The sequence below is a fragment of the Tinamus guttatus genome, unplaced genomic scaffold, assembly GCF_059628265.1.
Source record: "Tinamus guttatus ecotype Peru unplaced genomic scaffold, ASM5962826v1 Tinamus_guttatus_pri_ptg001602l, whole genome shotgun sequence".
NCBI lineage: Eukaryota > Metazoa > Chordata > Aves > Tinamiformes > Tinamidae > Tinamus > Tinamus guttatus.
The window spans coordinates 4,052,830-4,629,545 of record NW_028290136.1 but is presented as its reverse complement, the minus strand read 5'-3'; the positions used below and the strand labels follow the sequence as shown (position 1 = coordinate 4,629,545).

The 576,716-nt window shown below is 38.9% G+C and overlaps 4 protein-coding genes across 5 annotated transcripts; 3 read left to right on the top strand and 1 right to left on the bottom strand.

The window, feature by feature from the left end:
* The first annotated feature begins 14,380 nt into the window (after window positions 1–14,380).
* On the top strand, window positions 14,381–15,858 carry B3GALT5 (beta-1,3-galactosyltransferase 5). Its single transcript, XM_010217959.2, has one exon. The coding sequence runs from the start codon at window positions 14,419–14,421 to the stop codon at window positions 15,352–15,354; it is 936 nt and encodes a 311-aa protein (XP_010216261.2). The 5' UTR covers window positions 14,381–14,418; the 3' UTR covers window positions 15,355–15,858.
* A 14,578-nt stretch (window positions 15,859–30,436) lies between these two features.
* IGSF5 (immunoglobulin superfamily member 5) lies at window positions 30,437–58,321 on the top strand. Its single transcript, XM_010217955.2, has 8 exons — window positions 30,437–30,511; window positions 37,668–37,988; window positions 39,033–39,341; window positions 45,843–45,974; window positions 46,558–46,582; window positions 48,586–48,698; window positions 50,287–50,363; window positions 58,132–58,321. The coding sequence occupies exons 1-8, from the start codon at window positions 30,454–30,456 to the stop codon at window positions 58,198–58,200; spliced, it is 1,104 nt and encodes a 367-aa protein (XP_010216257.2). The 5' UTR covers window positions 30,437–30,453; the 3' UTR covers window positions 58,201–58,321.
* A 37,865-nt stretch (window positions 58,322–96,186) lies between these two features.
* On the top strand, window positions 96,187–126,536 carry PCP4 (Purkinje cell protein 4). The gene is made up of 3 exons (XM_088539323.1): window positions 96,187–96,204; window positions 97,044–97,095; window positions 126,181–126,536. Exons 1-3 carry the CDS (start codon window positions 96,187–96,189, stop codon window positions 126,306–126,308), a joined length of 198 nt encoding a protein of 65 aa, XP_088395449.1. The 3' UTR covers window positions 126,309–126,536.
* Window positions 126,537–161,046: 34,510 nt separating this feature from the next.
* On the bottom strand, window positions 161,047–528,650 carry DSCAM (DS cell adhesion molecule). Of its 2 annotated transcripts, XM_088539324.1 has the most exons (32): window positions 528,261–528,650; window positions 525,200–525,346; window positions 332,547–332,693; window positions 328,750–329,028; window positions 326,128–326,403; window positions 323,327–323,623; window positions 322,231–322,506; window positions 309,984–310,262; window positions 302,672–302,791; window positions 298,518–298,691; window positions 267,284–267,480; window positions 264,057–264,153; window positions 262,517–262,645; window positions 257,166–257,333; window positions 252,891–252,961; window positions 246,265–246,505; window positions 244,394–244,540; window positions 242,621–242,776; window positions 234,824–234,957; window positions 221,623–221,776; window positions 213,935–214,052; window positions 212,958–213,121; window positions 209,579–209,677; window positions 208,835–209,023; window positions 206,551–206,841; window positions 201,403–201,579; window positions 195,705–195,735; window positions 190,020–190,135; window positions 187,216–187,365; window positions 183,233–183,430; window positions 179,077–179,379; window positions 161,047–161,994 (listed from the first exon to the last, which is right to left on the bottom strand). In XM_088539324.1, the coding sequence occupies exons 2-32, from the start codon at window positions 525,300–525,302 to the stop codon at window positions 161,651–161,653; spliced, it is 5,625 nt and encodes a 1,874-aa protein (XP_088395450.1). In that variant the 5' UTR covers window positions 525,303–525,346; window positions 528,261–528,650; the 3' UTR covers window positions 161,047–161,650. The 2 variants fall into 2 exon arrangements, with proteins under 2 accessions (XP_088395450.1, XP_088395451.1); XM_088539325.1 differs by lacking the exons at window positions 326,128–326,403; window positions 328,750–329,028; window positions 332,547–332,693; window positions 525,200–525,346; window positions 528,261–528,650 and having other exon boundaries at window positions 323,334–323,464.
* Window positions 528,651–576,716: the final 48,066 nt, after the last annotated feature.

Below are 576,716 nucleotides of genomic sequence, written 5' to 3'. Positions count from 1 at the left end.
TTATGCTTCAAGCCAACGGGCAAGGCCAAGAGAAACAAACAAAATCCTCTAAGTACATCCAGCTATGTGTGCAGTAGGCAGGGGTGAAAAGAAATGCTTTTCTCATTCCTGCAGGTTGAGGCCCTGGAGCATATGATTTGATTATCATCATTGCTTAAACTAGTGCTCAGAGCCTGCTGTGAGCTTACCTATCATGAAAAAGGGCATTTAGGGAGGATTCAGAGCGTTGCAGGTTCCCAGGGCAGGCAGGGCGAGCTCTAGCCGCTTATGGTCCCCTGCATGTCCTGCCTGCTCCTCACAGAGATGTGTTCCTTCTAGAAGCACCCTAAAACACCCCAGGTAGTGAGGATGAGGTTGTTTTGTACTCTTCAGTTGGTTCCAGCATTTCATAACCTGCACTGTCAGGAAGCCGTGACTTCCTTAAAGGCTTAAGCTCCAACTTCCAGCTTCTGTATGAGGAGGAACTTGAGGGCATTGTCTTACCTTGGGGCAGAGCATGTGTAGGACACTTAGAGGGTCTCACTGACCTTGGTCTCACTCTCCAAGAGGAATATGGAAGGGATAAGAAGGGTTAAGAGGATCTGGACTCCAGAAAACAGGCCAGCAAATGCGACATGTATTCTGCTCTATTCACTCAGCCTATGAAAGAAAAGACTCAGAAGTGACTGATCTGAGCGCTGCATGTAGGTCACCTTTGTAGGACACACCACGTTGCCCCAGTCAGCCATGACTCTCAAGGGGTCTGAGAGGTCACAAGCAGCAAGGGGCTGAACTCACTGGCCCCTGAGGAGTAAAATGGAGGAGGCATTGAGTTAGCATTCACATCAGTGAAACCAGTACTGGCAAACAGCATACAGTTTTATCATCTTTAGGCAAAATCTAAGCATGTTGGAAAGAGCTCAGGAGGGAACTGCAGGCATTTCTGGAGTGCTGGATAATGTGTCCTCATGGCAACAATGAGGAAGTCTCTGTTATTGTAAGTTCCCAAACCGCAGTCAGGATCATGCAGCGTCATGGGCTGTGAGGACACAGAACGTGTGCAGTCCTTGTCTCAAGCCACCGACAATTTAAGGAGACTATTGGGAATTTTTCTGCAAGTTAATTCAAAAGAAAATCAAAAGGCAACTCGATCAGGGTCTATTTCTGCTTATAAAGAATAATAAGGTTCCCTTGAACAGGACATAATCTCCAGCAGACAAAAGCATAGCAGGAAAGGAGGCAAGAAAAACAACAACATGGACGGCTAACTACTTTGGCAGCTTATCAGCAGAAGCAGAGCTTTTCCGCCACTCACAGTCTTCACACCGAGCTGCAGTTCCTCTCCAAAAGGTAAACGGCAGTTCAGCCCGACGTCGCTCCTGGCGCGCGTTGTGGAGCTCGTAACGCGCCTGCTGGCCGGTGGCTCCGCGCTCCCCAAATTAAACGCGGCGCTGCAGGGAGCCGCCCGCTGTCTGGGCGCCTTCCCGCTCCGCTCGGCCACTGCCACCGGCTCTGCCAGCCGCGAGCGCGGCCCGGGGCTCACGGCCCCGCGCTGGGCTCCTGGCAGGCTCCCTTGCACGTGGCCAGCAGCCACCAGCCCCTCGGTAGTAAATAATTAAGAAAAAACCAAGTCAGGAGACTGTTAATGAGCGCGTCGCTCTGCTTGCATCAGTACAAGGCGTAGGATGTAGCTTCAGCTGTTCTCAGTAGATGAATTGCCCCAAGCTCTACCAGGAATTAATGTCAGTAAAATAACGACCAGCATCTGAAGATATGTTGGAGGCTTTATACCAAATTAAATAAATGTCTAAAAATATGTCTAAAGTCTTCCATTGACTTAGTGTTGCTACAGTTGCTTGAGGAATGAATTTATAGCTTCAGTAGGAGCTGGATAAACGCATACAAGTCCCTCGCCCTTTGCGAGGACCCTTCTGTAGTTCCATATAGAGATAAGTAGACAGTAAGGGCTTGGTTTACTGGAATACTACTTGCATTTGTACCTTTAAATGTAATTTTTGTTAACATATCACCGACTTGCTTTGCTACTCATAATAGATAAAAGTTTGTATTAGAAAAGCGTGATAAAACCAATTTTAATTACTGCATCTTTTGTAAACATAAATGAACGACACTTTTTAGGTACTATAGATATGTTAAAGCGTTTCCATTCACTGATTCAGTCTTCAAAAAAGGCAAGAAGGAGGACCCAGGCAACTACAGGCCAGTCAGCCTCACCTCCGTCCCCGGAAAAGTGATGGAACGGCTCATACTGGCTGTTGTCTCCAGGCACATGGAGGACAAGAAGGTGCTCAAGAGTAGTCAGCATGGATTCACCAAGGGAAAATCTTGCCTGACTAACCTGATAGCCTTCTATGATGAAATGACCGGCTGGATAGACGAGGGGAGAGCGGTGGATGTCGTCTATCTCGACTTCACCAAGGCTTTTGACACCGTCCCTCACAACATCCTCCTGGGCAAGCTCTGGAAGTGTGGGGTAGATGAGTGCACAGTGAGATGGATTAGGAACTGGCTGGATGGCAGGGCCCAGAGAGTGGTGATCAGCGGTGCAGAGTCTACTTGGAGGCCTGTGGCTAGTGGGGTCCCCCAGGGGTCAGTCCTTGGTCCAGTCCTGTTCAATTTATTCATCAATGACCTGGATGAAGGCACAGAGTGCTCCCTCAGCAAGTTTGCTGATGATACCAAACTGGGAGGAGTAGCCGATACCCCAGAGGGCTGTGCTGCCATCCAGAGGGACCTGGACAGACTGGACAACTGGGCGGTGAAAAACCTCATGCAATTCAACAAGGCCAAGTGCAAGGTCCTGCACCTGGGGAGGAATAACCCCAGACACCAGTACAGGCTGGGGACCGACCTTGTGGAGAGCAGCTCTGCGGAGAAAGACCTGGGTGTCATGGTGGACGACAAGTTGACCATGAGGCAGCAGTGTGCCCTCGTGGCCAAGAAGGCCAATGGGATCCTGGGCTACATTAAGAAGAGCATCTCCAGCAGGTCGAGGGAGGTGATCCTGCCCCTCTACTCAGCCCTGGTGAGGCCGCATCTGGAGTACTGTGTCCAGTTCTGGGCTCCACAGTACAAGAGGGATGTGGAGCTGCTGGAGAGAGTCCAGCGCAGGGCTACAAGGATGATCAGGGGCCTGGAACATCTGCCCTATGAGGAGAGGCTGAGGGAGCTGGGCCTGTTCAGCCTGGAGAAGAGAAGGCTGAGAGGGGATCTAATCAGTGTATATAAATACCTCAAGGGAGGGAGTGCAGAGGACGGTCATGGTCTCTTTTCAGTGGTGGCCACTGATAGGACTAGAGGAAATGGCCGGAAACTGAAACATCAAAAATTCCATAGGAACTTAAGGAAAAATTTCTTAACAGTGAGGGTGACAGAGCCCTGGAACAGGCTGCCCAGAGAGGTTGTGGAGTCTCCTTCTCTGGAGATCTTCAAAACCCGCTTGGATGCAGTCCTGTGCCACGTGCTTTAGGTGTCCCTGCGTATGCAGGGGGGTTGGACTAGATGATCTCTAGAGGTCCCTTCCAACCCTAAGCATTCTATGATTCTATGATTCTATGATTCTATGATTTTATTTAGTCCTTCTACTGATTATTTCTCTTTACGTGCCGCCTCTTAGCTCAGATGCAAACAGTATATGGGCGGTTTAAGCTTTTTCCCTGCAGAAACAAGCAAAATAATATAAAAAAATGGGCCAATTCAGCTTTCTCTCTTAGTTGAAGCTTTGTTAAGACAAGTATATGCAGGCAAGTGATTTGAATGAGTTTGACCCTCCACAGCTGAGAATCTCAATTTATTTAAGCATGATAGAGAAGTGGGCAAGGTGGGAGGAGAGGGATAGGTAAGATGGAAAGCAGGGTTGGAGTAGGTCAGCAGGGAGCCCTTTGTATGAGCAGCTTTATAGGCGTTTAAGGCCTTGTTTGCACAAGTAATAGCAGTGCTTTAATGACTTTGATATAATCACTCCCCCTACGGAACCCCTTGCCTCGCTCTTCTGCCCAGCGTGGATGCTGTTATACAGATAAAAACTACATGTCTAGTGGGATAACAGATGTGCCCAGTTTACCAACAGAGTTCACACTGATAACGGCCATCTGCTAAAGATGTGGTTTTGAACCAGTAAAGTTACACTCCTTTAAATATTATGGTAGAAGCCATTTTACTACTATGCAAGTGGACTTTATTGGTACTGATTCTCCTCATATGAAAAAAAAAATATATGTACTGCTTTTGGGGATCTTTCTGTGCTGCTTTTAATACTTTTATAACATGGACTGTGCCCTCTGAAGTAGAAATACTTCTATTTCCACAGATGTCCTTGATCTTGAAAAACTTCCACAGGAAAAAAAATGAGTTTTGTTTTGCATTAAGGCAAAAAGCCAGCAAACGGCCACTGCAGTCAAGTAGTAAAGCTGTTAAAAGCCCAGTACCCTATACTCAGCCTGCACAGCCGTTACTCTCTTCAGCTGCAAGTGTTTCTCTTCCTTCACCCACAGCTGTCGTATCAGCACACGCATTCAGAATAAGCCAAGGACAGAGCTCCCACTCATTTCTTTCTTGATGTTAGAGAAAAAAAAAAAAAAAAAAAAAGACACAACAAGCCCAAATGAAACACCGGCATCTCTTGATGGGTGTTTGCATTTTGACGTTATTGCTGCCTGCCTTATGCTGCAGTTAGCTCGTACGCACCACTGTAGATTGCCACTCAGCAAGACCACGTCCAGCGCATGTTACTTGTCAGAGCAGGTGCTGACATCGGGCACTGACGCAGCCAGTGCTCCAGGCTGCAAGTTTCCAGGCTGCAGTGGGTGAACTGGGTTTGGAAGGCAGCAACTCGCCTTGGCTTGAGGCAAACATCTGGATCTGTGAGCTCCAGCCCTCCCTTGGCCGACTGGGTGACATCCATGCTCTCTTTTCTTAATTTCATCTAGCCTCTTCTGATGACTAAGGGAATGGGAAGATTATAGTTTAAGCATATAATTTTTATTTGATGTGACAGGTTAAAGCTTTGTGCTTTTAGAGAAGGCTGAGATTATTTTAGTTCAATTACAGTACTGATTTAGGCCCTGACTCACCCTTTAAGGACCGGCTTCATCTAGACATACAGTGACTTAGATTGACTGCTAGTGAAATATAAGCATGTATTTATATTACTGTACTTAAACGCTTTGCTAGCATAGGGATAGACCTGCACAATAAGTGAAATCCGGAATTGAAGATATAGGGAAGTAGGTTTGTTTAGGCTAGCTTCTTCAGATTTTCCTGCTGTTTTCCTCCCCTTCCTAGATACTAGCCTGTATAATCTCCAGCTGAAGTGTGACTGGGTGCCCTCCAGACCCTTTGGCATTAATGACAGCTGGGTGGACTAAAAGCTGTGGAGAAACTGCTAAAACTCACATGGCAGCCTGGGAGCATGAGCCTCTTACTGGAATAGCTGAAGGCAATGGAAACAGGTTCAATGTGAAACTGCAGTGAATTCTCCCATCTTTGCGCTTCTTGGCCAGGACTGTTCCAAGGGTATCCACCTATGTGACTTTCTTTTTGGTGAAGGAGCCGTGCAGGGAGAGAAATGAGTCCCAGCACTCTGCTAGTTCCTCTTGTCCACTGATCCGACCCACTTCCAGGTGGAGAGCATGAAATGTGCTTGCAGAAACTCACATGTTTCTGGTTGTAGGGGTTGAGGGACTTTGAATAGCAGAGATAGTAGTCATGCATGCAGAGAAAGATAAAGGCATTTCAATGACTCAGCTAGTGCTTCCTCTTTATGAGAAAGTGAAGCTATCTGGGTTTGTTTTCTGCCTTAAAGAAGCAAAAACAGCAAAGCTCTACATTTGTAGGAGAATTCCACTCTGCAGCAAATCCGGTGGGGATTTTGAACTCTGTCTTTGTTGTGTCCCCTTCAATGCAGAAAAAGTAAACAACATTTTGTATGTTTGCTTCATTATATCCATCTATATCTTTGGAATGGAGGGGGAGGAGAAAGGGAGCTGCCAGCAGCCCATAGTGATTGATTTGTCTCTTGTTTTTTTTTTCTTTTTTTTTTTTTATGCCAAACTAGAACAAACTGTCTTCAAAATGACAATGATGAATCAAAGGAAGTATTTCTCACTAGAAATTCAAAATCCCAGGCTTGTTAGGGGGAACATGAAATAGGCTGCTTAATCAATATCATTCATTTGCAGGCGTTCATTTCTGCTTGAGCCAATGCTCCTAGAGATGAAAGGTATTTGCTTGAAGTCATTGGCTTTAATAGTTGTTGTCATGTGAAACTCTCTGTTGTTAATTGCCATCACTTGAAGATGCCTTGTCTACATATGATGATAAAAATACTGCAGTTACCAGCCTGCACCAGGAAGCACAGCTCATGGCCCTGGAAATGGAGCTAGCCCCTTGTCCAGGCTGAGGACAACCCCAAAGCACAGGTTTCCCTTTGCCCAGAGTAAGACGGTTTCCCTGACTAACTGCTGAAACTATGGACTGTCAGAGGGCTCAAATAGCCCCCAGAGATCCTAGGAGAGAAGAGTGGAAGTGATGGGGGAAGAGTGGGGAATATGGATTGGAAAGGGGTGCCCACATGCTGCTACTTTTCAAACCCAAGAGGGAGTGATATTTGCTCCCCTTTGCCCTTTTCATAAACGAAAATCCTGCAACCTAGAGGGTTCTTTCATACTGCCTTTTTTTTTTTTTTTTAAATCTTTCCTCTCCTGCTATGAAAATCAAGGAGTATCGCTTTTACCGAAGCGTGCAGGGCCGAACTTTCCCAGCTCTGCACACCGCCAAGGGTTAGCTCCGCTCAGCTGCGGTTTTTAGCTCGGGCAGCACGAACCGCAGCGCCGGGCAGAGCGCTGTCTCCCCCTCCCTCCCCAAATGCAAAATGAAAACATTTGCAGACAGTTCCTAACTTTGCTTTCCCTGCCAATCGCGCTGCAGTGGTACTGCCAGCCTCTTACCTTTGAGCGAGGGAGTGAGGCAGAGGGAGGAGGCAGGGAGGGAGGGAGCGCCAGACGGGCACAGGGCTCCGGTTACCGCCGCCGCATCCCCGCTTTCCCTCGCTCCTTGCCCACGAGGGCACACGGATTACAGCGGAGCACCTCGCTCGACCCCGCGGTCATCGGAGAGGAGTTGAGCGAGTGCAGCCCGCGCCCCCCGGCAACGCTCGCAGCCGCGGCTCCTGCGCAACATGGCTCGCCCAGCCGGAGGATGCACTGCAGGAACGTGAGCGAAGGAGCTGCGGGCTCCTTCCGACGGGCAAGAGCCGCCAAGGGCAGGTAGGACCGTGCACGGGTGAGCCCGGTCACGCGCAAGCGCCTGCTTGAACCTGCGTTAGAGATTTTGGAAACTCGCCCACCGCTGTCCTCTGCGTAGGAGAGTCACCGGCGCTGGCGCGTAGGGCTCTGTGTCAGGGAATTAAAACACAGCAGGTGTGAGCCTGCTTCGCCTCAAGTCTCCGGCGAGGCTTGTTTTAAGGAAAGCAGAACTGGATCAAAATCCAGACCCTGCACCTGGGGATGCCACACTGAGAGGTATTTGGCCCTAGCATGGTGTGGAGTTTCTCCAGAAACTCAGGATTGCACCTATCATCCCATATTAAAACATGCAAGTAGGCACTTTGCGTGACTAACAAGCACTGGGAGCACACTGTGTCAGTGGCATGAAGCTGTTAATAAGTAATCTTATCTTTTGGAGGATTTGTTAGGCGTTTTAACCCTGAGCTTCCTTTTCGTGTCTGTGACCCCCATCTCCAGTTGAAAGGGCAGGCTCGGTTGGAACGAACGCAGAGCGATGTTTTCTTCATTGCTCCTCCTGAGCTTGGAGGAATAGATTAAAAGCACAAAAATCCGTGAGATCTGGGTGAACAACTAAGAAAGCACTTGCTGGGCCTGATCCTGCACACGCTGGCGCATGTAGTCCCCACTTTTAGAGACAAGGAGGTATTTACAAAGCACTCGCCAGCGCTGGTCCCCACAGCGGGGTTTCTGCTTGGTTGCGCTGTGCCTTAGCCCCACTGATCAAATAGCAGGTTGGCGCTTGGCGTGGGGCCGGGATGGTGCAAAGAGCCTGAATTGCTATCCCAGGGATGTCTTTGCTCTGCCTGAAAGCGGACTGAAGCCCAGAATTGCTCTCCTTCAAAAGTACCAGGCTCTCTCGTTCATAGGCACATGCACTCAGAGCCTTGGCTAAGCTGTTGTATTGACAGGGGAAAAAATGCAGCCTCAAACGCTAAGAAAGCACGGGGAAGGGTATTGCATGGAGCAGGCACTGGACTCAACTGTTCAACACAAGGGTTACCCTGGGTTAAAACAAGGAAATAAGCCATCTGAAAAATAATGCTCTGACAAGTCCTGATCCCACGGTAGTGTTGGCTCAGGATAAGTTTTCTTATGAAGGACTTAAGACTGACAATGGAATTTCGTTATTGGTAATCTATCCTGTTTTGCACAATGTTTGTACAATCTGCAGAGCTCTCTCTCCTCTGCACTGCTTTTTCCTTCTTGTTTCATCCATCTTCGGATCACTGTCAAGGAAGCGGGACAAAATGGAAGCGGGACAAGACTCTTATCCTGAATATTCCCATGTTCTGATTTTTTTTTTCATTATGATGAAAAATCAGTAAATAGTTTGTTTTGAGAGCAAGCAAGTGCATACATATATTTTTTGAAGCTCAGTGTTTCCATAGCTCAGAGAGCAGGCTCTTGGAGTACTAGGGGCAAAAGCTTAATGGGGATTTTTTTTTTATTATTTCTTTATAAAGACTTACGTGTCCTTTTATGTCATCCTAATAGACTCTCTTATAATACTCCTATCTCTCTTCTTATAATGCCTTTATTGTCCTTATCTTACCCGCTAACAGATGTTAACCAGCGTATTTAAGTTTTTAGAAATCTTGCCTCATGAATAAAGTGATTCATTTTTTGAGCGCTGTGTCGTGCAGTAGGTAAATGATTGTCTAAGATGGGATGAAACAGCAGCCTTCTCCAGTATAAACCAGTGCGGGCTTATTGTACAGAATGGAAGTGAAATCCGATGTGCAACAACTTTTGTATGTTTCTTCCAAACTCTGCAACAGGGTTTCTAACAGCTTATGTGGCAACCTTTACTGCAAAACTTCTTTCCAGCCTGAGAAAGGAGTCTAGCTCAGTTAAATATCCATACTTACTTTTTAGAGGACTTTATTAGAACTAGAATTTTGTTAAGAATTTAGGGAAAAAAAATGGAAAACGTAAATGATATTTTAAGATGACTTGGCTAAACTTTCTGAAAATATATTTTATTTTAACTCTTCAGAGTAAATGTTTCTTTTCTGTGACAATTCTACAATTCTGCTTTCTGATTTTTTTTTTCTGTTCTTGAGTGAAAAAGTGTCTTTAGGTTTGAGGATCTTGTCTAACTTCTCATGGAACATCATGGCTGGGTGGATGAGTGGATGAGATCAAGTACATCAAGAACTAACAAAGGCAGAGATGCAGACTCTGTGCCTCTTGCTCAGTTTTTTAATTTTCCTTTAGACACTGTCTGCCTGGATATTGTTGGAGGCAGAGCCCAGCAGCCACGTGGCTTCTGACCTGGGCCGTTGCAGCCCTACCTGTAATGGAAAGCTCAACCCCTGGTTTAGCATTGTTCCATCTGAGCTGGAAAGACCACATATTTAAGCAGATGAGAACTTGAACTTTTGTTCTGTCCTTTGTAACAGTGAATGTGTGAATGGTACCTGCCAAAACCGTTTGTATGCCTCTGTGTTACATTTTATGAGAGCTGTGGTATTAAGGGTGTGCTTAAATACATAGGCTTGCTCTTTAGCAACAGTCATAGTTAACCATGAACATAATACCTTGTGTAATACAGAGAAAAACTTTTATTCGCAGTGATAACAAGATTAAAAAGGTTTACGCTGGGTAGGTGGCTATTCTGAAACCATCCATGTCATAGTATGATCATAGTGAGATTCAAGGCAAATAAATGCAATTTTTAGAGCCTGCAAAAATAATTTTTATTTATTTTAACTGATTTTATATTTTACAGTCCCTTTTCTTGTATTTTTTTTCTTTTTGATAGCTAGGAAAAAGAATTAATTGCTTATTATAATAATATTTGTGGCATATGTGACCATGCTGCTCAAAAAAATATGCAAATGTGGTACACAAACATATCTATGTATCTGCATTATTTATCTGTGCACAGGAATTCCTTGCAACTACTGCTAAGTTAGAACTGAACATATTGCTCTACATTTTTTTTCCCTAGCACTATTTAAATTAAAACTACATGTAGCCATCTGAAGGATGAAGCTTTGGCAGCAGCTGCCAAGGAGGTTCTTCTTCGAGCACCATGCCCAGGTCTCATCTCTCTCATGTAACTGGGTGCCCCAGTTAGCACCTTGCTGGGGGAGGCAGGAGACCTGGATTTCTTCCTTGGTTCCAGCACTGGTTCCCTCTGCAACCACGGGCAAATCACCGAACCGCTGAGCAACATCCTGGCCCCCTAGGAGAGCCCAAGACTCTCCTTAAAAATATTAGTGCAACACACATGCACGTGGCCCTGGTGGGGCTGGATTAGGGGAGACGCAGTGGGGAAGGAACTGGGACTGCTGAGGCACCCTCGGTAGCACTGCGTGCTCCTGAGGCACCCAAAGTTCATGTATCCTCCTGCCTCTGCCGGAATGGAAAAACAAAAGTCTTGTGTGGATTTCTGTTTAAAAATAGTAATAGAAGGCACTCTTTGGCGGGGAATGTGTCCTCCTGTCCCGGGTCAAGAGCGGCCCAGGCACTGCCACCCTTGCTGCCTTGCGTCTGGGAGTGCCTGGCTCTTCACGGTGGGCCCTGCTCCCCCAAAACGCTTGAGGTTAGTGGTGGGGGGAGAAACGTGTTTTCTGCTGCTCTTGACATTTTCTTATTACCTCTATAATGTCTGATCCTCCTCTGGATTGCGCAGAGCCTCTCGGTGAGCAATTTGGGGAGCTACATTTACAACAAAACCCCAAAGCTTAGCAGGTGTCGTTAGCACTCCTGCTGGGACATATGCTGCTCTTCATCCTTAGCACAGGAAAATCACAATCCCCCGGCTGGTATTAAATGTGTGATATTTGCGTTTCTAATGCTGCTGGTTGGGCCTGCCCTGGGTCCGCCGCTTGGGCCTCCGCTTCGCCCCGTGGTGGCCCTGGCCGCAGGCCACCCGGCAGCTTGATCGCTGCCCGACATGCACGGCCTCAAGGCTGGAAGTCTGCTAGACCTTGTAGCTTTGCCCTGGAATAACAAAGAAAGCTTAGTTCCTTCAAATTGGTATTTTAAAGCTTTTCATTTCTCACTTTCCTCCCTGCCGCCTGCTCAGCAAGGCCTGCGTGGAGAAGTGGGGCCAAATTCGGGTGCTTGAGGCACTGAGGCACTTGCTGGCCTCCAGCAGCGACCCAGGCCCTCGGCCCCCAAAGAGGATAATAGGAAACTCAGGGCCAACAGGTCGGACTCTGCCTGAACCTGCAGCCCTTGCAAAATCCACAGGCACCAGCTTTGCTTGCCAGACTGTGAATTTTAATTTTGTAAAGAATAGAATAAAAATTGACCACTTGGGTTGCTGACATCCCTTCCTGGCCACACAGCAATTGCTAGAGGAATCAGCAGGGAGCCTCAGAGTGAAGCCTGCAGGGTGCAGCCTGACAAGGGCTCTCTCGTGCTGCTTGTGCGTTGCCAGAGACAAGCACTTGAAGCTTCCTAGAGACTTTGCTATTAAAAATAAGCCAGAGTGCAAAGGTTTGAGTGATTTCATAGCCTAATTACCCAAGAGCATCTGAACTCGCTAATTTAACAAATTGCTTTTCAAAGTGGTAAATCAGCTGGGAAACACTGCAAAACAAAAGGATTTTTGTCAAGAAAGTGAACCGAAAACAGGGGAAATAGAAGTGTTACAATAGAAGGTAGAATCCAGCTTTAACTATAGACAGGGGCCTGCTGTATGTGCAGTTTGCAAAGTTTACAATTGCACGTTACGATTTACATAACATTGCGAACATTTGCATTGCCAGTATCAAAGGAAAGTGATGACAGAGTGAAAGTACTGGTTGACGTGCGAACATACGTGTGTATGCGTGCGGTTTTGTCTAAAGTAAACTTCTTTATATATGTCCTGAAAAAGGAAGGCCTGAGCTATTGATAGTCAGTGTAGTGAGTACTTGCCATGATGCCCTTGGGGTGACTGGTCAGTCTCCTGCCAGTTACCCGAAGAGGAACTTCTCCGGAGGATGCTGTGGGTGCTGTTTGGGCTGATCCCCTCCATGCCACCGCTGGGGTATCGGGAAGGTGAAGAACCAGCGTGGTGGGTGCCCAGGTCTCACGCAGGAGGGGTAGCAGCAAGGTGCTTCCAGGCCCTGCCCCAGGGGACATGGTTGTTGGGACCCGGCTCTGCTCGCCTGAATTCCTTAGCACTGACCAAACCTGGAAAGAAGTCAGGTGTAACTATAGTCACATTAGTCTGATATTGCTGAAATTGGGTAAAATGAGTACTTTTTTTTTTTTCTTTTGCTCTTGACTACTGCTGAAAAAGCATCCATAGATTTACATTGGAAATTATTCTCTCAACTGTTTTCTTAGTTGCAAAAGCTTTTGTTTGTGAGTATTCGCCAATTCCAGCTGCTGAGATGCTAAGTCCCTTGAACAGTCTCATGAGAGCAGATGACAGGAGTGAATCCTTTCTGCAGCTTGGCTGTCAAACTCGGGACTTTTTCCTTTCAGAAAACATAATTTTCAGTATATTCATATGCTCCTCCCAGCCACTGAAGAAAGCAAGAACAGATGCAGAGCAGATTGTGGTATGATACCATATGTGCTTATGTATACATGTATGTGTATACATATATTTTTCCACACGCACACACACAAATTTTCATATCTCTATATAATTTAATTTTTTTAAGATAATCTACAAAGTCTACTGTGAACTATACTTACATGAGAAAAACAGATCAGAAACATATTCCATCTAAAAATAGTCTAAATTAAACATAAGGGGCAGAAGAAATGTGGAAATTGTATACATTCTCAAAACTGATTAGTGAATCATTACAAAAATACATTTCACTGTGGGATGAACTACAGTAAAGCAGTGCTTTACTTTACTTGAACTTTACTTTACTTTACTTACACTGTTTGGACTTTAAAATGCATTTATGCCTGTCATGCGAAACCTTTCCATTGCACGGTAAGGGAAGAAGTTGTGGATCTCTGTCTAAGTTTGAGGAACAGAAGGATGCTAATGAGGCTTTGGGGAGTCCGGGCAAAACATTCCTGCTTGGAAGGTCTGAAGAGATCGAATTTCCATGAAACCTACAGCTCTGAGGCTTGTAAACTTGGTTTGCTACGGTGTTTGGATGGGAAGCCAGATACATTTCTTTGACAAGAAGCAAGGGAAGTGGAAGGGAATGTGCCTCTCCCTAGTAAAATTCCCCCACCCTAATACTCAAAAAAAAAGAGCTATGGGGTTGTAGAATGAATAAATTAAACACTGCACTTTTCTAACCAACTTAATTTATGAACATGTGTAATTTTCCTGGCACTGTGGGTTTTTTTTTTGTTTGTTTGTTTGTTTGTTTTTTTTTGCGGGGGGATGGGGGGTTTCCTCTGGTCATTTTTCTCTCTCTCAAAATTTATATTAGATTTGTAACTAGTTACCCAGCGCACTCATCTGTTACAGCGACGAATGAATGATCAAGTGAATGAATGAGCAATGATACTGTTTCAACCACCTGTTTCACCTAAGAAGCGGTGTGTGGGTTAAGGTCCCCCCTCTTTCTCCTCAGGACGCACCGATGAGTCAGCCGTGCTCAGCACAAGAGGAATCTGACCAACTGCTTTTTGTTGTGTTTTGTTTCTTTCTCCAAGCAGCTGGCATGACCTCCAAGAGGTGACTCATGGCCCGTACGACAGAAAGGCTGGGAGCGGCGCTGGGATCGGTGCAGGAGCCCTGCTGGGCACGAAGAAGGTGAAGATGAGAGGAACTTAGAGGTCCTGTTTGGTCTGGCAATCAGCCAGGGCTTGCTGCCTCTGGCATCGACTGCTTCTCAAATGCACAAAGAAAAAAGGTATTTCAGACTGTTACTGTTACTCTCTCACATCTGGCCGGGACATGTATCAGCTGTTTCTCCCCTGTTTCTGCTCGTGAGGATGCCAGGGGGTCAGTGTCGTGTTTTGTAACACACTGAGGAGGCCGCAGCATTGGCCAGGGCAAGCTGGCATTGATGGGTCCTCGCGTGGGTTTTCAAGGGTATGGGTCTATGTGTGGGCAAGTGCCCTGGCCTCCCCCACACATACAGGTTCACTCACAGCTGACCTGGGCCTTTAAGTGCCTGGGCAATAGCAGGGAGTTTGCTATACAACACTGAAAGAAACAATTATTATTATTATTTTTTAATGTAGCATTCCTTCTTTTCTCTTTCAGATGGATTTCAAGAAAATTAATATTTTTATTTGCCTCATAGGGCTCAGCTCTTTTAGCTTATGGATTTTGTATACCCGTTTGACTGAATTTTGTATATTTTGTGAAAAAAGGCAAAATGCCACATTCCCCCCATGGACTCTGAGAAGAAGCGATGAAAGCTTCTTGCTGCTCCCAGAGGCAGACTGCCATAAAAACCCCCCTTTCCTCGTCCTGCTTGTGACATCCTCCGTCCCCCGTGCTGACGCCAGGATGGCCATCCGGCAAACCTGGGGCAAGGAGAGGACCGTGGCGGGCAGGCGCATTGTAGCGTATTTCCTCCTGGGAACCACAGCGAATCCCAGACAGCAGGCTGGAGTTGTGGCTGAAAGCCAGGAATACAAGGATGTCATTCAAAAGAATTTTACAGACACGTATTACAATTTGACTTTGAAGACCATGATGGGGATTGAATGGGTTCACAAATACTGTCCTCAGTCGAGCTTTGTGATGAAGACTGACAGCGACGTGTTTGTCAATGTGTTTTACCTCACTGAGCTGCTTGTAAGGAAAAACAAGAACAGTAGCTTCTTCACAGGCTTTTTAAAACCGCACGAGTACCCTATAAGGAAACCAGGGAGTAAGTGGTATGTGAGTAACGAGGAGTATCCAGGAGACACCTATCCGCCATTTTGTTCAGGGACTGGCTACGTTTTATCCACCGACGTTGCTAGTAAGATCTATGAAATCTCAGGCAGCGTCCGGTTTATTAAACTGGAGGATGTATTTGTAGGACTGTGCCTTGACAAACTAAAAATCCAGCTGGAGGAGCTTCATTCAGAGCAGACTTTTTTCCCAGCACGGATTCAGTTCTCTGTTTCTCGCTTCAAGAAGATCGTGATGTGCCATGAAGTAAAGCCATCTGAGCAGCTGAGCTACTGGAATAGCTTAGTGGCATAAAGAAGCCATGGAGTGTGCTAGCACTTTACTTGCTTGAATTTACAAGTTGACATGCTCAGAACTGAGGGCTGCTCTTTACTTCAGCAGAACTCTCAACTCTAGACCCATTATGTTAAAGGCATTTTTAGCGATTATTTTAATCTCCACTTCTGCCTAAGAACATGCAAGTGTCTTTCTCAACCAGTCACTCCTGCCTCCTTGCATCCCTTTCTACCTAACTTACAAACTTTGTTTTGTTTTGTTTTGTTTTTTCTGGAAGAAGAAAGGGCCCACAAGAGTGGCCCTCATCACGGACCAGTTCTCCAAATCTTCCCACTCCAGGACTGAGGTTATTTTTGCAGTGCCAAACTAAAAGTCAAGGTACTTCCATTCAGAGGAAAAATTTGTACCCTCTTCCCTGTTCCCCTCGAGGGGTTGCTCTGTTCGCAAGCACTCTTGCAGGCATTTAAGAAAAGGTATTTGTAGTTCTCAGGACTATTCCTTGCTCTCGTGGAAAACAGTAGCACGGCCCTGGCGGGGTGCTCTGGGTGGGCAGGACAGTGCTGAGGCAGAGGTTTCTCCCCCAGTCCGCCAGACACATTTGCACAGGCAGAAGAATTTGCCCATGCAGCACCCCTGGGACCACCATGGGTGGCCTCAAGTGTCACAGGCCGCCTCATGACTGGGTAAGGCTGCTGTGACTGTGTCCCGGGGCTCGTCCCCTGCTGCACGCGATACACGGTGGAGCCGCGTCCAAGCTCGGTTTGGGAGCGTGCTGTTCCTTTCTGTTGCCTTAGGTTACACCCCAGAGACACCCTGCGCTTCTGTGGCTCACGCTGAATGCTTGAAAGCTGCTCCAAATGGCTTATCAAAGCTAAACTAGAGTCACTTACAGTAAGCTAGGCAGCGCTCTGGTTTAGATGTTTTCTTATCAGGAACTGGGTGCACCCAGGGGAGAAGACAGGAGGATTTTCCTATTATAATGAAGACTAGGAGCCTCATTTCTTGTTTCATTAGCAACCAAAGACTCATGAAATCAGTGAGATGTTTGCAGGTTCAAGGGACTCAAGTCTTTACAGTAAATACTGTGGAAAGTACATCTGGTATATGAGGAGGGGGGAGGAAGTTTATACAATCATGGCTGACATAGTAATATCCAATACTTCTTTTAAATGTTATTTTTCTTTTGATTTACTTTTCAGGCAAATGAAAAGTAGCAAATAAGTATTGGATACCTATACTACGCATGAATTTGAAATCTTATATAGAATTTTATTTGATGGGTTGTCCTGCCTCTAGTAAAACCCAGGAGATGTATATGGCTCTCACACATCCTGCCAGTCAAATATATATTCTATATACATTGGATACAGTAAAAAAAGGTGGAGGTAACATATGAAAAGGTAAAGCATGCTGCTCAGGGACCTCTGCTTAGCCCTGTAGGGATAAGCACTGCTTCAGCCCACGTGTGCTCTCGTTGGCCGTGCCTGCAGAGCCGTGCATGTGGGCCGCACAACCCAGGAGGGGATGCACAGGTCCCGGCCACCTCTCGCCTCCCTGATGCCTGCGGAGCTGGGAGGTGAGCAGGATAGTACGGTTAAAGGTGGGTAACTAACTGAGATACTTAGGGTGGCTGAAAAAGTTCAGGACAGTCAATATTTCCCTAGTCTTTTTTGGGAGGTTGCATAGAATGATCTTGCACAGAAGAGCAGAAAGTGATGTAGATAATTGCAGTCCTTGGAGGTTTTCAATGACTTATTTTCTGATACAGGATAAAGTATTTTATTGTTTTGTGTTTATTTATTTTTACTCCTTCTTTTTATTGAACTTAATAAGTACTGACCAAACGGGCCATCCCTTTTTGCTTGCATGTGTCTGAAGAGCAGGACAAATGATTTCTGCAGAAATATGCCCCACCTTAGGAAGCGTTTCATAACACTAAAAAAATGCTGTATATTTCCTTCTGATGCAGAGCAACCTGAGCTCATGCACATGTTTTTGACAGCTGATGACGAAATAAAACATCTTTGTTTGGCAGAAGAACATTCTGCTTTCTTTTGAGTTTCCTGCTGAGGAAATTTGCCATTCACTGTTGTCGCAGCCTAAGTAAGTACAAGCTGAAAATTGCTTAAATTTATAGCAAAATAGTGAACAGTAAGGAGACGCTTTCTGGCCTCTCCTAGCATCCCCCTTGCACTGCTCAGTGATCTGGGGCACCAGAGAGTACCTAAGGGCCTAATACTCATGCTGGCCCTCTTTGTACTGAGATACCCCCGCACCCTCCGTGGTGTCTCCTCCCTCTGCACGCCGTAGCGGATGCTGCACTTCCAGCTCTGCACCCGGCATTGTGCCCGCTGGCCACACCAGTTCAAAAGGGCCGTAGCGCAAAGTCTACATCCTGGCAGAACAGTCACTTATTTACCTACAGAAGTGTTAACAGGCCCCGCTCTGTCAGCTCTTGAGGTCCAAGAGGCTTGGTGGCACCTGGCTCTGGGGATGGCGCAGCTGCTGCTCTGCTGCCGGGCTGAGCATGTGGCCAAAGGGTCAAGTGCCCTCTTGGGGAGAGATTTTTGTGTCACTACCCCAAAGGATGGCATTAAAATATGCCTTAGCTGAGGTGTTTGTGGCCTTCTATCATCATACAAAAATCGCCCTTGAGGGCCAGGTTCTGCTAGCCTTCTTGACTGAGGGTTTTATATTTTGGTTTTGGAATGTTCCTACCTACTTGAAAACAGCCACTAATGGGGAAGGTGGTGCTATTCTTTGTCAAACACACTTGCAGAAGCTGCCCTGATGTTTTTGAGGCAGAAGTCCGCGCTAAATTCATAGTTACTTCATCACTGGGAGTGAGGTCCTGGCAGATCTTGTGATGAACCATCCTCTTCTGGATGTTTCCAGGGAGCGTACTGGTAATTCTAATGACCTGTGCAAGATACCAATTTATCTATTTATTACCTCATTCAAAGTATGTCCTTCCTACGGAGTATATGTCATTAAGCATCTAGTGGCCTGCTTATCTGAAGCACTTCAGTTATCACCACAGGCATCCAATAAGCAGCAAATGGGTACGGGTGAAACGCTACGGATTCACACATCTCGTGCCTGCCCTTTGACTAGTTAGTTCCTCAAGGGAATGGTTTTAAACTGCTGTACGTTATTTTCCTGGATATACATATTTTTCTTTGTTCTTATATAAATTAGAAATAAATTTCTTAATTCTCTCCATCCTGTAAGCTGTCCTGAAAAAGAATATAGTAAATGAATAATTAATTACTTAAAATATAAGGTTATCCTGCTGGAATAGGTGATAGAAGTAGCTGACTGCATGTAAGACCAACCTACTTATTTGAACCAGTCTTTATTTTTATTTTTTTTATTTTTAAATGTTCATGGAATGAAATCAGCTTTTGCTGCTTAGGCCATGGATCATGACTTCCAACACAATCACAACAGTACATTAGTGGCCTTTTGCCAAATTTTCCTTCCAGTGGCAATCATAGAAAAGTTGGAAATGTGACTGGGATTGTAAACACAATGCTGCAGTGTTGTGTGTATGTACATACGCATATTTTTTATTTTTTTTGTAGGCTAAAAAAAAAGTCCAGAGACAATTTTTTGGCAGCTTATCTGTTGAAGTAGTACCTTTTCCTAAGATTTTTATGCTTCACTGTCCAGAAGATCATTAAATCAGTTTTTCTCTGAGCAGCTTTTGAAAGTTGCTCTGAAAGTTATTCTAGTGCTTCTTATTTATCAGCAAGGCGTGTAAAAATCAACAGACCTGATTAATGTGTATTTCAGCTTACAAAATCAATTTTTGAACACGGAAGAATGAATGTATATTTCACAATCTTTACTCATCAACTAGCATATTCTTAATTTAGGTTAAGATTTTCAGCAATCTCCATGAAAGATATGTGATCAAATCCTGCCTGATTCAATACTACTGAACAAGTATAAGCCCTCCAGGCTCTTTTGAGAATACAGAGCGGATTTCTATTATCAAATATTTGCCTTATGTAAAAGCTGAATGGAACAAAAGGGCTAACTGCATAATGTATCTGCCAGGAATGCTGCTATTCTTGAATTTGTGCAGAATGCTACATAATTTTAACAAAAATGTGTGACAATGATTGCATTATTTGCCTGGAACATGGGAATGTTGAGCTAACTATTGAATGTATGATATTTTAGTAAAATATTTTGTTATCATAATTTTGTGTGTTCCCTTATTTTTTCAGTTGTGGATGTAATAACATTTTGGGACTTAGTTGAGTAAAAGGAGCTTTATTCTTTTTACAGTTAAAATGAATAATCTTCTCTTCTCTGAAATGCTTTAGCACACACATTCTAAAATAAGAGTGCTCATTTCCTCTTCCTTAAGCATATACACAATTTCCATGAAAGACAAAGTGATCAAGAACTGGAACACTTTCTCAAACATAAAGTGTGCCCTCCTGCTACACTAGCCCGTGCTGTCATTAATGGTCCAGCACTCCCTTAAATCAAAGGCGTCACAAAGTAAGGTAGGACAAAACTTTTTAAAAACAAATGAATGGATAAAAACAGGGCAGCTTTAATGACAATTTACATGTTTGGAAGATCAAGATCCCAAAATGACGCAGATCTCAGACATGAAGTAGTCTGCTTGTGTCACAACAGCCAGCACTGGTTGAGCGTCGTCGTTTTGCTGGGCTGGAAGCACCGCGCTGCTCCTCACCCCCAGAAGGGAAATGCCAAATAAAAAGAGATGCTCAGATTGTTTGCCAAAGATGAGCAAAGACGAATCAACAACTGTCACTAGAAACCTCTCTCTTCCTACTTTTGTTTCATCTTTTTTTCCTTGCTTACTCTTCCGGCATATTTTGCTTATTCATTTGCTGCTTCTGGAATATTCATTCCACAAATCCATTGTCAAAATTACCTGCAAATAGTAGTGCACTGGAAGAAGGAAAGGATCAGAGTCATAAGACCTAGATACATGCATGACACAGGAGAGTTAATGTGAAAGAACGGACGTGAGTTTTGCATATATTCTGGTTGAGCAAGCAGAGATTCTTTTCAAATCCTAATATTACTGCGCTATTAAGGCTGTGCTTTCAAAAGGTTTCTGAAGCACATGTCAAATGAAGAATGGAATTGAGGAGTTTTGGTGGCTCAGAAATAGCCTTGTTATTGCCTTACATTTCATGGATTTGAAAATGTATTTTGGAGGCGAGGGGGAGGATATCTTAGTCCCTTCCTATAATCTCTCTAACTGAGCCACTTGTGCATTTTCCCTTGCATTCGGGAATGAAGCACAGCCTGACCTTAGTGGTTGTGGATGCAGCCTGGGTGACCCGCTGCCATCAGGAGCGCTGAGGAATCACCTCGCTAGCAAAATGTGCAGCTGCTGGTGCAGAATGGCATCAGTTAGTTACGTGGTGTGCCTTACACCTCCGCCTTGTAAATCACGAAGGCAGCTCTGCTCCCTCCGTGTTCAATGTAACTGTTATTGCTGGAACTGTTATTGTTGGAACAGCTGTAAGTAAATGTTTGACTCTGGTACATAAAAAGGGACCTGCAGCTCTTGCACGCGCTTCTGCTAGTGAAGTTTTGGCAAGGGAATTAAAAGGAAGAGCAAAGCGAGCACGAGGCGGGAGCGGGAGGCAGCTGCGGTGGCGTTCAGAGCACAGCTTGATCTTGCAGGAGGGCAAGGAGGCGGCAGGAAACAAGGAGAAATGGAGCAGAGCAGCAGCGCTTAGTGCCTGCAGGGAGAGCTCTGTGAGCTGGGCTAACTCCCTGCAGAAGGACAGCTTTCAGACACAGGCCATATCGCACATATAGTGCCCGGTGGACACATTTCTGGATGCAACCCTGTGCCACGTGCTCCAGGTGCCCCTGCTTGAGCTGGGGGAGTTGGACTAGATGATCTCTAGACGTCCCTTCCAACCTCAACCAGTCTGTGATTCTGTGATTTCAAAGCAAAAATACCTCCAATAGCAAGCAAAATGCTTCCACTTCTACTCTGTGATCTTAACTGAATGTCCTGAGGCAGCAGTAAGATGTCAGTCACAGGGATGTATTTCATGCAAAGGCAAAAAAGACACAGTTCTTCCAATATAATGTTTTCCAATATAAGGTCTAACGGTGACAAAACCCACTGTTTTGTCACTTCGGTCTCTGCTTGGATCACACTTGCTGTCCCCTTACGAAATATTCATTCATATTGCATTTTCTGGGATGCAAGTATCCACATTTCTTGTAAACGGCAGCTTTGAAAAATCACCATTAAAGAAAGAACGAATAGAATTTCCCCATACTACTCCCATGGTAATGCTGCCGGTGCTGCTCCTCGGGACATCCTGGGGGATCTGGAGACCCTGGGGCAGCACCTGTGTGTGCAGATCCCTGACGACACTCGCGCACAATTTGCCTGGACTTGCTGTGCACGGCTCAGTGGGTTTCCAGCACAGCCATTATAAAGGAGCTCGGGATACATTTGCACTTTGCCTGAACTCCCTGAAGAATCCGGCTGTGTGTAAAAAGCTCAGGAGGGAGTCAAAAATCATGACCCTAAGCAATAGCAAAAAATGTAACAGTGCATGTAATTAGTGTGCAGAATGATGTTTACATTTCCTCAGCACAGTATAATACACTGAAAAAGTTCCTCGGCATAAACTGAATGATAACCAAAGCAATTAAGCTAACTGTTTGGACCAGAGACAAAACATTTCTAAAGCCAAATAAAATGTTGCTAGGGAACGGATATATTAGAAAGCACTAAAAATTTCTTTCTTAGATTACACTCCTCCTAAAAGCTGTCTTCATTCTCTGCTAACCTTTCTTGCTCGCCTACTGTTGTAGGCTCCACGCTGAACTCTTTTACCTGCATTCCTTAAAATACGATATTTTTCCTTTTTTTCAGTAAAAACTTAGCACTGATTTTGGTGCTGCCAAGGAAGAATGCATCTGTCAAAGGGGAAATGGGGAATGTAGCTCGGAAGGAATCTCAGCAGGGAAGTACTAGAGAGCTTCATTCCAGAAGTGCAGATTTATTAAGGCAAAACAAAAACTACAATGATATTCATTCAAACATGCCATGAGGTATTTAATCCCATGGTCTCCTGTGAGAAAGTCTGGGAAAAGATTATTTCCAAAGCCGACCTGATTAAGGGCTCACAGTAATTCTTCATAGAGTTGTGGCTTTATAATAACAAGCAAGAGAGCTGAGAAAAAAAAAAAAAACTGAATGAAGAAATCAGATGAGTTATATAGGTACTGCAGGGTTTTTGAGGATTTCCTGAGGCCAAGATACCAAAAGATTAGTAGCTGTCTAAAAATATATGAAATTTCATTACAGGTGTCTCATTTAGAATTATCTGCTGAAGATCTACTACTTCAGCTGGTTTAGGTGAGATGATTTCCAGCGTGTCCTGTGAAATATCAGGCCCCAGACTTTTCTCCTTGAGGATTCCAAATTGGGGGAGGAGAAGATTTATGCAGAGACTTGGTGCCAAGTGGTCAGCACAAGGCCAGCCTGGGAGCTGGAAGACCAGCCGGTAGCATTACTCCATGAATCTTTAAATCACGACAAAGATGACCTGCCTTCCTGGGAAGGTGATAAAAACAGGTATGATAGCCCAGGTTGCCAGCTCAATGGGACTTGAGCATCCTCTACTTTGGAGAAACAAGTAATATTGGTGGAATTGGTCTCAGCTAATTTTTGCTATCTAAAACAGCATGTCTAGTCTAAGCTAGTATTTCAGATCCATCTGCAAGCAAAATAGAGGCAGCAAAGCCTTTGGTGTCTCTTCAGCCTGATCAGCTGCTAGGCAGTAGCGTGGCACAGTGGCAGAGGCAGCTAGTTCAGTCACCAAGTCAACTTGTTTCTTACCTCAGCCCTTTCTAGATATTTCTCATCTTCTCCTACTCTCTACTGCACAATAGAACATTTATTTCTTAATATGGAGTCATTTCTCAAAATCATTGTGATTTTTCAAGCCAATGTCCTTGGGAAAATAAAGAATTTTATCACTGAGCTCAAAGTAACTTTAGTGATATATTTGTGAGATATGACCCCAATTTGGAGGGGGGAAGCATCTGTTCCCTGCTATTTCATCACTTGTTTCCTCTGATCTTATTTTCTTTGATTCAGCTAAATAAAGGAATGTACAGCATGGAAGTGTAGGGCCTGGTTATCTCCCCTGCTGCATTCTCACTCATTAGAAGTGATTTACAGACAAAAGTGCCTAAATGTGTTTCAGCTTCCAACAAGACAATTTGTCCGATTCTTTTAGAAAAAAAAAAAAAACACGGCAGCAATGTGAGAAGCCTGCATTAAGTGATTTTCAAAGAGACCTTTTCATTCAGTGCCTTATAGTGTGGACTTGCGGGGACAGCTATATGAACATATGTTTCAGTCTCATACACCCAGGAACAGAAAATGTCAAGGGCTGCTCCATCTACTTTCAAGTTCGGATACCTATAGAAGAGAGGATTTTGTGTAAATATATGGTGCACAAAACGGAATTTTAAAAGATTCTAGAAAAAAAAAAGAAAATGAAAAATAAGGAAAAAAAGAACTCCTCTCATGCAGAAGAAAAAGGGAGAATTGGAAAGAAGAGTCTAGAGAAACTGGAGTGGGAGGTTGGTATCTGCCTAGCACTCAGGCTGATGATTCACAAAATTATTTTCCATTTGCATCAGGCTTGCAAACTTCAGACCTGATCTTTTCAACACTCATCCACATGGGTAATTCTGTATGTTCATGTTGTTCTCTGTGTTTGGGGATTCAGACTCCTTACCTATGCTGGGTAATGTCTTGTCCCACGCACATGATGATGCCAGTGGTTGCATTCATCACAACAAGAGGTTCTTTGTGGAAGTCGAAGTAAGGAAAGAACTAACCACGGCAGCAAGAAGTAATTAATAAAACATGAATATATTTGTTGGCTGTCTAAGCAGCCCCAGGGAAAACAAAGGACATTTGAACTCGATCTTGGTGCATTGCATTCATCCAGGAGGACTTCAGGCAATGCAACCACATCAGCTAGCATGCGGGGGGAGGTGATGGTGCTCTCCTGACAACTCCCTCAGTGCTCAGGTGGGGTCCAGAACATGAGGTAAGCACAGTGGATGAGGCTGCAGTGCACCTGGGTGCCTCTGCGGGCTTCCCAACACTGATGTAGGCACAGCAATCCTCTGCACGGAGTGCATGGGAAGGAAATGCCCGTGTCTGGAGCCAGCGTGCAGGGACTGCAAAACCCATGAGGTACTGAAGAGAGGTTCCCATGAGAGGTGCTATCTCTTCTCCAGACTCTGCCTCTGTGAAACAGATTCACAGCTAAAAGCCATTTCCTCTAAATATGCTGTTTGTTATTTTGCATTGCAGTGGTTAGGCTGTTTGCTCACAGGTGGGAAACAAGAGTTTTCAAACTACAGTAACTCAAGGAACTTTTAACCCACAATTCCAACTTTTCAGGAGAATCACTTGGGAAGGTGCTACTGGTGTTCAAGATGAAAAACCCTCCTCCTAGTCCAGTAGTTCCCTGACATGCAGCAAGGGAGCTTAGTTTGAGAAACCTAGCAAGGCTCAGAGTCTTGAGGCCAGTTCCTCACCCTTCCCGGCTCCCACTCTTCCAGGATAGCTGCCAGACACACTATTTTCACCTCCTGGGCTCACCCTGGTGGCCAGACTTGGAATAGGCTCAGATTTGTCTGTTTTGCCCATTCCCCTGATTTGAGAAGGGGCTCCGATGGAGCCCCTCAAGCTACCTGTGCTTGAAGTCAGCATGGCCCAGACAGCCTTATGTGACAAGGCACACCAGCTACTAACTTATAAATCACTTATACCTCTCCAGTAAGGATAGACTGGTGACCGCTACTCAACTCTTCCTGTGAGGGTTGGGCCAGAGTACAGCAAAATCCCAGTCTACTCAGTTGTGGCTCTTTTCTGATGTCCTTCTCCCCAAAAAATTAAGTTGGGAGAATGAGTTTTTTAAAAAGGCCTCCCCAGCGTTGATGCATGAGGTAGGGCTTCTCACAGATCTAGGGACTTGTTCACCATCAGAAATATCAGCATTAAGGACCTTTAGGCCTGTGGAGACTTAAAACACTTGCTATCTGCTATACAGGGATCTGGAGGACCCTATACCAGATGTAGTGAATGGAGCAACAATTAAGCCTTGGTCCTTTATAGCTTATAGCCCCATTTGCATTTTCAAAATCACTTAGTGACAAAATGCCACCTCTTTCAATGTGAGGTAATACCATGGCTTTCATGGAAATCATAATGGATATTATATAGATTTTAGTTCATTTACAAGTTTAAGGGTATGGCTGAGCTGTGGTTCAGGGTAGACTGCAATGTAGTACAGAGACAGCTGATCAACCTGTGATTAGCTAGTGTTTTAATGCCAGCTGTAGCACAGATGCAGCAATGTTGATGTTTAGTGGGGCATCAATAAATGTGAAGACTGGGCCAAAGGAAGCATCACGAAGTCCCACATGAAGAATACAAAGCTCTGCACGTTGTGTGCAACAGGCCCAAGGTACAGGCTGCAGTGGCGCTGGCTGGGAAGTGACAGAAATCTTGATGAAGTGAGCAGGGTGAAGTAAATACCAGCAAGAACAGGCATTACCTTCTCATTGCAAACATACCACATAATAGGTTATTTTCAAAGAAGTGTTGCCAGCAAATTCAGAGACATTTTTCTTCTCCTCCACTGGCCAGAACTGTAAACTTGTGGGTGCTGTTTTGCCCCTCAGTTCAAGAGCAACGTGGAGAAGCTAGAGAGGATCCAGTGGTGGAAGACCAAGTGGCTAAAGGCCTAGAGCACAGGACCTGTAAGGTGTTACTGAGGGGCAAGGTTGGGGAGAGATCGAATAGTAGCTTTGCCTGAAGGGCAATTAGAAATTCTGATGACAGAGCTCATCTGCCCTCCAGGAGGGCGATGCATTGGGACAGTTCACTGAAGATGTGTGGGACCCTCCACACCTGGAGCTTCACAATTCCTGGCTGGTCAGAGCTGCAGTGATGGTCCTGCTGCGGGAGAGAAGGTTGGACTAGTGACCTCCACAGGTGAACAGTGCTGTGGTGGCTGCAAAGGCTACAAAATCCTCCTGAGCAGCACGGCAGGGTACAGGCAGGACATTTTGCATCCCACCCACACAGCCAAGGTGTGCTGTGCTTGGGCACAGGAACACAGACATGTGTTTCATGTAGCACAGGACATAGAAACAGAAAAATGAGGAAAACAGACAAGGGAACTAGATGAAGAAATGGATCAAAGCTGATTATATTAAATTCTTAACAGTTTTGTAAAAGCTTTAAAAGATCCTATGCCATTTCTGAAGCTATTTTACGGATTTGAAATGTCTCCCTGAAACCTAAGTGAAGATGCAGTCGAACCATTTAAACCTTCTGCACTTTCCCTACTTGGGCAAACAGACATAGCACCTACTTGTTAGACCTTTTCCTTTTGCTTCCTCCAGTCTGCTATAGATGAAAATCAAAACTATCCACAAAAGTTATTTCAAGAATACTATTATAAAAGAAGAGTTATTGGCTGAGCAAGAGTGCGAGGCTTTAGACTTAAAAAATAGATGTTTGGAAAAGCAAGGAAATAAATTACAAAAATAAATAAAAAGAGTCGATTTGAAAAACTTCCTGCGGATTTCACTCTTTTGCTTTTAACAAGTCAGGGTGACATTTTCTTCTAATAAAACAGGAAGTTTTTGAAATTTCATTCTGGAAATGAATCAAAATCCTCCAAACAAAATGTCACATTTCCCTTTGCTGAACTGCATCTTTTCATTCTGAGTCAGTGTGACATTAATTTCTACTAGCAAGAAGCACCACTGTGCCTAGCTCAGGAGACTCACGTGTTCCTTCTTTATGGCTGAGGCTCCTCATAAGGACCTCTGGATCTATCTCATCAGTTCACTTGCTGACTAGTAGTGACATAATGAGAAGGGTGCTAGAGGCTACTGCCACCAGAGGAACATGTCTTACAAGGTGGTAAACCAGACCCACCACCGCATCTCCTGCATGGATGTGTTCCCTCACTGCAGCCTTGCCCCCAGACCCATGCCCTGACCAGATCTCCAGATGGCCCAGTCTGGCTCACCTTGCATCTCTAACAGCAAGGAGAGCTTGGCCCTCAGCACGTTACCAACACACCAAACCTCCATGATCATGCAGCAATGACTATTGGCCGTGCGGCAGCGCAGGGTGAAGGCAGTAGGTGTTGTCACCCATCCAGCTTCCCAGCTCAGTGTCATGTGAAGTTTGCTCCTGTCCCCGGCAAGCTGCCATTCCGTCTACGGGACGGCTTAAATATTAACATGGGACAATACGCGTGTTCGGGGTGGAAGTCGCGCCTTATCTTATCGCCGCCGCGATTTCACCGCGAAGGAGCGCTGCAGAGCCTGGGCGGGCGAAACCCACGCGCACAGCCCCGTCGCGCCGCTGCGGTCGAGCAGCACGCTGAAATCCCACTGCCCGAGCGAGCGTCACTCGGCGAGGCTCGCCAGGGAAAGCAGGTGTTGGCTCACTCGAGCGCTCCCGGGAGCCACCTGCCCTGCGGGGAAAGATTTCCTCCGGGTGAAAAGGTAAGGCTAAACCTCGTCGGGGTCTCATGTTGTTTTAAAGTGCTCTGCTGATCTTGTCTGGCTTTGGCAGAGCAAAGAGTGTGGGCTGGAGTCCCTGGGTTCAAAAACTGGGCTGGTTTCGAAAACAGAGGGAGGCTTCGGGAAGGCGATCCAGGTAGCTAAGTGCTCCAAAGCGGTTACCATATTTCCTGGAGTGAGGAGCCACATCTGCTGTAATATTTAATCCTCTCCTCTGCTCCTGCAAGCTTTCCCTGGTGGCACTATCCCTAGCATGCCACAAAACCTGCTGAAAAGGAAAATCAGGTTTCAGGCAACACCTCAGGCACTGCACAGGTCTCTTCGGGAAGCAAGCACCCCGAATCGCTTAGGGAGATCTTGCTTCCAGTGAGAAAAACAGAAAGAAAATGCTCTGATAGAGGGCGAGTCACTTGAGATGAATTTTACTGGCTCAAAATGTTCCTTGTGTGAGTTGCACCTTAACCTGCGGAGTCATGGGGAATAGCAGAAGCACATGAAAAGCAGCTCAAGCCAAAGCCCGGGGATTCGGTTCACAGCGAAGCACAACGTTCCACTCTACTTGGGGACTGGATAATATTTCTCAGCCTTTGAAAGCCAGAAACAAAAAGTTATTTAACTTCTCTTTTTCTTCTCATTTCACTTTGCCCCAAACTATTTACTGATTTTGACCTGAATTCAGGCAATCTAGGCAAGTTTCTTTTTCTCCGTGAAACCTCCCCCAGCTCAATTTAGACTCATGGAGCTGGCTTGAAAAACGGGATTACAGCCGTGGGCGGCTGCTGTGACACAGAGCCGGCGCACGGAGCCGCCCGGCCCGGCTGCACCCTCCGAGGGGAGAGCAGGACACGCACCTTGGGTTTGTTTCCTGGTGGTTTCCTTGCGCTGTTGCTGTTAACACGGTGGTAATGACAACACGTAAGCACGACTGTGGGCTGTGCTGGGGCTGAGGCCATGAAAGAGGAGGAGAAATCCCTCGCAGCGCCGCGCTGCTCCCTTGCCCGTTTTTGTCACAAAAATGTGAAAGGGAGCAGGTATCCACGGAAATACTGAAATCCTCCGAAACGCATCAAGCGAAACCGAACCAGCTTACGCACCAACCCAGCGAGACGCTGTCGCGAAGGCCACAAAGGCGGTTTTGTTCGGCCTGCGGGGTGGCTGCGGCGCTCAGCGCTCCCTGCCCGAGCCTCCTCCTACCTAGCGCTGCCCACCCCTTCACTTCGAAAACCTCCCAGGGCTTGCGCAAAAGCACCGCTGGAAATTAGTGCGGTGCAAACGGGGGCGAAAGGTTGCCTCATGGTGTCTCATTGTGGGGATACTCGTATTTGTGCGTACCGCAGAGCTTCCTGTAAGGGACACCTCTGAAAACCATAGCACTGGCCTGACAAGAAGTTTGGGCTGGGAAACAGCTTCCTCCAGCCTGTGTGCCTTTCACAAATGCAAACTTCTATTTCCCCACTGTGTAGTTTGTAAACCAAGTGCCACAGAGATGCTGTCTCCCACATATTTTGAGGGGGAGGAGAATAATACCAGAGAAGTGAGTCACCATTAGTAGAAAAACAAAAAGTGCAGAAATGAAGTGATGGCTCCCACCCAGTCTCCATCCTTTTTCGACACCCTCTTTGGAAATCTGCTGGTATTTCATTTGGGGATGTAAAAAACTTTCTGGGATGTGATTTGGGTCTGTAGCAATAGCCCTGGGAGCCTTCTGCTGCCTTGCTAAGTCTGATGGCTCAGGCTAGGTGCTAGGGAGGAGGTTCGGTGTTTCTTCCGTTGCCCCAGGCATGATGGGATGCAGGAGTCATTCTCCTGCCCACGGAGCAGCAGTGATGGTAGGGGTCCTTCCTAGGTAAGAGAAGACATGGTTCAGGTGAATAATTCCAGCTGTTACCCCCGGGAGAGGTCAGGACTCTCCCTTTCCAGGGTCTCTGCATCAGCTCACCCTTTGCAAGCGGAGCAGTTAGTCTTCCTATCAGCAGTGCCCTGTGCAAGCTGGAGGAAGCCTGCTGGGCAGTACAAACAGGCATACTAGTTTTTCAATTAAACGCTCAGAGGAAATAATTGCAGAACGACTTTTTTTGGGGGGGGTGTAGTGTTGCAGTGGGATATATTCCTGCTTCCTCCTCCTCTCCTCCTCCTCCTCCACTGTGACCATAAGGAAAGCTGCCTGGTGCAGGAGGCCTCGCACAGTAGCACTGAAGTATCTACGGGTGCAAGAGATGTGAGGTCTGTCGGGTGAAGGGTGCTCTGCTAAAGAAAGGTGTGTGGAGTGAAAGCTCATCTACTTTCCAAAGAGTTGTTCTGATAAAAGATACTACATTCCCCCTAAACCCTGCCTTGCTTAATCATCTCCGCTTGTTTGTAATGTAGGTCGCACAAAGTCACATTTTATCATAAAATGCAAAGCAGAGCTCATTACTGAGCTTCTCAATAGGTTAAATCCTTTGGTTTCTTCTTAAACACGCAGTGACTGCTCATGACTTTCTGTCTTAGGGACCAGGAGAGGATGCTCCCATGGAGAGGTGCCAGAAATTCATTTTACTTCCTTTCATCTTATTGGCCTCACTAACAGGTAGGACACACTCATAACCCGTGAAATGAGCCAGTGTGGAAAAAACGTGTGAACTGATTTTAAAGCCATGTAAATGGCAGTAACTGGCAATATCATATTGAACAGTAAGTCCCCAGGGGGAGTCATTTAAAAGTGTTTAAGATGGATAACATTCCATTTCAAGCCTGAATGATCTCATGGCTTTGAGTGGGCTAGAGTAAGCAGGAGTGAGCAGTGGATGGGGTGGGGAGGGAATGGGGTCTGCCCTCTCTCTTCCAATGAGATGCGTCATCCTGCTTATTCCTCCCTCTCCTTATTCTCATCCTCCTCCTGTCTGCTTTAGAATGGGTCCTGAGGGGTCATCTGCATGAGCGCTCAGTATCAGCAGCTGATTTTGCTTCCAGGAATATGTGCAAATTATCACTTCGCTCATTTGCCTCCAATTTGCATTCCGCATGCCTGAATTTCAAAGTGGATTCACATGAAAGAAATCTTGGTGGCAGAGCTTTAAAGAAAATGTGAATATGAAGTAACTTGTTGGGTAATGGAAATAAGGCTTATTTGTTTGCTATAGCAGAGCTACAGTTTTCATACAGTTTTTACAGGCTCAAAAAGAAAAGAATAACAGTGGGATAAGAGGAAAGGTATTGATGTGGCTTAATAACTGGTGAAAAGAAACACAATGCAGAGAAAATGGTGAAATTTCAGGGTGGAGTGGTATTCCCAGTGGAGTTGTGCACAGCTCTGTGGTTTCAACAAACTCTTAACCAGCCCAGTGGAGTGAAATGTGAGGTGGCAGACTTTGCAGGTGGCAGAGTATTACTCTGGGCAGCCAGATCCAAAAAGAGACTATGAAGATTTGCAAGAAAATGTCACGATGCCGAGTGAGTAAGTAATAAAGGAGCGGAAAAAAATCAATGCAAAGCATCACTTAAGTAAATCTCTCTAGTGGGAAGAAGAATAGACATCTTGGAGACTGTGAACAATTTGCTGAAAAAGAGAGAAAATTTCGCTGCCTAGTGTCTTCAGCAAGGGAAGTACAATGAAACCTGGTATTATATAAATCCACGGAAAGCTTTTATCTTGATTACTGGATGTTGTGTTAGCCATTATTTCAAGAACATATTAAACCTGAGAAAGGTATAAAGTGTGAAAAGGGTAATCAAGTTATGATGAGAAGCTTCACTAGACAGATTTTTTTTCAGCTTGGGAAAAAGAAGAAATGTTTATGCCTTATAAGTAAAGGCTTATTAAAATGATTTATTATACGGGGGTGAATGGTGGAATTCACAAATTCTCATAACAAAAAGAACTGGGGATGATGAGTAAAACTGTCAGAGAGAAGGTTTAAAGCAAACCAAAGGATATGCTTTTCCTCACAGCATGTAATTAAATAGTGAAGCTCAGGCCAGATGCTACAAGGGATCACAAATTATAAATAGGCTGAAAAACATATTAGATAAATTCATGGAGGATAAATCCAGTGCTGCATATGCAATCACTGGCTCAGTCAGCCCCTAAATCTTCCAGTTTGGAAAATGAGAAGTTATAACAGGGAAGCCTCAATTTTCACCTGCACTGCTTCTTACATTGCCTAAGCATCCTAAGCACCCGCAACCGGCAGGATTGGAGGATTTCTGTCACCCTTCGCTAGTGCTTTTCCTCACCTTGACCGTGGGGTGTTGCTGGTGGCAATGGGTGCTCCTGGCCCAAGAACTCCATGATGGAAGACAAGAGACAGTGTGGGAGGAGGAGGAGGAAGAGAGGTCTGGCAGCGGGCCTGGGAGAGCTGAAATGGACAGTTGTTAGTGAAGCAGAGAAGAGATGGGAACACACATGCAGGGGCTGTAGAGAGCAGGCTTGTGTGTGTGTGGGATCCCGAGTACCAGTGCATTGCTACTACTTGACAGAAACATCCTATTAGCTTTTTAAAAGGCTTGTTAACATAAGCAAACAAACAAGTCTTTCTCTGCAGGCCTTGACAATACAGCTCAAGCTTATTTCGGTTTTCAAAAAGCTTAGCTTTGGGGCTGTTGGTTTTTGAAATGAACTTGAGGCGTGCTGAAGAAAAACAATTTATTGCAGAGTTCTTGCAGAAGCAGTGGGAGAAGTGGGAAAGCAATGAGGCAGGGAAGGCATAAAATAAGGATGGGTGTGAAGTAGGAACCAAAGAAAGAGTAAAAAGAAATTTAAAGCAGATTGAAAGGAAAAAATGTAGAAAGCCAAACAGCATTTTGAAATACTATAATGAGGCTGAAAAAGGTATCATTAGGACAACAGGATAAGTCTATCCTGCTCTTTGCTGTGTTTCATCTGACCTGATCACACAGTGTCAGCTGAGGAGAGCAGGGGAGGCAAAGATGGCCTCAGTGCCCTTCCTGATGAACCTTCAGCTTGGAAAAGTGGACCCTTAGTGAGAGCTAGTTCAGACAGGGAAGGAAAAATGCTGGTGACAAAGTGTGGTTCTTTGGCAAATAAGGTTCTTTCAGCACAGGCGTCCTCCACTAAAGCCCTGAAAACAGTGAATGAGAAGCGCTTTTTATTTCCTCAGAACCCACTGTGATGACCATGACAGTGAGTTTTTGTGGCAGAGGAGGGAATAAACAGTTCATAAAAGGGCTGATGTATATTCTGGGTGCTGTTGGGAAAGACTGAACAACTGAAATACCACAAACACCTTTTAATTATGCTTTGGCCTGTAGTTATTTCATTGTAAACATTTAGTGACATGCCACTGGAAAGGTGTCCTAACTCAACTTTCTTCTTCCAAAATAAAGGTAATGCAGGGTCGTGTAGACAGCCTAAAGTCTCCCTTACTGCAAAGGCATCAGTAGAGACATTTGTCTGCATAGGAGTTCTTCTTGGCTGTGTGTGTGGAAGCAGATGTTAAACCAGCTGTTAAGAGATGAACACATAGTTCTTGCAAAGTGCAATGAAAATCTAGCCTGAGGCCTCAATTTGTCTAAAAGTAACTAGCTGCAAGATATTTCTCAAGCAGCATGTAAATGAAATTAGCACTGAAATTTACTCCTTAGCATAAGAAGCAAGGACGAGCAGAGAGGAGTTACAGCACTGGGTGAAAGCAACTGGCTGTAGGTCCCTGTTCTGTCACATATGTCCTCTTTCACCTTACACAAGTTACTTTATCAGTGTTTGTACAGGCGCTGGACAATGGGACCCACTCTTAGTTTTGGACTCCGTGTGCTACTGCAAGATAAAAAAACAATAAAAGCAAAAAGATAAAGGGGTAAGGTTACAGCCCCTGGAAGTGCGTTGGCAGCAGGTGGAGGATAAGGCTCCTCCAGGCAGCTCCGAAATGCACCATACCTGTGCACTGTTCAAAATCACTGGGTTAGGTAAATGAAGGAATAATTCGTACCTACTTGCCTGTACTGTCTTGACTAGCTGATCAAGACAAAAGCAATATTAGTCAAATATTTTTAGGGTAGATGATCGCTGGTTATTCAAGTTTAGGTCTAAATTTGAAGACCATAATGGAGCTCATAGACATGATCTCACTGTAAATGGTAGATTAACGGCAGGCAGTGTACTGAAACATCATTTATTCAGAGTCATAGCAAGCCATTAGTCTCATTAAGGAAGTAAAGTATTTACACAAGCTATGAATAAAATACAAATGCATAGAGATCAATTTCTGTTAATAGGGATAGTATGGATAAATACCTCCATGCTTTGCTATGCATCTTCTGGTTTATGGGCAGCAAAATAAAAGCTGTTGATTCTAAGAAGGACTGTGCATGGCTCTGTCCCTCATCATGATGGCTTTTTATGTTAGCTTCAATCAGTCAGGAAGAATTCAAATAAACTGTGAAAATCCAAAAGTTTGGTATGTCAACATGTTACAGACCCCATGAGACATACTATTGTAGTAGTGTTGTAAAGACAAGTTACAATTAGATTCAAGGAAGAATAGATAATTCAAAGGCTCATTTGAGCTCAGGACAGTGTCTCAACCTCAATAATATCACTTAGGAATAGAAATTATGGTTACTTGGTCTAGAATACCAGGAAAAGGATGATAGTAAATGAAAAATAGTTTCTTTGGAATGCACCTCCTCATCAATGAGCTCCCACTGTAATTCTCAATGCAATGAGAATGAGAAAACTCATAGTTCTGGGGATGATGTCATCCACAGACATGCAGAGAATCCCTGTCATGCAGAAAGTGACAAATGGAAAAGAGAATAAACAGGTTTTAGCTGCTTTTCTGGATTAGCTGTTTATAAAGCAGTGCATTCAGCTGTGAATATAAATTTGATTGCTGAGGTAATCTTCAAGCTGTTGCATGTTTTGAAGCATTACAGTTCACCTTTACAAGGCTCAAGAGATCTCTGAATGACTTAATGGAAAAAATGAGCCATTGAATTTGAACTGAAATATGCTTTATCCTGTATTATCTGGCTTTATTAATTATCAGTAGAAGTGGAGTTTACTTTTGATTTAATCTTTTATTGTTCACGCTCAGATATGCTTAGAATAATGCTGTACATGGAAAAGCTAACAAACCCAGGAAAGTGAAAAATATTTTTAAAGCTTTTTGTAAACATGAGAGAACTCAAAGTCAATCCCGCAAGTAGAGAAAGAGGGCTAGGTTTATACAAGCCAGCAAAACAAAGAATGAGAAGATTCTCATATGTAAATGCACTCAGAGGGTGGGAGGAAAGAGGGAAGCTATTTATATTGCAGAATGTTTTTTGACACAAACCAGAGTAGATACAAACAGCCTAAAATTAAATGTGAGCTGGAAATTAGAAAATGATGTTGACATCGGAGCAATGAGATTATGGACCATATGCTTTGAGTGTGTGTATGCAGGTTCGGGTTGCAGCATCATAGCTGAGACTGGGGCTGGTTGTATTCATACAAGGTCTCCTTTGGGTGAAACAACACAACACATCCTGCCTTGCCCATGACAGCTAATGACTGAATGAAATGAGAATTTTGCAGTAATTTGTAAATTAATCTGTTAATGAATAAACTAAATACCTAAAATGAACAAAACCTGGGTCATTCAAAAAGCACTTAATTGTTCTGAAGGGTCTTAGTAAGGGAATAACAGCTATTTCAGACTTACTTTCTTCTAGAAAATAGCTGAATGCTTACACTTAGGCAAAATTGGCAGACATGGGGTTTTAATTACACTACCATGGGTTGTAGTATGTAATTGCAGTACTTAGGCAGATTATAGCCTGAATTATCAGCGTGGCACTGGCAGTCCCTGTGCTTCCTCTGGATGAATGTTTCCTAGTAAGTAAAGAAGAACTTACTGATGAGATGGACCTCTCTGGCAGGACCGTTTGGTCTGCAGGGAGCTTGTGAAATCTTTGTTTGAAAAACTCATTCAAAATAAGGATAATAAGGCAGTGGAGCAGGTTGCCCAGAGAGGCTGTGCAGTCTGTATCCTTGGAGGTTTTCAAGAACCTGGTTTGACTCAGACTTGACCCTGCTGTGAGCAGAGGATTGGGCTGGAGACCTACTGAGGTCCCTTGCAATCTAAATTATCCTGTGATCCTGTGATCATTTGGTCAGTAATACTCCTCCTTTAAAACTATTGATAGTACCTCTGCCTTTGCTGCACTGCACATGGAAAAAGCATGCTCAGGGGACCTGAGCCAAAATCCATAGGTAGGTCACAAAGTATGAAGACCCAGGGAAGCAGGTTACTAATTTTGCACAGTGCTGCTCTCAAGCACTTACTCCTAAGATACCAAACCAGGAACCTGGATGTTCTTCATGTCTGAAGTCTTGTCGCTCAGGGAAGACGAGGGTGTATGAAATCATCTTTCTGAAGATGAAGCTTTAAGAACTGCTCACTTCCAAAATGGCATCTATTTCCTTGGGTTGTTTCAGGGACTGCAGTCACAGCTGCTGTCTTGAAAAGTCAGTCTCTGCCCTAGTCTTGCTTTTGCTTTCTGCTTGCAAGTGCTTTTGCGCTCCCACGCAAGGCAAGGGCACTTCTGGGCAAGGGCAGTGGGAGGCCATGGCTATAGAATCATAGAATCATTATGGTTGGGAAAGACCTTCAGCATCAAGTCCAACTGTAAAGCCATCACCACCAGGCCTGCTAAACCATGTCCCTAAGTGCCTCATCTACACGTTTCTGCAGCACTGCCGGTGACGGTGACTCCACCACTTCCCTGGGCAGCCTGTTCCAGTGCTTCAACACTCTTTCTGTGTAGACATTTTTCCTAATATCTAACCTTCCCTGGCAGAGGGAGGAAAGAAAATAAGATGTCCTCATTAGAGCTGAGGTCTGAATTCTGAAAAACATTAGCCAGCTGAACAGTACCTTCAAGGAGAAAAACTCAAGAATTGCAACAGATCTGTTTAATAGCAAGCCAGAGAAAGAAGAGTGGGGGAAATGTATTTTGAATCTTGCATAAGAAAAGCAGGGAGAAGAGAAAACATATGGAAGGGGGTAGAAAAGAGTCACTGGCAATTTGAGACATGGAGAGGGAAAACCCAGTTAAGGGACCTGCTATGTACACTGCTATGTACTTGAATTCTACAGAGCTCATGTATTTTCCATTTTTAGGGGTGAAAGCATTTCCCTTCAGCAGTAATGATAAGCCTGGCCTTTAGTGACTTCCTGAAAAGAGAAAGTTAAGTGATTTAGGAGTGGGAGGCAGAGATACAAAAAATCTAATGCATCTTAAAAAAAGTCTCGTCTGGAGATAAGCTAAAAGATTGTGTTGTTCATACATTTCTATCTCCAAGTAGGCTAAGAATTTTAATCTGTACAAGCCTATATATCTTGGGTTGACAAAGGCTGGTTTGGAGATCCATTATAGCAAGCGTGTTTGTTTGGCATTTGTCCTCAGTTTAACACTTTAATAATGTGCTTAACGTTATTTTACCCTACATAATTTTTAACCATTTGCTGTGAGGCATTACTGAAAATGAGATATGAATCTCTTTCTGAGAGGATCAAGTACCAAAGGAAAAGTCAGAAATGCCAGCACAGTTGAATCAACAGCCTTTCTTGATATGTAACTAAGTGCTTAATACCCCACTACTCCCAGGGAATGACATTTGAACCAGATCTTACTGGTTTTTATCCCCTTACATTCCTGATGCTAAGAATTAAGCCAAAAGCCTTAGCTGGAGTTGGTGTTTATATAGTTAGAGTTTGCGTATTTTTTTTTCTTCCTTCCAGATCTTGGCTTTTGTTCTTCTATTATAACTGGCCCTACTAACGTGACAGTCCTTGTTGGTTCAGAAGCCCGATTTAACTGCACCGTGTCGTTAGAATGGCTAATCCTCATCTGGTTGTCAAACGGAAGCCCGGTCCTTACCGTGGTGAATCCTCAAGGAGCTATTATAACATCAGACCGCTTCACCTCCCAAAATTACACCAGCATGAGTGGGTTTACCTCGGAGCTGATCATCCACGACACGCGGCTGAGTGACTCTGGCAAAATAGAGTGCAGCACCCAGCAAGCTGACGAGAGTGGCTCTGCATTTCTCTGGGTCCAAGGTGAGGATGACTGCTGACAGAAAGCTATTTTATTATCGAGTGCTTAAAGAAATCTTCTGATGGATTGCCCAAATTATCTCTGTGAAGGAGGTACATGATCCTATCTAACATGCTTTGTCTCCTCTCCTCCTTGGCTTAATTTTAATGTCACAGCAGGTTTCAGAGTCACCCTTGAAGTGCAATTAAGAGAGGATTGAACTGCCCTTGTTTTTTTTCCTCGCTGTGTCTCCTTATTGGATTTCATGAAAGTGCCTTAAAGGCTATATCAGGCCTTCTAGCAGTCGGTCAGAAATGACCTTTTGGCTAGGGACAGTATGGACTACCCCATACAAAATATCTTTGCATCAATATCTGCTCTTTTTACTGCATATCTCCCTTCTGCTTTTTCATTCAGGATGCACTCCTAAAGCCAGCTTATCTGAGTTTGATTTAATGGAGCATAGAGGTAAAGCCTCTGAGACACGAGGTGGTGCTCATCATATGATTACAGCTATAAGCTACTTTTTGCAAGGAACAGAAGGCTCCTATGCATGAAGCCCTGGCGTATGAAACTTCCCCCTCCTCAAGCATTATTAGTGACAAAATGCAGCTAGGAAAGCAGAATCCGACCACCAGACACTACCATTTGTCAAAGAGGTGATTCATACAGCAAGAATACCTCACCATCTACCTGTAAACATCTCCTGATAAACCCCAAGAGTGTGCTTAAAATTTCCATAGAAACACAGTTACTATTACATTATATTGTCCTTCAGCTGGAAATATATCAGTATGACTAAAAAGTATATTTTAGTGCTTTTTATTGAAAAGGCAATGAAGACCGAAGCTAGTGTTTTAGAGATAATGGGCAATAACATGTCCTTGAAGCTGCAATATCTGCACTTTTATGTCATGCATATGGTACATTAGTGTTAATAGTTGTTTTAAAATTCTTTTCTCAAGGCATAGCTAATTTGGGGTAGAAAGGTAAGATTTGAAGGTATCAGGAGGAAAGCAATGCATCCAAGTATTCTGAAGAAAGAAAATATCTTTTCCCTCCTACAGTTAATGGATCTTTATTCATCAAAAATAGCACCTTTACAGTAAGAGAGAACAAAACAGTTGAAATTGTTTGCGAAGCCTTAGGATGGGCTCCAGCTCCAGACATTACCTGGATGACAAATGACTCTTTCATAGATAAGTCGAGGTATGTTACCAAGCAAAGTCAAGGATCTAATGGTCTTCACAATGCCATGAGCATCTTAACTTTGACTCCAACGGACACTGAGATTGTGACTTGTTTAGCTGATATAGAAGCACTTCCTAGCCCTCAGAATGCAACTATAACTGTTTTTTTTCTCGACTCTACTGTAGGTAAGTGGATGCTTGTTATACTTTGCCTATGATATTTTTTTCAGAACTATGCATCTGTGTTTTGTTTTGAAAAATCTTTTATTTGGAAACTAAATACCATGAGATGTGCAGAGGTGACCGAGTTAAGACCTGGTTGTCACAACTTATAGGTTGGGTTAAAATTGCTACTGTGAGAATACTAATACAAGTCCTATGAACCAGAAAGTCCTACCTAGGGCTAATCTGAACAAAACGAATGAATGAATGAATGAATGAATGAATGAATGAATGAATGAATGAATGAAGCAAAAGATCTGCCACTGATTCCTACTGTGGATTGTTTGCTAATAATATTCGTCTTGGCTCCTTATACAAGAAATCATCTAATTAATTTAGATGTGAAACATCTCTGATTATGGCATGTCCCTCATATGAAAATAAAATTCCAGACCTCATTTGCTGAAGGCTAAACCCTCAGGTGAAACTCTGCTCTGTTATGTTCAACAGTGACTTTACCAGTGAATTGGAAAGATGGCTTTGATTTCACACCCGGTTTCTATCCACAACCCAAAACAGATTCTTCACTATCTCTCCAAATGCAAGTAGGAGTTTCTCCATATGAGCGCTGAGCTTGGCACCCAAGTAGGATTGGGTAGCATTCTAGTCATATGCTGTAACCCAAGGCCCATGTAGATCCAAGAGCCATTTGGCCTGCTGTCTTCTTCCTGATATGGTCTCTTTCACAGCCTAGAAGAATATGGATGTATGCAATAACATATGTGGAATTCTTTGTACATTATATCAGATTGCCTTTTGATATTTAAGGGAAATTTAAGGTGGCTTTAATTCAAGCATGAACGTCAAATAAATCTTTAAAAACTATTACTCTTACCCTTGATCACCTTAAATAGTTTTGCTAATGCTGACAGTACTTTTTTTTTTTTTTAATGCTGCTAATCTTTGGCCTCACTGACATCCTACAAGAGTAAATTCCACAGATTAACACATTCACAATGTTAGGACACTTTTCAGGCAAAACATGGCTTTTATCTGATTTATGCTGTCAGCGTAAAAAAACAAGTGGGACTGTGGATAAAGATTTACCTCTGTCTCCACAGAATCCTGCGAAAAATGTTTTTCTTTTTGAAACTATAACGCAATAAAAACAAATAAGAAGAAATCTTTTTTTCATAGAATCATTATGGTTGGAAAAGGCATTTAAGATCATCAAGTCCAACCATAAACCCATCACCACCAAGCCTGCTAAACCATACCTGTAAGTGCCTCACCTACACGTTTCTTGAACATTGCCAGGAACAGTGACTCCACCACTTCCCTGGACAGCCTGTTCCAATGCTTCACCACTCTTTCCATGTAGAAATTCTTCCTAATGTCAACCTGAACCTCCCCTGGAGTAACATGAGGCCATTTCCTCTTGTCCTATCCGTGGTTATTCTGGAGAAGAGACTGACCCCCGCCTCACTATAGCCTCCTTTCAGGTAGTTGTAGAGAGTGATAAGGTCTCCCCTGAGCCTTCTCTTTTCCAGACATATCAACTCCAGTCCCCTCAGCTGTTCCTCGTAAGGTCTGTGCTTCAGCCTCTTCACCAGCTTTATTGCCCTCCTTTGGACAAGCTCCAGTACCTCCATGTCTTTTTTGTAGTGAGGGGCCCAAAACTGAACCCAGGATTCAAGGTGCGGCCTCACCAGTGCTGAGTGCAGGGAGATGATCCCTTCCCTGGTCCTGCTGGCTACACTGTTCCTGGTACAAGCCACGATGCAGTTGGCCTTCTTGGCCACCTGGGCCCACTTCTGTCTCTTGTTCATATGGCTGTTGAGCAACAGCCCCAGATCCTTTTCTGCCACACAGCTCTCCAGCCACTCTACCCCAAGCCTGTAGGGTTGTAGTGACTGAAGTGCAGGACCCAGCACTTGGCATTATTGAACTTCATACAGCTGGTCTCAGCCCATTGATCCAGCCTGTCCAGATCCCTCTGTAGAGCCTTCCTACCCTCAATCAGATCAACTCTTCCTCCCAGCTTGGTGTCATCTGCGAATTTGCTGAGGGCGCACTCAATCCCTTCATCCAGATTGTCAATAAAGATATTAGAGGGGACTGGACCCAACTCAAAGGTCAGCTCCCTCAGAACCCTCGAGTGGATCCCATCTGGCCCCACAGACCTGTGGGTGTCCAAGTGGAGTAGTAACAGGTCACTCAGTGTTTCCTCCTGGATTATGGGTGGTTTCTTCTGCACTGTATAGGTGTCTTAAAGCTCAGAGGGCCAAGTAGCTTGAGGATAACTGATCTGGGTGTTAAAGACTGAGGCAAAGAAGGCATTAAGTACCTCAGCCTTATCCTCATCCTTGGTGACAATGTTTCCTGCAGCAAACAGTAAAGGCTGGAGAGTCTCCTTAGCCCTCCTCTTCCTGTTAATGTAATTGTAGAAATATTTTTTGTTGTCTTTGACAGTGCTGGCCAGATAGAGTTCAATCTGAGCTTTTGCCTTTCTAACTTCCTCCCTACATACCCTAGTGACTTCCTTGTACTCTTCCTGAGTCATCTGCCCCTTCTTCCAAAGGTGGTAATTTTCCAAGCAATAGTTGCCTATTCAGCCAGGCTGGTCTTCTTCCCCTCCATCTTGTCTTAAGGCACACAGGGACAGCCTCCTCCTGCACCTTCAAGATTACCTTCTTGAGAAAAGTCCAGCCTTCCTGGACCCCCTTGCTCTTCAGGACTGTCTCCCAAGGGACTGCCCCAACCACTGTCCTAAACAGGCCACCCTCTGGAAGTCCAATGTAGCTGTTTTGCAATGTAGCTGACACTTCTCCTGACTTCACCGAGAATTGAAAAGTCTATCATTTCATGGTCACTATGCCCAAGACAGCCTTGGACCACCACATTGCCACCAGCCCTTCTCTACTGGCAAACAGCAGATCCAGCGAGGCTTCTCCCCTGGTAGGCTCACTTACTAGCTGTGATAGGAAGTTATCTTCCATGCACTCTACAAACTTCCTAGATTGTTTCCTATCTGCTGTGCTGTATTTCCGACAAACATCTGGTAGGTTGAAGTCCCCCATGCGAACAAGGGCTGCCGATCGTGAGACTTCTGCCAGCTGCTTGTAGAATGTCTCATCTGTCTCTTCATCCCAGTTGAGTGGTCTCTAGCAGACTCCCACCAGAATATCAGCCTTGTTGGCCTTCCTGTTGACCCTGACCCATAAATATTTGCCTTTTTCATCACCTTTGTGGGTTATGTTTAATGCAGATGAGGAGATGGTACCACCTTGTTCTTTGAAGATTTTCTATGATGGAACTGGCCAAGACTCTCACTCATACAGAGGAGTCTCAAGACAGGGGATCTCTGAGCTTGCATCAGAGATCATATGGTCAGGACCCTGTTTCAGGAGCAGAGATGTTGGTTTTGAGTGCACTGCTAGCTAGGGTAGCACAGCCCATTCTCTAATGACATCCTTCTTATTAGTCATACCCTATGATATGGAAAATTTATAGGTTATATGGAAGATTTTACAGTGGCTCTCCAGGTATCTTCTGTACAGAGTAATACCTTAAATCTACTCTCCTTTCTTTTTTTTTTTTTTCCTCCTTTTTTTTTTTGAACTGTTGAGCACTGAGAACTTCAATAATCATGCTGACAGGTTTTCTTGGTGAATTGATTCTTGTTCTGTAATGGGAATAATACACAATGTACGTAGACATTACTATAGTAGATTGATGATCAGTATGGTATAGAAGTTTCTACACATAAACAACCAAAGAGGTTGAGTAACTGGGCCTTTTATTTTACATATGAGTCATTATTACTAAGTCCTTTCAGAACTACTTGCTTTGTAATGCAATTGAAAAAGGTAATTTCATCATTTTTAATACAGCCTTTTCTGTAGTGAAAATGCTCCTAATTACTGACTAAGCAAAATAGAGCTATCCTGAAGAAATTAATGAATTCTCCTGCCTACTCATTTGTGAACTACAGAGGTATCTACCCTCAGTTTCCATAGCTACTCACTGTAAGTCAGAAGAGAAGAAAAACAGATGTCATGAAGCACAATTAGCATATAATTAGTGATTGTATCGGACCATCATTCATTTCTCTTTGCAAAAATCATTGTGCAGCAGCAGACACTCAAAATTTGACAGGATAGGAAAAAAGGAAATTTCTCAACTATGAGAATGAAATAAAGATGCGACATTTACAACAGAGAAAGATATCTAATATATATCAAATTTTAAATCTCAGAATTTCCCTGACTTTTCATATACAGACTCACTCTTATATAGATGTTGTCGGGAATGAGGACGGCTAGTTTCGAAACATCAAAGGAATCTTTCCCCAAACTATGATAATATTGATTTCAGGCCTCTCTTAAAGGTTTGAGCAATCGTGTAGTTCACTTCTCCTCCATATTCCTCACAAGCAGCCCTTGTCCATTCACAAGCATTGTTACAAAAAAACTTCTGGGCCTTCTTCCACAGCCGCTAACTGATGGTGACCGATGCATTCATATCTTCTGATCACATCTCCATGTGACTGACTGGTCATGTCTCCATTTTCTTTCTGGATATCCCAGATTTGGGGGGAAATTTCAGTGTAGAAGAGCCTGGGGATACTTGTGTTGCATCCTGTCCCTCTTGCTTCTGTTTTGTAGAGCAGCTTTTGGCAGGTAACCTCAGCCTGATGGGGAGCAAAATACCTTGGTCTGGAAGCCACCTTGGAGATATGATCTAACACAAAAGGAGCAATTGACTTCTTCCTTCATACTGGGACTAAACTATAGCTAAGATAGCTGCATTTTTAATATTTTAACTACCTTGAAATCCCTGTGACATGCGTTATAGAACAACACATAATATATACTATAGGTACATGTTGCAATGCTTCTGGATGAAAATGTTATGAGCAAATTTTTAGTCAATTCTAATCACAACTGATTATAGCCTACAGAATTAACTACTGGTTTGTAGGTTATTGAATGCTTGTTTTCCCTGTCACAATAAATCTTAAATCTGCTGATCGTGTATTAGAATTAGAGAAAAGAATGGAATAAATTGCTAAATCATCATGACCTGAGGTTGGGAGAATTCAGAATCCTAACACGAGTCCTGTATCTCTGGAGTCCAATGCGTCCCAACCCCAAGCATATAAAACCGTGTGAATCTGTAGCTAGAATGGATTTACTTCCCTCTCCCCTGCTGTTAGTTTAGCAGGAGATTCTCAGGGTCACACACAGGGGAATAGCTGTGACGCTGTGCAGCTACTAATCATCTTTGCTGCTGCTCTACCTCTCCTAGAGGCTGTCAGGTGGATGTTGCCATACAGTTTCTAATTGAGACCTCAGTGATGATGTGACGTGCATAGCAGAGCGACAGAATGGGCCTTGCCAAGTTTGTATCTGTCTCACACCTGAAGTTCAGATTGGAAAGTTGTTCCTAAAAAACTGCCAAAATGATCTGGGGGCAGCTTTTCAAAGGGTAGCCAAGTTAGAAGGGCTCCTGAAATATTTGGTCAAAACCCATGGGCAGGAGGACATGACAGTCAAAACCGACATTTTCTTTATGCAACCAGCTGCATAAGGCATATAGGGCATTTTTTTTAAAATCAGTGTATGTGGCAGCTCTGTTAGCAAAACCGTTTGTTCATAGCAACCAGTTTCAGCAAGACATTGAGTTACTTTGAAACCACCTCACCTCACACTGTAGATTACAGCAAAGTCAGGAATACTTAATGTAGTGAAGACATCAGGAGTGAAGAGGGTTTAGTAGCTGCAAACCCCAAGACTATGCTACTCTACAGTTTTTTCTCTTCACTGCTCTTTACAGTGGATAACAGATGACCTATAGAGTATATCTCAAAATCAAAACCTGCTGAAATCAGTGAGAAATCTCAGTCTGAGGTTCGTCAGATGACCACATCTCAGATAGAGATGTCCATCTGCCCTAAGGCTGTCACTGTGGCCAGTGGGAAGAAACAAACACTTCTTGAGAGTTGGTCAACTTGTCCATGGGGAGACAGACATACACATCTGGCCAAGTGATTTGTAATTCACAGAACCCATTTTTTCTCCATGGACTGGAACAACTAGGCAAAATGCTTAATATATACAGAGATGTAATATAAACAGAGATAGCACAGCATAGGATAAACATATACAGGATAAACATCTAAACGAAGTCTTAACCCCCTCTTCCCAATCCCCAAAGTCTCTAAAGTATACTGGGAGATTCAGAACATCTACAAAATGAAGATTAGGTAGGAAAATGTGTATTTCTGAAAGAAAGAGTAGTAACTATGGGGAAGGTTACAATTGCAATAAAGAATTAGCATTCGGAAACATTTTAAATTCTTGGGCACCATCCATCTATATAGAACCTGGTGATTTGGAAGAGCACAACCTCCTTGTTAAGTAATAGCAAGCAGCTAAAAGCTTCTCACAGAAGAGGCACATATTCTGAAAAAGGATGTATCTAGGTTCTGACACTACAATGTTTCTCCATTTAATTTAACAGAAAGTGATTACGGTGAAAACAAAACAAGTACATGGATCATTGTACTTGCAGTCGTATTCTCAATTATTGGTTTTATTCTTCTGGTCTTTATTATTGGGATTGTCGTACGCTGCTTCTGCCAAAAGAAGAAAGGTAAGTGGATCTTCATAGCTGCTCTGTGCATTAAAAATATAAAATAAAATAAAATAAAATAAAATAAAATAAAATAAAATAAAATAAAATAAAATAAAATAAAATAAAATAAACAAAATAGACATAAATCTATTGCTAAGTCAGTGCTGGTGTGGTTCAAAACCTGTGAGTGAAAGTGTGAGCAGATAGATTATGCTGTTGACCAGTGACCTAAAAAGAAGCTTCTTATTTTTGCCTTGCTGTTTTTCATATAACTTGCTTTAAAGTAATCCGTGGCCCAACAGGTTTGCCATCCATATTAGCTACAACAGGAGATTATTTTTCAGAAGCGCCTTAATTTTCAGTGACACTTAGCGCCTCTTCTGAGGTTCTTTGTTAAAGCATAAATTCAGTGCTGTATTTGTCAGGTATGTTCCTAATTTCTGTGTATAAATGCTTGTTAAGGGGTATCGCACAAGTTTGTGAGCAGGGAGAAGAGATGCTCCTGTGCTAAATGTGACATAATGTGCAGTCTTAGAGGAGCTTTCTAATAGGGCATGTTTAATTTTCCTGCATTTTAAGCCGAGTCTTTTCATTTTTACAGGCTCCACCTATCAAAATGAGATAAGGTAGGTTGAATAAGGTGGGATATATATATTTTTTCCTTTTGGCTAGACTGTTTCAGGCAGCTTCCACCAGCTCCGCGGTGCTGATGGCTGGGGCAGCGCTGCCGTGCAGCTCGGCACATCTTGGCATGCAGCTTGGGACAAGCAGACCTTGCAGACCTTGAGCCAAGGTCTGCAGCCAGCCGGGGAGGGGACAAGCGCCCCATCCTCCGCTCCGAGCCTGCTGGGCAAGGCGAATCCCGAAAACCCGGCTCTCCGTGGGCTTTTCCTGGCGCCGGTGTTCGCAGCGGTGCCCACAGGGGGTCACTGTGAGACAGCGGCTGCCCCGGAGCGTCCCCCGGCCCGAGCGAACGCGCAAAAACCCCGAAGTGCAGCAACAACAGCAACGAAAAGAAAAAAAGAAAAGAAAAAGAAAAAAAAAATCAAAACGTCACGTGAGCATCAGCCTCGCTTGCAAGGAAAGCTGTCTGTACATTGCTGCTGGCAGGGACATGTGAAAAAAAAGGACTCCGCCGCCATCAGTATTAAGATCGTATTCATTATGTGGTGCTTGTGGTGCTGTTTTTTCTAGTCTTCCTTTCTTTCTAGCTACCGACTGTAGCAATACAATAGGAGGGTCTACCTGAAGGCATTTGGATGCTCCCTTCAGAAAGGTCGCTTGCACTCTTAGGGCTAAGCAAATGCTAAAGCCCTGTGACAAGTCCAGGCTCTAGGGTTTAGATTGCACTCAGGAACTCAGTGTTGAGCTCAACTTTGACTGTTTGGCCAAGTTTTAGCATGTGTGCATAATGCTGCTGAACTCATGGTCACTATTTATGGTCACCTCCAGGTCTTACAGGTATAGCGCGTTTTCGCGGTGGGGTGTAGGGAACCTATCTGAAGACAAAAGAAACAATGAAGGTTCTCTGGATTTCAGATGCCAGCTTGTACTAAGGGAAAGAAGTGAGACAAAAGATGTATTGTTTCACTCCACACCACATTTATCTTTAACTTGTCTAACCTGCTGTTGGTGCCTCCAGCATGTTTCTGTAACTCCTTTGGGTTTGGGTACTATCCTGAGTTTGTCGAAATCTAAGAATCAGAGAAAATAGACAGTATCATCTAAGATGCAGAGGTGGTACCACTAAACAATTGGTCTTATCTTTCAACAACATCGACAGATTTCTTAGTGTTATTTAACTTGTTTATTTCAAAAAAAAAAAGTTATTGTAGCTGGCCCATCATATTTATATGTGCCTCAATGATGCCCATCTGAAGATTTATGCATATTTATGCTAAATATAAAAAATAAATCCAGCGGTTTCCACAAATATTGGTAGCCAAAAATATTTCATCATTCACCTACAAGTCCCTGCACTGCCACAATCCTGCCATCAGTTTGTTCTTGCCACCCCAAAAACTTAGGTAAAGACAGATCTGGGGAGGAGTTTACCAGGGAGGAGTTTGTGCTAGGGACAAATGAATCAAAACGTCTTTTGCAGAATAACTGCCATGAGTAACAAATACACCTTTTTTCTTAGTGTCTAGTTATGCAGGTCACTTCTGCAAAGCCAGAGAATGTAGCTTTACCCAAAGAAGTGCTATTAACCTCACTGTGACTATATTCATGTGTAAAGAAAAATTCCAAGTAAAAGATTAACTTCTGAGTGTAAAGATAAATTGGTTGGGAGTGAACTGTGGTGGTGTGAGATAGTATGGTTTGTTTTGCAATTGTGGGAGTTAAAATCACAAAGATGATGGGTTATTGCAGGCAACCTGTCTGCTGTTCCCTTAGTGGGCCACATTGCAGGACTATTACAGGACTATCCCATAATTCAGAATCCAAGATTAAAATTCACTTCCTACAAAACATATGATTTGGACCAGAAATTTCAAATCTCAGCAAATCTTAGCAATTTCAATTCTTTATCCTATTATTTTTCTGCTAGCTGATAGAGCCTTTTCTTTGTTGTTACTCAAGAGTTCTTCTATAATTAAGTTCTAATGATAGGTACTTTTATTCCTAGAAAAGCATCAGCTAAGAAGAAAAATAGTGGCCATTTGCAAAACAGCCAAAGAGACGGTGGTGAAAACCATGGATATATTCCAGAGGAACCAACATACACAAAACACATCCCAAGTAAGTCTAATCACATAGCATTGAACTGCTGCTCGACACAAGTGTTATAGACAATAAGTCAAGGAAATTAAATTATGAGATTTCACAGCAGCTTGTGGTGGACTCATACTCAGCTTTAACCTCTTCAGAAAATTTTGGATCTTTTACAACATGGTCTTATAAAACTACTGAGAAAACTTCAAAACTTCAAAGATCTTTGCAGTTGAATTTAGTGTTAATTTTTTTTCCTTTTTTGTTCTCTTTTTTTTTTCTTTTTTAATGCCTTTGTTCTTCCAAATTCCCTCTAGGGCCAGAGACGAGAGTATTGGATAGTAGATGAAGGGCTATTTAGGTAGCATTTTGCAGCTGGACTGGAAAAAAAAAAAGCAAAAGAGTCCACAGGAAACACATACATGCACTTCTAAAGAAGTTCTTTTACTTTGATTAACTCCTGGGACTTGTGCTGCATCTCAAACTCCAGCTGCTTTAGCTGAATCTGTGAAAGGTTCAAGCTTATCCATCTCAGAGATTAATTGCATATTCTGGGGAAAGATATAGCCATCGATGTGAATAACTGAACCCATGTGTTTTGCTGAATGTCATTGAATATTGTCTCCAACAGTCATCCCAGAACATGACAATTAACTGAGAAAGGAGGTCTTTGTGCACAGCTTCCTTCTCTTTGCCTCCAATCCAAGCAATTCCGTGAAAAATAGAAGCAATGAAGCCTGATTTCCAAAGTCTCACCCGTTGTCATGAAACATTTTGAATGCATCAAACTTTCTGAAACTGTCCAACAAGTCCAAATGTTACTGAAGTAGGCAGAGATGCACACCCACATTGAGCTTAAGCAGATATTCTTCATTTCTTTAAGAAACTGGGCTTACATTTACAGCAATGAGTCTTATGAATTCTCTTCAACACTGGTGATGAACTGCATACTGACTGCAAGCAGTGAAGGGGCAGAACATGCAAGTAACTAGAGGGGCAGGGGTGGGAAAAAGGCCCGGTTTTTAAGCAGCTTATTTTTTCCATGGGAGAGCAAGGCTCAGCAACTGTCCTTTGCAGTACTTTCCTAGTTATTGCTGAGTGCATTTAAAAAAATAAATTAGTGACTTATGATTTTACTGATAAATTACTAAGTCATTATAAATTCTAGTCCTTAAGCACAAGGCTTGTCCTATAGCAAATGTAAATTTCCAACAAGTCTTGGCTCACCACTTGCATGTGTAACCACATTATTATCAAAGCATTAAATCAAACACTTTATGGCATAAAATTATTGTGCAGAGTCTATAATAAAGGCTCACACCCCTTTCTCTCTAACAAATGAATTGTGATGAAATAAGTGCAGTGGAAATATTTCAAAAGCGTGGGCTATTTGTAAAGCTTAACACAGTTAAAGAAAACTAAAATAAAAATGGATAAATTGGTTCTACTGGTCCTAGATGGTTTTTTTTGCCTATTCATTAGACACAACTAAGCTCACAAGGCATTTCTAGCATTAAATTAAATTAAATTAAATTTATTTAATTTAGTTGCTTAATGGCTTATAGTTCACATCATGGTAGACACTGAGTAAGGTTAATCTTCTATATTCTTGTTACAGGAATTGTCTCTCTTCCCCCAATGTCTTCCAAGTTTACTGTCCCTGATTCAGATTCATATGCCAGTTCTGCATCAAAGGTAACTGTAATGTGGAGATCTTGATATTTTTCACACAGCGTGCCAACCTCAGTGTGCATCATACTATACACAGATTTTAAACATAGATTTGGGGTGCATGTAGACTTTTAAAAGACAATTACAGGTCTAATTGGGCAAGTGGAATGATCCTTTCAGCATTCCTAACCCATTATAAATCTGGAGGCAGCAACAAGGAGGTGTAATGATTCTGGGCAGTTGCTATGTAGCGGCCTTCAGCACAGTGGAGCTGCAATGTTTCTGCTGTCTTCCTCAGTTGCTGGAGTGGAGATGTAGGAATGATATGGAGGCACTGCTCAAGGTGGGACGTGAGCTTTCTTGGCAACCACAGTAATCCAGTGCACATTTGCTGCAAACACAGTAAACAAATGTGCATTTTCCCTGGATCATTTCATGACTGTATCCTCAAATTGCACTTCTGCTTTACAGAAGTGCCTTCAGTCAGGATCTTCACAACTACCTTTGGTATCTCAATGGTAGATGATGGAAGGGAAAGCACAAAAACCCACTCTAGAGTTTTCTCCCCTTTCCACATGACTAAAGCACAGAGAAGCAGAGTTTAACATTTCTTTCTCAGATTGCTGTATTCTCAGCTATCTCCATTCTGAAGCGTGGCATTGGGCATAGCTTCTAGGACAACAGCAATGTGGATCTTAATTTATACCATATATTTGTTTTAGCATCTCTGTGATGGTTTTTGCCAATATTCCCTTGGGAAAGCAGCAACAAAGTGGCACAGAGTTCTCTAGCTCAACACAGCAATATCTCATTTATTTTTGAAGAGCTCTTTCAGTAAATACAGTGCAGAGACCTGCCTTGTGATGACACTGCATTTAAATCATTGCAGAGTGTGTCTGGTTCTTTTGGCACACAAAGAAATTTAGAAAATATTCCACCAATGATTAAAATAACAATCCAAATAATAACTGTAAGAATAATAGCAACATGATTGATGTATCTATGGCTGGTAGTTATTATGTTTGACAATAATTACTTGTTAAACACAGTACTATTAATACAAAGGCGAAAAGCATGCAGAAAATAGCTGAGAGTTCAAACACTCCTGCAATCACCAGGCAATTCTGGTGTGACTCCCTAACCATGCACAACAGTTTCAGACCCAGTTTGATAGGTTCTTTTGGCACTGGCTACACTTGCATGCACAAGAAATGTGGCACGTTGTTATCAGCTCAGAGGAGCAAATCAGTGGGTGTCGAGGACGAGGCATCCGTGCCGAACATATTTCAAGGAGAGCAGGTAGCTTCAGTTTGCTGTAGTCTCCTTGCTCCCATCAGGTGCTCATTAGTGGTTGATGTGTACTGGACATGCTCCTGCAGGGCCTCGTGCAGTTTGTTTTCATATGAAACGGATCCTTTAAACAGATCTCACTTTGGGGTTTAAATGGATCTCACTTTGGGCCAGGTGACTCTGCAGCAAGATCCAAAGCGTTGTGAGAAGGGAGCATCAGGAAACTGGGTTCAAATCATCTCCTGGTTCAAGCTGAAACCCAAATGTAGGCTCAGCCTTTCATGTCACATACTGGATTAGATGGCCTAGAAGGTCCCTTGCAGCCTGGTGGTTATGGAAACGATGAAACCCATCAGAGGGACCCAGCAAATACTTGAACTATTTCTGTTAAATCAGGTGTCTCTGGATAAGTCTGATAAAGTGGCTTCTAGCTGCATCATTAACAACGTACACGTGTTTTTAAAAATAACGAAAGATAATCTACTAGTGAAAATTGCTTATAATTTTTCCAGCATGTTGGAGGAATATTTAGCAATCTAAAAATGGCTTGTGAGGAGAAATTAGTCTCAAATGGAACAGGGCTTCTCAGTGTGATGTGGTGCCCCCGTCTTGTGTATACAGAAGCTGGTAAGGGAACTGCTAATTTTTCTTGAGAAAGATTTACTTTAATAGGCTGCGGATTTGCAGTCTGTGATGTAAGTTTGCAGAATAATATACAAACATAGTGAAAGATTTTCTAGACAAAAAATGTTTTTCTTATAGCTTTCTTAGGTAACTGCATAATGGAAGTTTCCTGGCAAAGAGTTGTGTTACTGGGTGCATTTTAATAAAATTTGGTCACCACAGTTGCCAATAAGTTGCATAATAAACACCATGGTGCTCTTTCCTGAAAATATATTTCCTGTCAAGTAGGAGAAACCAGATGGCAAGCCATTAACTGTTTGCTGGGGGGAAAGGGAGAGGAATCATCCAAAGATTTTTTTTCTACAATCAAGGAGGTCATATAGGGGTGGACTTCAGCAAATTGCCTTTCTCTACATGGATAAGCAGGAAAAATAAGCAAACATCTCCACAGACCTTACAGGGAGGCAGAGTGAAGGGAGGACCTTCACAATGAGTGGAGGAGTCGTTCACTCATTGTGAAGGTCCTCCCTCAGCAGCATGGTGGGGAGGGAATGAGGCACCCAGCTTCCTCCTGGGAAGAGTCAGACAAACTGAAGACCTATATCCCAGTCTCTGCATTTCTGCAAGGTGAAAGAATTTAAGATTTCTGTGCTTGGATTCCTTGACAACTTATCGGATCAACAAGAAGGATTAACCACAACAACATGTCAGAAAACAGGTCCAAATGGAGCAACTTTTAAATGGGGGACCTTAAAATTAGAACAGTCTCATGCGTGTGGGGAGAAAACGGAAAGAAAGGCAATCAAAGTGAATGAAGACTTTGCAACATGGCATTTTGGTTGGACAGAGGTGAACATACCCACTACATATTCCACTCCCAGGAGAAAGAGGGATGGAAAGTTTCAGCATCTAGAAGGTTAGCAAGCACAGGCTGCAGGTATTAGGAAGTCTCTCTTGAGTCTCTGAGGATATCACCTTCAAATTTGGTACCTTCTGTTCCACATGTGAAAAGGTACAATCTTAAATGATTTGAAATATTAAGAAAGTTTTATATCAAAGATTTTGTTTCCTCAGAAGTCCTCGCCCATTGATCCAAGCTGGTACAAAGCCCTGAGATACCTGCTGGGTCTCATTGTGAAAGAGGACAATAGGAAACTACTTAGGTCAGCTATTCACCATGGAACCTCACTGAATCACAAACTAATGCAAAACATTCACAGAAGATAAATGTTGCTCCGTAATTGCACCAATCAATCCATACCATGAACAAAAGATCTGGCAAATCACCTTAGGGAAAATTAATGCCTCAGCCAGGACAGAAGGAGAGAAAAAAACAGCAAAACAACAACAAAAAGAAGAACAAGACATTTAAAAATGATGACTATTGAACTAAATTATTGAGCTGAGGAAAAAATTACCAGCCAATGGAAGAGGAGGCCAGGAGCATCAGTCAGGGAATGCTGGAAGGTCTTCACTCTCATTACATTAGCCAAGAAAAGGTCAAATAGAGAGTAGAGTTACAAGCTTCTGCTTAATTGCATATTTTGTTACCATCAGTGATGGCAGGGTGGAAATCCTTGCTGCTAGTCCCAGGATTGAACTGCAGGCCAAATGGGTGTGAGGGACTCAGGTCCCATCCAGGGGCTGTTTCAGATGCCCTGACCCATTATGAGGAGCTCCGTGCAAAACCCGAGTGCAGTGAATGTGATCCCTCTCCTGACTCTAGCATATTTTGGTTCAGTCTTACACATAGCTAAGCCCAAGGAAAGGCCATAGGGCCAGTTCTGCCTGATCCCAAGGACTATCTGTGAGGAAATGCATTTTAATTTAAGTCCTGCTTGTACAAAAGGAGCTCTAAGTGCTCAGCATCCTGCAGGACTGGACAGTCTCCTACACAAGCCCAGTAATTAGTCCATTTAATATGCCATAAATGTCTCTATGATAAATCAGACTATCATTCCTTAAAATGGTATGATCATTTGTAGCAGGCCAGATTCATCCCTGGTGTAATGCAGCTGATTTTAGCAAAGCTACATGAGGCTTGGATCTGCCACTGCAGCCACACTCTTCCTCTTCAATCCAAAGTGAGTCATAGCTCTGCTAATGGGGACAGATCTATTTTTCTTCTTAACTACTCTAAATGACACTCTATAAACTGGAAATATTATTTGGTTGTGGTTGTGGTTTTATACTGGGGAGAAAATGAGTGATGAAATGTAGCTACATTTATTGCACTGTATATAACTGTACTGACTTTGTGGATTGTTCGAAAAGAAAAATTAAGATATCAAAATCAAATTAAAAGGCCAATAAAATAGAAATACAAACCAATGACAGCAAATAATTTTGCACTTACTAATGAAATGCACTATAGAGTATGTCATGTTATGATAGTCAGTGGTCAGCAAATCTTCAATAAGAGAGTAATAAATATTGATATAGATGCAGAAAAGGCAGGTGCCTTTCTACAGACTGAAGTATATTTTTTCAAGTGTCTGGAAAAAGGGGAAGAATAAAGTTGTGCAGATGGGATTAACCTCTCTGTCTGTGTATCATGTGTGTGTAAAGAAAAGGAATTGCAAGTTTGTGTATCTATTGATAGACAGGAAAATATGCTGTATATTTTCAGAAGTTTATAGGTGGAACTGGTTTACTATTTGAAGCAACGACACATTCTGAATGAGTTTGAGGGTATCCAGAGCTTTTGGGTGGGTGTTTTCCTGTCAATGAAATGAATTTGTAGTGAGAAATTGAGAGAAAAAGGATGGGGGGAAAATAACTTTGCAAAACAGAATTCGTCTGTGCTTCCGTGTTTTTTTTTTGTTATAACAGTTAGCAAAATGTGTGATGATGCTGACATATCTGGAAGTACTGCTACATTAATTTCAGCAATTTGTTTTACTGCAGTTAGCCCTGGACTTTTTGGTTGAGTAATCGCAGGCAAAGCCTTCAGCTTATCACACATCTCCATAGCCTCCTGTCTGAGGAGATGCCATCTGTCAAATCAGTTTAAACCCTGTTTCATAAAGCCAGATGTGTGTTCACCATCCATATCACTGATGTCATACGGGATGCAAAAGTGACTACAACATTCTAATAATAGCAGAAGTCCCTCTCTCATTGACTGCCTCTCTCAATGAAGCCACTTTTTCAGATTAGGACTAAAATGACTAGTAGAGCACTGTATTAATCTGAAGAAGCAACTTTGATATCGAAACCAAGAAGAGGCTCTGGCAGCAGTAGCATATCGTGGTTTAAATATGAAATGGCTGCTGTGGTTCTACTCCTCTGCATTTTCTATTTGTAACTGTGTGAACCTGGGAACTTTGGTAGCATCAGAAGGTTAATTCCAGGTCACTACGTTAGCAGGCAGCAGCCTTGACTTCAGAGGTTACATCCAGTTAACTACAACCTCAGCGAGGCTCTGCTACTTCAGAGAAATCTCCACAGAAAATGGGCCAATACACAGCCTGAATTGATTGAAATTCATGAAATTATTCATTAACAGATATCAGAGCACAGTGAGAGTAAAATACGAGTAACCCAGGCAAATAACCATAAAAGATGCAGGGCCAAGGTGAACATGGTCCATTATGGGCAAAATCTGCACTCCAGGCCACTAACAGGAGCAAGTGCTGCTCAGTTCCTCCTTTGGTTGTGAGTAGAAGGGGCATCCCAGGGCTGGGACTGTGACAGCTTCTTCTTGCAGACAAGATTTTTAAGGCAAAACAAGCTGTCCTGTCTTATAATTGGTATTGTCAGGTAGGGAAGAGTGATGGGATCCAGACCCAGTTGGTGTGAGAGTCCGCCAGCTCCCTTTACTCAAAACTGAATGCAAACCCAGATCAAATATTGGCTATTAATGGTCATAAACACTGCTTCTTAGGCACTTTCTATTGGGGGCCTCTTCCTTCAGTAAATCTGTGTGCAATACAATATTTTTGTGCAACAAGGAAATATTCCTACCCCAATATTTTGCTAAACACGAGATTCAAGTATTTATGTATGTCAGGAAATTTCAGAGGGAGTGTTCAATGAAGTGTTCTTGAACTCCCTCCAAAACTCTACGGTTACTCAGCATCTTATCCAGTTCAGCATAGTTTATACTCAACGGACAGTCCAGAGTATGTGGGAACACAGGCTTTCTACTGGCCTTCAGCTTTTTCCATTTTTTTCCCCTTTAGCTTGACTTGTATTTGAAGGATCAGTAAAAAAAGACAATCGTTTCTCATTAATGGAGTTAATCTCATCAGATATTAATCTCCTGGGTAACACAGACCATGGAGATGTCCCATGTGCTCTGAAAACCAGTGAGTGGTAGGGTGCCTCTGTTGAGCACCAGCAAGGTCTTTGGGTTATTTCTGAACTGCAAGATAGTAAGAGCAGTAGAGAGGTCTTGGAAAAGGTTTATTGAGCAGAGACAGGCAATCTTGTTACTTCCCAGAGCACCACTCCTCTCTGCTGAAAGAAATGGTAAATAAGGGTAAATTTAGAAAACTCTAGTATATTTTAGCAACAAAACAAGGAAAGAAAAATGAAGTGTTTAAAACAGAAGGCAGCTGTCTTATGAAATGTTCCTAGGATAGTTATATTTATCCCATGGTTTTCCTTGAGGTGCTGGGACTCACTAAATACCAGAGAATTATTGTCCACATGTATCATCTAACATTTTCCTCTATGGCTTATTCAATAATGTATATTTAAGATGTTAATATGATTTAAGATGTTAAGATGCATTATTTAAGATGTTAAATAGTGGAAGAATATCAAGGCAATACAGACTGTACGTGATTAATGCTTGAGAAACAAAATACGGGAAGCTGGGTCAATAGCTGGGAACCAAATCTTACCTTGGGGTTGATAAAAATTTCCACTGGGAAGGATGGTGAGTTTTCCATTAATATCAAAGGGCTTGGGACAGGTGGGGAAGTTGTTAGGAACACAGTAGCCAGCAGGTAGCCTCTACACGGAGGAAGACAAAAATCAGCATTTGGGCCAGCCACAGCAAGTGTTTTGTCACTAATGTCTCATTTAGGAAGCTATGTAAAGACATGGGATTTTACCTTTAGAAGTAATTCTCATTTCTTACAGCTACTTTGCAATTATCTACATGAGGTCTTACTACCTGGTTTAAATATCCAGAGCATATGTTTCTGGGATGCATCTGAAAACAAATTTTTCTTTGTTCTTTCCCCTGCAGTTATCCTTTGTAAAAATGCATGAGTAATTAGGACTGGAAATCCATTGCACTGAATGCAAATGAAAGTAAGGTTTTAAACCTGCTGGACATTTGCCCTAATCTGATCTCACTGAGGTCAGTTTTAAAATCCTCTTTGCTGTGGGTTCAAGTCGGATCATGCTAATCATGGTAACTTAAAAAAAAAAAGCCTGCTTTAAATAAACATTGAGATATTGCAAACTGTCTTTGAGATGCATGGAATATTGGCATGCTTTTTGTTGATGTTCTTAGTAAATTCAGAAGGCAACATCAGATGTTTAGTTTTTATTATAACTTATCAGGCAGGGTATTTTTTAAGAAAACAAGAGGAGGAAAATCCAACATTGCTTTTTGCTTAAAGGAATACTGACTGCGGAGTAAGCAAGCAGTGCTCAGACAGCATATAACCAATTAATGAACTCCCAGAATTGCCATTAGTGTGTTGCATGTGAAGCTTATATAAGTATTTTCTTTTTCTTTTCTTTTTTTTTTCTGTTCCTCTTTGTATTTGGATTTTGAGTGGGTTGCTAATGATAGAATTAATTTTAGTGTAATGCTTTAAGGTGAGGGGTTGACAGGTAACCTCCTGAGGTCCCTTGCAGCCCTATTTTCCCAGAATTTTTTTTTTTTAGTTCTGTAACTGCTTTTGTTCTCCCCTAGGTGCAACCTCAAAGACGAACTGATTATCCGATCAGCCCAAAGAAAATTAGAAACGTGACACATGTTTAGGACGTACTTTTCCAGGAAACTTCTCTGTCAGCTGCGTGTCACACGTTTGGATGTCTTCCTGCAGCAAAGAAAGGTTATCACCAGTTCTCTCATCTTAAGCTACAGATTATTTTTTATTTTTTCAATAAAGGAATACAATTGCAAGCCTTTCTGTGCAGCATACATATATCAGCAAAATAATGGACAGGAATGACCACCTTAAATTCAGAGGCAATAAAATCCATGTGACTGTAGAAGAACAGGAGTCGTGCTTTGGGTCCCAAGGAAGCCAGCAAATATCCTTCATGGGCAGACATTTTTGGTTATCCACAGCAAGGTCCAAGAATGTCACTGGTAGAGATTTATTAGCTCAGAAAAGCTGGTTAATAATAATACTGGTTAATGCAATACCTGCTGCATTTTTAAAATTTACTTTATGTACAACTGATCATCTTTAGCTTGTAAATCAAGCACCCTTTTCAATTTCTGTCTGTAATAAAATCAAGGGAAATTTCATCAGGTCTCTTTCAACATTTCTAGCAAAAAATATGTGGATCAGAAATATATTCTTTTCATTTCAATAGATTCTTTTGTTAGAACATTTTTTTTTTTGAAAAAAAAAAAGCAATATTAAGTATTAAGAAAGAAGTAATCAAGTAATCACCCATATGCCAGAAAGACCTGTTTTGGTTGAAAAGTGAAAATCTTAGGCATGAAGAAATGGGGCCTGGAAGCTCCTGCCTTGTGAGAGCTGTTGCCGGCCTGCCTCACGCCCCTGCTCTGCCTGCGGGCCGCGCTGGCCAGCCGGGCACAGCGTGCGGCCCTGCTGCTTTGCCGAGGATGGAGTCGATGGGGACTGGGGCAAACACAAGCTGGCTACGTAACCCAGCCGGTGGAGCAGACCTGGCTGACATGGGACCCCATATGTGCCTGCCTAAATTGAAAATAATGATTTCTAGCAGAAATGTCGTAGCTGAAATTTTATACTCCACCTAAAAAACCCTCTGCTTATTAATTTTTTACCCAAAGGCAAACTTCTTTCACAAAAGAGGCTGTTTTCCAGTATGCTCTCCTTTCCAGCCACTCTAAGCATTCTAAATTATCCAGTGTTTTGCACATTAATCTTTCATATGAAGCCATGCATGTGCTGTTTGAGTGATGAAGGAAATAGAAGCGGAATTATTTCTGCAGTGGCATTCTGTGCAATGAAAACAAGAAATCTAAACCGTGATCTCAGGAAAAAGATATTTTGCCTGTTCATTTTTTGGGCTCTCTTTCAATAGTGACAGATTTTGCACTGTTGGTCACATTTTTCTTTCGTCAGTCTATCAGAGCAAGAGCTAAAGCCAGTTCCTGTCTTGTCATGTGCAATTGTTCTTTCAAATTCTCCAATCTCCGCTCTTTTCTGTCTTGTCTGGTTAAAGCAGACTTTTGAAATGCATTCCCTTGAACAACATGGCATGTAAATAACAGTAACGTTATCCAGAGAAAATACAAATAATTTATACTGTGGAATACCTGTGTTCTTTCTTTGAAATAACCATGCACGGAAAGATCAAACTTATTCTGGTATAAGTATTGATACTGCCAACATCTTTTAGTTACTATCAAAGCTCAGTGTAAATTTATATTTTCAAACCAAAACAAAATCAGTTTTATGAGAGGAATGTCCATTTTGCATTAGACACACGCTAGGCTCAGGTATAAAATCCATGCACCTTTGGTTTGCTGCAAAGTTAGCAAGCTTGCTTCAGTCAGAAATGTAACCCCATGGTACGGAAATGAAGTCTGTATCGAGGCAGTTGTTGCCCTACAGAAAATATTTTGAAAAGAGATCAAGCAATTCCACATGGCCCTTGATTTCAAGCTTAATTTGGGCATTGTTTGTATCATACTAGAGAAAACATTTTGTCTAGTCCATCTCTTAATCAAAAAATGCTGTTTTGAAGATGAGGGCAAGAGGCTAGATGCTCTAAAGCAGAAGTACGTAGCTGTCAATGACACGGTGCCTCCTGTGCTGGGGAGGCCTCATTTTGAGTTACGCATTGTGCTACCTGCTGCTTGGGGCTCCTCTGAGAACAGCATCGGTGCTTCCCAAACTGCTTTTTAGTCTCCAGGCAGGCAAAAGCACCTCCTGGAACTGCTGGGGAAAGAACGAGTTGATGTGAGATGCAGATTGCTGCAGCAGAGCAGCCACGAGCAGCCAGGTCACTCTGTCCCTTGCCTGGGCGCTGCTGGTTCTCCAGCGGATCTTGCCTTGAGGACCATGTGCCAGCAGATGCCACCTGGCAACGATGTGGGTTATAGCCCACTGATTGCACATCCCACCGACTCGAGCGAATGAAGGGTTTTTGCACAAAGAGGAGCCACAGCCATGGAAACGTGCATGTTAACCAGAGTCTGGAGCTATTTTCCTTCCTGCCAGCTACAAGAAGGCATCCCACACAGCTGTGGTAAATTCTTAACAGAATTAGCATGAAGTTAAGAAATGTCTACAGAGTTCTTGAAATTTATAGTTGAGGACACTCCTATGCTTCCAGATTTATTTTCTTCAGGCATGTTATATAGCCTGTATATCATCTCCAATACTAACAGTTAACTCTGTTTGCAAATAGAGCTCTACAAACAACAATACATAAAGTACAGAGACAATTTTTAGCACTCGGGGAATATAAAATATGCAGGCACTTTCAGAAGACACAGTAAAGTAAAAAATATTGAATTTCAAGCACTTTATGGAGATACCAATCTTTTGTACCCATGCATGCTGATTTATAATTATGACTTGAGAGACATTTTAGTCATCAAGAAGTATTTAGTTCTTTTACAGGTTACAGACTGTGCTAAGTTTCATAATATAAAACCCGTCCATGTTTCTTTACAAAATATTCTGATTTGAATTCCATACATGAAACACAAATATCCAGTATTTCTCTCTATAGTAATGTTTTCTGAATTTGTCCTGTTAGTTTTATATTTCACAGAAATTTCAGGCTACCTGAAGACAAAGGCACTTAAAAATAATGCTGTAATCACCTAGAAGTTTCTTTGTATAACAAAAAAGCACCGCAAGTCTATGTGGGCTGAGCAGAATCAATGGATGCACTGTTAGTGAAGGGTGCTCACAGCATTGACTAAACATTCGGTTTCTTGCTGATCTGCTTGAACTAAGCCTCCATTTTCAAATATTTATTCCATAGAATAATATTTTAGGTGGCTAACCTAAAATACAACATTTTCAACCAAGTATTTCTGCCTCGCATGGCCAGAGATGGGGAGTCTTTGGTCACCCACCCACCAGCCTCATTCACTTTTACTCATCAAAAGGATCCTGTATGAGACAGGAAAGACAGATCTTGACAGTCTAAAATGGGGCCCAACTATCTCTCCCTGAATTTATCTGGATTCTACCCCTGCATTTCTAGAAATACAAGTAAATTCACCCTGTGCCCTCATGGTAAATGTGTGAGTGAAACTAAGCAATTATTTTGTGCCAAAATGATCTCCTATGGGCAAGCTGTAGCGGGAAAATCCCACAGCCGCAAAACAGAGAACGTGTCTCACAAAGTACCATTGTCTTTCTTTTCAAAATAACCTCCAAAACCACCTTCTAGAGATGAGGCTGAGAACTGAAAGTCATGAAGCCACTTGATATGAAGAAGCACGCACTTGCTAGATGTGACTTTTATGATTAGACTCTCCTCCTACTCACCACGAACTGCTCTGTTCCCCCGGCTATAAACTACCTGCCTCTTTTTTTCCCCCTTAGGTGATAAGTAGCTTAGTTTAACTCTGTCTCTCATTTGCCTTCCTCTTTATCATCCCTTCTTCTCCAAAGCTACCAAATACCTTTTCTTTCATAAAGGATTAATTGATACATATTTAATTAATCTCTGAGCATTGGTTCTCAGCTTGTATTTACCTTTGAAGACTGCCGCTTCTATTTCAGACCTTAAGAAGGGCTTCCATGCCTGAAAACTTGTTCTATTTTTCCAGCCACACCACTTGATCCAATAAAAACTACCATCTGTACCTGTATATTTTACCTGACTGTGCACACACTCATCAGATACCTATATCTTTTGATTATCTCACCTCATAGGACTTCAGGAAGACACTGTGCAAATTTAATATGGGCTTTCTGAATTGCCATAGGGAAAAAGTGGAGATGTAAAAAAGGTTGCCATTGTAATAGCAAAAGATAGTCAGTCACTCAGCCTCTCCCTGTTCCTAAGCCCAAAGTATTTGAATATAACCAGTCAGAGAAAGAATAAGTTAATATTAACTTCATTTGGAAGTGAGGCTTGTCAATAAAAAGAAAATTAAACTAGATGTTATTTGTGGAGTCAGGACAAAAAGAAACATCATCGGATCCACACTAACATGTCCACATCAAATTGCTTCAGCTAATGAAAAAATGTCCTATTTTGTTGTAAAAAATGGGCTTTGATATCACTATCACACTGTAATAGCCTGTCTGACAAATCTGAACATTTTCTGCCCTTTTGCTATGGAGAATTGAGTTTTCTTACACTCTTTTCCTTTCCTGCTCTCTGCCCTTTGGGAGGTACAGGTTTGCAGTAAGGCTTTGCATTATTCTAGGAATCACTGTTTATTTAAGATAGATTAGCACAGATGCTTATTTTAGTAAAAATGGATTCTTGCTGATTCAGAGTAATACGATAACAGGGTATTCCTTTTTAGTCCAGAGTACTAGTGTCTGGGAGCTTTCAGTGGAATTTAGTATAGGATCTTATCGTGTCGGGTCAGAAGTTATTTTTATTGTTGTTTTCTACTACGGTATGATCACTCTCTCAAATGAGGGCTACGCTAAGTGCCTTTTTTTTCAGATCATGTTCCAAAAAAACGTTGCTTGATTTTGTTTTGGGAAAAGAATGCTGAAATCCAGGAGAAAAAAAAAAAGAAAAAGAGTATTGAGATGCTTTTATTAGACAAGTCAAGCAGATTCATCTTAGCTCTGCTTCATCCCATTAACTTCTCATTGCTAAAAGCTCAGGGGTTGCTGTGGCTTTGGATCAGCCCATCTGTGCTACTGATCTCCTGAGTCCTGATAACTTTACAGTGGGTCATTGCTGCTGTGATCACAGCTCCACTCATCCGTCCCCTGCTCCATGGGGCTCCCCATCGCAAATACCAGTGCTGCCACCAGTCATTTTAGACCTGCTGTGAAAGGGCAAAGGGATGAGTCTGGAGTCAGACGGGCTGGCAGTCTTTCAAAGGTGGTGACAGGCTGTGTTTTTATTTCCCAGTTGAGTGGGGTTCAGAAGTCTCTATGAGCTGCCTCGCTCATCTCACTGGGGCAGTGGCTCTCAGTCCTTGGAGAACTCATAGCTCTGTGTGTCCCAGGAGACACTTTTCTCAAGACACCATGGATGTCAGGATATGGTCTTGGGTTGGCCTGATGCCTTGATGATCTTGTTCGTTTGCTGCTTTCAGCAATCAGCAATTACATGGCTGGGCCCTGCTCTTGGTGCTAAGCCTTTAAAATGGTAAGAACAGAACATGTCTCAACATACATAAAGAACATTTGAATTATTAGAGCAGGGTATGAAAAGCTCTGAACTTAGGATTCGATGACTGCTACTACTCCTACCACTCATGTATTCTTCTTTTAAAGAAACTAGGGCTATTTGTAACTTCTGTAAAGGTGACTTCAGCAGGCTGATCATTGCACTTGCATTAGCATAATTTCCCCATTTTAATTTTAACTAAGGGGACTGCAGCAAGAATATTTACTGATTAGGGGCCCTTGTCCACCCCAGGACCCAATTAGTAGCTGCTTTCTGGAAAAAAATCAGCATGAAGATATTTGGACCGTCTCATACCACTTTTTTGCCAATACAGAGTTTTATTTAGATCTTATCCTACTGTCCTTCCAAAAGACATGCAATGAGTCTCCCTTGATGAGACAGTATATTTATCAAAACTTATTCCAAAGAAGTCATACAATTTATTCAAAAGAACATTATGAACTTCAGGTTTGTCTCAGGTCTTCTCATGATGATCACTGGTCCACACCAGGCGAATTGTGGCAATAATTCACACCTGGAACCCAACCATGTGGATTTCTGATTGCATAACTCCTTGCTATTGAACAGTTAAACACACTCAAACCATGCAAAACAGTGACTGCTTATTAGAGCATAAGCAAATTTAGCAGCCGTTCTTGTGGATGTCTGCATCTTGGAAATTGGCACTGCGTCTTCCCGATTCTCTGGAGGCATGCTCATTAAGTTCTGTGTTATGAGCCAAGCCTTTCAATGCTGCCTTTGAGGAGGCAGTACATTGACACAAACTCAGAAAAGATTCCTCTAATTTGATCAGTGCTTCATTGGTTTTCATCTGCGAAATGAACAACTCAGAGGGGAAGTAACAGACATTCTCAAAAACACATGTTTTGATGGCATTCCCTCACAGTTCATATGGTACGTTGCTAAGCTAGGCAGAGGAACAGTTGCTTCTCCCCAGTCCTTTTATAGGTCTGTGGAAGAAGGAGAGAACAGAGTGGTGGCAAGCGCTGGGCTGCTGATGACCAAAAGTCCTTCTGCCTACTGGTGATCTCTCCCCAAGCAGAACACAGAGAGCCATGTTATGAAGAACACCTGCCATTGCAAGGTAGGTTAAAAGAAAATAAGGCTTCGTATTGTAAAAAACGTATATGATCCTTACGTCGTGGGTTCTAGTGTACTGGGGCTGTCTACAGCTGAGTTGCACAAAGCTTAAAAGTGTGAGGCAGGGCTTTATTATGGCACTGAGTAGGCATAACAGCAAATTCATAGTGCTTTGGTGAAGGTCATATTAAAAAATCATCCCATGAGTGTAAAGTACTGAACGTATCAGTAATTTGAGTATCTCTTTGTTACATATCTCCTTAGCATCCTGAAAAGAATTGGAACCTTCTATACTGTATAGTGCAACCATACCCGAGGAAATTTTATAACTTCAAATTAAATCAGAAATCAAAGTTCTATTCCATTTTCTCATGCAAAATCATTGCTGGTTTCAGTGGAGTAACTATTTTAAAATTAAAAACATTTTCTTATGAGGGAGAATTGTCCAATGTTAGAAACAAACATATTCCTTCCTAGGTTTCCATATAAACATATAGCAGACTAATTAGGTGTATTAAACGTGTTTACAACATACATGTACTAAGGATGAGAGATCATTGGGAGCACGAGGTGGAGGAGGGGGATGTGGTATGGTATATGTGATAGCTCATATAGGTTACACTATTTAATATCTGTCTTAAAAGATCTAATGACTTGAAATGACTTGAATTTCACATGAAATTTTGACAGCATTCATAAGGAGCATTTCATGGCCCTGCGTGTGTCAATAGACTCTAGCCACCCTGACATATCTAGCTCTCATATGGTGAATCTATGTAAACTGAGATCAGACTTCTGTGGGAAAAAAGACGAAAGACACGAGAAAGAGCAGGGAGAAGCTTTGCCTGAGGCCTCCACTTGTGCATGTGTGCTCACGGTTGGGGAGCTGCAGCTACCTGCTCTGTAGGCACGCTTGTTGGGTCTTGCACACAGATGACCCTGAACCTGACTTCACTCTTTGGCTTGACATTGAACCTGCCCTGTCACTGCAGACCTTAGCAGTCACCTGGACTTTTGGCTGACCTTGGTCATTGTCACTGGAGCTGCTCTGCTCATCTTTTCTCAGTCCCATGGGACCCCATGTTGGCAAGAAGCCTGTCCCTGCCTGCCCTGCTGGCACTGGCTGCACCAAGCAAGCCTGCCCTGCGGAGCAGCCCCACTCCTGCTGTAATCGGGCTCACAGAAGTCTGTGCTTTCCCATTAGCTGTACAGATTCTCCAGGTTGCAAGAAAGAGCAGTCTGAGGACAGGTTCAAGACTTGTTTTACAGAAGCTAGCTACTAAGCAACGGGTGTATCTTCTGTAGTGTCCCACCAGTTGCACATTACCACAGAGACACCCCCCCCCCCCGCCTCCATACACGAGCAGAAATACTTGGAGATTTCACTGCAATCCCACACTGAGACACAAAGCACTGCATCACCCTGCAAGGATCCTGCCATAAGGGCTCTTTCTGAAGCAACCAGCATGCTGCCACTTCCTCCAGTAAGACACAGGTGAAAGTGTCCTTACCACATGGGAAAGGAGGGCAGCTGCTCACTTAACACGGGAGCACCAATCAGTCATACAAGGGGGAACATGACAAATCATTCATCTTTATTAGTCTGTGCTCATCAAAGAATCAGTTCGTATCAGAGAGACCAGAGACACTAACTCCCATCTCACCGTGGTACAGCTCCCAAGCAGATGCCTATAAAGACCTGCTCCTGTGTTGGGAAACCTCTACAGTTGAACCGTTCTGCTGGTGAGCAGCTCCTGCAACTTCCCCTCTGAACTATGCACACTTAGCCACACTAGTGCATATGCATTTTATTTCTCCCCAGGAAAAGCTTTTCTTTTCTCTTGTTTGCAAGTCTTTCCTTTCTCCCCCATTGCCCTCAGTTTGTTGCCACATCTCATAGCTTTGCTTGTTTAATGAGGAGCCCAAATGCCTCAGAGCAGGTGCCTTGTCCCCTCACCTGGCTGGGAGCAGCCGCAATGGCACTGCAGAAACAGTACGAAGTAAGTCTATACCCCGCTACCCTCTCCAGCCAGACTGCTGGCAAATTTTGCCCTGCATTGCAGATGCTATTCAATTATTGCAATGAACCCCAGCAGAAATAATTCATGAAGACTTTCTAATGGATATTGGGAAGATCATCCACCAAACTCAAGGAGGTTTTCTTTCTTCTCTTGTTGTATTGCCATTACTCAGCAGCTTCATAGCTAATAAGTTACAAAGCTCTAGATTCCTTAATTTCAACTGCTAATACCTTTTGATAGGGTAGAGGTAGGTACAGCTAATGTCAGATGATTATGAAGTCATTGATGGTGCTGTGAAATGGAAACTGTAAGAAGAGCCATGAGCTATGGTTACCCATGCTACATTACTTAAGCCACTCATTCGCTTGTATTAGTTAATTTTGCAGCTGGATACGATGTTCCTAGCAAACACCAGACATCCCCCGTGCCCCTTTTAGCTGCTTAATGAAAAAAAGTTCACAGTGAGCAACCAGTACATGCCATATTCCACTTTCTGTGTATTTCTTTTCCAGGAAAACACTTCCCTCAGACACACTGTTGGGTCACTATCCCTGCTAATTTAAAGCATCAACTAAATTGCCTATAATTGCAACTATTTGCATGTAAGTGCTAGACTGTAACTATACTATTTTTCCCTCCTGTAGGTGCATAGTGCAGAGTATTCAGCTCACTCTTTCTGAGTAGATGTTATTCTGGAGACCTCATAGATAAGAGTTCATTGAACTCAGTTTGCTTCTTTTGCTATGTTTTCTGCTCTGCAAACACAGTTGTCAAATGAATGTATCTGCTAGCACAGAGCTGTGATTTTTTTTCCTGTCAAGGAGCAAGAGGACTTTACAAAGGTTTAGAGATCCAACTGAAAGGTCAATTGGCATAATCAACACTTTAAGTAATAAATCTATTATCACATTTTCAATTTCATTACCCCAATTAATGATTCCTTCCCCTGGGTGACAACTGGCATTTCAGTGCAGTGAGAATGGTGATTCTCAACAGTCAGGTACATTTTTGGATGAACTTTAAGGCCAGGGAAATTTATAATACAAAAACTTTAAAGGACATAATGGTTACTTTGTTCTCTAGGCATCAGTCATGTACTTCATTAAATCAGAAATATGTATAATGGAACCAAGGGAATAAATATCTATTAGGTAAATGGGCTAGACTTGGGATGTTTATGTGCTTGTACATCTTTTTGCACGACACCAGTTGAAACTAGCAAGAAACATATTTTGGCAAAGCTTTTAGTAGCAATCCAAAATAGTTCTGATGATAAATAGTTTGACCTCTTTTGCAGGAGTGAGGGAGAGATGAGAGCAGGGAAGGAGAGGGAAAGGCACTTTTCTGAAAATAATATAACAGCATCAGTAGAAGGAAGCAGATGTGCTTGTTTTGCTCCTGTAAATAAATCCTCATTCATTTGAGACCATTTTGTTTAAAGGCACTGCTCTGAATATCCTCTGGATTGACTGAGAGAAAATTTTGGCCTATTCTCCCAGAAGTCAAACCATGTATTACTTGTTTTTAGTTTTATGTTAGTCGTCATTTTGACTTTTCCCATTGAACCCTATAAACACCTAATACATGGTGCCTAGATTAGTGGTGGTCATTTTGAATTTAAACATGGTCTAAGTAGATCAGAGGCAAGAATGAAGAACTGAAAGTACAATTAAATATCCTGCTTAGTGAGGTACTAGTGGGTATCACCCAAGAGCTTAAGGATATGTATAATATATGATTTTACCTACATCTCAGGCCTTGTCTTAATCACTGCCTTTTGAAATTGAGCTCTCAGGAACAAACAACAACAGAAAACCCCATTAGGAAGTAAATCTTCATAATTCATTAAAGATACTGAGTCACCCCTACATGCTAGCGCAGGACTGAAAGAGCTTTCCCACTGCACTAGGGTAAGAGACGGCCAACATTATGCAGCCCTTGCCTTCAGGCCCCAGATTCAAAGGTTTTCAACCTCCAAGTCCCCCTATAAATGGAGCCACATATGGTCAGCCACAATAACGCAGAGAGGCTAGTAAGAGACAGCAGCGTAGTTTTTTAAAAAAATGGACCAGGAAGGAGAGAAAGGAGATGATCTGCTCACAGATTGCAGATGTCCTCTAATGCAAAACATTTCTAGTTTCCACATTAAAAAAAAAAAAAAGGCAGAAAACTTTAAAGTCAGGTTCAGCTTGAGTTAACTTCAATTTTGATGAGCGTCTTTTCTGTGTTTTCACACAACAGCTTCCAGGCAGATAACATTGAGCTATTACCCAAATAGGTGGCCAGGGAGCACAGCACACCACAGAAAGACTTGTGTCCTCATCCATGGTATTCTCTCAATATACTCATGATCCAGAGTTTGCTGGATGCAAAGAGCACTTCAAAGCCTGCAAAGGGCCATGGCTTCTAGAGATACTAAGAGGTATTTCCAGTGGAAGACTAGTACAGCCATGTTCATCAGACTACTCCACAATTGAATAGCTACATGTGCCAATTCTTTACCTGAGAAAGAATTTGTGACCACATGCCAGAAGGCAACCTAGCAATGTGTGTCAGGGTCACAGAGATATCCTTGTAAAGACAGACAAACTGCTAGAGCTAGGAAATCCATAGAGTTTACTGAACACATGCAGCCTCTCTTCACTTACCTCAAGTTTGTGCAAAAGTATTTTTATATACCATATTTCATACCACCTGGCAACAAGATAATGCATTACTGATAAAGCTAATATTAAAACTAGGTTCTAGGTCAGAATGCCTTGCATATGGTGTTTAGAAATCTAAATCAAAAAGTCGCACTAAATTTCCCTATGTGGGATTGCCAGTGCCCAATATTCCATTTCACAGTTGTTCATGGGGCAAAATAAGGATGTAGCTGAAGCTGGCTCTGATATGAGCTGGGAAGCCTGATGACCCTCAGAAGTTCCTTTTGATGCAAATTATTCTATGATCCTAAGAATCTGTTTGAAATGCCCAGCAAGGTAGATTAATGCTCACCAAAATGGCAGTCCTCTGTTAGAGCAGCAAATTACTGGCCTTTCCTGGTTAAGAGGTATGTTATTTAATATCCTTCCTCAGTATCAGGTGAACTCATCTGTTTACAGTTGCATAATGTCATTAAAGTTTTAGCTTCTGAAACTTTAAATACAAAGAGATGATAAACTAAATATTTAAGAGAACCTGAGATGAAATTCCATTGACCTTCACAAACTCCTTCTAGTAATTGTATAAGTTAATCTACTTCATATTCATAAAAAAAAGCATCCCTGAAAAAATACAAACACAGGACAATTATTAAATTTTACAGCTGAGATCAGAGATTGTCCTCATGGGTCATAGCTCATACTCCATCACTCTTCCAAGTTCACTGTAGAGGAAAAACGTACCTTCTGTTGTCTCTAAATTATTATTTTATTATTATTATTATGAGGGATATTGGACTCTCATTTAGTCACATTATAGAGTACCAGGGTAAATGATAAATCCCTCTATGGCTCATCCCCCTGGAAGTGCATGAGGACAAACTGTCTGTGTGCACAGGAATGCATTAAAATTTAACTGTGCTTTTTTCTTTCTAGTGCTAAGTAACAAGATGCAGCTATTTTTAATATCTGTGCAGCAGCAAGTGGTAAACAAGCTATGCATGATCTAGTTTGCATTTCAGAGAGGGAAAATACAGGGAAAAGTTTGTAAAAGCTGTACAGTGCCAGTCAGCCTGTGAGGTCAGAATTGGAGAATTTCATGGCTTGGCCACAATCCTTGTCTTCTCCCATTGCCATCTGTAGACGATCATCTTCTCTTAGAGGAGGGGAGGGTCTCTGGATTGGTCCTTGGGGAAATATCCACAAAGCTTATCAAGATTTTAGGATGGCTTCTCTTTCCCTATCTTTGACTAGAAAGTCAAAGGAGAGAGTGAAAAAGATGCCCTGCCAGGACACAAGTCAGATGGTCAGTTAGGTCCTGAATTTCCCTCAAAAGAAACTTGTCCCTTCATGGGCTGCAGAGATGGCCCATTCCCTCCAGGCCAACCTAGCCTCCCTTGCAAATGCCACCCAAGATAACTCAGTGCTGAATAAAGTGGCATTGTAATGAGTCAGGACAGAGAATCATGTCTCTCTTGTATGTATGAATCTATTTTAGAGTTATGTTGACCTTTACAAGAACCTTTACTTAATAATGCCTCAATTAGAGATACTGGGCCAGAGAGAGCGCACTTTCTATCAGGGACAGAAGGTGGACAAGGCCCACAGAAAGTCATCAGCCGTTAAACTGAAATGTCACCATTAGCCCACAGGAAATGGCTAAATGAGGTATTATTATTGGTAGCACAGACATTTTGGAAGAAGGATGAAGGAAACAGAATGAAGCTTTTCTTCTTTGTTAAAAGCGAAATGCTTTTAGTGAGGAGTCATCCATTCCCATTAGTCAGGTGGCAGTGGCTTTTATTTCCATCTCCATTTTATCATTTTTTAAAAAATCTAAATAACTTCATTAAAAAAAATCAGCCAAACCAGCTATATCTATTTATGATGTTAGGTCATAAATACATTCTTTTCACTCATAGTTTACCTGTCTCCCTCCTCCTTCATGTCTCACACTTCTCATAACCACAAACCACTGCTATGAAGAGAGATTGTACTCAGTGGCACAGAACTGGTGACATGAAAGAACTTGGTTTTGCGTATCTGAGGCATGCTCATCATTAAATGGATATTCTAGAAGCCTACACATTCTGTCTCAGGCTACTGTGCTTTATGTCTCAGAAATGAAAAAGTACCTTTTCTTTGACCATAATTTCTGAATAGTAAGTAAATATCTTTATCTGGATAAGTGGTACAGACCACATCCTGTGAAAAACATAAGCACAGGAAACAAGCCTAGAAGTGATGTCTGGAAGCATCAAGTCCACATCTTTTTTCTCACTCCAGCCAATCTTTTATATAATGCTAACACTAATGTTAACCAGCTACATTTTGAAACCAGTCATGTAACAGTCAAAATGCACCAGAAGCTAAGGTTGAAAACTCCAAAGCCTCAGATTTCAAGTTACTAATATATTAAAAAAATGTTTTGCAATAGAGACAAATATTTGTTATTTCTATGGACCTTTTTATGTGTGAGACCTGACATTTTTAAGCATTCCCTCTCCAGCTAACTACTCAGTCTTCATCCATGTGATGAGCTGGTGCATGCTGTGTTCCTACAGTCTGAGAAAGTGAAGAACACCAAGACTGCATGAGAAAGGAGCAGGTATGAAGTACAGTTGCGCTGGGATCCTCATTTTCACAGCTGCTAATTATGGACCACTTGACCTGGCAAAGAAAACTTTCTTTTACTGGAATATGTTACATGTAATTACTAACAACACAGCACTGAAAGTTTCCTAGGATAAATAGATATATAGGGTTTGAATGGCTTGGCTTTATATTTTGCTCCTCTAAATTGTCTCACAGATTTTGGGATTTCTACAACATGAAAAGCAGAGGCTGTTCTGAAGCCTCTGCTTTGTCTAATGATGAAAAGCAAACATGACAGAAACGTCCAATCTTCACCATTATGTTGTTCCAGAGACCAAGAAAAAGAAATCCAGTAGCTAGAGCAATTACACGAACAGCTCTAGGTGGCACAGAATGGAAGGGATCTTGTATCATTGTATCATATGACCAAGAATGAAAGTTCTTGGTCAAACCAGATTCTTCAAGCTTAAGTAGGAGAGACTATGATCACTGAGTTTCATGCAAGGGAAAATACTGTCAGTGATGTTATCTCTGCAATATACTGCAGCTGCTTTGAAGCTGGGAATCTTTTAAATCTATTCACTGAGTAGAGTAAGCACATAGAAAGGGAAAATGGCTCCATGAATGTGGTCTCCTGTCCAGCAGGCAAGAGCCAATGATGATTTGTCCCAGATGTTTTATTTCATCCCATCATAGGGAATTAAGCACCTAGTGCTCTCAGCTCTTACTGGAAACAAATTCTTCAATTCTTCAAGACGTTACTGGTATTTGGGGTGAAAGGTTTCTTGTTCGTTTGTTTGTTTGTTTTAAATCTAAAGAGGCAGAAAGACCTGCTGATCATGAAGAGGTTGGCCTTAACCTTAAGGTTAAGAACCTTAAGGTTTTCCTGAAGTCATTCAAGTGAAGTAAGTGAAGGCGTATACTTTAAGCTTCCTCCTCTCTCCACACTGCATATTATAATTGTTGTGGATATTTTTAAACACATTAATTCCCTTGTCTGTATAGAGATCAAAAATTGTTAACCGATAATTAATACATCTTTTTACCTTTTAATTAAAAAGTTAACTGCCAGGGGTAAGTGCCAGGTAACATCTCAATATTGTACATTTTCCAGTCCTCCCTCCTTTATATAACAGAGCCAATCAAAGAGTTGAAACCCAAAGCACTTTCCAGGCTTTGAAAGGTTTATGGAATTTGACTTAAGACGGAAATGGCTTTATTCAATCCAAATTTAATAGAAAGTTTATTAATTATATTCCTAAAAATTCTTTGGCCAGACTTAAGAATTGACCTTTTTACTTTTTTTTTAAGATAGGAGATGACTCATGCTTTACAGTAAGTCATGTCATGCAACTCTCTGGAGAAAAGACAGATTTTTTTTTCTAAATTAGATTTTTTATTTTTGAGATATTGACAGAAATGAGATTTTGTTGAAGCCATTGACTCATTCTTCTTGCATGGGAACAAAGGTTAAATTGCAGCAAAGGCCTTAGGGCTCTGACCTTCAAAGGTATTTTGTTATTTAGCTCCCCACAATTGTTAGCTTCTGAATTAAAAGGTACAAAGACATACTAATGGCAGTTAAGCCTTTGGATAGTCCTTTGTTTTTTCAGTTGGGCAAATTATCTGATATGTATGAATTAGCAGTCATAAATGATACAGTATTTCGGGTTTGTTAAAACTGTTACTATCAAAGTGCAAACTGAAGTCTATAATTCTGGCATGTAATTAAGGTCACGTTCCATATCCCCTTCTATATTCCAATATTCAAAGGCGCACAGCTTTCTGAAACAAAAGCTTTCCAAACAAAAAGCTGATGATTTACAATCACCATTTGGATTTCAGTTGCTACATGGACTTTTGTCAGAAAGTTTGTGCTTTTTTGTTTGTTTGTTTGTTTTTCAGGGCACTGTCAGATTTGCATTTATTTAAAATTTTGTTTTGAATCAAATTTTGATTGCAAAATACAGCAGACTATCTTTCCCTCAACTCTATTGTGCAACTAACCACACTTCTAATAGTACCACTTCATTTACTAGACACCTTCAATGGCGGTATTTAAAGTGAAGCAAAACCGTGCAGTTATGTTGAATTGCCAATTATAAAGATTAAGCATCCAATTAGTTCTTTTGTTACATACCTGCAATGCATGGTTCTCCAACTATGCGTTACTCAGACTTGTACAGAGAATTATCTCCAGTCCTGCTGTACAGGTGAAATTCCTTGGAAGTCTGTAAGCATTTGTTCCAGAATTCAGCTCAGATTCTCTTCTCTGTATTTTTTTCAGGTAAGTGGGAGTAAAAGGCAGTAAAATTGTAGTCATATGCTAAGAGACAAGATTGAACATACACCGACTGCAGACATGATGAATAAAAAATCACTTTAATAGTCAATTTTCAGAATAAAACAGGTTAGAGCATTTTCTCAATTTAGAAGTCCTTCTACTTAGCTGTGCACTTAAGTAAAAGCTGAGCTTTGGGGCACCTTTAGGGTAAAAGTTTTCCATAGGTTAGAAAGATTACTAAAGAAAGAATACGTCTGATCTCTATCACTAGCATAAATAATAGTTTAAAAATGAAGCAAATTTTAGAGCAATTTTATTCTAAGATCCTTCTGAAGAGTTCAAGTTGCTGCTACATTTCCAGAACTCAAGATACCTCAAACTACAGTGAGACATAGATGAAAAGGTCAAAATGCAAGCGACACCCCAGGTTAAGATCTGTGTGCATGTGTGCGTGCGCATAGGTTCAAGAACTGTTAAGTTTTAAGGAATAGGAGAAACACATAACATTTCAAACCCTAGTGCATATCTCTTCACCTAGATTGTTCTGGGTGCCTGTGGAAGCTTTCTCCAGTTCTCTCTCCTGTGTAACTTAGGCAAATCTGGAAGGCAAAAAGCAAGATTTATTTGGGTGGAAAGAGGAGAGAGAGAGAACACAAGGAGATGTATCTCTGCAGGGCTGTGGTGAGGGGCTTTCCTTTGGGAGAAGGGAGCCTTGCACCCACTCTGAGGTTGCTTATGCAGTGCTTACATACTGCAATGTATATAAGCTATCCTCAGGGCAGGAAGCTGTTACAAGGAGGACACTGCTGTTGCCACCAGTGTCACGGCTCTCTAGAAGAGACTACACCTGGTGCTATATCAGAAAGGTGCAAACCCAGCATCTGGCTGTGAACTTGAATTTAACGCAGGGCCAGGGATGATTCTTCTTAATACAGAGAAGGGAGGGATTTCCACCCTGTTCCGCTTCTCCTACCAGGCAACTCCTTCCTCAAAACACCAGCTTGTGCCTATCCCGGTCTCCAGGTACAGAGACAGGACTGCAGGAGACTCCTTCAGGGGTGAGCGCTGCTCTGAAGACACAGGGCCAGCTGCCGTGGTGCCCCTGGGCTTTCCCAGATGCAGCTCAGTGTGCTCACCAGTGTGCATCTCTTGGAGGATGCAAACTCCATGAAACAGGTCTGAAAGTATCCCAGGAAAAAGTGTTACGTGCTCCCCTGGCAAATCCAATGCAAAGAACCTTCTTTCTTAACACACTTCTCTGTGCACAGCAGAGTACAACCTGGAATATCACCACTAGAGTTTCTGCTTTAATTTGTCCCATTCCTTTGATTGCTTTGACTTGCTCTCAGGCAGAAATTCTTACTTTTATGTCATACATCACCTACATGTACCACACGCACAATTGCAAAATGAACATCTACCATTTGCCACCCATCTGGCTAAGTGGCAACTAATGCAGCCAGTTGTTGTACCTGGGGAGGATGTGTGGTTGCTTATGTATATGTCTCATCATATTGTATTCCTCCTCAGTACTTGCATTTGTTTTCATGGGACTGACTGAAGAAGTACACATAGAATAAAAACTAATATTGTTATGTTCCTGGCATGTCCTTTTTTCTTGAGGTAATGGCATGAGGATTTGAATTCTCCTGAAACTAACAAAAACCTCCCATCAGGATCTTTGAGCACTAAAAAGATTTTCTCTCGGCTATTTATATAACTTACTTTGTGATTAGGTACCCTTTGGGATGAAATAACTTTTCAATAATCTGTGTTCATCATTGCAGCTTGTACCAATAAGCTCACAGACCAATGACACCCCTTTCAGAATGTGAATACTGCTGCAATGTACCAACAACTGCTTTTCTTGAGAAAATGGTGTCCTTCCAACAGCTTTGGTCAGTACCGGCACTCAAGTAGTGCTGTACTGAAGCTGTAGAAAAAAAATATGCAACTCATCATAATTATTGTTCACTCGCTCTGCTCAAAAGAAGACCTGGGACCACTAATGTCAGTTTTAGAAACTGCCAGTTGCCAATGGAAATACTGAGAATATTACCATGAGAAAAGAGGGCTGAAGAAGATATTTAAACAGGGCCTTCCCCCTCCCTTGTTATTACCAGTCATCCAGAGATGCCTGAAGAAAAAGAAAGCACCATTCAGGTCTCCAACTTAGAAAGAACAGTGTTCCTGCAGCTTTGTGATCCCAAGTTGTAAATGGCAGGACTCATAATAAACCTAGAAATTATACATCTGTGCATTCAGTGAGACGATTCATCTCCCTGCACCTTATGCTATGATATATGGACACAAGCAAACATAGCATTGGCTCAGGTGAAAGAAGATCAAGTACTAGCTGGATAATTATACACACTGCAAATATGCCACTGTGGAGAAGGCCCTCCTGGATCAGCACTGCATGAGTTTACATAATGGCGCCTTCCCCTCTAACTCTCCTGAACACACCGGCAACAGCGGGATCCCAGATACTCAGAGCAAGAATAATTCACGATTTAACATTTTATTCCTGCCCAGCAGCAGGAGCAGACTGAAAGTCAAGGCAGTGGTGAATGCAGTGGCTTGGCTCTGTGTGTCCCTTCATCACTGCGCATGTAGCAAGGGGCCATTACAGTGCCTGTGCGTCTGCGTACAGGCAATACATAACTTGGAGGGGAAAAGTGTCTTCCAGAAGGGTCTCAAAGTTTCCTGTGCTGCCTCTACTTTCACTGGCCCTGAATAAAGGTTTTGATGAGGAAAAGATGCTGTTACAAGGTAGTCTCGGGAAGCAGAAAGGCTGGCAAACTTCTCTGGCTTTCCAAAGTAAAGCAGAACTTTTTTTTTATTGATTTGAGAAAAATTTGAGGGAGTGAAGTGCATTCCCAGAGCAAATTGAATCTATATTTCTTCGCAGATAGATGAGTCAGAGCATCTGAATGTGTATTTCTGGATATAGCAATCGTGCTCCATCAAAAGATGGATGCTGGAGTATAACTGCCTAACTTCCAAACTTTTGCTTTAATTACTTGTTCAGAACGGCTGTGAGAGCAGCTAAGGTGCAGCTCAGTGTCAGGGAGTGTTGCTTCGGGCCCGACACCTGGGAAAAGCAGCAGCCTGCTCATTTGCAAGGTTGCTTTTTGAGGGAGAAGCGTGCAGAGCCCACGGGTGGGCTCGGGGTGCTCGCCAGGGCAGCTCCCCCACCAGCTAAGGGGATTCAAGACTGTGTAAAGCAGAGAGGAAACGAATCATTAGCCACGTATTTTGGGTGCTTCCTTGGCTGTGAAAAAGCTATTTCCAGGTTTTTACAGGGGGCTGCAGCCTGTGGCGCGGCTCCCCAAGGCCATTAGCCGTGTGCAGCTGGAGGCTCTCGAGGGCAGGGGAAGCAAGGGATGGAGAGCAGGGGACCAGGGCAGCCCATGGCAGAGGGGCTGGGCAAAGCCAGGAGGACACGGGTGTGGGATGAGAAGACAACAGCGTGAGCTCTGTCCGAGATACAGCGGGGAATCTAAAGTGTTTGTGTGTGACGATGGAGAAAAAAATCAAAACCAAACAACAGAGCAGGGAGCACCGGTAGCGAAGTGCCCACACCTGGTTCAAACAAGAAAAAAAAAGAAAGAAAGAAAGAAAGAAACAACAAAAAGCAGTCAAAAACCGGATTTTTAACCCCTTGCTGGCAGCAGGCAGCGGGGTCCCCGGCCCTCTGCCCCCCGCCCGGCCCGGCCCGGCCCGGCCCGGCCGGCGGCCCCGCGCCGGCCCCTCCGCCGGGCGCCCCGGCGCGGGCGGTGCCCGTGGCGGCCGCCAGGGGTCGCCGCGGCGCCTGCGGCGGGTCTCGGCGCGGCGCGCGGCGCCCATTGGCCCGCGCGGGCCCCGCCGGCCGCGCGGCGCCGCTTCTTAAAGGGCGGCGCGGGGCAGCGCGGGGCTGGCCGGGCTGCGGGGCGCTGCGCGGGCACCGGGGCTGCCGCTGCCGGGAGACATGAGCGAGGTGAGACCGGGACGGGGGCACGGGCCGGGGGCGGCTCGGGGAGCCCCTGCCCCGCTTGGCGGGCGCTTCCCGGTGCGAGGAGGGCTCCGCGTTACACGTCGCAGCCCCTTCTGTGAGTGCCGCGGGTGCGGGCACGGGGCGCCCCGGGGCTGCGCTGGGGCTGCTGTGCCGCCTCGCTCGGGTTATGGGTGTGTGGCAGGGGTTTGCTGGAGAGTGATGTGAAATAGGTGCTTTCTGGTGCTCGTGTTTTTAATATGTGCATCTGCAGGTGCGTGTGCTCCTATGGAGCATGAAATAGTGCCTTATTTCATGCTTTTTGCAGTGTGCCTTAGTGGAATTGCACTTATTAAATACTCTTTTAATTTTCTTTTTGAAAGAAGCTTTGATATGCAGAGGTGAGGACTTGATGATTCACTAGTATAAAAGTTAAGCATTGAAACTCAATTGGAAGAGATGCTTTGTGTTTGGCTGTGCAAAAGCTGCAACCTCCTATACTGCCCGTAAGAGGAAAAAATGCAGATAGTACCAATCCCAGAAAGGTCACCACATACTTATTCAGAAGCTGCAAACTTTTGCTGCATTGCTTGCAGTATAGATAGGGTGTTTGGGGTGTGGACCAGGGAAAGCTGATATTTCTAAGTGTATGTGGGCAAGGTGAGTAGTGAGGCTGTAGTCAGTTAAAGTGTCAGGCAGGTGCAGCTCGCAGAATCCTGCATTCTGCATTGCAACTCTCTCATCCCAAACCAACCAACATGGTTGTGATATCTTATCCAGCACCTGTCTCTGGAGGCTATTTCCTCTTACAGAATACCTGCTGCCTCTTTGGCAAACTGGTGTTCCTTCCTTGGCAGCAAAGCTAAAATGAAGAGCTGTGCTAAGTTCTGACTATAGCTGCTGCCTGGGAGCTCTGCTGTGTTTTAAATGAGTGGCTCGAGGTATAAACCCAAGGCAAAGAGCACTTGCAGAATGGCCTCTGCCAAAGGGGTATGTGAGGCAATGATTGGGTTCCAGCCTGCAGCTCGGGCGAAGTGAGGAAAGCAGAGGGAAATCCTGGTTCTGCTTTCCCGCTGCTTGCTGCGGTCAGGCAGTGCAGGTGTAATGCACCAGGGCCTCGGAGGCCTCTCCCTTGGTGTGAGAGAGCAATTTCAGTCCTCCTGTCATTCAGCAGACCATACAGGAGGGTTTTTATCACCCGTGGCTCCAAAAAAGGATGGTCTTCTTCCTATTTTTTGGCTCTCAATTATTACTCTAAGTATTTTTTTCCTAAATTTATCTAAAAGTCCCTGGACCACCAAAACCACCTCAGTGCAAAAGACACTGGTTAAACTGATGCAAGAAAGATTAGCAAAATGCAAGCTCCTTAAACATCTGTTTGCTATATTTGAATGGGGGGGCAGGTGGTCTTGGTAGATTGCATTTGTAACATTTGTAACATGCTGTAACTGAAATTTTTGTGTTTTTTTTCTTAATCTGTCAGAAAATCTGCAAACAGGCTGATTGAAAAGAGGCTCATGTAAAGCCATGGAAAGATTATTCCAAATGAATGGCATTGGGTGGATGAAAGGAGGTTATAGTTTCATGTTAATAGCTGTCAGGATTTGCATGGAGCTTAACTCAACTGTGGAAACCTCTGAAGAGAGCTTTGACATTCCTCAAGTTACTTGCTTGAAACTGCATGGATTCTTATGATACTGGCAAGCAATATTTAGTTCCTCTTCATGGCAATGGTCACCAATAACCTGATGGAGGAAATGAGTAATAAAGTAGTGTATAATCTGAGTGTACTACTTTTTTTTTTTTCTTGCTTTCCCAGTGGCTAACTTATATTGCAATGATGATGAACTTCCAAAGAATCTGTATTTTATTTATATCTGCAAATATTTAAGAAGCTGTCTAGTGGGGAAAATTTTGGTTCTAACTAACTACAAGGAACTCAAAGTATAAATTTACCTTACAGTTTTTCTGATGTCCAAAAATCCACTAAGTGCTTGATCTCCTTTCCTTTTTTTAAGGAAAAGATCACTTTAACTGTGCAGGTTCTTCTCAAACAGCACTGTACATTGATGACAGACTTCCCAAAGCTATTTCAAATAACTAAGATTTCTCTGGATCAGTGAGTATTTTCCCTGTCTTGCTCCACTGAGGTTAGGGGGAGGATCCAAGCCATAAAGTATGAGCTACTTGTGAGTAAGTGCCTCTGAGATTTCCAGACATTCTTCCCTTAATGATTTCTGGTCATGTAATGTAAGTTTGGGGATGTACTCCTAGATAACGGCTCCCTAGAAAAATGCCAAGATGACTCACAGCCAGCAGTTCTACCAATGAGGCTCTAGATTCAAAACTTGACCCACCTCAGGTAACCCTGTCACTGCAGATGTTTAGCTATGTGACACTCTGGCTTATATCTGATCATGGCGACATTATTCCCTTGGCATGAAGGTTCAATAGAAACATTTTGTTACACAATCATTTTTATAGCAGTCATGACCATGCTTGTCTACAGTATTAAATATAATTCTGCTGTCATTAGGAATCAGATCTTGGCTTGGGCAGGAATTCACATCAATGGTGAGCTGTTGCAGACCCAGAAACAGCAGCCCTGGTGCTATCCCACAGGTTTGGTGTGAAGCATTTAGCCCAAGCACATGTATAAGAAGTGGCACAGAGTGGCATTTGATTGTAGGATGCACTTAGCTCACTTGCTCTAAGAACCGCATTGCTAATGTGAGGGAGGAGATCACCTTCAAAATCTGTTATTTAGGTGCTTGATTTCAGGCAAGCCATCCAGAAAAGCTACCTAATTAACCCATATGCTTCAAACACCTGACCAAAGATAACTTCTTTAACACCTTGTACAGTCATGCCAAGTGCTGTACTGTTTGAGGGTGCTAGTGTCTCACCTACAGCAAATAGATACAGGGAATGCTTTACCCAGGCCTAGCTTGCGTAAGGAGGCAGAGCAGGTTTACGTCCTGGGGAAGTCTAGAAGCTGGATAGTTGCAAGACGATGTTCTGGCTTTCCTTTTGAAACAAGCATCAAGTGAGCAGGAACATGTAGTCTGAGGATAAGAGAAGGCATTTAGGTGCTTGCGTCATACATTATTTCATAGTAATGAATGCTTAATACTCTGGAGCATTTTTGAGCCCTTTAATTGAGGAGGATAAGATTGGGACCTTGATTTCTGCATAATTTTACTGTCACACTTTGAATCAAAAAAATAGGTCTTGCTTCTACCTTAAGCTGCAGCAAGCTTTTTCTCTTTACTTATGTTCCCCTCAGGGTTCTTGAATCCTGTACCAACTGCAATGTTGTGCCTACTTTAAAACACCCTGAGGGGCGCTCTTACCTGCTGTGGGGTGTGCAGAGCATTTCTGTGGGATGAACTGTTGCCCCAAACCCTGTTGGGCATACCTAACCTAGCTCCCATTGGAGCTCCAATGTAAAGACCTAGTGCTTCAGGCTGCAGTTCACTTTCATGGGGAGGTAGGTACCCAGGCAGCTAACTCCCCAAAATGGGGCCACACTGGGAATGTGACATGGCCTAACATAGAGGCCAAAAACCTATTTTTCTTGATATCTGAGCTTCACCAGCCCTTGGGTAGAAGGAGTGGGAGGGCAGTGATGGTAGAATTAACCTGAAAGGCATTCTCTGTGCTATTCATAACACATCACCTACTAGTTTGGATATGCCACTAGGCTGGCTGAGTAAGAGGGTGTCTGCTTCCTTCCGGGCAAGTCCTCCCACCAGGATGCTGCTATGGAAGGAGAAGGGTGTGATGGAAGGCATAGCTGCTCTTATGACTTGGATCATGGCACAAAGCTTGCTTGGCAAATGGACTGGTGGAGTGGGTGGGCCCTAATTGGTCTCAGGAACTAGCTGGCTATCTGCTGTGAGATGGAGGCTTTAGCATAGCTAAGACTAGAACGGGCATGCAGCGAAGCTGCCTTGCCTATTTCACATATATAAATAGGAAAAGTGGGATTCTTTCTTGAATTGTTCTCTTGAATACAGCTGAGTGTTCCACTGAACTGACCCTTGGGACTCAGTGTATTAAAAGACTGAAGTGGAGACTACACAAACATGAGACCACTAAAGCAAATGGCAGGTGTTTGCAGGAGAAATACATCAGACTCCTTGAAAGGTGCTAGTGTTGTCATGTGTGGTGCTCCCCATACAAGGGATTCCTGAGCCAGACTCAAAGGGCCCAGAGAGATTGTGGAGGCTCCTTCTGTGGAGATCTTCCAACCCCACCTGGATGCCACCCTGTGCCATGTGCTCTAGGTGTCCCTGCTGGAGCAGGGGGTTGGACTAGATGATCTCTGGAGGCCCCTTCCAACCTCCGTGGATTCTGTGACTCCATTTCTGTATGCATTTTTTTTTTGGAGACCCCCCCACAGCTGTCAAACTCAGTGAAGCCAATAGTCTATACTTACAAGTACACAGCTAGATGTGAAGAGTTCAGCAAGAACACAGCAAGTTGGAGGAGGAAAGTGTGCATCTTTTGTAGGATGAGGGTGGGACAGAAGGCACAAGAACATCATTTTTAAAATTTTATCTCATATTAGCTGGGTGGTAAATTTGAGCTCAAAAAGGGAGAAAGAACAGTAAGTTTTTTTTAGATCCATTACTTTGCCCACTCCTTCACTCACTGTGGTTTCAGTGAGGTCAGGCATGTTTCAAAACATACCTGAAGATAGGATGGAATTTGATTGGTTCTTAATCCTGAAGCTAGCAAATGTGCTGTTTAGAAAGAAAAGTACACTAGCCTTTTTGAAATATATATGAAGAGATTCAAACAAAGTACAGTTAGACTTTTAAGAGGTGAAGCCAAGCAACTAGTATTTCCTTATAAAAGCAGGATGTAAAACAAGAATTGATGCATCTATAAAGCAGGAAAACCCCATTTTGCTTTGAGGGTTAATGAAGCCTGGCCAAAAAGCATGTTATTTTTTAGTTAAATATCCTCAACTTGTAGTGCATTGGCAAGTTATCTTCCAACAGTTTCAGCACTGACTAGATCCATCATATGCTGAAATGCATTGAGCAGTTATCAGAAGGCCATAAGGCTCCCACTGAAGTTAATTGCAAAAGCTTGTTGTATATTTGATTTGAATAAGTGTTTTTTTCTACATCAACACTTGCTATTGTTGGTCTTGCCTTTTTTGGAGGTGACCAGGAAAACTTGCCTGTTCACGTATTTTACCTCTTTAACTGTATGCTATGAAAACTTTTACTAGTGTCTTTTGGCTTTAAGGCTGGATACATAAATCATGAGACACACTTCTTGGTGGAAGAGGATTGGGATAAGGCTGTGTGCATGAGAAGATATGACTTTCTTCCTGATGTCAGCTGCAACAGACTTAAAATAAGCCCGGGACCGTCAGAGCTATGTAAATTTTTCTCTGCAAGAGCTAGGCTCTTTTAAGGAAGATGAGTAACCTGTGGTCTTCCTTTCTAAGAAGCAGAGCTCTGTTTATCTTTACTTCTTTAGACGCTGAGTTGCCAAAAGACATGCTAGATGAGCATAAGCTAAAGCAAACCATAATGATCTTTTTTGCTTTCTCCTGGCTCCTCCTCCATTCCTAAAGCAGCAAGGCTTTTCTCATTGAAATAGAGATAGAAAAGACAGGTCATATAGGCCACTTCTTAGCAGGAAAATGAATGGCAATCACCACAGAGTATGCTCAGAGCTAAGCAGCTGCAGAAAAGCTAAAATTGTAAAACTCAGAATTGCTAATGGCAGCATTTTAATTCACTATTTATTTCCATCCTCCACATCTGCTATCTCTGAGACCATGCTAGACTCTACCTGAGTCTCTTCATAAAGCTGCACAAGTGTGCTGTAGGCCATGTCTTCAGCTGGTCCTAGCTCATGATCTTGGCTTCATATCAAGTGGGATTTACCCATATTCCTGCAGTAGCTGCATGGAACATGGAGGAAGAAGCACAGACTTCAAAAGTGAGAATTGTCTGCCTAGATGCCTTCAATGTTGGTTACAGCTGAATTTGTGTTCAAAAACAAGCATCTTGCAGACAATGAATATTTAAATAGCCTTATAACCTTTAGCATGTAATGCATGAAATGTGATCCTAATGCAGGGTCCTACTGATACTAATTAGTGTGAGGATAGAATGATATTAGTGTTTTTTCTTGAACCAAAGAGTAAGAATCAGAAGAAAATGTAAAGTTGAGGAAGATAGTACCATTCTGCCTGACTCTGGAGACTTTAAAGATTCCCTGATTAGAGAAGACAAGCTGGTGAGAAAGGTCACCCCAGGTCATCAGGAGAGCTGCAGAGTAGCTAATGTGCAGAGAGGTAGAGCTCTAACTATGGCAAAGTATCTACAAGTAAGTATTTGGAGTGCCTTAACAGAACAAGGGCCTGAAAGAAAGCAGGTCTGAGCTGGACTGTCACCGGCTTTATTTGTCATTATTTGCTTTGAAGAACTGCTTTGATTCTAGCTGCTCTGTGAAGCCAGGAGCCAGGCAGTGCCAGCAAGATTAAAAAGCAGAAATAGTGGAACTGGAGAAATGAGAGCTGAATGCCTGGTTTGACTAGTTAAAGCTGGGAAGATCTGTTTGCTGCTAGGTATCTGCGTAGGGGAGAGTTGTTTTGGATCACAGCACAACATCAGAGTATTCTAAGAGTGAGGCAGAAGGAGGACTTGTAAGGATCCTAGCTAGGGATACACATCTCCTTGGATGTATTCTAGGTTTTCTAGTACATCTTCTCTGAGAATACAGTTCAGAGATACCCATACTAATGTAGTGGGCCTATCAATTACAGTTCAGAGATACCCATACTAATGTACTGGGCCTATCAATAGAAACAGCCCTCTTCGTGCACTGCTTTGTTAAGGTTACTGAATCTTGACAGGAGTTGAAGGTGGCGCTTCCAGGGTAAATCAATGAGACAGCTGAAACAGTCCTGTCAAGTGGGCATCCTTAGTAGGAAACAGTAGGCCCAGATGAGGCATCACTATATCCACAGAAACTGCCTCATTTTTGCACATGGAAGAAGAACTTTCATGGAAGCCAGGTGTCTGCCCAGGTTCAGAATCACTGAGCAGAGCACTGGAAAGTAGGCTACCCACTGCTGAAGCTGCCATTCCTCTGCATCTCTACCTATTCTGTATAGTGTCCAAAATGAAACTTGCTACCAGGTTGATAGTAGTGGTCTGGACTTGCATCATCTTGTCCTGGACACACTAAATGAATCTGGCACTAGAGTCTCCAGGCACTGAAGTGTTAGCTGATGGCATACTGACCGCAGGAGGTGATGTTCCAAGGAAAAGTTTGTCAAAACTATAACTCACTTCTAACTTGGTGCTGAATGGATAACTAGATAGATGAGGCAAAGCTGAATAGACTTGAGGACATCTTGGTTTCTTGAGGATTTTGGTGAGATAAGGCCTAATAGTACTCGGGACCATAGAAAGTAAGACTAGTTATTTGTGAGGGTGCTTTTACAGCTTTCCTAGCTTTCCCCCCCACCAAGAAGTTTGGCTTCAGTGCCTTGGTGTTTCTGAGCAGAATGTGTTCAGCGGAGTCATGCCTGACTGGCCCCACTCCCCACATGCTGCAGTGTCTTTGCATCCCTCATGAGTAGCTGTATGTTTCAGCAAAGCCATCAACAAACAGGGCAACGCTGGATTGATTGATTGGAAGTGCCAAGTTTTCTACTAGGGGAAGGGGGAGTGGCCTTTGGATGTGCAAAGTGTGTGTGTGTTGGGATAGGATGACCTAGATGACCTTAAATTTGAATTCTAGTGCTTTCCACAATCTTAATGCTTCAAGTAATGGGACTCTTGCAGTCTTTCTCTTGCAGAAAATTATTTTCCTCTTGAATCCTCATGATTAAGTTGTTTTTCAATTGAACATACTGAATATTCAGGATGCTGGGGTTTTTTTAGTACAATTTCTATATCAGTAGAAATTCTTTGAGCAACTCATTTTATCTGTGTGTAAGAGGGACCATGTAGTGTTCAGGGAAGAATAAACCTGAATAACATAGAAAGCTAGCCTCTCGAATTAAAACCGTATATCATTAAAGCGTGACGGGAAGGGAGACAGTGCAATTGGCTTCAAATTAGAAGTACTAACTTGACAGGAAGGAGGAGCAAGAATGCACTGACAGTGGAGATGGCTGAGCAGGCCTCTTCCTGCAGGCCACAGGATGGGGAAGAGTGAGAGGATGAGGCTTCCTAGCTGCTTCATACACGTCAAGACTACATATAGATCCAACATATACGGTCTGCATTGTATAGCTGGCACGCTTTAAAATGTGTGTGTCAGTACACACATGCAGTTCATGCAGGGCAGCCAAATACCTAAGGCTGGCCAACTTCATGCCAGTCAAAGACCTGGCTGGTTATCACTCTCTTCCTTCAGTTCATCCAGCTCATTTTACAAACCACAGGATAGCACTAATATCCAGCCAAGCTGAACGAGCCCCTTGGATAAGATTATAGGAAAGCCTCTCACTATTTCACAGGCTTTTTATTCCAACTGCTGCCTTGTATTCCTTGCGTTGTCTAAAAGCTTGGTACACTTGCATCCCATAATTGGACTTACAGGATGGATCTGCAGATGCTGGAGAACTGGTAGCTGAGTGAGGATCAAGCATTAATACTGCAAATGGTAAAAATTAAAGTTGCAAATCTGAATTCTAGTAACAACTTTTGTGGTTATGTAAGTAAGCCTTTTAAATTTATAGATGTTACTGTCTACAGAGGGTCAGACAGCATAGAGCTGGATATAAAAAGGAAGAAATATTGAGTGTTAATCTGCTTTCTCCAGGAAAGTTCAAGGAACTTTTTTTTTTTAATCTAGACACAGCATAGCTGTTAGAATATCAACTAAATGAATACATTACTTTATTTCCTGGAGAAATTTTAGGGTCCGTTTCTAATAGCAGATTTGTTATGTCCATGTGTGAATAAAATGAAAGTCTAGTTGGATAACACTTTTCTTCCACTTCATATGCAAGGTTCAAAGGGTAGAATGGAGCCCAGTACATGATGAGACAGTGAAGATGGGTGTTTAGAGGAGAGAAGCTTTCAAATTTACATCAAGCTTGCATTCGAAAACTGGAGGGAGATGCACTGCTTGAAAACCAGTGTGGTGGGGAACTTGCACTGAATCTTTCTGACCACATTCCTCTGGGCTCATTCCAAAGCTAGGGCACTACAGACCCTGTAGAGAACGTACTCATAGGGCAGATGAACTTGATGGGTTTGTCCTGGGGCCAGGGACCATGGGAAGTGCTCAGTGAAATTACATTCTTTGATGCTATTAACAAAGCTGACCAGAGCATCAATTTCACTGAGTGTCTGGAAGGTCTGGGGAGATTTGTGGGAAATCCCTCTTTTTGGACAGCTCTCAGATGAAGCTGGTAAGCTGGCATTTCCTTTGCTTTCTGTACACGAGCATGTATGAATGCTGTCCCCGATACTTGGCAATCAAAGCAACTTTTGCATCACCCTGTCTCTTGTCTTTTTCAATGCAGTGGGATTATTTCTAATAGCTTGGCTACTGTTTAGGCTCTGGGTGCCAAGACAGCTTTATCAGCTATGTAGGACTTCAAACGTATCAGCTTCCCTAGTCTCAGTGGGTCCATTTCAATACAGTTTTTGAACAATATGAGACAAGTTCTCTGTCAAGCAAGGCCAGGTATAAAGGCAGCTTCGGCAGCCAATTCAGGATTCCCTTTGCACGATTGTCCTCGTGGCACCGAGCCAAAGATAGCAGATTTGCGTCATGTCTCTGTGCAGCCCCTGGGCACGGAGCGTTGCCAAGGCTGCAGTATGCTCTCCGTCCAGCGATCCCCTGCTGCTGGAATAGCCCTGAAGAAGCTGCTGTCATAACTGCAAATGGCTCTGGGGCTGCTTGGAATTGCTCTCTGAGCAGACCGGCTGCCCGCGGTTCGAGGAGCGGAGCGAGCGATGCATGAGCAGCCTCGCGGCTCTCCTTGCTGTCGTTCCCAGCTTCAGAAGGCTTCGCCCCAGGGTGAAGGCACAAAGCTACCTTGTATGGTAACTGAAAACTGCCACAGTAAATAAATACCTTTCCACAACCTGGCTGGTCGCTCGCTAGTACAGTCTAACAAAATTAACTGAGACTACGATACCTTCTGTTGGTCTCTGAAATAGGTATGGGAAATAGTAAGGGAGAGCAAATTTAAATTGTATAACTGCAAATAAAACCCCTAATGGCAAAAACCACCAGAACTTCATTTGCTCTGCAGTCTGAGAAGCTCAGTCTGTCTTAATAATGATAGTCAATATGATCAGATATGAAGCAATTTGTCAGTGCAGACTTTTGCCATTAATAACCAAGCTGTCCCTTGAAGATAGCCTCTAACTCAATTACAGATGGGTTTGTATCTCGGCAAATTAAATTGCCCTTTCAGAAGAGTTTGGAAGAATGGAATATAAAGTAAATATTTGTTATGAAAACACTATTGGTAATCAGTTATATGATGCCTAGGCAAGGAACCTGACACCTTAGTTGGTTTGGGGTGTTCTTCCTACCTGGACCCAGAGTGCCATCTGCATGAAAACATTTTTCCTAAAGCCCAAGGCTATGTTTTCTCTTGATGAGATGCTGCAGTCAGCTGCCATTAATTATCCGTATTGTTTGCCCAGGGTGGTCAAGGCTGCTTTTTAGCTATGCTGATTGAATATGACTGCTTTCTGTCCAAGAACTGTTCATGTAATCCTTAGTTGTGTGGGTGTACCCTTTGAATACTCCTTCAGTTCAATATTTTGCTTCATTAAAGAGGCTGCTAGCAGATAGTGCAACATCATAGGGAGATGCAGAGCCATGTTGAACTGACTTGGAAAAATGTTTTGGATCTGTTCAAACAAAGCACATTTCAAATCAGATACATCATATTTAATTTAAAATAAAATTGTGGAATGAGGGTTCTCACTCTGCTTTTAAGTAAAAACAAAGAAAGCTAGAATGTTTCAAGGTATGATATGTCTTGGTATCGAGGAGAACGAGCATTCACCTGGCTGCTTAGTTCCCACGACAAAACTTCAGTGCCTCCTCCGTATGTTGTAGCACGTGTTTGTTCCATTCGACTTGTGCAATTGTGGATCAGATGCCAACTATGTTACTGAAATAATTGAAAGAAGCACATATTGCCATTCCTGGATTATTTCAGTGGTTTTGTTTTCAGTACAGCTCTGCTGAAGGGTTATTTTTAACATGAGTAATTTTAGTGCTGTTTTCTGTATGGCCTTGCAAACAGTTGTATTCAAATAGATGAGACCTTGGGGATGGGAAGATGTGGCTAGATTAGGCCGGACTGGGAAGTGCGAGTTCTCAAGGCAGATTTCTGGCCTAAAACAGCCCTTTGTGGAGCTGTACTATGAAGTAAGTCTGATGCTGCAAATAGATTAAAGGGAGGTTGAGGGGGTGGAAGGAGGAGGAAAGGAAGGAGACTAGCTTAACCTCAGTCACTCTTTCATTTATGCCATCTAGCTTAATCAATTTTTATATAATTGAAATACTCCTCTTGAGTCGCCTTGATGTTTCTTTATTAGTTTCTGGTGTAATTAAGATATGACTGTGTCATCCAGGTCCAAGTGAAAGCTGAGGTGGTTTTTAGGTGTAAGCTTTTTTAGGTGTGAGAAGGTGTATTCTGTTTTCTGTAGCTGATTTTTACCCTGTTTGTTCTTTGCTAACTGAATCATAATGCTCAGCTTGAGTTTCCCAGTACCATGCTGTGGCTCCAACTTACTTATGCAGCTAACTCTGAACTAAAGACAACAACTTGTCCACATATGAGTTAGCTCTTTAAAAAGTCTTGCAGGATTGAGTCCTGTTCTTCCAGAAAAATAAAGGATTACTTCTCATGCCTGGCATAGGAATTAACAGGATTTGGGAAATGTATCCTTACTGTTGCGTTCAAAATTAACTTCAAAGATTCCATTAATCCCTCAGAAAAAAACTCCGATTAATGTCTTTGGAGAAATATCTACTTAATAATGCTTAAATTCAAAATATGCTAATAACGTGAGTATTAAGCGAGCTACTGTTTTTGCTAATTACACTGATTACATTTAGTGTTGGTGTAAATATTCTGTTTAAAGCATTATGTTGAATTTGAATACAAAATCAGCAGCTTCTCACTATGGTGACTTATAAATTGTCAGCACAGAACTGGCAAAAGTGGGACACAACAAAAGTTTCTTTTCTGTAGCCCTAATATTTAAAAACAGCACTGTACAAGGAACTGTTCTTGTATCCCAGACAGTGATTTTTCTCTGCCTGTTACCCAATGTTCAGGAGACACCTTCTTTCATCAGGTCCCTCCCTATGTAACCTGAAATGCTGAGGGAGAACAGGAAACTGGACCTTGCCCAAACCTTTGTGACAGCCTAAATCTGTCTAAAAGGAAAATGCCAGCATCTGAAAAACATTACTTACTGGAATGTCAATGTACATGTTCATATGCTCTCAGTGACAATGTAATTGTCAAAGTAGTGCAGCTCTCAGCGCCAGTTTTTAGTCACTGCAGTTTAAATCACATCTCCGCCCACCTATGCAGCTTTAATTTATAAAAGTAGCTATTGGGTATCCTTAATAAAATGAAGGACAATCAAGAGCTAGTCAAGTAGAACACTACTTGATCCATGAAGATAATTGCAGAAATTGTTGGAGTGCCAAAGAGGAGTTAATTTTGATACCTACTATTGAAAGATGGCTTCCAGCACCTTTGTGCTGGCAATATTATGCTGCCCTGGCAACACAAGCCTGCAGAGACATGGCTATAGAGAGTACCCCTTGTATAAAGGAACATGCAGGCAAAGTATTACATAGGCGAGAGTAGAGGCTGCATCCTAAAAATCCTAGAGTAAGAGCAGTGAAGGAAAAATAGTAGTCTCCAGAAAAGCCTTTTTTTTTTTTTTTTTTTAAACTCAAGAGATGTAAGTGACTTGGTCAAAACCACAAGTGGACAGCTTTCTCCTGAACAGAACATGTTAATATTTTTCCTTACTGCTGGTCAAATGCGATCTGTGATTTTTTGCCCTTGTGTGCAAGATAGAAATCAACAAGACATGCTGTGAGACTTACCCTTTATTCAGCCAAAACAGTTCTGGACTTCATGCTATTACCTTAAAGGTGGGTTTTCGAAGGACGCTTTCATCTCACTAATATTCTTTACAAGGTGTGCAGTGTGGAAGAAGTTATAAAGGAAGCAAAAGCAGCAGTGAGGCAAGTTTACCTGTGTACCTTCTGATGCAGGTCTTGTCTGTGTAAATATAAGCTTCTCAAAGAATTCTTTTTTTCTGCAGATGCTATTTTGGTAACTAACTGTTACTGATGTGAATGAGGCTATATGTTACAGAAATTGGTTTGGGATTTAACATCTAGCTCTGCAGACCAGCCTTGAGAAGACTTAATAGGAGAGAGTGGGTGAAACAGTGCTTGTGCATGCCATGCCAAAAGTACACTGTTTATTCATCCCAGCTCTTCATCTTCATACTTAGTGAAATATAATTCTAAAAAAGCAGTGGCACTAAAATTCCAGTTTCATCATTTAAAGGTGAGGTATCCCTTGGCAGCTTTAGTAAATGAGAATCTTTTTGTCACAGCAGCATCATTGTTATTCCTGATAACTTTCTATTTTAAACATAATATCCATTGTCCTTATTGAATTCTTGACCAAGTTGTGGTTGAGTGGTGAAGAGTAATATTTTTCCATCTGTGTGTGGAAATGATACTGCTTCAAGTCAATACACGATCTCAGAGGTTGTTAAACTTTTCTTTACCGGAGATTTCTGGTTCACTGTGTTTAACTTAATTGTATTGAATACCTGTTGAATATACCCCCGCAAAAACCCCAAACTCTGAATGCTAAAACCTCAAAATAATAAATTCTGTAGAGTAATTTCTGAGGTCCTAGTTCTTGCCCTTCTTACTTAAATTCTGGATCTTCATCTAACTTCTGACATAACTTGCATGGAAGAACAGCAATTGCAAATTAACTTCAGTCAGCACAGGGTATCACTTCATTGAGATGGTAGGCATACATAGGGTGTTGATCAACCAACAATAGCATTTGTTTTCCTCAGTGCCCACTGATTATTTCTAAGTTGACTATATTCAGCTTATATTCAACAGAAAATTCATACCTGGTGCTAAAAAGCATGGGAGATTCTTTGATTTCTCAGCATCATGGCAGTTCTGTGGCATACTGGGCAGAAGCCACAGGAGAAATGAGGCTGTGTGAAATATGGGAGCCCTGCATTCAAACCATCTTCTGTGTTTTTATTCCATATTTATCCCTATTCATTGTCCAAATTATGTATGAAGTAGGTACGGTAATGTAATATCATTAAAATTCCACCTAGGGGAAAATGAAAAGTGAACTGTAATACTTCAGGCAGTTATGTTTAAGCATACTTGGGATCGACCTATGTCCATAGTCTAATAAACTCAGCTGGGAAATGTTCCAATAACTGAAATTTCTCACTGTCTTCAAAAATCAACCAACACTATAAAGCAGAACTACAAGAGTTCTGTTTCCTTCATTTCCAGATAAAATCCGCTACAATTGTCCTCATGTGAGAAACTGAACAGGAAGTTTCTAGTCCTGAACAGAGAAGCAGGCAGATATAAAACTTGCTTTTATCTCCTGATCGCTATGTTGTTGACCTGGGAAATTCCAAGCTTTCCCTCACTGGAAACCTTAGAAAGCCCTTACGCAGATATTTATAGGGACATTTTTATCTGCAGAAATATTATTTCTACAAATTGAATGATTATGTATTTTTCAGTACTCTTTTCCCTCTGAGGCTGGAGAAGTTGAACTCAAAGCAGAAGGTTCCAAAAAAAAATTAAGGAAGTTTTCTCTGTAAAACATACATTTTATCAAATATAAATTAATTATGGAGAACTCATGGTTGTATAGAAAAAAAAGGGCTTGCTTGGCATGCAGCTGGCTTGCTGACCAAACACTCAGAGCTTATGCCATGTAACACTAACATGGGTTTCTTTGTATGCCATATACATTGTGCTTTTCTGCTGGAGTTGGAGCCTAAGCCAAGATCTAAGAAAAGCTTAGGATGTGCACAAATTTCATTGTTCTTCCTGCAGTCAATAAGAGCAGAATATCCTAAAATATCTCTTATGTTAGTGAAAATTAGATTTTTATTCTTGGTCCAGCCAAGTCTACAATGGATATTTTTGATATTAAATTTTCAAAACGTTTCTACTGTTCTTATTTTTCTTTCTACTGTTTTTATTTTCCGTTCTACCCTTGGATGCTGCTTTCTACTTTGATGTAGAAACACTGCACCTCTTCAGACCTGTAGCTGCTGTTTTACTGGGATACAACATGCTGTATCTTGCTGACCCTATACTCACTCAAATGGAGTCCTGTGATTACTATAGGGGCTCATTTATCGAAGAAATTCCTGGCAGCTTTACCTCCCTCATCTTGGACTTTCTGTGGTTCATTAAAAAGAAAAAAAAAAGAAAAAAAAAAAACCTTTGTAATCAACACCTGGCTACAATCCTGAACACTGTGCTCACTTGCTAATTGGGAGCATAATTGAAGAGGTCAGGAAATCTCAAGACAGGAACCGAGTATAAGATTAAAGGCAAAAATTAGGCTTGGGGATGCAGGAGGGGTTGGAGGAATAGAGTGGAAAAGCTTACTGCAGTAATTTAACATTATTCTCAAAGTCCTCCTGCAGAAAATTCACTTCTGACCTTAGTTTGCACCTAAGGGACTAATTTAGTAGTCTTTCCTGCCATGTTAAATAGCCGATGTATATAGCAGTGAGAATTTTGCAGGAAAATAAACCTGCTCTGCTCTTATTGTGATTGTTGGCATATGGCAGAAGCCTTCTTTCCTTTTCTGACAAATTTGGAGTGACTCTGATTTTTGAAGATGTTTTTAACCATGTGCCTTTGATGTTCTGCAAAACCACTGAATTAAAAATTAATATGGCCTCAAGCAGACAAACTATGTTTCTTCCAACACAACATAGCAACAAAACTGTTTACCCTATTTTACTGTATAATCATTATGGTCTTGCCCTCATGCTCATTTTGGCACTGCTATTTCCTCTTCGATGTCTAGTGGAAAGTTTATTTGATGTTTCCATCCTCTAACGGACACTAGCAGTTGCCTTAAAATGCCGAGGAATTTTAGAAGCTATGACTAAAAGAAGCTGGCTAAAAGTTATAAGAAAAAAAGAGTTAATCTACCTTTGTCTATTAAAATGTGACCAACAATCTGTAGATTGTTTTTATACAGACAAACTCCAGAAATTAATGTTTTGTTTTCGCTGATTTTAGTTTGGACTGTTGTGTCTGAGGACATCTGCTATCAACATTTCAAGTGCCTTACTTCATTACTTCTTGAAAATAGCCTCGATTTCTGTGTTTATTCCTCCCATGCTTTGAATAAAGCATTAAAAAGCTAAACCTTGTTTTCCAGACTGTAGAAGCATCATGCAAGGTAATGAAAGAAGACGGCTCCAAGTGCTAATGTTGCCTATCAAACATTAGGCTAAAGGCTTTGTGGGTATCCACCCACATAGCATAATATGTGGCTTTTTCACAAGAATTTCAATGCCTTGTTAAGGAGAAACTGTTTTTTTTTCCCCCACTTTCTCCTCAGTCTGCTGTAATCTCTTGGATGACAGCACAGTGCTTTTAGATCCAAATATGCATGTGACAGAAGGAAAAGTATCAGAAGCTTGTTCAGTAGAGTTTCAGGCTTCATTCTCTGTATATTCAGTGGTCAACCAAAATAGATGGCTGTAGTACTTTCAGATGTACAGAAAAACCTTAGCTTTATGAATATGTAAACCTTTCATTGACTTTGGCACTGAGATGTTTTTCATGGTCTTGGAGAGCTTTGACTTATGACCTTGAATCTGGAGACATGAAATAAATGCGTGCATCCCTGTTCTAGTGCTCCATCAATAGCCAAGTGACCATGACAGGTGTAGCCTGGGGAAGAAACAGAAGCTTTCATAAAGGCTTAAACAGCACAGCTTGAAACCCTCAGGAAAAAAAAAGCAACGTGGAAAAGCAGCTTCTAATAATAAATAGGAAAAAGTGATATAGTTACAGTTCTGAGATAGGAAAAACCCTGTGTTTTGTTTTTTAAGGAAGTCTTGGCAAACTCGCAGTGAAATCTAATTTCCATTGTAGGATCAGATGCTAATAATAATCCTGTAAGTCAGCCAGCATTGAAATATTAACCTAAGTTTAAATAATAGCATGAAGGTTAATATCCTTGGCAGGATGGTTGTTGGGTGGATTTATTGATTTCTGGCTGTTGGTAAGTTATGCTCTTATAAGAGATTTTTATCCTGTCAGACTTCCCTTCTGTTTTGATGTTATTTGCGAAGTTTTCTCTCCTGAGGCAGTGAGGCTCTAGGGAGAAATAAAAATGTTTCCATTGCGCAGGGAAACAGTAGCTGTGGTCATGGACTCATTGTTTTCTGTAGGGATGCCCTGTGTCTTATTCCTCTGAGTGTGTGAGATGAGGCAGAGCCAGTGAGGCACTAACATCTGCCACGGGAAGGGAGATGAGAAACCTCACCACTGACGTGTGGAAGCACTGTGGACCATATGTAGCTCTTGTTATCCTTTGGAAGGAGCTGAGGAACTTCCTCTCTCTGACTTTCTACAGTTAGAGTTAGGTGTAGATGTGAAGGTTTCGTACTGATGTAGTGGTTAGCTCCATATATGCCGAATACCCTGAAAATACAACCATTGTGGGAGATGAAGGGGCAGTAGAGAAAGTTTGTCAAGCATTCCAGAGCAAATCCTTGAGGGTATACACGCCCATATGATTTTTCATATGGAAATCAACATGACCATCCATATTATGGTGCGAAGTATTTGGCTTGCAGTGCTGCTGCAGCTGCATCCTTGCACATCAGGAAGGTTCTGATGGCTGAATGCAGGTGGATTTACTCAGTGAATCTAATACTCCAAATTTTTCAGATGGAAACCCTGGAGGCCAAATTCTTTAATCCATTTCAATAATACACACAACTATGAATAACTCTGCATAAAGAATGCAAGTTTTACCATAGTGGCTTACTAAAGTACTTTATCTCCATCTGTAAGATGCTGTCTCTGGGGGAAGTAGCATAATTTTCATAGAGTGGCCTTTCCTAAGCTAATCAGTTACATAATAGTGTAACCACACTAATACAATTATGTCACTGCGTATAGTTATATTTGGACTGTGCTGGCATTTACCACCTATCACTTATTAAAGGGACTTAAAGTACAGTTTGTCTTATGGAAAGCCATGAGGCTATTCGTTAGTTAAAACAACTTTCCATTACAGCATCTTTTGATTATATTTTACTTACTGAACTGAGAAGTTCTATCTCTGCTTGAGGCAAAGGCAGAGAGATGAGATGAGTAGTCTGACCAAAGTGAAGTAATTAAATCATGGAAATGATTCATACCTGCAGAGATGTACTGCTGTAGCTCATAACCTCATCTGGTAGAAACTTGAATATGCTTAGTCCATCTCTAACAGGAAATAATTGTATGTACATTGTTATACAGCCATGTCTAGGAGCTGCGAAGCATTCCTGTCCTTACCAGGGATGTTTCGAGGCAACTCTACATGTAGATGAATGACTACCCAAGGTTGAAGAGGACATCCAAGTTTGTTCTAACCACTTTTTTATTTTTTTAACCTTCTCACAGAGACAAGGAACCGGTGCTACAAATGGAAAAGACAAAACATCTGGTGAGAATGGTAAGGATAGATTATATTTCTTGTTGGGACTATTGACCTAAGTTGCTTTCCATTGTCAATATAATCTTTAAAGACAGTTATCAGACAGCTAGAGCCTTGGCTTGATCTCTTACCTCTTGTATCTATCTGAAAAAAAGAAGGGCTTCAGTGCATATGTTCAAGCCATATACCAGGCAAAGACATTGATTCTGAGCTTGTATTAAGGTAAACAGAAGGATTTTACAGAAGTCAATGCATGTGCAAATGAGGTTAGTAAAAGACAGTGTTTGAAATGTGTGAGAAAACATGACATATTTTGAGCTAGGTCATGTATAGTTACTATATGAATGAGGAAGATGAATAAAAGTAAACTAATAACAAAGATCTTGCTCATAAACAAATCTCTCTGGCCTGATCCATCCAGCCTCATTTTAGCCCTGTAACTCAAGAGTTGTTAGTGTCACTTTCCTTTCTTTTCTCTCACTGAATAAATAAATGGCAGTTCCACACTAAGTAATCTTAGTAGTAAATGTGTAAACACTTTTAATCTGATCTGCTGCATTTTTTTCCAGAAGAAACAAGGAACATGGTCCAAGTCCCAGGATACCTGCTTTTTTTTATTGCCAGACAAAGGCAGGAAGGGCAGTTAAAACCCTCACTATGGTGCCCTCCATTTTCTATGATGTGCAGAGTACAGATATTTCTAGTTTGGCAGCAGCTTCCAGGGAAAGATCCTGTGGCAAACAGGTTGCTAATGTTGGCACTGTGTATAGGTGGGGTGAATCGGGACTCGTGCTCCACTATATTCTCCAGTACTGGGGAGTATGGACTCCAGCACAGTGGCAGGCTGGAGCTGATTTCTGCCCCTCAAATAGCATAAACCAATTATGACTGGAAAATGTTGACTTTTTCAACATTTTCTTTCTTTCAGGAGAAAGAAAGAAAACCCAAATGGAACTTTCAGGGACAGCCACAGTTTTGTAACTGAAATTTCATTTTCTTCCTGGAGGAGCCAAAGGCATTTTACACCCAAATGATCAAAAATCGATTCAAGTGCCATTACCACAGGAAACAGTTTTCAAAGGAAAACATTTTGATCAGATTAACTATAGATTCAGCTGAATATGAAGCAGGATCATTCTGTAGACAGCATAAACAGGACAAGGATGGAGCTCTGCAAATGTACTTTGTTCTTGTAGTCCATCTTGCCTAGTGAAAATAAATGCAAGTCTCTTCTCTGAAAAGACCAGAGCCAGATTTTTCAGAGATGAGATCTGAACAATTGCTTTGGGTGTATATTTTGGCCTTTGTGTTGGTCTGAACAGAGTCTTTGAGTCCTTTGAGGTAATGTATCCTAAGACATTGAGAGATATCTTTACATTTAGTTTTCCTGTTAGAGAGAGGTGACTTTCCCATCAGGGCTGTTTGCATAATGTTATAGTAAATGAAATCAGTAGACAATGTTCCCAATATGATGAAACACAACGGGTGGAAAAAGGAAATAAATATTTTGGCTTGTTTTAGCATCTTGAATTAGTGGGAACAAATATGCCCTGACAGCAAAGCCATTTGCATCCTCAAGGTAACAAAAAAGGAAAGCAAGTAAAATTATGCTACTTATTCTTTGGGCAGCTGGAAAGCATTTTTTTCTCTTTACTGTTTGAGCACCTTATGAACTGAGCTCATTTACCTTGAATCTCATTACAAATAATTGTCTTGTCATTTCAGTTTAGACTTACTGATCCTGTAGTAGAGTTTTTAGAGATACATTTTGCCTTTTTTTTTTTTTTTCCCCTCAGAAGGAATTCTGACTGAAAAGGGGATGCATCATTAATTTACAATGGACATGGTTCTGGTTAGTTGTGGCCTACTTCTCTCTATGTTATAGAGAGGGGTAGCATTTTATTGTAGATAAACCAATGTTAATTATAGGTGTCAGAACTTTCAACCTGAGATTAAATTCTAAATCAAAGATGCAGAAGACATCTAGCTCTTTTTCTTTATTAGCTTATATTTTTTATTAGTTTAGATAGAATTCAAGCAAAAATGTGATTTAATCCCCTGGAAAGTGGGTGTGCTATAAACTTGCCTGAACACATAGTATAGATGTTCTATAACATATTTTTGGCAAAAAATCTATATTACGTAGATTATGTCAATGTTTTAATTTTTCCATTGTGGCTGTTACTACCAGTGAATGCTAATGTTTATGTCCCTACCAAATCTAAGTCTTTCCATTCCTTAAAGGGGAGGAAAAGATCAAACAAAATCCGCTTTCTTTTAGTATGAAAACGGAGTTGTGCTATGAAAACAGTTTGCAGAGGAAGCTTTATATCTGGTCACTGCTCTTGCTCTAGGTTATAAAATTGGGAATAGCTGCTGAAAATTAAACGTCACAGTTGAAAACAACTGGCATCTTTATTTCAGAATTTTTGATTTGCACAGTGAAGACATTGCTATAGGTGAAGTTTTATTCATGCAATGTTTATGGAAAAGGAATTTTAGGTCCAATGGTGAGATGGCTTAAAAAAAGTGGAAAAAATAAAACTATGACCATGACAACTCTCCTCTCTCTCTCTCAAGATTCATTCACTCTCTCAAGTGTCATTGCTGTCACTATAAAGCATTCAGGAAAATTCAGTCTTAACCACTACTATAAAAGGAGTCTTCAGATATCTTCCTTTTGCTATGTTGTTAAATATTCTTCCAGACTGATAGGTGGGAGGTAGAGGGGACAGCTTTCCCCTCTATTCTTCTACACCACTAGGCATTAGCAGGTGGGATTCCCTTCCAGAATACTTCATATAATATACACCAGTGCATCTGGTGTTGTGGAGGAACAAGCCCAGTAGTTCTTGAAGCTTTATTTGTGTTGCACTGAACAATCACCCGGTCAATCACTCACACTGGAGTTAATGGCAAAGCTCTCAATAACCTCTCTGGATCCTGGTCAAACCCCAAATGACCATCTTGACCTTTTAAACAAGCAGTAGCTTGTCCTTTTACAGGTTATGATCAAAAGCAGATGAAGATTCAAGTCTTCCTAAGGAAGAGGGACTATTACATTACAAAGTGCTATCACGATTCATCAGCTGCCAGATGAAAAGGCTACTGAAGTTTATAGAAAAGCTCCTGTCAGCATCAATAGGCGGCACAGTATATTGCTGAGTAGCCTTTCCATGCAATGTATACTGCATTTCTGTCTGAGAAGTTTGTGCAGTTTCATTCTGCTGTCAAAGCAAGGGAAACAGATCAGTTTTCCTTGGAGGAAATTAGTCAAAGGATTATTAAAAAAAAGCACCATAGCAGATTGTAATTTAGCAGTAATGCTATCCATATAGAAGCACCTACATAAAAGCTTGTAGCTATGTAACTGGCTGCCGCAGACTTCAGTTGGTCTTGAAGGACCTCAGTCTATCTGAAAAATATATATACTTTTGGATGTCCCATTAGGAATGTAACTTGTAAACTTCCACTGGAAGTGGTTGCCCCAAAGTGTCTTTTCCTCTTAATAGTTCTCTGCTCCTTGAAAAAATCAGCCAGTATTGATCTCAAAATTGCTCACAGCAGACATGGCTCCCTAATCTGCTCAATAAAGAAAATAAGTGAGGATAAATTGAGAGCATCACCAAAAAAACAATCTTATGTAATTTGCTTGTGTTGTGATGCATTGAGTATCAACCACATTAAGCTTATTTATGCTGGTGTAAAGTAATGCACACTGCACTTGCAATGGGGATATAGTTGTATAGTCTTGTCTCATCCAGAAGGCAATTTGGGAAGCTTTCCAAAGCTTTTCTCCCTCTCTGACAGAGGGAGACATGCTTAAATGGGAGCATTGCAGGAGAAGTTGGTGAAGCTATTGTTTCATAAAGTCCTTCCAGTTATCTCCTCAGGCCAAATTTTAGTGGCATCTCTACTATTCTCTTTTCTGTGGTAGAAAATATAAAGGGAGTGCAGTAATATTATCTGCATGTCCCTCTACCTTCATATGAATCCAATTTGGTCACATGGAATCAGCCTGGGATAGGAAGATACCATTTCCTTTTGGCAAAAGCATCCTACACAAAAGCAGTAGCCAGAAATGCTTCTTATTCCTCATGAGCTTACCCTTCCTATTCTTACTGTTTTGGCAATGGAAAAACTTTTTCATAGGCCAGCAGTTACCACTTCTCATTCTGTTTCATATTATTCTTCATATTTCCTAAGTAAGTTAAAAGTTGGTATCATACAAGCAGCTCTTCATAACCTAGCATATCTTGCAGAAATAATCGGTTCTGATGCAGTTTTTTCTGTCTTCAAATTTAGAAGCATCCTTTTCACTATTAATAAACCTCACACTGTCTCCTGAAAGTATGTAAGGAATGTGATTATTAGCTGATGTGTTTGTGAATCATTCTCTCAGAACATCAGATCTTCACCATTATGCATATTTGCATAATGTGTGTGTCTTCATGTGATGAATTCTGTAACTCTTTTGGGTCTACATGAAATTGAATTGAATGGTTTTGCATAGACATCCCTGGCATAGTGGAGTAGATCCATTCAGTAGAGATGAAATGATTAGCTGAACTTAAAAGGGGAGGTCATTCCTTACAGTTTCTGCTCCCTGCTCTTGAATGTTTGTCCTATAGAAATGTGAGCTCTGCTTTTGAGGTGGTCAGGGAAGTATAAAAGAATAAATGCATTGTATTTCTCCACTCCTTGGGATATACCATGGGGCAGATTTACATAAGAATGTATTCTATGATTCTCTACTGTTTATGTATCTTCCGCTTTTTCTTCTAAAATGGAGTAGTAAATCTAAATGCTTCTAGAAAACATTTACAGTAAATTTTGCCATGCTCTATTCATCATGCATGTTAGGATAGTAATCCCTTTAGTAAGACTTCCTGGAAGAGTACATACATCTAGCAGAGTAGCCAACAGTCCATTAACCCACTTCATTTACTTAAGGAATCTGGGAAATTCTGCACTCTGTGCACATTGCACTCAGAAGAATAAAAATCTTTCTAGGTGCAGCAGACTGAATAATCATCTTCACAGTTGTTTATGTGGAGTGCTTAGCTCAACAGAACTTTAATTCCTGGCTTGTGTCCAGGATCATTATTATAGTATGCTTTATACAAATATTTGTGGTAAGAACTCAAAATTAATTTTCCACTAAGATTCTCCAATGACCTTGTAAAAGATGTACTGTTTTGGGGAACCGCCTTACAAATAAACTTATTTGTGGAAAAAAGATTTTAAAAAGAGAGGGAGCGCACACGAGACTAATTTATCTAAATATTCAAATGAACTCATGGAACATACTTTGCTATATCTGCCTAGGTCCATAGGTCATGTTCTTTAGTTGCAGGAGAGGACAGTGACTGAGCTGTAGCATTGCAATGCTTTGTGCATCTTGTCTTTCCCACAAAACATTGCTTGTGTTGCAAAAGATGAAAGAGGTCTTGCAAGGAATTGCTGAATCGATGTTAAAAAGAAAAGATAATAATAAAAAAGCCCCTTCCAGACTCCTTTTCTCTGGCATTTTGCCCATGCAGCACCAGTTAGAAGTTAGGAAAGGTGACATGACACAAAACTAATTAACACCAAGTTTTTATGGCTATTAGGTTGACTGTTGGGAGTAAGTAACCTTGTCCTCTTGACTCTTTTCACCATGGTGTTCTGCTAATATTTTCTTGCCCCTTGGAAGCAGAGTTTAGCAGCATATAATCTCTGAGTCTGTTACCTAGTGTCTTTCCCAGTTCTTCTCATGCATGTCCAGAGCCAAATTCTGTCCTATCACATACAATCCCTGTAGTACCACTGGGATTTTAGATAGTGTAAGACAAGAAATAACTTGCATGTCTCTAATAGGAAGCCAGTCTCAACAACATTCTTATATGTATATGCAGCCATCAAATAATGTAACACCTTCACAAAATCTGAATACAGAAGTGTCTGAAGTCTCAGCATAGTTATTTGTGTTGTATTTGGTCATGTATAGATTGCTTGGACTTGGGTAAAGGCGTTAAAATCCTGGGCAAACTCAGTGCCATAATTCATCACTCAGACTCTTTCAGACCAGAATAGGGAGAAAAATTCAAAGCAAACAGTTCTAGACTAATCCTGTTGTGAGGCCTAGCTGTGTGGGAGTTGGCAGGAAATAGGCAGCCTTATCTGCAGAGGCTCAGACACTTTTGGGGAGGCCGTCACACCTAGCTTACCCAGAATGAGACCAAACATGTTTCAGGTGCTCTCCTGGAGCATACCTCTTCCCTTCCCTGAACTGGTCAGGGTAGCAAGGAATCATCTACTCAGGCACCCAACAGTTCAGCTAAAGACGGACTTAGACTTCAATAACAAGGCATTCAGATTGTTCACACATTTTCCCTGGGGATGTTGCTGACAGGAAGACAGGGGAATTATGCGTGAACTTCATTTCCTCTCCTAGGTGAATTTACATTTCTTGAGGCCAGAGATACGTGTAAGCTCTCTCTAGAGGAATGCTGCGTGCTTATTGCGAGAGTAGTAACAATCAAGGACCAGTCACACACACAAAAAAATTGTATCAACAACTTTTAATTATCTATCAACAAAAATTCTCAAAACAAGTTTTTTATGATCCCTTGAGATCAAACAGACACCTTCTGCATTGAAATTTCGCATACCCTCATGAATGACTATATGCACACTGGCCATCTGGTTTCTTGGCAAGGATGTCTGATGGAATTTAAAATAATGAGTATATATGATTTAAACTTAAATAATACTTGTGATAAAGGAGATAAAAATAAATCATTGTCTGACCTATCTGTTTTATTCCTGTGTATTGCTGCATTTCATCTGGTAATGAGAGAAGCTTCCAGTTTTCAATGGTTGAGTAGAAGCATCTCAACAAGCATCATTTTAAGTTTCATCCATTAACAGAGCTCGTCCTGTCTCTGGACTTCTCTGCAAGTTTTCACTTTGTGTATGATTAATAACTACTGTTGTGATTCAACCAAATAAGTCCATCTCTTGGTGCAATGAATATAACACATTACATATGAAGGTGTTCATATGCTGATGCATAATGTTAATTATGTAGCTTTTTGGCACATTATTTCGTGGTGTTTCCCTGCTTAAAAATTGCATTGGAAAACAAAAGAATGATTTTCTATGCAATGAAATATTATCAGGAATGTAAATTAAATGCATAAATCCCATGGGAGGGAAAGGAAAGGAGGAAGACAACACAACCATACTAGAGTTATTTTAGCTTTTTAAACTCTTTTGTCCAACTTTCTTAAATATGATCTCAAAGTGTTTCTACCATTTTTTCCTTAGAGGTCCCCTCAATCCCCATCAAGCTGACACCGTTGGTATGGAAAAACTCACACTTAATGCTCCTACTACAAATATATCTATCTGGGTACTTATATGGTGCTCGCTACACTAGTAACTGAGTGTCTTCCAAGTATTTAAAAATAGAGATAACAATAACAATTCCTGTCTTAATCCCTTTCTTTCCAGCTTGCCACAAGAAAAACTTGATTAATTTATGGGAACTTCACTGCAAACATAGTGCCTGCATACTATTTGAGAGACTTGTTTGTGTGTGCCTGCTTGCATGTGATGTTCGCAAGCTGAGTGCATTCAAAACTTCAGCTGTATTTCTGAAAATATGAAAGAGAAGTGAATGTGTATATGTAGATATGTACAATCACTAACATGGTCTGCTCCTTCACATAGCCTCATGAAGCTCACTTGTATTTTAGTTTCAGCAGTAATGCAAGATCATGGCCCTGTTGTGTTAGGTAGCTCACATACTTCAGGAAAGCTTAGAGTCCTGGCAGACAAACCAGGTTCAGTAAGGACACGGAAGAAAAGTGAAATTGCCTGAAAGAATGGCACTTGGCAGTAAAACTAATATTTACTAAGTCCCAAGCCCAAGCTCCTTCAAGATACCATACCCACGTGAGGATGACAAGGTCCTTTCTCCTTGAGGTTCTGGATGTTAGAGCAGACTTTGCCATTACCTTGTTCTACTCTGGGCTTGGCCTTTGTCCTTACAATGACAGTATGACTTGGGCTCAGCTTCCCATGACTTTTGGGAATCTGGCACTTAGGAAGTGCTTAGTTCTTACCACACATCAAGGGGATGCTTGGGCACCTCAAAGGTGCTAGGAGTCCTGATGCTTTCTCAGAAGCTGGTCTGTAAAGATCAGACTAGGACATTAGAGAAAATGCCAGTTGTAAATTAAGGGAAAAAAAAAAAAAAGCTTTGGTGAGGCTGATGATTTTTGCTTTTTAGATGACTTATAAGTATGCTGGAATTCCTGTCAAGTGTTAATGAGGAAAGGCAGAACTGAAATTACACTGTTGACAAGTGCCATATTTCTTTTGGAAATCAGTCTGTAATTATCCATGTGCTGCTTGACTGCACCACGGAGAAGGAGACTTATTTTCTGTGACTGGCACATATCTGATGTGTGCTGGCTCACTTCTACAAATGTGCACTAGTTTGAAACCATGCTGTCATCGATACTCTGAGTTCTGCTTTGCTGCTGTTAGGAACCCATGGGAAGAACTCCATATTAATCCCTAAATGACCCCAATACAATCAACAGTGTTGCCCAGGAAATCAATCCGTCCTAGCATCCTTAAGGATAGTTTGGAAGCAGTACCAGGACTAGAGCCAAAGGCGTATAGAAACCAGCATACTTCCAGTAAAAGACAGTGGAAATGGTCTGACCAGAACCAGTTAAAGATCTGTCCATGGGCGTTTCCATACTCTGCCAATAGATGCTTAAAAGGCTGCAAGAGGTGACTGTAGCTCAGCAGCAGATTTTCAAATTTAGTGGAAGTAAAAAATGAAGGAGCAATACAATCACTGGATACCAGGATTTTCTGTCTCAGAAACATTGCTTTTCTTTTTTAGTGCCTTACTTGATGTGATAAGCTTTTGTTTTGTTCTGGTCTTGTTCTTTTCCAGCAGGCTCGGTTTTGTAAATGGAATGAAAGTGCTTTTCTACTTATGTGTTCCTTGCTTGTTAGTAATTCAATAAACTATTAATCATTTTCTACTGAAGATTTTTAAGATTTTAATTTATAGCACATAGCTGGCTTAACACACTTAGCTTGATGCCTGAAAATTAGCTTGTAATTCGGTATTACCAGGCTCCCCTGAATTTAGAATAGCAGGAGTGTTACAAATGTGATTAAAGTTTGTTGTTTAGCTGAGCTGGTGACAAAAGCAAAGAGTAATTAAAACTTCAAAAAGAAATGAGACACTGCAGCATGAACCAGTGCAACACCTCACTTCCAATGCCTGGCTTTTGGGGTGGTATTCAGCATCTTACGTAAAGCACCTGGGTTCCTGTACAACACAAGGGAAAGGTGTCTCAAAGGGGCCATTCAACCCACGTACATCTTAGGTTCTGAATCTAAGGACACTTGATTTGTTCAAGCACACTCAGTATTAGTTCATTTTCCCCCAGTCTGCAATCTATAAGGAATAGTAAGGACTGAGAAAAATACTATTTTTGAGGAGGAAATTTCAAGAAGATGAATTGAATAAGACCTGATATGCAAAAGGCATTCTGAGAATCTCAGTGGAAAATAGGGCAGGGTGTTCTGGGAGCTCCTGGGAGATACTATGGGTAGTCCAGAGACTGAAACCCAACTCTCAGCATATCTTGGGTTTCACATTAACATTACTTAACAGTGGATTGATTTATGACTAATCTAGCTGTATTCTGAGTATCTCATCTTTCATTCTAATTTATACGTAAGCCCCCTGAGACTGTTGGTTGACTCTAGCTGTGGAAAGCATTAATTATCTTAGGTGTTGGGAAACTCTGGCACTCTACAGGGACCAATTTACCCACTCCTTTAAAAGCTGCCAATAAAGAATGGGCATGTACAAATGTACTCATTAGTACAAACTAATTAAAATCCAGGCTAATTGCCAGAAAAACAATGTGTTATTGTAGGATTTTGAAATTTATTACGTGTCTGTACTCATTCAAAAGAAACTATCCCAGCCTCTCTGTTCCTAAGATCTCATATCCACACAGAGCTAAGAATCAGCCTTGTGGATTTCTGATCACCTTTGTACTCTGAGCCATGTCCACTTTTGCAGACGCAGTCATTTCTGAGGTCTTGGACAAAATGTCTCTTTCAGACAACTAGAGCCCATGACCTGAACATCTTCAGTGTTACTGCATGTTAATGATGCATTAGCTTCTGATGAACCTTTGACTGCTGCAGTTTGAGGTCTAGGCTAGCTTTGATCACTAGTTTGCTTTACGTCGGTAGCTTTTAAGGGATTTTTCTATTCATTGCTTTATATAGAGAATGGTCCAGCTAAGCAACACTGCACTCTCATATGCAAATAATTTTCACTAATAATTTTATCTTTTGGTATTCATAAAGCAGTTTCATTTCCATTAAAGTTGGCAGCACCTTGCATAATATTTTTTTCTGACTTCAGCAATTATTTAAAACAATTACTTCAGGCCCAAAGTTGCTGAGGTGTGAAGGTTCACTTCCCCCACCCCTCCATTTTTTCCTCCACACTGCAGCATGTGCCTCATTTTACCACAATCCAGAAGCTGCTTCTGCTTCATCATGTGATTCCTGTAGGAGGGAGAAAAAGCGGATAGGAAGGGGCACTTACATCTGTTGCAGTTACACCAAAACCTTATCCTGTTTCCATCAGGGCAATGGCCACTCTGAATACAGCACCTGGCACTTCTGTATCTGTATAGTGTCACTACAGCTTGCCCTGGGTATGTCTTAGATCGACTTTGAGACTCAACCAAATGACAAGCTCTGAAATTGGTAATTACCATTAAGCTGATGCAAAACGACATGAGCCTTAAAGCCCCAGGGTAGAGGTTCCTATAGACCCTTTTAGAGAATTTCTGACCATGATCAGGACAGGAAACTGGCTACATAGAAAACTCTGAGCTCTATTCTCTGCACATGTGGCACAGCTAAGCAGCAGGGTAAGAGGGGTGGGATTGAAGACAGCCTTCGTATTCTGGCCTTAGACCAGCTAGACATCTCTGAGATGAGGTGTTGGTGCTGACATACAGCATGCAGGGCTCCAGTTAGCTTTGTGCTCCATGCGAGGATGTGCTGGGGTTGCACAGCAATACTCCATGTCCTGCTGTATATACATGGATACTTGGACAGTTCAGATAAGAACCAGATCTCTTCCCTTTCCCTTCACCTCAGATGACCAGGGGCCAGAACACAAACAGAGAGGAAGTCTAGACGAAGGCTGAGGTAGCTGGATTCAAGGCCATTGGGCATCCTGAAGCAGCATACTCTTTGCCTAACAGCTAGGAGGCTAACTACTGGCAGACAGAACAAAGCACAGGTGTATTATGATTTTGTTCATAAAGCAGACACAAGCATTTTTCACTAGCAAAAAATCCTGGGTGACCTTTACAGTAAATCTGTTGGTAACTAAAGCTTGTATATCTCTCGTGAGGTTTGCCTCTGGGAGGTAAAGACATATTATACTACCCAGGAGAAGGTGGAAAAAAGCATTCCTGGCTTCTGTTATCAAAGAACACAGGTAGAAGATGTGGTTCCAGAGCCTTTTTAATGTGTGACAGCTGCCATGAGTGGAGGGCATGGAGCCAGGCTTGCCAGTGAGTCATGAGCTTCATTCTATCAATCAGCATCAGTTTGTCCATCTCAGACAAAGTTAAACCCTTGACTTAAATTCCTTTCTCTGTTGAATTCAGGTGAAAGAAATAGCTCTGTTAGACTCCAGTGCAAAGAAATCTGAAGATTAAAAGGAATCAGTTAACAATACTGTATATGCTGAGCACACAGGCCAACAAGCCTCTCTGTCATATGCATGCTGGGACTAGACTGTTGATGATTTTGACCTGTTCTGATGGATCTATTCTGTACCAACTGTGGGACTCCTTTCAAACTGTGACTCATACCATATGCTAGAGAAAAGCAACACAATCATTGTTTATGTATTTATGGCTTTCAAATGAGGCACCACATACATAAAAAGCAAGAGAATGTCCTAAGATGGATTCCTTTGAGGTCTCTGAGCTAAAAGATATCACCATTGTGGAAGAATCTCAAAAAGAAATTCTAATTTTTGGCTGTTCTCTCTGTTCCTCCCATACCACAGTCAGACCTTTTGAGCAATGCAATCTAGAGGCTATTCTCAGATGCAGCAGAATTAGTGTAGGCTTTTCGTTGGTCTTTATTCATTACTTTAAGAGGATTATTGCCGCTAACATTAGCGCTTTCTCTATTACATTCTGGACTGCATCTGGCCCATAGTGATTTGGAATAAGAACACTTATTTTCTTCCCTTTATTTATTCTTTTTCTTTTTGCAGTAGAAGACGCTGTACATAGAAATTGGAGAAGCCAGCCACATCAAGAGATGATACCATGTTACTAGTGGTTCTTTGTAGTTTCTCTCCTATCTCCCTGTTTGTGTGAACTTGTAACTCCCATTCTGTTCAGGTCTAAGTTTCAGGTTTTAATAAACCTAAATGCAAACTCATTCACAACTGCCCTGATTTTTGGAGTGGGCTCTATACAACATCACGAAGAAGCGATTATTTTCCCCTCCAAAGTATAAATAGATCCAAATTCACTTAAAACTTGGCATGGAAAGGTTTTATAACTACACTAAATCTGACTTTGATTTTAGGACTCACAAAATTCTTAGAAGATCGCAGTAACTGTCTAAGTTTGTAAGTTCTCCAGGACTGTACTGTACTATGAAGCATATTTTGGGGAAATTCTTTTAATTGAACTTACTGAGTGAAAACTAGCATCTAATTGAGCCTCAGCTGAGATACAGAGCAGCTGCTTCTCCTCAGCTGTGTATTTTGAGAGCTTTCTATCCAAGCGGCAGTGGGCTGAGAGCACAGCTTCCATTTCACAGCTTAACATTTCAGTATAATTGCTGAGCTAGTGAGTGATTCTGTCTAGAGCTGCCAGCATCCTCTTCCAGCATCGGGGATACCTTTTGTTGTTTTAAGTGATGCTGCCTGGATGCGATAAAACCACTGAAAACTTGACCAAGCATGCCAGAAAAACAACAACAACAGAACCAGCCTAGAATTCAGCTCAGGCAGTCCAAGAAAGCTTTTTATTAGTAGTATTTACAATGGCTTGCTTCAGGAGAAAATCAGATGTATTTGGTGAAAAAAAAATGTAATTGTTCTAGTTATTGCCAGTTGGATAGGGCTGAGTATTTTGAGACAGGCAACAGAGAAGAGAAGATCAGATCCTCAGTGCAAATTGCCAATAGCTCTGCTGGCATTACTGCTGCCTGTTAGTTTACCTGCAGAGGTTTTCACAGTACTGGAGTTTTTTACCAGTCATTGTCTTGGTTGAGTAGACAATTTTCCACCAGTGAGACCCCCTTATTCTCACAAGCAAGAAGGGAATTTACCCATGGGGATGAGATGAAGCATGCAATGCCCTGGAAGGACTCCGAGTTCCCGGTCCTCCCTACTAGGCTATACTGCTATTATAGATCAAGTTAGTTTTTCCTTGCTTTCTTCCCTTGTCTGTAAAAGCTGAAGTTTTCCCTTTGTCTTTTCAACAGGCAGTTTCTTTCCTGGTTTGCTTTCTTACTGTCTGCTTCATGCTGTGTTTCTGTCTTGTTCCTCATTCTTTTTCTTCCTCCAGAGAATTTTATGTCTCCTCAGCGCAGCTAGGTCCAGTACCTCTTTTCCCTCAACTGTCTAATTTTCCCAAGATAAGTTCCCGTCTGTGTCTCTATAAAGAATATACATTCAACAAAAGATTACTGACTAATGCTGTAATTTGGAGTCATGGTTGACCCTCACCTCAACTCTCCCATTCTTCTGCAGTATTACAAAGCATTTATTGTTTGCTGGACAGCAGCATTACCCTGAATTTAGAACAGACCCAGTTAAGACAGCAGCAAAGAAATATCGGGAAGAGTACTTCATTTAAGAAAGAGAAAAAGCACTCTTTACAATAGCAGGATTGGAAACAGGAAGGCTTTCAGGTTGTTCTTTCTGTTCTGCCTTGTCAGCTTGGGAAGGAAAGAGCGAGTTAACACTGGGTTTATGGAGGAAAAGGGAAGAAAATGTTATTAATTTTGTTTTGTTTACATTCAAGTCAAAGATCTGAACAGTGAAGAGAATGAGATAGGTTTCAGTTAGTGCAACTGGGACTAGTTCTGGCAGGTGTATACTGCAGTATACAGTACTGTATACTGCGCATTCTCCATATGCCATCACTTCAGGTGTCAGATAGTGATTTATGTGCTGACTTAAATCCTGTATTACACTAGCCCAGCTTGTGTTTTTCTGCACAGAGAAAAGGCATGAAATTTCTACTCTTTCTTCTAGTTGCTGACCTTGTAAGCTCATGGGGCTTGTAATCCTCAGAAATAGGGAAAGAAAAATGAGTCTATATAGATTAGAAAAACATAGGCTGGAGTAATGTCCTGAGGTTGGTCAACCATGTGTGTCAGCTAAGATGCTGTTGCCGATCAGCTTTATTGACAATCTGCCGTGTCTATAAATCCAAGCAGAACTTAAAAAGTATCTGTCAAAGCTTAAATTCATACAGGAGCAAGTCTTTTCTAGAAAAGATTTAAATGATCAGCAGAAGTAAATGCTAGAGAAATTATCTAATGCAGAATGTATAGGGGAGACCTTAACTAATTTATGTCTTCTGTGTCATCATTTTAAGTGACTAAAACCATTTTATGTTTTTACTGAGATTAAAACTTTGAGAAATCATTCATGACTCTCAAAGCCTCAGCACAATAATACCCACATTCCCTCTTTGGCTCCTTTTAAGGATTTTCCAGCTATCCAAAATTTTTCTCTCTATTTCATTTAGTTTATGTTCTTCTATTCATATTATACACATTAATTTTGTTTGTAATAGCCTGGATTGGTGGCAAGGCTGATTAACAAAGCTGCTGAACTCTGCTGGTTAAAAGCTCCCCTCTTAGTTTTGTAAACCTTGCCAAAATCCAATTGCTTAGCCTGAAATTTGTCATATTGATTGCTTGCCTCAAACAGAATTATTTTAGCACAGTTCAGCAAAGTCATTCCAGCTGTTTTCAAAAATGAGGCTTACATAAAAGGGTAGAATGTTTAGCAATTAAAACCAATTTCTCTATTTCTTTATTTTATTTTTTTTTTTGTGAGGAGGATGACTGTGCCAAGCCTTTGAACAGAAATTTAAGATTCATCATCCAGGATGTGACTTTCCTATCTTCAAACTTGATCAAGTTACAAACATTTAGATAGACAGGACTGATGTTTGCACGTATTTAGTGGTGTTCAGCAGTTAACAAAATTATGAAAAATCAATATCATGGAGCCAAACAAGAAACACTAAGCCAATAAAATTAACACTGTCTTCTCAGGGCTTGAGAAAATTACAGTTTTCTTTAATTGCTTCAATAAGGCTTGATAGGCTACACCTTGGCTGAGGACTGGAAATGAGAGCACAGAGGATGTCCCCTATGTATGCCCAGTTTTTTAGACTCAGTCCTTGAAATTGAGAGCCAATAAAAGCTAGACCAAGGGAAGTCAAACAATGCAATGACAAAGGGGTTCAATAAGGCTCATCAGGAAATCTAACTCCCAAAATATCAGGGAGAGGTTGAGACATTTTGTGAACGGAAACTGGCACAGGGAGTGGGGAATATGAATTCGGATGAGAAAGCAGAGGAGGCTGGGAGTCAATTAGTGTCATCAGAGGACTGAGGTCAGCTTCAGAGATGAGACACCAATCTGGTGGAGGTGGGGGACTCGGAGTAGGTGGGCAAAGAAATATGTAGAAGTCTGCCAGGAACTATGATGAAGATACAGGATAGGGAAATGATCAAAGAATCATTATGGCTGGACAAAACTTTCAAGATCATCAAGTCCAACTGTAAACGCTTCACCATCATGCCTGCTAAACCATGCCCCTAAGTAAGTGCCTCATCTACACATTTCTTGAACAGTGCCAGGGACAGTGATACAGCTAGGCCAGGGTATATTGAGAGGAGGCGGAAGAGAAACGGCGAGCACATCTGAAGATACCCCATGAGCAGTGGAACCCGCAGCCCCATACCCTTCATGCTTCACTGTTCCTTTTCTGTCAGCCATTTGAACCCCCTGACAAAATTTGCCGCTCATCTCATTTTGTACCAACTCAAGTAGAGAACAACAGCCTACTACTGCTTTTGCGTAAATTGTTAAAACAAGTGCTCTGGGTGGTGAATTTAACAGTTCTAAGCAATCATGCTGAGGAACCATGTGTGTGTCCATATGCTGTAAAGGAATATATATATATATATATATATATAAAATATATATATATATATATATATATAATTTTTTTTTCTTTAAATCTAGAAAGTAAAACATACTCTTAAGAATATGAGGGTTGCAAAGTCAGGAGCTCGAAACAGAACTTTCGTGAATTAAAATTGCTGTGCAAAATTAACTGAATTAATTGCATGATGTTATCACTGTATTTTGTCATTTGCTAATTTTTGCATGCTCAACTTTGCAACCTCAGTACTCTTCTAATGTAGCTTTATGTGTGCAATAAACATACAGTTTAAGCAGGAGGAAAACCTTTATTCCCTGGCTTCAGTTAGATTTTCATGTTAATTAGACTATCTGGCACGGGGTTTAATAACTCTCTAATTGCAATTGCAGCACTTTGCTAAATCAATGCCCACCCTTCCTGACAAAACTGTTTTCAAATAGCACTTGCTAAAAGGCCTCAGATGAAAACTTACTGAGGTGAAAAGAAAGGCAGAATAGAAACTCTCCTTTTCTTCTAGACAGTCTCACATTATAACAAGAGTACCACTTGATCACTTTCTGAATAGCGAGGTGCTGTATGGTATGAAATATTGAACATATATTTACAAGGAGTGTCCTTTGAACCATACTGAGGTTTACTGTTGTAGCACTTCCCAGTTCATTGTTTGGAAGTTTTTTATTATTATTATTTCATTTTATTATTATTTTTAAATTAAGTACACTATTCTTTTTTGTTTTTTAAAAATAAAACCCACAAGTAAGCAAACGTGTGCAGTCACCACTTTCCAAGAGCCTTGCACAGCTTGATGCCATTTCTTGCTGTCTTGCTGCCACTCTAAGTTTCTTTCCAGCACAAGGCAGCGAGACCTGCAGGGAAACACCACCAGTCACAGACATATAGGGAAACACTTTACATGCAGATCACTGTGGCTATCGTACTCTCCTTTTGCCCCATTTTGAGTCCTTGTATATGTATGATATAGGTGAATGGTGCTTCCAGGCAGAAGGAGGTACTGTTGGTCTGGCATGGGAGGAGGAAAAGGGAGGTTGGCCCCATGCAGTGAAGGAAAAGGCAGGGAACGCTGCAGATGACAGAAGTCTCTTGTTACAACTCTGGGGGCTGAAAAGCAGCTTATGCCGGGGGGCAGCGTGGTTCATCACTGCTCTTTAACTTTCACTGGCAGCTTAGGAACACATCGTGCTTCAAGCACGTACAACCTTTATTGTGTCCTCAGTGTATTGCGTGGGTTTGAGAAGTTACCATCTGTCAGGATAACGGGGCCATTTCCCCCTCCCTGCTCCACAACCCCCTGATAAATTTAAAGAGCTGGGAATATGGGCCCACCTTTTCCGTTCCCTAGGACTTGATGGAACAGCCATACTTGCTTTTGCCAACATAGAAAAAAAAATAAAAGGTGTGATTAATCAATACATGGGCTACAAGAAAGGTGATTTTTTCCTTCCTGCAAAATAATAAAAAAAAATAAGCCCACTGCAGCTCAGCCTTAATGATCTATGCCTTAGTCAGATGTTTGTCAGAAAACACAACTAGATTCCTATGGGAGAAAAACCTCTCCATCCTTTATCTGAAATAACATCAAGTTCAAAAGAAGATGTTGCTGAGTCAGGGCCCAGGACCTGGAAGATTTAGAATTTTATTTTTTACAAAATGGGAAAAGGAAAAAACAGGCAGAAGCAGGGTTTGAAGTAGTGTCATGTGCCTTTGATGCCTGACCTTGCTCATTAATCTTTGCTACTTTAAAAAGACTTGGAAAATTACATTATCCTATACTATCAGTCCTCACTCAATAAATACAGACACTGAAGTCAGGAACAAGAAATCCCACAGAGCTTTGGTATTGACTTGTTAGAATTCCACTCTTCCACCTCACAATACAGTAACTCTCTGTAAGTAATGAACAAGCTGCTGGGAAGGACACCTTGCCCTTCTGGATTCATCCTCCACTCCTTCAGAGAAGCTATTCGTTGCCATCTTTCACTCCCTCATGCAAACAGTAAATTGTGCCATGTGCCAATAAGTTCTTCAGTATTACTCTGAGAGAGGAAATTTGTGGAAGAGCAGAGTTATGCTTATGTTTTGTCGCAGAGATGCTACTTGTATTTAACTTTAGCATGAGTTTCTATAATTGGGAACAAACAAACAAAAAAAAACAACAGAAAGATGTTAATCATGTATGACATTTGTGTCCTTTTTCCATTAAGGAGTGATGAAACAGTAATTTAACTCCTTTAGCATATTAAAGCATATTTGCATCCTTTTCCTGTAAAATGTTTATTCTGGATTGAGTACACATCAACTAATATTTCTGTGCAGAAGCCATGACTGCTGCACAGGAGCCTGAGAGGAAAGAGAGGGGATTTGTGGTGTAGGGACCGTACAGGGAGATGGTCCCTATAGCCTTGTGTGTGCTCCATGCAGGGCTGTCGTCTTAGAGTTGGGGCCTTCCTTTCATTCTTTGCCTCAGATCAGTAATGAGAAACACTGTGATTGGTAACTTCAAAAAAGCCTCACTCTATATGGTTCTCCTACAGCACATCCAGCCCACCTGAGCACACATTTTATTTCTTCTCCTCTATGTAATCCTGTAGCCAAGTGATAGCTGTCTATGACACTTAAAGGCTGCAATAAACTTCCTTTGACCATCTCCACTTTTCAGCAGATTGGCAGCAGTCATCACTCAGCTCATTATTATTAGTTAAATAGCTAAGCACTGATTTGGTGTTTGCAGGAGCTTGCAAATTCAATTATAGTTCTCAAAGCAACTGTCACTTGACTGCTGGTTCATATGAAGTATTTGATATTGCTTGTTGTGGTGTTAAAACTGTAATCCCTTATTAGGGAAATATAAGAAGTTTTGCTGATGTACACTGCAAAAAAATAAAGATGGCTTTTGTGCATGAAATAGTCTCTCTGTAATACCTAGACACATATATACAAGCAAAAATTCTCTATGCTTGAAATAAATTGAAAGGAGAGCAAGAGGTGCTGATACAAGCTTTTTTGGTCTATTTAACTATATGTATCTATAAAAAGAGAAATGTATGCAGACTGTTCAGTCAGCTCCTGGGGGAACATGAAAGGAACCAGATCAGCTGCACAGCTGGCAGCTCCAGCGGCAATCTCAGCAGAGGGAACAAATGTTCATTTTGACCCTCTACTGAAGGTGAGCTGTTCTCTCCATGCTAGCAGTGCGATGGAAGCTCACAGATGGGTTAGTATGAGAAGACACGTGCCATTTCTGTTTGTTTTATTCTCTTCTTTCTTGAAGCAAATAACGTTTCTTTGTTGCTGCAGTATAGTACTATATGGTACCTTTTCAGTATAGTACCTTTCATAAGGACTACTAATGAGAAGGATTTTCAGGTGAAATAGGAGATAGGTTTATTCATGCAGAATTTCACCATGTGTAGCTCGGACACCACTCAGACTCAGGAAATGTGATTCATTTGATTAAATATCAGTATATGCAACTGAGCAAGTTACCCTGAGCTTCCTTCATGGCTAATGGAGAACTAGCCTATACAGAAGGGGGTTTCAAGGGTGACATTTGTGTTACCCTACAACAATTCAGATGCCTAAAGTAGGTATTGTGCCCTCAGAGTGCCTGTTTTTTCTCCATTGGATGGTAGATTTCTTTCTAAAGTGAGCTGCTGATTAGCCCAGATGTAAAAAGTTTTGCAGGATGAATTGTTCTCAGGTATTGGAAAGGGCTTTTATCTGGAATTGAATTTTTACATATTTGTCTGGATGAGTTTCTGCACTACCCAGAATAAAGCTTTCCAAATGGCTCTTGGTATATACTGACAATACCATCCATCTGTATAAATCCTTTTCATCCTCATTCAGACCCATATTGCCACAGGATTTCTATCCGTCTCCCCGTAACTTCTATATCAGCGCTATCATGAATTCTCCAAGGTGCCCCTCTCTGCCTAAGCACACCAGCCTTCAGGGGAGAGAAACATATAACATGACATTCTGTGTTCAGTGGAGAAAAGACAAACTAAAATAAACTAATGATTCTGTTCATGTAACAGCCCAAGCGAAATAAAACAGTGGAAATTTCCTAGAACTCTCCTGCAACAGAATTTCTTTACTGCCAGTTGGAAAGCTACAGTTAGGATAGCAGCTTTCGGGAGACAGAGAAATCAAAATTCGCTACCCTTGGTGAGAAAATTTGGCTACATGGTACATTCAGAAAGACAATTTCTGGTGAGATGGCGCCAATCCAGCACCTCATCTGGGTGTAGGAGTAGAAGCTACAGGGCCATGTGGCACAGGAACATGAAAGATCTCCTGGCAGCTAGTAGTGGTGGTTAGCACACACAAATCAATGTCCATCAGAGAACGCCAGTCTTTACTCAGACTCTGGTCAGATTAACTTGGAGCTGCTCCAGGAGACTAGAGATCCATCACACTTGTGCCGATCCGGTATCTCTAGAGCTCTACTGATGGGATGCATTTGGTTTTAAGGGGAGGACAGGGCAAAAAACTTGATTTTGGCAAATACACTCTTGAGAGTGTTTTCTGTGGGCGGAATCAGATACTCAGAGACAATGTTGTTGTGTCCCTAAAGGCCTCCAAATGCTTCCTGGGCGTCTTTAACCTTACAAGCTCCACTTGTATCCCTGAAACTTTGAGAATAGCCCAGCTGCCTCTACAGGAATCCCCAGCTGGCACAGAGTGAAAGAGGTTAATAAACATTGAACGTACCTGTCTGAAAGCACTTTTTCATAGTAGAATAGTCCCAAAGTAATTATTCTATTACCAACACGCAACATTGCCTCTGTTCATCCAAACAAAGCTTACAAGCTTTGGGCATAATTTAAGATCTTTCTTTTGTGTTTAATCTGTGCAGTAAAGTAAGTAAGTGCCTCTTACAGATTAACTTATTTAGAAGGCATTTCTTATTCTCATACGATAAGACACAGAAGGCATGGAAGTACTGAAATGACTCCTTCATGTAAGCGTATAGTGTTAAATAGCAGAGCTCAGGGTTCCTATTCCTAATATTGTCCACTGCTGAGTATGTGGTTAAACACTCTATAATTAAAACATACTGATGGATTTTACAAGAGGAGCGTATCTTCTCACTGCAGCTTCCCAAGCTCTCACATAAACGTTTTTATAAAAGTTACTGTGGAAACTTAAAATAGCTCGCTCATTAGTTGCTAACAGAGTTCTGCTGGTATACAATGATCCCTAGAAACTGCCCTCATTTTTCACTTTGAAATGAGCAGTGCAAAATTTCATTTTTCCTTTTCCTTCATTTTGTGTCGGAACAGAAACACCTTCTGACTCCATACCAAGTTCTTCCGATTGACTCCCCTCCTTTCTTTGGAGAGATTGACAGATTTTCTACTGTAACCACTGCTGTCTTCTCCAACTCATCTTACTTCAGCAGTGCATATTTTTGAGACCCCTTTTCTGCTGCTTCTGTGTGGCGTGTTGTGATTACTGCCATTCTTGCAGCTTATTCCCTTTTTTACCTCTGTAACTTGCAAAGAGACTGAGAGGGAAAGAAGAGCATTCCTGGAAAGTGAGGCTGTTAAACAGCACAAGGGAACAGTCAAACAGTTTCCAAGGGAAACAGGATCCCATTTGAGGGCCAACAGCCCTCTTCTGTCTCTTCTTTGGAAGCACTCTCAGGTGCCACTGGCCACCACACAATTAATAGCACTTAACCACCTCAGTTGGCATCAGCTTCCCACTGGTGCAGCACTACACAGTATCTGGGAGTGCTGCAGGCTGCCTCTCCATTAGAAAATAAAATGGGCTAGAGACTGTTCTTTGACTTTGATGCAAGGTGGCACAGCGTGGCTTGAATCAATTGGGCTAGACACCCTCTCCCTTGAAAACACAGGGAGCTTTCATCCATCCTGCCTGCAAGGAAGGGCCCCTGGCCACACCATCCCACTGCAACAGCGAGAGCTCCTGGGAGAGGGCTGAGCTGTGCTGCTTCGGGGCCTGCACTAACCACTGCATGGCCTGGAGCCCCTGGGGACAGTGCCTGAGCCATGAAGAGCCCCCGGGGTAGTTGGTGGGTGCAGCCATGATCTGGGAGGCAGCCTCGAGGAGGCTCTGCATGTGACATGTAAAGCATTTAATTCTGAAGGCACTTTTGTAAAGGTCGGGGTGGGGGGAAGCTAGAGGGAAGGAGGGGATGTGTTTTTCTGCATTTGTAAGCTTGCACCATATTAGGGTTGCCATCCATGTCAGGGAGCGTCTGAATGCTACCATAATAGGGAAGGAACCGCTCATATATTAATCAAGCCGTTGTCTAGAGAGACAGGAGGGTGGTTTGCTTCACGCGTTGCTGAAAGGCAGCACTTTCCCTGGTGAAACAGCGAAGCTCGTTAAAGGCACAGTGTTTACTGAGGAGGGGAGACCTGCAAATCATGCAGGAAGGTAAAAAAGCACCATAAACCTTCTCATTTGAAACTTGGTTGGGACATTAGTTGCAGAGGCTCCCTGGGCAGCATTTGTGAGGGGGATCCGGGCACTGAGGATGGGCCTTGGCTACATCACTCAGCAGTGAGGCGAGAAGGTTGATCACCAGCACTGCTTTCCTTCACTTCCTCGAGATCTCCTGTGAATGTACAGCTTAGCACTGCTCAGATGCAGTTTTTGCTAGCAAGACATTAGCTAATGCAGCTGAGATGGGCACTTTAATTTGCCCTGTTCATAGTTAAACCCTCACTCTCTGCATGGGGATATGAGTTACAGCTTGTGTTTTCATATTCAGAATGCCTCCCAGATCTGCATCAACAGTTACATACCTATAGATGCATCAATTATGCATTTGTAGGCCATTTAAAAAGTCTATAATTGGTACTTTAATATAATTATTTCCAAGATAAGGAATGACTGCTTAAATAATATTAGCACTTAAAGCAAAACAATATTTGTCTTTGTATTAATTGTTGAGGAAAATCAGTTTATCCGTAGTTGGCTACAAATTAGTTTAAAATGTAATTTTTGTAAATTGAATTTTATTACTGTTCCTTTCTGTCTCATTATATTTTACCCCAATATGCATAATTTTGTGCTACTTCGTTTATCTTACGCCAGAAATAATATTGCTGCTCTCCCACATTATTACAACAAAGAAAAAAAAGATTAATCAGATACTTCAAAAGTCTCATGCTGAAATAACATTTTTAAATTCACAAAAGAAGAAACACTATTTTCTACAGAAAAACTAATTTTTCAAATTTATGATAAGAACACTGCATTATGAAAGTAAAGGTCAATTTGAGAAAAAAAGGTTTCTGGTTACTTAGTGAAGTCATTTTCTTTATACCAAACTCTCATTTACAGTCTAATAGAAAGATGTTAATTCTTTTCTGGATCACTCTGAACAATACTAAGGGGCTGGTTGGTATTGCTCAGATAAAAATAGCTGTTATATTTAATCTCACCACTATTGATAACCTTTGTTTCCCTTCACACTGTGTTTTTGAAGTCACCGGAGAGTTCTGATCTCCAGGGCTTCCCCTCCAGTTTCAGAGATGACTCTGGCCATAACACTTCTCCAGCAGCTACCCTTCAAAATAGCTGACGGCAGAAAAAACAAACTCCCCTGTATAAATCCAAATTCCCCTCCATGCACCACGAGTGCCTGTGTACCCACAGTCAAGAGAACAGGCAGCTTTTGACCTTTGAAGATAGACTTGGATGCCTGAGTTCATTATGAAGCAAAGAAATGAGCAAATATACTGATCTAGCCACCAACTGAATATCTCACTCGGCAGGATTTTTAACCAGTAGGAAGGAAAAAATATTGTGTTATTCCTGAGCTAATTAGGGGGAATTTCTGTCCTTAAAAACAGAATAGCTGAGCATTTGGGTTGGATTGTATATATGAGAGTCAGTTACTGGGATAGGGGAAGATATGGAGAGGAAGGGAAAGAAGGAAGAATTGCCTTCTCTTGCGAGTCTCACAGTCACAGAGCTCAGAGGACAGAAGGACTTATGTCCTTTGTGGCAGAGGACATACACAGAACTGTCACACTGTGGTGTGAGAGAGGCCTGGCACTGCATTGGTGTTATGCTAGCATGTTAGTTAAGTATGTAACTCCAACGCTACTTGGATTATGGTCTTTCACATGTGGCCATAAAAATGGAGATGGGCCAGAAATACCACAAAAAGCAGTGCCTTTAAATTCCGCCCGCAGTCTTGGAAAGCTCACTGCCAGGTCCACAGAGACCAGACTCTGCCTTTCATTTCCTTACCCCTCAACTGAATCCAGAGGGGGAAGAATGGCCACAAAAGCTCTTGTCTTTTCAACCTGGCAGTTGCAAGGACCAAGATCCAGTCCTTGTACTACATTATCCATACACCTAAACAACCTTTTTTTTTTTTTTCCACATGAATGTCGACATCCCTGACTTTCTTCCCTATTTTGCCCTTCTTTAGTTAGGGACTGTTCTGGCTCATTGAACAGATTGGTGTAAGAGCTTAAGGTAAGGGTAACATAGAGATTGTCACAGCTTGAAAAATCATTTGAGTGCAGGACATTTGGGAGGTAATGATCCTGCCTGAGGCAAAATGCCTCTTCCAGCATGTTATGGAGTAAAGTGATTCTGTGCCGCATTTCTTTAGTCTTTTTTTTCAAGCACTGCAGATCAGCCCTTGAAAAGTGCAGTATGAGTATATTCCATATTTTTATGAGAATATTCCATCTTCAGTATAGTCCTTTAATTCCTGTTGTATGTGGGTCGGGTAAGCAGAACGAGAATAGCACTTAAGATGAAACTCTAGTGAAACTCTAGTTAGAGACACCAGCCTGTGCAATTTTTCATGATGATTTTCTTTTCCAAAAGGTGACAAGCAATCTCTATTTCCTCTGGAGAATGGATACATTCTGAGAATAAAGAGTGAATCCTCTTCTCCCCCAAATCTAGTCAACCAGCTTTGCCCTTTCATAAATGCTTTAAGGAAAGACTAATCTATGTCCCTTTGCTCTAAGGCCACAAAAGATTTCTTCAGATTCTTGGCCCATAGGGAATAACTAGTGTTTTTATTTTCCAGTGTTATCATAATTCATGTTATTTTGTACTTGAAAAGTAAATCAAAGAAGTGTCTTAAGGCAGATTTGTTAATGGCTACATTTGCACTCCGTTATTGGGGAGTTTGCTGGGTAGATTAGAACATGTACGATTTGATTGTTTTCCTTGTTACAGGCAGAGTTTCATTATCCATCCCATGTTTGCAATGGTTTATCAGGCACTGTAGTAGACCACAGAGATAGCATTCTGGCCTTTCATCTGGAAATGGCATAAATAGATCTTTTTCAATTGTAACAAAGTTAAATGAGCTTTCAGGATGTTAGATTTGGAAAATAGCTAATTAGATGCTGTTTCATGCTGTCCTACTGGGATGCCTGTTACACACACTGAAGTAAAATCTGCATTGTGCAAGTTGTCCCAATCTTTAGACCTGCAAAGTAATCTGAAGCTGGAGAAAAGGGTGCTTCTTATCATGATGGGATTCACCAAGAAGTTAGTTGTTTCTCTGCCCCTGAAGTTGCCTCTCTGCCCCGCTTCTATTAGAGCTCAGATTTGCCTGAGTCGCCACATGCTCAAAATCCATCCACATTAAACATGTTTTTGAAAACAAATCATCAGATATTAGACTTTTCATGTGGCTAACCCATAACCCAGGCTAGGGTTTGTTTACCTGCCTGGTAGTGAGCACAGCCCATCCGGGACACATCCTAGTGGCACTCACATAGGGGTAATAGGAGTTGCTTTCTAGGGAATTTGGAGTAAGCATGAAGAATGTAGCTTGAAATACCTTGAAATAGCTAACAACTGGATGGCGAGAGGTTGGGAATTCTATCTTTTTCAGGCGCGCTAATGAAACTACCACTTGTGAGGTGGAAGGTGCAGGCCGTGCTTTTTTTTTTTTTTTTTTCCTCCTTCTCCAATGGAATTGTCAGTCTCTGGCCTGTGAATTAAAGTCTCCTGACACCAGTCTTGTTCCTACTAGTTGCCTCATTGCCTCATGTGGCCTTGTGGGAGAAGGACAGAGATCTGTGAACCGCGAGTGGAAAAAAAAATATCTAAATTAGGCTCGAAAGTGTAGATGCCAACAAAAGGGCATGTGTGCATGTGTGCATGGATGTATGTGCACGTACATGAATGTGTGTGTGAGGGGGAAACCAGATTGACCTTTATGGCTACATAAAGGTGGCTTCTTCTCAAGAAAAATACCTGATCCCCACTAATAGGAATGAAAAATGAAGTCCAATAGTAAGCCCAGAGCAAGAGCATGTGTCTATTCCAGCCTGTTCAGAATGAAAATTCCCTGGGTTTGCAGATAACATCAAAACTAGCCATCCCTTATGAAAGAAAAACTGGGAGTGGAGACAGCAAATGAAGACATGATGTTTGTCTGGGCTTGAATTCAGCTTCTGCATAAATACCAAGATTTGAGTATTCAGCCAATGGATAAGGCTTAATGGCCTGGATGTTTCAGATGTATGCACGCTCTTGACAAGTAAAAGCTAATATGGCACAGATGTCCGTGTAGTAGCTGGGATGCAGAAAAGTTTTTGGTCCCTCATACTGATGCGGTGAGGTGGCCCTAGCCTGTGCAGGTCCTGAGCGCAGGCTGTTTTTGCTGTGGTTCAGTGAGACAATTCTTAATTCATGTTAACTAACTCACAGGAAAAGCAAACCAGTCTAGTTAGCAGGTGCATGAAGTATTTTACAACAGTAGGTTATTTGAATAAAGTAGTTCAAGCTAAGAGTGTATGTTTTTCCCTTAGTATAGACAAAGCCAAAGAGGATTCACCACTTGATTTTCTTTACAGATCAACAATCCATCTGTTCAGTATCTTTGTTTTGACAGTCATCAATAGGAAATGTTTAAGTGAGAACTGCAAGATTCCACCCCCAGCACTCATGGAGTACCCTGTCTGGCTCTTTTCACAGGGCTTATAACGCTTTGAAACAAATATGTGTGTGTATTTCTATATATATTCATACATATTCTGTGTATATATTCAAATGTGCATGTGTGTAAGTATACACATGCATGCATACAGGAAGAGAAGAAAACACAGGTGTGTTATATTTATGTATAAATGATATATGTATTGTACAATACTGTCTTGGGCCTTTTGAAAATTTCTTATTTCTCATTTTAGGAGTTTAAATCTAGGCTGGAAATTTCTCATTCTACCATTTGTCTCTTTAATGATTAGAAGAAGACAAATACATAAATGTCGCTCTCTATAAACTTGTATACATAAGCTGTATACATAAACTTGTATCTGTAATTTATCTGCCATAAATAAATTTGGTTTTAAATTACAACAAGAATGTGTTCAAAAATTGAAGAAAGGCAGAAAGATTTCCAGATATGGTAAATTACTGTAGTACAATTGACTTTAATGCAGTAACACTGGCAAAGATTAATTGTCAAAGAAATTAAGAGAAAAAAATACACCAGATGCAGGATTTTTTAAAATCTCTAAAATATCAGCATGAGATTGCTGAGTCACTACTGCAAACTGCTGCAAGCCAATATATCCCTGAGACTTTGCCATTATAGGAAATGAATTATACAAGTCCCATATCCTTGAGAGGTGTAAAACCAGTTGTATCTACTCGTCCATCCATCTGTCCTCAACTGCTGACATTACCAAGGGAAAAAAATTTTTAGGCTGAAAATCTAGGAGTGATGCATAAGACTGACAAGTGTGTCCGGTAATGGACTGCAGAGTAACCTGCAGCTCAGAATGTTACAACAGAAATGAAAGTCATTCCTCAAGGAGATGACATTAATCAATATCAGAGCTGACTGAATACTTCTTACATAAGCAGAATAAATATTTTGATAAAATATATTAAGAATATTTCTCCTGAAGTGATAGTCTAAGTCTCCATAGAAGAACATTAAGTTTATAGGACCCTATTAATAGAGGAAAGATTCTGACATGTGGACAAGTAGAATTTTTATTACTAGTATCACAAAGTGGTTAGTATTAGAGCTAATCAGATAATATATTGAGTTTTTTAATTTAAAAAAGTTCAAATGAATAGTTTTTTTTTTTTGCATATTTTGCTCAGAAATGTATAGTTTTCACAGAATAGGGCAAATCCTTTTTGATTTGTATCCATAAAAAATACTGTGATTAATCTCAAGAATAAAAAAGTTGTTCAAAAAAGTGAATTCCTACAGCTGTGTCAAGTGGAGCTCTCTGTAGGCTTTTGGCATGATGTTTGCTCCAGGTCTGGGCTGTAACAATATTTAAGTAAGTTTAGCAAACAAGTTTAGAGAGAGCAGAAACACAAGGACATCAGCAGGTCAGTGGAGTGAACGTGTTTCTCCTTGTTGAGCCACATATTAGGCTTTCTTTCGCAGCAAGGCTGGGCGCTTCCCCAGGGCAGCACTTGTAACATGGGGATGGATGAAGTGAGTAATTTGCACCCGATGGAACAGTACAGGATGCTCGTGCTGCCCCTCACTGCTCTCTTAGTCCCTGATCTGTGTCATTAACCAGGAAGGCTCCTCTCCGTGAGACACTGGGGGGGATGCTCTGGGACTGCTGAGTGCCACGGTGATGTCGCTTCTCGGTGCCTAGGTGCAAAGAGGCTGTCATGAGCCCTGGCTATGGAAAGAAGGAATATGATCAGCTGTGTCTGCTGAAACTGGTCCCTATGGTTTTTCTGAATATGCTTCCCACCCTACAACTATGCAACGGAAGAGCAGGGTTTTTTATCTGTACTGTTCAGTGATTAGCACTGTTTGAAAAATGTACTGATGTTTTGTTTTGTGTTCTCTGGGCAGATGGACAGAAGAAAGTTCAAGAGGAGTTTGACATAGACATGGATGCGCCAGAGACAGAGCGGGCGGCAGTGGCGATACAGTCGCAGTTCAGGAAATTCCAGAAGAAAAAAGCGGGGTCCCAGTCTTAGCAGCTACCTCACACCTGAAAGCAAAGTAATCCTGAAATGATTTATCAGGAAAATCAGAAATAACACGAAGATGCATGTACAGAAATTCTCAATATTTAAAACCCCATTGGCAGATATCAAACCATGAGCTTGTGCGTAACTTCATCCCAGGTGTTTCACACCCCTTAACTTCTGTAACTCACCATTTTACTCGATGTTGTAATAAAAAGTTAGGATGAAGTAATTAAAGTGTTTGCCTTCATCTGTCTTTTCATATAAATCCAGCAAGCACAGTATTATAAATGAACCCAACCCGGATGCCTGTTTTCCTCTTCACTTAAAGCTTGGAGATAACAACAGCACTGTATGCTACAAGGCTTTTGCTGAGGGAGGAGAGAACACATCTCAGCCCTGCGTTCCTCATTTGGAGAAATCCAGCTGCCAGGCAAATGTGGCAATAAAATTACTTTCTCATAATGAGGTGAAAGTGAAAAATTGCAGGCAGTCACTGGCATGAGGGTGTAGAAAGCAGTGAGCAGTTTGTTCTTCTGTTATGTGAATAAAATGGCTTACAGGAGGAAATTGCCTTTGCCCTTCCCATTTGGGTGATAAAATTCAGAATTATACGGCTAGGATTGTAGAGAAGAGAAAAGGAGAAGAGAGGAGAGGAGAGGAGAGGAGAGGAGAAAGGGAGAAAGGCCAGACACAAAACCCAATTCCAGGAACATTTGGAAAGGTTTTTTATTTCTAGAAATAGAAATTGGCTCTCTCTCTTGATGAAGCTGTTCACTATCTGTGTCATCAGTAAATATTTCTACCCCCTTTCTCTCTTTTTCTATAATTCTTAGTAAGCTTGAGTAAGCTTGAGTAAGTTAGTTAGCTTAGTTAGCTTGAGTAAGTTGTAGCAGACTGTCTGTCTCCAGATACACTATCCCATAATTTAAAATGAGTTTACATGAGCTCCTTGTCTTATGGAGCTTATGAAGCTTATTACATAAGGATATGTAATATCCTTGTCATGATATTATCCCAATTTTGGTTAAAAAAAAGCAGCCACAACAATGCTGGTCTTAAATTGGGAAGTATTCCTATTTTCTCCACACTATTAAAGACTAACATCTGCTTGAGGCTGGTCTTAATTAAGGACCTCTTCTTGCCTGGCCTCAGAAGAATTCAGAAAGTGGCAGGCTGTACAGTCCATGGGAAGGACTGGAGGCATTAGAAAAGGTTTAAAAATATAGCTTGTACTCAGAAGAACAAGAACGATGCTTAAATCCAGCCAGTGGGACATACAGCAAGCAGAAACATATCAAAATCCTATCTTCCACTTAGCTTCATTAGCAAGTTTTGGGGGTTTGCTCCACTGGGGAAATCACAGGTAAAAGTGCTTTCTGAAGTGCAGGAGTCTGCAGAGGTTCTTCAAGAAAGCAGAGCAAGACTCACCCAAAGCAGGAGTGCTGAGCAGCAACAGTCTTGCCTGCCTTTGGCTGGACAGCTTGGAGCTGAGGGGGCTTCAGACGTGAGAGATTTCTGTGTAATTCCCCACTCTGTCTAGAAGGATTCATTTCCTCCTCTCCCATCTTGCACAGGGGTTCGCCGTTAGCTGGGAGAGAAGATGGATCGGCAGGGGCTGATTTCATCTTCTCAGTGCATCTGGTGGCAAGAAGAGCCGAATGCTTATTGCTAGGAGAGGATGTTGTCCATTTTGTGGGTCTGATGATGCATGTGAAGGATGCCTGTCACATCGTCAGTTTTGCTTCATGATTCCAGATATTTTTATGCTTATCCAATGCTTATTTGATATAAAATGCAAATGAGAAATAGCATAAAATATTTCTGTGACTGCACCTCTGAAAGAAAAGCAGTGTCTGTGACTGCCTTTAGTTGCACAAAGGGTGTTGAAAGAGGCATGGATGCAGTAATCACTATTAGTGGGATTTCTACATGAAGGCATAACCCAGCTCTGAGAGTGAAAGTTAATTTGGGGGAAAGCAAAAAGAGAGAGAAAAAGAAAAAGGAAAGTGAAAACTCTTCCCAGTGGCCAGCCAGGAAGACAATAGGAATCCAGCGATAGGATCTCCCAAGATGAGCATCCTTCCCTGCATGTCCTCTCCAGTGCAGCAGTTGATCTGTCCGTTAATGCTTTGCCCACAGTATTGATCCTGTTTTCATCAGGACCTACTCAAGCTCTTGGTTGTTCCTACTTATGGGACTGTTAGCACCGATTAAAGTACACTAATGCAGCACAGGTATTGCGTGCTGGGTGGTTACACTTGGTGCAGCATATTATTTGGCCCCATCATGCAAATGAAAAACTACAAACAACCAAGAGGCAGGAGTAGGGTGAAAGGACGGTGTAAGTCTTACGTTGGTAGCAATTGCTTGCCATGAGAAGCTGCCATTAGAGCAGTAATGAGAGGGTGCAGAGCCACCAGAAGGCAGGCTGCAGGACTGCAAAGAGAAGGCACTCACCATGATGCAGGTTAAGGGACTTAGAGTTGTTGCAGTTTGACAGGGAGGCTAATTTGGTAAGATGGGAGTCCTCTAGCATTCCAGCCAGTCCTCAGAGGGTAGCGGGATTGAAGGCGGCTGGACTCATCTCTTAATAGGGATACCAAATACTGTGGTAGCTATAGGCCCGACTCTGGCAGCACTGGATTCACAGCCTGTCTACTGTAGGTCCGACTGCCTTCAAAACAAGTAGTCAAGTTCACAAATAGCATGTTTTATTCAAATGTAACATTTACAAAGCAGATTTTAATGCCAATACAGGAAATCCTCTACTATAGCGTGAGGTTCTTAGCTAGCTCTGTTGTACAAAAATGAAATAATCACTCACCTAAGAAGATGGGAGAGGCCTCTCAGTCTTGAGGAGTCTCCTCAGGCAACATCCCGGCCTGAAGGGAGGAAAGGGGTTCAGCCCATCGACTGCTCCCAGAAACTATGATGGAATCTTCCCTCAAACATCTTCTGTCCTTAATTAACCTTATATATATATATATTTTACATTTCGATGGAGCTTGAGTGACTATAGTCATACTTACTTTTGTTGTGGATTGGTGAAAAAGTCTCTTGCTTTCATTTAAGGGTATAATCAATTGAAAATCTAGAGAGCATGTTCAATGAGGAGTGGTCCTACCTCAGAGGTGGGTGACTTTTGGGATGGAGGTGTGTGTTGGCATTATAATGAGATTATAATGAGGAAAGTTCAAGCAAAGTTCATCCAAAAGGAGTGATTTGCCACCCTGGCTGGCTCAGCACTGGACATCTTATTGTATATCTCCCACTGGGCAGCTACTGTGTGGCTTATCAGTGGCACAGTGCAGGGAGTACAAGAGAGTTTGGCTGAGGTGTCTTCACTCCGCTCTACCCTCCATTACTTCTCCTTGCAGCTGCTAGGAGGGCAGATTGTGTTGTCTAGGGAAACATGGAGGAACGGAGTCTGCGCGTACCAACCATCTTGGAAGTGGCAACTGTGTCTCACCCCAAACAAGCTCCTGTAATGTCATAACTTCTGTGAGGCCCTACTTTTTCTCTAAATTCCCCCTTTTCAAGCAATTCTTCCACAATGATTCTGGGCAAGAACCCAGTGTACAGCCCAAACCCAATGGGAGGTTATTTTAGCACTGGGACCATGCGGGATAAACGGGACTTTTCAGGGATATGGGGCAGAAGATCCTGTGGATCCTACCATGGCATGGACATGTGCAGATAGAATGTGTGAGGTGCTTGACAAGCAAGACTGGACAGGAATGGACAGGACTTTTTAGATCTTAATTGAGGATAAGCCCCTACAAGCTGCCCAGACCTTCCTCAGACAGCTTGTGTCTGTGACAGTCCTTGACCATATGTGTGACACACTTCAGATCCCACACAAAGTCAGAGGTCTCTGAGCTGGGGTTTGGTGCTTTCTCTCTTGGAGATTATTTCAGCAGCACCAATTTTCTTATGTTGTTTGCTGCATCTAGGAATTTCACAAATAAACCTCAAATAGCACTCCTGTGAGCTGAAAGTACTTTGTGGAGGCAGCAGGTTGCCCATCCATCTTTCCCAAAGACTATTCAACATCTAATAACCCCCTTAGGATAACAATTTAAAAATGCTAATGGGCTTGGATTGTGTTGTGCCATTTTGTTTAGGTGAACATATCTCTATAATTAAGGACTGCATTTACTTTCTGCATTATGTCATCTGAAATAGCATGAACTCTGTAATGGCTACTTAATTGAATAAAAACTATGGTAAGCACTGTGCTTTTTTATTTGATCTGACATTCCTCGGAGTTAAATTTCCTACACAACAGGAATAATCATATGGTTGCGACAAGGGAGAACGATTATGTCGTCGAAGCACAGCAATGAGGGCTGTTAGTAAATGAATTACTGCTCTTTCAGCAGCAGGACTATTCTTCAATGTGAAGTTCAGACTACATCTTACAAATACAGTCTTAAAACACAGTGAAACATAATGAGGAAATAGTAAGCTGTCATGAAATTCCAATTAATTGTGGCTGCCTCTGGTTCAGACATTCCCTTGATATCAAAATGTTTTCGCATCACATATTCAGGTCATGCTCCCAAAGGAGAATTTTCTCCTTCCTGAATCTTGCTTTTTGGTGGTTCTTTGTTCATGTCCAAGACAGCATTTTTTAATTTCCTTTTTGTCTGTAATTCAGACTTTCCACAGACCTGCCAGGATGTTGCTAAGATCAGGAAAAGTATTTAATTCAAGGAGGAGCTTAAAAAAAAAAAAAAAAAAAGGGAAACAAGCTCATTTAGGTACAAATGTCCTTATATTTCAAACACTGACTGAGCTTTCTAGCTACCTGGCATTACCTAGATAGGAGTTACAAAGTCACGAATAGCAAAATTTCAGTTTGGCGGATATCTATGTGCTAGGAAACAAATAGTTTCTGTAAGTAATGTAAAAACTTTTTCAGCAGTCGGTTTTGCAGAAGGCAGGTCTATTACTACCTACGTATACCCACACTTTCCCCAGACATATCCGTGCTGCTTATGCTCAAAATTACCTATCAAATTGTCCCAAAAGAAAATAGCCTACAGCTGTATAATGAGAAAAATTGCCTTGGAGTTGGAAATCCCTGGTTCACATAGTTGCCAGGACCATGAAAATAACCTGTAGAACCAAACAGTGAAAGAGATTGTTAGAGGTAAAGAAACTCCCTCAGCAAGCATAAGAATGGCCAAATGAGGAAAATAACAAGGAATGTGAATTCTATTAACTTAAAACACAGAATCACAAAAAGGCAGGCCAAAACCAGTCTGCATCTTGCTAAAGATACAGAATTATAAATATTTTTTTCCAAACATTCCCGAGGCTGGTTGCCTGCTGAAGAATTGCAGGGGTGGCAGGGAGCAAAGGCCTTAGCAGAAAATTGAAATGAATCTTCTGCATTAACGCTCACAGCAGAGAAGCCCACAAGAGGGGTTTTTACAATATGCTGGTATAAGGAATTCATCATCAAACTGAAGCATAAGGAGAAGAAAGTTTGGAGTAAACAGCCGAATAAATTTCCAGGATTAGATGAGATTCAGCCTCGTCTCCTAATTAACTCAGATATATGATGGATGCTTTGTTTAACCAGTGCTTGCCCATGGCTTTAATTCCAGTGGAATAGGAGATGGCAAATCAATAGTAGATTTAAAAACAGATCTAGTTCATGGATATACAAAACAATACTGTTTTTATTAGGTGCCTTGAGATTAACTGTGATAAGGAATGGAATAAACGAACACACAGATAATATGACATACTATGGAAAAGTCAATACCAGTTTGATTGTAGTTATGAATCCCAGATCTATTAGTGATCACTGCTGGAGTAAAGAGATACATGGGCAACAGTGACAAACGCACACTAGGAATTTCAAGGAGTTTTGACAAAGTCTCTCATCAAGGCCTCCTGAGGAGATGAAGCAGCCTTGGAGTAAGTGGTAAGGTCTCCTACAGAAAACAACGGGTCATGAGATAGGAGGCAGAAGGATGGGCTTGGGAGGCCGGGCTTCGTAGCAGCAGGAAGCTGCCAGAGGGATTGCAGTAATATCAGTGTTGTTTGACATTGTATAAATGTTGTATTTTTCTCCTCTTGCTAATTTTCACTCCATCACTCACACTACATCTAATGCAGATCAGCATCCACTTTTGCAAGTCTGTGCAGGCTATGCCCTGGGGCAGAGAAACCCCAACGAGGCTTTCACTCCTCTGGGGATAAAACAGCCCCAGCAGAGCCAGCACCACATCACTGAACATACATTTGCTGAACTTTGAGTCTGAATGATTGCAGAGATCATCCCAAGCAGATATAGCGAGCGCAGTCCTAGGAACAACTTCTCCACTAGCTTCCTTGCAGCACAGCGTTTTCATCAGGTTGGCTTATGGAAACGGATGTCAGCAGCGATTGTGTCATCTGCTTTTGCCCCAAAGCAATACATCAGTTTTCAGCCTGTTTGAAATTGCTCTGAAGTATATTGGCTCAGCACAGCAGCGCAGGTATGTCAGCAAAAACAATTTCAGGAGTATGAAGTGGGGGTTGGGGGAAAGGCAGAAGGGAATCGTCTCAGCAAATATGATCTGGGATCCCAGTGCTGGAATTGTACAGTCAGGTAGATATGCCTTTATACTCAATAGTGTGCATTTACCACTGAAATCTGCTTGATTATATCATTACAGCCTCAACTTAATAGACACGTGTGGACTGGCCCATTAATTACTTGCAATACTAAGGGGTATAACCACGCTTACGGTTTTACCTGAATGTTCAATATCAATTCCAAGGTATATTCAATGTACATTTCCAAAGCACAATTAAAAAAAAAGGTCTTGCTATGCTCAAATGAACATCTACTATCCCTGGAAATATTTAAATGCTGTTGTCCTTCCACATCTTAAATTTAATGTATCAACTTGCATTGTTGTATAAGTTCAAGAAAATCTTTGCAGGGTGAAGGTCTAGGAATTTGCCCTAAGAAGAGAAGTCATTACATTCCTAGTTTGTTAATATCTAGTCATGAATGGGTTATTTAGCTGTATTTCCTAACGTGTGGCAATGCATTTTTTATTATCCCTAAACCATCCCTGACAGATGGTCTCCTGCCTTTTAGTATCTCTAGTAATTATACTTCTAAAACCCTCCCTGGCAGCCTGCTTTGGGGCCAAACTTTTCTTAAAGCTATAAAGGTTCATTTTCATTTGTCCTAAGTCTTCCTCCCTTCCATTTAGGCTCACTTGTTCCAGACCAACTGTACCCAGTTCCACAGCCTTCCCCTGTAGGTCTTCTTTTCCAAATCTTTTTATCATTTTTTTTGTTATTCTCCTCTGAGCTCTGCCAGTTTATCTGTGTGCCTGAAAACAAATGCATGCATTCAGCTGAAACTTAACCAGTGCCAAGCACAGCAGAATAATTATCTTGACTATTTTATATGTGACGATCCCCTCACCACAAATCTCCATGGCTTCTGGCATTTCTGTGACAGAATGATTTTGTTTGCTCATAGTCAGAGCATCATCTTCAGTGAGCCTAGAGCCTTTCCGTCAGCTCTCTGTCTAATCAGGATTTTCTTCTTTATATGGGTATACCGTTTTTTAAAGGGACTAGATAGGCTGTAAAGCACCTCTCCTGTCTTTATAGTCCCACTGCACTTCTGCAATATTGGGATAGTTCAGAAATCCAGATAAATGTCTATATCTTCAGCCCTTTGCCCTGCAAACTGAGCAGGAATTGTAATTGTTGTAGACTTTGTACTCCCACTTTCCCATTGCTAAATTATTATTTCAGCCAAGTGCAGAGACATCAATGAAACTTTAAATCAGCCTTTTTCTGAAGCTCAGAAAAGAATTAAATCACTTCATATTTTATTATCAAAAGTTAGCTTGACTTTGCTTCAAGACTAATTATTTGATAAGAAACGTCTGAATATCCATCTCTAAAAATAGCACTTAAAAGAAGCCTGAGAACTCTTGCCCTGTCTCAGCACATTGTGATTTAATGCTCTTTTACAAAGGCCAAACTGATACTATTACTAACGTTCAGTAGTAATGTCCACCATAAATAATCTCCCTGGATTCTTCAGAACTAATGTGTCAAGGAAAGTGTGAGTAAGGGGAGGGCATGTTGGCCCCTCAAGTACACAATGAAGTACAGTGACTTTATCAACCTAGTTTGCAGCTTTCGATGAAATGGTATCACTGTTTTTTTTAACAGTTGTCATTTTTGCTTGGGAGCAAAGTGCACATTTAATGTAGTAAATGATGTTGCAATAATAAGCACAATATAATGACAAGAATTAAACATAATAGCAATAACAACTGCAATGACAGTAGCATTGACTTACGCCCACCCAAGACTGTGGCATCTCTACCAAGCACACTAAATAATTCAAGCCACACATGTCCACAAGTCACAGAAAAATGTTCCTTTGCATGTAGTGTCTATAATCCTGGAGTGTTTTGTTGTGTGCTCACTCTTTTGCTGATAGAATGAATTACTTGGATATTTCCCATTTAGTTATGTAAAACAAAACCCTGCAGTGTTGTCTTTAGGGGATACCTGGGCAACGTAGCAGGTGCTGAGGCACTGCAATATGTTTAAGTTATGCAAGGCAATTGGCAGGCTTTTAGGGATCACAGCTGTGCTGTGTAAATTCTGTCTTGGAGTTAAAAATAAAAATCTCAGTAGTTGTTAAGGCATCCTGTAGTTTGCCCTCTACACTTTCTCCTGATGTACAATGCCTGCAGTCTCTGAAAAATGCCCAAAACATCTCTCTCAAATGGGATTTTAAAAGTGCATTCAGAGACACCATATATGGAAAAATTAAAATGATTGTTTAGATTGAAAAACATTTTTATTCCGCTAGAATTCTTTTGCCATCCATATCCCCGGATCACTGAATCCTCTGATGGATATTCAGCCTTCTCTTTACAATGAATAAGTTGAGGCAGTTGCTTTTATCTAGTAATGAAAATGGATAAAATATAATTTGGAAGTAAGTAAACACAAAAGTCATTTTCCACTCAGCATTAACTCACATCTCAGTGGATATTAGAGCCAGCTTTATTGAAAGATAGGATATTCCCTGGGACATTGGGATTTTAGTAGAATGGAGCACAAGCTCCAGTTTATTGGCATCTACTGCATAGCAAAAAGATGGATGATTAGTTCCTCTGTGTCTGCTCTTTTTTCAGTATTGCCATCTTGAGCAGTACAAGGAAAAGGCATACATTATGCATCATATTCTATATACGTTTCTACAAGAGAAGTAAATGCTCTTTTCATAGTTAAAAAAGCACTTTTCCATTAATGCAAATCTTTCTTGGCACTGGAGAGCTACCTACATTTGCTCCATTCTTACATACGAACATGAGCTAGACCCCATCATCAGAATTAAAATTCCATTTCTGTGATTCTGTGCTGTGCATTGAATTTGTAATCCTGCGAGCTTTGAAGTCAATAAGACTAATTTAAGTAAGTAATTGTCAATAGTGTTCATACATTATAGTCGCCAAAGCTTCAAGGTTAGGACAAGCAACGAAAGAAAAAAGTAAGAGAGTAGAAGGAAAGCTGGAAAGTGTGCCATGACAAATGTCTCTCAGCCACATTTTCTTACCTGAATAGAAGCAGACAATGTTCTTTTGATAATAATAAAAAAAAAAACACAAAATGATAAATATCACCGTTTTTCACCTGCACCGCTTTCCTTCAGTGCCAGTGCAAAGGCAGGGCACTACCTCACTACCTCAACCCCAACTATGCTCCACAAATATGCAGCTAGCACTAAAGAAAACCAGGACTAGGGAACTGCCCTGGATGCCCCAGTGTCTTGCACTTCATGTACACCCTTGAATTTTGTTTGCCTAGCATGCCGCCTTGGTGCACTCAAAGGTAAGACACAAGTCTTGGGTCTATTTGCCCACTGCAGATATTGAGTCATCAGCTCAAAATCCATCATTCCATGTATTTCTGTTGGGAGTCCCCTAAAATTCAGCCCACCCACGTGGTTCATGCCCATGGATGCAGCCAGTGTGACATGGTGAGCAACCCCAGTACAGAGATGTCCCACCGGCCAGTGGCTCCTTTGGTGAGGGACCTTGGTGCACCTGCAGATCGAGAACTCAGTGATCATGAGGCAGGTGAAGGGGGAAATCGCTGCTTCATTTGAATGGATATTCATATGAAATCCTTGAAGACATTGCCCCATGCTCTTCGTGCTCCTTGCGATACCTGTTGCTGCAGAGTGGCAGCTCTGGTGAGTTCTTCAACTCTGCCCAAGGAATAGCTAACAATCTGTTGATGGTGATGGATTTGAGACTTGCAAAACATGAGTGCTCTGTGTCTGAGGAATACAAGCATGCATGGCCAAGGAAGACACAATTACAAGGAAATTTGATCTCTCAGATAACAAAAGAATTCACAGTGAGTGCCTTAGATGTTGTGGTGATTTTTTTTTTTTTTTGGCCTTGCAACCAATTCTCACTCATGCCTTATTTTCCTGCTATTTCTTGCTAAGAGAGTCTCAGATGAATGGCATTTCTGTTGGCAGACTACAGATAAGGCTTGATTAGGTTGCTAGAGTCAACATTATTATTTTTAGGTAATAGGTGGAGAACTCTGATGCAAATCAAGTTTTAAAAGTTACTTTTGTTTGCATGCTTCAGGCTACATTATTCTCCTTTGTGAGCCTATTTTCAGTGCTGCTGTCACTGGTGGTATTCTCTAGGTGAGATAATTACTTAAGATCAGTTATTTACTTTCCTTTCCTCTGACATAAACTAACCCGTTGATTTCTACTTAATAGCATCTTATCTTTTGGCAGCAGGAATATTAGTAACCCCATCAGGTTAAGCATGATCACCAAGGTTACTTTCCAGTTTGATACTGTCTGGAAAAAAAAACAATCGTTTTTGTTTTCTCCTTATGGTGTAAGTCTAATTAAAACAAGAGGAAGACATGTCAAGCTTATGTAAAACTAGATGACAATTCAGACTGTATTTGTGTGGGTATTTGTATGGGTAAATTTACTGTAGTCTCAGGAGAAGAAACTTGCAAAAGCGAGTACCATTTAAAGTCATTGGCACTTAGGCTCTTTAATCTCCTGGGTGCTTTTGAAAATCTTTCTCAGACTGTGCAAATGTGCTATAACCAACTGCAGCAGTTCCATGATGGATGAGGCTCCTGCCAAGCCGGGAGGGTTGCCATGATATAGTTCAGTTCAGTAGTATTAGCAAGCTCTCATCTATAGAAGAATAAATCTGACTTAATTTGCACCAGCTTCAAGTTACTAGTCAACCATTTATAAACATAGTTGCACTGACATCTGATTGGTTTTTGATATATCTTTGCATCAAAAATATAAAAAAACTCCACTTTGTTATATATCTGTATCTACTAACACTATTGCAAGATTTACCTACAGGGAGATATCTGAGAAAAATACCAGTGATATGGATCAGCTATTTTCCTCCAATTGAATGAATCTCATGCCTGGTCCTTGTCTGAAAAGCCTGCAACTTGTCAGGCCAGTCAGGGCTGGATCAAAGCATTTGTAGCAGGTGTCCATGGCTCCTGTCCAGGGCAAGGAGCCCAGCTCTAGGAATCCTACAAATAGAGATAGAAACTCTGTTTTCTCTTTTTTTATGATTTCAAAGAAAGCTTGAAAATCCGAGCTAAATGCAAACAGTGCCCGTTGAGGTGCTGCCAGTGCCTCAGCACTTGCAGCAAGCTGCCCTCCAGCACGGTCTTGAAAGTCTCCAGCTTCCAGTCTGTGGTGAGAAATTCACCTTGCTTTGGTCCTTCTTTAGAAAGATCTTCTGTCCAAGCTGGAGGAGAGCATACCCTCTCTCCAGATGGAGGTGATCCAATCCATCACTCCTCCATTATTTATATAGCACCTACATTTACTACAGCGATGCTTATGTTAGAGATGCTTCTGTGATACCAGATGTAAATAGTTAATAAACTAGAAAGCCATAGTTAATGGAGACTTGGAAACACACCCAATAAATCCTTCAGCAACAGAGGCCAGGCATTTGAGATAGACTACTTGAAAAGTAACTTTCACCAAACTTGAAAAAAAAAATGCAAGAAATTAGAAAATGATGCAAAAGACATTATTTTTAGGAGTCTGCTATTATATAACCCAGGAAATTTATGACTTAATTTCATATCTATTTAGAAATTTGGATTGGAGAGTCAAAAATCAGTCAGGAAACTTCAGTAAGAAACTGGGAACTCTTACATTATCTTTCTTTCTTCTAATATGAAAAGAAAGAAAGAAAACTCACCTCTTTTTGTACAGTGTAATCTTGTGCTTCTGTGATTAGCCAGTACCAAATATTTTTGAGAAATCTGTTTCTCACCTACATACAACCAAAATAATTAATCTATGAGAGATTTTTTTTTTTTAACATCCATTTTAGCAGGGTGTATCATATTGTTTTTCCTACCTAGTGCAACATCATAGATTACCTTGTGTTCAGCTAAAGTTTTTATAAAATATAGTTTCCTTAGTAAGATCTGGATTGCTCAAATAAGATGCTAGCCTCAGTCTCTGGGATTAAAAGCTCCTTTCGGTTGTTTTTGTTATTTTTTTAACTCTATTTCCAGACTCATGTACAAAGCACTATCTCTCCTGGAAAAAATCTGGATTACTCAGAGGAGCCCTCTTTTAAAATTTTGTTGACATGTTGATGAATGATTGTCTCTGTATGTCAGTAATGGAACAATTTAACCAGCTGGGATTTCTTCTGGGCACTGGGCTATAACCATTGTCTTTTGTCTTGGAATTGTTACATTTTGTGAAGCCAGGGTGAAGAGAAAAACAGGTCATACCTTTCCTTAGCTATGAAAGCTTCACTCCTTACTGGATTATCCAGTAAAGTTCATTCTCTTACCTGTCAGTCAGAGAACAGGTTATTTTCAAGTCTATTTTGTGGGCAAAAGATCAATTTAGAAAGACATTAAGAAATACATATGAGGTGAGTTTTTGGCCAGTATATCCAATTGTTAAGGTTCGTTATATGTACTGTCTATACATGGAACAAATCCGTGCGCATTTTAAAAGGCAAAAGCATTAAGATTTGATATGTTGATGCATACAAAATGGGCATTTTGAGTTCTAATAATTCCTCATGGCCAGGCGTTCACTTCTTTGAAAAACGCACACATGATCTTTAAAAGAAATAGTTTTTTTCAAGAATCCTCCTGAGTGAGTTCAGTTTTACCAATGAATCTTAGTCCGAGGTCCAGGGGAAGCAAGCGAGAAGTGTATTCACCAAGCAGTTGTTTTCTCTAATTGAATTCCCGTAGAGGAATAGCCAGAGGAAGCAATGGCTGATCTGTTTGCCTTGGCATCTGGCTAAGGGGGAATGAGTGACAGGTATTGGTGAGAGAGGAACCGCCTTTCTTGAGTTAAAAATAAGGAACAACATGAAAAAAAAGGGATCTCATAGAGAAGTGTGTTTCCTTTAGTACCTCAAGGTTTTATTTTTCTCAAAATTTCTTTGGCTTTGACATATGAAATTCAGTTAACATAAATTTCACTTTCTTGTTTGAAATCTTATGGAGGTTTAGTATAATTATAATATATACTTGTGTTTCATTTCTTAAAACTCCTTTGCATATATGAGAGAAACTTTACCCTTAAGGGATTTAGTATTCACCATATTTCTGCAATCTGGCAAGGTCACCTCTCTGCTGACATATTTGAGGTAAGAATTTACATAGTAAATGTCATAACTATTAAGTGTTAGAAAAATCTAGAACTGCAAAAATAAAAACATTTTAAATGAAAGCACAGCCATCTCTAATACAAAATTTCTGAAGCCCTCACCAATGCACATACATCTTTTACTGAATATTTCACTTCACATCATAGCTCATATAAAGAACCCTTAATCAAACCTTTTAAAAAAGTTTCTACAATTTCCAAGTCATCTTTATTCTTCCTTTAGAAAATGTCATTCAATAAGTCAATAATTTTGTCTTCTCAGTAATTAGAATGAGAATTCAAGTATTTCAGAACATGTGTACAGCAATGAATTAAATGATTTTCCATGTTTTTTAGAAAAAGAGTTACTTTTATGAACAAGTAATCTGTCAACTGTTCTTTGTTGTAATGTACCCTTCAGTTAATGCATTATGTCAAATTTCAGCACATGCAGGATGAGATAGTTCTAATTTTAAGGTTGCATCATAGGTTTTTACATATTCTGTTAAAAAAGCAGTATTTTCTCATATGCACCTTCATAATCTTTTAAATGCTTAAGTATTACAATTTAGCAAGTATAAACTAAGTATACAAAAGTAATTATTACTATCTGATGTCTGCTGAATATTTTACATTTCTTTATGACCTGTTTCCTAAGTATTCTTTGCTACAGAAATTCCCCATTGTGAAGGGTGACAAGGCTGACAAGAAGAGTCTGCTAGCAGACGAGGAAATGCGAGGGAGACCTCCAATCCTATAGTCTTGAAGGTTAAAATCATGACACAAAAATAGCCTAGTCTACTGTTTCTGCATTATATGAGCTAAACAAGCATTTGTTCATTCTCATTTTTGTGAATTTGTGGGAAGAATGATGTCTTCCAAAGTTAAGGTTATTGATGCCAACTGTACATCATGATTTATTATCAATCAACTTCCAACAATTTTATGGTCATATACAGTTTATATTTTCAAATGTTTCTAATGATTGACCTCTATCTTGGCTATAGTTCTGTAGAAACATTTCCATTTCAGTGAACTGAGTAGCTATACACAATCCCTAGGAATATTGCTTAAGCTTAAGTCATTGGGAAAGGGTCAGAGAAAACCCTGCTCTTTTCAAGAGGTCTTTAGCTATTTCTTGAGAGGGAAAAGGAGCTGATACATTGCTGATAATGTGTGAAATGTGCTTGCTATCAAGATCTTTTGTTTAAAGTTATAATAAATTTTGGAAAACAATCTATTGTCATTGTCAAATTACCAATGGGAACAATCACAGATTATGCTGTGGCACTTTTTTTGTGCTATAGCAGTCAGGTTGTCTTCTGTGTTCTCACATTTTTAGAAACAAAAAGTTCTTAAATTGCAGTTCTCACAAGCTATACTAGATTTATATCAATAAGCCTCTGTAGACTGTTTTGCAATTAGCAGCTGTGGTTCAGTTCCATGTTGAGGAACTGGAAATGGCTTCTGCTGAAGCATAGTAAAACTCATGTCTGCTCTTTCCTCAGCCATGCAAAACCATTTATGTACTCACTGAAGAAAATGCAATGCTTTACTTCTTTCTGGAGAGGTAGTTTGCCTACTATTGCAATTAGTTTTACAGTCACAGTGCATGAAAAGATGCATTTTGACCAGCCGACATAAATAATATCTAGCATCAATAACAAACGATGATCTCCCTGATGATTATTTTGCTTCCCCTGAGTCACTAAGAAATGGTGCCAGATGCTTTGCCACAAAAAGCCACAAAAAGCTGGTATTTATCTCCCGGAGCATACACGGAATATTCATCAAACACTAAGATACAGAAAAATACTAGAACTATCCTGGTATAGTCTGCCAGGGTAATGGTAACAGGGAGGGGAAAAATATGGGGTTAGGCCTGTCCTACCAAAAGAGTGATGCCATGGGCAAAAGTACAGGTTTGGGAATATGGGCTGGACAGGTGAAGCAGAGTGTTCACGTCTGATGTGGCTTTCCTTTTGCTCAGAAGACACACAAAATGAAGTAGCACTGGTATAGTCACTCCACTGAGTGCACATAGGAAGGGTTCAGATTTTGAAAGTATCTTTTTCTGGGCTCTTTTTAGAAACTTGTGTTTGACTAGAAATGGTTTCCCACTTTGGATTTTTTTTTTCTTCTGCCAAATTTGTCACCCACAGGCAAGAAGTCTGGAGAGACATAAATCCTACAGTCAGTGTCATCTCCTCCCTTCCAAGAGGTGATTTCACATCAGAGGCAAAGTTATTCCCCAGACATCCAATATCACTGCAGAGGCAATGAGCTTCCTTCAATTAAGGCAGAAAGCAGATCCCTTGCTTCCAGACCACTGTTAGTGCAGATAGTTCACACATTTTAAACAAGTTTATTTTGACCCTGCATCATGCTACAATACTTCTTTAGTCCCAATGCTTGAAGCTTTAGCAATTTGTGTTCCCCCCAAAGCAAAAAGATGAAGATGCAATTCTGTTTGAGCTTCCAGAAAGGCCATTTTTTCCCCCCTCCAAGCAGGCTCTCCTGCAGCTTTTGATGCCATTTTGTTCTGATGGAAAATCACTCACTGTCACTTCTGTGTCTACTATCTGGCTCACTGGTGACAGCTCAGCACTGTCCATTTTCTTTCTGCTCAGTCACCGGGTAAAGTTACAGCATTAATCACTGGGCAAATCTGTGTTACTTGCCAGAGTGGATCATTTCCAGAAGAGCCACCTTCACTGGAGGCCAGACAGCCTTCTCTGGGGGGCTGCTGAGTGCTCCCTTTTGAGGATGTAATCCCTGATGTACCAGACTGCCTATGGCTCTAGGGAGCTTACTTGGGGCAATGGTTTTCAGCTTCATTTTATATATGCAGCTGCAGATGCTTAAAATCATTCCTCTGGTGATGGAAAACATGATGTTATATGAGAAAACAAAGGTACCTCTTCCGAATTTCACCAGAAACCCTGATGGCTCTGATGCCCTCTCTGGATGGGCATAGGCACAGTGCTGTGATCACGTAAGGCACTTGCTGCAGGGGTACAGGAAGCCCAAATGTGTCCTCCTGCAAGATCTGAGGCCTGCAGCTTCTCTACAGCCTGAGCTGCTCACACTGGCTGCTGAAGGGTTAGCAGGGGTAAGAAACTTTAAATCACAGTCCCTACAGAATAGTTTTCAATCAGTGCAGGTCAGTCACTTCAATCAGTCTCCAGAGGAGAGAGTACTATGTGTCCAGGCTGTTCAGCTACTCTTTCTATCATCAGCTTGCTCTGCAGTGAAGTTTCTTGGATGTCCGTCCTTGATTTTACCTTTTCTTGCTTTACTTTTCATCAGGAACAAGATAGTTTATGATCACCGCTCGGAGTCTCAAAATGCCATCAAGAAAAGGCAAGTGATGGTGTCTCATGCGAAGGAGCAATCAGCCTTCAGTGATCAGACACTTTTCTGTCTGCATAAGTAGGAAACTACTCAGAATTCAAGTTTGTTTATTGCCTGAGCTATCTAAAGGCCATGAAATGCTAATGTTAATGCTACAAGCGTATTACTGCCTCTTTAATTTATTTCTGCTAACTTCTGTTCATGGCAGTTGGGCAAGCTGAACTGCTAGTTGAACTGAATTTGTTGTGCAATTTGACATAAAAACCACACTAGAAATAGATCTGTATTCAGAGGTTTCTAATTAGGAAAACATAATGACAGTCAGTGCAAATGTTTTCCAAGACACTGCATCTGTGCACCATGCATCAACTGCATATTGAGACTCCAGTATCCATTTTCTGAGTCATAAAAGTCATTTAAGAAGAAAAACATGCATTTTCAGCCTGTCTGTGTGAAAGAAAGAGTGAGACTCATTTTTTTGGTTTGCAAGCCTCTGTGTATTATTTTCCTCCATAAAATGAAGTAGGAAACAAGAAACAAAATTTTCAGGCCAGGATACAATGGAAATCGGTGCAGTGTTTTTCTGCTGCGAGCTGCAGTACGAAGCTGCAATCTGGAGGTGCTCACTCCTGCTACATTAGATTATCTACAAAAACTAGGGGATCTCTCAGCCCAAACTGGTCATCACTGCAGGTCTTAATACTATGAACTACTCAGAGCAAGTTAACCAGCATACCTCCATTTATTTTCTATTTCGATGTGTGTACTAAAGTAAAAACACCCTCTGTTTATATACATACATGTAAGAATACAGGCTTTTACATATACATGTATGTGTGTATGTATGTACATATATACATTTGTATATAGACACACACCAAGAAAGGTCTGCTCCTTCATGAACCGTATGAAGAATCGAGGATGGGGGAGGGAAGGTTAATTTTTAGCTTAAGCAAAGATGCGGCCAACTGTGGATCAAATGCTCCATCCAATACAAAATCTCTCTCATTTTTTTTTCCCTTCATTGACTTGGAGAAGTCAATAAAGTATAGAGAAAATCAAGACCATCTTACTCATTGGGCATGCACCCAGGTGTAAGGTCTTCTCCTTTTCTTTTTTGATTTCTTAGACCTGGTACAAGTAACTAGGGTAGGCTGAGTGCGTGTCATGAGTGTGAGGAAGAATCTCTCACCTATATGTTATTTAATGCATTATATACTTCCTTGTCCTTAACTGTTTTTTCTGTATCTCAATACTGAATGATGAAATGAGTATGAGAAAAGAAAACTAGCAGGAATATTATTAGCCATTAAAAGTTTACTGGAAAATAATGCAAAAACATTTTTAAAAGGTTTTTTAATATATATATATATGCTAACCTACATAGCTATTGACGTGCAATGCAAATTGTCTAAATTATTTAATTTGAGGTGTATTAAAGTGAAATATCAGATTTTGGATAAGATAGCAAAAATGAAAAAATAACACAGCCTTTTAGAAGCTTGGCTAAAATACAAGTGTTAATATTCTTACATCGCTTCTGTGAGAGGTTTTATGAAGTTTTTCATTAAAGCATTTAAAACACTTTGAAAGCATCAGAAGTGCTGTGGAATTTTTTTTTTTCCCACGCTTTTAAAGTGTTATAAAAATCCTTAAGGATCTGTGCAAACTCCCTCTAATAAAAAAATAAAAAAGAACTTGTTTCCAGTGACTAAACCTGGCTAAAATAACTAGTTCATCAAGCTCAAAAGAACAAGGAATTTTATGCAAGTTCATTTGAGGATTTTATTATTCTGAAATGGCAAAAAATAGCAAACTAGAAAATCCAGGTAGATCAATCAGATTGATCTCATAGTTCTGTTTAGTTGCTCTCCTTCAAGAAAATGAGCATGGTCTTTTTCAAGTATATCATTTTTGGCCTTGCACATCCTTAGAAAACTCCTTTTCAAGAAGCATTTATTCAAAAAGTCTGCAGGGTTCTATTTGTAGAACAAATGGGGCTTTAATGGCTCACAGCCTTATTTGAATATTCATGATAATGTGCATTTTTCCATTTAGGAAATAATTGTGTGGTAACCAAGCACTCAGATTAGCAGTAAAATTCAGTTCTTTTAGAAAACTAATTTACACAGATTCTTGACAAGATTGAGGAAATTACCATGTCCATTAGGGAAATTAAAAACACCATATGTTTTTATCTACCTGCCCTAGCCTTAGTACATAAAACATAGCATTTATAGCTGATGTGCCTTCTGAGGTCTTCACATTTTTAAAAATTAAACATTATGAATGGCCACAACTCTTCGGAAATGAACACAAGAGCAGAAAAATCACTGCAAATGCCAGTAACTAATGGTACTCAAAATAAAGATATGAGGAAGAAAAGAAAAAAGATTAAGAATTTAAACAGGTTAAGCAGAATTTAATCATCTCCTTACTCATTTGGTATGGGGTGTCTTAATGCACAAAAAGGCACCGCCTTTCCCGTGATTAGACCTACTGTAGTCAACAGTTCACAACAAAGAATGATATCCTCACTTATATCCTTGGCTACGGACATATAAGTGTGCATGCACATGTGCACAGGTCATCAGTAATTCAGAGTTTAGGAATTATGGTATTATGGAGGTCAGTCCAAAGCAAACACTGACACTTTTCTCCAGATATTTTTGGACCTGTCCCACTGTTTTTTGTTTGTTTGTTTGTTTGTTTTAAAAAAAAAAACGAATAATGACTCAGAATCACAGAATCACAGGATGGTTGAGATTGTAAGGGACCTCTAGAGATCATCTAGTCCAACCTCCCTGCTCCAGCAGGGACACCTAGAGCACGTGGCACAGGGTGGCATCCAGATGGGTTTGGAAGATCTCCAGAGAAGGACCCTCCACAACCTCTCTGGGCAGCCAGTGCCAGTAAATGTTTTTGGTAATATTTTTTATGGAGCTCTCTAAACTTGAAGTCAGATATGACTTGATGAAGATCTGTTCATAATTTGCTTTTTCTCTGAAATACCAGTATTGTAATAAAGAAAATATCTTTGAGGAATAAGTTCCTAAATTTTATTGATTAAAAGGTTTAGTTACAAACTGCACTTACAGATGTTTTTTCTCCAGTTACTTCTTCTTTAGGTGCCCATTATTTGCTGACATCATACAAACTAAAGAAAACAAGAAGGGAGGAAAGGAAAGGGAAAACATAAACCTTAAAACATTTCTGTATCATTCATTATCCATTTATTAAAGCACTTAAGAGTGTGTGCTACATATATGAAACCCATTACAGAAAATACTAGCCTAGCTGAACTAACAGGAACTTTGCCACGAGGGCAGATCTTCACAGCCTAGGGTTTACGTACCCCTCATATTGCTTAGTGCTCTGGGACTTGTGATTGCAGCACCCAGAGGCTGCGAACAGAACTAACAGGGCTGAGAGAAATGGCCTCGCACCGCACTTGCACAGAGCAACAAATGGGGAAGATACAAATTCTGCAGGAAGAGCTGGGAAAAACTGATGCAACATTTGCAATATTTGCATGTTAACCTCTACTGCCTTCTCCTGCTATCTTCCCATACTATCTTTTTAGTTCACTACGTAAGGAAAACCACTGCATTATAAACGTTTCCCTTCATCTTTAATGTAACATTTGACGGAAAATCCCAACTGCTGGGCTATTGAATTTATCTATGCTGAAATCTCCGAGAAGTGCCAGTCTGTGTATCATGTTTTCCAGCTGCGAGTCTACCATGCACGTTACTGCACAGTTAACCCTCACCACAGCAGACGCAGAAACGTTGAAATACTGACCCAGGGCAGAAGAAGAGCATGGGAGCAAGTACATCACCTCCCTCAGTCCTGGATTGCAGAGATGACCTATCATGGTGGACTATACACAGACAGCTATATGTCATATATAATCATTTTTAACATACGTATATAGCACATACATGGTCCCAGATACAAACCCTTAACCAATATAGGTGCTGGTATATCACAAGACTGTCAAAACACACTTTTCTTTATTAAATCACTTAATATAAAAATAAACCAGTGTACTCTTTTTTTTTTTCCACCAGCAGCTGTTCCCATTTAATTATTTTGCTTCTCCAAAGGTCATTTTGCTTTCTGTTAAGTTTCCTCTAGCAGCAATTTTGCTGACAAACTCACATTTTTGTCCTGTAATAGGACACTCAGGGAAGTCAATAAGATTTGGTAAACCACTTTGGCCTGTCTGTATTTAAGCCAGATCACAGCGATGTTAAATGAACTCACTTTAATAATTCATTGCAGGAGAACCTCGTTTCCTTTTAGCTCACTCGTACAGAAATAAAAAGGCATTTGGCCACTAAGCTCCGTCTCGTAGAGTTGAGGAATTGCTGTCCATGTTGCTGGCCTCTCCTCCACCAAAGGGGGCATCAATTAAAAAGAAAAAAATACAGTGTGTGTGGGAAAGGCCTTTTACTGATGGGCACATTTAATTAAGCTTCCTCTATCGTCACAGATTGTAATAGTTTTCCAAGTCCTGTGTACTCAGTGAGCAGATGAGCCGTGTCACAGTGTCACCACCATGTTTGGATCTGTGATGGAACAAATGAGTGTTCCATCAAGAGAGTGGAAAAAATTCAGATTTACTAATGCTGACAAATAAAACATGAGAAACTAGCCCAAACAGAAGTTGGAAAATATATATATACATTTTTTTTTTCACATATGTGACTGGTATTTGCGCAGGCCTAGATGGAATGACATGTCCATGAAACAGTTGAGAAGGAAGCAGTGTTCATGTTCAGCACTGCTGTCACAGGCGCCATGGGCTAAGGCTATTAGATGAAACCAGCTTCTCTGGGAATGATAAAATCAATTTTTAGAGTAGCTGAAATATAAAGGGAAAGAAAGACAAAATCAGGATACACAAGCCCAGAAAATGACCTGAAAAAGGACTCATCTGCCTGCAAGCGTGTCTATTTTTTCTAGCCTTTCGTGTAATGAAAGTCATATCCCTTCCATTTTGCTTCAATTATATTTTTACAAAAAGCAATGTATTACCTACCTGTATTTAAACTAAACACACAGAGGCTGTAGTACAAATACATACTCATTTGAGCATGTATGGCTATGCATATGTATGTAATGCTAACTGTGTCTGTATACACATACATACACAAATATGCATGTCCTTCTGTCTGTAGACAGACACTGAAAAAAAAATTAAAAAAAAACCCAAAAAACAAAAAGAAGACCAGTTTCACTAGTACTTCATAAATCAGTATAATATCATCTGTTTGAAAAGGAGTGGCATTTATTTTTACCAGCTGGCGATGCGACCTATTTGCATTACCCAGCAGGTTTCCCTGGGAAGCCCAGTGCCTTTCCATGAAAAGCGGGAATCTTCTTTTGCAAGAGCTATTTGGTGAACAGGCCTTCTTGCAAAAGTCAAGGTTGCTTTGCAGGTTAATGCAAGGCCAGAAGAGCTGAAAAAATGCACTATGATAGTAACTATAATTGAAAAAAAAATAGTTTGCAGTTTCATTCAACATGGAAATTAGATTCAATTAGGATGAGTCTCATGGGTTATTTGCTTATGATATATGGTCAAATCGCTTCAAAAGCTCATGGTAACAGCCTTATTTTTATAGTCATACTGCTGTTCCATTTGTAAGTCAGGAGCTGGCAAGTTTTTTTACCACCTGACAAATGCACTTTAGGTTGATTGGGTTCAAATCCAGCATTTATGAGCAGCCATATGAATGCTACCAGGGTCTCAGAGAGAGAAAACAAAAGACTTGAATAAGCTGTTATTTAGATTACACTCTAGCTTCAATTTGTAAGCTGCACCACCACCAGTAATAAAAGAGAAATGGAAATGTCACGGAAGATTGTAACCTTTAAAATGTACACGTATTGGAAAAAGAAAAACAAAACAAAACCGCATTCGTGCACCAGCCTCCAGCAGTGTATTTTTTTTAAAGCATTTAGTGATTTTGCCTCTGCAGCATGCAGTCCTATAGCTTTGTAGTGCTCCCTGTCCGAGGGAGGCAGCAGGTGCTGGGCAGTCAGCAGCAATGCACCCCACAGAAGGGACCTGCAGGGACCATGGGAGCAGCTGGGCACCGCTGCCCTTACCTCTGTTTCTGGAGAACCAGACAAAACCCATCCCAGCAAATCTCCTGGCATGGTCCACCAGGAGGATGAAATGACTCATGGAGGCAGGCACGAAGGCAGCACGCTGAGCAAAGAGCACGCTCGAGCAATGGAACAGTGATGGGAGCACTGATGGGGTGATCATCTGCCCCTCTTTGAAGTTACAGAATCATTACAGTTGGAAAAGACCTTCAAGATCATCAAATCCAACTGTAAGCCCTTTAACATCATGTCATTTCCATGTCCCAAAGTCTTACCTCATCTACACATTTCTTGAACATTTCCAGGGACAGTGACTCCACCACTTTCTTGGGCAGCTTGTTCCAATGCTTGACTACTCTTTCTGTGTAGATGTTTTTCCTAATATTTAACCTGAACAAGTGTAAAAGTGCTTCACTGGAGTGTGCCAGGAGGTAAAGCTGCTCTCCAGAGGATGATCTTCCAGCAGCAAGGCCCTCCTCGCCATCAGCACACACACACACACACGTCTGATTTCTACTTCCTCAAGCCTCAACATAGGACCTGTTTTTGAGACCCTACGCAGTCCTGCTTGCCTACCCTGAACCCATCAGCTGACAAGAGCATGACCATCTGAACCATTTATAATGATAGATTTGGCCCATAATTACAATTTTGTCTTAGTGACTGGAAAGCGTTTTGATTGCATGCGTCACAGAAGTTTCCCTGTTTTTCCCTTTGGAGTCTTCTTTTAAGGGACTGTTCAGTTGTTAGAGGAAATCAGGTTACACTCAGATGTAGCGAATACTCTTATTTTATTAAAATTCTGGGATATATATATGCAAGGAAATGCTATTTTGAGAACAAAGAATGGTGGAATGAAGACATCTCAAAGTAAAATCCATTTACCTTTTGAATGTATACAGAGTGCATAAGAAAATTCTCACACATGGAATACAATATCCATACAAAACATGTAATAAATCTTGTAGTAGAAAAAGAGGAACAACTGATAAACAGTATTTTTTTTTTCTAAATGTATACCAAAGATTTAAATTTTTATGAATCAATATCCTTTTTTTTTAATGAATCAATATCCTTTTTATCCTTTTTTCTCTCCATAGTAAGATGCTCTGCTATCCGTAGTGGCCTTATTAATTTTTTAAAAATTTTAATAAGCATCTATATGTATGTATTGATTCAGCAGATATTTCTAGCACCCTGGAGTATTTTGAACTGCAATTCAAATCCTTCATTGTAAACCTGTAAAGGTATTTTTTAATATATTGACACTACTTCAGAGAGAATATATTTAGGTTTAGACCCAAGAGTATGCTGTTGGTAGAAAACATCAGCTATAAAAGTTATCTGAAAGTCACTAAAAACTCATACATACTCTTCTCAAACAAGGTCACTGTTGAGCAAAGCTGCAGAAAGCTTCTCTGCACTATATAGCACATAAAATATTTGCAAAGTCAACAGTCTGAAATTAGGAAATGCCAGATTTAGATACTCTGGCAATAGTAACAGTGTTTACATTTCCTTGATTAAATGTGCTATGACACAGATTTTGATTTCATATGCCTATCACATCCCCCTCTTCCCCCGACCCCAGCCTATTCCTGTTTCTATGAAGGGGAAATTACTCTGTATGTTCTTTCAAGCTCCCTGAATTCTACTTAAAATCCACCATATAGATACTGAACTGAACTAAAATTTATTCATTGGCTCCCTGGAGATTTCATGCTTTTCATTTAATCTCCCAGACACTGTCCCCGCAGAGTCCAAGTGCTCCACAAGCATTTCTGAGTTTTGCTAGGCAAGATCACGGTGACATGAAGGGGTAATTCCTGGCACCCTTTACCAAGGTGAAAAAGGATGGAAGTCCACCTTTCATCTAATTTTTAGAGACCTCACATATGACCAGGCCTGCAACACGTCTCATAAGGGCAAAGCAGGGCTGTGCTGCCTCTGCGTTGTGGCTAGGAGTCTTGAGCATGACGGTGGAGCCAAAAGGGAGCTAGCCTGGTGTGCTTAACTGCACGCACCGGGGCACTGTGAACCTGTGCGTGGCTCAGGGAGCGCCGCAAAAAGAGAAGGACAAACCCTAGGAGGTGGCTGGGCAGCAGAACCAGTTTCTTCCTCCGAGCAAGACCCTGCACTAGGAGCAGTGCACACAGGGACAGGTTCGCAATGCCAGCAGCTGCAGGACGGGTTATATCTGGCATTTCCTAACGTCAGAGGGTTTAGTTTTTCACCCTGTTTTGCTCAGGGGTATGTGTTGAAGCCAAAGCCCTGGGTCCTGGGCCTGCCCTCATCAAGGAATGCAACTAGGTTTTTCCTGGGACTTCAATGGGTTTCTTTTCCAATGTGGAAGTATCTCTCTCCTTCCTAGGGCTCAAGAAAAGAGCAAGGAAAAGCTGATCTCTGCACCTTGGTCACTCAGGCTGCAATTCTACTCCTACAGTAAATTCTGTTTTGAAATCACAGAATAATTTAGGGCAAAGGGGACCTTATGGGTCATGATCGTCCCATTCCTTCTCAGGAACAGCAATAGCTCGGATAGCTCAGGACTTGAGTTTGGAGCATCTCCAAGGCTGGAAATGGCACAACCTCTCTGGGCAACCTGCCATTGAGCTTGATTGAGCAGAATTGAGCCCTGCATGGAAACCAGTGAAGGCTGATGACCTTGAAGAAAGCATCTGCATCTGATCCCTCCAACGTTCCTTTCCTCCTAGGTATGAAAGAAGGGATACTAAGGCTTCTGAGGTGTTTGCATGTGATATGTGCTGTAGACATGCCAATGAAAGGTTATACCGGCAGCTTTCCACACCCCATCAGATACACAGCTCACGATTCTGTAGTACTAGAAATGTTGCCTGTACCATTTTCAGAGGATGGAGCCCTATCTTCTCAGTGATAATAAGATCAAGGGAAAAACTCAGGAACTTCTTACTTTAAAATCTTTGAGGTTACATCGTATCACCATCAGAGCCACAATAATTTTTGACATTGCTATGTTGCTGTTTCTAAATGCTGGTTTTCCATTTTGATTAAAGTTGTAAAAGGTTGAACCCTTACTGTCAAGCATCATCTTGACACCCATATAAGTTATGGATAAGGGTTATGGTGAATTTAATGCTGAGGCATATTTTATTATCTCTTGGTCGGTGCCATTTTTCAGCTTGGAGCACACTGCTTACTTTCCTTATTGCAGACCTACCTTCCTGCCTCCCTTAAGTCTCTTAAGCCTCTATTAAAGTCCTTTGAACTTCACTGGTTGTAAAAACAGGGGAAAAATTGGCCTGCCTTAAATAAGTATTTCACTAAGACTACGCAGATTTTGGTAATGTACTGCCTTCTTTCAGGAATTGTTTGTTAGTGTACTTGGTAGTTGCTGTAGGAATAGGATATATTCTGCTTCCCACGGATCTTGAGTGCTGCGACAAATTTCTTTGCTAGTTCAGCTCTCCAGACGGTTGAGCAGTCACTAATTCACATGATAAAATTTTAAGCCTTTTTTCAGGCTCAAATCACACAGCTGAAAAGTGCTACATGGAAGAGCTAGCTGAAGAGGTAGGCAAAATTCTACATTGTGTATAATATTGGCTAACCTTATCAAGTCTTCTGAGACCCAGTCCTTGTCCAGCTTCTCCTTTTTTTAGAAAGTACAGCAAAGGAAAACATGTCAAAGTGATAATCATTAGATAGATTAGATTAGAGCTTTCCACTCTTCGGATAATGTCAGAGCGCTCAAAACACTTTCGTTTGTCTTCCAGGGCAGAAAAGGAAAATGTGGTATTTGCCAGGAGGCTGGAAATTCTGAAACTTGCCTTTTCTTATTTTATAAGATTAAAAAGAAAAAAAGTTCAAATGTTCTGTTTCTATTTCCAACCTATTCTGGCTGTAGAGCACAGCTTGGGCAGCTTCCAAGCAATGGAGGAAAGTGGTCAAGGTCACCTAAAGTGCAGGGACCTCCCCTGCTAAGAGGAAGAGACTCTCAAAACCCCGAGAGATGTGGTCCAGCCATGGGTTTATACTCCCACCCAGAAGGCAAATCCCTGCAAACCTCCCAGCGAAGGGGGTTACTGACAGTGAGATGCCCTGGGATCCTTCCTGCTCTAATTTGATGTACGGTTGCATGCCTCTGAGCCTCAGGCTTGAGTAACTCATTTATCTGGAATCGAATGAGCAAACTGTTTATGCTGGAGGTTACTGAAAATGAAGAACTGCTGTGAAAATTTAGGGTCCACTGGGTGGCCTTTCCCAGTGAGAATCCTAATCATCAGGCTATAACTAAAAAGTTCTGCTGATAATAATTAATCATCGTTAGTAGTAATATTCTTTTGAACAAGCACATTCTTTATGGTATTGTCAGTTTGGGCTCAAAGCTTCCTGAGGTAGCAAACACTGACCATCTCAGTATCTACTGAGGGTACCGCATAAGGGAAGAAGGGAGTCATGCTGTACTGCGTGACGGGGGCCATGCATAGGGGATGGAACTGCACACATACAGCTCCTGTGTGTACTAACACCAGGAAAGCGGTGATCACGGGGTCGTGGAACTTTCAAGGTAGATGCTCTCTAGCATCCAGATCCCATCTTCCCTTGTTGCTTCTTTTTATTGTTTCTTTTCCAGTCTGGTCACCTGTAAATCACACTCTGCACACCTACTGGAGTATTTGCCCCAGAAAGATTTAATTTCTATTGTTGTGCTGAAAGGATTAGGCAGCTCATCTTGTTGCTGTTAGGAGTTATATTAGATTACCAAAAAATAAGCAGCAGGCATTATCTCCTGGACAGGACAACATCTGCTAAAGAGTGGACCATGAATGGTTATTATTTGCCAATGTACACACCCAAAGCCAAGGCAAATGCTTGAGTGTGCTGTAACTGAAAGTGTCTAAGTGCTGTGGTTTCCTGATGCTGTAGGCATATCCTTCATGTCTCAAGCCACGCATGGGAGCACAATGCAACTGCCACTGTGACCTGCACTGAAGTTCAAGCAAATCTAGAGAGTTGTTTACTAGTTTTTTTATTAGTGAGATATGCAACAAATGCTGGGCCAACATGTTGGGTATGTGCAGACCATCAGGGCTTCTGGACGGCAGTCCTACTGCTGATGGAAAGGTGGCTATGTACAGTGACCAGAGTTTGGTTTTAGCTACCTATCTTTCAAAGTGTGAGGGTACAGGCTGGAAAGAGTATGGTCTGTTTTTCCAGTTCACGAGTCTGATTCCAGTTTTGCTATACTCACTAAATCCCCAGTCTTTTCCAAGGCAAGGTTTCCCTGAAACTTGCTTCTGTCTTAGTTTTCTTTAAAATAAAGGGAAAACTGCACAGTTATCTTTTACAGAACAGCATCAATTCTGTGTTGCCTATTCCTTTGGTTCACCTACCTTAGGTGATTTAAATCTGCCTTCAAGGATGATGATTTAATTAAAAGATCAGAGATAGACCAACCTGCCTGAGAATAACAGACGAGTTTTTGTGGTTGGTGGAGAGCAAGCTTGCCAAAGTATCCATTCATTTCTTCAGATGAAGGATGAAATGCAAGCTGTTGCCATTCAAAAAACCTTATTAGAGTCCAGGAGAGGATACCAGAATAAAATAAATGGCTTTTGATATTTAATTTGTTTGTATGTACATTCAGGTGTGATTATGCAGTCTGCCATCAACTTTAATTAAGCTTTCCCTTTGCTCCTGACCTTGAGGCTTAAATGTAATTTGTTCTATAGGCAGAAGAGGTTGTATGAGCTCAGTACTTTAAAGTTCAAATTGATTTATGTTACATTTAATTTAAGTCTCCTCATGGAAGCATATAATTTCACTATTACTAATGCTGGAGTAATTACGTAGAGGTAGAGAAATGAGTACAGAGCTGCGCCTTAGAGTCTCTACAATACTTTTCTTCAGCAGTTCAGGAAAAAAATATCACTGGCTTGTGTTTTTAGGATAATTTTTCTTGCCTCCAGCACAGTCTCCATGAGCACTCAGTTTCTTGTGTGCCTCTGGTTGCCCAAACAGATGGGAGGTGATGGTCAGATATAACTACCAATATGTGTGTGTGCAAAGGCTTCACCAGGTGAGCTCCTTCACATAATCTGTGCATTTAACTCCCTTAGTATGAGGCCCCTTTGGGATGTTCAAGCCTCCAGCATACCTGGCATGCTGTCTTTGGGGAAAAGCAATAGACAGTTCTGAAGCCAGGCTGTAGCTGATTTAAGATCCTATCACAATCCATGTTTCAATGCATGCTTTTTATTTCCAAGCCCCAGGCTGCAATGCTCCCTTCCCTCTTTACTCTCCTCAAAGCCTCCAGCTCGCTAAAAATAGCACAGACCTCACTACTTTCAGCTTTTGCATCAGGATAATTTTGTTATCCCACTCGGACTGGAGTTGGTAAAAGACATATTGTTATATGCAAAGATGTAGTTTAATCAAACTTGGATGATATTCCAAAATCATATTGCTGTATGTTGCAGTTCTGATGGTAAATGTCCTGAAGGATTCAACTTCCCTGGATTTTTCACCTTGTTTTCATTGTGGTTTTCTCTAATATCTCACCATTGTGTGATGCCTTTTATGAAACACAATTCTACTCTACTTTAAATTAGGCGATAAGAATCCAGTAATTTGACCGCTTTTGTTTTATATTATCTGATTGAGACTCATATAATGAATAGTTGGCAATTTCAGTGCCAACTTGTGGCTTCCGCAATTTATCTCAAAGAACATTTTTTTCATTTTTTTTCTTTTTTGGTATTATGATAAATTTGTTTTGGCATTACTCTTCCATGAGCAATGGAAATAATTGTTTTCACTCAATGTAGTCCTAGAGATTTCAAAATCTTACATATACGTGTGTGTGTGTGTATATATATATATATATATAAACAAAACTATATTATAATTTTAATTATATACGTAGTTTTTCTGTTTAAAAAAATATTGGCTATAATTTTTGTTTGTTTTTAAACTACCAGCATCAGAACAAATACTGGAAGCAGTTTTCCTCCTGAAAAGCAAGGAAAGCACATCCCAGAAGGAAAGACGTTCATTTTGAGTTCAAACAATTACTCTTAGAAGTCAGGAAGCTGGTGGCCCCATCTGTGGACCTGCCCATCTTGCCACAGCTGTATCTGGTCCGTTCTGTGCTCAGAGTCATTCCCGATGCCTGTTCCCTTGCAAATACCTTCAGGCCTGTACAGTGCCAAGCACTTTCAGTGGCTGCCTGAGAGGCGAAAACCCATACATTTTGGATGACTGAGCAATTAAAATCTAGACAGGACTAGGTTAGCACAGTGTCAGATGCCAGCATACAAAAATGAAGTCTTGCTGGAAGATATACAGGTCTCTGTAGACCACAAGAGTATTTACAGATCCCTTTTTGTTTTAGTTTTAGCTCTTCCGTGCCCAGAAAACCTGGTAGAAAGGAGTTCAACATTCATCTTAAAAAGAGGAGGAATAGTTTAGAAAGTATATTTAAAAAAAATCGCAGAAGTTATGACCCTCTGGCAGTGTTAGCTGTGTGCACTGGGCCTGTGCACTTCCTGCAGAGGCGTTTTCCTTCTGCGAAGGTGGTGAGGTCTCCCTTGGGAGGCAAACCCAGAGAAAATTAATGGTGAAAAGCATTTTCTTTTCCATGCTGGAATGCCTCACAGCCAGCCGCAATAGTCCATTAAGCCACTGCTGTGACCTGAGGTAACTCGGAAAGCACTGAAACTGTGAATGGTTTGTCCAAACTGTATTTCTGATTATTTTTCTTTCTCTTTTTTCTTCTTCTTTTGAAAGAGAGCTCCCTTCCACTGCTTCCCTCACAAATATCCCTCGGCTCTATGTTTTTAAGCCTAGCTATCCAGGTTAGCACTTTTAGCAGTATGAGCTGCCACAGTTCTGTTCCAGTCAATTGAGCAACTCTGATTTACACTGGGAAGAAGCTGCTCCGTTTGTGCCTACAAGGAAGCCATGTCTGGTGCTCTCTCTTCCTCCCTCTGCCACTGTCAGGGTAAAATGCCAATGTCGGCGCAGGTGCGGAAGCTCTAGATGGAAGGAGGACATGCACGGTGGCTTTTCAGAGGGCTCAGTGTAAGGTTCAGCAGCAAATGCTCCTGAGGCAATCAGGGTCCTGGAGACGTTCTGTTTTTTCCAGCTGCCCCCTTATCCCACCTGTTTGCTTCATCATAAAATAAAATAAAATAAAATAAAATAAAATAAAATAAAATAAAATAAAATAAAATAAAATACTACAAAAATACCGGGTTGTCCAGGCAAAGGGTGTCGGGAGTCAAATCTGAAGACATTTATGCAAAAAATTTTTTAAAATTCCATCCTGAGATGGCCAAAATCTTCCTTTTGCCTGGGAAAACGGGGAAGCTTCTCTGGACTCTTATTGTCCCAATCCTTTTTGTTTGTTTGTTTGTTGCTTGTTTGTTGGTTTGGTTTTTATTTGTTTTTCAACCATATTATTTGGTCTAATAATGTCTCGCCTTGCTTATGATCCGTAACTCCTCATAGTTATAATAACATGACTATGGATCTCAAATGGTTTTAAAAAATAGCCAATCAAAATGCAAACTTTGAAACATTCCAGAATTTCTTTGTTTCTGAATAGGAAAGCAACCTTCAACCTAAAGACAAGCAGAAGAGGAAAAACATACCAAGTTTAATGCAATTGTGCTAATCAGGCAATTTAAGAGCAACATTAATGGGATGAGAAGGGATAAAAGGGTTCTTAGAAAAGGCAAGAGTGAGGGAGTTGCTAATTCATTTGAGACAAAAAGGCAGCATTAATTATTATCTGTGAATCATTAAAGGGTTAGCTGAGGTTGGGGTGTGGGGAGAAGTATTTTGCGCAAAGAATTAGTCTCTCTGAGGAGGTAGGTCTTTCGGCAGGCAGGAGAGAGGGAAGAACTTTAGCTCCTAAATTCCTATTTTGCAAGCCTGCTTTCAGCCTCAGGACTAAGAGAGAGTCTGTCTTTGGTGAGTGATGCGAGGACTAAGAAAGAGTCTGTCTTTGGCGAGTGGTGCGCTTGCAGGGGTAACTAGATGTTCCTGTGCTTTAGGGCCTCTCTTTTGACATCTCATGCTGGTGCCTCCTGGCCGTTTCATTTACATGACTGGTTTCCAAGAGGGCATATGGTGCAAGGGGGACAGCATAGCGCCTGCTGGGCGCAGGCGTACCGGATCCATGGATTTTGTTGACCCTGTTATGGGGACGTGGTTGCCATGGTGTTGGCAAAGATACAGCAGCAGGTTGTCTTGACCACATGAGCCAGACTGGAAGGACTGGGCTGCTCCCAGCTGTGTTAGCCCGATAAGAGAGATGACTTCCCCCTCCAAAGCTTGACAGGCATTTTTTTTAAAGGCTCTGCTATGCATTTAGCTACAGCTCCATTTCTGTTTTGAAAATTAAAAGCCAATAACGCCCCGAAGCCAAGGGGACTGTGTGCATGTTTGCAGCTGAACGTGCTGAAGAGCTCGCTGGGTCCAGGGCAGGGAGCCAGCACCCCGCGGGCTGAGCCTCCGCTTGCTAAGCAACAGCCTGAGCCACTCTGATTTCTACCAGCAGGGCACTTGCCATGAATTTCTTTGAATGTGGGGCCCCCAAAGGCGTCTTCGCTTTATAGGGAGGATGAATATCAGCAGGCATATTGTATACAAATGAGGAGGAAGTCTCATTAAGTCAAGTGAAGTTGCATTTTCCGGATCACCAGCCAGATGTGAATTTAGGAAGATATATAGAGTATTTCCACTATCAGCAGCCACCAGGAGATTAAAATGTAAATATTTCCCCCTACCCTGCATGCTTGTTCTCATCTGCCACTGCACGCAAGTTCAGATGGAGAGCTCTGCCCTTGCCTCCGTGCTATCCAGTCATGGGATTTGGGATCCCCACAGAAAAATGGCAGTGAAACAAATGATGAAAACTCTCCATTTTGCCCAAAAGCTTTTCACCTTTTTTTTTTTTTTTTTTTCCAGAGGATGAGAAGGAAGCTGGAAGATGCATGGAAGATGAAAGTGGTCAGAGACTCAAACTCCTGAATACTACCAAAAAAATCAGTTTTGATATGCAAATGTGGTACTAATGCCCCATCCAGCTCAAGCTGAAAGATTCCCGTGGGAGTCAGAAAGAACTGCATTGCCCAGAAGTGAAATCTCCAATAGAAGTTTCTACAGAGTTTTTCAATAAGAAATAGTGAAAGGGAGATTTTTCTCATAAGTTTAAAATAGATTGTTATTAACCAAATTCCTTCTAATGGAAAAATTCCAAAGCAAATAAATAATTTCATCTTTCTTTCTTCAACATATGGATATTTTCATTTTGTTTTGAAAAGCTTCATGGATAATCCTTAAATAAAAATGCATTTTTAATAATTTTTAAGGAGGCAAAAAGTGTTTTTTTTTTTTTTTTTTTTTAATCTGCACTAGCAATTGCCAATATGGATGGTCAAATAAGTAACTGGCATGGGGAAATCGTTTCTTATATGACTGAAATCTCAGTATTTTGCTCTAGATCTGTAATAAATACGTACCTCAAGGATATCTTCATTTGTTTCTTCCAGAATTTTAGCACTTGAGTGTGACAGAGGTAAGGATTTAAGTGCAATGTCATTTCAAGACATGAATGTACTTTACTAAGTTAGCGCCCTTGTAACTACATAATTGCAGTAATAATGCTAATGAAACAATTACATATAACTGTGCCTTTCTCTACTTTAAAAGTACTTGAATTGAGCATGGTGCCAAAATGCCAAATTCGCAGTGCCGACACTGTCACCAGCTAGGGAAATTGCACGAGCCTCACAGTGTGCTCAGGCTCACACTGTTCCACTGCTCTCACACCCCAAGGGATATTTCCAGCCAGTGCTGAACAGTGTGTTCATATTAGCGCTAATCTGGGATGTCCTGTACCATCCAGCAGAAAGTGGTAGCCAGAATGAAAGCAGGAGGAGGCACTAAGCAAGGGACTGGTAGTGTTGTTTTGTTAGGCTCATGAACTGGAGTATCCTACCACTTATATTTCTATAAAACAATATTCTCTCATGTAATTAAAAGATGCAGTAAAGCAGTATGATCTGAGAGCTCCCCCCAAAAGATTTTCCTCATCTTAAGATAACCATGTTGATTTTAGGACTGGGATAATTTTTCTTCTCTTTTTCCTATTATGGGAACTGGATTTTTTTTCAATGCTTATGCAAGCAACTAATTTTCTGTGAGTTCTGCTCCCTGATGGAATAACAACCCGTTCCCAAGAAGTACATACGGTAATGTCAACACATCCTTTGTTATGTAATGACACTGATGATACAAAAAATACTGACGTTGAGCGAAAGCCTCCTGCTTCCGCGCGACATAAATGCAGCGTCCCGAGTGTTCACTTCTGAGCACATCTGTCTTTGCCTCACTCTGACTCTCTCTGCTGTGGGGCAGCAAGAGAGGCCCTGAGTAGCTTGAACCCCAGTTATTTTCAATGCTGTGGCCTTGCTTTTCTTCTCTGACCAAGATGCAGGGACACAGAGCCAGGTACTAACCCAGCTTTGAGGAAATCAAGCACAGCAGAAGGCGACAGGAAGCAGACATCACAGATAAAGGCAGAAGACCCTTTTATTTCGCATAGACAAAATGCAAAGAGTGTCTCATTAAATTAATATTAAAAAAAAAGCCAAACCAATCCCCTCACTCCACTGACAGCACTCATCCTAATCAACAACAAAAAAGAACAATCAAGGACCCATTTTCTAATTAAAAAAAAAAAGTGCAAACATGACAAAAGACTTTTTGTTTTCCCAAATCAATGTTCCTGTTGAATTCACAAATAGTTTTTTTGTGTGTGATTTTTCCCCCCTTTTTAATCTTGTCTGATGGAACTTCCAGTTAAAATGTTTTTGTTAAGTCTCCATGCACTTCGTAGAAAATCAGTAAAAACACAAACGCTTGTGAAGATCAGAAAACTGGACTCTTTTACCCAAAAATTCAGATGTCCAGTCAGATGAAGCTCACACTCAGACAGAAAAAAAGCAAGAGAGTCTTTGCACTGTCTGTCGCTCTTTTTTTTTTTTTTTTGTCAAATATTTTGGCAATCTTCTTCTTTAATTATAAATATTGGAATTCAATAAAAAAAAGGTAGCTTTCATTGGATTTTTTTTTCATTGTAAGTATTTACAGCCACTGTCCAGCCATGCTCTTTTCGTTATACCAAGGTGTACGATTTTGCGTAGGGGTTGTTGCCTTTCAAGTGGCCCCGGGAGTCCAGCAGGGATTCTTGGGAGCTGCTCATTTTTGCCGCCTGTCCCAGCTCAGCTCCTTCTCGCTGAGGTAACGTTGCCACAGCACCAGGTTGCCACGACTGTGCTTCCCTCGTGGAGGAGGATGTCTCCATCGGTATCGGCTCCAGGACCGTGGGGCGTTTCAAGGTTCGGCTTTTCTGCGGCTCCAGGCAGGCTTGCCCCAAGCCCAGGTCTCTGCTCGCACCCTGCACGCCGCGGTTGAGTAAAAAGTCCATCCGAAGATACGGTGGCAAATGCATGAGATCACCTGCGGAGGCAAGAGCAAAACACAAGTCCTTACTTAAAATTGTGAGCTCCGTTGAACTTGCCTACTGGCTGTTCTACCACTCCAGTGAGTGGATTCAGCCAATCAATTTGGTTCCAAAGCAGAATATCTGCAATCAATCCACGTGCGGCGTTTGGTACAAATGTATCGCCTGTCGGCTGTCTACTGCACTGTGATCTTACAGAATCATGGGGAACGGGTCAAGGAGCCTCTTTTGGGTATGCTTCTAAGAACTGTACTAGGATTGATATTACCCATCATAGCAGAATGACAATAACAAGTGCAGTTTATATGCAGGCACTCACAGCAGGAAGAGGACAGGCCTGGAAAATGAGGAGGCTTGCTAGCTTTCTTATTTTCCATTTTAAACTGAAACTTTCAACACTACCATTAGTGACCCCCCCATCTAGAGTAGAACAACTGAATTAATAAAAAATGGATGAACAGCTGTTAAGGCTACAAATTTAGAGATATTTCTAAATAAAGCAAGAAGACATTCTTGTCATAATATTTACCTGCTGTCCATCAAAGTTGTATTTAAACCACCTAATGATATTCTACCACTAACAGTCCATGGCTAGCAATGTACTGCTGTTTCCATTTGTAAGCAAGAAATTGAGGCAAATAGAGACAGGGAACATTTTGTGGCAACAAAATGTGCTAGTGATGGCACCTTAACGCTGGTACCAACCTTCCTCCTTTCTGCTGAGAAGTCCTCGACAACAGGCATATATTGGGGTGCACATGAAAAACAGACCATGCACGTAAGAAATAGTCTGTTAGTCTTACAGGATTCCTAATTTGCTATTTCGCCTGATTCCTAGGCATTTCTGATAGCAGTCTACTTAGTCCAGAGGATTTATCATTGTGAAGTTCTTACAGTCCTTTCACCAACACCATATAAGCCCTCTCTGCTACTGTGTTCAAACCAGTGCCTTAAACATGCTGTCTGTAATTAGTTAGGGGTGAGCGTTACCTTCCATGTATCTCTACATATATTATACTTGCTACAGAAATGGGATTAATTTAGTTATTTTAGCCTTGCCTGTTAGGTATTCATAAAGGTGCTTCAGGAATATTAGGGGCAATCAGGAACATAATGATATTCTCTTCCAAAGACATTTCACATTTATATAAAAAAAGTGCTGCTGCAGGTGCATTCAAGAATAATTTTCATTTCTTTACTGAATTCTGCAAACGTATAGCTTCCTTCTTATGACTGATATCAAAGTCATACAGATGAGATGCATCCCAAGTGTTTAAAACAGGAGCCTCCTTTGGTGCTACTGCTTTGTCTCTACATGAGCTATTTGCAGCAGGAGAAATTAAAGCTGATCTGTGCCAGTATTAAAAACAGTAGGCCAAGAAAGCACTTCTGGATACAAGGTCATGCTAAAACAATGCACTACAAAGACTCAATTTTTTCCTAAACAAGCTAAATGCTGCCCAGTAAGTTAAAATGGAACAGGTCCTTTTCTTCCTCATGTAAGTCAAGGCACTCCAATTCTTACCTAAAGGACTAACAGCTTGTGCCCTATGCATGATTTCAGGTCACAGACAGAGAATTGCCGAGCAGTTACATTTGGGCAGAATCACTGTTTATTGCTGCAGAACTCCCCCAGGCCCTGTCTGACACCATATGTTTTATTCTAGTTCCATCTCCAACGCAGATGCACGGTATACTCTGTTTAACCCCCATGCAGTAAGATGCGTGGATCTCAAGATTGGACTGACATATGCACTACAGCAACATTTATGTAAGGTTGGAGAGAGAGGGGGAGGTTTGTGCTTATAATCCTGCTGATTACCACTTGAGATAACATCAACTGCTCTTACTCTTTTACCCCACTTTCCTGAGGTACCTTTCTTGCCAAAAACATTATGCATGTGGGACTATCTTCAGCTGAGACAGCAATGTACCCACCACTTGTGTAAAGTACATAGTGATATGGGCACAAAAACTCACAAGCACTGGTAGGTGCAAATTCATTCTACTTAACTAGAAGTATCGAACTGTGCTGCCCATGGGCATGCCTGTGCTGTCCAACAGCTCAGCTGCCCAGTGTGCACCTGCATCCTCATCCCCAAAATAATAAGTTATTTTGCTTCTGGGTTTCATTTTGGAGTGGGTCTTTGGAGATGCAGCTGTGGGAATAGCTTGCTCCAAAGACTGATCCTTATAGGCTGACAGAGTAGATGGCAAAAGGAGAGGAGAAGCTCTTAGTAGCGAGGATGGGAAGCATTTTGCATCATTTGATGCTGCTCCTTTTGGCATAAGTATTTTGCAGCACTGCCATGTCCTAAATTAGGAGCCTTATTGCTACCCATGCGCCGAGTGGTGCCCCAGCATGGGAGGGCTGGACCAGCTCGCCCAGCTGGCCCTCTTGGTCTGCTAATGAAGGTGATTAGGGCCTTTGCTTTGTGCCTCTGGTGGGTGCTTATGGCTATGCAGAGGCAAAGGGCAAAGAGCACTTCTCAAATCGTTGTAGTAGGGAGAAAACTTCCACGGCTAGCTGTACACCAAAGTAGCATCTTTCCTCTTGACCACAGAGTCAAGGGATATTCTGAGCCTGCACAGGTCGCAGAATTGCCCACTTGGTAGCACAGGGGTCCCTCAGCCCGGACAGAAGAGGACAAAATTTTGGCAATGCGTTTCCATCCCTATCCCCTGCACCAACAGGCATTTTCCTCAAGGTCTCTGTCACCCTAACCCCCACTTGCCAGAGGCTGTGCCAGATGGCATAGCATCTATTGCTTTATTAAGGTGAGCCGGGTTGTACACATTCCCTCTTACTCCTTCATTGCATGTTTTACAGTCTACTTTCAGCAAAGGAAGCGATGCAGAGCAGACTCCAGAGCACGGCTCATTGGCAGTCTCCAACTGTCATGCTGGATAGCCATTTCAGTGGCTTAATGCATTGCTGTGTCTTGAGCGCAATGGGCATGCACGGACTGTAAAAAAGATAAGTGTTGAACCTTAAAGAGATGAAGGTTTGTTTGCAAGCTACTGCCTAAAGGCTTCTCACATGCATTTAAGAGCTTCAGGTCATGGGGGAAAAAAAAAAAAAAAAGACTGTTTTTTCTCCCTAAATCCACATAAGAAAGCATAGGCAGTAATCTGGGTAAACAGCAGGCAGTCATTTTACCATACTTGTCTAAATGACTAGGGGCAGGGTTTTAACAGGATTGTACTAATGAGAAACTAGAGAGCATAACTTGTTCTCCAAAGCTAGATACACGACGCACAAATCTCTGACATTCCTTTACACAGAGCACTAATTATTTGGTATGATGTGCACATTTTCATACCATAAAAAGTGCCAGTTTCTTATCTCAAAGAAGCATCTTTCCCTGCAACTGCTTATAAATAACTGGATGATTAAAATCACTAGAAAAAAAATGTTTTGAGAACGTAACTTTTTTTCTTTGCTGGGATTGAAACTGTATCATAAAATGAGAAAAATAGTTGATTTATATGAACTAACGTGTTTCTGACTAAAAAAACATAGTCTTTGAAATAAAACCACAAGGGTTCACTTTCAGCATTCCAACATCAATTCTGAAGGTATTTAAAGAAGATTAAAAGGCTCTCACCTTAGCTGTGGAGTTACGTGGAAAGATTTCAGTTCACATCTTTCTGGGCACAGCAGTATAGACCTTTTTTAGTTTCTTACTATTCTGCCAAAGGATAATTCAGCTGAACGATAAATTTTTCAGGCAAAGCATTATGAAGTTTCAGGATGGTTCATTGCCTTTGATGCTCTAATTACCTCTTTTCAGCGGTGTGTGTGCCTTATTAGTAATGAAAGCAAACCTTTCAAGTGCATGAGCACTGCAAACGAGCATGTTTAATAATTCATGCACTTAGGCTTAATTAGTACAAAAGCTATTCAAAAACTAAAGTTTTCTTATGCATTTTTTTAAAAGGACAAAATTGCTGCATTTAGAAACACTGAGTTTGTACACAAATAATAATCATCAAATCTGAATGCAGTAATGTAAAATAGAGCTACCTCCTTTTTTTTTTTATGACTGGCCAACCCTCTAATTAAATATTTAACATTTAAAAAGTACATTAAAAAAGTTTCATCTTCAATAAATATTTGTAAACAAATGCTAAAAGTCACTTACTGTTATATTTACCATGAACAACAAATTCTACCAGAGAGAGTGCACTTCCTAAGATTATGCAGCACTGGACAAAAATGTTGTGCCTTTATTTCTGTACAGCTAAATTGACATAAAAATGCTTTGTAGAAACAATATATATTTTTATCCCTTTTCCGGAGGACAGCTCCAGGTGTGGGAAAGTGTGGATGAGTCTGGCAGGCTACACAGAGGGAAAAAAAAAAATCTGTGCTCATCTTTACTGGGATTTTATTTAAGATACCTATCTTGCCTGCAACTAAACCAAACTGAGATGCACTCCCTTTTTGTTGAAGGTTTACTTCATATCTCTCTCAAATGCTGGAAAGATTGCACAGGTTTCTGTTTCCATCTACTCTGGAAAAGCTAAGGATTTGTACTATATTCCATACAGGGATCATCAAAGATTGCAAAAAACGATACCCTTTTATGTGTTAGCTATATGCATTTTCTCATGACTCATAACTGCTACCAGAACAAAAGCAAATTTTCTCCACTCTGCTTTGACACAGATACCCTCAGTGATGACGACTTTCAATTTTTGATTGTCATGTGAGGAAAATTTCATGTTAATTTTAAAGACTATTTTAGAACAGTTTATAAGGTAGGACTTGCAAATATGGCAAACTGTTTTACCAAGAAGATGGGGCAAAGAGGGCATCTTCAAGCCTAGCACTGATGGCTGTGAGCAATGGGCAGCACCTGTGATCATGCCATAGCTGCATCCTCAGGTCTGTGGTAGCAGGTAAAGCGTCACGCCGACGCAGACGTGTTGGTTTGGGACCTGTACACCTAGCTCTGCACAGCACTGTGCAATGCTGTGTGCATGTGCAAGGCGCTGGGCACCCCTTGCCATGCAACGTGTTGGGAAGCAGAAGTGCTCTGCACCTCACAGGACACTGCGTTTTCGTCTGAAAGTAAGGAGGATGGGAGAGGGAGCTCGCAATAGCCAGCTTGAAGCTCAGCTTTATGCTAATTAAACGCAAAGTTTAGTGGCACTTTCAGACTCAGCAGCCCAGCAAATAAATCAGTGCGGTAGCTGCTGCTACGTGTAGGTTGGTTTCTCATCAGGAGGCTGCTGGGAGCAGAAGCTAATTTTAGAAAACCAGGAGAGGGCAGAGGGTTTGCAAGGCCAACGCGAGAGGTTTGATGGAACGAGTGACTTCTGGAGATCTCTGTCGCTGCACACACTGGCACCTCACTGAAAGGCGGCAGTGAGACCTCCTGAGGCAGCCACAGCTTGGGCGGACCCTGGGCTTGTAGAAGCAACAAGGTGCTCGCAATTGCTTCTGTCAGGGTTCAGAACCAGCTCTTGCTCCCTCCCTGCCCATCTTCTGTCGCTCTACCCCCCAAAATTGGCTGCAGTGCCTCGTGAGCACTTCCATGGCAACAGACTAAGACTCTCGCAGCGCTGCTGAAGCAAGGAGAAGTGCTCAAAAAGAGTGACAAAGCCTTTATCAACACACTGCTTGCCTGGTTAGCTTGTCCCTGCGCCCAGCTCGGCAAACACGACAGCCACCAGGCGCAGCCCAGCACCGCCTTGCTCGGTCAGCGCAGGCCTCAGCCTGGCGCCATCGCAGGGAGGACTGAAGAACTCAGCTCGAGTTCTGCCCTGCTGGCTTGGTGATTTCTACTTTTTTAATTGGATCCATCCAGCGTGGATCACCTTCCCCGTGCCCTTTTCTTAGTATTCATTATTTTCTCAGAAATGTAGCAAAATACAACAATAAAGTGCTGAGGGATCTTTTAAACAACCAGGAAAACTCTCTGGAGCTAGTGTTGATCAGTAGCTGAAATGGAAGTGAATTTTCCCTGTGCAAATTACTAACTGCTCAGCTGCCCAGGACTCTCTGCTCCCTCTCAGGCCATGGGAACCCACCATGAGCAAGTTCAGGGGATCACGGACTTCTGAGCCCACTGGCAAGCTTCAGTAGGAAAACCAGATTTAATAAAGTCTGCAGCCCTCACAGATGCCATCAGAGGCAAAAGGTCCAAGTGTTCCCTTAAATTACAGGCTTACTGGACTGCCAAACAGCAAAGGGAAGAGGAAGGAGGCAGGGCACAGCTCTCTGGCTAGCGAAGAAGCTACAGGGAAAGCAATCATGCTCTCCGCTTCTCCATAATATCTTCAGTTTTTGCTCAGCTGCTCAAGAAAATGCTCAACTTTGGGGACATAGTTTCAAGCTAACTAAATGCATAATGTTGAACAAGGCCAACAAGGTGTCCGGATGCATTATAGCTGTAAACTTGCAGCCGGCTAGCAGCCTGTCAGGTTGTCTTATCCATATGGGTAATCACAGCAGCCTTGTGCTTCATGGCTCTATGATTCACTCCATTAGATATTTTGTGCTTCTCACAGTGTTTAGGCAGATAGAATAAAATCACATTGATATGCTGCACAAGTGCGTGATCCTGGAGACAGCAAACAGCCGGAGCCCTTTAGCAAAATATGCAAAGTTTCCTATTCCTAGACTGAAAAGCCAGAACTTCCCACCACCCCTTCAAGACAATAATCTGTAACTAGAAAGTTTCATTTTACTCTCTGTATGAAAAATTGCACTCTCACAGATGATAAAGACCTATAATATTTAGTTGTATGTGGTAATCTGCTAAAACTGTCATTTTCATAAAAGCATTAAAAAATACTGGTTAAGTTTCACACAACAAAATAACACCTGTTGTTTACTACAAGCATTGCAGCTACCGATTAAGAAACAACAGGGGGTCAGTAAAGCTGTAGTTCAGAAGCCAGATTTTCTACTGGCATTAATCAGAGTAGCTATATTGATTTCAGAAAGACTAAAAATTGATTTATACTTACTAGAGATTAGGTTTAAGTGACTGAAAATGAGAATTCCAACTAATGTGGATCGTTTTTTTTTTAAAGATGATTCATTTTGTTATTCAGGTTTAAGCCTTCCAATTCCAAGAAAAAAAAGTTCTTAATCAATGTGTCTTCAAGCAGAAAGCATGACTACTATAATTTAACTGAGATCATACATCTAATATATCAAGGTAACAGACTTTAAAATGGTGCATCTGTCTGACTGAATGCCAGGAGACCTGATTATTAGACTGAAGTCTGATCTTGAAACTTCTAATAAAACAGGAAATGAGGCAGCACGTTTTTTTTGTTTCTTATAGCTATAAGCAAATTTTTGGTCCTAGGGACAGTACTGCACTTTTAAATGTCTCTTCAGATGCTTTGTACCTCTCAGTAGTCTTGAATTAACTGGATTGTTTAAGCCAAAGCTGACATATTTTTACAGGCCTCCCCAGTGCTGAACCGGTGGTACAAGTAAGGGAGAACTGATTAGCTCCAGGGTTCAGATAGATCTGGACCCTAGAGAGATGCCATGTGGATGCTGAGTTTGACAGCACTAGTGCAATTACAGATTCGAGGCCTTTCTGTTTTAAACTGAATGAAACATCCAAGTTTTAAAAACTTATAAATCAATAGGTACTCCAAAACAGAAACTCAGAAAAGAATATCAATAAATAAATAATGACAGGGTGCCAGAAAAGCAAAGTATGGGATTCTCTCTTCCCATCTTCAGCCTGTCACGCAAGCCACTTCATGCATTTTTAAGGACCCTCTAAGACAGCGCTCTCCTGTCCGGTTGCTGAGCTAGAACAGATGCTCCATCACTCAGGTGCCTATAGTTAGTAACACCAGAGTTTGAAGACCAGTTTGCTGATGACAGGGGTAGGGAACGGAAAGTGTTCAATTATGCATCACTTCAGCTGAGGGTTAAATTGATTGTGACATTATGGAAACTGGCATCCTTCACGGGTTTATTCCTGGGATAGTCTCAGAGCCCAGACTCAGCACGGAAGCTGGAGAGGGGAATAGCTGGAACCAGCTCCCTGAAACCAGAAAGAGCCACTCTGTTGATCTTAACAGGCTTTGCACCATGCCCATGAAATTTGCAGCTAAAACTTAACTTGCCTAGGCGAACAGCTGAGGACAAGGTGCTTGATAATTATCTGGGGGTCAAACCACAAACTACAAGGCAAATAACATCAGTGTTGCCCTGCAGCTCTCCTAAAGAGAGGTTCATGGATGAATTACTGTAGCTCAGTCTCCTCATGTCCATCAATGCGAGCCACCTGCATGATCCTGACAAGATGCAACATTGCATTTTTGTTAATTAATCCACTGGGGCCAGAAGTCCAGATCTCATTTTTAAATTAAGGATTAATTTTAAAATGAACGAAGTTATTTTAAAAAAAGAACAAAACTGAAATACATTCTCAAGAATATACCCCTATACTTTAAAGATTGGCATACAAAGATATTTTAAATGGATGACAAGGATTATCACTACAGTCAGACTGAAGAGATTATTGCTGCAACAAACAGACCATCTCTAGTGAGATCACCCACTGCATATTACTTTCAAAAAAATACTTATTGCTTTCCAAAAAAGCACTCATGTATTCTTTCTTGCAGCTAAGTGTTGCTTTATGTGTTCAGATGCCACAGCTTCTTAGATCTCCCATAGATCTAAAATCGTAAGAAGTCCCATGGCACAGTGAAAACAAGCAGAGCTTATTGTGTGAAGGCAGTTAAAGCAATAACACATGTAATGGACCCCAAGGACCTTGAAGTGGCTAGATTAGTTATTGTTTCTGTGAGAACAATTGGTTTTGGTTACTTTGGGAGACCCTTCATCACAACACTATCAGGATGAAACACGGCATTTTAATTGGCATTTAATTTTAATGAAGTAATATGGTCCAATCTAATCTTTGCAAAATTAAGGTTTAAAATATGAACTCCTAACAGAACTGCTCTAAAAATCTATTATTTCAATTGAAATGGACACAGCATCTTTGGTTTTATTTCAAGCATTTCCTGGTAGTTTTAGAAATCTACACGATCCAGTTCTGACTGTAGGAAGATGAAAGTAACCAAAAATTTAATTATAAATATAATCCTTGCTTTAGGCATACAACTCTCCATTAAGTAGAGTTGAACCCAGTGCCTCCAAAACTATAGCAAACATCTGATTGTTGCAACTGAGGAAAAAACAAAAACAAAAACAAAACACCAAGAAGCAAATAATCAGCTTTAGAAAATTAAATTCATTTTTTTAAAAAATCTCACTTTTAATAATGTAGAATTTGCTTTTAATACAAAGACAGTGAATGGGCATTTTTGAAAAGCCTTTTCCCTTAATATGCAGCTTCTAATCTAGAACAAAGCAAAAGTAGCATGAACTAGCACAATTTGGAATAATGTACTTTTCCGAAGTCACCATTAACTTTCAAATAAAAGAAACAAAACAACAACAACAACAAATTAGGGAACAACATGGAAAGATAATTGTGCTGTTAAACCCTCCTGATGGAATGCTTGATGAAGGTACCAGTTCTTTCCCTCCTCTAATAGAAATAAAAATGAAAAATAAACCTGTCTTATACCAGCATCACTACTTCATCCACAAGAGCTGAAAATATAATTTAAATTACTTTTATCATCGCTGAATTAAGTTTAGCTTTCAGACATTTATATGCCACTTAAAATAGATTTTTTCACATTATAATTACAGGGAAACTTTGTATTTGTAACTAAACAGCTGCCCTATTTAAACCGAGGATGCACACCAATATATTTTTCCTTTGATCTCACAGCGCTTTAGCTTCTGATCCTGCTGAGGTTCAATTTTACTGCAGAGGCAAGGTTATAAAACCTTGCAAAATGAACCTTCCTCTGTAAATCCACCGGAATAATAATGCAAGTCAATGACTTCAAGTATGTAGTTGTGTCAAATTAAATGCAGAATTAAATGATTTCGTATCTGCAGAACATTCAGCTTTTCACAGCAGAAGGAAGAAAAAGCTCCTGCTATTCTACAGAAAGAAAAGCTGAGAAAGGATGAAGAAAATTTATTCTCATCACTGATGTGTCATTTCAGCGATAAGAAGCAAACAGCACAGTCTGCCTCTGCATGAAATATTACCAGTTTTTCAGCACTTCAATATATACTTAAAACAAGGAGTATTCTAGGAACAGGACAATCTATCAAGATAAAATTCAAGATGCTGATCTAGGAGAATAATTTCAGAATCAGGTGATATGTAATCATATAATATGTATTAACAGTATAAACAGAAATTCAAAAAGTTGACAAGAAGCTCTCTCCCATTTACTCTTCTTGTGCCTGTTTTTCTGTTTACCTGCCTGCCTGGTTTGATTTGTTCCCTAAGTTGTTTTCCGAGCGCAGGACCTTGGTCTCCAGCAGTGGGGCTAGGCTGATGAGTTCAAAGGTCCATATACACACAAAATGCAGTATGTGCATATACATACATGTATATATATTCTGTTGTATTTGAAAGGATACAGTGCAGATGGAGACTTGAAAAAGAAAGTAGCCTGTATATGATCTTTTTCATACTTTACTGCTGGCTTCCTGAACAACACCAACAAAAATATGTCAAATGTAGGTCTCAGGTATCCTCAAGAAATTTGGTTTGGGTCTGGAAACTGTGGATCTGTACAATTCTATTTCCACTCCATGCAGAATAATATAATAGGCAGTAGAAGGTCCTTAATATAAAGGAGGTAGAAGGTTCCCAAGCCAAGAGTCCCTACCATTAGTGAATCTCCAGTGGCTGAATTCATATGGGGTTCAGTTACGGCTGTAGCTCATGGAATGCTGTCAGCAACATTTCAGTAGAAAGCAAGTCTCTAAATAGATTCCATCACTATGTTGCACTTGTCTTCATCAGGTAGAAGACAGGAACAACTCCTTCACCCTCAACTCATGTATCAGTGGAAAAAAAACTTCACCTTTTTTTTTTTTCCTCAGGTTACAGAGCTCACGTTGGAAATATACTGTGGTTACTGTGCACTTCATATTTTCCTGATTGTGCTAAGCAACTTATTTTTAGCTGTAGTGCCTGAATATTGGAAAAGAACATTCGTGCCTTGATCATAAATTTTACCTTACAGTTTGGTGTTCAATGTAGCACTTATGTACTGTAGGTTATGACCAGCCTCTATTTTAAGGGATTCTTGTAAACAATTATTTGATAAATTGTTTGTATTCCACAGCTTACGGTTTGCCTGTAAGGTAAGGCTTTGTAACTCAAATTTTCAGGACTAGTCAAATCAGCAACAAATGTATAAATTGGGTCAAAAGTGCTAATTAAGGCACGTTAATACTGAAAGCACTCTGTCATTATTAGTATTTTAATTGTCGTAAATATGCAGGGAACTGTGGGGTGTGGGGGCATATCCGCTCCATCAGCTAAGCCACAGAGTTTTGTGTCTTTTCTAGTAAATGTGCAAGAGGGAGGACACTCAGGCTGTTGACTGCCCAGGTGGAAAAAATAAAAACGAAATAAAAATGTTATACAGTCCTAAGACCTCTTGGAGTAATAGCTGTTCTGCGTTGTTCTATACTTTCCCCTTCAGGCAGCACAAGGGTGGTGAAGTTCTGCTTTAGGCAGATAGGGAGATCCAGGAAAGCATTTGGCTTCCCTAAGAAGTGAGTTTTCCTGTTCATCTTTAATGTTGTGGAATCAGTCTGAAGAAAATCTTTTCAGAGTGTGCCTGGATGGAACAGCCTTCTCATCTCCACCTATGTGCAAGTTTCTTTCCAAACTGATGACTTGGGACATGTGTAGCTAGCAGATAATAGAGGTTAAAATCTTGGGGCCCTTTATGTGGATTCTGAAATCTGATATACCTTGTGAAAGATAACGCTTCCCAAGAAGTAGATTTAAAATATTGTTGGCCCTTTGAGTTTTATAAAGTAGTGTGATGCCCAAAGAAGAAGGAAAGAGGAATTGTCACAATTAGCTGTGCTTATTTTATAACATCAGACAAGTTTCTGTCTGTCTGTCACCAACTCAAGCTAATCTTTAAGGTTAACACAGTAAAAATGTAAAGTATAGCTAGTTCTGAGTAAAACAAGCAAATAATCTGGGAGGAACTTGCTGTAGGCCTGTGAGAGTTATATTTTTGCAAATTGTAAGAGACCCAATTGAAGTCTGTAGATATTACTTATTCAAGCACAAGTGTTATGGTATTTCTTCAAGAATTAATTCCATTGCCAGAAGATGCAGGTAAATGGTTTGTTTACTAAACAGATCTAGCATTTGGGAAGCACAGCATTATTAAAATATTGCCCAATAAGTAACTATTCTTTTCTCATGTCCAACAATTTAGTAGGAAAGGGAGGAAAAAAAAGAAGCATTTAAGCTGAGGCTATTACTAAGATTTAAAATTATAATAAGAGAAATCTATTTTTAATAACACTGGCTACTATAATGTTTATTGCAGCTAAAAATAATTGTTATGATAATTCAATTTGTGGTTAGTTTATATGAAATAAAAGGGAAACTTTATTAGGAAACTTTTTAAACTTCTATAATTACCTAATTTTACCTTAAATTATGAAGATGGCACAGTGGGAGGTAGGAACAGAGTATATTTCTTTCTAATTTCTGTCCCACCCAGTTTCTCAATGCAAGATTTGAATGACAGCTTTGGAGGACAAAGGACTGACTCATTTATCATCCTACCAGGTAAACCTCGGGTAACAATTGTTCAAACTTCTGAATATTAATATGACAACGTGCCTCAACCTTAATCTGAAAGGACCTAGTCTACTGTTGAGATGATTATCCAGCACACTAATCCCTTGAGGACTTGATCTGGTTAAACAAACTCTTTAGTGAAGACTGTGGTGATGAGAACAGTAATAATAATAAATAATATAATTGTCCCAAACTTTTTGGAGCTTTGATGTTGAGAAGGATATTAAATGCAATGCTAACAACACACTGATATGATTTTTATACCACCAAGAACATTAAAAATGTGCAGCTTTTAGGAATTTGAGGCTTTTTTTTTCTAAAGGGTATGATTAATTGCCTGCTGAACTATGTCTGCTTCTCCAGTTTTCTCCTCAATAAGCCTCCTAGGACACATGATCATTCTAATGGCTTACTGAGCAGGGTTACCCATCTCCATCAGCTCAGTTGCAAGACCTGCTGAGATCTCCAGTTTAATGAAGTCTACAAAAATAATGATGATTCTGTTGATGTGAAAGGAAAAACCTACAAACCTGATCTCTTTCCAAAAATATGGTGTTACAGAAAATGATGTCTAAGACATTAAAAACACTGAATGTTGGAATTCATAAAAATCTTATCTCCCCTTCCATTTCTGGTAGCTGCAACTTTTCCAAAACTGGAGAGCAACACAGCTCCTGAAAGTCCTTAAATACTTTGTGTTGCAGACTCATCATCTCCTTCTCTATATATACTTGAAAGTGTTGGCCTGGGTCAAGACAAAGACGTAATAATTGCAACTGAGATGAAGAGACATGTACCATGTTTGAGGTGACTTCCTGAAACTGATTCTTGTGTAGACTACATTTTGGAAAAAAAGATAGCGGTGGAAATCCAGAAAAAGTCAGAAGCAGTTCTAAATGCCACCAGAGTCAGCATCCGCAGTACAAGCTAACAGGGTGGAAAAAGGACTATTAAAAGATTACAGTGGGCTAGAATATGAGACGGTCATTTACTGTGCATTACTAATTCCACAATTAGGTTTGCACCTAATGTGAGGAAGTTTTGAAAAGACAGTTCTAAGTCATAGTTAGAGTACTAAAAATGATCAGTTTCTAAGCTTGCCTAGACATCTGATGAACCATCCACATTTAATTCCAGCTGATAAGGTCTCTGAAGACACAAAAGTTTTTATTCTATTTCTGAAGGAAAAGGTTAAGAAAGCTGGGAGCACTACATTTGGTTGATTTCACCCCTCAGAATACAACTCATTGAATCTTTGGTGACACTTTTTTTTTTTTTCCTCTCCAACTAAAAAGTACTCAGGTTTCCTACTCCTACTCAGAAACTATTTCAGTGTGCAATAACCTGAGGTCTCAAATGCTACCTCTTGGATAAAACAAATAATCTGATTGGCAGGCTTGACCTTACAGGTTAAAGACAGTCCTGAGAAATGCTCAGGAAAAGCAAGAAAAAAACAAAGTAACAAAGTCAGGAAGACTTCAGAAGCTCACAGGAAGGCCTTTTGAAAGCAACCTTCAGCAGGTCTAACATTTTGCTTGCAAACCTTCATGGTAGCAACAAGGGCCTTACCTTCGGATACTTTACTTTCAGAATGTTCCAGTTTTCCAAATGTTATAAGCTCTCTATGAGACTCTTGTATGATTGTTAGGGAACATTTTTGAAAAAATAAATACTGTTTCTTGCAGATCCCTAAAACTTTATTGCAACAACAGAAGTTGCAGCAGATAGCATTACAGGACTCTGATTTAAAATTGAGGTTGGAAATTAGATAGGAGGAGGCATAGGTTATAGAAAATGACATTACACAAGAGAAAAATCAAGTAGGGGGAAAAGAAGAGACAGGCATCATGAAAGCAGACAGGTAAAAGTATCTTGAAAGAAAAGACTGAATTCAAAGAATAAAGACAGGCTAAAGAAGCACAGTTAGTCTATCTTAAATGTTCTCATCTACTTCATCTAAATGGTTTAACTTTATTATTTCTTCTCTAAATTCCCAGATGCACAGATAACTTTAAATTATTATGTATGAATTATTAATAACTTCTGCAGAATTTCAGAAGTTGTGGGTCAAAGAAGAAATAGGCGCTGTAAGTCTTTCCTCACTGATTTGAACACTAATAGTACTGATCTGTCTGCTAATACTGAATATTATTTCTGTCCATATGGTGTTTAAAGCTCCCCATAAAGCATTCCTTAAGGACTCAAAATTTATCACTCAAAATTTATGGGGCAACATTCAAGTTGTTTCACTGGAACATTAGATTCTTTTCCAAGATATTGAAGCTAATTATCATGTTCATGACATATTTCATCTCCTTACTGCAAAAAACAGTTAGAGCCAATTGGGAAAAATGGGTATGAATTCAAGGCATTTTAACTAAAAGAGCTAAAGATGGGCACAAATCTTCAATTTGCTAATGGAGCTATGATGATGTCCTCACCCCAAAAGCTTGTAAGTTAAGAGCAGGGATTAATTTAAGTGCTGTATGCTTTCAAGAAAATCACCATTATATGGAATATATTACAATATTTCAAAAGCTACATATGCATAAGTAAAGTATTTGTGAGCATGAAAGAAAGAGATAACCCACTTGGTTAAGAAACAGTAAAAAACATTTGTAGACTAACTGGAGGGAGATGCCTGCAATTTTGACTTAATTTGTGAACATGGATGCTTCCTTTTAGCAGAGCAGCTACAAATATTCTCCTTTCTTTTTAGGGATAGAGATGAAAATTATTTGTATCTGTTTCTACAGCTCCTGGTTTTTGGTTCTATTCTGTGGCTACACAGGAATGCCTGAATACCTGACGAGTGATTGTAGGGAGGATGGGGCCAGGCTCTTCTCGGTGGTGGCTGGTGACAGGATGAAGGGTAATGGGTGTAAGTTGAAACATAGAAAGTTTAGTCACTGTATGAGGAAGAACTTCTTTACTGTGAGGGTGACAGAGCCCTGGCACAGGCTGCCCAAAGAGGTTGTGGAGTCTCCTTTTCTGGAGATCTTCCAAACCTGCCTGGATGCCACCCTGTGCCACGTGCTCTGGGTGTCCCTGCTGGAGCAGGGGGGTTGGACAAGATGATCTCTAGAGGTCCCTTCCAACTTCAACCATTCTGTGATTCTGTGAATCAGTTATATTTCTTATTGTATTTTTCCTACATATTTCCCCCCTTATTTGTCTATATGACGCAGTAATTTCCTGCCTTGTCTATTATAATTTTCTCTCTTCTGCATGCTGTGATCTTCTCGTAGCTTTTTTTTTTTTTTGAGTTTATGCATTTTTTTTCAGTGTTGGGTTCTGCTTTTGGACAACCTGTTCTGACACCACTGGCTACCTGGTTATCTTCTCTTCCTCTCTCCTAAGAACAACTTTTTTTTTCTCCCCACTGACACTCTGTATTAAACAAAAGCCCATACTCCACTCGCTACTCTTTTTTACATATATAAGTACTGCTGACTATTTGCTGTGTATATAAGTAACCTCACTGACTGTGGCAAATGTATCTACTAGATATAAAAAATTATCATAATAAACTGTATCATGTTTACAGCAAGCCTATATAGTTGTATCTGTTTCCTATTTTCCCATATGAGTACTTTTCACTATGTGATATCATGCATTCTGTAATACAGAAAGACAAATCTTCTGAGAAGACTTTATAACATATTTGTACTCAGTCTCACAAATAATCTATTTATGCTATTGTGCATTAGAGTATCACTACAATAGCATTCTTTGACCCAAAAGGTCAATGTCCCTCAAGCACCTTCATTAAGAAGCTGTGGTGGATTTAGATGTATTTGAAGGCAGAAGGCTCCATATCCTTTGAGCTATTGTGTTAATTGTCTGCATTTTTATCCTTACCTTGCCCTGATAATCCTATCTTGACATTCAGAGATGTCAAAGAGCTCAACAGCATCATCAAAGGGATATTACATCTTCTACAAGCCACAGAGCAGAAAGGACAGTATGTTTTATACAGCTTATCTTTATGAAACTTTCTGCTAGTAAGTCTTTGCTCTCAGGCAGAAAGTACTGCTGTAAGACAGATTTCGCTAGTGGGTGGTTTAAATTGGAGACAAGCATATGTACCCACATATGGTCTTATTTAGCCCAAAAGGGCCTATGGCCTGATGGATGTCATTGTAGAAGAAAAGAATTGATGGCCTAAATGGTCCCCTTCTGTTCTTAAATTTCAAGTTGTTTCTGTTTATGGGAGAATAGACTTACTCAAATACAGTATAAGCTAGGATGAAAGAGTTATCACTGTTACAAGTTACAGGAGATACTGAGCCCTGTGATATATTCTCTCCTGTTACGTAGTTGAAAAAGCTCACCCCAAAGGCCAAAATGTTACCTCTGTCTTCTTACCTGGACGATGGGCCTTTGGAACTGCCATATTCATCACTCGCCCCCCATCCTGAGGTTTGGGAGGGGATGCAGTAAACCTGCAAATCCCCGATTCTGATGGCGTGCTTGAGGTCAGACTGTCTGTGTAGTCATTAGTCCCTGCCGTTAACTGTTCCGACGATGTGTCTGATATGAAGCATTCGGTAATGGTGAACTTGGCATGTCTCAGCTGCTCTTCCATTTTCGCATGCTCGTATGCTCTTGCTAGCTCTTCGTATGTTGAGGAGGCACTTTCTGTGGAGACCATGCTGCTTCTTGCTCGATCTAAACACACACATACATAATGGAAATGTTATCAACATTACAGTGTTTCCTAATTAGATGCAGGGTTCATAAAATTACCTAACTTTTAAATAAGCCTGCTTTACTATAGATGTTTGAAAAACTTCTATTTTGTTCAGTTACTTGATAATTATGGATAGTCTAAGGTACAGCCCTTTTCTGGTAGCAGTGTTACATGACTCAGTATTAACCTGGATTTTTAGAAGAATCAACCTTTAATCCAATGAAAATGTGACTTCTTTGTACAAAATAAAATCATTTTATTAAAAACAAAATGCTTTAAAAGTGTTTAAAATTTACTAATCAGATTTACCAAAACCAGACACAGTTTCTTGCATTGCCTTGCTCTGTCCAATACCTCAGACATATTTCTGAGAGATGACCTCAAAAAAGCACAGTTCATTTTCTGTTCGATCTTTTTTTCTGCTGAGAAAGGCTTGAGAACAAAAGTCAAATACAAAGGCAGTGTCTCTGAGACATTGATGTCTAGTCTAAACATTATGCAAAATACTAACTCTTTGCATATGGAACAAATTGTCATAAGAAAGCAATATTGTTTAGTAGCCTCCAGCCTGGTGCTATTCTTTTTTTTTTTTTTTTCAATGTTGCTGAAGCTAATTGGGGCTTCACGTAGGCTCTTTCGACCTACAAGCAGTTCTTTCCTGATGATGACTTGCGGAGAATGCTATCATTTCTTAAACTAGTATTATTATTCTTAAAGATGAAAATGGACACTGGTAGATTAAAAAGCATTCTGGAAATACAGCAGTGGTTTCTATGTAGTTAAGGAGAAAAAAACCCACTCTGTTACATCTGTCACACTTCTACTTCAAGGGACTGGAAGAGTGGAAGACTTTCAAAAATTCCTCAGGCCGGAGTCATGTTTCCTTACAAGATATGTACAATTCCAGACATAATTGGTGATGTTCAATAACCAGCCACACTGTAATAGCTAGTTCATAAAAATGGGAATCCTATAGCAGCCAGAGGCAATTGTGTTGTTATTGTTAAACTTTATCATTTTTATTGTGTGCTAGAATCCTTGTACCAGTTTTCATTGCACACAAAGAACAATACTCCTGCCTCTTGTATGCACCATGCATTATTTAAAATGACAAGTATTTCTACAATATGCTGAAACTTGCTTAAGATTTTGAGCTGACCAAACTTGAGCATAGTTTCTGTTCATAGGAAACATCTGTAAATCAGACCAAGTCACTCTCCAAACTTCTGCTGAACTGGAAACTCCTGGGAAGCTGCATCTGCTCAGTGCCATAAAGTGGTATCTAAAGATTTTGGAGTCATGCAGAGGTCCCAGTTTGCTTCATGAACCTCAGGGTCTTCAGCTTCTCAGATCCCATTCCCATGCCCTGGGGAGACTGGCCAGTATTCCAGGAAGGATCTCCTCAAGACCCTAAATTGGTGAAGGTTCATCTAAGACCAAGATGAACTTGATCAAATCTAATCTAATCAGAAAAATTGTATAACAGTCTTTAGTTAAAATAATTGAACTTATTTATGAATGCAGCTATGGATGGCTGCAAAACATTTCTTGTATGACTATAAACTATTGCTTTGAAAACCTGGCACAGTTTTGCCAAGAAATACCAAATCTGCTGCATATCAACCACATGAACTAGATTGAGAAATCTGAATCCCATACTGCAGCGGGGATCAGATACACACTTTAATTTGATTAAATCCTGGACATGTAATTTGGCTACATCTATTATGGGGGTTAGCTGGAAATTAAAACCTCTGAAATACTGAGATTATACTTACTAGAAACCAAGTAGCATAGTATAGGTATCTTTTAGCCACAAGTAATCCTATCTTGAGCATCTTTCAAAAGCATAATATATAACATGATATAAATACTGATAAAAATATCAGTTATAATAATCAGTGTGTGTGTGTTTAAGGGCAGACACGGTCTAGGAAAATAGTTGTGTTAGAATATAGGATAAAGCCTGCCTAAAAATTATATGTAGTTTTTCTATTAAACCACATAGCAAATCTAATTCCCCGCCCTTTCCAAAGTTCACTAGAAAATGAAAAATATAACCCCAGTGATACTTGTCCATGAAATAAAATAACCTTGGGTGACCATATCTTGGAACATATGCAAGTGCACCTGAAATGTAGACTGACCATAACAAGGGTTTCTTAGATAACATCTGCTATTTATATCTGCATGGCTATTACAGTGAACCCTTAAGACTTCATGATCTTTATATATAAAGAAATCAGGATAACGTTCATATCCAGCAGCATGAAGCTGGATAGAGATACCTGTTGAGTGGCACCACTCTATGGAGACAACTTGTATCTCCACTTTTTGTTCAAGCAAGAATGTGTATATACAGCTCTATTTTTCCATCTTTCCTAATTATCATTGGCTTATGACAGGATCATCTGGACTTTTCTAGAGCTTCCCAAATCTGCCATCCACAGGCCATCACAGTCATTTTTTTGGAGAGGAAGGGGGCAGTGGGAGGGGATTGAATCTGTTCATTATTAGATACAATGTTCCTTCCAAAGAACAGAAAACATCATTATCAGTATGAATAATGAATCCATTATAGCAGAAGAAACATCACTTGATTCCTAATTCAATAACATACACTAATCTTTATATTCTGTGTTCACTCATCCAGTGAAGTAAGTTTCATACGATTTGATTTTACTCATTTAGCCCTGGAGTTACAATAACGAAAGCAAAGCTAGGCAGCTTCCGACACAACACGCTACACAATGTATGTTAAGTGATGGTTACATGCCACAGCAATTTTAAAAGGATGAGTTCTGAAAAGATGAAAACTTCATCATATATTATTGGATATAAGGGAAGTCAAATGCGTGTTCGTATACAGAGAATAAACACAGTCAATAATTTTCATAGCAGAAGCCTAAGCGCACCCACTGCTTTGGCAGTTTGTCAAAGCTTACACCTAGCTATCCGAGGAGAGCTCTGGTTTTACCTCCCTGTCAGGGCAGAATACAGGTAGCGCCTCCTAATGTAAGCCAGGATTTGCTCCTGTCAGGTATACCATCGAATAAGATTTATTAGATTTGCTTTGCGACTATTCTTCTGCTTAATCATTTACTCACTTAAGTGCCATATATTTTCTGTCACTTTTTCAGTGTAGGACAGAAAGAGAAAGCTTTATTTTTTCAGTTATGATTGCACTTATAATGGGAAGACATGAAGGACAGTCTAACACTGAAAGCAGAATATATATTGAGTGTCTCTCCAGTTACTGTCTAAAGGAATAAAGCCCATGTGGTTTCTTGGGAAACTCAGAGTTAGCTGCTATAGTATTCAGCAATATGAATGGATTTGGGCTTGAACCTTTATTCCAGATTTTCCCTCTCCTTTTTTCCTGGTTAGAATGAACCCTTATGAACATATATTACACTGCTGGGGAATAGAAAGGACTTACCTCTGTGTAGTTACAAGCTTAAAACCACTCCACCTTTGGCTCAGGCATATTTCTGGTTGCTAATACTGCCCCTTCCTGGTCAATGCCATTTCAAACATCTACTTTTTCATTCAGCTTCAGGAAGTATAGCACTTCATCTACCAGAAAAATTACCAATAAAACCTTCAAAGGCCTCCAGAGCATATGCCCAGCAATGGAAACTACGGGCCTGGTATTTGTTATCATTAGAACTGTATGCACTTGTGGAGCCCCTCACATATTGCGCACAAAAACTTCCCAGTAAGGAATAAATAGCAGCACCTAATTCAAGAACCAAAGGAAGTAAACTGGGGAATGGGAATGTTTTGCAGCTGCCCTCTTTCCACAGAGCGGCTCTGCAGAGAGCAACATACCTGTGTCCTGTGAGGGGCTGACACTGTAGCTGTCACTTTCCTTATCCACTGATCCCGTAGGTCTTGGGGTGGGCAGCCTCCAGTCCGTGGTGAGAGTGTGGGCTGATATGGTGGGGTGAGGCCTGTTGAGGGTCCACTGGCTAGCGTAGCGGTTGCGAGCAGTGGGGCCATTTTTTGCACTCCTCCTCGTGGTCGGATCTGTGATGGGTAACAGAAAGAGTCTTTGCCACTAGGCTCTTGAATAGACAATGGAAGACGTCCTGTAACCACTGAAATCATGGCCATCCACAAACGTTTAAAAAAATGTTCTTTGTGAAAAAAAAACGAAGAGTGAAATTACAGCTTAGTACAGAACAGCTAGTATTTATTTGAAATATCTTCTTTCTAATAGAACCATACATTTTAAAAAGAGTGCAAAGACCTGAGAGACTCAGTCAACTTCTCGCTGACACGTATTTCTCAATGGTTCGTTATCCCTTTACTCCAAGTGTAACCAGTTCCCCAGCACTACCTTAAGATCCAAAAGAGCACATGGCAGGTAGACCTCATTAGGAATTTCACACCGCATTGCACACTAATTCTAACCTAAATTAGTAGTCTAGATATGTTCTCAGAAACCTCTTACACCATCACCTGCTCTCAATTTGTAAAAATACATGGGAGGGAGTGACATGAGATTGCTTGGAAATGTGTGGGCATAAATTCCTATTCTGGGCATGGTATCAATAATTTTACTATATTAGGGTATTAATCAGCTACAAATTCAGTATTTAATTCAGCAGGTAACCAAAACTGTAAGATGTAACCTATACTAGTGTCCTTGGAGTTTCAATAGTAATCTGTCCCTAAAGATTGGACAGTTTGATTAAAGAAAAACAAAATCTCCTCAGCATTAAGAATTCATCTGCTACTCAGCAATATCTAACAAAACCAACCTCTCTGATTTTGTTAAGGATCAGAAATTCTTCTGTAAAATTGAGGCTTGGATTCCCTAATAAAGCTGTTTGTTAGAATAGAAAAATCTTTATTTGGCAAAGGGAAAGTGACTAAAACAGCACTGAAAGATTTCTCTTACAGGCTTCTAAAATGATATTAAAAAACAGTAGAGAATAAGAGTGTTAGAAATGAAAAATTTCAAGACTACTCAAATATTCTTTCATATTTAAATGGTGACACTGTCACTCTTTGGGGTGAGAAACTTGAGTAGAAGTAATTTAAAGAGAAAACAATACCCAGATAATGATTCAGAGCATTGCTTCTGCACAAGCATTCCCTATTAAGCATTTGTACCCTGTTGCTTACTTACAAGTTACTTACAGATAGCAACTATGGCCTGTTCCCTCTCCTATTTCACATCTGCCCATCACAGCAGTGGAAAAATATGAACTCAGTGCCATTAATCCTTCCAGTAGTGCAACAGATAGCAGTAGCACGTGAATACGATCCAAAAAAGCACTTGGCCCAAAGTGACCCATCTGTCAGTATAAACCACTGATTGTAGCCGCTCTGGAAAGCCAGCGTATAAACCACGGATTGTACCAGCTCTGGAAAGCCAGCGTGTGGCTCTTCAGTAACCACAAGTGCGCGTGCTGCCTGCTTGGAAAGAGGACACTATGGACAGACTCAAGGTGCCAGTGCGAAAATTCGGTGCTACTTTCCTTACCACTGCACAAGGCAAGAGACAACCCAATTGCTTGCAGAAGATGCTATCTCACTTGCAGAATAGATGCCGTTGCATATGCACAACATTTACTCTTCATGCTATAGAGTATTCACAGGTGTTCAAATCACCAGCAGCCTCCTAGGTGAAGGGCCTGGGCTGAAGGCCAAACCACAACCTCCACTGCCCTGCAGCATCCACAGCTTCTTAGAAACTGTAGCGGAGTCCAGGGGAGAGTTCTACTGCTTGGATGGCCCCACTTCCCATGATGTTTAACCCACCATCCTGCAGCATGAGGGGCTGTATCCTGCAGGGGGAGATCCAAGCTCACCCTTGTAGGGCATCATCCCCTTCTAGGCCAGAGGCTTTCCATTCTTCTGCTGTCTAGCTTCCTTCTTTCCACTTTCCTTTTCAGAGAAGTGAGAACTGATCTCACCTAGTTGAGAAGAAAGATGTTCTTACTTCTACATGTTCCTGCTTTGGATTGTTTGGAGAAGATGGCTGGACTCCAGGAAGGCCTTAGGATACTGAGACACAGTCTTCTCTCACGGTTTGAAAGACAGTCAGGGAGTCTGCTTTCGGGATGCAGCAGGGCAGGGCTGGCCCCGCTGAACCTGAGATGCACAGTAGGGCTGCACAAGCTGCATTGTGCTTGCACAAGGAGCTCTGCACCACATATCCAGAGAGCTCGGCTGCCCATGCAATTGGAAGCAGCACACACCTGGTGCCCTTGCTATTACAGCAATGTGGCTAGAAATATAGGAGTAGACACTGCGGTGAGCAAGAGGAATATACATTACAGCATACCTCTCTTGAAAATAAGTATAAAGGAATTAGACGACATCTTAGGGCTGTTGTGGCAATTTGACATCTGAGGGTGCAGGAGCGCTCAGAACCCTTTGAGTGAGGGGGGAGAGGGACAGCCTCTGAGCTATGCATCCTGCACAAACAACCAGACATCAGTTTCCTCTTAATGGAGAAAGCAGTGAATCTTGTCAAAATCTATGGCCCAGCTTCTATCAAAAAATCAGTGAACATTACACAGTGAACATTCAACCCAGCCTTGGCTGCAGTGCTGCAATCAGATCTCTACTGAATAATAACATGAACAGTGGATTTCTATCTCCAAAGCCAGGCTAGACACCCTCAGACCTGTGCTAAATCCCAGTTTAATGTGAGGGGAGTCTATCATTGACTTCAGTGGTCTGAAGCACAGAACTGCACAAAGAAGACTGATTTGTAATGGAGGATGCTGGTTCACTAAAATATTCTCATATGAGACAACCAGGCAATTTGGGGGAACTACCTCTTTCCTTATTAAAAATGTTAAGATTTGAAAACAATGGAGAGTCCATTGCTTACTCAGATAATCTCAAACTGCAAATATGATAAAAAGTGGATGATATTTTTGCTCTTACCAGACAAACTAACCAGAGAGAAAACAAATGTTGTATCTTAACTCTTCTAATTCAAATGGCATAATGGCCTATAGATAAATAGGTAATCTATAGATAGTCTATAGATAAAAAGGGCAATCTTTTTTTAGTACCTTTAGCACCAATGACGGTCTTAACTGAGTGTTCAAGAAACAACTAATCACAACTTAAAACTTGCCAGAAATAGAAAACTGGCAAGGTCAGGACTATAACATCAATGATTTAAAAAGACTAGATGAAAATCAAGATAAAATGAAGATTTTACAAATAATCTGTATTCCAAATAATGCGCAACTTAGTGTTTAGCACTTACTCACCAAGTAAACAACTTCTGAAACTGTATGGAATAGAGATAATCTGATAGATTTTATAAATTGTGCACTGTTAGTGAACTACACTCCTGTAATATTCCTGCCTCATAAGTATTCCTTAGATTTGGTAAATTTCTTTTCCATTTGCAAAAATATGGCACATATGCATGAGAGAAATTTAAAAGAATGGATTGCAGTAGGGTATTTATTATAGCATTTTAATCATTATAAAAATAACTCAGCAAGAAGATAGCTGGGAAGAGTAATTTACTATAATAACTAAAAGTAGAAATACAACCTTTTCAAAAAAGCAATAATCAGAAATGTATTTCTTTCCTGATGGAGGAGTAAGGATAGAAGATTTATTTTGAAATGCAATAAAGAATGATCACTAAGAAAAAAAAAATAGACATTAAAAGCCATTAAGCTAATTCACTCAATAAATTATAGAAACTAAAATTTATCATGCATTTCCTGTAGTCAAGTAGGAATTATTTCAAATTACACCCACACTTTAGATGCATATGCAATTTATAGTTTTCTCCTCTCCAGGTATATATTCTCTTATATGCTTACTTGTTCCTGGCCGGGCATCAGAAACATCCACCAGCGGTCCTGTAGCTTGTGACACAGATTGGTAATGTACTGTGTGAGTGACGGTCAGTGACTTCTGCTTAGATGTCTCTCCAAAATCAGCATCAGTTAGCAGAACTGTTGATCTGTCATCTATAAGTAAGTAAAACAAAACAAAACAAAAAATACAAATACTGAACAACAAATTTCACTTTTGTCGTCAGAACACAGATTAGTCCCCAGACTTATTTTTATCTTGGTTCCACCATGAAGCTAGCATCCCCCAGTCTCTGCAAGACTTTAGATGGCTTTGAGGGGTGTACCGCAGTTTGGGAACTTCTGGGTTCATTTCTCAAGTTCACACAAAACTAAGGAATAACTGTATCTTTCATGTCTTTATTTCATATTATAGATCTACAACAATAATAAGCAATTCAGCGTACTTCCAAAAAAACTCCATTGTGCCTAATTATTTTTGGCACTAACCACCTCCTTCTTTTTCACTGTTTAAAAACTGCCTTCTCTGCCTTCATTTTCAAGGAACTCAGTTGTGCTTTCCAGCAACATACTCAATTCTTTTCTTTTTGTTAACATAATTAGTGAAGCCCTTGGTGATATCACTGACATCCTCTCCAAAGGAGGCTGTTAGATAACATCTGTGACCTTTACTAGTCAGCTTTCTTCCCCATAATCAAAACATTGCAGAATGATGGCCACAACCAAAGAGCATTCTTAAGGCCCTGCTTATCTTTAAGCACCTGAAGACTCCTAGTGAAGGCAGTGGAAATAATTCCTATGGGGAAACGAAGCCCAGTTTTAGTGTTTCTTGTTCTACAAGCTAAGCCCTACCATCTCTCTCTGCACCAGAGTCTTTCCTGCAACAAATCTCACTATAACAGGTGCAAAGCAGAAGACTTTGGAAGCCTAAATGCAAGTGATGAAAGTTTGTTGCAAACTAGTCAGTCCTGATGACTGTGGGCTTTCCTTCAATGCAAAAGAATAGCAGGAGATAAAACCAAACTTTGGGAAGGACTGGAAAGAAAAGGTGAGCAATGACTCCTATTGCTGCATGGCTTTGCTGCTTTTTGCTCCATACAGAGTGGGACATATTAACCAAATTTCTGCACAGACCTTGCTTTTTTTTTCAGCTCAAATTGCAGTTGTATTTCTGTCTCTCCAAAAAGTATGTGGTCCATTCAATTGTAAGAGGTTTAACAGCAGTAAATCTTCTGCTGACTTTGTGTTAGCAGAACAGCTAGTTGCATGCGATCAGACTTTCTTTTGCATTCTTTTCAGTCTTTTTCACCTGTTCACAATAGCAATAAAAGCCATAAAAACTTCCCACTATTCTATCCTGTAAAGCTTTGCAGTATATTTCTAAGTGGACCAGCACAAATGGGGCTTCTGCACATTTAATAGTCAGCAGAGGCTGATCCACTTCTTCTAAGCATTCCATTTCTTATGACTTGACGGGAGACCATTAATGTGAACAGTTCTGCACAATATCATAACTAGCATTTTTTACCCAAAGAAGGCCATAAATAGAATGAGCATTATGAAATCAAATTAGCCTGTCTCTGGGAAAAGATGAACTCTTATTCAGGTTGAGAATAAAGCCTCTTGGCAGTAAACTATGTCAAAGCCTGCCAAAATGCCTTCTTATTCCGACTGGCTTTGTACAGTGCAGGCTATTACCAAGGCGCTGACCACATTGCTAGTTAAGGCACTAAGGGTATTTCCACTATACACCCCTATTGCCCAGCAACTATAAATCTAAAGTAAAGATTGTCTTGAGGATGAAGCCTGGCACAAAAGGTTGCATCACAGAAGCAAAGTTTAGGAAGCTCAAACCAGAATTAAAATAAAACTGTCTGTTCTTCTGGGGAAGTGTTAGTCTCTCCTTCAAATCCACTGCTGTAAACTGTGAAGCGTATCACGGTGTGACAGTGCTGGGGGCTAACACAGAGTGTTTCTCCCCAGCCGCTGGCATGGCCAGGGGACCCAGAGATGCACTGTGCTCCTCCCAGCTTGCCAAGGCTGCACCGGTCATGGCCTCTCTTCTTCTACATAGATTTTAATCGAAAAAAAAAGTCACAAGTACAACCAGATCAATCATTTTTGGAAGCTCCTGACGCAGTGTGTACCCACATAGCCATGAGATCAGCTTGTATTTTTATTCTGTTGAGACTCCAGGCATCTTGTGCTGAAATTTTTTGAGACAAATAAACAAGACAAATTTCAAGACATTTCAGCTATGTGCCAGCCACACTAGAAATCTAGTTATCTGACATAGGCAGTATTTTCAATCTGAAATTTGCATGGATGCACAAAAGTTAAAAACAGATCAAACGGAATAAATAGAGGATATCATTTGATATTATCAGGTGGATAGGATATGTAATGTATAGTTTTAGAGGATATCTGTTGCAAGGCCTTAATACTAAGTAGTGTCAAAATTTCATTTTCCTCTTTAGTAATACAAATGATCAAACTGTCTAGTGAAAGTAAATTAAGAAATCAAGCTGAAAATAATAAAACTGCCAGTCTTCTTTTCCATTTTCCTCAAGTAGTTCTTTACACTAGCTTCATTTTCCTGCTGTCTTGCATTAAGTACTGCAACTATATTACTTACCGTGGAAAATGATCTAAAGGAGAGACAGCAGGACAATTCACTATTCAATTGTGACAAATGACCCCACAGCTCTTTTTGCTTGTGTGTTGGAAGGGGGAAAAGGGATGAGGTAAAAGAACCCCACCTAAAGTTCCTGCTACAGAAATCAGCGAAAACAAGCCCAGGGAGAGTTTACCAATGGTCTCCATCGTGTCCCTCTCCTCAATCAGGAGTTGTGCTCTGGGAATGTCTATGTGCATCCTCAGTGTTTGCTGCTGCTTGTTAAGTGTATCCGATGTCCTTGTATTCTTGCTAAAAATAAAAGAAAAGCAAACATATTAAAATTCACTATAGATGCAAAGGTATGTAAACACCTCCTCATTTCTAATCCATGCAGCTCAAAATAAAACCAGAATAACCACAATAAGCAAAATTCTCATGCATTTTATTTTCCCCTAACTTAGAGCATCTAACAAGGCAGTTAATGAAAGCCTGATGTTGGCTCTAATTCTTTTTCAATAGGATCTGCTGAAAACTTCATACATTTTTCTTCATGTGTTGTGACATAATGAAATTGATAAAAATGCTTTGTAAAACTGGTCTCTTTTATTCTTCATGAGTGTAAGTAAGGAAATATGTAACAAAAAAATAAATAAAACAGGTTGGAAAGAAAATCATGTCTTGTAGTAATTTCTTGTAGGCATTATTTTTTGCCAGATAAATTTCAAGTAACAGCGAAATAGATTTTTTTTTTAAATAATAACTAGGAATTCCATTAATATTAATAAACTGAATAAAAATAAATAAAGCTTTTAATTCCACTGTCTTGGCAAGAGAAAGAAATTACAAGTCTTGTTTACATTCATGGATTATTTCTAAATGATTGATGCAATATTCTGAAAAAAAAGGAATATAAAACAATTACTGTATCATCATGCAAATTGAAACAATTTCATTTTGAAGTTTGTGTACCAGAAAATTACTACTTAAATGAGCTGTCTACCTAAAGCAAATGAAAATGGATAATAAAACTGAGTGTTACAATCATTTCCAGTATAGAGCTTACACCAAAAAATCTTCAGACTGCACCAGAATTCCAGGAACTTTTTGCCCTCCACATGTAATTACTCTTTGCAGGAGATAAAATATTTGCAAATACATGTTTATGCAGGGAGACTAAAGGAAAGTTAAGGCAAATCAGCTAATGGGCTGCTCTTAATATTCACGCAACAAAGAGTTTTAAAATCCAAGTGGTGGTTCATTCTATGGTGCAAAGTAGCTGTACATCATTCAGTTTAATCCTCCTTTGGCAATGACTTATTGTTATTAATGAAATCATGAGAGGACTATTAAACCACTTGAGGATAAATTCACTTCTTTCCTGAGTGAGGACCTCTGCACAGCAGTTAAATGCACTTGGATACACATGTGTTGAGATCACATCTCTAGGTAATTTGCCTTAATTTTCTGCAATGTCTCCATGTGATCAAGACTTAGGGAGCTCAAGTTTGAGAGTTCTCCTAGAGCCTTTTAAGAGGAATTTCGTTGTCACACAACAGTAAGTAATCCTGCCTTAAATCCATAAAAGCCAGTAAGATTGATAAGGCACAGAGGTACACCTATCTGGCAGACTCTCACCTTGTTGCAGTTCTGATTGATAGTACAGATAGTTAAAATTCATTCAAGCAGTCTACAGCTGGTGCCTTGTTTAATCATTATGAAAGCAAAATATCAGGAGAGCTACCCAGGGCTCCCAGACTTGTCTCCATATACAATCAATGGAGAATATTAGTCAACATGTATTATTAACTACATAAAGATTCAAGGACATTTAGGATCCTAACACACAGATAAATTCTGCAAAACTGACTTCCTTGAAGCCTCTGCATAGGTTAGATGCCACTCTGCTATTGTTCTCCAAGCAAGTTGTTGAAATGTTAAAAGAATCATAGACTGATAAATTATCTGCATATGATACATGCCTCAAAACAGGCCCTTGAACAGTTAGGATGCACTGGAGTTTCCATACAGCAAACCTGTGATCAGGTAGAAAACTGAATTTGTGGCGATCCACATTAAATCAATAATCAATAAGCCAAAAATGATTGGATATATGCAATCATGTATGTATATAAGTACCTCAAGGGAGGCAGTGAGGAGGATGGTGCTGGCCTCTTTTCGGTGGTGGCCACTGATAGAACTAGAGGAAACGGCCAAAAACTAAAGCACCAAAAGTTCCACAGGAACTTAAGGAAAAATTTCTTGACAGTGAGGGTGACAGAGCACTGGAACAGGCTGCCCAGAGAGGTTGTGGAGTCTCCTTCTCTGGAGATCTTCCAAACTTGCTTGGACACAGTCCTGTGCCACGTGCTCTAGGTGACCCTGCGTGTGCAGGGGGGTTGGACTAGATGATCTCTAGAGGTCCCTTCCAACCTTAAGCATTCTGTGATTCTGTTATATAATCTGTGCAGTCCAGAACTGAGTCCACCAACTGTGCCTTTACTCCTCCTCTTCCACTCACCAGGGATGCAGGAGGCACATTCACATTATATAGTGAATTGCAGAGAATTAAAACCCCAGAATCCCTGATAAAGCTAGCAGGTTTTTGGCATTATGAATATTCTGTACTCTTGCAAAGTATTCAGATGTGCAGGAAAAATTACTGTGACAGAAAGCAAGAGGACAATTCTCCAAGTTTGTGACTGCATGACTGCAAAGACAGAATTCTGAATTCCAGAATTTGCTCCAAGAATGGTTTAATGCAAAATACAAGACAAGTCCTTCAAGGCAGAACTGAACTGCAGAACTCTGTATTCGGGAAAATTCCCTAAATTTGAAAGTTTTATATTGTCTTGTGTGATATCTTTCCTCCTTCCTGCTGGCTTAATTAATTATCTGACCAGCAGCATGGTGACATGGAGTGTCCAAACACAGAATAGGCAATGACATTAGCAAACTGGCTCCAGCTTTTTAGAACGATATCTCTTTCTGGCTCAATGAACTTTGAATTATTTTCTGCAGATTACAATAGCTTAACTTTTTAAGGTGTAACAGCCTGAAGTGCCAACAGTAATTAAGTGCCTCTTGGACTTGGCAGTGAAGCAGAGATTTTTAGGACTGCAGTTTTGACGTTTGGTGTCCAAGTATTTTCTAATCTAGGAAAATCCAGACACACAAGAATATGTTGGATGAGAATTCCAAACATTATTTCTTATAAAGGGAGAAATCATGCCCAGCTATATTTTCATTAATCTACAGACATAAAATTCTAAGACTTAATTGAATGTATGCTATGGTTACTATTGTATAAAACCCTTCAGACTTTGTAACGATCTGTGCATAATATAGATCATTCCCTCTGGTTCAATAAATCTCTCAGCTCCAAATCTCTAGACTGGAGAGTCTGTCTGGGGAATGAGCAAGTACATTCTCATAGTCTTTTACTCTATCCAGGTGTGTGCTTTTGGCCACCATGAAAGACAAATACCGGGGTAAATAGACCTTTGGGATCTGATCCAGTACAACTTTTATTCAGAGTCTGTAGATAAATATCTTTTTTTTTTTTCCTAAAGAAAGTTCAGTGTATAATGTATTTTGAAAGAGCATGCATATTCTCTCTTTAAACAGTCTTTCTAGTTCTTTAATTAAAAAAAAAAGCTACCAAGCTAGTTATGTGAAGAGATTAAACATGGTGCCCTGTAAAACCAAAGTCATTCTGAGTGATTGGCAGAAAGTCAGAGCACTTCATCACTTCCTGATGTCTAAGCTGATAAAAACATATGGAAAACTGTATCTTTTAAATAATAGGCTAGGCAGGGGGTTATTCATGGAGAAAAGATTCTCTATATTCAAAATCAGAAAGCTGAGTCAATTGCTATGCTAATTCACCATGAGCTATCACAAGAAAGTTAGCTGGGTCTATGCTGTGACCCAAAAGGCACATAAGAAAGGTGAACTCAAATTGCAAGAGTTATTTGCTAATTTAGGGTATCAGCAACAAGTTGTGCAATTTTCTATAAACTAACTGCTGGGGTTTACCCTGCTCCCCAGACATTTGACTTGAATCCAGAGACTTTCAAAGCAAAGACAGCAAAGACCGAAGCTCCATTCTTAATCCTCTTTACATACACTCATAAAAATCTCCTAAAAGGAGAAGATGCACAAAGTTCTCCCTCTTCCCTCGAGGCAGGGAATGGTATCTTTTCTGCTTCCTGTTCAGTACATTAAATGGAAAAGCACAGCCTACAACATACCCTCTTTCTTGGTATTTTTATCATAGAAGATTTCAGTAAAATCTAAAAGATATAAAACAGCAAGAGCTTTCTGTTACCATGGCTTTGGAGAGGACTTATTATCCTTTAATTACTGACATGCTAAATCTTCAGGAACATCTAGACATCTAGTGATAGTGGGTGGCAATTCACAAATGCATCAGAAGTTACTGAGCATAAATTAAATAAATGAGAATGGGGGAAAGCAAATTGATTAAATTTCTTGCTCATGAAGTGCAACCTAAAATAAACAGTTGCAGACCACAGAAAACTATCTTACAGCTAAAGTCTGGGTCTGCTCAGGTGAGGGTAGGTAAAGGAGCTTTTTTGAAGGATGGCATTGGCAGAGGAATGAATAGGTCAAAAACAGACCCTTATGTCAGTAGACAGAGCTTTCTAATGGTCAGAGATTCTGCATTGGCTTTCCAGCAGTGGTGATAAGACCAGTAAAGCTCATCAGGCTTAGCACACTGTAAGCTTCCCAGTTTTGTGTAGATATGTATGGGTTACCAGAAGACAGACTGAATATGGAGATCTAGGAGTTTTAGTTCATGCCATAATGAGTTTCTTTAAAGAATAGACTTACCACATATGATAAGTAGTGCCATTTTCTGTGACATGAAAAGATATCACATATATCTTCTTGGCACAGTTTATGCCTAAAACTTACTGCTAGCAGGGTTTTCTAAGTCAGAGATAAAAACACTGTGACTCACTAAAATCGGTGGGACTATTCGGATGTATTTGTAGACTGATAGTTTAGAGCTGAGTTTACACTAAATCCATCTGTCATGATGTGCTGGATAAGTATATTCTTACAATAGCAGGTAAAGTTTACCACGGCTGAGGAAGTATAGAATTTAGTTCACTTTGTAAGATATCTGTAACTTCCTCAGATTTGTTGCTTAAAAGTGAAGAGATTTTTTAGCAAACCGAGGTTCATTTGAACTTAGAAATAATCCCTTGGTGAGCCCACTTTCAAATATATGCAGTGGTTATGAAGTTCAATATTTTCCCCAGACAAAACAATAAACACTGAAGCTATGAAATTTCCATCTTTGAAAGAATTGTGATGCCAGAATAGTCATTCTTTTGCAGTTCGACAACAGAATTAGATTTCTGGATGGTTATCTGACGGAACAAACCTGAAAAATAACAAATGTATTTTCCTACTCTCACATACCTTAGGGTAAAAGCAGCTAGCAATAATGAATTACAAAAATATAACCATAAAGTTTAAATATTTGCTTCCAGGCACAAACTGCCTTCAATCAGAAGATCTCTAAAGAGCAATTACTGTGGTGTATATTTTGAAAACATCTTTGTGAATAGGAAAAATATCCAGCCGGACCTACATATGTTCTGTAATTTAATCTACTAATATAAGAGTTTTCAGTTTTTTAGCACTGCATTCCCTTACAGATACTATCTCACAAATTGTCTTGTTTCTCCAATTTCCAACCAGTGATGTGTCCTAATTCTTAACAAATAACCAAATGGTGTGCTTTGAGAAAGGATACCTGAGAGGTTTTGTCTCTATGATCATTTTTAAATATGATGCCATAATTGACACATAATTTTCAATTTAAAAATATTAAATTTATTCTTACCTCATAAGCATCTCAGCCAAACTCTTTGCATCTAAAAGAAAATGGAACAAGTGTCAGCAGTTGGTATTGTCTGTGTTATAAATAAAATTCCGTTTGATAGATGGATTATTAGGAAGCAAGTGATTTGAATCAGACACATATAAAAGACTACTGTCATTTCTCAGATCGGTAGCAAAGATAAAACAGGCTTTAAAAGACCCTACTTTTGTTGAAACTGCATTTGACTATACTATCTTTCTGCCCAGAGAGCCCTGATCAACTCCCGACTAGCAACAAATGTGCTTAGAGACCTATAAGCTACCTTTGGCTTTGAAGAAACGTCAGCATGGAATAAAATAGAACTTAACTTTAAAAAGCCAAGAAGCTCCCTAGAAGAAGAGAGAGACAGTATAACAAATAACAGGACTCTGTTCCTTCAACACCATAGTTATCAAGTGAGTGGTAGAGGAAGGAAAAATACGAAAGAATACGAAGATATGGCATCCATCTCTGAGCAGGAACAGAACTGGAGCTGGACGAGTCACTGCCAACCTGTCATTTCTGCACCAAACCTGACTGCATGGAGGTTTGAGCAAGGTGAGTCTCCAAGGAATCAGCTTGTTTGGTTGTTGTGACATGTCTGTGCTTCTCTACTAGCAATAACAGAAAAATAATTTTGTGTCTTGAGAGGACAAAAAATAGGAAGTACCTTATTCCCATATGTATCAGTCCTGCAAAATGAGGGACGATGGAAGGAAAACTATTCCTGTTGTTGCTGTCATTACTGTTGTTATTAACATAGAGTCTTTTGGGATATCATTATTCTGGTGAATATCAGATTAAAGGACACAGTTAAAGGTTGGTAGAACAACCTGGTTCTCTGGGTAGCTATTCTAAACCTTCATCAACACAAATAATTCCTGTGGGATTATTCAGCAAAAATAGACAGCTACTCTTTGTCCTCCTACATTCACCCCCTCTAAACAAACTCATTTAAAAATCCTGAGTCCGGGTCCTTAAGTACACAACACAGCACACAAAGTATAGCACAAAGTTACTTTTTGTGTAGTCAAGTGAAACAAAGAAGAAAATAACTCCAAGTTTCAAGTCTTCAAGGAACTCTCCTGTCATGTGGAACTTTAAGTAATGAAAAAGGTTTCGAAAGTGATGCAGAAAAGATAAAAGACCAGTAAATGCCCTAAAAGGTGACCGTAGATCTATGGACAGAAGATATAAGAAGAAATTTAAAGTTCCATATGACACTTCTTGGGTTTCCTAGAACAACTTAACTTTCCTTGATTATGATCTTACTAAGTATCTTGTCTTTAACACTCAGTGAATGTAGCCAGAAATAAAACACCATCTTAGTGTGTCATTCTGTCTATATTTGTAATCATTTTAAAAGGAATGGACAAAAGTCTCTTTTTTTGTAAAAAAGTACTTCCAAGGACTTTCTACATTTTTTTTCTCTGAAATTCTGCCAACTTGTCTCTCTTAGGCTTTATTCCTCATCTCTTACAAGATGAAACTCTGTGCCTCCTCTGAGCCTGTCTGTTCCACTCTTTTAGGTTTGATCTTTCCCCATCACTTTTCAATACAAACCACAGCATATTCCTAGTGGAGGGAAAGATTCTTTATTTGAGAAGCCGCATTTAATCCAAACAATATAGACACAGAGCCATTCTATTTTTCACTCAGCTTGGGAAAGACTTTTGAACAGTCTTGTAAAGTAGCACTGCATAATAATATTACATCAAGATGACAATGACTTATCTTCAGTCATAAACCAAACTAACAGTATGTTCCTGCTCCCAAGTGACACCAGTGATCGCTTTTGCTGATGATTTGTAAGGGACTTAGTTCTTGTGAAGAATACCAGAAAAACAAAGTTTACAGTTTTTTTTTTTCCTTTTCCTCTTTTTTTCAGTAAATATTATGATGCTACTTGTTATTCTTGCAGCACCAAGATCATGAAGAGACTCAATGCACACATTTTCCCTCTGGCACACTTAATAATCATGATTTAATATCCACATATTTCTTTTGCTGTGTTTGCAGCCTTTCCAAAGCAATGATTACCTCCTTAAGGGAAGACTACAGATACTTGAGCAAGTAGTTCAGCACTCATAAAAAGTTAAGTGGACACAATTAAAGGTTGACTGACCTAATGTCCTTCAGCTTGCTTTCTGTATTTGTTTACCGGAACAGCAACAACAACAAAAAATCTTAATGGGATTTTCCAGCCAAAAATGCTGTAGAAATGCTGGGAACCCAAAATTCTTAAATGTATCACACAGCAATAATGTGACTTGTATATTTAGATAATCATCTAATTCTTCCTTCCAACATAGATTTGATCCTAGCTACCCTGTGCTAATCATTTGTTATGGGTATCTGTTATAAAAAATCAAAGATTGGGTACCCCAGAGTAGATGTTTTTTCTACCCTAAATTCCCTTTATCATCAGCCAACATCTAGTCAAAAGTGAAGGAGCATAGGACATGATACATGTGACCATATTAAGGCCTTTACTTAGGTTGAGATGAATCCTGCCTGGCCCTCCACTGATATACTAACTAGATTACCAGAGTGGGTGACCAGCTCAGATACATTTAATTAGTTTAATGAATCCCATTCCAGGATCCAAACACTCTTGTGCCTTTTCCCTACAGTTCAAATAACACACCCTCCCACGTTCTAAGATGCTGCACAGCATTTTCTGATGTTTCATGGTACATGTAGAAAGAATATTACTTTTTCATCATTAAACATATGATTTCATGTTCAAATGCACATATCGTAGGTGGAAGAAATACAAAAGAGAGTGTTTGCACATCTTCAACAAAAACACCATGAGGGGTCATGTGATGTGTTAAAAAGGTAAGTGAGAAAGTACTCGAAAAATAAATTGCAACATCATGGTTTTAGCATACCAGTTCTTCAAAGTTTGTTACAAGAGGTAGTAGCCTTAGCATATAACAAAAAAGAAAGAAAGAAAAAAAAAAGATAGCTGTACTGAGCAAATAGTTCAGAATATGACTGGGCCAAAAGAAACATCCTGAGAAAATAAAGTATCATCTACACCTTTTAAAGAAAAACCCAGAAGTCTAAGGTAACTGAATATGTGTGTCCAAAATATCAGAAGAAATGCTCATACTAATTATAACGAGTATAGACTGCTAGTTCCAGTATGCATTTTGTACATAACACTTCTTTTCATCACTGAATTGAGAATGTGTCATAAAATAAGTCCATTACTCAAACTGTGTCCTATTTTTCAGGTTTCTGGTGGGGAAAACCTGGTTTGGAAGGGCTAGGAATGACACGCTGAAGATGACCATCACTTGCCACAGCCAGGCACACATCCTTTAGTGAAAAAACTGAAGACTATTAGGTTTCCCTTCACAGGGGGTTTGACACATGACTGCACAGAGGGATACGCAGCCGGAGACAGCTCTCGCTTCCATTTCCTGGCTCAGCCTTCTTTAAAATTCTTAACACATTCGGCTTGCCACTTGGGAAATCAGAGGCCGTTCCACAGTTTTAAACTGCATGCTGCCACTTTGAACTATCATGCGGTATTGATGCTTTCTGCTTGGCTTAAGGTGAGTTGAAGTTAAAAGCAAAGGGAATGCTATTTCACTTGTGTTGCAGCTCGGTTAATAGTGGAGAGAAGGAGTGGTAAGTCATCAGATTTTTTTGTTTTAATACACACTGATGTACTGAATTGCTTTATGAACGCCAGCAGTCAATTGTCTTCCTTGTGCCTCACCAGTAGAACCACTAAATTGGGCAAAGACCAAGGCTGCTGAAAATTACAAAAGTACAAATTACAATTACCATTCTAAATACACTATTCCTGGCAAAATAAACATGCTACATGTGTCACAGTAGGAAGACTAATTTTTGGCTGTCTCTACATATTAAAACATACTTTAAAATAACTAAGAATGCAGATCATGCTGCTCTGCACTTACACTTAGAAGGTTCCACTACGGGGACTATTATTCCCTAGACTACAGGAAAGTCACTAATGGCTTTAGAATCATGATTTAGTAGAAATGTGTCCTCTGGAGGAAAACAAACAACCACCACCACCACCACCACCAATAAACCCCCAAAACCTGGTAATATGTATATCATAACAGGTAACAATGACATATAGTTTCCTCTTCAAAACTAATTCAGAAGACTGTTGAACACAGGTACAAGTACAGCAAAACATTTTCATCTGGAAAACTTACTTGTAAGAGCTTTTTAGGGAATTTATTAAGGAGGTCTCCAGAACAGTAATATCATTTGTCAAGACTTTTAGAACATCATACAATTTCCCTAACAGCATAAAACAGTTGGCACTGAGCCAGTCTTTATAAAAGTTTAACAACAACAACAACAAAAAGAAGTACTACTGGGCACAAGATCGCATACAAGCTGGAATACAAGCCACAGTTGCACAATGGAGAACATTTTCTTTTACTGCAGTCAGAGAATTTTGAAGTAATCTCAACAGATAAGAAGTTAAACACAAACTCTTAATGCAGTACTGTCGTCAAATGTGATCCTCACAGGTTGGGGAAGAATACCAAGAAGAAGAAGAGAGGCTGCTACCTCTCTATCAGGGATATCTGTGTCTACTGCTTGCATACTAAGTTCATTTCTAGAATACACAGGTCAGGCAAGCTACTGAAAGTTTGCAAAGGGACCAGCAAAAAGTCATCAAATGAATGAAAGATTGGAAGTCTACAGTGAAAATCATTTAGGTGGGTCTGGGAAACTATCAGACACATTTATGTGGATGACCAATTGCTTCAGTATTATTACTCAGTGTGATGTGAAAGGGTTTTTATCCAAATATCTCCAAAATGAGGCCTGCTATCATATGTACTATAATAAACTCAAGTACAGTAGAAAACCAGCAGTATGGGCTGCAAAGTGTCAGAGAGACAAGGGTTCAAAACTTTGTTGTGTTGTAGTATATGCTCAGCTAGAGCATATACTAGAAGACTAATAAAGCTGTTTGAATCCATAGATCTAAAACTCCCATAGAAAACACTTGAATTTCAATAAAGATTAGAGAAAAAGACAGGTCAGCAGCAAAGTAAATGAGACAGATTTGAATAGATGATTTGAAAACCTTCTCATTTGCAGTGAGCAACAAAACATTGTTGTGATAGTTCCTCTATAATGTATCATAGGGAAAATGATGTGTTACTACCTCTCAGAACATCTTGAAAGCAGCAACACCCTCCAACTCCAGAACACCTCATTTAGCCCTTAAGGACCATTCACAGGGAGAAGAAAGAGAGAAAGAAAGAGAGAGAGAGAGAGAGAAAGAAAGAGAGAAAGAGAGAGAGAAAGAGAGAAAGAGAGAAAGAGAAAAAGAAAGAAAGAAAGAAAGAAAGAAAGAAAGAAAGAAAGAAAGAAAGAAAGAAAGAAAGAAAGAAAGAAAGAAAGAAAGAAAGAAAGAAAGACATGAGAGCTATTTTCTTTTCCCTCCTGCAAAATCAAAGTTTACAGAATGCGTGCAAAGTTTTTAGAAACTTATTACAAAATGAAAAAGAAGGAATTTCTGTGAAAAATACATATGATTTACCTCGTGTCTGTAATGTATTACAGGAAAATGATGTTAACTGGTGTTTGCTTGTGGGCAGCCACACTTGCTCTTTCATATAAGGGGAGTACACTTACGTAGGGGTAGGTACCACACGCCTCCTCTTACCTCGCAGCCTCTTCAGCCTCTGCTCCCTCCTCCTCCTCCGCACAATCAGCAGCATCACAAAAAGCAGCAAGACCCCAACCAAGATACAGGAAATGGTCACCAGCATCTTTAGCCCTTCGTTGGTTGCCAGCCCTTCCTCACTTTGCACAACTGACTTAATGAGTGGAGGGATTGTACCTGGAAACAGTGTCATGATATTAGATGCCTATTAATGAAGACAAAAGATTGAGTTCTCAGGGACTATAGCACATTATATGTTTCAGCCACATGCAAAACATTAGAAAGGATTTGTCCTGTTCAGGATGGATGCTATATTTGTATGTAATGGCAATAGCCACCCACAGATAATCAGTCACACTGATAACAAACTGCTGATTGCAGAGAGAGTGCAGAGAGAGCCGCAGATTATTGGAAATGGAGAAAACATGGATTTATTGAACATGTCCTATTTTAAGACAGAAAATTCAAGAGGGAAAGCCATGGCCGTTACATAGGCAAATGCTACCATTAATTTTAAATCATATTAAACCATTTAAAACTGTAAGAGATCTCAGACCTACTATCTATTTATATTATTCTTTACTATGCAAAATAGTACTGCTGCAACAGATTTATGCTCTCATCTGGGCTTTATAAGGAATATATTTCACAATCTCCATTTTGTGCTGCATATATCAGATCATACCTTTACACAGAAGTATTTTTATATCATGTTTTAGGGATGCAGCACTGATATTGATCTTAAATTCAGATATTCCAAGTGATGCTAATTCACTAAAGATTGTCTAACATTATACTCATCAGTAAAACAGGAGAGTAACACTGGATGGAATGATCAGATTTTGAGAGTGAAATGAGGGAAATGAATCTACAAAGTACTACCACTGGCAGGCAGTTCACTTTTTCATTTTGGGACATATTTGCATTTTGAATATACCTGGCTTCCTGGTGATATGTAATATTTGAACTTTCCCATTCTTTTTTAGTTTCCTTCTAAAGGACGTGAGAAGAATACAGTACATTCTTTAGAAGGCTGTTTAGTTATGGAAGGCTTCTCACTCATTTCCTGATTACTATTAAACTGCTCCATGCAATCACAAATGAGGCTATAAAATGCAGATTTCTTTGAAACGAGTAGAAATATACAAGTATTGTGAACGGTGATGAATATTGATGGCAGCTATTCAACTTTAACCAACTACTGAAACATAAAAGTGGATACTTACTCGCTAAAGGGATAGAAGGGTAAGATAGAAAAACAGGCACATCCTTTTTTATATTTTAATTGCTGTACTGTGTGATATAGTTATACCTCATTACGCAGAATACAGTATCAGAAAAAAATTACGATGCAGTGCAATGCAAGTGCCATAGTCACTGTGAATATGTATAATCTATTCTGTATTCTTTCAGAAGAGCTATTTGAATTGCATGCAATGGGAAGAATATTTCCCTAAGGAGACTGAGATAAACAAAAAAGTTTTTTTAACAAAAGCTATCTCAGGTACTTCAGAACATTTTTTCTCTTACAGTTTCTTTTTGAGTCTTTTTATAATTTCCCCTTGCATTTTCCCCCATAATTTTACAGCTTTTTATAATTTTCCATTGCTTGTTCATATAAACACACAGCAGGTTTCTTCTGTTTTAATTGAGATACAGTTTTTGCAGTACTTTAAAGGAAAGAAGGTGTTTAGATAAGAAATGGAAGCAACTGCAGACTCCTGAAAGACATTATGGCCTTCTCTAAATCCTCCTAAATATTAAAGTGCTAAATTTTGCTCTCAGTTAAAGATACGCAGACCATTGTCTACAGATATGTAGCTTCAATATTACCTAAAATTTGGCCTTGTTCTTCATAATATTTTCACAAATCAAATTAGGATTAGCCTCATTTTTAGTTAAATCATGTTTTAGATAAGTGAATTATTGAATAAGTGTAAACTTCATAACATTGCATATAAGCAGTATACATGTAATTAAATAAAAACTTACTATAAGTTTCATAGATATATTTAATGCTTATCCTTCACATTATTCATGTGTGGATATTCAACCACTAACAATTATCGAAACCTAAATGTGCTATCTACTGAAAAAAGTATTATTTAAGCATTTGCTGTCAATCTGAGTTGTGGTTTTAAGTGGAAAACTCAAATCTTTTTTCCATAGGAAAGTCACAAACAATTTGGAAAGGTTTTATTTAAGGTCAATTCAGCACTAACCTGTGGTGCCCTGAAATACATTGGTATTCAATCCTTCACAGGATAGAATCTCTGACTCACTTTTCCCCTGTGGGGCAACCTGTCCAACATCTCCCATTGCACATGGTGATTTTAGGACTCTGTTTTAACTTCTTCCTGGTAGGAAGTCCCCTAGGCTAGGAGTGGTCTAGGAATCAATTAGCACAGTTTAGAGAAGCTACCACACTGATCTGATTTAACATCAGGGCTATTGAGAAGCTGATCTCTGAGCCAGGAAGCTTCTTTGCAGCACTAGCTACTACAGCTGCACACAGCTAAAAATATCTCCCTAAGTATTGAGTGCAAATGTTCTGAAAAACAAGGGTCAGGAAGGTCACAAATTTCTGCAAGCTTAAAATGGTTAGCTGAAATAGGAAAAGCCAAGAGTTGTGTGTAGATCTGCCATTAACCTTTTGACCTAACTTACCACGAAAATATTTAAGATAGAGGATTTTTAAGCATGGAATTTCTCAGGAGCTCTGTCACAAAGGCCAGTTCGTTACTGTAGTCCAAACAAAACAACTGACAGGCCACAAAACTGAAGGTTTTCTATTCGGTTTACAAAGCTTGTTCTTATCATTTTGTATCTACAATGTTCATATAAGTATTATCAAAACTTCAAAAACCTATCATTATAATTATTTACCCTATAGGGCACCTCGAACCCCAAGTAACTGGAAGGGACAAATCTCATATCACACAGTGAAGTAATGGTGGAGGTATGGTTAGCATTCAAAGCATGGTCAGAGGTGTTTCATTTTCATTGCCATGATAAATTAAAAAATGTGAAATACAAATTTTATCCCTTATAAAACCAAAAAAAAAAAAAGCAGGAAGTATTGATAGATTGATTCTCATATCAATTGATATTGATATTGATTTCTAATCAGAAACTATGTTCCAATGCTGAAGCACCTTTAAGTCTACACAACCTACTACTGAACGAATAAGGAACTGTGACTTCATAGGGATAGCTTTTGTTTAAACGCACTCAGATAGCTCTTCTGTGAAATCCTTTGTGTGAAAGTACACAACATTTCACTGATGATAATATTAATCAGCTTTTGGTTTTAGTTCTCCATCAAATATAACAGATTCAGTAAACCTGAAAACTGATGTGTTTTTCCAGCCCTATTTTCTGCTCTCAGTCTTGCAGTCAGTATTTGAGAACATACTGTGTCTCTAAGGCACAATCTAGTTCTGGCAAAGGTTGCTTGACAAACAAAACCATCAATGACATAGATGAGAAATTTTCTAGCTGACCAGAAGCAGTGGCCCAGTAAATTTAATAGTATAAACAATTCTACTGCTTCATTTTCTCACTTTTAAAGATGCTATACAGCAACACACAAAAATCAAATGGCATGCAGAGCACACTATGTGAAATCAAGTTATGTACCACCAACTAACCAAAAAGCAGTCTAACGACATTTAAAATTAGTTCATTATCAGAATATATTTGATTTTGCTATTATCAATAGTAGTTTAATCCTCTAGATCTGCATTTTCATATCATCCCATTTTAAGATATGACTTAAGACTTCTTGCCCCAGCCATGTTTCATAGCAATAATTGTCAATGTCAAAAAAGGATCACTTAAATTTGAATTCTGTCTTTAGAAAGAAACTGGAATGGAATGAGGATGGGCTAAAAGTAAAGTGCAAAGAAGTTAAATCACAGTATTTGGGCAAGTTATTATTGAAAATGTCTACACTGCTCAACAAAACAAGTTTGGCGACAACTCTGAGGCATTACGGCTCTCTGGCAAGACCTGACCACACTGACTCCAAATACTTGATGAGTATTTGGATCTTAATTTCCTATGGGCCTTTGTAGGGTTAAGACAATTTTTTTTTCCTTAATTTTGGAGTGTCTGAAATAATGTGAGGACTCTGTGGCGGCTCAATAAGATGGCAATTTCACAGCCCAAGCCTGAGTTTCTTAACTTGCTCACTAGTCCTCCTATTTTATTTACCAGTATAAAAGTAGCCAACTGATTGTACAACACAGCACTATATCCTTGGCAACACAACAACATGTTACACTGGATATCTCCAGAAAAGCTTTTGCAATTCACGCTAGAGCAATTTAAGATATTGCCATCTGGAGCCATCTGTGCTGCCTTCTTGCCAGAAATACTGCCATTTCCCATTTGTAGAGTCGGCAGAAGAACACATGTGCCACCATCAGTTTCAATAAACAGTATATGAGCTAGAGTGGCTGACAAATTAGCGTATTTGCTGTTGCCCTGTCATTCTGGCTTTTGTAGGGATGGGCAGAAGGGCAGGATGCAACAACTTATTCAACCTCACATCTTATTGCTGGGTATAACAGAGCCATCTGTCACAGCCATTAGTTTCACTCTTCCAAATGTGTAAATATGGATAATAGCATTGCCATAGCTTTGCCCTCGGAGGTCCAGAGGCTCTCCTAGAAGACAAGCTAGTTAGCTGCTCGCATAATGAGGTATGAATTGTGTCCCAAGGATACTGCATGGAATAGCAGTGAGGGTAGTCACATCTGTGAGACGCTGTAGGAGCCAACTGTAAGCACAACAATAATTTCATGGAAGGGATGCATGAACTACTAGCAAATGCTTCTTTGAGCGCTGCAATCAATTAAATCTGGTTTCCTATATGCTTACTTGTCTCATGGTTGACTGACTTTGATGTGGGTCTTTTCATTAGTGAGGCCAAAGATATGACTCCTCTTTTTGACCTTGCTGCCTACTGTTATGAAATCTGTAGACATTTTACATTTTTGAGACACTTGTCCTTCTCTCAGTGTGGCTAGCAGTGTCAAGAAAGGATTTTGTGGAAAAAAATAAAGACAGAAAGACAGGAGTAATACAGTCATGCAGGAGACTATATGAAAACTGCTCCTCAAGTAAATTCAAAGGTATACTTACTGCCATCATAATTGAGTGTTGCAAATTTAGCTTGCTTTTCTGCACAGCCAGCACTGTTGCATACTCTCATTTGCAGTTCATACCAGGTTGCTTCCTGGAGGTCATACAATATGTAGGACTTTGAAAGGGACGTCCGCTGGGCAGTTGTCCAGACTGTTGTCCCAAATGGCCGGTACTCCAGAGTGAAAGAGGTGATGGGACAGCCACCGTCATTCCAGCCTATAAGGTTGAGTCTCACTCTTGTGATATTGATACTAGCAAAGAGCTCTTGTTCTTTAGAAAACTGTGGCTCTGAAAAGAATGACATATTTTAAGTGAACTGTTTCTGTCTTGACAGACATTGGACTCTCAGAAACATAAATCTAAGAGAATAATTGCTAGGACAGTCCTAATTTCATTTTAAATTTAGTATCTTGCTAGTCAATATATTCTATGCCTTTTTCTACCCCTTTCTAAATCCTACTTTGTACTTGGTGACAGGCTCACATCTAGGTTTTCAAATCCAAATGTGGAAAAATATCCATATACCTTTGCATGAATCTGGCACATTCTCACATGAGTCAGTTTGAAAATCTAGAGCAGACACCTTATAATGGCAAAAGTCCCTGCTCAGTGCTATGCAGAAAAGAAAGGATTGAGAACTATGTAAAATATCATAAAAGACATATAAATTTGGAGGTAACATGAACTGTCCATTAGTACTTTTGCCTTCTTTTGGAGTGAATTTGGACACCATTTGAGAGTACACAGGGTTTCATTTAGGGAAAAATGTCTGTTTTGAGGAAAACACAATGAAAAATCAAAATCATGGAAATGTTAATATGCTGAAATAAAATGTGTTATATTTTAAAATACTATGTACATATATTCGGATTTGTATTTATAAATTAAATGTTTTTATTCAGAAAGGGGTTCACATTTCAAAATCCTTTGCCTACTTTGGTATCAAATGCTGGTTTCTGATTACCAAAAAAACCAGGCTTTTCTGACTGTTCTATTTCATAGAGAGATAATGATAGCAGCAGTGACGCCTTAGAGTTGAAAAGTTGATAGTGCAATCCTCATATGAATAAGAATAATTGCACTGTTTTAAATAACACAAAACCTGGTTCAGTCTGTAAATGTTACAGGGGCGATTTCCAGGCATATATATCAAGTTCTAGAGAAATTAAAAAGATTGGGAGATTTGTTTTCCTATGAAACTTCCTCTCACCTCTATTTTTCAGGTAAAGAAAACAGGAGCATTTACATCTTCTTCTTTAAAGGACTCTTTCTGTAAAACAAGCAGATCATCCTCCCTGGCAACTGATATCTCAGCCTGCACACCAGTGATCTGCAGTCCTCTGAGCTTCAGCAAGTCACACCAATCTGCATAGCAGGGCTTCCTTATGCCACTGAGTATCAAATAAGATGTCCACACTGCTGTGATGCTTTGGAGATCAGCAGGGGGACAGGTCTGATGAAGAACATGATGGACAGACATATGCACTGTCTTTATTATGAAAGAAGTTCCAAATCAGAGTATTTCTTACAACCAGGGTGAAGAGATGCAAGGAGAAATGCAACAATATATTATGCAACAATTTTTGAATTTTTGAATTTACTGGTGAGACTTTCAAAAATGCCTCTTTAAGTCTGCTGACAAATTTGTTCTTAACAGTGACACATACACACTGTGGAACTGCACCCTCAGCAGCCAGTATGACAGGAGCCACTGAAAGGGCAGAGGATTTGTGACTTTATGTCACTGTGTTCCTTATGAATCCTCCCTTTTCCTTGCAAATGTTTCCTTTATTTTTAGGTGTTATCCTGCTCTAAGTGTTCTGTTTGCATGGCTTCTGCAATACCAGCTTGAAGGGGAAATGAGGTATTGGTTCCATTTGTACTACGCATTAATGTACTTCCCATCTTCCTTCGGCGGCCAGATAAATAAAACCCTACATTTTTACACCAGGAGAGGAAAACAGTATTTCTTGTCAACAGCTGTAGTAGGAATTGCTATGATCTGTAATAGTGAAGACATGAGCCTCCTGCCTTGAAGACCTATCAACCCATCTTAGAATAAAATTACTAGGGAAATAAGCAAAGGATAACATTCTTTTGTGCAACTGTAACTCAGTTTGCATTCTGAGTACCAGTGACATCTTCTTCGATCCTCACATGGACACAATCAGAAATGGTTTTAAGGCCAGTATTAAACTAATCAAAGACATATTCAATTGAGGCAAGATATATAGATGTACACGAGCTTCAGATGAGAAAAAAAGGATGGAAATCAACCTACCTTTTCCAAGGGTTTTGGCCTCAATGATCTCACTGATGCGTCCCGGCCCCACTCCATTCTGAGCAGTTAATGTAAACTTGTACCAAGTGCCACATTTCAACGTTTCTAAACGGTAGGACCGCTCACTAGGGCTAATAGGGAAACTACCCCACTGCTCACTGTTATCTTCAGAGTACTGCAAAATATAGCCTGCAGGAAAAGCACGGAGAGCAACGTTAAACCAGACGCTAACTACAAATTCTACAGGTAATACGACAAGTCATTTTAAAGACCTCATAAAAACAGGAAAGTCCTATGCATAAATACAGCTCTCCCCCAACTAAAGCATACCAAACAATACACACACTGCCTATCCTTACTGCAGTGTAAATATCATCTTTATGATAACTCCAAAGACAAAAGAAAGGGATAGACATTTCTACGTACCTCTCAATCAGCAACAAAGATGAAATGATGAACCTGGACCCTCAAAAATGTATGGTTAGAAAGTACATGTCTAGAAAATCAGACAGAGTAACTGTCATAACAACACTAGAAAAGAAGTGATTTGAATCTGTGATTAAACCACAACGAAAAGAAACTGCAATTTCCTGAAAGCTATTATCACCACAATAGTATGCATTAGGTAGTCAGCAATATATATTGCTTTGTTTTTCTTTTTTTGCAGCCATTCATAATTGTACATTAATCCTATCAACATATGATAATTTAGTAAGAAGTTGCAATTAACCTGAACTCTATTACCTCGGATAGAACTGCCACCATTGTCTCCCGGTATCCAGGAAAGAGTGATAGAGGAAGATGTAGTTTTGGATACAGTAAGTCTAGGCTGGTCTGGTGGAACTAGATGGGAAATAGTTAAAAACAAAAAATAGATCCAAGTGATTATGTGAGATCTTAATTCCTTCTAACAATCATTTATCAAATAATAGTTTTGAGTTGCAAAAAATGCAAATGATTGCTGTCAAAGTGTCTGTTTAGCTGACATCCTTGGTTATGACAGAGCAGACAAGCTATCATTTTTTATATTTCAATTTCTACAAAATTTTGTCTTTCAGTTCTTAACCTGTGCTTTTCTCAGAATTTTGAGAGTCCGTCCTGCCAAATCTCTTTCTGAATGATACTGAGCAACCCAACAATTGCTTTCCACTATTTTTTACGTATGTTTTAGAAAAAGAAAGCTAAGTGAGTTCATTGTTGGGAAACAGAAGTCCGCTTGGAAAAGAATGCCACACTCATGTGACATTTACACTCTTATGGCAAAGGTAAACATATAAGTACATAAAGATAGCTGTGCAAGTAAAACTGTGAGTGATAGCTAAGTCTCTTTCATCTGTGATCAGAAACAGAGCTATCACTCCTCCAAATTGCACCATTCATTTACTGAGGAGGTTATAGGCATAGAGAAGACACAGTTCTGTCATCAAGGGCTGAACAAAACTGGGGAAATTTCAATTCTGATGCTTTCCATAAACATTAGGGTTATAGGGATTTGTGGGACCTACAAACCTCACAGTTCCTAGGACCATCTCCTGAGTCCAGGGTTGACACATAGGTCTTATTTCCTATCATTTGTCCAGTGCCTGGTTTACTTCAAAGGAAAATCCAGCCTGAAAGGACAGAGATGGAGCAATGCTATGTTCCAGCAAGTCCCCTACTCCTGGGAGAACTGGGATTGGGAACTAGGACAGTGTCAGTGAACTGGAACTGAGAGGAGCACAGTGTATGTGCTCAGCATACACAGCATAAGGGACCCCATATTATATCAAGATATAGCAGCTGGGTTTGCAGAACTCAGTGCTCAGCGGTGCAACCACAAAAAGTAATCAGTCTTCTTTGCACTGTGACAAATATATCTTGAGTTTATCATTGAAATGATATATATTGGGTCAATATCATAATGTTCTACTTAAAATCAGGAGAGAGCATCTTTGACTTCTACCTGAATTGTTTAACTAGTCCTATTGCACCACTGAGGGAACCAGACCATGGCCCAAAAGCAGTAGGGCAGCAGAGGTTGATGTTTTTTGTTAAAAGGCAGAGGTGCTTGGTCGGAGAAATTCCAAAGGACTAGTCAAATTAGTGGCACAGCGTGTAGAAAGGGTAAATATTTGTTCAAATGTTTTAGGTCTGTAGTTCTAGATTCAGTTGAGAAAGGTTCCTATTTCAAACATTTTGCACTGTTCTGGCAATACACAGCAGCATTAGATCTGGCTCGTCCTGCAGACTGTTTTCTTAATAAGTTCTAGCAGAGATCTCCGAGCTTCTCAGAAATGTAGACAAGATTGAGTTTTGCTGCCTCAAGAGCAAGGAGTAAGGCATGGAAGAGGATCCAAGATGAGCTGTTAGGAAAGCCCAGACAGAGAGACTTCCAACACAGTCACGCTTACTGCTCTTCCTGACACCTCAGGTGTGGGAAGGAATGGGCCATGCTGGTGGATGTTGATGGCAAAAACAGCTGCAGTAGTTACTGCTCTATAGACCACAGCCCCACTAACAGATCTTGGCACCTGGGACATAGGCAAGGCAGCGCAGAGGTCATGTTTTGTCATATATAGAAGTCTGCTGCCAGAGGAAATTGCCTACTTCTCGTATGTTTAGGGGAAGCTCTTTCAATGGAGCAAAACTCAGAAGAGCTCTTAGCCTCCCCTGGCATTCAAGTCATCAGATTGCAAAATAATGAGTGTAGCTGTCAAGTTAAGGCTCCTGCTTTACAGCTAAGGGCTATTTCAAAGGGATGTTGATTTTACTGCACATACAGGGTTAAATAATGGTGAAAAAAAACAACAAAGACACTTTCTGTACTAAAGGAAAATTCCTTACATGAGACAGATTTATATCATTACTCTGACTGACTTGGTTGATTTCATGCAGAGAGACTACACAAACTACACTGTAAAAATTTATCGTAAAACCTTTCATCTTACCCACATAAAATGATAGTCCAATATATTAAATGCTGCTCTGTCCCACAGGGAAGTAATATTGATCTGCTTTTAGTTACTGAAGTTCAATAACAGCAGGAATATGCGATTATGAAAGTACTTAGTGAAATATAAATATAAGCTTTCCATTTGATAGTGCTTCTCTTCTTATTTCCTATTGTGGACAGGCTTCAGCCATTGCAAATAAGCATCTTTAGGCTCTCTGTTGGATTTTAGATAAGCTAATAAACACTGTGACATTTGCTTCATGGCTTAATGGATTGGTTTATACAGAGAGAGTTACACTGTGGTTGAAATCATCTTCTGTGCTCTAAAATGAGGGGCTGCTTCCTCTGAAAATTTAGATTGCCTGTCTAGGGATGAAAGAGAGAGACTAGCCACAGAATAGCTCACATTCTCAATTGGTTATTTGCTGGAAATTGAAGCATGTTTAGGGTCTGAGTATTGTTTACATCCTGCTATAGTACAGTCAGCAATGAAATCTAGAAAGTCATGAATTCTTTTTATGTGAATGTAAATAATTATGTGATTATAGTTCACATTATTATTAATATGTATTCCTATATTGTCATTGCTATTATACTTGTCAACATGATAACAGATATGCATTCCAAAATGCATATGAAAGGTAGCTCGTAAGACTGCTTGAAGTCGTACTGGTATTATTTTAAAAGCTTCCTCATACGCACCACCAAAAAATTATGCTCTTGCAGAATGAAACTTTTGTCCAAGGTCTCAGTAGAGAGACAAATTTCTGTTGATAGTCTATTGGAAGCCAAAGAAAAGGCCTTCAGCTCTTCTTGAACTTTGCAAAATGTAAATGAATACAAGTACTTTTTATATGGAGAAGGCCTAGGATGCTATTTGCTGTGTGAAGGACTGGAAAATAATTGAATGCAAAGACTCAGTTCCCAATCTTGCAAAAACTGACACACAGAATTAACTGCAGGTGTATGTACAGCTCCACTAAAAGCAAAACAAAACACTTATTTTATCATAAAATATTGATAACTGAGTCAGAATGACCAGCATATTCTTTTATTTATTTATTCAACTGTAATCATTGATGTTACATTAACATACATTAATATTAGTTTTACATACACCTGCAAAAACATCTATGTATTTTTCAATTAATAGCTGTGATAACAACCATGAGATAGGTCAAAAAATCTTACCTTGTACCTGCAAATTCAAAATTATTTCATCTGATCCCCAGTTATTACTGGCCACACAGCTGTAGTATCCAGAGTCTTCTGCTTTCACAGTTCGGATGACAAAGCTGCCATTGCTAAAGATGCTTCTTCGCCCATCAATCATCACTAGACTGGGTGTCCCGTTACTACCTCACAGGAAACAAAGTGTATACATTAAAGAAGTTACAATCAAAATTACTTAGAATTGGATTATTTTCAACCCACTGAGGATGGAAGTGAAGAAATAAGGAAACAAGAATGGAATCTTCTTTAATTAAAATAGTATAGGAATATTTGCTGCTGGGAAACAGCTGCCATTTGCTTAAAGAAGGCAGATGCTGCAGTCCCAATTCAAGTGAAAACGAGTATTCACTTCTTCCTTAATCATCTAATATTTTGTAAGAGTACAAAATCAGAGTGAAATATAATCTCTGGCTATAATGTCCATTTTTATAAAATAATAGCTATGGGCATCATTGTACAACATAGCCTTATAGCACTGTAATACCACTGTTGATTCACTCCTTGTATGACAATTTTTGTCTATGCCTCTCCCTAACTGTAAAATTAAAGATCAAAATAGAATTATGAAAAATAAAATATGTGTAAAGGACTTGCTTATACTCTGCACTCCAGTGAATGATTAAAACGCTTTCCTGGGCCAAAATTATTTTGTGGACTTAAAGTTAAAATAGAAATGACTTCTAGATTTAACATTTTGAATATGTACCTTTCCTTTCTTCATAACCTTTCCTGCTTTTTGATACCTTCTAATCTTGACAGTCAATCAGTTTTAGTTCCAGGAATTTTTGAACTCCTTGTCTGCTGTGACTGTGTGCAGTATCAGTGAACAATTCTTCTCTTTCCTGCCACAACCACCCCGGAACACAACCATTGCCACCGTCAAGTTTTCAACCAAATGGGTTAACCAAATACTTGAGCTATGGGGTGCTGGTTACCTATCCTTCATCCATTTGACTGTCGGAGCTGGATCTCCAACGGCTTTGCAAGGGAGGACAATGTCCTTCATCCAAGGAGTTGTGACTGTGCCGCTGAATGTCAAAATTCTGGCAGGAGCTGAGCAAGGGAGAGAGAAAGATTGAAAGGAAGTGCTCATTCACGCCTTCCTTGGAGGGGAAACATAAACATCCATCATCAAATATTGAAAACGAAACCAATCCGCTTTAAGCTGTGCTTTCAGGAAACAAATTTCTTTTAACTCACAATATCAGTTTCTCATTCAAGCACAGATATTACATTTTTAGTGTTGGAAGACAAGTAACTGAAAGAGTGACAAGGAGAAGTACTGGAAGAGTGGGGAAAAAGGCAAAAAGATATTTTTGCTGATTTTCATATATCTAGCCATAGAAATTACACACTAAAATTACATCAAAGGGATATTCTCTCCAAACAAACTTCTAAGCAACTATCTTACCCAAGCTAAATTATTGACATATCACTCTTAATATTTTAAGTCTTGAATTCACCTAACAAAGCTTACACTCTTGAGGTGAAAGTTACATGTTTTGTTCTCAATTTCTCCTTTGGGTTTTAATACTTTAATGATGAATCTGTGCTATCATTGGCTCAGTAGCTACATTTGTTTTAAACTTCCTTCTCCTCTAAAGTACACAATGCCTAAAAAGCTCTTTCCATGCCTCTGTTACAACTTTTCCTGCTGTCTGCCCTACTTTTGGGTGATCCTGGTTACCTAAAATGAACACACTTCCCCTTACTGTTTGTGCAAATCATGGACTATCGCACACTCCTTGGATGTGTTCTTTACCATATCCAGTCCAACATGGTTATTTATTCATGAAAAAGGCAGATCTACTGACATGAGTGATATGGTGCTGTCCTGCATCGTATTATGTCTAGTACTTATTATGTTGAGCCACAGCATGGTGCACATCAACATTTGATAGAATTATGGATAATCTATTGTGCCAGCTACAGGCTGGAACAGAAAGGTAAGCATAAAGTTTAGTGGGTTGGTGTACCCGTGGTTCCAAAGAAAAAGATCCAAAAAAGAAATCCAAAAAGAAAAGATCCTGCTCTAGCATATTTTCCAGTTCAGTTTTGGACAAGGTAGTTCTTTTTTTTTCCTTCTTCTTTTCTTTCTTTTTTTTTTTTTCTTTTTTGCCTGCCATTTTGGACAGGGTGTGGATCTGACAGTGAATATTCAGCTTTCATTCACAACGAAAAATCTGAGCCATTCTGGTAGGTTGGGATTACCAGAAATGAGCATGACTCTGGTTACAGAACAACTTATATAATTCTCCAAAATATTGGATTGAATATGTACAGAAGTTCTTCAATGCCTCAGAATTAATCCATGTGAGAGTATAGATATGTCCTCAAAATCATAAAAGAAATCACGTCTTTAAAATATTTATTGTTTTTCACTCCAGTTTGGATCCATTAAGTTTGTGCTGGACTTCAAAAGAGAACTCAAAATTAATGTTTCTTTTTAATATCAGTCAGGTATTTTTGTTGAGACTAAGCTATACAAGAACACTGAGTTCTAATGTGGAAAGTAGAATGAGCTCTCTTTGGAAAATATGCTATGAAGGAACTCACTGTAGACTGTGCAGATCATTGCAGATATTTTTCATTTAAGGCTTCTATACTCAATGAGTTCAATACAAGTCAATAGAAAGTTCTGTTTTATATTTTGTTGGGAAGCACAGGCCTAACACATTTCCTGGAAATAGTCTTTTTTATTGAGAAAACTCAATTTATTTTAAAGTGCCAAAATATGGTGAGATTTTAATACATCCCTTAAGTGCTCCAGAATTCAGAACTATTTTTTAGAGTGCGACATTTTCTAGCTAACAGTAAGACATTTTCTAACTAACTGTAAGAAAGAGAGGCCTTTTACAATAACTCATGAATTAAGCAAAATAAACTTACATGTACTAACATGTTAGTGCATTGAAAAGAGCCCGTCTGGAATCCACAAATGGGAACAAACTATTAAATCAGTTTTATTCCTATTAGCTCTCACTTCATCTATATACACAAACAAAAATGTCCTGTAGTTTCAGTGCATAGTACAGAAAAACAGTAAGAATATGTTGGAGCTTCAATGTTTTGAATTACTCAAGAATGACCCAAGAATTCTTATTGGCCTTTAATTACACATTTCAGAGGCACATACCAAATGCAGATACTTCAAATATTGTATTTTAATCCTGACCAACTTCAGTCATGCACATTGATCAGAAATCCATTTTGCACCAATTAGAAAAACATGAAAATGAGAGCCAGCATCAAATATAACTGGGACGTTTCATCTCAACAGCTTTTTATCCTCTGCAAGCACTGTCATGCATAAAGAACAAGCCTTGAAGATTGATGGGAAATTATTTCAGTGGGTTGCAGTGGGACCTGAGATATTCATAAAAAGAAATTATTCCATACATTATACAATCTGTTTGGATGGCACTTGCTATGTTCTCTTCACGTACTGTGCAAGGCTAAGCTTCTCAAGAGATTTTCCCAGGTTAAAATTTTAATTGAAAGCATAAGAAACAGCTGTTTTAATGATTTAGGGTAAGAGACAAAGTCAGGTTTAGGTAATGGGACAAAACTACTTTCCTAACAGTGAAAAATCAGTGTCCATTCCTGACTAACCATCTGCTAAATACTACTTGCTAGGTCCTTTTGGGTGGTCTACCTGGCAGGAGGGTGCTCACAGCCTTGCTGCCTTGAGGAGGCAGCAGAAAGATGCAAAGACACTAGTCACGCATTATGTCCAATGATATAATCTTATTTTCCATTGTTGCACTCTTAAGGGCGTATGTTCTGGAAAAGGTCTATGCAGGCCTGTAATGCCAGAAGCCATGGACTAATTAAACTAACTGAAACAGAAAAGGGCTCAGTCTATCTAGAGAGTGCACACACAGTATGAAATGCTGACTCCACTGAAGTCAGGGTTAGAAGGTTCATTTGTTTTCAATGGTCCCAGGATTTCTTTGCAGGAGATGTTTAATGTTACTCATGCCATCTTTAAATGCAGCAAGAGATGTCGTCAACTATGACTGTCTACAAAGCACAACCGTAAGCACCTGGAGCCCTCCTAGTTCCAGCAGCCCTTTCTGAATAATTGTAGTTAGAAATGCGTATTCCCGTTCCATGGGAAATGGCAGTATCTTTAAAAACATGGAGCAAAACAAAATGAAATATCAAATGTAGATATTTGTTCCCCATAACATGCAGTCTGAAATCATACCTGAAATGAGCTGGTAGCCCTTTTGTCCCTGACTTGCCCATCTCTCCGGTATTGCTCAAAGGTTTGACTATTTCCAACTGATGACAACTGACTTGAACTTTTTTTTTTTTTTTTTTTTAACTGTAGGAATCCTACTGAAGCCTTCAACATGACATGGCATCATTATTACCAAATATTTTATGACCTCCCTTTATTTTTAATGTTTCTCCCAACAATGGATTCTTCCTTATGTTCTAGGCTGGATAACAGATCTCCAAAGGACAGTATTTCTCTTGCAGTTATTTCAGACCGTGGTTTTTAATATTCTGTGTGTTTCATTTTAGCATGATGTTCAGAAGTAACACAAACTTCACAAAAGCATAAACCAGTGGTAAGATCACCGGACACAGCAGTGCATGTTACAAAAGCATACAATATTTTTGTGAAAATACCCACAGTTTGCTTTCCATTATCTGTTCCTTTCACATGCTTGCAAGAGAGTTGGTAAAATAGCATGAAAATTCTTAATGTCAATTTTCTTTATACCTTCACTTCTACAACTTCTTCTGAGATGGACAACAAGTACACAAATAAAAGAAAACTAGAAACAAATTAAATCCCAAGTGAAATTCATTTGAAAGCGATAGGTTTGAAACGATAATAGGCATTTGCAAACTTAAACACCTTGAGTCTCACAGACCTCTCTCCTTTTTGAGCTGAGAGCTTTACACAGTGTATAGCCAATTCACTTCCAGAACTTTACATTATTTCTATCAAAACACCCCCAATGTCTGGAGACTAACCCCGTTCTCATGTCGGATAGCATGGTACTAGATTAGAACTATATCTGCTCCTATGTACTGCAAATTACAAAGTCATTAATTGAAAGTGAAAAGGTACTTTCACTGAACAGCACTTCACTTTATCCTGCTAATGTGGTTTTCTGCATGTTTGTTTACTTAAATTATGCATTGTATTAATTATACTCACTGTCATAACAGCCAGAACTTCTTAACAGAGGCCATCACACACTTGATCTTTATTTTTCTGGAGTATACAACTAAATTTGAAAGGTAAACTGTATAAGAAAACTCTGAACAAGAGCTGTGCCAGGTCACTGCAGCTCACTTTAATTAGAATACAAGAGATGTCGCTGAATACCATGGCTCTCAAGTTTCTTTCACTTACGGTCTAATAGAAAAATACACAGTGTACTCCAGCATGATGAATCATTAAGGAAACAGGCTGATGATGTGTGCATGATATCATGTCAGACCCATGTGTTGTTTAAAATCATTAAATATGCAAAAGAAGGTAGATGATGAGGAAAATCTGTTCAGCAGTAATGTTCAAGTAGACAACAAAAGCAGGGGAAGCTGAATATTTGCGTAAAAACAAAGACTTCTGCAAAAGCATTAGATGGCCATAGGCCTAATTCTGTCGTCTTTATGTCATTGACAAATGCCATTCTGCATTAGCTGTGGTCAGTAAATAAGAGGAACAAAGTCCAGTAAGATTTCCTGCCTTTCAGACATATCTGATAGACTAAAACAAAGATTCCAAGTCAGCACTGAAGTATGATTCAGTGAGGCAAAGTGTGCTTACATGGAGGCTGAATTTTGCTTGCTGTGGTTACTGTGGTTACTTTCTTTCTTTTCCTTTTTTTTTTTTTTTTTTTTTGCTTACTTTTGTCAGTTAATTACAGGGAATCACAACATGTTCTGAGATACGAAGACACTAAAGAAAGAAATGTTAACCTGAATTAAGCTTTAATTCAAATTGGGCTAGCCATTTTATACCAAACCTCTATCTAGACATTCTCAGTGAGGGGTTATAGTTAAGTTGACATAATTTATTTTCAAGTTAACTCTCATTAGATGTCATCATGGTATCATTACATTAACAGTTACTGTGAAGTAAGTGGAAAAGGATGGAAGCAAACGACTTCATGGTAATAGCCCATAGGATGCTTTTGCACTGGGGACTTCTTTCGCCCTGTAAACCAGCCTTTTGTGTTCTACATGACAAAATCAGGCTTTAACTATCTGTAACTCTGTGATGTGTTACATGCTTTAGATGTTTTGGCAAGAAAAGTCTTCAAGGCCATTAACTCTGTCCAGTATTGATCTGTTTGTCCTTACCACTGATGACCACGTTTCTCCTAGTTCTTTAAAAGATTCAGTTTTGCATTTATTCAGGAAATCTCACATATGCTATAATAATTTCTAACCTGACTATATCCAGGGTTCATAAAATTGCTACATATCTGTATTCATAGTACTGATCACAATTTCCACAAAAGGGTTATTCATGACTTTTCCAGTCCAAAGAGAATGCCTGTAACAGGCTTGTCTTGAGCACTATCATCTAATGTAGATTTTATACTGGAGTATCATTACTTTAATATTGGCTGGATGCATTCTGTTGTCCTTCAGAATAAAATCTGGTGTATGCTGACTTGATTATATTGAAGTAATTAGCTACTTTTCCTTAAAAAAGATATTTTAAAATGATTTTTCGAGCCTTATGGATCATACTAATAAGCTTTCCTGGGGCAGGTTTAATTCCAGATTATAGAAAATTTGTTCAGTTTAGGTACAAGTGGATCATTTTGTAACTTTTCTATTTTTGGCAATCCTAGTTCTATCACATCCTGCATTTCTTCACAACCAGTTCAACTCATCTGGATATCTGTGAACTTTGGGCCCCTGCACAGTACCAGGCCTGTCTATGTCCCTAATTTACTAGTATTATATCATATTATTGTCTAATTATTTCTGAATTTATGTAGGCATCAATGTGTCATGTCTATTTTTGTTGACTTCAGTATGAATGCATCACTCATTCACTATGCATAAGTAACTGATGGCACAAAAGAGAAGCATGTTGAAACCCTTTGCCTTGTTTCTTTGAGGCATTTCTCAGAGGCTTCCCTTTCAGATGTCCCTTATGCTCCTCATCCACCTTTTAACAACCCAACTTTATTTTCACAGGTGTTCAAAATGTAGTAGGCAGTTTTCCTATTGGAAAATAATAATGGAAAACCTGCAAACTTTTCATAGCCTTTTAGTCATTCATAAGGTCACTACACTAATGATGTGTAGCCACTGAGAAAAGCTCTTCTAAAAGATGCCAGTTGTTGAAAGAAGCAGAAACTAAAGGTGAGTCTACCCAGCTGACATAAAGAGTAATGGTATGGGGAGGAAACATTCCTGTGTTTGTTCCCACTGAGGCCAATTTAACTTTGTTAGATCCTCCTCACATCAATACTGATAAAGTTTCCACTGTGAGCCAAAGTGGTAACATGATTGTTACTACACGTTCCTTGTAGGACTGTTGAAAAATACCCATCCCATACGGTAAAATTTTACCTTACAAATACCATCACCTAATAGTATATCATCAAACTGTTTAATTACCATCTAGGTATTTAGGAACAGGAAACATGACCATGGTGATGGCGCAAGCTTCTCTATGCACAAAATGCGTGTTGTTCATGTTGGTGGAGTTTAGCTGAAGTTTGGCTGAATGTTTTTTGAGAAAGTGTCTGTCATCATAAAGCACTGGACACTTTCTTTTACACTACTACATCATTAGTCACATGACTGAAGCAGCAGCAGCCTTGTGAGACTGTAAAGTCAATCAAATGGATGGACCTTTGCAATGTCAGGGACAAGTGCACTAAACCATTCATTCTGGCGACTGCCATGACAATTTAATTAGAGTGGGAAAAAAAAAAGCGCAGTAATGAAGACCCCAAAAGCTCATTACTGATGGGACTTGCCTTGCTATCTAAAAAGTTAGCTGTCTATTTTCAAACTAATGTGGTGGTCTTGCAACATGCCAAGTAAGAGCTTAAGTAATATCTTTTATTAGAAGAACTAATGTAGCTGGAAAAAATACACAACATTTCAGGCACATTCAGATTCTTAAGATCTGAAATAGAAACAGCAAACTTCAAAGCTAACGCAAGTTGAGAAGAATTGCTCAGAGTTTAGATATGTTAATCAGGTCATTTGATAGAGAAAATAGCACCTGTAGAGTACACAAGAGATCAGTAAGGAGAGGAATGATAAAGAAGTTATCTAGTCAAAAAAATAGATATACACTCAGTTTGGGAGGGCATCATCTGAAATCTCTCTGTATCCAAAAAAAAGAAGATAAAAAATGCTCCAAAAAGCAATTTATTTCCTTCTAAAGTAGGTGGGATGAATTAGCCCCTAGAGGAGTACATCATTCTTTCTCTCTCTGCTGACTATAGCAAAAGCTTGGGCAATTAGCAGAGTTGGTATCTAACTTTTGGAGAGAACTGAAGTTACTCCCGTCAAATCCCACTCTTAATAAGCAGTGAAATACAAAGAAACCACATGCCAGTTATACCAGTAATTAGCATTCTGAAGTTTTGGATTACTTTAAAAAGTGCTGTTGCCATACCTTTAGCTAGCGGTTCCACAGTGATAATTTCGCTGCTGTTGCCTCTTCCTGCAGCAGTCACTGCCACCACCCAGACGCTGTACTGTCGATTCCGACTTAGGTTAGGGATTCTGTAGGAAAATGAGTCGGGAGAGGCTTCGAATTCGCTGATTACCTGTGATGGGATAGTCAAATGTTTCCAAAATAAAATAGACATCTGGAAAAAGTGGAGTGCTACAAAGTCTATTTCTTCAGGGTACTTTGAAGGAGTATCAATTACTAAAAACAGATGGCAAATGGCAAGAAACACAACAGACACAATAACTTGTTGCAATCAATTTATGTTCAGGGAGTTTGGGCCTATATGTTGTTTACAAATTGTTTTTACTCAGATTGGAATTTTTATGAGTCTGTTTATTTTTGCAGGGCTGGTAAGTGAACATATTTGACAAATTTGTACCATGTGTGCTTCTGACATTCAATTTTATTCTAAAAATATTTTCCTAACAGAAGACTCATTCCTGTGTCCAATATAAAATCTGAAGTTTATTACTTTAGATTTGTCGCTGGTCACCTAAAACCTTTGTGGTGGCAGTCCTTATCCCTTGGATGGGTTTTTTATTGTTTTAGTAAATGGAATGAGTCAAGAATAAAAGAAAATTATTGTCATAGCCTACTAAACTTCCCTCTGAGACCAACTTTTTTTAATCACAAAATTGTTTTCATTCAAAGATGCCTCACAGAACGTCATCTCAGCTCTTTAGCTGAGCCAGCACGGCACGACAAGTATTGCAGGAAACGTCAGTTTTGACTATTCTGGCACTGCCACTCAGGCACCTTGGCTGCGGGCAGCGACTAAGTGGACAAGCTGCTAAGCGAGACATTTGCTTAGTGGTGAGACATTATGCAGTGTTCTTAAAAGTGATCCACACAAGGAAAGGTGCAAAGGAAAATCAAGATTCCTCCATGGGGCATGGGCTTTGTGCCCTTCAGCACATACTCTACAGGAAGCTTTACTCCCTGGTGCGTGAGAAGGAACAATTCATCAGGCTTGACTACTGTTAAGATAGGCAGCAAAACCAGTTTTTATTTCTGACACAGGCTCTATAAACTTTTTTGTAGAAATGCTGGGGAAACTAAACACTAGAATGAATAATGAAGACTAACTTCTCTGTGCAATACTAAGCATCACAATAGGTAACCCATACTAGGCTAAAAATAATAAAACATTAATGACGCGGAAGATGATTTTACTGGGAATCTACATTAAAAATACAACACGAGTATAATCTCAGTTTTATGTAGACTGACAGAAGGGGTACAAGAAAGCTCTTTGATATACAAATATCTGCTGGTGGTAAAGGCCAATTTCAGCAAATTAGCATTTCAAAGGGTACTTTGACCTGAAAGCATTTCAGTATTTAGTCCTTCAAAGTGAATTCCAAATAAATAAGCGTTGTTTCTCAGGTATCATTAAACAACTCTCTAGTCTGAATTGCTTGGCCAGTCTCACCTACTGGCTGGGACACTGCATTTCTCTCCTCTTGAGCTTGCATTTCATGTAATAGGGAAGAAAATGGGGAGGGAGGAGTTCATTTTGTTTTACTTTTGAAGGCTACAGTGAAGACATCGTATCTAAGCCAGTCACTTTGACTCCATTCAGAGATCATGCAAAGAAATGGGCAAGGTTCATCTGGCCTATATATGAGACACATGCAGTACAGTGGGATGAATCAGGTCCTAGAAACATCTGTGTTTTTCCATCAGCTATGGAAGTGTTTGGGTGACTAGCTCAAACACAGATGTCTGTACTGAAGATATCTAAAATTAAGTAAATTGAATAACACTTTTTCACATTAATGCACTTATTGACTAAAACATGTAAGCCTCAGTAACAGTAATGAAATGCAATTTTAAGAAGGCATTTCATTCTGCAAGAGATTTCATTCTTCCAAAGAAGACCTCTGCGTAAGTAGTTCTAAAACAGTGATATATAGGGCAATTCTGATTTATAAAACAGCAGGACATGCTCCATAAAAAAACTGCGAATCAGTGACTCAACCTTACAAAGTCCCACCCATTTCCACCTAACACAGAGATGGTCCATTGCTTTTGTCCTCAGAAGATCAGGAGTCCTTGAAACAAAATGCACAAATGACCTCTTCTGGAAATTAGCCTGGCTAATCCGACGGGTTTAGTTCATCTAGCTTGAGTCTCTCTCTATTTGTTTCTGAATACATCCTGTCCCTTCCATGGAGACTAACTTTGCTGGGGGACTGGTTTGCCCTGGCTAACAGTTGTCTTGGCTCCACACACACTCACACAGGGCTCGCTGCACTTTTTAGCCAATCTCATTTCCACTGTCATAATGCCAAGTCAGTTTGTCCCATTTAGCAAACATTGGCCTAGGTTTTCACTGCTGATATGCTGAGGTCAGTGAAGGCAGACACTTCTATTATTATGTGAAATATTACAGAGCTTTGAGAACCATCTGTCTTGACATTTACACAAGAATATTGGACGAATGCCCATGGCTTGACAGGCTGGAAGTTCGTGAGGTCATACATAAAAATTAATATATCGATCATGGAACAGGAGGCTGAATTTTAATATTCATGAGGTAGAATTTCCGAGGATTAATTTGAAAGTCAAACAGGCTAGACGGGCACTTAAGCTCTACTTATTAATACAGCTATCAAGCACAATCTACAGTCTAAAATACCTCCTAGAGTGGGAAACACAGCATTTAGGATCAGCAAACCTCCTTACTGCTCAACAATCAAGAATGCCCAAATTTTTTTTCTAGTGAGCACCAGATAAATTTACAGTGATTTTTCCATGACTTCCACAGTTAATGAAATAACTGCCTGCCTTTGGGAGCCACCCCAAATACTGCAGATCTCCTGTTGGAATGGCAGAGCCTGGGACGGTCAGACACTGACATAAAAGCTTCAGCACTTACCACCAAACCCATCTGGGTCACTGGTTTGAGATCTTATGGTTGGGATACAATTAGCAGCTGAGCAGCAGACAAGGACCTCAGCCCTGAAGTTGCCACACTGGCCCTAAGCCCTTCTGATCTGAAAACAAAGCTAAAACATACCTGAAAAAGAACCAATCCTCAAAATTTCCTGTGTTTGCAATATGCCCAGCTTGATGAGCAGGCAAAATTGTATCAAAGCAAAAGAGATCTCTTCCTGGAGTTCCAAATATGAGAGAGTCACACAATTAGCTTCTTGCAAAAGATCTTGGTTTCTAACAGGTTAATACAAACTTTTTGTTTCCTCACCTAACATTTCCTTTCAAACACTTGGGTCTGCTCCAGTGACGAAGAATCAATTTTCCTTTTAACATTTGCCTGTCATTTCAATTAGCCTAACATGCCAGAGACTTTCATTACAGAAGGAGTAAAAAAAAGGGAGCTTTGTCAGCAAAGAGAAGGTTAAACAATTGAAATAAGAAATATTTTAAAGGAATGTCACCTTGTCACATATTGGCCTTTGCCTGTGCCAGTATAAAACACTTTCTGCTGCTTTATCCCTGAAGCAGTAAAATACTTGCTCATGAGATTTTTTTTTTCAACTCCTTTTTATTCGTCTTGTGGATGATGGGTTAATTTTTCTTCCCTCTTTAGCTCTTTGTCAAAGGGCTGCACAAAATAAAATGAAATCAAAGGCTCTTCTTAGGATGCAGTCAATCTACTTCATAGAACCAGATAGGGTAAAAGATGCTGAAAAACAGCCACTCCAGGTAGCATCATTTTTCTTGATGCCACTTTAGCTCTATTGGTATATATTGTTTTATATGCTTTGAAACTGCCTGCTCCCTTCTGGTATTTCATACTGTAGAAAACAACTAGATAGATGAGGTGTACAAATTCAGAACCCCCATACTGTTTTTTGTTTGTTTGTTTAACCAAGCCTGGTAAACCTTAAGAACGGTGCTTTGGAAGAAAAGTACATTTGTAACAGTTTCCCAGGCAATTGGGAAGTTAAGGTAATTGGCAGTTATGATTCAGAAGATGATTGGCTTTCTTATCCTACCTAGAACTGCATCTGTGCAGTTTCTGAGACAAGACAGCTTCACTGAAAATCTCTCTCTCCTGGTTCTCTGCAAGCTGTGAGAAAATGCGCAGGTGATCGGAGAAAGCTATACTAAAACTAATGCCAGGAATGAAAAGCAAGAAAAACTTTAGATTTATGGCGTGTATAGTAAAGTAAGAAAAGATACAGGATAGTGACGTCATATCATATGTCTCATCTTGAAAATTTTAAAAAAATCTATATTTGCTAGAGTGGTATCTGTGTTTTCACTATGAATTAGGGTCTCAGATATGACCATAGGATCATCTAAAAAAAAGACTGGAAAGACTGGAAAGAGTTGACCAAAGTTTATCCACCTTCTCCAAGCCATGTTCAACTGCATCTGCACAACTTCAGACATATGTTTCTCCAGTCTGACCTTAAGGACCTGAAATAAATGGAGATTCTGCAACTCCTTAGGCTGCAGAGCCTATTGCAATGCTCAGCTAATCTTATCATTAGAAAGTTTTCTTAGAGTCTTAACTTGAGCATTTCATGCTGCAGCTTAAATCCATATCTTCTTTTCCACTCTACTAGAAACATGGGAATTAGCTTATGACTTTCATCTCTGTACCCATTTTTAGTCTGCATAAAGAGTTATCCTCCCTTTTCCTACTCTAGTGTCCTTATCTTTTTCAGACTTAAGAGCAATGCTTTCTACTTTCCCTAGAAATCATGCTTTCTCTAACAGTTTCTCTAATAATATCCATTGCAATCCTTTGGTATCCTTTGGACTACCTACAATAGGTCCACAGTGTTCTTGAAGGCAGTTTATAAACCTGTATCCAACAATCCCAGAATATGTCTCTTTTCCCGTTTTTTTTTTTTTTTTTTTACAACAGGATTATAAACTATTTTATATTCATCTTGAGATACACACACAATTACCCCAAATTCTCTTCTGAACGATTTAGGCAATTATTCTCTACCCTGCATCCAAGCAGCTGGTTATTCACTATTTTTGTGTTCTTGAACTTACTCATACAAAATTTTATCTGACTTTTTCCAGACTACTTTTCCAGTTTGTTGAGATCACTCTGAATTCTCGTTCTGTCCCCAGCATAACTGAAATCTCTTACCTTGTGCCGGCTGCAAACTTACTAGACACACTTGAACTTTCATTTTCCAGGCTACTATTGAAAAGATGCACCAAAGTGAATAAAATAGATACCTGCACTTCTCCTTCCCACTCACAACAATGAGCCACTAGCTTTGTAGCCTTCGGCAGAGTAAGTATCAGATTTGCATCTATCCTGAGTTGTCTCAGTGAAACAATACTTCCTGAACTACTACTCTTTCAATAAGTGTGTTTCCTATGGGCTTATCTACACTGTTAAGTAGGAGAGAGCCAGAAAGTGTATTGAGCTCTTTGCCTATGATGGTGTGGATCATTGCTTTTTAGTTTAACCTCTGACTTTTAGTTATGAACTACTCTAATGTTCTGTAAAGCAAACCTGCTTCAGAGTGGCTAGTACATCATGGACATGAGTCAGTTAATGTTAGAAGAGTCAAGGTCTGCTCCTTTACTTTTTGTTTAACCAGCAATATAGTTGTGGCCTACAATGAGCACTGAGTCACATTAGTAATGAAGCTTTTACTTCTATAAGGTCAAAACAAACAAACACCTCCATCTTCTTTGCACATCATCATCATAGAACTGTATGTATACAATACTGTATTTATAAAGAATAGACTACAACTCCCTGTGTTCCTCAACAGAGTAGACAGACCTCAGAGTCTGACCTATCAGAGAATTCCTTAAAGATATCTAGCTCTGTCCATAGACTTCTTCCTAAAGTCACTTACCACTGTGTTAGTTCTCTAGGTCTACTAGCTTTTACCTTGCTTCCTTTCTTGTATATCCAGACTGTCAGAGCTAAAACAAACCAACAGTCCTGCCCCACCATTTTCAGTAAGACTCTGGATATCCTGGATTTGGTCATACAATTTGGCTTCTGCTCACGTCCTGCTGTTTTAGCCTATCTTTTGAATATAACATCAATATTATTATAGCTAAATGCTGTAAATAGAAGCTGTGTAGAAAACAGAATGTAGTTTTCCTGTAAAAATTTACTTTAAAAAAATCTCAACTGAATTGAAATGTTGAAAAATGAACAATAGATCTTTCAGAAGGTGTATAGTCAGCTCCCTGTACTCCCACATGAAGGAAAATTTTGTGAACCCACTTGCAAGACCTAGACCCAGAAGACAGTCTGCTGTCCAAATGTCTAGGTAGCCCATATAGTCAAGAAGGTCAGGAACAACACAAGTACACAGCCTGCTCGTATATTTGGGACAACCCACATGAGCCTTCAAGGGCTCCTGATGAAGGAAGCAGCGTGGAATCATAGGCAGATGACCATGGAAAGTTAGACTATGTAGTTTCCTATACCATACAGAAGGGGATTTGACGAATCTGCTCAAATACACTGGAACTAATGCCAAGGACTTAGTGTTAGACTATATTGATATACCTATATGCGAAAAAAAGGTCATGAGACAGGGCTAGAGTTTTATGAAAAAATCAATATAAAGTAAGTTTTAGTAGGGCTTTACAAGTAGATCTCTAAAAATTATATCAAACAGCATATCAGCAGCACTAAATTTATATTCTGTCACTTAAATTTTCTCTTCAAGATCTACACCATGACAAAAACGAGATAAGCAAGAATGTAAAGTTGACAAAGCAATTGAAAGAAAGAATTTGCTATATTTTAGAACAGTAATAAAGCTGTGAAATATCTATGAACAAGCTGTAAAGAGCATAATTGTGGCATATTAAAAGGGACATATTTTAAATATCATTCAAATAAATATTTTCAAATAGCAAAAAGAAGACTATAAAATAGTTCTATGCTATATAAAGAACAAGAATTAATAAACATAAATATCTTCATGCTGTAAAAATAACTGTATAGGCAAAGTGATAAATTTTATCTCTAGTACCTGAATCAATGAACATAGATTATAAACTCTCAGTCTTACAGATTCTGCTGACTCTAAAGAACCATGCATTGAGCGGTGAGTTTATTGGCTTAGCCCAGTCCAAATAGTTTCCTTTCCCACTATTCTGTGAGACTTTCAGTACACCTTTAACCACTGAAGTTACTACAATGCAATAAAATCCCAATTCATATGTACCTTTATAAAATTTGTACTATTTTCCATCAATTCTATTCAGGTCTTTAAAACTGTAAAGAGCCTGGGGATGAGAGAACGTGATGCAAAGCCTCCTCACATTGAGTCGAATTTGGGCAGACCCTGTGCAGGAAAAAACGCTTGGAAAGTATCTGGATGCTGGAAATTGGCATCAACTATTTCTGTCTGTTTAAAGTTTAGATGCCTAGTTCAATATATACTGGAAGAAAGTATGTTTGGGTGCTCGCAGATGGCTAGCTTCTTCTCTTCAATAGCTATCCAGGAAGCCTCAATGGCCCCAGAAGTAGACTATGCATCTCTCTCTCAGATGGCTGAATTCAACTGAGGTAAATCCTTCCTTTAGCTGTAGAGATAGTGCAAAAATTATTTTCTCCTTCAAAGAGCAATCACCAAAGTGTACTGTGTAATTTTTTTAATACCAATATCAGTAATAAGTAGCAGTGAATGTGTTTTGGTGGGATTGGGTGTTTTGTGGGATTGAGATTATGAAAATATGGCGCGACAGCTCTCATGGTAAATGTGTTGAAATGGAGGGATATAGATTTTTCAGGGAAAATGGTTGGGCTTGAATGCATGGATCTTTGCACTGGGGCTTGTGACAAACCAGTAAAGAGCATGTGAGTAAGGCCCAGAGGATAGATGAGCACTGGTGATGTTGAAATGGGTGTCTGATGCGACCTCCTGATCAAGAAGAGGCAGATAAAGCCTTTTTTTTAGGAAGCTAGAGATGCTCATGCATGACTTTACTACACTGATATCTGCTGTAAGAGCAATATGGCTGGGTGTAATAATCATAGGAAATTTCTGGAAGGTATCGAAGACATCGTTCTGACCATACGAGATGCTCTGTTGGACCTGATACTCACAAAAAAGGAAGATCTGGCTGAAGATGTGAAGGTCAAGAATAGCCCTGGCTAGGGCAACCATAAGACTGTGGAGTTTAAGATCCTGAGGGAAGTGACCAAGACAAACAGCAGAATTACATCCCTGAACTTCAGAAGAACAGATTTGGCTTGCTCAGGAACCTACATTGCAAGATTAAGCTGCCCTAAAGGCCAAGGGGTCCAGGAGGGCTGGCTAATCTTTAACAATGGCATCCTCGGAGTACAAGAACAGTCCATTGCAACCCATCTTCAAAAAAAAGGCAAGAAGGAGGATCCAGATAACTACAGGCTGGTTTCAGACTCCGAAAATTATGAAGCAAATCCAATTAGAAACCATTTTAACCATGTGAAGGAGAGAGGAAAGAACAGCCAACATGGATTTATTAAGAGCAAACCATGCCTGACCAACCTGATTGCTTTCTATGAGGGGACGACTGATGCTGTGGACAAAAGGAGGCCAGTGGATATTGTATACCTTCATTTTAGGGAGGTCTTTGACCCTGCGTCCCATATTCTCCCCTTTGCTAGATCGTTAAGGTATGGGCTGAACAAGTAGACAAGCATGGAAATTTGGCCCAACTCTGGGGCTAAGAGTGGGAACAGTTAATACACTTGAGGGAAGGGCTGCTGATCAGAGGGACCTGGACAAGTTGGAGAAAAGAGCTAATTTCTCATGAAGTTCAGTATTAATGTGCTACATATGGGATGGAATAACCCATATATCACCAGAGGCTGAGTCAACTGTCTAGGAAGCAGCTCTGAAGAAAAGCAGCTCTGTACTAGCATCACTGGACTAGTGTTTTCAATAGGTCCAGGAAGGTGCTCCTATACCCTCTGTTCTGCACATGTGAGATTTTGAGCTCCGCAGTACTGACATACGGGATCTAGTCCAGCACAGGGCTATTGGTATGGTCAGAATACAACATACAACAGCAGGCAAACGTTGAAACCAAACCCTGATATAGTTAATGTGGACCTCCCAGAGAAACACAAATTAATTCATCGAGAATTTTCCACAGTTGGGCAAAAAGACTCCAGTAAAATTCCTAAGACATTTTAGGCCATTGGCAAAATTTTGTCTTTCACATCTCAACACTTTCTATGCACATTTGTCAAACAAGTTCTTTTAGTTTTCACTATCAAAAGATCTGAGAGTGATAGTGAAGTCATCTTATTCCACATATTAATATCAACGGAACGAAGACAAGAACCAACTGACAATATTCTAAAAAGGAAAATCAAAAAGGAGAGGAGTCTTCATTTACTATCCTTTTATAGTGTCTCTTTACTGACATGACTCCTTCTATTTAATCTCTAAGCATTACATATGGAAAACAGAAGACCGATACACAGTTTAATGACCTGCTTCCTGAGAAACAGCAGGATAAACTGGCTTAATGTGTTTGCTTCTGTCAGGGAATGACTGGCTGACCAATAGATAACTGCTTGTTTAACACTCCCTGCTCTGCTTGCAAACACCTCAACAACATCCACACGTTTCTAAACAAGAAAACAAAACAGATTTTATCATGTGTATTGCTGAGTGACACCATCCTGTTCACTGAATGGTGTAGTTGCTCTGCCTTTCCTCATATCTTAACCTCTCATTGTGCTTTCCCTACTAGTTCTAATGCTTTCTCAGCCTGTCATGTGGTAGAAAATCCTGTCTTAACCTCCATTCTTGTATCTTCAGGACACACAGCATTTTTTCTGTGTTGCTATTTACCTCTTCCCAGATTAGTTTCCTAGGCTGACAAACCACTGGATGCTTGATGTCACATTGACCTATTCCAGGGACTTACATAGTATACTGACTGACCTGAATGCACTAAGAACTTCCTTTTCAGAAATCATCTAAATCTTATATTCTACAGTCCTTTTAAAGGCCCTGGCAATATACATTTACAACCTAAGGCAGATGGTCTTGGAGAAGCTACCAAAGAGGGCAGCCACCCCCACAGCCAGGTGGCAGCTAAAGCACACTAACATTTTAGCAGGAGTCAAACCATGAACAGCTATAGCCTCACTGGTCCCTGGAAAAAGCTATGCTGATGGGATCAGACGGAAATCCGTGCTAGTGTTGCCCACTGCCTTCATGAGGCCTGAGCAGACTGACTGTAGCAAGTGTCCTGTGGGCAGGGCCTATATCAGGCCTGTGCTGATGAACAGCACATATGTAATGCAAGGGACTCATGCACGGAGTCGGACATGGATGTGGGAAGAAGTTTGATTATTTACAGTAGGAAAGCAGATTATGAGTTGGCTTGGATAAATTCTGATATGTTTTGTTTCATTTATTTGAAGAATAAAGGATCGATTAACATCACTTTTTTCAGGACAAGGGCGTAAAGAGAAATTCCAATTAGCACTTTGGACTAGTTGACAGCTATTCATCTTTTCAGTACATGTATCAGTATGAATCAGTACAACATTTCTGTATTTTTTCTACATTTGCAGAATAAAAAAAGAGAAAGTTCTGCATATAACAGGCATCACAATCATACCATAGCAACAGATCCTTGCCCTCTATTGTGCTTAGAGAATGTAAGATGATAGACCATTTGTTTTTTTTTTTTCGCACATTAATCAAATTTGCGTACTGCTTGAAATATCCCAGGCAGATTCTGACCTTGGGACTTGAAGTAGTTAAGCCAGAAATGACAGTATCCTTCAGTCATGACAGTAGCCATCAGTAAGTTTACCTTCACAATGGTCCTCTTCTCTTTCTTCTCAATAATGTTTAAAAACTCAATTTGCCTTTATTCTTAAATAGCAGATTTTTAGCAAAATTATTTTTGAACAAGGACTTTGTGTGTAGGAAGTTTGAAGATTATTCAGTTTATAGAAGGAAGTTTATAGAGCTCCACAGCCCCAACCGATTACAACTTACGGTGGCAGAAGAATTGATAAAGGCAGAGGTCTTCTATTTATTCCCTTTCTTCACCCTAATTTAAAACCAATTTCTCTGCCAACTGCTTGCCTCTACCAACAGTGAATCATGCAAGAACTTGCTTGAGATATGCAGAAAGTATCTGCACAGGAGTATTATCATTCAAGCCTCTCTGTGACAGATTTCTTTCACTGCAAAGCTAGCTCTGAATAAAATACATTTCTATCTAATGATTGTTTTGTGGATAAAAGACAGCAAAACATTATGTTAGAAATAAAGTGCTGAGGTTCCTATGTTGTCATGGTCCTGCAGTCTAGCACTTATCTAGACATGCCCAACCTGGCTTCTGGAAATTGCTAAATAGGTCACCGTCTCAATCGAGACCCAAAACAGATTCAGAAGATCTGTTCTGTAAGCCATAATTCACACTGCTCTGGAAAAGATTATGGAGAAGATTATGGACAGAGACTGTCCTCACGGAGATATACATGTATATATATATATGCATATATATGTATATGTACACTCACCACACCACACTTACACCCCCCTTCATGAACACAGGTAGTAACAGAATTAATACATATGTAGACATTAGCAATTAATAGAACACACAATCACTCCAAGTGCTTTTACCTTGGGATCAGGTATACTGTGATACCCTCACCTCATGCTAAAATTTCACAAAAATATAGCAATCAAATTAATTGCTTCACATTATGGTCTGTCACAATAGTGTTTTTTTATGAGGAACTCTAAAATACATCCATACAATAAGCTGCCATGAAAATACAATTTTATATAAGAGGGAAATTTGCCCAACAAAGGATGTTATTTTCCTGCAGATATAAACACACAATAAACATTTCTAGTAAAGCAGCCTTGAGAGGAAGTGCTGCAGCCCTGTGCACGATAAGCAAATAGAAAGAGCCAGCAGCACCACCTGGTGTTCACTGCAACCTGGCAGAGAAGCACTTGTCCCAGCTCTCTCTGGAGCACGGCACTTCTGTCCAGAGCCACAATCTCAAGGTTTAGTTCTGTTAAATCCAGACTTCTTAGAAAATAATAAACATTAATAAACTGTGTGCCGTAGGAATGCATGGTCCCTTATGAAAGATCTCCAGCCAGATTACATTTAAGGAGTATTATCAAGATATTTTGCTTTGCATAGCTAGAATTATTAAATTGAAATAGGAGTAGTAGTCCCAAAGCATTAAAAAAGCAAAGAGCTCCAACCCCTTATTTCAGGTGTGATTAATAAATTCTGCCTAGAGCAGGATATATCAGTTTGGGCTGAGGTATCAGTGGACACATGTTTTTTGTCCCGTCCCTCCTTAAGTATGTGCAGAATTAGCTCACTTGCTGCAAGAGTGGGTTGAGTTAGTCTGTCTGCTTTTGAAAACAGTCTGAGGCTTGTTTGGAACTCTCCCTATCAACTTCCTCCTATTTCTGGAACAATGTTTCCCTTGTATATTAAACTGAGATTGCATTTGGCAACTTGAGATCCTATCTTGATTGGAAGTCCTATTTAAAAACTAAATCAAACCTTGGAACAAAAAAAAATACAGTTTCATTGCATATTAGAAAAATAACCATTGGCATTTAAAAAGAACAGTTGTTCCTTGTGTTTTTAGATAACTTTCTAGAAACAGATTTCTTCACAGCTCAGAGAAAGGTACCTGATGTTCAATCAAACTTTTCTCGTCACATTCTCAGCAAGTAATAGCATGTAAACCCAGACTGAGCTAATGCTTTTGGCGCAAATGTGCTTAATTGCAGACAAATACACTTGTTCATAAGTTATTTTGATTCTTCACACATCAATATTTGAGGCAAAAATGTAGGAATTCAGATCAAAACACTAGTTAGATTCAGCAAATGGGTGCATGAATACTTCCAGCTGGAACGGGGCTGTAGATAGCTTACAACTAGTCCAGTAAAAGGCAGCTGTGCAAATTCTTAACATGACTTTAAGGATACTCGCTCTGGATTGCTGGCTTTGAAATGATGTGTGGAAGTTAGATAGGTAAGAAGAAAAGAAAACAAACCACAGTCAACCCCTTAGCCCGCAAATGCCCTTCTACCTTTCCTTAGAGAAGAAATGGCAAGGAACGTAAGGAAAGTATTAAGTGCTAAGCAGCTACAAACATACAGTTTGAGTTTTGAGAACTAACGCTGTCCATCTGCGGTGGCATTGTAGGACTTACTGTGGGGTACGGGTGCGAACAGAACACAGTGTATTTCCGAATGATGCCATTTAATTTAAGAGGAGGGAGCCAGGACACAAAGACAGTGGAGGCTGAAGCCGCAGCTGCTTTAACTCCAGCGGGAGGACCTGGAACTGGAAAAGCAACATGTAATGGTTAGAGTGGACTAAAGACACCTCGTCATCCTAATGCTACGGAGGAACAAACAAGAAAACACAAGTTTGCTGCTTTACTGACCCAAATCTGTTTGAAACAAGACAGAAAGTGTGCATCATGAAGAAGGAGAGGGTGTGAAGGGCTGTGCTCCCATCTGCAGCAGAGGAAGCTCTGCTTCAGGAGATCTGAAAGCAGCAGCTAGGATCTGGCTGGGATGAATAGTGCTCCCCAGTTAAACTTTTGTGGAAAATCACCCACAGCCTGCATGCATGAAAGTATGTCAGCTGTGACCAGTGAAAATAGCCGAACAATAAATTACTATAAATGTTAGATGATTTTTGAAGACATAACGCACACCGAATGATAATTCTCTGTACAAATAACATACTTTTGAAGAGTCTGATAGACATACACAGTGCAGCTCTGAATTTAACGAACTGCTGAGCAAATGAGCTGTAGCCCTATGCAATTAGCACTGCCTGATGTGACCCAGGTATTCCTAGCAGTGTGATGTGCGAGCAGACTTTTGGCTACACAGTCCCCTTCCCCAAAGCCTTGCCCGCAACAGCTCAGAGCTGTAGCTGCCACTGCAGTACACGAGCACCTATTTATTTCTCTAATTACAGTAGCTATTTATATAAGCTATCAAAAACTGTCATAGAAGAAGAAAGGAAAAGAAAAATCTTTAAAACAATGTGGAAAAAACTTAAGACAGGAAATGCCAAAATCTTGGTACATGATCTTAGCTGCATTTCTTTATGTACTTACATCATGAGAAAAAAATTAACTACATGAGCATATATGTCAAACTCACATTATACTGTATAATGTTTTCCAACTTTGGAGGCTTTTTTTTTACTAATATGAAAATATGCTGCATGCCAGATTGCCCATAAAGTATCATAAACACATAAGCTTGTACTTACACACAAAAAAAAGCATGGACTATTTTTAGCATTAGACTAAGTTTGTTAAAAGTTTCCTGAAGATCAGGAAACAGGAAAAAATCTTTGTAGATACAGTAATTATAAAACACATAAATAAAAATAATTTTAAAGCATTTGCAATATTGCACATGGAGAATATTTGTGTTCAATTATTACTGACTCAACAGGTATGTTGTATTAAAATGACTATCATCTCTGGTGTTAAAGGAAAAATCAATGGATTTTGTTTTCTGCAGAATTTTTGGTTCATGAGGAATTTCATGTTTTTGTCTAATTTCAAGGAAAATGGTTAAAAAAAATCAAATGATCACCAATCCTTATCCAGCAAACTGATCCCCATAGGTGGACCATCAATCTTATTTCTATCTTATCTAAATGGGTAAATATTGTGGTGGCCTATAAAGAGATGCCAGACAGTCTGGGACTTAAACTTGCTTAGCTTTCGGTATGCAGTTATATTTCAAAATTTCAATTTTATATCTATGCAGCAATTTCTGGAAGATGTATGAAAAATGATAGATAAGCATCACTAAGTGCAATATTTCTGAATATGCATTTTCTATTTATAGTGTTTTGAGAAAGTGAATAAGGCACCAAGGGAGAATGTCATGATTATAATTGCATACAAACCCAGCCCCTTGCTGCAAAGTGGCTAATTCAGTTAGCAAGTTCCTTCTAGTGCAAAGTAAATATTGATGCTTGACAGCATTAAACTTGTTATTTATACCCCGCTCATTAGAAATACTATTTGCTACTGCTGCTGAACAGCAAAAGCTAGCTACCAAGGGTAATTACTTAACCCAGGAGGATTCCTTTACAGTTAGTAATGTTTTCTGGAAATCACTGCAAATAGATCTGTGAGGTTAAAGTAATTTATTGTTAAATTAGGGTGTGATCTATAGGGACAGATTCTGATGGCAATCACTCATGGCTGTCGACTGTTGGGGGATTAACTCAGAATTCATCTAGCATTTTCCAGTTAATGGATGTATGTGGAAAATATTACTTGTCAACTAACAGCTGTATTTCTGACCAGTATACAGACCAGTAGAGAGAAGGACTAGAAAGGAAGTCAAGAATCATCTAGTCAAATTTCTGAATATTTTTAATACAAGGACCCCACAACATTTTCAGTGGGGAGAGGCCAAATTAGGCAACTTCGTTTGCAGTGCTACCAAAATGATTTTGAATGTCCATTTATTACTTTTCTTTTTGCTGTATTTGCTTTTGTTTACTGGGTTGAACATGTGGAAGTGAATGTGTGTGAGGAAGCATTTAAATTTTCTTGGCAAGCATTATGCAGACTGTCATCTGATGCCAGACCACCACTGTCCAGAGGGCAAATGCCTTGGCTCAAATTCATTTCCTGGACCAAGACAAGATTATTCTAACTTATCTCAGTATTAACTGGAACATTTATTGCTTGAATACTTGAATACTCTGAAGAAGTCGTGGGGCTGGGGGGGTAAGGAAGGCAATGTAGTGCCTTATCCCAGGCACCCAGAAACATCCCAGTCTGACCATGATGGCATAAGATCATTACAAAGTATACATATCTTCCACTGTCTTCACATTCTGTAGCCTGACTTCAGTTATTACACTGCATCATAAGCTTCAGCTACTACATGACATCAGTATAACAAGAACAGGATTGTCTTGCTGAATTCTCCAGTCATCTTACTTAGAACAACTATTCCTAAAAATCTTCATAAAGACAAATAAACAGGCACTATTTCATATGGTCCTTTTTTTTTGCCATTATCAGCCAGGCTATGACAATGATAAGAAGCTTGAAGAAAACCAAGGCTGAACACAGAGAAGCTGAGAGCTGCTTCTAGCAGTTTTGGGGACTTTCCAGGGATCTGATTTGGCAAATTTAAGATCAAAGATGGCCTCATTCTCCAGCTAGAAAGGCTTTAAAAGATACAGAAATAGCATGCTGCTTTCATGTGGAGGAGAACACTTTGTATTCTTGACACTGTAAATGAAATGCTAACACGGAGAAGGCGCTGACGCAACTACCCTGGGAAACAGCACTGAGAAGTGAGGGATCATGGGGAAGGGCTCTATGAACACTCCTGTTCTCTTTTTTATAAGCAGCGAAATTATCACCATGTTTCTTCACAGTGCAGTGCATGCAAATGCACTGAGTGCAGTACATTTAATGAAAAACAACACAAAATAAGCCCCTGACCACTGCCAGTGATGCCTTTGTTCATGTAAATATCCCATCCACAATTTGGACTTATGCTAGCCAAAATACATTTACAGGTACTGTCCACCCATAATTCACATCAAGTTGTCCTCCTGTTAATTAACCATTTCTACCGAATTTTGCCATGTTCATATGTGGAACACTTACTCTTCTGTATCTTCGCCTATTTGAAAAAGTAAAATTGGAGATCTCTGACAATAAAATATTTTAAAGATCATCAAGGGCAGTATGCCATCATGGCATCTGGGTTTAAACCCTTGAAGTCTTTCAGGACAAAAATGAACTATATAGCCATTTAAAACAGTCCAGACAGAGCTCTATTTCAAAGCTTCCAGAATAACTCTGATCATTGGATTTAGAATAAACATAAAACTTGGTCTGATGGTATCTATATATCTATCCTTCTCATTTCAATCACCAGGAAGCTTGAGAGTTCAGGGAGAGTAAAGAGAGGAGGAAAATCTCTCTGGATTCAGGTACAGTCTCGCAATGGGGCTAGGAAAGGGGGTTAGTGTTCCTCCTTCCTCCCTCCAGACAGGCCCCTCCTGTTTCCTTGCAGTTTTCCCCATTCTCTAAAAGCCCTAAGACAGATGGGAAATCAGCACAGCCTGAAAAACAGAAGATGTCACCCCCACTGCTAGCTTTGAAATTGTAGTTGGAACCCAGTGAGCAAGAGAATTTGAAGAATGATTTTAATTTTTAATGATTACTAAAATAAGTAAAAAGGAGAATCAGCTTATGAGAAAGTTTACGTAAAGTAGAAAGGATAAGGGATAAAAAGAGAAAACGCAATGAATTCTTAAAACTGCATAAGGAGAATTTAGGGGAACAGCTATTTTTTCTGAAAGCTAAAAAAAAATAAAAAGGACTAAGCAAAAACCCTAAACATGATCACTTTGGAAGGAAAGCTCACTTTCTGGAACTTTTCTTTCTTAAGCCGAACAGCAGTGGTGTCTGACCTCTGGTGTCTAAAACCAGTATCAAACATTACAAGAAATTGAAGCTTCAGCTCATTTCAGTTAGACACACTGCTTTACTCCCTGGGATTCTGTTTTCTTTTGTCACACTGGAGACAAAAGTTTTGCTTACTTCAGGACAGCTAAAGAAATTCTGCACTGATGTCTCTGAGCTGAACACCAAGAGGGATGTGACAGCAGGCCACCATCTGCCTTTCAACAGTGATAATGGAACATGCTGCACCATTGATTTTACAAAGAAATGTTGCTGCTAATGTAAAAGAAGTGAAAAAAAGAAAAAGAAATCAATGGCATGGTAGGGCCCTATAGTAATAATGATGTGGAGGGCTTGGCAGCCATTTAAAAATAATTGTAACTAGCAAAGGTCTGAAAGCAGGATATCAGGTATCCAGATCAAAGCTCTGGTAAGCATTTGTATTCCACATGCTGAGAGGGTATTCAAACTAACTTTATAGCGGGATCTTTTATCTGCACTGAAATTAGGTATACTGAATTATCTTCCATAGGACCCTCTTTTCCTTACAAAATCACACAGGAAATGTCTGTTCTTTCTGAGGAATGAGGCACCTGTTAGTTGCACACAGTTTGGCAATGTGAATACCTTTTTCCAGGCTAACTTCCATAGCCTTCAGGAAGTTTAGACCTAGGACTTTGGTTTGGGCTTATTTTAAAGGCAGCCTTTATGTAATCCACTTCAGACCTTTAACACCCTTAAAGAAAAGTTGGTTTGAAGCTGATTTGAAACATGAAATTATTGTATTTTCTGGAAACAGTTTTCAGCTAGTTTTCTGGACAAAAGATTTAATCAGTGGCACCACTGTGAGACATCACAAAAAGTCTGAAAAGGTTAGTTGCACAGTCTCAGGGTGAGTTATTGCTGAACTGCTCTGTGGCTTCATTGCACGGAGGATTAAAGATGACGGATGAGCCTTTGCACAGCAGCAAAACACGGTCAGAACATATGTGTTTCCTAGATGTCAGGGTCTGTCTGGTCTCAGAAACAGAAAGAGCAAAGGAGCCACCAAAATTAGGCAGAAGCAAATGATGCAGCAGAAAAAGATGTGAGTGTACATGTGATTGGGGTAGGGAGCGATGAACAGAGCAACCCCTGAAATAGGAAAAACTGTTACAAAGCAGGAAGTGATCCACTGATCTCTGTGTTCAGTGGCAGCAGGGCACAGGGGAACATGGAAATATGGAAACACTCAGCCCACTTTTTAGCAAGGTGCATTACGGTGCATTCTTTAACAGGTTATCAAGGGAGGCTACAGAGTCCCCATTACTGGAAGTTTTGGAGAAACAGCAAATATTAGTCAATATCAGCCTGGAGACACCAGATCCCTTTACAGCAGGAAGATGGGTTTGGTCATGTATCAGCAACCTTTCAGGAGCATTACACGGTTATTTTGTTGTTCCCAGTGACAGATTACCGGCATGGCTTCTACCATCTGATCAATCCTGAAGCTGAAGGAAGCTCACACAGAGACAAGGCACTGCACCCAGGCAAGTTTTGTTAGCTTATGGCTCCCTTGAGGTTTTTGACTGAGGAGGAAGCTGGACGTGATGTTTCCAAAGAGCCCGCAATGTTTTTGGCCTGTGTGCCATTAAGCATCGACCCTGGGGCTTGGGGGTAGATTCTGCGGGTCATCTTTTGGAGTATTCCTTATTGTCCCTGATGATTTGGCATTGGCTGCATGTTGTGCAAAGGCTTATATAAGAAAACACATTCTTGCCACCACTGGGGGTGCTCTACCATGATTTCTGCCTTTCTGGGATGGGACTGCTCCTCAGCAGCTGGAGCAGTGAGAGACAACCCTCCGGACTGCCTATGGTGTAAGTCACAAGTGCAAAGGCTCTCGGATGAGAAACATTGTAACCAGAGAGTATTCGGGATAAAAGTAGCCATATTGGGATCTACATGTAAAACCTAACTTGAAAGTGCTGCAGCTGATCCTACAATTTGCTATGATTATTTTTTAGATTTTTTTTTTTTTTTTGAAAGAAAATCTCCAGGCACGGGGTATTTCAAAAGTGTCTCACTCAAGCCTCTGGTGGTCCAAAGTAGTTAACAGACATGAGAGTAGATCTGAACAACCAGCATTCAGGATACACATGTCTATGGCTGATCTTGTTGTCTTTGGCAGTTTCAAAATGAGTGTAATACCTTGAGACAGGTTAAGATACAGCAATTATTGCAAGTTGATTCTGGATCTCAGTGATTCAGGCTTCTACTGAGCTCTGGAAGCAGTCTTACATTGACTCACATTAGTTACGATATGCCTAAATATCATCACATTTCTCAGTTATAAGGCACTTTTTTTTTTCTGTGAATACTACATTGATCAAAGTAATGGAAACTATTAAGACCATTTTGAAAATATAACAAAGAACAAATAGGACAATGGATAACGTAAGGAAAAATGTTTGGAGTCCTATTCTCATTTACATTGAATTCCCTGAGCACAGCTACAGCTGTGACCAGGTGGCCTTGCAATGGATGTAAATTTTAGAATGAGTTCCTTAATATTTTATTGGAAAAAAATCATAGCATTCATCAAAGCAGTTAATCTATTGAACCAACTCCCTTAGGCAGTTTTGTAAACCTCATTACAAATGAAAAAAGACAAATATATTCATGACCTGTAAACTGGATGAGTAATAAAGAAAAATCCATTAAATTCCTTGCATTCATAGAGGAATATACTAATCACTGTTCATGTAACTACATTGATAAGACAATGGGAATTTTTATTCCTGACAAGAAACTTAACTACTTAACTATTTAGTCACTGGCATCCAGATAGTCAAAAGTCTTTAGGGATTTAAAGATGCCATTGGCCATCTTCTGTGATTTTCAAAGGTGTCTCATGAGATTTTCAAGGACATCTAAACAGGCTAGAGACAAAATTCCCATTGAATTTGATATTATGGTGCTTAAATTTTCCATGCTTGGCCTGTGACTAAGGCAAGAGATTTCTGTTATCATTTTCTTTTTGAAGGGAGAGCTTTTTAGAGAATTCTTTTTTTTTTCACACTGAAGATCTTCTTAAAAACATACAGGTTATAAAAGAACATCCCGAAGTACTCTCTCCTCTTTTCCCCATTTTTAACCACTTTGAAAGAAATAACTCAAAAATTCTCAAAAAAATCAAATAAGATTCTAAAATATTTGAAAACAAAAACGTAAAACAAATAAGCTTGTTTAGATCATTAGAATTACCTACAAATGTTCAGGCTAATTAGAATTGGAGTTTTGGAAACACTCAGTTTATTTCAAAGCTGTGCTCATGCATTTCTCTCCATGTGCCCCTGACATGAGGTCTTCAGACAGAAATCCCCTTCTGTATGCTCATCTACAGTATTCATACAGATGATCTGTAGATCTAATGTAGATCTAGAGTATTCACTGTAGATGAACAGTGCAAATAAATACACTATTTTGAAAATCTGAGACAAACAAGGGTCTTGTGGAAGTGGGAATGGAGAATGTTTTAATCCTTACCATCTTCTTTAGTGCGGGTAAAAATTTGTTCACTTCTCACTCCATCCCCAGCTCGAGTGAAAGCCAACACCTGAATGCTGTAGTTGGTATATTTTTCCAGGCCATCAAGCTCTAGTGATGGCTGTGTAGTCGTGACGTTTTTTATCTCTCCCAGCTCTATGACATAAAACCAAAATTAAGTTATTGGCAAGGTCAATCTTTTTGCAGCTATCAATGCAGAAATCATAGGCATTAAAGAGTGTATCAGAGAAGTAATGCTTCATTATTATAAAATAACAATGCATGTACTAATACTTAAACATAGAGTCAAAATAACATTAAATTTCTTTGTGTTCCAAGTTTTTCAGGTCAAAGTGGACCTTGTTTTCAATTTCACACTTTTTTTTTTTTTTGCAAATTTTTTAAACACGGAGCATAGAATCAAAAATTTCTGTAAGAACAGAGAACGAGACTAGAATATTGCAAAAAACTCTCTAAAGCGAAAAAAAGAGACAAAGTCAGTTATTTTCATAAGCATTTTTGCTTTTTGAGAAGAATCATTTCTCATGTGGAAAAACAAACCTCAGTTTTCACAACTGCAGCAAGTACTGCTGCAAAGCACTTGATGGCAGTAATGCCAGCTAACAACAGATTTAAACACAGTAAAAAGAGATTTACTTGCAGAATGATGTACGTCATATGAATCCTTTTGCAACAAGCTAGTAAGCACAATCCATAGAGAAAAAAATGCTTAAAACAGATTTAGGGCAGAAAATAAAGCCAAGCAAATGAGGAAAAAATCTCATTTAAAAGCCCTCCATATCTATGCACATCATCCCACATTGTAGGACATCAGTAGAAGCTTAGAAGTGTAGTATTCACATAGATCTCATGCAAAGACTGAAGGCCCATGAAAACATTTAATTTTATCTCAGTCAGGCCTACATTTTAAAATTTGTTTCTCATACACTTCATATCTTTTTTTCCTAAAAAAATACAAAGGAATCGAAATTTTTCTTTTCCCCATGTTTTTGACTCAAGCATCACATTCACCAGAAGCAGCAGTGTGCCTCACTGCACTCTGCTCTCAGACAACCTGGCCATGCTTGCAGAGGCCAGGATCTCCATCAGAATGGACTATCATGCCAGTGGATAAGTAAACAAGAAGAAAAACTCACTGCCCTAGAGTTGTGAAAGTTTAACTGGACTAATCGCAATGAGTGTACGTGCACATCAGATTTACTAGCATTTATTTTAAAGGAAGGATTGTCATTATATATATTGCAGATTAGTAAGGTATCTCAGTTCTCCTTTGATCCTTTCACTCATTTACTTCCCAGGAATCTATTTTCCCACTAGGAATTATGCTAATGGTTCAAAACATAAGCATAACAGAAGAGGTTAGCATTAGAATAACAGATCTGTTTCAAAAAAGTTTCTTTCTTTTGCCATCAACTGTGGAGATAAAATTCATGCTATCAAAAAAAAACAAAAAAAACAAATACCTCACCAACAGCCAAATAACTAACCAATCAGATAATTAACCAAACTAAAGTAAGACCTAGGAAGCAAAATTAATGGGCAGGTAAGCCCCTTCATCACTTCAACTGAAGTCCATAATCAGTTTTGTAATACCTGATACCATGATAAACATCTAAGTAAAATAGTTCCCTGACAGGCAGGTGAAACATTCTCTAAATCAATGTGGAAAGGAAGTAGGTTCATGGAGGAGTAAATGATACACATGCCACAAATTGCTTGTTATTCGGTGACAGCTTGAATACATTCTCTTACCTCCATCCAAGAGATTAGCCCAGTAGATAACCCTGAATCCCTGCAGAATCCCGTTCAGGGTTTCTTTTGCCAATGTGGACCAGGAAATAGAGATAGTTTCTGGTGATGTGGCAGTGGCTTGCACATTCCCTGGAGGGCAACTGGGCACTGAAAAAAGATATTCACCAGTCTAAAACTTGATGAATAAAACCAGATGTTTATCATGTGCACCTATGCCCTTTCATAGGAATATACAGAAAAGAACACTCCACACTTTATAGAAGACTTCCCTTTGGCTACACTTTCAACTTTCAGTGCTATTCCACCATCCTTTATTTGTGTTAGCATTTATACACAGTTTACAACGGAAAGACTTTTCTCTTGCTACACTTCTCATGTTTCTGCTGGTGTAGCTGACTTCCCCAGAATGACTTCTGACAGGCTCTTTTGCCCCCTGCTGACTAGTCTTTTAATAGCCCTTTCTCCCTTCTATTGGTAAAGAAACGCACGCTAGGTCTAAAAAATGCAGAACATGTTCTGTAAGCATTTTAAATATACTTTTGAAAATTTGCGCCAAATAGCCATCTTTTTAAACAATTTGAATCTCCCTCTAAAATGGAAAGGAGGAAAAAGAGTCTTTTCTTGAAAAAAAAAATATAGGGAAAAATGTTCGCAAAACCTTTGCACAGACAATTAGAAAAATTGGAAAAAAAAAAAGTCTGTCAAATCTAAGGCATTTTCTCTAGGTCATTTAGTGTCAAAGGCAATAACTGCAGTACTAATTTTTGGATGCTTTGAATGTACTAATGCTTTTAAATTCATGACATCTTTCATTTTGGTAATGACTAAAAACTAAACAACGACCTTGAAAAAAAGTTGCCAAAAAGCATTTATCATGCCAGATTCTGAAGAAAAAATAATTATGCTTGTTATAATACAAGACATATCCATGTTTGAATGTACTGTCTTCCAACATCTTGCAGTGATCTGTCTAGGATGAGAAACATTTAGAATGAATGAAAAACACCAGTTTCATGAAGCATATGCCTCAAAATCTGGAGTTTTAGAAGTGTGCTACTCCATTTCCCACACACTAAAAGTCAGAATCTTAGCTGGCATGGCCTTCAATGCTTGATGCCAATTTACAACAGCTGAAAATCTGACCTACAGTATCTTTTTGGATGATATTAGAACTTGCTTTTATACTTCTCCAAAATATAGGGCTGCTTTTTGGCTATAGAATCATTATTTCTTCCACTAGAGGACTCCCTCTCCTTGTTTGAGAGTGCTTTTCATGCAGTTCAGCATCTGGCTTGTTCAGCTGATTAGACAGGTTGAGTTTGGTGTGAAATAACAATAATTTCTCTGTCATTAGCTTGGATATCCTTGGAAAAACACACATCTCCTTTTAGACTGACAGGATAAAGAAGTGTGTAATAAAAGAGCTTGAGATTTCACAGCACATTCTGTTAAAAACAAAATAAAGGCAACAAAACTAACTGTATGACTTCAGCTTTCGAAGTTTTCCTCTTAACTTCTCAAAGTGTGCTACTAAATTATAATGAGATCATAAAATTTGCAAATTTAATCAATGTCACAGCAATAGGCTTCTTCATGAAAGCTATGGTTTCAGTCAATATCATTCATACCAGGATATATTTTACAGCATAGTTACATTTATTTACTTGCATAAAACTGTCTTGCAATTAAAATTGTACACGCCCCCTGGCCAACCTCTTCCCATCCAGCTATCTACTGTATCTAACATCTGTAAAGTTTGGTCTTCAATTATCCCCTCTACAATAATTACTAATCAAGCAGTAAATGTAACAAGGTAAAAAGAAATAAAAATTAATAATGTGTCCCATGATAGCTGTTTGCCAAGGACCTACCATCCTCTAGGGTAGTGGTGATGATTTCCTGAGAAGAAGGTCCTATTCCAGCCCGGTTACAAGCCTGGACTACCATGCCATACTGGGTGAATTTTTTCAGGTTATTCAGGGTATAAACTTCACTGTCCCCAGTGGTATCAATACTGATGATGTTGAACTGGAAATTGCCCCCTGCACTGTACTCCCGATAACCTATCTGGTATCCACGAATAATTCCATTTTGCAAGTGCTTCTTTGGAGCCTAAACAGGATATGAAAGATTACACATTAAGTACATATCTCCAGAGTCAAGTAGTTCCCCTTAAAATTTTTGATATATACAAAAATTCAACATTTTTTTTTCTTACTGAATGCGATTCTACTTTTAGGTAACAATTCAGAGATACTCTCTGCACGTGATGTGTTAACCTTGTACCATGATACACAAATTTAAGGGCAGGCTGTTTTAACAGTGCATTCCTGTGCTAAAACAAAGATCTTAAATGGTTCTTACACAGAATAATCTAATGAGGAAATATTTTTGAGATGTAATCTAGATTTATAAAGTTTTGTTCTTTCAGCTGAATCAAATAAAGTTGAGTTGATAAGGGGATGTTTGCATTATAGGCCTAACATACACTGCTAATAGCGTTCTTTGCTCTGCTAATAGCAGAAACACCTACTGTTCACTCACTAGATCTTTAGCAAGGCATTTATTGATCTGTTGAAGGCAGTTGCAGAAGTTTATTCAGCAAGATGAATACGGAAAAATTTACACTATGCTTTAAAAAGTGCTCAGTGTCTAGCGTGGCAAGACGATGAGTGCTGAAGGCAATAATGAATTGGAAAGCAGAGATACACTTACTGAATAGCTACTAAAATAAGGTGTACAATAGCTAGCATTCAAAAATATGGACAATACAAAATTGACGGACATAATTATGTACCATAATTCTCAGTCTCAGTACAAGATTCCCTGAGCTTTGACTTGTGGAAATCATTCAATCCTTTGTACTCTACAATATAAAATATAGTTTAAATCAAAACAAAGATTAGTAACTTGGGGAAAGAGCCCATCATTGACAGAAATACTTGCTATGATTTCAAGTTGTACTTGACTAATTTCACTACAGGAATCTGTTGCTGTCTATTCTCCTATTTACATGAAGTATAGCTAGCATAAAATTTTTAAAACATAATTTATAATCCATGGAGAAAAAGCTCTTTCCAGTCCTCCAAAACTATTTCAAATTCCCAACAGATGTTCTCCAGCTCTTGTGTTCCACTGAACCGTTAAAAAATCTTTGAGATAGATAGAGTTTTCTGGCTAGAAGCACCAGATACTTTAAACAGGCACAGGCAAAATTTCTGTTTTTAGCATACCTGCCAAATCTACTAAGAGGCATTTTCTCAGAAACACTCTTTTATGTCATGGGAACTGTCCATTTCAGCAAGAGTTTCCCAAAGCCTTACCAGAGCTAATAAAATTTGCCTGTCATCCACTACCAACAAATTATTGATTTGTGAAAACCAGCACCCTCTTTATATTTAAAACATGTAACTGGATGGACATGGAATGAACTAATTTTCTGTTAAGATCATTTCTTTTCCTTCCCCCTGTTGCTTTCAGAAAAGGAGGGAAAACTTGAAGCGGAAATACGTCAGGCAGGTCCTCTAGTAATAACAGTTCACCACAAGAGTAGTGCTGTCTTAGTCAGATGTAGATGTCTAAACTTGGACTTAGCAGGCAAAAAGCCTTTAGATTTAGGGCTTTAATGCCTTTTAAGGCACAGTACAGGAGTTAAAACTGTGTTGTGTCTTTTTTTCTTTTTGGGTCTTCTAAACAAAAGCAAGCAAACAAAGAAACAAAAAAGCCGATCTCTTTAAAAATATGAAGGTCCTATTTTACCAAAGCACTTTGTTATCAGTGTGTTATCTATTCTAAACAATCCTCAGTCCTATAGTTTAATGATCTTTGTAGACTGCCGAAGCTTGTATTTATATCTGAGCTGCACTGCAGAACCTGAGTGTAGAATCTTCTTGTTTGAAAGTCAGATTTATTCATCAGAATGAAGCCATTTTTTCTCATCTGAGAAGAAAATATCTTCATCAAAATGAAACAGTTAAACATTTCAGTGGTGACTTTCATTCACTGAAGGATTTCAAATTCTGTTACTAGCCATGGCATTTTGCACAATTCACTCATACATTTTTCTACGTGTCATCAGCATTAATGGAAAAGAGCAAAAGAACTGAACTAACATCATCTAAACATTTCAAAATGACTAAAACACACACACTTTGGACACCCAGTGTACAATTCAAACAGCCATTATTAGAGATGGAAGCACTTTCTGACAACGTTGTAAGTTGCCATCTTGTTTCTAAATGAGCAAAAGTCTGGAGGCACCAGTTTAATCACTCCAGGATATCACTTATCTCCATCAGTGCTGAATTCCACCACAGCTCAGCAAATATTTAGCAGTCTATGTGGAGATTTCTTGTCTGAACCATCAGTACGTGCTCTGTTGCTCATCTCAAAATCTAAAGCATCATCTAATTAACAGTGGCTACTGGAACACTCCAGTCACTATGGGGGATGTAGGAGCAAAAACCATTGTCACAAACACAACTTACACACTGAAATCACAAACAACATGTATAACATATGGGTTCTACAATGAGCTACATTAGTTGTTTTGTGAATGGCTTTCACTGCCTATTAATGCACACATTAAAATACTGCACACACACACACACTGTATATTATAAGGCTGAATACCAAGAAAAGTGAGCATGCATGTTGAGCATAATAGTTTACAGAAACATACGGCACATATATTTGAACACATCTATCATAGTGTAAAACAGATGGAACATAATTATAAAACTGATTTATACATTTACCATGTACGGAAATATTCTGAGACAACTGAAACAATGAGAAAATCCTCTTCACTAGGAATTCTGTAATTATACACTTTTTCATTGTGAAATGGAATACAATGGCAAATTTTGCATCCATAAAATATTTTTGTAATTGTTCTAGGCCAAGAGAATTTTAAAAATAAATACAAAATTTTACTTCACAATTAAGCATTGACATGTTCTGTTCCACAAATGTTTCTCCTCAGTATTATTTAAATATTTCATTTTGGATGGAGTTTTTGCACACGTAAGTCATATGTGATATATATGCTCCTTACTGTATACAGACCACCTTTCTGCAGAAAGTTCAATAAAGTAACATTTGTTCATTAAAAGATGTTCAGAGGAAAATATTGTTAACCTTCTCAGTAGTCATAAAATATTAAGAAAAAGTAACTTCATCCATGATCTCAGCTGTCTATCTCATAAAAACCATTTTTTTGTAGAATAAGGTTCCAGTAACTTTTTAAAAGTATGACATCTTGTAATAGCATGCATGTGTATGTGCATAAAGAAAAGAAGGAAATGTGCTGTATGTTATTTAAAAAATGAATCTGATATCCAGTGTTGTAGAAATAGAATTAAATAGATCACAGACCTATAAATCTTCATTTAACTAGGATTCTCAACAAGCGGACTAAAAAGAAACTCTCCTGGAAGATTAACGATTATAGCAAGCTGCAGAAATAGAACTTAATACAAGATAAAAGATGATTGATCTGTTATCCTTGGCTTCTTTTCCTGTTAATGACAATATCTCTATTTAAACAAGATTTGTCAACTTTAGCATATCTGTATCTGTAGAACCAATCACTCTTATATGGTATCAATAAATGTTTTCTTGGCAAAAATCCCCCATGCCTCTAAAATAAAAACAATTAACTTTTTACCAGGCTTATTTACCCCCTTTTTTGCCTTCATGACAATGTATAATTTAGCACATGGGAATATTTCTTTATTCTCAAATAAGGCACCAAGGGGAGCCTCCTGCACAGCTTTGCTCTTGTCACCATACTGTCTCATAAGAAACTACAGTAAATCCAGGATTCATGGATAGGACCATCCTGCAGTATCTCAGTGGAACCCACTTAAACTACCCTGCTGAATAATGGACTAAAACTGCTTTGCCCTGGGAGAGCCCAAACAAATTGAGAAAAGTGAATGGCTCACTCCTAGTCTTGGACTTCTCAGCTAGGGAACAGCTATTACAAATTGTCATTCAGAAAATAATTTTTCCAATAAATGTAGGGGCACATGAGTGTTAAGCCTTCAGGAAGATAGTTCAATGACTTTGCTTTTGGCTACAAAGGAAATTCTAGACCAAGGAAAGTAATTTTGCTTCAGTTACATCCATCACCTCGGGAAAACGTAGCACCTGTCAGATGAGCTACTCTACCAGCAATGATAGAGCAGTGATTGCAAATTTAGGCAAACTGCTTTCCAGCTGAGCATCTAGGGGCTTCAGAGAATGGAGATCACAATGAGTAGAATTTCAGTAGAGTGCAAAATCTGTCTTTTACAGTCTGTCCTTTCACTCGTGGACCTTCTGAGTTTCTTCTGCTTACGAAATAACTCCTCAAGGGGTCCTGTGGTATATGGCCATAGATTACTGCTGGCTAGATCACATGCCTTCCTAGCCCTTTGCTGGAGGACACACTACCGAGAGAAGCTCACTGCCACAGTGCTTCTCATGCTACGTGACCACAGTTCAGGCACGGCCGGTCAATCAACTACGTTAAGATCTTCCATCTTCCTCTGGCAGAGGAAGAGACATTGTGGCATTGCATCATGTACACATGGCCCAAGCTGTGAAAGAGCAAGAGCACAAGCTAATTAGGTGTAAGGGTGGATTTAACCAAAAACCGGTCTAGGGGAAGCAGATTTTGAAGGTTCCCAGGACACTGGGTGTTCATTGAAGACTTGGTGCACAAGTTGGCCCGTTTTCCACAGCAAACCCCAAATGTCTAGACAGCATCTGCACAGAACCTGGCGCTAGACTGGTTTGGGACTGCTCAGTTCTTGCAGCTGGAACCCATCTTTTCTGGCGTAGGATCACATATGGGCACAAAGAGGGATTTCCAAAGCAGCTCGCACTTTAAGCTGGCTCCAGCTTTGTGGCTCCACCTTTATACTGAGCAAATGAGACTTGCCAGGGCAATGGAGTATATGTTTAATATGTAGCTCCTTTCTGTGATTATTTTGTTATATGAGGCACTGGCCCTTATTTGGCAAGTGTTCATAAATCAAGTACATTCCAAACATGATCCTGAGAATTGTTTATACAAAAATACAACTCCAGTTGCTGCTTTTATACACTTTTATTTCCCAGACAATACTGAGAGACCAGGACACTAGGCTGGACCTTAGGTGACCTCGAAGTATGAATTTGCACCAGTTATATTTTAGGCAACCTTTCTGAAAAGTAGATATGGAAATTTCATATTTCTGGTAGCTATTCACACACATTTTCATTTATAAAATTTAATAGCTAATTTCCAGGATCACAAATAGCACTATAAACTCCCACAGTAAAACAATGATCTTCTCTTCTTGCTTTTGAAAATCTTCCCCAAAGTGAAGTTTAAAAAAACAAACAAATTTAAAACATGCACAGAAGAAAAAGGGAATCTATATACTCTAGGATAAGATGACATTAAGAACTTGGAAATTGTAGCTGCCTAGATTTGATGGTAATGACAATTTCTGAATCCTTTAAAAACAACAACCAATTAAGCATCTCCTTTGCTTGTTGAGAATCACTCTACGCTCTACACTGGACACTTTAAGTGGCCTATGCCTATGTGTTGTCTTTTAATCAGTGCTTCATGTGTCTTGTTTATAACCACCTTCTTGTGCTTATATACCTTATCTACCAGGTAAGCCTGAAGCAAGTTTAAAAAAAACTTTTGTTTTTTTGGAAACCATTTAATTGAAAGCAGTGTTGATATAAGCTTAAGATGTAAAAGAGGGAGCATTGAGCTTACGACTTTTACAAAATCTATAGAGATTATTACTTCTGGAGCTTAATTCTTAACTATTTCATGAAGACGAGATTTTTAATATACTGTTTTAAAACACCATGAAACTACTCAAGGACTAAGTAGTGCACTGAGGTCCCTCAACAAGCTAATTGGACATCTCAGTAGTTGTATGTCCAACTGCACCGTACAGAGATTATGCTCCATAGAAACTTGTTCTTTCCAAAAGACCTGACTCAAGACTGTCACAAGCTTCTAAATGCTGTCATAAATATTCAGCAGCCCAGAGTTACTAACCTTTCTTTCCAGAGGGTCCATATTATGGGACACAATACACATGAGCAGCATTTGCTGGAGGTAAGTAGTATGATTATTATGCCAGAATCCTGCTCCAGCACATACCACTACATATATCAGAGTTTAGAGAAATATCAGTATAATTTGGAAACTGACATTCATACTGAGACTACGCTACTGTAATTAGAAAGCCTTATTCTGTCTGCTGTGATGTACAAGCGGTATATAGCACAAATTTGTTTAAAGCATGGTTTAAGTAGCCTCTGATATCATACTAAAAGCATTTAAAACATTCTGAGGTTATCAGAACACTGAGAAAAATCTAGGTAAAATGAACCACATCATAAGACTTCCCAGATTTTTTTAATGAGTTGCCAGTATTTATAAATCTCTGAATGAACAAAAATACTCTAAAGGTCCATATGCTTGGATATACGTATTTACCTTCCAGGTGACCCTAATGCTTTGTGAGGATATAGGTTCAAGTTGAACATCCTGAGGTGGGCCATCAGGAGCTGGAAAGACAGAAGAAATGGGCATGAAAACAGGCCACCACTGCACACAGAATTCAGCATTTCATATGGTTTTTCAACATCTTAACATACCCGCATAACATAAAGGTTTGTGTTGATTTAATGTCATATGAAAAACTGAAGATATCACTTTGATCAAAAACAAAACAACAAAACAAACAAACAACAACAAACAAGAAACAGATCCTAGAACCTTCCTTACTCAATGATCATCTTTGGCCAAGAGGTCAAAATTCAACAACATGGCAAATAAAACAAATGATCTATGGCAACTTTTTTGGATATGCTCTGATACTCTCACAACACTGTTTCTCTTTTGTAAACAAGCAAGATGTATTTTAAGCAGTCAGAAACCAGCAGGTAGCAGCAAGAAAGGCAGCAGAACCCTTTCAAAAGTAGGTAGCCCTTTTGTTCATTGAAGACTAAACAGATTCAGTCAAATATTAATCATCCTTTATGTAAAAAGTCCTCACACTTTAAAGTCACACTCCACTGCCCATCTTGTGTATATCCCAACCTGGATATAAGAGAAAAAACACCCAGAAAGAGCATCCTGGTAGAGGAACAGGAGGAGTTTCATTTACTACTTATATACTGTTAAGGATGTGTAGGGCACTTTAAAGGGAATTTAAAAAAAAAAAAAAAAAAGTTCACTTTTCAGCTGGACAGCTAACTACAAAGCAGATTGAGAATAGGTTAGAACTGAATAGAGAGCTGTAAAGCGAATCATTTTCTAAGTGAGGCAAAACATTATAAAGGAAGGATCTGAACAAAGAAATGGAGTAATCTTCAGCTGTTGTAGGGAGTTCCCTAGATGCAGAATATGGCTTCAGTAAAAGGTACTAAATTAAATTTAATAACATAACAAAGGAAGCAAAGCAATAAAAAGGGTGAGATGGGGCTGCTAGAGGTGGAGCAGCAATAAAGGACAGCTTCAGTGAAAGCAACCAGATCATTTTGCTTGCATTGATGAAAGTAGTGAGACCCAGAATGCAGTCTATAAAATGTTTGTTATTAAATATGCCCTCTTCTGTGCCATTTTTGATTGTCATTCATAGAGGAAAATTTCAAAGGTTGAAAGAACTTTATTTTCATTTCCCTTGCAGTAATATACAGGAAGTAGAAAAGAGTAAGACCAGCAGCAAAAATGGTCTTACTCCCGTCCTTGACTATGTCCTCTCATTTACCAACATGAATGTCATTCCTCCAGGTATATTATTATGTAATATGAGCAAAGCACTTTATCCTTAAAATGAGCTTTAAAACCTCATCTTTTCATGAAAATATGCAAAAATCTTTTATATACTTGTGTGCTTAACAATTCCTAGCTTACTACTGTGCAATGTTAATGCTGTTATTCCTGTTGTATTAGCAAAGAAACTGATGGATAAATGGGATAAATAAATGATTTATTTTACACGCTTAACGTCATACACAGTTTGTGACAAAGGCATAAAGAAAACCTGGATATTCCAGCTTCCTCTATTGATTACAGCATTAAACAACAGCTCTAATGCTTTTGTTTTCCTGACAAGCATTGATGACTGGATACTTATAGTCTGTTTTCCAGCACAGGAAGTAATTGGGGTTGTATGGAAACAGATGGAATCCGCAAGAGCTCTGAAAGCAGTCCCAGCTGTGTGAAAATACAAAACTACATGCTTGACTCTCCTTTTGCCATAGGGACCATTTATAATCTCCTTTCCTAGTGCTGACCACAACTGGGTCAAATAACTTGTGATGTGTAATCTGAATCACAGCATCACAGAAACACAGAATGGTTGAGGTTGGAGGGGACCTCTAGAGGTCATCTGTCCAACACCCCTGCTCCAGCAGGGACACCTGGAACACATGGCACAGGGTCACATCCAGACCGGTTTTGAAGATCTCCAAAGAAGGAAATTCCACAACCTCTCTGGACAGCCTTTTTTAGTGCTCTGTCACCCAAGGGGTTGTCTGGGTCCTTCCCATTTGCTTGCTCAGTTTTTACATTTTCTTGTCCTCTCCTCATCATCCTCTCTCTCATTCTCTGCACCCAACGCTGATTTATATTTGCTTTTGTAAAAGCAACAAAAAACAAAACAAAACAAAAAACCAAAACAAACAAAAAAATGGAAGTCTTGTATGACCACCACCTGAAGGCAAAACCCAGGGAACAAATGTCATATACTTTGGCTAAACCTGACCTTCCCTCTTCCAATTAATTTTTCCCTAAAAAAATCAGTGCCTTTTGAAGGCAGTTCCACACTGCTGACCTTCCTCTCTTAATAGACACCTAATGGACAGCTCCTTAAAAGACAACAAAGAAAGGATCAATTATTCTGAAACTAGGTTACAAAGAACTGAATAAAATGTGACATTACGGTTCCACCCTGTTAATAGGGATGCTGGTTTTTATTTCAAGGTCAACTCTGATCCTGACAATTTAATTATCAGTCAGAATAAAGTCAGCAAGCAAGGAATATTCCAAGTATGGGTGAATAAGAGAGGCTGCATGTGTAGATCCAAGACCCACCCTGCTACTTGGTTGATTATGGACAAGGAACAATGGGCACGTTGGGGATATAGATGATTCAGTCTGGGAGAATGGATAATCTATCTACCCAATGATTTCATATTTTCATTGAACAAATGAGGAGGAAAACCTTGATCAAATCATAAATATTGTGTAAACAAACTATTCACCCTTTATAAAGCTGTTTACTGAAGGCTCATAAAAATGTGAATTCTCTTCACTCACTCCCTCTCCCTGGGGTGAAAAAAACACACCTGATGATGAAAAGAAATGCAGCTCATGTTTTCTCTTCTTTGCTCTGCTTTGAACTGTAAGCTCGTGTGCCCTATTCTTATTCAGAACGTCCCTTGAAAGAAAAAACATGTTCTCCTGACAGGTGGCAAATGTTCACTATAGTGATTTCCCCCATAGTGAAAATGAGTGGGAATTACATAGTTGTATACACACAAACTGGACTAAAAATTTAAGTGTTTAAAGTCTAGACCAACATGGATCTTCAAAAAAAGAGAAGGGTTTTCACTGTCAGGACACTGTCAATTATACTTGAATTATACTTGATATATATACATACTTGATATACTTGATACTTGAACTACGCTTTTCCTCTCAAAAATTTATTGCCAAGTATTAATCACTTCTTCACATAGGAAAACAGGAAAAAATAAATCATCAAGGTAAAAATGCGATTTCAAATTCAAATGAATAAGTTCCTATCTGATCATGAATTTTCAAAGAAACTCCACCCACCTTCTGTGGCCTAATAGCATCAAATCTAACTTGGTTACTTGGAAACGTACAGCCAGGCTGGCTATCTAATTACAAAATATACTGGGAAAGCTACTCAGCATTTTCCTTCTTAGTTGCTAAAACAGAGAGACTTGCAACCCTCCTCTCTTCACCTATAAGTCTTGCTTGGTGTCCCCATGAAGCATCCTGGACATGGTAGCATGCAGGAGGCTATGCAGCCCTTATCCCCACTGCCACATCTGCTAGTCCTGAGAAATAAAGATAAGAAGGCACTGAAGACAGCAATTAGAATGTACAAAAGAGTGTCTCCAGTCATTAATGTGAAAATCCTGGCACAGCCCTCCTGCTACAGAAGCCTGTAATGATGATGTAGAAGATGACATAGAAACAAAAAAACCCAACCAAATAAATAAATAAATAAATAAAAACAGGGATGACACTATTTAATAGCCAACTGACTTGCAGGGTAATCAGAAAACTAAATGCTGCATGGTTTGGGGGGTGCATTAGGCAAAAGAAGATTTGATTAATGTAAATTGATGTTCTCAAATTGGGGCAGATTTAGTTAGTTATAATAATACTTGGGCATCTAATGAAAGCCGCAGGACCCACAGGGGCCGATCCACCACTAGAAATAATATGCTGTTGATTGAAATGTCTAAGTGTAGGTATGTGTGTGCAGTTTACAGTAGTTCAGGCAGAAAATCTAGGGCATAATGTCTTCTTTGACCACTAGATGCCACTGAACAGCTATAATCACAGGCCCGCATGATGAAGTTGCAAAAGCCACAATGTTTTCTCAGAATACTTCAGCATTTCCTTTGATGCAACATAACTGTAGCAACATAAGTAGTATTTCAAGTAGAGATTCTGTGTCTCAAAGCATGCTAATACCCTGTAAGACCCTGTGAAACCCGAACATACCTGCTTCGTCAGTAGTGATGGTGAGCTCATTGCTGGCCTCGCTCTTGCCAATGCGATTTTTGGCATACATGCGAATGTTGTAAGTTGAGGAAGGGTGAAGGTCAATGATAGTGGCTTGGTTTAGCTGAGGGGAAACATCTTTGGTTCTCTGAACAGAATCCCAAGAGTCTATTTAATAAGATTAAAATAAAACAGATAAATAAAAAATGACATTAGTGTTGCTAATGCAAACATTTTATCAAACTCTCCCATAGGAAAGGATACTGCCTCCGTAGACTTAGCCCAAATAATCCTTGCTACTACACTCAAATTGACTAATCACTTTTCTTAATAGCGCTCCTGACTGCTCAAAATGTGCTACTGTTAAGCATGGGATCTCAGCCCAGCGATCATACGTGATTCTGGGAGAATAGCTGCTCCTCTGCCTTTTTGCAGAGGAGTGCTGAGCATGGGAATGATTCCCCAGCTTTATGCATGACAGCAAATTTGATCCCAGACCCCAGAAGCTCATGTGCAGGGCACTGTGGAAGCGTGAACAGAGCCCCTGGCGAGCATGAGCTAGGAAAATTTGGCTGGCTTGGACCTGAGACTCAGCACCTGCCAGGGCTGATGCTGTTTCCCTGACTTGTGTTAGGACACTGGAAGGTTTAATATGAGACAACAAAAGGATCCTTTTACCTGTGTGTATCTATCTGTAAATGGAGGAGCACATTGTTATTTTTCGGTTATCATTCATCTGCCCATTACATTTTAAAAAATCTTCTAGATATATACCAGGAAACACGATGGAAACTGTCTATATACAAATGTCTCATAACCCCATACATAACCCCTCCTTTTCATAGCAACAGTCCATCACTGCAAGAAAATAACAGAATCTATTTGTTTAAGGCATCTTGATATCTCTTATAAGTAAGTTGCTATCCACCATCTCTTCCTTGATGAATCCTATGTTCCTCCTTTCACCTCTGCAGCATCCTATGGGGGATGTCGCTGGAGGCTCTACAGTAGTGCTCTATAGGATCATGCAAAGCTCAAATGAAAAAAATACTACTTTAAAAATGATTCATTTTGCAGATACTGTTTAAACCTTTGAATAAATAGCTTGTTAAAATACATTCAAGTTGTCACAATGATATCTGCACCTTGACTGGTAAGACTGGTAAAAGGGCCTTTTTTTTTTTTTTCCTATGTATGGGTCAATTTTCCCAGAAAACCTCTAAGAATCAAATATACTTGAATTTATTTTCTCTTTGAAAATGATTTTGCCACAACTCCCTTTGCGGGAGTTCTGTCAGACATTCTAAAAGAGTTATCTGCATGCATTCCTGATTGATAGAATTTGCCTTTTTAAATTTACCAGATTTCTAAGATGGTCATGTATGGCCAAATTCCAATATTGGAATGAACACTGGTTGATACTCTCTTTTAAAACATGAAACTAAGTGCCATGATAAACAATTTATTCATTTGGTCTCACCCAAGACTTCTCAAAGCTAAAAGCTTTGCAGCTTTTGCAACAAGATTTCAGACCATATCTGATCTAAGAATTACCCAGAAATTAGATGATCTTTCCTAATATTGCTGGTGTTTTTTACATCTCTGCAGATCCTAGGACCCTACAGGGAGATGATAAAGCTAGTCTGGGATGTAGTGGTGAGGAGAAGCAATCCTCAGCAGTCGAGAGACCTAGATTTATCTGATGTGTGACAAAGCAAGTAGGGGCTAGGAAAGGACTTAGGGAACACTGAATTGTCAAACTTTATAAAAATACAAAAGAACGCAGAGTCTAATCCAATGTACCAGGACAAGCATAACGGATTCTAAAGAAAGATGCATTTGTTGTGAAGAATGAGTTAAATTTCTCTTACGTGGATGATAATTTTCTTTAATATAGCCCATATATTAGCAAATTGCTTTTACTTGCTTGTTTAAAACACCAGCTTCACTGATGGAAGTCTTTATTACATGTTAATTGTAGAAATCAAATAAAGAAATCTGAAAATCTTTGTGATTCTTAGTAGATTAAATAATGATATATCATGGAGGAGAGAGAATAAAACTCACAATCTTCCATTATAAATGTAGGTTTCAAATGTAGAGTTATGACTAATATGTAGACTTTCAGATTATATTTTGATACATGTTTTTGAAGAAGAAAACAAGACAACAAAAGCAATCCTTCCAAAACCGAGCCGCTCCAGAGAGAAACTGATCAGTTTCCATCTGACACTGTTTTCACTGGAGATAAGAAAAATAAAGTTAATTTATGCTTTTCTGGAAAATCCTAAAAATAAATGCTCTCTTGAAAAAATTGACTATTTGTTCTTCCATTTTTTATTGTCATTTTGAAGTTTTTTTTAAAAACCCATTTGCTTAGCAGGATTGAAAAATAAAAACTGAAAACAAGTAACAACAGTCTAACGAAAATGTAAAAAAAAATCTTGGAATTTTTATTGCATTCTTTATTCGACTTGCAAACTATTACATCCAGGCACTTCTTGGTGTTATACAAAATGTACACTGACAATGTAACCTATGGAAAACTGGCTTTTTCAGAAATATTCCAGCAGTTCCTAAAACACAGTCTAAATGTTTGGGTTAACTACTGCACACCGTTGGGCCTTCTGGTTGCTCACACCTCACCTGAGGATGTGTGAGCCTAGGGCCCAGGTCCATGAGGTAACTGGTCTTCCTTGGTGTGTGGTGCCATCTCGTGGCACAACCTAATGGTAGACCCCAGTGGTACGTGCCCTGACCAGGAACATGTTTGTAATTAAATAGCAGTGACTAAAAGAGGCCAGAACAGAGTAATTACTACTCTTTAAATTAGATTGTGAGATTCAATTAAGAACAAAACTCAGAAAAGATTAATACATGCATTCATACTGTAAATAACATGCATGAGCATAAACTACAGGTGGAAATAGTATTCTTAAGTGCTTCTGTGAGTTACCCTTAAAAACAGGAATAGAAGAGGAGGCAAAAGAACCATTTCCCCAATGTCTGAGTCACTAAATCTCTCCTGTTCAATCATCAGGATCATCAGCATTATATGGATCTACCATGATCAGTTGGCATATCTCCCAGTAACATGAAATAATCCTTTAAAAATATCTGATTCTCATGGAATATAACTGTTCATATTACAGTTTTATTTTGGCCTTGGCAGGGCACTGTCTGACCTGACCATCTGGATTGCAAATGTTTTGCCTAAGTTACCTTTTGTCTCTTTGAATATCTGAAAACTTCTTCATGACACAACTGTGACCAAAAAAAAAAGTGCAAGAATTAAAATAATCCTAGTTTCCTAGTTTCCTGGTTTCTCCCAACATTCAACCTCAATTTCTGAAAAACAATGTTTCTGTTGTTTGCAGTGAGACAACAATCTGTTCTTTACAGAATGTGATCTCCAGTATATGTCTGCATGTACAGATACAGAAGTATTTTTTGTACTCCAAAACTGCTATCCACTCTTCTTTCTTTCCTTTTTTTGAATATTTTTCATTATGTTGTGTCCTTATGTTTTCATTCAGTCTGATGGTGTCTCATAAGATGTCTTGCTATTGATTTATCATGCACATTATGGAGATATAATTTTGCAATACAAGTTTACAGTGATTACCTTAATCTTTGCTTACATTCAGAATTATCACTTGAGAATACTGAACTAAATCTAGAAAAGACGTTTTAGAGCTCTGAAGTACTCTTCCAATCTTACAGCAAAATAAAGCAGCTAAATCTTCCTTGCCAGAGGTTATGATAAGTTATATGCTTCTTTGAGAAGCCTTAGTGCTGTTTTAGGGTCAGAAAGTAGCCTATCAGGCAAGAATAACTCCCAAAATAGATTCTGCAGCCAGTGGGTGGTTGTCAAGAGAGGAAAAGACTGAAAGAGAAAACAAAGAGGTGTCCTTGCCTAGTTTGTATCTCCAAAGCTGTGATTTCTGACCAGAGGCTCCGTGTAGAATTTTACCTTTAATCTTTCAGGAATTGTGTTCAGTTGTACATTACCAATGCCATTTAAAAAGTCAATGCAAAAAAGTGATGAATGAGCTGGAAATTTTAAGTATATTCTATCGAGTAGTAAAAGCAAAAAAGTAAAAAACTATTTTTGCATAACAATTAAAGTGCAAAGGAAATACACCATGTAAATATATGAAGAATAGGAAAGATGTGTAGTGTATATACATATATATGTATATATATATATTTGATAAATTTTAGAATTTTATGAACAAGAATATTTTTACCTCTCAGAATTAAAGGGAGAAGACAATAAAAATATTCTAACTGGTTTCATCAAATGAATGCTTTCACTGATTATCTCCCATACAACACATCTATTAGTGGGCTATGTCCTTTTACAAATAGTGCAATGAACTCCAGCATAAAATATAATATGATTTCTTAGTGCCTTATTTTAACCATGTTTAAAATATGAAATTTTCTAATCCTGTTACAATTCATGGTTCAAGGACAGTGCTTATTTGTGCACTTCATTTTTGGTATGTTCTTATGTCACCAAAACAGTTCAACTGTGCAACCAAAATGTTCTTAGATTTCAATAGACAGTGAAAATTTCTGAGCTTAGGAAAGAACTATTTTTAAAATACCCTTTAGAATACCAAGAACATAAAATTGCCTAATTCAGGAAAATATTCTTGCACTCTGGCTTTGCTTATTACATGCTCATGATGACCTAGCAGGTAATGATTAGGTGAGGATGACCTAGCAGAAAAATATCTGCTTTCATTGACCTGTCAATATGTGCCAATGGTCTTTTCCCTTGGAGCCTTTCCAATAGATTGCTGAAAATTTATTGTGCTTCAGCAAATTATTGCACAACTTGCTTTATCTAGAATTTCTTGTGACTACTGCTTTTGCTCCTAACTTTCTGGGGAAAATGCCCCAGAATAATATCAATAGAAAAGAAATTCTAAAATAAGCAGTACAGGAAAAAAAAATGTAAAGGCAGCTAATCTTCTATAGAGAAAAATGGAAAAGAGAATTAAAAAAAAAAAGAAAATGGAGAAAAAGGTAAAAATAAAACTGAGAATTAGATGGCAAAATCATCAAAACAACTATCATATGGAATGGCTGACTTTTACAACCAAATCTGTGTTTTTTACTTGCAGGCATCTCAGGTAAAAGGCAAGAGCAGCAACTGCTAAACATAATATCATTACCTCAAAAATACACCAACAAATGAAGACAAATCTGACTGTGAAATACTAAACAATTTGTGGTAATGAATTTCATCAGTAAGTCTCTTTTACAATAGAAATTCCACAATGAATTTCTAAAAGATTGTTATAAGACAGAGATTACTTGGAAGGAAGATTCTTTCTTACCCGACTTGTTCTTGCATTCAATATCGTAGCCTGTGATTGGGCTATTTCCATCAAATCCCATGGTCCATCTGAGGGCAATACTGCGTGCTCTCACCTCTCGGATTTCTATTTCAGGAGGGTCGGGAGGTTCTGAATAAACACACACACTCAGTTTTAGTCAAAAGGAAGTCCATACTGTTCACAAGATTCATTAATGAGCACGGCACTGACACGGCTTACTGGCGGTAAGCTCTCACGCCATTTTCTCCAGGCACTCATTAAAATCCAAAGTCATTTAATCACCCACTGAAGAATACTCAATAGAGGAAGGAAAATGCACTTTTAAACTTAGAGTCACTCAGGCAATCTTGAATGACTAACTCCTTAACATACAGTTGCATTTCCTTAAAAGCACTGCAGATTGGTGTATTCATGTTAGGGGAGTTTTTTGCCACAAATGCAACATTGCACTGAAAGGCAGTGATGATAGTAATATAAAGACTAAGCTTACAAGAGCTAAATTTGGTGGGAGGAGGGAGTAAGAATTCTGTTTCTTTGTGTATGTATATAAAATAAGAGTTAGAGAGTTTAAGGCCTCTTCTGCCCACAGAAAATTAAGTATGCAAATAAATAGCATTTAAATTTATTTATTAATGCTATTTATTTAAATAAATAGCATTCAAAATGTTGGTGAAGTTTAAATGAGCACTGGCGTAATTGAGAACCTGAGATTCGTCGCCAAACTCCACCCAAATTTCTTGACAGGGCTGCTTTAGGCACTCACTGAAATCTGCAGTTTTGTGAAATCAAGGCGGGGGGGAAAGAATTTTGCAAGTCCTTGAAATTGTTATGTGCACGCTCACAGGCATACAAGCACTGGAACAAGCATCACACAGAAAGCGGCAGTGGCCAGTGGCTGAGTCCTGCCTCTGCTCTGCACCTCAAATACTGTCATCTCAACAACTCCTGAATTTGAAGATGTCTGCCTGAATGAAACCCTGTGGGAGGGGAACTCCAGGCCTGGGGATATTGAATTCCTAGAGTTTGGATTGAACAAGCACATTACAATTTATTTTGACTGATTAAACTTGATATATTTTGTTTATAGATACAAAGTAGGTTTAAAATTGCTCTAGAGAAAAAAAGAACAGATTGCTTTTGCTTTATTTCAGACTTTGGTTTTAAGCATATTCATTTTTTAAAAACAAATCTCTTCCCTTCTTCCCTGAAAAAACTAACTCCTGCCTCATATCCACTATTCCTACCAGATATTACTGTTAAGTCTGGTTAGTAGACTGTCAGCTAGCGTATTTAAGAAAAACTCTCCTTATTCACTTGTACAATACTGGAAACACTCTGGAGATTATCCATCATTTTGATTTGATTTTGATTGTGAAAATGAGTGATTGAACATCTTAATGCAGCCTCTCCTTTCTGTGACAGCTAGGAATATGTTTAATTAGGACCTAGAACCTCCCTCCCCCAACAGATTTCTGAGCATGGCATACACTTACTGTACTACAATAGCTGTGTTTTTTTCCTTATGTTGTCCTCTTCCTACCTTGCACAGTGAGCTGAATTATTCCACGATCCTCCCCGTAGGAATTGATGGCGTGGCAGGAAAAGAAGCCAGAGTCTTCACGCACAGTTGGCAAAATCTATAGGTGGTTTGAAAACAAGTGATTGAATGAACAGCATGCTGAGAACATAAACAAACAGCTTTTTTGTATGGAACAAGAAAAAATACACTAAACTGTTTTACTTGACAGTAATGAATAGACATTGCATGTTATACAGATAACTACACATAGTCTATATCGTGAAACATCCAAGATACAGAGATTTTTCAGGACTGGAAACACCTGGGCTGAGGAAGCAAGTTACATGTGTAGTCAGGAGTGGGAGGACCACCTATTCCTGCAGTTTCTCATTAGGAGCCTTCTTTCCAGTTATCTGTAATTTTGCCAGGTATTTAACAGTTGGCTGAAATTTTCCATACAAAATGGTGCCCTGCTGCTTCCTTTTTTTTTTTTTTTTTTTTTTTTCCAAGTTACTTCTGAAAATAACTCAAATGCCAAAAAGGCTGTGTGGAGGAAATAAAGTTTCAAATACTGGCGATGAACCCCATAGTATTCAGCATGATGCCTCAGAATAAATTTTTGTGCTTTTTCTTTTCAATTTGCTATTTAATAACACAGAAAATTAGATGCAATCTTTAGGTAAACATGGTCATAATGATGTTTTTCTACAGGACCACTGCATCATTCAGTGTAAAAGAGGGAAAAGGATTTTTAAAACAGCAGATATTCAAAATGCAGTTCTCCTCTCGTTGTTGTGTGTGCTGCTCCACACTTTATTTACTGCACACAGTGCAAACTGTGCCCTGAAGACACTTATTCATTTCCTCATAGCCTTTCCTGTGTCATTCACCTATGCACTACCCACTTCAGAAATATTACTGAATTTATTTTCATAAACCCTGGCATTATGAGGAATATTACCAACATTTTACGTGGAGAATTAAGGAACCAGACATATGATAATATTAGAGGCTGTTTGACAAGTTGCCACATGTTAGCTGAGCCACGGCAATTCTGCATGCTCTTTATTCCTCAGAAAATGTAAGGTAATATCAATATAACTCTGATTCAGCACTGGCTAAGATAAATGGATATATGTCCCACTGGCCACAAGCTACAAGCATACTGGAGAGGCGACATCTGAGATGTGATAACCTGTCAGGCTGTGGTAAGTTACATATGGTAGTGAGCTTTAAGATGGAAAGAATAGGACAAAAATATTAAAAGCCCAGTTTGATATATCTAAGGCCTTCTTTCCCCCTTTCAGCATCCTTAGCAATAAATAGCATTTCATGTTTCATAACATGGCTTCCATTGAGTTAAGCTGCAGCTATGAGGGCTTAGTACTTCTGCAAATCAGACCCCAAGGGCTCAAGGCAAGTACCTAGAAAACAAAGAACACACAATTATTGGCCACCTGTGAAAAGTTTGGTTTCAATGACCAGCCTTGCATCACACAGTGTCTTTCATTACTCAACCCTAATTCAACTCCGGAGAAATTCCGAGTCATGCCTGACTGAGGCAGGGGTCCTGTAGAAAAAATAAAAGCTGAATATTTAACTAAAGATTACATTATCATGCACACATGCAAAACGCTTGAATTAAAAGCTTGAGAGACAGCCATAATCCTGGCATTTTCAAAAGTTTTGAGTACTTTTTTTTCTAAATTTTTGAGCACTTTATCTCTCAAAAGTCCAAATTTTTAAATGAAACATACATATGGATGTAGAATGCCACTACTGTATCCAACAGCTTCAGAACATAATTCTCTGAGCAGACCTCCTGCCTTCCAAACAGAAATACTGTTGTGCATCCAGACACCACCAGATCTTAAAGGCAGTAAGACAACCGAGGGCAAAGACGCCTAGCAGTCCATCCTACAACTAAATATTATTCATAACACAAATATGCTAGTATGCACAAATTCACATGTAAAGCCTATCCTTCCTCTGAGAGGTCAATGACAAAGCTCTCTCATAGGAAGTAAAACCAATTTTTTTTGCTGGATATCATCCAATACAGTTTTTAACTGGTGAAGAAAAACATATATGTTTAGATTTGCATTAGAATATAGACATAATTTTCACAGAGACAGAAAATTATTTTCTTGAATCTGATAAAAATGTATTTTTAGAGTGTGAATGAAAAATGGAAATCAAGATTTCAAAATAAGAATCTGCATGATTTTTTTTTTATTTTCATTTCTTTTAGATTTACTGAAGGTACATGCAAAAAATCTAAAGGGAACAGGCTCGTAATTTGTCCTTACTGATCAATTTTAGATTTGCTGGAAAAAAGTGGAAAACCCTGCATATAGTGAGGGCAACATCATAGCGCTGCCCATTTTAGGTGAAACCAGAACAGCATGAGCTTTCTGGGTTTTCTTGGTGTGTGGGGGATATTGAAATGCCTGAAACAGCAATGCCACTCACACTACACTTCAGTCTGACCCAAGTCAGCCACTTGGGAGTTAACTGTACCACACATACTGATTTGCCAGGGAAATCAAGATACGTGTCTGTCCTACCACCAGAGCACTGCTTGTCACAGAAGCAAAAGTTAATAAAGATGTAGTCTGTAACTACCTGCCAGCTGGCGAGGTGACTTCTGATGCAATATACAGTGTTTCACATGCTCCTTGCTGCTGTAGATATACTATTTATGCATTTACATGTGCCCTTTCCTTATACCTCATGTTGCATCTGGTGACTAATCTGACTTTCTAAAGTGTTCTGCGTATGGCTCACAAGCACCAGCAAAAGGAAGGGAGGAAAAGTACTTTAAGATGCAGCACTTTTCCATCAGAATTGCCTCACTCACAGCACACCTGTGGACTGGATATCCTGGACCCTCATCAGCAACATATTCAAAACTGAGCTGAGCTGCTCCGCAGCAATGAGAGGAAGGCTCCCTTGCTGCCTCTGTGGCACCAGAAGACATAGAAGATGAATGGTTTTTGGATCTGGGAGACACAAGGTTTCCTCTACCTCTTCTTCGTGGCAAGTGTTGGGGCTGTGGCCTTCTGCCACTTCACGAGCCCACTTTGGTAGGGAAATACTGCTTTGCAAAAGCCTTAACCTGGCCCAGAGTGCCCTCTGCGATGTTGGGATCAGGAAACATCGGTGGAGGTGGGGGGACACCCTTTCTGAAACCACAGCATGCCATACATACATATCTAGTGGAATTGTGGGTCCCTCCATCTTCTCACCTGTAGAGTAGAGATCACTTCGTCTCCCACTTCCTTGGTGGAAACAAGATAACGGGACATTTCGGGGTTAATGATGCGGTCCTCTTTTTCCCAGCGGACTATGATGGGCTTCTCGCCATGGGCTGTGCAGCTCATCTCCTTCTTTTGTCCCTGGGTTGCCAAGGTGGTGTTGGGATAGGAAGTTATCATAGCCGGAACTAGAAACAGACAAAACAAGAAAGATCATTTTTCAGTGAGATGACTACTCTGACTAGCCTTCACATTTGGAACTAATTTAGTCTGCCTGTATTTGACCAGATAGATAAAAATGTGGGAAATAAATTGGCATTTTTATCTCAGAGACTCTAGGTTCCTCAAGGGGAACTTAGCAACAAGAACCCAGGACCAAGCAACACGGTTATAGACACAGAAGGCAGCATGGTTATGGAGGCACAGGAAGACTGGCTCCATTTGCTTTGCTACACACAGCACAACTTTTAACATAAATAAAATATGCACAGACACATAAAAGTACTGTAAGCAATAAACATTCAGCTATAGGACCAGTAAGGAAGTGCTAGTCATTTTTTATTCTTTTTGATAAGCTAGTCATCAGATCATATATTCATCAGACTCATGCACAAAGCTAACAGAAAGTGCTTTTACTTGTTTTATTTGCTGACAGGTGTATCCTCTTACCATTATATGTACTGTGTGTGATAGTAATGGCCTATCAAAATGAAGACCCCATTCAACCAGAAGCTCTACAAAACTAAAAGTAAGCCTCTATCAAAAAGCTTAGAGTCCATGCATATGCTGAGCACACAATTAAATTGTACTGAGCTGAACATATAATTAAATTGACGATAAACATAGTTTGATTTGTGTTTAAGATATTCAGTAAATAGGTGCAGAACACTTTGTATGTAATTGTCAGCTTCTTTATGAATTATTCAGGATTAAAAAGATCTAAAAGTTGAAAAAATCCTCTCCTGATTGATAACAAGAATTGCCTGAGAAGCCCAGTATTTTCACATTTTAGCATGAAAGTTTTCTGAAAAGAGAAATAAATCCTCACAGTGTTTCATCAAAAACAAGCCAAAACAAAACAGAAAACAAAACCAGAAATGTGGTATTTCTGGTGTCCTCAGTAGTCAGTCTATTCCTTTGTGATATGATTTTTCCATCAATGAAGAATCAAAGTATGCAAGTCTGTCTTGCAGATATGACCACTTCCCTGCTTGGGAAAAGCTGGAAAGCCCTGGATGGCCTACAGAACTGCTGCATTCTGAGCTGAATCACTCCACTTCTTTTAAAGAATATGAGGTGGCAATGAAGAGTTCCTTCGCTAAGCTTTTACAGTTAAGGGCTGCCATCTGCAATTGTCCCATTCTCCTCATTTTTATGCATGAGCACTTGCCTCTTCTTACCAGAACAACTTACTCCTATTCCATCTGAACTTCTCTGGGCCTCAATTTTACAAAGATGACATTGGCACAGAACCTGGTTTGAAGCCTTCTCAATCTTTTCTCTTGCAGAGGTTGCATCTTTTGGTATCGGACAGTAAAAAGAATCCTTATTTAAATGAATTACTTCAATTGCTAATTTGAAATGTTAATGTTTGGTGGCATGACCTTTTCACATGTCAGAGCTATTGATGCTTGGATATGACAGTATGTCAGGATACAGCCCTTTCTGTTGAAAGGATTCCTGAACCATAACAAACTGTTTTGAAAATTAGCAGGGTTGGGGAGCTGTGGGTTAGAATTAAGAATGGGATCTAATTACAGGAAGAATTCTTAGAAAGCTCTTGTCTGAAATATGAAGCTCTTTAAGCAGTGATATGCATTAATGACAATGTACGTCTTGTTTAACTATTTGGATATTAGATAATGATTAGTTTTGTCAAAGAGAAGTATTCAAAGAGAAGAAATGACGAATAACAGGAATAGAAAATTAGAATGAGTCAGATTCCACCTTACAGAAAATGAAATTGATTTCAGCTTTATCTGGAGTCTTTCCAGGTACCGGTACCTGAAATCCTTCCAAACTCCCAAGTCACCAAATTGTCTCTTAACTACAGTCCTCTTTCCCATCAGTATATTTCCCTTTTCCCATATCCTATTTCAAATTTATTTCCATTGTCCAATGACAGAGTTAGCATGCATTTAGTCCACCTTTATTCCAGCTTTCCTGGCATGTGGTTTCCTATGAGGTTCTCAACCACTCTAGGTGCACATGTCTCCACACTGGAGGGCTCAGCAGTCAGAGCACATGAGCCTAGATGTCTACCCTCCTCCTGCTTCACTGTATATCAGCACATAGTGGATATCCACATACAAGAAGTTTGGATTTGAATTTTAAACCCACAGATCTCAAGGAATCTGTCTCAGGGACTCTTTCTTAGCTTTTGCTGTCCTAACAAACATCTATCAAGAGCCCCTTGATGGGTAACAGTGCCAAACTAAATATCATGAACATCCTTTTAAAAGCAGGTGCTAGCTTATAAATCTCTAATTTTCCAAAAACTTTCTTAATAAGAGGAGTATAAAATTGTGTAAAGGAAGATGACTTTATTCTGCAGATATAGCTTTATCCCTGCTTATCCTTCCTTTCCTCTCACATAATCTTCCACACTGATTCCCTATTGCCATAGCAATGCCTCACAGCTAAATATTTCCCCTTCCTCCAGAGCTGATTCTTTGCTCTTCACAATTTATCTGAAATTATACTAAACCATAAGCTCTTCTTTTTATCTTCTTTTATGTCATAAGATTTCTGGTAACAAAGCCACATTCCCAAGGATATTTTAGGAACTGTATTTCTTCATCCTCTATCTTTAATCAAATTACTGATGCAAATAGCTGTGTTAAATATACTGGCTCTTTATGAATAAAATAACTTAGAAAACTGTATATAAACTAATGATGTTCTCTTTGGGTGTCCTCAACACTAAGATCACTCGATTCATAAGAAGAGTATGTATCATATTATATACCTTCAAATATGCATTGTATATACACACATTTATTAAAATGTATTCATAAAGGTGAATTTTGTAAGGGATTAGCATGTTGCTGTGCATGTTGTCGAATGCAACACAATAGCATGCTCCAGGATTTAGGAGTAGGTTTCCCTGTCAGACAAATTAATCCACATCATCCTCTAGAGATCTCCACATCTTTCTGTGAAGCATGGCAGGTAGTGATTGCCAATGTTAAAGACAGCATATTGGACAAAATGGTAGCTACTCTTTATAGATTATGGCAATTTCCATTCTCAAGAAATGAGTACTGCTACTAGTAGCACTAACCTAGCAGATTTCATTGTCTAAAGTTGGGCTTCCACTTGGAAACCTGGTTCTGTTTACTCTTTCTCCCAGATCAACCCATTATTTTCCCCTTTCTTCATGCCAGTCCTGGAGGGTATAACCTCATTACTTTATACAATTTTATTAACAAATTCATCCTCAAAAATCAAAGTGCACAAGTCAGTAGTGGAGGTTACTCTTAAGAATCACTGAACTGCTTCAGACAAAACAACCTTTCATCTGATTCTTAAGGAAAGCTGAACCTGGACCTATCCTGAGACTCGGTAAGAAATAGTTAATCTAGCTCTCTTTCCTGTGCTACTGCTGAACATTTCATCAGGAACTGAGTGCAAACAAAAATGAAAATACTTTAATTATCTTGGTCTCATTATCCAGAGTAGGAAAGCTTCACTAAAACAGATGAAGCTTGAGCAAACTAAGAGAACCTTTAGAATTATTTTATAATAACCCTTCATAAATTACTAGTAAATAGCATCATAAATTATTAGTAAATGGCAATTCACCTATGAAAATCTGTAAAAATAATTTAAAGGACATTTACAAATCTTTCTCTTTTTCTTTCTTCCTTTCATTCTTCTGTTTGAGATGATGTAGGTAGCAAAGGGGATCAGTAATTTTTCCTCTTTTGGCTCACAGTTTGAAATTAGATGGCAAAAAACCCAAAGGGTTCTACATTTTTGAACTTGTAATTAAGCACTAAATATCCACGTAGATCCTGAAATGATTCTAGGACTAACTGAAGTTCTCGATATGGTTAAGAATTACTACTCTCTGCAGTCACAAAATGATATTTTCCTAGCAACCTGGCTCTGCTGATAAGAAAAGGAAGAGGCACTACCCAGCCAATAATACTGTAGAGGGGGGATGCCACACAACGCTGTACAGTGTGTTTCAGGCTGTATTAAAAATTAGCTTGTTGACCCTACCCCAAAGTTAAAACAGATTTAAATTGATCTAAGGAAAGAGCATGGAAAAGATGAAGCATAAAAACAAACCCAATGATTTAATGACATGGAGATAACTACATTCCAGGAGGATTTGAGACTGGGCTCAATAACATATGTCAGTGGTGAATCTCCAGACATCTCCCTTCAACTCTCCATGTCTTCACCTTCATTGGTCTGAAGATCTCTCCCATGGCAGAGTGTTCTAGCATCACTTGACTCCTGGAGGGGAACCAGCTTGAAGTGACCAGCTGAGGGCTGCCTGTACCCACTGTGTAGCAGACAGGTCCAGCTCTGTAGACCTGAAAATGCCTTTCACTATGGGTGGAATTTGCCTTGCAGGCATCTAATACCCAAGCTAGGCATCATAGACTTCCTCACTGTCACAAAGACAGCATGGCTGTCTTTTTTTGGCAAGACTGTGACCTGTCTGGCATGTGAAAATATTACTCTTAGTCCTCATTGTGTTCATATTATGAATTGCTCAAGAGATGCCCTAGACTCAAAAAGACTGAAAGCTAGCACATGTAGTGCCTCATTTTTGGAAATGCAAGTTTTTCTCACAGAACAAACAGATATATAATGAACTTATTTCATCCTCTTTTTCTTTAATTTCTATTATCCCTAGTGGAATAATGAAAAGCAGCAAAGAAAATAATGAAAAATATTTTCTATCAACATTCACTAATTTTGAAAATGAACTCATTTTTGCCACCCACTCACATTCATTTATTTCAAACCTTCTCAGGGGAATATTCTTTTAGGATAAATAACTTAAAAATCAATCTCAAAGATTTAAATATTTCATAAAAGTGAATTTTGAATGCATATTTTACTATATTGCTTGGAATTAATAATTAATTTCTTATGTAAGCAACTGTCAACTGGAAACAATACTCAGTGACTTATGTAACTAATCAATGTGGAATGAATTTTGAGTTCAAAAAGCAAATGTTTTGAAATAATTATGACTGAGATTCCAAGCGAGAGAAATAATTTCAAACCTATAAATCCGAGAATTTTTAGAAGAGATGAAAAACTCCATGAATTAATGCATCAGTTTAATTTTTTTACTCTGCTTTAGTTTCATGAGGCTACAGTGTATACAAATTATATTTGGGCAATCTACTGACTAATCTATTGCTGAAACTATCCTTAAAAAAGAGTAAAACAATTCAACCAACCTTCTACCCCAACCTGCCGTAAAATGAGAGCTACTAACATTTTGTACGCTTCCATTAATAACTGTTACATTAAAACATTTCTGTGGAATAGGTAAGAACTTCATTAGTAGTTCTATTAGGAAGACGGTTTTCAGAAAGACAGTGCTAAAATAAGTACTGTAGTAAAAAAAAAAAAAAAGATTGTATCCAGCAGAAACTGCATCCTTAAAATTATATTTAGTGAAGAGTGACATCCATGAAAATTATGGCATATAAATAATAGAGAGAAAGTAAACACAAATAGGATCGGCCAGTGTCCCCAGTTATCTAAGTTCACCTTATAAATACTGTATCAAAACTTGAGAGTCAATTGTATGTAAAAACTGCAGTACTGGACATCCATGAACGGTAATCTTTGGAATAAAAAAAAAATCATCCAAAAAAAATCATCTAAAAAAAAAAATCATCTATTGGGAACGAATAGGTTTTCTGTACTCTCTAAAGTATCATCTCAGCTACCTATTCTATTCTTATAAATGAAGTTACTTTGATTAGAAGTATGATTCAAACATGTGTTTCCAAGCTAGAACAGGCCTGATTTGATGCTAAGCTTTAATAAGAATGACAACGTCTTAAGAACTTGGCAGCTTCACTAGTGCCTCATGATCTGATTGAATATGTCAGGGTAAAGGCTGTGAACATTTAGGGTTCATATCTTATTCACTCAGAAGTGGTTTCAGGTCACATTATAGAAAAAGAAGTTGATTTATTTTGCATGACAACTATGAATTTAAACCAAAAGACACATTAATAAAATAAAAAAGGTCTTTTTTCTCAATTCACCAAGGTAATCCTTTCTGTCTTCCTGAGCTCTTGCTTTAGGTTTATGTTTGTACAGTGCAAACTGCTGTCTTCAAATGATACACATGAGACCAGCAGCTGCTTATATTTCTCAGTCTTTCTTCTGACTTTGACATGGTTCCGAAATGAATGTGACTTTCTTCTGCATTGCCATGCAGCTTCAATTCCCATTTTGTCTATCCGAACTTGCTAATAACCAAGAGAAAGAAAATGGAAAATGATAAGCTGACAGCTCTGTTCCCTGCAGTCAGTTATAGTAAAAGCCTATGGAAATTTGTGACAAACTATGATAATCCTCATGAGGCACTGGAAAATCAGTATTATCAGAGCTTGGCTAATTGTCAGTAGGGAAAATAAGTGATCAAAGATCTATAAAAAAAGATTATAAATACATTAGCATCTACATTATGTGATTTTTTAAGATTTGGGTAAAGATCATCTTCCTGAAGAAATTAATGGACAGTATTACTGTTATTACCACACTGCAGAAAAGTATAGATGTCTAAAAATTAATATTAGAAATATATACCCATAAAGAATAAATGTCTTGGGCCACTTTCTATTCCAAATCAATTACTATCTTTCTTCAGCTGTATAAAAGTCAAGCTGGCAAAAAAGGACTGCTATGATAGTTTAGACTAGCAATATATATCTTAAATTGAATACAGTCTGACATCAAGACAGCATCAAGTTTTAATGCTAAATGCGGGGATTACTGCTATCATAATTGTAAAGTACAGTTCTCTATTTTTTTTGTGTGTCTTACTGAATGGAAATCAGTAAAAATCAGACTGTAGAATCATATGGGAGAGTGCTAATTTTCTTACAGGTTGTTACTCTTTACATTTTCTATTTGTATCCGATGATTAAAAATACTCAAATTATTTGCTTATTTTTGTATTAAGTGACAGAAATTCATTGAAACACATAACCTTTAATCAGGATATACTTTATGACCCTGCATTTCTCATGGATCTTTTAGATTTGGAGGCTGTGAAATGACATGTGTAAATGTCCCTCCCAGGGGAAGAGAAGCAAGCACTAATTGAAGTATTGACGGGTTTAAATGAAGCAGAAACACACTAAGAAGCCCCGGCTACAACAAAAATGAGTATTGGTGAGCTGTGCATGCTGGGACATTAATGGTTTTCATTCGCTGCTCACTCATGCAAGTAAGTATACTTTTAAGTAGGGTGGCTTGGGTCTATAACGGCACAGTTCTAAGCTAAAAAGCCATGAAATACAATCTGCTGGTGTATAAGAAGCAGAGCTCTGGCAGAATAAGTCCAGTCCAGCCTTTTCAGTGTGAATCATAGATTTATTGTCTAGATAGTTGCAGATAGACCAATAGCACCTGATATTCTGATGATGGGACCAGAACTAAAGAATATTAGACTCAGTAAGATAAAACTATATATACGTCTATGTAGCTATTCATTATGCAAATTCATTTACACAAAGCACAATTACAATGTATGCATATGAATGCTAGCTTAAAAGCGCTATTATACCGTATATATACAAAAAAAAAAAAAAAAAAAAATTCACGTAAGGAGATGGAACCAGACAGCAGCATTAATCTCTGCCTAACTTCAGATGACTAAAAATTAGTCATTTAAGCCTTCAGCTAGTCAGACATCTCCTTTAACGGACCTTGTAGAGAAACTAGAACTTCCAGGGAGCCATTTATCTTTCCTTAAATATGATGAATGATGCTTATTGATTATAAATGGAGCCTACTGTGGGCATCTTACATTTTTACAAATAACCTGTAGAGGTCCGACTTAATGTTAGATGAATCCAATACTAGTCTTGAATTACACATTCTCTAAACTGAGGAGTTTGGGGATGTCGATATATCTCAGAAAAGACAGGAAAGGAGATTCAACTTGCAAGAATAAGAACATAATAAAAAACTCAGAATGTATTTATTTTAATGGACATTAATCTGATTTCTCCAATCAGAATCCTAGTATTTGTCCCTTGTATCACAGGCTCCCTGGGAATGATCTGGACATTTGCCGAGTATTAACTCTTTTTTTTTTTTTTTTTTTTTCTGAACAACAACAAACTTGAATCTTAAACTATTCTTTTTTTTGTTTGTTTGTTTCCTCTTGTGAGTCCTTTCTTCCTACTTTGTCTGCTTAGCATGCCAGCTGTTTCTACAATGAGAAACGTCCCTGAAGTTGGTGGGTAAAAGGAGATGCCTTCTAGAAGAGTGGAGAACTGTCTCAGAGATTGCTCGCTCTAGAAAAAGTTAATAAGCAATTTATGTGCATTAACATTTTCTGAACACATTTGATGGAAGGAGGGAAAATCATACATTAAATTATTAGCAATAACAAACAAAGAGAGCTTAGATAAACACAATATTTGTAGAGTAATGACCTTCAAAATAATAATTCAGTTACATGTATCCATAAACCAGCAGCAGCTTCAACAGCAGGAGATCAGGAAGGAAAAAATCAGATTAATTTCAATTAAATATAAAATTAGGGCCTAGGTGGGATTATTTTTGTGCTTTGCAAATTCATTTCTATCATATCTATCATTCTATCTGTGCTATGTTTTATCAAGTTTGAAGACCAGGCCTCCAATGCACTGAGTGCTTGGAGGCTACGACACTTCATGGCAAGAGAAGTGCTGGCCACTTGTACTCCCAGGCAGTATTCCTACATGGCTTTGACCCTTGGCTCCAATATCTAAATGCATAAGACCAGAGGGAGTGGACACAATTTAAACCAGAGTTATGGTTGTTCTGGCTCAATTTGAGGGACCAATATGTGCATCCACTCTTGAACAAAGAACAGCTGCAAAGGAGTATAAATCCACATTTTACACTGCTGTTCCTGCTCTGTCAAGCCTCCTTCTATAAAACACGGGTCAGTCAAGGGCTACCTTTGCATACTTACATGTGTGTGAGTGAGAGAGAAAAAAAAACTACTATGTTTCAGGGAGTCAAATAATCAGGAGATGTATTTTGATTATCTGCAAAAGAAGACAAAACAACCCTCATCACCTCCTTCCCTCAACCTTCAGGCATCCTGTGTCTTTTGCTTTTCAGTACCCTTGTAAAAAAAAATGTTTCTATTTCTCTGGAGACTGAGTTTACCCCTTGGCCAAGGAAAAGCAACATAAATACCAGTGTTTCAGGCAGGAGTAAATTATAGCCATCAATCTCCTGAACAAAGCACATGGCAAGGGGCTGCAGGTCACCTTCCTCCACAGTACCTGCCAGCAGCACAGGTCTTATAAAGATTTCAAGGGGCCTGGTTTATTTTTTTCCTTTAAAATTCAGTTTCAATGGATAGGAACTTCGATTCTGCCTTGCACGTAAAGAATAAACATAGAAGAGATGAGGACAAAGTGGCAGTGATATTGTAACTACTGGCAAAGAAAGAGGAAAGGCATTGAACATGGTTTAATATGTTGTCTACAACAGGCAGTGGATATCAAAAAATCAAGTTTCTAGTTACAGGGACAGTGTGAAAATACTGTAATTTGATTTTTTCTTTACTAAAAGTTGTTAAACAATTTTGTTTTAATTATATCTATAAAATACATGAACAAAATCTGTAATTAGATCTAAATTTGCTAACTAAATTATTAAATTATCGATCTTCATATGGAGAGTTTTGCTTTGGAAAAGCCAGGAGTTTTGAAGTATAAATTTGTTTTGTTTCTTTTTTTTTCATTATACTACTTTATGTAATAAATAATTAATTAGAAAGGAATATTGTGAATTTATGCACTATATCAATGTTACTAGTCACTTACAGAGAGAGGTCTTATGTTCAGATTTTATTGGGGTGGTCTTGCTCTTTCTATATTGCATTTCAGTTTTTTTTTGTAAGTTAGTAAAAAGCTTTTCAGTACCATTCCTTCAGAAAAACTTCATTTTTGACTTTTTTTTTGGTCAAAAAGCAGTTGACTTACTCAAAGAAAAACTTTTTATTGGAATGTGCTAGTTCTGGCAAAATGAATTGCTAAAAGAAAAATATTAGACTCGGCATTCAATTGTTGAACAAAACATGACAAAAAGAGACCACAAGCACACAGGATAGGTAATATAGTAAAGATTATGTCCATTTTGGAATACAATCTTGACCTAAACCTTTCAGGTACTCCTCCCATGTTCTCTCCTTTTCTAACATGATGGTTATTTAACTATCTATACAAACTTGGATAAGGTCAACAACCAAAAGCTTGAAGAAAGACAGAGTAAATCTATTAGTCATTATCTTCCGTTATCTCAATATTTTCTTATTTCTGCAAAATGAAATGCTTTCTGTAACAGAGGATAAGTAATACTCATCCCACTATAGCTTCTAACTTAGGCCTAAGGACATTGAGATGTAAGAACTACTGAGAAAGCCTTTGGATTTCATTTTTCTGTATTGGTGATTCTTCCACCCATTATTTATAACTCTCACCTTCTATGAAAACACAGAAAAAAAAAAGTTTCTTAGGTCCTCGAAATTTGGACAGTGCTGCCATGTAGACTAGGAAGTAGTTCAACTTTGGAGAAGAGCAATTAGGGTTTTTATGTTCCCAGCTATGAATGTAGGATGCCCTGAATTTTCTTGTCTTCACAAGAGGCAACCTGAAAACCGAAAACCCAGGCTTATATGAGGGCTCCGAGGACTTTCAAATTCCTTGCTATGCAGCTGAGGACCGCAAATCATGCTGTGGTTTCACATCACAGATCATTCATCATCATTCAACCTCCGCAACTACAGTTTCAGCTTTTATTAACATCTTCCTGAGATGTTGGGGAGGATTTCCTGTTAGCTGTGACTGGTTCTAGTCTCTCAGAATTGGGTTCCCAGATGTAAATTTATATGTGAGATCTGCTGGTGAGGTCAGAATGTATTGAAATTTTGAATTATTTTATGTGATTTTTTTTCTTTTCAAATATCGTACATTTTATTTTTCTGTGAGCAAGCATATTTGAAATTATACAAAGATATGAAATCATAATTTTTAACAAGCTGTAATTATTATTCCCCTATGATGCAGAAATCTTCCGTTCATTTTTTCATAAACAACTTCAACATCTATCAGCAGCTACGCAAGCTTCCCTTCATGCCAATCTGTCTGTGCTACAAAACAGGATTGAGAGTACCCAATGCTTGTTAGACGCTAGAAGTTCTTCATTCACCATAAATCCAGACAGATCCCAAATACAATCTAGGAGGCAACAGACACTGCTTTCCATTATCAAGTCCAGAAGCTATTCCATTTCTTGCATGACCTGACGACTCAGACACATGGCCAATGGTTTAACCACTTAGATAAGCCTATCTTTTTTAAATGTAGAAACCTTCTATTAAGCAATATTGATTACCAAATAAAAGCCATTTATCTTATAAAGACGATGATATAAGCAGTGAAATGGTACCGATTTTGGTTTAAAGCTCTGTACAGTGGCTTCACCTACTCAAAGAGCTAAAAAAGAACATTGCTTTCGCCAAACAAGATATTTCTGCCTCCTAGCTAGAAACAACTGTAAAATTTGGAATGCAATTTGTATTATAGCTTTGAAGCTGTCCAAAAATCAGGCCAATATACTTACAAAAAAATCAAATGAAAATTTGGAAAAAAAGCTTTACAATTTTTTAAAACATGAAAATTCTCAAAAATAAAACTTCTTTTTTTTTTAGCCACATAACACTAGTAAAATAGCTGAAACTCATAAAACTGAAATTGTTTTATGGGAAATGTTTTTCTTGGTAGTCAGCTAGGAGCACTCTTCTTGACTCTTTCTTTCTACCTATGAAGGACTGAACAATTACTTTTGGCAAGTGAAATATAATGCACAACGTCACAGTAGCAGTGAGTTTGTGTCAAAATTTCTTTTATAAAACAGAGCAGAGTTTTCACTAATTTCGGGTTTACTTCTAGTTATCTTCGAATTCAAAATGTCTCTGGGTTTGTTGCTAAGAACAGAATGCATGATTGATAGGCAGTACACAATCTAGCATTGTATCTGCATGTACTTCTCTGAAAATAAGCATCTCAAACCCAGCTTCTTTTGGTAGCTGCTTGTAATGAAAGATTTATCACATTGCCCCAAATCCTGTCAAAAACATCCTGAGACTTTATCTCGAGAAGCTCTTGCGCTTCTGTGCTCTGCTAATTGATAGACCACCTGTCTGTTCTTTGAAATTTTGCAGGAAAAAGTCTTATTGTTAAAGAAGTGCTACATCTTTGCCCCACAATATTTCATTAAGATAAAACAATTAAAAGATGCTGAAAAATGGCGTCACCTTTTCATCAGGGCTGTTACTAGCAAGATAAATAAAAATGATGACAATATCAGCATGAAGACAAAGTAATAATTGAACATGATTGCTCTAAATAGCTAGGTGCTGACACTGTCAAAGCAGTTGCCACTATAGTACTAAACTGGGACAGGAGCATAGATTCCCATGTCACCTCAACTACCTATGCAAGCGGAAAGGAAGAAGACTCCCCCATCCCAATTTCCTTTTCCTTTCCTTTTCCTTTTATTTTGGCGTTTCCTTTTCCTTTTCCCTTTCCTTTTCTTTTTCTTTTTTCCTTTCATTTTCAATAAATAGATCCATGGTCACATTGCGTGTCTTGGGGACACCTTGGTGACAACAGTTTCTTTCAAATAATAGGCACGAGAAAGGGGGAATATCCAAGCAGCCTGCCTTCTCTATGTCTCCAGTTGGTTATAATAAGAGTTTGTTCCATCTTCTCTGAATAGTTCGTCCTTTGGACTAGAACAATAGAATTTTTTTTTAAAGATTAAGTATTCAGACTACTGATATGATCGTATCTAGGTTTTAAAGTATATATAGGGATAAAAATAAGAAAATAATCTCTTGGATTCATCTTATATGGGTTTTGAAATAACTTTTTAAAACTACAAACTCAAGTACCCAAAATTTCAATAAATGGAAAAAAATGAAACTTTAAAAGCATCTTGAACTCAACTCTGTTGTGATTGTGTTTCACGATACAATCTTTAATTTCACAAACTTTACTTTCCTACATGATATAATGTCCTTTAATTCAGGGGGTACGCAGGCAGTGAATGATGCTGCTTCTTCAGCTCTTGCCTTCTGTCAAAGCACTTGGTAAGCAAGTAGTAAACAAAATGAGAAGCATTAAGAAAGCAGACTGATCTTTTGGCTAAGCCCAATGAATGCCACATAGTTTAGTTTAGTTTTATTCCATTTTTCCTAATAAAATTCCAGGTCCCTAGAAAGTGACTTTTCACAGACTGTCAAATGTTGCTACTCTCCTCTATATGAAGGTGTTCATGTTGCTTTGCAAATTTGATGAACATTCATGAACGCAATTAAAAGCTTCCTAAAAAGATGCACTGATTGTCTAGGCAGTGAAGTATTTCTGAAGGCCATATGGAGAGAGACATATGCTTGCTGTCTTTTGAAGCACTTACAAAACTAGCAAAAAAAAATCAAATTGAAATTTAACAATTTTTTTTTCTTTCAGGGAGAATTTGGAAATTTCTAGAAGTTGTTTAGTGCTTGAAGTGTATTTATACTATATATTTGACTCAGTTATTCTGTATGAGGGGCATCAACCAAGAGACAGAGCCCAGAACTAGTCTTAAAAGGTACAGCTCATTAGGATGCTGAACTCTAGTGAACTGTGGAAAAAATGCAGTTGTGTCTGCAGCATGGAAGAAAGCCTTCTCAGCCCTGTGTCAGTTAAATACATTTTTAATACTGCTGCTAACAAATAATAATCCTTTGATTTTCTTTCCAAAAGCTTGCAAAGTTGCTGGCAGCTCCAGTATCTCTTTCAGTTGCTATTGTCATTTCTGCCACTCTCTCCTAAACCTCACTAATTTCTTACTTCTTTCTATGCAGAATTCTAGTTTCTTGCCTTGAATTTCGCCAGAAAAAAAAAATGTTTACAATGTCAGATAGTTTTTGTTGTTGTTGTTTGTTTGTTTCCTAAGTCTACTTTCTTATCTGAGGAGGCCCCTGTTGTGTTTCCTAATTAGGTAGTGTCCTTTATAGAGAGAATGGGACTCTGAGGTAAACCTGAGGTCACTGGTAATTTATTGCATATATCAGGCTGAGCTAGCTGGTAACTGCGAGACTATAAACCTAAATAATTAGTTCTGTAGGGGAACATCACAAGATTTGGTAATGCAGCTCAGGTAAAAAGGCAAAGGAATCTGAATCATTATCTCAATCTTATCCAGCTCGCTCAAGAAGGAAGTGTTATCTGTCAAAAATTCCCATGCCATTAATACTGGTTAGCAAAGGCGTAATTCAAGAGCGGTCTCTAAGGTGGTTTTCTCTTTCTCATTTGGGATCACCTAAAACCACGGACCACAAAAATATAAACCAAAATGTTTCTTCAGAGACTAGATTTTCAACTAAACTTTCCAAAACATTTGCTTTTCAGCTATCTTGGACCCACTCCAGACAGACTGGTTCATTCATATTTATTTTCCTTAAAAATACCATTGGTGTCATAAGTTCACATTTATTGAAATACAAAGTTTAGAGAAAGTGGATTGAGGGACAAAGTCAGGGTAATCCCCTTCATCTACATTGTTACTGATAAATAGCTACTGAAGTGGCTAACAAAATACAATATTGTTATCATCAGAGTATCTATAAGTCACAATCCTGTGGACAAAAAAACCCACCTCTGGAAGAAAACAGCAGGTCTCACATAACCCTACAGGAGGCCAGTGCATTATGGAGAGACTGCTACCGACTGCCCTGTATCAGGCATCCTGTGCAGCTTAGGAAAGATCATACTGTTTTTTCATGCCTAGTGAACTTACAATTTTGCACAGATTACTTCCTGAAGGAAAATAAAGATCTTTCTCAGTTTGGTAAAAGAAAAATAAGAAAATGAAAAATATATAACTCAATACAGTTCAACATTATACTTCCGAAGGAAAACTTTAAAAGGTGGCAACATAGTAAAAATACATACACAACAAAAAGAACACAATAAGTCTTCTTCATTGAATTAGGGCCGTGCAAAGGGAAACAGCAAGTTTTAAGGATTGTCAATCACTTGTGCACAGAGAGTTATCTCATCTGCAGATATCTGCAAGCAAGGCAGCCCTGTGGAGCCCCGGCATGGACAGAGGAAGGTACACCATTGTGCAGTTCATCCCATCTGAGGTAGACACATTTCTTACAACAGGATGAAGCTCGGCTGATCATAGGAAGACCCTAATGACTAGGTGAGATTAGACTAAACACTGGTGAACTCCGGTTATGCTGACCGTAAACAACACCCTGATGGAATGAGTTTCCTCATGCAGGCCACAACTGCTTCCAGGGACTTACTGGCATAGGTACAGGGCTGAGTGCATGCTCCCTTCTAGCACCACTCCTCAAAGTGGTGAGTGTGCTGAGATGGAGGCAGAGACTTCTACTAAATCCTGAGGAAACAGCTTTAGTCCAGCAAGACCAATGCCAAGGTGCAGCTACCAGCCTGCTGGACGAAGCCAATGCTGTGCAGAAGCACTGAGGCATCCCTGCATCTTCTAGGCTGCAGAAGAACACCGTTAAGTGCTCTGGGACCCTTGCTGGCCTGGCAACTTCAGGTAATGGAGCCAGCTCTGCTCCCACCATTGTGAAGAGGATAGCCCACCTGCCTATCATGGGTTTAAATTGTTGGTGAATCAGGGCCTCATTGCCAGCCTGTCAGTGAGACTGTTTTTAGCACTTCTTAGGCAACTTGGGTGAAATCCTCATCTTGTAGAAGTCCAATGGAGTTCTCTTTTACATGATCAGGATTTCGTTTACTGAAACAAGAGTCATACTGGAAACTCTCCTGAAATTTTACTAATCAGTTATCATGCAAGATAAAAGAGAGGCACTATATCAGAACTAAACTGTAGAATTCTGGAGTATTTTAAAAGTTGGCTGTTTTTTGTGTATGTTTAACAAAACAAGGAAATCTCCCAGCTCCTTAATATTACCAATCACTATGCATATCTTTAATTTGTGACTAATGTATTTTGATTCAATCACAGGATATGTTTTAAACAATTCACTGCTGCATTATGTGCTGCACTTCGGATGTTCAAGATCTTAATTGTTTGCTCTCTTCAGTATTCCACACCCAAGAAGTTAATGAAAAATTCAGTCATGATGGTGTTGTTTATGACATACATAGCAGTGACACATGATAATTTCACAATCAATTCAAGACACCATGTGGTTTCTTTTGATATTTTGTGACAGGCTGTGTTATCAAGCACAATTGTTTGCATAGGAAACAACTGTAACACATGGTCCTTGGGATATTATGTTATCTTCTGATAATGATGTCATTTACATGTGTATGCTATAATTAAAGAGTAAAAGAGTGATTCATTTGAGTAAGACTTACGAATCCATTTCATCTAAAAGGGATAAGAAAACCTATAATCATTTGGGCTCAGATCCTGAAAGCTACTTACAACCTGCTACAGCTACACTGGGCGACCCATTAATTGGGGCATATAAACCAAGAAGCATTTATTTCTCAGTTATGTTATAGAAGGTTCAATTAAAATCATTATAATAATGGTTGTTCTCATAGAGATCAATGAGAGAAACAGGAACCTAGCAGTGCTCCAAAACCCTTTGTTACCCTGTCTCCTGCTGACAGTACCCAGAAAACAATTAAACTTCACCTGTCTCCTTGACTAACCTAACTAAGCTGAAGACATGTAGACAGCAAATCTACTGCTGTGGATTAATGCAATTCCCTTTCTTTCTTCTAAAAGACCTAAGATAGAAAATTGCACTTTAACATCCTGGCCTGTATCAAACACACTGTCTTATAGGCAGTCTCAGCCACATGAAATTTTCTACATAAGATTTCTATCATGCGCTCTCTTATAATGGGCGTCCTCTTAATCAGGTAAATTATAACCTACAAATTAAAATATCATTGCATTTTATTGTGTGTATTTCATTGTCTGATGCTTTGATATTAACCATACTGCAGTTTTAGGATAATGTGCTTTTTTTGCAATCTCTATTCTGTTTTCCACTTATAGCTTCCTGAAAATAATATATTTAGAACACCAAAACTTGTTTTCAATCCCAATGTTTCACTCCCCTCCCTTAAGTCTGGCAAAATCCCACAGAGACATTTTTGATTTATTTGAATTTTCAAAAGAATGTAGTTGGGCACACAGAATATTTTTGCAAAGATATTTGCATTTGGCAACAGCTACAGAAAAAAATAGCTGGGAGTGAGGGAGAATTCCAACCTGTCACAGATGCAGTCCTCAGGAAAACTGCCTACACTGTGTCTAAAGAGATTAGAATTAGACTAGGTCCCACCGAAGACGTGTGAAAACAAGCTGTTCGCACAAGCAAGAACTGATGAAGGCTGGCAATTTTGACTTCTCCTAATGAAAGAAAACTCAGGGCAGCTACATATAGCTACAGAGGCATAGAAATACAATGGAGATGCCCTACTGGTCCCCTCGTCTGTCTCTGCCCCCTTCTTCTGTCTCTGCTTGTGTCTCTCCACAGCTCCCAAGCACGTTTTTGAATTGTACTCAGAGAAGCACTAGCTAGGCCTTTCTACAACTGCCTGGAGGGATACATCCCTGCAAAACAAAATTGACTGATAAACTCTTTTTTTGAGAGACAGATACCACTGCCTTCAGATGATTCCTTTTCTCTGCTACCTCTAATGTATTGTTTTCATAATATGATTTACATACTGTATAAATATATTGCATAAGTAATGATTTATAACATCGTTAACTTTGCTCTGAGGCTTGTAACACAAGATATGTATGAGGAAGCCCTTCTTATTCTGTAGCTGTGGAATAAATATTCCTGAACCTATTTCAGTGTTTTACATTTCACCTAGTTCGTTGTGCACTTGAACATACAATTGTTCCTCCTCGGCAAATCTTCTGATTCAGAACAGAACACTTCTATATGCATGTTAATTGTAAAGCCCTTACTCTTGCCCTACAGAAATTTTTATGAGGCTAAGTCTATAATGTACATGTTATTCATTTAATCTAATTGCAATATTTCTAATAACTACTGATTATATCCAATGCTTATCAAAACATTTTAAAATAAAACATTTTGAGAAAGGTAAAGTCTGTATATCCACATCAAAACCACTGTAGTTATAGAAATAATCACTTATTACTTCCACAGAATCTCAGTTATGAAGTATTGTACTAAGTATTTCAAATGCAGTTAGATCATAGACTTATTTCTGAAAAAGCAAACACAAATGAAAATTGTAAGATAGTATAAACAAAGATATCAGAGTTTATTGTAAATTTGGAACCTTCACTTGATTCAGCAGTTTGAAGCAAATATGCTGATAAGAGAGTTTTCCCAGCAGATGATATCTGTGCCTTATAAAAGTTATGCAGAAGGTTTTAGCATTTAATACTGAACAAAATTTAGCTAGAATTTTTTTTTTCCTGAAAATAATCAATAAAAGCAATATGTCAAGTGGTTTTATAAAGTTCCTTTTACATTGAGTATTCATGTTTATGTATGTGCATGCATATTTTTTACTTTACAGAGAAAGTACATGCATACATTGACAATAAAAGACCCACACACTTTGCATAATCATGCTATCATTTTTCATACAAACTCTGTATGTATTTGCAAATACAGATTTTTTTCTCTCACGTGGAAGGACATATAAAGTGGTTATCTAATGTATTTTTTAAAAAAAGTCACTAAAGGAATAGTAAGAAATGCCAAATAAATCAGATTTACAGCAAAGACACATTTTTTCTCAGAAAACATCACAAGGTACATACATAGTTTGAGTTAAAGCAATTACATGATGTGCATGAATGCTCTGAAATTTTTTCACGTACCATCTTGCTAAAATGTAAATTAAATGGATTCAGTATCCACATCATAAACTTCTTGGAAGTATAAGAATTAAAGAAACTCCCCTGCCTCCTCAGATCATTATCTCAAGAATGACATCTTTCCAGGTAGGTAGCTGATGGGTTCTTGGGAGAAAAATACCTACACTGGCTTTACGAAAACAGGCAGAAAGAAGAATATCAAAAAGAGTACAGATCCTGCAGATCCTGTTAGATGATTTAAAAGATTTCATATAGCATGGTGCATCTATCCCTGGACATATTCCTTCATTTATACAAGTAAACTATTCTGGCATAAGGCAAGCCAAGGGAATTTAGAATGCACAAGCATTCCAGTATAGCTCCCCTTGAGGTCACTCTCATTTCAGTATAAACATAGCTTTCACTAGGTTAGTTTATGTCACACTGTGTGAAGAGCAGGTTAATTCAGTGGCAAATCAAGCTATCTTGCCACAAGCAAGCTGAAAATACATGATGTATCCCCTAAAAGTAGGCTAAAGTATCCATTGATGACTCTGGGTTATATTTGTTGTGCTTTCAAGTTCCTATGTTTTATACATACAGCTTCCTCAATCATATGCAGGATCCAGGGCATCATTTATTTCAAGTTTATGCTTTGGCCTGCATTTGCCCATTCTGATGTTCATTCTTTTTTACTGCAAAAAGTCCAGAAAAAAAAAATGTTCTCTTGAAAAAATTACAGCTATGTAATGTTACTATCAGAGTAATCAGCAAAACCAGAAATAATCTTGAATATGCACAAGATACTTTATTGGGAATTGCAGAAGACTGCATTCAACTATATTGCTATATACATGCTAGTGCATAAGCAGACTGCCTATAGCAGCTAAAGAACTTACCGTGTGTCAGCCAAGCCATGATAAATGCCCAAGCCCATATGCCTGCCCACAGCAAATGGGAGGAAATTTAACCTCTTTAATTGCTGAGCAATGGCTTTGCGATTGCCTGATGCTAGGCACACACATGGATACCCACCACGGCTCAGCAGATGCCTAGCCACTTGCTCATCCATGCTAACCTGATTTGAGCATGTTTGAGCCCCTTCTTCCAGAAAGGAGCCTGATTCATTGTTACAGTACTTTAACAAGTGAAATAACTAGAGAGCAATGGTTAAGAGTGGATCACAGCAGCAAAGGGAGCCCCAGTGATCCCAATCAAGCTAAACAGAGCATCTTGCCAGATTGTTATTCCTTCTTGCCAGTTTGCTTCTCTCTTTTCTTAAGTTATCTGGATTCCACTTTAAGTGCTTTGGGATTTCTACTACCTTTCTACTAAAGGACGCAGGACTAGAAAAAGAATTCTGCTGGGAAGCTCTGAAAAAGGCCAACACAGAAAGGCAAGAACAGAATAAATATTCAAAATTCTGAACTCTTATTTGCATCAGTCTATCCACTGGTACTTTCCTCCAAAAATGGCTGAGAATAGACAGAAATGCTCCATGGAGTCAGCAAAAATCCTGAGGGCACCCAGGATTGTTACGCACTCCTGCAATGGTCTTTATCATTTAAATGCTTGCTCACTCTCCTTAAATGCTAGGAACTTCATTTAACTGTTATTTAAGTCTCAGAGATCAGCATTTAGCAAACAGTAATTAGATTTTCAACAGCAATATGCAACCATTTATGAAAGGTCTGTTCTTCTTTATGTCGGCTTGACAAGTCACCACTTAAAAAACTGATAGCTGGAGTTTTTCCTTGCTGAAAGTATGGGTTTATGGCTTTAAGTACATGGCAAGGAGCCAACTTCTACCAGTAGTAGGTGCAATAGTGATATGCTGCATTGCAAAGAGAGAAACAATGCTTTCTTATGGAACATTTACAGTAATAGGTAGTCATTTAAAAAGACAGTTTCAAGATAAGATCAGAAATAAAATCTTACTGCAATATGGCATTTGTGTGTGTGCAATTACCAAAACGGATGACTAGTAATTAAAAGTCAGGAAAAAATACCCATCTACGGGATGATCTTTCTACTGATCTGAAGAGATGCAACAAAATGTTTTTATGTAGTACCTCTGTTATTATCTCTCTCACACACACACATGCACACAAGTTTTGGTCACAATTTTATATCAGCTAACTTCCAGAAAAGATATTTCATCTTTGAAAACCTTTGTCCTTTGTGAGGAGGGAGACAGAGGCAGGAGGAGGGTAGTTTGTCAGGTACAGCTCAAAACTGTACATCACTTGGGAGAAAAATGTTCTTTTTAAGTTGCTGACAATGACCTGAGAATGGATTTTAGTCAATTCCAAAAAGTGTCAGAAGTAGGAGACTGGACTAAAAAAAACTTGCATCATTGACTGAATGCCAGACTATTGATCTTAATTGATGTTTTACTATTCATTTGTAAGGATGAACTACAAAATTTGCTAAGCACATCCTAATAACATTGGAGCTTGATTACACGTACTTACTGAGTATGGCATGCAATATATGTGGATAGGCTTTTTCTTAAATGTTTACGCCAAGTTTAAAAACAACAATGAACTCAACCCAAAAGCAGCCTCTCCCGCCATATGCTGAACCTTGTGATTTACACAAGTCAGAAAGAGAATGACAGCTCCCTGGGCTTTTACATGATAATGGCACCACATGGCATTTTTCAGAGCAAAGTATAGAGACATCCAGCAAAATTTTCAATTATAAAAGTGGGAGTTTATACTGTAACCTCTTTGCCTTGCCTATGCTGGGCAACTTTGAGATTACCCGAGAATGCACACATTAGCTTGCATGAGGGAATTTGTTGTGGTGGGGACTTACAGCTACCACAGTTAAAACAATTTCATAACAGGAATCGCATGCACCACTTCTACTGCACAAATTGCTCTGTTTTAGTGATAGATGTGTACAATGGGCAACTTTCATAAACATCAAAATTTCTAACTGATAATGTTATTTACCCTTTTCCAAAGACACCAGCAATGTTTCTGAATTTTAAAGCAAAGTAAACACTTTAATAGCAATAGTATCTCATCAGTCAAACCCAAATCTCACTATCTTTAGTGAATGATTTGGAATAACAGCATTTGTTTTCTCACTGAAGAATCATTTTTCTTTTTTAAATTTGGTTGTATGTATCTACATCCATACATTTACATGATACTGCTTCCTCGGGGCTACGATGAATTTGCCAGATGGAAGTTAAACGCTGAATAAATGATGCTACAGAAAGTAAAATGAATTTCATAATTTCATACATAATGTTGGGAGAACACACTTCCTACAGGGTAAATGGAAACAGTCAAAACTCAGATGGAAATGAAAAAGAAAAGTGAATGTACGACTAATTATTCTGTGGAGACAGTTAAAAAATTGATTGGGTTAGATTAATTATATGTAATTAGAATAACAGCAAGAGCTCATTCTTTCATTAACTCCTGGTTTGACAGATTTAATCGATTCATTTCTTAACCCTGCAGGTTCCTATCAAGATTTATCCAAAAATGGAGGCATGATTCTTTAGTTGTCTAAACTATAAAGATGCAGCAAAACCAATTGCTGTGGTTGTAAGTGGACACAGAGATTCCTTTTTCATTTTCCTAAGGAATGAAAATGCACCAGATGATTGAGATATGCTCAGGTATCGCCTACTGAGCAAGTATTTCAAAGAATGGTGTGAATGAAAGCTCACGTATTGATGCAGAGGATGGTTAGGAGTACAATTTAGGACCAAGGAAACCTGTTTCCCTGAGAATAAACACATATAGGCTGCTGAAAGAAAATCAGCATTTGCAAATCCTTCAATCTGATTGTATCTGACAAATTCACAACAAGAAGGAGTGTAAGAAACAATGTCTTAAATTATTCCATGTACAGCATCTCCAGCTTGCTGACAGCTGTTCTATCTTGAATTTTGGGTTTTTTCTTTTGTGTGCTTCCAAATGTAAACTTAGTTTTTGTTCTTATGTTGATTATCAGAGAATCTATCAACAGTATTCATATGGAGTATCATCATAGGATTTTCAAGAACAGTTATGATCAAAACTACCATATAACTCTTGAAAAACTATTTTTTGAAGAGAGAAAGAAAGTACTGCAAAAATGACACTTCCTTTATGTCTGAAGACAAAATTGCCTCCTTTAAGAGATGCTTAAAATTGCTCTGATGGAAGCAGTTATATGAGATTGTCTTTGTCTAATAGCGACATTTGATGTGATATTTAAAAAGAAATATGCTCTTCTCATCAAAAGCATAAAATATTTGCATATAAACTACTGTTTTTACATTTTCCTATTGCTACTGAGAATTACACAGCAAAATATATGGTAACTGATTTGGTATCTGTGTCACTTGGTACTCCAGTGGATTCTGGTCACTTGGAGGGTATATCCTAGGATTTTTTTTTAAGATATTGCGAATTTCTTAATTTTGCTTCTCAAAAATCAACGTCTCTTTCTTTCCTTTTTATGCAAAAAATAATCTTTACACCAAACTGAAGGCACAGAAAAAAATCAGCTATGGAGGAAAGATATTAATACAAATATTAATTAAAGAACAAAATCACAATCTCTGATGGAGAATAAAAAAAAATCTCATTAATGACCCTAAATGCAAAATTAATTAAACTGAGCATTACGGTTCTGTTTCTAGGACAACACACAATAATCAAAAATAGCCAATGACCTTCTGAAACATAAATCTTGTGCTGAAAAAGACTGTGGTTATTCCATTCTAAGTACAGGAGAAATTTAGTAATTTAACGCTCTCACCATTACTGTTGCTCTTTAAATAGCATTCTGCAAATCCTGAAAACATCTAGGAATAATAATGGGGATCTCTGAAATGGGCAGGGAGCTGTAAGAGCATCCAGCTAGAACATGATTATGAAGATAAATGACATGTGCCTTAAACTTAGCATGGCTAAGCAGAGAGAAAAGAAAGGAGCTGACATGGAAGAGAAAAGGAAAGGAAACACAGGACTAAAGCAGCTAGCTTTTTGGAGGTTTCAAGCTAAGTAAAATTGTTTGGTTTAAAAAAACAGGAGTATGGTAATTCAGGGAGTCAGCCCCTTAAAGTAAATATGTAAGAAAAATAAGCCTATATACGTGCTGTATTTGAAATCGGTCTGTGCAAACCAGTAAATATCACTACTGAGTTATGGACATGGGTAGTGATTAGCCATTATTTGTCTACTACAGGGATTAATAATAAGGAAAATAACTTAGAGCACTGTCGTGACACATCACTGTGTAGCTGACTTTCAGGAGAATTTAAAACCACTCTGTAATTTGCCTAGTTTACTACTTATGGAGACACCAGAAAAAAAAGTCTTAGCTGTTTAAGTATGGTGCATTTTGATAAGGATTTCTCAGATAAATGTTGAGATTTTCATGTTTACTCATTTCTCTCTCCATTTTCTAATTCCATATTCTTTTGGCAAATATCACTAGAACCACTAAATCCCATTACATCCAGTCCCAAATGGACTTCATATCTGCTAGGGTGATGCTCAGCTGCTCTAAGCACTCTTTTCTGAGCCTGCCATTGCTCCCAAAGGAGGCAGCAGGGCTGGGACCAGCCCCTCTTGCCCCAGAGGTCTCTCCCCAGTCTCTGAAGGAAACCTTGTGGAAATAATTTCCAAAATATTTCCTTTAAGATAGAAGCCTTTCAGGATTGCCAGTTTATTATATTCTAGCAGCATGGAATTTGCAGTATTATGGCAAATACCATAAGCCAAAATATTTGGTCTTGCTTGCTTGCTGAAAGTTGCTGTGAATGGACTATCTACCCAGCTTGTAGCCATCACTGTAACCCCAGTGTCTCCAATGGAGGAGAAAAGTGAAGCAGAAATACATTCCTATTTTTGTTTCAGCAGTACCCAAACATGTAAAGATGAAGGATCTGCAATCCTTGCTCAGAAATGACCCCGGCTGCTCAGAGGGCTCCTGACCACAGCAGGCCAAACATCCACATGAGCTCACTGCAGTCTGAGAGCAACATAACACCTTCTCTGTGTAAACTGATCATTTAACAGGACAAAAGATGTGTTCAGGGCATGCCTTTAAAATACTTATAGTTGGGCTGTCTTTAAGTTTAACTCACATGTTCAGTAATGTAAGGAAACAGTACATCAGCAAGGGAATCCTGTGTGTTAGGAGGCATCAAGGAAAAGTGGAGATATGGTGGTATTCTAAAGATGAAATAATTGTAATTTTGCTAAATAGGTTGTTTTTACAAAAAAAAAAAAGCCTTAATATTCTGTCTCTTCTAGCAAAATTTTAACAGAAAGACCATTTTTGGCAAACAAAACAAACAAACAAAAAACCCACTTATGCTTTATTTTGAATGTTGTTTTTTGGTCGCTATAAATCTGAAGGAAGCAAGAGGCAACTATCCTGCAAAAAATCGCCAACAAATATGATATTGTGGATACAAATGGAAAAGATTCAGCAGGGTATCTGGAGAGACATTTATGTTTCACCTTCCTGCTAGCAACATTGCTGTGCAGCCGGCCTGAAGGCAAGAAAAAGGGCTGCTATTTTCTTTTCCTCTTTGCATCCAATTAGAAAAAGGTTCTTGAAAAAGAGAGAGAGCCAGAGAAACATTCTGACTCCCTCCCTTTTCTTAAGTGAGAGTATTGCAGAGATTTGCATACAAAAGTGCTTGAATATTTGTACCGCAGTGCATCTGGCAATTATCTTACAAGAGACAGCATTCGTTTTAGCCAATTGCCACAGGCTTGGCATTTCTGAGAGAAGCAAAGAGCATTTGAATGCACAGGGAAAAAAAAAAAAAAATAAAAAAAAGGATATTCCAGCTTTCTACCAGCTACCTTGAACATACTTCACGTTTAATTTCACCCTGTTGCCACAGGCACTGTGTTGTTATGACAGCTGATCTGCCATTGAATAGCTGTAAAGGAAAATCAACAAAGGATCGCTTCAGCGATTTTCAGTGCAATTTATTGGAGCTTGTATCTTGTGGCTGCTGCCGCCTGTCGGGGTAATGACACATGATGGGTGATTAAAGCACGAGTCCTTAAATCAAAGCTGCGCCAATGGTCTGAAAAGGCAGAAAACAGCATTCAAGCCTTGTTCATTTCTCATAGTGGGAGGACCTCATTAGGGAAAAAACCGTGCTGTTATACTAACAAGAGAAAGTACTTGTGTCTGGGGAACATTTTCATGTTTCTGAGATTTACTGGAGCTTTCCTACAGCTTCTTTTAGTTTGTGCATTTAAGGAAAATAAATAAGTAATTAAAACAGATAGAGGATATTACCATCCATCACCACTGACTTGGAAATTAGAACTTAGCTCTATGGCAGTTTGCACATATTCTCATTATGTAGCAAGGATTTTGTCTTTGTTAGCCAAGAAATAGGTTTTAAAGACAAAGCTGCCTGGGATGTGAGTAAGGGCAAAAATATGGAAGCATCTGGCCAGATCATGAGAAAGACTTCGGGACATATGAGCACATTCAGTTCACTAAACTTATTTTTGTTATTCTGTACCTCGGTTTACCCCTTAATTCTTATGACATATGCAAGTAACCCAGCTCAAAATTTTTGCCCAGTTTGCCCATGAGGTAAAAATGCAGCCTACCTGTGGTAGCAGAAAATAAGGATGAATAAGTAAATCAATAAAAACGCCCTTTGTTTAAAGATCGGTGAAGACTACAGGAAGAAACCAGTGAAACAGAGTACCCAATCAGACTGGGAGATTTGCTTTGTTTTGCCATGGAAAACAGTATCTAGAGACCATGACACTGTGAAAAATAGAACACAGCCACATTAAGCTGTATCAGTATAGCTGGACTCCGGTGAATTTGACACAGTATGATTGCTGTTCTTTCTACAAGCATTTTTTGAAGGTGTTAGGGATGGTGAGTTTTATCTTACTTTACAACATATCACAGGTAATCTATTCTGCAAATGTCGAACAGGCAAAGCTACCCTTACCCATGTCTGGTGGGATACATGCATTTTGGAGGAGAAATTGGACATAAATGAAAAGCCAGCATCTACATATAAATGCTATTCTTTTCTCACACAAGGAAAAGTAGTTCCTGTATTCTTAATAAGGAATTATGTTCCCAAACACTCAGATGAAGTTCTCCATCATGGTGCACTGGCATTATGGCAGACATTGTGGGAAAAGCAAACTCATTTAACTGGTCCCAGGGGAAGGGTCCCTGCCCAGAGAGTTTCACAGAGGAAGCCACACATAGACTCCTACCATTTTAATAAACCAGTACTGTGGGGCTTCATTACAATGTAGTGAATCAAGAGTTAGCTAGCAGTAGAAGAAAGAACTTCATTTCAAAATAACCCTTCCAAAGTATCTTCATTGGGATTTGGTTTGTGCTTATAATTATATTTATAATTATAATTATAATTGTGCTATTATCTTTTATTTCTCATGCAGCAGGAGCTAGTTTTACAATCGGGGCCTCTTTGTTCCACAAGTTGCATGGAGATGGAGAGAAACAAACCCAGCCTCGAGGAAGTCATGATGCAAACAGACAGGACTGACAAGGCAACAGAGACACAGCAGGGCAAACTGCCTCAGTGGAGACCCAGGGCAGATGCAGCAGCACAGCACTGGACTCCCTTCCGCACTGAGATGAGACTTCCTTTCCCAAATAGCTTTTTTTTTTTTTGCTTTTCCAGTTATTCTACCAAGCTCTTGTTATAGCTAAACAATGCATTATAACTAAAAGATTTTTGTTGTTGTTTTGTTTGTTTCTTTTAATGTGTAAGGGGTGACATTTGGCATTAAAAAGTATTAACGGGGATTAGTATGTTCCTGCTGGAAGGAGGTGTGGGTCTGGGTGAAGCATGTAGCTTTAGATTTATGCATTAATTATGTTAACACAATTAGTTAAGCAAAGTTGAGAGAAAGGTGAATTCTGTTTTACTGGCAGACAGGATTTGTTGAAAATATTTTGGTGATCAAATTAAAACTTCTCAGTCTCCATGCTGACACGGAAATAAGTAATGGACTAATAAGTCAGGATTAACATGACAATAAGTCATGAGGGCTAACATGACTGCCTCTAACAGATTATTTACATAGGGACATAACAGACCTTACTGAAAGCTTGCTTTTCAGGTGGGAATATTTTCACAATACTGTTTTATCATGTTATATATAGCCTCTAAAGTGGCATTAGGAAGTGTGACATTTATTCAGATGAAGGCAGGCAAGCAGTCCATTTTAAGCAGACATCTCTTCCCCCGTGACTCCCAGGCAACCTTTAAATAACTTTAGATCTTCCCTTCATGTTAAAAGCTCATTATCTTTTCTAGGAATTCTTTAGAAGTCTTCTGATCCCAAACACCTGAAGTCATTTCTCAAGACAGCACTAGATTTCTTATTCCAGGTCTCTCTTACAGTTTTCTAATATTCTGAGTCTTGCTGAATGTAGCATTCAAGAATTGTATATCTTTGGTTCAGAAGGAAAGAAAGAAAATCACCAATCATGATCTTTATGTTCATTTCTAAAGGAAAAAGAGCTAAACAACTCCTAAGTGCAGATTCTTTACTTTCACAGCTTTCATTCTAGCACTGTGATTTCTGATTCAGTATTGACTCCAGCAATTCTTTTTCTTCATACTTTTTTCAGTATTCAAATCTCTACCTTTCATTATTTTTTCTTCGTACTCCCTCCTCATATGATCGCTGACCATCAAAAAGTTGGAGCACTTCTCTGAGGTGAAGGTGTCATGAAATAATACCATTCTGAGACACTAAATAAAGGTGTAACTAGAATTACAACCATTTCCTTCATAGCTTTGAGTTGTTAAGTAAGCTGAGTTGTTTTTTTAGCTTTTGAATGAGCTACATTTATATTCAGAATAAGTCATCATTTTGGACACAGCAAGTCATAAAGGTATGTTTAAGTCATAAAGGCCAATGTTTATTCTTGCTACCCCTGAACTACCAATAAAAAGCCATTTTGACAACAAAGGTAAATATCTTCAGCTAAGTTTTGTCTAAGCCACTAACAGCTTTTTTCAGATTATCTCAGCTACTGTTGTTTGACCTGTGTGTTGATGATCTGCATATAGATCGAAGGAAGACAGGAGGCCAATATATCATAAGGAAATCTCCATGACATATTTATGTTAATCTTTGTTATATTCCAGATGGGTGTTTCTTACCAGCTTTGTCACCTGGGAACGACCGCATTTCATCACCTTCTGCCTCTGAAAAAGGGGGCATTTGAGCTAACCTTGTGGAGCAAGGCAGCGCACTATCCAGCATCGTGTGATGAAACCGGGAGTTTCACAAGAGACGTCTGAGCGTTTTGTCTGGCAGTAGGGCTATCCCTGATGACAAGAGTCTAGAAACCAGTTTGTGAGGGAGAGGGAAAGGGAGTCACTGAGAAAATAAATAAATAAATAATTAAATAAACAACAGAGCTCAGGATACAGTACTTGGGGGAAAAAAGCAGCTACAGGCCCTTAGTTTGGAGTCACATCACTTGCTGAAATGCCAGTCATAAAAATGATAGGAGAGCTGGGGATCCAGCAATACCAGAGGCCTACCATGACCCTCTTCCGCTCAAGTCACTCCCCAAAGTAGCTCGTCATTAATGAGTGCTTGATTTAAGGCTAGGGCAATGTCTCTTGATGCCCTGCACACCTCTGCATCCCAGCAGCATTTGCTCTAATAGCCATGCTTGGAGCTGTCTGTGTGCTAGTGTGGATGTGCGGGACTGCACACGCGTGCAGGCCTGCTATCTCACAGCCGGAGGGGTTTTCATTAGATTCAAACAGTAACTGACTCTCCAGGGAAGCTCCTGCTCTTATTTGATAAGGGATGCTCTTTTATCACACATGAAACTGCATGCAGTGATCAGACAGGCACTGTGCATAGCTGCCAACAAGAGGAAAGCTGTTTTTCTGTAGCATATTACAGCAGCATGTCACTACCGCGCTTGTAGACTGGTCCAAAAATGGTCAGCTATGGCAGCCACAGAAACTGGTACTTTTCCTCCTTCAAAAAAATCTGCAATCATTCATTTGCTGGAGAGATTTTGAATATCATGTTATTCTTTGAGAAGACCGAGGCAGTTATGGTAGATCAGAGTTGAAAAGACATTTGAGCTGCTGGGACTTGCACATCTAATACAAGTGACACTCTTCCTTTCAAAGAACTTGCAATCATTCATTCTCTGACATTAAAACAAACGAGTGAACAACACTTGTAAACACAAATGTTAGTCGTGTAAAATATAGCTCTCCAAAAGGAAATACATTGGATTTTTCTTCCTTTTGGGGGAAAAAAAAGTCTTTGTCTTTTATGTCTTTTTACTTCAAGGGTAAAGCTTTGCCAAGCTAATTGGCATGCCACAACTTCAAAGCACTCAGTCAATCTGCAAAAATCCTGCAGGCATGAAAGTGCATGCCTTGGTGACCTCTGTCACTACTGGTCTAATAAGTCACCTGGGACCTGGCATACCTGGTTTGCTGCCATGCCAGTAGTCTCTTTTTCACTTTCTTATCATCTCTACAGCATTTCTTCATAGAGTTTTCTCTATATTCTCTGCTATAATTACATTTGTGGGAGCTGCAGCTAACACACACCTTAAAACTGGGCCTTAGATGACCTTAGGAAGTAAAGAAGACAGTGATTGTGTATACATCCCAGTCCTGATAGAATTCTGAGATATATTTTCTGAAAGTCAGCTGTCAGTGGCAAAGTTAAAGTGACCACTATAATTGCACCTTAGAGTATCTAGAGATTTGATAAAGTATTTTTATCCAAATTTCTTCCACTTCTGTGATTATTTTTAATAGATAATAGTGATATTTCTCTTTTGTTGTTTTTTGACCTTGACCAAAGAATTATATCACTTCCCTTTTGTTACTGAATTGTATCTCATAAAAATGGTAAAAATACTTGAAACTAGATGTTAACCCTTTTAATTTTTGTCATCTTTTCTCTCTCTCCTAAGCACTACTTTTTGTTATTCATACTGACTTTCTAAGCACTACCGCATGCAGCTGAATATCAATATTAAATTTAAAACAACAAAAAAACAACCTTCCCCCCTCTCAACTGGGGAGGCAGTAGACAAGCCTTTTTCACTCAGTGTAATATCTGGATCAGAGAAGTGTTTTAGTTCTTACTTTTAACAGTGAGGTACATGGACTTGCTGACGTCTGCTCCCACATCATTGCTGACCTTGCAGAGGTAGTATCCACTGTCTTCTTCCAACACATGTTTAATCAGCAAGGAGCCATTTGTGAGAAGCTGGATACGACCATTCAATGCAATCGGCTGGAACTGAGGAACGCCGGCACCTAACGCAGGACCACCACACACATACACAAAAAAAAGGTCAGTTAGGAAGGAAAGGGTCTCTTTTTTTCTTTTTATAAATAAGTAAGAAGCAGCTTCCTATTCTTAGAGGCTCGATTCAAGTAAAATGCAGTTTGTTTGGGGGATCACTAGAACAAATGGCATTGATCCTTGCCAAACCTGAACTTATTAAGTGGAAAGGAAGGAAGACTTACCAAGCATATTATTTGGTGAGAATAATAAATAATTTGCCCATTTTGTTAAGGAAGGCAAAAGGAGAATGAAGTGGGCATGGAACCAGGAAGGAAAAAAGTGAGAATGAAAGAGATTTGTGAACAGCTCATGGGTAAAAAGGCACATTTGTTGTACATTTAGAGGTTGATAAATTATTGACTATTACAGCTGAACAGTCACAGAGCTATACATCCCTTATGCATACACCAAATGCATTTCTTATGACTAAGAGGGATGTCTGTTGTAGTAAACATGGAATACTCAAGGGACCTCTAGGACCTTGTTTACTAAACTCTAGGTGACGTGGAAAAACACACCAGTGACTGTGTTGCCTCTTTCCTCCTGCAGCTGACTGACTGATGACACCTAAAATCTCTGCTCTGCCATGTCTGGGGCCGGTATTCATTCAGACTGTTTAAAAAAATTACAAAGAAAGAAACAAACAAAAATCTCAAAACACACCGATAAGGCATAAGGCACCTCATTTCATAATAATTGAAAGTCCATAAAAACACAGAAAACCAAAGTTTCTGCATCGACTTTGCTTTCAGGAAAAAAACAATCTTAATACAAATTTAAGATAGAAACAATCTGTTGAACTCCATGATTTGTTCACGCTAGACACACACCTAAACTCTCTAAGATAACACATTTTGGCAGAAATGACAGCTGGTTGGACACAGCCACATGGAACTTGCATATTTTTTTTCTCTCACGTGTTCTGGATGACCAATTTACAAGTGTATTAGGCAGCACCTTTTTGCCCTATCCCAGAGGAAGGTCCAGGCAAAGGATGAGTCTTCAGTTTCCTCCTACTCTGCTTGCATATAGCAGATACTAAATAGAAATACAGAGAATAGCTGTTTTATCCTTTAAAATTGTGGCTGGACGAACTGCTCCTAATCAACACAGAAAGCAAGTGGAGCAAAAATCATTCAGCGAAGCTACTGGATGTAGTATCTGATGATTCGTGGACGAGCGTCAGAGCATTAATCATATTCCAAATGTGAAAGGACGCAGTTTCAGTTCTGAATGGTTGTGTTAAAGCTACTTCTGGGTGATCTAGGGAATAAGGGATAGCTTTTAATTAGCTAACTTATTATAATAAAATTATTATTACAATAAAATAATGTCACACTGTCCACCACAAGTTCAAGTTCCTCCAGCATTAGAAATTCTGCAAATGCATATTAAGGTATAGTTCTTGTGACAGGGATTTTACAACACAGTTTGGCAGTAGGAAGGGGATTTTTAAGAGAAATCATACTTCTTCTTCAAGGAAATTCTCTTTTACTATTTTCTGTACATGAAGTTGATATCTGTCAACATTAATTACAGCAGTTGGCTGAGTTGGCCCAGCAGGAAATACAATGAATAAATACGATGGCCAATGATTTAGGATAAAATAGTAAGCTATAACAACCTAGAATATAACATCTTGAATGTTAAAAAAAAAAAAAAGGCCTGACATGAATACTAAAATTCTTCTAGTTCTAACAGATTTGCTCTGGAGACTGGCAGTTACACTGAAGGTTCCCAGGGCTGATACTGTGAACTTAGAAATATTAAAGGGATAATGTTTGCAGAAAAATCATCTGAAAAAAGTTTTTTTCAGCTATTTTAGTCACAAGCATAACATCCCTCCTTTTTTTTTTCTTTTTTTTTGGTTTTGGTTTGTTTGTTTTTGCTTTTTTTCTTTAATAAGTCTTTTTTTTCTGTCCTTTAGTAGGAAAACGCTAATTTTAATATCTCTAAAGGACAGGCAAAATAGCCCAATGCAAACATTCCCTTATATTTCTCCACACACACAAAAAAAGGGGAACTTTTTGTTGTTCAAGTAAAAGAAAGGACCACTAGTCCTGAGCATAGGCAGAATTTTGCCCATTCTGTGGATAGTCCATTGAATGGATAAAACATGGCATAAAAGTCTTCAAAGATCTCTTATGCACATGGATGCACGCAGGATTATGTGCATCTTTTCTGGTGCTCCAAAGTCCTTCTTGAGCAGCGACAGCCACTAATCACCAGCAACTGCATGGAGGAGTCTGTGGGGTGACTATTGCTCATAAAAGACTAAAATAAAATCATTCGTGCTGATTAGGGAGTCCCTGTATTAATCTGTGTCATTATTTTTCAGAAACAACACATCTGCTACATGTCTTTCCCAATGCACAAAAAAGCAGACTCTCCTCTTGTTCACCAACATTACAAGCCTAACTGCTTTGCAAATGCACAGATGCCGTTTTCACTCTGCTGAGGGATCTACAAATGAGCTAAGGCCTGATTGCTTCACTCCTGCTGGCCTGACCACAGTAATTATTTCAAAATTTGGGACAAACCCAGCCCCTAAAGCAATTATATTATGTGCCTCTTTAAGGCAAGATGGACTATATAGCCCACGTATGTGTGCTGCATTCCACTTAGACTAGCTATTGAAACTGAAGGCATGCATTAGCAAAATGCAGAGACAGAATAAAAATACTGACCTTATATCCTAGAGTTATTTTGCCCAAAAACTCAAAGTACAGTTCGACAGCTTTGCATCAAATTGTACTTTGCTTCAAATCAAGCACCTAAAACTTTCTCTGACTTACAAACTTCAGAACTGCTAAGAGGAAACTTTAGAAAAATGCCACTTGAGAGCAAAGTATCCCTGAAATCAAACTGTTCCCTTTTTTCCTTCACTAACATGGGCTGCTTGTCTCGTCACAGTTAACTACAACTCAGCTAGCCTGACTTGACCTCTTCCTTCAACACGGGAACAAAATAAAACTGAGCTGCCTTTCTGTGACCTATAGTTACAATTAAAATCCCATCTACCACTGAGATCAATGGGATCAAGGGCTGAGCCCTTCTTGCCCCAAATCGGCATGTATCAGCATTAGCAGTTTTTAAAATTATCGTTTCTTTTCCACCACTATTTTTCTCCAAATGAAACTTAGGAACCATCAGATAAAGACTCATTCTCAAAAACACCCTTTTTTGCCCCTGTCTGTAAGTCATTTGGGGCTTGCTTAAAGAGCTCTAAAGTGCTGACTCAGGGGCACAGGATACAGAGCTCGGAGAGTTTGTGGTTTTTTTGATAACACCAGCTAGCAGATAACTGGCTGGAAGACACAATCTAGCAAGCAGCACATTTTAATTAAAAAGCTGTCAATTTCATATGGTTAGTTAGGGTCAAGTGGGGCCAGTTTTAATGCTCTGTTACATGAGAAGAAAATGTTAAAGCATTATGTAAAGCACATACTGAATTACTGCTTATGCTAATGCTACCTGACCTTTCTTCTTTGCTGAAAAGATATGATTGGCCATGTTATCATGGAGTTTAAAGGGAAAAAAAGGCAGCCAAATGCTACCAGTGAACCTTGTTTTAAGGTTGTCTCAAATAAAACAGCATTTCTTCTCTCTCGGGCTTACTTTTCTTTGCGAGTCTCTCTGGGAGGGCAGCCAACACACATGCACATTTGCACACACACACGCACACACGCACGTGCACACATTCGGAGCTCCATGGAAGTGCACTGAGCTAAACCACATTCATATAGCTCAGCCTTGCACCTGTGACAGAGGTTAGTACCATGTGCTGGGTGAAACTATAGAAGAACAGTGCGAACAACTGATATATCCCTTGCAGTATCCTACTAGCTGCTGACAACATGAAATTTATACCAGTAACTTACCGATAAATAAGCTATTACAAAGCCACATCTAATCCCTCCTGCCCGGGGTGCTCACAGATGATCCATACCTTTGGAGTACTTCCAGACAATAGTAGGAACAGGGTAACCCTCTGCGGAGCAGTTGAGAATCACAGCTTTCCCGTATATGCCATCCTGGTCGCTCGGCTGAACCACAAATCGTGGGGGCACTGCGGGAGGAAGAAGGTGAAACAGTGAGAATTTGTGCAGCTGATCAGATAGGTCAAAGCTGATCCAAGGGAAAATAAGAAGGCATGACATTTCATAAGCAAAAGGAAAACTGGAAACAGCTTTTCAGGAATACAGTCATACTGCGAATATTGGTTTAGGCAACTTTCTAGTTACTGTGCACAAACTTTATGCTTGCCAGAGACAACAAATGCACTAATCTTGCCAGGATGTGAAAATAAAGTAATAGAAACTCTCCATGGGAGAGATTTCAAAACCAAAAAAAAATGATTGAAAAATAAACCAAAGTATCATGGTCAGAAAAGAAATGCTTGCTTGAAAGGAATAACCGGTGTCTAAGAACAGCTAAATATTTCTCAATTTATTTATTATTTTCTTTATTTTTTAACAGTGAGCATGTGTACTAGCAGGTTACAGAAAAAGAAAATTTTAAGAAAGATATACCTATACAACCTTAACATAAAATTGTTATTCTGTGACATCATAAAATGACTGCAGAGTCTTCCATATATACACAAGTACCTACGCGTAATCAAAGAAAGACATGCATGTTCCAGACATAAATACATAGCAAAATAACAACTGCTTGCAACAACACTATGCCAGCAGTTAATGAAGAGGACAAACATGAAAAGTCAATGTAACAATAAAACCTGCAGATTTGACAGAAGTTCATATGAAAAGCTTAAAAATGGGAAGACTTTTCGAAAAAGATCACAGAATCACAGAATGGTTAAGGTTGGAAGAGATAGAAAATAATAAGAAGGATGCTTAGCAAGGATATACCTTACCAAAAGGTCCATTTAAGTCAGAGGCTTTTGTCAATCTCCTGTCTCTTGGTTCATGACTCAAATAAGCAAACAGTCGAAAAAAAAGTTCTTTCTGCTCTCAACCTATAAGCTCTTCTTTCTGTGGTGCCTTAAGAGTGCTACATGGAAAACATAGTAAGGTAGCCAAGCTTCTGAAGGTCTTTTCCACCCTCAAGCTGAGTAAGAAGCTCAGTCTTGACAGTATGGAGAAATAGTCATAGTTCCTTCATTTCCTCAGCTCACTGCAGTACTGAGACATATGCATGGTCATGGATGGCTTTCTGTTTGACCACACTGGAAAGCCTGTGCTGAATTTGTCTGCAGGGACAGACAGGGATGCTGAAAGTTGGAGCCTTCAAGCATAGAGAGCCCAGAAAACCCTCCTTGCTTTAATGCAACCCTTTAACCCAAGTTCTCATTTGGCCTCTTCGTCTGCCTTTAGGGAGTGCCAAAAACAAGAAAAGGAAGTATGAGAGAGGGTTGAAACCCAAGGAAACATAAGGCAGCATAGAAAGGGATCTTCGGCAACCAAGTATACCACCTGAAACTTTAGCTGCCAGTGATGGGACTAGCCAAGGACTGCTCAAAGTTGGAGATACCTAAAGAAATTTGCTCCAGCTGCAGAGAACCGCTACTGTGATTTTTGAGGACGTGACTTCCTGGCTCTTAGTCTTAAGATTGCCATTAGCAACCAGAAGTGATGCTACAGCAAAACAAAATTACCCATGCAATGATCTTTTGGCTGGATAAAACCACATGATTTTTCTTCTTTAGAAATGAATAGGAAGTAAACAGAGGATAGCTTCATTTTTGTTGCTGGTTTGTTTTTCTTTCCCATTGATAGTTTCCTTCTCAATTTTATTTCAAAGGAACCAATTGTTCAGAGCTATATGCTAGCACATTTTGGAAGGCAACGCATTTGACTACTCAGTCTAGATTTTGGTATTTAGATTCAGACTATAAGACTACATTCACTTTTTTTCACTATCTTTAAAGAATTCATTAGCCCTTAAACAAAATTTGCTTAGTAAGAACTTTACCAAGATCATTTGTCTGGTGTGGAGCTAATGGAGAACAGAAAGCAATTAGCTTTCCTCCTCTGTAGTTATAAAGGTGTGGGCCATGATATGCCCCTATGAAACACCCTGATATAGCTCACAAATATAACTGAACAGTTCTTATTATCACCTCTGTTTCAGCAGCACAGTCCCTTGAGTCTGTAAAGGAGGGCATTCAAAATTGCTTTAACAGCAAGCTTCTTTCAGGCTTTCTCATTTAAAGCAGCCCACAGATGAGAAATGAGCTATTGAATTGTTTAGTTTTACAGCAATAAGTTGACAGATGCAAACTATTTAATGGTTGAACTCAAAGGACCTGAGAAAAGGTATTTTCTCTCAATATTATGACTAGCAATCTCAGGCTTTCATGAAGGGGAAAAAAAGTATGAGGAAAAGCAGAATAGGGTGCTGAAGATAACACGAATGCCACAGTAACATTTTAAAGATTGGAAAATGCTTTTAGTATCTACTTCTGTGAAACAAACCTGATTAATAAGATAAGAAAAGATCATGAAAGATGAATTGGTACCATAGCAAGATGCCTCTTACCTGTGTCATCACTATTGACAATGATGGACATTACAGACTATTAACTAAAATTAATTCATAAGTGTGTTCTAACATCCTCCCATGTATTTATTTATCTTTTTTATACATATATATAATCCAAGAACTTTCAAACATTCCTTGCTGGAATATAGCACAGTGATAGTATAGTGGTTAGTACATTACACTAAAGACTCCTAACTTACTCTGAAGACTCCTAACATGAGCTCCTCTGGTGGGCTACTGGAGTGAGTTAAGAAATAATCTATGACATTGGCCCAGAATACAATGTTTCATTTTTACATGGAATATTTGTACTTTACATTTAGATCATACTGTCAAAATGATGGAAGAAATTTAATCAGCCAAAGCAACCATTGATGTATTAATGAACGAGATCATTAAACACTGTACTTTAGCAGAGATGAACAGTTATTAAATTCGGTCATTGGACCTAAGGGGTCGATTTAGCTGCTTTAGTGAAACCATTTGCTATGCAGTTCAAGAAAAAAAGATGTACTTTTACAAAATGAGAAATGCCTAGTGGTTTGTGTTGATCAGGTTTGCCTAATGAGAACATTAAATAGGAAGTGAATCATCCAAGAGTAACCTTCAAAGCCAGAGTATAAACACCAGCAAAGAAAATAAATGGGTTTTGACACCAACTGTGACTATAAATCTTTTTCCCCTACTTTTCCGTCACAGATTGCATTTGCTGCATGACACCACTATCACCAGACACCAGAGAGCAGACAGATACTTCCTGGAAAATTCAAGGCTGAGGGGCTCTTCATTGGGTACTTAGCTGTTATCTAACCATATAAGACATACCTGGCAAGCACAAAATGAAAACACATTCACACTAAATGCATTAAGGGGGGTTTATTAGGTATTTAAAGACCTTATCTCAATTTAAACTCAAGATGTGTTCACTAAAAGGAATTTTAAAATCATGATTTATGCACCCACTGTTATCTTTGAATTCTCTGTTCTCATAGTACCGGATTTTTTATCTCATAATACATTCATGAGCTTTTTCCTTTGGTTACCAATTAAAATCTTTTTCACCACTTTTTATTTCATAATTATTTCATTCCCATCTTAGGAAATTCTATCAAAATGAATAATACATGATAAAATGTCTATAGATTTTTAATCACTCTTTAGAAGACAGCCTTAATTAATAAAGCTTTAGTTAATTCCATACAGTGATATAAGGATTTGACAGAAAATATATTTTCTTAACTTCGACAGACAGTTTTTATGACAGGATCCTGTTTGTTCCTTTCTGTTAAAAAAACATTGATGGTAGGCTTGTTTTACAGAAAGCCCACATAGCAAACTGTGAGTGCAACAGGAAATAAAATAATCAAAATCATAACAATTTACTTTTTTTTTTTTTTTTTTGAGAAACCTCTTTTGTGTGTGTGTGATGGATTTCTGGAGGAACTACAAGGAGACAGTGCAGCATAAGCTTCAAAAGTGAAAGCTTACTCACCTGGATGAAGTAAAGAGAGGATGACCTTCTTAAATAACGACTGATTTTAAAAGATATTCCACAAACATTAGGACTAACCAAGTATCATTTTCTGCAGATTTGTACCTGTCTAATATTCTGCTGTTTCACACTTAGTAAAGGTGTTTCCAAACAATCAACACTTTTTAAACTTTTTTAGACCTTCAGTTCTATTCGAGGCATTTTCACCTCTTCAGACTCATCTGAACTGGTCAGTAAGTGGCAGGGAAGAGAAGTGCTGGCAGATCTATGTCCCAAGCATGGGACTACAAAGTGTCATTTCCAGACCCTCACCAAGGAACCTATGACAGGAAAACTACCAGGACCGGGAGTGCTCCCACCTTGGGTTGAACAAGTTTTCTGCCCTTGTTCTCTTTCTCTCAATAGGCCCTTCCCATCTCCTGTGCGATGCTCTGTGAGGAGGCTCTGTGGAAGCAGCTGATCTGCCTTTTTTGCTACACCAGGCAAATTCCAGCACTGCTTGCCAGGTATTGTTAGGCTCTTTATTATCATTTGGTTGCTTTAATATAGCCTAGATTAACATGAACAGCAGTGAGGATTTACTGTAATGTGCCTGAAATTTTGGGCCAATGCTGTTTTTTATTTATTTTTATTTTGCCTTTTTATACTCCTTATTTTGGAAACATGATAGTTGTCATCATTTTTAAATCTACCTTTAAAGAGAAAATAACACCAGTATTAAGAGGGAGAAAGGAACTTTGTGGGGAACAGTCATATTTGCTTTATTTTCCTCTCTTGCTCACTGTCTATTGTCATATCAAAACCCACACACTTCATAAGAGACATTTCCAGAACTCATCCCCTGATATTTAAAAAACGCCAATGTTTACATTTAGAGCACACTGCTGAGAAACCATCACACAATGTAGATTAGAAACAAGAGGAACTTAAGCACCATTTATTCTCCCTTCATTTAGAGGAAAACTGTTTGGCTTATTTAGAAAAATACTATATTTCAGTTATCCATTCCTCATAATAGGAATTGATGAGGAGGAATCAGAAAGCTTAGAGAAGAAACAGGGAGCAGGGAATCTGTTCTTTACTTAAATATTATAGGTCAGGTTGGAAGTAGATTAATAGAGACTAAAAGAAGCCCTCTGATAGCTGTCTTCTGACCTATGGAATGAGATATTTGAAGCAGTTCAGTAGGAGAGCAAGAGATCAGTTCCACATACAGTCCAAAATTCAGGTCAAATAGGAGATGCTATTTCCCACCTCCCCACGAGGGAGAGCTATTAACCCAGATGCAGAAGGAAAACTGCTTAAGTTATTTCCATTTAAATTGATAGAGATAAGAGAGGAGCTTAAAGAAGACTGCTGCAGAGCAATAGCCATAGCAGGAGAATAAGTAAGAGGAGGCGAATGTAATAACCCTCATAACCTCGCACACACTTTGCAGCACAAGCACTCCAGAAAACTTTTCCTAGTCTCAGGGGAGATACTGAGAAGCAACCCTGTGTCAGGTCCATAGTATTTTAACATGCACAGTCAACAGCAGTCATCCCACCACCCACCTGGGGCAGGGCTTTCAGCAGGAGATTCAATTAGGGCTGTGACACCTCATCGTTCTTTGTGCTAAGAACAGGATAGGGCAGCAGGCCAGTTTTCAGCGGTATAACCTACGCCAGCTTCCTACATTGAAGATCACCCTACCATCCCTGTTTTGATGAAATGCCTATAGGAACTAATGCGTAGTTGCAAAAATGATTCTTTCCCATCACTTGCAAAACTTTGCAGCATTGAGTATACCTGCAAGTCAGGTGGTAATTCACATGCTGTTAGGTGGGGCATCTTTGCATAGGGCAGACATCCTCAGTGTCACTTCTGCTATGACAGGAGGTTGTGAACTTTCCTTTGCCCAGGAAAAGAGAAGGGGAGGAAATTCTTCTTTTACTGTTAGAATGATCATCAGAGTTCAAGGCCAACAGAGCAGTGTAGAAAAAAGTAAAGCGCATGCAGTTAATTAAATGACTTCACTTAGGAATTACTGTATAGATGGGGAAAGTAATAAATGTCTATACAGAGTAATACTTAAAATGAAGTTAGAAACAGTGAAAAAAAATAAAAACAATCATTAAAGTAGTATTCGTATCAAAACTAGTGAAAACATAATAGGCCCATTTGCAGCTGAGTTATGGGAATATCAGCATAATGAAAGTCAGATATAAATACTGTAAGTGGAAGATTAGGGAATATTCCCTTAACAATATTCCCAGATCATCATGAAGGTTTGACTTAAAGGAAGAGCTGTTCCAAATGTTTTGCTTCAAATGAGTTTTTGAAAAAAGAGCTGGCAAAGGTGGCAAAAGGCCCTAAGCGGTTTTAAGAGAAATCTTGGTGAACTACCGGAAGAGATGCAGTGATCTGCAGCAGCCACTTGCAACAACTGCCCTTGCAGTATTTTAACTTCAACATGCTTCCTCTTTTACTGAGCAATGGCTCAGTAATCTAATGGCTTTCTAGCAAAAAGGAGATGATGGGGAGGGAAAAGTATTGCATGTAAGTATTTAAAATACTTTGAAAAATCTTCAGAAGAAATACTTTTTTGTGTGTGTATGTGTGAAGTTTTTCACAATCAATTTGAAAATACACTGCAACGCATAAATAATCCCATGCCAATCCTAGGGGAAAGCCTTAGATAAAGGTGTGATTTAAAAGGCAGAAAGCTAAGGGAGATATCTCCCTAACAGGTCTTGTACACATATATTTCTCCTTATGGAATGTCTATGTTCACATTTGTTTCTAAGAATACGTGGTGAAGTGAGCATGAGCAAATGAAACGCACTAACTAATAAACACAAATAAAAAAACAACAAGAGAACGGGAGAATAACGTTCCCTATGAACAAAACAGCAGTGCAATCTTTTTTACTGATACAACATTATATGAGAGGATGTTCCAAATTAAAAACAGATTTAACCAGAGTAGAACAATAACAGAGAGGAATTTGATAATATTACAAAGGCTTAATCCCAAAGGAGGGGTGAGATGATTGTACCTCACAAAATTTTCCAGAAAGTAAATCCTGTGTCTCCCTCATATGCACGACACACTCCAGGTTGTTGATTATGTTCAAGGCTCACTACTTTCAGATAGAAAAGTTCTAGCAGTTTAAATTAACATATTTTCCAGTATTTCATACATCCCATCAAACAGATGTCATTAGAAAATACTGATGAATTCTGCTCAATTGGTGCCCTTCAAACTAATTACATCTACTTACCTCTCACAATTAATTGGCTTTGGTGCTCCACAGCTGCAGCATCATTTCTAGCTATACAGGTATAATTCCCATTGTGCATCAGCGAAAGATTAGAAATCCTTAAGGAGCTGGTGAAGTCAATGTTGTCAATCGTCACTCCGAGACTAGCTGGAATCGGCCTGCCGTCCTTCTGCCAGGTGATGGTGATGGGTAAATCCCCGGAGACCACGACGCAGGGAATGAAGACTCGCTGGCCGATGGAGAACCTCGGGAACTCGAAAGGCTGGATAAAAGGTGGAACTGAAACACACGAGAAAAGAGGAGTTACTGCAGATACAATCTCATTTCTGCGAGTAATGTAATGGAGCAGATATTAAGTATGTGCCATGCTGCGTATGTAGCTGTAACACCTTTGATAGCTCTAGGGCATCTTTTAGCTAAAAACTGCATCCCTTACAAACACCCTTCTGAGATGGGCTTTATTTTTCTCAGCTACTAGATGCAGAATTGGAGAGTATAAGCATTGAAATCCCTGGGTTCTAGAGATACCAAACACCACTGATTCCTCCAAGAATATTCAGCATCTCTCAGAAAAGCAAAGTAAAACACAACAAACAAGCAAACAAACAAAAAAGCACATATGCAAAGCCAGCTCTTGGTTCATCAAGGTCTTTTATAAGAGAGTCCAGGAGGAGCTCAGCAGCTCTCAGGATCTGGTCCGAGAGCCTTGCTTAGGACAGTAGAATAAACCTGGAACAGTGTTCCAGCTGTGACACATCTTTGTCTCTGGGACAGGATAAAATAAAGCAAAAGTTTGTAGAGCCAGTCCTGAAACATTTTTCTTAGAGTTTCAAGGCACAATGTTCAAAACGATTATACACAGATAAGAAGGTAAGGCCATACAAAGTATTGTGGATATCAAAATTAAGCCAAAACTGATTTATAAGTAGAGGCCCCGTACAAGGCATCAGCTTCCAAGATGGTGTAATCTAATTCCTGCTCATGTTTTGGAGGATTTTTTCTTTATTTGCCCAGTAGTATCTATTTTTGTAACTGGCAATATAGCAGATTGAGAATCACATATCCATCCCAGTGGATGGACCTTAAATCTTCCCTCCTTTTCAGTGACCTCTAACAAGGGCATTGATCTAAGATCAGTTTCTATCAACCATCCCTGAAAAGACCCTAAAACCAACTTTTGAAGCAATACTCATTTATTAATACTCATCTATTTATTTATCAAAAAAGATAACCAGAAGAGGTTACACACTTCAGAAACACGTGTGCATTCTTCTGTTCTGGCCCACAAGATTACTTAAAATATTGTCTATATCACATTTGACCACCATCAGTAGGAAAGATCAAAGGAGACCCAGAGCAGAACATTCATATTACTATATATTAGCTTCAGGAGAAAATGTAGCTGTTGGTTTTATCAGAATGTGTTTCTTTTGACCTTACTCCTTTTAGCAAACGAAATGTTCGTGTTCCTCAAACCTGAGTGCCAAGAAGCAAAAAAAAAAAAAAAAAAAAAAATCTTCAAGATGGTCTCAACATGTGCCAGCCCACTGACTTCCTTAGCAGTATTTTTACTCCTTCATCTGTGTCTTATTTCTGGGTTGCAAGGCAGGTGTCTGTGGTAGGTAATATGTCAGTTTGATGCACTTCAATGCATATGTTGACTGCTGTTGCATCAGGAATAAGAAACTTAATCTTTAAGGAAGTAATGCCAACCCCCTCCTGAGGGCAAAGGCATTGGTCATATATGTAAGTTTGTTTACATGTGCATCCCAGAGTGAGAAGGAAAGACAAAGTATGAAGGCCGCTATTTTTTGAATGGCCATTATGCCATTTGATGGGAAGAATTCAGGACAATGAGCATCTGTCAAAGAGAAGCACCATCAGGATGCAGGTATAATGATGCAGGATATAACAACATTAGCCTCATTCTTGCAAGTGATATTGATCTGCCTTATATAGTTGTGAAAAATACCACTATAATAATGTTTTTAACACACTCTGTAATGTCTTTTCCCATCTGCTCTCTCTCAAATTGATAAAATCTGTCTTGTTGCATTACGAAAATCTGGTAGATCAGGCATACAGAAAAAAGGAAGAAAGGGAGAATGAGAGAAGGAGAGAAAGAGAAAGAGAGAAAGAGAAAAACAGAGAGAGAGAAAGAGAGAGAAAGAGAGAGAAAGAAAGAGAAAGAGAGAAAGAAAGAGAAAGAGAGAAATAGAGAGAGAAATAAAGAGAAAAAGGGAGAGAGAAAGAAAGAAAGAGAAAGAAAGAAAGAAAGAAAGAAAGAAAGAAAGAAAGAAAGAAAGAAAGAAAGAAAGAAAGAAAGAAAGAAAGAAAGAGAGAAAAAGAGAGAGAAAGAAAGATTGATTCAGTGCAGTTTACAGTGTTTATTTGAACTTTGAGCACTGGAAATTAACCACTTTTCCACTTGGGAAATAATGGCACAAAATGAGGCAAAATGTCTGCCAATCTCTTCTAATTATCTTAGTGCAGCTAAGACAGGCACCTGAGATATTTTGAATTCTTTGAGTGTCAACAGAAAAAGGCCAAATTTCTCTTAGCATTTATTGACATACAGTTTATAATGCAAGTGGGAATGAGAAATTTTTAGGAGACTGTCAAAAGGTTTTGACATAACCTTTCCCCTTGATGAATGTAAATATCTGCTAAATGCCAAATGGAAGGCACATACATAATGTGCTGGCTAACACATGTCTTCCCAAATCCTCTCTTAGTCTGAGGCAGTATTACAGAAAAACATGCTAAAATTCAGAACAAGGTGGCAAATTGTCTTTGTATTTTCTGTTGAGGATTTGAAGTAATCATCACAAAAATCATATAAAAATGAGACAATATATTGCTCTGAGGATTACGAAATGCACCCTCACCCTCCACTTCTTCGATGAAGAAAACAAGGAGTAAAATCATTAAGTCATACTGAAGCAATTTTCACAAAATATCGATTTGCTAAGCTGAATTTTCCAGTTCTAAAATTTACCTAGCAGCCTGCAGAACACCTCAGAGATTGTCTAAAATACTTACAGATAGCACATTTCTCCTCTACTCAGGTTTTTAAGATATGGAGGAAACCATCATTTATTTCTACTTCACAAAGTATAATGCAGCTGATGCAGCTTGCAGTCCTGACAAGGAGCTTATTTTAAAAGGCAACATGTAATTTAAAATCAGTGCTTTAAAAAAGACAATAGTCTAGCAAAATAACTTGAAAATGTTGAAAAATGTTTTTGAGCTACAATATTTACCAGTTTGTGCGGCTAAAGACAGTTCCCAGTGACCTAACATAACAGATAAATTATCTCTGTGTTAGCCCAGAGAAAAGAAGGGAACAACAACAAACAAACAGTACTTATTAAAAACTTAGACTGAGGAAGAGAGTAAAACAAAGCTGAAATCAGGCTTATCATTTACGAAATACAAAAACTTCCATATATATTTCTGAAGTACAAAGTTCACATATTTAATCCCAATAGAAGAAAAGAGCAAGCTTAACTAACCAACCAGTATACTGCTTTATTATTTCTTTTGTCCAGCAACTGCAGAGCATTAGCTTACAGTACTAGAAAAGAGATGTATACTGATATAAAATGCTATAAAATTGATAGAAAGATTTCTATCAGCTCTATCATAGGTTTCTATCACAGGACAATTCTGTTTAAAATCTGTTTTAATACACACTCTACTGTGTATTACAGCATTTTCCTTCTCTGCCTTGGTTGATCAAACTTCAAAGCTCATATTTATTTTTTGTTTTTGTTATAGTATTTTATAAGAATGTTACATGTCATACTCACAGAGAGAGGGGTGTAAGTGCGTATGAATGTGTCCATGTGTATATGAAGAGATGTTTCTTTTTCTACGTACAATGGGCTAAACAGTGAAAAATCTCTGCTTTACGCTATAAAATGCAATGGCTTGGGAATGCTTGATCGATGAGTGCTTCTTGAATTAAGTGCCTCTTTAAGAAGAGGATCATGGGCCAGACTCATTACTGCTAATGTAGAGAGACTTAAATTATGTTTACTTGCCCTAGCAAGGTCTTCTGTACTTCTGGGGGATCGTTCTGAAGGAGGACAAGGAGGGCTTCCACACTGCTCTCCATTAGCAGAGGAACATCTTTAATTTCTTGCCCTCTGTTCCATGGGAGTTACACTGGAAAGAACTGCTGAGGCAGTTGACTAAAACAGTATTCTGCAGGTATCCTGTCTTCTTCAGTAGCTCTGTGAACAGAATTCTGCTCTCCTGTGGCCCCCTTTTAGTAAAATGAAATTCAATCCCTTTTTTCTCATTGGACACTGTGCATTTTCCTTCAGTGACACTTGCAGGAACTGTGACAAGACTGTAAAATACTTTTAGCAAGGAATACATGAAGTCCATAACTAGTGAAGCATTTTGTAGGCACAAAGGAATTGTCGCCATGCTTGCACAACACAGATCCATTGGCCTATGCAGAGTAATAGCCACCAAACTATGTAGCCTCTTGAAGAAGGCTACATAGTGAAATGGACAAAACTGTTCTGTCTTTGCACAGAGCCTGGTCACAAGCTTGTGATTCGTGTGTTTTATGATCCATCTATTGTTTCTCTGAAACAGGTCTACCTCTTTGGTTGACGGTCTGAGCAATTCTACCTAGCTAGTGAAGCACTTGCTCTTTCCGCTTCTTTTTTCTCTGTATTGAGCCTTATAATTAGGGCATGTCATTCACTGAACTATCCATTAATGACATTAATGAATGTGGCTAGTCTGAGCCATATTCTCTGCTCCCCTGTTGAGTGTTAATGCATCCCGTCCTGAAAATAATTATATTTTATATTACATTATTATATTCGGTATATTCTTCAGTGCATGCATTGAAAAGGAATGAAAAAAACTAATCGCTGTCATGCCTCTTCCGCTGCACAACATTTCCACCTACTTGTAAGCTCGTTGGTTGCCAAAATTAACCCTATATTCAAAGAGGTTGTCTCATGACAATGAGCAATGGTATTTTATCAGTAATTCTGCCACTGAGTGTGGCCATACAAATGCTCTGGTGCAGAGTTACCAGGTTAACTTATAAGACTTTATTCACCACCTCAGTCCTCTCTCCCTCTCCCCACAATGAAACACTGGCAACTTACAGGCTCTCTGACACTATCCTGGAAGTTCCTCCAAATCAGAGACAACTTAAAATGCTATGTAGAAACCAAAAGTGATTTTACGTCATGTCACATCCATCTATAGAACCCCTATTTCAACCTCCGTTATGAGGAAAAAAAGTGCATTCCCTTATCATATCACCATGCAACACAGGACAGAGGAAGATCAGCTCCCTTCCCAGGAGATGCATTTGCCTCTGCATTTTACAGAGAAATCACTCTTGATTCAAAGACAACAGCTGCAAGAGGCATATTAACAAAGCAACAGTTACTTTCATTGTTAAATGTTGTAGGACAAAATGCCTAACTTCCATGTATCCAGAGGCACTCTCTCAGTTGATTTTTTTTTTGAATGTTGAACAGTGAGCAGTTTACACAAACCTGTTAAGTCTCTCAATCTGAGTGTCAAACAGACTGCCTTCTTTAGGCATCCCCCACCAATTAGGTTCTGTGATTTTCACACTGGAAATATCATGGCCAAAGTGCATGTTTCTTCAAGGCAGCCTCCTGTAGCAATTCTACATTCTGTGACCCCAGAATAACCATTCAGGGTGTTTTTTCAAGATCTTTCACAAGACTGGCTATCTATTCTCAACCCATGGCCCATACATAATCCCCACATAAAACAATTCTAGTTAGTGTGGGACATCTGAATAAAAGGAGTTGAAACAACCTTGGAGAGGTCCCAAAAGATACTGCAAAGGAGCATGAGAAAGGAAAGGCAGGAAGAGACGTTAATGAAAGAAGTGTCTGAAGGACGTCAAAGTCAGAAGATTTTTTCACTCAAATCCTTGGCAACATTCATTCAGTAACACTGATTAGAAGTCGTCTTACATATATGCATGAAACTAAATTCATACTTGCTTTAATCCATACCACAGATTGAAACAAGCATAAAAGAAACAGCAAACTGATTCTGTTTGATGACAGCATGCAGCATGGTCCACAGAACCCCTAAAAAGGTCTCCTTGAAAGTCTACTCCTTCTGTGCTTGCATCCATTTTCAACATCTAAAACAGTCCACCCTGAACTGATCTGCAAACTCCATGAATAATACTTATACATTAGAAAAAAACCCAGACATTTCCCTGAAAAAGTAGAAGAGGATCTATTCAAATACTTGCAACATTAAGGTATTTCGAAGTAGTCCCTGTTTATTTGCAAGATTTCTAAAATGAAACAGGAATTTCTGAAAAGAAACAGTATGGGAAAATTCTTTTATCCTGGTCATAAGGGGTGAAGTGCTATCACTTCAGGATAAAGTAATGAGAAGTCTTCTAAATCAGTGAGATACATATGCTCTACAAGATCAGAGAAAGGCCTTTTGAACACTGCACTTCTTTTTTTAATGATGCTGCACCCTTTCCTCTCTGGGGCTTCTTTTTCAATTAATTTCTGCAGGATAAGTGTGAATAGCAGCAAGCTGTTTACATGAGAAGTATGTCCCATGAGACTGATGAAAAGAAAATCATCACTTAGCACTGATGGCTTTTACAGTAGCTGGGAAAACTATTACTATAGATTACATAATAAAAAAATGAGATAATGACTCAATCCTGTTATAAAAATGCTTTAAGATCTACTAAAATGCTATAGAAAAGATGTTGTTATTATTACTTTACCACCTTGATACTTGAAGGTTTATTTTTCAAAGGAAACATGAAACTTATAGACGGTGTGGAAAATAGAGACTCTTACTTTGTTTATTCAACACTTTCCATTATAAGACTGTATTAGTTTGCTTACAATTTGACTTTTGTTTGGGTAGTATTTTTCCAGGACAGGTGTCTGCCTCAGGCAGAATCAGCTGGAAAGTTTCAGTTACTACTGTTTGTCCATTTTCAAGAATAAAGCAGGGAGGGTGGAAGAACAGGGACATAGTAGCCCTTACTCCTGCTATAAAGTAAAAAAAAAAAAAGCATTAGGAGACTCAGAAGTTCCATCAGCACTGTGATTCCTATTTGGCATGTGATGGCATTACTATCAGGCATTCTTCTTGCTTTTCCAATGAAAAGTCATCACAAGGCTGCCCATTTTTTTATTTTATTATTTTAAGCAAAAATAAACAAACAAACCACAGTTATCACATCCTCAGAAGATGTTTTCCAGAGATGAACATCTAAAAGTTTCCATGTTTCAACCTGCACCTAGTTCTCCCATCAGTGGGGGAGTCCATTACAACTACAAGGGAGCAGCTGCAGTCCTGGAGAGACGTCAGAAATAAAAGTGGACAGAATTCATCTCCTTGGTGTTCATAATACTCCTCATACTTGCCCCAGAATGCATGGAGAAGGAAGTGATAGGAATGCATAGAGGAAGAAAGGAGATAGTGGGGCCAAGGGAACAAAGTGGGGGAACCAGCCTGTTGCTGGCAGAGACTGGTGGAGCAGGACCTGCTGCCCATAGACTTGCATTTGGGGGCAGTGGAAGAAGGTCACAGATTTGGAGCAGGCTGGCAGTAGGAATGCAGAGGTGATGAGGAGGTAAAGTGGTATTAGGAAACTGGCTGCAAGTAGAAGTCTTAAGACAAATAAGCAGTGGGGTGGGATGTGGTCTGACTCTGCATGAAGAAATATGTCAAGGGGACAGGAACTGAAAGCATTGAAGACGGGCAATGTGAAGAGGGACAGAAGAGTGTAAATGGAGGCTTGGAGGAAGGTTGGAAGCTTGGAACGGGAAGACTGGTTCTGAGTCATGAGAATAAGACACCAAGGAAATAAGGATTGGGATGGGAAAGGCCTGGAGGACTGATTAGTTCTGGAACCTTGAGCAGAAGTGCCAGGATTAAGGCACGGATGAGCTGGAGAAGACAAGAGTAAAGGACATACTTTAGAGACAAGAACACGGGAAACTTCTGAGGAATATTCCCATTCAGAATCTAGGATGTCTGGCTTTTACTAGTCCTCTGCTATCAGCAGATGCATGTGAACCCCATTGGCAAATCACTAGAGCTGGGTGAAATACAGAATAAGAACCTAGTGCTGCTAAGATTAGTTTTATTTTTGGAAAGGTGCTTAACAAGGCTAATCTTGATGATTGCTTATGTGGATGTCAGTAAATGCCATTTCCATTTTGCAGGAAGGCAGGGGGAAAGTGGGTTCAGTGTGCTTTAGAAAAAAAACTAAAATTGAACTTAAGCCAAGAGAAAACATGTTGAAAGAACATTATTAAAGTTGTGAAGGCAAGCACTGATCAGATATAAAATACCAGAAATTAAACATGCAAGTATAGTCATAGCTTGTCCCTATGTTAGGTATGTGTTACAGGGTGGGTAGATTTCATGGCTGTTGTAAGAACTGGCCAATTCATTTATCTAAATGCAAAAAAAAAAAAAAAAAAAAAAAAAAAACAACAAGCTAAGATGGCTGGATTTCAGATAAGTTCTGTCACAACCTAGGCACAGTTCCAGCAAAGCAATGTCTGCCAAATAGAAACCTGCTTATTTTCCTGCCAGTTTATCCATGCGGCTTTCAAGCAGCCAGCTTAGGGGACTGCTGGCTTCCCAGATCCAGACCTCGAGACAGAGACAAGGGACAGGCAAGGGATGTTTGGAGATGCTGTGCCATGTCTCTGTGGGCCAGGGTCATTGGGGTCTGCAGGCAAGGACACCAGCTCTTCCTAAAAAATAGGCCAAATGATTTCATGTGTTGCTTGATTCCTCTGACCAAGAACATAAGGAAGTTTCTGGCTCAAGGCTGAATAACATAAAGATGTCCAGTTCCCAAGCTTTTGGCTTCCTGACAGCTTGCAGGGTGGGATGCTGTCCAGCAAGGCTCTAAAAGCCACACTGTTGGGTTCCCCAACAGCCAGGATTTCATTCTGAAGTTATTGCCAAGAGACATTCAGTTCTATCTATAATCTTACAGAGATTTCTGTAGAAAGTCCTGAACATTTTGTTTTCAACTGGATATTCATGAAGTTTAAATTACTCTACAGACTGGGCCACCCTTTTGTATTTAATTACATGTTTGAGCTGTTGCGCATCTTTATTTGGATATTACATTTTACAAGTCCTCATTCAAGGTTGAACAAGGGTGCTTTTACATATTGAGGAGTCTGGAAAGAGGGCAGTCAATGAGGCAGAAGATTGAAAAAGAGAAAGACCAGTTTTATGGATAATGCAGATAAATGCTGCACTGAAGGAACCAAATTCTGTATCTCACTCTGTCATAAATCTCTCAGATAATACTAATTCAAAGGCTTAAATCTGTTTCCCAGGGGATTGCTAATCAGAGTGATGTGACTAATTTGTAGGATGCAGCAACTTCAGATGCAACTTCATTTTCAACAGCAGAATGCTTTGAACATATAAGTGCTTTGCGACAGCAGAGACACTTGAAAAAAAAAAAACATGCTGTAGGTTTCTGAATAGAACAAACAAAACATTTGTGGGTACTTCTAAGTTTAGTCTTCTTGTACCACATTCCACATTTACCAAAATCTCCTGATCATCCACGTCCGTTTTGAGAAGGAATTCATGGTTTATGAATACACTCTGATACCACAGAGATTATCATCTCAGAAAAGCTCATGAAGAAATTGATAATTATGCCTTCAGAACAGAAAATGAAAATAAAATACCAAATAGCAGCTCATAAAGTACCATCTATTCTGAATCACAGTTCCAATGACTGGTTTGGAGTCACTCGGGAAGCCTGCAGCAGAACTGAGAACAAACTAACAGGCACGTAATATTGGATATGGCAATGATCACAAACTCTCCCTGTTTCTCTGACAAATAAATAGTGGAATGATCATATAAGAAACTGAAGTATAAATAAGGAGAGTTAGGCACTAATATTAAGTTCATTTCTGATCATGTTTCAGGGTACTTTCAGCTCTAGTATGCAAGCTGGGGCATATTTTATATTTTTCAGAATATGTGCATGAAAATAATCACATTCTCTCCGAATTCTGTAAAGGGAAAAAAAAAAAAAGGCAGGACAAACTTTAACAGCATTTTAAAACAACAGGACACTATTGACTATTTTCTCTCTACTAACTTCCAAGAGACAATCCACAGTATGCTGGATAAAATCTCTATGTAGTTACAGAACAGAACAACATACAGCCATCTAGAAAAACACCATGGCCTTGCTGACCTCCAGCTACAACAGTGTAACCATGAGAATTGTTCATGTCTGACACACAGAGTTCAACTTTGACACTTTGGGCTTAGCATATAAGGACAGAACATGAAACTTTTTTCAAGCAGCAATTTTTTTAGTCAAGACCAGGATGTTCTGAAGTGACTGGGATGCTTTCTGTGCAGTCAACACCGCACGTGCCCTGGGTCACCATTCATACTGCAACTTGCATAGCGAAGGCAGGGTGACACGGCATCACAGGTGCAAGAGAAGCATCTGAGACCCCTGGCACTCCTCAAATGTACCACGTGGCACCACATACTTGTGGCAGTTATGCAGAGCGTGTACAATCACCACCTTTCTGAAATTTCTGAGCAGCCAGTGGCCCTGTCAGCTGAATATTCAGAAAAATGGCAGCCTATTTTCAAGGCATAAGGATGCTGATAAAAGCCACAGTTCATAATCAAAATTGTTAGGGCTGAAAAATCTCTTTCTGGGGGAGGAATTGTCATGTTTGGAATCTATAAGCTATTGGGAGGAAATACAATATTGTGCTTGAGGTACCAGGTATCATTCGAAGTGGCCAGTAATGTTTTGGCTTAAATGCCTGAGCTTTAAGGACAGACTGCTGGATTTTTTGTCTGGTTACCTTCATTTATCAAGTCACTTGAAGAATGGTTTCATTTGAGAAGCAGCATTCCCCAACAGTTTTACCACAGTAAACAGTTAATGCAGTAGCAACTCAATTACTAATTTGACATTCACTGCCTAACTTGTGTGAACAGAATTGCAATATTACTGTGATGTTAAACAAGGTAACACATACGTAAAAGAGACCAAAAAGAAAAAATAAACCCACAGTGAAATTAGATTTTTACTTCACATCACATGAAAGGTACCATTTCTGGTCTCGGGAGGATGAGATGTTATGCCTTTCAGAGTCCCAATTGTTAGTGGCTTAAAGCTAATCCCCTAACCTCTTGAAATAATAAGCAATTACTTCATTCTAGAGTGAAAACAAGAAGGGGCTAAACATACAGAAGAGAAAGAAGATAAAAGATTAAATGTGTGTAACAAAGTCATTTTTACTCAGTATTTTCTGTGTCTTATCCAAGAACAGACACAGAAAGCAACTCTCCTTCCTTCCTCCTTCCCCCTATCAAAAAGCCCAGGAAAAGTTTGTAAGGACATCAGGAAAGGCGACATTTTATTTCAGTTTTTCCTAGAGGCTCACGTGAATTGCATTGATTAGCAGTTCCTTTGCTCAAAACTAGATGCTACTAGATGCTACTGCAATCAGGTTTTCTATCTCTTGTGATCTTGTGAATAGGTCTGAATATTAGCAATACAATGCTAGAAAATTCCGATCCTTGTCTATTGCTGAAGTCTTTCAAGTCCATCTGAACATCCTTCTTTGGTATTCTGTGCACCAATTTTAAACATACTGTTAAAATTTCAAGTTACCTTTATTTATAATTCATTTTAGTGCTACCTTTTTAAAGCACCAGGATCATTTAGAAAATAATACTTACAAATAATAAAGTAATTCTAATGCATTTAGCTTCTCTCTCTGTCTATTGACAGAAAGACATACTTTAAACTTCTAATTTTATTTGTTAAAAGCTGGGAAATGAGTGGCTAATGAAATTGCGGATTTAGTCACGGAGCAGACATACAATCAGCAGTGAAACTTGGGTGACAAAACATTCATCTGCCGACTAAGTGCACACAGTAAAAATAGGGCTCTGGGGTAAGCTTGTAAAAAGCTTGTTTTTGCAATGCTTCCTTTTAGAAATGAATGCTTTGCTAATTGAATGAAGTGCAAGTCAAGAAGGAACACAGCGTATGATTGCTACATACACCATCATTAAAAATAATCAGAAATCTGCATTAGTGCTCCTAAGGTTCACTCACTGATTGCCAATACAAGCCCATGTGGGTAATTCTGCATTCCACAAGCCACATGGCCATTAGCTTGGCTTTGGTTTCCCAAGTGAACTTTACCTTTTACTGTCACGTGAACACTCTGGCTGGTAGACAGCTGGGGTTGAACTAGGACGTTGCACGTGTACTCGCCCTCGTCCACTTCCTTCTGCACGTCTGAAAGCTTCAGCGTCCCATTATTCTCAAATGCCACTTGGCGATGGTTAAAAGGTAACAAGTTTGAGTTCTTGTACCACTTGATGGAGTAATACGGGTAGCCAATTACACGGCAATGGATGTAGGTGTCTCGGCCGGCTATTGCTGTAATATTTTTCATTGGTCGAATGCTTGCTGGCCCTATAAAGGTAAACAGACACTCTTGAAAACAATTTAAAAGCACATTTACTTGAGGAAATATGCATATATATTCTCAGAATATACGAATGTTAGCAACATTTAGAGATGCAGCCTGCATGACACTTCTCCTTAGTGCCTTAGTTGCTTTTAAGAACCACTTATGCAGTCTCCCTAATCTTTATATGCTCTAGTTTTTCCTCACCCTGCAGCATACATACTAATTAGGTGGGGGTATATATTTGTATTATTGAATACTTGCCTGATAAAATCTTTACTGTATTACAAATTAAAGGTTGAGGATGACTTAATTAATGTGAAATACTAAAACTGATACTAAGCTAGAATCCTGTTACACATGAGAACATTGACGAAGTTAGCATTTATTTTGACATATATAAAATATAATACCATGAGGATGGGTATTATGCCATGTATAGCTAGAAATGCAAGCTAAAGTAGCATATACATGAATAATTACAATGAAATGTTGAACAAGTAAAGAAGGAAAGGAAAAGAAAATTTAAAAAAGACAAACATGCACAGCAGGACTAAGGTAAAGAAACAACGAAGTAAGAGAGTGAGTATAGGAAAAAAGACTGTAGAACACAAGCCAAAGGATATCTTCAACATTTAACCACACCACACATTTTCTAGATGGGGCTGAAGAGGCAGGGTGAGAAAACAGAGAGGAGAAGAAAAGGAGAGGAAAAACAGTAAGTTGGTTTTGGCATTCCAAGACTCAGTTCAACACATGCAACAATCTTCTTCTCCACTACAATGAGTTATGTGTGTTTTTTTGAGGAGCTGATTTGACAAGCACCTCTTACGTTTATTCGAGCCTGGTACAGGACGACTCCGGCAGAGTTGTTGGCAGTACAGCGATAAACTCCACCGTCTCGGACCTGAGTGTTAGAGATATTCAGGTAACTGACCACGTTCCCTTCAGAGGTGATAATCTGACTGATACGATGACTGCCATCCTTTACTATGGGATCTTCATCCAGTGTCCAAGTGATTGTAGGCAGAGGAGTTCCCTTCACATTGCACATAAGGGAGACTGGCTCTCCTGGGCTCACTACTTTCTCACTGAAAGCAGAGATAATTTTGGGAGTTCCATCTGCCAAGGAAAGAAAAGTAAGAGAACAGTATATATGTGCTGTACAGTTCTTCCTTCTGTCTTTGCCTATCACAGGAGCCAGGAAATGCAAACAACTGTGCTCAAGATAAGGGAGCAAAATAAATTTTCCTACTAGACTGATTAAGTGATGCTTTCCCTTCTGCAGGTTTCTTTTTCATCTTCTAAGAAACCTGTTGCTGACCCAGGCTGAAAAAAAAGAACCCTTGAATGGATGGACCGTGGCTCTGCAATGTTAACTCCCAGGTTCTTGGAGGACATAGAATATACACAATTCATCACTGAAGACAGCGAAACCTTACCACATTCAGAATTTTATTTCTGGTACATTTCAGCTTGTTGGAAAGTTAGGGATGAATTCTGTTGGCAAAAGCCAGGCATAACTTCCCTAGGCTAATTTCACACAGCTGTGTCAATTCACTCTCATCCTGACCCGTATTACCCCTTTTAGAAAAGTATTAAATTAAGCTTTTTTCCTAAATACAGAACTGCCAGTAATGACGGTAATGTCAATTTCTTTCTGTGGTCATTTTGTACTGCAGATAAATATCCCTCTGGGATGAGAGCATTCAAACATTTTCTATTGTGATCCATGTCACAATTTGCTGAGCCTCCACCAAGCGAGCATATAAAGAGAATGCATGGAGACACAAACTTGGAGATTTTCAGCAGTGAGCAGAACTAAATAATTACCTATCCAGAGAGTTCAGTGGGGTAATGTTTAGGAATGCTGACACTCAGCTATTAGCAAGAAAATTCTTTCTGAGATCACACAGTGCCCGCTTATTCTTCTTTGAAAATTATACTTTCAAAGCTGTATCTAGAATGAATTTCAGTCTAATTGGGAGTAAAAGTGCAATAGGCCATACATCAAGAGCAGCATGCAAAACAGAGAAAGCAATCTAGCCAGAATTTTGGAAAACAATGCTGTAGGCTACTGTCTGGTTTTAAAGAACAAAGTGGCAAGTGAGCTAACTTCAGTCCTCCTACAATAAGAAACAGAAGTGCCCATAAGAAACAGAAGAAAAATGCTTTATATGACGTGGAGAAGGGCTACAGAGATCTGAAAACTCTTCTCACCTTGTGGATAGAGCCCTTTAAGGACAAGTTCTTTCAATTTCATGTAGGACAGAGGAAGTTAGGAGAGGACAAGTCCCATGCTCTGTGCTATGAATTACCTGTTCAAGGACACTACATACTCTCTCTATATGGGCAGTCGTCTATAAGTACCCACATCTTAGGGATGCTTCAGCCACGATGATCACAATTCTTACATTGCAATTTCAGGGCAGCATCACCCAGGAAAGCAAAGAAAATGGCACGATTGTATGCAAGCCCCCTCCCCACTGATGGGCTGAATCACAGCAGGGTTAAAACATTGGGCTGTAATGTTCCCTCTCCTGTTACACAAACAAAAACATAGGGCAATGTCTATCCCAGAATGCCGAATGCTGTAAGCATCCCAAGAGAGGCATTTGATTTGAATTCATATTTTTTCTTCTTTCCCAATCACCCAACGTTTCTGTCCTACTTGCTCGGTGACAAAGTTCTAAAATATTTATTTATGCATTTTCACCTTTGAATTCCCTTTATTTCCGGTGTATTAAATGTTGCCATCTGTCAGAAAACAAAACAAAAACAAAAAAGGGGCTTTTTTTTTGTCCTGAAAAGAAACTGCCACAGGACCAATATATCTGTGGGTGTGCACAGTAAGTATCTATCTCTGCCACCCCACTTCTCCTTTTTTCCTTAATTCAAGTGACAAGGTTTTTGGAGAGATGAAAGCAAACATTATTTTCCCAGCGAGACCTGGGTGTTTTTGAAATCTTTCCTGCTGTTGCTCTCTGATAACCTGCACTCTCTCGACATCATGATAGATTATCAATATGCTCTTTAGGCTTTCTTAGTCAGAGGAGATGGTTGCCGAGGTAACTAGGTCCAAGCAGGTAATCTCCTCTTTTTCTATAAAGACTCTAAAAATAGTGTCCATGCCACAACCACACTACAGCCTCATTAGCGATCTGGCTCTGTACAAACTGATAATTTTCTTCACTTGATTATAATGTGGAACAGTGTGCCAGTTACTTAACATGGTCTCCGTGCCTTCAGCCAATATATCCAACCAGAAAAGCCATGCCATGAAGGAGATATTTGGAGTTGAATAGAGACCTCTTCTCTCTCGTCCTGCTCAGAAAGCTGTATAAAAAAATCAGCACTCAATTCTCCCACCACCCCCTCCTCAAAAAAAAAGAAAAACTCAAAGGACTCGGGAGGGATATATTTTTTCAAATAATTTTATTCCCTTTCCCCTTAGCTTTTCTTCAGCACAGGAGATACAATGAACCCCACTGAAACCTCATGGGTATCTGCTTTTTTTTTATTTAGGGCCTTCTATACCTCATTTACAACAGTGACATCAAAGACGACACATATATTCTGGAACTATCCTAATACTTTATAACAACCAGAATTACCAACTGACTGACCTTCTAGTACCACCTGAACATAGTCTTGAGCAGACATCTTGTCTTTGCGCACAAAGCACTGGTAAGCACCACCATCGCTCTTGGCCATGCCATCCATAATGAGGGTCTCCCGGTTGATTCCAGTGATGCGAACGTTGTTACCAGGGTTGATGATTTCACCATTACGGTACCAGGAGAGCTCCTGGTCCTCAGTTCCCGTCACACTGCAGGACAAGGACACTTGACTACCAACACTGCTTTTTACCTTCCGTGGACTGATTGTGGCTTTTAGTGGTTCTGAAGATTTAAGAGGAAAAAGAAGGAGAGGGAAAGAAGGGAAAGTGGAGAATGTTAAGTATGGATGTACAGTTATATGTGAGTGAAAAAATAATTCTCAGCTATGGAAAATAACAAATCACACACACACAAAACAAAACAAACAAACAAACATACACAAAAAGATGACTCATTGATTTATCAAGCATTTTTCCCATCAGCATTCAGAATACAATGCTTACACCTATAGGAATAACTCTTTTATCACATGATATAATCCTAAATTATGCCTAAATGAATAGCAGCAGAAGGCCTACAAAATAAAATGCTTGATGTGCCATCAGCACTACACATGTTTTTGGAAGGTAGGACACTGCTTTCGATTAGTCTGGACCTTGGAGGTGCATTAGATGCATTCCTGAAGCTCATCTTTTGGTTCAGTTTCATCCAAAAGGAGATTAGTTCACATGTTCCAAAACCACTCCCTGATGTGAACATATGCAGTGAATGCCTATGGTCAGGAGATGTTCATCTACAGAATGTAGGATCCACCCTAAAATGTTAAAATAGATGAACCCATAGACATCAGTGGGATCTGTCTTTCTTTAACAGTTTCCCTGTGTGGGCTCACTAATTTTTTTGCCCCAACATATCAGTCAACAGTACTTTCAGTCAGCCGTAATAAACAGGATATAGCTTCCTAATAAAAAACCAAAAATTTTTAATTTAAAAAATAAAATAAATAAATAGAATGTGCATTGTGGAAAAATAGTAATAAAGTTAAATGTAAGAAAACAATCTTTATCCTGACCCCTCATAGTTACTGGCATTACTGAATGCAAACTTTCATACATGTTTTGTATATTTTGGTTTGGCTTCATTATAAACATAATGGATTACTTTGTAGGGCACATTCAGAATGGATGATGTGAGTTCAATACTGCCTTTACCAATAAGAATGAAAGGCATAATACATTTTTTTATATATATATAACCAACACTAATATCATTCCCGGTACTAAATACATTGCATTTTTTACTACTAACTTCTTACAATACCTTACATACAAACATATATGTACATCCATATACATAAAAAAAACTTCCTGAACTAACTCATTCTCTGTACTGTTTAGAATACAATCACTGGAAGAAATTTTACTGCTTTTCCACTACATGTTGCCAAAAACATTCCCACTGGGGACAGAGGCCTGGGGAGGAACATTGGTCAGTGGCTCCAGTCATTCCAGATCACATTATGTAATATACTTCCTTAAAATGTTCCAGAGTAATATTTAAAGTATGCTCAAATGCATACTATGAGTCACTAAATACTTCCAAGTTTCCTATAGAGAAGACCACAAAGGTTCAAAACTTGCAATGAGCAATTAAACAAAAAAAGCAAACCCAAGGGTACCAATAGTATCTTAGAGCCAAGATGATTCAAGAAAGTGGACCACGACTTCCACTACAAAGGACATTGAAAGTCTTTCCAACTGTTGCTTCCAGCCAATCTGATTCAGGAGAAATGTGCTGGCCAGTTGATCACTGTGTCCCTAAGTAAAACAATCCACTAGGCATCTTCAGAATGCTTTTGATATCACTATAATTATCATTACACCTTCTCTCTTCAAGTGTTGACTTTATATCATATACGGTGGGTTGAATTCAACTAATTTTCATGAATATACTAAGAAAGCAAAGCTCCTCTCCACTATACTTCAAAAATTATTGACCTAAGATCTCTGTTTTATTTCACCCAGATCTGTTGGGTGTAATTATTGGCAAAGTAATTTTTTATGGCCTGAACTGTTCAGGGCCATCTCCCTTTTGCACTGTGTTAAAGCAGTATATTAAGTATTATTTCTATTCCAATATTTTTTTGTTTTTTAACAAAAGAAGAATAACACTCTTCCAGTGCAGAGCTTCTCAGTAATAATTACCTGTGCGAGCATTTGTGAAACATTCAGAATATTCACACATGAATACTCAACTTAGCAGAGGTATGAGTATGCAATATTACTGAACAGCATGGGTCATAGCAACAAGAGTTTGGCAGCTTTATTCATGAGAACATTTGCAATTTCTTTTTAAGCAATCAGTTCAAGCTTCTAAATTACATATTCTCTATGTGATAAATTATATAGCCACATTATAAATTGCATCTATTTGCACTTCTGATCACTCAGTTGTCCAACTAGCACATCTCTGCAGAGTCTACTTTCTGATGTGGATCAACTTTGAAAAGTTTAAGCATTGCTAATGTTCAAGTAACAAAACAGAAGTTATAGCAAGCAACTTTTTTCCCCAGGTGCAAACTGCTGTGCAAGAAGCGGACCAAGAAATTAACTTAGTACAAGCACTTACGTTTTACATATAACCGCCCTATCATCTCAGCAGTGCCGTAGTTGTTCCACACCTCACAGACGTAGTTGCCAGTGTCCGAGGGACGCGTGTTCTCTATCAGCAGACCTGTAACCGTCTGCCGAAACCTGCTGTCAGGCTCCCAGGGAACATTGTCCTTCAGCCAACGATACTTTGGTGCCGGGTGCCCTGATGCTTTGCAAGGCAGCTCCACTCGCTGTCCTGCCATGGCTTTACGATGGTCAAACCCATCTAGAATAGATGGAGCTGAATTCGCTGGATCTGAAAGAGCAAATAAGGGGTTTCAATAGGAGCATTAAAATTATTTCATTCACCGAGCAATATGCCAATATTTATTCTCCTCTATTGTTTGACTTGCTCCCCAGTGCTTTATATACTACAGCTTGCTACTGTGCCCCAGCCATTAGTCTGTAATACCTCAGTAGTGGTGGCTGAGATCCAGCAGCATGAACTAACGAAATATCTCATGACTACTTGGAAACCTTCCCACTGGATTTTTTCCAGGTGGCAATCATTTCTCTGATCATTCTTCATGTCTCCCATCAGAGGGATGGGGAGCCAGAAACATGTTGCCTTTACAATTATTACTTCTGTCCCTGCATTGCTCAACTAGAATGAAGCAAACACATTCTTCATGTTTCTCAGCAGTTAGAAGGTTTTGAATTAAAGGAGTGATTTATTCCCAGAAAAGAAATGGATGGGAAGACATGGGAATCGCCCTCTGTAGACTACCCAACAGACAGGTCTTTTGAGGTGGCAAGAGCAATTTACAGCTTAATACTCCGACTTTCTGTGCTCAACTTACTGAAAAAGCAGTTTTCAACTAAACACACTTATGCAGCTGCCTGGATGCATTTGTGCATCTCAGAGAAATCTGGCAGATCACCTCCTGAGAGGTGCATGTACCTCACAAAAGATAATAAAATACTTGTGAGGCTGGGTCTTTTAGCTTGAAAATGCTTGGGGAAAGAGACTGATGTGTTCTAGTTTTGTGCAGCATGCAGTACAATGGAAACCCACCTAGTTAAGACATCTTGGAGCTACTGCATCATAAATACTAAATAATAAATCAACAAATAGTTGATAAATAAATAAATAAAATAGCAAAAAGAAGGCTTATTTCAATAGTTGCTTATATTCTTTAACCCACTTTGCTAAGATTCCTGTCTCGCAGAGAAAGTTCCCACACTGATCAACTCCTTTTACTCATGTCTAACACATTGGTCTCTTTGAGGGTATATCGACACAGCAGTTGATTAGATGTAGGTGTGATTGCAACTACTTTGACATTACCAAATGAATTTTAAACTAGTTAGCTATGTATGCTTACAAGGCATGTCTCTGCCATTAAATGAAAAGCATATTAAAATGAGCAGTCCATGCTAAATTCAAGCGATACATGTCCAGTAACTTTTGTGTCAACAGCTAAATAAATCTCTACATGCCAAATTGGAAGATGTCCACTTTTTTTTTTTTTTCTTTTTTTTCTCTCTGTAGATGCCTGCAAAGTTAAGGAAATGAAGGCACCAATACATTCTTCTTAAAGCAACTTCTTATCTCTCTCATTAGAAACATATCAGCCAGTAGCTATTCAAGATTTTGCATGAATTGATAAACTGTAATGAATATTCACCACCAAACACTTCATCCTCAGCTAAGCAGAGAATAAAAGGCAAGCAAAAAATGCATATGAAGTGTATGTAGAATATACATGGACTCTGATATAGACTATATTCATGGACTCTCATCTCAGTTCTTAAAAGACTCACTACTTTTAAATATAGAAAGATCCACTAAAGGAAAAGAAAACATGTAAGAGAAATATTTAGAGACCAACTCTGTCCATAACTACAATACTTTGGTCTGTGCTTCTGTGGAGGAAAATAAAAAAGGAAGTCCAGACATGGAACATCTTTTTAGGTAGTCCAGACAGGGCACATGAATTACAGAAGGGACCACACTTTTACTTTTCCCTGCTTTTCAGTGAAATAACTAGAAAATTTCCTGTGGTAACCAAGATACAAGCCCAATTTTATTTATATTATCACTGGCTCAGCCCTAGCATGATTTCATACGGAAAGAGACCATAAAATTGAGCCAGCTAGAAGGAGAAGAGCCTGCCTTTCCTTGTAAGACCAAAGTAGGCAGATTATTGTGCAGGAATAATATTTCTTCATCTGGCTGGAAAAAAGTAAAGACAAGAGTTTTACCCACAGGGCTCGCATATCAAAGGAAGGAGCTTCTGGATCTGACTGGTAAGTAATTCTAACCTGAACAATCACACTATTTTTAGCATTAGTATATTTAAGAACTGATTTGTGTGTTCAGAAGGCTTCAGAATTCTTCAGCAATACTCATACTGGGCAAGAAGTATGTTGCTAATGCAAACCTTTCTGCCCACTTCTCTCTTCCGTATGGCTCTCAAAGTGAGGATTGGGAATTGAGATCTAATCACTAGATTTTTCAGATAAAAAGACTGAAAAAAAATAGGATAAGGTCAAGACAAGAGGAGAATGATATCTATAACTGTTAGCTTGTAATGGTCACCATACCCTGATGAAATTTTAGGACTAAGGTTATGTGGCTACTTAGTAAAAGGGAAAAAAATTATGTAGGCTTTTCAGTGGGTAGCTGGACACGCCTTCTATAACACAAGGACACAGTACAAGAAAGCAGAAAGCCTCAGACATGCTGCTTGCTAAATCTCCTGATTTGGGAACAAATCATCAATGTAAACACACTGAAACTTAGGGTGCAGCTACAAGTGTCCAGAAAATGTGAGAGGGGAGGAGAGATGGGGAAGAGCTAATCTTATACAGGCGTGTTCAAGAGCAAGCTGAAAACCCAGGCCTAGGGTCTCTTCCTGCTTCTCACCTCCCCCACAAGATGGTGGGAAGAGAGAATTGGAGAAATTCAGTACTGTATTATAATTATGAGATGATTTGCATATAGAAAGGAAAGGGAAAATATACCCCACCTAGTTTCTGCCTTACAGTTTTCACATGTGCTGTACAAGGCCATTTGGCTCGGGACTAGTAGATCTGCCCATGGGCAGCAGTCTAATAACTCTGTTGCCTACCTGTACCCATAGCAGCTTGAGCCAGGTCACATACCCTTTTCTGTCTGGAGTGCTCTCTTGTAAGTAAGTAGGAGAAAACACTCTTTATCCTGGGGAAGGAGTGTGGTGAGTAAACAGGAAAACTAAAATGCATCTCAGCTAACTTGAGGCTTTTGCAGTAGAAGTACCTAAAGCCGAGCTAAATGCCCTGGGCTTCTGCTACAGTTAACAGAGAGCAATAAACACCATGGCACAATTCATCTCACCCCAAAGTAGGAGGCTGAAATAGGTCACAAAAACTACCCCTAAAACTGTCTGTTCCTCTCCACTGATTATACAGAAGCTAAGGTGACTGGACATTTTCTCTGTGAATGTCTACTTCTAATAAGATGAATTCTAGCCAAAGTCCTTTTACAAAGCACTCTGTACCTAATAAAATCACTGGAATAAATGCCAAAGCCAAGCCAAGCACCCTGCAGGTTCTATGGAAATATCTAATAGGAGGAGAAAAATGGGTGAAAAAATAAAAAGCAATTTAAAATGGGGACATTTTAGTTTGCAGTAGCAGCAGTTAAGCTCACAGCCGACCACTTCTGCCATTCATTTGACAGAGGAGTCGATCATTAGTGCCTATGGACACAAGAACCTGCCCCATCAGTTCTGCGCACCAAAGACAGGCATACACAGTACTTTTAGTTCAACATGAAATATAAGGAAGCACCTGATACAAAAAGTCTTGCGCTGTTGCTTTGTCGCGTTTCTCCAGTGTATCTGTGCCTTGTGATACATCGGTAGTTGTACAGTCCATCCTCATTCTGTACATCTAAAATATACAAGGCTCCCGTGGATGTGATGAGAAATCTAGGTCCTAAAAGACACAAGAAATTGCGTTGTTTTTAAATATCTGCAGGTTTTTATTGTATCCTGAAGGTTTTATTGCCAGTTTAGAAGCTGCCAGTTATGCATAGAAAGATGTTTATTTATGTGCACTTCCTGTAAATAAGATAGGGATCTATTCAGAAAATAGATTCAGAATCAGATTCAGAAGATAGGGATCTATTCAGAAAATGTGTTTAGTGAAGGAAAGGAGGATTCCATGGTTGACATTACAATCACAGATATGCAAGAGGTACTGAAATAAAACACATGATAAATTTCCAATGCAGAATTTAATCCAGTTTAATTCAACATTAGAGTGTGATATGACACTAATTCACCTGCAGAGTTCTACGTATTAGAAACCCTGTCTAGGATGACATGCATAATAAAACAGCATTAGTCAAAATGACATTCATTGCCCAGGTGCAATAAGAAAACACAGCAAAAAGGATGAAAAAAAGAAGGACTAAAGACATCAGTGAAGATGAAAGCAACTCACAAAAGTAAGAAATTTTTGTCCAAGGATATGGGTTCTATTTGCCAAAGAATACTAGAGATAAAACCCACAGACTTGCTCTGTAGACTATTTCAGGTGTGACTGCAAAAGAGTAAACAAGGACAGAAAACCTGACCTCAGTGCTGCTGGACATAATTGAGCTATGTGTAGAGACCATGAGCATCAGAAGCAGGCTCACCTCTCTCTGGCCATGTTTCCTATGTGCTAATGTACCACAATCCTCACCAGAATGGTTGGGCTCTTTGGAACTCAGTACCAAAATATTTAGTCTGCTGTGGACATTTGCAGTCTGCAGCTGGAGAAGTACAATGTAAGCAGGTGCGCTGACTCTGGGTCTAAATGAAGGGCTTAAACAAAGTTTTAATTTTAAGGTTTTCTGTTTTTTTTTTTTTTTTTTTTTTAACAAGGAAAAGCTCACTTCAGGAAGAACATGCATATCTTTTTGTGTGTATTATAAAATCACACCTGACTACCAAATTAAGGGAAAGGATATACAAAAATGAAAGCCACAAAGAGCTAATATCCAGGGATAAGAAATAAGAAATATTTCATCTTCTTCAGAGATATATCTCTGAAAGATGTCTTTCTAATTAACAATGTCTTTCTAATTAACAGTAGTCAAGGTGCTTGCTCACAAATGCATCAATGTGCAATCCAGTAGAGAAAAGAGAGAAAGGAAATGGTTTCACTATAGAGGGCAATCTTCTTTAAATCTTAGTCTAAAATAATGGAAAAAGTTTTTTAAAATGCCTTACATCACAGGACAGGACTGACACAAAGAATGCTGAATAAAGCAACCTCAGCCCACCTCCATCTTCGTTGTACGAGTACAGAATCACAAAATAATTACAGATATGACTTCTTTTGGCTGACTCTTTCTCCTCAAAATCAAGACATAAGTATGGAAGCAGAATTGGATCACAACATTGGAAAAATACAACAAACACTATGCATATCCTTCTAAAGTGCCTTTCTTTTTCCAATGATGTGGCATCACTAAGTAGTATAATAACAAAACAAATCCCGAGCACAGAGGCATGGAAGATGTTAAGCAACTGCCTGCTACCGTGCGGGACAGTGTGGCTAGTGAAAAGGAAAGGGGACTAGAACACAAGAATGTTCCCTGAAGCAGTGAGATACTATTGCAGCAACATTATATTCCAGCCTAACATATAAAGTGCATGTAGGCTAAGTGATGGGGTGTGCTGCGGATCTCATTTACACAGAGGACGTATTTGTTTCATAAGATGCTATCTTGCATCTTATATTTGAAAATGTTTAGTTGCAATGTTTGGAGGACATGATATAAATGGTTTAATAAGAATAAGCTAATTCAATAAAAATGTTTTACCCAGCAATTATTAATTTGCTAGCCCGCTCAGTAGCTTGGCTTAAGCAAACCCGCGAATGATGTCTCCTACATATATCTGGCAGCTAACAGCTACTAGCAACCACAAAGCAGAGTCAGCAAGTATTTAGGCAAACATTTGGTGTGCCCTGTGTCACAGGACTGTCCTCAACTCACAGGTGAGGGGAAGTCTACCATTTCTTAGGGAGGCAGTTTCATATTGATTCAGAAAGAAGTGGTATTTCCTGTTGGTCTGTGAATATACTTTAGAAGCTGTTTTTCACACTATAACTCCTAGCTACAGTGCCATATCCTATACTAAATATTTAGCCCTTTTTACTTTTACAGTCCTCAAATGCTCAGACACAGTCACTTGACCCATTCCACCTATCTCTTCCTCATCACTTAGGCACTCAATGTCTGTGTATCTGTTAACAAGATTTATGTACTTTCATCTCTAATTCTAGGTTAGAAAGGATATTTAGATTTTTGATGTGAAAACACCTGGGATGATGGTCTCCTGTGTCAGATGCAAATTCCATACTGAAATATCCATAAAACAAATCTTCCTTTGCGAAGAAATATGTTACACGAACTACAGGCAATTAAAGGCCACTTGTCTGCCTTAATCTGCAGGCAGCATGAAATGACAGCTTTGGGAGATGTGAATCCCATTTAAGAACTTAAGGGTTAATAATGGACATGGAGGCAAAGGCAACTTCTTCCTGCTCCTGTTTCCAGCAGGGTGAGCACTGACCCACTCTGCATTACAGCAAGGATAGCCAATTAGCCATGTGCTACTGGTCCACAGCATTGGCAAGTGGCTATCAGGGTCTCAAGGTTCCTGAGATGGATCCGTGAGCTGCATAGAGATATATACTCTGGAGCCAGACCAAGGATTGCACTAGACATTTTAAGAAATGTATGTACCCAGCAAAGGATGCAATTCTATCACCAAACCATTGCTGCGGCAGACATCAGTGCAAAGGCTCCTCAGCTGCTATCACATCGTGACCCTGGAGCACATGCGAGCATCAGAAAGTGTTAATAGGGTGACTATGACTGTTGTGGTCCCACCAGTAAATCAGCACATGCTGTGCATTTGTGTGAAGTGACTGGACACCTAAACAGCTGAGAGGCAGAAATGGTACTCACTGTACAAGGGTTCTTTTTTAGGAACTTGTAACTTTGTGAAACATACGTAACTCCATTTCTACAAAGAGTCACGCTGTTGGTGATTATTCCAATTTTCAGATCATATAAACACATCCAAAGTTTTAAAAGCAAATTCTATTTTCCCTACTTTTTAAAATATTTCACTATTTTCTGTAGGTCCTCTGAGAAGTAACTGTAATTTTGAACTATGACCCATACAGGCCAGCATTAATAATTAAATTTCTCTCTATTATTATGACAAGCATGAAGTAACTGCCACAGAAATTTAGAGATCAAATCTATAGCTTCTGTTCAAAGAGCGCTATGAAGCACTTTGAAGAAGCTCACTTCCTCGATACCCTTATTTTGTGCACTTTAATCCCAGAATATTTAGACTGGAATTAAGACTAGGGAAGTATACGGAGTGCCTACTTCCATGTGGAAGGATATGTGTAGATATGTAGGTTGTTTTAAGAGCACATAGTACTGCCTTGCATTTGGAGGCGAAGCCTTCTCCAACTCTGGCAGCAAATTTTCTCTAATACACTTGTACATCTGGGTCAAACACAGCCAGTACATTTATTAGAAGCTTTCCATTTATTAAAAGAGCTTTATGAAAACTATGCAGAGCCAAGAAATTGCTCAGTGTTATCTTGTTGTTCTGTTTTCTACAGAAGCGATGAACATACTTGAGCTATCTAACATTATTTAGATCATCTTCCTGCTGGAAATTATTCAGACAATTGTATAATAAAACCTTCACTTAACGCATTATCTAGAGACTTTTGCCTCACCCTCTTTAAAGATAACTAAAAATAAATAGTTATTGTCACACATCAGATGTTATCCCACAGCATACATTTCTCACCAACACATATTGTGCATAATTGCAGGGCTAAAGCTTTTTCTTTTCCTCTCTTCTTCTTAATATATTTTATATACTTATGTAATGCTTTAATAACCAGCTCCTCCTTATACTGTAAAAATGCTAGACAGAAAAGATGACAGAAAAATAAAAGGGGAAATGCATGTAATTTCTGTCATCTTCTAAACGGAGAGCATTTTCATTAAAACTGACAGGCTGTCAACTGTGACAAAGCCAAAGTGTTGGTGCATTCTCTGTTCTGTACTTCAGAAAGTGTTTAGAAATGTACCAGGATGGGGATCGACAAGCTTTTATTACCCTGTTGATCAAGGAGAGGGTTCTATTCTTGAGGCACATTTAATTTAATTGCTCTTACTTTACTGCAACAGAGTCTAATTTTTTTTGACTTACCTACTTAATATGCCAAATAAGGATTTTTTTTTTAAATAGAATATTCTTTCAGATAAACTGAAGCTTTTTGTTTGTTTGGCTGTTAGCAGGCTTCAAGGGAGGAAGGCAGAGAAGCCTCCTTCACAACAATTAAAAAGAACACTGTCAAAATATATTTCATAATTCCTATTTATTATTCCTCCTCAGCAGTGTTTGTATTAATCCTTTGAACAGTTGATTATAATAATTTTGGCATTTGATTTTCAGAGCTGTTGAATGTTCACTTCTTTTACTTGTTTCCTCAGGTTCAAACTTTAATGCTTGATGCCTTTGCAAATCTGGTCCAACATCTCTATTAGGTCTTTTATGAAAAAAATAAAGGGATATTACGAATCTTTGTTACTCTTTGTCTTGGTGAGGTAGCCAAGTGTAGTAATAATTATTGTTTTAACTGTTTTGCAATGGGATTTACTGAGGTACATGGATTGATGTGCAGAAGTCAGTGGAAAAACATGGGAATAGAACTCATAATTCTTTTTCCAGCTCCCTATCTGCCACTAATACATGTTTGCCTCACTCTAGACTGAAATAGATATATATCCATGGACTAGAAACAACCATTAGGGTCATTTATTCTGACCTTCCATGCTTCACCCATTAAATCCTGTGTCAAGTCCAAATCTGAAAGTTAAGCTACGGCTTTTAAAAAGACATTAGTCATGATTAAAGACTTCTTGTAGCAGGGAGTATATGATACCCATGGGTAAATTATTCCAGTGGTTAATTACTGTCTCTTTTAAAATTTAGTGCATTGTTTGTGATCTCAGTGTATCTGGGTTTGACCCCAGTTATTGAATCTTACTATGCCTGTGTTTTATTTTCTCTCTAGTCAGAAATCTGCCCATTTCAGTACTTACAGAGCATGAGGAAGTTACCTCTTAAACTATTTATCTCTTTAATAAGTTAAATTGATTGAACTTCCTAGTTCATTTACTGTGAACTATTCACACCTTGAAATATTCCTGCATTTTTGTCCAACACATTACTAGTTTTTTAAAGTTCTTTCCAAGTCTGCCTCACACTACTGCACACAATTGCTCACTTATAGTTTCAGTAATAATGAATGCAGAATGCACTCTCTTCTCTACAAAACTTCTCTCCATTTATACAGAAATTGCATAGTTCTTTTATCCACACTAGGTTGCTTTGGTTATTCACAACAGATTATGATGTCCTTTCACAGTCACAATCTTACAGAATAGATTTCCCTCATTTTCTTGATTAAATCTATTGTATTCCTTTTTTTTCCTTGACATTAGAACTGGCTGTATTAAAAACTACCTGTTAAGATTAGATACCTTTATCATATGGTCCAAATCTCCCTACATAACTCACCCAGCCATATAATGATTTACTCTTCCACCAGTATTTGAATAATTTGTGTATTTTACCAATATATGTTTCCTTATTTTTCCAATCTTCATTCATTATTTGAAACTTTTTTTTTCTTCTGAGATACTAATGATCCATTTGTTCTGAAGACATATGTATCATAGTAATAAAACTGTGAAGAGAAGTGGGGTAGAGGAAGAAGAGCTGGGCCTAATCTAGGCTTGACCAATATTAACTAAGGGCCCCAAATCCTCTAGAGGACTCCTTAGAAGCATACCCATCATTTTACTGTCTTCTGACTACTGCCCTAAATAATCCAGTGACTTCATTAAAGTTTAGCTGCACTGGCAAATCTTGTATTCATTTCTCAAAGTGGGAAGAGGTCACATTAACAATTACGAAATTGCTCTTATGTAAGGATTTAATGCCTTCCATTAGACTGTATAATATCAGAGATTAAAATAAAATTTTACAGGTCTTGGTAATAAGTTAAAATAATTCTGTTTAGGTTTCCTATGTGAAATTATTCTCATGTATAATTCATAAGAAAATGTGAACACTTTTGTGTGGAATTAGTGTAAAGTATTCTTGTATGAAAATTAGAATATTTTAAAACTGCAACATTAATTATTCTTTTATCATGCCTTTTTCCCTGAGCATGCTGTTAGTCTTAAAATAGGAGTGATGTTATTCTCAAGATGGTTTTAAAAAAATTACATTTGATTTTGACTTTGTCGTAAATGCCTCTTATGACACTATGTTATTGAATTCTAAATTGGGCTGATAGAAATTAAAAGAACAGATGGCTGTTCTAATCATCTGCCTAGTGATAATATAGAACAAATAAACTTCTATCAGCTGTACCTGTCACCTCTGCTGGACAGAAGTGCTTTTGCTAGCTAGGTTTTAGTGTGGTTTCCCTGACCTGTGTGTGCAAGGGCAGAAACCTCCCCACAGAGCCAAAGTGGAGAATAACCAATAACTTGGTTTTATTGCACTGCTACCACATCATTCTCAAAGCAAAACAATCCGCTGCTCTGGGCATGGAAAATGTGTTCAAGGCAGCCATGCTTAAACTGCGCCCTGAAGTCACAGGCCTGCAAACGCTTTTCAGACATGAACCAGCGATCAGGTGAGGAAGGAGAATGGGGGCAAGGAAGGAGAGAGGCAGCAATTCATTCTGCCAAGCTCTGCTTGTATAATTTATGCCTCCTGTGTGAGGACCTGGGGTAATCCTAACAGTAGATGATGCAGATGGTCAGAAGATGACTACGCTCCTCAGAGCAGTGTACTCTGCTCCTCTTTGGATGCGGTCAAGTTCACAGGCCCTGGTAGCAGACCCAACAGACAGTGACACTAGTTGTTCTGGCTTCTCGTATCCTCTTAGTTCTAGAGTTCATAAATTGTATCTTCAGAGTGTGCTGCTATCACCCCTTTTGCTGTCAGGGACACTGCCTGCACCTGATTTTGAGAAGAAAAGGAGCAGGAGGGAAGCCATGGCACAGCCCTGCACCCTAGAGGCAGCAAACTTCTTTAGTCAATTAAATTACTTTAAATTTAACATTTTAACTAAACTTAAATTTCCCAGCAGCTGCAGTACTCGTAAATCTGGATTTTGGTAACTGGAGAGGCTTCCATTCTGCAAAAAAAAAAAAAAATCAGTATGAAGTGTGTCAAGTGCCCCCAGAATGAGATGGGGATTTGTGAGAGCTTTAATCTTCCCAGTTTTTCCTGACATAAGGAGAAAGGCAAATAGAAATGCCATGGGAAGTGGTAGTTTGAGGCAAAGGGGCTGCTGGCACATTTGATCTTTTGTTACAGGCTCCTTGAAGCTCACAGACATGCATCTCTATCGATCAGACTGAGCTTGCAGGTCTGAAGTTTTCTTCAGTTCCCCAGCAGAGGCTTTCCTTCATTTTTTCTCTATTCCCAGAATTAAGTTTGAGAATTCACAGAACAAGACAGCATCCTCAGATGAGGTATTCTGCTTTTCTGCATGGGTGCAAAAGAGAAGATTGAGAGGGGATCTTATCAACATGTGCAAATACCTGAGGGGAGAATGGAAAGACGATGGAGCCAAACTTTTCTCTGTGGTGGCCAGTGACAGAACAAGGGGTAATCGGTACAAACTGAAACATGGGAAATTTCATCTGCATTGAGAAAATATCCCTTTACTTCTTTCCTGTTTGCGTGACAGAGCACTGGAAGAGGCTGCCCAGAGAGGCTGTGGAGTCTCCTTCTCTGGAGATCTTCCAAACCCGCCTGGATGCCACCCTGTGCCAAGTGCTCTAGGTGACCCTGCGTGTGCAGGGGGGTTGGACCAGCATTTTGAAACCTATGGCCTGTTCTTGTTCCAGTTGTAACCTAGATGCAAAGTCTATTCTCTATATATGTGATAGCTCAAAACAAAGTCAGAAGATTATTTTCTTACACCATTACCTTTTATCTTGCTTTCCCCACCACACCTCCCCACATTTTGGGCAGGTCCCTCCCAGAAAGGATCTCCATTCCAAAAGCAGCTCAGTCTACATCAGTGGACGGTGGTAAATCAGCTGCAGTCCTACTGCTATGCACTGTATGCCCTCAAGCAGAGTAGCTCAGGGCTAGTCCATACTCAAAGGTCCAGCTTCCACCATCATCATCATCTCTTTAAAAGCTTATGAGACAAACAGAGCAAGATCATTAAACATTTTCCACAGAACCCTCAAACAGTCCTTAGGTAAAAGACTTTCTGTGGAAAAATAGAAAACAACACTGAGGAAAATAGTTAGCACAAAAGTGGTAGTTTTATACCTGCATCTCATGGAATATTAGGAATCAATCAAGTATCTCTGTATCTCTCAGCAAAAATGGGCTTAGTCAAATCTCATGTTCGTCTCTCTATTCCAATATTGTTAACTGTCTCTTATGGCTGAAATTTTGGAGATCCTATAGTTTCCAGATATCCCTTAATATTTTACATGAAACATACTTATGCTAAAAACAAAACTGCATATTTTCACATCTAGAATTCTAAGACAAATAAAAAAATAAGAAAGAAAGAAAAGGTTTATAAATTAAGATGAAGGAAAAGATTGTCTATTGACTCAGTTACAACACTACCATGAGACAAGGGGCCCCATGCTGGATACACACTCAGATGGGATGAAGTCTGAACGCAGTGCTCAAGAATCCAGCAGGTTTTCAAAGCTGCTGGTGTCTGGTTTTGTGGTTTTAACTGCTTGGAGTCCAACTGTAATATAAGTTAATTCTGTGTTTCTGTAACCACAGAATAAGGAAGGACATAGAAGCATTAGTGCTATGGTGTGCACAGTTCCAAATAATTTCAGATATTGCGACAACAGGCATTCTGAAAACCAGTGCTAGACAAATTACGCTGTTCATTTTTAATGCCCCCTTCCTGTTTTTGAAGCTGCAAAAATACATTTCATGCCAACTATCAGTACCAGTTTAACTTACATTATGTATAACATACTCAAGGACAAATAAACATGGTCTTTTTTAAAGAATATATGGTTGCAGGAGCTTATTTTTGTGTACAGACTGTTATGTTAATTGTGACTATATTTTTAGGATTGGATGGTATAAACAGCACTAATCACATGGTATTTGTATTTAGTTGGCTGCCCTTTTAATTTGTTATGAATATATTAAGCATTAGTAGCTATAGTTCTCCAGCCATTGTTAACTGTCAGTACTTCAGGATATTAAATAAAACCATCATTATGTTTAATGCTGTAGTTTTAGATAATTTGGGCCCTTGCATACATTGCTGTGCAAGCTGCTTCCTATTTCTAAGAAAGCAAAGAAATTTTAGATCACTCGCTAGTTTTAGGGGCTCTGATTAAACAGGATCCAGCTTTTCCCATGAAACACTGAGCTGTCTGGAGGACTCTTTCAGGCTTTGGTTTGTGCATCCCAAGCATATACACTGAAAAACTTACGCCTTGCTCTTTACAACACCAAGGAACATAACCCATCTTTCCTTATATCAACATGTAAATTTAAACAAAAGCATGATGTTACTTATTAGGTAAAGTAAGGATCTGTATCTCCTCCGATCTGTGACCATCATCAACTGAGCACCTCAATAGCTGATAGCTTCAGGGTCTCTGTATATGCTGCATACATACTGCTATACACAATACAATCGGAATACACCACAGTCTTACATACACAGCATTACAAGTGCCAGTGGCAGCAACATTATTTTAACTAACTGCAAATAATCAATATTATGCTACATTAATTAGAGTTGCTGCAGCTCAGTGGCCCTGCATGTTTAACCACATTTGTTTGGCAGGTAACTGAGGAGGTAATGAAGCATCTCAAGTTGGAGGAGTGCTCCTGTGAGAAACTTCGAATGGTATCCATTTCCCTCGTGAAAAGCTATTAAGAGTTTCACAAGGCATCTGAGAAGGAGTTATTTTCTATCTCTCTCAGTTTGGCAAGTAAACCCATATCATCCACTGGATAAACATTATTCAAAATATGCACCACCAAAGGAAGCAACTCCTCTGGGAATTAGAGCTAAATTAAATAATTGCTTCTTGAGACTGCCAGTCCCTTGGGGACAACAGTGCAGTACTCACTGAATAATTTTTAAAAGAAGGAAAAGAGCAATTTATTATGTACCTTTCCATCTGTGTGAACAGGAAGAAAATGTTAACTCTATGACACTGCTTTTCAGCATCTTTTTAAAAAGTCAAGTATATAAAGAAAATTTCCCTAGACCATTAGCTAAATACTGCTTTTCCTCTAGATACTTCTCTTTCCACTACTCTCTTATTTTCACACTGAACATACCCAGTTACAGAATACCATGGGAACATTCTTCTCCTTTCACTAATATTTCCTTCTGCAGAGGCACAAAGCTGCATTTCATACATTTCATGTTTTTAGATTCTTTCAGCTCTGAGTACTGCTCAGATGGTTTCCGTTTTTCAGAAAGTCTCCCGCTAAGCTACTCCCATCTTTTAGGACTTGATATACATTTTCTTTGGTACGGAAAGATACAGCATCTTAATCAGATCCACATGAAACATAACATCATCATATTTGATGAAGCACTGTTTTAAGCAGAAGAGCTATACCATTGGGAGTACAAAAATAGGAATAGAAATATTTAAAGAACGGTCTGTATTGTATTCTGAAATGAAAAGATTCCTGCTGATTCTGATCCAATGAAATTATTTCATAAAGGAGTATTAGAAAAATAGTAACTAGATATTACATATGGTAAGTCACACATATATTCAACTTTGCAGGCAGAAAAGCCCCCCACAGATTTTATATTGAAATAATAGCAGACAATTTCTGTGAATTTGCTTCCAGATTGTGTTGCATCATCATATGGGGATTTATTATGCACACAGTCCTAATTTTTTGATGCTTACAAAGTTTCATAATTCTTAGAAGATTGCTATAATCAGAAATACTTTAAATCTGAATTATAGTGCTGTAAGTAGATATGTTTATCATGCCATTCATTTTCTGTATTTTGTCAAGCTAGGCTCTTTGCTGTTGAGGCTGACATCTTAGGCAAACTAACTTCTTAACAATAAAAAGAAAAACATAACACTTCAGCATGGATTAAATTCATGGTATGGTTTATGCTGAGAACCAACTCAAAGTTTATGGAGTATTTCAATGCAACTTGATTTCAAAGGTATATGTGAGATAAAACTCAGAAGGAGGTGTAGTTCTAAACCTTCTCACAAAGCTTACTTTGATTCTGTAATATTACTTTCCTTTGATTGGCAGCACAAGGAAAAATATGATTATAAGCACAACAAGCACTCCTTTAGAATAAACATAAATATTTAATGGTTCTTTATTGTCTTCATATATATTTATGAACTGCACAAAGAATCATAACTTGGAAGCCTTTCTAGATATCAGAAAGATTATGCAAATATGCCTGAACCCATCTCTAAGCTAATTTTCATCACTTCTACTTTTTAATCAGTTGGAAAATTGAAGGACAGTAAAGCTGATTGATTTGCCCTATAGCATGATTTTGACAGAGTCAGGAACCCTGTATCCAAGTACTGGGTTTTAAGCATAAAAGCATACTTCCTTGCTTCTCATTTTACATGCTGTTCCTGAAGACCTGCCAGACACTACTCAACCCTTTGTGTAGGTACACAACAAGGACACAGTTTGAATATGTGAAGCCCTATATGTGACTGAAATGTTACTACTTTTTCAATTGTCAGAGTGTTTGCAAGGACACTGGATTCTTTTTGTTTGCAAAGTTGTCCATTTTGTATCTCGAAACAAATTGTTTTGAAAACATAGCCTTTCATCGGCCTACATGCTTCAGACAAGCCCGACTTAGGCATTCTCCTGCTTTTCCTGACTTTTCCTAAACTCACAGATAATGACAAATTTCATTCTACAAGTAAGGAAAAAAAAAGTGTTTGGTTGACAATTACAGTTCTGGTTTAGGGCTGCTGTTTATTAAACGACAAAAACCAATGTAATGTGCTACATTCTATTTTTTTAAATGATGAATGCTAACAAAACAATGGTATTTAGTTCAAATTAGTACAAGCTGAGATTCTAAGTACTATATTTTGGCTCAAAGTCAAACGAAATATTTTGAACACCCTATAAAAATATGTTTTTGAAAATGCATATTATTACATTAAGAAAAAAAAAACAAAGCAGAGAGAAACTAACATGGCACACAAACAGTTTTCTTGAGCAGTCATTTTCTCTTTCCTTAACTACAGAAGTTATTAAATGCTGCGAGTAGCCTTCCTGTAGTAACATCATATGACATTAACACAAACGCTCGAATACTTCAGGCTTTTCCATAGGAAGACATGACCAATGAAGGGAGACAATACAACTTAGAGCATTCTTACCAAGATACCACCCTTACCCCTCCTTCCCCAAATCCTGCCTTGGAAGGGGTTGGGAACATGGCTACTGTTTGGGATGTTTAAAATATCCACATGTTTTTGCTTTTGGCAATTTCCTTGTTCTTACAGACTGTGTGCTTCCTCAAAAATAACACTCATGAATGAAGATCTAAGAAATTGACATTTCTTACATTTGCAGAACACCTGAGCAGCAAAGATGTTGCCTAAACAGGATTGACATAGCAGAAACGAAGAGCACATTCAGTTGCTCCAGGATGAGCAGAATGTAAACTTCATACTTTTCACTGATAATGGGAATAGCCTATTTGTAGCAGACACAGTATCTCAAACACATCCATGACCTGTCACCCAACTGCACACATGCTATTTGTTTTTAAAGGTTAGCACATGTGTATAAAATGTACTTTTAAATAGAAGAGCGCTATGAAACTTGTGAACATGCATTTTTTTCTCATTTAAACCATCAGATTGGGCCTCAAAAGGGATTTAAAGGATCTGTGACCTGTTTTTCTTTACAGGCATGGCAGTTACCCTGAAAGAACTCTGACTCTACGTATTTTAAATGCATAAGGTCTAAAAGTACTCTTTTTCAAACAAATTTATATAATGTAGGGATATTTACCTAATTTACTTTAAAGTGCTTTTCTTGTGAAAACATGCTGCAGTTTTGGGGGCTCGACATTTTATATGATCATATTAAAAATGCTAATGTCTCTTAGATAAGAACATTTAAAAATAATTGTCCCTGTTTTTCAAAATTAGGCAGCAAAATTAAAAGTAGTAAAGAAGAGAGCTCTGGACTAAAACTATTTTTGTTCTCTTTTCTTGATATTCAACTTTAATCTGAGAACACTCTTTCATGTAACCAATGGCTTAGGGATGTGAACAGACATAAATGAATCTTATAAAAAGAAAATTAATATAGCAAAATCTGACAGCTGCATGGCATTTATTCTAAGCAAACTCCGCACTGGTTCAATCTCTCGAGCAACTGCTATTTGGGTCAACATTATCACTTTCATAGTTCACAGTCTTTATCTCCCAGGAGAAAGTCAATTTTTCTTCACTAAAATTCTTTTAGGCAGAGTCCCAAGAGTTTGCATTACTGACCCTAGGATTTGCATTCAACACCATGCCCATAGATGAGACACTATTTCCCTCCCAAGAGCATTTGCATTTAAAACATATAACCTATATGCATCTCATGTAATTTGAGCCTTGTTGACTTATGTTCTCCTAGGAGCACAGGGAACATTGTATAAAGCCTAGCACCTTGTAGAGTAAAAAAAGGTGCAAGATAGGAGAAAAAAAATATAATAATGCTCTCTCCCCCTGCTCCTGATCCAAAAGTCAATACACCGTGCTTCATTTCTTTTTTTCCTTCTGACAAGAGCATGTGCCCCAGAGTCTAGTAAGGAGCAGTTCAATAATAACGATTTAAGGCTGATCTTCAATAGAGACCCAACAGCTGACAGCTTTTCTGTTCAAAACGACAAGAACACAAAGAAAGGCTTGAATAATTAATTGCAAGCGGTTGGATGGGATCTGATTGTGTGACCAACCTGTTACATTGCCTTCCTTTGACTTAATCTTTCAAAATGAGATATTAAAGCTCAAACACTCTCCATTAACGTGGCTAGCTATTCTTCTATGGCACAGTCTGCAGGAGACCCATGAGATGATAACTACCAAAGGAAAGACCTGACTTCGCTTGGGTAACTGTAACTACATAGTTAGCCACATAGGCACTGCCGTGTTTCTATAAAAACTATTTTTTAAACTCTATTATGCAGATCTACCTAAAAACAGGGATGTGGAAAGTAACATAGCAAAGGCAACAGCTGTTCCCTTATCCTCATACCTTGAAAAATGGCTGAATGAAAAGCTACCCCTCTCAATTTCTGATATTCCTTAGCTAATGCTTCGAAGAATCACTGCCTGTTTAAGTAGAAGCGAAGCTATGAGTACCTGAGCATTCATGAGCAAAGCGATGTAAGAATAACCATTCCAAGCATCTTCTGGATTCTGGATTTGCTTGCCTTAGGGTTGTAATAACCCCCCCCCAAAAAAATCACTTTCACCAGCATTGTCTTCTAGGTCAGGCATCAACAACCTTCAACTCAAGTACTGATAGCACAATAAACCTTTCTTAACCACCAGTAGCTACCCTTGGTTGTAGAAAGAGCAGCTATTCAATCATTTCTGTATCTTTCATTCCTACAGGTGTTTTCATGAGAGAAGGAGAGGACATTCTTATAGTCTGGTCAAGGTCTAAACATGTGTACTCAAATCTTCCCTTTTTTGCTCTCAAAATGTATTTGCTACCCTTAACTGGTAAATGCCTTTATCTCACAAACTGCTGCTCTTTCAAATGAAAGGCAACAGGATTGTTCAGGACAGTTCTGGACATTTCACTGTGTCATAGTCCCAGCTTAATGCTGCACCACGCTGTATAGTATACAAAATTGAAAGTCTCCAGTGCCTACAGTTTTCTTTTTTTTAAAAAAAAAAGGGTTCTTTGGTCCTTTCTTTTTTAGAATCTGACATATTTAATGCCAGTATTAGTTCTTAAAAAAACCTAATTTCTGAAATTCTGAAGAAATAAGTTCTGAAGAAGTTGGAATACGTGGAGTTAGAACACATCTTTATTGTCTTAAGATGACAACATTTGAAATGATCTTAACAGTTCCTTAATGGCATTTAAAATGGAATTCTGTGAAGAGGCATCATTTTGCAACCTACTTACTGGAGAGTACCCTGTGGTACAAATTGAAGATAGTAAAAACAGTCATTTCTAAAACTCTTAGGAGCAATATTTGCTTAGACAATAACCTCAGTTTTTATACATCAGTAGGACTATTCGTGCAAGAAAATATCCCATACATGCATGTGTGCATATGAATGTTCTCATACAGGTGATAAATAATAGAAGGTTCCTCTTTATGGTAAATTATAGATGAGATGTATTATAAATGAACAAAAGACAGGCAGAATCATTCACACACAAGAAACTGAGGGAACAGGAAGTCTCACTGTCTGCTGCAAGAGGTGACACACAAAATTTTAGCCTTAAATGAGTTCTGAAGTTTTACATAAGCATGTAGCTTGCTCTTCCTTTGTGTAAATGCTTACTATAAAAGAAACAGGAAGAAAGAAATATAATAAAAGTAAATCTCTGATTACTGCAAAAATACTGAAAAACTGACAGGATTCAGTGAGCTACAGGTAAAATTCAAGACATGGAAACCCACATTTACAGTGCTAGCCTTAAGAGCCAAGAACCATAGGTCATCAAAAAGGAGCTTACTAACAGACTTGATCACAATCACAATCAAATAAGCATCCATGGAGAAGGAACACTTCTGATCACTAATCTTTAGCAAAAAGTTCTTTTATTTTAGCAGGTCACAACATAACAGAATATAGTATCAGAAAGTTAAAACTAATTTGATTCACAAAACATAAATATGTAAAATTTAATTAGAACAATACTTCAGTTCACCCCAAAATTATGAAATGAACCTATGTTCATTTCAAGGCAAAATTCTAGGGCATTACAGTAGTTACGTATGGTCAAAATGGCTTAAAAGACTGAAAAAAAACGCAGAACACCTATTATTTTCTCATTAAAATGTGCAGATGTGTGGGTATGAGACCCTTCATAGAGGCAGAACTGGAGTGAGCCAGCACTGAAACTCTGCCCCACCACCTCCCAAGCACAAGTTCTCTTGGAAGACAGCTGGCGAACACAGCATTGCGGGGCCTTCCTTAATAATATTACTTCTGAGTGTGATGCTGGTAATATATCTAAGCCTCTTTGGCTTCTAATTTGAATTATCCAACATTTCATAATAGAAGTACCCTCATGCACATATCTGTACAAAGTTGTCTCCTTGTGCACCAGAAAATCGTCGAGTAAAGAGACTCTCAGCATGAATGAGCAACCATTTCTATGACTTGATCATTACACACGGGTTCCTGACCAGACTGAATGTATTGTATTCACACCAGAGTATCAGAACTGCTCATACTGAAATAATGAGGCAGATACATGACTTGAAAGCAGGAGCACCTTTCAGGAATCAAGAAATGAACAGAATATGTTCTAAAAATGCATACAGTGACCAAGCTGTTCACACAGAGCAAAAATTTTCTTTCCTGTTTTCTGACTGGACTCGGACCTAATTTATGCTACAAAACTTGGGATTTCCTAATACTCATTCTGCTTCAATGATAATTTCAGCAATGCAGCTACTTCTTGTACTAAATTATGAAAGCATGAATTTTCTTTTTCTTTTTCAATTTAAAAGCAGTTTTCATGCTAAGACCAAGCCAGATTTTGCTCAGAAACCAACCTGATACTTTTCAAAGGTTGGTCCATTTTCATTGGCAAGTGATAACAGATGCCTCCTAAAGAATATGTGAAATAATGCATGAGAATACTTTGTGCTTAGTTTATATTCTCAAGAAAGCTTGTTATGAATATTAATTTCTAGCACTGATCCTGCATATGGAGAAGCTTTGCATTTAAATATGAAAGCACTCTTTATTTGTTGTATAATAAACCCAAGAAAGAAAACATTCCAGCCCAGGACTTTTCTATGTTCCCAGAAGTTAAAATGAGATTGAAAGTAAGAACTGAACATGTGTACATTTAATTGTACTCTTCTGACTTGAAGTAATTTCTGTTAAATCTAGGGAAGTTGCCTGTAACAGTGAATAGAATCAGTTCTGATTAATAGTGCTAGATATCCACCTGCAATCTTGTATCAGTATCAGCTTTATAAAAGTGATATTCAACTCAAAGAGGAGGCATAAATGCGCTATCACCTTCCTCAAAGCTACTTACAAAGGCTGTCAAGAGAATACACTGAATGTACCCATGGGCTCATCCATCTTGTCTGCACTCCTTTCCATCAGTTTTAAGAGCAGCATTATCTTCAGTTCAATTTGAAGAGGACAAGGGCATCATTCAGGAAAAACAAGAGAAATCTGTAAGTGGAGCAGGTAACTGGATAATGAACATTTTTGCAATTAGACAGAGGTTCATCAACTTGAAGGGATGGAGAAAGAGGGATATGGAAGTATTGATGGACAACAGGGTAGCTGAGATTTGCCAATGACATATAGCTATGAAACAACCTATTATGATTCTAAGGCTAATCATTTAAGGGATTTTGGTAGACAGAGAAGAAGGAGCACCAATGAGTAAGTTAAAGATAAGAATTCATTTAGAATATTATCTGTAATTCAAGTTAGTTTTGTCCACAAACGACATGACAAACTTAAATAAGAACCAAAAAAAAAAAAAAAAAAAAAAAAAAAAAAAAGGCTAAGTGTCTAAGGGAACAGAGAGCTTATTTAGTTAAACGGGATTTTAAAAAAAATGTTTTATGTTACTAAAATAAAGGTAATCATAAATATGTTAATATTACAATAAATATAACAAACTAAATATCTTTGTGGATATATATACCAGGGAAAGCAAGAGAATTATTGAATTCAAAGAAACTGAAATAAGTTTTAGTGTCTTTGATTTTAAGTTTTAGTGTCTCTGATTTAGCTATAAATACAGCTTAGTTTAGACACTGGCAGAAGATAAACACAGAACCTCCCAAGCAGAGAGGCTGGGAAAAACTCCTTGTTTGCAGTGGAGCCTGAGGAGGTGATGGAAATGACTATATGGCACGATCTGAAAGTTAGGAAAAATGGGTGAAGGAAAGTTTTGGGCGATCAGTTTGTAAATATCTCCAGCAGGGAGCTAGGAAGGAAACAACTGACATTCGTTGATATTGGCAGCAATGTATTATATTAGCTTTTGTTAATTCTAGGATTCAGATCTGCAAGGTTCAGTAAAATTTCATCCTCCAGGCCTTTCTTTGATGAATCTTTTGTCTTCTGAGTACAGCAAGGCTCATTTCCTTTTGACACAGAGGAGGAGATACTGGGCAGAAAACACCCAGTCTTCTGAGTGGAAACAAGTATTTAGTTGGCATCCATTGTTTGCATGTGCAGGATTAAAATCAGTCTCTTGATTTGGAGCGAGTAAAGAACTATCATCCCAAGTAGACTGGTGAGGCCCTCAGGGATTTGTACTTTTCTCTGCAACACTTCAAGGTTTTTTTTATATGGAAATTGTCCTGCCACGGGAGAGTTGTGGACATGACACATTGGCTTCAACTTCTCATCCCTCCTTGGGTAAGATTGTAATTTTTTTTCATAATATTAGATTTTGTATGCCAAAAGTTTTAAGATCATTTTAGGGGATGCCCTACACTCTGTGGTATTTGTGAGGGATTAAGATTAAATAGTCTGTAAACTCATCAATATTATGTGTTTATGCTCATGGAACCAAACCTGATGACACAGGCCATTTTTTTTCCTAAATTCTAACAGCAGTGACAGTTAGATTTTGCTATTATTTCCCCATTTCAACTGAATTTCTGACCATGGAAGGATTCACAGCTAGGAATAAAGCACAAGATTGATTTTTTATTTTTTACTTTCCAGTTCTGTACAAGGAGTTACAAGGACAGGGCCTTTTTTGGCTGATGGATACTTAGTCAAGAAGCTTTATTTTCTAATAGAAAAATGCCTCAATGTCTAATTTAGCACAATTCTTACATTCATTTCCAATAAGGTAACAGCAAAGCAATCAGAAAACAGAAAATTAGACTATCTGCTACTTCATTAAAAATACTATATGATCTTCCCATTTCTGAAGCTTGTATTTTAAATTACAAAGAGGCAGAGGGGTATAATGAACATCTCTATTCCTGCACTACATCATACTTTACTATTTTTACAAATACCCATAACAATGGTAATAGAACCACCAATAAGTTAGTGAAAGTTATAAGCCTTTGCAGATCCAAGTCACATAAAATGAATATGCTTTCATGTGATGGCTTTATTCTTATAAAAAGCAATGGAGGAGTGCGGAAGACAAAAGAAGTTTACTATGCATCAGAGACTGTAAGGGAAATTCTTGTGGGGTGCCAGGCTGTATGTGCGCAAATATGGCAGCAGCTCCCTTCCCAGGAGCCAAAAATTACCCTGTGTAAAGTGGTATAGATCTTTGAGGTACGATGGTAAAACAACAGCTTAAACTAGCTGAAGATCTGCCTTTAAGGTAACAGGGATACTCAGATAAACATTTTTTTTTTGTACAAACTCTGTTAGCAATCAAGCTCAAAGGGTTCCTTTCCTTCTCTGATTTTTCACTAATGATCTCTCTCATAAAACATCATCCCAGAAAACAGGACTCAAACCACCAGCTGATGTCAAGAATAAGAATAACTTTCTCATGACTCATGAAAAGGCACAAACAAAGCAGCATTATTTAAAACAATCAGTTTACCATTGAAGAAATTTAACAGGTATATCCAATCTATTCACCACCCTTCTATTAACAGCTATTGATTATAAATAATTAATGCCATTAAACCCACTAGAAACTCAGGCAAGTATGAGACTGAGCAGAAGCCAGAGTGTACACATCTCATTTTCATATATGTAAACATGAACCTAACAAAAACATGACTAAAGCAAAGCAGAAACTTGTTCTTTAAGTTTTCCTGGAACTGCAGAGGCATAGAACATGTAGAAACAGACTGTAAAATATCCTACATATTTGGCCAAACTAGTAACATGTACTGATGAAATGGGTGATTCTGAAATTTCCTAAGAGATTCTTGAACAGAACTTTTTCGTTTTTTGTCTGTCACTCAAAATACATCCAAAATCAATTCTCTAGATTGAATTATGCAGCGATTCCGATTCCAGTTTTAGAATCAGGTGAACAAAGCTGTTCACAAACCCTGCAAAATGAAGAGTCATAGGAGTTGCAAGTCAAAATTACTAATGTCTCATCAGTCCATCATCTAAAGAAGTTGGGGACAACAACAGAAAAAAGGAAATTATTTACCTTTTATACATAAGAAGAAAATGTTATTATATATTGCTTAGAATATCCTAGATCTGCTGGGTGCTTCATTCAAAACTCATTCCTCCCAGGTAATACAGAACCCCAAAGTCTTTCTAATCTTACTCTCGGCAACATGCAAATTACATAGTCAAAAACAAGGCTGTGAGAGCAGAGCATGGTAAGAAATCATCAAGATACAGACACTCGATCTCTTGAACATTATGATTTTCTCATTTGGAGCTACTACCTGTCATCCTGAAGTGGAGAAATTAAAAAAAAAAAAAAAAGTTAATATTTTAAATAATCTGGACATTGGCTCTTCTGAAGAAGTGATTAACTTAATTTGCATTTGATTCTCAGATACTCAGTAAGTTTTGCTCAGAAAGTAGCTCAATGAAAAAAAAAAAAAAAAAAAAGAGAGAAAGCTCTGCCAGATCTCATACGAGGAAACAGAGAGGGCATGGATCTTACTTTCAAGGGGCCATGGACATCTGCTAGGTCTACCACTTCCCACTAGAGGCGAAGAGGATAAAAAAAAGCTGGGAAGTTTATACCCATAGCCAGACAAGAAGCAAAAATTGGAGTCTTTGCTTCTCAACACTTTTTTGATGGCTAACTGTGCTTTGAGTATGACTTCCTTAATATCAGTGCATCATGTTACAACAAATGATAATCATGATTCAATATTTGGTAGGTTCTAAGGCTTACCATGTTACAGCTATAAACAGAAAATGGATCCTAGAAGAATCTCTAAGTAGGATCTAAATCTCAAGTGAAAAATACAGTTATTACTCATCTGTGTAAAGTTTATTCCTTTAATACATCTTCTTTTTTTTCTTCAAGATACTGTGATTCTCTTAACTAAGTATGCAATTTGGTGCTTCTCTTTGTTTTATTTTTGTTTCATGCTCTGACCTTACTGTGAGGGAGAAATGAATATTGGCATCTACAAAGTGATTGACTGTGCAGCCTGATCATTTGCTAAGCATTATTAAAAGCTCCCTGAAATCACTCCAGTGCATTGCCCTTTACAAGCCATCAGCCATCAATTCAGACCATCAAATGTGATTACCAGCACTCTTCCTGAAGCCACTTCTAAGCCATTAGCCTGATCGAAAGGCTGTGTCTTTCTTTCCCAAGTGTACGTAAATCTACTAGACCAATGCTCCTATGTTTATGTGGTGACTCGTTACACTTCCGAAGAGCATTTATAGTGTTCAGCCACCATGATAAGACAAAATTTGTTACCTTTTTAAAGTCACTCTTATTTAAGAAAACATTTTCAAAAGTATGCTCACATTCATATATCTTCTACATACGTCTGTCCATTATGTATTTCAAATGTAGTTGTTTTGCTAGCATATGTGATAGAAAGACACATTGGCTGTTGCTTGGAAAAGTTCAGTAAAGCTGGAACCAAAGAGACAACCAGTATCCAGCAAACTTCCTGCAGTTATAGCATATATTGCAACTACTTTTGCATTCTGTCTGACCAAGAGCAGATGAGATAAATCCTAAACAACATTCACCCAGGGCCATACAGGCATTTTGTAGAGTAGCTGTAAACACTGTATATTTTCCACTTGCCATATAGTTTGTCTGAGGAATCAGACTTCCTGTGTGCAGAATTTTATGCACGAAATTATAATTGAACCTAGATGTTGATTCTCCTCCCAATTCAGCCTTTTCTGCAAACACACAAAAGATTATAAAAACAAACAATTCACACAGAAACATCAACAGGAATTGAGCTGAAGTGCTCGGGGCAGGCCATCAAATCTAATATGTGCCCTTTTTTTTTTTCCTGGTATCCTGGTTACCTGGACATGTCATGCTTAGATTATTCAGCACTAGCCTTTTTGGTGCTTTGCAGAAAAAGGGAGAGAAAAGGGATAGGATGGCTTTACGTAGTTCTCTCTCTTCAAGAAAGGTAGCAAAATACCATGCCTATCCTACTCCCTCTCACAGTTCTTCTGCAAACAAAATGACCATTATCAGCACAACTTCAGGGCACATTAATGTGCTCTATTCTTCAAAAAGCATATTTCCTTTAATCATACAATTGATATATGTTTTCACATACACATTTGACACCTAGCTATAGTTCATATTTCTTCATCATCCTACAGCAAACGTGACCAATGGAGCTGTCCTGTTGTGTTCATGGTTCAGAGTCAAAAGATGACCCTTGGGGTACCATGAGCTATGTGTTGCGATGTAGAAGCTGACATCTAAATACATGATTTTGAAGAGTGACAGTACCATAGTTACCATGGAAACTGTATAGGCTCATCACTTCTGAAGTCATGGACATTGGATTTAGGTGCCTGGCTACCCAGGCTTGTAAACACCCCAGACATATCTCCAGTATGTACTGAGAGTCTCATTCACAAAGCAGAGAAAACAAAAAACAAAACAGTCGGGCTCCATTTGCCTAATTTCCTCTTGACTAAGTAGGAAACTGACTGGATTACAGACTCTTCCTGATCATTTTTATAGAAATTCAGCTCCTATCCCCATTAAAATCTCCACTATTGCACAACTCAGCAATTGACTGGTTTTCATTTATTTGTGAAGGCAATGCCTCTCATTTAATTTTTAAATCTATAATTGGAACATAATATGCCAAGATTATTTATCTTCACTGGATTGAGAAGGCAGAACAAATCCCCACAAAATGAAGAGGTCCTTTAACAACAACAGCAGAAGCAATCATTATAAATGCAGAACAGCAAGATAGACAGGTAACTAGAAGATGCACCATTCACCACAAATAATTTATAGCAAATCATTTATTTATCCAATTTCACTGTGTTTTTTTTTTTTTTTTTGGCTCACGATGCGTTAGCAAGATCACACAGTTCTAGAATTGACTCTTCATTTGAAATTATTCATGATTTTCCCCTTTAAAGATAAAAAGGTTTTTCTCTATCTTTCTCTTTCAAGAAGATATTTTACCAGGTTTGAAATTGGGGTGTAGAATAAGATTTAGCCAGACAACTTTATCCAAGCTCTGGAGTGCTGAAAATTGGATTTAGATCTCAGGTTTTTGGCCTAATTAAGTGTATTTTTTCAAAGAATACTTCTTGAAAGTTACACACTTCAGTAATGCTATATAAATATTTAACTTTTAACAATTATTCTGCTCTTATTTTAAGCAACTCTAGCATTTACCTATCACATATCAGTAAGAAAAACTACTGATCGATATCTATGTCTTATATTTTTCTTTCAATTTAAAGTTATTTTATTCCTTTCCGCTTTCTTCACATTTATTTAAGTCAGCCTTTGAGCTGTCTGAGCTCCAGCTCAGCGGATAATAGCAGAATAATCTACCAGGGTAGTCTGTGAGAAGTGCCCTCATCTTTTAGAGCATAAACACAGATAGAAATAATCTCTCACAAACACAAAACTAAAAGTCAGAAATGCATTTTTCCCTTTTTGCAGTTGATGTAACTTTTATTTTTGCAATTGATTTAATCGGCAGCTTCTCTTTACCAAATTTCTTTTCTATCAAGTATAATAATTACTTTAACATATCAGCTTTTCCATGAACAAAGCAGAAAGCCTGAGAAACCCAATGGCTGGGTGTCTTATGCTCAGTTCCACAGACATTCTCCTAAAAAGATTGATATGAATCGATCTTAGGATCATTTAGAAAAGCTATAGACATTAACCATGAGGAGTGCAGGTCATCATTGCTATTTTCATAGTATCATATTTGGGTTGAGTATAATAAGTGGCTAATTCAAGCAACAGACCTATTTCTCTCCAGGTGACTGCCCAGAGACCTAGGTTTCACAAGCCTAGTATACGCAACTTGCTTCAGCTCTTTAGCGTTGGTACCTACCTTAGAAATGCTGGTAGCTACAAGCCCTAAATTGGGAATGGCAGTATGAACGGAAAAAACAGGAATTTAGTACCTAAATACTCATTTAAACACATCCCTTTATGTCAACAATCATCACAGTTGGACAGTGACACAGGGCTCAGAGCAGGCAACACTGAGCCCAAAGCTAAGGAAAACTATGCTCTGAAAAACCTACAGGGCTACACAGGAAAACAGCACAAGGCCTGAGGATCTTTAGCAAAAGCTTAATTAATTAATTAATTTTGTGAAGCACTGTTTAAAGCTTTTGCAATATTAATCTTCCTAGTTCCTCAACAATAGAATATCTTTATATGGCCATAGCATGAAATACTACCTTTAACTTTTTGACTTCCCATCAGCAGCAGAATACATGTTTAGAAACATACATAAATTTTGTAGTATATGTAATCCTTATATAAGAAGCACAGCACCATATTTATCAGCCATTTTGTCAACGTAGATCACAGAAAACATATTCAGAATGTTTTCTTATTTACTTTTTCAGTTTTTTTATTCACACAATGTTTTCATTATTACATCTATTAAGCTATGTATATTTTGAAAAAAAAGAGTACTTGTCAAATATTTGCCAAACTTAATGCCGTTTCCTCAGAAACACTGTTCATAAAGAGAAAATGAACTAAGCACATATTAAATCATCATACACTGCTAAAAGGAAACAGAAGAGGAAAAACAGCATGTCTTCTGAATTTTTACAATCCTCCATAATTTTGTCAATTATGGGTACCAAGATGATATGGCTTTATAAATAGACTAACCACTGCTACAATAGTTAATACACACAGGAATCTGTTTTACAGAACTGGTACCCAACTTCACTCATATTTGTATCATCAAAGGAATGTCAAATATAACAACTGTTTAAAAATCTATTCAAAGTGTAGAATGATCCAGCTTTTTTGTTGTTTTTTTTTTTCTTCTTTCTACTGAAAATACTATTATCTTCCAAGTAAACCAACTTTCAGTCAGAGATTAAAACACTTAGTAAACCTGGGCATCTTAAACTGTAATAGTTCATCAGGAAAATACTAGGAATGTGATACTGTGGGAATTCCAGATGTTTATTGTTTTAATTATGGAAAGTTTATTTTTTGATACAAATACTCTTGAAGCCATTGTGCTAGTAAAAAGACTGAAGTATTAACATAGCACACTAGTCACTCTTTTTCCATATTATGAAAAAAAAAAATTGATTACGTTTTGCAAAAGGCTGAAGCTAGTATTTTTATGATACTTCAATACCACATGTCCATAGCAATTCATCATTTCCATCAATATAAAAAGTTATGGGGGAATGAAAGAATTGGATTAAGTTTAGTGCTTAATATCTGGAATAATCTTCCTGTAATTTTAAAACCTAATGCCATAGTAATTAGCTTACTGCAATTCTACATTGTACTTTTTTTTTTTGCCATTTCATTGCAAGTCAACCAAAATTCTCTTCCACAGTGAGTCTTCACAGTATCAATATGGTTCTGAAATATTATTACAGAGCAATATTTTCTTTTATGGAGAAGGATTTATATCATGGGGTATCTCAAGGATGCTGAAAAAGAAGATGCACCCTATCTTATGCTTCAAGAATCTGATTCAGCTTCTCTTCAGTGGAAAACCACTGGGGTCAAGTGGAAGCTGATAATAGCAGGTACTTGGGTATCCCCTTGATTTGGAGTCAGTGCCAGTCAGAGCACACATCCAGGTGCAGAAGCTCAGAAATACTCTTTGATTACAATTTAGACATAACTTGAAAGTATTTTCAAAACACAACAGAATACAGACAACTGAATTTCAGTGATAAGCTAAACTATTCCCTATGTGAGTCACAGACCGAAAGGGCAACCTTATGGGTGCCTGTGTACATACGTATGTGCAATGCCAGTGGGATGCCTGTATAAAAAGACTACTGAAGAATTTCCTTTTGACATAGGCCTGATCAAACATTTATCTTTCAAGGCTTTCACCACCTTAAGAAAAATCTGCACCTTTTTTCTTTCTTTCTTTTTTCTTTTTTTTTTTCTAAGGCCAATTTCAGCCTTGCAAGAAAAGTCAGAATTCAAGATGTGCGGGGTGCATAAATGCTAAATACATGAAAGACTCTGTGCATCCTGTGCAGCAGGGTGCACAGACGTACTGAGGTGGTGCTGATCAGCACAGAGCTACATAAAATGATTGGTGACTAGGAAGCAAATTCCATGAACAGCTCAGAGGAAGCATTGGTAAAGCAGTGCTATCTATATGAAGTTCTCTTATGAAAAACATAGGGGAATTTAAGGATTCCAAAAGAGCAAAGCTGTTAGACAGGTTCTTTGTTGATTACCTGTAATCCTTGTAAAACACAAAGAAACCTACTAGAGAGAAACCTAATTCTAGTCCTTATGTGGATTTTGCTGAGGAGATTATGATGTTGTGCCTTGCAATTTATTTCTAGGTACCTACTTCCTGAGGTAGATCTCAGAGCTGTCTATTTAATAACTCGCATGATAATAAAACAGATATAAGGTGAAAAACATAAGCAATCTCTCATTACAGATGACCACTACTTTGCTAATTTTCGTTGCTCTCCCTTTATTTAAATGAATGTCAAATTCTCATTATGAAAGAGATGCACTTTTCTCCAGAAAGTCTGTATTTGTATTTGTATTCAGACTGGGCAAATTCAGTGGGAGCTTATCTTTGAGGTTTCCCACAGCCAAGGCAAGTGTGCTGGCCACTGAGCATCTGCATGAAGGAGAAGAGAAGCTCTCTGCACAGCTGTACTGCAGATCAAAAGTGGCCCTGGTTTTTATGTGTTGGTAGACAATTCAAATGCCTAAACGAAGCCTCAAAGCTCAGTCTTAGGGTAAGGTCTCTGAAGGGTCAGATGCAGCATAGGAGGCAGAAGACTGTTCAGCACTGTTAAATGCCAGGGAATTTTGGACATATACTCTATGAGAAATTTTGATGCTTAGAGAACCCCACTGGTAAAAAATATAAGAGTCTTGCCTACTTGAGGTACCTAAAGAATCAGCAAAATTCCTGAGTAAAGCTGGACTGCAGTTTCTTTTTCAGTTTTACCTAAGGCCTTGACAAAACTGCTGCTTTGTGACCTGAAGTCACAAAGTGTAGGTTACATGTTTCCATTCAAAACTTCTGATCTCTTTGAACCTGTAGCTGTGCAATTGTGTTGAGTTCAAATAAGAAGTTTTGCTGAATGTTTAAGTGTTTTAGACTAGACTCAGCACTATGTGAACACAGTAGGTAGTTGGCTTATGTGTAAGAGCTGGCTTGCATGCTGCCCAAAGTGCAGAAGCAAGCTTTTTACATGCAATTCAGTCCAGGTAAATAGATATTTTAAACATTAGAGTGGGCCAACTCCTGTGGTACTTTCTGCTCTACCTAAGCGCCTGCTTTTCTCCAGTGTAAATTCTCCTCCAAGAAAGACTTTGGGATTCACTCATTTGAAATGACATTAATCCCTGTGTTGAGAGATGCCCTAAAGAAGATTGCTTTATGAGGCTATTTATATGAGTTCAGCATGCAAAGCCACACAACTTGCCTTTTTCACTCAATCATTTTTTGCATACTTTCAGGTTCGTACCTTATTTCAGTGATTAAAACATGTCCTCCAAGCATGCAAAATGCTACACAAGAATGCATCTTCTTAAACACAACAGTGTACACTGAATTCCCTGTAATCTCATTCATAATTCTAGCTGACATAACTAGTGTGCTTAGGTTGATGTATTTCTGATTAATGAGGCATTAGTTCTATATCAGGTAGCAATTTTAGAATAGTCTATTTCCAATGATTTATTAATTTGACTTGATTATTACCATTTGACCTACTCCTGTGTTGAGATGATTCGTGGCTGTATTTCAAAAGGACCAACCAAATGTCATTGCTTTGAAATACCATTGTTATGTTCTAATAATTAAATGAAGGCCAAAAAAATGCATGGTAGGTGTGCAATAAATGCATGCTATGCATCAGTCATAGATAGTTGTACACAAAGAAGGGAATTTCCTTAAGTTGAATGAAAACTAGCCATATAAAAATTAGGCACGTATTGACAGTACAAAATACAGTTGTTTCCCAGACATTTGAAAACATCTCAAGCTCTCTCCCTCATCCAAACTGCACCAACACAATTCAGAACAGACTGAAAGTCCCTGGGATTAAGGTCTTTGTCTTCAATGGACTTCATCTATGGCCTACAGATAATTCTACAACATCCCACCCAACTTCTGTCTAATAAAAGAAAAAAGTCACAAATTAAAAAATTCACTCCTATCATATCTTAGGTTACTCATTTTGTGAATATTAAAATAATAGAAGAAATTAATTAGGTAAGAAAAAATAATTAGGTACGAAAAATTAGGTAAGAAATTATTAGGTAAGAAAACTTACCTAATAATTTAAGAAGAAATGTTATAAAGATCAAGGTCAACAGAGAAGTAAAGGAACTGACAGATGGAAAAGACAAAGCTATGGGAAAAAATGAAAAGAACTCTAAGCAAAGGGCCTAGAAAATAGTCTCATATTTGTGAATTGATTATCACCCCTTGCTAGAGAATCGATATAAATCTTGCCCAGAGAGCTACCGCAAAATAAAAGAGCAACTGGAAAAATAAGTCCAATATATAGAAAATGAGATTTAGCATCTATGATTTATAACAGTGAATATTGGATTTTTTCCATATTTCATTTGTGGAACTCACTGGCTAAAAGAAGGAGAAATTGAGTTGAAACTAGCTCCTGGGGAGAAGGCTTTGCCGTCCATATGGCATTTGTATAGAGAAGCTACATACTGTTTGTACTCCTTTGAATAGGGCTCCAAGACTGTGTATCAACTAGTTATATTGCAGTTTCATATTACATGAGTAAATCTGTTAGTAGTGAGAAAATAAATGAGTCAACAAAATCAGATACTTCAAAACTTTTTGCTATTGGCTAGATTGCAAAAGACACTAAAATCTTTACAACCATCTATAGTTCTCCTTCAAACAGATTATAGTTGTATACTTGCATGGTATTTTCAAAATAAAATATGTAACAGATTATGGTCCTAAGTGTAAATCTTAAAAAAATCATTCAGTTGTAAAAACTTACATCATATCAGGAGACATCACTAGTATTTTTACAACTCATTTTTCACTCAGTAAGAAAATTTTTTCTCACAGTATCTAAATTCTTGTAATGCCCTTCATGCAATTCACTAGGTAAGAATGTAGATAAGAAAATTGCATAAATCCAGCAGTTTGTGTTCTCCAGAAACTGAATATAATTTTCAAAACAATCATAAAAAAACTATCAATCTCTAAAAAAATGCTGTAGACATTCCATTGCTAAATATAATCTATAAGTCTAATTTCAGAATCATTTTCTATTTTTTATTATAAGTTCTTCACATATACATTACCTAAGATGTTAAAATTCAGTCTAGCAGAGAGGTCGAGAAGGTGGCTATGGAATGACTAAACGACAATATAAAAGTTTTTTTTAAAAAAATAGATCTAAAGATGATATCACTGACTATATCTAATATTACTGATACCACTTTAACCTTTAAATGGCTATTGGATGCAGACAATTTATCATCCTCAGCCCAAACACTTTCCTGCTGGTACAAAATATAACTGTGCTAAAAGGACTCTGATGAAGTTTGAAATGAGCAATGTTGCACTTACATCCATCCTGCACAGAACTTCCTTCATCATGTCCCACATATTGCTCACTGTGTTCGAAACTAGTTGCCAAAGAATTTTAAATTTGCCATTGTTCTACTTACAACTTTCCCTTTTTTTCATGATAATATTGTGAATTGATTTGACATTATTTCATTTAATGAACATTATTATCCCTTAAGAAGGCATGCACTTGCCTTGGAAAGCAGAGAAGAAGAAGAATCTCACATGATTTTGTCATTAAAGGAGATGACTAAGCAATAATACTACAGTAATCATCAAGTTTTATTATAATGTGAAAGTGATAACATTACGAAAAATAATAGCTACATATGCTGCCCGGGGACCTATTTATAAGAGAAGTAACTCATTTTAAAAACAGTGGCAGCAATGATGGACATCCTTATTTTAAAATTCTCCTGTGAGTTGCTCTGCTGATTGTCAAACTATGTTAAGATTTGTCTTTTTTTTTCAGAACAATAATATCTGAATTTAAGTGCTAATATCACTGTTTTAGTTAGATTTCCCTTTTCCCTTTTCCTCTTCCCTGTTTTCCTCTAAAACAAAAGGCAATCCTACCACCCTTTTTTAAAGGTCTATTCTAGTCTCCCTTTTCCTTATTCTAAACCAAAAGGCCATCGTGCTAAAACCTGCCATCCCACCTGCAGAAAGCAAAGGTAAGTCTGCAAGCTAGAAGGAAACTGTCAAACATCACCTCAAAGAGCAGAAAAATCATGAAAGCAACCTAAATTTGAAAGGCCTGTGGGGCAGAGCATGTCTGTTCAAGTTTATATGGGACAAGAGGTCCTGATCTGCGGGTGGAGCGTGCTGATGCCCTGCAAAGCACAATCTCCTCCACAGAGGACCTCCCATTGCCCTGGCAGGCATGATTAGGAGCTGGAAAGGAAAAATCGCACTCAGGATGCCAGTATCAGTCCCACATCCATGGCAGGGGCTAGCCAGCATCCTCTGGATTTCCAGTCCAAACTTCTCCTCCCTAGGTCACTTTATACAAACACAGTAAAATATCTCTTTTTGTGAACTGGGAACATTAAGTGGTATATACTAAGCATATAACTGCCACTGGTGCTCTCTACTAAATACAGAGGCTTAATGTTTTTTGTAATAGGGACTGTGCAGTTTTACATGGACTTAGCTGGTTTGCGCAGTTTCCTCTGATTTTTATCTTTTCACACATATTAAAAATGCAAAAACGAGAGGCAGCCTCTTGCCCGTTAGCTGCGCTGTCCATAGCCTATGTAAAAAAAAAAAAAAAAAAAAAGCCACCACTGTGGGGAGGGATGGAGGGAGGAATGTAGCCTGAAGCCAGGAAAACCGACCACCAAAAGTCGGGGAAACTAGGAAAGTGCTACGCTTCCACGGGAGATGAGGCAATGAGTAAGGAGTGCTGTCATTTAATAAGGTCCGTTCTCAGTAATTACAGCGACACAATTTGATCAGCTAGGACTAACTATCTTCATCTGAAAGGGATCGGATGAAATTAGTGCTGATGTAATAAGTACCATTTGTCACTATTAGTGAGAGAGGTGTTGACAGGCCCCTGCCGTTGCCACGGAAACGCTGCAGTGCTGTCTCTCCTCGTGTGGGCTTCAACTCCGGCAAGTTATGGAAGTCTAGCAGGTACCCAAGACATTGCCACGGTAACTGAGTTAGGCTCTCCTCAAACCTGGATCATGTAGGATCATCTTCTCTCATCTAAGCTGGGACAGCTGCCATGTGGTTGTGTTTCTAGTGGGGTAGATGCTCATCATGTTACTTTTGGCTGAGATGGGCACAGATTTGTGGTTACCAAAGGTCTCACGTCTGGGCAGGGGTTGGCAGTGGAAGGCCAGGGCAGACTGCAGTGGAAACTGGGGATGATCACGGGGGTCAGGTCTCAGCTTGTATGGAAACATCCCAGCTTTTGATTTCTGTCCCAATTCAGGACAGAGATGTGAAAATAACCCACCTGTGAATTTTCCCACCACGCAGCACTGTGCTGCTGGGCCATGTGCATGAGAAACCAGCCCTACAACAGGGCTTGTCCACTGGAACCTGCCCATGTCCTGCCAGCAGCTCTTGTGTCCTTGCACACCTCCCCGGAGGTGGCCCTCAGCCCCTCAGGTAATGCTGCTCCTTGCAGGGCACCCATGTGCATGCAACCAATCGTTTTTTATACAGACTCTAAGCATGCAGAACGTCCTGTGCTTTTTGGTCATTTTGGCAGCATCTCCATATATCTGCCAGGATGGCTGCTTTCTCCCATGCAAGCTTAAGGAAAGGTTTAGGAGCATGTAAGGCTTTGTATTGGTCTAATGAGGATTAAAAATTGCACATTTTGGAGGACCACTTTCCGCTAGACAGCCCCATAAAGGAAATTTCCATTTTAAATGTAACCACAGCTCTCGCTGACAGCAAAACTCTGGTCATATGCAGCAAGATCATTCAGTTAGATTACATATTGTTACAATATTTTCCTCTGACACATTCCATGATAAAAAAAGGGCAAGATTTGCTCTTAGCAGAGTAAAATACTAAGTGTGAAACAGTACATGAAAGTAAATGAAAGATTCTCTTAATCAGAGACTCATAATCAATGCATATAGCCAAAACAATCTTAATTACTATCAGTGGGTGGAAGTATCTTGAATGTTAAATTACCTGCAGCAATTATAAAGTACTGAGTAACCTGTTTACAGCTTCCTGAAATTATCATCACATAATTTGGCAATCTGCCATATTTTATTTCATTAAAAACTTAATGTACCATAACATAATAGTAATAATAAAGCTGTCAAGGGCCACTCATTGCTATTTACTTAGATATCATCTGTTTATTATCGCTTGAGAACAACAGCTAAACAGAAAAAAAAACCTGAAGACTAACAGGTCACTTGAGAAACAAAGAATATAAAGAGCTCCATCATTCTCTTTTATATCCCAAAAACTCATATCATCCCACTTGTCTGAGAGTCAAAATTATGTACAGAGAGTACCTAATAACCTGTTTCTGAGTATCTTAACTGCTTCCTCAAGTACGATGTATTAAGATGGGACAAAGAATAACTTGCCAATACCAAACAATAATCAGTAATATCTATACTATATACACTACACACATAAATACACTATATATACTATATATTTGCACATCCGGAAGAAGATGTGTCTTCTTACGTCATCTTGTATTAGGAAGTATTTGAAGAAATTGTAGCTAGTTGAACTGTTACAAAATCAAAAAATGAGGGACTATTTGTCACAAAATACAAGGATATCAGACTATTCCAATTAAAGCCCCACAGAATCCACCGAAATGGGGTCAGGTAGTAGCTGCGCTGCCAGAACGCATTGTTTTCTCCGAGGTTTCATCTTTCTGATGGAAAGCAGGTCTAAAAACACAAGTTGCCATCTGCAAAATCAACTGTTCTTCTTAGAGCAGAAATGTTAGTTTTCTTTGGCAGCTACCTGCTTAAATGCTGGCATGCTCCAAGCCTGCTCAGATTTTTAAGGAGGTGAACTGAGAAAAGATGCAGATTTTTGGAAGCAACTATCACTGTTGTATATAGGCATAGGTGGAACTGCAGTACCAACTTGTACAATGAAGTGTTCATGTCCAAACATGATTAGCAATACAACAGCACTACAGGATCTGAGATATCATAAAATGAAACAAAACAAACAAACAAAAAAAAATGCTGGTGGTTGTGGATTTAATGCACTCATCTCTCCTGTGCTTCCGACAAATGCTTAAGTAGTTTAACATACTTATTTTTATATTAAAATAGTCTATTTGAGTAGCATATTAGATAGCATATTTTTCCCACTTGGGATTTCTCTTTGTTTAGATATCAAGAAAAATTGATAAAATGACTTTACATTATGTTTTTGTGCATCACTAAGTTATTGAAATCACAATGACAGAGCATTTTATTTGCAAAACATTCAACAACAATTTCACAAATGGGGCAAATAAACCAAGACATGATGCATTAAGTTTTCAAACAATGAGGGATAAATTAACACCATGCTCAGAGACTGTGAAAATAAGCAGTAGTTGATATTATTTAGGTAATTCACAGCTTTCATCTTAGAGCTTTCCAGAAAAAGAAGAACTGCTGGATATAGTCCATTTACACACAGTATCTTTCTGGGCTTTATATTGGAAAATAATCAGAAGACAATCAGGCTACATGTGTGTACATGTATGTGTGTGCATATGTGAGTGGGTGTGCATGCTGATGAACTCTGAGTGAAACCTACTTGAAAATAAATCCCTTCCAGACAAGAAGTGTTTTTCAAGAAAGCAATTCCATTGATGCCAATTTCCCTATGAGTTGGACATTAACCACAAAGTTGATTTATAATGAATGATTCCTCTGGCTACAAGTGCTTTCAGGACCTGCAGAGACACTACATAACTAGCTATGGTGGAATCTCTTAAGTCTGGTTTCTGTATTGGGGAACAATATCTGAGAAGTAACGTTCATGTTTTAAGTTACACAAAGGTGCAGTTAAAGTGAGGGTAAGAGGCAGCTGAAATTCCAGTTCTCACCCAGAACTGATGGCATTGCTGGAACGACCCTAATAAAATTGAATGGGTTTGTAAATAGAAAAAATGTCATGTTACAATAATGGGTATTAGACAATGATGCTATTTTATCATGGTTGAATCTAGTTACTAACTTTGAGTTTTGACTTAAATATATCATGTCAAAACTGAGACAGAACTGTCCTGTATTAGAGGCCTAAATTCTGTCACGCATTTTTTATTTTCTGCTTATGTGCTCATGCTGCAGCCACTCTGCTACTGACCTTGCAATAATGCATCCTTACCTGGTCTCCACATTTAGTAAAAAGATTTGTTGGATAGTAAGAGCATGTCTACTAAATGTTGTGCCATGTACATTTACCTAAATTAATCCATATGTTAGAAAGGGTGCTGACCAAGAGAAGGATGGTAAATTTGTCCTGACCTGGTATTGTAAGGCTGTAATGCTTCCAGTATCTAGATTAGTTCACCTGTCTCCATAGGTGACTGAACTGGGCAATGTAGACTTACCCTTAGAGTCTGTGACATGAACAGAATTACAAGTGGCAGCTCAGCTGGAGAGCTGGGTGTAGACTCCATGAGTTCTTGATGTGTCATTCACTACATCTCTCATGAAATTTTAATGAAAGGTGATAGCAGTGTACAAGGACACACAGGCCTGCAAATGACTGGGCGCCATCAGATAGGCATGACAATTGGTGACCCATCCTTAACTTCTTTGCTTTGTATTTGCCATCGTAATGGCTCTGTGAATAACTGGATTCCCTAAAGGGTTGTCATCAAAATACATTTGTAAAATTTGTTTTATTATTTTCAGCTACCAGTTTTTAAAAATTATTGAGAAGTTATTTATTAAAATGCTTTGCTCAGAGACAGTCCAATAACTATTACATCATCCCATCCTTCTCACTGGTATCCTTAGTAGGGCTGTGCTATCATTAGGGACTAAAATTCTGAAAAGACTTTTTAGACAGCAAAAAAACTACAGAAGCACATCAACATTTACGAATATGCTTTGGTAATTATTTTGGCTTTTAGAAAGGCTTAATTTAATCTAAAATTTGTACTTAAAAGGAGAAGGCTCAAAATAGTAGCAGCTCACAACAGAACAGATGGTCCAGACAATAAAAAAGGCAGAACTATTTGAGGAACGTGAGTTGTTCAGAAATACAGTATGGAGCTGGGAAAAAACGTGCAGGGAAGCAGTATTTCACTGGAGTATAGCAATTTGTAAAACAAACTTTCCTAAAAAAAGATATTTTGATCCTGTTCAAATGGCATACCAAGTATTGTTTAAACAGAAATATTTCATTCAAAATTGTATTTAATTTTTAATCTACTCTAATTATAGCTATTGAAAAACAATGTCAGGAAAAAACTTGGACTGACACACACACATAAACCAGTAATATATTTCACTGATATCTTATTTCAGGATGAGGGGGGAAAAAATTAATTCTAATCTTTTCTGGCAGAAGAAAATATTTCCTATCCAAATCCATTCCAAATGGATGGATTATGCATTCAAGCAGTAATAAAAAGATAAGCATGACAAAAAATAACAGATATGTATTTGACGAATCATTATTAAATATATAAGTTATCTTCTTGCTCTAATGACTGTTTTTATAGGACGCAGTATCCTCCTCAGAATGGAAATACTTGAAGGATACCATAACTTTCAAACAGCTATGAAGAAATCTGAGTAATTTATAGTGAAATAAACTGCACCTTTAAAGTTTCCAACTCTCTTGCCATTACTTTAACTTTTAATTTATCTTTTTTTTCCCATTTATTACATTCTCTCTTGCAGTTAAAATTAAGAAAATACCTTATTTATCTCAAACTACCTTTGGTCATTACAGTATTCTTTCATTCTGTTTGTGCAAGATTTTTTTTAAGATTGTTCAAAAGAATATAGAAGTGAGAGGGACTTTTTTTGTACCCTTCACAAATTCTACTCTAGTAGGAGGCAAAAACAATATATGGTCCCCTTCATAGACTGAGGAAATACAGATATTAAAGACAGATATTTTTCTTGTCTGCACTGCTTTTTCTTTAAAGACTATTTAAATTTTCTTTAAAGACTGTTTCAGACTGCTGATACCTGGAAGCCTTTCCAGAATAAATCTATTTGTGATCAATTGATACAAATGTTTAATTTAAATATTTTCCCCTTTGTGATGTTTTTACATTTATTTATTTATTTAAGGAATGCAATTGTATTTCCCCCTTCCTCCTTTTAATAAATTAAATCAACCATACTCTTTTAACATCATCTTTCCCTGTCCTCCAGTCCTGCTAATAAGCCTTCTCTGTGCTTACTCCAGTTTGAATTTATCCTGGGGGATGACCAGCCCTTTCCAAATGGAATCACACATTGTTTTGCATTAATGCTTCCAACTCTCTTTTGAAAAATATAACCTCTGCCAATTAGTAGCTCTGTTTTGGATGGTTATCTACTGATTTTCTGAAAGTTTACCTTATGGTGAATATTCCATTATAAACCTAGAAATTATCTTCATCACTTCTCTCTGATGACTGCCTGGTATTCACCAAAGGACAATTTTACCCCTCTGTAGTTCTAAACCCTGTGACATATAATTTACCAAATTACACACTGATTTCAAAGGGCTCCAGCATTTCATGGCTCCTAAGTTTTTGCTGGCAGATAAAATATAAGATAATTTCTGCTGCCTGATGAGGAAGCAGGACAAGGAAATCTGGTTACATTAATGGCTACCATTATATCCTAATAACATTTTACTTGCCAACCAGCCATACCCAAAAATGAACAGGTGACAGCAACAAAAAATAAAATTTATGAAGCAGATGTTTGAATTTAGCACTCCTTTCATGTTTAGTTTCTGTTAATAACTATCTGACCTGCATCTGTGTGAAGTATGTACACAGGGTCCTTGGATCAGGTCATTCAATAAAAATCCATCGGAAAAATATTTGACTTTCCAGTGAGCCTAGGTAAGAACTGTGGCTTTTCATGCTCCAAATCAGCAGAAAGGTCTGGGAGGGGCTCAAAAATTTGTCTTTCCCTCTTGCTCTCAACTTAAGTTGCCCAAGGTTGTCTATGCCCAACTATGCTTGTTGATCTCAGTCATTCTGCCAAATGAACACCAGCTTCCAGGTCCGAGTCAACTCGGAGAAGCACAGACTAATTAACTTTGGCACAATACCAGAGTAACTCAGCCATACAGTTTTCAGTAGTAAGATAAGGACCAGTAAATTCACATCTCTGTTCTTTGGAAAGCATGAGAAAACCAGTCTATCTCCATCACACTAAAGAAATTTTCAGGAGGCCAAGCAAAACAAACAAACAAACTAAAAGAAAACAAACAAAAAAAAAAAGCAGCAACTACTTTCCTTTCTACCATGACATCCGAAAGTCTAAAATCTTCTCTGGCCCACAGAGGGCCTTGGTGGGATTTTTAATTACCAAGTTCAGAAACCATCTGGTCAGTGCTGGTCAGGATGTAGTGGTGACTGGTGATTAGCAGAGAGGCATATAAGGAGCTCTGGCCCCTCAGGAAAGGGAGGAAGCAATTCAGAACATAGAAGCCTGCAGGAAGATGCTGAAGTAGGGAGGGAAGATGCTGGGAAGGCAGAGGCTAACCTTGCTGTTGGTACTTGTGGACATCTAGCCTGTGGGTTGCTCATTCCTAACCACTTTACAGTGAGCAATAATAGATTAACTCAGTTGTTCTACAGGAAAATGGGATGATCGGTACAAGGGAATCCCAGTTGATACATTTCTTTGCCTTTAAGTTTTGATCCCTAATTGTTTAATTTGCTACATGCATCTAACAGGTACTCTTCCAACAGCAGACATGTTTTTTAACTTGTGTTGTCCTTGCCACTTCTGATTGACTTACTTCAAGAACATGACTGTTGTTTTCAAATTTGAATAATTCTCAAATTTAATTGATGAAACAGGTAGTGCTCCTAAAAATCACTTTCAAAGAGGTAAGTCTGTGGAGAGAGAGCAGTTGAGCTATCCTTTTCTTGCTAATTTTATAGGTTGCCTACAATGTTTTAAAATACAGTTTAGTAGAACAACTGAAACTAATTCAGCATGAAAAAAATCAAACGCTGTTATAAAAGTTATTGTGAAATGAAAGCACATACTATCCAAAGTACTGACAACTTAAACTTTCAGTTCCTGTAGCTCAGCTTTTGAGTGTAGTAGCTCTCAGTCTCAAAGTTGTATTTACATGTTGCATTTACACAACATTTCCAGGTTCCATTGCCCTGGAAGGGGACGTAAAATCATCCTGGCCCTACATGAAAGAAATTACCAAATCTTAATTTCATTTTTGATCTGTCCATCCCGTGTCTCATGGTATAGAATTGTTTTTTGTGTGAAATACAGGGTTCTTTACTGGACAAGAAAGGAACTGCCCATTTATAAAATGCAGCTTCTGGACTCTAGAGGGTTAAAAGAACTGGAGTGAAGCTGGAGTTTATAGGTCCATAGTGTCACTAGGCAACAAGTAACTTGCTGCAGCCAGCTCTTTTCAAGCTCTTTGCTTCCTAATGAAGCCTGATCTTCAGTTGTTTTGGAGAAAATAATAAGGCAGGGGCTCCTTATTCCCTCCTGTTCTCCCTCCCCACCAGAAAGAAAAAAAAAAAAAAAAACACAAAGCAAAACAAAACAAAACTAAACACCAAAAACAAGGATGATGCTGCAGCTTCAGGTGACCAAGCAGGATTTAAAACACATAGCTTTTCCACAGTGAGTGCCATGTCAGTGAGCAGTCATGTTTAAGAGCTAAGCCCAGCAAAAGGCAATACTGTAACTATAAATCAAAGTGAAAAACAAACAAACAAAACTAGATAAATAGAGAATAAAAAGGAAAAGAAGAAATGTAATGTAAAGAAAAATACCATATTATTTTGAAGAGTTTTGAATATGTGATTATATCACAGTGCTTTTCTGAAGACCTACTTAAAACACAAATCAAAGCAGTTCATATTTTTTGTAACTGGTAATGTAGTTGTGTTATGTCTCTGTGGCCAGGCTGATTGCGTCTCTTATTCCTACCTGTTCTAAGGGACTAAAACATGAGTCCAATTTAAGCAGTTAATTCCCTAAAGATGTCTTCTAGATGCTATATTATTTCTAGTTCTATAGAAATATTAAAGACATTGAGATGAACTCAAGGAAATACTGTAGTCTCATGATAGCCTGTTTTGCAAAACATCTGTTTAACTATACACAGAAGTTCCTACAAACAAAAAGAGAACAAACGACCTTTGAATTCTATAGGAATTTTTCAGACTCTGAATACAATGCAGTGAAATAAATCAGTATGCCTTGGTGCTTACATAGCACCAAGAGGCTTACGTAGCACGAAGGCATACTGTGTTGTCTTCATTTAAGCAAAACATTATCACACATGCCTTTCATTTCCTGGTCCAAAAGTTTATGTGCTCTTGCATTCAGTATTTCCAGATCTTTATAAAAAGTCTTCATCCCACCACAAATACTCCACCATAAGTTCTGCATAAATACAGCACCCCAAGCATTCATACAATCCCACAAGGTTCTGACAACCTAAGATATTCATTTTATTTGAAGACAGGTTATTGTATATTGAGTAGACTGGTATCTCACAGTAAGTACAGAAATATGAGCATATTGCATTACATATTGTCAGAACAGCAATCCTGTGTAGCTATGAATACACACAAGATGACCTGTGCCCTACTAGCTTGCAATTGCAGCACATTTTCCCTAGAGGTGAAATTCAGAAACACTGAAGCTAATTTGACACTTTATGCGAGTGATAAAAACTGGTCACTCTGCTGTCCTGACTGAGATAAAGCCTGTCTCTCTTTGCTCTTTACAAAGTATATGGTAGGGGCAAGGCTACCCTTTTCACCATGACGTTTATCTACCCCTCAAAAAGAAGGGATGCATTCACTCACATCCAATATACTGGATGCATATGGTACATGAAAACCAGTCTTGCTTGAGGAAGGATCTAAGCCTCTGAGACAGCACGCTCATAGTATTCATGTAAATCTCTTACTGAGAATTGGTACTTGCATAGCAAATGTTACAAAAGAGAATGGTGGGATTTTTTAACTGTCTGCAGCACAAGAAATCTGTGACTTTCCTTATATACAGTCACAAGGCCGACAACTTATCTGGCACAGCAGCATACCTCCATGCAAAGGAAGGGAGATCAGAGGAAGCAGCCACAGGCCATTCCATTTTCCTCCACAGCACAATTAGGAAACAACTGTCTTTTCTTCTCAGCAGGCTCCTTTTATCTTGCCTTATTTCTGAGTGATGTCCCCCTCCACATCCCTTCTCTTTCATACTTCAGCACAGGCTCTGAATGTTAGTGAGACACTTTGTGGAACTCCAGGTAGCTACTTAGGTTCTTCAGGTGTGAAGAGTACCTAACCCACAAATATTCAGGAACTAAGTCAATCTTGCTATCTATCTGAAACAGCCCCAGGTGATGTGCTGCACATATCACAAAAAAAAGCCCTACACACATACCTGCAAAAAAATATAACGTCTCTGAAGGTTCCTGGAGAGGAAAACAGAACCAAAAGCCACAGTTTCTAACTCAACAAAGACCAAGTGAAGATACATGACTTCAAAACGCAACGTCTCTTGCTTGCTTTTCAGAGGCCTACAGTAATTAAGGCTAAATAGCAGCTTATGTATTTTGTTTTATGTGCAATACAGAAAGCTTCAATTTTCTTTCATTGAGGGAGAAAAGTGTTTCTTTCCAGTAGGAAGAAAATTGTGCTGTGATTATAATGACATCATTCTGCCTCTCATGGACTGTTGCAAGTCTCAGAGCTCAGAGTGAATAAAGTACAGTACAGCTCTTCAAATTTCTGAGGAAAAAGTTCTGTACATACACATGCCCAAAAAGTAAGTAGTAAGCATTTTTCCTTTGACTCTGAACACCCTATCCCTTAGCCAAAACCCTTCTCAAATATGGGATTGGTAGAAAGACAGAAGATTTTTAGTTTAATGGAAAATCAAAATTTTATTATTCATTATGTTTTACAATTTTGGTAGTAAGATCTATATACATTTTAAGCTATTTGGGACCAGGGCTATAATACGCATATACTTTGTAACCTCTTTACACTTAATGGAGAGAAGCAGCCACTCATAGCCTATGGAGTTAACTACTGGATTCTGCTGACAGTCAGGCTGGAACATGCCAGAAAACCACTTGCAGCAGAAAGAGCAAGCAATGTCCCTACCTGGTCCTCTCTACCTCCACCCCTGGGGCAGCAAGGACTCTCCTGAGGTTCTCTGCCCCTTCCTTCTGCCTGTTCCCATTCTGAGAAACAAATCCTTAATCTTTCGGGCAGAATAATTGAATTTTGTCTGCTGTTCTAAGTGTCCTCCAAGCTAGCCAGTCACAAAGTAGTGACTATTTTGAGCTCTCTTCAGATGGCCTTTTTCTGAGGTTCTAGCAGCCCTGTTGTCATTCTCCAATTTGGAACATATATCAAAGCACAGAAGCAAGGCCGCAACCAGAAAGAAATTGAGAGATATCATTAGTCAAAACAACACTGCAGAAATCAGTGAACGGCTTCTTTGTACATTGCTGTTATTTTTAAAGTACTTTTATTACATAGAATGCCATACTATACATGTGTTTAACAAAACTCTGCTTTTGAAATACCAAAAGGTTGCTTTCATGTCTGAAGTTTTAACACCTGTAAGAAAAAAGATTTTTTTTCAGGTAGTAGTCAAGATATTATCCTGTCTCTTATGGCTAGAGGAAAATGGTCTTAGACCAGATAAAATAGTCTTTACTACAGCATGCTGAAGTTAATGGTCAAAAATTGATTCACAGGACTCATAATGCAAGGATGCACTATATTTATTTACTTTGATTTCTATCACCAAGTTTACAGTTGCACAGATTTTTCTAGTAAAAATCTCAGGCATACTATAAGATCTATCCAGGATCTATCCAAGACTACCTTCCTTTTCTAGCTCCTCCTTATAGAAACTCAGAAATGTCCTGAGGGAAAAGCTGAACTTTATAAGTTGTAAGGCCAATATATCATTGCTATCTTCAGATGAAGGGGGAAGCTGAAGAATAGCCACTGATAACACCCTCTCAGCAGTTTCCACCTTTTTAATATTCAGAAGTATACACAGTGAATTACAGCTGAGCTGGTATCACCAGGAGGAAACAGTAACCTCTCAAATTACCAAGAAAGAAATAATGTTGTATGTGAAAGATTTGAAACAGAAAAAAGAAAACAAAACAACAACAACAAAAAAAAGATTGGGGCTAACACAAATTCTGGATAAGTGGCATTCCATTCTCCTTGCATGGTAACTAACTCACTGACAAACAGGAGGCTCATCTCTTGCAGCCAAGTGAGATCCTAGGTAGCATGAGCAGCAGCGAGGTATTTTTGACTATATGTGAACTAACCGCAGCGAGTAATGTAAATACACACCAAAACAAACAAACAAACAAAAAAATACCCCACAGTATTTCTCAGTATTTCTGCAGCCAAATTGAAAGCATGGACAGCTGCAAAGGGTGGGATAAGCATTCCTGGAGTAGTTACTTGACCATCCTGACAGGCATGCAAATCCATAATAAACCAGAGAAAACATACCTATGTACACTCAAAATATTAAATTCTATCAATTTTTCTGTATTCACTGTTGCCAGCACAGAGAGAAAAATAAATTAGCTCAGGAAGATATTCCTGGCAATCACTACGACCAATCTTTTTCCATCTGCAGCTCAGACTGAGACATCCAGTGGATTGAGATCAATCAGTTCACTTAGATCTGTCTGCAGGATACCAGCACATTTCTTCTTGAAATTCAATTTTTAAAAGCACGTCCAGTCTGCTTTTGTGACTTCTATCTGAACTCCATGCTATCTGATAATTTCAATTTTATGCACACTTTTAGAAAGTGTGTACACATGACTTGAAAATAAATGAATCTTTACTAAAATGTACTTATTAAAGGGAAAACACAAAGAAAGAACATGGTTTAACAACTATCTAGCAGCATCTAATTCTAAACAAATTTAAAATCATATTTAAATCATTGTCAAATACTAAACTCTCATAAAACTACACAAATTCATGATTGTATCCAAGTTTTTCATTGGAAACTCTCATATCTAAATTAAAATTTCCAATCAAGTTCATTAAATCATTTCCTTTGAAGTCTGGAATTATTTGCTACACATACAAGGGGAGGTTGGAGTGTTTTTTTTTTTTTTTTTTTTTTATTAAGCTCCTACACAGAGTTTGCTGTAATTACAGGATGAATAAGGATAAACATGTCGGAAGACATCCTGCTCATAAATCAGCTGGAAGCCAGTTGTTGTGATTAAAAACGTTTTCTTGCTTCTTTCTGGCAGTCTGTAAGCACTGAAACATCCCAAAATGCTAATTGGGGAGGGAAGTGACAGCATACAAAAAGAACAGAAAACGACAATTTCAATCAAAGAACTATCGAAGAGAAAATGGCATGCTTGTAACCTAGGAGAGATCCCTGGAAAGTTTTGACCTTTTCACTCCCAGCTGTAGCTCCAACTTGATCATCATCACTTGGTAGATGAAAAAAACAAATTCCTTCATTCTTTCTTCTCATATAAAAATGATAATAATAAAAAAAGAGCTGAGGTTGTGGGGTTTTTAATACTATTTTGAAAGTAAATCAATGCTATGTATTGTACTTGATAATTTTGTACCTTTGTACTGTTTGTATACCTTATTGATATTAACAACTGCTGGGCTCCATTTTTTTTCTCCAGAGTCATGATGATATGAGCTTGATTTCCATGAGCTTTAAGACATATATCATCAATTTGTTTCTTCAAACAAACAAAACACAAAACAAGTAGATTCAGGGGGAAGATAAATTACATACTAATTTTTATTATTTTTATTTTTATTTTTTTTATTTTCTTCTCCCGTTGGATCTGGCAGGACCATTAAGGTACACAGACTATGTCCAGTTCCTCTGGGCATAGACAATCTATTTAACCAACCCGGACAATATATTTAACCAACGGTCAGTGCCCAGGTTCACTCCGAGTTCACTCCTCTGCTGTTCCTGAGACCTTTGTGCCTTCAGAAGGCAATGACCAATCTGCTTTGCCTCATTATGTGATATACTGTTGGAATAAGATTAATTTTGTTAGTTTTATTGAAGCACCCAGTAATGAAAGTCTCCTTTGTTTCTGCCCACAAAGAACACAATACCATGATGACACAAGCGAAGGTTCCTACACCTACATAATCCTTTAAATCACTTATGGATCACAACCTTGGACGTGAACCCTTCCAGCAAAATATCAAGATCTGGGTTTTCAATAAGAAGTTCCAGTTGGTAATCTAAGCCATCTGAGAATATGGCATTTCTGGCTTTAGAGGTTGGAAATGAAAAAATGTATACTCTACCTGAAATGGGAAAACCACCCAGTACTAGAGCTGACAATTTGTTTCATGAGCAGCAAAACTGAAACCAACTTGCTTGCTTGTGCTGCAGAGCTGAATTCTGTCGTGCACAACACAGCATGAACATTGACCAAAGCTCTTCCTACCACTGGAGCACTCAGAGAAACTTTCTCCCATTTAGATCCTTGAGAACCTAATAAAAGTTGAACTCATGTACTCCTTCCTGCAGTAGGAGCACAGGGTATGACTTCTGCCAGTCTCTCTATTTCCTGACGATTTGTCGGAACACGTATCATCTTTTGGGTCATTTGTATTTGTCAAAAATAGCTGAAGCTACTGGTCAGCAAATTCAAAAGCTGCTGGGACTGGAAAGGAGAGCTAGGAGAACATGAGTACAGATATAAACACTGGCAACAAGATGAGATAAATCTTTCTTTCTTTTGAAACTCGTCTATAAAAAGTTCCTCTGTTTTGAGCATAGGCTGGCTGGATTTTTCTCTCTGTGTGAGAAATTCCTTTAATAATACAAGCTAAGTTTAAAAAAGAGCAACAAACTATATTAAATATGGTATTCTTCTGGATCTGTCTATATTCAAACATGTAACACCAAATATAATATGCATTTGTGTATGAATTATGAACTACATTTAAAATAACAAAAGAACTGGTCTTACATGCTGTATAGTAATCGTGCATAAAGCTGACCATCTGCTTGTTATACTTAGAATATGAAAAATGAGTGTTAACTTTATTTGTAACTGTGTTCCACAGTGTGTTTGCAACAAGGTGAATAATATGAAAAATTAAGTACCAAATCAAAGACGTTTTCATGTCATATTTTTAGTCTTGATATTTTAAAATGCAATAACGAAAAGATCTGAATGATCATTAATAGCAGTTCTTAAAATCCTTATGTTTTGATGTCAAAAACGATATATACAAAAGCTGTTTTCCACATTTTATGACGAAGTTAGCCATATTGTGTGTCTAGCATTGGCTTTGCTGTTGTTGCTTCTAACAGTGAAAATGGATGTTATTTGCACAGTCCACGTCCCTCCCTGTTTGCACAGTCACCATCTGCAAAGCGAAGCTGGAATTAGGCATTTTCATTTAGCATGCATTTGTTAGATGTACAGCGATAACTGCACAAAGAATCTGAGTGACATTCTAAACCAGCTCTGACATTTTGAGTTTGTTCTTGTCGCCTATGTTAAAGCATCACAATGGCTTTGCCAGTTTATTTTAATTTTATCATGAATTTCTTTTAAAAAATCTATATAACACACAAGCAATTTTGCCAGGTGACCTTTCTTTTTTGCGATGACCATTGAATCATCAAGGTATGAATATACTGTATCTTCTTATTCTCTAGGATGCAAACAGTTTGGAGAAGGTGAAGGGGAAATATTAGAAAAGCTTGGCTCTGTCCTGTCATGTTGTCTTAACGTGATATGAAATTCTCTGACATGTGACATTAAAAAAGGTCACTTTGACAACCTGACTACTAAAATGCCAGCTTATTTTTCTCTACTACTGGCAGATGAATGGTAAATTACGTGATGCCTGCAACTAGCAACAAAAATATTTTCTAGTTTTTGGCACTTCATGAACTGTTTTGTACTTTTCAGAATTTTATAACTTTATGCAGCTTGCCGATTTTTGCTACTATCCTCATTTTTCCTAGTGGCAGTGATGTTAAAGGATCTATTTTGTTTGCAAATTTTGCTATTCCTTTTTACTACACTTGAGAGAGAAAGCAGCAATATAACACTGTTAGTATAATGTTTCAAATTTGGAAGAGGCTGTGCAAAAGATGTAAAACAACACCAAATATTACCTTTGCAGAATGATCAGCACTTTTGTAGAACACCTGGGAGCTTCACACCAAAACTGATAGAAGATCCGATTGGTACCACATCAATTAGCTCTCCAAGTAATGATGTTTTAACAATTAAAAATGAACCAAATGAAACTTTTTTCTTTTTTTCCCCTCACCACAATGATCATAAAGTATCCTGGTCCCTCCAGTATTTGTCCTTGATTGTCACGTGCTCTAGGTGTCCCTGCTTGAGCAGGGTGGTTGGACTAGATGATCTCTACAGGTCCTTTCTAACCTTAACCATTCTGGGATTCTGTGATTCAAGAAGTTGTTCCCAACAACTCCTAAAACCCACTGTGGGGGCAGAACAAGGAAGAGTCTGATGAAGCCTTGTTAAAGACCAAAACTGCTCTCTAATTTTCTTGATATTTTTAATGTATTACTTCAAAAAAAAAAAAAGTAGCTCATATTAATCTTCTTATTGCCTTGTATGTATTATCAGCACACTGAGCCAGGTCACTGAAGGATGTGGTCTGTCAGCATCTTCAATTTTAACCATGGTTCTCATGGGTTTATTACTTGTCTGTATTATTAAACTTCATACAGTGGCCATGGGTTGTTGAGATTTTGAAATTTCTTTTTAGCTTGCCAACCGGTTATTTTAAAATGAAAGGATAAAACATTGAGTGTTGTGCATGTTTTGCTCTTATAAATAAAAAGCCTAAAAATTGGAAAGTCAAGTTTAACATATAATGATCTGAGACAAGGACTGGCTTGCATCAACACTTTAAAAATGAAAAAGCTATTATTTTTTCTTTTTTTCCTTGTTTTTCAGCCAAATACTGTAATATAATATAGATATTATTTAATTTAGGCAGCCAGTTGTAATCCTTTTAGACAAACGGTCTCACCTCTGGAGAGTAGAAAGTTGGCATTGATACAGAGTTAGTTACTGGGCTAGATGTTGAGTTGGAATCCCTGATGATGATTTATCAGAGCTTTTTTAAAAGAATTTGGTCAGTCCTTCTCAACATTTTCTGCTAAATTTTATAGATTGTCCTCCACAACAACAACAAAAAAAAAAAAAAAAAAAAACTCTTCTTTCCAACAGTTTAAATTTTTAAATTCATGGTTGTAGTGGCCCAAATCAAGCAAGGGATTTTTACACATATAGAAAAGCTGTTGACTTTTAACAGAAGCTGTAGGGCTGCATTGCTTGATCTCTCCCCACATAAAACCTTTCAGGGAGAGAGAATTTTAAAAAATAATATAATGATGGCAGGTAAATCTTTGTGAGTCAAGGATGGTGGTGGATGAGCTTCTTTCCTGTCCAAATGCCACCCATCACTTCTCCTGCCACCTTGCACAGTGCCAACCTCCTTTAGATCTCACCAAGTCCACCTGTAGAGTGCCTGGAAGGAGCTTCTCCGACATCTGCCAACACTCTTCCTGAGAAGACCTCAGACCTCTTCCTGAGACTCCTCCTTGCTCTGACACCTATCAACATTTGACAGCAGCTAGCTCTGTCAGGAGCTAGCTCAGGCTGCTAGCTCCTGATGCTCCAGCTCTGCACCTTTCCTTGTTTCCTCCTTCTCCACATCTATCCATAACCATTGATTCTGCCTGGTCTCACATGGCACATCAATAATTAACACCAAAATTGAAACAAAACACTCAGCAGGCGAATATTCCCTTAGGTTGCAAATCTCGCATAGTCAACAAAAAATAAGTGTTGACATCTTGAAAAAAAATTGTGCAGTTCACAAAAAATATATTTTTAATGAATTAATGGCTATTTTTTGCATACTTGTTTAAAGAAACACCTACTATGGTTGAGGAGACCCGCTACCATCAGTTTCTGAGTAAAATTAACATAATTAGACAGGGTAAAGTCTGACCCGATTGTATGACACCGAAGTAAGAGCTTATCCCCAAGGGGAGGTCAGGACAGTTTGGGCAGTGCTGGTAACCCACTCTACCTCTCTGTTGCTCATGATCTCAGTGAAGACTGTGAACACAGCACAGGTGTATTAACTGCAGGGGAATTTCCTTCAGAGCTATAGAGTTTCCAGCAAAATATTTTTAAAGCCAGAAATCGAGCTACCATGACATACTATATGTATTATCCTAGAAGATGTATGCATTATCAAAGGGTTGACAAACAGGGAGACTTAACAGCTCACTGAAATAAGTATTGCAGACATGGTGCACTACTTTCTCCTTGGGACTGGAAGTCAGTCTGAGTATGCAACTGCTGAACGGTTATTATACCAAACAAGAAAAATAACATTGATGTTTTTATTTTTCTCGTAATGTTTTTCATTTCTCGGTATCCTCCTGGGGTCCATCTCAATCTTGCTTATTTACTACCTACAAGATAGGTTGCTTGAGACTTACATAAATTAACACTTTAATTTACATACTAGTGTTATTTTTTTTCCCCAGTAAGGAAAGAGAAAAAAAAAAAAAAAGAAAACATGATACTTAAGTATACCCACATATGGCATTCAAGAGGCGAGATAAATCCAAAGAAGCTCTTCCTTTATAAGGGAAAATAAAATCCACAGATTATTGTCAAGTGAGAAAGCTGTTACCAGAAGCTTGCTTAATGCATTCTGGATTGCAGTTTTACTCTACTCTTGGAGGATAAGTAGTGGCAATAAAATAATAGTAAACTTACATAACTAGCATTACAGTTTTGTCATGAACTTTATTAGAAGAGCATAAAAATAATAACTCTTAACTCAGTAATTCTTTCACACCAGAAACACACCATAAACCAAACTTTCATACTACAAACAAAACTTAAAGCCATGTATAGGCAGAGTATCAGACAGGGTGAATGATGAGTGGTTTATTATTAGATATGGTCAAAATCAAGGCAGTATGGAGTTTTTCAAAAAATCTGGTTATTAATTATCTTAACTGTTTTTTTCAGAGATGTTAAAGCTAAGAAAAATAGTGATACTCAGCTACCATTCCAGTTATTGAATTTAACAATTTCACTGCATCCCTTGTGTTCAGAAAGCAAACTGAGTGAAAAGTCTATGCTAAAACATATCCTAGAAGATTTAAGCCAAATGCTGCACAAACCCCAGAAAGGCAAAACCTTACTGAATCCCAGAATCTCTTTGCCATGTTTATACTCAGCTCAATGCATCAACTCATTTTTTCTATTCCTTAGACGTTCACAAAGACAATAATTGTTAACATAACTGCCTAAAGGCTTTTAGGTGTAAATCAGTGAGCAATGAAGTGAGGTGGAAAAGTAGCTTCGCTCTGACAGATGTGTGCTTGAAAATGAGGCAATAATAGGTAGAATGGTATTAAGACTAATGACATACAATAACAAGCCTGTCTAATTGTGAAGATTTAATTAAAGCAGAACTGCTGTGATGCTGATGTAATTATTAAAAGCATATCTGGATTTCTGTGTCAAATCAAACTGCTATTTCAAGACGAGAAATCTTTTTTAAAAAAGGTCTAGATCCCAGCAAGTTATATAAATATTTTAATCTATTCAGTTACTTTGAGTTGAGAGTATATCAGTGGAATTGGGAAAAAAAGTGGCACTTCTGAAACACATCCATAAGGTAAGTCCTTGCCATTCTGAAACACTCTTTTAACAGTGTGTGATATTTCTACAATCAAAATTGTATGAACAAAAAAAAAAAGTAGATGAATGGCAAACGGCAAGACAACTGACAATGTCTTCTTATAATATCATTAATATAAGGTTAGGTGGCTTGTGGCAAATCTAAAGATGCTTTCTCTCAGCTCTTTCCCACTGAATAGTATTTGCAACTGCAGGCAGCACAATATGCTCTTTGGCATTAGGCAATGTATGCTAGGCACTAGGAACTTTCAGAGGCTTAACATATGAAGCAAATGTCTCCTTAGGCTCCTTACATCATCAGTAAAATGCTAGATATTCTCTTTGGTTGCTAATGAAGAGCAGGAGCTTAGCTTATCTTAAGCCGATCTAGATAGTTAAGGTACCTGATGAGATTTCCTCATGGCTCATCCTTCCATCCTAGCCCAATAGCCATCTTTTTTTGGAGTTGCATATGTAAGGCATGGGTATAGGAGATGTATATGCCTGGCCTTGATCTTCAGACATTTTCACTTGAAAACTTCTAGCTAATTCATTTTTAGTGTACCCACTCTCTCCTTGATACATGCCCACTTCAGGACTTGCTTTTTATTCCCTTTACAAGGTCTACTTATTACCTTGTTTTCCATTTAGGATTGACCTTAATAACTGCTACATTCTACAGACTTTATCAGCATAAGATCTACTTGCTGGAACATGACTCACAGTCCTTACACAATCTTTCCTTCCCCACACTGATTCCCTCATTCATAAGGAGTAAACTATTATATCCTATCTAACCTTATCAACACCTTTATGCTGTGTGGAATTTTGATTGTCAGTGAAACCCAGGTTCAAGCTTCGTCTGAAAAGGAGCAAGAACACCACAGACACACTGAGTGCCTCTGGAACAGGGCAGCCCAAATCTACTTGGTATCTCACTATATGTTTGAAATCTCATATCATCTGTCCAGAATGGTGATGTACAAGACAAACATAACACAGCTCATCCAACCACCAAATATTCCGTGCCTGATACTCTTAGAAATGATATGTTCACTCTGAGGTTGTACTACAGAGGGACTGGCATGCAACAATATGGAGAGAAAGCAAAATCATGGGTATAATGTGTCTGAGCCCACACTCAAGGCTGCTACCTACCTTGCAAGACAGGAATATCTTTCCTGTTTACAGTATTGCCACTGAGAGGCCCAAGGGCTTTAAGGAAAAGATGGGACTTCATAAAGGCATCTCAGATTGAATGATTTAACATATCCCAACTGAAACTATTTAAGATGCAACATAAATTCTCTCACAGTCTAATTCAAATTTTGCTTAATTTGCTTAATTCCTCGTTGAGGGAAAACTTTTCTTCCCTGTCCTTGTGCAAAGCCATAACAAAAATTAATGGCAGATGGTACATGATCTATTAAACACTTGGATAGTCAAAGTTTAGTTGTATCCTTTCAAAGGCAGTTTCCATTTTTTTTTCCTCCTCCTAGTCATAGCCATATTTACTGGGAGAATAGTATCTTTCCTAGGTATTACAACATTGTCCATTCCAGTTAAAAAGTAGGAGAGAATATATAACTGAAGTTCTGAGATTTTAAAGAAGGTTTGGTTCGGATTTGACATTATGAATACTATCATATTTGTAGCCAGGGAGAGAAAGGGACAAAAGGGACATTTTACATAGGCCGGTGGAATCGGTTAGAAGTGATTTTCAATCACTAGAGTTATTGGCTTGTGGCAGCACGCTACAGGCAATGAGATTCATATCTCCTAACACAAATTATCCAGTGATTCCACTCCAACAAGCTACTTTGATGGTTTCTGTTTGTTCTGGGTTTTGGATTAATTGATCCAACACATTAGGAAGAAGAACATCCCCCTAGGGTTTCCTCCATTTTCAGCTTGTCAAACATTGTTCTGCCTTCACACACTGTCTCTCAAACATAACTCATGTATTTTACTCTCCTCACCCTTTCAACACTTTATACAGAACCTGTATATCCAAATTTATTCTAGCACTGTGTTAAGACATCTTGTTTTCTGCATCAGCATCAGCAATGATAGCTCCAGGAACAGATCTTTAGTTGTTTACATTTTACAAAAACCTACCCTTTCACTACTCATCATCTTTTAAACACACCCATTCTAAAGTTGATTGATACCTATTCTGCCCCAAATTGTCCTACATCACTTTGTTTTTCTCCTTTTTAGATCATTTTTATTATGTCTAAAGGCAGAACAAAGAGGCTTTGGTTCCTGTACTATTCTTCCTACAATTTTTCCTAGCTCACTAAAGCCAATCAAAAAATGTGTCTGTGGGGGCTTCTAGGCTCTAGAGATGGCCATGCTGGTTGCAGGCTGCAAGCTCCTGCACCAGCAATCTGCTCATACTACATTGAATTGGTTGCTTGCTGGTGAAACAAGTCAAAGAGTATCGCTTGACAGTGATAAAGAGTTTCCTGTAACATATTGGCTTGATATGTCATAGTTAAGGAGGATTGAAACTTGTTGTGCAAAGATCCAAAAGGCTTATTGTTGTTTTGGAATTTTTGAAAGGCTGGACACCACAGGCTGAGTGTGGTTCCTGATTCCTGGCTGATCTGCTAATGATATGAGATGGGGGTACTGAAAAGATACTTAGGATACTTGATACAGGCGGAACATCAAGGAGGGGCGGGGGTTGGAAAAAGTGTAATAGTAGCCTACTTTCCTGCGGTTCATAGGTGAGCAAGTAAATACACTGTGCCATTTTAACTAAACTCCGATTTCTTTTGCTTTTTCTCTAAGCACTTCTCTGATGAACAAGGCCAAAATCCACTTGCTTTCCAGACTAAAAATCTGGTTGAAAACACTAAAACCTATCAAAATTCCCAGGCGACACAACTAGTAAACTGCAATGCTACAAGGGACATGAGGATTCACAGAGACCTCGTGTTTGGAGGCAGATGGTATCTCAGATTCTTGAACATCTGTTGCTTTTATGGGAGGCATTTTTTTCCCCATAAACGTAGAGTAGGAAAGTCAGTCATAACCTGCTTAAGCAAAGAAAAATGAGAAACTTAGAAAACAACTAGATGTATTTTTCTTATATTGCAAAGGGAAGAAATCTCAAAGAAAACATGTCCTCCTTCCAGATCAAATCGCGGTGAATTTTTAAATTTGAGAATAAAATCAAAAGGAATCATAGAATCCTTCAGGTTGGAAGAGACCTCTAGAGATCATCTAGTCCAACCCTTCTGCTACTTTTCTGTTTCAGAAGACCTAGGCGCAGATTCCTGTTACTTTACCTACCTTGTCTACATGTAATTTACTGTGTTTTAATATCTAAAGGAAAAAAAAGAGAAAGGAATCAATTCCATACAGTCCACAAGTGCCCTCATCCTTGAAGCTATTCAAACAAACAGACCTGTTATATGGAATAGAGCCTTGAGGAAAGAACACATGGAATCAGTTCCAAATTAAATAGTTTCTAAACACAAATGTAAACTTCCTGTCTACCCAAGGTAGCACTCTCACACAGAAAATAAAAAGATAAAAATAGAGAGATGGAAATAAATCTGTACACAGAAAAGCATATGAAAGTCGTAAAATAAACTAATGAAGAAACTTGCAGCTGTAGCATTTTTTTGTTACATGAAGCAAATTCCTTGGCTTCACCATGAGATAACATCTGTACTTGGGCAAGTTATCTCTGATATGAAATTTGTTGCACTTTCTCTCTCTGTAGAATCATAGAATCATAGAATCATAGAATGCTTAGGGTTGGAAGGGACCTCTAGAGATCATCTAGTCCAACCCCCCTGCATACGCAGGGACACCTAAAGCACGTGGCACAGGACTGCATCCAAGCGGGTTTTGAAGATCTCCAGAGGAGACTCCACAACCTCTCTGGGCAGCCTGTTCCAGTGCTCTGTCACCCTCACTGTTAAGAAATTTTTCCTTAAGTTCCTATGGAATTTTTGATGTTTCAGTTTCCGGCCATTTCCTCTAGTCCTATCAGTGGCCACCACTGAAAAGAGACCATGACCGTCCTCTGCACTCCCTCCCTTGAGGTATTTATATACACTGATTAGATCCCCTCTCAGCCTTCTCTTCTCCAGGCTGAACAGGCCCAGCTCCCTCAGCCTCTCCTCACAGGGCAGATGTTCCAGGCCCCTGATCATCCTTGTGGCCCTGCACTGGACTCTCTCCAGCAGCTCCACATCCCTCTTGTAAAACAAGTGGGATGCTTGTGGTGCCAACCACTTCTTTAAGCAAGGTAAAAGCATCACCCCATTGGAACTGATGACAAAACTGCCACTAAATTTAATAGGACAAACTTTCATGCAGCGTCTTAGTGGTTCTCAGTATTCACATGTAGTTACACTAATGGCCTGATCCTGTGAATTTTTATGTAATGAGCAATACTCACTGTTAAAATATTTTACCATGCTAAATATAAGCAATAGATAAGCCACAGTGAGTATCCGCAGCATTGCAAGCAACTGTTAAGAAACAAGTAGGCAAATCACAGCTTGGGGCAAGCATGACTATGGTAGCAGATCATCATGCTCCTCCATAGGACTTGGGAGCTTTCCAGAGCTTTCCAGCCGCTGTGTCTTTGACCTAGAAGAACGCTCTGCTCCCCGCGCAACCCTGCGGCGACGCCGTACGAAGGCAGCGCTGCTGTGTGCACTGAGTGCAAGGCAGGGGAGAAAGCTCTGCGCGCATTCACAGCTCCCACTTGTCTTCAGGGCTGAGGGTCGGCTGGGACCTTTGCCACGCGGTCAACCAGTGGCAAAATTCAAACTTGGTTTCCTGTGAAACGCCTGGATGTCCCACATCCTCGCAAATGTTAGGTGCTGCTTAACTGAATCACATTAGACATAGCTCATTAAGCTATTGCTGTCTGCGCTGCACTGGCCTTTTACCTTTACATAGCACAAATACTTTGGGATTTTCCTTTTCTTCTTCTTCTAGCCTTATGGTGAATCACTGTCTTATCCGTAAGATATGACTCAGGTAGAATTTATTGCTAACATAATTAACTGCAAAATTAAACTGCAGACCAAACCTTATTGCAAAGCTCTATTATACACTACTGTGCATTTTTGTTTTTAAAGGACTAAAGTGATAACAGACACTCCATATGTAAAATATATATACTTTTATTAATGGTATCAGGTGCATTAAAGAAACGGTTTATACAAGTTTTAATTTTCTCCCAACACTGTAATGTTGATGACTATATTGCATGTTATTGAATTAAATCCAGGTAATGGAAAGAAAATTAAAATAATTTATTGCCCAATAAAATTTAAGAATTGGAGAAATACATGAATTTAAGTTTTAAAAATATGAATTCATTCTTTAAAATACTTCAAAAATAATATAAAAATCACACAAAAATCAATCAAGCACCAGGTAAACATGACACACACTTTGCCACTGCCTTTCACAAAGGCAAGCAGGACAGTTAGACATCAGGCTTGTTAATTTTAAGTCCTTCCTCCATCTTGACTGTTATCTCACCTTGTAGACATGAATCAACAAGCCCAGATCCCTCAGCCTCTCCTCAATTGTCCTATATCCTGGGCTCCTAACCATCCTGTTGCCTTCTGTGGAGCCCCTGTGGTTTCTCCACATCCATCCAGACCCAAGGAAACCAGACAGGATGCAGTGACCTCATCTGTGACCTCACCAGGACGTGTCTGCCCTTGGCTGCCAAGGCACACTGCGGGTTCACATAAAGCTCAGACCCTGTGATGTGGTACCATACGTTTGTTACAGGCCTTCAGGCAGGATACAAACCATTAATCATGACCCTGTAAGCCCAGTCATCCAACATGTTGTTTATTCATGCAGCTCTCAGCTGTCCAGAACATAATGTCCGAACTTGGATAAAAGAACATTTTCTGAAATGTTGCTTAAAACCCTGCTAAATTGTAATTGAAGTATTGCTAAATTGAAGTAAATGATATTACTATTCCTCTCACACACAAATCTAGTCATTTTTTCATAGAAGACAATCAAGCTGGTCAGGCGTCATTTATCCTTGATCAATCCATGCTGACTATTTTCATTCACCACCTTCTTCTTCATGTGACCAGATACAGGAGTCTTTGAAGATGACTCAGTGGTTTTCTGCAGTTGAATGGACTGTGACCTTATAACATTAACTTTGAAACAAGCTTTTTGTTTTCAGACAGAGGGCCAAAGTTTACAGTGCCAGTCCTCTGGTCGTTTCTGTTGTTAGGACACCATGGAACTCAGTGAAGTTATTCCTTCCTGAGGAAAAATAACTCAATATGAGGGTAGTGCAACACCTGGAATAGACTGCCCAGGAGGTTGTGAAATCCTCATTCTCCATGACCCTCCAGACTTAAATATGTGAAATATGGACTTTCACTAGTGAATTTAAGGTTGCTTTTAAAAAGAGGTGAAGCTGAAAAAGTCTCAATAAGCAAGGAAGACTTCAAGCCCTTCAAGAGAGAGAAAATGGACAAGATGGCAAAAAGAGTGAATAACAATGCTTCTTCAGAGGCACTGCTGATCAGCTTGTGTCCTAAAGGATTAGAAGAAAGTCTTATGAAGACAAGCATATTTCATGCTTGTTAATATTTCTGCCTTTCTTCTCCTTTTTTTCTTCCCCAAGTGAAGGGAAATAAAACATGTCACAAAAGCATTTGCATTAACAACAAAAATAATTATAGCCTCCAGAACATTTTTAAATTGAGGTAATTGCTTTGTATGACCTGCTGCTAACTGTGATTCTGCTCATGGTTGCTAATTTTTTTCCTCGGTATATTTTGTTACTTAGTTATGATTTTTTTTGGTTCAACCAACATGTCAAAAACGTCAAGCAATGTTACTTTATAAATATTACAGCCTGGAGTCTGATGAAACTAATGAACATTTTGTACTGCTGGATTTTAATTTCTCTTGTACTACATTATTTTCCATGATTAGTATTCCATTCCTGGCTTCATCATACCATTTTGAAAATTCTGTTAACCTAAAAAGGAAACAAAAATCCTTTTCCATAGTTTAATGGACTTATAAATAACAGAATCATATTACACACCACAGTGTTATCCTATTGGCCACAAGAGCAGAAGCTGCCTTGTGCAATGGCACATCCCAAAGTACAACACTGCACAACTCAAGACATACATAAGACAAACATAATGCTCACTCTGTTGCTGGAAGTTTACAGCTTTACTTCTCCAGGTAAGCTGTTACTGAAGTAGGTATACTGATATATTGTTTTATCCTTTTCTTAGGTGAAGATTTAAGCTGAGCAAGTCTTCTCTTCCACTGCAAAAGGCTATTCTAGCAGGGTTACTGTCAAAAACGACATTCTGAGGTTTATATATATCAAATTAATGAAAACTTTCCTCGCTTTTGTAAAAACATTTTACAACTATCTTCCAAATCAAAGTTCAAAACATATATAAATGGAGTATGTTAGAGGGAGGCATCCAATCTTCCTAGCAAAAAAAAACAGTCATTTTATTTCCTTCTTGTTAAAAGAAAGCAGGGTGATATATGGGCAGCATATGTGCCACTGAAAAAAAAACATTTAACTTACTTACCTGTCCTTGAAATATCCATCTAAAGGCAGCACTACTCTATAATTCTGTCTTGATAGAAACTTAAGTAATGGAATTTTGCTATCTATATCAAGGAAGTAATAATCCACCAATACATTTTGAAATGAAGAAGAATTTAAAGAATACCAGCGCATGCTCATTCTCCAGAGGAGGCTAGAAGACCTTGTGCCCCCAGCTTTCATATACTGTAGGTGCATCAAGTAATGCAAGAATGCATGCCATGACCTTTATGCTTGCTATGTGCCCTTCTTTTTCTCTGCCTGTCTTAAACATCATTAAGCTGGGCCTCGAAAAAAAAAAATCCATCCTTGTTTTTCAAATATTTTTTCTAAAGCAGCTTTTCAGAAAAAAAAAATCATCTAGCACTTTTGAAATTGCTAGGGACTGTGGCATAAGAAGACAAGAAGATTATTATTTATAAGAGAGTAGCTGCTAGGCATTGCAGTGGCAGGACAGTGCTATCATACATGTATAGATATATGCACAATCTATCATCTGCTGCAAAACCTTGTTTGGAGAGTTTGCAATTTAGAAAGATGAGACAGAGAAGGAAATGGAGAGAAAAGGTGCCCAAAATGACAACTTCTCCAACACAAATGAGCTGCTACTAGAAGCAATACTAAAAGTTCTCATGGTTTTTAAGCCTTAGCCTACAGCCGTATCTGTAGGACCATATATCTAAACAACTTTGAAATGCATTTAAAGTAGCAACATAAGGTTTCATTTGGAGTAGAAAAGAGGAAATATCCTGTAATTTAAGTATTATTATTCCAGTTCAACAAGTTACCAAACAAACAGGAAAAGCAACAGCAGTTGGATGCTGGAATGTTAAACAGGGGTATTAACCTTCTCAGTGCACAGGTTTACAAGTGACTTTCACAGGGTATTAACAGTCTCCAGAGTGGTTTCCAACATTTGCAAAATCTTGTTCCTGACCCTCTTTTCCCTTATAGCAACTCCAGTCATAACTACCCTGAAAAAAGGTGCAAAAGAATGGAGTAAGAATAAGGAGAAGTAGTAAAAGTATATCCATCTCCAAGAGCGAATGGTGAAAGCAGTGGAACATTCAGAACACCACAATACACTGTGAGAGAGCTGAAAGCAGTTGCAGCATGAAAGAAAGCTGCAGGAATGTGTAATATGGTTTATTGTTCTATTATTAAAATCACCAAAGAAGAGATTTAGAGCTCTGCACAAACCAGTTTTAGATGGAATATAACTTCTGGCAAAAATACTGCTACAAAATCAGGTGGAAATGGAAACAGTTAAACTGAGGAGAAGCACCAGAAATTCTTCGCTGTAATGGTCAAAAAGGGACTTTGAAGTGGTTGTTTTTAAGAGATTCTACTATTTATCTAAGAGAAAAGCTGAAAGTGTGGATTATAAAGCAAAATTTGCTCCTTGAAGTCTATATAGGTAACAAGAAACAACATCAGCTCTGTAGCTTTAGATAAAACTATACAATGTAGGCATGTGAAGCACTAATAGTTTGAGAAATGGTAAAGAATTTCATCAGCTGCCTGGAAAAATTACCACGAACACAAAAGTTCAAGCATAAAACAATGATGGTATTAATAATTTGAATTTTTGTCACAAAGACCAGGGATAGAAAACCTTTCATTTTATACAAGGTAGTAGATAAGTTTCATTTGTGTGTGCTGCTTTAAGAGAGAGAATCCAAGCTCTGAATGAAAGGAGTGGCCTTCTTGATACAATTAATTTCTAGTAAGTGTTGTATGAGTTTTGAAATCCTAACATCATGAATAGCCTTGCTTCACTTTCTGAAAAAAGCTTCAACAGCCTTATCACTCTATGTGAGTTTATCACATTCATTTTCTGCATATTAATACCATGAAATGCAACTTTACTTTCACTGAAGGAAAATAATGCCTCAGAAGAATTCATGTACACAGTTATTTGCATTTCTTTAGGCTTTTTAAGCTGTGCTTCAGGTCAGTTGTTGGATAGGATTTTCAGAATGAATTATGGCTCAAAAATGTCCACTAACTTTAAAAAATTACAACAGTAACTGTTAATAAAAAAAAAGGAGTTGAAAGCATGCATGTGGATACCAGAATCGAGCGCTTCTGGTTACTAAACCTGGAAATGACTTTCTGTGCAGACCTCTTTACCATGTTATCTAGTCTAATGTATCAAATGGAAAGCAGACTTTAAAAGCACAGTTGTGTCAAAGACATGTTTTGGAAGAATCTCTCTGCAGAAGGTAAAAAGTTGAGTGCCCAAGTCTGGGCTCATACAAACTGCCGGAGCTTCACAAGAGCTCAAGAATTTACAGCAGCCTTAAATTTAGTGTAACCAGAGCTCCATAAAAACTAGGAATTGTCAAGCTATTACTTACAATTTTTACTTTTTTGAATGTGGAGAGGTTTGTTGCTTCTCAGTGTGAAAAAGATGCTTTTGATAATTTTCTGAATGATCCTGAATATCTCAAAATCTTATTAGAGTCACATACAATAAATTGAACTACAGTAATTTTTCTGCATGGTTTAATATCCACTGCTGTTTGTGCTACCCTCTTCCATTAAGTCCTCCTTCCAAACTGCCAGTATTGTACCAGCCATTACAGAGCAATGCCACATACAAAATACTGGAAGGTCTAAAATATCTTATGCAGGCATATGTCTTCTTCTCAGTAGTGAATACTTACTGCAGCGCATCTCTATTAAGATAATGTCTTAAACATCACTTCTAAAGAAATATTTATTTTGCTTCTTGACCCTATGACCATATATAAAAGCCACATCTTTCCATAAAGGAATTAAATCACCTGTTTTCTGTTTTCTCCTTATCTTTTTTTACAGACTAATGACTTGTTTGTATTGTTCCCTACCACTGTGCACTGTCTTGATTATTTCAGTGACTCTTGTACAATAATCAACAATTTCTTTCCTCCTCAGTGTACTGGATGATTGGTTTCTTCTTCCAAGACTAATTATTTTACATATTTCTGTACCACACTGCATTTACCATCTGCTGACCCAATTACCTAAATGATCCAAATCCTCCTCAGTCTGGTGGCATTTTCTCATTATTTACTCTAACTTCCATTTCAGTTACATCCATAAGCCATGAGGGCTTATTTTCTAAACTCCTACTGTGCATCCGTAGCTTGCAGGTCTCATAACCAAACTGAAGAATCAGATCTGATCCCACAGTGGAATCTTGTGAATCAGATGCAGTAGACAAAGTTATATCTTCAAAGGGTATAAAATATGATAATAACCAATATATATGTAACTTCTGGCTTATTTTCAGAGTTAGATCCAAATGTTCATTCTTCTGTCAGCCTCACTTTCAAGGCTTTCAGATATTTTTGAAGAAGCACAGAGCTGTCACTGTAGCCATCAGCCTTTTTCTTCTCATCTTTTTCTCTGTTAATTTTTTTAGTAATTAACTAAGAGAAGGCCAAAACACATGGCTGCTGCTCACGTCCTCAGGTGCAACTAACATTATGAGTTGCTTTACCGATATACTGCAAGTATTAGGCATCACTCCAGTAAGTAGCATTTCCAAAGCATATCATACAGTCTATATGGGAATGTCTGTGATATCAAATCTAAATGCTACAGTAAAACTTCAGTAAGCTATAGTGGTCTTGAATTTTACAAGAGAAGTTATTAATACAGCTTCTTTCTGGGAAGCAGTGAAGGACAGTTTCTAAGAAAAGGCGAAAATCTTTTCTCACTGTGATTTTTAAGTAAGTGGGAGAAATCAGAAGGGAATCGTATTTGTACTGAGAGAGTTAAAAGGCTGGAGGGTTTTTAGGGCAAGGGATTTGGAGTTTGCTCTAATTGCCTGCTTATTCCTTCATTATGGTTGAAGGGTTCTGGTAATTCACCATTATTAAATATTCAAGGACTGGTCCGGAGGAAGCATTCTTTGGGGATTGCTCTCATCACTCCAGTGCCAGTTGAAAATCCAGCTTTGTGCCTGCTCATGTGTGCAAAAAAAAACCCTCTGCTTTTCCCTTTTTATTGACTGCCCTTACTAAAAAGGCTTCAAGCATTGTGGTAATGTGAGATTATTTAGCAAATTAATGCTTGTGAATCTTTGATGAAACTTCCTTCATATGAGCAAGAGTACATTTTGGGAACACAGAGCAAAAATGTTCCTCCTCAGAGGAGAGCCTTTTTATGTTCACACTTCTGCACTCTCACAGCTCTATACCTGCGCCTTCTTCACCTACAGGGCACTTAATATGGAAAGGCCATTCCTCTCACTTCCTTGTCAAGGCGGACCAGCCTAAAATATAACAGCCATAAATTCCACATGAGTTACAAGTGCCTCCTGGACCAGATAGCTGTGCCAGGAGTATACTGCATTACTGGAAAGGCCCCATTAATATCAGAACCATATCATATTAGTGACTATCGCACATGCTGAATTTTCAAGACTTTTCTTCAAGAGTTTTCAAAACACAGAGGCATAAGAAACTTCTCCTGAGTAGGAATAAACAGCACCTACTGCTGATACGAGTACCGGGCCATTGGGCAGCACTAGGAACTGGCAGGGAAGTTAATTTTATTTCTAGGTTGAGTTTTCCGTTGAGATACGAATTCTGCAGCAGGAGTAACAGCAAAAGTCCTTGACACAGTCTACAAATATCACAACAGTAATTATATTGTAGAAACTGGAGATCACAAGAAAGGCTAGGGAGCCACCCTTGGAAATGCTACAGCACCATGTTCTTGTCTTCGCAGCACTGAAGTCTAGACACCCCTCAGCACTGTACACCCGGTGCTTCCTTTGGGCTAGCAGTTTCTAGAGAGCACATAAATACTTGCCAGTTAAAATATGTCCTTCTATCACACAGAAAACTGAATACAAAAAAATCTTGTACCAACTTTTGGAACAGATCCTTGTGCATAGTTCCATTCATATCAACTTAATTTGGCAGGAATTACATTGGATTGTACTGGAATTTGCTCATTTTAACTTGAGAGAGTCAACAAAGCTATGGTTAATGTCCTAGATTACATTCAGGTTTGTTCATTAAAAATTGTATTTAATTTCTCTTCCAACTGTGAAGCCAACTTCTGCTTTCATTTATGTATGCATAGCCTAGGGCAGAATCTGAATATAATAAAGATGCAAAACCTTACCCTGGTCATAAACAAGCAAACAAAATCACACATAACAAACTTGATGACAGAATTCAGCCTGCGGAATCACTATTACAAGTGATAATATATAATTTTGAGGATTACTCACTTCTGTTTAAAGCTTTGAAAAATTTAGATGCTAGGGAAGTTCTCCATATTGCTATTAGAATTATAACAGAGTTAGACACAGCTTTGTATTGGATCTCCTGCCAAAATTTTGGGAAGTTTAAACTTTGTTCTCTAATCCTAATAAAATAGATTCTCTCGTTTTGGAACCATGTAATACAAAAATACCCTATAGAAAATCCAAACAGATGTAAGCAAGAACATTCTGAAAATGATACATTTACCAAGAAAATGCAGTTTAGTCAAACTAAACTGTGTGAATTTGGCTGAAATTCATCACAGATTTTCAGCTAAGGAATGTAATGGACTGATTTTCACAAAACTATGGCTCACTGGTTTAAGCACTTCAGTGCATGAATGATCAATTTCTTTCTCTGAATGGAAGCTCAGAACATGTATCTTCAGCTCTTTGGAGAACATCCTACAAGCCTGTAAGCATATTTGATTTTTTTTTGCTTCTCTGCATAACTAGTTAATGAAGGTGATAATGCTTTCCCATCAACAATAAGTATCCTATCCATCAGATTTTTTTTTAATATGGTTCTTTGTCCACACTAGTTTTAAAATATTTAAGTAGGAACTGAAGCAAATAGGGAGACTGAGAAAGTGACTGTCTGCACAGGTAGTTTCGAAACTCACTGAGGACTGTATCAAGGTTCCAGAATTTGCACTACTGAACATTTTCTAATTTATATAATGTGAAAGTGTCACAAAGAGAGACTGAGAATGCATCTTTCTCTGGACTTAAGTAACTTAGGGCTGTGGGTCTGCTGTATTGCTCATGAATAAGTAAACAATATGAGTTTGGATACTACCTGAGATGGAGATCCATGTCTCCTGCATGTTTTATGTCTGATCTACTGGGTAACAGGTCACGTTCTTTTTCAACAGTTTTGCAAAAATTTTGTATTTCACCAAATTAGTCAGACTGCATCAGACTACCCTATCTCTGATAGCAATCTGTTGTGGAGGGCCTGAAACTGTAAGAACTGGGCAAGCATAAACTGGCATTTCAGAACGTCTTTCCAGTTTCTAACAGTCTGAGTTTCTAGTGACGTCTTTGTATTTACTTTCCCTTGATGAGAAGTTTCTTCTGATTAATTTGTCCCATAGTTTTTTAAACCTCTATAAATTTACAGAATCTGTGGCATTCTTCTGTGCAGCAAGTTTCACAACTTAATTATGCAAGAAGTGAGGAAGTACTTGTACATTGAAACCCATCAGATAATTTAGTCTGATGGCTCCTTTTTCTTATAGGGAAAGAGAATACATAACAATCCTTGGCTATGCACAGCTTCCATAGCATTCATGATTTTATAGTCTTATGTCATATGTCCCCTCAGTAGTCTTTTCTTTTCCCAGAATGACAACTACTCTATATAATCATTTTGTATGCAGAAGCTGATCCATACCAACTCTTTCACCTTTCTCTGAATCTTCCCTAGTTCTACTGCCTCTTTGTTGTGATGAAAATGAACATTTCATTCAGCATGGATTTCTATACACATAAACTACAGATCTACACAGTAGCATACCTGTGGCTGTTTTGGTCTCTAATCCTTTCTTAATTCCTAAAATTTAGCTTGCTTTTCACCTAAAAAAAAAGAAACTGAACTGATATTTCCTAAACCACCATACCGCAAGATGTTATAACTAAATGGTAATAATCAGCTCATATCCTAGTATATTACAGAGATCTACACTGTATTTATTTTTTTACATAGATTATATCCCGATAGCCAGAATAACTTCAACCTCTGCCACCTCCACCTTCTCACCCTTGTGCACCTTTGTTAATGACTTCCCAACAGAGGTCTTGTAAAACTCTATTCATATTTGAGAATTTAACCCTTTCTCCATCAACAACTTAAGTTTTAGCATGGTGGGTTTACTTTTTAATGTATTTTTTAAGGGTTTTCAAGTAAATATTGTCTGGTGCTGGTAATTTGCATTTTGTGTATTGTTCCATAAACCTCTCCTTTGGCAAAGCTCTTTTATTTTGTTGCTACAATCTTATCTTTCCTTAGCAGTCCTTTCATACATTCCTAATCTATTGGCTCTCTGCATACTCTGTCAAACTTTTGTTTTCTGTTGTGTCTGAAAGCAGATTTATCATTTCTTGATACCTTTTCAAGTTGCTGCTAAAACTCTTTTTAGATGGACATGTCATGGTTTTACATAATAAAAAACTGCCGGAGTTTAAGTTATTTGCTATTTTTCTCTTTTGGACAAGACACTAAATTTCTGAAGGGTGCGTTCTTCTGTCGGCCTCCCTTACCATCCCATTTAACCATGGTCTTTCTAAAGGCTTTTTAATAGATGGCACTATCTCCAATGGGTGTCTCTCAGAAGTTGTCAGGCCACCTGTAAAGATTTCATGCTTTCACCTGCCCCTTTTTGTTTCACTTTTTAAGGACCTTCCTCATTTTTCTCCATGCTCACTTGCTGACATCAAGCACAAGCACATCCTAGCCTCTGTTGGCTCCTGCCTCTGAGCACAACAGTCCCTCTGGGCCTTCTCAGGACCAAGCCAAGATTTATTTTTCCTCCCCTGGGTTTCTCTGATGACCTACTGCCACGAAGGAGCTATTTTTGCTGGGTAAAGATACAGCCACACCAGGGTGGTATCTTTGGCCACAGCCTGAGGCAGGTGCAGGAAGGTTGGTTGTCTCTTGTCACAGTTGTGTTTCCCACTGTCTTGGCTCCCCTGATGTCCCTCGGTGTCACCATGCCTCCTGGCACCAGGAGAGCCCCATGGCTTCCATTTAGGTCCAAGGTTTCGGTCCGAGAGGATTCACTGCTGCATGTTCATTCAGTTACCCCACTGATATGAATTAACCCTCAGCTTTCTTCAATGCATGCCACCACTTCTAAATAACGTGACCCATTTAGGATTCGAAGTATACAGCAACAAGAGTGTCTTGCTTTTCTCTGCCTGCCATTCCAGTATGTGCCCAACACTGGAGTTTCACTTCAGTTGAGGATGGGGCAGGGAGGAGGGTGAAGCAGGTGACAGGAAACACAAAGAAATTTTTGAGCTGAGCCCCCCCCTTTTTTTTTTAACTCTTCCCTTTTTCCATTTTGCAGCCAAGCCAAGATGTAATCCCAACCCTCATTTCAGAACTTGACAAAGAAGAAACACTATTTTTTTTCTCATTTCAGTGTTTTTTCAGTTGACCATTATTTATTGATGGAGGTTAGATTGCAGTCTATTTGCATATCTGTATTTAATGACTTAGAAAATAGATTAAAAGTTAATTACACTTAAATATGAGGAGAAACAAAATTATTATCTCACCATGAATTGTGCCAAGGCAACATATTTCAATACTTGAGTTGAACTGTGTAGTTATTGATATCTGCATTAAATTATATGGCTTATGTTATTCATAAGGATGAACTAGACGATGATCATTTATCCCTCCTGCCTTTAGTATTTCTGAAAACATATAGCAATTTTACCTGAAGGTTTATGTCAGAACACTAGTAAGTGAAATACCACAGCAAGTTATGGTGACTCCCTCTACCTTTGCTTTGCTGCTGGCACACCATCCTGGGCTAAGATTATAACCTGGAAACACAGATTTCAGTTACTTAAGTTTTCTATTTTTCTGAATTAGCAAAGGAAAATTATTAACAAATTTCTGACATGAAAATACTGTGTGTCCCATCACTGTCATGCAATAGCTAGAATAAGCAAGTAAGCAAGTGCTCATTTTCTCACAGAGCAGTCATAGATCTTCAGTCCTTTCCACACCAGGTTTTCATACTTACAGTGTGCTGCATATTTACAAGAACTATGAAATTAAAAATGGTAAACTTTTCCAAAGCAAGTGCTAATTCAGTTTTAAACCCTGTGATATTTTCATTACAGGAATGAGAACACCATAGGGTTTAAAGCTGAACTAGTGCTTAGTATTGTCCTTTCAGAAATGGCATTCAGAAGTTGCATGTACTTTATAGGTAAAAGCTGTAGGACAATAACCCTTTTTCACTGAAGCTTCTCTTCCTTTCCTTACAGCTTGAATGGCCCACAGATCATCAGAGCTTGAGACATCACCATTCAGACAAAAACAGGGTCAGAAGATGAGCTTCTCCAGTGACTTCTTCGCAGATAACTGTGAAGTACCCCTCCACTTCCCTAAATTTATTTCCATAGATAGTCTCATGTAAGCCTACTTTTAACAACAATGATTTCTTCTTCAGTCTAATTCGTACACCACCTCACTTGGGTGAATACCTTATTTGGCTGAAGGAGAGGAAGGCAAATACTTATTTGTAATAACATGGGGGCAGTATTTCTCTCTTTCATTGTCCTATCTTTCTCATATCTCCTCACTCCTGATTTCCAAAATCTCTCTCTTTAATCCAGCTATAGACTTTGGGTGCTTTCATGTTACAGCAAAAAAAAAAAAAAAAAAAAAAAATTCTCTGTCATGTCCTTGCTGACTATGATAACAAGTCATACTTATGCATGCAGGGGTCCCCAAAATATTATTAGTAGCAATAGAGCTGATATGGTATTAGCCCTGGGGTTTTTTTTTTTTTTTTTTTTAAGTCTCTCTGCTCTAGGGAGGCATTTGGAAAGATGCCACAGCTTTCTTGTTCTCATTATTGCTAAAATACATTTTTATGTTTATAATCACTGGTGATAAGCAGAGGTTTTAGTACAAAATACCAATGATTGAGTCATTCAGCATTCCTTTTGAAATGATCCCCCTTTCGTAAGAAAAATCTGCTTTGAATGAAAACTTATTTCTTCTCCGGTTTTACATTTTTTTTATCTTGGAAGCTACGTGGAGGGTTTTGGATGGAATCAGCAAGCCAAATCCCTTAGAAATCTCTGAAAATGCTGAACTTTAATTGAAGTTCCTACACTGCATCGTGGAGATTTCACCATTTCTATATGGCAATTTAGGAACAAAAGTTGTTGGATTTTAAAAAATTGCTTACTGTTACAGTACTTTCTGCAAATCCTTTGGGTTCAGAGAAGAGTAGCTGATTCTCAAATCTGTTAATGAATTTCATGCTAAATACTTTGTAATCTTTAGAAACAAGGGATTCAACCTAAATTGCTTTCCATCCTTTGACAATATGGTAGTCTTCCCAACGGTAGCATCTACTTTTCTTACTGGTGCTCTAATTCAAAACTGTGAGCTATGCCAGTAATATCGTTCTCCTGGTTGATTTCCTTATTTTCATACCTGCCTAGAGTAACTGCAGTAGCCTCTGCTGATGAGTGACCAGGCTCATGCATGGTGGTCAGAGAGTAACCTCTAGTTTCAAAAACCATAGTTAAACTATTCTCTCGGACCTTATACTGGCAAAACAAGGCCCCTCTGGGCCTTTTAAGTGGCAGTGATAAGCCATGCTTCTGAAAAGAAAAAAAAAGGGAAGGGAAGGGAAGGGAAGGGAAGGGAAGGGAAGGGAAGGGAAGGGAAGGGAAGGGAAGGGAAGGGAAGGGAAGGGAAGGGAAGGGGAGTCTTGCTGCTTGCAGTTTCTCAGTGTCCAGTGAGAAAGATATTCTAGACTTGCACTTTATCGATAATCATGAAATAAACATGCCTTTTTAATTAAGAGCATGGAGGAATCATAAATATTTCGCCTCCATTTCATTCATGTGGCTGGCAACATAAGATCATGCAAATGAGATACTGATTGCAGTCTCTCACAATGAGGAGAAACAATCTTACTTAGTCAACTTATGAGGCTGCAAACATCTTTACAGGCTACTGGAGAAACATTCATTACAACACACCACATTGTAATACATAGCCAATGCACAGAGCTGCTACCTTAATCTTCAAGACTAATGACTACTGTCAAGAGTTTTGTTACACACTTATCTCTACCCCCAACACTTGTGCACTGAGACAATAAGAGCAAACACAGCATTTGGTGGCGAATGAAGTAATAAACAACAAATATTCCACATAATTAAAGTTACCCAGTTTAGGCAACTGTTCTTATTTTGCAGGAGCTCGTTCCGGAGACGCCATTAATGAGTCATTGCAATTACCAAATAGAAGAGCTAGCCTACAATTTTTTAACTGGCAGGAAAAAAAAATTAATGATACTACCTAACTCAGGAACTTTTACCATTTTCTTTAGCTGCTTCTTTTCACCTGGAGATAAATCTACCCAAAGTTCAAGAGATAAAAAGGTCAAAGTTTAGGAAAGGTTCAGCTGTAATTACCTGTTAAATGCATTGCTCTGTAGAGACCTTGGTTTAATGACCACACACAGATGCTTGGATGTTTTTTTTTTAAGCTCAGTTCTTGATAAGATCCAATTAGCGTGCACCTAAGGTGATAGCTCTGCATATCAGCAAAAGGGAAAGTCGCACAAACTTGTTTTGAATTCTTGTGATCTCCTCATTACATCCCTACACTTACCTGGCTTCGTCTGTGCAGAGGGAAGTGTCAGGTCATGATTCAACATGGGCTGGGCAAAAGCCTAGACAGACTACGTTCAACTCCATGGGCACCAAGTTCATTTAGGTTCCCTCTGCTAACAAGCTGGGACTGCAGGGAGCCAAAGGATTCAGGGAACAGGAATGTTCTCACCCTACAAATCTGGCCTTGGGTACTAATGAGCAAAAGTTATCAACCACTTGCAGACTTTCTTCTATTAGGACAGGGCACAATTTTAATGGGGCGTGCAAGATTACATCATGAGATGTAGACCTCTGGTGACTATCTTATTAATTAATCATTTGGTGGATTTGGTGAATTGGCTGCAAGAAAGGCAGGTTACATTGTTTCAGGAAGTCACAAATTACTGAGATGATAGGTATTTTATAAAAGGAAGAGGTCTTTTCACTTCTCCTCCAGCAGAAAAAGAATAGAAAAATAGTTTTAAAAAGAACTTCAATTTATTTCCATCAGTAAAATGAAGACTAGATTGGGAATGTATTAAGAAGAAACATAACATTAAATCAGAAATCAAAACTATTTTATTTCTATAAAGCAAGTCTGTTACAGCAACAACTTCTTCAGTTCTTCCAGAAATGTCTGTTTTCTCACAAGAGTGAGTGCTGTAATTAATGATTTATACTTTATCTTTCATATGACCATTCTTTTATGTTTAAATTAAACTTTGCTTTTAATTGTTGGGGGAACATATGTCATTATCACAAACATGATAATATTATTTTATTAGATTCCATGGGAGAAATGTGGTAACTTCTATACCCAATCATGCTATCCTTGGAAAAAAAAAAAAGTATTTAATTTTGCAAGAAATAACAGTCAAAATTAAGATTTCTGAAGGTAAAAGAGAAGGTTGGCACTGAGTGGACTATAGAACTCTTCACCGGCTGTTTGGGGATCCTGTGGCCCACATCCTTAAATTACCTATTTGGGCTTATTTCCTAACTTAATGGCTCCTTTCCTCGGCCGGTGGTATACTTGGAAGCAGGTTAAATATTCTATAGAAAGAAATTCTTCAAGGCACTTGCTTTTTGTACCTGTTTATGGGTCTGGAAGTAAAAAGTACCAGATTCCATAAAGCTTAACTAAAGCAATGCAAATTACATGTGAATTTCACTTAAATTCACCTTCTGTCATACATATTCTGTGTCTACTATCCTATTACCTGGCATAAAATTATATTTTCATTTATTGCTAAATGTATCTCATTACCTTGCACTTAAACCTCATTTCTAATCCATGAACTCCATTAAAACAATTTGCATGTTTTAAAGTACTCTGATTTGTGATATTTATTTTCTTGTCTGCATTTGGATGAGACAGAATAGTGTAGTGGCAAGGGAACAAGGAGGGAAAAAATGGCTTTGAAAAATTTGTGATTTAAAGAGAAATTCATGCTGACATTCTGCCTCAAAGAGAAAGGAATCAATAGACTTGGGAGAGAAGATGCAGTTACAGCCTTAAAACCACACTATACAGGAAACTCCACAAGAAAAGCTGAATGTCTCTCTCACCGAAGATTTAAAACTGATGAATAGTAGTGGTAATGCATATTTAGTATTTGTTTGGGAGAGAGGCAGGAGGAGACCCTCACAAAAACACCAAGCACAACACCGTGCACTACCCAAATACCCCAGACAGCCCATCACAGATTGACATCTCCATGCCACCCTGCTCTTAGGATGATCTGTCACTTTTTCCCCTCTCTCATAAAGCCATGAGCCACAAAAAAAAGGCAGTGCTATTGTGGCTGCATAACAGAGAGAGGGAAAGAGGAACTCTGCTGCGTAGCTGAACTGTTGACCACTTATGCTGCACGTGATATTAGGAAAGCAGCACTCTCACTTCTTCGGGGCATGCAGTGAAGGAGGCCATACCAAGCAGGACTGCAATGAAACAGGAAAGCCAAGAAGGGTCACACATGAACACCTGCAGTCCACCCAGCTCCTACACCTCCTTGCTTGACCGCAGACAGGAAGAGGCCACAACACCACATAACAATTGGCAAGTCTGAGAAGCCAAACCACAGAGAAAAAAAAAGGTGGTCTCCTCTTCCTTAGGAGACTAAGGAAGTTAAGGAAGTTATAGGGGCTCAGCCTCCAGTAGATCACTCACTTCTGAGTAATCCATTTGAGGATTGCTTTCAGTTGGCTTCTCTCTTTTCTTCTTTTTTTTTTTTTTCTTTTTCCAGCCATTACTGGCAATTGATCATCTCTTGTACACATTTTACTATCTGCAGCTGACTACTGTTTGGAATTGCTTAAAGATTTTTCGAGAAAAGAAATCATTCCCATGGATTTCCCCATCTTTGCTTAAGGGAAGGAACTGTCTCATTTGAAAGGCATGTGGAAGAGCCTGTGGATACATGCTCCACATCCTTCCATGTCTTTGCTTCCTCCACTGCAGTAGCAATAGACTTCTGCTGTCAGCCTTTAATATCTTTCCTTTATGATTCAGCTTTACCTAATACTACTAATTTATCAAGTTGGTCACCCATAATCATACTGGCAGCCAGCCACAGTTGTATCATCCTTCAAGTCTTCCTCCAGTCTCTGAGGAATCAGCAGAAATAGAGGGAACGTACAGGTTAATTCGATGACGAGAATGCTGCTACAGAATGACTCAGGGGGGCTGTCTCTCTCCATCAGTACAGGGATGTGGGAAGACTGCCGTTTTAAGCATAAGGCCAGCTTTTGTTAGTACCCTACAAGTCCCAAAGAGTTATGAAGCTGTCATCTTGAAACTTTTTTTGGTGAGCTAACTTCTTACTTCCTTACACATTTTTTTTCCCATACTTTCATGAGAATTGGTGTTCATCCCCACAGCCCTGCCTGTTGTGGACAGCTTTGTGGTGGACCTCATATGCTGGCATGGTATATTTTTTCCATGGAAAACACTGGTCTTCCAAAACACATTTATATGTATAGTGCACAGCATAGCAGAAAATTTTATTGAGACTCATATTCTGCCAAAATGCTATGACAGCAAAGTTGTTGCTGATTAAATTATTTAATAACCCTGCTTAATTAGTTAGACTCACTAAAGGTAGGATTTGCTGATTAGAGACCTATCTCTGCAGAGGACAGCTGGAGAGCAGATCTAAGGCAGTTTTAAACAAGCCAGCATGGAGCATCATGCTGCTAGATTGTCCCTGGCTCTATCAAACATATATCAATGCTGCGCTGAGGTCTGCAACATCAATATGTGACTTTGCATGATGAAGTATTACTAACATTTCTTATTTGGTGCAATGACAGAGTCAGAAAAAACAGGAGTGTGGACTAAAGAGAGCTACAGAGGAATATCAGTATATTAGTAGGTAAAAGTGACAATCAAGAGTTCCATTTCTTACTTTTTATATGATCATTCTCTTACCTTTCCACTCTCTGTGCCTGTTTCACATCTATTTGAGAGTGTGACATCTCATCCCTAGTTCTCAAAGAACTGGAAAGCTAAATATCAGTGCTCACTGCACAAAATGTGGTAAGGTTACTATTGATAAAAAGGATCAAAAATGTTCCAGCAGAAAACAGCAGACACTGAGCATCTAGATTAGAAAATACAAAGATACTGTTTTCAAAGAAAGTGGAAATGGAGGCTGAATTATTTCTGACTACTCTAACTTAATGAGGGAGATACCAGCACTTGGTAGAAATACTTTATTCAGAACAACCAGAGTTCTAGAACATTTTCTTTCCTAATGAGAATGAGGTGAGTGGATAGCCCTCTTGTTTTCAATGTTATTCTTTTTTTTTTTTCCTGCATTTTCACAGTGCAGATAGATACCATTAAAAGCAGCCAGGTTGCACCAATGTGCCCTCTAATGGCTTGTGTAGTATCTAATGGTGTGAACAAGATGTAAAATACCCAATGTTCCTTTAAATAACATGGGAGTGGTGCATTACAGGTCATGGAATTAACACACACTGCCAACAATAAGGATCCTCTGGAAAGGATTATGCCTTCTTCACATATTATTCTCCCATGCCATGTTTGTAGAGTTGATCAAAGCTAATCATACTTGCCTAATGTGAACAGGAGTCCAAGGACATCTATTTAGATTGCCCACTAGGTGTCATACTAGAAGGCCTGTGTTTAATAACACTTGTGAGTCACCTCATGTTCAGATAAAGAACAGGTCAATCCTCTATAAGACAGGCCATAAATAAATGCCCCCTCATCCCCTTCCTTCCCCTATCCCACAAGAAAAAAAAAAAGAAAAAAAAAAGAGAGAGAGAAATGGTCATTTCATGCATTAGCACTTAAAACAAAATGAGCACATTCCTAGAAGTGCTCCCAAAGCACATCAAGAAGTATTTCAAAAGCACTATTCCTAAAGAAACAAATTACCTGAAAGTCTTTCCAATACAGAATATTCCCAGGCGAATCTCGTTATGTGCCAGGGCTAGTACACTGCATCTTTCTATTTTAAAATGTCAAAGTAAGGTTCCTAATGTTGATGTGTTACAGGAGAAATTAAAAATTAATGAAAAAACATTAACTATTATTACTTATCAAAATATTCTTAAGCAGTTCAACAGTTGAGATGAAAACTACAACCATAAATATGTTTCTCAACTATATTAAAAACCACTTATAGCTTTTTAAATACTTTAAATACTCTACAATATCATCTACCCAGCAGCGATGAATGCGTAAAACAGAAAATTAACATGAGGTTTATCTGGTGGAGGGGAGGGTGTAAACAATGTTTTCTTCTGCAGATGTAGAAGATTTCAGCATTTAAATATAGCCTTCTGATTACCAGGACATGCTCATGGGGGCATGGCTGGAGTTTAAAGTGGCAGCTCAGAACAATCTCTAAGTCTGCTAATGTGGCCAGAGAGGTTTGAAACCCCCTAATTCCAACATGTCCTAAATTAGGCCAGCTGCAGGGGTGTAAATCTAATTCATGTGCAAATCTAATTCATACAGAAGATCCTAATGCAGTAATCCAGCAGTAAAATCAATAGGTTTGCAGGTCTAGAGAATTTTGGAGTTACATAAAGGCAAAATCCTTCAAGGAAACACTATCATGTTCCCCAACATGTTCCCCAAATGTTCCCTAAAGTAGGAATATTTTAACAGTTTAATTTAAGGAATCTTGATTTCTGTTTATTTTCAAACAATATAAGGCCCACTTTTACTCTGGAAAGTTTTAATTTGCAGAGCCCTGTAGTCCCTCTCCCAAGATGACCATTAAACAAGGGTCATGCATGTTCTTCTTGAGGACTGCCTATCTGCACAGTCTTCAAAAATTCCACTCAGGATTGTCTGTCGCAATTTTAATTTAGTTAATTAGGGGTAATTACAGGTCTAAAGATTACCTATGCACACGCCAAAAAAAAAGCCTTACATTTTTCTTACTGCCTCATATCGAGTACACTTATGGAGCAGTCATACAGCAACTGTTCCATATTAAAATCTGCATAGGACAGGTAACAGTAATACCAATTTTAGCATCATTTGGTAATATCTAATCACAGAGCTTTATTATACAAGGCTATGAAAGAAATAATGTTATGCCTGCCACTAAAAATCTAAGTCTGACTAAGAGAAACTGATTTACTTCCATCAGAATTCATTTTAAATAACTGCCTAGGTTTATCACTGTTACTTCAAAAAATGGTAATTAATTCTAAATCAGAATGTATGTAATTATAATAGTTTCTACTGGAAAACAAATTACCTGGTGCCTTTGGGGTGAACTAGATGGAATATATTTCATATTCCTTTCAACAGCATAAATATTTTATCTTTTAGGCCATAAAAATGATGTGCCAACCATAAACAATTTTTTTCCTCTTAAATGTTTAGAGAGACTGTTTTCTTCCTCTAAGCATGAAGACACTAAACGAGTTGACAGTCTGCTTGCCAGTCAGTTTAATCTCACTCTCTCTGTGGGTTTGTGGGAAAACTGTGGCATGCCAAGTTATTTTTGGCTAAATGTTACAGCATAAAGAGCCTTCAGGAGCTTTCATTTAGTGAGTGGACTAACTGGCAGCTGTTGTACCTACAGAATGTGAATTGATGTTGCCATGGAAATAGAGTAACTTTTTTTTTGTTCTGTCTTTGCATATTTGAATTTCCTCTTGTACAAAAGTCAGGTTAGGAAGATTTGACAAGAATTGAATGAAAGACAAAAAGGCCTATCTGAGAAAAATTCGAAATTATTTGCATTAACAAACTATTTAAGATGACAGTCATTTATGAACAAGTGACTTCGACTTCTAAACAGGATAATGGTGAAAAATAAAAATCCACACTTTAACTGTGTCTGTTGACTAGTGCATAATTCTAAATACATTTGTTATAGTAACCAAACTTCACTAAAAGGTATCTCTTTTATGTGGGGAGAGTTGGGGAGGAGGGTGGAGAGAGAGCTTGTGTTCTTTAACACTGTCTCTATTAGAACAAAATATAATTAAAATTACACAAGATTCACAAAATCCTAATAAGGGAGAATAGACTTTTCCATAAGAGCCACAGAGCTATGTACCGACAGATCTACAGCTGCATGGGAAGAGTAACCTCAGAAGTGAAATTTATGTGCCTCAAGATTATTTGTCTCCAAGAGAGACCTCCCCAGTCCAGCCTGTCTCCATCTTTAAAAAATATTCCAGGAGACATTTCTATACAGTAATAAAATCCTCTTAATTTTATTAGACAGTACGTTAACCTTATACTCTTAAGATCATTTAAGTATGAAGTCACTAGAAGTGTTGGAAGCATTGCAAATCAAATTTTCTCTGAGGGAGGATTTCAAAAAAGGGCATAGGGTTGACACTGTTAGTAATATTTATTCTCCATATTAGTCTAAAGAGTTCAATGAAAAGCAAAGAAACTGTAAACATCGGAACTTGACTAAGTTTGACAAAAAGCTAAGAGCTAACAACATTCACAGAATGCTACCATTCTCATCAATACTGGCGAAGCACAAGGAGAAGTTAGAAATGCACAGATATATAATGGTTACCATATTTTCACTGCACTAAGAGAAATACAGTCCATCCACATCTGTCTGGGGAAGGGGAGAGAAAGGTAGGATGATGAGAGACAAATACACAACAGGTTGGACTTTTCATCTAAACAGTTAGAAGCACATGTCTTGCCAGAAGCCAACAGGACTTAGGTCATTCTGGCAACTTAAAAACTGATAAGTACTTTGTGACACATTAAATAGGATTTTTTTTTTTCAATGTAGCTGAGATTACATTGTTTTTTCTGTTGCTGCAATTTTATCTTCCACTCAAATCTCAGGAGAAGCAAGATCTTCAAATACACTCACTGTCATCACATTAACAGCTACAAACTGATCAAGGAGGGAAAAGGAGGCTTTTTCTTTTTACTGAAATATTCTTTCAGGGTTTAGAAAGATAAATCTAAACATTGTCACCCCTCCAGGTCCTTGCATTTTCTTTACTATTCCTCATTTAGTTCCACATCTACTTTAATAAATATTTAACTACATGCACCAGCATTTCCCATTTACTCTCTCCTTAACTTAAAGATTAATGTAGATAGCTGAAAAAAGATCTTAGTTTAAAACTAGGGGGAAAAAAGTCATTTTGAACATATATGCATTTAGATAGAGCCATGTGTAGTTCCAAGAGGAAAAGTGAAAAATGCTGTGGGGAAAAAAAAGGGAAAAATTCTTAGGGGTTCATTTATGACTTTGAATGAAATCTATTCACCACAGAAATAAACATTAAAACTATCATAGTCTCCAGCAGAGAATCAGAATTTCACTCCTGTTTTCTACCCCCATAAGTGAGCACACTTGCTGAGTTCCAAAAATTTTCTTTTCCACTCCCACAACAAGCTTAAGCATGGTTGATACGGGCTGTAACTAACTAGCACTGGTATCCATGAACCCCTTAGAGAATTTAAGAATTAAGTTGTAAATTCAGTCGATCATAACTTGAGGAGAATTGACTGCAGACAGCTCAGGAACAGCTCTAGTTGAAATACAAATTCACCTTGTTTACTGAACTGGAGTTGTACCTGTCTGAAAGACATATGTTAGAGCCATTATCATTCACAGTTTCAGTTTCAAACCTACTCAAGTTACCTGAATATTTATTGGTTTAAAAAAAAAAAAAAAAAAAAAAAAGTGTTTCTAAAGCCTTCAGAGTTGTTCCCTTCATACAATAATGCAAATAGAGGTTTTGCTCTCTGAAAAGGCCAAGCAACATATTTTAAATCACTGATGATCATATACCTTCCAGGATCCCAGGCCATTTCAGCACAGTATTTATAACAAGAAATATATTATTTATTGCCAGTATGTAACATTCAAATTCTTTCAGGCTTTGACAGCAGCCATATTATCTCAGATTTATCTGTTGACAAGGTCACTTTTTCCCCAGATCAGCATGAATGTTTTTGCTTTGGCTCGAGAACTGTGACCTAAAAGCATGTGCTGACATTCACCAACACCCCTTGTTGCTTTTGAATGATTATTGTAAATTCATCAGTTTCTGTGGAGTTCCATAGTGAAGAACTTGCATCGGAGTTTTTCTATTTAACACAATTTTGATGTGAAGAAGTCCTGAATAGAAATCTCTAAAAGTAAACTGCATTTCAAATTTCCTACTTGTATTTAATGACTTCTAGCACTGTATTTTAAAATGGCACTATATTTAGGCAGTGCTATTACATCCATAAATACAATATAGCGTTAATAAATAGTTCTCCGTTGACATGTAATGCAGAATTCTCAGTGTTCTCATACAGCAACATACTTTCTGACAAGCTATCAGTCTGTCTGACTAGAAGTTAATACATCTGTTTCTGCTTGCATTTTTATCCTTAGAAAAGTCCTGCCTGGACTAGCTTTCCTAACTGCTATGGAATATCTAACAACACCATTCCACGGGCTTGATTCAAAGTCACTGAAGTCCATACACAGCGATAGGTTCCTTTTGTTTGTATATCTGTACACTTTTTTTAGCCCAAGAATGGAATACAAACATGGAGGATTAAACAGCAATCATCCCCAATTTAGAATAGAGAAGACCCCAAATTTCACTCTTCTAGGTTTTCTTGTGGCTGTGTGCAGGCTTTGCACATGAAATGCCAAAAACAGAACATCTGATTTTAGTGACCTCTTTATTGCCATGAAGATTCTTCAGTCGGTGGACAGTAAATATGATGAGCTGCTAAATAATTGATTATTTCAAGAACTTAACGTTGAGTGCTTTTCACGCATCAGTACAATGTACTATTTTATAGGTGTTGGTGTGTCAGCAAAACTCTGAACCACTCACCTACAGTTCTCGCTGAGTAGAAGAAACGGAAAGAAGTGGGAGTCAGAGACAGTTCCCTTGAAAGCTGAAAAGCATAATTTGCCATCAGCTTCTTCAAAATTGAAGTGCAATAAAGTTTTGATTCAGTTTTTCACATTTAAATGAAACTTTTAATGCCAGTGTTGCCAGGAAGATGTTATTTGTTTATGGCAACAAAACAAAAAAAGTACATATGCTTAAGAGTTTTTAATGGAAAACTTCTCAGCAGGTAGAAATATTTACTCCACCCACATACAGCTTATTGTTTTGAGGCAACAGTTATTACTCCCAGGCATGGGCTGGGATAATGCACCATGTCTTATAATTCTTCTTCCCAGATCATCTTGTAGCTTGCCAAATAAATTAAGGTCAAGAGTGCTGCCCAGTGTGTCAGTGAGGATGACAGAAAGATACCACAATCAGAAGAGATGGAAACACTCTACGCAAGAAGTCTTACTTAGATCATGGGTACCAATAAAGTTCATACTTTATACATGGGTGTTACATGCTGGTGCAGCCTGACTCAGCTCTATGAACTAATACACCCAACGTTTGGTATATCAAAGATTCCACTGAGCAGCTGCAAATGTGACATCAGACCACAGAAAGGCAGAAGTAGGGCACAGTCCTACCATATTGTAAATGTCTGGGCTATACCCTGTCTGGAGAGATGGAAGATAAGTTTTGCACTGCTAATGCAATAGATGTTCCAGTCTGCTGCATGTGGAGAGGCACTGGCAAGCCCCCTACATAAACCATATAAGGCTTCATATCTCAGGTTGCTTCTTTGGCCCTTGCCTGCCTCCAAGGGTGCTATAAATCCTGCCCGCCATAACAAGCCATGAAGACAACCAGCAAGGAGGTAAATCTCCTTGGTAATCAGGGTCCCTACTAACTCCCATGGGCATGTCCCAATGCTCCAAGGCAGCAGGCTACCTGGAAATAGATAATGTAGAGCTATCTTGAGATGTCCTGAGAGAGGTTCTTTCTCTCCATAGTTCATATACTACAGAGGATGTTGCTTCTGTGTAATTAGACAGACATAGTGCAACAAACAAGACCATGAAATTGATCTTCATCCATAATACCCTGGAGCTACAGAGAAACAGAAAGCTGCAGAAAGTAATTTGACAGCTTGCAGAAGCATACATTTGCTTTATATCCTATTCCTTCTAAATTGTAAAGGACTTCCTGACCTACCAAGAGCGACTTTAATTTTGCCTGGAAAGCTAATGAAGACTTTCATAAGGATCGGTGCATAAATGGAATGATGTAAGAGGTTGATGATGAAGGAGAGGTTGAGAGAACTGGGTCCACTCAACTTGGAAAAGAGAGGCAAAGGGGAGACCTTCCTGCTCTTTGCACCTACCTGATCAGAGAATACAGAAGATGGAGCCAGACTTCTCTTGAAGGAGAACAGTGACAGGATGAGAGGCAGTGGATACAAAACATAGGAAATTCCTATCAGATATTATGAAAAAGAATTACCACGAGGAACCCAGAGAGTGTATGGGATCTCTGTCCTTGGAGCTGCTCAAAAAATGATCAAATACAGCTCTGAGCAATTTGATCTAATTAAACTTGTTTTGAGAAGGAGGTTAGACTAAACGATTTCTGGAAGTCCCTTTCAAAATAAAGGATTCAGTGAGATGTGAGAAGGAGAAAGATACTCAGCAGAAACTCAGCATCTGTAACTTAATTTACAAAGACAATAAAAAATATTACTCCTCTAAAACACATCCACTGGATCACTGTGAAACAGCCAGTGGTCCAAAATCCAGAGTTGTTGTACATATTAGTACTTCTTTTAGGGACTAAAATATAAACTTATGGTGAGGATTTATGGCCAAATGAACAAACAAAAATTCAAATTAATTCTGAATGGGAAATTAAGGAATAAACATGTAATTGACTATCTGAGGGGGCTTACTTCCTCCCGTCTGGCCACGTTTACTTCTATTGGACCCAAGGGAAGTGTGCATATCCTTGCCTCATTATTCCTAAAGTACCATCATATCCAGAAGGTGTTTAGGAACAAGTTTAACATCCTCTCATTCACATTGACAAGTGAAAGAGAAAAAAAATAATGGTGGCAACCAAACTGTGAACACCTGTTTACATTTTCAGAGGTTGTGACCTATCTATAGAGTACATAGAATATGTTTTGTTTCAGTTATTTAATTGTTAACAGTTTTTCTCTGACTCTGACAGTTTTTCGCCCAAGTGAGATGACTTGCCTCTAAATAAAGGTTGTATTTTAAGTATCCATAGTAAATACATTGCTTTGGGCTCCCATTAAAATGTTACTTTTAAAACAGAAATCAGAGTTAAACTGGATGAACAAGGACATCCATCTAGAGTCCTTTAATAAAAACATCTTGAAGATAAACTCAAGCTTGGTGCAAATTAATTACCAATATTTACAGATTTGCTGACATGAATCATTTGCCTTTTTAATGTTCCCTCCTGTCTACTTTCTTTGACTCTCCTTCACTTGACATCTTTGTTTATTTAATATGACTGGATGGCCTAAAATGATAGCTATTCTGACAACCAAAGAAAATTAGAGTAGCATGACATCAGCGACTACAACAGAATGCATCAATAAAGAGAATAAAGTGGAAGAACATAAGATTTGGTCCAAATCTCTTTCTCTCTTTTCTGCAACATAATACATCAGATGTATTAGGGTGGTGTATACAGAACAGGAAAGCAAGAGAATTTTCTGTCTGTTTTGTGTCTGTGTGTGTGTGTTGTGTACATGTCCTTATCAATATGCAAACAAATCCACAGCGGCAGTGTCACAAGCAAATCTTTTTAAGGTACCCAAACCAGTCAGGCTAGCAGAAGCTGGACAGGGCCAGAAGTGCCTGAGGCCAAATAACTAGTAATCTAGGGGGTTCTTTCCCCTTTCCTCATCTTCGCCAAGTTCTTCAGCACCATTAAATACTGCTGTACTTATGTCCCCTCCTTGCCTTAAGCAATCCCGTTCTCAATGCATAGCAGGAATAACACCTGCAGCTCTAGGCAATATTGCTAACAGAAATAACTAGATGTAGCAAGCATTAGATGAAAAGTAACATGATATACATTATCTCTTGTAAAGATGGTTGTTAAAGCTGGAGGAAGGCCAGGCATAACCAAAAAAAGTAAAAGCCTGGGGTAATCAGTAAACAAATTGGGACAATACCTTATGACAATATGAGTGGATTTCTGCAACACCGCAAGAAAGTTGCAGGGAAACACCAGAGAACACTGCCTGTAGACTGTGCCATTGCAAAGGCTTAGAGCATTTGAGGCATATACATTGCAAATGGATATTCTGCGGAGCAGAACATCGACGGCAAACAGCAAATTTTATAGAATATGACTCAATCAATTCTGAAAATACTTTTATTAAGAAACAAAAGGAACCTCTCTGATTTTATGTTTATCCCCCTGCCTCTTCTACCAGCGTGAAGGTATTACATATTCTTCTATGTTCAAAACACACATAGATCTCTGTACACATGACAGAAATTAGATCACCTGGCAAGTCACTGAAGATCTCCCAGAGTCTTCATCAGTTCGACATAAAATCCAGACATGGCATGTTCCATGTCAGCAATGCTAGTAAATAAGCAGGTAAATGGACACATTTGCTAGGATTTCTAGAAAATCACTGGGCATCACACTTTGCAGGGCAAAAAAAGCTTATGCTTCATAGCACTGAGTAATATTCATATATTTCTTCCACCATCCTGTTTTCTGTGTTAGTGCCATTGTGCATTTGGAAGAGGTTGGTCTGTGGATGCTGATCATGTGTCTCATTTAAATGTAAAAAAAGAGCATGTTTTATGTTTTCTTTCTTCAATGTTAATCCCACTGATTGAGATGTCTGTTCATTCTGTACTTTCTCTTATTGTCTCCTGTAAATACTGAAACTCCATTTAAAAGACTATGGTCACAGAGATTGAAGAATCTACAAATAAAATCCTAGCTCCAGGGAAGTTTCTGGGAGTTTTTCATTTCTGTGTGACTACAGTTTCAATCTATTACAGTCATTCCTGATAGTAATTGTACTATATTCCAACGATTGTCATTGTGCAAAATAAAATGAGGTTGACTCTCATCTTTATGCAGGAATGTTGGATATTAGATAAAGCCAGATATTTCTTCATTATTTAGGGTAATATTAGGTGTTATCAGATGAGTTAAGGGATAAGATTTGATTTTTTTTTTCTAGAAACATATATTAATTTCCCGTTTATTTTAAATATGAATGTGTATTTACACAGATTGGGTATATCTGGATATTTGATACTTTTATTTGATACTTTCATAGAAAAGTCATATGATTCAGGCAAAGATCTACAAGTTCAAAAGCTAGCATACATGCTTACCTGAGTTTATCTGAGATTCTAAAAAACATTTTTGCTATTGAAATAGATTCCTTAAAGCCCTTAAAAGAGTTTTTATATTCCTTTCTTTCTGCCTCATTTATTGTTTAAATTTGTGGGATAAATATTCTATATTTGTTGACATTTTATCTTGTTCTGAGGTCATTCCAAAAAGATGCTCTAGTTCTAATTTCAATCCTCTTTAAATAGTCAGTACTCATGATTTTCCAACGGACTTTTTAGAGAAATTTTCTGAACGTCAAATAATTTGACATAGAACAATGGTTTTGAATAAGAAGCTATGAAAAAATAACATATCATCCCTCTCAAAAAGCAACTGAAAACCAATTAGATTCATGCTATATTTGAGTAATTCCTTTGAATTATGAAGAAATTTATGCCAGTGAATGTTTATTCTAAATTACTGCTGCAGATATTAAAATTCCATTACCATTGAAACAGCAGAAATGCCAGGAAGGAAATTCTATCTAAAATTTTTGGACAAAATCCTAGGCATGGCTCAAGCTTAGGTAGCCCATCAAGCTACTCTGACTGAGGTATAACAATATATGTGGTCACTGAAAGATAAACTTTTTTCCAAACATGACTTAAGTAAGTGTAAAATAAAAGCATCTCCCAACAGTGAGGTTGACTTGGCAGATCTATAAATGTCAGGAATACAAACTGATAAAATTTCATCACCAATAAAGTTGTAAAAATATGTATATAGTCTTATTCCCACAATATCCTCCTGAGATCAAATGGCTTATGGGTTTAATAAAGCAGGATTTCCAAGAAGACGGGAATTCAAAAGAGATCGGAGGAAATTATATTTCTTGTACACAAAAAAACACCAAGCAAATGGATGCTACAAGTAAAAATGCTGATGGCTGAGATTTAGGAGGGGAAAAGGTCTCTTTACATCCTAAATTGTAAGACACTCACCCTTTAATGCCTTTTCACCAAGTAGGAACTTTCAGTTTTAAAGACCAGGACTAGGCAATGTAAAGGTATATAAATACTCGTCCTTTCTGTGTCATTTACTTTTCCTTCATGGATATTATAATCCTGACTACAGAGAATCACTCTAAAAACAGTTATCTAGCATTTTTAAGTTACTACGGATCCAAGGCTAATGATTCTTAGAAAAGAATTTTCAAATTCAGGAGCCTGCACTGGGCATATAAAATATTTTTGTGTGCTGATTTGGTAGCAACACTTTAGACACCTGTTTGAAAATATGATTCCAGCTAAAAGCTAGATGAAACACTGTAACACTGGCTCTCTAATCAGGCAGTAGGGAATATTTTACCTAATGCACTCCCGAGAAGCTCCAGTGTAGAACTGCTGCTCTGAAAGCTAATGGGCCAAAGCCTATTCAGCTCAATGGGAGATTTTTCAATGATGCCATTAGATTTTTGGATTGGTCCCAAAAAGCTTAACTTAAAGGTCTTTCATGACAGAATTTCACTCTAGTGACAGCACTATCCCAAATTCTGCTGTTCCCAAAAGCAACAACCAAATATTCATTTAAGCATCTGAGTTAATGTTCAGTGGTACAAATTTCAGCTCTAAAATAAAGGGAATGTCCCACCTGGTAAATGCTGATTATTATGATTCTCTCATTCCCATAGAAAAGCTCAATATCCAAAAAGGCAAAACAATTCTTTTCACATTGATTATTGAATCACAGTAATTACATTTCATATGGGAAATGTTTTATATCTAATTCAGTATGTGAACAGTTATGCACACAATGCCAATTATTACTTAACATGTACATCAGACATCCAGCTTCCAGTGCATCACACAGCTAAGGTAGAAATATTTAAAACAACAACAACAACAACAAAACCCCAAATCTAACTAAAAGTAGCTCACTTCTGGAAGTAAATTATCGGAAATTACCGCATTTCAGCTAAGTCCTGGTATATTGGTGTTCTTCAGTGAACAGGTATTAATTGAAAAATGTCCCACTTTTTTTTTAATTGTACTTTAAAAATTTCAGTATTCCCAAAACTGCTTAAAATAATTACACTAAATTCTTTGTTTTCTCTTTGTTCAAAAAGAAGCATAGGCATTATGGAAACTGAAGTTTGGATCATTATATCATACATTTTGCACTTAGAGGCCAACTCCTTGATGACTTGCATGTCCTGTAGCTGATGTACATTTCCACCCAGCAGGGCCCACCTGTTGCCGTGTGGGAACTGAAATTTGAGAGCTGAATAGCAGTATTATTTCCTAAGGGCAGAGCTTTCTAATCCAGCTATGTCTCCTGTAAACCAGTGTCAGTCAGCTCTACCAAACAGCTGACCCAGATAAATCTCTGCTGTCTTCTGAAAAATATGGTTATTCAACAAGCCTGGTCTATGGGGAGTCATCCAAGCTATAACACCAGTAAGGCAATGCAGAGGAGCTGGGGAACTCTGCTTCTGTGGTTTGTCAAACTGTTTTGAAACAGAATACTGCTGGGAAAATAACAGAATTTAACCAGATATTATTTTAGTGGAACCAACCTTGAAAGGAAATCTGCACATGGAAATTTAGCAGGGGAAAAAAAAAATCTTGAGATCTGCTGACAAGTTGTATCCACAGCTTAGGCCAGTTAGGGTCATAGCCATACCTCTAGGCTGTGGCTGAGCTGGCTATGCAGCTAAGGAATGCAGAAATGAGAAAAAGCTTATCCTTCTATTTCCCTTCCTTGGGCCAGTTTGCCACTGTAAGTTAGATCATTCTCTGATGACAGATTGCTATAACCCCCTAGGGGGGCAAAAACCCTAGCCAGAAGTTCAAGAAAGTCCACATGAGTGTTTGCACTGGCATCACATGCTCCTACTGCAAGCACCTAAACAGCAGAGAGATGTCAAGGGTGAGAGAAGAGCGCTGCCCCACGCAGCAGCTTGAAAGAGCTGCAGGTTGCAGAAAGGCCTTCTCTAGGAGAGTCGCAATGCATTTACACAGCATCCACTCTCCCTGTTCAGAAATCTTGGCCAGAAATGAGCTCTAGCAAGTTAGAAGTATTACAGGAAAAAGTGAAAGAGGAATTGGTCAAAGGAAGGTGCATGTATTCCTATACACTGATTGCCATCCTGTTACCCAGCCTAGAACTATGGGTAAACTGAATCTAAAGTAAGTCCAAATCTGATGTTTTATCCGGGGAAGATTTTTCCATCTTGTATATGTTCTATATATTCTTCAGTTTATTTCTAATAGTGCAAATGATTAAAAACATGGAAAATTAATGGTTTGGGGCAGTGAAAGGAGATTGACTAGATCTGGGGCAGATCTCTCAGGAAACAGAAACAGCAAGTGGAAGAATGCCAGTGACTAGAATTAATGTTAAATAGGTAGTCAGTTTATTGTTTCTAAAGACTGTAACAATTTTATTGCTACTATTCCCATATACTTTTATCCAATGGCAGTACTTTTAGTCTAACACTATATTATCTGGCAATGTGGACTGGCCAAAACAGAGAAATGCCAAATACGTCTCTATAGTTAACAATTACAGTAATTCATAGAGAGTATGGCAAAAATACTACTTCACATAGGCACATATCTACTGGAATCCATTTGGATCACCCTTTTCTCATGAGTCCCTTGCAGTTATACAGAAACAGTACTATATATGCCAATAGCTAGAGGATGCTGGGAGAAATTACCTTAAAATCTTTGTAAAAAAGAAAATATGCTATTTCATCATTTTAAGAGTTATGTATAGTAAACACAGTAGCTCAACAGAATACATAGTGTAAAATCTAATAACGGAAATCTCCTGATGTTTAACTCTCAGTGCAACAATGACATAATTTACATTTGCTTTTTAATATCATGCACTCATGTAAATACAATGTGTTCTCAGCCAAGTATAGAACTATGCTGAGAATAAAAGTGCATCTGATTTCCTGATAAATTGGAAGAATAAGGAGTTCTTTTAGAAAAAAAAAGGAGAGGAGAGGAGAGGAGAGGAGAGGAGAGGAGAGGAGAGGAGAGGAGAGGAGAGGAGAGGAGAGGAGAGGAGAGGAGAGAGAGGAGAGGAGAGGGAAAGGAAAAAGAAAAAAGAAAAAAGAAAAGAAAAGAGAAGAAAAGAGAAGAAAAGAGAGGAAAAGAGAGGAAAAGAGAGGAAAAGAAAAGAAAAGAAAAGAAAAGAAAAGAAAAGAAAAGAAAAGAAAAGAAAAGAAAAGAAAAGAAAAGAAAAGAAAAGAAAAGAAAAGAAAAGAAAAAGAAAATAAAAGGAGGAGACCTTGCAGTCACTCTTAGATGTCAAATACCATTAAATACAACTTTGTCTGTTGCTAGAGAAGATAAAAGCTGTATTTAAAAGCCTTGCCAAAAATGTCCTTTTCAGTACTAATTAGCATCAATGGTCAAAGCTGCTAGAGCGAAAGAAGAACAGAGAGAGGGAGGACAAGAGAAATAAGTACCATCACTGACACTAACAAGATTTTTTTAAGCTTTGCCTCATGATACATTAAAAGAATTTTTTTCTTTTAATGTAATGTCCTATACTTGCAAGTGCTATGAGCAGATGCCCTTCTTGATCTGCTCTAAAATCAAGTTCAACCGCATACAAAGAAGAGGCACACGAAGAAATTTCTTCCCAGAGTTTTCCCAGGCAAGAAATTCGCAGTTAAATAGCAAAAAAAAAAAAAGAAGTCCAAACATCCTGGTCATGTGGTCATGTCTGACAGCGCTTTTGGTTCCTACTCCAACTGTCCAGCCCTCACCCCAGATTCATCCCCAGAAACTCTCCTCCTTCCTTCCCAACCTTTCCTGAAAGTGGACGATGCCAGTGCATTATCAGCCTGTTTCATCCAGGAAGATAAAAAGCATTTTAGACACTCAGCTTCAACTGTCACAGGAAAAATATTAAAACCACAGAATAGTTAAAGAACCCTGCCAAAAGAATAAGCCCACTGTACAGTGTGGCTTTTGTCTCCAACCTTTTCATAACTCTTTTGAACCTTAAAGATTCAAGGAACGGGGAATCAAATTCATTGGGAGTTGCAGTAGACATTTTTGCCAGCTTGTTCTATCTTTCAATGTTCAAAACAGACCCATGCTAATACACTATGAGGATGAGGGTCTTCCTCTTTTTTCAGAGTGCAAAGCAGGTCATCAGGTCTGCTTTAGCTTGTTGCCAGAAAACAACTGGACCTTACATATTTTGGGGAGATGGTGGTCCTTCTGTGCACTTGTTTTCCCTTTCCCTCACACCTCCAGTGCTTTTGGCACAGTTTCCACAAAACTCTTCACTAGCATCACTGCCTGCATTTCATTGCCATTCTTTTCATCATTTTAGCTTCTCTCAAAAAGATGCAGAGTCTGGTTAAATTTTACTAACACAGAGTTAGGTCTGCAGCAATTGTGGAATCAGTGTAGTTAGAGGGGTATTAGAGAACATGAGAATTCCTGCATTTCATAATTACTAACTCAAAATATGGGTCAGTGCCTAAAAACTGATTAGCCCTTTGAGCCTTTCATGTCTCTTCTTGTCATGAGCGGCATGACAGGAGAGGAAGAGTAAACAACAAGCCTTCCCCCTCACACTCAGTATACAGGCAGCCCGGGGCACTGAAACCCTCTATGCATAGACTAGAAATAGCATTGCCATGATAGCTACACCAGCTTTCCAAATCTAACCTGTCATTTTGTTTCAGCCTTTTCTATGATGGGATCGGCTTTCCCATTTCTTTCAGACTGGTTTAATGCCCCAAATTCTCCAAATTAGTGTTAAGTGCTTGAATCAGTCTCCCAAAAAGTGAAAGTACAGCACTCTCAAAATGCTGACAGTATTTTATTAGTGGGACCATCATGAAGAGCACTAGACACATGGCTGATGTGAGATGTAGATATCCTGTCATTTTGGATATATTCTAACTACATAATGAGTTCAGACAGCTCACCTAGCCCTGAACAGATGGAAATGGCTTTACTCACTATCAGTCTTGTATGAGAATCAATGAGTTAATGGTGAATGTCTACAGACATTGTTGTTCAAGTACGAATTTCATGTTTGAAATTCAGCTCCATGAAATTTCAGTTTGTTCACATAAGCAAGAAAATATTTTCATTGTAGTTTGAAACAGGATCTTCTGAAGCTCCTAGTTTTAGGAAATGATCATGAGAATATACTCTGTAACAAAACCAACCTTCTTCCATGCAACAAAAAATGGAAGTGACCGACTTCAGCATTTCTATGGTGGGCAAGTGCAGTGATTGCTCAGGTAGCACAGCATGTGTACGGGCGTGAGATTGCTAGGGTGCATCCAAAATAATTTGCAGTTTGGACTGAGTCATCTAGCAAGGCAACAACTGAGCAGCTCAGGTCTATGTTAAATTGTGCACAAAACTAGTTGGTACTGATGTCTCTTCATGGGGTACGGTTCAAAATAATGACGATAATTCAGAGTAAAGGATGCTGTTGCTTCACAGGCTAATTTCTAGTATAATCATCAGTATATCTGCTGTGAAGGTAGGACTCAAGACAACCTTGTATTTTGCCCAATCTGTAAATGTACTAGAGGAAAAACAAACCAATTAACATTTGAAAATGCTGCTATATTTCCTCAGTTCTGAAATACAGGTAGAACAGTTCTCTAGTCTATTGAAATGTTGTATTAAAATACATTTTTGGGAAATTCAATGTGTACTTATTCATATATTACACATATATTCCTATATTACTAGTCACATCTTCCACTCATCACTAGTTATAAAAATCACAGTGCTAAGAAAGAAAATGAGGGTTGTTTTGCTGAGACAGAAAACTCAATTCTGTGCTGTTTGTGGTAATATTTATATCCTTTAATTAAGTTCTGCAACAGGTCTCACAGGAAATTGTGAGTCCACCCTACATGGGACCAAAGAGGAGATGAAACACAAACAAATACTATCAAGCTCTTTCTCTCTGAGGGCTCTGCTTCAGACCCAAAATTCTTACTGGCAAGGGTTTGATGCAGCACAAGAGGAAGGACTAAGAAGGCAGGACTCTTCTTTCCAGAGCGTTTCGTGCAGTCTCAGAAATGCCTTTTGACAGCACCTCAAGTGTTGAAGAGGAATTCTTCAATGTGCAATCAGCAAGGGGGTCTCTGTAGATGTAGGTTGGCATATGGTATCTCAAATTTCTCTGTGACAAGTGGCATGTTAGCAGAGCAACAGAGTAGCAGAGAAAAAGACGTTTCGCTAATCACTCCCTGTTGCCCACACCCTCAGGCAGAATCATATTGCTTTATGCAGATGAGCTCATAACAGTTTCTTCAATTTAGCTTTTATATAAAAAAGTGCCAGCTCCTAACGCTATGTCAACAGGCACCCGAGGGCCTACCACTTTACATTGCGAGTGTATTACTATTTAAAGATGAGCTTTTAGCTTAACATCATTGCTTGCCTTCGGAGTTTAATTACCGCCCTCCCCATGAGGCCCAATGAGCCATCTACTCCTCCCATGGGAGTTCTGCTTGGCAGTGATCTTTAACTAAATAAGTAAATGCCAAATAAGCATTTCTTAAAGATGTACTGCCTTGTTTTCCGCCTGGCTTTGAAGCCTGCAGAAGCCAGGCTCTAATTTGCATCTAACTGGCAGGAAGCCATGCTGAATTTAGAGTCATAAATCTCATCTCTGATATAAACTAGAAAGGGGATTTAAAAAAAAATGAAATCAAACTTTTTTTTCCTTTGCTGTTTCTTATACTCAATTATCCCATATCATTACCTACAGGCAGACATAAATCATTGAAACAAGAACCTCTTGTACCCAATTGTATTGTCTGTTAAGTGCCTTACACAGCTACAGCAGCTTTAGTCAGCCTGCATTTTCTGCAGTGCTTCTCCAAATTGTCTTCCCATATTCCTTTCAACCACGTCTTTCTATAATAGAATAATAATATTACAAAACAACTCACTGATTTACAGTAAGTATCTAAGATTCAAAGTAGGGGTCAACACAGATGTCCTTAATTCTGTAACAAGTCAAGCTACTGGGCAAGACGCAGAGGCTAACAAACTGAACAGTGCACAGAAAAGGGAAATTAAAGTGGCTCTACATTTAAAGGAGGAAATAACAAAAACTGGCACAAGCAGTTATTATTTTGGGGGCATGGTGGTATTACAAAGCAGGTGATAGAGATGGAAAGATGATCCTCTTTCCTAGATCTTGGAATTCTATTCCCAAATAACAGTGGCACCTGGCGCACACACACACACACACATTAAAAAAAAAAAAAAAAAAAGAAAGAAAAAGCCAGCAAGAGATAAATGAACAAAACCATGGGACCCAGAAGTTACCCTTGAAAGTGCCAGTCAATCAGAGCACAGCGAATCAGAGAAGAAATACAGCACTGCAAAGTGGAGAAGAGCTTTTGCAAATACTAGGATAGAGACATGAGGCATCCCCTCCTTTTACCACCTAGACTTCAAAGCCATACACGTGGCATGGAAACACCACTGGATCTGTTTTACCTTCCTTCTCTCCTAGCAGAAAAATAACCCATCTTTGACATATCCTAATTGAATAGGAACCATGACAGTTCATTATGTCAAAAAGCTTGGACATTGGCTGTGCTTTTTACGGTAATGTTCAACAAATATGGCAACTGATACTACAAATGTCTCTGTGAAACTTGCGTAGAAATAAGATTCAGGCTCTAGGGCATTCCGGTTTTAAAGAAGAATGAGTCTCAATCTGAGACTCATTCAGCATCTACTTATAACAATGATGTAATGAGCTTTTTATTAACAGTTGTGAGAAAGGGAAACTTTGTAAGAAAGTATGCGAGTAAAAAATTGCTAGTCAGGATACTCTACATTAAACAAAACAACTTCCTGTTAACATAGAGGTGGAAATATTATTTGTTTCTCCATCAAGTTGACAAAAATATGCCAGCTTCTAAGCAAAAGGAGTTGACAATGAACTCACCTATTTCAAAAGAAAACAGAACAGTTTCTTGCAGGCTCCCTATGAATTACAGATGCATAGAGTGATTTGCATTTCTTTTTCCTGAAACAAAATCATTCATATCTACTTCTGTGCAAGGGCATAGCTGCATCTTTCCATATGCAGTCTTTACTCTGATCCATCATTTCAGAACAGCATCAATACAACCGCAGATTCTGTCCATTCATGTCAGCAGCTTCGTCACTGGCTCAAGCAGAGATTTGCAAAATGGCCTCATAATGGCAGTTCTGCTGCCAGGACATGTTTTGAGCCAGATAACCAATAGTGACAAAATATTCTAGGTGGATCCTATGCACAGATCAGCCACGGCTTCTGTCTTCTATGGCACACAGCTTTTGAATATGACATCCAGAAAGCATACTGGTCTTTTGTGGCATGTGTCATTTCAGGTTTGCAGTTGATTGTATTACTAAAGGGACTAATTTGGAGTAGCATTACCTCTTAGCCTGCTCACAGCTAAACAGTACAGCAACTCCTATTTAAGCCACTACTCCTAGCACCGCAAGAGAGCAATAAATAGAATAGAGAAGAGGAGCATAAAAGGTTGGAAAAATGCTGGAAGTGGATAAATGAATGCTTGGGATCTGCTTGTGGGCCCACACATGAAGAAGGATCTCTCTGTAATGATTATGAAGGGAAAGGTGACCTTCTTCATGTTGTGAGTGAGGGTCCCTAGAGGTAAGGATGGCAATGCTGCAGCTTGCAGGAATGCTCAAATATTCAGCGCAGAAAGTGGAAGCCAACAAGAGATCCTGAGCCAAAGAACAGAAAGGCACAGAGAGACTGCACAAAAGATGACTGCTATTGCAGAACAGCAGTGATATCTTCCATCTTTCCTGGACCTCAAGCATCTGTCAGTGTGGAGCACTTCCAGGAGAGAGGCAGGAAGTAGGGATTCTCCATCACAGCTCGTTCAAAATGGTCTTGGCGGGGTTGCTGTTTATCTGCAGATTGTTCTTGGCTGACTCCTTGCCTACACCACTTTCTGGTCTGCTCATTGCAAGCAGTCAAAGGGCTAATCGGATCTCACATGTTATTTGAAGTAGTGTTTGGAAGATCAAAACTCTCAATATTTGTGACAGTTTAATAAAAACAAGTAAGTACACATCAATAGTCCATAAATAACATTATTGTTTTCAGCTCAAAGATCCACATCAATTTACTCAGACAATATGGTCCTTAACACCACGACCAAAAAGCAAGCATGCATTTTACTAATAATGTGAACTGTAATAATCTGTTTCAAATGTAGTAATTAATCAGATTTGACCACCTCATATTTTTACACCTCTTTACACAACACACAAAAGGCCCAGGCCAAACACAATCTACAGCAGATTTGTTGCACACCTATTTAAAGTCTTACCAACACAGCAGCATTGATGTGGTTCCCTCTGACACACAAAGCTCTGGTCTTGCAAAAAGTATCATAGAGCTTAGGGATTAAAGCAGAAACAGTGACTGATGATGTAGGCTGCTGTAAAGCATAGCCCAGTCAGTCACAATTCACACAGAGGTGATCATCTCTCAAAATGATCTGACATGATTTTCTCCTTGTGTTTATACGGTTATTTCATCAGGTCTGGGCAACGTACCTACACTAAATATTCAGCTTTGGGATCCTTCCTTTTAGGAAAGTTAATTCCAAAATACTCTATCGATCCCTATCATCCCAATTCTTCAGCATTCCCCAGGAATCTCTAAAATCTGTTTCCACACTATATTAAAATTAGCACAATTTTATTCTAGTAGTTCAATCAGGAGCTGAAAAGTTAAAAATTCAGAGAGCAACGTAAGGTCCAAGATGGATAAAACTATAAGAAGGGGATTGCCTGGGCCCTCCCTTCCCTCTCCCTAACATTGGGAATAACTGCCTTCAGGCATTAATGAGAAGCAAAAGGACCTATGTTAGGTGGAATGATTTGCCTGATGAAAACACTTTCATATCTCTATGCTTAGGTGCTTAGGCTTAGCTCCTTATGAAGCTATGAAAGGCTTAGCTCCTTATGAAGGTAAGACAGGCTAGGACTGGGGAGAGATTGTTAAAGAAAGGAATAGTTAGGGAGTGGATTTCCTTTAACTTAAAATGTTTACCTTATGGACTCATGGCAGACTCGAAACCCTGATACTATCAGGTATTCACATTCTGTTTTGTACCAGTTAAAAAGTCTTAAGTATTACAAAGCCTTAAGATTCATACATTTGTCTATGTCTATCCATTAAGAGAGAAAGACAGAATTTCCTAAAAGGATTTTGGCAGGTGAATCATTCTGGAGGTTTTTAGGTATCTTCTTCATGTTAAACAACTACACTGAAGAGTTCCCCACATATTTTCAAATTGCTTGATTGTGGTATTTGCAACTCTAAAATCAAACTTTCTTTGTATTAGAAACTCTTTTTAGTGTGGTTAAATGGAACAGTGAATTATACCATGGACTAAAGAGTTGGATGCTATTACAGAGTCTTCTTACAAGATCTTCTCCTTCATTAAATATTATAATGGCATTATTTTCTATACCTATTAGAGCCACCGAAATATGCCAGCTATCTGTAAACGAGCATTAAACATCAGATAAAAACAGATTTCTTATGCTTCAGACATGGATTACTGTTAAAATCCAACCCGGAAATTGAAGCAATCCTAAGCATCTTTGTTTATCAGCATTACAGCTCCAAACCATCTGTACTTAATTGTAAAACAACAAATTGTCTAAAAACCAGTGCGGATTAAAAGGACAAAGCTTCTTATGGACAGTTTATATTAGAGAAATTCAAAGACTGCTAAGATCACAGCACTCCTTGTGCAGTTGTTTTATTTCAGTCAAGTCCCTATGTTTATGTTCTTCTAAAATGTAAATGCACGCAGCATGTTGATTGTTGCCAGAGCATCACTAAGAGATTTAACAGGGCCTTAAACTTTGATGATAAATCCTTTGCTATCTTAAGAGCTTGCTGACATTTACTCCCAAAGTTCATGTAGGGCAAAGAGACCAACTGCTGACCTCCAGTGCTCCACTGACTCCCAGAACTGGAGAAACTAGGCCAGTAGAGTAGGGTGGGAGGTATCTTGCTTGCCTTGCTGAAAGTGTAGCAAAGCAAATAACTTGCTTCAAATACAACAATTTGCCTCAAATGAAGAAGAGAGCTGCAGTTACAGCTGGTTGGAAGGGGTAAAAAGCAGAAGCCAGTTGCCACATGGAATTACAGATCCTTTGGAGTGACTGAAATTATGAATATTTGATTCTTCAGAATATCTGCAGTGCACTGAGGAGCAGATTTTTTTTTTTTTTTCCGCCAGTGACAGGTCTGTTCAGCTATGTTTACGTCCTTTTTAATTTATCCTATTTGCCAGATATGATTTGCTTCAACCACTGGATAGGAAGCAATATTATGAATTAAATAGCAATTCATAAGAGATGAATCACCAACATCTACTAGTCAGTCATCAATTTGCCTGTAAGTCAACTCCACTGCTATTCATTAAAACATCACTTGGTATATGCCTCCATGTAAGCTCGTATCTTGCAGAGGAGAAAAAATAATCCCACATCTGTCATAAGCAACTTCCTTTTGGGGCTCTTTTCTCCTATTATTCCTATTTCAGATTCAGCTATCCCAGCTGCGTGTGGTGTTTGTCCACCCTGCTGCTGCTTACCATCTCCCCATGCATTTTCTCATGTCCTGTGTAATTCCTTTCATAAAAAGGAAATGATGTAAAACTGGGAAGGGGTAAAAGCAGCCCACTGCAATATTCAAGACCTTATAAAGTTATTTCAAACAGATCATTATTCAGAAAAAAAATAGAAAAAGAGGAAATTCAGGCATACTATAAAACACATTAGAAATTCAGACAAAGCTTTAAGTGGTAATGCCTCCTGGGATCCCTTACGCAGTAAGTGAAATCAATTTGCTTTAAAAATAACTGGTAAAATATTTAAAGATGAATAAGAAGTTACATATAAATAGTATACTATGCAAAATATATATGCATATTTTTAAAATAGTAGTAAATATTTGTTTGCTTAGCATACAGACTATATATATTGAAGGGATTTTGAATCTTAAAGAGCCCATGTACCATTGGCTGAATCAAGATTACATGCTTGTCTTCATTACATTTTATTTTATGTGTTAACTTATTGCTTTTAACTCAAAAATATCAAGTATCATTTGGGAGATATAGTAAGGAGCATCATCCATATATTTTTCTGAGTTAAGACTTATTTTAGATTTATGCAAATGAAAAGCATATCTTATTTTTTTAAAAAATAAAAAAAGTCTTTTTCCACTCCCTCATGGCCTTTCATTACCAACCACTTCTGACAAATGGATTTTCATTTTTGGTACATGCCTTTCAAGTAAACACAGAATGGTGTTCAGTGTAGTACTACCTGGGTGGATATTTTACTAACTTTCCCGACTCATAGATCCAATTAAAATTTTAGGCAGCATTTTAAAAACTAAAGAGTTAATGTGTAATCACACTGTATACCTCTAGCTATTTGACATTCATTGACATGTTGCAGTCTATTATTCCATCTATTATTTTAGACAAGGAATATCTCTTTAAAATTAAGGGCTTTTTAATTTTTTTTAAATAAAAATGATTCCAGATTTTTTTTACTTTTCATTTTAATTTGGAATTATAAGAGAGACTGCTTATGATTTAGTTTAAAAATATTAGATGTCTGTTTAATAAAACACAGATAACAAATTCATACAGATAGATGACACAAACCCAAACAATTTCAGCAAATTCAGTCTTGTCCATATGCTACAGCATGTTCTACATAGATCATACCAACTAATGTTGTAGCTCCCATATGTGCACACCACATTCTATCAATGAAATTCTTGCAACCCACAGTAAAATAAAATGTGACAGCCACAATGCCAAACCGAGTTTGGCTTCCAACCTCTAACTGTTCCAATTTCCTTGGGCCTTGCCTCTCAATCACTGAGGAAAATTCATTAGAATATCAGGAAATGTGTGCTCTGCATATATACACCTGCACATTTTACTCAACAACAAAGAGTTTTCAAACTTTCTAGGTGGCCAAAGTGGGATCTCATCCAGTCATGGACTCCAGGAATGACTGATAGCTCCCTGCTTCATCTTTAAAATATCTCTGGGGATTCTCTGTGTATGCTTGCCTCAGTGATTGCTTTAAAAAAGTCTTATTTCTTCTTGAAGAGTTACTCTAGGCTGCCAGAGATCTTTAAAAATCCAAATGAACATTTGGTTACCATCAAAGACTGGAAAATAAAGCAGACTGGAAAACAGAAAGCTTTCTGAAAAAAAAAAAAAGAAGAAGAAGAAGTGATCAAAATACTTCCACTGAAGCTCCTCAAAATGACAGTTCTTTGACTCTAAGCTCAAATTTTACATCAGAAAAAAATCCTACCTCAACTGAAATATTTCAGTTTGTCAAATGCAAGTAGTAAATGCTTTGCCCAGGATGTGTGGGAGTTGCACGGCAAGACAGGTCAGGGCTTTTCATGCCTCTTGTTTTGATTACAAACCTGGATTTGCAACCAGCATCCGTCTCACACAAGGAGCCATGCTCTCCCTTGCCAACTCAGGGCAATACTTTACAGACTGGCCTTATAAAAAATATCACTCAGAGAGGAAATTTGGGCCACAGAAATGGCAGTGGAACACTAACATTGGATTTTGAAAGGATTAACTTATTAAAGTTAAATCTTTATAATAACTAAGTATCACTATAATCTTATAATCTTTATAATAACTAAATGTGTCAACAGGATCTTGTTTTGTTTACTGCTGTACAAAGACACACAGACAGTCAAGGTCATAAAATGACTGATTTTGTAGATCTAAGTACATTAAAACACTATGCTTTTAAAGATAACACAAAAGGTAAAATACGATAAAGCTATCAAGCATGAAATTGTGCAGTATGACAGTTAAAAAATTATATAATAGTGAAGGTTATGAACTACATAATAACATGAATATTTGTTTAATAACAAAGATGTTTATATTTTAGTCTTTCTAACCCCACCCCTTAGGTTCTGCAAATGAATGTAATGGGGCAATTAAGTTGGTCTTTAGAAAAATGAAAAGCAGAGGAATTTGTTTCCATGGCTATGAATCAGAAACTGTTATGAAATAACACACACGCACACACACACAAAAGATGAAATATTCACTGCACAACAGAAACACACAGCTCATCCTTGTAAAAGTAGCACAAAGCTCATCCTTTTAACAAGCATTAAGAACAAAGATTACCTGCTTATAGTGCAATTACAATGTAAACTCCCCCTGAACAGCTGCCATTAACTTCTAATCTGAATTTACAGTCCCTAAACACTACCTGGGATGTTTTCATGAGCTTGACTTATTTTCTAATATCACCTCTGCCCTCACAGGAAAAAATAAAAAGGCTTCTGATTTATGCAAGTCATCATTATCTCCTGACTGGATTAAAACAACACAATCAACCTAGAAATAAAACGATCAGCTTGGAGGAAGCTGGAGCCTGGACAATGCACCTGTCCTCTGCTCTCTAAATTGGCTCCCTCCTGGATATCATGTCAAGTGTAAGAGCACAGTCTGCACTTCAAGGTGCTTAATGACAGGCACTTGGCGCCCCAAAAGACTGCCAAAAGCTCAAGGACTGCCTCTGAATACTCTGGTATTCTGGCATTATGAGGAATCAGAGGCATACACACTTCCATTCTTGAACAGGGAAGCTTTAACAGGGTTTTCTCAGGCACTGAAATGCTCCGGCTCAAAAAACAAAGATTTCAAGCTATTATAAAATGTTGGCATTACCCACTCTATCAAATTAAAACTTCACTTTTTAATTTCATTCATATCTCCTTTCCCTTTAGTAGGTATTTTTGTGCCTTCCTTTACCTCAGTTTCCCTTTTAGGGACTGACTTCATCATGCATCTACTCTCATTTCCCCTAAGATGTTTCCTCCCCTTAAAAGTCTGTTCTTCTCCTTAGTTACTGAGTCTAGTCTAATTTGCCTTAGATTTTGTTTTCCTTCTTTTCTGTTTTTCCCAAATGATGTCGCAATCCCTTTTTTTTTCAACTCATCCAGTGCCACCCATTCTACCCTATATTCCCCAGTTTTCTCCCACAGCACTGAATTCCCCCTCCCAACATGCCCACTCACGATCCTGCTCCCAATAACTCCTTCCCTGTAGGTTGGTGTTCCCTGCCCCATCACAGGTGTCAGTCAAATTAAATCTTATTCCCTGAATATGCCTATTCTTTGAGCTGGTGCCAGTGCTGGCCTGATCTGCTACCACTCGTATTTGCCTGGTTCCCAGCCCAGGGCTGCTTGTTACTGTGCAGGGGAAACACAGGGAAATGTCTTCTTCATCGGTTATTTACATCCACCTCCTAGGAAAAGGGATCTTTATTTTTTCCTATCAAAAGTCAAAGAGAAGAGACACAAGAGAAGAAGCACACGTAACTGCTCTAGGCACACCTGAGGACTGCATGGCCACAGACAAAGTGACAGCAAGTTCACTTTGCTTGGCCAAGGGAAGCAAAAAGAAATGGTTCCCTCATCAAGAACCGCACCAATTCTAGATGTACAGACTCACAAAGACTAGCAAAGTGATTCAAAGACAGACTAACAAACACCTTCTAGTCACTGCTCTGCCCTTTTCTTATGTAGCTTCGTCATTTTTTTATGCAATCACATCACAGAACCATCTCAAAAACGCGCAAATCTAAAATGAGATTTACCTCACCTGACATTAGCAATCTAAGGTACTCCCTAATCCCAGGAGAGAGCAGAGCTTTTCCACCAGGGCTGTATTCTGTCCTCAGACAGGTGTCTTCGCAGGTGCAGCAAACACATTGCAGCCTTCCAGTGTTTCCAAGTGAAACAAAAAGTAAATTCAGGTGAAAAAATATATGCTGTGGAATACATTAGAAAAACTTACATCCTGTTTGGATGCTATAAAACCCCAAACAAAGCCTATAAGGACTCTCCTAGCTTTGGTTTAAGTTTCTGGGTATTTTATATGACAGCAAACTTCTGCAGGAGTCAATCCTACCAGGCCAGGTTTGAATTGCTTTCTTAAAAACTCTCATATTTGGAGTTAGAGCAACACAGCGTTATAGAATCCAAATTGGCACATTACTTATAATCCTGATTTAAAGGCAGTTATAAAGGCTTCAGGGAAGGAGTTTCTAAACCAGCTTTACCAAATAGTTGTCTAGCAATTAGTCTGCAGTATAATGATGATTATTATTTGCTACCACCTGACTTCACTCACTGCTTAGCAATGGCTAACAGACAAAAGATATCCAGAAGATTCTCCAGATGTCGGAGAAGAGGATGAGATTCATTTAAGCTAAATCTACTTTGGTTTAACTGTTGCAATCAGTCCAGTCCAATCTCCCTTGTTAATTCTGACACACGCAGTTGTTTGTTTCATAATTCACCATGTGAGTGCCTGCTGTAAGAGATTTTAATATCTGATTGCTCTTGACTTCAAGTAAAGAAATGTCCTTCATCAGGGACAACAGGAAGGGATTTGTGAGAATTTATGAGCCAATGGCTAGAAGTGACTACTGGACAGAAATCATTTTTAGTGTGTGCATAAAATGGTGTTTGGATTAAAGGACAACTACATTTCTCAAGATGACAACCAATCCAACATCTTAGATAAGCGACTAATGTCCACTGTTTGGCATTTGCTTTTAGTGGCTTTTACGCAGGTTTTCATTTTGCCCCACTGAAAAAAAAAAAGTTAAGAATAACTGATACACTGCCAGGTGTTTTGGTTTTGTTTTTCACAAAAAGGCAAATTAGATTAAAAAATACTTTCTGAAAAATAAGCATTTAAAACTACTTGAGACAGAGAAGATTAGATCTTTAAATAAGTACAAACATATGTGAACCAAGAATATTTTCTTGGTTCCTTTTGATCATGTTTCTGAGAGTAATCAAGACGATCTCACAGGTACTCTTACAGGCTTTGAAAAAAGGTAACTGCCAATTTCTATCAAAATGTATGCTGCTAGTAGCAATTAATTAATTCTTGTTGCCTTAAGAGTATGGTTTAAGACATCTGATCTTGATGTATCTATCTTGAAGAATTCTACTCTTTTAATTCTCATAGATATTTATTCATGAACAAATGTAGCCATGAGATTTTGTTTTTTTTTTCTTTCCATAATCATTTTATAACCCCAAACAACGAAGAAAAGAGAAGAAGCTAAGACAGTAATACAGAAGAAAAAAAAAAAAAAAAAGACCTTGAAGCTTTAACTTTGACACTTCCTTCATTGTGGCACATCAGACTCTGTTTCATAGCTTCAGTCTCACATTAAAACTCCTTTTTTTTTTTTTTTTTTTTTTTTTGGTGGATGCAGTTCAGGAGATGCTCCCTGCCAGAAGGGTTTATATTCTCCCTCTCATATCCATGATGGTTCTCTTGGCTATCACATACCAAAACAAAGCAAGACCAAATGAAGTCTTTCCTGTTATTGTTCAAATAGAACATTTCAGATTTACAGTCTTGTCATGATTATATAACAGAGGTAGCCATATCCTCCCACAGCATGAAAAGAGTGATTGGCTGAGAGAAGAATCCTAACCTAAAAGCACAGGCTTAGATACTTTAATGGGTTAATTTACTGTTCAGATCTTAGCAATTACATAAGAGAAACAGTTACAGTGGTGGGTAACCTCCTATGGAAGTGACAATGAACAAATCACCCTGGGAAGAGTGAGAAGAAGGTTGAATAAGTAACTCTTATTCTAGATTTGCTGGAATAAGCAAATTGTTGAAGGATTAGTAACCATGCAGAAATGGAGAACAAGGAATCTGATGAGTGTGGATGGCTTACTTCAGAAGGCAGGATCAGCTTCTGTCCCGGTGCCTAATTTTTGGACACTTGATCCCACTGCAGGGTGATTCCACTGCAGTTTATAGCATGGACAATCCTGCCATAAGGCATGGAATATTGGACAATCCTGCCATAAGGCAGGAAACTCAAGAGACACAAGGTAGACATCTAGAGCTACAGCTCGCTTGCTGGTCAAAGCCCTCGGCCACACTGACTTGACCGACTGAAAGCAACCATCCTGCAAAATGTTTCTGCTGTAGCAGTGATTTGAATAGCACCCAGAGTGACAGGATTAGCATTGGATGAGCTATGGTCATCTGCAGCTTCTCTGTTCTTGCTGCTTTACCAGCTTTGGTTGAGCAGCCTTTCACCGCTGAGCCAATAATCTCCTTTACCTAAAGCACCAAGCAATTCAAAAAGGAGTTATTTGTGTCAGGGGTGTTCAGCTCAGGGCAAATTTGGAGTGTAGCTTGAACCCAAATATTTAGTGAGGGCATCGAACAATGGAGTGGAAAGGTAGTCTGGGAAGATTAGAATGGCTGCAATTAGTTCAGTCTTAGCAGTAAAGGCTTTTCTTCCATATGTAGCTCATTTTTTCCCCTTCTCTTAACAGTTGTAGGACCATATAAAATAAACTTTCTGTAGAACAAAAATCTGTTTTCTGTCCAAGATGTCCAGCTGGAAAATAACTGTATGTAGGAAACAAATAGGAGCAGAAGAGAGAAGAACAAAGTGCCATGTCTACTGAGGTATTAAGCTATCAGAGAGATAGCTAAGTAAGACATAGTTAAGTACTTCTGAAAATATCACCATGCTCAAGTCATCTACACACCTACACACGTCTCTCCCTCAGTCTCCGGTTGCTCAGATTTCACTTGAGAGCATTATCCTTTTCAGTTGTACAGCTCTCCCACTGAAAAAGTTTATACAGTATGTTTTAGGGTAGGCAGAAAGGTCATGATATGTCTAAAAGGTATCTGGTGGTATTTCTACTCCATTTACTGATGGAAGCTTGAACTGTGAATAGATTCAGTGAAATAAATAGAATTAGTCTGGTGTAAAAGAAATAGGGAGCCTTATGTTTCTCTGCTACTAAGTCTGTTATGTTTGTTATTAATGGGTAGGTATTTATCGAAACCAAAAATTCATATTATAACTATGCAGCTATCTACTCAAAATGAGTTCAGACAGTCACAGAAAACATTTTTGACTGCTTTTGCTCGGCTTTAGTGAAAAAAAACCACTTTTTCACTCTAGTGAAAAAAAAAGATTTTTTTTTGAAACAAATACATTATAGTAGAGCAAGATTTCTCATCATATGTAATCAAATACCTCCTGCTTTATTAGAAGATACTAGACCTTCTTCTATTTCTACTGCTGTTTCCCTCCTAGACTTTATTACCCAGAGCTTTAGATTATTGTTTAACTACTAGTCCCTTACCTCCATACTGCTCTTCTGTCTAATTAAATGAGACTCTGATTTAACATTATTGCTATTATATTCTTTCCTCCTTCCCCCAATCAATAGCCCCTCACAGATCAAGTGCTTCAGACAAGACATTTGCTGCAGATTTCAAATTAAAAATTCCTACTGAATGTAGACAACTAAGAAGCAAACTAGATAACTAACTAACTTATCTGTTTTCACAGATAAAATTGGTTGTAGAGAAGACTGTGAGGAAAGGGGTTAAAATATATTTATTATATGCATATAGGTAAGCATACAGACAGACAAATGTCCTTGAGATAAGCCATTTGATAGGATTTCTAATTCTCTTATACAGCTACCTCTCCTACATAATCTTGCTTTAGCAGATATTTTGCTTTGGAAACTGACAGAAAAACAGGGGAAGATGGAATACAGTGAGAACATGCATAACATTGGATATACATTCCACACCAGTTCTTAGCAGGCAACACAAAGAAAACCCAAAAGTTCCTACTTGCATGAACGTTTGCTCTCTCTATATACTTCCTATTTATTGTCCACACTTTTTACCTCTCCTGCTAAGGCTCTGCACATCTGGAGAACTTCTGTGAAAGATCTTTTACAAAACAACAACAACTGCAAAAACCTTATTTTTTATAGAATACAATTCTTTCACACATACACAGTATCACAAACCTGAAAAAGAATAATATCCCATATTTATTCTTCAGAAACAGCTATCTACATACAGAACTACTAGCAGAGAGTCACTAATTTATTCAACCCCTTACTGTCCTTAAATACTGCCAATAAGTATCTATCTCATCTGTATTTTTGAAAATGAAAATTGAAAGTAAAAATTTGAAAATAAAAAGTCAGCATTTAAAAGGAAATGCAAACCTAGGGTTGAATGTGTACATTGTTCCTGTGAGAATATCAGCTGCTAAATCCCCATTTAAATCCCCCAAGATTAATTTGTACAATATGTGTATCCAAGAAATTAGTAAAGCAAGGACTCTATGAAGCAAACATCTTTAAACCCTAATTTTACAGCTCATTCATCATTAAAAACTCTCAGTGTTTCTATTTTTTTTCATAAATATTGTCCAATTTCACTCTCCTCAACCTGAACATTCTGCAATAAACCTGCTGCATTTTTTTGTCCAATTAGTAATGGAAGCTTTATAGGAAATATAACAAAAAAAATGTTGCATGTATGAAAGATCATGAAGGATACTATGCATCCAGTGATAAAATTGCATTGAACATAAGTTCTCCCTCCTGCCTCTTTGACTGGTGTGGTATAGTTTTTATTCTCTGGCTTTACAGGATACTACTGACACTGGAGATTATGTCAAAGCAGTAAGGACACAAGAATGGGTTCTTGCAAAAACAACCAATTACCTAACCTTTCATAGCAGGTAGAGAAGAGAATAGCAACATGTCTATAACATTATGGGGACATTAGCAAAAGCATGTACTTTACAGTTTTGAGTAACTGTCGACTATTCACTTCATTCATTCTCATATGTATGTTCCAGATGAATGTACTTCTTGAAGTGCTGAGGTAGCCTAGCCATCTAAATTCATCCATACTTTACCTCTTTCATGTATTAACAAAACTATTTTCACTTTAGCATTTATTTTTCCTTTAGGACAGTTGTGCATACAATGCAAACAATTTTGATTCTGCAGGACATACTTCTGTACACACAGGCCTCTAAAACATGGCAATTTTTTCTCCAATCTTTTTTTTTCCCATTGATGCTTTTCCTACCACTAAACTTTACTCCATTTTTTTTTCCCTTTGGAAGAGTTTAAATCCATCAGTTCGTTTTGTTTCCACATTTCTTTATTTCTTGCTTGCTTTATCCTTTGGTTTCAAAATAGCACTTTAAAATGTTACTTTATTACTTCGTTTTTTCTTTTTTTTTGAATTTTTCTTTTGCAGTAACACCACTGAATACACCATTGACAGCTATAGGTTACTATAAAATTTGCTTTCTTTACATCTCTTCACACTTCCTCATTCATTTTGGCTATTCAAATTCTTGAAAATTTATGCTGTGTCACTAGGATATCGTAGGTGGTCTTACTTAGCACGTTGTATTTAATAAACTTATTAAAGAGTTATTGTTACTCTGATTTTTCATTGTCAACTAGCTCTTTTGTTAACAAGTTGTAGATTCAAGACAGTTTTAACTTCTGGCTAAAATCTTTTCTATTTGGGGTATGATTTTGTCCCCTTTATAAGAATAAAACAGAAGACTCTGATTTCACACATTCAAGTCATCATTGCACTGTTAATCCCACTTATAAGGTTCCCCATGGTTCTCAGATATCTGCAACCAATCCGAGCACTTTAAAATGTATTTTAATTTTAAAGCTGTAGAAATAAAAAGTCTTTCCCCACATTTTGACTTACATTGCTTGATAACAATGTTTCTTCCATCACTCAAGGAAGGCTCAGGGTGATTATTTTCAAAAGGTAATTCAAGGAGAAAGATGACAGGATAATTCAATTTGGAAGGGACCTCAGAAAGTCTCCAGGCTAACCTCCTCATCAAAACAATGAGCCCAGACCAGGTAGCTCAGGGCCTCATGCAGCTGAGTGTGGAAGACCTCTTGGGATAGAGCCTGTACCACCTTGCTGGACAACCTGCTCATCAGGTCCCTCATCAGGACCAAAGTTCTTCCTTATAACCTACCTTACAGTCTGAAACTCTCCTTTCAGTTCATGCCTGCTGACTCTCATCCTCCCAGCACACACTACTGAGACCCCCTGGTCTCAGTAATCTGCTCTGGGGTCCCAGCACCACCGTCCTTCCCTGGCTGAGAGCGCCCCATGACCGCAGCTTCTCCTCAGAGGGCGGGTGCTCCGGACCCTGACCATCCTGGTGGCCCTTCCTGAACATACTCCTGTTTGTCAATGTATTGGGGGTCCAAAATCGGTCACTGAGAAAAGGGAGACAGCCACTTGTCTCACCCTTCAGCCAGTGCACGTGTTCATACAGCCTGGGACATAGCACCTCATTGCTGAGTGCTCATGTCCAGCTTGCTGCCCACCAAAACCCCCAGGCCCTTTCCCGTGGAGTTGCTCCCCAGCTAGGCAAGGGCACTGGGAGGGAGGTGGCTTCATTGGGCTGGGATGCTAGAACAGGACACACAGGCTCACAGGTCACTTAAGGTGAATTGCAAAATACTGCACATCTCAGTGAGGCAGCACATCTGAAGTTTGCCCCCCCCCAACACACACACGCACACGCTCCTAATCCTCTTCTTTATAATGGGTTTCAGTCCAACAAACAAATAAAAAAAGCAGCAAAGTTTCAATGTCTGAGTCTGCAGCTTCCTTTCTTAGAGAAACACAGGGACGGGAAAGATGCTTGAATACAGCATCTTCAGGATTTGCTGCCGAGTTGTGGTCCCACGCTGCGGCAGACTGAGGCTCGCTAATCACGGTGGTTTCCAGCCAAGAATAGCATCCTTATCAGCCCCGTGCAGGCTGTGACCCCCAAGGCTGCCTATTGTGCAGCAGGCCAGCAGCAGCTGGGGCCGCCAGCAAGGACAATAGATTGACCTGCTCAGCCTCTGCAAATTGAAGCTGCTGGAAAAAAAAAAATCGGTTTAATAACACTAGCTTTCTGAGTTAGAATTAAAAAGGGAAAGTGGGGAAAAATAGCAAAACACGCAACACAAAACCAGGAGGAATCTAGCTCTGTCATTGGCAGAACTAGGTACTTGCAGTGAATCAGATCTAGACGTACACCATTACATTATTTACCCAAATAAGAATGCTACTGTTTTAGAAGACATGTATTTTACTTTCAAATAAATGAAAGGGTGAAACAATAATGCACAGAATCATTAGAAAGAAGCAGAGGTACTGCAATGAACATGCAGCAAGTGTAAAAATTAGAGAAAACTGACACCATAGGAGGGGAGAAAATGGAGCAGCAGGCCAAATTTTTTAAAGCTAGAAAAAGACATATTGCTCACAAGCAGATTTACTTGGCAGAAGGACATTTTCCTAGTAGAAATGACTCAACTTTCTGAAAGATCCCCTTTTCTGTTATGTACGTTAAAAGATTTTTAACACTAATATCACTATAAAAACCATTTTTTCAACAACGCAAAAGCTAAATGTTTTCAACTGTATCATGAACTCCATTCATACTCTGTTTTCATGACGGGACTGGTTTATATATCTCTAAGGAATAAAACCCAATAATGGCAGTGATACGCATAGAGAGAACAACATTGAGAGTAATAATTTATTACTTTTTTAATTTTCTTTTTTCTTTTATTTGTTTTTCTGAAGCCAAGAGGTCCTCAAATATTTGAGATTGGCCCCGATTACACAAAACAAAGTTTACATTTCTTAATTCATATTAAAATCTAATTAATTGCCAAGTTAGTGATTTACATGCTGCCTGCTCCCTGCTTGTTGGCCATACCTGTGCTTTTCTGTTCACATTTTTGCAACTAGCTCCCGCAAGAAAATATAAAAACAAGCCAGAAGATTGCTGTCATTATGAAGGCAAGGCACTACAGAAAATGCACAGAAAGATTAAAAATTCTTGCAAGGACACAGACATGCCAAGGGGCTTGGCCTGAAAATTTTATACTAGCATTTTTGCTCATATATTGACCTTGCATACAAAGAGACTGCAGCAACCCAAACATATCTGCAAGAAATACACATGCAGTGAAGCATTCTCCCCCACAATGCTGGGAATGTGGTGCAGCTCCCTCGGGCACTGCCATCCCCTTGTGTCTCATCTGGAACACCATGGGATTGCCCTCTTCTTGCAGAGGTCGGTTGGCCCTCTGGGAAAGCAGGACTTCATAAGTTAAAAAAAAATAAAGTGCACATCCCTGCACTTCCCAGGCCTACTCGAAGGTTGGAGACATCATCCAGTGACTCTTACTGGAAAAATACTTATTTAGAGGAAAAGCCCAGCAGATGCAAGTTTAGGAACACTAACCACATTTAATAAATGATAGTGTTCGCTAGCAAACATCATTTTATGTATGTATAATTATACATACACATACAATTACACATGTATGTAATATTATACAGAAATGTATGACTTTAAATCATACATTCCTGTATAATTAAAATGACCAGGCAGATTACAGTTGGAGAGGAAACTTTCTGACCTGGGACACAACTATCACTTCCTTACCCTCTTTCCTTATACTAACAACAGAAAAATATTTTGACTACTTAGATCGAGGTTCTTCAAGCAAATAAGCATTTCTCTTCTCAGATGAAGACAGCCCACCTTACAAACTTCCAACATAGCAGAAAGAAATATGCCCAATATCATATCCCAAAATACTTTTTCAGGTAAAATTCAATGGCAACCAAAACTCAGGGGCATTTTCTGATCCTTTTGTATCCTTTAGACTTTAGATAAAAGGAGAATTTTGTTATGCCTAAAATCCATTCCCATCTGTGATTTTGAATTCCCTAAATTTCAGGTAAAGCCCCTGGAGTTAAAAAAGAAACTCTTCATATAGTAATTGTTTTCATGATACTGCAAGATCAACCTTCAAAAGGTATAATAAGCTTTCATTTAGGCAACATTGCACATTGCAGGTATCAAAGTTATATATCATGATTTTGCTCATTCAGATAGAAAATCTGTGGAACTCTAAATCCAATTTAGCAATCTCCTGCAAATATATGCCAAAAAAAAAAAAAAAAGAAGGCACAGCTCAGATTGTTATGCCTCATACTGATAATTATCTGATTCTGTATGCTAGAATTTATTATCATGCATTTATCTTCCTTTCTGGGAGTCACCTAGGTAATTACCTTAGAAAGCAGTCACTGTGGTTTCAGAATAAGATGACGATCAATTTTTGACAGGTCACCACTGGAAACAATTAAAATTGGCTGCTTCTAGCAGTCAGGATTATGCTGGTGTGCTAATTTCATACAAACTATACAATCAATCCATACTGTAAATATCTTTGAGTTAATGCTTGACTGAATGAGCTCAGGCCTTTTACAAGTCAGAGCAAGCAAGGCACTTGGCATTACCTGGACAAATACTAATTTAAATAATGACAAGAATACAAACACAAAAGCTCCGGACAAAAGCTGGGTAGTTCAAAGCAGAGGATGGCATGATTGTCTGCAGTTTACATCAAATTTTACTCTTTTAAACACAAAACCACTTGCTGTAGCTGGTAGCAGAGAGAGGAAATAGCAGTGAATACCTGCTCACAGGGCAGAGCATCCCCTTGAAGGGCACAGGCAGAGGCCCAGCTGCCTCCTCAGCAAACCTGGCAAACTACAGCAACACGATTCACAAAATTCACACAGAGCAAACAAAAACTGAGGGTGTCTCATTATCCATCTACCAATCTTGGGTTCATGCCTTTGCATTTACCATGCCACACAATCCAGGCAAGTGAATGGAAAATCAGGTTGGTGCTATGGAATAAATACTCAAACAGGAACGCAGCTTCTCCTACTTCATACAAGATACTCAAAAAAGTAACACAGTATTCCCTAGTCTGTATCCCCAGTCTCTGCCAGGAAGTGTGCGATGGGGTCACTAAACCCACATAATCTTTACTTAGATGATGTGATCAAAAGGGCCAGTTAGGAAATCCCACAAGTCCAATAAATGCCTCACTGCGGTGAGAGCAATCAGTTGGGTTGTGTCTTTGTGTTGCCTTGCTACCATCACTCCTACAGGAGCTCCCCCAGAAACATTGCTGGGCTCCCTGCAATCTTTGGACATGGACGCAGACCCAGGCTCCTATACGGAGCTAAGCTGAGCTGGAGAAGAGCTCTTCTAGGAGACACCTTGAAACACTGAGCTTGCTTAAAAAAAAACTACGTCAGGAAACATCTTATATATTGGCAAGACCTCATTTTGCTTTCCCAGGCTCGAACATCTGGACTGGTAATTCAGCTGTCTCTCATCTTTCACAGGCTGGAAGAAAAAGGGGCATGAATAGCAAATAATGCACATTCACCTCAGCTAGCATTTCACCACTTTCCTAAGACGGCTGGAAAGAATAAATAATCAGACTTGGTTTGGTTCCCTTAAACTTCTAGTGTTGGTGTGCATTTGATGTTAATCCAGGCTAAATCACCTTTCCTTAATAAAAGTCTTACGTAACACAGAGTTTTTAAGGAAGGGAACTATGCAGCAGTTTAGGCACAGCTGGATATAGACCAGCATGTTAATCTCTTGTCTGTATCAAGTACATTTGGATGCACCTGTAATCTGCACTTTTTCTCCTCTATCAGGAGACGATACAAGACAGGAGACTATTTAGATTCAAACGATGTTGTGCAGGTCTCTGTGCAAAGTTAACTAGCTCTGGCATTTTACGCTGTGGTGTGCAGCCTATTTAGTCACAGCCAAAATTATGCAGACAAACAAAGTCAAGAATATGTTTTCATGCTATTGCTAAAGCGCCTAGCACCAGAAGTATCCAGCAAGACGCATGAGACATCTTGCAAAAAATGACAGTGTCACAAACGCCCCTCTTTCTAGATCTTTCTTACCAAAGCCTCCATCTCAGATTTCTGAGGGAGAGAGAGAAGGTAAGAGAGAGAAGACTTTTTTGCGGGGGAAGTGGGAAGAAGACCTCATCTACATACATAATATCATAGGATTTATTTCCATCAGTTACAGATGCATACCTGAAATGAATATGGCATGGAAGTGATACTTTTGCAGGAATTTATTGATAACATTAAATGTTATTGCACACACAGTTTGCATAGAATAGAGATACATCAGAGTGCAGTTCACATGCATGAACCCATTGCATTTCTGCATCAGTAAATCACTAGTGATCAGCTTTACTGACAGCCATGGAAAACAGACCTCACTGAATGCAGACAACAGACAGTAGAAAGTGATCTTTTTTTCAGATACCTACATGTGTTTACTCGTATTTGATTTCATGAGATGTACTGGGAGATTTAAGTCCATGCCTTCATGGATTGGCCTTGGCCTGAGACCAAAAGCAAGTGTTTGTGGACAGTATTCTGTGGTCTCAGGAAGACATGAAGTAAATCAGGAAAAGGGTGGGGGGGAGGTATGAGGAGAGGACCAATAAAAATAAATGAATAAATAAATAATAAATAAAAAGATCCAGCCTCAGTGATATGAAAAACATGTGCAGATACTCAGTGTACTACTCACCTGTTACCTGCTGTTGCAACTTAAGCAAGATGTTGATGGACACAATTTGAATGGAAAAAGATTTTAAGATCTGTTAGTGCTGGGACTGCAAAGGATTTGTCCATTACAAAGAGTATTAAAGTATTAAATATTCAGTGTCATCAATATTAAAATTCCTTGAGAATCTTCAGTGTTCATGTTTATGTATATGTTAAAAGGAAAGAAGTAAAAAGCATTATTTAATGGCTTCTATTGCACTGGGAAACAATGAAAGTTGTGTGTGTTTTATCGTGTTAAAAAGCTCCTGTGTCATGCAGGATTAATGGTAACAGTTCTCAAAGCTAAAAGCCAAACTTACATACAGAGAATCCTTTTGTGGGGCTTTCATAGTTTTATAGGCACTATTTGCCCACCTGCTCTGAGCACTAGTGATTTTTCAGAGCGGTATTTATTTTTAGTTTATTTGCAAAGCTGGCTGTCCAACCCCAAAAGCAAAAGCTTCACTTTAGCCAGACTCCCTTCTATGCCTACATTATAGAAATCTTCAAGTCACAGCATATTTTAAAATCTTCCATTCATCCCCTGATGCAGTGCTTAAGGGGTCTCTCATACAGAGTCTACTGTAGGTTTCGTTTAAATTCTACTGCAGTCATCTAGGCCAAGAATCTCAGCTTTGGGATTCTTTGCCCGTCACCTTCAATATGCGTTACTATGGGTACTGGAAAGCCTATTACTGTACACAGAGAAGAGCCACAAGAAAGAAAAGGCACACAGATTTATAGCACCAACAAAACGAAACAGCAAAGGGGAAGGAAATTCACAGCCACAAGTAGGATATATTTTTGTACAAAATCTTTCTCTCAGAGAAGGTGAAAATCTCAATATAGTTAGAATGTAAGAAAAAATGAAGAAGTCAGTATTTTCTAGCCTGTAGTGTTGTAAAAAACATTTGCTATGCACTGTCATTCCTGTATTTCTCACCTCCATTGCAAAATTATGGGAAGTAAATATTATTCGCATAAGAACACTCTGTCAACAAGTCTTTTTTACCACTAAAATAATCAATGAAGAAACAGCAATCTGCCCTGCAGCCTTCTGCAATCCCTAACATCTACAATAAGATTTTTACATGTTGGCAGTCAATACGGTTCAATTAATGTTTAATTCATGTTTTCTTCCTGAAGCAAGATGAAAAGACAGAACATTTATCAATAGCAGAGCTATGGCAAAAACAAACACTTTTTGTTCCAATAATACTATCTTTTTGAGATGCAAGGCACTATAGCTGAGAAAAGCCAAAATGTCATCAGTCTCTCATTTTACAGAGCTGTGTTAAGTTCTGCAGATTATTAAATTAAATATTAGCGTAAAAATATAGAGTGAAGGGAATTCTGCAGCTGATGCAGCAGCCAAACTGAAGCCGAATATAGCTGTTTGTGATTTTTGTCAGAAATATCCTGGAAACTAAACAAAACCACATCACATCTGACCAGATATCATCTGAAAATATCAGTCTCACTAAAAATTTTCCTCCCTGTCCTGATTATTTCTGATTATCAGAGAGACTGCTGGTCATCCAAGTGAATGCTGACTGCTCGTAGGAGGCTGGGCAATGAATTCCCTGCTGAACTGCCATCATACCTCTCTGTACAGCAAGCTGGAGATACAGAGTGCTTTATCTCCACGGCAGGCTCGGCTCAAACACCCAAGGATCAAAAATTATGAGTTTAAATCTAATTCACGACTATGGTCCACCTAATCACCCAGCAGGCTTCAGTAAATGCTTTTTCATTGTCTCCTTTGTAGGCTCCTCTGCTTAAAAGGCAGATACGGTTATTCACAGTGCAGATACACATTAACCTCTTGGACCCCAGCTTGAATCCAAGTCATCACAGGAAGACTGTTGAAGAGGGGGTGTAACATGAGTTCAAACCCAGGCTACCTTATACGAGGAGCATCTTCAATATTTCCATCAGCTATGATGGTTTAGTGCAAAGCATGTTGCTGCCCGTTATCTTGGAAGTTCTCATATTGAAATGCAGGAGATTTCAAAGAGAGAATGAAAATACTTTTTATCAGGTGCTGGATCAAGGGGGATGAGGGAAGAAAGTCAGGCAACATCTTTACATACTTCTCAAGTATTATTTACACAGTAATTCTGTACTGAGGATATTTACTCTGTACCGCATGGTTAGAGAATGAAACACCACTAACCAGTTTGATTAGAGCAGAAGAAGTTTTGCTTGGCTTTCCCCATCCTAGAAAGAAAATGTTTCTACAGCAGCGTAGCATCAGCAGTTCTGTGCTTGTGCAACAAGTACAAGCTGCAGCATTCAGCTAGGTATACACTTGAGGCACTTGCATATCAGGGTTTGGGGAGATCACAGAAATAACTACAGACAATGATAAACACATTGGTCTCTTCTACCTCTTTTCCTGAAGACATACCTAATTTGGGGACATATTCTGTAAACTTGTTAATAAAATGCTGAGAGAACAGATCTGGATGAATAAGTATGTAATATATCGAGCACAAAATGATATTCTGGATGACAATAATGAAAAAGTTAGAAAGTCTAGAAGACAGGACATACTCTAATCCTAGGATTGCACAGAGCATTAACAAGACAGGATGATGGTTTAGCCCCCCGGATAAAGAAGCTCTTGGCATAGGCTGAAGAGTGCAGGATTAAGTGTGTTGCCTGGATACTTATGCCAAATGCAGCCTAGTGAGTGTAGCATAGCGATTGAACAGAAAACAAACAAATAAACAAAAAATCAAGGAAATATCTGTGCATGTAAAGAGCATGAGCTCACTGGTTGCATAGAGCTGACTTTTCCAGGACCACCAACACGCCCAACAGACCTGTTCCCTGCACATTACCATGTTTGTCTCATGCAAAAGGATGAACCTGGCACATAAGCCCACATGTTAAGGGACAGATTCACACCACCCAGCTGGTCCTCACAGTCCAGTAGCTCATAACATACCTGGAGAACCAACATCTGAAAGGGCTGGGCATGGGGAGCATGCCTTCCAGGGTGAGGGGGATCACAGTTGCCTGTCTTTTAAAAATACAACGCATTCCAGGGAAAATGCTTCAAAGGAAATATATAAAAGAGCTTTTTAAAAGTAGTCCACATACTTGAAGATAGGAAGGCCTAGAAGACCATGTTTCCATATCAAACAGTATGAAGCATCTCTCACTCACAGGGGAAAACCAGCCAAATTCAAGTAAAAAACTCCTAACTCCTAAGGAAAATACTAGCTAGACAGCTGTAAAACTCATAGCTCAGTGAAACAGTAAATGATACTTCTCTACATCAGGTGATGGATTTTGATTCTTTCACATTTTATCAGATTATGCTGAGTGCAGGAGAAAATAAAAGCAGAAAGGATGTTTCTTGTCTCATAAGCACAGTTCAGATAAGGATAAGAAGGAAAGTTGTGCTTCCCTTTCAGAAAGCAATGGACTGAGGAGGTATTGTTATTCAGCTGCCAAAAGCTCTCCCTTATGTATAGGCATCAAGTGTTTTCCCTGAGATACTGTCTGATATCTTAATTGGAGGCTACCTTTTCCATACACGCCCATAGAGAAGGGAGGCAATAAAATATCTTGCTAGGAAAAACACTGTCATATGTTCTGTGGCTTCTCTCTGGAAGGAGGAGCCACAACATTAATATACACAATCTCATTCATTGAGACTATGATCCATCAGCTACGATTTCCACTGTTACCATTGTCTTGTCCTGGATTCTTATGGCATGAAAATCAGCAAGGATTTGGAATTGGAAAATTGCAAGGAAAACACAATGCACCTTCCATCACTTTGAATTTCCTAAAGCAAAAGGACTTTCAAAAGTGGAGGGAGTCAAAGATGCCAAAGACACAAAAGCAAGCAAAAAAGAAACCTAATGATTCTGGAGAGGGATCCACTTCCAGTAACTCTCCATGGAGCAAAAAAGAGGCCTGTGCTCAGCTGCTGTAAAAGTAGCCACTGCAGTTCTATTTTTTGTGCTACATCCACAATCATAAAATTATCCTGCCCTAGTTACAGCAAAATTGATGGATTTTTTACTAAGCCTGTACTCTATATTAACTTGGCGTCTTCAACTTATGTACTAACTGCATTGCTTTAGTTTTGCCTTTCTGCTCTCTACTCTATAAAAATACTAAGAAATGTAATCTAATAACAGAATCTTTATTGCCTCAACTGAGCTCTTCTGTACAGAAGCCTCTCCATGAAAATTGTTTTTCTGGGGGAGGGGTAAGGGGAGATGGGGGGAGGAAAGTCATATATATTTTACCTCTGTCCAGATCTATAATTACCTAACTTGACAACTGTCACCTTAAAATGTCAGTCAACTGAAATTACTGCTGTTTGCAAACACAGGCGCAGCAAAACCCTGCTCAAGCACAAATCTTCCACCATGGACCTCATTTCCATGACTGTAGGCAGCTATACAAGCAAACATGTATAGTTTGCATAATAGTGTTCACATGGGATTCACCTAACAAATTAAAAATCTGATAAATACTCAGAAATTTTATCAACAGTTTAGCAGTTATGGTTAGGTAAATCTGTCTGAATCCAATATTTTGCTGCATCATTTTTCTTTAATTGATTAATTACTAAGTTTGCAGCTGTCTGTCTGTCTGTCTGCTTTTTCCCCTGAAGGATATAGGGTGACATTTGTAATTGCATATTCTGCAGCTAGAGCTTATGGGGAAATGATTGTTGTGGAAAAAAATAATTAATAAAAAAGAACATTGTGGGTTTCTTTCATTTTTAATAAAATAGAATAATCCAATTCACCTTTAATCTTGACCAACCAAATGGTTGTTTAGACACCTGCTAGGTGAAATGCTTTTTCCCTCTGGAAGGAAAGGATTTCGACATTTAGCTCACCAATTCAGCTAACGTTTAATTCATTTCTTTGCCTGCTAGCGAGATTAAAAGAAAGAACATTTATCAACAGGAGGGAGGCAGCAAAAATCCAGCTTCACACTCCAATCCTAATTTACAAGACTACCCAGTTCCTTATCAATTTCTTGATAAAAGATGTCTTTGAAGGAAGGCCTAAGTTGTGATTGCAACCCATAAAGAAACTACTGGGACACGGACATCACTGCTGATAAATCCTTTAGCAAAGTCAAATTTATGCTCTAGTTAAAATGGAATATCCTGGCATCTAAGGTCATCACAGCACTAATTGGATAGATCTGTTGCAACAAACTCTTTTCTCCCATAAAATACATTATTTTCATATTTTCCTGCTTCTCAGCTTGCCTCCAGTTTTTCTCTAGGTGGGAAGCAATAACACAGCATATTTCAAGTGAGTCTTTTTTCCTAGATGCTTTTCAGAGTTTATGCATTCACTACAACTCTAAAATGAAGGGGGTATTAACTAGCAGAAAACACAGTACTGTTAAAAGATGCTTACATGTTCTGCAAAGACCTACAGAAAAAGGGGAAGCACAGAGAAAAAGGGTTTTTTATTTTTTTATTTTTCAGAAAGTAGTATTTATTTTTGAGCCCTGAGGAAAGCAGCCATTAATCACAGGCTGGTGTCACAAAACATGTCACACAGTGCAGCGGGTGTGCAAAGGGTAGGCATCATGAGCAGAATCCCAAATCCCAACTCACCTAATTGGTGATCCCTTTCTACCAAAATGCAGGACATACTGACTGTGCTCACCTTGAGACACATGATTTCTATCATAATAATTCAGGACTCTGACAGTCCTATAAGAGGCTGAGAATCCCCAGATTCTGGTTTATTTCTTGTATGTCTATCTGTTCCAAAAATACATTGATTTTTATAGGTATGACAAGCTGGTTCAATTCATCTCTATGTGAAGCAATCTTTCATATCTGTACATGAACACTAGAAGATATTTTGAGCATACCAGAAAGGGTAACAATTGCAAACTGCTGTAGGCTCACATATCTGGCAGGATGACATCTAGAAAACTGTAGAACTGCTGCAATTTCTACAATATAATGACATTGTATCAGAAAATATAGTACCTGATGGAAACAGCTAACAAACATATAAAGAAAGCATAAGGAGAGAGACAGAAAACAAATGTGTGCAGGAATAAATACAACTACTGGCCTTCTGTTTGCTTTCATTTATTCCCCTGGCCAAGCTGTTTTGATTTTATTGTAGTGGAGTCTTTGCTGGTATTGCAGCATGAAAATGGAAAGGGCAGGGGGTGGGGGAATAAACCCTAACAGGAAAGAGAAACCTTTGCAGATTTCATTTATTCCTAGTTCTTCAAACTAATGCATTTGCAAGTCAATCTTATCAAAAAAAAAAAAAAAAAAAAAAAAGATGGGCTCTTTATTGAAATGTTCCAGGAAAAAAAAAATAGTCATACTGAGCAATCACTAGAGCTAGAAGAATTCAAATAGAGATTTTTTTTCTCCCTCCGCCTTCTCCCAGCACATTTACTGGTTGCAATCTATGAACCATTCATTTCCAAAAAAAAAAAATCCTTTCAATTCAGTTAAATATTTTAAACATTTGAGCCTTTAAGAAGACAGAAACCTGTGTATCCATTTAGGTTCAATCCCCAAGAGAATTAAGGAAGACAAAAAAGGAGGTATATACAAGGTAACACAGGACTATGGGCAAGATGTTGCTGCTCCTATACAATTCCCCTCAACCTTCTGTTTTATTTAAGGCAAGTAAGTTGCTGGCAAAATTCCACACCTGAGGCCCACATAATATAAGATTTTTTTATGCAGATCTTAGGTCCTGCCTGCTCCCACATATACCAGATAAATGACAGATAAACTGCTTCCTCTCCTTTCCTGTAAGGATGCAAAGGAATTAAAAGCAATGACTAAGAGGGCTCACGTTCCCCTGCCAACCAAGGAGACATCCAAAGCAGCAAGGGCAGTTTCTGTCAGCTTTTCAAAAGCAGGACTTCTTCGGCCAACTTCATCAAGCTTATTTTTTCAGCGCATCATTCCCCTGCTTACCTTCAACTCCTGTAATTAAATGACCACCTAAATACTACATCAGCCAAGAATATTCAGAGTATCTGCATGCTGAAGTGCGGGGTTTTGCCAGTAGTTTTGAAAAGTTACAAACATCGGGATGTGCTTATGATCATCCAAAGAATGTCTTTTTGATGGTTTTAGTTTTAGCTCTTTCTTTTCCCCAGTCAGGGGAGAGTGATCAAGGTTGAATATGTATAAATATTATACATAAAATCCACAAATAAGTTTGAGGAGGAAAGTCAGAGCACCCAGCTGATTTACTGATGCCTACTAATACTATGAAATGGTCGTAAACACTGGGTAACTTTTCTTTCTAAGCTCAGGTTTTTACTCTCATTTTGTAAGTATCAACCTTGTGCCATTCTGGATGGCAGTTCTTTGTGTCTCTGTCTCTCTCCTTCCTAATACCTGTCACAGGCATCACTGAACGGAGAGCCTCCTCACAGGCTTTAGTTAACCCACTGATCCATGCAGAAGCAGATTCAGGGGCTTGCAGAAATGTTTGCGGATTGAAACCTCTATCTGCCTCTAGTCTGCCTATAAAAACCTGTGTTTGTCTATATTTTCAGTCCTATATTTGCTTTATATTTTGAAGAAGAAAGCAATGAGGTACAAGCTCAGCTGCAGTAAGAGGTTGGCAATTTAAGTTAACAACATTGAAATTTTAACAGTCTTGCATAATAAAATATCCCTGGAGATTTCAGAGGGTGGAAGGGAAGACTCAAAAGCATATCAAATTAAGCATCTCTGAGTCCTCAGGGATCAAGTCAGAGGGGGAAGGGAAAAACTGTTTTAATTTCTCCCATCAGTACTGCCTGCAGATAGAGGTTAAGAAGAGGCCTTCTGTGGATACAAGATCCATTTGTTAAAAAGCTCTTTCCCTCCTACTCATGTCCCCTTTCTTAATGCTTGTCTCCATCATTTCTTGCATTTTTATTATATGCCTAATATTTGGGGCTTTTTTTCTTTGTTTATTTTTGCTTTTAAATGAAGTCCTCTGAAATATTCATTCAAAAGCTCTTCAACAGAGTCTGAATCATTTATTCAGACCATTAACTTAGGAAAGCTCTTTTCCTCCCTCTTTTTGCAAGTAAACAATTGCATTCTAGCAATAATTAATTGAAATTAAAATTAATAAATGAAAACAATAGAGTTATCAGAATCTTTCAATAATTAGTTAAGGTATTAAATCGATCAACTAGGGGTGATGACAGAGGTGTCCTACGCCAGTGATTTGTCACACTCTCTGATAGCTGGCATTGCCTGTTGGAAGGTCTGAAGGTTGCAAAGAATGGTTTCTGCTCCCAATTAAGGGTCTGCAAGAAAGCTCAAGGTTTAGATTGGCTGGCTGTTAATTAATCGTCAAAATGCAATTCTGTCTTTTCCCACCTTTGTACAGGGCGATCTTCCTTTCTCTTCCCTCTTTCAAAAATAAAATTAGTTCCTATGCCAAGTGACATTGCTCACCTCCTCTGGGTTCTTCCCATCAGCTTGACACACTGTTTTGTTATACACCATGATGGCCATCATCCATAATGTTCAGTAAAGAAACAATGACACGAAGAGTAATGGATTTTTTATTTAGGGCACAGACTGTGCTAAAGTTTTAGGATTTTTTTGGAGGCCATAAACTAAATTGCTACCTGCAGCAGCACATCCGTTCTGCTCTCCTCCCGAGCCGCAACGTCCGAGTCTGTAACCTTCCCTAGGGGTGCTCAAAACGCACAGCTCCAGCCCTCTGGTTGCCTTCCCTGGTCCCCTGCAGGTTTGCAACCAGCACAGGAGGAAAGGTGATATTTGCAGAGAGCCTGGCTATTTCTGTGGCAAAAACTATTAAATACAAGCAAGAAAAAAAATAAAATAAAGAGGAGGAGGAAGCCATTAATGGCTGTGGTGTTGCACAGCCTCTGACAAGCCCAGAGCAGCTTGCAGCATTGCTGAGCTTAGCCCGCAGTGCTCGCTGCTGCCTGGAGCCTCCCGTTCAGTCTTGGTGGGAATCGCGCCGGTGGCAGCGGCGCTGAGGAGCAGGCACGGCGAGAGGGGAGCGCGAGAGCCGGAGGAGTTTGGGGCAGTCCTCGGAGCGAAGCTGCTCTCGGGTTTTCGCCACGGTGACTTTGGAGCGGCGCCCGCCGATGAGTCAGTGTTTGTCACTGACGGGGCTCTGCAGAGGGAAGAGCTGCGCCGGCCTGACAGCCTGTCACCACCAGCCAAGGAAGATGGCACGGCAGAGCTAATGAGCCAGGGAGACCGTAAACACAAAGAGACCAAAAATAAAGGGAGCAAGGAGGCACACACAGCGATAAATAGCAAAACACACAGGGCCCACCCTTTCCACATACTACAGGCTCACAATGCATCGTGCCTTTCTGCACATGCACCTGGGTTTTGTGTTTATTCCTTTTTAAACTTAGCATCTCCACATTCTAGGAAAGAAGCTCTAAACTGTACCCAGCGATCCCCCCAAATAAGCACACACATACCTCAAGGACAAGGCGCACACACATGCGATTGTGCCAATGCATATTTTTATAAAGTGGTTTCCTCACTTGCTAGCAGCATGCAACAAACACGTGCTGGGGTCTGCCAGCCCAAGGGCACCCCAATGGACCCCCTGGATGGACAAGGATACACTGAAGGACAAGTAGGACCTTGTCATAAGGGCATTGGTGCAGGAGGGAAAGGAGGAGGGAGATCTTGGTAGTATGTGGATATATGACTCTGTCTCACCAACGTGGATTCTCTTTGGCCACCTATTCTTTTGAGCTGTGCATTGCTGACCTAAATAAATCACAGACTGAAAGCAGCATTAGACATGTCAATCCCCTGCGATTACCCAAGCACAGATAACAGCTCACAGTCCGAGCTACACCTGTGCACTGCTCCCTCAGACACTTGGAGACATCACATCCATCCAACCTGAAGGTCTTCTTCAAGACTGCCTGTGAACACAGTTCATATCACCCCCAAGGCTCTTGTTACTTGCAATAGCATTCCTTATTCTTGGCACGGCATCACCATTTCATTATTGTTTTATTTGATATACAGAACCAGAAAAATGGAAATGATGGCATGTGGCAAATGCCAAATAGAAATTTGTCTGAAATTTCAAACATCGTTTTTCATTGTACTTAAAGGTTCGGGGATAAGAAAAAGCTTCTATTTAACAAGGAAATCAGAATGTGTCAATTAGTTCTCAGAAAACAGGCAGTTTGAATGCTTAGTCCTTAATTCCCTACTGATTTATCTGCAACTATATGCACACAGATGCAGCATCTCTCTACTCCCTTATTTCCTTAAATTGAACTTTTGAGTAAGTGGTCTTTTTACTTCTTACCTTGACTCCCTCCACAGCTGGACCCTTTTAAATTTTGCATACCCAAATTCTGGAAAGGTCCAGAAAAAAAAAAAAAAAGGCCAATTAAGTCAACTAAATCCCTGAGGATAGTTAACATTCACTTACAACATGAAAAGAGCTAAATACCTTCCTGATGCTTGCCATTTGCGCAATATTTCTGCCAACTACATTAAATCATGCCAGAAAAGGAATTTCCAAAGCAAGCATTACATCCATTCCTAAGCCCAGCTAACTTAATTAACTATCACTTAAATCTGCACTGATCTTAGACCAAGAGCATGTTTGATGAGGTATTTTTCAGTAGGCAAGAGAAAGATTCTGAAGTTTCCAAACCATTTGTAGCAACAAAAAGGCCTCCCATCATAAAACTGTGTATGGTGCACTCTCAGTTCATGGTCAGCGAAGGTTTAGATTCTATTTGTACTTTGTTATGCTTCTGTCACTTTTACTTGGATAAGGAAACCCCATTTGAGCAACACTACTCACCAAACATGAAAGATAATATTCTGTGTTGTCAGTACCATTTAAAATGCAAGAGCAAGTAATATGAAAAATGATTAAACCATGCAGTAACAGCTGTATTTAACCCATGCTGCCACACACTCCAAGTGCCTAGTCAGTGAAATTATTAGAGGCACAAGTCCAGGTACTCAGATATGTGTAGCAAGCAGGTATACAGCCATTTCTAAAAATAAATAAAAAGCAGGGAAGGGGCCTATTATTCTTAGCAGAGTTGCAGCAGTGTTAATAAACCCAGGTACACAGAAATAACTAGAAGATAGTGTAATTCACTAGCCACTAATAACCTCATTGCTCCCAAATCAATCATTATCTCAGAATGATTTGCCCTTTCTCAAAAAACAAAACCATAGACCTGGATGCAATACACACAAATGTAGAGATTACAATTTGCAATAGGAAAGTAATATGGCTATCCCCCAAAGCAGGTCCTGTTAAAATGAGTTCATTTAATTATATTTGATTTAAATTTTCACAAGAAACAGGCAGGTCCAGCTGCCAGAACAAGTAGTGAAATGGGACAAGGACTCTGTGCTCTATCAGAAAACTGGTGCTGCAGAAAATTTGTTGCCTGCAGCATCTCGTGCATTGTAAGAGGCAGCTTTTAAAAATCAGAGCTAGAGAAGTCAGTCATTTCTTTGCAAAAAATGAATTCAGAAGTGTATTCCAAATCAGCTGAAGATGCAAAACACTGTATGAATCCGATGCCACCAACACTGCACTACCCATTCATGTATTGATTCAAAGTAATACACAAGAGTGTAAAGCTTATGAATAAACACAAGAAGGGTTATACTGATATACTGAAACACAGGCACTATATAGGTTAAAGCCGGAGCCAGCTACTACGACAGGTCCACAGGTAAGTTTGCCAAGTTGAACGCATCCTACGTAGTCCCATCCTATGACTACAGACTGTATTTCATATCATATACAGTCAGTTGTCAGCACAGTACTATTCCCTAGGTTTCCTGGATGTTAAACGAAGAAGAAACACTTCTCTCGCACTCTTAAAATAGAAACATTCAGACTGGAGATGGTTATACCATCTCTAACTTTTCACATCTGTGAGTCCAGAAAAGCTCCAAAAAACGTTTTGATTTTTGTTTCTTCTCTGTCTTTGCAAGAGGCGGCCCAGCGGTGCACCCAGCGCAGGGCTCCTTTCCACTGCTGCATTTCCTTGGATGTACAACTCGTTCCATCCCATTGCTGGCTCCATCTCAGTGTTGCCTGCTTACAGAGCTCCTGTTAACTGAGGATTTCCCATGCTCTTGTATGATCCCATCACGTTTATGCAGAGTTTCTGAATACAGAAGTCTTCTTGCCTCACAAAGAGTTGTCACTGCCTCTCATCCCAGTTCTGCTCCTTTTGTTTACATTCCCTAGTTATCAATATTCCTAGTGTAGATACTTTATATATCTATATATATAAGCACATTTTTAAAAGCATCTGGTCAAAAGTTACTGTTATTTGCTTAATAAAATATACCAACATATCCTATCTTTCCTGCAGCTCAGCACCACTAGATATTTGCTCTTTACTCATCCATTACAAATTTCCTTTCATATATTACAGAGTACTTCAAAGTAACCCTTTGAACTCAAATAAGAGTACAACCTTCATCCATACAGCTTAATTTTGCCTACTGGAAGGTGTTTGGTTTAGCATGAAGTCAATTTGCATACTGATAGATCTCTTCCCCTTCCAGTCACAATATAAAAAGTTAATATGCTGCTATAATAATTTAGCGTACATCGAATCTGATTTCTTTTGATGAATTCAGCCACCTACTGTCACTGTAATGCCTTTTCCTGGCACATGCACATACACTGTTTCATGTGAAAACATTTATGCTGGAATTCAATTCAATTAATTTTTTTCTCAAAAATTGAAAAAATCAGAGATGTATTCATCTCTTCAAAAGAATCAACATTTTTAAGTTAAGGAAAGGGAGAAAGAAGAGCTATTGCATTTTTTCAATATTTGAGTCATCAATCATTTTATACTGAGTTGCAAAATTAACCAGTCATTTTTTTCTTTATCTTGCCTTACCATCTACTCAATACAGGAAAAAAAAAGCGCAAAGCTGCTCACAATTTACCATGGAAATAGTAAGACAACCAAGAGAAAGAAATGAAAGGTGTGGGTAGCACAGGGTTGTTTGTCAGGGCAGAGAACCTTGCTCATTCTCTCTACAGGAAGCAGTGAGAGTACATCTCTGTCAGAAAAGAAAGAAGGAATGAACGAAGGAAGGAACGAACAAAGGAAGGAAAAAAGGAGCAAATGAATAAATGAACTTAGTTTCAAAGAGGGGAAACATGATGCATAAATGTGTGCTGTTTACATGTCACATTATCCAAACTCGTGGTCAAAGAGCTACTACTATTATTTCCTTTAGGTTGAAAGAAGAAAATTATTTGACTATTTACAAAGGTATGATTTCATTTTGTAGCATTCAACATATTAATTTGCAAACACTCTATTCTTCTCTCTCACACAATTCATTTTCTCCATTTTCTGGTTATGATTTATGTGCTGGCTACTATTTATATGTTTACAGTACTGTCAAAGTCTGCCACTCAAATTCATGCAGTTCTTCATTATCTCCACTACTATCTGATTACTTATTGTTGCTACCCATGCTTTACTATACAAGTGCATTATCTTACATTGTTGCTACTTATCTTACAAGATTGCCGGAATTGGCATTTTTTTTTTCAGAAAGATGCCCCTGGATGTGATGGAGCAGCCTTCCCATTTTGCAACTCGCTGGAAATACATACACACTAAATACATACCTACCCTCCTGCATGTTCTTTCATTTTGCATAGCCAAAGAAAAAAAATAATTGAAGAAATGAGGAATAAGACATTGAAGGTGCTGTCATTTAATTTCACAAGGTATTAAGCACACAGGCTGTTGTCCTTCTTGTACAAAACTTCTAAGACTGTTCTGCTGGATAAACTAGCACTGAGAATTTTCTTTACGCAAATCTGCTTCCCCTCATCGCAGAACATAGGAAGGGAGCTGGCAGAGATACAACATGCTCTTTCTAATTTTGTCTCCCTACTAGTGTTATCCTTAAAGCTGAACCTGTGAGTATAGAGAATATCATCCATTCTAGCAGTGCTCAGAGATTCGTTAGATCCGTTGTCACTGACTCACTGATTGATTTTGTTTCTCCCATTTCTGGGTCAGTGAATTCTTACATGTGGCAATTTTCCAGGCAAGTATTAACTGAGCAGAACTCCAACTATTAATTCAGTTTATTTCAGCTAGGGAAATGAAAATAGAACAGAAGTTCATACAGAATCTTTGTTGTTTGCACTTTTCTATGTGTGCACACAAATATGCACATTGTACTCAACTTCCAAAATCCATTCTTGGATGTGAAAATATTCCCTTGAAGAAAGAGATTGTTAGAAACTGTGAAACATATTCTTATTATAATATTTACTTCTTTTGACCTCGATCATTACCTCTCATTTCCAGGAAATGTTTCTTATGTGTTTGAAAGGTAGAGGTATACTAATTGTGCAATATATTAATCCATGAAAAGAACATGCAAAAGAAGACCACACATGCCTTAAATGGTAACCAGAGGTTCTATGACAAGAAGAACAATTTTACTGCTAACTTCCTATCAGGTACTTGATTCTGCCTTTTTTCTTTAGAATGGATTTCTAGAACTCCTATTTCAGATACAAAAATGACAGGGAGGAAAAAATATTCACATTGCTATAAGACAGATATTAACAGAGCTTTGCAAGCAAAGAACATGCTAAACTGACTGTAGGTAATGCTTTGAAGTCATCGGATCGTTCTCCTGATACTGCCTGCCTCACAGACATACTTTGTTAAGATTTGTATCGCTCCTCTGGTTCTTTTATCTGGCTGGGAACGACTCCGTGAGGAGATAAGGCAGGAACAATGCTGAACAAACACAAATAAGCTATTTGCCTCTCTGCTCCCTTGAACTGGCTCAGCCATCAGTATGCCAACAGGCAAGCAAGGAGTCTGAGTTTTGCAGTAGCAGGTTGAGATCCTTAGAGAAGTGCATCAGGGCAGTATTTTGGGCAAGCGAAAAACATTGTACTTTATAGCTAGCAAGAGCAGTTAAGCACATGGTGCTCCTGCAGAATTCGAATTGTCTACCACTGTTATATACTAGGAAGAAGGAAGGAAGATGCATGAGATAAAGTTGCCTTTACAAAGAGCAAGCTGCCCTTTCCTTGCAAGATTACAATATTGCCCCTTCAGTAGGAGCACCATCTACCAGCATCCAATAGCCAAAAGTGGTGGAAAAACTGAAACACAAATAGAGATGAAGCTGTTTCTCTTAAGCCTCTGGACAGCTCTACTTCTTTAGAAACTCCTCACTGCTGGTAAAATCAGTCGGTAGGACATGAACTGGCAAAGCACATGAAGAACTGCTGCTACTCTGCCAACCAGCCGTGTTCCACCCATCCCAGCAGCACCACCTAATCATCTTTCTTATTCAAATAACACAAAACTTTTTTTTTTAATAAACCTTTTCCATAGCTCATTCTACGATATAGGTAATAACTGACCGAATGATGGGATTTGGTGGAAAAAATACAAAACAGATTACTCACACACCTGCTTTCTGGAGGCACTTTGCGAGTATGATCCTTGCAAGATACAGAGTGGGGACAGGATAAGATGGAAAGAGTCAACCCTTGGTGCAGCCTTGTCCATGCTGCCTGCTCAGGAAGAGGCTCTTCTATACGCTCTCCTCTGAGTCCTGCAGGGCCACAGTTTCCATCTGGCCCTGACCGAAAACATGCCCAAAGCCCACTAACTAGGGCTAGCTAGGCAGTGTTTGCACAAGCAGCACTGGACACTCTGGTATTCCAGCTCACTCCCCAGTCCTGTTTTATTTATCTGTACAGATGTGGCCAGTGAGCCCTATCTAACATCCATTTAAGATAGCTGCACTCATTCTCTTCTCTTTAATGCAGTTTAAATTACTTCAAGTAGACTGGAAAAGGGCCAAGAGGAGTCAGGGACATTCTCACCCTTGTTTCAAGAAAGACATTAATCTATGTAAGAACATTTTGCAGGTGTGTTATCTTCATCTAACCTCTTCACTGCTATCCCAGTGCACAGAATTTTTGCCTCAGTGATTTCTGCATTCTCCTCAGTACTTCTACCTGAGCCAATACTTAAGTTGTAAAAGACTACCCAAGGAGCAGACTGAAAGATGAGAGGATAGGGAAATGACCATCACATTTTGTAGCATGTTTCAATTATTATATCCCCCACGGCTGTAACTGAAGTAGGAGACAGACTGAAAATTAACAAATGCAAAAATTCTAACAAGTCTGCAGTTTCTGGGTTTTATCACAATTTTGTGAAATTAAGAAGCTCTACATTAGCAGATAATTTCTCTCTGAGCATATATATGCATATCATAATAAAATTATTCCTGAAAACTAAACATTGCCATTGGTAAGCAAAGTAGATCTGGCTTCATAACTTATTCACAGTAAGACATATTTTTAAAGTCAGATTATTTCTGAGCTTTCTTAGAGGATTTTTTCTGTTTTTCTAGTTTTTCAGCATCCTTTTTAGTATAGAAAATTGAGCAAGACACAATTCCAGTACTGGTGAGATTATCCATGCTACTCCCAGTCTGCTGCTGCTTGATGTAACACAGAAGGAACTATAGAACAGTAACAATTCTCTCTGTCATAGGTTTGCCGTGTAAATGGAAGCTTAATATAGATCTGGAAAACTTTCAACTTACACAAGAAAACAGCAGTGAGACTTACAGAGTCTGAGAAGGACAACGAAGTTCCCGGTTATACATGCAGTGTGTGCTCAGTGCCGTTTGAAACCCCAGCCCCTCCCAAGCACCCAAAGCCTTGTAACCCCTTGGGTGATGGCCCTCTCAGTGGTGGCAGACCCCTGTGGATCATACCGCCTTTTAGCCTCCCACCAAGCATCACGCATCAGCCAGCGGAGCTTGCTTTCCCTTGAACTCCTCTTTTCCACCCTCCCTCTCTCGATCCCTCTCTCATTTCACATAGGCACTTGACACTCTACTTAACATTCCCGATGTATTTCCAAGCAGCAGCACACATGCATAAACATTCCTTACTGTTTGTAACCTGATCGGACATAGCGCTATTTTCAGTTGTCAGAACAAAAACGACAGCAGTTGTATCAAAAGCAAGATAAAGTTACCTTATCCCATCTCAAATACCAATGGGAAATGCTCAGGATTGTCTGCATGTTTCAAGCAGTGAATAAAATACGCAAGATGGTGAAGCAGAAGAAATGCAACATCTTACAAGAAATAGTAATAAAGAACTAGAACATAAGCGCCTGTAGAATGCAGTGGTCCATTCACTAACCAGATGATTTCCAAAGTCAATCATTACTCCCACTTCAGGGTCAAATACTTCTGTTGCATTTGTGACACACCTGTGGCAGGTAAAGCAACTGTTTATACGGAAAAGTAACATTGGGAATATTGTGTCTATTTAAAAATATATTAACATTGATATATTAATATTTGTATGCTTTATGAGGCAATGCAACTGAAAGCAGAGCTTGCAATATGGGGACAAACCTCTAGGCCTGACCACTAAGGACTCAAAGAGGTCCATGTTCTCAAAAGGAAAAGGAGAATGACAGCTGATGAAAGAGTAAAAATATTATTTACAAAAGTAATGGTTCAGTCTCTGAAAGGTGAAGGAGCGCAAGCAGGTCTGCTGTTCAAAACGTGATAAGGATACGATGCATCTTTACAGAGCATACCCTTCTGATAAATAGCTTTCTTATAAACTGCATCGGTTTGAACAATAAGGTTGAACAATGATTTTGTTTTTGTTCTTATGTGAGAGTTAACCTAGAAACTGCATAGATCCTAAGATGGTGAATACCCTGGACTAACTTAGATTGATGGAAGTATAGATATAAAATGCAAAAGAATGGATAACATTTTCAGTATAACAATTTATGATAAAACAGATCTTTGCTCCCTGTGATTGCCAAAGGGAAGGCAGAACCTGCAAAATATAAAATTATCTTAAAATGTTTAGGAACAAATAAGAATCAAAAGAATTATCTCAATAAAAATATCTATTTGATATATTGAATAACTAGTAACTGTATGCAAAATTACTTTGAGTGATTTCCATCTTATTTATGATGTTTCATATTTCCTTCTCATCTACAGACAAATATGTCAGTTTTCTAAATCACCTACCAATGTAGGCACAGAAAAATTATATCCAATTTTTCTCCTTTTCAGATCTCTTACCAAGCTAATCACCACAATAGGTGTCTTTGAAGAAAAGATAGATAAACCCTCCATGACCAAAACATTGGCAATACAAGGTGATCAGTCTCTGTTCTAGTCAGAAAAAAAGATGGATGAAGCCAAGTGGGCCTTTGGTACTGCAACGTAAGCATAGGCTACACCCAATATGCAAATCTCAGCCTGTCCAATTAGCAAATAACCATCTTCTCCTTATACTTAACAGGTAATTTTCTTCTAATCACTGACCAGCACAGTTTGATAAATATGGACATGTTATGCTTTGCAAAATCACATCTAGGGTTGTACAGTGGGTAGCTTTCTCACTTCAGCAGGCAAATTTGCATTCTGTCCAGGTAAGAAACAGAGTTAGCTGCAGAGCTCTGGAATTAGATAGCAAGATGTCCTTCTCTGCTGTACTTGCATAGTTAAAGAGCTAAATGCTAACTGGCAAAAAGCCTTCTACTAACCCAAAAGACAAATCTTAAGTTTTTGTAAATACTTTAAAATACATCTCCAGAGATCAAAGGCAAGTTATTTTCAGTCAAATAAAGGAAATCTCTATTGCTAAACTAAAAAGCTGTCACCAATCCAGAAATAAAAATCCTCTCTCAGAAACACAGCAGTTGTCTTCGTTCTGTCTATATAACTTAATCCAGTTTAGTAAAGCAACATTCTGGAAGAAAATAGATCTTAACTATTTTAGAAGAAAAAGAATTATCAAGGAGACAGAAACCAGCAGGTTTTTGTTGTTGTTGTTCTTGTTTTTTTTTTTTTTTTTTTTTTTTTTGCTGTAGTGAAAATTGCTGACTTGATAACATCAAAATGCTTTGGGCTTGCATTTTTTAGGCTCTATTTTTCTCAAAGAATAAATAAATAAATAAACAACCAATTTCAACACCGCTATTCACAGAAGAAGACTTAATAGTGGAAAGATTAGCCATCCTGAGTGGGGTGTTCGACCAGAAGACCTCCAAAGGTCCCTTCCAACCTTAACTATTTTATGATTCTATGAATAAAGCTCCCATCTTCTTCTGAATTTGTTCCCAGCTATCTTATTTTGGCACATGGCATCAATTACTATAATATTCCATTTCTTTACAATCTTTAATATATTTATTCTCACATTCCTTTTGAGAGGTAAGGAAGTCTATTATCCCTATTTTATGGATAGAAGACTCAGGCACTAAAATGTAAATGGATTCTGTTAGAGAGTTTTATTCTATTTTGCATGCTCCAGGTTCTTTGGATGCTGCATATATGTGGACATTTATGCATAAAATACTAAAAATACCCTTCTGGATAATTTCACTTTCATAATTTCATACCTGATAACTCCAATAATTACACAACACCAGAAAGCTCTAGCTTTGGCACTTTATTATAATCATCTGTATTAACCTGTATTAACTCATCCCAAGACATCCTTGACTTTATACTCGCAGCTTACCCTGGACATTGCCAAAGCCAAGCTAATAAATAAGTACAACAGTCATTTGAATGACTTGGTAAACACATAGTCAAGTTATACATATCATTTCATAGACATCACATGGATATAAAGTCTGCTAATAGCACCATACTGATATGAAATACAACTTAGCATCTCTATTCAGAGGAAGTGACAAGTTCTGCAATTAATGTTGTCAGCCAGGGAATGAAAAGTACATAGTAGTACACACAAATTACAACACAAGAGTTTAAATGGGTCTTTCATGGACTTTAAGATTTCCATTCACAAGACTCATTTAACTAATTCAAGATTGGTTCTTCAGGATTGTGATCGGGTTGCTGGGTAAAACAACAACAACAAAATAGTAAAATTCCCCCAAGATAATGTCTTAAAACTTCATCTGATTGACAGAAATTTTGATCCACACTTTAATGTAGTAACCTGCCGATGTATTGTCAAAACTAGGCAGCTATATAATAAGGAAGAGTTCAGGTCAGAGTCAAAAACACTGTGATCCTAGAGTGATCCAAGACAAACAAATCACATAATATTTAGGTTTAATTGCAGATATGGTTCTAGAAATTTATATAGAGAAGCATACATTCATATTTAATGCTTACAATGCCTCAAACCCATACTGCTAATACATCATGAAAACAACAGGTAATCAATAATATGAATAGGTTAGTGGGAAAAAAATCCCTAAAATTGATCCTGATACTGATTCTAAGTAATATTTTCTCAACTGGATTTACTGAAATCTTAATCACAATCCCTCACTAAGATTATATCCCCAGCAGCCACATTCTTTTTCTTCAGTATATGCCGTTCTCTTTTTGCCAGTTTGTTTTAAAAATATTTTAAAGGAGACACTCAGCGTGCAGTTGAAGACTCTTTCTATCAAAGGTTGAACAACAGAGTTCTCTATAGAGAGGGCTCACTCCATTTCGTGTTCAATCTCCTGAGTAGTGTGAATTTATTAACCACTTTGAAGTGGCAAAAATGTGATGTGTGTGTGTACAGATGATCCAAACAGTATAAAAACCAGCCAGGAAATCAATAAAGCAGCTTTTTAACAAATGCATTTCCAACCGATCAAAAGAATAGCCTAACGGCTACATAAGGCTGATCTAACACTCATTACATTATCATTTCAAGGAAACATCTTTTGTAACTGAAAGGTGAAGTCTTTCTGTAATGAGCTCCTTCTGAGTCAGCAACAAGACCCCTTTTTATAATGCTGAGACAAAATAAATATGTGGCAAATATCGGGGAGAAATTATTCTCTGCACACAAATGCTTTTCTCTATGCAAGGGCTCTCACTTTGAATCAGAATACTGCCTAAAAGCAGGGAAATGTAGAGATAAGAGGGTCTTTAATGTAGTACCTTTTCATTAAAGGAAGAGCAGCTGCCTCGGATGGATGGGTATGGGGGGGAAAATATTCTCCACCTGGCATTAGCAGATTCAAATATATGCTGAATGCAGAAGAACATTTGAACTTGCCCTGGAGAAGTTTTCTTATGTATTCCATGGGTCTCACAATGGGAAGAATGTTTTCCTCACCAGCAGCATCAAAATGAAATGAATTTTCCAAATGAGGGAGATGCAAGTCTGAAACAAAAGGCTTTGTTTATCTTCTAAGAGGCAAAAAATGGCACAGGGCACAGGTAGCATAAATTAGCAAAGCTTTGCTGAGTCACAAATTCCATCAGTTGGTGGATTGGCCCTAACTCCGCAAGTGGGTCTTTCCATTTGTTTGTGTGCTGTTTTCTTTAGAATAACTGGTAGGAATGAGAGGCAAATGTAGGGCATTTAGCTGGTTGACCCAGTGATAGCTTAGGACAAAAGACATATTGCATCCATTTTCTCCCTTCCATTACTTAAAAGATTCTTTTACAAATAAAACCGTGTTCTAAAAATTACTACTAACGAAACAAGTAGATGCTATGCATAACCACTATGAACTACACGTTTTCTGGTAATGGGAAGTGAAAGGTAGTGTCTTGGAACCACTGCATTGCCCCATACATCCTTTTAAAATAGCAAGGAAATTTAATATCTGTAAAATGTCTTCAGATTTCACAATCGAATAGATTGTGAACAGATGTGCAAATTTCACAAAGGTAGAAGCAATGCTTCTACCTCCATCAGTTAAAATCACATATAGCTTGTTTCTAAATTTATACAAGCAGGATAGGTTTGTGCATCTCCAAGCAAAGGTGCAGTGTGGGAGATAAAATATTTTTCCAGAGCGTTCATTAGGGGACTACTGATAAAGCAAATTATGGATGGAAAGCCAGACAGGCTGAGACTGAGCCATCTCTTTTTTCCTCAGTGCCTTGTTTGTCTGGAGTAATGTAGCTTGCCATAAAAAAGTGACAGACATTGTGCACAAGAAGATTCCCAGGGGAACCAGAAGAGAATCGGAAACTCTTGTCCCATCATCTCCTCTCCCAAAGCTTCAAGGAGCATCATTTTCTGAGGAGCTCGGTGATTACTGAGCGCTATAATCACAACTCCTCAGAACCAGACACAAAAGTAGGATTTGTCTCTTCTAATGTTAGACATCTTCAATGTTAATGTCTGTCTGAAGCTGTTCAGTTTAGGCTTGCTTTATACAAAATTGATAAAAATAGATGCTTTTAGGGCAATGATTTCTTTGACCAAACATACCTCTAACAAAGATGAATCACTCCCTGGAAATGTCTGCTTTTCTTGTCTATTAATGAGAACACAAGATGACTAGCACAAAGACAGATATTTACACTGTAGATGTTTATATTTGATGAGCTAAATCCCACTCTGATAGTCCAAAGAGGTATCCTACTTTGCAGACTGCTGCTTTTTTTTTTTTTTTTTTTTTTTTTTTGGTGACATGACATCTGTGCACAAGCTCTCGGAATTCTACCTAGAATCCATCAGTTTTAAAAAGAAAAGAAAATAGCACACTTCTTATTAAATTAATAAATTGGGAGGGGAAAAAAGAATCTTCAAATCCTTCCGCCTTTTTTCTCATTCCTTGTCACCTTGAAAACTGACATTTCACTTCATGCAGCATGTGTGTGGGTGTACACGCATGCATATGTCTCCATACCTTCTCAGAAGAGCAAAACATTTGGACACCAGATTTCCCTTCACTTCCAGTAGAAATTGGATATTTTCACCCATTTTTGGCTCTAGTATTATCAGTTTTCATCTTTTTGTTGACACAGCAGACTAACTTACCAGGTGCTTTTTTTTTTCCTGATCATCCCTTTTCAACCCGTTTTGAATGTTGCCCTTTCTTTCCTCTATTGCTACCACTTTATCATCAGACTTCATTTGCTTTAAAGGGTTTCAGAGGATGCTGGAGAAAAAAATGTAGTAACCCAATGCAAAAACATGAAGAGAGGGAGAGGGAAGGGAACAAGGTGACATTTTTATACTATGGCAGTCTATGAAGCACAAGGCTGCCCTTTTACCCTTTCCCTAGAGATCTGGAGCGCTCCAGTTGCTTTAATCAGCTACCTAAAGTAGAAATAAAAAAAGAAAAAATCAAACCAAATGAATAATTTGAAATTTCCTCTTGTTCATGACAGAAAATTAATGTCTAGGGCACAAACTGTACATGCAGTTTCCTGGGGCTTACAAGGAACAGAGGAAGATCCTTTGCCACAAAATGTTTTGTTGTGAAATAAAAACATTTCTTGCACTGCTGCTCACTGCTTAATGCCTGTTGCTACTCTGCTGTTTTCAGAAATGTTTGGGTTTTCTAAGGAAACCCTTTTAATAAAAACCCTTTAAATACAAGGACAATTTGTATCACATTGCAAACATGTTACTGACTTGCTTGTTCAGAAACACAACTACTAGGAGTTTTTCAGTAGAAGGTACTGTTCTGAACCACTCTCAGGAAAAAAGCCTTTTACCTCTACTATTCACAAGCAAACACTACAGTGATGCAAGTTATCCTTGCATCCAGCTCAAAACTCCAGCTCAGATATTATTCTAAAAGCTGTGTGTGCAGGGGGGTTGGACTAGATGACCTCTAGAGGTCCCTTCCAATCTTAAGCATTCTGTGATTCTATGAAAACCTTGGTACCCAAAATCAGGATTTAACTGCTGCAACCCACATATCTTTTAACTTTTATATAAAGTTTTATTTTTCTACTATTTTCTTTGCTTGCAATATGAGCTGTTGAAGCAGAAGTCTGTTCATTTTCACATTTCATATTCTTAATCATTACATTCATACTACTCTTGCCTTGCTACAAAGATGATGATTGTATTTTTTAATATTTTACAATCCATAGTATATCCTTCACCAGCTAAATAGCTATTAGATTTTCATTCTCCACTTGTCATTAGGGCATTTGAATGCCTTTCAGAGGGAATATTTATGTTTTCATTTTTCTGTTACAGAGGGTAGATGATGTATAAAATGTTAACAACCGGGAAAAAAAGACCAAAACTTCACAATTTGACCTCCCCAACTGCAGCCTTCCCAAAAGTGTACATAATATATGTGGTAGCTAAAAAGAAATGGGAAATTTTGGAGCCTTCCTATAAGATTTTGTGAGGGGAGAATATTGGCTAATATGATTTTTCAGGCATTAAACTTAGAGTAAGTCTATTTTAACTTAATAAAGCCAAACAACTGCAAGCCAGGGCATATTCAAAGTCAATGTTGAATATACCAGCTGACTGGACTGCAGTAGCGCTTTCTGTGCTTTTTGAAATCCCAAATGTATGAATATGTTAAAATATTTAATGTACAGCAATAATTCTTAGCAAAGAAACTCTCAATATACAGATTAAGCTCCAGGAGCTCAAGGGTAGGGAAAGCCAGTGATAAACACTGACTTCCTTCTAAACAAAACTAAAAAGGTAGCATGAAAGAAATAAACCTTTAATAAAGATCATTGTGTTCCCAGCCTGGCTTTTCTTATATAGCAAGATGGATTCTTTTTTATTCGGTGCTATAAATCAATAATCATACAATTGAATCCAACCTCTTCACTTCCAGCCCAGTTTCCAAGACCTAATCTTCCTGAGCACATCTGCTGTTGACAAACACTACGGAAAACAAAGCAAACATAATCAAAAGGTTCTAGTTATTGCTGCCATTTAAAGTGTTTGCTCTTCCCTCACTGATCACCTGCCATCTTACTCTATACAGATGGCATCCCAGCTGCTACGTGACCACCCAAAAAAGGTCAGTTTACCCACAGGTCAACAGGGGCCATAAAGTCAGCACAGTAGAAAATACACCTTCTCCTGAAGGCTCCTCAAATTAGCTTAGTACCAACTGGATATAGAGTTCTCTCTGTTAAAACTCCTGTGTCATGTCATCATACATTTTGCAGTTCACAAAGTTTTCTCTGTTATCTTGTATTTTTTATCCTATGTTCCTTTTCCAATTTATTATTCTAATGAAGTATTTATTCATGTGTTTGGCCTGTGCCCTCAATGCAACTTGTATATTTGCAGCTGTTTGCAGTTGGCACTGGTAACCAGTGGGGACAAAATCATTTTATCTGCTGCTTCATGGTGCAAATGGTGATCAATATATAATCAAAATCACTTCACTCAGACCTAACAGAAGAGTGCAGAGAAGTGGCAGAACACAGACAAATTTGCTCAGAGAGTGTAGGTCAGTGGTTCCTCCAAGGGCATCTAACTCCTAGGCTTTCCCTCGGATCTGAAAGCCAAGGAAAGCAGCTGACCTCTCACACCCACCCCACGGCAATACTAAAGCAAACTATCCACCAAATCCTGGTGACCCAGGAAGGTCACCCCTCTTGACCCAGTGTGATATCTAACAACACTGAAGTCCATATTCATTATTTTCTTTCTTTTTTGAGGCATACCAGCGCTGGTACAAGATGAAGATAGTGGGATCTAGAGGGAGCTCACCCCACCTTGAGAAAGCTCCTCGGCTATTGCCAATTGAAGGAAACACCGCTCCCCGGCTATTTGCACAGGGAATAACTATACTACACTAACAGATACAGGGAAATATATACTGAATTACCTTCTTTATTTTGCAGTGTAGGCAGCATCTCAGACCATCAGTAAAATGACTACAGGCTCTGAATGATACGAGCAAGATAGTCTCTCACATATTCTCAGTTGAAGAGTGCAATTTAGAAAGACAGAAGAATAGACACCTGGAGTTTTAAAACTATGGATTTTGAGCAAGAAATGTTGCAAGGTCCAGATATTGTACAGTTTGCCAGAAAATAACTTTTCTTTCTCCATTTATTTAGTAGTTAAAGCAGTTCATAAAAGTTCATAAAAAAAAGTTTATATACTGGCTATATTCATAATTCTTTACATCAATTTGAAACAAAAGGAATAGTCCAAATTTTTGGAAATGTGATTTAAACAAAGAAAAAAAAATACAGGAGCCTTCAATTGCAATGAATGGGTCATTTAATCCAAGGAAATTTTAGAATTCGTAAGGATATCTTCAGAAGAATCAAAGCTATTTAGTCATGTTTTCATACAACACAAAACACCAGCCTCAAAGTGCTTCCAAGTTGCTCAAACCTCTCATCTGTGCATCAGTGGAGTTGCTCCCACCAACACCTGTTCACCCATTTTTCTAATTATTAACCTTCAGGATATGAATTACAGAAGGTAAATATGCAGCTGGCACTATTTCCAAATGAGTTTTGTTCAAGTAAATTTTGTCTCCTGTGCACATAGGTATAAGTGGTTGACAAACAGACATGCTAGTGTCAGCAAGTGCAGACTCTGGGTGTACTAACAGACCACATTTTGAGTATTTGCCATTCACCTAAATAGCCAACATAACACTCCTCTGCAGGTGGCAATGCCTAAATCTGCAGTCTTTCTTCACTGTTCTTCTGCATGGTTTAGTAGGCAGGATGGTGATGGTTTTGCCATTGTACTTTATGATCTTGAAGGTCTTTTCCAGTCATACTGATTCTGTGCTTCTATTGCATTCTGTGTAAGGCTCATTTGACTGTAACCTGCTCTTGCAAACTTGCAGCTGCCAAAGCAAGAGACCTGCAACAGAGCAAGGGAATCCACAGAGTCTGTTGTATCATCTTCACTGCCTTCAGTTAATCAGGTGGAGGCCTTAGGTGTTACCTTATGTATTGCCGATTTATGGCCCTGGCCTGGGAGACACAGAGATTTACGGGCCACAATTTCATGCTAAGCACACAGCTATCAGCCAGTGTTCCTGCTGTACCCCCAACACACAGGTATTTTGGTTATGTTTCTCAGAAATGTTTCCAACAGTGGATTTTGAGCAGAGGGCGTTACTGTTTCATAATACATTGCAAGCAGGAGAAATGCTTGTCACTGCTCTTGCAGTGAAGATGACGCTGGAGAGGAGGAAGGTGGCAGCATCCTCTGCCTAGGACAGAATGACAGTCACTTTTGGAAGGGCAGTCACTTCCAAAAGAAGGATTACTGCTCTTCGACAGCTTTTTCAGCAGGGCTATCAAACACAGCCCCATGCTCAAGGTGCACAAACAAGTCCGGGTTATGGTTTCAGGTGATTGCCACCACTGATTGGGCTGGAACCACAGCTGCTAGGAACATTTTGCTGTCAGTAAGAATGGAGCACTTCCAGCATACAGAGAAATCTATCATTTTCTCAGTTACATTGCCATGACCTACCATCTAATTCAAACAAAAAGGACAATGCTCTACAGTGGAAGAAATGTTCAAAAATCTGCATGATGCTCAAAACACTTACTGGAGACAAACAGGTGATTGTTTCCTTAAATTGAAACAAAGAAAAATAAACTTAAGCCCTCAACTTCTTTTTCCTCTCTCCAGCTGGCTTATCAAACTATGGTCAGGCAGGAATTACCGTTCCTGTCACACTGCTGCTGATCGGCACGCAAAGAAGTCCAACCAGCAGATTTTCAGGAGGATTAGCTCTGCTTATAGAATCCCTTCTGTTCTGCAGTAAGAAATGGAGGAAAACAGTAGGCACAGAAGACTGTACAAAGATGCCCAATATACAACAGTTCTAGGACCGCAGACACGACAGGACACCATAACGGCCTCATGCTATTCATTTAATTCTTTTAGCCTAAGCCCTGCTGCGCCCACATTCATTCTGCTGTGAGCTATTTCTTAGCTTATATGCTTTGCAGAGCATATGCAGCAGCTACTTATCTGCTGCAATTCAGGACAGAATTTTTCTGGCTTTTATGACAGCACTGCTTCACATTAACTACTCCCGATTTTTTTCTACCAGCCAGCTAATCACCGTACTGCTTGTTCTATTACTGGGTAATCAAAAAATTAACAGCAATCACACTGTAATGGTGATTCTGTGTCATTACATTAGTCAACTTCCTCTGTCCCAAGCTGTTCTTATGCAAATTTCTCCTGTTTAAATAATATAATCTGTTTTTTATACTCTCGAGCATCTTTCACATTTTTATCCTGACCTATAGTGATTGGTTCAGGTAAATTATTTTCAGAGTTATTTACATTTTTAAAAGAATCTCATTTCTAAACATTTATTTTACCTAGAAAATCTGATTCTGATTTCTTTTGGGCACCCTTTTTTTTTTTCCTTTTTCTTCTTCCCTTTTTTTTTTTTTTCAATTAAGTTGCCCTTTCTCAGGCACGTTTGCTTCTTTTTTTTTTTTTTTGAAATATTCTTAAGCACTCTTCAAACTAGCCCTGTGGAGATTACCCTAGCAAAGCTCCTTCTGTGAACATAGTTAACCCAGCATTCACAAACTTCACATTTCAGACTAGATACACAGGAGATTTTACATCAGTATTTCTAAATCATGCAGCTAATCCCAGAGTAGGATCCAATTAGAATAATACAGTAATCTTCTGTGTATAATAGACACTCGTTTGAATTACTGCAATGTAATTCAAACAAAAGCTAACGAAGGAAGCTGACACAAGAGCTTCCTCCCCATATTGATGCAGGCCTACAGCTCCACCTCATCTCCCATGGGATTTCTCAGGCCTTGCATACATGACATATTGCCAGAGTCTGTTCTTCTTGCATCTCTGTCCAAGTCACTGACTAGAGCTTTAAATTATATTACTAAGAGTCTCATAAAAATTGTTTGTAGATACAGAACAGCCAAGAGCGGACCTCTCACTGGCAGCATCAGTTTTCCATAGCGCATGTGAATGGAATGGCCAACATCCTCCAAGGAGATGCCCAATCTGTTTTCCCATTATCAGGCCATCACCTAAACTCCAGTAATCCAACAGTTTTTTAAACAACTTCTCTGGTGATCCTGAAACACTAGTAAAAAAATATATACATCACCTTTGTCAGGCCAGTTTGGAGAGCCAGAAACTTCGAACACAAGAGAGGATGGACCTCATGAAATATCCTCTGCTACAAAAATCTTTTGCTTTCAAATGGTACTGAAACTCTAAAATATATCTTTTATTCTGTTTTTAAAATGCCACAATGAGAAAACAAAACAAAAAAACTACAGAGCAGCAAGCCATTACAAGCTGAAATTCCTGGGTTGTAGCAGTGGGTAGTCCTGCTGACAGGACTCAGTTTGGGCAAGTACTGGCCTCCAAGCTTGGATAGCAGCCCTGGCACTGGGTAGGAGACTTTCCCATGGAGCACCCTTCAAAAGTTGTGATGAAACCAAAGTGGGCAGCAGAGTCCCACGGGCAGTGCTGAACCTCTGTGCTACCCATGGCCATTACAGAGCAGGCTCAGAATATGCCTGTTTTCTTAACGCCTTCTTTGCAAGGTAAATCAGTAGCAATAAGCAGCCAGCAGAGCTAACCGCTACTGTACAGAAAGCATCTCCAGGATACAAGAAATATGGGGTTTTAGGTGCCTCACCAGGTACCAAAGGCAGTTTCTGAGGCCCTTCTAATGTTCAGAGGCTGTCATCATCTTCAAGTTGAAATGCAAGTAAGGCGAGTCCAGCCTTAGCTCTAGGCTAAGTGTCCCCAAAACAGCTTAATATTTTAAAGAAAGCATATGTGCCTGGCCACCTATCATGTTCCTGAAGCTCTTCTGTTACAAAAGGAAGGTCTGAGGCAGTGAGAAGCTGCTGTGGACACACATATTTTCCAAAAGCTGTCCTGCATCAGTGAGGAATTCAGATTCATCTACAATATTAAGATGAACCCCATATGAAAAAGCCAATGTGCACAGGCCATCTCCAGCTTTATCAGATCTTTTTTTTATGTTTCTCCTTTTTTGTATGTGCTTTCTCTCAGCTGGGAGTTTCTGTTGTCTTCAAAGTAGCCACTCCACAGGGAACAGCTTCTGCTAAGTGCAGTACACAGTAAAATCACTTTGAAAGTTCAACCAAAGCCAAAATCCCTGCAAATCATCCCTGTCTATAAAATAAAAATCATTAGGCAAATACTATTGCTAGAGAAAACACTGGAAATCAGAAATTGTTATTCAATTGCATCATTTTTATCTGTCTTGTTTATGAAGTTATATGGCATGTTTGTTGTTCAACTAGTCATCGCACTGAGGTACAAAAATCCATCTTTTACTAATCTACTTTGTGAATTTAGCAATTGTACCCAGACAACACAGAGTTCATTTGTTTTTAAGTTTTGGTTTTGTTTTGTTTTAAGTATTGTTTCTACAGTCATGCCCCTATTAGCAGAATCAGAAACAAGATATGTTTAGCATGACATAGCAACATGGCAATATTTTAGGAAAGACATGTCTTGAACACTTGGAGAAGAAAAGGGATTTAAATAAAAACATATTTCTAAGTTTTTAATTTCCATGTCATGTGTAACATCAAACTATCATAAATTAAAACAAACACATATTTTAGTCCTTGACTAAAACTGCCTGCTTTATTACTTCAGTTTCTTATTAAAGATGTATAGTATATAGAAGTATTGACAATCATTCATAAAAGCAAAGTTAAAATAAAGAATGAAGGCTCCAGTGTAGAAAGGCATTTAAGCATATACTTAGCAGTCTGTAGTGACTAGGGCTCTTTTCCTTAATCAGAATCTATGTCTTGAATAGATTCAGCTTTTTTTTCTGCTTAAAGTCTATCAGTATTCTGTGTAGACAGAGAGAATAGAGATCCTGCTGTATACCTGACAGCTTTCTTTGCCTTTTCCAAATTACATCTAATGATGTGACAAGTGGAGTGTAATATCTGTGAGAATGATTTTAAGGTTTTGCTTAGTACTTCCATTATCTTGATTAGAATTTGGTGATAAGCATCTTTTCAAAATCATATTTCCTTCTGGTTTTTCTTTTGTAGTTTCATTGCTCTGACTTACTCAGAATTGAATTGCATGCATCATCTTTCTGCCACAGCCTCTGACTTAATTCAAGTAATTTTGAATGTTATTGTCCCCTTGCCATCCACAGATGCATGCTTGCAGGTTTCACTGCCTTGTTGGATGTGCTTTCTACTAGGTCACTGCTGGGTAAGGACAGATTCACTGCAGTAATTAAAGGGTCATATTCTAGTTCTTCTAGCCTTAAAAGAAAATAAGAGGTCTGTCTACCGTCAAGTGCAAAAATAAAACTAAATTAAAAGGTATATTTCTAGTGATAGTCTCTAAGGATAGATTTTATCCTATCTTATTGCTCCTCCATGCTGGACAGTAGCATCTACTTCTGCAGTAGCCAGGTAATACACAGCTATATATCAGTGTATACCACACCCCGGAGAAACTGTGAACTCATGCAAGACCTCGAGAGCCTCCCTCGGAAGGATCCTCATGGCAGCAGGTGCATGAAGGCTGCAGTGTTCATACTGACAGCAACACTAGAGCGTTCACACCAAACTTACAGGGGCAAAATGGACAGTGGAGCCTCCCTGGGGGCACTGGGGCCTGGAAAGGACAAGACGAGCCTCTCTGCTGAGTCCACCAGGGATGGGGTAGCTGCTGCACGAGCTGCCAGGAACAGGTCTGTGTGCACCTACCTCTTACTCATGGTATTTTACCCATCCTAACAAAAAGGAGAAAAAAAAAAAAAAGACACTGTTTCCCAACAAAATACTCCCATCCCTGAATCCTATTTCATAGGTACAAGTGGATCCCTATTCCCTGTCCTTGAACTTTGTCAGCACCAAGGGTGTCAACTTGTGCCTCAATGGCAAGACTCATAGCAGAGGATCACACTAAAAATCGCTCTAGTGAGCAGGGCAGGAGGAAAGAATACCAGCAACAACGACCTGTCAGCTCGCGTCAGCTCGCATCACCTGGTGGAAGAGCACCAGGAGATTTTTGAAAGGCAGCATAAAACTTCTCCATCAAAGGAGGAGGCATACCAGGGTCCTCGGCAAACACTCAGGCCGCCTCCGAGGACAGGCACTGCTGGCTCTGGCCACCCCCTAGCAAAGGGGCATTGGAAAAAGGGAGCAGAGAGGAAGAAAAAAAAGAAAGAAGAAAAATAAAGGCAGATAATCACCAGAGGGAGCAAGCCTAGATGACCTCAGGCTGCACACTTTATCTATGGTTATTTAAGCTCTATTTAAAAACAGAGAAGTAAATCTGTATCCCACAAAGGAAGCAGGCACCTGCCGTCTTCTTAAATACCTAATAAACGTGATAAATGTGAACTGCTACTGGATTTCAGGTGGGGGCTTTCTGAAAGTGGGGCTTCCAACAAAGCAGCAGATCTACTGATACCGACAGAGTAGGTGCTGAAAATCGCACTTTTTCAGGCTCCTTTGCAACGGTTCCCGCACAGGCGCAGATCCCACAGAAGGATGATGCTTTTAGGTTACACACAGCTTGAGGAGAGTGGTTTCCATTCCAGCTAAGACAGGCAGCTGAGCTGAGGTTGACCTTCCCACTGTAACCACCGCTCCCCTCACAAGTCATTTCTCCAGAGCCATATTTCTCTGCTTTATCTTTGCGGAAGATACTGCTGCTGCTGCCAATGCTACTCTAAAATTCCTTTCATCTATTTTCTAGCTGTTATGTGCCTAATAATTATAATGTAAATGTGCTTTCATAGCTACTGGGCAATTCTTGTTTTTTCTCTCTTCATAATAAATTACTTTTATTAAATTACAAACAGCAGCCTAAGGCTATAGATTTGATACCCAGAGGCTATTAAAAACTTTCAACCTCATGTCTGACAACTGGGGAATTAAACAAACATCCTGACATATGTTACAGTTATAATAAAAGTGATAGTTATCTTGTATTATAAAGGATGTTAACCATTCCACAAATTTATTTTTCTTAAAATTTTATGAGAACACAAAGCTGCATTTTATAGCTTTTATTATTGATTTCAATACTGTAGGCTTTGTAAAACCGTCTCACAGTCTTGAAATAACATTTATTTTTTGTAAATCTTTTTCTTCTTTTTTTAATTTGGCAAAGAAACATCCATTTTACCTAAATTCCTCATTTTCTGGTAGTGCTGGAAGTATCATTGCAAGTATTTATTTTCAGTGTTTCCTTCTCAGTGGATGATATCATCGTAGTTTTTTTATGTTTATTATTGTTATTATTTCATGTCAGTTTATTTAAACTAATGCAGGTTGGGAGGATGCATATAAGTTTAAGACTGACTAGTTTTGTTTGCATTCGAAGTGATCAAGCATCATGTCAACCTAAGACAAAAATAAAATAATTTCAAATCATCTTAAGTACCTCCACACAAGCCAATTGGCATAAAAATGCCTGATGTTAAGATAAATACAGTCTTCTTGAGGAGGCAAAACCATAGCCTGTGGACAAATTTACCATGGCAAATCAAGTGGGTGAAAGCAAGCTGTGGAAGCAAGAAAAGGACTGCTCCAGTGGAGGTGAATCAGACATTTATTTCACGCTTCCAAGACGCCCCTTTGCAGTGCTCACCCTGCTCAGCTATGCACAAAAGCACCACAGTGCCGTTTACAGAAGATCTGTACATTCACCCCCAGCTCTCCAAAGCCTCAGGAAAGCTGCTGCAAAGCCAATAGATATGAAATGCATTTAGCATTGAAAGTAGATCTGTTCTGATGGCAAATGATAATGAATGGCCAAATTTGTTTTAGTAACATGTAGAAATCTTTAAAGCAATTAATTTAAGTGATTAAGGAGCTCTCGGATTTAAAACATATTAGAGATGATTAAAAAGCACATAACAGACCTTTTTTTGTTTTTGTTGTTGTTATTTTCTGTGGAATATACACATTTGTATTTATACACATATGTATGGCATTTATATGCCAACACAAAGTATTTAAAGGTATCATAGATTATAGTGAAGATTAATGAATAATGTTTCAAGGAGAGCAAACAAAACGATTTCATCCTTATTTTTCCATAATGCAATCTTACCAGAGCCCCATAAAAGAGTTTGAGCTCCTTTATATTAAATAAACATCTGTAAGATAGGTAATTTTTGATTTAGCGTCGCATATTTACACCATAAATACTGGATATTTATATGGCAAGCATAGACCCCAGATAGATCCTAAACATTAGAAGACGCATTTTTTTCTTACCCAGAAGAACAGCTAGCTCAAATGCTAATTTTCACTCAGTGTAGCTCTGACTCAAAACTAAATGAATCCAAACACCGCAGAGAAAAATCTCTCCTGTGCGATTTAATTTTATTCATAATTACTTGGAGGCAGGAAACAAAAGAACCAAAATTTGGAACAAAATGTTTTTTGAGATGGACAACAACAAAAAAAGACCTTTATGCAAACAGTTCTTATTATATGGAAGCAGTCTAAATATAGTGAGTATTACATACTTGTATAATATGTAATAATAAATCTACCTTTTGTCTTTGCAATTCAGCAGGGAAAGGGGTCTTCTCTTTTAGGCAAAACATGACTAACAGTTCACCAAAGAAAAAAGGGTCATACAAATTAATTACGAAGGGAAGAATATTTATAAGTACAGCATCTATAGAAAAGTGAAATTACTGTAGGCTAATTTCAAATAAAAGCAGTAGGAGAATGAGCCAAGAGTGTTTAAAATTGCAGTTATTCTTCTTAAAGGAAATGTTCTTTAAAATGAGTATAAAGCAGTACAAATCTGTTAGACCAAGACAGAAAATCAAAATGTATGTGGTCAGAAGGCAAAAGCAGTATTTTTCTCTTAATATTTCCCTAATAGATTATTCCAAACATGCTAAGCTGCTTTCAAGAAATCTAGGTGACTCCAGAAAGATTATGCAAATAATTATTTCATTTCTACTCTTTTTTGGTGAAGCATCTCCACCATTTTTAAAGTAGTGAAGTCCCAGCAGCCCCTATCTCTACCACACAGCTGGCAAGTATATCTAAAGGATTATGCATAATATGCATGTGAGTCTGTGAAGCAAATACATTTATTTAGAGCTGAAAAGATGTAGAAAAGCTTCAGCTCTCCAGCCACAGAGCAGAAGTACTTAAATACGTTTTTATTATTCCTCCATTCCTCCCATCAAATCCAAACCTCTCACCACCTGCACCTCTGTTCTCCTATCAAGGTTAAAGCATCACCAAAACTACTCTACTCCGTGTATATTTTAAAAGACTTTTGTGTGTGTGTGGTTCCTGGATTTTTGTTGTTGTTGTTTCTCAGAACTGGCTGGATATACATCATCTTTACTCCCTGCCTCTTTCAGTAAGCTTTTATCACTGAAATTTGAGCGAGTTACATGTGCACAACAATCTGGGGTCTCCACATCTCCCTGCCTCAGAGAGACTAGTTCTTTCTCCTTACAGCCATATGTGGTCAGGGAAAGGTTCAAATGCTATTCTAAAATGAGAAGTTATAGCTAAAGCAAAGGAAAAGAAATGAAATGCTTCTGTTTTTTCTTCCACTGCTTATCCCTAGCAATTAATATTGTGCATTGTTCACTGCTGTTATTAAAATATTATCAGCACCACTAGGACAATCCCTTAAATACAGTGCCCAAACTCTCACTTTCATGATGTGTAGTTTCTCTTAAATATTTCATTTCATTATCAAAAACCCTGATGAATGTGGGTGAGCGCTTCCTTGCTGCACCCACTCTGTAGAAATAGATTGTTTCTATTGAGAGATCAAGACTAAAAATTCTGCAAGGAATCTTGCATTGAAGCACAGCAACTGTGTCTTCTTTCTTCAAATTTCATACTGACTGGATTCTCCACAGAATTTAGCTCACATCTTGTTCACCAGCAGTAAATAACACTAGCTAGAAAAATGTAAGTTTTTATTTTATGGGCATATTCAAGCAGAAGGCTTTCGACTGAGTGGTTCAGGTGCTGACAGTACTCAAGGCTAAGGCAACATGAAGCCTGCACAATTACTAAGTAAGTTTCTCAAAGGGGTTTTACAATCTGCATTGAAGTCCTGTCTACTACGACCATGATATCCCTGGTGTTCAAGCTGGCTAGGGAACTCTAAACTCCCATACAGTTACAGCCAAGCCACTCAGATGCCCTACTGGACTAAACACCCCGCCTTTAAAGACTTCCTCCCTAAACCATATCAGCAGAGTTCACACAGAGCGACAAAATCTGTGCTGCTATCCCTTTTTGTCGCATTTTGATAGCATCTAATTTCATAATTTGCATCCGTCTTCTTCTTGCTTTCCAGTACCAATACACAGCAAGGGTCTAAAAGCTTATTAGCAGAACCTAGTACACTGGTTTTCAACATTTGCCAACTTGTGAATCCCTAAATATCACCTCTCCTAATAGTAGTGCTAATTCCATGATACAAATTTCAGTCTACTGGTTAATAAGCTTGCCTCACCTTACTTCTCCACTCAATTCCCTTTCATGTGGTACAGAAACCTCTAGGTTAATAGCCCTGTCATGTAGCTTCCTCAATCTTCCGTAACCTTGTTGCTATTCTCATTTTGTACGTTTTACAACGAGGAGTTGTCATCGTATATTGACAATAACAGTATCTCCATACCTTTACAAATGAACAAACCAGGTCTGTTTTCTGCTTTACACCTCTGTCTTTGCACTGGCTACTCACAAGGTATGTTACACTTGTGGACATCAGATCCCCAATAGCTGGACTGCTTCTGACACCTGAGCAAGCCAAAGATGACACATGATTCTTTGGCCACATACCTGTCACCCCAGGAACACCCTGGCTCTAAATGAGTTATTCTAAGAGGAGCAGACAAAGATGGCTTAGCTATCTCAGCAGCAAAGCACAGACTGAAGCATGGACGTGCACACATCTGACCCACTTTGAGACAATAGATCAAAAATAACAAGCACAAGGTGGCTATCATTCACCTTTGCTTCTTCACTGAAGATACTGCCCTTGACCTACCATTGAATTCAGAACATTCTTTAATCTTCTTAAAATTAGAAATTAAATTGTAGGCTTTAAAAGAAAAAGAAAAATAGAAATAAAATTAAAGAGAGGTGATAATTCCACCCAGAGAAATCTTCAGCAGATAAAACTAGATGCTGATTTCTATCAGCTAAGGATCTGACCTGTGAATCTAAAACTGAGAAGACGTTCTTACCAGAGGGGTTAATTCAGACAACTCTTTTAAAATGCAAATTTTCTGCTTTCTGCTTTTTTTGATTTCGAGCACAGCAAAGCAGGGACTGTAATTATAGAATGGGTAGTCGGCACTGTTCACCAGTTGTGCGTAAGCTTTAAACTAATAACTCAGCAATTAGAAGAAAAATGAGCAGTAATTACACACATTTTACTCACTGCTAGACAGATGGAACATTTTCTGCTCGTTATTGGCAAACTGTCACTGCGTTTATTTCATTTTTAGTGTTTACTGTTTGTTGTAGTTTGATTAGGAATAATTAGAGGCTAGGAAAAAAAATATGAAAGAAACGAACAGCCTTTTTATTTTTAATGTTTTTAAAGGAATACAACCATTTACTCCCTGAGCATACCCAACATGAACATACCCTCTTTTTACGTGTTTATTAACACCAGTCTGCACCTTACAGAGCTTGGTAAGCAAGTGGGGTAAGGCAGGACAGGAGAGGCCGCTCCATCCAGAAAGGGCTGGCTCAAATGCCATGGGTTCCCAAGCAGCTTCCCTAGCGGGCACAGCTCCATATTGCTAAGCAATAGCACAAATTGGTTTATATTTATTGCAGTTACTTGGCTTCAATCAAAAGCCGCAGCTGAGCTGGATCAGAAGCCACAGGACGTGAGTTGTGCAGAGCCTTCAGTACCGATACACTGCTCAAGCAGCGAAGGAAAATAAAAGCTGGAAGGCAGACCTTCTTTGCGACAAGTTCTTAGGGTTTGCTTCCTTGCCCTCTCCCATCTAAGGGTGGATCTTTTTTTAGCCTGTTTGTTGCCCAAATCTTGCCTTGCTTCCAGCCTTTGGTGACAGCGTGGGTGAAGGTGGCTAGGTGGATGTCATTTGTGCGTGAATTGTGCTGCACAGCCAAGTGACTCAAAAGGGAACGGGGAATCTGAGATGCAAATCACCACTTTCAGATTTTAGTTCCATTCATAAGAAGATTTTCTAAGACCTTATCCAAAACATGTCCAGAAAAACAGCAGTGTCCAGGTCATAGCGCACTTGCTCACCCACAGAATCCTGGCAGCAGGGAAGGGTTAAGCAGCATCCCCACGGTGCTTGCACAGTCCTTGCCTGTCCTGCACCAGTCTCCTGAGTATTGCTAATAATAGTGGTGTGAGTTTTTGGGTTTTGTTGTTTTTTTTTTAATGGAGTAATGAATGAAAAAAATACCTATGCACTCACATCAACATACACTTCTGCCATTATAAACTTAACACACTGAAACAAGGTGCCAGGCAGTATATATATCAAACCTGCCTTGCCTCAGGATGGCAACCAGTGATTCAGGGCAGTTCAGATGTCCACTTATGTGCAGACATACACTCTTCTCCTTCAGATATTTCCAGCACAATTTCTTTCATCATTCCTCCAACCATCTCTTCCTTCTTTCAATCTTTTTATTTATTTTTTTTAAATAAAGAAGTCCAAATAACAAACTTGAGAAACAGGCTGATAGATTTCCCAGTAATTGGCACCTTGATTGAATGTTGGGAGTGAGGTGCAACTATAATTGCTTTGAATTTGCTGATAGTGACCCATACAATCCCACAGCGGCTCAAAGAGCTAATGATGCTAGTTAAATCCTAAGAAAATCTAAACTGGTCCCATTATAAAATATGGCTGCTGACAGCTCCCTTTCCTTTAGAAGTACAACTGTAATATGTCAGAAAAGTTTCCTCTCTTTATGGCAATGATTCTAGATGGCTAACATTTCTTTAAAGTCAGTATGACTCACAAACCCAGTGTTAGCAGGGTAGCACGGACAAAGAAGCATTACAGTTGGGAAGGTTTTCCTAGTACCAGTCTATCTGTCTAGCACAAGGCTGCTAGAATCCATATCTCCCTTTCACAACTCATAGCAAGTGCTTTTTCCAGCAGCTGAAAAAAGTTAATGTGTTCTTTATCATGCCGTAGGAGTAAATTGCATATGCATGACCTTTGCAGCATATAGCATCACATGAAGCAGTATTTGCAAAGCCTCAAACACAGTCACCATGAGACAAGCTTCACTCAAGAAAGGGAGCCTAGCTCCACTTTTTTTAATTATGACTTTACACAAATGTTTTGTCTTCTGAGCATCTGTGAATTACATCTTCACATCTTCCTCTATAGTACTAAGCACTAGATATTTACCCTTTTCCATTCGGCCATCCACAAGACCAAAGAGAAATTCTAAAAAACTGTAAAGTCTGTGTTGCTAAGGCCAAGAAAAAAATATATATTGCAAGATTCATAAGAAAATTATGAGAGCATGCATAATAGAGAGTTATGAGACATCTTTGAATGCTCATCATGGAAAAGTTCTGAAAGCTTTATGCGGGTTTCAATATCAGAAATTAATATTACTAAAGGAAATACAAGGAGAGGAATAGTAGCTATAAAAGTCATACGCAAAGGTCCTAAGAATCCTATTTCAAGCTAGGCATGAAGCCTGAGATCATACATACAATGATTTTAGAGGGCCTGTGGGCAAGTGGGACCTGACAGGCTGCCTGCAGACCCATGTATATGCTCCATCTAATCCTGACAGGAGGGAAGAAATCTTCAAGAGCCTTCACCATAGCAGCAAGACAGAACTGGAGCCTGCTAAAGCCTTAGAAGGCAACAAAACAGTAATGGAAAAGGAAAGCACAAAAAATGTAGCACTTTAGTAAGTGCTACATATGCAGCTATTACAGAACTGGAAATGTTTATGACCAGAGAAAAAGAGTGCAGAAGCAGGGTTATTTTTGTATTATGATGGAAAGTTATTTAATCAGGTGGAGAACTGTCCATCGCTTTTGCAGTTGGAACATGTGTTCCAGTATAGTGCAGACACTAAATCAAGTCAGGCTTCTTCCTAGCAAACAGCACCTGGAACTTGTCCTTGCAATATTATTCCCTTTCCAAATACCTGAGAGCACCTTCTGCCAGGTATGAGGTACAGTACTAAGGTCAGGGCAGTGTATTTTGTTCTAAAATTAATAAAATAAAACTAAAACTGCTTGCAGCTTCACTGATCTTTCAACAGGATCTGGAGGAAAAAAAAAAAAAAAAGAAAAGAAAAGCTTTTTCCTCTAGTATGTAACATAAAAGAAGGAACTTGAGTGTCATTGTAAAACTGTGCACTTAATGATATTTAATTACAGCTTAATTACGCCTAGCACTGTCTGTCTTTGGCTCCTAAGAATTTTCCTAGCCAAATGATTAATGCTCATGTAACTGCAGAAAATTTCTAAGCTATGGCCTTGAGAGTTTCTTAACCGTGCTACTGGTATATGGTAAACTGCAGCATTTGCACACAGATACCTGTGTTTCATTTCTTTATTGCATGGTTACAATCCAATGTCATTCTGATAACACAGGTATGTTGTGCGAATGATAAAAAAAAAAAGTCTCTAATTATTCTTGTGTCCTGTGAAATTTGCTTTAGATCTTTTCCCCCCTTAATTAACATTTTGTTATCAGGATTGCAAGCTGAAGCACAGATTTCAGACACTGTTCGTTGGACCTACATAGTGATAGTTTAATAAAAATAGCATTTTGCTCAACAAACCTTAAGTAACTATGACAAACTTCTTGCAGGCAGGCAGATCCCAAAGGCACCTCTCTCCACTACATTTTCAGATTACAACACTTGAATTTCTATTCTGCTCCAGTATGTAGTAGTTTTGCAAAGGGAGAGTTCAGAATTCTGTTTCATCGCTGCCTGCACAGAAGCCTGCATTATTAATTACATTCTATATAACATTTGAATAGTTTTCCTGAATGGCTTTCAGAGAAACTTTTATAATATCCCAATTATGTCCAGTAGGATAAACTTGAATTCTAGAAGCCCATAAGGAATAACACTCTTTTCCTGACCACAAGTTCTTTGTTTCAGAGATGGTGCTCAGAAAAGCTGATACATCTAATGCAAAGGCAACAACAGGGCAATCTTAGAGAAAGGTTTTGAAGTAATCGCAGTAACAGCAAAACGTAACAGAAAGTTGAGGAGTAGGAACCTCTTTGAGTTTCATGAGTTTTGTGCTGCTCAACTCTTGCATTTGAGCAGTGAGATAAAATGCAATTTACATTCTAATGTTGGCGTTCATCAAATAAAACCCTCTACTTTTATAAAGGTAATTTTATGTGTGTTTTGAAGCTAGAGGATAGTTGAAACTATTTTCCTTTTGTGCCATCCCATCTCCACTTGGAACAGTAGTCATGGGAAAAAGGAAAGAAAAAGCTGACAAGATCTGTTCAATGAATAAACTATCACAAGAATTTCCACAATGTATTTCAGCTTAGAAAAGTGGAAGCACAGCACTTTTACTTTCATTATAGAAGTTATACACATACAGTTTTCAGTCTTACCACTATGAACAGTACTATGAGCCCAACGTAATCTATGGGAATCCAAAAATGACTCCAATTGATACTTTAGGTTAACATGCAAAGTTCGTTATTTCAAGCACATAAACAGCAAAAATAAAGTTAATGCGTGGACAATGAATAGGAATATGCAATACAGACTTTGCTTACAGTACAATAGACTTATTTATTAGATACTTAGCAATCTTTAAAGACCCGTTTAAGCATAATTTATTTCACCTTTTCTGAGCGGTTATTTATACATACATGTATATGTATGCATGTACATCCAACTATCTCAAATTATCAGAAACTAGTTATCATTTCCAAATATGTCAAACCATGCTCTAAACACCACAAAAGCATGAATGAACTGCAGTTTGTTAGGGGATTAAAAACAGGAGCAGAGAAAAGAGGAGATCACCAAGTAGAATTCACAAATAATTATTATTTCAGTTTTTAAATTCCCTTTACTCTTATAAGTCCCTCTCACAAGCTCAAAGTGAGTATTTATGTACTGGATATTGCTGACTGGGCCAGAACACAAACTCCTTTACTGAGCAAACTAAGCAAACTGCTCCTCCAAGATTAAAGCATATATTCCCTTTCCCAGTTCTGACTCAGCTGTCTGTGAAGTAATTTTTGTGATGACTGGAGAGATAGATGACCAATGTAATTTCACTGCCAACTTCTCTTCTTTCAAGGATTGATCCAAGGTAACACTGCTAAAGGTTTGTTTTATTAATGTGCTTTCTCAGCTTTCATTATTAACCATTATCTCCTGAAGATTGTGCCCTAAGGGTATTGAGGTTAAAAGGCATTCAAGTTTTCTTCTTAAAATTAAAACGAGGCCAACAAGAGGAATTGTTATTACAAGTCTGTGGGAGATGCAGGGAAATCCATGCTCAGGTCTCCCTTATAGCATTCATGGTGCCAAGATACCTCTGCCTGCCAGTGACCGCTCGATGCTGTGCAGCTCACGTGAGCACTCGGTGCTGTCCTGCACCCTCACAGCAGGGTCACCTACACCGAGCCCCACACGCTCCGGCCCAGCCTTGCATCTCCTCCTTTGCGTTACTCGCCACAACCACCCCTGCACCCCCTACCTGTTGTAAACGTTTGCACAGCTCTGTGGTGAACCGAAATGTGAAGCTGACCTGCCTAAAAAAGAGACAGAAAGATCGGCTGTGTGTTTTTTTTGGAACATGTCCTTAATTGCAAGTCGCGCTGCCACGAGCTACTCAGATTCTCTCTGTAGACAAAATGGGTTTGTTACTGCTAGTCTTAGCCTTCAAATTTGGCTGCTCACCTCAAATAACAGGCCAAGCCCTGAATATTTCAACATGTGAGAAGAAGGTTCCTGGTAAAGATTTTCAACAGCTATGGCTCTTTTTCTTTTTTTTTCTTTATTTTTTATTTTTCCTTTTTTTTGAATGGAGAATTGTACAGACAAGATGACTAGATGAAGGTGAAAGTCAAGCTGAACAGATGCTACCCTGCTGACTGACTCTTGTAATAGCTGCTCTAAACCAGACACCAGTATAACAGGTAGTATAAAGTTATTGATGCTACTAATTGTACCATGTCACAAATTGTGCCCCTATTCTGTCAGGTTCCTGAGGAAATTTCTGACAAATACAGTACTTACATTTGTTTTCAGCCAGCTAGTAGCATTTTAACATGCCATCCTCAAGAAAAATTGTCAAAATCTGAAGTATTTTGAAAAAAAAACTAGCTTCATTATGAACTAGTCCACTGTCACACACAAGAGCATTTCATTCCCCAGTCTACTATCAGAAAAGAAAAAGAAATAATTAGACATAGGGAAAAAATGTAAAACAGAGGCGCCTTTTGTACCACTTATTAGTAGCTATTACTGATATGACAGTAACAGATAAAAACACTGAAGAGAGATAAGCCACTTGGTGGTGGCCAACGCTTTCTGGGACATCGTCATATTTTGCATTTAGAAATATAAGCCAGTACCCAGCAAGGTTTTCAAAATACCTAAAGGGCAATTAGGCACCTGTGTCCCATTTATTTAACACCCTACCTAAAGGTCATAGAGAAGGACCTATAGAAAAGTTGGGAAGTGAACTCAGATCTTCTGAGTTCTACTAAACCAGGTAATGATGAAGCTTTGTACATTTTACCGCTGGTCAGCATTTCACACTATGCACAGTATTAAATGTTAAATATTAAAGGTCACTTAATTTTTGTAAGGATTATAAGCAGAAGTGCTCTTAGATAAAATAAATGTGCTGCTCACTACTTTTGCCTGGGAGCACAAAAGCAACCTGAGAAGAGAGCTTTCCAGCATGATTAAATAAAATGAGGTTCTTTGTGAAGGTGCAGAGCATCTACTCCAGAAAGAGCCAAAGCTGATTTCTGCTGATTCACTTGATGTCTATCAAGGATAAGTTATGAGCCCCATCTCAGGAAAAAAGAAATTATTGCGAGATGTTTCTCATGGAGATTTTCATGATTTTTTTCCTTTGCCTCATTCTCTCTTCAAGGTTAAAACAAATAACTATGGGTGAACATATAACTTGCTTGGAAAGTTCAAACAAAATTTTAGTCACACTTTCTGTCCAAAAGGCTCAGAAGACAAAGTCAGTACCCTGCTCAAATTAAGAATTAATCTTTGATCTCTAATCACAGCATCCTCCTCTAAATAGGAGTACATGAGAAATTCATAGGCATAATTTTTGCTGGCTGCTGCCACAACTTTATTATCAAAAGATATCCATACCAGCACCTTACCACTGCCTGAATGCCACAGGAGGCTTTGTTTTGTAGGGAGGAGGAAAAGCAGGAATATGCTGTTACACAGGTTATGTAGCTTGCAACTAATCTGGTAAGGCTGCAGCGAGAAAAATCAATTTCTGGCAATAACATTTACTAGCACAGACCAGGTCTAAAGCAGATAAAGAAAGGAGAACTCACACGCTTCATAGGCTTTAAAAGAAAAATGAAAACAAGGTCAGATCCTGGAATCATCAAAGGCACACAATGGCTGTTTACCTGGTACTTCTAAATGTCTAGCAGTGTTGCCTGTCAAACATTTTAAAATTGGTATATTCATGCTTTACCTTGTCAATATGGCAGGTCTGCACATAAAGCAATTTACACTTGCAGTGCCCTATTAATTAGTGGGGGTAGATTTAATTAGAAGGGGAAGATACAAATAGACGTCTGAAGAGGCATAATAACAAACCAGCTAAAAAAGTCCATTTCAAAGGGCAAAGAACTTTCCCTATTCTATCCAGGGGTGAGGATAAGTAGAAAAGGCAGTGTTAGATAAAGATGCTGAACTGGGAAAAGGATTCTTAGCTTCAAAGGCCATGGGTTCTTGCGAAATTCAACACACAGACTGGGTTACAGAGCTGGAGACTCAGCTGAACAGTCCACAGAATCTGAAAATTGTCTTTCTTTTGATTATTGATGTACATGGCTGATTTAATAAAAAGAATCTTGATGACGCATGGAACTAGAGTCTCCATACACTCCCAATCCACTGCAGAATAAATCAGCTTTCAAAAACACTTTTTGTAGAAATAGTTGAGTAAGATGGACAAGGTTAGCTGGAGGAAAATTTAAAAAAATAAAGAAAGAAAGGATTATCAGCTTAATCATGCTCCCTAACTGAAATGATAGTAGAAAATAAGTGTGTTTTGGATTTATGGATGAATTTATGTAAGTATTTGTTAGCAAGAGTGAATTTGGTTGACTTCCCACAAATACCAAAGTACGAATCAGAGATCTGTTAAATTAGTCTTCTAACATTAACATGCCATCAGGGACAATTCATGATTTAATTAACTTACTACAGGAAAAGGGAAAAAAAAAATAAAAGGGACCAAGTAACACCAAGCCCTTTCCACTGCAAGACACATTTCCAAACTTCAGCCAACAGAGCCAAACCCATCTGCCATAGGTCCCAAACCACATCCTTCACCCACACATCGACTTTGTGCCTTTCCAAAGCAGCCCCCGTGACTCTCCTTCTGCATCCATCTCCCCGAGAAAGGGAGCCCACATTGGCCTTCTTAAACCCTTCCAGCACTGACCTCGGAGAGCGGCAGAGGAGGGAGGGCTGCACACTCACCACCAAGCCACGTTTGAGCCACCTGTGAGCCATCATCCCCACCCCTGCCCAAACAAGTTGACTTCAGCGATAAAGTTCACTGTCCTGAATGATAGAGAAGCAGTTTTTTCTTACTGTAAACAACTCAGCATATGCCCAGTATCACTAGAAGGGTGCACGCATTTATTTCCCACAGTAAATTCTGAGGAAATTAAAGTACATCTGCAGCAATTAAATTTTCAATATTGGGAAATTCTGTGCCCCCCTATGTCAGACATTACTTCTTCAAACAATTGCATTTATTTCAGGCAGTTGCTTTTAGCCAAGGTTTTCTTCAAGATTGTCAGACCTTTTCTATTAATACAGTATGCTAGCAAGAACATCAAAACACATCTGACACAGCTAAGGTTCCGGTGTTGGCCATATTAAGAACCATGACAGAAAGTTCCCATTTCCATCTATCAGTTAAATGCTACTGAACACCCATCAGCCCACATGAACTTCCAGCTTAGATTTTGCATTTATATTCAAGGTATGATATCAGAACATCTGCAGGGACAAAGGTTGAAGTATGGTTCTCTACGCAAATCTTAAGCTCGTATCACTTCAGTGACCCCATGTATTTAACAGAACAGCAAAAAGGCTTGGCACAGTGCATATATAAACTATCATTTCCAGCAAAGAATAAGGATCCATTTTGCCTAGAGACTGTGCAGGCTGTGCAGATTTTCAGGGAATATTTGTACATTGGTAGCATTGAGCAATACAAGCTATTCTTTAATGCACTGCAGAGATTTGTTAGGGTTGTAAACCAGATCATAGGAGTTATTCAGTATCAAACTCCACAGCAATGTTTTGGGAACATGGTGGAGAGGGAATATTAATATTCTTAGGAATGAACTGAAAAGTAAGCTACATTTTGATGTCTAATCAGCATTATTGCAAAAGATCTACAAAAACTGTCTAATCCAATTCATATGCTTTTGGAAAGTTTCAAAAGAATAAGTTAGTGGAGGAAAAAAATTGCTTTTGGTCTCTGAAATATTCCCACAGAGTTTAAGTTTTATTTTTAGAGAGGCTAGACTGTCTCCAAACTTTATCAAACCTGTTCATATAACTCTTCCATTTTGATGGATGTATTTAGGTCTATGTGACTAAGCTTTACCCCCTTCATCCAAGGAAGAAGGAAAAATAATATTATTTAGGTACCTGAGATGACAATCTCTGTAATAATCACTTATTAAGTCTTGATAGAACTCAGTGCACATTTGCATGCTGAGTACAATTATTACATTGACACCTGGATCTTCATCCTAAACTATCCTGATGGCTCAAAGGGTTAACAGACATAGTAAAATCCCTTGAAATTTTTATGTCAAAATTATAGCACTGCAGTCTGTAGCAACAACTTTTAAATTCAGTTTTCTGTTCTTCTGAGAGAAATTGGCTACTTTAAGTCCATACAGAAAAGAAAGAAGAAAAAGTCTAAAACACATGCAAATTTCTTCATTAAGCTTCATTTTCATAAGCTCAGGAACTAAGATGTCAGCCAATCTTTTTTATTATTATTTTATTTTATTTTATTTCACATTTGTTCTGAATTGTATCCACTACTGGCTCTCTAAACCATTTAGATCAAATTTGGGCCACTAAATCATGTCCTGTTGCTGTTGGTCTTCTGCAGCCCAAACCCACAATTAATATATTTAAATACAAACAGATTATTTGTCATTCATTCTATGTAGCTAAAGAGTGCTAACTGCGAGCCTTGCAACACTATAAATCCCAACAAAGTGAATGACCATATCCAAGGAGGAAAATGGAAGTTCTAATATTTCCTTATTTAAAGTTCTTTTTTGTTTTTTACTATTTTATGTCATTATTTTACTGGCCTAAGTCTGCTGGCCCCATTTATCTCTCAGCAACACCACCAGTTCCTTCAGCTTCCCAGCTACCACTACATTTCCATCTATTTTCACAAAGTTTCTAGGCACTCCCTGGTGTACATTGAGCAAAAAGCTATCGTCACTCTATCAGTCACCGGGCTGTCAAACAAGCTGGAGATGCATTATTTTTTTAATACCTCCTCCAGCTGACAAAATTGAACTAAATTGCGTTATTATGTACAATGCAAAAAGACGGGCGAACAATTCCTGCATTTCCCCACACATGCTTTTTCACAGATTAGGGAAGTTTATTTTTACAATATCACTTCTATCAACTGCCTGTATCTTTCTTGCAGCATGATTGCTTCAGAAAAGCTAATTGTGATATCAGATACAATCTTTCTGTCTATCTGTCTTTGGGGTAAAGAAAAGGGGAGAATGAATCCCGGGATTACAATTAAGCTTGACATATGACTTGAGCATGACCTTCTCTGCGCTCTCAAATACTTCCTGGAACTTCCCAAATCGGGGAGAGAAGGCAGAGCTGAAAGAAGACCATATGTCAAATAAAATAAACAAAATTAATACTGTCCCAGGAAGACAGAAGCAAAATAACTACAGGACTACAGAACACTTGTATTCTGTAACACTCCATAGAGTTAATTCTGCATTCTGACTTAAATATAGGAATTATTATTTGAGAGGGATATTTTCAGAGATACTTTTGAAATCCAGTTTTGTGTGGGTGGGATGAGTATAATAGTCTCAATTCTACCCCTCCAGAACACTAGCTCTTATTACAAAAAGAACTGTTTCTAATACAGTATGACAGATTGGATGATCTCTACTCTACAAAGCTTTCTTTTCATTTGACATGGACAATATATCAAAATCAGCGCTTGAGAAGTTGTTCTCTCTAGGACAGGAATAAGACTATTCAGAAATTATTTTTGCACAATGTATGCATCGTGCCACACTTGGCCAATGCACAGACGAAAAGTGGCACAGAAGCAAATATCCTAACTTATTGGAGAAGGGGGGCAGGGGTCTCACAACAAAGAAAACTCTCAGAGAAGCTAATGCACTAACACTAGCCCACTGCCAGCAAGTAGAAAAAAATCATATACAACTATTTTATCAGTGGACACTTCTCCCTATATTAAGTTGACTTGTATTTTAAGTTTTTGAATAAGAACTTTCCTATTACATGACAAAAATTGTTTTTATAGTACAGGACCCTGGACAGCACACCACAATGCAGGGTTTCGCCCAGCAACAAGGTTTTGTTGTTGTGTTGTTTTTTTGTTTGTTTGTTTGTTTTTGAGAAAGACACACAGATCAGAATTAACCACCTGATAGCATAGCCCATAGCTTTACCCCAGCAATTCAAGTTCATAATTTCGGGTTCAGCTAGAGCACATCTTTCTGCATGTCATTCCATCTTCATGTCAATGCTAATTGTTAAAAGATTATGTTCATTGATAAAATCTTGCATTTATCTCTGATCTCAATATAACCAGCTTCAGCCATTGCATTTTATCATCACAGACCTCCTACCCATGGAAATGCTCACAGCTGTGAAAAAGTAATCTCTGCCTACATAATCAGGAAGAAGCTGAAGAAAGAGTTCCTTTAGTCTCTCATTTTTGATAGCTTTTCAGAACCCAGATAATTTTCTAAACTCTCTCAAAAATTTCAGCATTCAGAACAGGGAAGTAAGCTGCATGCAAAATTTATTACAAATTCCTCAATCCTACTGACTATTCACTTAATCCTCAACTCTTTCACTGCACTAGTGCAATATGGTTTGCATCATGCAGATTGCCCCAAAGTACCTTCCAAGACCCTGTTTCAACCTGTATCTTTGATGAACATCCTTTCTCCTCTCAGCATGACCTTGCCTTCAGTGACATTAAAGCATCCAAAGCTTCTTTTTATTAAAATCATGCATCATTCTGCATGATTTGGATTACCACTGCTATTTCTTCTTCCAAATATTCTCACTTTGATGGCTGATAGCAGTGCAAGTCTGCACAGACCTCATCAGTTTCCATTCACTGGACTTTCCTACAACATGGAGCAGAGAGCAGACAAGGCAGCTCCTCCTCTCCCTACTTGAGATTTTCCCCACCAACAGAGAAATATAGAGTTGCTTGTTAACCCTAGTTGGAACTTTCTCCTAGGCAATGCTTGTCCATAGCATGTCCTATGTTCTGAAGCACCACCGTCTCAGGACAAGACTGTCCTTCACTCCCTAGGATGCAAGCCATTGTGCTGTTTTTCTAGAGTTATTTCATGTTTTCTTCCATGTAATGGATACACTTATTGAGAGACATGGGCCAAAAAAGAGATCTGCATGAGATCTGCTGGTGGACTGGAAGAAAGCCAATGTCACGTTAGTCTTCAAAAAAGGCAAGAAGGAGGACCCAGGCAACTACAGGCCAGTGAGCTCCACCTCCGTCCCCAGAAAAGTGATGGCACGGCTCATACTGTCTGTTGTCTCCAGGCACATGGAGGACAAGAAGGTGCTCAAGAGTAGTCAGCATTCATTCACCAAGGGGAGATCTTGCTTGACTAATCTGATAGAATTCTATGATGGAATGACCAGCTGGATAGATGAGGGGAGAGCGGTGGATGTCGTCTATCTCGATTTCACCAAGGCTTTTGAAACTGTCCCTCACAACATCCTCCTGGGCAAGCTCTGAAAGTGTGGGATAGATGAGTACACAGTGAGATGGATTAGGAACTGGCTGGATGGCAGAGCTCAGAGGGTGGTGATCAGCAGTGCAGACTCTAGTTGGAGGCCTGTAGCTAGTGGTGTCCTCCAGGGGTCAGTCCTCGGTCCAGTCCTGTTCAATTTATTCATCAATGACCTGGATGAAGGGACGGAGTGCTGCCTCAGCAAGTTTGCTGATGACATGAAACTGGGAGGAGAAGCCGATACCCCAGAGGGCTGTGCTGCCATCCAGAGGGTCCTGGACAGACTGGACAACTGGGCGGTGAAAAACCTCATGAAATTCAACAGGACCAAGTGCAAGATCCTGGAACATCTGCCCTATGAGGAGAGGCTGAGGGAGCTGGGCCTGTTCAGCCTGGAGAAGAGAAGGCTGAGAGGGGATCTAATCAGTGTCTATAAGTACCTCAAGGGAGGGAGTGAGGAGGATGGTGCTGGCCTCTTTTCACTGGTGGCCACCAACAGAACTAGAGGAAACAGCCAGAAATTGAAGCATCAGAAGTTCTACAGGGACTTAAGGAAAAATTTCTTAACTGTGAGGGTGACAGAGCACTGGAACAGGCTGCCCAGAGAGGTTGTGGAGTCTCCTTCTCTGGAGATCTTCCAAACCCACTTGGATGCCACCCTGTGCCACGTGCTCTAGGTGACCCTGCATGTGCAGGAGGGTTGGACTAAATGACCTCTAGAGGTCCCTTCCAACCTTAAGCATTCTATGATTCTATAAGATATATATTAGTTTTGAGATATATCATGTGGCCTGAGGGTTGCTTTTGTAATCTACTTAAGAAAGCTCTATGTAGTTTTTGTACGCTGATTAATATTTTTTAATTACTTTCATGACAGTAAGTTAATTACTTAATGTTACAGTCCATTATTACACTACTCCCTTTCTAGCACATTTTTAAATCTTAAAAGGTTTTTCCTCCCTGAAAAAGAGATCAAGTTTTCTGACAAGACCTAGTTTCCATAAAACTGAAAATGATGTTGCCATCTTTCATGTTGTTTTTTCTTTAATCCTAAATCAGCCTTTCTGTGATTCTGAGTGGGATTGGTGCTTGACTAATACATTTTGAAGTAGCATGAAATTAATGTTCTGTACTATATTTTGAGGGAATAAGTAAATCTGATTAGTATGAGACCTCAATATCATACACTGCAATTGCACTTTGCTGAAAGCTAGAACTGTATCTGGAATATAAACCAGCTAAAAGCAATAAAACTGATCAGTGAGTTAACCAGAATAATATATAATTAGCACTTAACTAGTTACAGCAATATTTTCATTCAGAAGTATTAATGAGAGAAATAAATAAAAAGGCAAGCTAGTGAATGGCAAAAGATTTCTTATTTGTACTGTGGTTAATTTTGGAGGGGGAAAAGCAATCACTAAAGGCCAAGTTAAGAAGATAGTAAGTCTATTTAGAAAATCAGGATGAAAAGAATTTCACCATTCCATTTTCATATGCACAGTGTACCTTCAAAAATGTATGTATAAATGCATGAATTTGATATGTGGACTTCAATATAAAATGCAATGTTGTTTCTTCCTTTTACATGATACAATAATTTCAAAGCTATTTCTCAACACCTTCCTTCTTCATCATAATTTTCATCATAATTTTGGCAGAGAAGAAACACCTTTTTTTTACATAAGTCAATATGATGCCATTCAAGCTTTTCTTGAGGTTTGTCTCATTCCTGTGCAGAGGATGAATGAACATATTAAGAAAAGTCCCAGGATGTGGATGCATTCAGAATCTTTCTTTCAGAAAAACAAGCAAAACAAACCTTTGTCGCACTAGTCATTAGCGAAACAAAGCTAAAATGTTGTTCTTAACACATGGCCCGGGTTTGAGTCAGCATTATGAGAGGATCATTTTACAAAGTACCGAGTATGGCAAAGCTTCAGATTTAGATTTAGTTTTTCAAGAAGAGTTTAAAATAGACGTTAATACATTACAAAAACAGTAAGGTGTAAAATAAACTTTGCAGAAGTAAATGAATACAGCAAAGAACAAAAAATAGTCCTATATTTTAGCATTAACAACAACCCAGCAAGAGGTGCTGGAGCTCAGAGGTCTTCAGTACAGCCTTCAATAAGCACTGTGCCTAATTATTTCTATTATTTCTAAGTTTATTTCTGTTTAGTCTTCTGCTGCAGCTACTGAATTAATTACTATTCCAACCGATAGAAACCATGCAACCAGTTTTACAAACATACTCTCAGTTTTCCAGTATTATTTCCAGCATTTGCAGAACAGAGGTGCCTAAAAGACAGCTGAGATTGGATTCCTTTGTACTACATGCTGTACACACATGCCACAAAAGGCAGTAGCAACTCTAAAAATGCTATTATCTGAAATCAGAGGAGAAATAGAGAAAGGAAGCAGAGTAAAGCTGAGGCCAAAGGCAAAGAGAGATATAAATGGCCTCACCCCAAATCAATCACACAGGAAGCTAGTGACAGTACTAAAAAAATTACAATCAAGTCAGAAAACTTCTAGATAAATGGTCTATTCAGTAAACAACACTATTTCGCATTATATGTTTTATTAAATTCCAGACTCATGCTAAGCTTGTACATAAAATAACTTCAGGGTTATTCAACACCTTTTTTTTTCTCCCTTTATCTCATGTTCTCCTGCAAACACTCATCAAATTCCCCCTACCAAGGCTTAAAAATAAAAATAAAATTAAAAAAAGCAGTCTGCATTTCTGAGAATGAAAATAACAAGATAATAGGTCACAGTAAGATGAGATAAAATCTTATTGCTAAACCAAACCAAAGGGAACCATGGAAATACTACACGAATCTTCATATACATGAAGTTTAATTATAGCAAACTAGCCAATCTGTAAAATGCAACTACATTCAAGTATTAATTTCAGGACTAAACCATGAGCAAAGAGAAGATGTTTCCCATGAGATACGTCTACAACATGCACACAGGCACGAATGTAAGCAAAAATCAAAAAAGAGAGATCGACGGAAAGTACATCTGGAAAAAATGGAGCAAGAGCCAAGGAAAGAATTGACATGTATTTGGGAATTAAGACAGTCTGAAATATCGTAACATGGACCTCACAGAGATTCACAACAGCTGTAGAACACATCATCTGACCACAGCAAAAGGTATACCGAGAAATACAAAACAGAAAGACTGCAAAGCACAAGTGGTCAAAGAACACATGTTTATTTGCCAGAAATAACAGCAAATAGGTGCAAGCTTCTCAAAAGTCAAATTTGCTAAAAACAGTGCTAAAGCATGACATAAAATATTCCAAATATAGTCACCGTAACATTGCTTCTGAGGTTGTCAGTGTTAGCCATAAGACCATGAATTCCTCAAACTGGGAGCATCGTTTCAGCCTGAAGGCAAACACGTAAACCAGTCACTCAGCTTCATTGCCAATATACAGCATGGGAGCAGGGGAGCCTTACTCTTATTTATCACTCAGGACCTTGGAAACACATACAGCAACACATGTCCAGCACAAGCACATCAGAGTCGAATATTGGCGATGTGGTAGGGAAGGGTTCCAGAGCAACACACCAGCCAGATGTGAACCTGTGTTGACACCTGTGTGAGTGGCAGCGAGCTCAAGCCAGGATCCAGGGGATGGCAGAAAGGAGCATTCCTCTGGCTGCTCTCTCTTTCATGTAGAAGAGAAAACTGTGGTTACCTTCAGAGTGATTGCAAGTAAAAGTTGCTTAGTGAAAATGCACAGCCAGCTGCAAAGTTCGACAATTGACCCATGTCCTAAGACATTTAGGCTCAGCTTCTTCACAGTAACTAGTAAAAAATCTAACTCTGTAAGTTGTATCTTTCCTAAAAGTAAATGATTCTAAGCAATAAATAGTTAAATAATCTGTATAAGGCTCTTCAGCTCCAAGACCTGGGAAAGCACATAAATAATATCCAAGTAAGACCTGGATCTGAATTACATTAATTTTTGGTTTAAAATGAACCAAATTCAGTGTCCCCCAAAGTGACTTTTTCCACTTTTACTTGCATTGAACATTCAATTCCTCACCTGCTTTAGCAAGCAAATCCTTTAAAAGTGATTGTCTGCCAAAAAAAGTATATAGAGCTACTTTTCTATTCCTATGAATATCACCTAAACCAAATAATTTAAAATGTAGCAATCCTTACACTTATAGATAAAGCAATTTCTAGAAAGATTTACATGCTAGATCACACCTTTGAATGAATACAGAAAAAATGCTAACATATGAAACAGACGACTTGCAAGAAATAGCCATAAATCCTATAATTTCAGGAGGGACTAAGATTCAGCTGCTGACAAGATGTCTGCAAAGTGCATGTTTACACCCTCTCATTTCAAAAAGCACATAAACGAGAACATGAGTATGGAAGGTTAATTAAAAAAAATTGACCTATAGGTTAAAGATATCAAACATATACCTTGCTGCCAGTAATTCTTAAAATATAATTGTAGAAGTGAAAAGACAGAAATAATGGGTGTCATATCAGAATTAGCTGTAGCAGGAGTGCAAGAATGGATCCACAAGGCAAAAAGAAGGATTTCAATCTTCAGTCTTTGGTAGAATCTTGAACTTTTCAGTAAACCTTGTTTTTTACTGTGCATAATGATTTTTTTCCTAACAGAACATAGTGCCTCTCTGATTTCCTACACACATCTACAAAAAAAGATGTTGCTGTCTAGATCCTGACAGCTTTTATTGCAGGAAATCTTAAGAAATGACTTCCCTAAAAATACAAAAAAAAAAAACTTCAAATGCGTTCATGTCTTTCTTGGCTTATCACAGAATCACAGACTGGTTGAGGTTGGAAGGAACCTTTAAAGATCATCTAGTCCAACTGCTCTGCTCAAGCAGGGACACCTGGAGCATGTTGCACAGGGTCATATCCAAGGTCGCATCCAGGCGGGTTTTGTTGAAGATCTCCAGAGAAGAAGACTCCACCACCTCTCTGGGCAGCCTGATCCAGGGCTCTGTCACCCTCACAGGAAAGAAGCTCTTCCTCATACGGAGATGAAACTTCATGTGTTTCTATTATATTTGTACTTAATGTCAGAAGCAATATTTGTATCCAGGAACTTTTTCAAAGACATTGATTTCAATGTGGGAGCAGCTCCCATAAAGGTTTGACAAATGCATGTTCATAAGCACATTCCATAGTGTTTGCACCTGTATACCTTCATTTGTAACCACCTCTATCAAAACAAACAGAACTTATAAGCTTTGGCAACAGTATTTCATTATAAAAGGATGCCTGCCTTAAGGCCATCTTTATTATTAACCTTTGCACATCTATTTGATGGTGAAAATCCTGCTGTGATAGTATACTTACTCCACAATGCTGTAAGTTGGAATAAAGAGTTACTTTTCATAGAGACAAGAATTTCTAAGGTCACAAAAGAAAGGCATTCTAATTTCTGCCAATTTCTGCAGTCTGGTGGGAATTCTACAAAGCACAGAACATTTGTGGAATTTGGGGAAGGCTAGATAGCAGAAAATATTTATTTTTCTCATTTCGAGTGCATGAAAATACTCCCTCTTTACCCATCCACTCTATGTGGGAGCACAACTGAAGTTTTTAAAATTACAGTTAATGACTTGTAGCTACTTTACATCACCGACCCAGACCAGAGACCTTTGTTCTACAAACACGTGGTTTGCAGTCATGGCTGGAATTTCCTTCTCCCTATCCCACCCAACACATTCTCTCATTTACCTTTGCCCTTTCCGTCCTACTGAGCTTGCTTTGATCAGTGACTAATGCCATCTCTCATCCAAAGCTCACAGCTAATTTTCCTGCTTCAGCCTTCTTGACAATGTCAAGTCAAACATCATGATCATCTTGGAGGAGTCTTGTCCTCCTGTGGGCTCTGCAACCCTTTTTACCCTAACCACTGCTTCCACATATCCTCTACAGGGAGTTCTCCTCTTGACAAACAGAGGTTCACAGTAAAGTCTGAATTAGGTGATCAGACTCCTGAAACTTAAGACTGCAACCACAGTGATTGATTTGGCTCACTCAAGGCAAGCTGGGGTCAAGCAATAACACTACCGTGTGCAGTCACACCTACCTAATATTCCCATCTGCTCCCCTCCTTAGGGACTTTCAGTATTTTCCGTATTTTCCTTCTGTTCAGTGTTTGCATTCTATCCAAGCCAAACAGATCCTTCCTCCTGACCACAGCACTGTACTAATCAGTGTTGACAGATATCCTATAGATTTCAGTAACACCTGGGATCTTTTTGGCAAAGAGTATCAAAATTAGCGGTCCTTTCTAAAATACCAGTTCGTTACTAACAAGGTCACCCACTATGACCTTCAATTCCATGTGAATATTTTGCACAGGACTCAAAGAATCACACCAAGAAATACTTCAATAAAAGAAAATAAAACTGTGAACCTGTGGACGCAAATTACGAACAAGTGACAGCACTACTCTGGATAAAAGATCTGGATAAAACAGACTATTTGTGCAGCTGAAAAAGAGATGAAGTCAGCTTTGTGTGGACAGTTGTCATTCACCATAGCATAAAAATGGATTGCAGGACATATTCTTTGCACCTGCCTACACAGAGGTTAACAGAAAAGTTCCCATATTTAGTTTGAACATTTTTGTAAGGCTTTTTAAGGACCTCTGGGACAGAAGGCAATGAAGAATACTGTTGCTAAAACACTTTCACCTGGCTTCCTCTTATTTTCTTCTTTCATTTCCTCTTCCTATTCTATTTTGATTCTTTTTTAAGTTCTATTTTTCTCATTTCTGTTCCTCATATTTTTGCAGAGATAGAGAAAATAAAATTATGTTCTAAAGGACAAGGGCTTCTGAAGCATGATACTAATCCTCTAACTATGTAAGAGAGGTTGCTAAAAGTTCAAAGCTAGGGTACATTTTGGACAGGCCTTGGAAGATTGTCATCCTGCATTATCAAGCAGTCAGATCTTCCTTGCACCATGTAGGAAGGAAGATGCACAACAGCATGGTTTAAAAAACTGCAATGGTTTATCCTATTTCTTGTCTTGAGTTATTATATATGAAAATACATAAATAGTTCCATCTTCTTTATCATTTTGCACTTTTCAGCTCCTGCCTGCTGTGAACTTTTTATTGTGTTTTGTGTCTAGAGAGCAAGCCCCAAGTTCTGCAATCGGCAGTGTGTACATGAACTATTTCATCGGCCCTTCATCAGAAACCACCCAGCCTGCCAGATGTAGAACTGCTGCCTCAAACTGAATATCTATCAAAAATAAAGTTATCCCATCCTCTGCTGAGAGCACAATGTTTTGCAGTCACCCCATGACTTGTTGCCGTCTTGTGAGGATGCTGATCAGCTTGGCCTGAGCTCACACACACTGATCAATGGTCAGGATCTTCCTTCCAACCTAGTACATTATGACTGTGTGACTCAGGTGTCTCTGCTATTGTGTCTCAGGAGTCTCTGCTAAGTACACACCTACACAGTAAAGAGATATGCAAGGTTCAGGGTTCAACATCTTCTGGTTCCTGGAGGTCTCAGCTCCTACTACCATTGCTGCAATGAAACTATGAGTGACCACTGTCATCGCAAGCAGCTGTGAATCTGAAACAACACTTACATGTGCATAACCCCTATCTTTATATATTTATTATAAACACATTCAGTATTTCTATTTCTGAGTTTCCAGAGAGTAGCTAGGTATTAGTAGCTTGCAAGCTACTTTTGCTTAAATAAGTAGCACAAGACAGAAACATATTTTCCCTTGAAAATGGCATAGCTTTAATTTATTCATAAACTCTCCAATTCCCACTAACCAACACAATAACTTCCCTAGACTGACCTACAGTTTGCAGGTTTCTAAGCAGCAAGTGGAATTTTATTTGTAAGAAGTCATTTAATGCAGTCCATGATACAATACTGAGGCTAAACTTTATTTACACAGCCTCTCTAATGGCATATTCTTATCTTTGCAATTTTTTTCCAGATGGAGGGTTTTCTCTTCACTCCTGTAAAAATACTTATGTTAAAAAAGTACTCCAAAACTACCCTCCAACAAACCCACTCACATCATTTTTTTTACGGTCAAATTACATCCTAGGCAATGCAAAAACTGAACTTTCAGCAGTTTAAATCTCATTGTGGAAACCACGTGAACTATGTATACTTAAATCACCTTTTATTATTAAAATGATGCTTCTTTCAACAATTGAGTCGCAAAAGCTGTTACTTCATAATGCTCATAATGTAGTAATGCTCTTGGATGAGTCTGATACCTGTTTTCTGAGCTTCAATATTTTAGTTCTGTAACTTTAGACATGAAAAAAATACAGCCCATCCTCCCAAGCAACAACACCTGTTTTTGAAATGGTAACCTACATTTAAATACAAAAGACATGAAAACTTAATAACATTTGCATTTAAACTATACCAATTAAGCTCTGGAGGGCCAGAAATTGTTACTTATCTTTGGAGGGATTTTATAAATCCCTGTCACCATAGCAAATAATAGCTGAACTGAAACAAAACTGATTGGTTCTAGTCTTTGCTTATTTTAATTTTTGCATCTGCAAAGTGAAGAGCAGAACAGTTACAATTATAAAACTGTTCCCACATCAGACAGTGCTAGGTGCTCACTACCATATAAATGTAGAACTGTTCAATCACAGCTACAAAGAAAAAAAAGACAGACCAACAGATAGACATTTGCCTAAGGAGCCTGCTAACTATCATAGAGAAAACATATTGGGTATGTGGTTCAGAAGAGCATTAGGTTCCAATTAGCCTTCCAATTAGAAAGACTCTTGCTGATATAATTTTTGGGAGGGACTAGCAAAGGAAGAAGCGCAGTCCTGAAGAGTATTATTACTATGTACTATGTCTTAAATGCCAAGGTCGATCAATTATGTTCAAATCTATTCCTCTCTAGTTTATTGCTTTAGCTAAAAATACATTGATAAGCAAATAAAGGTTCTGTTTCAGAGTGAAATGCTTCATGCTACCCCAGCTGGGGCAAAAAGAAAATAAAAAGCCATTTGATTCCAATTGTAAACAACAACAAAAAAATTACTTACTTGGTAATTAAAGCAACTCTCTAATCACTACAGGGATACAATGGTAAGTCCATGTTTCTAGTTAAAAAAAGGATCAAAGGCAGTTAACACCTGCCTTTATGTACTAAAATATTTTACTTCTTTCAAACAAGGTACGCAAAGCATGATGTGTGTGATAAGCAACACTACGAAATAAATCAAGAACACTAGAAGAGATTTAGAGGAAAAAACAGAAGGCCTGTTTAAAAGTACTTCTATTTTGAAAAGTAAAGAAAAAAAAAGAAAATATAAACACAAGACATTATTGATGCCAAAAGACTAATCTAAGAGGGATATAACTAACTTAACCTGAAAGAAATGTCACTATGTTACCTTGCTATTTTACTAATTCAGGAAGGAAATGATTATTTGACCTCCAATTTCCATTAAAAAAATAGAAATCTTTGTGAACTAATTGTGAACAAATAGAAGAAAGCTAAGAAATTTTAAAGTTTAGTAAAGAATGATCCCTTAAAGTATCCTTTAATATCCATAGCTTCTTATTTTCCATAGGATTTGCAACACTATACAAATATTTTGAGTCACCAATAACATAGCACTGACCATAAAACATAAGCAAGCCAGACTGACATCCAGATCCATGCTGTAACCTAGGCAAACTTTATTAATATCCCTCAATGCAAATAACGTTTTTTTTATCCTTCAGAATATTTTGGAATATTGACAAGAACAAACTTCTCCATTAAAGCAACTTTTGTAACACAAATCTAGAAATATATTAGTTAGTTTTACTCAAACACCTTTTATTATTTTACATAGTTATATTTATATTGTTATATATTTTTATTATGCTATCTTTTGGAAATTGTTATGTAATTAGCTTCATAGGCAGTGTCCACAAAATTGAGCTCCTGTGTTTTGATAAAACAGTCTGCTATCTCTCCTGTCCTCCCTCTCCCTCCCAAAACACAGAGATGTCAAACTCAAATATCTCTTGCTGTAGGCAATACACTGATGGATGGCATAACCAGATGTCCTTGCTTATCATTAGATGACACACATATTTCTCTAACCTCTGCACAGAAACAGGCACCAAATTTTGCTTGTTTTCTGTAAAAGCAAAATTCAAATGTCCCAGTGTTATGTAGAACCTGTATATCTTTATATAACTACCCCTTTATACATATTATGCCTCCATAATATAGTCAGTATCTCCACTTAAGTATCGATACACAAGAGAGTGATTTTTCCATTTTTAGATAACTCTTTGAAAGGCACAACCTTCTGCTTACAAGCAGAACATGCTAGCGACAGTAAACCACAGCCAGAATTCAATAATCCTTTTACAAAGGGCAATGTCAAGACCATATTGTCCCAATTCATATTTTGTTGCAATCACCTTTTTTTTTTTTTTTTTTTTTGAAACACCTGTCCAAATAGGCCTTTGTTCAGCAAAGAGGAACAGGAGAAATTATCAGACACTTTCTCCCATCTATCTTTTCTCTCCTCTGTCTTCCCTTTACCTGCATGTATATACTCACACAAGCCTGCATGCACAGGTCATAGTTCCACAGTGCTCCATCTTTAATAAAAGAGCACTACTAGATAATTTTCTCAAGGTCTACTCAGTAGAAAGCAAAACAACAGCTCCCTTCCTGAAGGGCAGGCACTTGCTGTGCTCAGGGCTGCAGTGGCTTGCTACATTTGCCCTTTAGAGGTAGGACAAAACAATACAGGATTCCCACAGGAATTACAGAAGACATCACATCTGAGACCTTGCTGAAGTCCAGAGAAATTGCCCTTGTGGTCCTGACCCAGGCCATCCTGCCACGCAATGGCACCTGCACTGGCCATTGCTATGATACTCATTAAAAAGTAAAGCTCATGCTGCAGATCCCCTGTGCAAGGAGACCTGATGGGGGAAGGCAAACTGTCGCTATGCCCCCAAGAATCACTCACCCTTAGGGAAAATAGGGTGCACAACCAAGGACATTTTGCCCCCGCTCTTAGTCTCTTCCCTGGGCAATGGCCTCATTTGCTGAAGCCTGGAGACTAACTTGTCTACATCTGTATACTGCAGTGAATTATAGCACATGCCCTCATGCTTACTATAGGAAGAAAATACTGCTGGAATTATTTTCATTGTGCAACAAAAATTGAGAGAGCTTAAAATGAAATAATTCATTTCTGCATTGATTAATAACGATGGCTTTAATACAAATGTTAGGCACCTGAGTAGGTCTTCCAAAATGCCTTTTTTGATAAAAATAGTTGGATAAAAATAACTACCCTAACTCTTACATAGGAGGAAATAATTGACATTTCCATTAAAAAGGGAGCTACATGGCAATCATTATGGCTACATCAAGGTTATATTTGCATGACTTTGCACACAGACAAGTCAGGTACTGCAATATGTCACTGCAATGTGCAATACATATAATCCTGTTGGTTTTGTGTCCTCTTTCCCCTTATATACAGCTAATGCAAATTTTCCTACCAATGTGAACTTTGAATTTACTAACTTTTGCTTGTGCACAAACTACAGTGCAACAAACTCCATAAAAAGGGAGAAACACGCACAATAGTAGTAGCAGCTCTGAATCTGGACGGTTCCGTCTTTCTAACACAAAATGATTAGAGAGGCCAAGTGTATCCTTATCTTTCAAGATAGAAACTATCCATTCTTGAGGCAACAGGAAAGAAGTATGTCATTGCATAAAGTAGGACCTTAACAATATTTGCTTTGGTTCATAATGCAAGAGTCAGCTGGCATGTAGTGTGACAGCTACAACGTCTTTCCAAACTTCTGTCATTTCATTTTTTTAACTATCATTCCTCAGAACAAGTTGCACTTCTTGAAATAGGTAATAATTGAAAACATAATAGAGCAGTCAGTGGTGACAATCTGATGAAAAGAGGCTTCCATTAAAGAACAACTTGCTTTTCAAAACAGCCATAGATAGCAGAATAGTGAACTGCTTTACATCAGCAGCCTTGAATACAGTTTTTCATTGACCTCTGACACTTACTGCTTTCCTATGTTTTCAGAGTCTTAATCAACACTCTGTCAACAGGTATTGTATTATAGTGCTTCTTATAGTCCTGTCTTGTCACAATGTTTTCATAAATTAGATATGAAATCAAGACAGATAAATCTATTAGATTAGCAGCACTGTATATAAAAACATCGAGTTCCCTAATTGCCTTCAGGAGAGTTTCTTTAAAAGGTTTATCAAACAATGGTTATGCAATACCTATGGTTAAGCAAACATGGTGCTTCCCATGTACATAAACTGTGCATACTGTGCATAAAATATTACAGAATTACCTGAGGAATAAACTGCCTATGACTCAGTGCAGGGCTACTTTTCTAAATATGCTTTTATCCTTCTCCTATTTCACATCCTTATACTTGTAGTGAAAGATGGTTCTTTCCATAGAGCGCAGTAATATTATGCTTGGCACATCATCCCAACCGACAGTCAAACTGGAACAAAGACTGTAAAGAAGAAAATCCAACTCATCCACACAATTTTCTTCGCTATAGCTTCCTGATCTAGTTCCTTGCCATTTGCAAGAGGTAAGATATGGTTCTGATATTCGCTTCACAGAAGTTAGTTTCATCTGTCATCATAGGAATTTCTGAGGAAAAGACTTGCATGTGTATACAGAGGCCTCAATTATGCAACTATCTCCCAAGAGCTCCTTATTCTTCACTGAAGGAACATACTACTTTTGCTCAGATAGATAGGCAACCACAAAAAAGGGGTCAAAGCCCCAAAGCTAGCAACTATGCTATCACCTTAGAAAAGAAAGACTAATGTCGAACTGCTATAGCATGAAATATTGCTATTTGTTGATACATGCATTGTGAACCTTCAATCACAGAATGGTTAAGGTTGGAAGGAACCTCTAGAGATCATCTAGTCCAACCCCCCTGCTTAAGCAGAGACACGTAGAGCACATGGCACAGGGTGGCATCGAGATGGGTTTGGAAGATCTCCAGAGAAGGAGACTCCGCAACCTCGCTGGAAAGCCTGTTCCAGTGCTCTGTCACCCTCACAGCGAAGAAGTTCTTCCTCGTATGGAGATGGATTCAATACAATCCTACTCCCTCACATGAAAGGGAAAATTCTTGCTCACTTAGGCAGCACGAGATCAGACCTCTCAAAAGCAACCTGTGTGGATGGGAGGAGGAATTCTATTCCTCCATGTCTGTATGAGTCCAGATATTTTAAATTTCACTTTGAAACAACTTTTGTTGTTGCTGTTGTTGAAATTATAAATCCCTGAAAAATTGTCTTTCTAATGGAATTGCTGACAGACTACTAAGTAGACTGCCACAAACCACACTGCTGTAATGATTAGCTGAACAGGTTGATTACACTGGGCTTTTCTGCTCACCACAATGGCGTCCAGGTGGGTTTGGAAGATCTCCAGAGAAGGAGACTCCACAACCTCTCTGGGCAGCCTGTTCCAGGGCTCTGTCACCCTCACAGTGAAGAAGTTCTTCCTCATATGGAGATCAAACTTCCTGTGTTTCAACTTGCACCTGTTACCCCTGTCACCAGCTACCACCGAGAAGAGTTTGGCCCCATCCTCCTTATTTTCTCCCCTCATATATTTGTACATGTTGATCAGATCTCCTCTCAATCTTCTCCAAACTAAACAGGCCCAGCTCGCTTAGTCTTTCCTCATAAGATAGATGCTCCAGTCCTTTAATCATCTTCGTCATTCTACACTGGATGCTCTCTAGAAGCTCCATGTCCTTCTTGTCCTGGGGAGCCCAGAACTGCACCCAATACTCCAGGTGCGGCCTCAACAGAGCTGAGTAGCGGGGCAGGATCCCCTCCCTTGACCTGCTGGCAACGCTCCTCCTCATGCAGGCCAGGATCCCACTGGCCTTCTCAGCCACCAGGGCACACTGCCGCCTCATGGTTAACTTGTTGTCAACCAGGACTCCCAAATCGCTCTCCACAGAACTGCTTTCCAGCAGGGCAACCCCTAATCTGTACTGGTGCCTGGGGTTATTCCTCTCCAGGTGCAGGACCCTGCACTTGGCCTTGTTGAACCTCATGAAGTCCCTCTCTTCCCAACTCTCCATCCTGTCTAGGTCTCTCTGAATGGCAGCACAGCCCTCAGGAGTGTCGGCCACTCCACTCAGTTTTGTATCATCAATTTGTAGTCAGACCTCTATTTAGGATCTTCAACATGTGGAAGGCTAATCAAAATATTTGATTTATTGTCCCTATTTAGATTAGAGGCTAACATTCTATCAAAAGTAAGGGCATCTGTAGTCTAATATTTTCAGCTTAACTGGATGCCACTATTCATACTTTGTACAATGTCAAAAATTATGCAACACATGTATACAAAGATAAGATATCAGCACCAGGTATTTACCAAATTGCAGTAAGTTTAAATTGTGTCTGCTTCTGCCCAACGCTTCCATTTAATTTGGTAAATTGTTTATTTTCACAAATCCAAACCATTTAAGTCTCTTAAAACATCTCTGTCTATTGTTTTTCCACAATGCTTCAAGTCTTACATAGTCCTGGATAGGGTATCCTTCTTCTCTAAATATTACAGAATAAACTGGAAAGGTCAGTTTTGGTTAAAATAAGATACATAGGGGCGCTAGTTAGACTGTAAGATCCTCTTTTATGCCTTTTGATCTTGTTCATTTTGAATATTATTAGTCTTAAAAATAGGTGTATGAGGAGGATCTTCATGCCAAAAGTCTAATTTCAAATATATTAAATAGCTTCAAGCTTGTCTCTGTCAGTTTGCTGCCTCCTAAAATAGGCTTCAGGCTACAGTTCACAGCCAAACACAGCCATCAGAAACCAGTGGTTATTCATCTTTAGTGAGTATAGTGCTGATAAAACACGAGAGTCATCCCTTGCCTGAAAGGGCTTGGGATCTTTTCACACTGTTCACAAAACCTTGAAGCATGGATTGAAACTGCATCATTTTTCAAGTTAAATAGAGAGCTGGCAAAAATCAGATTATCTCCACTTTTTCCTTAATTTGTCCAACTCCTCTGCCCTTCAGTTAAGCTTTTGTTTTATACTTTCTTGCGTTGGTTGCATTGCACTTTGCAATGTTCAGGTAGATGGCCAAAAACTACAAGAATTTATAAGATGAGAGTGATTGTGAGCATAAACCAAATATTTTCATATTATTATGTGTCTTAAAGTATGAAAAATAAAATCCCAAAATGTCAAGATAAAGACAGCCTTATGGAATCACATAGAAAATTCATAGAAGCTCGTTGAGAGCAACATTTTGAATGTCATCTAAAGTTTGAACCACGTGGGGTCAAGAAGATGCCCAAGTACAGAATTTTAAATCTAGCGAAAGCTGTGAGATTTAATACTTGCAGTGTCTCAGTTTCTGTATCTGTAAACTGAAGATACCAATTACTGAATTACTACTTACTGCATAAGATGAGATTTATTTAGGAAAACTGTAAAGCCTTATGCAAGAGATAAATATTATTAATTGTTCACTACAATATAGCAATATTCTAATTTTCCTAATTCCTAGACATAATTATCTGTTTTCCCATAGTTTGCAAAGTATATCCTCTAAGATAGGAAAAAAGAATGAGATGCTGATTTGCTTCACTGTGACACTTCAATATCCTTTGGGCCACTGAAAAATGCTTGCGATTTATCACAACAGCATTTTCCCACTTCTTCAAATTCAGTGTTTTATACTGAATCTGCACAGGGGTCTAAGGGAGAGAGGGCCTGATCGCTTTTGATCTTTATAGAGTGTCCTGGGATAACTTTACAGCCACTCTTTTAATTAAAACCAATCAAATGAAGAGGTTTGCTTATTAATGCGTGCTTTCGCAACTGTGAAATGACCTCAGCCAGAGCTCCCTTGGTAGCTCTCCTTCCCTTCATTTAGCTCCTGCTACCCAACAAAGGTCATGTAGTCTTTGTGACCTGGGGTCCCTTGCAGGCAGACCTATCTTATAGAAAGCTCTTCACATGTGTCTCCCTCCTAATTTTTTTTTCTCCCCACACAAATCTCCATGGCTGAACCCTCTCACACTCTTGACACCCCAAAATTCCTTATGCTGTTTGTCTCCAAGGACGTAAGGGACTTCAAACCTCATATCCAAATCTTGCAACCTCTAGATGCAGATTTTGCTCTGGGGCCAGGCTGTTGGATCTGCAGAAAGCAATTATGCTTTGCATTAGAACTTCTATGGCTTGATGTGAGAGTGAGTTGGAGATGATCTCAAGCCACAGTGAAGCTTTTAAAATCAAAACTAAAAAGAGAAGGTTCCACAATGATCCACTGCAGAGAACCACCATGAGGGGAGAGAGCAAACCAATAACTGAAGGGACAGCAGCACTTGTGTAGGCACACATATTAGTAAGGGTGACATTAGAAGTACAGAGTGATGCTTACTGCCTTACCTGGAAACCCAAGAGGCACATAAGACATCCCTGAAGCAAAAAAGTCTAACCTGAATTTGAGTCCCTTAGTCATTCTGGATCTTGACAATGGCACAAAATCAACAGACATGGGATCTCACCCAGCAGATATATCTAACAGGCCTGATCTTTTCCCCTTGTAAGCAGACCAGCACAAGCCACCTGAGGCTTGTCCTAGCTGTTGCTTAACTGAGCTCTATTGCAGGGCTCTTCAGCAAGCAGGGCCCTCTTTTACTAACACTGGCTTAACTCTTCACTGAGTTTTGCTCCACTGCTTTCTCTCCACATTACACAGGCATTTCCCAAAGTTTAGCCAGGTGTTCAGAGAGGAAGCCTGCAGCTGAATCCATCAGCAAGAAATCAATGAAAAGGATTTATATGAAATTACTTACTTGGTATTTACCAGTGTAACTCTTTCTAAGACTAAGGATATGAGAAAAAAAAAAAAAAAAAGAGCCAAGGTTATGGCAAGCAAATGGTCAGCTTGACAGGTGCGAAATCATGTTCTGCTCTGCCCCTCTTTTCCAGCCCTGTTGTAGTTCCAGTGGGAGTCCTGGAGAGGCTGTGCCATATGTAAGTACACTTCCCAAGGCTGCAGTATTAACACCATGTTACCACCCATAAATTATGCACATATTCAAGTTTTAAACCCCTTAAATATTTTTTTAAGGTCTGAACTTTACCAGACTAGCAATTAAAACAATCCAGAAGGCAAATCTGAATGCAATCCATACATTTTATCACATGTAAGACCCTCAAGGATAGTAGATGAAATACTTGTCGGGGGCACAATCTTTGCAGTCCCTGCATCTCACTGCTTGCAAGAACAGGAATTTACCCAAAGAAGCAAGCATAAAGCAGGACTTTTTATGTCCACATGGGACTATGACGATTCTGCTCAGAGTTCTGGGTCTGATGTTCCCAAAAGGCCAACCCTCTAGCTGTCAGGAGGCAGCTGAAGACATCTTCTGGAGTGCAAGCGGAGAGGACACCCCAGCATCCTCACTGAAAGGTCTGCAAGCAGTAGTGCTGGAAAAAAAAATGACACACTGGAGAGAACAGAAACCCACACATGGTGTGGGTTATTGGTTTGAAGTGATCGGTAGGCAGGGTTTCATGAGTCCCTGGAATATTTCTTATGCTAAATGACGTTAACCACCTTTTCCCCTAAATGCTAATGACAGCTTCCAGTGCCAGGCTAAATAGAACTTTATGAATAGCAATAATTGTGTTATCAATATTCTCCAAGTAACACAGGTCCAAATGACTACAGGAAGATCAAACCAACATATTTTATCAGTTTTGAGCTCTAACGATAAAAATATGTTGGTTCAATGGAGTAGCAAGCAGTATTGTTTTGAATCAACACTTTAAAGTACTTTAACACAGTTCAAGACTGAATGCAGCACAGTATGTCTAGTGTTTACCCTTCCCACTCTTCGTTTTGCAGTCTTTTTAGAATTTTCTTAGTTTTGGGCGAAAGAGGAAATCAACTGGATATGCTAACAATGCAGGTAAATAAGATAGTGTAAGAGGAGAGGAAAAGAAAGTGTTATTAATTAATGCGAAAGACTTACCACTGGGCTGAAAAAAATAGAATACTATTTCAATCCCACATTCCTCCAAGTCCATTTTGAGCTCTCCCCGATGTTTTCGAAGTGGAATGAATAAAGAGAATGAATATTCTCTTTATTCATGTTCCTTCTGGGAACAGATGGACTAAGTGTCAGGGGCAGCTGCTTAGTCTGAGACCTGACCTCATCACTTTCTCCTCATTCTCCCCCCAAAATGTTTCATGCAACATTATAGAAAACTAATGAGATACATATTGTGTTGCCACCATGTGAGAAACACAGTTGCCTTATTTTTGCTTGCAGTATATCTGCTTGTATCTTGCCACAGATCTGTTTTCCTTTTGTCCTTCTGAACTTACTCTATTGGTCCTGTTTTTTGGTTTTGTTTTTGTTTTAAGAAAAAAGTTTCACAAATCTGAATAAATTAAACTTTTACAAATAAACTTTACATATATATATATCCGGCTATTCTAGTTTCTCTCTGTGCCCTATTTTGCTGCATGCAGTCATGTTTTTTCTTTTCTAAGATGCTTTACAATTCTTATCCCTATCAACTTGAAAGGTGGTAAACCTTCAACAGCCTAATATACTGTTCATCCATCAAATTAAAATAACGTAGAGCCAAGTTTCAACCCCGAATTTATATTTTGTGGCTATCTATGAACTTTAGAAGACAACAATTCTGAGCAGAAGCATTATATGATGCTCCATAATAACTGCCATGTAAACAAAGAGATACTGGCTGGAGTATTCAAGGGGCAAGGTCTTAAATTATCCTTCAGGTTAGAATTTCGCAAAATAAGCCCAAATCCAGTAATGAAGCTGCCAAGACACAAGATCATGGATTTCAGTGCTTCTCTTTAATACGCTGGACTGAATCCAGTACTGACTTGCCCCAAAATGTGTCTGTGGTTAAAAATGCCTGTGTACTTAACTTAATAGGTTCCCATTAGGGAAATGCGAAAATAGCATTGATTTTGTTTAAGAACAGCCGCTCAGATAAATAGTGTATTTAAATGGTTACACGCGAAGGTTTTTTGCACTCTAGCAATTTTGCTTCAGAGAAAATATCCTACATGGATGTTAGGGAGGAGTTTGTTACTTTATCCATATGTTACTTTAATTGACCTCAAATATTCATTACTCCATTTCCTCAAAAGAAACTCATGAATGAAAGTGAAAAATGAGCAGTGCATTAGAAAATCACTGCTAAAATTGATAATAGAACCAAGAAACCATTCAAAAATCATGCCTTTTTTATCATTCAACAATATTATATATGTATATATATTTCTATAGAAATGCACAGGGAGTTTTCAAAAAAAAATCACTTCAAAATTAAGATGCCAAAATGCATCATTTGAAAACACAGAAGATGAAAACTTGTGGTATCTTTCACATCCATTTCAGACTTTAACTTGGTGCTTCACCTGGAACAGAACATGTTTCTACAGGAAAACATCAATTTTATTAAACACAAATATAGTGCTTTCCCAACAAAATAAATGACAGAAAAAAAAATGTCCAACTGTAACACAAGTATGCATTAAATTCCACATGTCTTCTGCACAGGACTTCAATCACAAGAAAGAAAGAAAGAAAGAACTTACTTGAGACAGTAAAGAGGAAGGCATTTCCAATTATAAAAGCAATTTGTTTTCACTCACTAAAGCCACACGAAGGGTAGGGTTTTCTTTTTAGGATTCCTACTTCTATGTTTCTGTGTTTCTGTGGTTTCCTTATAACAATTTCTTATTCGTATGGTATCACAGATAGTAAGAAAATAAATTTAACTAAAAGTGACTCACCAAAGCCAAAATAATTCTGTCTGCTTTTAACTGACTACACGCACCAGCAACGATATCTGATCCCACCTCTCCCACTGAGCTTCAGCCTCTAGGTCCTCACACAAGAAACACCAGTCCAATAAGAGCTCCATGCATTACTGGATTTACTAAAGAAAATATAAATCCTTCCCATCAAAGTATCACAACTTCTTTCATACTTAATCTATTCCTTTTGTTATTATAGTACTTGGGAAAGAAAAAAATTCAAACTATGGGTCAAAGTAAAGGATTATGCTTTAGGAGCTGCAGCTTAAGCGCTTGTTACAGCTCCCAGGGGAAACCAGAAATCTTGAAGTTTCCCTCTGTCTAAGTCAGAACAATAATTTAATTAACTCCAAGGGATGTTAGGCTCCAGAACAGATATGAGTATATATTTTCCTGATTTTCTCCAAGGGTCATCATCATTAATTTCCATAGTACTTTCAAAAAATCAGCTCCAGAGAGTCCTATATGTAACTATTGATACTAGATCAAAACTGAATTTCAAAGCTGTACTATTCTCATATAACATAGTACAGAGCTCATGTAACAATCAAGAAGGAAGATAAAATCAAGTGAATAACTTATTTTTCTTAAATCTCTTTTGAAGATGAACAGCCCACCTCAACAGATCTTGTTGGGGCACTGACGTTTATAAGATCACTCATTCCGTAAAACTGCTGAATGTATGCTATGACATCTTATTCATGGGTGCAGTTTTTGCTTCCCACTTCTGAAATTGCTTTTTAGTGAGTAACATACTTCCAGTCTGAAAGTGTGTTTCTCTTGCTCTAATAGAATTTCCAAATAAAGCCATGCTTTATTTGTTTTCATTTAAAAAATCAAGATATACAGTGTTTTTATGAATTCAAAAAACATTTAAGCAGAACAAAAAGGATTATATAGACCATTAATCCCCTTATTTTTCTGGATTCTTCCAGGCAACATCCACATTTCAGTCTACATTTGGTTTGTGCGTGGTGTTTTTTTCTACTATTTTTTCCTAACCTCTATTCTCATATCAGCAGCTATTAATCTATTTTATTATAGTTCTGAATAAACTGTGTAACATTGCAGATAAATCCATCATGATCTCATTTTTTAAAATTCTTTTTGCATATACATATAAAATTGTTAAGATTGTTGAGTATATTCCTTCCAAATTTCATATACATCATTTATTTTACTGGAGTGACTTCAAGACAAGTTGAGTATAATGAGAATTTCTTTGTATATAGTATTTCCATATCGTTTTATTCTTTTTGATCTAAATCTCCATACTATTTTGTACATTTAATGCGTTATTTTTACTTGCAGGATAACCAAGGATTTCCCAAAGTAATTCAGTTGGTTCCATTTTCTTTTCTTTTTATCTTAAAAACGCTTTTCTGTTTTTAAATAAATGCTTTCCTTGTCAGCATTGTGTGAAAAACGCTCGTAAATCAGAAATCAAAATGGAGTACATGGAGAAACTCTCAGTCCTCAGTGCAGACAAAAAAACACTACAGACACAAAACAAATGAGACAAAATCGGAGACAAATATTTATCCATCATTGTCATTCAGATATTGCCTGGAGGACCATTTGCAAGAAAAATACTAGGAGCAAAAAAAAAAAAAAAAAGTAACTTTTGTACAGGCACAAACTTATCCCCTTTGTACTTATCCCCTTAAGTGATAGACTACGTGGGTTTACTAGACAACAGAATTTAAACAGGTGCACTCGTACAGTGTGTTTTACAAAAGGAAGGCTGTAAAGAAAATTCCCTGCCTGGAGGAAATTATAGCCGATTTGCAATGGAAACTCGGGCATGTGGCACGCCAGCTCTGCCTTTCCTGCCAGAATATGCAGTCCCCGAGCAGCGCTGCCCTGGCCTTCTCCCAGCAGCGGGTTGACTGTCCTCACGGGTTTTAGGAATATCACTATCTGAAACGAAATCCCTGGATGAAAAGGGGAAATGGATGTGAACTTGTGGGGAAAGGGAGCATCCCACACTGAGCTGGCCCCGGCTGGGAGAGGGCCAGGCCTGCTCCCGTGCAGAGCCGCGGCAGCGCTCAGCGAGGATGGCCGTGCACCTGAGACAGCGGCAGCACACGCATGAATTTTTAACTCCTCTGCTCACCGAAGCAGCAGTTGTTTTCAGTCCGATTCACTGCACAAGATGTGCAATCTTCGTTTTATGCGGAGGTGAAATTCCCATATTAATTCATATTGAGTGCGCACGAAAGCCTGGGTGAAAAGGGGTGGTGTGGTGAGAGAAAAACAAAGGGGATTTCTGTGCACTGTATTGAATCATTTGCTTTAAAACGATCTGTGAGTCCCCCACAAAACATCAGAATAAATGCAAGACCCTTCATATGGGGGTAAGGGAGAAAGAGCTTGCAGGCAGAAGAGAGAAAAGGACACGTCGAGGTAGAAAAGAGTGAGTTGCCATAGATATATACCTACATCCTTCATTTCGTGCACCCATAATTCTCTCTGGCAGATGCATGATTAATTCAAAGATTTATTGATTTTTTTTCTTGCTCCATCCTGCTGACCCGCTTTTGCTGACAGGCCTGTGTGCATCGCACTGTGCCCTCCGCCCACTGAAAGCACGGCATCGTGTTGGTCTCCGTGGCCTGCACTGAACACGGCAACCCATTCAACGTGAAGTGCGTGGTAAAACCATGCACGCTTTATTCCAAACCACACCACATGCAAATGAAGAAATCTTTTTTTGTTGTTGTTTTGTTTTGTTTTTAGTAAAAAAAAAAAAACTGCAATTGCAATGGCAGCTGTTTTGATGGTGGGGAAGATGGGGACACAATGGCTTTTTTCCTACATTCTCACTGTTGCAAGAATTTCAGTAGCTTGAAGTTTCTGGCAAGAGCAAAGACTGTTTCATATAGCCACGCTTACATCAGAAATGTTTAGCACTGGGATCTCCCACCCTTCCAGCAGGAGCGCAGAGCATCCCCCACCACGCTGCAGTTGCGTAGCCAGAGTTCACTGGAAGACTGATCACAACTAAAGCATCACCTGGCCTTCATCGTAACCTTCCCTGGTAGAAAAAGCACACGTTATTAAAATGTGCCTCTACAGTTTAGAAATCCAGGTGAAGCAACAGAGATATGACACTGATGTCACAGCAAATGAAACCAGGATCTACGAGATATGTATTTCAAATTCTTTCTAATGAGTCATTCTTCTAATGAGCCTTTCAGCTAAAATCTGACTTTCAAGAGGAGAAGACAAATCTGAATGAGCATCTGCATAGCCATCTAAAGCTCTAGAAATGCACAGGCTAAACCACAGCAATAGCACTCTACACAATAATGTTTTATTTAAAATCTTTTGGTTATTTAGTTCAACACACACCACTGGGCAATATTACTTCCTCCAGATAACACCTGTTAGGAATATCCTTAATGTGTTAGCAATTATATAGGCCAGTCCTCATGGCTAGTGAAGATTTTTACATGCTACCCCTCTCAGAGCAATAGCTGAACCCCATACACAGGCAAAAACTCCATGGTGTAACAGGTTCTAGGTGATAAGGCATCCACTCTTTAAAAGGATCCTCGTGCATGGGTTTTGTGCCTGCGTATCAGAACTGTCGGAGCGCTTTGGTTGTTTGCTCGGGTTAAATGGGGAGTTTTGTTGGACAATCCCAAGCATTAAGTGCTTAATATGTTCATTCATTCAGTCACTATCATCAGGGAGGTGACAAGATGACAAGACACTAGCAAAACATATTATTAAGAAGAAAACTGTGCAATGATCACTGTTCGAAAAAATAAAAATGAAAACAAAAGAATTAAACCTAAAGTCACCATACTGATTTACTCGAGGACATTTCTTTACCTAGTTCACAGGTCTCACAGAAGGTAGCATTAGCTTTCTCCATCTACAAATCAGACAAAAAATAACACTCCATGTCTGACCACAGCAATAAAAATATTGCTTCAAATATTTCAATCAAGCAAAGTTACATCAATCAAAAACTGCCTGAAGAATTGCAAAGAAAGAGCTAGGAAGAAACAGAAAAGAGTTGACTCAATGCCTGTGAAGATTAGGAATCAGTCTGCTCTTATTTTATCTTCAGTAAAGACCTGGTAAACATCATTTTAATTAAAGGCCAGGCCATATTTATTTGGAGGTTTTACAAACCCCAGAGAGGACTAATATTACAGGAATTGAGGAGGCTAGAAGAAGCTGGTCAGAATAAAATGGGATTCACCTCAGGAAAAAAAGAAAGAAACTTCAATTACATCTGGAGGGAAAATAAAGCAACACAGATATTTCCAGCGAGAGACTAACTGTGCCACTGAACGCAACCATGCTGAAAGAAACCTCTTCATGACTGGCAACATCAATAACAAGGTGGTAAAACAGAACAATTAGGGCATCAGATTTTATATCGTCATGCAGAGTCCAACAGACCCTTAGGCCTGTATGGAGCTATGATGAATGTCCTTACGTACATATATATATGCATTCACATATATATATAGAAAAAAAAAAAAAAGGAAGTCCAAATATATGGAGCTCTAATGCAAAAAATAAAGGAATTGCAATCAATCTCTCTTTATTTCTCTCCATTTCTCTGTATCCATTTAATTCTCAAGAGCACAAGAAGTAATTCTGAAGGGAGTTTGTGGCCAATCGAGTTTTTCATGCTCATTAATTGTGTAAGTAGAGAAAAATTAAGGGGTTGAACAAAAAAAGGAAAGTAAGAGGATTCAGGGATTGGGGTTTATTGACTTTTTGTTATTTATTATTTTGTTCTTTGGCTTTTTTAAGGTGAGAACAGGGAAATGATTCCCCCAATTGACAGAAATAGAGGGTGGCAATAGAAGGAAAAAAGATTTAAATACACTTATCTGCCAGACACACTTCATTACTGACATGTCAGTAATACTGCCACTGTTTGTGAACCCTATTAGCATTAAATTTGCTGGAAGTAGCAAGTAACAGAGCAAATTCTGACTTTGTGTGCTTTAGGCACCAAGACATCCCCCTCAAATACATTTTTCTTGACCGTCTCTCCCCGACAGTGACTGATGTTCTATGCCCCAAGAGCATCCAAATTGTCCAGTCACCTCCAGTAAGATTTGTGAATTCCTTTCTATAGAGAAATAACAGTCTCTCTGACATTAACCTAAGTTTCACATGCATCACTGTGCTAATTAAATCACCAGCAAGCCAATCTTTCACTTAAAGTCTTATCATTTCCCCTTTTCTGTGTTTCCAAAACAGGATTTTATGAAATGTAGATCAGATGTTGTCCATTTTGATCCAATCAACTCACTCGAAACACCTGCCTCTCACAAAGCCATTGAAAACCTTGCATCTAATCCTGTCATAATTTTAGAATGATTAGTTTGCTCAAAACACTCCAGTGTGCATGGTACATAATGGGGAGCTGAGCTGAAGTGCAGACTGCAGAGGGGCCAGAGAAAAGGTCCTCCAATGAATAGTGGAAGTTCATTGCTTTGCTCTGATACAATTTTAGCTTGCACTGAGGCCAAGGAGAGCATGACAAATGTTTGCAGAATTAGGCAGTGTTAGATTTTTATGATTTCCAAATTCTAGTATTATGAGTCACTTAAAACATACAAACAACAACAACAATAAACAGTGCTATCAGGAAAGATGCAGGTGATTAGGTATCTTAAACAGTGTTTTTCAGATAATGTAGTAAATTAGTTTTTTGTAGTCCCTTAGGAAAATAGTCCTCTTAAAAGAGAGAGTGAGGAAGCTGTATACTGTCTTTAGAGACTGGCAAGTGCACTTTACAAGTCTTTAAGAAGCTTGAAAAAGACACATTATTGTAACAGTAAACCTACAGCATGACCTGAGCTTTTGTGAATGCTATTCACATTAGCTTCCTGGGGAGTCAAGAGAGCTCAGTTGATGTAAGGATCTAACTGATTAATCTTCTGCTGCTATCGCTATTTTGAATGGTAGATTTAAATTACACTGCCATATTTCTGATAGAAGGTAATTTAACCTCTGATTTTTTTTTTAATTTGATATATACTGTATATTTAACCCTAGCAATTTGTTCTCTTTATCCTGTGATACCTGGGCTAGGGCAAAAACTAAAATCTAGAGCATTCAGTGGCATAGGTTAAGTGTCTGCCAAATGTTTGCTGGTTGGCAACCATGATTAAGCCCTGACATCAAACCAAAACAAGAAAGATCATGTCTCCTCTCTCCTAGACACAGCCTCAATCAAACGGCTTGACTTAATCTCTCTGATCATCAGCAATAATCTAATTTTGAACACAGGACTCAGCATATGGGACCACTCTCTATAAAGATGCATTTTTTCACTCTGTATAAATCTCATGATCGAAAAAACAATGATCACTGTATGTAAATTGAATTGCTGCTGTAATCTCCAAACCCCAACAGAAACAAAAACTGCAGGGCTGTACTTTAGAGGCCACCACATGATAACTACTGGCAAACATTGACTGCTTACTGTCAAACACAGCAATTCAGAAAGCCCTCTGTGCAGTGAGAGATCCAACAGCCCCCAAGCCCTTTAAAGACAAGACTTGAGGAATAGTGTGTAAATAAATAATGCAATTCATTACATTAAATGTAGGTCATTGTACATCAGTGACACTTCTCAAGCCATGGTCCAATGTGTCTAATTTATGGCCCATGGAAAGTATTCTGGCTCAAAGACTCATCAGTTGTCATCTGCACGTCAGGAACTTCCCCTTCAGGGAACTGTGTTCCCTTCATGCTTACACACTTTTCACTCCAAGCTGCTATTCTTTCTGGGCTGATTTAAATATACCATTGTGCACAGTTGTTATTATCCGTCTCTCTCCTCCCTTATACCTTTTTTCAGCAGTCGCATTCTGTGTATACACTGGACACATTCTTGCAAGGTATGTCATTAGACAGGAAAATGGAAATTCAGAAAGGTCAGGCCATGAACCTATTCATGATCCTGCTCTTGGCAGTGAGCTACAAAAATAGATGAAAAAATAAAACCTGCTCATAGTTATCAGCATCAGGAGAGGAGGCATTCATAACAAAAATGTAGCATGCAGTGACAGGAGATTTATTCTTCTGCCTTTCTGTCTGCTTCCTTCTGTTTCTCATTCTCCTCCTTTCTGTCCCTGTGCTGATATCCCACATGAACCTTTATTTTAAATAATCCCTTTTTGCTCTTTTCCCCTTAGCTCCTCCTCCCCTTCACTCACACCAGCAGTAATTAGCACACGGAAGGGCTCTGTGGGGCCCTCTGCTTTCACCCGGAGAGAGCAGAAGCAGCAGTTATTTTGCCTTTGCCTTCCTCTCTAGTCCAGTTTTTCCAGTCTGTGGGTGAGAACAGATACTATGAGCTGAGCACTAGGCTCCAGCTGGCCTCATGGCTGCTCAGCAGCGGCAGAAGCAAGAGCAGCCTCAGCAGCACAGCACATTTCGGGACTGCCACGGCCTCCTTTGGTCCTGAAGGGCCTAAAGTGTATTCAGTGGCTACAGAGCAAATTCAGAGCTGATTCCAGGCTCTTTCTTAGGAAACGAGTAGTAAGGGAGAAGAGTAAGAAGGAAAGGAAACGTGACCTTTGAGCAAGCTGCATGCAGCTACCAGCCATACAAATCAGTGTGGATTAAGCGTTTATGTTTAGTGTCATCTAGTGAAAATGCCTGAGAACTGGTTACTGATGCAAGAGTAAACACAAGAAAGAAAACTGCACATCATTACACTATTTATTATAATTCAAACAAATGTCAGGCTCATGTTCAAGTCAACTTACAATACATAATTCTTCAGAAAAGAGGGATCTTAAGAAAAGGGATACTGAAGGTACAGTTGAGGATATACTGAGATATACTGAGGCATAGTTCTTGAGTTTTGTAAAACAGTAACCTGCACTTTGTGAGCCCCTTAAAACTTATCAGAATTACCACTGGTTCTGCTATTTGTCCCACATTTTAGAGAGCCTTAGGCAAGACACCTCTGGAAAGCTTGGTTATTTTCACTATGAGATACAGAATGGGCAAATAACACAAGATAGCAGACTGCCAGCTGCAGAAGTCTACTACTGTCTTTAAGTGTGCTTACCTTGGAAGTTTGTAATACAGTTATATCTTTCAGTGACAATTTAATATTTTTTTTCTTGTGGAGATTACCTTTGCTTTGCCTACCTCAAAGAACCTCTGTGAGTATGTATCTTTTTATATGCTATAGTAGAGATTTCAACTCAATATAGCTCTCATTTCTACTGATATTAATGAGTCACAAATTAGTTATTTTAAAAATCAAAAACAGAACAAAGCAGAACTTCATGCTCTCCAATACTAAATGGTGAGACAAAGATATACCAGGGAGTTTGATTGGGCACACACAGGAGAAACTGTGCTAGCAGTGGCTGTATAAGTAAGCATAAGTATTTCCTCGGAATATTGATCATTAGTGGAAACAAGCTCAATAGCCCTGTTGTGTCTTGCATCCTATTCATCAGCACTGGCATTCCAGGAAGGCAAGTGTGATCAATATTTCCTATTTGAGTGCATGGCCAAATTATTGCAAAATTGACTACGGGTAAAACTCAAGGCAAATTTCTTATGGGTTCTGTTTTTTCAAATGTCTCCCTTATTAAGCAGCTAAAAAGAGTGTATGGTGAATAAATGGTGTATAAACATTTTTTTTTCTGGGGAAAATGTAGTGATGTTTCCCTGCCACAACAGAGAGCACAGACCTTTATTCTAACCTGTGATTTCATCTCTGAAACAGAATATTTTCCATGACATGGTCAGATAGACTAAAGAGATTTTTTAGGAATACCAGTTTTAATGAATTGTATTTTATTTCCATTTAAATTTCTAACTGTAGAATTGGGAAATTGAGAAATAATTAGAAACTATTCTTTAAGTATTAACATTTGTAACAGGTTTTTAATGACTGTGACCTACTCAGACATTGTCAGAAGTTGCATTATGAGAAAAGACGGACTTTAGGCTCAGGTAGTCAAACACTATTACACACTTTCAAGCCCTCAAAAGTTGGAAGGAGCAAACCAAGACAGACTAACTTCCTTCAACACAGAGGATGATGTGGAAACCTTTGAACCCCAATTCTGAAGTAAAGGACGTGATTCAGCCACTCAAGCCACTAGATATCACTAGATACTGGTATCTAGTCCCCCTGTAATATCTTTGTATTTCAGAGGGACTAGATACTAATATTGATTCAAAAATCAGACTGAAGGGACATAATCTATGCTGATATAAAATATATTTTTTCTTCTGATTATGCAGAATGATAATGCAGAATGGTATTAAACTAAAGATGCACGTATACACATCTGTTAAACAACACGTTCACATGTACAGATGTACATGCATCATGTAGGAGCCTATTTTAAGACAAAGCAAGTAAACAAATCCATCCAGCTGTGTATTAGGTAAACTTAATGATAGTCCTTTATCATTTTAAATGGAATAATGGAAAGCTTATGTGTATACTGGACTACAAATCAGACCTTACTTTATTGGTTGAGAAGTTTATAAAAAAATATCATGCCAGTTCCCCAGGGACTAACATCATAGGCCAGCTCAAAATTCAAAGGCATAAATAAAAACAAGTAGATTTACCAATCTTTAAAAGCATGCCAATATGGTAGGACAACTGATTATGAATTATAAGTTAAACACCTATTAAAAAATTAACAAACTATATGAAATATATCAAAAACAGGACAAGCTTGAGCAAGTAATCAATAAAATACATAAAGAAATAAAATCAAGAACATGATTTATATAGAAACATATATATATCCATTAAAACCTAAATTATCAGAAAGATTAATAATTTACTAAGAAAGTGAAAAAAATATTTCCATATATACTGTTGTACAATTAAACCCAAGCATATTCTTAAATATACTCTGCAGTAATTCTGTATTACCCTGGAAAATTACTTTTCAAATTCATAGACATATAAATCATTGTATGTGTAACAGCAGATGCATTGTGTGTAATATATAATTTAGGTATGTACCAAATGGAAAATATTTTGCCCACACACACTTTCTGCTATGAATTTCTTACAATGTTTAATGCTTTAAAATGTTGAATATTCCTTGCTTGAATTCCTTACACTTTTTGAACAATGCCTCACAATTCCTTACGTTGTTGGTAAATAGATTAATGCATATAACTCTTTCAGAATATATTGCTTCACTTCAGGATATTTGGCTTATAGCACATTTTACAGTAAGCCTCCAGTTTCATCTATAAAGATATCTGAGACAAAAATATTATGGAAGTAGGAATACTAGGCACATATATCATTTAAACATAACAAAACAAATTTAAATTCAGGATTTCTTCTAGTCCATAATTAACATCAATGCAATTGCAATCCAGCACATGCATTATGGCACTGAAATTTCTCTGACATAGGGTTTTCTTATCAAAGTTAAAACATGAACCCATTGCCACAGCACCAGAAAGCCAGTTTTATGCCTGGTGTAAAACAAAATGCATGTTATTTCTCCCTCAAGCATGCTGGGGAAAAAAAAAAAAAAAAAGAGCTGTCTAAAACCTTCATGTCACACGTAGTCATAGGGAAGCAGCAGTGCTAATGTGAACTACGTTACAGGAAAGATGAAACACCATTCAGCTATAATCAAAGTAAACATCAGGCATTAAGGGATAAACAGGAACCAGAGCTGCCATCCTCAAGAAAAAGAAAGCCATAAGAGCCTACCTGAGACAAGTGAGACTGTGTCTTTCTCCCATGAGACAACAGTGATGTATGCCTCCACAGAGGAGGGGATAATGCACTTGAACACTGCTACATTGCCTCTCATGGCTTTCTGGTCCTCCACACGGACTGTATAGGGTTCCCGTAAAACTGAAGATAGAAGAACACGGTATCATTAAACAAGTCATAGGCACCCACCTCATTCGCTTCTCGGGTTAGTCTGGAAGAGTTCACCCAAAAAGCTTACCTGCATTACGGATTTTTGATTGGGGTAATTGGTATACTCTTGTGAGGCTAACTGCAAATGAGTAAGAAAATATTCCAAGATATTTCTGTTTCCTTAAAATCTGCATTTCACAATGTTTCTGTGCTCCTCTCCTCCCTGATTTTTAGGACAAAGTGAAGCGAAGAGACTGCACATTTTATGTGGGTAAATAATGTTATGTCTTCTGTTACTTGTCTAATTTATCATGCCAGGCCTCTCCTCACAAATGGTTTTCTGCTCTGTCAAAGGGCACCAAGTACATATAACTACTGTGTGTGAATAAGACATCCAGAGGGTAGAAAAGAAGGTCAGTGTAATTTAGGATTTTGAAGAAATGAGAACTGAGGAAGAAAATCAATGGAGGTGACAGCCAGAGAAAAAGCAAGGTGTCTCAGAGCCACAGAGAAACAGCAGCAAGTAAGGTAAGAGCTACAGTCAAGTGGCCAGCACTGAAGGGAATGAGTTAGCAATCAGAAAAGAGAAACTGTGACTGGGAGCTGTGTTAAAGCACAGTGTGAAAGCACTGAGATCCACGATATACAATTCTTCTAGCAGCTACAAGAATTGAATTAATGGCTGAAGAGGAAAGGGAAAATGGAGAACTCAACACATATTTCATGCCAAACTGAGATTGCTGGGATGTGAAGAGGTTATCTAGACTGGGAGACTGGAAAGTAGGAAAATCCTGTCCTGGAACAATGCAATGAAGAATGAGGGGTGAAAATACTGTGCACAGTAGTTAATGCAGGAGAAGGCAGAGCAGTGAAGAAACAGATGTTACTACAAGAACAGGTAAAGGAGCAAGACAAAAAGGACAGCCAGAAGCTCCACAGGAGCAAAAGGTGAAGGAAAAAGAAATCAAACCACCACAGACCTGTATAGTAATATATATATCCTGTGGGGGTGATGAAGTGAGGAACAGTTTCAGTCAATGAAGGGATGAATGCAGCATGTTTGAGGCATTGTGTACATGTATATTATGAGGCATACATTTAAGGGCAAAATTGTTGACAAGAACAATCCTAGTGTGCGAATGCAACCAAGCCAGCAATGCGGAACTACCATGTTACAGTGACATTTCTTGCCCACATATCCTGCCCACAAACCTCTAACAATTACAACATTTAACCACGTTCATTACAGAACTGTACATCCTTTGCAGTGTTTGTGCATATATTTCCACATGCAAGGAGTACTGGAATTTTTAAATGTCAATGTCATTCACAATGACTTTAGAGAAAAAAAATAAATGAGAGCTGAGATGTGACTGCGCCACAAATATAGTTGCTAGCTTTCAGGCCCAGTGCCACCACTGCAAAAAGAGGACTGAAGTTCTTAATTCCAAGCAAGATTGTAGTGATATAACAGTAAGAAATTCTAACCAAGTGTAAACAAACTTAATGATACATTATGTTTAAAAAATAAGACAAATCTATCTTCCATAATAAAATAAACACCACTAGCTTATAAAAAGTCCTTTTTTTATATATAAAAATTTAAGTTACTTAACACTGTTATAAGGCTATTTTTGGTCAGCTAGTAATAGTATAAGCACCCTTAATGCAGTGACTTTACAACCTTGGCTGCCCTGTGTTGAAACAGACCTTAATCTTGTTCCACACTGGAGGGAACTGCTCCAGTGGACATAGATCATCTTTATGAGGCTGATTCTTATCTAATGCTCATGCTCCAAACATCATTTACAGGCAAGAGCTGTTTTGCAGCAATATCGTAACACATTGCTAAAAATAAGGTAAGATTAAGCTTGTTTGTATTTTTTTCCAAACTGTCTGAAAATCTGCTGTATCATTTTATAGCTTACAGTCCCACTGACTATTTCAGTAAGCAATGACAGAAACCGTCTGTGGAGCATACAAACCGGAAGGAAGTTTTATTTATTTCCTTACTTAAAAAAATTACATTATTGTGATTTCAGAGGCTCCTCAGTGATTTCACGATCACAGGTTCGCCAGTTCCCCTGAATGATTTACTGGTTTATTTCTTAAAATCCCAGTTCCCTGAGTCATGAATTTATATGAGAATTTCAGCCTCTGCTAAAAAAATATTTAACCCCCCATAACTCTACAGGAAGGCTTGAGTGTGAAATGGAAATATGGAAAGTAATTGTTTGTTTTTGTTTGTTTTAATATTTTAATTAATTGAAGTGGGTAAACAAAATCTTCAAAAATTCTGGAATTGTGTTTGTGTTGTGATAAAAGGAATGATTTTGTTCTCACTTTAACTGTCTACTGGTTGAGCCAGTCTGTACACAATTAGCACAAAAAACAGTTGCACAACTTAAAACAAAAGCATTTCCTATGTACCAACAGCACTTGTTCTATTACTAAAACACAAATTTCTCCTTCAAAACGAAGTACAACTCAATACAAGCACATATAAAAATGAACAACTGAAATGGGATGGGATTAGGCAAACATTTCACCTTTTCCCAGCCCATAAACGAAGCTGAAAGACTATATCCTTTTCTCTCACAGCTCTTCAATGTGTATGGTCCAATTAATGGTTTCATCATCAGTTCATTTTTCCTTATATGTGTTAAGAAGCTCAGGTGATTGATGATCTTTGAAAAACTTAGGTTTCACCTCCAAAATCAAATCAAATCAGGGAGGAGGAGAAAGGAGGAGGAATCCATTATTTCACTTAACACTGTGAGGAAATGCAGAGGTTACTCTTCTGATCTCTTGTGTTAGATTCACAGGAGCTATTACGTTCTGCCAAAAATACCTGTGTTTCTTCCCTCCTTAATCCCCTCTGAAGCTAGTAAAAGATCATACTTACCGGCCTTAATGTGGACATCCTGACTTCTGATTTTCCCTGAAGGATTTTCAGCTGTGCAATAGTAAGTGTTATCATGGATTAAGTTATTAAAGCTTGAAGGAGGGAAAGGGAAAATTTGGAGAGTGCCATTGGGGTGGACGTGGCGGATCCCTGGGACATCGTAGATCTCCTCGCCCGTTGCTAGGTACCATCTGAGCGTCACAGGAGGGATCCCTGCTGCCGGACAGGGTACCAGTGTCCCTGTGGTGCTAGCAAACACTACCTCTTGCAAAGATGCATTGACAAAATACAGACTGGCATGTAGATCTTCACTGAAAACTGCAAGACAAAAAAGGAAAAAAAAAAAGACCTTGGTCAGATAAGAAATTTCAGCTACACACAGGATAATTTGACTGTTTTCTGCTTTAAATCAATTATGAACTGCTATGAGGTCAAATGAAGGTAATTAGAACATTTGGATCCTTATGCAAGCTCTAATGTTTCTCATTTTTAGAAGAAAATATCACTAGATTAAATCCATTATGTAGCTTGGATCTGAAAATAAAACGGGAATATTTTTTACTTTGTACTGTGACTAGAAACAGATCTGATCATTTCTACATTTGCCAATGCAGCGTTCTTTATAAAACCAGCCAAAAACTAGCAGCAATCTATTTCCATGAATTTTCTAGTAACGAATTTTCTGCCAGTAACAGTTTCTGTTAGCATTTATACATTTATTTTTACAGTCTTCCTGCAACAACAATAATTTACAATGAAATAAGTAGAACTGAGTAAATAACGTTATAAATTCTGCAGTTCCTTAATAATAATGCATACATGTATTTAACACAGGTATAATTTAATAAATACATTACATAATGTGGACTGCTCTTTCCTATGAAAACTTTGAATCCAAAGTGCAGAGGACACTCATGGTAACCTTGACTCGTATGACTATATTCCTCTCCAACCTTAAGTACCAGTCTCTGTCACACTGGAAAAAGTTAGTATTGGTCAGAACACAAGATTGTCCCCTTACTGCCATGGGATCTTCAACTGTTACCAGATGGCTCAAAGGTTCCTCAACATTTCATCCAAAATACCTTCCTAGCACTTTCCACTTGAAACCTCCCCAGCGCAACTCATATTTTTTTGTGTGTGTTTTTCAATAAAGTATAAAGAGACATTGCCAATAAAACTTGCCATTTTTGCCCGACACAAACACAAAATGCATATTTTACTGCATCTTGAGTGAAGGGCATTCTGCCATGATTATCTTAGGCAACTTAGGTAAGAAGTAAGTTTTTTAAAAGGTGATCATAATGCATCAGGCCCAAGTAAGCATCAGGAAGACAGATTTCAAGGTTAGACTCCATCTGCCACTTACGTCTTATGGTAGCTGGAAGCACCAAATGGAATATTTTTTCCCCCCCTTATCTTTTCTGAAAGCTTGAGGCAAAAAGATAAAAGGTGGGAAGGGATTCTTTTCTAAATACAATCTTGGCACTGACCGTCATCCAAGTGCTTCCCACAAGGGAGTGAGATTGGCTCCGGGAGCTCCTAAAGGAAGGAGTAAGAGAGACCCTCCTAAAGGGAAAGGGCTTCAGGCAGAGATTTCTGGCATGCAGGAGGCAGCCAGATAAATTGGCATCACAGAGCAAGATGAAAGGCACTCGGAGATTTAGAAATAAGAAACTTCAGGCACTGGAGCCGATGAGGCCCTGCATACAGATGAGGCAGGTGCTGGTTCAGAATAAGCCCCTTGTAAGAAACACTTTTTCCTGGTTGGCTCAGCCCAAGCAGAAATTTGGGTTTCTAGAAAGCAAAAAGACATAATAGGACTGTGCATAGGAAAAATCAGGGCTGAATAGGATGGTGGCATTTTTACATAATCACATTTCTAATTATAGTCATACTATGAAGCAGAGAACAGAATTGTTGGTAACATAATAGAAAATAAAAAAAAGAAACAGTATTGTTCATCCGCTATACAAGTTTTTCTCTACAAATACAAGCGAAACAATCAATAGGGCATTTGAATTTCCATTGGCAAAGACAACTATCTATCATATAAAAGTAATAAATACAGTTCACATTTGCCAACTTTTATTATACTATACAATTTCTCCACAGACATTCAGGTAAAAACAATAGATATTCTGGCTGAGGATAAAGAGATGGCTACCAAAATAAAAACACCATAAAAATAGAGAATATCAAGGACTAGGTTTGACACCTTCATAGAATCCAACTTTCTAATCAAAATGCAGCACAGCCAAACCAGAGACTCACACTGGCAGCACATAACAATGAATTTTTCCAGCTGCATTGTATCTCCTATAGGAGCTTTCACTGCTTTTGATGAACTTTTCATCCATCAACCTATAGAATAGTGCTTCATTTTAAAGTAGCATCTGGTCCACATTCACCTTAATGGCAGACACAAACACTCTAGGATCCCTGAAAAATAATTGCAATGCTATAATATGTACACATATACACAATGCTGATAATCTGGATGTATTTTGTGGCAGAAAGAAATGTGTAAGCTACTTGGATACATTCAACAGCAAGAATGGGATTTCATGCAGAATCTTTTATTAAAGAGATATTTCTCTGTAATGTTCCATAGGAAGAAAGTGATTAGCTGGATAACAGAACAACAACTATATCAAAAGTGAATTGAAACTGAGACAAGTCAAATACAATATGTAATTATATGTTACTTTATCTTAATGGTAAAACATGATCTGACTAACCACCATATTTTATGGTAAGCAGCAATAAGCTCAGACTACAAGTTGAAAGGAAGAGCAGTAGGGGAAGTTGATGAATGTTAGAGATATAAAACAATAAAGAGAACTGCCTGTAGAAGAGAGTAAACTAAGAATTAAAGGAGAAATAAAAATCAGACTGGTTCTACCAGCTGCTTGTATGCTATTCTGAAAACAAAACTTCTGAAGTGTTTGATCTCCAGAACAATGACTAAAATTGTGACAGACCAAGAAAATTAGCTACACATGGCCTTGACAAAGAAACATCAGCGTTTTCAAAGAGATGGCAGCAGTCTAAGGGGAAAAAAAAAAAGGCAAAGATTCCTCCTGAAAAGGATTTATTTATTACTGAATATCAATAACACCTGAAGGAAATAGGAGCAAGCCTGCATCTCAGCCTGCATCTCAAAGGATGCCCAGACTCCAATGACAAGGTAAAGAGCAGCAGGCACCTGCAAGGGCTGCAGGGCAGGAAGGCCTATAGGAAACCGATACACTTAGCCATGGGGTTAGAGGAGCACGTAAGGAGAATATCAGATCGATAAACAGAGGGCAAGAAGCACTTCTTGAATCTCAGGTTAAGTAGATACCATAATTGTATTCAGATAACAAAAGAGGCAAGGGAAGGGAAGGGAAGGACGGAAGGGAAGGAAAGGAGGGAAGCGGGGAAGGTAGGAAGCGGGGAAGGGGAGAGGAGGGGAGGGGAGGGAGGGAAAAAAGGGAGGGGAGGGGAGGGGAGGATTTTATTGTAAAATTAATCAAAATACCTCAGACTCTGCTACTTGAAGTAGTAAGAGGAACTGACAATATACAATATGCAAGGAATTTTCTCCTACTTTTCAGGGGACACAGTGCCACCACACTGTGCCTAGCAACGTGCTAAACCTGTCAGCAGGATACAAAATTTATTTTAGCACTTGAGAAATCTCCTGTCAAGTAAATGGGCTTATCTCACGACAAGCTGGACAGTGGGGCTGCAAGTTGACCACACTCAGAAACAACAACAACAAAAAAAGGTAAAATGAACATTGATTTGAGTCTGGGTAGATAAAGTGGCAAAGATCTAGACTGGGCTTTTCCTTTATTAAACCCAAACCTACTGGTATGAGTGAGACTGGATACATTTTTTTGGTCTGTATAGAGATTACCTTTTCTTTTATCTGGCACGTCACTCCTTTCTCGAGGTCTCCAGGACACCGCAGCTACTGTTACACTGCAACTCATACATATACTGTATATTTGAAGGTCTTATAGTCGGGCCTGGCAAAAAACGCTTCTACTACTCCTGCTTACAATGGTCTCATTTACCAAGGCTTCATTATACACGGCTCAAGATAAAATAGGCTGAAAGCAGTGTTTTATGATGCCCTTAGTTAATGGGAGAAAGGAGGCACCACTAAGACATGAGAGATGATGCTACATTTAAATTACCATCCTAAGCAAGACTCTGGCTTGTTCCATACAGGAACTAGTGTCCTGGAGGGATCAGCACCAGCTGCAACGAAGCGAAGAAAGAAGATATGCAGTGGAGAACTGCGAGATTATCTGTCCAAAGTAGGCCATCTTCTTCCCCTGCTCCACCATTCTTTGTTTATTCCAACCTCAAACTACTTCATATTTTAAAACCCTTTCTGCAATGAATCCAGAAATGAAAATATTCAGGCTTTTCAGAGTTTAAGTGTAATAGAGCAAGTACATTTTGAATCTGTAAAACGCACTGCTATAGCATATTGCACTGTTTCTGTCCTGTGCATTTCCTTTAGCCATGTTCTATTTCATATTTTCATAAACTAAAATATTTGTGATCTTTATAGCTTGATTTTCAAACTTTCAAAATTCTCTTTGCATATTCTGTAACTGACCACTTAAAGTCCCTATTTTCTCATCATGAAAGAGCTGACGTACCTTTGGGCAACAGACAGGTCATGGTTCCGCCCTTAGGAATGTCACATAGGACCCACAGACCAACATCCCTTTACTTGCATATATTAGAAATTTCAAATTGGAATTCAGTACTCAATATATTTAAAAATATTAAGAAAAAATCTGTGAGCAATACTTTGTATTTAAATTAGCTTCTCAGTCTCAATCAAAGGCTAAATTTTATTTCTATACTATTTATGCAAGAGGAAAATTTGGCCCTAAATGAATAAAATGTTCAAAACAAAGAAAAAATATTTCTCATTATCCCTTTGATTAACCAAATCCAGCATGAAATATTTATATAAAGTAATATATATGCATCAAACTGAAAGTCTGGAGCAAATAGGCCACTGAGATTATTTAGACAAAATAATAATGAAAGTAGAAAACACTGCATAATTAAGCAGCTGACTGCTCTCCTGCACTACAGCAGTTTATAACAACAGATTTTGAAATGATTTTCTACTGGAATGTCAGTTTGATCACAGCTTATTTGCTCACTTTTTCTCCCCAGTGACATTGTGATCAGTGAACTGGACAACAATCAAGTATTTTCTTTAGATTTAATAGATTGTATAAGAAATTACCTTAAAATTTAATACCTCACAGTTAAAACACCAATTCAAACACAAGAAACCTCAAAGCAAACCCAAAGAGTATAATGAAAATGTAAAAAAAAAAAAAAAAAAATAGAAGGAAAGACAGCATAGAATATAATCAAAACTTTGCCTCCACTGGAAATCAGTCCATTAAGAACTCTTCTTTTTCAGAAAACTCCTTCCAAGCACTCTCTCTTGCAGTCTGAGTCTGGGATAGCAGCTAGCTGGGACTATTTCACAGCACTGTGGGAGAATGCACTCCTGCAAAAGGTGACAGTTTGGGACATCTGCTACAGGCATCTTCTCAGCCCTGAAGCTGCAGGCATTGAGGAGGATGAAACACGGTAGCTTGAGTGGTTAAGGATCTGGGAACCTAGGTAGTTTTACCAAGCCATACAGCACCAATCAATTATTTAAATATATATATATATATATACACATATATATCAGCAGCCTGTGGGCCTTCTGGAGGAGCACGTTTCCCTGAGAGACCCCATGTGCCATGCCTAGGTCAGAAGAGTAGCCATCTTGCGCCTCCTGTAAAGCTGAGGGAGAAGAACAAGCCTAAGCTAAAGGCAGTTCAGCCCTCACTTGGGTGGAACACTATTTACTCAGCCTCTTCCTTTGTCTCCACCTATTACAGAGAGTTTGAAGTTTTAGCAAATTAAAAAAAAAAAAAAAGGCAAAACAGTTGTCCTTTCTCTCTTGGGGTTGGGAGACAGGGTCAGGGAGAGAGATGCAGGAGAGAGATTATCTACAAAAGTGGAAGGGAAAGAAGGAAAAAGATATTAAGACCTTGTGGGAGTCAAGACATTAAAACTCAGTGATAAATTTTAAAGTGAAATCCTCAAAAACCCAGATTTCATGAGACCCACGACCAGTGACAAAGTCCCTTTCTCACGGGACTTCAGTGAGAGTAGGCAGCAAGCAAGAAAATATTGCCTTTTAAAAAATATGTCTTTTAGGCAGTTTCATCTTTCTTTTGGATGCTTATGAATCTCATTTTCACTAAAACTGATAAAAAAATATGCACATCTGAAGTTGAATATTCCACACTGAAGGGAATGACAGTCCAGATAGGTGGCTGAGTATGATCATTAGTGAGTGGTGTCTTTATTCAGAATAACTTTTTTTTTCAAGATGCCTTGATAACATGATGGTTGAGATGTTAGCCAAAACAGTTTGATAGACAAAACCTTCCTGTCCCTTCCTCTTTTCTCCAACACCTCTGCCCTCCTCAAAATAAATAAATACTTTACAAGGAAAAAGAATTGTTTGGAAAACTATAAATATTGATGACGTTATCATCACTACTCAATTACAAAGGACTATGCAGGGACCTAGGGAATTTTTTTCAGCTACTGTGCAAAGATGAGTGATGGGGAATTACAATAATCTATCTATGGGCATGTCTCCCTCTAGGGGTTTGCCCTAATGGCTAATGGAGGGTATGAGTGGTAAACATTACAAATTTTATTAGAGCAAGAGTAAGTGAATGACCTTGTATAATTTTTAGCTTTGATTCTGACCCTGACATGAGTTTCATATGCCTCTCTAAACTGATGAGGATTGGATAGTCTCCTTCATTTGGGAGGAGAAGAGAATAAAGAACTCATACAAAGAATAAAATTGAAATAGAGGCAGGGCAGGCATCTTCAAGAATGGGCTGGAGGGGGAAAAATGCACTGGATGAAGATCCTATGACCAGACCTCACAGTGTGGTTTCCTAAAAGGAACTAAAAGAATGAACAAAAGAAAAGGAAACAGCGAAGGAAATCCTGAGAGAATACATCACAAAATAGTTTTAATACTGAAAAAAGTGAAATCACACAAATTACCTTGAGATAAAATATAGCTAACAAACGGATGAGTATATTTAATTATTACACTAGCATAAATAAATACAAGAGCTCTATTTAAACTGCACCACACATAATTGTAAGTCAAGTCAACAAAAGAGTCAAGGGAAAAGCGTATTTATTTGCTATAAGCCCATTTGATCTCCTTGATCGATGTTACTTTCTTGCAAACTGCTGAGAAAAGCAAAAAAGGAAAAAAAAATCTGCATTTGTCACCTGCTCTAAAAGATAGGATGATAGCTCTATACTCTGCCCTGGACAGATTAAAGGTTCTCAAGAGAACAACAGGTAAAAAAACTGCTTTTTTTCCCCTAAAAAAATATACTTTTTAGAGATGAATGCTGAAGCATCCATTGCTCTAACAAAATAAATTCTCAGATGCTTCTTACAAAGGCCTCAAATGGCCTTCTGAACAGAGAATAAGCAAAAGTGAGAAGCATCTTTTTGGACAATATTTCAACTGGAAAATGTCAATTTGTGAAAAATGAAACTTTGCATTCTTTAACTGTTAGCGGTCCTGGAAATGTCAATCTGCTGTGCTCCAAATTCTCAGTGGCACTTGCTGGGGACTCGATCGTCATGCAGAAAGGGTCAAGACCCAGCGCACCTTTAGGTTTCAAAGCCTAAAGTCTCTGAATTAGGTTAAAATGTGCCTTGCATTTAAAGTAAACACAGTTCTTGGATGTTTGACTTTTTAAAGTTCACATAGCTTTGTATATCATGGTGTTAGTTACTGTACTACAAAGCAATAAAAATATCAAAAGAAGAATAAGTACACAAGGATAGAAGAGCTGATTAATATTTGTACTATTTTCATTTATATAATTATGTCATTGCTATTATTCAAAAAGACACTTTTTTTACTCAATGTATAAACTCTAAATGCAGGACAGCTTCCCATGTAGTGTGTTCTACACAGTAATTCTGTTCTACAGTGTAACCCTGGCCCATATTTTAAAGCTGAACAGCATACAAATGCAGTATGTCTAAAAGGAACAAAAAACAAAACATGTTTTTTCAAATTGCTACTCTGGTTCAATGTGCTAGTGCTCAACCTTTTTATTCCAAAGGGATATTCATTTGAATCAGTTTCAAAATCAGAATCTTAATGAGGATAATTAAGTATGCAATTGTTTTGCCTACCAAAAAAAAAAAAAAGGAAGAAAGAAAATAAAAGAAAAGAAAACACAACAGAAAAAGCATGCAATTCTACATTATCATTCTCACAGGACAGCAACTTCTATTAAACCAAAGCAGGCTTGCTCAATTAAAATAAAATGTCCTCAGGTCAAGCTATAAAAACAAATGAAACTCACAAATGAGTGGCATCTCTGGAAAGAGAAGAAATGTGGGTTTTGGTGGAGTGCACTGTGGGGACCTGAGCACACAAACATGCTGAATGCAAAACAAAACAGCTGCAAATCATGGGATCCTCTAATTAGCCAAAAAAAAATTAATTTGCTTCTCATTAGATGCTTTCTTTTAATTTTGCTCTATAATGGATTAAATGAAAGAACATAAATTAATGCAGGATAGGTATTCCAGTGTTGGTTTGGCTATAAATTAACAGAGCAAGCTGTATGGGTCAAGCCATTTGTGAACACGGCTACTTGGTTTTGGACTTCCTGGCCCGCTGTGCATTCCCAAGCTGCTGCAGAACATGCAGCACATCTAAAGCATTTTGTTGCACTAACGCTAATCCACAACCGTGCTAGATTTTTCCACCTGTGAAGGCAAGCTCTCCATTTGACTGTATTCATTTTGACAGCCTGCTCATCATATTAGCCAAGGCTGGCTTGGACTGAGTCACATCATCATCCTGCCTACCCTTCCCCATCCACCACACATAGCACCGAGGGGAACATGGAGTTGCTTCCTTAAGGCAGGGAAGCAAAGGGAACACAGTTCCCTGTCTCGCTCAAGAGACAGCTCTCAACTAATACAGAGCTCAAGCAGTGGGAGTAAAGGACTAAAAAAAGCACACAAAAAAAAGCACAAAGCAATTGCTTCTGGTCAGTGCAAACAGCCAGTACCGATAGGTCTCAGCAGATAACCACACTTCTGCAAAGAGAACAGAAGTTGCATATAATATTTTTATAATGGAATTGTCAAAAGGTTCTTACAGTGATTTGGCTTTAGTAAGCATCAAAATAAAACCAGTAATTATGTAGGCACTAAGCAGCTCAAATACTACAACACTAGTAGGCATAATGAAGAAAAGAAGCCTCATTAGCATTTAGTTAATGCTCACAATTTTCCTAAACTGCTTTTGATAACACCATGAAGAACTAATTTTTGTTTAGAACTCACTCAGTGGAAAGAAAGCAAAATGGATTGGCTACTTCTGTAGAAGATAAGCAATGATCAATTGCTGGGGAAAAAAGAAAGCCCTCCAGAAAAACACAAACATCACCAGCAGGAGATCTGCAAAATAGTCTCAGCAGTTAGTTTTATTTCTTACTAAAAACAAACAAAACCAACATTTTCTCCTGGAATGCCCAATTCTGGAGTAAACGCAGTCTAGAAATTTCTTTGCTATAGGTTTACTCTGTAACTTATGTATTACAGCATGCACAGAAAAGATTAATATTTCATATCACATATAATCCCGTTCAAGGGGAGCACTATATTCCTTTCACCCAATGAACTCAAGGGGCTTGATGTTTTTGAAGAAGAAAATGTTAAGAAAGAAATGAAATATATATAAAATTAAAATAGAGAGATAACTGTCATTTTAATTTCTATCCCATCTAAAACTGAGAGAGACCAATAGAAAAATAACTTCTGTAACAGCAGTGTAACATTCTGAATGACCCCAAGACAGATCCTTAGCGTTCCCTAACAAAGATTTCTCTTCAGGCTGAAAATCAACGAATTGTTTCCCATTTTTTTCTTTTTTCTTTTTTTTTTTTTTTTAATCTATCATTAATCTACAAGAAGACCTCTCCTACCTCCTGGTATCTTGCTTTTCTTCAAACTATTTCATATGATGAACTCTTTTGAAGTCCTGTCAAACTCTGCACACTCTCCTTGTCCACTTGCCTGTTTACTCACTAACAACATTATTTTTTGTCTGCAAGGCATAACTTTCCTTTGCTAAGGCCATGTCAGACTTCTACCCCCGTCATATTACATTTACTTATGTTTCCCAATAAGCTGATTTAAGAAAGAGTTACTAGCTGGTAATTCTCCAACTGTGAAGTCCTTTAAAACAACCAAAAGAACCCCGGACATTAAGTAGCCAAAGAAAAACAGCAAATCTAAGTCAGTTTAAGCAAAAGTTTATAGCAGTCACTGTCTCCTCAGGCAATTACATATTTAATTTTATTTATAATTCTTGAAAGATTCTTGAAGGAATCTCAACTAAGTTTGGTGAACATTTGGTGAATTCATTTCTTCTCAAATTTCTTCCACTTGCATTGCAGTTTTAGATCACTCATCAAAACTGCCTTCCAAAGAGAACGAGAGCGGTAGGGATGTGGTCTCACTATCACTCGAGTCACAAAGTGCAGAGACCGATTTGAGATTTTCTAGTTCAGCTGTGCAGTAAGACTGCACACACTTGTCCAGGAAACAGACGGAAATTCTGCTCCTGAGAAACCTACCCACGTGCGGGCAGTTTAGCTGCTGCAAATGGCCGGTGAAGACAGACTGTGTAATTCATGTGCAGTAGGTCTGAGAGATCCAGTTTTGCACTTTCTGCACACTATCTATGGGACTACCTTTAAATCAGCGGCCAACAACTCCAACCTTAAAACATCTCTGCTGACAGGAATATTATAACTTAAGAAAGTCAAGGAGAAATTCGGTGCAAGAAATTCACATTTTTTTTCTGCAGTGGCTTCCTGAATAATTCTTCAGCTTTACCAGATCTTTTATGCCTTGGGCAGGCTCCTTCTTACAATCTGTTTTGGCTTGCTTCATTGAAATCAGACATTTCACTTGGTAAAGTTTAATTTTCTTTTCTTTTCATGTTTGGCTATGACACCTGTTAATTAAAGGATATTAATTAAAAGATACCATTTTGCTTCTAATACTTTCATGTATTTTTCTGCTTAACCACACTGGGGTGGATTGTGCAGGAAGGAGTACAATATCTCATCTCATGTGTGCTCCATTTAGAAGTTTTTACATTTATTTGTAATTATTTTTCTAGCACCAGTTCCTTAGGGATTAGTTACTTTGGCCTGGATGCCCATTTCTATGTGCTTTCTTTGGGAATTTCCTCACTATCTTTCGTCTTGACTTTATTGCCATTTGCCCAAGGTTGAAGGCTAGAACAGCAACAGTTTCAGCCCTGAATGGTAAATCCTCACATGCTGTTTATTCTTCCTCATCTGCCTGCTTTTTCCTTCTTTTCAGTTTCAAATTATCTCAGCTTCCTCAACCTCTCTTGTTTTAGTTTGTCCTCAACTTACCTTTAGAGATTTTCCTTTCTTTCCATGAATTCTACCCCTTCCTCTCACCACCATTTTTTTCAGCGGAGTATTGAGGGTGGGCAGAAGATGCAAGAGCATTCAAGAGAAGGCTAGTAAGGAGGTCCTTCCATTTATTCTTTTATTAAAACGGCCTGCTTCCAGGAAATCTTTCCCTATCACTGCCTGTGTTGGTGGCACTTATTTTACCCATAATGTTACAGCTGCAGCTCCTGCTCCCTGTGCTGGATTGGGGCAAAAGCAGTGAGGAAGCACCTTCCCTAGCAGCTCTGGGCTGTGGCTATTCCATAGCACAAGGACAACATCTTTTACCCCTCAGACTCCATTTGAATCGGTGCAACCAGTCGAACTCTAACAAGCTGCAAATACACCTTTTCATTCATCAACCACACTAAATCATAATATTTAAGGCTTAATAAAGCAAATGTGTTTGGCAAAATAGCTTCTCCCACACGCACTCTTGCTTCTAATCAGTGATAATTAAGCATCTGCATCATATAAATTGACAGCAGTGTAGATTCTGAAGCTGTCTTAAAGTGTAAATAATGATGAGATAAAATATATCTTTTGAGCAAAATCAAAGTATCAAGTAGTCATTATGTGTAATCACTATCACAATTTAATGACATTTTGTACTGGAACAGGAATATGAGCAAGGATTAAAATGTCTAACTAATACATCACTTTGTTTTTTCCTTCTGATGGTCCCAATTGGATAGCAAAATATCAGCTGCTGCTTGTACCTCCAGCAGGGTCAGACTAGTGCAAATACAGTATCCAAGACAACAATCGTGGTAAGGAACAAAAGATGCAGGGAGGCCATATGGGAACAATTCTAATATTTATCCTTTTAAAGTTTCTGTACCTCTCAGAAATAAAGTTAAGACAGGAAAACCACAAAGGGAGTTGTCCTTCCAATCACACAAAAAAGTATATATCTAATACAGGTGGGTAGCCACAAGTAGATGGAGTACTCACAAATATTGGTTAGAGGCAAAAGGGTGGTGGAGAAAAAAATAACAAGGCTTCTTAGCAGGCACATACACGTTTGCATGAGACAGCAACCTTTGAGAACATACTTAATTGTATGGATACAAAGCTCAAACTGCATGCAAAAAAAATGCAAATGATAACAAAGGACAGAAAAAAAAACAGGGAGAAATGGTAAATGTTTTTTAAATTCCTGAAATTTCCTGTATATGTGCAAAAGCTTTTGATGTATGATCAGCTCAAAGCATTAACAAAAGAGGAGCCCACTCTTCCAGCATCATTGCCTTAGCAGGCACTGGGTTTGTAACCAGAACTTCATTAACTAGGACAGGATTGACTAGGACAGGTTTCTGGATAACAAGAATTTTTATCACTAGGTCCCCTGGGATCAGGTCATAGAAGTCACGTTACTAATATATCTAATACTAATATTATACTAATATACTTCATGATATATGCTAATATATCATGAAGAAGGCAGCATTAGAAGAAAAGGTTAAGTAAAAGAATGCAGGAAAACTGAATGATGGAAGTATTGACTTGCAAGCTGTCATTTTGCCTAAAACCTTAGGTGAAGGGGAAGTTCCTCATGAAGCCAGAGTACACAGGTAAGGTGTCAAATAAAAAGCACCTGAAGTAATCTTTAAACACAGAAGACGATAGCAGCATCAGAAGAGTTCAAATTTACGACCTCTCTACTTGCTAGCAGACATTAAGAGTCGAAGGTTCAGATTGAGGAGTACCTTTCCTTTAATCAGTCAAATAGTATTTTAAACTTTATCCTCGTCTCTCATATCAAAGACAAGGTATAGACTAATATCACAGGCATCCCCTGGGCTTGTTTGCATGTCCTAAAACGGAGCTTTTGGTGTAAAAAGCACACACATCAGTTCTGAGTGTCAAAACAGAAAATGTTCTTCCAACTCTCCCTTTCTTTCCTTTCCTCATCCAGAATTGTCAGAAAATTAACCTTTTCCCCCATATGTGGGAGTGAGGAAAGAAAAAAAAAATACATGCATCACCTTTTCCCCGCTCCCCCCAAAATGTGTTTCTCAAAACAGAAAGCCAATACTGTGAAGGGAGGGACTATGTCAGCACTGTTTGTTAAGATCACCTTAAATCATTCCCTGGAATGAACTAAAATATGGATAACATGACGCTGTTTGTTTGTTTTTTTTTAAATAAAAAAAGGAAATCATAATATTATCCCTTAGCAACACCACTGTTGATGAAAAAAAGAAATGAAAAAGATATTTAACTTTTTCTCATCAAAGACTCTGAAATTTTTCATTTCACTGTGTCACCAAAGAGGTGTACATTCAAAACCCCTGTCATGCTGTCATATTTAAATAGGTGAATTAATGGCCAAATGCACAGTCTAATACTTACTAAGCAATACATACAAATACAAGTTAGATCAGATTGGTAGCTCACCTGCCATGCAGCGTGGCTAGAGACAGCAATGCAGGAGACCACCGACATCCGAGTGCACTATAATCATTCCTCTGCAAAGGTCTTAACCCTATTCCTGTCTCTGCAGCAAAACCATAACTGAATGGGAAAGTTGCTTTCCCTCTGTAATTTGTTTGCATTGGCCAACAGATTAGGATATTCTGGCTTCAGATACAGAATTCTAATCTCTCCTCGATTGTTCTTAAAATTCCCAGCCTTAAGACAAAAAAAATCCCACTCACACTCTACATACTTCACATCCAAAATTCTCCCTTTAAAAATAGCCTCAATTAAACATCCTCAGCTTCACATGTCAGGCATTATTGCATATAATCAGCTAGTTAATGATCTTACCATTACAATTACAAACATTTTTGTTTGCTTTATTATTCCATAGTGAAACTAAATACCTGGCTTAAGCCAAGCCTGTACCTCTTTTAAATGGCCTGATTTCACTCTCCCATTGATCTGTTGTCATGTTTAATCAAGAAGACAAGAAAAAGAAAGGAGCAACTAGCAGAAGCTTCAAGAGCTGCACATTTAATTAGGTTAAGGACTGGGTGGGGAGGAAGGGCAGAAATTGACCTTTGTATCAGCTTCCACCAGCTCCCAGTCCCTTCAGCTGCACAGAACATTAGCCCCAAAAGTGGGGCAGTAAAGGGAGCAATCCTTGGATGGAGCAAAATGCCACTGTGGAGAGGGGTACTATTTTTACACATAATTTTCTTTAGAGCAGTGCTATCCAATACAAGCTAGAGAACACAGGCAGCACAAAAGAGCAGAATAAGAACAACAGGAGCAAGCATGCATTTCTTTTTTCTTTTTTTTTTTTTTTAAAAAATCACTCCAGTCAGTGATTTACCAGTACAGCCCTCCTCCCTCCAAAACAGCCAGAAAGATCTATCATATAATGCAGATATATTGTACATGGAAAACCCATACTTTGATGATTCTGAGGATGTCACAGTTTCAACAGGGCTTTCAGCAGGGTCTTAAATTCTGTATTTCTTATCCTTAAGAAGCTTGGAAACTATTCCTTTCCTCCAGATTCTAGCCTTTGGGATCTTTTCCCTGTAAATATATCCCACTAATAAACAAATATGATTGATCTGGTGGGAAAACAGCAAGCAAATCGTGCTACATAAACAACAAGCACTTCACCAAACTGAATTATTTTAACTGAATGCTGCTGCTAAAAGGGAAACAAGCATTTTATTTTTAAAAAATAAACATAGTGTCAGATGACTGCAATGCCTCCTTTTGGGACCTTATATGAGTCCTCATTTGTGGCTTCCAGTGACCTCTCCTTAGATGTTATCATCAGCCTTCTCTTCGTCTGGGATGCCATCCTGAAGAACGGACCCTAGACAAAAGTGATCAGCAGCACAAAATAGCCTGCCTCTCCCTGCAAAGAGGAAATGCTCCAAGGAGACTGCATTTTGTTAAACTGTAAGCACAGTTGGGCAGGATCTGGTGATGACCTCTGAGATGTAGGTAGCAGTGGTGTTTATGTGGCTGAAATTTGGATTCATCCAGATATAACAAGCAAAGGAAATATTCATAACAGAAAGTAATGTTGACTGCTCACACTGATTCTCAATATTGTTAAAACAGTAGATTTAGAATCTACATTCTGCCAATCTGCAAATTCTGCAGACTTTCAGCAAAGCATTTATGTGTCCATTTTCATTAGAGCTCTAGGATGATTCATTAACTATTTAATGGAAAAGAATATTACTGATCCTAAAACTGGGGACAAAAAAAAAGGGAGGGTCCAATATATGAAAAGGTCTCAATTTGAATATTTTGAAGTGGTTGCTGTAGAGCTGATTATTAAAGAAAATGTATCATCACAGAATAATTTGGTGTTACAACACACTATTTACTAAAATTGCCACTGCATATTTTAATCATGTAAGAGGAGGATTCCCTGTGGAGGATAAAGATGTCCCCAGAAATCACATCTTTCTACAACAGACATAAGAAAGTTCCTAGACAAGAAGCAGTCTGTCAGCAACCATCTAAGTGAAAAAAAACAAACTCAGAAGAAACAGTTTTCAGGACTATTTAAAGATTCTGAAGCTGGCATAAAGGATGGTGAAAAGGAGGCAGATGGGCAAAAGTTATTTAGAATTATTTTAGGATTTACTGGATAGGCTAAAATAGCTGTAACTCCATGCATAGGCCAATCCAACACAAATATACATCTCCAGGGAGGCAAGAGAATAAAGAGGTGCATCTCCTTTCCCCCTAGGTCAGGGCTGCATTGGCCTTTACAAAGCAGAGGGATAGCACAGCGGCTTACCTACACCGCAGGCACCACCACGAGCGCAGCCAGTGCTTGCTGAGCATGCACAAGATTCACTTTAAGCCATCTCTCTCACAGTCAACAGAAGTTTTGCTAAGGCAGAACCATCTGCACAGCTCATGTGGATGCTAAAGCAGGTTTAGCTGCTCTGAGCTCCATGCTCTTGTCACTGCTGTGCTACCACTGCTCTGGTAAACTATTTTAAGGAATACTTTGCCATGACTACACTGACTCACTCCTGAACTTCAAGCGTGCCTTTGCTCTAGAGACCTCAACCACTATCCTCTCCTGGTGCCAACTCATGCAAGGTCCATCTTGTCAAAGCAACAATGAAATGAGACCTTATTCACATTCTACATCAGTAGGAAAAAATATTTGCCTATGTATGCAGTTCATGTGCTGCAGGTGAAGCTACTTACAGAGCTTGATTGCCAAGTATGCTTAATTTATTAGCATGCTTATCTAAGGCATCATCTAAACTTTATTTAATATTAAAAGCTAGCCTGAGAGTTTACCTGTACAATACTTAGATGTCTGTACATAAAGCATCATGCAAATGATATTGCAGGCAAAAATTTGAGACTGAGTACTCAAATTTCCTCAGATTTAAAGACCAGATTCTACAAAGTAAATGCAAGCCATAATTTGATGAATTAGGGGGAAAAAAAGAAAGTTATATTTCTTTATACTTGTCTTTCTCCAACTATCTATACTTGCTTTTATCAATCTTATTTTCTGCTTCTGGGATCTTCCCAGTTGGATGAGCCACCTTGGATAACAGCTAACATTTCCGAGAATCATGTAACCCTTGTAACAAACAAATATGTGATAGAGTTTGTTCAGAAAGAGACTCATTTAGAAAAAGCTGAGATTGCTATCCACTTAATACAGCTGTAGTTGAAGCATGGATGATGAGAATATTTTCCCTCCATCCACTCAGAAAACAAATATTTCATAACCTCGGCCAACCCTTCATTTTGACAAAAAAAAAAAATTCAACCACCTCTCCAGCTTACAAAAATAGCTCTTCTTGTTTTGTATCTGCTAAGCTCCCATTCCACAGCATTTTGTGGTTGTGAACTGGGCAAACTATACAGTGTGAGACAAGGTAGTTCTTTTACATTATATTCAGTATCCTACTGTTCTTCACGCTTAAGAAAATGGAATCCACTTGATCTCCTCCATGCTATGTTTGCTGCATCCTTCATGTCAGACATGTCACCTCTTCAACTAAACTTCAGCTGTCATCATACCATTGTCGCTTCCACAACAGCTGGGAATTCCCTTCCATATTCAACCACTTGTACTGCGTCTCTGGATTTCTTTTAGAGAAAGCATAAACAAAACGTACTGTTAGATGAATCTCGGCTCATTGAAATCAAGTAGGAATTCCGATTTCACAAGTACTAGCGTTTATACTGCCTCATTTCTTCATGTCATTTGCTCTTCCCATGTTTTGAATATAACTCAGCATGGTACGTAATCATCTGACAGCATCCAACAGCACACAGTCCTGCTCCTCTAGTCAACCTCCATTTGGCCCCTTTTGTTCTTAGTCCTATCACTTCTCTCACACTTTATGCTTCTCTACTTGATTCCTACTTCATGACCCTGAACAGCAAGTTTTTGTGTTTTTGTCATTGTTGTTTTGTTCGTTTGTTTTCTGTCCTGCCAACATCTGTACACTACAGAGGGTTCCTCAGTAGAGAAGAATAGGCCAACGCTGTGATATGTAGCACACTAAATACAGACAGTGATCCTACTAAGTAGAACTGGTTCCTCCAGGAGCTGTAAGGAGATCCATTCCCCACAAGAACAGTTTCACTTTGCTTTCATTTCTCCACTATCTCTCAATCTAGTCTAACCTAACATTAGTAGGCAGGGAACAGCAGCCTGGTGTGTAGGCAGCAGGCACCAATGTCATATACTTGCCAGGCAAGCGTTAGGCATGAGCAGAGATAGAAATTTCCCAAGGTGGCAGAACATCAGGGGCTGCAAATTATCTAGTGTTAAATAGGAGACACACTGTTTTACAGTAGGATTCTGACTGATCAGCACTGGCTTGCACAGCAGTGACAACCAGCCTGTTGGCGGATCTTGTAGAGTTTGCACTGGGCCAGGGTGGGCTTCCAGCCATTTCATGCTCACCTGTGCTCAGCATGCTGGGCTCCCTCCCATCTACATCAGAAGAGGTAATGTCAAAATGAGACATGCTGGCAGGAAGGAGGGAGAAAGGAAAAAGCATATGAGGAAAAAAGAGGCTAATTGTGCTCTTCCAGTCCATCACTGCGACACTGTATCCCTATCTGGCCTGCGTTTTCTCTGTGCTAGGCAGAAGAGATCGAGGTAGAGGTAAAAAGAGTCTCCCATCGGGGACAGGGAGTCACTCATGATGGGCCGCTTAGGGATATCTGAGAGATACCATGATACAAACTTGCATTTTGCTGCCTCAAGAGCAGGGACTTAAAATATTTCAGTTTTTCATATGCTCCTGAGGAACCCTGACTTTCCTCTATGAACTGCACTGAGAAGCTGCGGCACAAACAACAGGAGCTGAAAAATAAGCAAGAGTGCTTTGTATCTCAGAGATGTCTGTATGTATGCAAAAAGCTGGCAAGAAGGAAAAGTCAAGGGTCTTTAAGCACACTTTAAGTTCCTGACCTTTGAAGGTCTTTTTAACATGGGTATAATGCAAATGCAGCATTGCCAGATTGATGCATTCAAGACTTGAGCCTCAGCAACTCAAATTCCTTTGTGTATTTTAGATGTAGAACCACTATAAACTAACACTTTCCATATACACTTTTAAGTACATTAGACGTTTCTTCAGAAAGACACATTTATTAAAAAAAAAAAATCGTTTTTACAAATAGATCAATCTTAAAGGATCTGTGTTGTCTACCAGGAACACGCAGTTTGATTTGTACATGGCTGACGCTTGAATGCCTTGTTGTTACTAGCTTCCCTTTCTGAGCGCCGTATACACACACAGAGTTATTTTTTCCTGGTCTTAATATCTCAGTGGATAGGACTTCCTCAGGCTTATTTGGCATAATGAGTAGAGAATGCCTTGGAACCAAATGAGGGGAAGAAAATAATAAAGCTGCACACATTATGTTTTTACTAACTTTAACAGAAATTAGGCAAAGAAACGATCTGCCTAGGGAGGGAACTGAGGGACTGTCATTAGAGATGTTAAGAATATGATCAATACAATACTTGAGGGATGAGCACAAGGTGGGATAAGGAGAGGAGACCAACAAAACAAAAACCACCCATTTTGCTCCATTCAAAGGCAGGCCACGTGACCCAGGAGAACAGACTCAATCTAAAACTAAAGCAACATTTTGACCTCACTACAGGAAAGAAGCAAAATAAAAAATAAAAATATATCTATTTTTTTAACTGAAGCTCACCTGACATTTTTAGGCAGAAAGCAGCAGCTATTTTTGTTTTTCTAAATCCGCCTTAATGCATTTTCTAGTGGTTCATCCTCTATCAGTATGCTTTCATGCCCTGTACTTCAAGTGACTCCACTTAAATAATAAGGTCTTTGAACTGACCTTGTAAAAATCTTTCCTCAGGAATGCATAGATAGAAATGAACTTTAAAGGTCAGCCTTGTAAGGGAGAAAAAAAAATCCAGTCTCCAAGCTGCAGCTTATATGTGCAGGTAAGAGGTGACTTGCTGGCAAATGAGAACCATGAAATGGAAGCAGACCGATTCCCACTTTAGTTAAGGAAATCTAAACTACAAATCAGCACTAATCTGCCTAATAGACTATTGAGGCAAATCAGGCTTTCTCAGATGGGCTCTCACTTTGGGGCCAAATCATTCATTTCAGAGGCATGTGCAGGCCTGGCACTGACTTACCAAAGATGGCAAGAGCACCTTGCCTCCAAAATCTGGAATCCTGGCCCACATGGCAGCTCTCAGACAGTGACCTACAGCAACGCCTGGGCCCAACCTTTCTGTAGTCAGGAGGGACTACATCCACAGGTTGGTATCAGTAATACAAAATGGGGGAAAAAGGGGAAAAAAAGGGCTTGCGGAGCAAGGATGTAGCTTTTCTCCCTCTGGCCACAGTCCATGCAGAAGGAAGGGGCAGGTACCCCTTTATGTCACAGCCTTGGAGCAGCCGATGGAGGGCGCCGGAGCCTGGGGTGCCCCTTCCCCACCCAATGCCACATCTGCCCTCCTCTCCAACGTCATTGGCCCAATTGAGGAGAAAAATAATTAGTTTCACTCTACTTCCTGCTAATTACAGAGCGTGTAATTTGCCAAACAATGTACATGCTCGTGTTGGCTGTGGCCTGCTGCCTCCCCCTGCTATCGCAGGCACGCTCGCTCTGCGGCAGGCAGCGAATGGCTTACCAGTGACAGCTGGCAAATCAGCCTCTGGGAATAAAACATTTTAGCACTTCATAAATTTCTAACAAGGTTTCAAATTGCTTCAGTTTCCCTCCTCTCAGCTCCATCAGCCCAGCAAAGGAGTTGGGGGTAGCGGGGGGGTGAGCACTAATTAAATCTGCAGCAGAAAAGTACAACTAGGAAGATAGTTCATTATTTTTAATAAGTGGCAATCAGAGCACAACTCCAAGGAAAGTTGGAGCCTTCCCGCAACCCATGGGCAGCCAGGGAAAGCCGGAATGAGTTCTGCCTCGTCTTTTCTTAACCTACAAACAAGCAAAGCGCTTTAAAGTGCAGCTGCATAACATGTTTAAACTTAATGGAAGGTGACACAAGGCACTAAAAACTTGAAGGGAACATGCAGCCTGGTTGGTGTTAACACATCCCGCGTTTCATAACATAGGTTTCATATCACTATTCATATAACAAATGGTTTCCAAATTCCTCCGTGAGATTGCCATCAGCATAAAAAGCTGTATTATTATTATTGATTAGCCAACATATGACATTACGATGAATCTGACATCCTGCCCACAGGAATATAGCTAGGATAAAAGTAATGGGATGCAAATGACTATTGATCATATTTATGGCACACTGCCTCACAGGTGTAAGGCAGCAATATTCCTTTCATTGGGAATAGAAAAAAAGGGAGTCACATCTAGGTGCCAAGTGTCCCCAGAAGTTGTGGGTTATTTTTGTTTTTGTTTTCTTATTTGACAGTAAAGTTGTAGGTGGCAGATTTTGCACAAAATGTATGATCACGGGAAAGAGGCAAGAAGTAGCAGCTATGAGGAGCAAAGCAGGAAATAAACACCGTAGAAGAATACTAGTGGCACACTGTTAGAGCTAGACTACTGCTTTGGCCAAAACTGACCTCTTTAGCATACACATCCCAATTTTATTAGTAGTACTAATAAATGAAAAAAACAGTATCTCTGGACAGATTGATTCAATTTCACTATTACAATGTTACTTAGCGCTGCAATGTCAGAACATCACGCTTTTCCACCTAGAGAGAGGAAAAAAGCAGGAGGGGCAGAAAAGTAGCAGATCTGAACTGTGTGACAATAAACAATTTTCCAATATAAAGAAAAATCCCACAGAAGGGAAATGAAGGCTAACCCTCAACCTTCTTCCCCTCTCCAACATCGCCATCCAAAAAATACCCTATCTCTAAAAAAAAAAAAAATAAAACACAAAAATAAATGTTCAGTAGAGCAGATGCTTTTATTTTGCAGGAAGAAAGAATTTGCCATCAGGATCACCACTTGTTGTGTCCTCTTTTCACTAAACACAGATGTCTTTCCCATAAAAAGACATTTGCTGGAAGGTATATTTACTTTTAAATGAAAGCCTATTACCTACGAAAAGATATGCTATAAAATTATTTGGGTACCTTTATTATCCCTTTAGTATATAACAAGAATACTTGGGTACAGCTAAAGATCATACAAACACATGGGCTCTGAAGCACCCAACACTTCTTAAGGGGCAACTGCCATAGGTTGGCAGCAGCATAGGTTGGGGAGCAGCTTGTAGAGAAGGTTGACCAGGGCCTCAAGGCCAACGAAGCAGATGTAGTTCATATCTTTCCCACTGAAATGTGCCATATTCCTTCCTGAGGTGTCAAATGCCTCTAACATAGTGCCAGGAGACCCTTTATTTACTTTTTTTTGGAATGGGAAGGAAGAGGAAGGAAGAGTTCACAAACTGAAGTCAAGCACTGCAAGGAGTTTTGGCTGGGGAAAGAGGAATGAAGACAGAAAAATCTTCTAAAAGCACTGAAAATTTGTTTTATATGGAAATATTATGTTTCATTTTAAAAATACTGGAAGGTTCATTTCAATATTTCCTAAATAACACTATGGCTTTTCTTTAAAAAGAGCGTTATTCATTATTAAAATGGTTTTAAGGTGAAAAATAGGTGAAATATTTAAATAATTTTTCACTCCTTTCCCTGTTTTTCTTAAGTACAGAACCTTTTGTTTTGAGTTTAAGACAAAATTCAAGTTAAATAAAAATCATATTTTCTTCCTTTTACCTGTAAATTAATTTCACATTTTTCTTAAAGCTCATCCACAAAAGTAAGACTTTTCTTTCTCACTTCTAAAATTTTATTTACTCTAATACACTAAATTCACTCTAAATTCACTGCTCACTTGATTTTATTACATTGCTACTCCATCAGAGAGAGATAGAAGCAAGAGGGATGTTAGCAGGCAGAAAAGAAGCAAGGAAGGCAAAAAAGGAAAAAAAAACAGGAAGGGAGGAAGGCAGGAATGGAAGAGGATAGTGAAGAGGAGATAAATGAACATAGGGCAAGAGAATAATTGCCATGAAAATGCATAAAACATTTCTATCAGATCTGAATTCTAAGAGAGATCAAAATTCCAGACTTAGGCCAATGGCTGAACTAAATCCAAAAACTGTATTTCATTTCAATTTGCCATTTCTCAAGTATAATCCCTCCACGAGATATCTGCAAAACAAGGCTACAACCAAGCACAACCTCACTGCTTTGCTGAGAAAGTGAATGGCAAACAGATTTTAATCTCACTTTTAAATTGTCATCTTACCAAGAAGAGATTGCTCAAGCAAAAAATACAGAGAATTTTGGTGCTCAGTTACGACTGAGATCCAAGTTTTCTAGCTGTGGGATTTCATGCAAAGCAGGTGCTAGTCATTTCTGCCATAATACTGAATGCTGAAGTCAGCAAAACTCAAACAGGAAATAGGATACATTAAAAAAACACTACAGAGGATAGTGCGCCAAGGGCATTACTTAACTACTGCCCATTTGGAGTCCTTAAATCAAGATGAGTTGCATATGTAAGCTTAACCACTTAGAATCAAGCAATTATGCGGAAGGGAAAAAAGTCAGCAAAGGGTAACAAATATTTATTATTAAAAAAAAATAGAGAAGAGCTGCAGCTGGTCAGAAAACAAATCTTCCATATTGCTAAATAATGGAAGCAGTAATAACAATTTTACAAACACCCCTTTCTTTCTATAAATCAGCACTTCCAGGCAAAATTTAATTTTGTTCACAAATAGAAAGGTGATTCAGAACACTTTTTGATCTTTAAAAAATAAAAGAATTTTCATAATTAAAAGGTGGCACAATGGAACTTGTTAAACTTAATTCTGAAAGCACTAGTAAGAGTTCAATTGCTTTCATTTGTATTATACTTTTAAAACAAAAGACATAAAAATGCAACTTTCCTGAAAATACAAAATTAGAAGTATGTTTTTAAAATGGAAAACTTATTTTAACAAAATGACTCAAGTTACACCTGGGACAAGTCACAATAGCAAAAACAATTAGGCAAACAAAGTGCTAGTATTTTAGCAAGCGGGAAAAACAAAATTTGGTTTTGGTTCAACGGGAACAGGATTTTCTTTTCTCCAGCTTTTGCTTCAGTTACTACACTAAAAAATAAGAGGAGAAAACGAAAACATACCCGCTTCCCAGATTAAGGTTCTGCAAGGTTAGTTACTGAGTTTTGAGGAAGTCCAAACTTGGCCCACTTGAGTACCACCAACCATGGGAAGGACGAGTCCAAAATCAGAGCTGGCAGCAACTTCCATGTGATTAAGGGGGCAGAGAGAGGCCTCGCCAGTTCTTCCCATCCCGCCCGCATCCCAGCCCTCCTTGATGCTTCCACACATGTGCCTTCTCCTCCTCCCCAGAGGAGGATCCCACCTTTATGCACATCTCAGCATCACACACGCCAGAGCATAGTGGGCACTGGGAATGCATCACCTGGGGCTTGCCCTGTCTCCACATCCTCAGCAGAAAACATGGGTCTGGGCTCAGCAGAACCTTCACAGGGTCTGGGGCACCACCACACCCATTCTCACATCCCTCTCAAGACAGCTCACCAAAAAAGATGCCCTCATGCTCTGCATGCTGCAGGGTAAGGAGCTGCTACTCCCATGCCACTCATGTAGCCCCTGGGTGCAGGTGCTCCAGCCTAACCCAAGCACGAATACTACCTGCTTGCTTTCAGCTTGCATTGCCTCCTCTCTATGCTAAACTAAACAGGTTCAAAAACATGTACAGGTTTGGCTTTAGCATATTTCTTTTCCATTTTAGAAACAGATTTTGCTCTAGAGAGCTTTTCTTCTTATGGATGACAGTAAAGTGTTTTTTTATAAGTAAGGAGTCAGTAGAGATATTACAGGTTAACACCAGCCAAAGCTCAGAGATAATTCACCTTTACCTAAATTCTCCTATCATTGGATAAGGTCACAGTAAAGTATTTCTGGGTCAGTCCAAAGCTTTTTATTTATCTCAGAACACATGCTGCTTCTAATCCCTGGTCTTATTATAGCCAACAGCACATGCATTGGCTTAAGTAACCTGCATTACATAATCAGGGAGATACTGTCCTAATAATTCCCCACAGAAGCACTGAGGAAGTGCCCTCATCCTCAGAGCAAATTAAATAGTGGGCCGAATGCATAACAGGCATTATTTTGTGTAGCAGAGGCGGAACAAAAATACAACTGTATCTCTTGCCTCATCTTCTCAGGGCAAGGAGAAGTCTTCTCTAGTGCCAGGCCCACACGTATGGATCAGACTTAAGTCCCCAAGGCAGAAATTGACTTCCCCCTTTGACAGGCAACAAGGCAGAGCAGATAATGAGTCCATCTGGGGACTCCTGCACAGCAGCACTGGCACATGGTTGATCCTGCCCACCCCGAGGCCACCTTTTCTTTATCCACCCTTGCCCAATTCCCTCTTGGGAACCAGAGTGATCATTTCTGGCCCACTAGGAAGGTGCTGGCATGAGGCCCCCAGCTTGTCACAACTCGTGGGATGGGGTGTGGGGAAAAGGGTGGGTGAAAGGCTCACAGGGCCCTGGGGGAGAGACGCGCTGCCGCCACAGTGCACCGAATCGCAATGCACTGCTCCCTCAGAAGGAGCTGGGACAAGCAGTCTGAGTTCCCAGCACAGCTTAGTAGCTCAGCTTCATACTTACGTACATACATTGAATTACTCACCCGGATGGAAAAAAGAAATCGGTGAAGGAAAGCTGCGTGACTGGGGCCACTGCAGTAGGGCCTATAGTAACGTACTACAGACATCAGTGTGAGTGGTTATTGCACCTACAACGCAAAAACACCCTTCTTACAGGAGCCACCTGCTTTGTTGGTCCTTGCTTTCTACTGCCACAAAACACATTCCTGCCCTGAGTACTTTGGCGTTCATATACCCTGCCCTGACTAGCGATTCCTCTTCACTACATAATGTCATATTCTATCTATTTTTTATTGTCTATAATAATATTTTAATTCCTTGACCTTTCCTTAACCCAAATTTTCCAGATTCCAAATCTAATTTCTTACAAATCATTAGCTTAGTAAATCAGAGTGCTTTACCATCAAAAATATTGAGATATTACTGCTAGCTACTAAAAACATAGCAAATCCTTCTTCAGTGCATAAATTCAGGCAATGGGATAACATCTGTAGAAATTCTCCCGAAGTTTAGTCAAACTTTACAAAAATATCTAGCAACTTCTTGTATTACCATCCAAACAAAATGAAAAAAACCTTTCATCGTGTATAAATCAGCAGAATAAGAATGCAATGGAATATATCTTTACCAGGTTGAGCCCACTTACAGATGCTGCCTTTCTAAGCACCCCTGAATGTACATGCGCCAATCTCTGGCTAAAGGATAGGGACCAAGTTGTTTAAGCCCAGATGAATTCTTTGTGACTTCCATAAATCTACGTACCTAGCCTCTCACTGTGCCATCAAATATTAATAAATGCTTTCAGGTTAATCCAAGAGCAGACACAAAGATCTAAAAGTATAAAACTACTAAAAGATACTCATTTTAAAAAGCTTTCTTTCTGATTCTCTTATTCCACATGAATTCCTACCACTGGGAAGGACTCAGAACTGGAATGCTACATGCATAGCTAAAACAGAAAAATGAATAACTTTAATAATACATGCTTGATTTGTGTCTTCACATTCCATGGGCAATCCCAGGAAAGCACAGGCCAATGGGCTAAAAAACTTGATTATCAGGGAGAAGGACCCAAATACACATCACCCATATAATCATGTACAGTGAAAAATATTAATATACCCAAAACAAACATCTACACATTGTAATTCAAATTATATACATATGTTATTAAAGATGTTAGACATATTACTATTATTTATAGATTATTATAACATTATTATGCTGTTACAATCTGAAGGTGAGATAAGTGTTATATTATTATATAATGACAATGGTATGACAAACACATCTTAATAGAGAATCTCAAAAAAGACTCATTGCTTTGAAAGTGCCACAGTTTCACTTATATTTTATGAATATAATAGAATTAACATGAAATATACCAAATTTAACTTCAGTTTAATGCAGAATGTGGACCAAAGTTCTCTAAGTTAAAAAAATACCTGCAAAGAATATACCCAGACAACTTGGTCTAAAAATATTAAAAGTTTTAACACTTATTTAAGTAGAACTTACACTGTTTTTACTGATATTAATGGTCAGTGCTACTGATGTTTTAAAATACAATAATTTGCCCTGGTGAATATATATAATAATGATAGACTTTAAGAGGTATATTAAAAATATTTACTGCTAATGTAAAGCTAAAGTTGAGAGACAGGAAAATGGAGAAGGATGAGGGCATGAGGACATTTAAAGATGTAAGAGGATCTCACCAGGGCAGGTTTAATTTTATGTGTTCATGATCATTTCCACATGCTCTTGCAGCATTTGACCCCTTAGCAGGATGCAAGGAGCAGGCAGAGAACATCACACGTTCTCTCAGTGTACAACAAATGGTGATATCAGAGACAGTACAACTACAAAATGGTGGATTACTGAGAAGGAAAAAATGCAGCTGTCAAGTTGGGAATATTTTAAGGTAAAATTCAGCGACTACCTCAATACGCACTGATGAACTACTTATGTGATTAGTATGTCACGCAATACCATGATAGAGACAAATTTTCCACCCTATTTCCTGAGGTTATGTATTCATTCCTGCACTAAAAAGGTGAGCCTCAATTCCAGGATAAGCATTACAATGGCACTGTCAGATACCTTTGTAAACCAAACCAGGATATTTACATACCACTATTTTTTTTTTTAAAGAGCTATTTTCTCTGCCTTTGGAAACAGGTATTTAAACTGGGATATTAATTCCTGCAAACAACCAAATCTATTTTTTTTTAAATGAATGTCAAAAAATGCTGGACAAATCCTCCATGATACTTAAAAGCCCATTCATTCTTTTTTTTTATTGCAATATCCACTGGGAGAAAATTCATCTAATTCTGATCATTTATGTCTGTATTTGATACCTAGTGAAAATAAGTTAATAGACAGAAATAAAGAGTGTCCTCCTTCAAGTTTAATTATAACTGAGAAGTGTACAATGAAGAAGTAGAAGAGATGAAGCATATTATTGATAAGACAGTGCATGACTAAGTTTATTGTGCAGACATCTGGGGTGGAAAAGAGTAGACTGTTTTAAAGACAAAATAAAGCAGTTCTCCCAATACAACTAGAAATGACCCAACCAGTAAATTTAAGAGGTAGAATATGTAATTTTCCTCTGATGACAATATGATTACCTGCCATCACAGAGGACTAGTGTTGAACTTAACAGACATTTCATTCAGTCTCACGTTCTTAAATACGTAGACATATGACACTATAGTCATAACTGAAATAACCACACAACTGCTAACTAATATTCTTCCACATGTCAGCTTAATAAATTTTAAGATCACCCATCTGTTTTGAATGAAGAATGAGACTTCTGGAGGTAAGGAAATATACCTATATATCCCCTATATACTTAGGGAGATTCTGTATACCTAGACAGACATTTAATTGGCAGAAGCACTGAAACCATGAACATGCTGACATACTTATCCAGAGGAAAATAAACAAATATCCAGACAAAGAACACCTTTCAGTTTCAAGATCCCCAAAACTTAAAGGGGTGAAATGCTGTCTTGAACTTATCTCTAAATATACGATAGCTTGCAATCAATATGCAGCTAGAATCTGCACAACCACTTGCTATCCAAAAATCTCTCCTCAAAGCTGTGGCCAAAGTTACTGGAGAGGCATTAGGAGCTCCACTCACTGCCATGGAAGAACCGCGAACCAGAAAGCAAAGCCTCTCAAAGCATCCACATTGCTAGGGAGCCTGAGATCAACTGCCCTGTTACATGGACTAACACACCAAGTTTAGCTAATATTTAGCAGATAAATATCTATTTTTTCAGTAGAGCTTAGAGTTATAGTCTTGGCTAGCATTAAAGTTTCTCTCCCATGCAGTTATGCTATCCTCCCGACTATTAGCAGTCAGCATCCCGATTTGGTCCAGCAGGTCTCATGGATGCAACCACTGCACTGCATCCCTTGGGGACAAGTTGAACAGAATATGCTTTTACCAAGGTATTCAGAGGTCATCCCACTCCTTCATAAACAGGACATGGTTTTAAGACAAAACATAATGGAGATGGAAACTATAGCGGTGATTAGAAGCTGAGCTATAAACTTCAATAAAGGTCTTCAATACCTCCAGGCATTCAGATTTTCTTTATATAATATTTGACCTATACTAACAGATAAAGCAAGAGAATAAAAAGATAAAATGTTATCATTAGACAATTCTTCTGAAAAACTGAAATCTTCATAGGATTGTGTTTATTCTTATACTTATCTCTAGCTTCCAGTAGCTTGATTTAATTAAACGTTTGGTCATTTTATTTTTATCCAGTCCATTTAATCTACCTTGTTTAACATATCTTGGCCTAGACTACTAACTAACAATATATTTTGTAAACTTTTCTCTGAAACACTTTTCTGTCAGTTTTCACTCCCCCTCCCTCCACTTTCAAGTCTAGTTGAAAGAGAAAAATCATTGGGAGATTTTTCTGAGTTCTGTCCTTGTCTGTTAGTCTGTCTCAGTGTAACTAGCTCAGTACCTTCTCTTTTAGTCTTCTGCAAGTTTCTCTTACGAACTTTAGCATTATCACAGAGTGTCTTATTAATAGCAAGATGTCAACATACAGCTACAAATCACTGGTTATGATGCATTTTGAAAATATTCCACTTGGAGATCTCCTTAACTAGATTTTCAAGACTGGTAAGTATAACTAGATGTAAACCACCAGTTAAAGCTCATTTTCAATTGGAGCTAATCAACAGTTATTGCAGAACCAAAAGGTTAGAGGCCAGCTCTATAACTGGAGTACTAGCCAAGGTTGCAAATAATCCCCAGTCAGCTCAAAGGCAGAACAAACAATCCAATTTTAAGTTTTTGTATGCTATACAGGTTATTCTTCAATGAAGATTGCTTTCTCTTTATTTTTTTCTTGTCAATAAAAAACAAAAAAGCATTCCCATCACGCAATCAGAATTATTGTCCAATGGGAAAACAATTCTCCGTCTAGCTTTTATCACATAATAAAACTCTCACTGGAGTGCAGCTTGTTGATATGTGGGCCAACAGTCAACCTGAAGTGGCGCTACTTCTCAAGGGATGTTTCTGCAGCTTTTCATGAACTAGCTACTAAAAGGGGCTAATATAATTGTTATAGGGCATTAGCGCAGCTGTTGAACATGACAAATGTACATGGTAACTTTACCATAAGTGACATTTGCTTTACCATCCACAAAACATTTGTAACATTTATATGTGATCCATGAGTCTGTAGCACAGCCCTAGAAAAGCACTGAAATCTCAGACCTCCGAGTAACAAAATAAGCACCACGGAATTAAAAACCTCAACAGATCAGGTAAAAGTTGAAGGAAGTCTAACAGCAAGGAGCTTTTATTCTTCAGCACTTCTCCTCCAATATACCTTTAGCCTCAATTTAATTCTAAAACTGTATTTTCTCCCCCATTCCTTATTCCCTGCCTGACTCTTATAAATTGAAAATTAGGCTTTCTAGATCTGCACAAAAATGTATTTTGAGGACGAAAAAAATTCACAATGCTTTTCCATCAAATGCTTCATCAGAAATGCACGCTCATGAGCTCTTATCAAGAAACGCAGAACAGAAGAAGGTGGAAGAGTGTTATCAAATCATTAAAGATAGATGTGCACATCTGGCCTGTTGGGCATCAGGATTTTCATACACCATAAAGAGACAGCACTTAACTGAAAACCAAAGATAAAACAACTTTGCATGAAGTCTTTTGTTTCTAAGGGTTAGAGTAAAATGATAATAAAACCATTGTAGGGAATACTGAAACTCTTTGATAAACTTAAATAGATCTCAGCATTTTTTAAGGTCATACAATACTGAAGCAATCGCTGCTTGCATCTTGCTTACTAAACCACCATCCTTAAAAAGGAGAGGGTATCTGATCTGTTAACATACCTGCAAAAGTACTCAAAATTAAGTTAAAATGTACTAGCTGCAGCCTATATTCCAAATGTGCAAGTCTCCAGAGATAGAAGGAAAACTCTGCAACCTCAAGTTGCGTCTTCACTCAACTTCATGTATAGTCTTCACTTGGGCTAGCTAGTACCACAGAGACTTCTATTACATCAAAAACTTTATCATTCATTGAGTGGGGATTCAATTTATGATTAAGAAACAAAAATCTAAGAGTCTTAACTTTCATTACAGATTATAAATTATTTCAGTTAGTTTGACAGTGTAGCTAGAAGGAGATCAAGCTGGGGAGAGATGGGTGGAGAGATGCAGAAGGAGAAGGGACTCTGTTACCAAAAGGTTGTCATCCGGCATTCTACAAGACACCCAGGCAGGCAACTACAGGACCTGCAGAAGGTCCCATTGCTGCAAAGAGCAGTTCTTCAGAGCCAGGTGGGATGCATCACAAAACTCATCAGGGCACTAACAAGCTCAGTTTAGGCAAACAAATCCCAAACTTCGGATCTACTTCTCTTGCTCTTTAAATCCCACTAGCTGTAATGACAAGCTGTCCACAAACTGCAATCAGAGTTTACCACCTAACTAGAAAGCAGACTGTTGTAAAGAGACTGTCACCTAAATGTATGTAGTTTGATCTCAGACTGAACCCTACTTCGTTGATATTGTACGTTTCATTTAGTCAAACCACTATTTCACCGAATAGTCTACAGAACATTATCTAACTTTAAAGTTGTGATCTTAATTAAATAAATGCAAAAAAAAAAAAAAAAAGAAGCAAAAATTCTGTCTAACAGCAACACTATAGAAAAGAAATTTCCACCCTTCTAAAGCAATAGAAAAACAACTGCCTACTTCTCTGGTCCTAATATTTCACCTGACGTCCATGTATGTACATCAATAATTCACTACCCTTAAAATAGTTGTATAAATATCATCCTAGGTATCACAGTTATGCATGCCTACCTGTTCAGTAATGATTGGCAGATGCTGTTGCTCTCATTCTATTTCTGCTAATTTTGGCTTCTGCTTTGATTTTACCTCTGCTTCTTTCCTAGCTACTTACAAGCTACCCCAGCATACATGCAACATATTTATAAGATTCTGATATGCTGATTCCTACCTGATTAATGTGGTTTCCTAGTCCTATTTTTGCTCTTTTGGTATCTGTCCAGCCATTAACAGTATTTGCGTTATACCTAAGATCTTTCTTCTCTGCAATCTTTAACATCCATAAATCACTCCATCTGATTAGCTGGTCATGCATTTTCCATGTTCAGTACATGATTAGATGGCCGTGTATTTCTTTTTCTTATAAAAACTGTAAACATTCTCTCAATATCATCCAGTAGGAGAATAGGAGGTAATGCTGTTGCTTAACACACCTGAAAGGGAGGAATACCATGGAATACACTGCAAGATCATATGCTGAGCTATCATATTTTACCTGCCATTTTGACCTTTGGATCAATTTCTCCAGAATTTCAAATGTAACATGGAAGTAGGACATGACAGGATATTAAGGGTCTGTGAATACTTACCAGCAGCTAAATGTTATCCTAAATAAAACATTCACAGCAAGCTTAAGTTTGTCATTATTCCAAGCAAGCTCTAATAAAATGTTGCGCAACAGATTCAGTATTTCTCACTTGAAACTGTCCACAGATATAAGCACATATGTATTTTGCATATAATTCACGGTAGATAAGAAATTACATAGGAAAAAAAAGAACAGAAGATGAGAGGCTTTATTTACCGAAAAGCACTTAGGCCATATCTTGTGCTTGAAAAGAAAAGCATCAACATATATATGCACCAGGCATATCTGTTTAAGTGTGAGAAAAATAAATAGAAAAGATTCATGCAGAAATAAATATAGTCCTATCTTCAACATCCTTGAGATTATAAAAAGCAAGGCAAAAGGGCAAGAGAGGAAGAAAATCAGCATCAGGAATGATTTTTATAGTTGCAGTTAAGAGATAAATATTATCAATGTTCAAAAATCTTCCAATATAGCCAACTAAGCTCCAAGATGTTTCAGTAATAAAAGCTGCATCCAACCTGCAATAACTAAGTAAAAAGTACCAGCCTACTAGTTCTATACTCTTGCCTGGTTCCCACTGCATTCATCATGATAGAGTCCAACATAAATGCTTTCACAAGGTCAAAAATAAATGGAAAAAAAACTCATCAGTAATACCAAGGAGTCTATTAGGGCCAGAGGAGATGAATGAATCATCTTTTGTTACTCTTGCGGAAATAGAATATTATAATTAATGGAAAAAAACTGCATCTATTTCATGCATATAACATGAATTCCAGGGGAACCAAGACATATTTGACAAATTGGGCATCACACATAACATGCTTATTAATTCATAAATTAAAAACACATTTTGTTACCCCATCAAAAGAAACTTTGCTTGTTATTCTCTCCCTCAGTAATCATTTTTTAAATCACTGAACCTGTAGAGAGTTTCACATTTTAGAAGAAAATCATAAAGGACTCTGCATCCATCTCAGGCCATCATGCTTCTCTGCATTTCAGATTGAGCTGAAGTTTCTAATTGAAATGATTTTTCATGAGTTAAACTATAGAAGAGAAATAAGTGATACATTTAAATTATTTATTCAGCTTATTTATAATTAATTAGGTTTTTCTCTATGCACAGTCAGGCTATGCTAGAATGTTTGATTTTTAAAACTTTCTCTATCATCAAGCAACAATGGATGACTGGTTTTCTCTTGTCACTCTCATTTCAGTTTGCTCTAGGGATCCTTACAACTCCCATTCACATCTTGGTTGACTCTAATGTATTAACTCTTTCAAGCCACAAATGTTGGCCTTTTTTTTTTTTTAGTGACAAAATTATGTAGCAGACTGTATATGTACAAACTCTTTCTAGGTGTAGAGATGAGGAGGCATAAGCTGGGATCAACCCCAGCAGAACACAAGTCTTTTCTTCTTCTCTCCACTAAAAGACAACAGAAAGAGACAGTTTCTTAACCAGGGCACAGGCCCCAGATCATTTCTGGTTTGGGGCAAGGTGAGCAATTTCTTTTCTTCACAGGAGGGGCACAAATAAAGGAAAGAAGAATAATTGACTACAAAATTCAGCACAGAAGGCACCAAAAGAGGGAAAAATAAATAATAATAATAATAAAAAAAAGGTAACTACATCTTACAGAAACTAGACACGGGGAAAACTCAGAAAAGACAAAGTTTTGCAGAACAGCTTTTTTGATAAACATTTGCAGAGCTGCTCCCTTAAGAGGATACTTTTAAACTCTTAAGTTTGCTTCTTTACTGAGTGTCCTACGCAGCATTTGAACTAGAGCAGTAGTTTCTGTGTCTATCTGCACTATCACAAAAACAAAAAATACTCACCTCTAACCAAAACACATCCCTGCTACCATCACCTTTTTCACATAGCTCCTAAACACCAGGTGTAAGAAAAGGTGGTCAGTTAAGTATCACAGCACCACAGAGTGGTTGAGGTTGGAAGGGACCTCTGGAGACCACTTAGTCCAATCGCCTGTTCCAGTAGGGTCACCTAGAGCACGTGGCATAGGGTCGCATCCAAGTGGGTTTTTAGTACCTCCAGAGAAGGGGACTCCACAACCTCTCCGGGCAGCCTGCTCCAGTGCTCTGCCACCCTCAGCTGTCAAGTTTTTCTTTGCATTCAGATAGTGCTTCCTGTGCTTCGGTTTGTGCCTGCTGCCTCTTGTCCTATCACTGAAAATAGTCTGGCCCCATCCTCTTGACTCCCTCAAGATACTTGTATACACTGATATGATCCCCTCTCAACCTGTTCTTCTTTAGGCTAAACAGGCCCAGCTCTCTCAGTCTCTCCTCATATGGGAGATGCTCCACTCCCTTAATCACCTTCATAGCCCTATCACAGAATTACAGACTGGTTGAGGTTGAAAGGGACCTCTAGAGATGATCTAGTCCAACCCCCCTGCTCCAGCAGGGACACCTAGAGCACAGGGTGGCATCCAGGTAGGCTTGGAAGATCTCCAGAGAAGGAGACTCCACAGCCTCTCTGGGCAGCCTGTTCCAGGGCTCTGTCACCCTCACAGTAAAGAAGTTCTTCCTCACGTGGAGAAGGAACTTCTTGTGAAAGTATGATTTGTGTTGGTTTGCGTTATTTAAAAGGCAAGCAAAGGTTTTGAAATTTCGCTTTACTGAATTTACTTCTGTTGTGAGATACCAGAAATAATGCATCTGGCAGTAATGTGGGACTCTTCCCAGTAGCTCCATGTCCATCTCATACTGGGGAGCCCAGAACCGGACACAGCACCCCAGATGTGGCCTCAATAGGGCTCAGCAGAGGGGGAGGATCATGCTCTTAATCTGCTGGCAACACTCTTCTTAATGCACCCCAGGATACCACTGGGCTTCTTGGTCATGAGGACACATTCTGGCTCATGGTCAGCTGATCGTCCACCAGAACTTCCAGGTCCTTCTCTGCAGAGCTACTCTCCAGCAGGTCAGCCCCCAGCCTGTACTGATGCATAAGGTTGAAATAGCAGGATGCTAAAAGCCAACAGAAAAATAGCAAACAAAGGAGAGGAAAAGTAGACTACTTGAAGTTTGGGAGCCATCTTTTCTCTTTCATTGTCAACTTGCTCAGAATTTTCAGCAATCACAAAAGTGCAATGTATGTGGCGGACAAGAGTAAATCTGAACCAAAGGTAAGTTATGTACCGATTTTCCATATCTGAAAAGCAAGAATGACTCAATTCTTCTTAAAGAGAAGTCTGATTTTTCACCCTGCTATGTAAAGCTGTTATGTTAGATTGTTTATTTCTAATGTGAAAGTTGTACAGAATTGCACACAGTTCTTCCCCTTAGGGGGGCTCTATTTCACCTTTTGATGTAATCTTGTTTGATGTTTCCCTCACCATATTAAAAATGTTTTCAAAGCAGACAATCTGCTATTGAATCTCCTTCCTAAAATAAAAGCTTATTATGGTTGATGTTTTATGTAGGTCAAGAATGGTTTTACAGATCCCAGTGTAAATAAGGCTTGAAGCAAACAACCCGTAGGGATTCCCTTGCCCTCGGGTACTACAGTGTTTTAATTCCATTGGTTATACAAATCCTACCTTTCCAAAAACAATTTGTTTTTACTTTGTTAGAAGCAGAAACTTCCTCAATGCATGGCCTAAGGGCTTCTTTTGTTTGTTTGTTTTGTTAAAAAGCTGTGGTTTTTGGCTCTCTGCCTAATGCTGGAACACAGCATTGGAGAGACTTCAAGTGTTCTTCCATCATTTGCAGGTATTTTTACTGTTGCACATTTACACCAAAATCTTAACCCTCACTTTACTAGCAGCTGCTAGAAATCACCCTGAAACATTAAAAGCACCCACCCAATATTGATGAAGTTGGGATGGAGTTATGCTTCCCTCTCTCACAGAGACTTACTATCAGGGCTCCCTGGCAAGTAGCCCTTTATAGTGGATTAAGCTCTTAGATCGACTTGTACATGATACATATAATCCTGTTGGCTACAAGGGGACAATTCAAGGTGATTGGTCACTCGTGTTTGGCCTACATAAAAAAAAAAAAGGTGGGGGGGGAGGAAGGAGAAAAAGGAAGGGAAGAAATGAAGAAATTCCTCCTATGACATTGGTAGGTAACTTCAAATAATGCCACATTACAATCCTCAGCTTTTTAGATCATTTGTACAACACCTTTCAGTGTCCAGAGATGGGCGGAAGCATCACTGAAAGCTAGAGAGCAAGATGTGCCCCAGCAGCTGGGACAAGACAAGGCAGTGCCCATGCTAATGCTTGCCCAGTGCTTTCCTCATGCACTACTGGTGAATTCTAAAAGGATTGATAAAACATCAATAAACAACATAGCAGCATTATTAACAAGTAATTAATATCCTAATGTAAACCACACCACAAGAGAAAAAAAAAAAATCTTGCATGAAGCAGCTAACAATTATTTCAGCCAGACAGTTGCTTTTCTTCAAAGTCTTGGGGATGATGTTCTGGAACTGAGTTACTGTGTCTAACACACAGATACTTACTGTGGCCACAGACTTTTAAACTCACTTACTGTGGCCACAGACTTCTAAACTCCATTTTGTCTCCACATGCTATTTAAATTAACAGGAAAATATTTTCCTTTACTAAAAGGAAGTAGAAGCAGAGGGTGAAAAGCAGTGTTTTTCTGGTCAGAAAATAAAAGCTAAGCCTCATCATTAACTTTTTTTTTATTTATGGAAATAAATTTGCAAGATGCAGTCCAAAGCTGTCAAGAAACAAAAACATCTGTGGAAAGGAAGGCAAAGATCCCTCATGTTGGAACAACTCATCCATCTGCCTGAAAATTTTAACTAACAGAAGTTCAGAGGAAAAACACCTTTCTATTTGTTTTAATGACATCATGCAGTTGACCTGCAGTGCAAATAGATATAGGTATAAGGTATAATTTCCTTAAAAGGACAAAAAAATTGCTTTATTTTTTCCAAGTCTATCAAAGGACACTGAAAACAAGCATCACATGAAGGAAAACACCACATTAGCCAGGGAATTCTTTTGAAACATTCACATTAAAACACACGCATGCTAATAAATAGACATAAATAAATAGAGTGAACAGAATGATCTAGTTGTGTCCATTCTAATCCCAAGTAGGTGAAGAGTTGACCTTGGAAGAAGATGTTGCAAGTAAGCAATAGCACGCACTTAGTTTTGTCGATGGCAGCGATGGCTGCCACTTCCCACCTGGCTGGGAGCAGTCACAGTGCGGTTTGCATCTCAGCACGGCGGAGAGGGCAGCCAGCTGGTGCCGCCTGTCTCCTCGTTGCTTCACTCGCTCAGGCTCCATCATCGCTGACTAACCTGGTAACCCAGATCAGGTCAGCCAGCCAAGGGGCAGGTGTCACAGCAAACGCTTGCATGATTCCCACTTCCCAGAACTGCTAAGAGGGTCAGCTCTGCATTTGCTGCTGAGGTGCTAAGTAGGTGCGTGCAACTTATACTGGGTTTGTAGGTCAACACTGTTGATCCAATCATACAAGTATAGGAGCAGATGAAGAGGACAGAGGCCCAATAACAGGTACAGATCATGCAGTACCCGTTCACATCATCACCTTGGACTTTGTAGGTATTGAGGGCTGTCATGGCTTAAAGCTCACGATACGGCCTTTCCAGTTCTAAAGACTGTACTTGGCCTAATAATTTGGCCTATTGACTAATATACAACTAGAGCTTAAACTTAATTCGTTCACCAGCCCAGAAGTCCACAGAAGCTTCTCCTATATCCATCTTAAAGGCTCCTTCCTCACCCCAGGAGTGGAGAGAGCCCAAAACAAAGGAATTACAAGGATGGGAGGGAGGAAAAAAAATACCTCTTTTGATGAAGAATAAAAATTCTTGAGAAGAATATTTTTAAGAATAAAAAGACAGTTTCACTGGAAATGCATATGCCCCCGAAACTAGAGTTTTAAGTGTAATAACCTTCATCTCCACCATAATTGTGATTGCAACAGTCAACAAATAAGTAAAAATAATCAGCAATGGATGAAACTGCTCAGTCTTTGCAGACAGTGCAGAACAATAAGATTTCCACGCAAGAAAATAAAAGATTTTGTGGAGAAACTATTTCGCCAAGAAATAGATTCAGAAATCTCCAAAGGTCATTTCCTCTTGTCACAGCATTTCTTTGAGGAAGTAGTGCACGCAAGTATTCATACTCAGAGGGACAGCCTTCTCCCCTTGCTTTGCCCATCTTAAAAATGTTTTGCTCAGCTTGGAAAGCTGGATATGCTTGGAAAAGCATTTTTCTTCCCCAGTAATATTTTCTATCTTTTCAGTTATGTCTTACCATAGATCCAGAGTTTATTCATCAGAGGCTACTGTGCTCATAACCTTTTACTACTGGACTAACAATGCTTATTTGTTTCCCATATTAACTGCCCAGGTGATAACTCAGAGGGGGTAAATCTTCATACCAAAAAAGTAGCTGCCACTACTTGCAGCTCTCCCCAGCATCAACCTGAATATCATACCGAAGTGATAGCTTGAATGATAACATGCCATGTTAACACTTAGTTCAATAAATGTCTTTTTTCCTTTTTTTTTTTTTTTTGGTTTTGTTTTGTCTAGGATACATTTCAATTACATTTTATGACAGCAACCATGGTCACCCCACACTAGAAACATGCTGTGTCTCCTTATGTATTTTAACTCTCCTTTCTTCTTTTCATATACAGTCTTGTGTAGGCTCACTCTTCTTAGTTGTATTATACAAAACTATGGCATTTTTACAGTGTCTGATACCCTATAATACTTCTAAAGGCACACAAAATGATATAGTCCTTTGTAAAACATGTTCCTGCAATCAGCTTGCTCTAACTCCCACAGAAGTTGATTGAAAGAATCCTGTAACTTCAATGGGACTGAGACCAAACTAACAAGGCATATGTGCTAGACATGCTCAAATTTGAATAAACAACATAGCAACACAGCCTGGTCGCACTTGCTTCCAAGGCTCCTTGCAGTCTAAAAAACATATCTAAACAGCAGGACCATAGTCGAGTGGGAACAGTTTTTCCTGTAAATTATTAGGGGATTTTCATAGTATCAGCACTTCCTTCATTTCACCTAACAGTGCCTGGGGCAGGGGGGGGAGATTTAATAGGGTTTAGGCTTTGTACCAGACACATTGAGAAAAATAACCTGAATAACCTCAAGCTAAGCAAAGTATTTCAGAACTGAGCACCTCTCTGCAGAAGTCAACAAAAGGTGGATGGGAATCCCTTCATCCATGTGATAGAGGGCATTTTAGCTACAGTATTGTCCAGAAACCTTTCCTCTATCAATGTTGTTGGATTTGCATTCAAAGACAGGTTTTGAACTGAATATAAATTTATGTCAGAAAAACTGCCTACTCATAGCTCGAGACGAAGCATGACTATATTTAAATATGCTGGTCTATTATTAGAAATGGGTGGAGGAGGATGAGAGGAGGAGGATTCAAACATCCATGTCTCAGACTGGGGAGGTGAGAAAAATGAAGAAGGGGAGAAATCTCTTCGGAGATTCTACAAGGAAGAGGAAGCATCACATAAGAAGTCAAGACTTCTGTTTTTCCTTAGCCAACTCAGTACCATTGAACTACTACTCTGTGTTGCAGAAGAGAGGGTCTGCAAGAGCAGGGCAAAACAACCAATGCCTCCAAGAGTTAGAGAGAATAAACAGAAATAATCCAGATTATGCAGCCATGTTATTGACCTAGCCTTCCCCACATAACAGCTCTGTAATCTGTACCCCAGAAAACGTCCATCCCCATGGGCAGTGGTCACAGGATCCTTCTTTTCTCTTGCAGGAACTTGGGACAACAGAACTGTAGGGAGAAACAAAGCAGACTTTTTCCTTCAACAGATAATTCTAGCTTTTTGTTCTCTTCCTGGATCTCTCAAAAGGTCCTGTGGCATTCTTAGAAAATAGGTTTCCTTCCTTCTGCTGGCACACTTTCCAGCAGAAAAGGAAGGTTACCTATGTAGGTGCACCTAGCCAGGCCACATCCATCTTAGCTACACACCACTCACTTATCCAACCTGATTAGAAGACAGTCTACTACAGCACAAGTGACAGTCCATCCTAGGATACATGAGAATTTTAGAAACAACCTCATCTACAGTCTGCATCTTCTGGCAGTACACTGCTTTTGAGCAGCAAGGAAATGATGCATGGAAGGACCAGAAGCAACAGCACAATTAAAAATCTTGATGAATAATTTTTTCTCCAATTACGAACCTCCTCTTCTCACGAAGCTATTTCTAAGAAATATTTCTAAGAAATTATGGCATAGCTACCTGCAGGAGTGAGGAAAATGGAATGAGGAGAAATAAAGTACTTGAGTCAAAGCAAACAAAATGAAAACTTAAGATGAATTTCCTCACCTTGTTGTCTAGCCCATAATCTCTACCCCCTACTTCCTTCTTTTCTCTCTGAATATACAGAAGTCCAGAAGAGAAGGTTATAGTGCAATGCACAAATTTAAGTAACGATCTGTGAGCTGCATGGCGTTTTGACGCAAAGGAAGGCAAGAACAGAACAGGAAGCTATAGCTGTGGGACCTGGTAGGGAACTTCGGTAGAGCAACCCAGCAAAGAGCTTGTATGGAGAATGTAGGGAAAATTACCTAAATGGTGGTTTCAAAAGTCTGCATTACGTGAAATAAATGGAGATAGAAACAAAGCATCATCACTTGTGACCCAACAGTGGGGTGGAAATTGCCAAAAGCTCAACACACAAGCTGACATGGCAGAGATTCTTCCAAATACCCCAAGTATAGATGAGGGCTGTTACTGATTTAAAATACATGAAAGGAAAACCCGACATTAGCATTTGCACGAAGTCTGTATGATAACAGGGTTTTTAGCTTTTTTGCTAGCCACCCTCTACCCTCCAACATCAGCCTGCAGGTAGATTTTGGTTCCCAGCTGCAGAAGGTGAGGTGCTAATGCCTCAGGCAGAGCCACAGCCCTTTGTCAGATAACGCTAGACAGATACATCTCTACAACAAGCTTAATCAGTGAAGATGACACTATCCTCCCTCTAATATATAACATTCTTCAGCAGCAGCTCATGTAGCACCAAACAGACTTTAAAACAGTATGCATTGAGGGAAAGGGGAATGTTTCTTCATTTAAAAAAGCAGGGTACAACTACCAGCCAATTAATTCAGTTGAGATGCGGGAGGGACTTTCCTGATGAGTATCACAGGAAATAAATGCAATTGCCAGCTGTCTGTGGGTCAGTGAGCAATATCTTCTTGCCCACAATGACACTGAAATTTCATTTCCCCAGCCCTCAAATATGAAATATTGTATTCTACTTGCCTTCTGGGGAAATACAGTATTTTTTTTAATCCTTTGCCTGCTGCAACTCCTTAAATATTTACTCAAACAAACCAGCCTTTCTCTCTCTCTCTTGATTTTTACAAGATGCAGTCTAGGCAATGTCATGACTATTAAAAAATAAGCTTTATTAAAGGAGAAATTACTGCACAATTCCCCTTTTGTTTTTCTTCTGTGCCAAACCTAAATATCAGTTTGGTTTCAAGAGAACAGTTAGTATTTATCTACTGGGGTGTGGGGGGAAGAGAGAAAAGCTGCTCCAGAGCTCAAGCTATTGTAGTCCATCCGCTCTTTAATCAATCCCACTACAATGTATTTTTCAGGAGTGTGCATGCCTGGGTGGGAAAAACAAGTTGCAGAAAGCAGATTATGAGCCTTGCCAACCATTTTGCAATGGAAGTAGGGTGAAATACTCCCACATTGAAGACAGCAACACCCACATTCCATAATTCCTAGTTTTTAAACATGTTTGTTATCCTGTTTACCAGAAGAGCACCTCTGGGGGGGGGGGGGGGGGGGCGGGGGGAGTGCAGAAAAAAGCTTCCTTTGCCTTGATCCTTGATGAGACCTCACAGCTAATCATTAGCATGTTTCCAAGGTGCCTTTTTAAGCTTCCTTATACTCTGGTTTCCAATTAAGGCAACACTGAGATTCCTTAGACGTGAAATATGACATCATAAGAAGGTTTTGCAGAAGCTCCCACTGTACGTCCATTTACATTAGTCTCATCATCCATAATAAGTGTTTAAAAAGCAGAAAAACAACAATGATGCATAATGCATGGTGTCATGATGCATAATAATTAAAACCCCTCCCCCAGCTCCCAAGATTTCAGATTTATCCAAGTAAGCATTTCAGCATAAAGGCTTTGACAAAAACACCATTTAGGGACTTTCAAATTTACAGCTACACAATTTGTCATCATTTATATTAGAAAGAAGGTTTACCATAAGAGCAACAACAAAGAAAAGAAGATAATACAATGCAATTCCGCACTCGGTGAATCTCCTGTTGACTAAAAATCCTTATGCCTGGCAGTCAGAAAAGTTATTAACCTGCCAAATTACAGATTGAACTCATGTGTTTTTTTTCTCCTAGAATTCTTTAAGCAGAACAATATTGAGTATCCCATGTTCAAGTATTAGCAAAGGTTACTTGCCTTTGGAATATTGATTAGCACAACCCTTGTGGGAATTATTTCACTTTTCCAAAGCAAATTAAAGATCTGAAAAGCAATTCTCAACTTAAGTTCAAATGCAGTTATTTAAAAATGGATGATTAACGCAATTACTGCCTGGCACAGAGAGCACGGCTTTGCAGAGGCAGCCAGTGGAATTCGCAGCTAATGCTGAAATCAGATTACCTTGAAAGAACTCCCTTGATCCAGGGAAGAAAAAAATAAAAATAATACCTGGGAGCTGATTTCTCACTTGAATAACACATATTTCCTTCTAAGCCACAGACTGTACTGAAATTCAATACGCATATATCTAGCTTGGGTTTTCAAATCTTTCTGATTTGGGTGCAAGTTACAGACTCACATTCTCATAAAACGCTCTTTATTCACCCTCCAAGATTACCTCCAAGGTGCTTAGAATAAACATTTCTGTGGCTGCTGCCTTCAGTTATAATTTACCCAACAGTAAACTCACTGTCCACTTCTGGACTTCTATGCAGCACTCAACAGCGCAGCTCTACATGTCATAGTCTTGAGCATGTTTATATCTTTTGAGGAAGAACATCCTCTTATTTAAATGGCGAGGAACCAGCACTCATAAAAGCCATTCATTAATACACCATTTGAAAATATGCAGCCAAGCAGGGATATGAGCTTGGATCTAAGTCTAAATTCTAGGCTAAAGCTTAGCCACCATAACACTGCTCTCTGCTTAGTCATGGAGCCATTAAGATCAAATACACTTTTAAAACCAATGCAGAAATATTTCCACTAAAACTTCATGTCAATTACTACTCAGTTTTATAACACTAATACATACCTCTGCTAAAATAAGGATTTGATAACTCTGGTAATACACATTTCAGAGGTAATTATTTTAGTCATATTTTTTCCTACTTCAGGTTCTAAAATGTACCAGTTTTAAATCTTTACCAGATAGCATAAGCGATAATGAGCTGTAAATCCACAGAACTAAAACGTTGCTGGGAGCACTACTTAGGGCTTGTCAATCAGTATGTCTAACAGTATAGCAGTAGTCTATGAAGATTTTTGCATTTCTTCTGTTACATAGATTAGACCACTGACTGTGAACATAAAATTGCAAAATCCTATATGCCCTTTTTAATAGTTCTATAAAACGATCACACAATACCTTTTGGGAGAGTTGGAGGGTGGGCTTTTGTTTTGGTTTATTGACCAAATACGATGACTCTATATTCACTCTTTACTTTTTTTTTTTTTTTCTCTCTGAACAAAGAGAAGGGCTAGCTCTTAGTTGATATTATATTATGTTGTTTTCATAGTCCATTCAATTTTGCAATGAATTGGGCAACTGCATACTGGCAAATACAAATGTTAGCCAAAACCTAAAGAAAGAGCTACAATCAGAAGAAGAAATTACTGTTATATATACTAGAAAATTTAGGATTCTTCTGCAAGTCATCCATTCACAAAAACCAAATACCTCTATTAGTGTTTATTACTTAGTAAGATCTGAAGAGGTTATAATGCAGTCCCTAATCTCATTTCCAAGGTTCTGGAATATAAAGCTTTTTATTATATGGAACAGTATACTGCTCACTCTAGGCAGAGGGAATTATGACCTGTGACAGCTCAGCAGTGAAAATTCGCATGTGAAGAGGACTCAGAAAGCTTTCCTGCTCCATTTATCACTTAGAGAGAGTGTATATAGAGCTGATTTTTTCCAGAAGCAGAAACATGTCCTCCAGGTGTTAATATCTGCTGTAATATCATCAGAAAGGAGTCTTGACTTTGTGCCATTACCCACAGTCATGACATTCTTATTCTAGATTAAATCCCAAAAGATCAGTTAGATGCATAAGAATGTACACACTGAGTGACCAGCAAACTCTTCATATCATATCTTCATGTACAGAGCAAACTGTGTTATGCCTAAACAGCTATAACAGATGAAGACAGGCTAAGAGAAGATTGTCTAGCAGCAGATTTCTCAGGTGGTTTAGATCAACCTGTGCTAAGCTTAACAGCTAAATCATTCATTTTTAATCAGAAGTAGTATGTTTGTGAGAGTCTCAAATTAGAAGAATAAAATGGTGATAAAACATCTCAGTACCTTGACAAGGAAAAAGAATTTAGGTAAGAGGCACATTTTCACTATTTTACTAACTCATGACTGTTGACTTGACTTGTCTCTTGAGATCTTTATCTGTGAAAATACCTTTTCTTCACACATTTGCACATTATGATCATGTACAACATGATCACATGTAGTACGGCACAGATAATTAAACACCAATTCACTGGCATTCATATTTGTTACAGCTTGTCTTGATCAAATGGTCATATAAGTGGATTTTCAGAGATACATTTGTTCATTTTGAAATTGCACAATTGTTTTTGTAGTTTTGCACAACTATATTTCTATCATATTTTCCTCAAGTAAGTTTATTTTCCAGAGTATCCAACAAAACATAACTAGTCCCAGAGGTGAGATTTCTATCAGGTAAAATTAAATTACTCCATCTCTGTTTTCTGTGGAAATTTCATTGATCTGATCTGTGGTCTCTTCCTTTAGCAAAAAGCATTTTTCTGAATATTCTTCCCAACTATTTCCCCACACAAACACCAATTTGATAAAAATATGGGCAGAACTTAAAAGAAATATTGACTTTGTGGAAGCACATTTATTTTTACTAAGTTAGCTATTTCCAATAGGGAATTAAAGTAAGTCACTCCAGATGTTTGCATCCAAGCTTCTTTTGACAGAACTAAAATAAAATTTCATATTTAATTTCAGTCAGCTCTGAGAATGGATCATGTCTGAATATTTACATTTCTATGGAAGCAATGATTGGAGGCAGAATGATTGGAGGAAAATTAGTTAAAGCACAGATGAACTGTTCTCCCAAAACCCAAACCCATGTGTTGAGACTGACAACTGCCATTATGCCCAAGAAGAGGTAGACTGCACAGCAGTCCTTACCTCCCAAGTAGCAAGTCAGTACTGCATTAGCTGCAACAAGTAAAGACAAAAGGCAGGGAAATTTAAACAGCTACACCCTCCAGTCTCAGAAACCTCCCCCACATGGTGGTCCAGAGTTTAAGTGCAAATAGTTACTGAGCAGTTTTGATTCACGAATCCCTCTTTGAAAACATAGCATATGGATTGTCTACTGCTTCCACCACCTCACGACAATCCTATTTATGCTCTGCTTAGTTTCTGTTTTGTCTAGGCATTACTAATTATCATTTATGGCAAGTGTAGTCAGCTGCTTATGGACCCAGATCCAAGAATTTGCTGCAGACTTTCTTGCAAGATACCCAGTTTTTATGCTTGTAGAATATTTTCTCATACCAGCATCCTCTTGGTCCCAGTCTCTCTCGAGATATAGAGAATAGTTCTTGAAGAGAACAGACACATCTGCAAGATGCATGGAGTTTTCAGACAGGAAGACTGGACAGGACTCCAACTGTTTATACTACTTCTGAACTGCAAGAAATTTCAGGAGTGGGAGGCAGGAAGGAAAAGAAGAAGCAAAAAGCTGTGAGGATGTAAGGAGCATACAGAAGATGCTTCCTCCCACAGAAAGATAGTCACAGTGAATAAGCCTTTTAAAAAATAAACACACAAAGATTAAGCTTTAAAAGTTACAGTCAGAAACACTTCAGAAAGTAGCTGCAACCTTCATTAACTTTTCATGTTCCTTCACATATGCCTGGAGAAGGAGGAAAGCTCCCGCTTCTCACTATGCTGTGCCTGCAGCTCTGCTGCTCACACACGCCACTTCAGGTTTCCTGACAGGGTGGTGGTTGCACCAGTATGTGGACTTATTTCTTGCTTCCTCCCTTCCAGTGGTCACTGTATGTAGCCCTGACCATGGGACCACTACTCTGACAACTATAAATAACAACTCTGCCTGGAGTGACTGGGCAAATATTAACTTTCCACACTCCATTTTGAAAAAACAAACCAACCTCAAATATGATGAGAAAGTGAAAGGTCAGGCAGAGAAGTGAGGAAAGTGAAAAAGAAAGATTTATATCCATTAAAACTGGTTTAAGAAAGCGTGACCCTTTTCCTAAAAACCCAATACATGTGTCAGGCAGAATACCACTAGCCTAAGAAATTTATACTAGCATCAAGTGTTGCTTCAGCATGTCCCTGAAACAAAGAATATAAAGCCATTTAATGTGAAGTTTTAAAGGAAGCAAAATTTCACCTAATTTTTGTGTAATGCTCAGGGCTATAGCTGAGGTCAGAATTATATGCCCGCCCACAAGACAAACTCTCTTCAGAATCTCAGTTTATATATTTTATATATTTGATCTCATGACATGAGGTCATGAAGTCACAATATTTTCAGCCAGTCCAGATACTTTTAAGCCAAACTCAATACATTTAGGAGGTGATCATATGCCTACAATAGCAATGACTGGACTGGTGGACCTGGAGGTCTTATGCTGTCTGCTGTTACCAATTTTTATATGAAAACACCACAAAACACATCTTAAAAAAGTGCTTGTGTTTTTGGATGAGGCGGATTTGGAGAGAATCTCTCTTCTTCCTTAGCTGAGGCTTGGTCTTCCAATACAAACCAGTACTGACCTCTGCTGCTAGACTATCAGCATGCATTTCCCTAAGACTATCAGCATGAATTTCCCTAAATATTTACTAGGGAAGAAACGAGCAGTGGCTACGCAAAAACACAGGGGTGGCTGTGGCATTTTTGAAAGGGTATTCAAGGGGCTCCTACTGTTGCAGAATAGGAATTTCTCTAAGTCTAAAACTCAGAAGACCTAAGCATCTTTATATTCACCCAGAGCTTGTTAGTTGTATAAAAGTTGTCCCCACTCTACACATAAGGAGATGAGGTACAGACAACAAAAAATATCTTGGAGTATTTACTCCCCCACATTTTGCAAACCTGACTATATATTTTTATTCTATTTTAAGATCTCCTTTACACAGGTGTGGAAGGCCACGCAAAGGACATTTTCCACAAGGAAAAAAAAGCAGACATATACACAGGTCACACAATACCTAATATGCTTCCAACTCTCATTTTAGCTTATTGTGTGGTAACATCTTCAGGTCATGAGCTTAAGTAGCTTACCCAAGGCTACGCAGAGTCTGAGGACTTGTTCACATGAGGATACTCAGGAAATGAATCTGAAATTAAACTTTAAAAGAGAATGAGCTAAGCAGCATCCTAAGCTAGCACTTTCATTTAGAATTAGAGCCTTAATTCAGCTTAGCCTAATTCTTTCAG

What these genes read in the sequence shown, in the direction of transcription:
- PCP4 (XM_088539323.1), top strand. An exon ending in CAAAACATCTGGTGAGAATG is followed by an intron (nt 97,096 to 126,180) that starts GTAAGGATAGAT and finishes TTCTCTGGGCAG; the next exon opens with ATGGACAGAAGAAAGTTCAA.
- DSCAM (XM_088539324.1), bottom strand. Translation starts at nt 525,302, where the DNA reads ATGAGAGGCAATGTAGCAGTGTTCAAGTGCATTATCCCCTCCTCTGTG. An exon ending in GGCTCGAATAAACGTAAGAG is followed by an intron (nt 322,507 to 323,326) that starts GTGCTTGTCAAA and finishes TTACCTTTATAG; the next exon opens with GGCCAGCAAGCATTCGACCA. An exon ending in TGAATGCAAGAACAAGTCGG is followed by an intron (nt 257,334 to 262,516) that starts GTAAGAAAGAAT and finishes CTTATTAAATAG; the next exon opens with ACTCTTGGGATTCTGTTCAG.
- IGSF5 (XM_010217955.2), top strand. Translation starts at nt 30,454, where the DNA reads ATGGAGAGGTGCCAGAAATTCATTTTACTTCCTTTCATCTTATTGGCC. An exon ending in TGCATTTCTCTGGGTCCAAG is followed by an intron (nt 37,989 to 39,032) that starts GTGAGGATGACT and finishes TCCCTCCTACAG; the next exon opens with TTAATGGATCTTTATTCATC. An exon ending in ATACACAAAACACATCCCAA is followed by an intron (nt 48,699 to 50,286) that starts GTAAGTCTAATC and finishes TTCTTGTTACAG; the next exon opens with GAATTGTCTCTCTTCCCCCA.
- B3GALT5 (XM_010217959.2), top strand. Translation starts at nt 14,419, where the DNA reads ATGGATTTCAAGAAAATTAATATTTTTATTTGCCTCATAGGGCTCAGC.